The 550,389-nt window shown below is 41.3% G+C and overlaps 1 protein-coding gene and 1 long non-coding RNA gene across 5 annotated transcripts; one reads left to right on the top strand and one right to left on the bottom strand.

Annotated features, from left to right (window-relative positions):
* Positions 1 to 138,436: 138,436 nt before the first annotated feature.
* SNTG1 (syntrophin gamma 1) lies at positions 138,437 to 379,464 on the top strand. Of its 3 annotated transcripts, none has more exons than XM_081014050.1 (21): positions 138,437 to 139,705; positions 141,052 to 142,063; positions 224,011 to 224,143; positions 265,486 to 265,604; positions 269,600 to 269,652; positions 272,937 to 273,071; positions 276,518 to 276,574; positions 280,078 to 280,135; positions 281,741 to 281,784; positions 281,896 to 281,937; positions 296,649 to 296,751; positions 298,174 to 298,256; positions 300,281 to 300,411; positions 303,664 to 303,793; positions 323,410 to 323,448; positions 339,064 to 339,180; positions 340,997 to 341,068; positions 347,597 to 347,749; positions 355,456 to 355,548; positions 364,767 to 364,877; positions 371,313 to 379,464. In XM_081014050.1, exons 5-21 carry the CDS (start codon positions 269,626 to 269,628, stop codon positions 371,505 to 371,507), a joined length of 1,590 nt encoding a protein of 529 aa, XP_080870176.1. In that variant the 5' UTR covers positions 138,437 to 139,705; positions 141,052 to 142,063; positions 224,011 to 224,143; positions 265,486 to 265,604; positions 269,600 to 269,625; the 3' UTR covers positions 371,508 to 379,464. The 3 variants fall into 3 exon arrangements, with proteins under 3 accessions (XP_080870176.1, XP_080870177.1, XP_080870178.1); XM_081014051.1 differs by lacking the exon at positions 138,437 to 139,705 and adding an exon at positions 139,720 to 139,917; XM_081014052.1 differs by lacking the exons at positions 138,437 to 139,705; positions 224,011 to 224,143 and having other exon boundaries at positions 140,890 to 142,063.
* A 125,491-nt stretch (positions 379,465 to 504,955) lies between these two features.
* On the bottom strand, positions 504,956 to 529,141 carry LOC308481375. 2 transcript variants are annotated; one of them, XR_013988603.1, is made up of 5 exons: positions 529,075 to 529,141; positions 528,674 to 528,787; positions 526,990 to 527,149; positions 526,582 to 526,651; positions 504,956 to 505,091 (listed from the first exon to the last, which is right to left on the bottom strand). It is a non-coding gene; the product is annotated as an uncharacterized lncRNA (long non-coding RNA). The 2 variants fall into 2 exon arrangements; XR_013988604.1 differs by lacking the exon at positions 529,075 to 529,141 and having other exon boundaries at positions 528,674 to 528,967.
* Between the last annotated feature and the right edge of the window lie 21,248 nt (positions 529,142 to 550,389).

Below are 550,389 nucleotides of genomic sequence, written 5' to 3'. Positions count from 1 at the left end.
GTCTGAAGTGGTGCAAACTGAAGGGGACCTGTACTGAAGAATTAGACCCATTTGTAAGTAAAATCTGATAGACCTTTTTATATCTCATAAGGTTTGTAAGTTCTCAATAAAAACAATATGCCAGACAGAGGGAGAGAGAGGAGGAGCTAATCATATATCACCTCATCAGTATGTATTCCCTGCTCTAGCTGGGGAAAAAAATCTATCCCCAATCAGATCATCAATTAGCAAGTCAAACAACAACAATATTTACATCAAGAGGACCCTCCAGGCTCCTGCCTTCTTTTTGCTGCCACAAACACAAGTTAGAACTTTCTTAGCTTCTACATCTCTCTTCTCAAGTCATCCCACAACATTAGCCAATTTTCTAAGATGAATGGTTAGGATTATACAAGAAATTTTGGGCATGCCATCAGAACTGCATATAGCTGCCTGAAGACATGAAGAAAGCTCTAACCCTATTCCTCCAGAGAGTTGGTGTGCCTTATTACTAGTATAACTGTGCATCCCCCTCAGTTGGCAAGTGCTCTGATTTATCACATTGTAATTGGTAACAGCTCAAGCTGCAGGGCACCAAATTAAACAAAGAAGAAATCTCAGTGAAAATAGGAAGCTGTGTTTTGGCACAAGTGTCAATAGATATTAGGTGCAACTGTGAACAACAAACAAGCAAGCAAGCAAGCAAGCAAGCAAACAAACCAACAAACCACTAGCTTACTGACTGGGGCTTGATTCTCCATAGCTACAGTTTTTGGTTTTTGTTTGTTTTTAAAATGCTTACTACTAAGAAACAAAAAACCAAAAATCATAATGGGAGTAAATAAACATAAAAACATTTTAGTAGTCATGTTGCATAAGGGTGAAATATCAACATATATTACAAGCAAGTCCCACTCAGATAGAAGCTCACCTTGATTCAGGCTAAAATTTCTATCAATATGGGGAACCCTAGAAAATAGTACAGTACTCCCTTTTTCCTTGTGCCTCTTGGGCATTTCTTGATCAGAGCTAAAAGAGGCTGAACACCACAAGGGCAGAGCAATTCTGTACTCACATTATCCAGTGGAAAGGGGAAAATAGGCTGTCAATACTCTGCTGGAATTTCCCTTGTATCCAATACATGTTCAGACTAGAAAACCAAACCAAATGCAACAACATTAAAACAGCAGACATACTGCATGTGCTAACACTCACATGCCACCAAGACACAGAGTTAGCCTGTGAGCTCACAACAATGGGGACATGTCCACCCTGCTTTGCCACACATAATGCCATAGCACCCCTAATAGCATAGCAAGCAACAACCCTGCTACTGACGTCTCTAGAGGCAGACTTTCCTTTTCTATATTCAAATCATTTCTGTGTGAAAAGTTCCCCTTATGAGCTCTATGTCTACATGGCACAAGGCCAGAAAGATATAGCCCTCTGTTGCACACCCTACGTGAGCCATGGTGCCCCTGTGTGATGTATATATGCATTGTCCAGTTTTGTGGGAGCATGAAGCCCAAAGGGGAAGCAGCAGTGGCGGAGCCCAGTGCGGGTGGGGAGCAGCCGCGATGGCTCCCTGGGGATCACACTGGACGGTGCGCTCCCCCCGCACTCCTCTTCCTCCACCAGTGGGAAGCAGACAGTGTCCAGTGAAGAGCCCCAGTCAGAAGAGGGCATACAGGACCTCGGACAGCTCCAAGAGGCTCTGCAAGAAGCTAGAACCAACTGAAGCCTTGTGTAGTGTGTAGGCTATCCAGATCTGGAGTATGGTAGGTTCTCCCTCCCTGTAGATACGTCAAAGGTTGTCCACATCTTATTTTCCACTCTTTGGCTTTTGGGAGCTGGAGGTAATGCAAATATTGCAGGGATGTGTCCTCTGGTCTCAAAGGTCCTGAATGAAGTACCAGTAGCTCAGCACCCAAGGAAATAGTCTGAATCTAATCCTCATATGAGTCCTGTGCCACATGCTGAAAGGTTTCAGGGACATGATGCATGACACAATGGTGGCTTACTGTGTTTGAGTGCTGGATTACCCCACAACCTAAGATCTCTGTCATTAAATCTGTGGGAGAGAAATTTCACGTTGCATGTCTGAGGCTGGTGCAAAGCTGCACCATCAGTGGGGACAGGGACTAGAGAGGGATAGGATATGGTGAAATGTGCTCCACCCCTGTGCTGACCATGTCTATCCTGTTCCAGACAGTCTTCTGGTGCATCTTTGCTGCCAGGACCGTTCTTCTGGCAACATGCTTTGCCAGTGTATCTTAAGTGTTCTACTGACATATTATTTGTGGCAGCAGTGTGTATCTGTAGCAGAGCCTCTGTTGAATCCTATTGCCCATAGCTGGTGGCTCTCAAATATATGTCCTAAGCTGAGAAATCCATCCACATGCTAGAAATTAATGGCAAGCTAAAGCAAGGAACGCCTGAAGTCATTGACTATGTTGGCTGGCCTTGATTGGAGGTGGAGTCCAAAAACATCTGGTTTCCCACAAGTTTCCCAACCCTACTTTAAGACAACGTGGCTACTACAATGGGCTTTCACAAAGTATCATTTAGTTTTGATTCCCTATCTATAATAACTCTGCACATTAAAAGTGCCATGTAAGTGATCAAAACTATGTGGCAAATGCAGGGACAACAGTTCCTTGGCCCTGATCTCCACCCACCCCCAAAATGCAATAATTCTCCATTAAGATTATTTTATAGATGGAATAAATGCAGCAGAATAAAGCAGTGACATTCACAAAAATGCAGAGGACAAAGAAAGTACCCAACTATGCAGAAAACTACTTTCATGCATCTGCCACTGCTAGCATTAAACTATTTTAGTGAATAAATTCTCTTTGACACGCTGGGGCTATTACAGGAAATCTAATAAAACAATTAAGGCAGAGAGGAGATGGTAATAATTTCTCACAAAAGATTGAAAAGAAACAACAGCAACCTTAAGGTGAAAGCAAAAGCTTTCATGCCTGAAACTCATAAGGCAAAAGCTCCCAGAAAGTAATTGGGAAGCTGAAAAGACAAATGAAAAGAAAGCAGCTGAAAAATGAGGGCATTTAGGCTCCCCCACATAGCAACCAAATGTCAATAAATAAAAGCAGAAACAGATCAACATATTTGGATGGCTGTCAAGGTGCTTTACGTCAGCAGATCCTTCTGTCTTGTGCCAAACCACTGACAGAAATGTTAACATCCATTATCTTACGGTTTATAATCGAAGATGTAAATAGCATGCTACATTACCTGAAAGCTAGTACATTGATTCTAGAGATTTAGGACAATTATGAGGTTGTATAAAACATTAGGAGCATAATATTGAAGCTTTTGTTATTAGACCAGCTTTGAAACAAGAGATATATCAGCTTGGAGCTACAGAATGGCTTTTTCATGCAAACCAAGGAGAAATTCTATTTGGCAAGAAAACAGCCTAAGGAATAAAGCCATTTGCTAATACAAGCCTCTGCTTTATCTTGCATTACACAATATATGTCAAGAATGAAGGTCTCATAGACCTACCACTGATGAATAATCTCTGTAATCCGTATGTATCTGCTGCAAATGGTTGGAATGAAAAGCATGTTGAGTAATTCTTTCACATAATGGATAGTTTTTGCACAGTATAGTTTTCGTTCTATTGCAGGGGGCAGGAATGCCCTAATGACAGGAACTTGAACATACTGAGTCTCTAGTTATTTTCTAGAGAGATGTGCCCAGCTGTTTAGAAATAAGAACACAGGTCATTGCTTTTGCAGATCGATATTTACACTAAAATGTTATAACTTGTATGAAACATTCAGATAAGAGTTCAACTTCAGGGAATGTTTTCGAGATGGATGCAGATATATGTACAATGCGAGAACATGGGATAATAACGTGAATTAATTCACCTGAGGGGTAGTGTTAGTTACATGTTTTGAGAAGAAGGTGTAAGAAGAATTCAAGAAATCAAAAAGTAGAAGCTGGACTTTGCATGAGCTTCATCTTTAGGTGAGTTACAAACCTCCTTTATGTATTATTTGCATGTGTGTCTGTATTGTGCCAATACTGAGAAGCAGGAGCTCTGTTCATGGCCTAACCTGCAGAATCAAGCATGCCTGGTTCCACCTCTAGATGTCCTCACATTAGCTTAACCATCTTCCATATGTTCTGGGCACTGGCATGATCATCTGCTTCAATCATGTGCAAACCTAAATGTGAGCAGCTGCATTCCCCTTGAGAGCTGCTGCCAGCCAGTGTAGACAATAACAATGGTCTAAGGCAGCTTCTTATGTTCCTGTGTCTGAAGGTCCACCCCCCCCCCCCAGATGATCACCTTAACACATGGATGTCTAGTGGTGAAGCCAGACTATGGAGCTGATGTCAGAGGCAGGGGCAGGGGGATGGACCCCCTTCTCTGTACTGTGATGTCCTTTCATGTGAGTAGCATGTGAAAAGCTTTACTTGTGGGAAGAATCACAGTGAACCTCTTTTCATTTTCATTTGCAGAACTGATCAAGAGCTTCCCATGCCAGCACACATTTATGTCAGAAATCAGATAGGCATGGAGTAATTCTAAAATATGATATTGTCATACATGTAAACAAGACTCAGAAACTAGGTGCCTACAGCTGTATCCAATGCACAAAGTTGTTGGGTGTCTGTCTCTGTTGTATTGTTGTGCATATGTTACATAAGTAAACCCATTTTGTGTATCCCTCCACATCTGAGTTCTTAAGATCCTTAATGTTGGCTGATTGTTAGTGTTTGCTAATGATAACAAATGATTCAGGATAGTTAAAATGTTAATTCACTAATTGACTGAACTTCTCTGGGTCAATTAAACTTAGGACCCTGATTAACCAGGCACAAGCTAACCTGATGATTTAGTACTCTCTCTTCCTAGGGAGAAGAGGGAGAAGAGTCAGCAAGAGATATAGAACTTTCTCTCTCTCTCTTTTTTTAAATGATGTTTATTGAGAATTTTAAAATTACAAAGAAAAAAGAAAGAAAAGACAAGAGAAGAAGAAAAAGAAAGAAAGAAGTAGATAAACATAACCATTAAACAATACAGATCAATAAAAACCAAAGTCAAAATTTTTTTTAACAAAACACACAATACATCTAAATCAAAAAACAAAAATAAACAAATAATTAAAAAACAAATCTAATATTCCCAAATCCTTAACTTTCATTAACTTATTTCAACGACCTCCTCACACCTCCCTTTTTTGTATTCTAGTTGTTAATTATCTCAGCAAATCCTTTCCATCTTTCACAATATTCTATCATTTAAATTACCTTAATCTATTTTAACCTTATCTTACCTAAAAAAACCCTAAAACTTAAAACTTAAAACTTATATATACCAAACTTTTTTAACCATAACATATTCTTTCATAATTCTTTTTGACATTTCTGCTGAAGCCAAATAATTTCATTCCAACATTTTTCTAATACTCGTTAATTTTACAATACTTTTCTAAATAAATTTTGAAACTTTCTTCCAATCTTCATCCCTCGTCTCTTCTTCCTGGTCTCGGGTTTTATCAGTCCTTTCTCATCTATCTAATCCATCAACCTGGTGCCCTTATGTCCGAGGCTCTTAAATCTTTTCTATGTCCCTTCTGCAGGTCTTCTTCTTGTTTATACCTGCCCTTTACTTTATCTTTTGTTGATCTTTTTCTTATTTTCTTTCCTTTCTCATTGGGGGGTAGGTCTCGGGAGGACTCCAATCCAAAAGTATCTCCATCTCTCCTCAGCAGATCAGCCCATTCCCCACAGTCCCATTCCCCACAGTCAACACTGTAATCCAGAAAGTAGTTAAAAGCATGTTTCAAAGTCTTTCCAAAGTTAAGAGCCCTCACAACTCCAGACCCCCCCCCGGTCCACTCCAGATTCGAGCTTCAAGAACAACGGCTTATACTCCTGCAAGGCCTTGGGTCTCTCCATTTGTGTTATTTGAGGTTCAACAACAACCTCCTCCATTTTCTTCTGCCCTTGCGCTTGCCCTATCAAAACAGATTCCTGGGCTGGTTCCTGAATGGTTTCTATATGGGTATTCACCGTTTGTCCAAAGTTTTTAACTGCAACAGTCATCAAATCCATCTTCTCATGCATCTGCTCCAGCAAAGCACTTGTCTTGCAAAAAGCAAGCACCAAGACTTCTTGTAAACACATTTTCCCCCCCAAGGTTAGAGTCTGGTCTCACGATCCTAATCATACAGCTGTGAGGTCCCCAGATCAGCTCCGGCAACAAATTAACAAGCTCCCTCTAGAGGAGACAATTTCTATTTGTATCCATCTTTTAAAAACAGGACGAACAAGGAAAAATTACTTTCACTTTTCAAATACTTTGTTTCTTTTGATTACAAGAAGCAACACTGAAATCAATATATTTCTCTCTCTCTTTTTTTTAACTATCTGTCAAAAGACGTTCCGTTCGCGGTCGATGAACTTTCCCCATAAATTTCTGTCTCTGACACCCCGTTCCCAGGTTTGAGATGGTGGAAAATTTATCTTTCTTTACTCTCTCTCCTGCAGGCTTAAACAGTCAAAAATCCCCCTCTTTTCTCCTGCTTCCAAGAGGGGTTTTGGTTGTGATGAATGAAGGAAATTTAGAACTTTATATATGACTTTCCAGACTTTAGCTTACAAAGTTTTTGCTTCAATCTATTTACAAAAAACGGGAGGCGGACTTCCTGTTTAGAACCTTCCCGTTTCGGTGCCAAATTAATACTTAATATTTCTTAATACTTAATCCAATTTTCTGTCCTACTCACGGGTACTTGTTTAGAGTCCAAATGTCCACAGGGAAAAGTCAGCGCTCTCCGGCAACGGCTGTGCGGCTTCAGTCCGTAAAAGTAGCGGTTGATTCAAAACACCGCGCCACTCACCCCACGTCGCTTCGGACCCCCGAAAAGGGGTTTCCCTGCGAGTAGGGGAGGCGCTCCTGGTGTCAGCCGAATCCCACGTTCCCAGGCTTCCTCCGCCTGGGATTTTTAAAGGGTCTCCGCCTTCACCGCGGCGGCAAGACCCGATTTTCACGGAGCGGGTTCCTCTCTGTCAGAGGAACTCCGCCATTGCCGATGGTGCTGTCCCGGAAGTCTATAGAACTTTTTCTCACCATGTATGGTCTAACATTATTTACTTCTGATTTAAACCTACATAACCCCCCAATGCAATACATGTTTCCAATTTTAAACAGCTACAATTGAGGAGGAAGGTGTCTAATAGGACTCAACAAGAATGCCAGATGTTGTTTGAGGGGAAAGTATAAATAACCAGTAAATATGCTGGTTGTGTTTGGACAAGAGCAAGCCTTGGGTTTATAATCTCCCCTTTCCCCCTTCACTGTGGCCAATTAAAAATAGAAGTGGAAGTTTCCAAACTCCACCCCATGGCTTTCTGAGGAAATTGGGAAGACATATAGGTCCAACCTCATTTATGTAACACTGAACTATAGTTTAGCACTGGGTCCAAACAGGAAATGTATGAAATAACAAATTGCTTATTGAGATAGATAGATATAGCTAGCTAGCTAGCTTGATAGATAGATAGATATAAATAGATGATAGGGGTGTGTGTGTGTAATTTCACACCATGTGAATGGGTGTACCGTAGATAAAACTAAAAACTTCAATGATTTGCTGCCTATGATTTCAGAAAGATAGTCAATTCTGTTTATTCCATTTAACAAATTTCAGGCAAGCCCAAAGTTTTGTCATTAGGGCTTTCAATTTATGTTTTTAAGTAAAAGACTTAGAAAAGAACAAATCTTTTGTGAGAATGGCCTTTCATTCTCTAGTTCAAGGTACTAAAGATACATCTCATCTACTTTCCCCTACTTAAATAACCCTTAATTTTGAAAGTCAGGAAACAAGTATTCATTTTCTGAAACAGTGGATACAAAGATAGTAAGAACCAAAGTGATATGTTCTGAAGAAGTAGTTCTGAGGAACAGTAGCAGAGAAGTGTGGGGAGGCAGCCATTTTAAGATGTGTTTTATAGTAAGAGCTGTGTAGCATTAATTAGTTTTCTTTGTTACACACCTCACTTCAGAGAAGCAAACATTACACGTAAGACAGCAGCCAAGTAGTCTAAGGCAGAAGCATTCCCCAAGACTAACAGATGAGAAAATATAACTTTTTCATAGACGAGGGTGAAGAAGTACCAGCGGTAGATGGACAGTTCCAGAACAGCAGCTGTACATGTGTAGTCCAAAGCTTTTACAAGCTATACAGTTCAGCAGCAATTGCAAACTAGCATTTCTAGAGGTTGCAGGAGCTGTAGGCAGCAATGTCAAATGCAATTTCAGTAAAAATCAGATTCAATTGAAATTTGATTTTGTGCTGAAATTCTATTTCATAATGACATTCCTTCACAGCAACTTTATTCCATTTCTTAAAACTGCAATAACTGTGGTAGAAAACTATTTATTAGGCCACCACTCCTATTATCACAGCAAAATGAACACAGTATTATTGAAGTTTGAGACTACAAATATGTCTCTGTGTGTTTTTAAATCACTTGAATCTGCCTTGAGTGAGTTCCAGGCCTTGTACCTCTGGAGAGCAGCACACAATCTCTACAGAGGGAAGATAAAGAAGTGTATATTTTACCAGAGGGGGGAAAAGATAACACAAAAGCAAAGTATAATATGCCATTGAAAATAAATTTTAATCCCCTCCCCCCTGCAAGCCATAGAGATGATAGGAAAATAGGAAGCCTCAATAAGATGAAATTATATTGTTAGGACACAGATACCCCAAAGAGTGTGTGCACACATGTACTGAAGGTCTTTTCCAAGAGAGGATTTATCACAAAGAGAGAGAAAAGAGGGGAGGGGGCCTCTGCATGTATCTCTGCAACTGAAATGGGAATATGGAACCAAAGTGAAACAAACAGAAATTACCTGCAAATTTTACCCCCGTGTTACCCCCCCAATTTTGAAAACTGGGATACAATTCCTCTCCCCTCAGAACTAAATAGGAGGTGCAAGTTACTCTTAACACAGAGAAAGATACACACACCCTCAATCAGATCCCAGAACAATAGGCAGGCATTTTTCTAACAATTACATACTCTCCAAGAATGCACAGAACAGCTGCAGCTCCAACTCTTACAATCTATCTGGAAAGGTTCGTGGGGACAGAAATGAAGCGGTGTACTGGAAATCTATATTTAGAGAACAAAATAAGAATTAACTAAGCATACAAACAGAAGACTCTCTTCTGGGAACTAGGAATACAAACAGAAGCCTCTCTTCCTCATCTGTCAATGGCCTTAATCTGGTTTAGGGTCCCCTACAATTTAAAAAAAATTAAAGGCAAGCAAATGTGAACGTGCATTTAATATCAAGGTTTGGCCTTGAGAAGTGGAAGGGCTTGTGAAGTCAGTACTAGCAACTTTAGAGTCTCTGATTGCAACACTAACCATGCCTTTTAAAATGGCAGAATTAGGAGGAAATAGAGACAGCAATATACCAAATGCAGAAAAAGGGATGTCCTCTGGGAAATGATAATTATTTAACACTGGAAAAGCACCCAAAATGCTATGACTGTGGTACATTTCCCCTGTGTTACAGAGATTCACCTGGCTTCAACCGGAATTTGGGTCTTTAGTGTTGCTGGTCCCATGATGTGGGACATTCTTTGAGCACAAATTAGGCAGGCACCCTCACTTTTGACTATCAGGCATCTCCTGGAAACAGGCCTGTTTAGTTGTTAAAATCCTCTTCAGTAGCCAGCCATTTTAATGATTGTTTTGCATTGCTTTACACTCCTTGATGTTTTGTGAGGGGGTGGTATATAAATACTTTTATAAATGAAAAGATAATGAATATAAACTGGTTGATGGCCAATTGGCCCTTAGCTGCTCATACCACAGGTTGTGCCACTGAGATGTGTGTTATGTTAAGAACTGTTTCTTGCCCAGTAAATTTTGTTATTGGCATCCTGGTGCAAAACAAATTCATCTGCATTGTTGCCATGTCAAAATAAGCCAAAAATGGTTGTTTCTGAATTATCCCCAGTACGTCATGTGCTTATATAGAGGATTTTCAAGGCTTATTTTGTATCTCTCATCTTCTATTCCAATTTAAAATTAATTTAACAGTAAATGAACTAGGTGATGACTGATTAATTGAACTTCTTGGATTAAGATGGTGATATCCTTTTTTGTATTTTTTTCATGACACAATAATTTATTGTCAATAAACCGGATCTTTAACTATGCATGTTAACTTCTTACCGAAAGGCTCATCAATAATAGGGTTGTATCTCAAAATAGGAGCTCATGTTTTAGTTAAATGAAGCTACTAAAATATTATTTTCCCAGGGCTCCAATTGCATAAAATGTTATTGCTAGGAATATAAACCAAGCCTATAATTTTTTTTTACAAGTGCATTTATAAAAATGAGTAAACACAGAACAAAGCAACATTTCCCTCTTGAATACTTGCAGCAAAATGCTGCGACTTATGGTGTCAAAAAATGAATGAATATTCATTAACCCCACATATTCTCTCTATCAAAAAAGAGGTTGTTCCCCCTTTTCTTTATTATTCACTGAGTTCAGTACAAATAAAAGGTGCCATCCATCCCACTGTTTATCTGAAAGTTGCAATGCTATCTAGTCAAAGCCAGTGGATGACTGTAGGCCCTTGCAGACCCTGAGTGCTATTCAATGAAGTCAGTATGCAGAGTAGACCAATTAAAATCCATGGGCCAGATAAGCCCATTTGTTTCAATGGGTCCACTGTGAGTATGACTCATGTTGGCTATCACTACCTATTAGAGAAACAGTTTTCTCTCATTCTCTACTACCATTAAAAAAGAGAGAAACCAACCAACTTGTTGAAAAGAATGTCACAAACCTTGGTTCCTTGTTCATGTTTAAGGAAAATGTGTTGACAGTTGTTTAAAAACTTTTGACAAGACTACTGAAATTCCACTTGAAACTTCTACTAACCCTTTGGAAACCAGCTATTAATTTTGCTGTGTCTAGACCAGAGTGGAAAATTGTGTCCATGTATGAACTCCTGACATAAATCAGTTTTCAGCTACCAAACAATACAGCAATTTCTGGCTACAGGAGCCAACTGTACTATTAGGCAGAGCGAGGAAGCCATCTCAGAGCTGTTGGAGGAATGGTGGCTAAGAATGAATTTTCTGACAAAATTGATGTTGAGCATATCCTACAGATTTTTTTTATAACTCTTGTCTTGACAAGAAGTAAGGTCTTTATTTTTTACAAGTTCTTCAGAAAACTAAATGATTTTAATTTTACTTTCTGAAAATGTCATCATAAATAATCATCATAAATAATAAAAATAATATTAATAGATAATATAATGGCAAGTACCTGGCAATCATTTTAATTGATTTCTATGCAATTTTACATATATTTTATTTACCAAGCAAAACAACATTATATTAATTAAACCACCAGATTGGGTGCAAGGACAGTTCCACATAGAGCACATTGCCATTATCCACCCTCAAGGTTACCAATGCACGGAGTACAGTGACTGCCATTATGTGCTGCCTCTTTCGCTCCTCAGTTTTAAAACAATATATTATTGATGTGTTTAGCCTTTTCTGGACAGATTCACAGCTTTGGGGTTCTTTTGTCTTTGGTGCTTTCTGGGGCAGAATATACCAGGTGTTTTAATGGTGCACCTGCCGCATCTCTTCCTAGACAGATCATGGTTATCCACACTCTCATAACACCTTATTTAAACCATTGTACATGGTATACCTCACATGCTATTCAGAAACCTAAATTGGTAGTGGCAAGGTGACCTCAACTGTCCTCAACAGCCATTCCAGAGTGGCTGGGGAAGCCCAGCCAGATGGGCGGGGTGTAAATAAATTATTATTATTATTATTATTATTCCATCAGGCTGCAGGAGAGGGAGAGAGATGGGACTCCAGGACATCTCCATCAGCTCAGCTGAAAGACCAACAATTTTTGACTCCTCCTCTCCTAGAAATCATTCAGTTCCAGCTGGCCAATGCAAGAACTCTGTAATTAAGAAATACTGGCTGTGTTTGCTCTTGTGTTCGCTATTTTCCTCTTCCCTTCCAACCCCTTTTCCTTTTGAGTCATATCTTTTAGAATGTAAATTGGAGGGCAGGGATGGTCTTATCACTGACATTTGTAATCTGCTTTGGGAACACATTTTACCCCCCCCCCTCCTGAAGAGCAGGATGAAAATGCTTCAAATAATAACTAAATTAAATTGAAAGGGAACACATCTCATCAGTTTTCAAACAAGTGCCCTTGCTACTGGTCAGTTTAGGAACACAGTTCAAAGTGCCAGACATTCCCTTGAAAGCCTTAAATGGATTGGGACTTTATACCTGAAAGACTGCCTTCTCATACATGAAAATGACTATTAACATCACCCTAACAGCTCCTCTAGATGAGGTGGTCAGTGGTCAGGAATAGATGCTGGTTATGAAATGCTCTTCCATAACTAGCACCTATGGAATGCCAGGGCTGCTGCCTTAAAAAAATTTTTTGCACCATATAAAGACATTTTTATTTGTCCATGCATTTTAGGTTTTTTTGGTTTTTTTTTTTAGAGAAAGGGGGTCTTTTTCTTTATTTGTACGGTGAGAGCGTTTCTGCTCTTTTGTGTGGATCTTATTGTTGTTGCTATGTATTTAATCTTGTCAGTTGCAATAAATATAGAATATTGTAACAAATAATTAAACATTTCCCTTCTTACGCTTGCAAAAAGTACTTTACTTAATCAAATGCTGGAGTCAAATAGACCCCAATTTAATCATTTTTTAAAAACCACCAATGACTCACAATTCTATTTTTACATTCAATTGACTGAGCATTATTGACAGCACAGGAACACATCTACAGGGGAATGCTTGGATCTGCCAGCTAGGATCTCTCAGTATTAATCCTTGTGGGAGGGGGGAGTCTGATAGAACTTAAATGTCTTTTCCATGCGATTCCCTCCTGCCCCTCCCACAACTCTTCTGCTGCATCAACACAAAATGAAGTTATTGTGTAAGTAAATGAGACCTGCTACCCCCAAGCTGGTTCACTGAAAATATTCATCACAGAAATATAGTGACCACATTTTGTATTTATTGCATTTATATCCCACATTTTCCTCCAGTGTGAGCAAGATGTTGTACATAGTTCTCTCCCTCCTCAATACATCCTCAAAACAACCCTGTAAGGTAGGTTAGGATGAGGAAAAGCGACTGGCCCAAGGTCACCCAATGACCTTCATGGCTGAATGGGCATTTGAACCCTGGTACTCCAGGTCATGCAGCATGCTGAAGAATAAAGTATCTCAAAAAGGAATGCAAGAACCAGTCCTTAGCAACTTATGACCTCAGAAGAGGAAATGAAAGAGAAATTCAAAGGCAACTTTCATTTCTCCCTCTAAAGTTTTTGGTAAGTTGGAGTTGCATACTCTATGGAGAATTTGATGATTTCCCCTAAGAATCTTGGCAGCACAGCTGTTTTTCATTCCTGTGATATATCTATCACATCTCTGAGTCTTTCAGGTGACAGGAAGCTGACTGTGAGATGAACATTTAATCTAATTTCTCTGCTATTAGGACATTGCATCAATGTGACCCACTGTCTAGGTCATCACATCTCAGTTCATGTACTGTAGGACGGAACAAAGAGTACCTCATATTGTTATTCTTTTTTTCTTTCTTGTGCTCCTCATCTGTGTACTGCTAAGCCCCCACTGTTTTAGCCTGGAGAGATTTGCAGTGCTTTATTTCAGAATGCCCTAATCATTTATGGTTCAAATTTGATGCTTGACAGAAGAGGTGAAACCAAATCCTGCTCTTTGCCTACTTTGTTGTGGTTCAGCTGAGGAACTTAATCTATGCATGCAGGGTGGGGGGTAGAATGTAGGGCTGAGAGCTTCCTGGTTTACTGACATACCGTAATGTAAGTAGGGAATCTACAGTTCTGTGCTAAAACTATTCCATGTTGTGGACCAGGGGGAAAAATCCATATGCTTTAATAGGGATAATGGCTACAATTATGGGAATGTAGCTACATTGCAAGCTTTATTTTGCTTACATGTGTCTGTTGAATTTTTAATTTTTGTTTCCTGGTTCGTCATTCAAAGCAGAAAATTGAACAGGTTCTAGAACACTGCCATTGCACCGGGTGCAGGGCTGGATCCAAAGAGTCTTGAGACTGGGATCAGAAGACAGCCACAGAGTCTGCTGCACCAACACCAGCTTCATATTCGTTTGGCATGGCCTTCCCAATAAGGTCAGAGATGGCACCTGAGACTTCTTGGTTTGCACACCATATCTTCAAGATTGTTTTATATTGCATCTTAATATCTTTTTGTGTGGTTGTTTCTTGCCTCATGAGCTGACCACAGTACTGTGGTTCTGGCCTGGCTACATAAATGCAGAAAATAATTAGAGGGACAGATAGAAATACACTTTAGTATACTTCTCACCATGGTTTACTGCCAGTTGTTTTCAGTTCCAAAATTTCACTCTAGTTTCAAACAGTTATAACTCATATCTCTTACCCAGTCATATCTCATATCTCATAACTCATATCTCAGTCACCCAGTCTTAGTTAGCTTTCATCTCTTCTTGCAATTGCACGTGGTGGTGGCAGATGCACAGCACTGTGAAATGTGCTTTGCTTAATGTTCTCATAAAGGAATTGCTTAACTTCATGCCTTTATGCTTGGGACAAGGAACCTCAGACCAAGTTATATAGGGCTTTGTGAATTAACACACCATCCAGAATGCAGCCTACTGTAGAAAGGTAAGAGTTGAATCTATTGCTCCACCTACTTTGGCATCTGACACCCCCACCCTGCTGTAATGCAACCTCCAGATGGTTGCTTATGATAGAATTCAGCCCTGCAGAGCTGAAAAGGGTATTTAATTCCTGTTTTACAATCATGAAGGCAAGTAATAATAGAACTTCTCACTGACACAAGAGAGTTGTGCACTAGGAGGTATGTTGGGAATTGTAAGTGACAAGATTACTAGTCTGTAGGCAAGCAGGTATGCAGACAGGCAAGTGGAGATAGGCAGTCTGAGAGCAGTTCAAGGGCAGAGTTAGCAGTATTATAGGACTAAGCATAACTCCATGTATACCTATTAGGCATTTGTGTCACCTGTTCTTTACTTAATTGGGAGATGCACTCTGGCCACCTGCAGAGGCAGTAAGTCACAGCCACCAACTAGCAAACAGCTACAGGAGCAAAGAAAGTAAGATTCCCAATTTCCATTCCTTAGCATGCCTTGTTCAAGACAGCTGAACTGTCTTAAAGCAATTTTGAAGCACTGGTGAAGCCACAGGCTTCGCCAGGGTGCTGACCATGGTGCTGAAACAACTAACTGTATACATTATTTTTCTTTCTTTAAACAGTAGAAAATATTTTCCTATAAGGCCTATTTTCCTATAAGATGGTTCTCTTATAATGGCGCCCACCAGAATGGTGCCGGAACTGAGTTCCAGTGAGTTCCTGTTGGGAAAAAAGCCATTGCCATTCTAAAAGAACAAGGGAGGTGTTCCTTGCGAGTTCCAGCACCTCTTTTTCTAGAAAAATAGCACTGCTAGAAGGTGACATAAAAATATTTTAAATAAAAAAGATAGCAACTCTTTCTCATTATGTCTACCCCCTTCCTAATCTGGGCTCACAACACATCCTCTGGTAGGGGAACCATTTAACTTGTTAATTTTTTGATCCTATTTTGTTGCCTTCTTTCATCTAAGAACTGTACAAAGGTCTCCATCATCCTCCACTTTATCATCACAACAACCCTATGAGGTTAGGCTCAGTAAAAAATGATAGGCCCGGATTCACAAAGTGAGATCCATTTGCTACACAGGGGTGTGGAACTAGGTATCCTTGGTTCAACACTTCAGAGCCACCAGCTCTCCTTATAGAATAATAATGCACATCTCTTCCTTGCATCTAACTAAATCTTAAAAAACACGTTTGACTCTATGCTAGAGTGCCTATGTGGGTAGAGCTACTTGTTTTGAGATAGACACAGAATTCCAACTTCACGTTTGTTTTGTGATGCTGTTATGGTTGCTGGAGGTAGGGATAAATAGACAGAAAGACAGATAGGTGAAGGAGGTAACATATCTCAAACAGTGATCTACATTGTTAAATCCAGTGCTTTTTCTGGAGGGATGCAGGGGTACGCATACCCCTAAACATTTTGTGAATTTAATTTTGGCCTCATTGAGGGGCAGCATTACAATGTGAGTAGGAAAATGAGAGTACCCTTAAATATTTTTTTTAGAAAAAAGCACTGGTTAGATCTACATCTACACAATTAGGTGGCAATATGCACTGAGGCTGTAGATTTTGCATTGTACAAACTTGTTTCAATGGGAAAGAGAAGACTAAAGTTTGAGAATCACCCAAATCATTTTTATGCTATATTGTTCAATGGGTATATTTGTATAAAGGCAACTCAGTCAATGTCTCAGTTTCTAGTATATGGAAATTTCTCGAAGGCATCCTTTCACAAACTTACAAATGCTAGGCTTTTCTGTGTCGTGATACTATTTCTCCCCTCCATATTGCCATGCATGTGGCATCTCTCCTTTGGAAATTCAGGACTGCATTTTGTAATTAAATGTTATAATCTCCAGGACAGAAGTGGCACAGTTGTGGATTAATTAATTGATTATCATCCCAAGAAAACATATGGGGAGACTCTTTTGCCACCTTTTCCCACTGCAAGGAGAAACGTGTGCCTCAGGGCTCATTGCCATGCACTTTTTGAGGCTCAGGTGTGCTTAAAATATTGTCTCCCACTCACCCGCAACAGGAATCCAGGCTCTGCTGGTTTCCTAATTATCCCTGCAGCTGATGCTGTTCCATGTGGTCCTCATGATGCAACTAATGATATCAGCATAGAGATAGCTGAAAGGTGGTAGTGCTGTTTGGTTATCAGAAGCTCCTTCCTATACTTCTGCCTTGATATTAAAACACTGAACCACAAGGAGAGCTATGTGACAGCAGCATGAATCACACCATTGCAGATCAAATGCCACAGAGCTTTAACATCACTGGACATCAGCAGAAACACAGTGCTTGTCATTGGAGGCAGTTCACACATTTATCTGCAAGTTACTAGGACTTAGATCCTGAGGTTGCCTCCAGGCTGTCAGTACTTTTCAGAAGGGATTCAAGCACATTCCCAAAGTTTAGGTTTGCACAATTAAAGTGGATTAAAGTGCTTTGTTGCCCCAGCATGACAAATCCATTTTTTTTAAAAAATGTCTTTTTGCTATTAGAAATGTGACAAGGAAATGCACTAAAAAGTGTGGGATGAATGAATGATTAATGATAGGACCACACAAGCATATCAGGATGATTGCTCAAAAATGATCAGCTGTAGTCCAATCTGATCTTTGCAAGAAAAGCAGGATGAGTGCTGAACAGAAAGGTAATCTGAAGCTCTAAGTCAGGCATAGGCTGACTACAACTCCCATCATCCCTGACCACTGGTCCTGTTAGCTAGGAGTTGCAGTCCCAAAACATCTGGAGGGCCGAGTTTGCCTAGGCCTGCTCTAAGTTGTTATTCTGTTCAGGAATGCATTTCCCCCCTAATCCTCCCTCCCCTTGAAGCCTCTGGTACCACTTCCCACACTATTCCATGGGATCCTCCCACCCATTGAAGCAGATTTTCTGACAGCATTGGATTCTTTAGGCGGAAAGGGGGAATTGGCAGTAATCCTCTCTCTCTCTCTCTCTCTCTCTCTCTCTCTCTCCCTCTCTTAACTCCAATGGATGCATCCCATGAGCAGAGACTCACAGGAAGTTAGGATCCAAACTCAACTATTAACTGTACCTCCGCGTAAGAACCAGCTGCTGTCTGGTGTTCATTTATGCCTGAAGGAATCTGAGACTTTCTGCTACTTCTTTGCTCTGCTTGCCAACAAGTATGATTTCACCAAAATGTTTCTCTACAACTTGGCACAATGTACAAGCATTACAACTACATTGCTTCTATAGGAATATGGCAAAGATCTTGAATATTAAAAGAATGCTTTTGCAACAAACAAATATGCTCATACATTAGCAAAAAAGCTTTTATAATTTTCCACGCTTATTGGGAATGTAAAAATTCTAAAGCTATTTGAGCATTAAATATTGTTCTGAGGCCTGAGGCTTACAGACATTCTTTATATTATGTAGCCTTCTGGTAGACAAATCAACCCTAAGATAAATTTGCACTCCATTTTGCTTTCCCTTCCCAACTTTCTAGCACTGCATTTTTAACACTAGATTTGTTCCTACTCTATCCTGACCCAGAAGATCACCTTCCATAATGAACCTTTGTAAAATAGGTTAAGCTCAAAGATAATAAATTGCAAAGTGCTTTTTGAATATCGCTTGAGTTCAGGAAGCTGTTACTTGATGCCCTTTGTGGTGACAATGGGCAGTGGTAACTGTTACCACCTTAGGCTGATGTGCTAGCTGTGTCCTCTCCTGCATAAAAACAATATAGCCATTGTCACATGTGCCATGATAACTGCAATTCACCCTTTGAAAAACTATCGCTGGTCCAGAATGCAACAGCAAGAAGTTTGTCAAGAAGGACATATTACTGCAATGCAAAATATGAGAGGCTCCATCTGTATTGGCGTTCCACCAGTTTTTGAAGACACAAAGGCATTGCTTTGATCTCTTCAACCAAGTCCCTTGTTATAGTGGTGGTGGTGTTTTAATGGGTTTGCTTTAGTATGCTTTTTAATTATGAACATTTATATTTTAATAGGATCATGTTGTTGTGTATTTTTATTATGGGGTTATTTTTTTTTTAAAAAGCAACAACTTAATTTTAACAAGGTAATGTAATTAATTATTGTGGGTTCTCTTTTTTCAAGTTACATTTTCCATAGGTTTAATAATATTGTGTCAGTTGCACAGCTCCCTCGCAGTGGGCACCATGGACCAATTCAGTGGGCTCAATGATCTGGGAGCAGGAAAGCCAAGAACTGCCTTCTCTTATATGAACAATCTTTTGAACTCATTCCCTCAGATAATCTTAAGAGGCCCTGCTTTTATCTTTGCCTATCACAAGGTGGGAAGTTTCGCAACAGTTAGACTTTGTCTTTGCACTTCTCTGAACGTTTGCAAAGTTCTTTTTGAATGTGTACACTGACTTATGATATTTGGAGGTAGTCCAAGGGCTGCTTTTTTAGTTTTCAAGTTAAAAAAAGGGAAGAAAGTCCCATTCTTTTCAGTGGTGACTAAGCTCAACTAACTTAGTCTGGGTTTGGTTTCCTCTGGAAGGAGTTTGCTGGAAGCTTATGGCATTTTGGAATATGCGTATGTTTATCTACATAGGTGGAGGCACAGCTTAACACTCAGCCAGTTCTACTGCCCCACACCAGATCTCCAGAAATAACCCCCTCCCAAAAAAGGCCAATTCTCCTGGCCTCTTTCTGTGTGTATTTCTTGAAAATGGAGTCTGTATCCAGTATTTCTATTGTTTTTCCACTCATACAGGTGAGTGATGGATAAAGTTGAGTCATCTTCTGAAGCAACTTCTCTCTTCTATTCTGCAGCACTGCTTTGTACCCATTTTCACCTTCACCTCCATGCTAATGCCTCCTCCTCCTTTTGTGCAAACTGCCTTGCACACAAAGCACTCCAGTACTAATCTCCTGCTTTGTCCTCCTCCTACACATTACAGTTGCTAAGCACTCTTTTTCACCTCCAATGAAAAGCACCCTTTTTACCTTCAGCCCTCCATTGAGGGCTATGTGATGACTGCCTTACACTCGTATGTGTATAGGTAGATAATTCTCACTGATAATCAATCTATTCCTATCCAAGGAGAGGGCGTGGGACTTGGGGAGAATTCTGAGAGTCAGACTGAAAGGCCTGAAGGGCAACTCTGAGCTCCTGCACTTATGGTTCTCCATCTCTAAAGTAAGGGGTCTGAACCTTAGAGACCTTGATGGTAAGCTATTTTTGCTCCATTCTTTTTGAATCATGTGCAACAATCAGTGAATATTACCGGTGACAGTCTTATCTGAAGTGGTTTCAATATGAAACATTTCTCAAAGCCACTATTTTCAGAAACAACCTCAGAGCCTGACCCTTTCTTTATTGCCTTCAAGCTCTGTGTTTGCTGAAAAATCACACTGCAGCTGCCATTAAGATTATAAAACATTGACTTACATGTGAGTTGTCAACACTCTTGATTGAAGGAGTTAAAAAAAGATGGGGTGGGAGAACTGCACCTTTCTAATACATGCAGTGGATTTCTTAAGCTGACACATGACCATCCTTGTCAGCAGTTCTTTGATTCACAGTTTGATATGTCAGTGACAAGAGTCCCAAAAGCTTCTGGCAGCTTTTCTTGTGCCCAAAGGCTTAGTCTTTTTGGAGGCATACTTCTCCCACTATAAGCTTTCATTATCTTTCCTTTCTCACATGCTGGGACCTACAATGGAGAGCAGTTCTTATATATGATTTATTTGTAGGGTCAGGCTAAAATTCCTCCCTACCTCCACCTCCAGTTTCCCAAAAGTATTCTATTCCTGAAAAAAGGGACCCATTTTCTAGTATTGCTTTCTTGGGATGGGCAGAAATCTCTGAATTTTTTTTGAAGGGCATTACTGCCAAGCTTACTTAACCTTGGAGGTGGCTGAAGATTACCCCATCCTCACCATTTTAATGGCTCATTATGGCATGAAGATGTCACCACAGCCTCCTGCTGGCTGAACTTCCTGTAATGCCTCGGGAGGGGTGTGATGTGATGTGAAGTTGCTTTGCTCCAACAGCATTCTAGGAAGTGCCGTCAAGAGACTCTTGTGCCACTTCCCACTGACCAGATTTCCCAGAATGCTTTAGGAGCAATGCGGCACTGCAGAGCACTATGACAAGGCTATCTCTGTCCAACAAAATCAAAGCTGGGAAAAGGTATTTTGAGCCATGAAGTGCACCTAGGCTTCAAATGACAATGATGAGATATACCTAGTTCTTTCATTAAAAGTACATCCCCTCCAGAACCAGTTTAACACCAGCTTAACAGACACAAAAACTACCTTGCCTCCTTGTCATGATTCAATCTCAATTTATTGCCCCTCATCCAGTCCACTACAGTGTCCAGATTCCGGTTCAGTAGCTGCATAGTTATATCTGACTTAGATATCAGATATAACTTAGAGCTGAGTGTCTTCAGCATATTGATCCAAATCATGGAATGATTTCACTCACCACTTCATACACTGTATGGAGGATCAAATGGAACTTGCAGTATCTCAGAGCAGAGCCTTCCAGTGCTGCTTTCTGAAACCAACACTATAGATAGGACTGGAACTACAGTATCACTATGCCCCTGCTGTCCATATCCCACAGAGTGTTGGTTTGATTGCATACTAGAATACAGTAAAATAAAAGGAGAATTCCCTGGATGACATGTCCAGGTTTGGGGCAAGTACTCTTTGGTGAAAAAGCTCCAGCAGAGATTTAAAATCACAAAGCATGCAGCAAAGTAAAGCATGGAAATGCAGTCTGTTAGACCTTTTAAAATATCCCCTTCAAAGTCGCTTCTGAAGCTTCCTACTTCCCCAAGCATAGAAAAAGACCACATGATTGGTAAGTTAAAAATTCTTTCCTAACAAACTTTTCAAATTCATGCAATTTTCCATACAGCAGCAAGAAAAGACAGGCAGTATAACACAGGTTCCAAAGTGGAGACAGTTTCTAAATTATTTGTATAGAAGCACAAATATGGCTTGCTAAAGCCACAGTCTAAGTCGGCAGCATCAAGCTGAGACATCCTTACTGGTGGGTTCACATAGTGGGAGGAAAGAGAATAGAGAGTTTGGTAACTCTTCCTCCCAAGAGTTTGGTAACTCTTCCTCCCAAGGTGAGAGGGTGTGACCTAGCTAAGCCTGACAGTACAGCTTACTCTGGGATCTGAACCCCTTCATGAATTAATTAGATCATTGGTTAAATGAGGCTGATTTATCCCACACAGAGCTGGTTCTGTAGGATAGCATGGCTGAAGGTTTCCAAAGCTACTGACAGCTCAAAGCGAATCAACAGCCCTGAACTTAATCCATGTTGAAACAGATCTGGCTGTGCTATTTGGAAGTGGGTTAAATAGTGCAATTCAGCTGGGTAGATTACTCAGCCCAATCAATACATAAGAAGGCTGGACTTCCAGATCAGCGTTTTCAGTATCGGGTCGGAGCCTGGGCTCTTGCTGTCTCGAGACAGATGCGGCACATAGAAAGCTAGAAGGGAGCAATGGAAGGCGTAAGTTGCCCCGAAACCCAGGGGAGTAATTCCGGGGGACAGGAGCTCAAGGCAGCACAATAAGGGGTTTCCCCAATCTCAGGAATATAAGAAAAATCAGAATGAGACAATAAGAAAAGGAGGAGAACCTCGGCGCATCGAGCTAAAAACACGCTCATGTGCAAACGCCCCATGTACCCAAGTGTCCATCACTGATCTTCTCCACAGAGATGAGGAAATAAAAATAATGAAGTGCCCCCCTGACAAATAAAAGTCTTTGAGGAGAAGCTGTTACCTTGTATCAAAACTTTTTGTCTTCTGGTCTGATGATAGATGTCATGGATGTTCTTTTTTGCCCCCACCCAAACTGTTGGAGGATTTCACACTTACTCTCACCCCCCCACGAATATTCTGTGAAATGTCCCCCTCCACAGTCTGACCATCAACACATGGAATGGAAAATTGGTGGTGGGGCCTGCTCAAAAACCTTCAGGAAAAAATCATATGCAAAAGGTGGATTTTTTTTTTTAAAGTGTCATTTAAAAATGTCTCATTTTTCCACCCGTACCTGACAATAGGCACATTTGTAGCTATGCAATCAAGATTGCTTGTACTCTTTGTCTAAATGCAGCAGCTGGCTATTCTCAATTCAATATTCAACCTCAGACTCAATGAATCTTCCTTAGAGTATTGCTAAGTGTACTAAATATTCTAAGTAAAGCTATTGTGCTCTTGTTTCTTGCTTCTTGTTCAAAGAGAATTCTTTGTCCTTCGCTAAGGGTAAGCCCACAGCAGTAAGATGCAATCTGCCAATCGTTATAAAAATAATTACCAAATCCACCCTGAAATTCTCTATTTTCAAATGTTTGTCACTTCGCATAGCATGTAGGATCAGTCCTAACATCTGTTCTCTGACCATTGTATGAATGAGATGTTGGAAATACAATATTCATTTATAATTGACATCTGTGCCTCTTCTGACTTTGTAAGAAAAACAGCCTTGGATCTATCATAACAGTGAAGGTTTGAAATTATCTACTGCTCTGTGATGGAGAAATCTATTGCTTTGGCAGCATTTGAGCTATAAGCTTTCTGAACACGTCAGACACTAACAAGCCAGACATATTTCTGCAGTAAAGCAGGCCTGACTTATGAGGCAGGCTATTGCCTTTTACAAGACAGCCCCAAAAGGAACCGTTATGGTTTCGACATGCGAAATAAAAGGTCAAAGGATGGCCCAGTTTGAGTTAAAATCATTTATTATATTTGTAGGCAAGGAAAGCAGCTGTAAAAACCATAAGAAGGTTCATTGACAAAGCAGGAGGCATCCTATTATTTGATTAAATTTGCCTGGCAGCTTGCAAACACACGAGCAAGTAAATAGATAACTAGCTAATAATTGCTAGCATCCTCATGTGTCTGAATCTAGGCAACATCTATTGAAACAGCTCTGAAGTACTCAGCTCATAAGCATCAAAGGCTTTTGAATTATCACAAGATGCAAAGGTGGCGGTGCTAATTCCATTATCAGCTGGCTCATGGGTAAAATAAGTCAAGCTTTTGACAGCCAAGCTAATAGGACTCATTGCAGACAACACCCATTATGGGTATGCAAAGATTGCTATTATTATGTCCCAGCCTTTGCTAGCAAATGCTTGCTGTTAAGGGACAGAGCTATTATGCACCCCTAGTGTAATAGGTGCCAGTATGTATTGCTCTTGCCAAGGGGTAATATTTTATAATAGCTCAGTGTGTGTGTGTGTGTGTGTGTGTGTGTATGCAGTTTGAAGATGAGCAAACATTTTACTCAAAGCAGACCAATTGGTAGTTTTGAAAGATGGTCCCATTATTTTTTGAGGGTTCAAAAGCAAAACACTTATTTTAAAGCTAATGAAACTTCCAAACAAATCAAGAAAATGGCTTATCTAATCACAAACACCAGAGGTTCAATAAGCACACAGTTCTATAAGCACAAATAAACAACACAGAATAGGACATTGAATGAGCCAATGGGAAGGGAGTATTTTGAAGTTCTGCACACAGGTGTAATAACTGGCAAAGGGTGCAGTCCAGGCCCCTGGCAGGCAGCAATGGAGCTTAACAGAGAAGGAGAGCGCCATTACAGCTGGAGCCCAGGTGCTTGTGCTGGCCAGGGCAGAACAGGGAGTGGCATGCAGAGAGAATAAGACTGAGCCAATTTCTAGAACATGCTTGTAGCTAGCCTATTTTAGGATCTGGCATATCCTTGGCCGACTTCATGGCCTCTCCCTGCCCCTAAAACACCTCATTTTAGTGTTCTGTTGGAAGCCGCCCAGAGTGGCTGGGGAAACCCAGCCAGATGGGTGGGGTATAAATAATAAATTATTATTATTATTTTGCAGGGATATCATCTATGGTAGCATCCAGCTGCCTGTAGCTGAGGTCAGCATATTTGTGACCCCTGTGGAGGTAGAGCCTCCCCTCTCCATTGCACATTAAAAAGTTGCTTATTCCTACAGTAGAAGTAGCATATATTTAAAAGGAGAACAATGTGGCTTTCAGCGCTTTCCTAAAGAAAGATCCCCCCTTACATAATCCGTCCTAAGATGTATCTGCTTGCCAAGCTTCACTCGGCTACAAGTCTCCAGGAACAGGAAACCCAGCGCCACCATTGGGTGTGAGTTTGTTCTTACCCTTGGAAAGAAGACGCCTATTTTACCAGGGTAGGGGATTCTTTTCAGCCTAAGGACCACTTTCCCTTCAGAAAAATCTACTGAGGGCCACATGCCAGGGGCAAAATTGGGCACAGCAATATATGTATATTGTACCTTTGTACAGTAGGGTAGTTTCTAAAGACACCCCACACCCCTCTCTATTGTCCACTCAGCAAACAAGAGGCTTTTTCAGAGTTCACGGACACATTTCAGCCAGGCAAACTTGGGGTGAGAAGCAGGGCCTGGGGAAAGTTCAGAAGGCCAGAAAGTGTATAATGAAGGCGCCAAGCAAACTTCCCTGGGGAGTGTATTCCACGGATGGGGAGCCACTGCAGAGAAGGCCCGTTCTCATGTTGCCACCCTCCGGATCTCTTGAGGAGGAGGCATACAAAAGAGGGCCTCAGAAGATGATCTCAGGGTCTGGGTAGGTTCATATGGAAAGAAGTGGTGCTTGAGGTATTGCGGTCCTGAGCTGTTTAAAGCCTCTATTGTACACAAAACTGTATAAAACTATATGTATCTAACTTTTTAGCATGGGTCTAAAATAATATAGCATGGGGATCTGCAAATGCAATAGCACAAGTAGGCTTACATCTATACAATCTTTGGTTGCAATCCAAACATACTTAGTAAGAAGTACAGTGGTACCTCAGTTTACGAACTTAATCCATTCCGGAAGTCCGCTCTTAAACTGAAACAGTTCTTAAACCAAGGTGCACTTTCCCTAATGAGGCCTCCCGCCCCCGGTGCCCTTCCACCGTTCAACTTCCGTTCATGGACTGAGGTAAAGTTTGCTAAAACCAGAACACTACTTCCAGTTTTGTGGAGTTCGTAAACTGAATAGTTTGTAAACAGGGCTGTTCTTAAACTGAGGTACCACTGTAAATGCCACTGAACTCAGCTGGTCTTGCTTCTCAGTGAAAATGCACATTTGTATCTTTGTTGCTTTTCTTTTTTAAATGCACATAATTTCTGCCTTTTGCATGCTTATCAGTATCATTAATGTCTGGCCTGTGAATGAATTTTAGCACATTCCTACTCTTTTTGTAAAACAACAGCACCACAGTAAAAATATATTGCAGGAAGAAAGGGAGTTTATAGAGTACTCTGTATTCTAAGAGGCGGCTGTATATTTAGTCTTTGAGCATTTGGAACACTTATTATAGGGATCAATTTGGCAAGAGCAGGGCCCAAATTATTTTAATAAAAAGTTCCATTAAATTCCATTGCATGGATGACTAAGTGCACAGGGATCGAATGTTCAGAGATGTGCATTGAAATAATCTTTTGTGTCTTTCCTGCTGAAAAGGCAGATGATCAGCAAGGCGGGAGCAGGAAGCTAATATGGATGCTGTAATGGAAATAGCAATAAGCCTTCAACAATTTATATAAACGTATAGAATCACATGTAACTTCAGACTTTCATAGAACAGGGAGACAATTTCCAGTGTCATCAAAGAACAGTGAAATACACAATGGCTGCTGCAGTGTTCCTTTCTGAAAGGAATGGTACTGGCTTTAGAAGTAAGAATGAGCAATTGCTAAGCTGCACTGCTGAAAATAGATATAGCTTTTGAGAGCCGAAAGAACACCTGGGCGATTGCTTAGATGATGCTCAGACATCCTCTAGCATATGTTAGATATCTTTGTGTTAATATTCCTTATGGCAGTGGTACAACTTTTGAAGAAGCTGCCAGTGATAGAAACTCAGCCATAGCTGGCCCTGCCACAAAGTAAGGTGAGGTAGATTGCCTCAGGCAGTGGTTTTGAGAGTTTTGGAGTGCCATTCAGTGACAGAAAATTTTGAGTCAGCTGTTGTTTTTTTTATAGAAGAGACTACTCTAATGTCAGCCACCAGTCCTTTTGAGCCTGTGGGCACATTTGCAGACCAGAAAAACTGTTGTGGGCAGAACACACACACACTGCGACCGAGAAACACCACAACCTATTCTGTAGCCTACAGAACAATGCTGCTTTCAACCTTATTTCAATGGGCCCCACACTGGTGACTGCCGACATGCGTGATCCCAGGAATGGCAATGGCAGCACAGGGAAACAGATAGATGGTGGAATGCCTTTTCAAGACAGCATCTCCCATTACAACCTAGAATTTAAATGGGAGGTGCTATTGCTTTGAGCCTTGCAGCAATATTTATCTTAGGTATAGATATAGAGAGAGAAGAACACCCCTCCCCCAACACACACACACTCCTAACCCTAAGAATAGTAGAGTAAGATCAAACCCCCACTTAGTCCTGCATCCTTTTTTCTGGATGTTTTCAGGGAGTCCAGAAACAAAGAATGAAGTCACCCGTGCTCCTCTTTGGTTTGACCCCCCACTGGGCCCTGTGAGACCCTGCATGTTCAGCCTGCTGCTTTGCATGCTTACACAGAAGCAAGTCTTGCTGTGTTCAGTAGTGCTTACACTTAGGTAAGTGTGCACATTGCAGCCTCAGAGACACACTACCTGCAAACTTGGAGGCTCTGTTTAGAAATTTAGGCTAATGCCCGTTGATATAATCCCTCTTCTCTCCTGTGAAATTGTTTGATTCCTTTTTAAAGTCAGGCCATCACTTCCTCATGTGGCAGTGAAATCTATAAGTTTATTATAGATTCTGTGGAGAAGTACTTAGCTCTGTCGGTCCTACATCTACTTCCAATCAATTCCATTGAGTGAGTCAGTGCTGCTATTAGAGAGGGAGAAAAAGCCTTCTCGGTCCATTTTCTTCAGAGCATGCATCATTTTATAAACTTCTTGTCATCTATTTTTCTAAATTTAAAAGCCCCAAATACCTGAACCTCTCCTTATGGTAAAGTTACAACTTACCTTACTGTGTTTGGTTGCCCTTTCTGGCAGCTTAGACACTATATTCCAAATGTGGCCAAACCAGAAGTTTGTGCAAGATGATTTCAAGGTATTATGAAATGAATCAGGATATGACAGCATCGTAACACTGGCATTCCTTATAGGGCTTCTATTGTTGATTGCTGAGATGATTTTATGTGAAGAAACACATAACACATTAGTGTATTATTATTAATATAATAACAAAGTGGTGGTAGAGGATTGCTCCATATTCCCTGACAAAGAACCCTTTAGAAGTTCTGGCAGTTAGCAGGTAAAGCTCTATTTGCTTAACCGGGGTGGGGGGGGGGGTGTTCAGTCAGATTTTACAGTGTATATCATAGTACCATTTCAACAGGGATTACTCCTGTAGAATTCAATTTCCACTGTAACAGAGTCCCTAGGCAGATTTTGGGAGTCTAATATTTACTTTCATAGAATAGCCTTCTAAAGTACCATGAATAAAGTACTTTCAATTTATCCCAAAGTAAAAGTCAACCCAAGGACCTAGATGAAACCTAACCTATGAGCCTATTGACCTATGAACAGAACACAAGACAATCAAGAAGTCTGGTTGAAGAGAGCAGAGTGAAGAAATCAAGGGAACTCACTTTCAAAGAGTTACAGTGCACTTCTTGTGGGGCTTAATTTACAAAGCAAAAGTCACTCCCGTTGATCTTTGTCTATCTGGGAATGACTTTTGTATCCAAGATGCAAAGGGAACATTGGTTTCTCAAGTGAAGGAAATCACTGTGTGTTAAAAGTTCCCACTGGCATGAAAGAAAGTTTGCCACTTTTATATAGTTATTGGCTATAAGGAGTCCCTCTGTGTGTGGCTAATGCTACTTTCAGAAACCATTGATCTCTAATCCAGAGAGCAGTTTCCTGTGGTACTTCAGTATAGTAATTAAAGTACCTAAGATTTTGCCCGAGACCTCTGATGAAAGAAAAGCTATACAAAAAGACCTCCAGCAATATATATGACTAGTACCACCCCCAACGCTCATTAAACAAAAATAGAGTTGAAAACAGAGAGGTGAGTGCTCTTGAGCTATTTTTACACAATCTTTTGAGCGCATCACAACAGCTAAAGGGAAGACAATCTATGCAAACTTACCCGTATCTGTCCCATTTATCTCCAAACTAAATCCCTTCAGCCTCCCACTTTAGGCCAATTCATCTGGCATTATGAGTCACTGGCTTTGCTCACATAATTCCTGCATATGAAGGTTAGTGGAGCAGAACCTGTTGGTAAGCGCTCACAGCTCCCATGCTGCTGTGATGATGGATTAAATCAGCCTCAGTTTGTGCTGAGGCAATGGTCCCTTCCTGCAGCCATTAGGGTGGCGTTGTTCTGTGAGAAGCTTAAGAGAATCCCCTCTCCTTGCATATTCCTTACGCTGCTCCTTTGCTGCCCTCTTCCAAGGCATCAAAAGCCCTTTGTGTGGTGTTCCTGTGCCACACAGGGCTTTCCCTCTCATCATAGTACTGAAAGTATGTCAAACTCATGGGCTCACAGCTGAGACACAGCGGTTGGGTTGGCACTTGCATTTTAGTTATATGATTGTGATTTCATTGTTTCACTGTTTTATTGTTTTATTTTGCACACCACCTTGAGAGGAATTTATTGTTTATTTGCACCATTTCTACACCACTTACTATCTGAAGAAGTGTGCATGCACACGAAAGCTTATACCAAGAACTAACTTAGTTGGTCTTTAAGGTGCTACAGGAAAGAATTTTTTACTTATATTAAAAGAAGCAGTGTACAGAAAACTAAAGCAACAATGGACAGCTTAAGCAACAAATATTTTTGAAAGCACATAGTTAACATATAAAAATGTAGCATCAATACAGAATTACTAATAAATGTAAACCAATGTCAGTTCTTTCACCTTTGGACATACCCTCCCTTTCAGTCTCCTGTCTCTCACCCTCCCACCTAGGGTCCCACCCAGGGTCCAAAAGAACTCTCAGTTCACCTGCAAAAGTCTCACATCCTTCTGCATATTCAGGGAATGCTAATATATATCCTGAACAGAACTAAACAGTTTTTGCTAAAGGGAATTTGCTAAATTAGTTCATTTAAGGAAATACACTTGAAGAACTTTAGAGAAAATATTGTGCCTGTTTAAAACTAGGACTGACATGTATGGTCAAAGAGTAGATGGAAACTTTTGTATATTATAGCTGCATGTACCTCCCTAGGGCAAAACAAATTTAAATCCTAATGAGACTTAGTATACCAGGACACCACCTAAAGAGCCACTGATTGCATGAGTTTACGGCATTATCATGGAATAATTTCAGACCCAGAAATGCCCCAAAGTTACTCTTAGGGCTCTGAAAGGATCTAACATTTGACAGTTCAAGAGAAGTGGACAGAAACCAAAATTGGATCATAGCAAGCACAGTACCATGCAAAGATAAATTTCCCTACCAGTTAACTATGTGAGACAGCTGTAACTAAGAAGGTAGATGTGAGCTGAGTCCCTCCAGGCATCCTTTCAGTGAATATTTACAGCATCTAGGTTTTCTGATTCAGCAAACTGGAATACCTCCAAACACAGGAGGCATGCATTCCTCATCCCTATACACATGTGCTCATACAGGTTGATGCTCAAGCAAAATAATGCTATAGGAAATTTGTTGCCTGAGAGAATTAAAGATGAGAACATTATCCATTCATGTTTGACCTCCAGGCAGATTAATGCAGGCAAAGGCCTATGCCTAGATTAATGTGATTAACTAATATTTCACAGAATCAAATTTGTGTTCAGATTGCCAAATTCTGTGTGCAGCTGGAAGAGCAAATGTGCTTCTGCACAACTGAACATCAGAAGGACAAGAACAATGTGTTTAGTCCTCAGCTGTACCAAGTGGAGAGCTGGATGAACTGTTGACAGCATGCCAACTTTCTGCTCTACTAATTCTGGCCTGACATGGCACCACAGTGCCATGTATTCCAGGCTATGTCAATATGTCAATAGAGGGTAGAATGTTGGCCAAGTGTTGCATGTAATGGCTTGGCCAATAATCTCTGTGTTCCATCTCTTTCCAATATAGCAGTATCCTCAACCTGAAGGTCATCCACCCACCCCGCCCCCATTTCCCAGCTGCTCTATGATGCTGGGAAGGAGGACATTGAATGGACAAGGGATAGTAAGTAAATATGGGTACCGGCAGGAGAGCCAGCTTTAATGCCAGAGGAGCAGGAGCAAGAACACAATTTACAAGGTGGGCGAGAGATGGTGAATTCTTCAACTCTCTGTAGTATCGGGAGCAGCCTGTTTGGAGTGTGGAGTAACAATCTACCCAAATGTGGTAGGCTTTCTAGCTTCTGACAAAGCCTACCCCCCAACCCGAGTGAAATGAACAGGTCCAAGGCATGCTAGTTCAAAACCCTGTCCTGTTTCTCTTGATCATTAGACCAGCATTTGTAATGTCATCTGAATATCTGGATATTTTTTGTCCTTTAAATGCAAATCATATCCCTGTTCCTATAATTTCTTCTTCCACCTTTCCTATCATTATCATCACCTTACACCACTTCAGAAGAAATCAGCTCTTCGGTGCATGATTGAAAGCAAGCCCCCTTGACTTCTACAAGCTGATAGCTGGGTTTTGTTAAATAAGCTTTTAGCATTGTGACAGATTTCATTAACTCTTTGTGTTATGCAAAAGCTGTACCTGTTACAGGATTTATGCACTGTGCTGTGGAAAGCTGGAATGAAGGGCCAGGCTAATGAGCTTGGAACGTGGAGCAGCTTCAAAATCTGAAGAGGCAAGTTCTTACAGGTCACACTGCCCTTGCAACATTGTTTGTAATTACTTTATGTTGCCAAAATGTGCAAAAATTTCTTACTGCAAGGATTATACCCCAAGGATTCTGGCCATGGTAAGACATTCTGAATCAGAATAGATTTATTTTGACATTTTTTTACCTTGTTGCATCCCCAGGGTACTATAGCTTTCTGTTTCATGTTCACATTACAAAAAGTTTGAAATGGATTAAGCTGAATGATAGTGACTTGGACAAAGCCACCCACTGAATTTAGGGTGACTAAGCAGGCATTTGAAACTGGATCTCCTTTGATCAAACCTATCACACCATCTCCTCCACATCACACTGTCTTTCAAATAAAGGAAAATGGAATTTCACAGAGAAATCAAGGTATAGCTATACTCCTCCCCCCACAATTACTTTCATCACTGGTTTATACCAGCTGTAACTACTCTGATTGTGCTCTTGGTGCACCTAGCCTACCTTACAGGTCTCTTGGGAAGGTATAGCAGGAAGTGCACAATGGCTGCAAAAGGGGACTTGATGCTTGCATCATAGGCATAGAATCTTAATTCCTTTAGCCAATATGATGCTTTTCTGCCCCTCACTGCAAATTAATTACAGCTCCAAGGTTTCACCCAATCTTAATCGAGCCTGCTTATTGGATGTTTTAATAATGAGAACCTGTTTCCAGACAAAACCACATAGGGAATTGAACCCTGGTTGCTAGGAAGGGCAAAGAACAGAGATTTAAAAGAACAGAAAATGAGGAACAAGCAGTGTGTGTGGGGGGGGGGGGAGTGCATTAAGGGAGAAGGGGCAACACCAGCTCTTTAAACTCCAGGGAGTCTTATACCTTTGTGTTCAAACAGCTCAAATCATCAAACACAGGTCTGACTCTTCTCATAGGCTAAAAACACTGAAGGGTGGGAGCAGCTAGAGTGGCTGACTAGGAAGTTGCCTGCATATAACTTTGCTTGTAGGAAATAATAATAATAATAATAATAATAATAATAATAATAATAAAAAATGTTATTTATACCCCACCCTCTCTGGCCAGGACTGGGCTCAGGGCAGCTAACATACATTAGTATATAATACATTAAAACATAAAATCAAACAATTGATTAAAATGCAGCTTAAATCAAATTCAGATCAGAATAAAATCAGGTGGCAAATCTAGAGATTTGCTTTTTTTAAAAAAAGAAAGCTTAGCATCTGGACCCACTTGCAGTTGTACCATTATAATCCAGTCTTGCATAATAGAAATGGCTTGGTATTATGCCAGCTGAAAAGATTAACTCCGCAGACAATAGACAGTATCTGTGCATGTACATCTGGTATAGGCCATCGCCCTTGAAGCAACTACATAAACATTTTACCACATGTATTTACATTGTTCCATTCACAGTTCCATGCCACATATATGTGTTATAGAAATTTAAATATGTGTGTGTACATATTTACACCCCTTTATCCAACCATATGAAGTGGCCTTGGGTGGAATGCCTGGTAGGGCATTTTCATAAGACAGCCTGGGTGAAGGTCCTCCAGGTGTGTGATCCTCCAGGCTTCTGTATCTGGTCCTCAGGACTCCCCACCTCCCAAGCCAAATCTCTTGTTACTCTTCTAGGGATCATCACTGGGTGCTTTTGCCTAGCTGGAATGTGACCTTGAATGAAGATAATGCCTCTTGCAGGCTAGAATGGAGGACAGAGAGTGAGTATGCATCAACTGATGATGTGAGTATGCATCAACCTCTGGTGTTTGTGTGGCAAAAATATACTCTATAAAGGCATAAGTTACATACATTTCTCCACTAACTTTTGCATCTGGCTCTACCCATTTTTGCCCATGGCCCTGCTCACCACTAGCCAAAAATGAGTGGGTGTTTAACAGAATCTCACCCATGTTTCCATCCCAACTGGATGCTGCTTTTCTGTACTTACCAGGAACTCAGAATATGTGACAAATTGCAGCAAACTCAGACTGATTTCAGATGTTTCCCAGCTCATCGGTTCACATTTCAAATGTTGTTGGTTGTTTTTATTTGCTTAGATACATAGAACATCTGGGTATTTGAAATTTGTAGTGAATACTGGTAGATGAGGAATGAGGATAATTCCGGATTTTTTAATGGGAGGCATCATTCTGTATCATGTAACTAGTGCTATAACCACTTTATGTAGGAATACTGTTTTCTATAAATGTTTGCTAGAAGAATGTATCTAGTCTGGCTTCTCTGTTGGCTAAACATCCAAAATTTTGGCCCTGGGCATCATCTTTTAGGGCTTCTGTTTACAGGTCAGTATTCAATGTCAAGCTACATTCATATAAATATAACACTGTAAACCTTGGCAACTCCTTTACCTTGTAAATTAACCTACACCAAAAGCCATTAGAGAAGATAAAATGCTGAGCAAAGAATCCTCAAAGGAGAAACTGTCAGCTCCGCCGCTCTGGTCGCAATTAATTGATCAAATGATGCAATAAAATGGCCAGTAAATGCAATGCCCTAACTGGTGTTACACAACATTTTTTAACATCATTGCAGCCAAACTAATTTGGCTTTGAAGAGTTTGGAAGCAAGCACCATTTTTCTTTGTGTCATTGGACTTTTCACCTAGCAGCCCACTGATTACCGGGAATAACTCCAGCTACTGAAATGCACGATTCCAGCTAATGAAACTGACCAGCTATCTAAGCTTAGCAATGCCATGAGTAGTAAAGGATTTTCTAGGAAACTGCAGCTTTATCTCTATGGGTGCAGCTTTAATTCTATGGCCTAGGGAAAGTGCCAAGAGCCAGCTAGGGAGATGGTAAGAGAAGACAGGAGTCAACTGGGGAACCCAATACAGCCTTAAGGACAACTCCACCAATGTTTCCCTTTCTTTCCATAACTTCAGCTAGCAAATGGCAGGCTCTAGGCTCTCTGCTCTCTATATCAGCAGAAGGGATACTGAGACTGTATAAATTAAATTGAGTTTTGCTGCAAATACAGTCCTTCTACTTTTCAGTGGTATTTGAATAATTGCACACAGGCCTTGCTGCTAAGATCTGAAAATTGTTCCCATAACAACTACAAAAGGGGAAAAAACATGTTTGTAATTTACCTTGGTACAGGAGTGAAGGAAGAAAACCACAAGAATAGATCAGTCATGGACCTTGTACATTTTGCAGTAGTTTAAGCAGGGATAGAGTCAAATTTATCCAAAGGGAACTGCCAAAATATTCAGATACTCAGAATTCCAGATACATGAAGGAATAAATTAAAAAGTTACATAAGAAGGCTGCTGGAAGACAACTGGATAATGGGAGCTGCTCTATCAGCTATAACATTGACAATTCAGCTTTGTTTGATATATGAAGTTTATAGAAACACTTTTCAATTTACATTTTCTCCAGATTTTCATAGTTTGGAAAAATTATTTAAGGCTACAGGTACAATTTTTGTGGCATCTTTTCTCTTTGTTTTTTGTTATATAACATAATAATTGTTGAAAACCTGAGCAACTGCAAACTTGCAGAGAAACTATGAGAAAAATAATACAGATTTTTAAAAAAAGAACCATCCATTTACGTACACAGGAAGCAACCTTATATCAAGTCAGATTAGATCAGTATTATCTACTTTGACTGGCAGCAGCCTTCCAGAATTTCAGGTAGAGTTTTTTCACATGCCTTACCCAGAGATGTCAGAGATTAAGCGTGGGATCTTTTGCCTGTGCTCTATCCAAAGCTGTCAATGTAAAGGGAAATTCCCTTATTCCGAATAGGATTCCTTGCAAGAAAAGGGAAAAGTTGACAGCTATGGCTATCATTGATCTAAATCAACTCCCAAGAGAACACTTATGGAAAATTTGCTGATTGGCTGGAAAAGCTACTATAAAGCAACCGAGTAGCCCACGACAGGAATGAAAGTTGAATAGCTCTGCTGCAGCTCTGTAGAGAGGACTTAATAACTGCAGTGTAGATTACAGAATTATGGCTAGAATAAAATCTAAGGCAAGTTTTACTCAGGCAAAATCTCTGCAGGAATTTTCTTGGAAGAAAAAGGAACTTGAAGAAAGGTGACATTTGTCAAGGAGTTGGGGATGATTTGCACATCTCTAAGATAGACAGGGTAATCCTGGTGCATATAAGACAGATTGTTGTTATTTATTATTATTTATTGAATTTATATACCACCCTATACCCAGAGGTCTCAGAGTGGTTCACAGAACAAAATCAAAATATAAAACCACAAAATATATAATCAAAATGAAAACAACAACCCAATAACCCTCCTCCCAGTTAAGTGTAGTGGCCCCCATCCTGCAGAATGCCCTCCCAGCAGATGTCAAGGAGATTAGTAGCTACATAACCTTTAGAAGACAACTGAAGGCAGCCCTATATAGGGAAGCTTTTTAAGGTTTAATATTTTATCATGTTTTTATATATGTTGGAGGCCACCCAAAGTGGCTGGGGCAACCCAGTCAGATAGGTAAATAATACATTATTATTATTATTATTATTATTATTATTATTATTACAGATGAGCTGCTGGGTGGGCACAGCAACTCACAAATTGGATAGTAGGGCCCTAATGCAGCTTTGGCAAAGATGGCAGATGTGTAAAGCTGATGGAAAGAATCTGATTCACCTCCTTGACTATACAATAAGAATTATTTAAAAGGTGATATGTCACATCAACACTGAATCTCTGTTGTTGGTTGCTAGCTTAAGTTTCCTCATTTGACCCAGTTACATTTCAAAATATACAGAAGGTGAAAAGCCTAGTACCAAAAACAACCCCTTGTTTTTTCCTCATATTCTATTTTGTTTTCCCCAATTACATTCCACCTGTAGAAAAGTGTCATATATATACCCTGAGTTTTTGTTGACAGAGTTCCGCACAACACATGGCTCAATGAAGCACACAGAAAATAGTCAGTGCTTTCAGAAGTCAATACAAGAAACAGAAATTATCACCTGATGATCACAAGATCCAGATAAATCTACTGCAGGAGGGCTGAATGATACCAAACACATGTAAAATAAGTATTTGATTGATGTCACTGACTAATTTGTGGCTTTTTGTCATGATATTGAAAATGTACATGTCAAGTCAAAACAGAAATTACTTTTCTCACTAAAGCTGTGGATTGAAGGATTTATGAGGATTTACTGCTGGAAGTGGAAACAGGTGGTTGTACAATGCAGCAATGCACAAAATGAATTTAAGAACAGCTTGGGTGGTTTGCAGCAGCTTTAGGCAAATGCCTTCAAGTTAAAGAAACTAGACAGCTTAGGTATTATCCTTCCTCTATGCAAATTACCAAAAAGCTCATAGCCATGGTAGCACTTCATATCAAAGTGTGGGGGGAGGGGGAATCAATGTCTTTGCTGCATAGAGCAGTGCCATGGATAATGGATTTTTGGTAGGCAGCATCTAAGCCGGTTTTCAGACTCTTCAGTCCCCTCAAGAGTTACTCTAAAATATTACTCTCAATATGCACAAATATAACCTTCATGTGCATTAACCTCATGCAACAGAGGTTGAATAGCTTGCTAGAATATAATCAGTTATCACTTAGGGTAAGTTCATACATGCAAGTTCATCTTTTGATTTCCCATGGTCTATTAATAGTTGAGGACTTTCTCTCATTCAAGCCATCAGTACTGTCAACTGATTTACTTCTGTTCACGAGCCATTCATAGGAAGTTTTTAAAAGCAACCTGAGACCGTTTCACCACACATTGCTTCTATTTAGGGAAGCTTTTAATGTTGATGTATCATAGTATTTTAATATTCTTTTGGAAGCCGCCCAGAGTGGCTGGGGAAACCCAGCCAGATGGGCGGGGTATAAATAATAAATTATTATTATTATTATTATTATTATTATTATTATTATTGCAATCTGCTTGCAATTCTGCTGTTGTGGTGCCTTGTCCTCTGGCCAAGAAGTGGTGTCAAGGATCCTTAGGATTTCCTTAACATATTAGCCCTCTGAAGGCCTTCATAGCTCCTGTGTTGGTGAATATGGGAGAAAGGAGCAGGTAGCCCTGCCTCCTGATGTTGTGTGCTCCTGGCTGGGCACTCCTTTGATGTTCAGGTGCATAGCAAAAATGTCTGCAGAGAAGGTGCCACTGTGCTCCTAGTTATAAATATGCATGTGTCTATAGGATCTGGACACCTCAATCAACTGGGGTTTGAGATCCTGTGAAGCCTTGCATATATAGCTTTACACATGAAGGCTCCCTCCCTATAAGATGTCTGCAGTGTTCATACAGCTGTTGGGAAAGGAGTATGAGACTTGGGGCAGACCCATGCCTTGCTCTGGGTCCATCAGCAATTGCATAGGGCTGTTGTCACTCTCCTTTTGGAAAACATCAGTTTCACTAAACAAACAGAACTTCGCTAAACAAACAGCACAGCTCTTACACCCCATCCCCCAATTTTGATCTAGTAGTCTTATCTCACAACAGCCTTCTGAATAAGAGATAATCTGACATGATTTTACATTGACTAGTATCTTAAGGGAAGCATCTAAAGGGAAAGAGTCTTGATCACCCTAACTGTAAACACTGTTTGCCGACTAAATCCTCAGTCTCTTCTGTAGGCATGCTGGCTATTCTCCTTTTGAAGAGGGACACAAAGTAGAAATCCAAAGTGTTCCAAGGCAAACCACAAGCAAACCTAATTATTGTTTTGTGCTGTATTTGGCAAGGCATACTCTTTTCTTCCTGGTGCTAAAATGGAAGCAGGGAACTCATGTGCTACTGTTCTGCAACACTATCTTAAAAGATAGTTCTCAAAATAGGGAATGGAATATGAAGTAATGATGCTGATAAATTGATTACCTGCCTGTCAGGGGTTCAGGAGCAGAGGCAAGGGCAAGGGAGGAAACAGAGAGCGAGGGGGAGGAGGCAGAAGAAAAGATGAGTGATGACGACGACCCGAGATCTCCGAGTCTTTCCAGTGAATCAGAAGATTCACAGAAAGGAGCACCAGTGGCCAGGGCAAGGGGGAAGCCTAGGGGGACACCCCAGGAAGATAGAGCCAGAGGGGACTCAGAGGGGAGCAGTTGGAAATCGGGACCAGCGTCACCGCCAGAGAGCAGGGAAGAGGAAGGGCGCCAGGGATCAAGCGCTGGCAGCTCACAACAGGGGGGAGGGCACGAGTCAGGAGTGGCCACACCTCCATCGGGGAGCGAAGAAACGGTCAGACGGAAGGTGGAAGGTTGGGCGCGCGCGACAAGTTCAAATGCACAGGAAGGTGGCGCAGTAGGCAGCCCGGAAAGGGAGCCAGGTCCTAAAGCCCGCCGAAAGGAGGGAGAAGAGTCAGGGGGGTCAGCGTCAGCGTCAGAGGAATCCCGGAAGGAAGAGACCCCGGGGGGCAGAGGGACCCAGAGAAGAACAGTCAGGCGGAAAAGGTGGAGCAAGGCTAGGATATTAAGTTGGTGTACAAGGGGCGGAGACTCAGATGGAGCTTCGCCGATCTAACCATTAGACGTAGGGTTGCACGCAGCAGCTTGAGAATGGAAACTGTAACTCAATAAAGACTTTTATTTAATGATCGCTGGCTAGCGTGATCCTCTGTGAGCTAGGATCTGGAAGCAACTCTGACAGTAAGCTCCATCTCCTAACTTGTGGGCATCTACAGCCTCGCGGAGAGGAGAGAAAGCGGGTGCCTACTAGCGAGCTCACGAACGGCAGACAACATGACGGCCGAACAGCAGATAGTGGAACTCAGAGAAGCAGTGTCGCGCCTGAATGCCGAGGCTCTTGCATCCAGGAAGAGAGAGGAGGACGCAGCTGCCACCTACAGGGATCTCCAGGTCAGGTTGGAAGTGCTTACGAAGCAAGGGCAACTGACACCCAAACCGGAGGGGATTGGGTTGGGGAGACGAACAGGCGGTTTGGTCTCTCACTTCGATGGGAATTTGCAACAGTACCCCAACTTTAGAGCAGATGTAATGTGTGCACTGCAACTGCTGAACAAAGACTTTAGAGATGAGCAAGAGAAGGTGGGATTCATCATGTCCCATTTGCATGGAGATGCTAAAGCATGGCTGCGCAATTTGTGGAGAGATAAGGATCCGGCGCTCCAAAATGCGGATGCCTTTATTAAAGCGATGGATGGGTGCTTTTTGTCAAGCATTGACGTGGATCTTGCTCGGCAGCAGATACATGGACTGAAGCAAGGGAGGGCCAGCGTAAGGCAGTACCATGCCCGCTTTTTCGCTTTGGTCAGTGCTCTGGAATGGGACAGAGATTCGGCTCCTGTAAGAGGCCTGTTTTGGGAGGGATTGCACGGCTCGGTTAAAGATGAAATTGCGAGGGGGGAGAGACCCCGGACCACGCAGGAGATCGTTCAGAGGGCGCTGGTGGTGGGGGTGCGGCTGGAAGGACGTCCGTGGAGCAGTGGCGAAGGGCGTGGAGGGCGCGAACCAGCCAGGGGCTCCTCCTTCCTTCCCAGAGAAGCAGCGCGTGCGCAATCCACGCCTCCGCCAGGAGGAGGAGCGGAACCTATGGAGGTTGGAGGTGCAAGGGCTCAGTCAGCAGCCAGAGCCCTAGCACCGGCAGCAGTGAAAGCGAAGCCTCCTAGAGGGAACAGGAAGTGTTACATCTGCGATGATCCACAGCATATGGCGAAAGAGTGTCCCCAGAGGCTCCACAAGCACACTGCAGCCTCAGCAATGGTAACTGCAGCAACGCAGCAAGGACAACCACAGCAGGGAAACGACGGAGTCTGGTTGGAGGAAGAGGCACTGGGGCCCAGCCAGACGTGTCAGTGAAGCAGTCCCCAGAGATTTTACAGCCCATGGACCCCCTCCCGCCCAAACCGGTAGTGAGGCTCACCGCGTCGCTCCAGCTGCCCAATGGAATCACCATGGACGTGCCAATCACCATTGACTCCGGAAGCAATGCGGACTTTCTAGGGCAGGACTTTGTCGACCGGCACGCTATACAGTTGCTGCCTGCCACGCTGCCCCTGCAGGTTGTCACGGTGGATGGCAGGGAGCTGCTAGGGGGGCAAGTGGTGAAGCAGACGCCACCAATGGTGATGCGACTTGGGAATCACAGGGAAATCATCAGCTTCAATGTCACTCAACTATCGGACACGCCCATTGTATTGGGCATGAGTTGGCTGGACAAGCACAGCCCGACGCTGGCTTGGTACCAGAGGCAGCTGACCTTCGGCTCTTCCTTTTGCGCTGAACACTGCATCGTGCCCAGGCAGGAAGGAGGGGAAGAGGAGTCACAGCTGCAGCTAGGCACGCTGCAAGCGGTTCCCCACAAGTACGCAGAATTTTTGGAGGTTTTCTGCGAGAAGGAGGCAGACAGGCTACCCCCCCACAGACCATATGACTGCAAAATTGACCTGCTGCCGGGGGCGGCGCTGCCCAAAGGGAAGCTGTATTCCATGTCTGAGGACGAACTGCAGGAACTCAAAGAGTTCATAGATCATAATTTGGAGCGCGGTTTCATCCGAGAGTCCAAGGCAGCGGGGGGCAGTCCGGTATTCTTTGTTAAGAAGCGGGACACGCCCCAAAAAAGACTTGTAGTGGACTTTCGCATCTTGAACAGTGTGACCAAGCCATCGGACTTCCCCATGCCCCGAATCGACGACCTCCTCGCAAAGGTACGGAAGGGCAGAGTGTTCACCAAGTTGGACCTGCGAGGGGCATACAACCTCATTCGCATGCGGGAAGGAGATGAGTGGAAGACAGCCATGTTCACGCCCCTGGGCACCTACGAATATAGAGTTATGCCTTTTGGATTGCAAAATGGCTCCCACGTTTTTCAAGCTTTCATGCATCACGTGTTGGCGGGGCTCCTCTACAAGACGTGCGTCTGTTTCTTGGATGACATCCTGATCTTTTCGGAATCGCAGCAGGAGCATGACAGACACGTCAAGGAAGTGCTGAGCAGGCTACAGCAACATAGGCTTTACGCCAAGCTGGAGAAGTGCCAATTCGACGTGACGGAGGTGGATTTCCTGGGCTACAAGTTGTCTGATAAAGGGCTCGCCATGGACAGCGCCAAGGTCCGAGCAGTGTTGGATTGGAAAAGCCCACGCAACCGGAAGGAGGTCCAACGGTTTGTCGGCTTCGCGAACTTCTATCGCAAGTTTATCAAAGGCTTTGCCATGCAGACAGCGGCCATCACGGACACGCTCAGCTCCAAGAAAAAGAAGTTCATCTGGACAGAGCAGGCGGAGCAGTCCTTTCAGGCACTCAAGCGTCTCTTCGCGTCGGAAGAGCAGCTGCTTCATGTCAACCCCAGCAGGCCGATGAGGGTGGAGACAGACGCTTCGGACAGAGCCGTGGGAGCAGTCCTGCTGCAGAAAGACCCGCAGGGGGTTTGGAGGCCGGGAGCGTTTTACTCAAGGAAGCTCAGCAAGTCCGAACAGAACTACACCATCTGGGACAGGGAGTTGCTGGCCATTCATGCAGCGTTCAAAGCGTGGAGGCACTTCCTGATCGGCGCCAAGCACACGGTGCAGGTCTGCACGGACCACAAGAATCTAGAGCACTGGCGCACGGCACAGTTCCTGAACCAGAGGCAGATACGTTGGGCTGAGTTCTTTGCGAATTTCGACTTCCGAATAGAATATGTCCCGGGGGACACCAACATCATGGCGGATGCTCTCTCCCGTAAGCCACAGTATCTGGAGGAGGCAACGCCAGCGGCCGCCATGCACATCTTCGCACCGACAGTGTGGGCGTGCGCGGCGGCAACAGTTGACCTGGATGCGGTGCGACGAGCGTTGCAGGATGACTCCTTCGCGCAAGCAAAGATGGCAGAGGTGCACAGGGGCACGGCAGCGACCGACGAGTTCCAGCTGCGAGATGGTTTGCTCATCCGTAAAGGGGCCATCTACGTGCCGGGAGACGAACTTCGCGCCAAGGTACTGCAGCAGCTGCACGACGCGCCCACTGCCGGGCACTTTGGCAAGGAGAAGACGGTGGAATTAGTAGCCAGAGACTTCTGGTGGCCCGGAATGAGAGGGGAAGTCGCGGACTACGTGGCGAGGTGTGACACCTGCCAGAGGGCCAAACCAGTGCACAGACCGCCGGCCGGACTGCTGGAACCGCTGCAAACTCCGTTCGAACCATGGGAGAGAGTGGCCCTGGACTTTGTCACGGATCTGCCCAGCTCGAGGGGCAAGACGGCTGTGCTGGTGGTGGTGGACTTGTTCTCCAAGATGGCACATTTCATTCCGTGTGCGAAGGTGGCCACGGCGGAACAAACCGCCAAACTGTTCATAGACCACGTGTTCAAGGTTCACGGTCTGCCGCGGTCTATTCTGTCCGACCGAGGGCGACAGTTCATCTCGAACTTCTGGCAGAGGCTGATGGGCTTCCTGAACGTCAAGATCAACCTGGCGTCGGCTAGACACCCGCAGACCAACGGGCAAGCGGAGCGGGTCAATGCCATCATGCAGCAGTACCTGAGATGTTATGCGAATCAACAGCCTGCGACGTGGGTGGATTACCTGCCTCTCGCCGAGTTCGCCTACAACAACACGAAGCACGTGTCCACGGGGGTCACGCCGTTCTTCGCCAACAACGGGAGGCACCCCAGAACCTTCCCGGGACTGGAAAGAATGGGGGAGGGGGAGCCGCAGACAGCAGATGCGTTCGCGTCGGAGTTGCAGGAGGTCCACGATCAGCTGCGGCGGCACCTGGAGCTGGCTAAACACGCATACAAGGTACAAGCGGACAAACACAGAAGGGTTGGCGAAGAGATCCATGTGGGAGACTGGGTCTGGTTAGCAGCCCACGCAGTGCCGGCCAGGTCGTTGGCGAAGAAGAAACTAGGGCATAAACAACTGGGGCCCTACCAAGTCGAAGAACAGGTCAACCCGGTGGCTTTCAGGCTGGCTCTTCCGGAGGGTTCCAGAATGCATCCGGTGTTCCACAGATCGGTGCTCACTCCCTACAAGGCACCTCACAGGTTTCAGGAACCAGGAACGGCACCGGGTCCGCTCCGAGAGAGAACCGGGCAAGGGGGAGTGGCACAGGAGGAGCGCATCAACGAAGTCACGGAGATTTTGGACTCCAGATGGGGGGAAGAGGGGGTAGAATACCTTCTCGCCAAGGAGGGCACCCCGGCCAGTGCCAACAGCTGGGTGCCGGGCTACGCTTTAGACGAACCTCTGCTCAAAGAAGAGTTTCATGCCCTCTTCCCACACAGGCCAATGCCAGCAGACTTTTTCGACGACTGGCTTTTCACGCCCACGCTTTCAGCCAGCACGTTCCGGGGGTTCGACTCGGACGAGGAACCGACACGAGACGCCCGTTCCCCGGAGGGGTCACCCTCGGGATCTGCTTCAGAACCCTCGTATTGGTGGGATGATCGACCAGAGGAGCAGTTCCGCAGAAGGTGGCTGGAGGGTCCAGGACGAGCAACGTCTCCAGAAGGCAACGAGGGAGAGACGGACATGGACGTTTTCGGGGACGACCCGGGTTTCGAGCACGGCGGCACAGAGATGGAAGCGGAGGTGACCGTCGTCAACGAGAGCAGGGAGGAAGAACCGGAAGACTTCGGATGGCGGCCCGCCACGGGAAGCGAACTGTATCCGACATTCGTCCCCCTGACACAGCAGCACCCAGATCCCGCACCGGAAGGAGGGGAGGGGGGAAGAGGGGGCTTCGAGGGGGGGATGGATGTCAGGGGTTCAGGAGCAGAGGCAAGGGCAAGGGAGGAAACAGAGAGCGAGGGGGAGGAGGCAGAAGAAAAGATGAGTGATGACGACGACCCGAGATCTCCGAGTCTTTCCAGTGAATCAGAAGATTCACAGAAAGGAGCACCAGTGGCCAGGGCAAGGGGGAAGCCTAGGGGGACACCCCAGGAAGATAGAGCCAGAGGGGACTCAGAGGGGAGCAGTTGGAAATCGGGACCAGCGTCACCGCCAGAGAGCAGGGAAGAGGAAGGGCGCCAGGGATCAAGCGCTGGCAGCTCACAACAGGGGGGAGGGCACGAGTCAGGAGTGGCCACACCTCCATCGGGGAGCGAAGAAACGGTCAGACGGAAGGTGGAAGGTTGGGCGCGCGCGACAAGTTCAAATGCACAGGAAGGTGGCGCAGTAGGCAGCCCGGAAAGGGAGCCAGGTCCTAAAGCCCGCCGAAAGGAGGGAGAAGAGTCAGGGGGGTCAGCGTCAGCGTCAGAGGAATCCCGGAAGGAAGAGACCCCGGGGGGCAGAGGGACCCAGAGAAGAACAGTCAGGCGGAAAAGGTGGAGCAAGGCTAGGATATTAAGTTGGTGTACAAGGGGCGGAGACTCAGATGGAGCTTCGCCGATCTAACCATTAGACGTAGGGTTGCACGCAGCAGCTTGAGAATGGAAACTGTAACTCAATAAAGACTTTTATTTAATGATCGCTGGCTAGCGTGATCCTCTGTGAGCTAGGATCTGGAAGCAACTCTGACACTGCCATTCAGCAGGAGGTCCCAGGGTGGGTTACAACAATAAAAAATAAAAAATACTTAAAAGAAATTGTATTTACAGTGATACAGTTGGCCCTGAAAACAAACATCTCATGTGTCAAAGGCCAAGCTAAAGAGGTGCATGATAGCAATAATTCCAATACAGTAATGGCATTTTTCAGCAGCAAATACAATCATAATCCTCATTTTGTCTTCTGGGGGAGGTTAAGGGTATATATTTGTTGTTATTATTGTTGTTGTTTATTAAATGTGTATACCACCTTTCATCCAAAGATCACAAGGTGGTTCACAACATAAAACTATAAAAAGAGAACACAAAATATATAACAAAATGAAAACAAACCAATAATTCCCCTCGCCTGGCACCTAAAGGTATGTAAGGAAGGGGAGAACATTCCACAAATGTACCTCAAAAAGGCCAGTTCTTGTGTTGCCACCCTCTGGACCTCTCTTGGAGGAGGCACACGAAGAAGGGTGTCAAATGTTTATTGTAGGGTCTGGGTTGGCTCATATGGGGAGAGGTGGTCCTTGCTTACAGTTCTAACTGCACAGCCAAAAGACATGAGATGCAGTCTCAAAAGAGCAAGTCTTTTTTCTCTGGAATACCCTTGCACAGACAGTAAGAGGATAGATTTGCTGCCTATGCAGTCCGCACTCAGTCCGCAGTCATCTGATTGGGTGGGGTGGGTGGGGGAACTGGTGTAGCCAGGAGTGATGGGAGACTAATCAGGTGAAACTTTCATGAGCATTGTATACGTTGTATACAATACAGCAGGGCTGGGGAATCTCTCTCTCTTTTTAGCCCAAGGGACACATTTCCTTCTGGGCCATCTTCCAGGGGCCATATACCGGTGGTGGGTGGAGCCAAGAGCAAAAATGAGCAGAGCAATGAATGTGAATGTTATTTTTGCACAGCAGGCTAATTTATCCATACTCACACATCCTTCTCTATCCTCCACCAGGATAGAGTAAACAGGAAGCATTATCGGAGTTCAATGACATATTCTCACCAGGAAAACACTGAATGAAGGTGCAAAGCAGGGGGGATGGAAAATGTGACTCAGGAGGATGTGTGGCCTGGAGAAAATACCAGGTCAAGAGAACTGAAGTGCTGCCTTTGGCCCCTTTGCCTGAGATTCCCTATGTACTGTCATGAAATAAGTACAGTGGGTGATTTATCCTTGTAACCAATGCTTTAGTGGGCTAAAGTAGAAAGAATAAAGATCCTTTCAGACAGAGGGTTTTAAAATGATAATTAATCCAATCCAATCCCCAAACCAGGTATGTTGTCAGGTATGTTTTAATTAGAATATCTGGCCTTGGGAGATGAGTAAATGAGTCCAGATTTAGAATAGTAATTTTATTTTATCATTTTTTGTAAATACCAAAATAATGGAATATATGTCTTGGAGCGAACAGTCACGCCGTTTCATTGCTTAATATTTTTTATTACCATCTCCCTACATCCATCTAAATAGTATTTTTCCTTTGTGGCATTAACAACTACTTGCTGAGAAGGGGGAAACAGGAAACTGTTCAGTTTAATTAGTTTGCTCATTTAAAAATCTCAAACTCATGCCCTGAGAAAATGCCATGATAGTTTGTCCCCAAAGTGGAATATTTTCTTGTTTTCTACACCTATCTTCTCCTATTCCACTGACTGAAAATTTTTTAAGCTGTTGCTTCTGTGAGAGCATTGGCAGAGTGCTACAGTCATTTATGATTTGAGCTGCATTTTCCAGGCTGGACACAATGGCAGGGAGTTACAAGCTCTCACATAAATCAGATTATAGCCTATCAGTGAATTTGTGATGTGGACATCAATATTTGGTGTGGGTGAAGGACTCATTGAAAAGGTAGCCTGACTCAGTCATAAAACTGACAGGGGACAAGCCTCCAAGCAGAAGGATATGTGAAGTTTTTAATTCCCCCCCCCCCCCATTCTTTTACAGATCATGGGGATAGTGTACTGTAATGTCTAGTAAGAATATAAGGAGAGCCTGCTGAATTAGGCCAATGGCCATCTAGTCCAGCATCCTGTTGTTACAGTGGAGGTAGCTCATAGCCATCATGGCTAGTAGCTGTGGATAGCCATATCCTCCAAGAATTTGTCTAATCCTCTTTTAGAGCCACCCAAGTTGGTGGCGATCACTGCCTCCTGTGGGAGTGCATGCCATAGTTTCACTATGTGCTGTATGAAGTTCTTTCTTTTATCTGCCCTGAATCTGCCAACAGATTATTTTATCATAACCAAGGAAATAAGAAATAAGTTCACAGCAGGCTTGAATGAAGAGAGGCACTGTCCTGATGCAGTGGGTCCCCCCTGCCACCACAGCCATACCAGCCTTCCCCCAAACTGGTGGCCTTTAAATATTTTGGACTACAACTGGGCTGATGGGAAAAGGAGTTCAACTGCATCTGAAGAGCACCTGATCCATGAAGGCTTATAAGCACAGTGAACAATGCACCTTCTCAATACTGACTGGGAGAAAGCCATCATCAGTGTGCTAATGACCCAAGAATCATACTAGAAAAGGGAGACCAGTTTTGTATTCCATACAATGACAGGAATCAAGCTGGGTAATATAAATACATAATGTTGTACTATATCTGTATTGACAGCTATGATTCAACACAGGGTTTTCTTTCTCTCCTTTTTTGTTTAGTGTCAAACAGTTCTGTTTTATACCTTCTACTTTTTAGAACATACTGTTATGAGTTGGGGGGGGGACATGAGTCTGACTCATTATGTAATGACACCAAAGATAAAAGAATGAATCCCACTGTAAACACACTGGGATAGATCAGCTGGTAGAGTATCAGACTCAATCTCAGGGACATGGGTTCAAGCCCCACGTTGGGCAAAAAAAAATAAAAATCCTGCATTGCAGGATATTGGACTAGATGACCCTTGTGGTCCCTTCCAACTCTATGATACATAAATCTTATGAAACTCTATGAATGTTAGCCAACAAAGAAAGTTTCCCATGGAATATGTACCCAAAGGTACAAAAAAGCTTGCACCTGACTGTGACATGCAGTTTCTCTCTTGGCTGTTCCACTTCAGAATGCATGTAAGGGTTCTTTGTTTGAAAGCACCACACCCACATTGCCCTGCCTATGCTTTCACATTTGGTTTCAGGCCTAGCCTCTGGTCTTAATGCTCTCAGGGATATTTTTTGCCCTATTCTGCATGTGACGAGTGCAGTACTGGTTCAGTGGTGATGGTATGGCAGTGCTCACCTGATTTTCTGTCTCCCATGTCACTCCCGCTTACCAGAAGGTAGAGGAGAAGAGGTGATGCAGTGCTAAAGTTGGTGCAGGGCAAACATACATGCAAGTGTGCTGGACTGGCTCTTCTATATGCTTGAACTGCATCAGCCTTGCCACCATCTCACCCTCTACCTCCTGTAAGCAGCGACAACATGGGCACTGCGAACACTACCATTCCATCAGCTTCTTTTGGACAAAGGCAATGTGGCTGCCTCTTATATGACCCAATAAAATTGTAGTGGTTCCTTACAAAAGGGTAAGCTATATCTGTGCGTAAGGGAACAATACTGGGTTTTATGCAACTCAGACCTACTCAGTGTAGACTTACTGAAATTAACAAGTAAATAAAAAGTCATGTTTATTAACTTCAATGGGTCTGCTTTGAGTAGGAATGGCATTGAATATCACCCACCATTTATGTAGCAAACCTTAAATTTAACCACTGGCATAACTAGTTAAGGAATCTCATAAAAGTGAATGAAAAGACCTGCATTTGAGACAAGCCTCATTGCCTGCAAGATGAGACAAGCCCTGTTCTAACAACTGGTCTGACTTAATATAAGGCAGTTCATTGTATCTTATGATTCAAGTATCCCACAGCCATATCCTTCAAATAATAGTGACTCCTTATTTGTTACTTTTAAAATATAGATAGCTTGTCTGACATTTTCCTAACATGAGATCTTTCTATCTCTGAGTATAAAACCCATGTGCATAATCTGGATATGTGGCAGTAAACCAGTACATTGAAACTGCAGGAAGCTTAAAGTAAGGAAATGTTTATTTAATGCTACACAGCCAGAGCACTTTCATAGTTACAGTCATGGGCCAATACAGGAGCCGTTGCGGGTAACCATATATTTATGGTGACCAATCAGTCAGATTCATAAAGAGTAAAAAAAAAACACCCTTCTTCCAGTTCACTAAAATGCATCAATTTTCTAAAAATATCACCACAAGTGAAGTTGATCTTTCAGTGACATTGACAGAAAATCAACATAGCATGAGAGCATATGACTGTGCTGATAATACTGCGTAATAATAAATCCTTTAATAAACCTGAAGACTATTTCAGTGAAGAATAAGAGAGCAAACAGAATAAGAGGGTGAAAAGAAAGGCTGATGAAAGCTAGTGTGATATAGTGGTTAAAGCACTGGACTAGTTCCTTGGAGACAAGAGTTCAAATTGCCACTGAGCCATGAAGGTAGCTCATTGACCTTGGGGCGATATAAATATAGTTCAAAAGTAAAAATAAAATAAAAAGGTGTATGCGTCGAAGTGAAGATAAGAAGAAACTCAATAACGTTACTCAAACAGTGGCATCCAAGTCACTACAAAGTCAAGCAATTCTACCCTCAAAGTGAATTGTAAACTGCTCACAGCATGTTACAGGGCATGCCATCCAAATATGGGGTAAATAATCTGCAGAGAACGCAGAACAACCATGTTGGCTGGCTCCTCAAGGATGTGATGGATACAGCTGCCTTCATCATCATGTGGTAGGCATGATTGGTTCTAGCATGTGGTTCAAATACAAGTTTGGTCAGCTTCAGAACCTGATTTCTGCCACCTGCACTCTAGTCCTCATCCAGTCTGTTTCATCAGCCACTGCTTCTCAGAATACCGGAGAGCAATGCAATCACCACAGCACTGGATTCAATCGTTGGGAATAATTGTATTGATGGTCACACTCATCTGTCTCTTTCATTGCAAAATAAGAGCCTTGACAGGATCATATGCTCTGTCCACTGGGGGGAAAACCCTACAGGCATAATAAATGTGATCACCACATGATGATGAAGGCAGCTGTATCCATCACATCCTTGAGGATGTGATGGATTCATCAGCCTCTGAGGACAGACTATCCAGCCTGGTTTTCCATTCTTGCAAGCTATTATGACCCCAGAGTCCAGCAGCAATCAAGACTCCAAGTCAGAGGCTGCAGACTTTCCAGCTGAAGAGTCAGATCAGGTACAGGACTCCTGGAGATCAATAAATAACTGAGACTGATGAGCATAAGCTCCCAGAATAATCTTCTCAGAACCCCACAGGAACCTTTCCTTGAACCTGAGGAACCAAATACAGTCGTACCTTGGAAGTTGAATGTAATCCATTCCGGAAGTCTGTTTGACTTCCAAAATGTTCAGAAACCAAAGTGCAGCTTTTGATTGGCTGCAGGAAGCTCCTGCAACCAATCAGAAGCCGGGAAGCCCCGTCAGACATTAGGCTTCCAAAAACCATTCTCAAACCTGAACAGTCACTTCTGGGTTTGTGGCATTTGGGAGCCAAAAAGTTCGCGAACTAAGCTGTTCGAAAACCAAGGTACGACTGTAGTTCCCTTGGGATCTCACCAGCCCACCAGTGCAGGGAGCACACCAGATGGGAGGCTAGGGAATAGAGGAGCAGTGCCTGTCTTCAGGCAGGGTGATTGTCTCTTTAAGAACCTAGAGTTAGTCACAAGAGGGCTGAGCTTGTGAAAGGTATGAGAATAGGAGTACAAAAAATTCAATCTGCTCTCAACCTTTGTTGGTGCAATTGGCTTACTTGGAGCTATCCATGGTCCTGCAAGCTCTTTGTTTGGCCTGACCTCTGTGGGATCCAGCACTGGAGATCCATCACTGGAGCAGAACACAACACTGCTGGAAAGAGCCACTGTCAGACCAAACTTTACAAAGTACCAGTTAAGAAGCACTGACAGAGAGACAGACTATTCCCATTTTTTTCTTCATTATTACCCTCACCTATTACAAAATTTAACAGGAGTAGAAAGTAAATGGTTTATTTGATAAAATCTATACACTGCTTGATTGTAAAGAAACCTCAAAGCAGTTTACGTTTGTGTGTGTGGCCTTATTCTGCACTAGTAGCATCACATGGCACTGTTCCACATAGGCATGGTGATCCTTGGATTAACCTCTGCATATTTTACTGCTGAATTGGGGTCTTAGAATTGGTTCTTAAATGCTCTAAAAAGGTACATGTAAGAAAATCTACTGGGGAACATAAAGTGGGATGCTATTTTTTTTAAAGTATCAAACTGCATTCCATTCTGTATTCCAAAGACATTTGGCACAGCAATCAGTTCCACTATATATACATCCCTCTTTTTCTAATAGAAAAGTGTCAGTTTTTAATACCCGTACAAGGCAAATATGTCAGGTGCAGTTATCACTTCATGCGGTGAACTAACAAGGAGGTTACAATGTGAAATGGCAATTGTTGGTTTTAAAACAAAAATACAATATTGGAGTCATCTACAATTCCTGGCACGGAGGAGATAAATTCTCCTAAGGAAAATGTTGTATTCTTTAATGTTTGATCTCTTTTTCTTAAGACTTTGTATAAAACATGCAGAATTGGATATGCAAAGTCAAGGATAAATCCATAACTAATTAGATTTGCTGGAAATTTATGTGCAGATGGAAGAAAAGAGAAAACATCAGCACAGAGGTGATCCTCACCAAAAATACATTCAGCATTACAGCCTCACCTTGCATGCCAATGAGCATATATATTAATGCTGCAAATCAGAATAAAACTTGAAAGTTTGATTGGTCTGGTTTGAATCTCACAATAAGCCAAACTACGACTTCTCACTCAGACCATTTCTGGGGAGCAGTTCACACCACTTTGCTCCTGCCCTGTTCTTAGCACAGTGTGGCAACTGAGACAAAGTTTGGCTTAGTGTGCTGTCCCAACATGGAATTGTGGTTAAACTGTGACCTCATCAACCACAATCTGTAGTTAAGAACAAGGCTTGGCTACAGATAAAGATAAAGGAGGAGAGAGCTTAACCACACTTGTAGATTAGGACAACCTATTAAGCAAAACCTTGGCCTATCCGTGGCACTAAATAAGTTTTACTCAAACTCATTGAAATGAATGAATCTAAGTTGGTCACGTTTATTACTTTCAATGGGTCCACTCTGAGTTGGACTAGCCTTGGATACAACCCATGGTTAGTGTGGAAAGAGCTTAACCATAAACTCAAGTTCCAATGACATGCCAAGCAAACCTTGGGCTTAGCAGCAACAGCAGCAAACAAACAAACAAACAAACAAAAACACAGAAAGGAGCAAAGCAACGGCAAGCTCCTCTCTGGGAGCCAGTGCGGTATCACTTTGCCATGGTTTGGCTTACCATCTTGTATGAACTAGGCCTATATTTCTAATGGCATTTGCTTACCCTCACCATTAATTTCTTATAGGGAATTTATGTGTTCTCACATCTGACATAAATGTTTATATATGCTTTTCTTCTGGCCTGTCTGCATGATCTTTTTGTGGATTAGGTGTGCTCTAATGCCCTAAGGCCATCAGCGGTTTTTTAGGAAAAGCTTTCCCAATAATTTCAGTGAGCACCTGAGCAGCAAAAATGAAAGGAATACAGCTCTTTCTTCTGCAAGATGCTCTGTTGTAAGAAGATGAAAGCAGAGCAGACAATATCTCACCAGAGAGATGCATGTGTTCCTTGCAAATATACAAAAAGTGTCCATACATTTTGCAATCACATGCAAGCTATTTCCAGGATGCATCTTGAAGTCTGAGTCTTTGAATAGCTGTAGGGCGGGGATTTTATTTTAGTGGTGCATTAACATTATTTGCACTCTTGTACTAGGATTGCTGATCTCTTTTTTACCTTTCACACAAACGGGACAGTTATATCTATCATCTATCTATCTATCTATCTATCTATCTATCATCTATCATCTATCTATCTATCTATGGAGGAAATTTACTAAGATTTAAATATATGCCTGTGTTGCCAACAGAAATCTCTGTGTCTGCCTCTGATCATGTGTGTTAAGATTGTGTGACTGTGTGTTTGCTAGACTGCATCTACTATTGGAATGTGGTTCTCAACAGCAAGACTGTCTGCTGGAAATGCAGCCTTCAGCCTGAAAAAGGCTCCCTACTCCTAAAGAGATGCATCAGGACAATTACATATTTTAAACAACCACAAATCAATATGGCAAAATGTTTTGTACATACATATCTGAAATCTTGAGACCATGCTTTGCTAATCATATTGCAGCGTCTTAGCAGTGATTTAGAACCAGTTGTTATTAGCCTTTATTGGCATAGGTTTAAACAATAAAATCATACAAAGTCATCCAAATACATTGATAATCCAAACACATACAATATATAAAAGTGTAGATAGCTGCCACTGAATAAATCAGGCAACATTAGATTTAGCTTTAAAGATCTCAGCTAAATACACCAAAACAATCTTGGTAGTTCCGGGAGTAACATCCCTCAACAAATATTGGATTACAGACCCTTTGTAAATTGATATTTTAAGCTGTAAGGGAGTCACTAGGAGATCTCTGCGAAGGGTGTTGAGAAGAGGCTAATCCAAAATTATGTGATTTATTGTATCTGGTGTTTTCTTATTACAGGAGCAAAATCTGTTCTGGAAGGGGATTTTTTTGAAACCTCCCAAACAAAACAGATGAGGGGAATGCATTTAGTCGAGCTAGCGTAAAAGCATTGCGATGTGATGTACTATCTAAATTATAAAAGTAATCAAGCATTACTCCATGATGGGGCTGCAATCCTAAGTAAGCAGATGAACATACAAAAGGCTGGGAGGGGTAGAGTTTTTGGATTTCATGATCTAGCAGTCTCTGCTTGATGAGAGAGAAGATTTGTGTCTCATCTGATAGAAGGGAATCTATTGCAATCCCTATTTGCCCGAGTTTGAGGGTAATATTGAAAAACCATGTAAAATTATGTGTATCTCTCAATAAAGAAGTTAGTAAATTATTCAGGTCTGTATAAAAGTGAATTTTTAGCCAGTATTTGAAAGTCATAATCCAACCCCTAGATTCTAAGAGATGCTAGCCTAACTTTGCACACATAGCCAGATAGGATAGAACAAGTTAATAGCCTTGTTACAAAAACATCAAGAAAGGAAGTTAGACTTGCATGACTGAGAAAACTTATCCAGTGCCCTGAGATCTCATTGCTCACAAAGCTTCCTCTCCCTACCAGCTTGTTCTCTGTTTTAAAGGCCTCATCCTTACTACTTGTAAGAGCATTTCTAGAGACTACCACAAAAGTTTACACACATAGTTTAACATGAAGCTAAAGTTGGTTCCGCTTGGAAATATTATCTTTGTGAATTCATGTATTAAAATAAATGATCTGCCCCTCTCAAACCAATGTGGGCAAACTGGATCTGAGCCAGTCACCAGACTGGACCTTCACAGTTAAACTGTACATTTGAGAGAACCATTGTGCATGCATGCATGGCAGCAGATGCACAGATAACAGGTTCATGAATAGGAGTCTGTTGGGGCAAAAAACCCAGCAGGGTCATACACATCCTTACCTGTTCTCTTGTGTGTACTGCAATGTGCAAATGTGACTTGAAATGTAGAGGAGGCCTAACTTGTGTGTTCATAGCCTAAAAATAGTAAGCACTAACAGATATGAAAGAGACTCTGTTTCCACAGGAATGACATCTGGGAGAATCATTGATTATTGCTTTCATGACAAAGGCCAGTGGTTTTAAGTCATTTCATAGAGGCTTTGACAGTTACTGACAATATAATTTATACCATGTGAGTTGCCATTTTTAGACTCAGGCCCCTTTTTAGTTACCATCTTCAAAACGATGACTTATCTTGTAAAAGGCAAATTACATTTTCAAGTGGTTTGAAGGGGAATGACTCAGTTTGTGACTCACCTCTATTGTGACATGCTGCATTTCAAAACAAAACAAGAACACTGCTAAGTTATAACCTTCACATGTAGCCATCTTCAGTTTTTATCCCTGCAATAGCCCTCTTATGAAATTGTGCTGACTTCAGAAGTTAAAAATTAGTTAGGGAGTATTATAAAAGGAAAAGAAAAGAGTGAGGTGACAAGTGGAAGTTTGCTTTCCAGGTATTGCACAGTAGAGAACAGGCTTGACAAGGGTGGGTAGGTATTTGACTACTGGTGGGCCTGATTCAGTAATAACAGGAAGATCACACAATAACTGAAGGCTGTTTGTGGCCTATTGATAAATGACCATGTTGCCTTCATTGAATGAGGAAGTGGAGGAGATTAGGAAGTCCAAAAGGAAGTCAAAGAGTTCCCAGGTCAACATATAGATAAAGGGTTAGGACACTCCCTATTCCCTTTGAAATTGTCAGTGAGACCTGGTAGTGCAGTCTAAACTCCTCCCTTCCCGTGCCAAGTAACCTTTCCAGACAAAATGGAGACTTTGGAGACACGGTGATAGCAGAGAATCAACAATGTAGGTGGAATGGTGCTCTCTGGCAACACCACACAAAGAAAATACAGTGGTACCTTGGCTCTCGAAGTTAATCTGTTCCGGGAGTCTGTTTGACTCCTGAAACGGTTTGAAAATCAAGGCATGGCTTCCGGTTGGCTGCAGAAGCTTCCTGCACTTAATAGTTTGCAAACTGGAGTACTCACTTCTGAGTTTGCGGCATTTGGGAGCTGATTTGTTTGGGAGCCAAGCCATTTGAGTACCAAGGTACCACTTTATGTAGAAAGAAGTGAGGCCCTGCAGCAAAATGTTTTACTCTGCAGTGCTGCTGATCAGGATACCAACCACTCTATTCCATTCTCTTTCTCCTCTCTACCTTGTTTTTCCCCCCTTATCAGACAGAAATCAGTGCTCACTGAGCATGATCAATTCCTCACTAAGCTACTTTGAGCTAAAGTGTCATAGCTACATCATATGCCATCTGAGCATAGGTTATCATAGTTATCCCTTCTCACAAAATCTCCTCAGTCAAACCTTTCCTCTGCTATTCTGGTAACAACAGCTGAGAGAGGGGAAAAACAATCACAGTGCTTCTCTAATGGAAAGGCTGGCCATAAAACTGTAAATTGCCAGAGGACTAACTTCTTAGCTGCAGCTAAAAGATTACTTCTTTTTTAAGTAATCAACATCCTTTTCATACATTGCCACAATAATCCAAAAGAAAACAGCAAGCTTGTTAAGCTAGATGGCATTATGATTTCTGTTTTAGGGTCATTCCATATCAAGTGATCCAACTTTTTTACCTCATGTCAAACAATTTTCTTAATATGTTGGACACTCGTTGAATGATCGAAACTAAGTTAAAATCTAAAATTTTATTTTTTCACCTTTGAGTTATGAGGGTTTGAAATTTCAAAAAATTGACAATTTTGTCCTTGCCAGATTACACAAAAACCTTTAAAGCTCAGTCTAGGATTGAGATATATCAAAGCTAAAAACACCAAACTCTTCAGAACTAATATGATATATCACATGATTAAATTTAAGTTACAAAATTTATTTTTTTTAAAGTGATTAGAAAGATTAATATGATTAAATATCCCCAGAAATTGTATTGATTATTTAATATTTCTAAGAGCTACCTGCAAAATTTCAGCTTGCCATCTCAATGGGATCACATTTTTTTAAAAAAGTACGTACATGTCTGCTTTATTGGGTTCTATTTAGGATAAATGGTTCTTCTTGGAGTAAAATATAACAGAATAAACAATATTTCAACTATAATATCAGTTGTTACAGGCATCTCTTTAGAAAGTTATTTAATTAAAAGGTGTCTGAAAAGCTAGTCAGGCTTTTCTTTTAAAAATGTGTTCCAAAGCAGATTGATAGCTTGCTGTTGCGTGATAAAATTAATGCTTTGAAATAATTCTTGTTAGTACTTCATCCCATTAACATGAGATGAACAAATGCAAGGATGAGGCTAACGTCATGGTTCACCAAAAGATGTTCAGTGAACTGATCATCAAACTGAATTTGAAACTGGAAGACTGTCAGCAGAGGCACCATTTAAGGAAGGCAGGTGGGTGGGCAGTAGGGTTTCCCTATTTTTATTTGTTACTCTGACGGTAACAAAACAATTATTTGGGCACTTCATAGATTGCTGAAAACCTACCTACTTGGCCAGTGATCCCAAGCCACTGATGTTTTAATAACCACTGTTATCCATCTTTCGATGTTATAGCTGTATATCTAATTGTATTTTATTTTATTGCATTGCTTTATTTTATGGTGAACTGCCTTTATGTTATCTTAATTAAAGGTAATGTGTACATGAGACAGATAGATAATAAATAAGTAAATAAATAAATAAGAAAGAATGACACCGTTTTACTAGTGTTGGGTTTGTTGTCACTAAATTTGCCACAAAAATTGCTTTTCACTTACAAATTGTCCTGGTTTCTCTCTCAAACTCTGCCACAAATTATCTGCAGTTGCCATTGTTTAAATTTCAAAGCAGTCTTTAATAAATGACCCAAGAATAAGTGAAATTTGGTAAAATAAGAAAACTGGCAGATTTAATTTCACAAGGAACTTGGCAGTTATTTATAAAGTTGTAGTACAGCACGTCAGTATCAAACTATATTGGACATGCAGTCCATGATTTGTTTAGAAGTGTTCTAGGCTGTTTCACCATCTTTCTTAGGGATAAAAAATATTAATTAAAAGGCAGGCATGGCTTAATTAAATCTAATAGGAAGCTGAACAAAATTATTGCAGGTATTATTTTCTCAGGCTGTGGAAGACTTTACATCAACATTCATCTTGCATAGACAGAATATAAACAATACAATTCCCCCCACTAAATGCTAGATAGTGCTTAACAGTGCAGTCATGTACAATTTTACTTGGAAGTCAGTTCCACCATGTTCCATGAGTGGTTCCGTAGCAAGTGTGTCTAGACTTGCAGCCTAAAACACCTTGATCCTACCTAATAAACAGCAAATAGCAAAACCACAACCATCAAATGTTTTAAGGAAGAACCTGAGGACAAAAGCCAGACATGAATGTATGTCCCAGAGCATCAATTTATAAAGGTAGTCTCCTTTTCATCTCACACAGAGAGGCACTTGCAAGCTACAATTTTAAAATGTGCTTATATTATAAATAAATTTGAATTAATGCTCAAAATGTTTTAGTTGATCAATCTAAACCAAATATTGCAACACTAGTTTATTGATTTCTGTATATATAAAACAATAAATGCACTATTCTTCATTCTAGGAAGTTTTCCCAAATGCTAGAATGGTGGAATGCAATTATTTCCTTGGCAACCACTTCATTTTGTTGGAATGTCTATAGCATTCTTTTCCATTTTTCATAAGGCTAATATTTTAGCAGTAACATATTAATTATCTATTTAGCTTACCCCATATTAAAAAAGAGCCCCAGACACACTGTTGACGCCTGCCTGGCAATTCTGATAATTGAGTTAGGCCAAACAAAGACCTCAGATCTCAAAGGATTCAGAATGAGCTCAGAATAAATTCAGAAGCCTGTCTTTTCACTTCATTTTCTTTTCACTATTTCAGCCACATCTGTGTCAATCATGCTTTGCTGGAAGAGGTTTTAGAAGTGCAGAATTACCATCTCTTCTTTTTCTTCTTCTTTGGAGGAAGTTCTGCAGATATTTGTCTTTTCTGACTCTGGCCAGCAGAGATGAACTACTACTACTCATTCTTAGTATTGATGTAATGCTTCACAGTATCCAGAGCACTTCATATGCATTAAATGATGTGAATTGGGCCTGTATTATTCTCCCCTTATTACTTCTGGGCAACTGAGACTGATAGAGGCTTGTCTAAAAACCATGTGGCGCACTGGCTAGACTGTCACACTGAGAAACCCAAGCTCAAATCACGCATAGCCATGAAGCTCACTATGTGACATTGGGCTGGGGCAGGAGTGAGGAACCTCAGACCAAGAGAAAATATGCCTTTATCTGCCCATCGGGATTTCCCTCAGGCTGCACCCCACACTGGCCTCAAGTCGCACCTCAATTATTATTTTTTGCCTGGCTAGAATGTGTCATTGAGCTCTGATAGTGCCTCTTGCCTGTCTGGTTGGAGACTAGAAGGGGTGTGTAGGCTATTGTGCAAATGTATTGTTAACAGTTGTTGCTCTGCCCACTCATATCTCTGCTCAGGACCCACCACTACCACACCATCCTGATCACTGGCATCTAACCTTCCAAAGGCTGCCCAGAAGAGAATATAGACCTTGGTCTGAAGAAAGGTTCCGCACCCCTGGGCCAGAGTTTTGTTGCCAAAAGAGAGAACTCTTCCCACGGAGGAAAGCAGAGGATAGAGACAGGCATATGGACACACTGAGGCATCATTATCATCCATGCTTGACAGAAAGTACAGATATATCAGCAACAACTCAATTCGCGCTTCTGAGTGTGAACTACACATGTGAAGAGGAGGAATCTGAGGAATCTGCATTCCCAACCCAAGGACATGTTTTTACTGTAACAACAACAGTAGTAAAGCATTAGTTATTCAGACAATCTGTTAAAAATGTGGAGGTTTAGGTGAAATACAATGGATTATAATATCAGGGAAATTGGTGAGCAGAAAAGGTAACATAAGAACTAAAATGAACACATGAAAGGCAGATTGAACGAACAGAGAGAAGATAAGTGTCTTCAGAGAATACCTGTTTCTGACCGAATGGAAGTTCTCCATGGGAACTCCAAGCCAGGTCAAATATTACAAAAGGTCTCTTCACAAATTTGCTTTCTTGCATAAGGCTAAATGCATAAATGGGGAGCAGGTGATGCCCCCAAATTTTGCACCTCATCAGCCCCACCTCATCCCCAAGTATTCAGTGTGCATGTCTGAAAAGCAGGAGTCTACAGCTGCATGGATATAGGCATCCATGTGTTTGAGAATCCTGATTGTGCAGAGTTCCTGGTTGTGTGGAAGGGTGCACATGTAGAACTTCCTTTTCACACACCTTTGCTGAACGTTCAGATATTGGAGCCAGGATGTGTAATGCCAGACATGGAGGCAGGAGATGCTTGTCCTGTTCCTCCCAAACATGTTTAGCCAAATATATGAAGGTGAATTTGTGAGGAGACTAAAAAGCCAGGAATGAAGACCCACAATTTATATAATTTCACATGAGCTCCAGGCAGCATTAGGTTCTATTTTTCATCCTTAAAAAAAAAAAAAAAGACAAGTCTATTTGTAAGGAAAGGCAGTAGGAAGCCTTTACAAACATGTGGGTAGAATCTATATCAAAAAGAATCTTCCTTTTTAACTAGAACTACAATTCAAACAATGGGATAATAACTAATATCCCATTAACTATTATCCATGGTTTTCTTTCAGAACCCAACTCCCATTGTTTACCATTCTTGTTCTTTGTTTGTAATGGCAGAGGCGTTTTTCACACCAAGCTTTGATTCCGATGCAATGTGCAGCACAGCATAGTGCAGAATAAGAACACTTCAAGCATTGCATGCAAACTTCTGTCTGGAAATAAATTATCTAAGTCATAACTTGATGTGCTAACACCAGTGGCAAGTGTTCAGAAACAATGCTGTGTTAATGTAACTGGCTGCTAACGTAAAAAGCTGGGTTGCACCAAGCAAATGGTGTAAAGATTGTGAAGTGGCTTTAAATGGGAAAGCTTTCTTATTTATTTTAAGGATAAGAAACAGATGAGGTTAGTCCATCTCCATATTTTATCTTCACCTTCTGTGCTACATTGGAGATAATGAATTCTTTCCTTCAGGCCACTCAACTTTATGAAATTGAACTGGAGGCCCACCATATTGCATGGAGAAGATTTCTGAAAGTCTGAACTGACTGTCTAATATGAATATAGGCACATCCTCATCCAGATTACAATTTGTGGCCTCAACTTTGATAGCCAAAGTGGGTGGCACCCTCAAGTTCTTCATGAGGCCCCTTCCCCCAAGCTGATAGTACTGAGGGGAGAGGAAGTACTTGGAACTGACATAAAGTTATAAGGACTGTCATAGGAATATTAACCATCTCTTTGGCAAGCTGCACATAGTGCTAGGATGTGTTTAATATACATGCACCCCATTATGTTGGGTGCTTTCATATACAGTGGTACCTCGGGTTAAATACTTAATTTGTTCTGGAGGTCTGTTCTTAACCTGAAACTGTTCTTAACCTGAAGCACCATTTTAGCTAATGGGGCCTCCCACTGCTGCTGCGCCGCCGGAGCACAATTTCTGTTCTCATCCTGAAGCTAAGTTCTTAACCCTCTTAACCCGAGGTAATATTTCTGGGTTAGCAGAGTCTGTAACCTGAAGCGTATGTAATCCGAGGTACCACTGTACTTTTGAGCACATACAATAAAATATATGCAATTTTTATTTAAGGGCCAAAATCTGTTAGCATAGTGTTTTTGCTGGCTCATGCCACATGTTTCTAACACATTCTTTTTAAAGCTTCTGACATGTTCTGTGGTTTATTCCTCAGAAAGGCTTTGGATTCCCCCTGCCCATATTTGTCTTACTTAAATGTCAAGTAGTAGTAGGAACAATCTTGTATTGCAGCTCTCACTGTTCACAGTGAGACATAGTTCAAAGAGGCATCTTTTCCTTCATGTACATTTCCTCAGTTTTGTGACAATCAAATGGATTGGTGCTGAAACAAAGTCTTTTATTAGGCTCCCCCACCCAAATGTATTGTTTGGCCCTCAGAACTGCCCTGGTTCAAGCTTTGACCTACTTATAATGAAACCACTAGCTGCCTCATTACACAGACTTCCTCAGCAATATCAAAAAGTACCCAGCAGCTCTAAGGCTTGAATGATCCCCTAAAGCTGTGTTTGATTTTTTCCCCCTCTCCTCTCGAATAACTGAGCATATGTAGTACTTCTGAACTCCTCTTTTTCTGTAGGAGCAAATTTTACCCAGCTGAAACCACCAATATGCATATCATAAATATTAATACAAATGTAATTCTCCATGGAGGAACATCAATACGGAAAAGTTGTAATCTTTCTTTTTAGATGCAAGGCTGGGAAAATATGCTTTAATTAACATGGATTATGTTCTCCTAGTAACCATGACTTTGATGTGCTTTGTTTACAGCATCTATCACCTTTATAAAAGGTGGATTGGATTTTTTAAAATCTAATTTCCATCACCAAGTTCTATCTCAGAAAAAGTATTATGAGTGATACGTGTTGTTTTCTGTTTTGAAACAGATTTCTAAATGCAGTAGACATGAATTAAAATTTCCTGTCAACCATGAAGCTCACTGAGTAAACTGGAATTAATTTTTTGCTCTCTGCCTAAACCACCTCACAGGGTTGCTGTGAGGATAGAAAGAGAGGTTAGAGAGAGATCCTTTTATGCCACCTTGAGTGCCTTGAAAGAAGGGTGATATTTTAATGAAACTAAATCAAATACTGAAAAACACAGCTTTGGCATTTTTGCGGGATGAATAGTTTTGTTTTTAAAACAGCTATGACAACAATTCAGCATTGTTAGGTCTGTTGAATAGGCTAATTGGATCCTATATCTTTTTCTAACAACCATGGTTAAGGAAATATTGGGTCATACAAATAAAAAAGCTTAATGATAAACAATAGCCGCTTACCAGATTCTGGGGTGAGCAGCTGTTACAAACTGCCGTGGTGCCTCCGTACACCCTGCAGAGCCTCACCATTTTGTTGTGGCCGTTGCCGCTTTCCCCTTGGCCACCACACAGCATTGTGAACACCACCAGGCCCACTGCTCAAATCCAACCAACCCGCAGCAGCCTGGAGGCAGGGCTTGGGGAGCAGACCTGGAGGCTGCAGTCCTCACTCAGGTCCACTCCCCATTCATAGCACTGCTCTCAGCAGCTCAGTCACCCACCCAGCCCTCCCTCTATGCATTACTGTTTTTCCTGTTGCTTTTCTTTTAACCTTTCCCTTTTCAGATTTGCTGGCTTTGCTATGGTTTTCAATGGCTGCTGTATTCAGAGCTGGGAAGGAATTTTCCCTGTGCTGCAGGTTTTGCTTTCCCCATAGCACTAGTCACAATTTTGGCGGTTTAGGCCTTGAGCGGAATCCTTTAGCCTATCTTCTGACCTGGGGGGGGGGAGGGGTAAAGTGGTGATTCCCCCTCCCCCTTACTGTAGTGGCAATAACAGGATATCCCATTAATGTGGCCTTGAGGGAAGTCTCTGCCCCTAGAGCCAAAAACAGGTAGCTAGCGGGCCACAGAGCTTTCCTCAGTATCTTCGTAGGGGCCATTTGTGTAAACCTGCATTTTGCGATGGTCTAATTTTCCCAAATAGATCCTGTCATGCCTCATGCCCCTAATGGGGACTGGGAGGGATACATGCCTAATGCCTATGCCAAGGTTTACCTATACCTGAAACAATAAAGTTGTGGCCATTTTCTATCCCAGACAGTTGTTGTGTCCATTTCATTCACCCCTCTAGTTGGCCAGGCTCCCAGGGGTGGGGGACTCTGCAGCTAGGTACACAATAGTCTCCTTATAACCTGTACGATGGAGCAAGCATTTTAATGCAATCTAGATTTCCCTTCGCCTGTAATGGAATTCAAGTTCTAGTAGGTCAGTTACCAATTCTGGGTGGGCTTGCCCTTCCTCTGAAGGAATAGGTACGCAGTCTGGGGGATCTCTTGAATCCATCACACATGCCTTCTGTCCTCCTTCTAGGCAAACAAAGGTCATTATGAGCATTCAAAGGCACACACCATCTGCGCAAAAACACTCAAGAAAGGTGTAAAACAAGGCCGGTAAGAGGTGTATTCATGGCTAGGGAGGGAATGTGGCCTGGAAACAGTTCTGAGGACCAGACAGGGGCCTGTCAGGCTGCATTTGGTCCCTGGGGCTGAAACTAACCACCCCTCTTCTGAAGACTCTTCCCATTTGCTCTGCCTTTTCTGACATCTCATGATCTTGCTTATACTGCTACTTTGATTTGATGGATTGTTATTTTCACTTACTGCATTTTTATACAATTGTATTTTAATCTGCTGTTCACCACTTTGGAGGCTTTTGGGATGAAAAGTGACATACAAATAAATGGATGGTGGCGATGGTGATTTCAAAATTTGAAAAAGTGGTGCTCATGCTTTAAATCTCATTCTAATACCTTCCTGGCATACATGTAATGGCGGGGGGGGAGCAATTTGAGACAATCCGTGAAATTAACATGGAATGCCACACTTCACCTCAGGGAAAGGTATTTGACTGGGGTGGGGAAACAACCAACAAGATTGTTGACCTGCTTTGTTGATGTAGAGGGGAAGCTATTTTCAACAGTTAAATGACAAGTGGGAACATCTGTGTAATTTAGAAAAATCAAAAGCGTTTGAAAGGTTGTGTGACTTGCATACTTCTTTCACTCTTAACTGCACAACCTATCTAACAAGAAGAGGATATGTGCTCAGAGCTTCCATTCCTAAGAGCAGTAGATTCCAGTGAGACTTGCCACAACCTGGAAAAACTAATCATGCTTATAAATTCTTCAAGGAGCCCCCAATGAACTGAAGCACTTCACACATTTATCAAAATGGGCTTGTGGTATGCACAAAGAAGGAGCTTCAGTCTTCATATGCTACCATTGTGCATACTGTACAACATAAAGGATGAGTCAGGCTGTACATGCATTCATTAGTGTAATCTTTCAAAATATAGGAGGGAGAGGGGTCCTCTGAATATTCAGAAATGCAGCCCCCTGTCATACTTCACCTTGAGAAGATGATGGAGGTACAGTCTACCTCCGGTTACAGACTCTTCAGGTTACAGACTCCGCTAACCCAGAAATAGTACCTCGGGTTAAGAACTTTGCTTCAGGATGAGAACAGAAATTGTGTGGCAGTGGTGTGGTGGCGGCGGGAGGCCCCATTAGCTAAAGTGGTACCTCAGGTTAAGAACAGTTTCAGGTTAAGAACGGACCTCCAGAATGAATTAAGTTCTTAACATGAGGTACCACTGTATGTGAATGTCTATACTTCCTTGCCACACTTACAGAACTGCTTCAAAAGGCACATGAATTGGGCATTTTTCTGTCTTTCTGGGCTGTTCAGCTGCTTTTCAGTGGTGCACTACTAGAGGCAATTAATTATCCAGACACATGCCTCTATGGCTGCATTCAGATGCCACAAATCATAGCCTAGATGATGAACTCCAGAGTTCCCTCCTCCCCCTTTATTTCTCTCAATTGTGCCTCAATGAAAGGCTTCCGGATTTCCACAGTTCGCGATGCTGTAAAGCTGCCAAACTATAGTTTGAGAAGTTCCACTCCCACTTTAAAACCAAAGCAGGATCACAAACCACAGCTTGATCACAGCAAACATCTGAAGTAGACATGTATACCATTGCACTAAAAGTTAACTATATTGAGAGTGCCTGGACATAGGCTCTTGAACATTTTACACTTGCCATTTGGGGAGAGGATTCTTTAACATCCAGACACAGTTATTGTGTTCTAGTATTTGAGAAGATTGCCTCTAGGGAGTACCTGATCTCAGAAGAGCCCACCACAGGAAACATGCATCCTGGTTGCGAAAAAGGAAGGGCAAACTATGGGGATTCCAAGGACTACTAGAAAATTAGACAGAATCAAGAAAAGTGCACTAAAAGTCGAGGCTCTTCAGGATCCCAGGTATTCCTATTGCCCAATGTCCAAACAACTCACTTATCAGCTCTGACTTCACTCATTGGCTAAAAACACTGACAGGTGGGAGCAGGCAGACTGGGTCATTTCATAGAAATTGCTTAGACCTATCTCGTCTGACATCCTGTTTCCCACAGTGGCCATAGTTACCTTTGGGAAACCCACAACAAGTAGGACATAGGGATCATAGATCTCTTCCATTGTTGTTCTCAGCATGCTGCCTCTGATCCCGACCTAAATGTTGAATGACTAGTAGCTGTTGCAGTAGCAAATTCCATGATTTAACTATGGACCATGAAGGCCAAGGTTTGGAATATCTCCACTATTCTACTTCTCTACTAAACTTTACCTTCCTCACATACCACTTTTCCTAGAAATAGCATATTTTGGGGTTTGGATGTAGAATCTGGGCATAACAAGTAGCTTGGGCAGCAGCCACATCCATATGCCCCTGACGTTCCCATGTTAAAAGGCTGCCATGAGAAACAGCTAGACTGTTCAGTGCTTCTACGATGCTTGTTAAAATCAGCATTGGCTCGAACACTTAGGCTTTCATAGTCATTACTTAATTATTATTGCTTCCTATTTACTTGTGCTATGTGCACAGAATCTGCAATGAAATTCCTTTAATATTTAGTGCCCATTAAACCAAGGAATGGGGATATAGGCCAATCTGTTGTGAATGTGTGGTTCTGTTAGAGGTGAACCTCACAGAGATGATAGAAAACTAATTTGTTCACCAGAAAAAATCGTTCAAGCTTCTGCTTATTCTATCTAAGAAATATTCAGCTGTTTGAATACTTGTCATTATCTCATTCCTTGTCTATAGGTCTCTGCCATTTTTATCTATACATTTTGTTGTCTTATAAAAGAAATCCAAGTCTAGGGCTGATGTATTATTTATAAAGAATCAACATTTACCTCAGGAAGCATGAGGCGAAAATAGCATCAGAGTAATAAAATAACCTTATGATATCCCGCCCCAACATACCCACAACTTCTATTTAATCACACTTAGCCTGCACCCAATTTGCATTCAAACCATGAGGTGAAATGTTTTAATGCTGAGGGCATGCAATACAACACTTTATATGGAAAAGGCAGAAAAATATACTAAATGAGCTAATAGTTCTTTTCCCTATTCTTGATTCTGACAGCACAACAATTTTCTTCATACAGAGTCCCCCACCCTCCGCAATTCTAGAATTAAGCAGTTTGAACTCCAAATTAAAAAGTATTTTAGCTGGAGGTGCTTCACACATAGGATGGCTTTGCTGATAGACCTTTTAGTACAGTCCAAAAGCTTCTCTCTAATCCCAGAGAGAGATTCCATTATGCTGGAAGCTCCTTCTCCCAACATGCTGAGCTTGCAATCTCTCTTTTGGCTTCCCACAATGATGATGAGGGACCTGTCTGGGTTTCCAGTGATGAATCATCAGGTAGCCTAAACCCTCTGAAATGGGAAAACATCAGCCTTCTGCTTGCACCTAGAATGGAAGTTCTCACTTAATGCAAACCTTTACGTAAGTTTTAACTTCAGTGCATACAAACATATCATTTTGTGCATATTAAACTTTTAATTTAGCACTTATTTTAATGGGGAAATTGACTTGAATGCTATAAGGAGATACCACACTGAACAATGCAGCCTCCAAAAAGGCCAAGGAGTGCATATTCTTCATAGCCTCCTACATGGGTTTCTCAAGATTAGGGTAGCTATTATGCCTTTCAGATATTATTGGATTATACCTCTAATCATTCCTGGCTACTGTTGCTGCTGACTTTTTGCTACAGCATCAGCTACATCTGGCATTAAAGACAGCATTAACTCTACCATTGTAAGGATATGTGCTAGTAACAGAAACTGAACAACAAGCAGATAGAACCATAGACTGTAGAGTTGGAAGGGACCCTGAGAATCATCTAGTCCAACCCCCTGCAATGAGATACATAATTCAGTTTCAACTTTGACACAATGTCCACTGGTGAAATATTAAAACCAATCCCATCTTATGAAGGCTTAGCATCTGGCTGGAAAAGCGGGCTATGATGGATGATAATGCACACGAGGATACATAAATGGAAAAGGAATAATCATCATGCAGTATTTAGTACAGAGCAATGTAGTTAATGTAATGGTTAAATGTCAGTCAGCTGACATGTACTGTAAGTAGTCCTTGGGTGATTACAGCAAACATATTGCAATCAGAAAAAACTAACATACAGAGTGACTGTGTGAACAGGAACCTTCATATAAATGCTGTGTATGTGGGATAGCAATGATCCCCTCAACTAGAGGACTACCTAAGAAATAGCACCTGTCCCATGTACAGTATCCATGTGGGTATCAATATCTACACAATCACTTGCTTCCATGTGATTGTCCTTCCCTCACAAGCCCAAAACAATCAAGCCTTCATAGTGCTTACAGTATGTGAATGAACTCACTTAATAAAAATCAACAGAGTGGGAAAGATATCAAAATGGGTTATTGGTGGCAAGAATCCAGAAAAAAGTGCAGATGGACAGATGAGCAATTGTCCTATGTCAAGAAACAAGGATTTTTAGAATGCAGAACAGTTCCTTCTATGCTCACCAAAATCAGCATGTTTGTTGGAGAAAAAATATATGCCGTGTTCAACCCTTGCCTACAGCACAGGGTGTCTTTGTTCTGTACCTACTGTTCTCTTCTGGGAAAGCTTCTCATTTAAAAATAAGCCTAATGAAATTTGTTTGACAATGTTTGACACGTCCCCACACTGGTGGTCCACCAGGCCATCAAACATATTGGTGGCCCACAAGGGACTTGGTGAAACTTCTAGCCATCTGTAGAAACAGCAGGCTTGTCTAGCATTTTTAAGGACACAGTTTGGACCCCAGACAATACTGTAAACAATGGCAACTCATCTGGCAAAGAAGTGAGCAAGGAAGGAAGTTACATGAGGCTCATCTTAACTGAGCACATGCACAAATAACCATATGAACTGCACTGTTCTACAACTTTATACAGGAGAAAAACCAAAGCCTTGTGACAAAAATGATGATCCTATTAACCCTATTATGCCTAACATGAATTACTATCTTGCATTAAAGTAAATACATATCTGTAAAAGCAGAGTATGAGTCTCAAATGTCTAGAGTAACACAGGAAGTGTTAAGGAATCAGTATGACATGTTTGCTCTGCCCTGTGCAGCATCCTGAAAATGACATCTGCCACAGGGCTAGAGCTTCCCACTTGAGGATCTATCCTGTCTTTAATTGCTTTTAGCTTAAGGCTATGCTGTTAGCTATGACATCCAAGTAAGCTGGCCTCAGAGAAACCATCTCCTTCCCACTCACAAACAGCATTGGTTCACTGTTTGCATACAAATATGGAAAGAGCTCACAGAATGCCAGGCTCATTTTTTAAAAAGGGGAAATTAGCATTTGGTTTCCAGCTATATTAATTGTGAAAAATATCCAGTCAGGGTTTCCTTTTCTTCAGCACCAAATGTGCTGATTCAGGTCTCATGTCGCTTTACTAAAGGCACCACAACACTTGTTTAATCAGAAGGACCTGGGCAGTTCATAGACATTTGCATTAAAAAAAAAAGGTTGGTGTAAAAAATAGTAATAATGAGGGTGCCAAAACTGTAATCTTCTAATGTTGCTCATTTATTACCAGCGAATATCTAATGATAATTACCTTCATGCAGCTGTGCTTGTCCCCAGGTTTAAAAAGCAGCTGGTGAAATCATAGTATGGGATTGTTGCAATCACAACAGAGGTGCCTCATTGGACAATGACAGATTTAACTGGTCTAAGGTGTGTCAAATGTTAGATTACAGTAAGTTATTAACCTTCCCCAGCATGGTGCCCTCCGAATGTTTTGGACTAGGACTTCTATCAGCCCCAGTCATCATGGCCAATGGCCTGGAAAGATGAGAGCTACAATCCCAAACCATCTACAGGGCACCAAGTTGGGGGAAAAGGCTGGGTTCTGTATTTTATTTTATTCTGTATTTCTCTTTTGAGACAAGTCATCCAAATGAATTGCTAAGGAAATGCACTTATATAATGCAACCATCAGCACTTTGGTAAAAATGGAAGTGTGTACAATAACAATAATAAGCTTGCCCTACATTTCTCTCAGCTGAGACAGGTTAATTGGAAAAAACCAGGCAATTTATCTAGAGAATGGTAAAGGCTTAAAACAGGGGAAAGCAGAATTAGCCAGATGGCTCTCTTGTGTTCTCCCTTATCCTGTTCCCCTGAACTTGATAGTGCAGGCTGGGAATAAGAGGGAAATATCACTGTGCAGTATTCTGCTGCGGAAGTCTATCCACCTGTAATTCACATAGATAAAATCCCCAAGTGTTTCCACTTGGGAGAGATATATTCACACTATCAATCTGTAAAACAGTCAAAAGTAATATAACTTATGTGATGGAGAGCCTTAAACTTGTTTACATTGAGGTAACATCACTGGGTACATTTATCATTTTATACAACATGTTCTACACAGTGTATTGGAAGAATAGGCATACTTACAATGCAACTACTAGTAAATACCTGATTAGAATATTGCATAGCTTTTACAAGACCACAACTCATGCCTTTATGTCACTGTTCCAGGATCATCCAGGACAGTTCTCATGAATGCTTTGACAAGATCATATATTCATCCAATGAGGTATTTAATCCCCCCCCCCCTTTTATGGAAATACAAACACACTATTCTTTTAATATTTCAAAATAAGGCACTCTTTGCAAGGAACAACAAAACATTATATATTTCATTCTTCATCAAAGTTTGAATCAATATGTTTTCAAAAATCAAATTGTTTTTTAAAATCATACACAATTTATTAATGGCATTGGGAACACTGATATTCATAGGTTCAAAACAGCATAGGAACAAGATCTTATAAAACAATTCACAGTTCACAACTGATAGCAAATCTGTCCAGGTATGCCATGTACTATTGCTACTGTTTGAAAAGACAGCTGTTCAGAATCAAGGTAAATGTACAGAACTCCCCAAACCGCCTCCCCCACCTCATTTGGAGCCAATTTCTTCTCTTCCTCTCCCTCAAAAACGCCCACCCACAATGTATGGTCAAAAACTGAAATAGGCTGGATTGCATGACCAGGAGGCAACAGCCCCAGCCCCCGGGGATCATAAGGAAGGAATAAAGACTCTGACAATGTTATATGGAATAAAATTAGGCCACAACGTTATTAAATGTCCGAATGTAGAAAGACCTTGGCTTAGGCCTTGGGCATGTATCCCTCCCAGCCCCACAGCCGGGGGAAACTGGGGATCATCAGGGTAAATGGGATATGGGGGTGCTCTGTGAGATGTAAGTGTAGCAAGCAGCCAAGCCCAGATCCCCGCACACATGGTAGTTCACTGATGACCTTTCAGTGTATAGCCAGTGACACCCATATATATATATATATATCCCCTTTAAGAGGGGGACACTGGAATTGCCGCTGCAGGGGGTGAGTCACTTCATGCCCCCCCATATAGGGAAAAAAGGCTAAAGAATTCCACCCAAGGCCTTAACCGCCACCCAAGACCGCAAATTTGTGGTCTTGCTGCCAAGACCACCTACATCTGGAAAACCATTCAACTTACCTCCAACCACTCCATCAGGCCATGCCTGATGTCGTACAACAAGAGCTCACTCGAGGCAAGCTGGCCCCTGTTTGCCAGTAAGCTCCCTGGGAACTGTAGCACCATGCGCGAACCCGCAAAGGGCACCAACAATGTAAAGTGTGAGTGCCCATTATTGAAACAGTCTTAGCTCCGGTCCAATCACACAAGGAGTTACTTGGCACAATGCTCCTCATGCTGCCCACATATAAAGTACCCATCAAGGCATGGCAAAGTTTAATACTCTCATGTCACCCAACCCAGTACATGCACAGTCTCTGCAATTAGATGGTCACATAGAGGCCACACTAGTCTCACTTTGTGCACACACCAGGAAACAAGAGACAACCATACATTTTATAGTTTCTTATAGACAGGAATTCAACTTAACCAGCTCCATAAGCCAGTGGAGAATCCACTGGTTTTCTAGAAAAGTTCGTGTCATGCTGTGGGAACAATGTTCCCAGACAGATATAGTTGGAGGAGTTGAAATTCAAGCTGGAGAAGCATTGAATCGTCATAATGCTCACCATGTATTTAAATCAAGCATTAATAATCACAAAGTTCTGTATTCATAGTCAATCAATAAGAGATTTGACAGCATCCCAATCAATAAGAACTTCCACCCAGCATACCATGGACAAAGTTAGAGGAATGGCTCTGCAGTTCTAAGAGCCACAAGGTCCCCTACCACACCATGAACCACCTTTATGTTTAGTTTCAAAAGATTTTTGTTATGCATCAAGAAGGATACCTCAAGAAACACAGAGTTCGTTGGAGTTTACACTGCATGGTTCTTTGCATCATAGCCTTTTGGTCTGTGATGTAGAATTAGGGATAGTGGGAATTATCTAACTCTTATTCTTGTACATAAGACTCCAATCCAGTGCATAGTTACTTGGGTGTAAGTCACATTAAATGGAGTAGTCCTTGCTTCTGAGTAAACATGCACAGGATATCAACGTAAAGCATCTTGGACAGATACTTGCATAGCATTTAAAGAAATCCACAGCTTCCCTGATAAGACTGGTGAACTGTTCTTTTAGTTAGGAATACATCCTCCAATTCCAGCTAGTCTAATAAATCCTATTATCTAGTTGGTTTGTCCTACAACTCATTGGCTGCAATCTAGCTGTGGACCGATGTTACTTGTCACTCAGTAGTCACCATGGCTGGCCCAAGACATTTTGGCACCAGAGGCAAACCACAAAGTGGTGCCACCCCTTCCCCAATCAGGAGAGAAGGGGTGAGTGAAGATCTTCAACAGGAGCAAGTGGGGGATAAAGATCTACACTGGGGAACAAGGGTGGGCAATCAAATCAACCTTGCCCCAACATTTGAAGTGGGATTCAAAGGTCATTGGTGGAGGGAAAGTTGTCCACTTTGAATTATTGCAGGTGAGTGCAGACCCCAGGAGACCCCAGAGGGCAGCCTTTGCCATTTCCTCCCTAAGGGTGGGAGGAGACCAGCAATGCCCCCTATTTACCAAGTGGCTGCTGTAGAGGGCCTGCAGAGGAAGTGGCAGATCTGGCCTCCAAGGAGCATGCCAAAACTGTTACAGTTACAGTGGTAGTAGCCATGGGCAATGCATTCCTTGAGGCTAGATATGCTGCCCCCGTGGATTCTGCTGCCTGGGTGGGTTGGCTCTGCTAGTCACTAAGCATCACCATCTGTCGCAAAGTTTCTAGCTGGGGCAATCAGAATAAGGTCCACTATTTGACTGCTGTTTCAGGACTCTAAACTGTGTTTTATATAATCAACTTTTTATTTTGTTCCGTGTATACCGCAATGTTCTTTTGTTGCTATGGCCGATGGCTGAGGCAAATAAAGTTTCATTCATTCCTCACCATCTGCCTCGGTCAATGGCGCTCGGATGTGCCTTGCAGTGAGTTTGCCTATCAGTAATGTGTGCAAAATGCAAAAAAAAGATAGCAGTAATGCATGCAGACCTCCAATGCATCCTGATGCCCCTTGGTCGATCACAGTGGCGTAGCGTGGGTTGTCAGCACCCGGGGCAAGGCAAGTAATTTGCGCCCCCTAACCCGTGGATTTGTGCCCCCTAACCCTAACCCCCAGATGTTGCACCCGGTGCGGCCGGCCCCCCCTGCACCCCCCACGCTACGCCACTGGTCGATCACAGGATCTTGATTCCCCCCCCCAAAAGCTCAAAAACGTTGCTCATGCCCCACAAAAACAGCTCTGGCTCATCTTCCCAAAAAAGTTCAACAATGTTGGTCAATCCAATGGGTAGATCACTGCCAGGATCACAGTCTCATGGAAGTTGGACAGCCCTGGGGTAGAGGAATGTCTCGTGTATGCCATAAGTTTGTACAGAATAGATTTGGAGATGTTTGTGTTCAGAGTAAGTAGTAGTGCCATGCTTGCACCAAGTTGTTACTATATGTTGCAAGTGCCCTTTCTCTCCCCACCACCAAATAGGAGTTGCTGAAGTTTCAGCTTGTCAACTCAAGGTCAAAAGATAAGAGTGAGAGAGCACATTAACACATAAAACATTGGCAGCTTGGTGAAACGATATATGCATTATGAAGAACATGATTAACGATTAACTTGCACAGGTTAGCATTTTCAGCATTGGCTAATTATTTGGAGTGCTTCATATTTGATAAATATTTCTGGGTAGGATTTTAACATTTATATGGAGGCTTCTAAAGCTATTTGTTCCCTTTGAAATACTGGCAGTCAATTTCTGTGGCTCTCTATTGCAGCTACTCAAATGGCAGATGATTATAACAGTACTTTCCAGTATCCAGGTTACTTTGAAAATCCATTAAATATTGCAAAGCATTATGATGCCATGGTGACCAGAACCATAGAAAATATGTAATTAACCTCCATTCAAAACAAGGAACAGGAAATGAAGCTAGGAAAAATGTCTGATTGACCATCAAATGTGAATGCTCAAACTGCACACACTAATTGATGTATTAAGTAACAATTATTATATCCCAGTTTTTGACTTGCACTATTCAATTGCTTGCTCCATGGTATAATTTAGAGGTTTCAGATCACTTTTTTATTATGCTCATCCTTTTTAATTAATTAATAAGATCTGTTGAGTTCTCCTAACATAAGCTGAAAGTTGGAGACTTACTTTGTATGTTCAAATAAGCTCACAAGGAAATATTAATTTAGGCTATAACCCTTTGTGCTATGTCTAAGTATATATGCATAGATTATTTTATTTTTTTAAAAAAGTTTCATTCTGAAGTACAAGTAAATATATTGCAACCCAATAACAAAAACAAAGGTGGACAAGAAATCGTATAATAAATATGAATAAAGTCATAGCCCCCAAAGACATAAAGCATATTAAAACACTTCTATAAGTACATAATAGAATGTTAATATTGTAAGGCAAGTAAATATATATTGTTAAAATGATAAATGAAGTTCAAACACCCCTTTGCTGTTGTAATAGATGAAGGGAGACCACATTTCAAAGAAGTCTTGTTTCACTATGACCCTTGTGAGTCTACTTTGATGTTAACTCTTCAGACAATGCTAAGTGCCAAATCTTTGTGAACCACTTTTGGGAAACATGCAGAGAGTTGCATTATAAGACAAGCATCTGGGTAATCCTTCTAATGGACTTTCCAACACCCCTGTTTCTGATGAACTAATCTTCAATTTTTGACACACTCTCCAGGTATCCGAGGCATTAAAATGCCTACTGTTGGTGACATTCATAGAATCATAGACTCATAGAGTTGGAAGAAACCACAAGGGCCATCGAGTCCAACCCCCTGCCAAGCAGGAAACACCATCAGAGCACTCCTGACATATGGTTGTCAAGCCTCTGTTTAAAGACCTCCAAAGAAGGAGACTCCACCACACTCCTTGGCAGCAAATTCCACTGTCGAACAGCTCTTACTGTCAGGAAGTTCTTCCTAATGTTTAGGTGGAATCTTCTTTCTTGTAGTTTGGATCCATTGCTCCGTGTCCGCTTCTCTAGAGCAGCAGAAAACAACCTTTCTCCCTCCTCTATGTGACATCCTTTTATATATTTGAAAATGGCTATCATATCACCCCTTAACCTCCTGTTCTCCAGGCTAAACATGCCCAGCTCCCTTAGCCGTTCCTCATAAGGCATCGTTTCCAGGCCTTTGACCATTTTGGTTGCCCTCCTCTGGACACGTTCCAGTTTGTCAGTGTCCTTCTTGAACTGTGGTGCCCAGAACTGGACACAGTACTCCAGGTGAGGTCTGACCAGAGCAGAATACAGTGGCACTATTACTTCCCTTGATCTAGATGCTATACTCCTATTGATGCAGCCCAGAATTGCATTGGCTTTTTTAGCTGCCACATCACACTTTTGGCTCATGTCAAGTTTGTGGTCAACCAAGACTCCTAGATCCTTTTCACATGTACTGCTCTCAAGCCAGGTGTCACCCATCTTGTATTTGTGCCTCTCATTTTTTTTGCCCAAGTGCAATACTTTACATTTCTCCTGCCCAAGTGCAATACTTTACATTTCTCCTGCCCATCTTGTATTTGTGCCTCTCATTATTTTTGCCCAAGTGCAATACTTTACATTTCTCCTGCCCAATTACATTACCTGCCCAAGTTTCAGATCAATAAAAAGCAATGCCCTTTATATGTTTAGTTTCACACTGTGATGGATATACTTGTTCCTAATGAGATATTGCAGGCTCTCTCCTTAGAAAATAGGCACTGAAATACTGTATTATGGTGTTACTATGGTGTTACTATGGCTGCTAATGCCTGTGCAACATTGGCAGAATGCAGTTGAGATCCTGCACACACCCAGCACCAAAGGAAAAAGCAAATCAATACCAGTGTAAATGAGAAATAATATAGCAACTCTGATAGACATTCCCACAGCACCCACCTATCACAAACGACACACCAATTATGCTCCCCACATCAACTTTCAATGCCTACTAAAAGCTGAATGACCCAATGCCATCACCCTATATAAGATGCAAAAAAACAACAACCCCAACCGAGAACTAGACAGCAACAAAGATGGCATCTCACCCATCCTAGCACAGGCCATTGACACATAATGAGCAGGCATCCAGAAACAGCCATCTACTTGCCTACTCCAGTGAGTCCTCATAGTCTGCTTGCAACCTTTTATCAGGCAAAAAGAGCCACAGAGAGAATGGAGGACCAATATCCTTCTCTCAGCACTAGGGACTGGGGGGAGGGGATTCAGTTAAGTTTGTATTTAATTGCATTATATTAGAAGAAATTGCTTGCACTAATGTGCACATTAGGCAAAATTGCATTAAAATCATGTGTATTCAGAAAAATGTGCAACAAATTTTCATGAGGGCTTTTAAAAAAACCCACACATACTGATGTGGAAATGTGATGAGCTAAATTTATTACTGGAAAAATGGGAAACTGAGATAAAGAAAATTGACAGACTCCCTACTCAGACTACAGCCGCTCAGCTCCAAAGCTTAGTGGGTATTAAGCATGCACTGAGAAGACATGGGCTTTCTGGGGAAAGGGTTAAAGTTCTACCAGGTATATGGGGGGGCAATACACCCACAGACTCACCAGATCTCTGTAAGTAAAAATAGCTGTATTGTGGTAAAAGTAATCATTAATATATATTGTGCAGCTGCATCTCTGTTGTTCTTTACAGCATCACAGATGGGGAGGGTAGAATTGTTGTCAGGACTGAAGGATACAAGAAGGGAAGCTTTTAAACCATTCATCTGGATCTAGTTTGGTGGAAGACCTCAAACAGCCCACCTTCCACCCTGCCAAATGTGTAGGCACCACCCTAAAAGCTGCTGAAGTGAATATTGGGGAAGAAGAGAGCACCTGCTAACTATGAGAATAATAGAAACAATTATCACTTTTAATGAAGCACAACAGTGGTGGATTGAATTCAGACAGCATCACAACAACTACAAGCTGCCAGCTTCTTCTTTTCATGCAAGACCATTCACTCCACAAAGAAAATTTGCATGATGAGCTACACCTGCTGATATTTCCTGATCTACACAGCTGTTCAAGATGCAGCAACCCTGACCTCTTTTTCAGCAGGTCACCCCAAATGTAGGAAGTCCACATGTGAATGTGAAATCATATGCAAAAGAGCTCTGGCCAAGTACATTGTGTTTAAGATTAGGCTGTTATGAGGAAATAACTGGCTGCTATTAACTCCTGAGAAACACTGTTCCACTGTTTGTTTTCTAGGCAACTCGTGTGAGTGTTCCTTATTTCAGAAGCCTTGTACACCCTCCAAGTTCTTTGAAGGAAGATAAAGATGTGGTATGTAAAAAATACATAGACCCATGTGCACAAGCCATTTAGATAAGCAATCTAAATATTCCCTTGTCCTCTAAGTACTTAGATTAAAGTGTCCACATTTCCACATCAGTTTAAGAATTCTTTTTAATATTTATGAAAGTTCATCAGGATTTTAGTCAAAATCTTACTTAATGTACACTTTTTTTGTATGCAATTTGTATCATATACAGTATACATTGTTGTGATTTCCCCTAAAATAGTAGTAGTAATAATTAATACCCTACCCATAGTTCATTTTGGCATGTTATTTTGACTAATATGTGCATTTTAAAGTACATTTTACCTAGTCTATGCATTTTTGTACACATTACTTGGTTGGAGAACTGCATTGCAAAATTCAGAGAAGTATGGATGTCAAAGGCTGATTGTGTTTCAGAAAAATATAAGTTGGGTCCCTTTGCCTTTAAACATGAACTGAATCAAATTTCTTCCTCATCCATAAGCATGAAAATATCAATCTCATTCAGAGAGTACTTGGGCTGAGCAGAATATATACTGAGAAACATGTTGTGGATATATGATTAAGGCTGCAATCTTCTACATACCTGTTCAGAAGCAAGTCTTATTGAAGCCAATGAGCCTGATCCTTCTTTGCAACTGGTCAATCTAGTTTCCTATGAAACTATATAACCGTGATCCCTCTACTACCTGATAATTTCTGCATCTTCTTTTTTTACTGGCCATGTGCTTAAAAGGTTCAGGAATGAAAGCTTTAACTGTCTTCCTTAGAAATTTTGACTGAGAGTTAAAGGGCAAGCATCTTTATTTCTAGGGACAAAGGTAGAAATTCTATAGCAAAATCCTCTGGGATGTACCAAGATAGTTTAACTCCTTCATCCATGGCTTAGCTGGAGATGTGCTAGCATATCTTCCCCATCCTGGCTCAGTTGGAACCCAGCTTGCTGAGCCAAGCCTGGTGGATTACACTGGTGTAAGTCCTGAAAAGGGGGTATTCCAGGGTGTGGTGTGGGCAGGACCAGAGTGGGAGGCTAGATCCTAAGCCTGTTCAGGTGTAAATTATGCCTGCAAAATGCTTGTTTTCCCTCTGCCAGACTTAGGCCAGCACAGCCTGCAGTAAGTAGCCCTGCTGATGAACACACTTTGGATCTGATGTAACTTTATGCCAGCATAATTTACACCAGCTTGCTTTATGCCATCTTATTGTGTACATAATTGCTCCTCAACACTATTTCATCTGATAAAGAATGAAATCAAATATTGAAGATGAACATAAAGTATTGCAATGAGCGGTATTTTGGTTTATTAAATTACAAATTATCCTTCAAGTGTAAGAAAGGCATTTCTATTGAGGTTTTGGTAACACAAAAAACTTAAACCAATACAATTAACTGTATAATCAGTTAAAGAAAGATAATTATCAACTAAACATTCTTAATTGAATAAGAGACCTAATTTTTGCTCATTATGGAAGAAGTGAAATTGAATCACAATGAGAGGCTAGCTTTAGAAGAAAATAGTATTTGCCAAAAAGGAAAACAGCAACACTCTCCCCACCCTTTCTCATTCTTTGGAAGATTGTGATGAAAACTCAAGTTGCGATACTGAATCTTGATATCCATTGCAGTATAAGACCAACACCTTTGCCTGTGAGTGTTCAAACTTGTATGTTGCCTTGTCTGTGTGTGGTCAAACTGAACTTACTTAGGCTCGCTGACACTCTTGGTGGCTATGTTTTCTGCATGGTCCCCAACCTTGTATGCACAGTTTGTACATGTGTAGGAACATTGCAGATGAAGATGTGAGGAATGGAGGGTAGCATTTGCAACCCAGTTTCTTCTATGTGCATTAACTGTGAGCAAATTGGAGTGCCTGAATAGTGCATAAGGGGTTGGGCAGCAAAGATATCCAAAACATGTTTATAGACAGTCTGTATCCAGAATAAACTCAGAAGCCCATCTGTGGCACAGAAAAATACACCTCTTTTGGCAGAAGTTGTTTGGAACAGTAAAAAAAGAAGAAAAGACTAATGAACAGGGTGGGAGGTACCATACAGTATCTGTTGGTGGTTTTAGATATTTGGGTACAAATAGAATACCAGTGGTGAATAGCAAAACACATAGATATGCAGGCTGTTTCTTTCTGAATTCTTGCTTCTGTTGTTTTTTTTTAAAGATATTTATTAAGAGTTTACAAATTACAGAATAAGAAAACAGGAAAAGAAAACAATAAAGAATTAGACAAAACAAAACAATACCTTGCAATACATCAAAGAAAAAATAAAACAATACAATAAAACAACAAAGAAAAATGGAACAAAAACATTTAAAAACACATCCAACCTTTCCATATCTTTACCTTTCATATACTTGTTTCATCGACCTCCTCACACCTCCCTTTTTTGTATTCTAGTTCAATTAGCTATTTCAGCAAGTCCTTTCCATCTTTCTCAATTTTCGTTCTAAAATTTAACTTAAGACACTCTAACCTTAAATTTTCCACTTCGGTCCATTAACGATCTATTTTTACTTAATTCTTTATAACATTTCTGCTAAAACCATATAACTTCATTCCAGCATCCTTCTAACATTCATTAATTTTACAATATTTCTGTAAATATACTTTAAATTTTTTCCAATCTTCTTCCACCGACTCTTCTCCCTGGTCTCGAATTCTGCCAGTCATTTCTGCCAGTTCCATGTAGTCCATCAGCTTCATCTGCCATTCTTCCCTGGTGGGTAGATCTTGTGTCTTCCAATACTTTGCAATAAGTATTCTTGCTGCTGTTGTAGCGTACATAAAGAAAGTTCTATCTTTCTTTGGCACCAATTGGCCGACCATGCCCAGGAGAAAGGCCTCTGGTTTCTTCAGAAAGGTATATTGATATACCTTTTTCATTTCATTATAGATCATCTCCCAGAATGCCTTAATCTTTGGGCATGTCCACCAAAGGTGAAAGAATGTACCTTCAGTTTCATTACATTTCCAACATTTATTATCAGGCAAATGATAGATTTTTGCAAGCTTGACTGGTGTTATGTACCACCTATAAATCATTTTCATTAAATTTTCTCTTAAGGCTTTACATGCCGTGAATTTCATACCTGTGGTCCATAACTGTTCCCAGTCAGCCATCATTATGTTATGTCCAACATCTTGTGCCCATTTAATCTTAGCTGATTTCACCATTTCATCCTGAGTGTTCCATTTCAACAGCAAGTTATACATTCTTGACAAATTCTTAAATTTTGGATCTAACAATTCTTGCTTCTGTGTCCGAGGAGAGGAAAACAGTAATTTAAACACACCTGTGATATTCAGGACTGATGAGAGGATAAATATGCTCTGAGGTACAAAAATTATCTCAAGTAGTATCCTTAGGATGGGAGGTAGTTGCAATCCATAGTCCTTGTACACATGTAGATATTTAGTATACACTTGCCTATTGAACATTTAGTTTCTATAGTAACCAGAAAGGCATTATATGAAAAATTGGGTCTCATTCATTTATTTGAGGCTGAAACATGCCTAATTAAGATGCAAGCTCCTAAAAAAAGCAGGTAAGCAAAAATATATATCTGATTCTTATCAGAAGATTGGGAAAGACTGTATAAAGCTTAATGTCTTGCTTTAGTGTTAAATAATTTCACTTGCCAAGATCCTCAAGATGCCTAATCAGGTCACCACGGCTGCGGCTTATGTAAGGATATTGCTACCATTACGGAGAACTGGAGGAAGAATCTTGCTCTATCCAAGTTAATTCCCAAGGTTCTTTGTTTAGTGAGGTAACGATTGTTGCTCACAGCAAGTTTTCTTTTAATTGCACTAGGGCTCTTTCTGTAGGAGATCAGACAAAGTCATGCTGATGCTGGAAACTTAGTGCAAAGCTAAAGCTAAAGTCCCTCCTCAGATGTTTGTTTCTATCAGGACTGGAATGGTTGAGAAGAGACACACCATGTTTTGTAGCTCATGATTCATAGGGGATTGATGTAGCCAGCAACAAACTGAACTATCTTTGATGTCTCCTACTCAGTGGATCAAAACCCCACCGACTAGGATGAAATGCCTATGCAATCTGCAAGCAAGACATGAACTGAATCAACTTTAGAAATGTTGTCATGTCCTTTCACCAGGGGACTCAGCTGCACCATTTTCGGACAAGGACTTTGTAAATCCTGGTGACATTAAAATACGTTGACCTCTGCATACCTTATCATGGATCAATTCTTCTGGAATAATTGCCCCCTGCTACTGTACTTGATGAACGCAGATGAGACTCACCATTTAAATCTTTTACACATTTACATGATTTCAGTGAACTTGCATCATTCAGGATTACTCTGAAGGGATGAACCAAAAAGGTAGGACAACTCTCAGTTCTCTTGAATTAAATGTAAATTGGACTCTGTGTTACTCTGAATATACTCACCAATAGAATAGGCTTTCCTTGATAAGTTAGATGACCACCTGTTTGGGATGCTTTAGGACAACCTTCTCCAACCTGGCTGAAGGTGGTGGGAGTTGTAGTCCAAAACATATGGAAGACACCAGGTTATGAAAGGCTGCTTTAGAACATCTATCTAACCTTTCAAGACCTGTAACTCCCATCAGCCCCAACCAGTTTAGCCAGTGGTCAGGGGGCCACAGATTCCCTGTCTCTACTTTAGGTATAGATCCTATCTTCACATCAACAATGCCAGTTTCTGTAAGCTTATCTCTCTTTCAGCTGTTTAGTTGGAAACTATTGTACTGCTGTAGAATACTGCAAAACTTGATTGAATTTCTGTTTATGTGTAAATATTGTAAACTAGGGATAATCAATAGGTTGCCATCAGCATGGCCAAAGATCAGAAGGGTGCTGTAGACTGAAGTGAAATGAAAGAATTTGAATTAGTAACCTACAAGGTATCACAACTGCTTCCTGGTTAGTGCTTAGGTGTTTCTGAGGCCATACTGTAAGACTAAGGGGCTTGTAATCATGTAAATAGTTATGAGAAGAAGGATGGGACTCATGCATTGTGACCAAAGAACTGAAACCTAGATAGAGAGGAAGGCTTGTGGTGTGCCTCTCTATAGTTGTTGTGGGAAACAAATATTTTGGGGGATTTGTCACACACAAAAGCCATTCAACATGCAGACCCGACTCTAGTAACTGTTAAGTTTCCATTCTCTGAGCTTTCAACAGTGCCCTCTCCACGTTATCAAAGTGCTTCAGGGGTGAAATTGGGCAGAATAAAAAATATAGATCACCATAGGGAAATAATAAACCCTGTATCAGCTTGTTTGCTCAAAGGAAACATGCAACATCTCTCCTTTATAAGGCCCACAGCCCTATTAACAAGGTGATCTGCTACAACATAACCATAAAAGCAGTAGCTATATAATTCAGTTGTGGGGAGGGGGAATTGCCTCCTTTAGCATCACATTACATCACTTCTAACCCTGGTGGTTTGCTCTGAGGATGTTACCAGATCAACATGTTAAACATTTACTAGAATAACCTATTTGAGACCCAAGTCTGCAGCTTTTAAACTTGTCTCCTGCAGACAAACCAGCAGTTTCTGCATACCTGAGAAAACCTAGTGGCATACAGAAATCCACATTAGGTGTGTTTTTTTTAAAGAGTTCACTGAGGACTGTGCAAGCATGAGTATACACAGGAGGGTGTGCACAGCTCTGTGGGAGAGGTTATAAATATCCTATTGCTTCCAAATGTGCGTAAATAAAAACTGACTCTTCTTGAAATAAAAATTGTCCAGTCCAAAAATATGGTTCAAAAGCTTTACTATCAGAACTTAGTGTACAATTTCCACGTACAATTAAACAATTATATTTAACAGAAATGTGTAGAACCAGAGATGGAAAGTTGAGAGAAACAATTTGACCTCCCACCTGTGAACAAGCTATTGAAATGAACTATCAGTAATTGTGACAAAGTTGGCACATGTAAGTGGCAGACGTTGGGAGGGTGGTGCGGAGAGAGGCAAAGAGAGATCTTCTTAAAGGATGCTACTTTGTTAAACACACACTATGTATTATTATTATTATTATTATTATTATTATTATTATTAAATTTTCTATATCGCCCTTCATCCACAGATCTCAGGGCAGTTCACAACCCAAAATCACACTATAAAAACCATATTAACAAGTAGAGAGAAGCTCTCATGGATGTGGATGTCTCAACCTTTCAAGGAGTTCCTCTGTGCATTTGCCTTTCTCTTATGCCACGCTGGTGAACTTGTGGGTGAATAATTAGACACAGGGTGGGTGTTTCCCATTAGTGATGAAGGCAGCTGACGCCACTGTTTACCTTTCAATTTGAAATCAAGCTGGCTAGAGAAATGAAACAGAATGGGGTGCTTGTCAGATTTCATGAAAGTGGGGAAAAAAAATCTGTTTCTATAGTCTGCCTCACCCTACTAAAGAGAGGCACAACAGGGATTAAGATTCTAGATGTTGGCATTACAAACTGGGGCCAACTGAAGAAAAAGGAAAGTCAGGAGTGAATGAGGAGCCCGAGGGCTTGAAGAAAGCAGAAAGAGTGCATGAAGGAGTGAAAGTCTCCAGGAAGAGAGATTTTGATTTATTTACTTATAGTTTTCTAGGGTGGTAGACTTATTACCCTTTATCAGTGCATCTGCCTGCAATGTATAATTCAGAAGACTCTTCACACACAAAAATGTCAGGCAAAACAAAATTCAGGTTCCAAACTGCTAAGCAAGGGCATTGGCAGGATTTCCTTACATTGAACTTTTGTTTTCCGCTCTATCAACATCTGTATTTTAGCCTCAGATGGCTGGCTCCTCATTTTCAGCCAGACATGGAGGGCTTTGATAAATCACTCTTGTTTGTTCTAATGTAGTGGAGGTTTTGGAGGAGTCAGCTGTGCAACCTGGAGCAGAGACCTGAATGAGCAGGAAATAAGAACAGAGGCTATTAAAAATGTTAAAGTTGACTAATCAACTATTATCAAGTGCCCAACCCAGCTAATAGGTATAACATTAAACTTCAGGGTTGTTGTTTTTCCTAGGTGGAACACATAGCAAAGGGTGCTGAATTAGTATATCTCACAGCATCAGTTTAACTGGAATGGGAAAACATTTAATACAATAATAAATATATTATGGTTGCTCTTGGCTCTAAATGCCAAACCCTTCAATAAAGGCACAAAATTGAATTTAAAAGAGCTCCAGAACAAATGATGATGCTTCTGGTATTTGCTAAAAATGGAATGTAGTGTGAATGGCATGATAGTTGATGTAAATGAGTTGTCATGACACAGAGTTTCCTTCATAGGTAAAACAGAGCTGCTCAGGAAGAAGGTTGACCTGAATAAAGAGTCAGCCTGTTTTGTATGGGAAAGTACTCTTCTTGGTTTGGGAGTGTTCTGGGAATGTGTCTGGATTTGGTTTTACACTTGGACAACCAGTTGGCAGCTGTAGCCACACATGCCTTTGCTTAGCTGAGGCTGGTGAGCTTGTTCTGTCCATTCCTGAGGTAATTCCAATTTACTTCTGGGCACAATTCAAAGTGTTGATGATTGCCTTTAATGTCCTAAATGGCTTCCTTGGGGGACCACCTTCTCCCATATCATCCTGCTTGCTTCCCAAGACCAGAAGGACAAACTATTTCTGTGTCCCACAGAGTGTGGCAAGAGAGAGGCACTTCTCAGGGACTGCACCCAAAATTGTAGGACACCTTGGCATTTGAAGCAGCTAGCAGCTTCCCTCAACATTTTTTCTGCTGGTTGCATAAAACATTTTTGTTCCAGAAGCCCTTGGGCTTATGGGGGGGGGGGTTGATGTTTTTATGACTTGATTTTAACTGCTTTTATTGACTTTTAAATTGATTTACTGTTTTGAAGTTGCCTTTTTAAAAGTTGCAAGCTGCTCTTGAGTTGTGCTTTTCACAAGAAGAGTAGGGTATAAATATCAATTAATTAATAAATCATATGCTTCTGTTCCTACTAACAAACACACAGCAGTGCTAGTTTTGCAATAAACATACTGCTTTCTCCAGAGCAATATGTGGATCCTGCTGAAGTAATTCAGCCTGTATCCCTTGATCCCACCAGTCAGTTAATTTCACAGAAATAGTTGAATTTTTTGTATCAATTATCTCTGTATATATCAATTAAAAAATAAACAGAATAGTCTTATCAAGGTCTTGGAAATAACTTTTATTCTGACCATTATCAATGGATATCATCAAACAAAGATACTTTTTAAAAAAAATCAATAGCTCTGTATATATACCTCAGCTACCAGAATAAAACAAAAATGTAGGTCCTTACATTCATTTAACTGATTCAGCAAAAGGCTTACTTTCATTAGACGGCTATTTTTGGATCGCTTATTTTTGCCTGGTTTCATTACAAGCTAAATTGTGTTTTTTTTATAGAAGTAACATAGAGTTGCTAATGAGTTTGATGTCACCAAGATAAAAAGATACTGAAAAGAAGAGCTTTATATTAAAGCTTTGATCTCTTAAGATGAAGCAGCTTGGTGTATAATGCTATTTCTTCACAGGAATATGAACAATAGTAGTCATCTGGAAAGAAAGCAGGTAGGTAAGAGGATGAAGGAGAATGGGGCCTCATAACAGAAATTAGAATTCTGCTTATATTCATGCCATCACCCTCTTTGTTGGGACATTAATAGAAGCTTTGTCATACACAATTGTCTGATCAAAGAAACCATTTGGCACAATGAAGTTAGCATAACAAGAGGAGGAGTTCACAGAAGAGAAATGTGTAGTCCACTCTGAGGATTGCATGCATTTTTAATTGTAATAGAGTGAACAATCCACATAGTTGAAACATGACTTATATATTAAGGCCTCATTTATTTATTTAGTATAAGTAGATCCCACTTTCTGAGCCTTCAAAGCGGCCAACAGCACTTATAAAACACAACAGATGCGCCAAGAAGCATGTGCTGGAATAAAGCAAAACAACTAGCCCCATTGGGAGTCAGGAACAGGCATAAGAAATTCCTTTCTACTGAGCACTTCCTAGAAATTGCTTGGTGAACCAGGGAGACAGTCCAAATGGAGTAGGTCCTGATGTTGTCCTTACCAGCTTCCTTCCTTTGCCTGAAGTGCCCTATAGGAAGGGTCAAAAGGTTGGATTTAGGTTTCTCTTTTTGTTTTTGGGTTTTGTTTTGTTTTTTAAAAAAGAATTAGTTTTAAATGACAAGGTGTGTGGCGATTCTGGAAATAATGTCCCCGACCATAAAATAGCTAATCATCAGGGCAACAGTATTTAATATATTCTTATAGCTTTAATTTTGTATGCATTTCTTTTTTGTACCCTGCCACAATATTTTCAAATGGTGGATAGTTTACATTTTTAAAGGAAGTAAAATATTTGTTTATTTCATTCATACCCCATCTTTCCTCCAAGGCTCTCAAGGTGGTAGACGTGGTTCTCCCTTTCTTCAATTTATCCTCACAACAGCCCTGTGATGTAGTTTAGGCTAAGAGATAGTGATTGTCCCAAGGTCACCCAAAGAGCTTTGTAGTACAGTGAGGAGTTGAACCCTGGCTTCCTTGGTCCTAGTCCAGCACTCTAACCACTACACCACTGGCTCTCATAATTATGACAAACTATGTGCCAGCCACCAAGCAACCCAAGCATTCATCTTCTGATAATACCTCAGTAGCATCAGGCTTGCAATGGAAGCATGGTTTCTTCCATAGCTGATGCTTCTTGGTAGCTCATCAGGGCTATACAAGAAAAAGGATGAAGAGGATGCAAATGGTACTGATGACTAAGGATGTTTTAAAGCCTTACATGCTGATGTTGGAGGAAATGTCAGTTCTCCAGCTCTATACCTGGGCAGTTTTTCTCCTGTTAGGCCAGAATGTGGGGAACATATGCTAGTGTTCCAAAACTGGAAATAGCCAGTCACTGATAAATATCTATATCTATATCTATATCTATATCTATATCTATATCTATATCTATATCTATATCTATATCTATATCATCTATATCTATATCTATTTCTATATCCCAATTATTCATTAATGATAATTATACAATACCATAATTATAAATCCCAATTATTGCCACTAATTTGGTTCACTTGTAAATACATCCCAATTTTTGGTTGGATTTGTCAGAAATCTGGATTTTCTTTCACCTGTGTTCAAGTTATTTCCCAGCTTGCTTTATTGCCCTAACATCTGGTATAACCCAGAGCTGCCTAGGCTCTACTAAGAGGTCGAGGACACTCCGGAGCAATCATGTCAACTATCCAAGCTGCTTCTATATATGCCATTGATCAATTATCCCTTGAATAACTTCTGGTACCTTGTGGTAGGGCTCTAGATATACATTTCCTTGCATTTTCATTTTTATAGAGAAATAGTATTGTTTTGCTATTAAAAATTAAAAATATTAATGAGAGCAAAACAGTAATTAAAACCTCTTCTCTCTTTTGTGGGAACAGAAGCCAGTATTAGGGCAACTAAGGGGCTATTCAAGGGACAACTAAAGGACTATTTATCACTAATTACTCAGTTGGCACTAATTAACATGGGCTGAAAAAGCAAATAAGAAATGTTAAATTAAAGGTAAAGGTGCTCATAAAAAACTCAGTTGTGCTTTTCCTGCCCAAAGTATACAGACTGTCACTGCAGCTGAATTTTATAGTTTTTTCTATATTTATATTACGATTTTAAAAATCATGCCAAATGAGATCTGAATAAAACACTGTAGGACAACACTGGAATGTCATAGGCTGACATCAAAATCTGGAGGTATGTGCTTGTTATTACTGGGAAATTTATGGTGGCATACTTAAAAAAAGAAATATAATTTTCATCCAAGAATGCTGGATCAGTTAGTGATATGTAAAGTATATGGAAATGAAAAGCAAATATGATGTGTAACTAAATCTTTCAGATGCAATGTTTCACCAATAATTTGCTCTTGCAAGTTGATAAGCATGTTAACTGCTGTGCAATGCTTCATTATATATGCTAAATTGATTGAACTAAGTTAGGCTGCCAATTTTGTTATACGAGAGCGTATTGGGAGGAACTTTTCCTGGACAACTTGGAAAGCTTCCTGAAGAGTGGGAGGTCAAATATAAAAATAGCCTGTTTATCTATGGAATCATTTGAAGTCAGGCTTTGAAGGCTAAAAAAAAGCACAGGAAATTGAGTAGGAAGTGGGAGGTGAAGGGAAATGCAGGCTCCCATCTTTTCTCTCCTCCCAGCAGATTAATAGCAGCACTTGCAATAATCAGAAAAGAATTTGTGAATCTTTATTTTTGGAACTATATCCAGTACAAGAGTTTATTCCTGTTGCCCATAGTAATACTGAAATCTGGCTTCCTGAATGCTTAAGTAAGTACTTGCTTATAAAATCAAAACAATACAAAGGTTTAGTCTTGTAATAATAATAACGCTTGTCTACATGAAGCTGAAATTTGGGAAATAAGAACCACATACCCATGATATTTTGGACCATTCACATGCCCTACTAAGATATTTTAGGCAATAATGGTTGGAGAGGAGGACTGGTGGCAGTTACTAGATCTCCTGTCACAGGTGCTGCTATGGCTTACTGGGAGAGAGAAGGGTGAGGTTGATGTGATGCGAACAGACCAACAGAGCCAGTCCTGTGCCCCTGCTCTTGTGTTCGCACCTCACCCCTCTCCTCCTTTGTAAGTCAGAGTGATACTGGTGACAGGAGGTTAACACTGATGAGGGAGGATTCTAAAAGCTGGAAAATGGGACAACTTTCAGGAAGTTCCATGATTTTCAAGCATTGAATCCTGAGGGCTCCTCACACAACCTCAGAATGCAGTGCTCTGGGGGTTCCTCCCAGCAGGAAGTGGGGTGTCCACCACCTTTGTAACCTGACTATAGATTTGGCCCAATGCCTCCCTACCTGCAACAAAGTTGTGAGAGCTTCAAATATGCTACCCCCCCCATATTGCTATGAGGTAGGCAAAACACCAATAGTGGCAGGCCCAGTTGTCCCTGTCGGCAAGGTTCCTTCCCAGCCCCATTAACTACTGGCTGACCTTCATCCACAACACTGCAAAAGACAGTAGAACTAGATGATTATAAGAGAGGGTGGACAAGGAAACCAGCAGTGGCAATGCCAAAGCAGCAGAGTGGGCCTATATTGATGGCCCAGGAGCAGACCAGAGGAGAAAGGTTGATGAGTCTATGGTTGTACCACACCCAACTGGAACACTGTTCCCTATCGCCCATTAGTCATGGGGCACAAAGAAGGATCTCTGGGCAATGTGAGGAATCCATAACTTGGTGTGTGTTTGTGTATGTGTATATGTATATGTATGTATGTGTGTGTGTACACACACACACACACACACAATGCTATCTCTGGAGCCTAAATTTAAGTGATTAGAAAAAACTTTGTATCACATGCAGAATTAAGGGTTTCTTTATTCCTGGGAGTAAAGATTAAATGTCACTTCCCCCTCTCAAAATGTTTAGTCTGTCAACTAAAGGCAGTCTTGCAAAATATGGCATCAAGTTCAGCTCTCTATATAAAAAATACTAGTCTCTAGCTGGTATTTTTGGTGGTTCTTCACTAAATCACCGAAGTACCTTTGAAAGGAAAGCACAAGAGAGAAACAAAATGAGAAAGATGAGCCATAAATAACACTGCAGAATCTGGATGGAGGCTTTAACTATTGCACAGAAGTATATATGGTGTTCCTTTATATTTGATTAGGTTACACTTTGGGTCCTTCATACCTTATACTTTAAAAATCCATGATTGAGCACGTAATGCAAGTTGTCAGTTCATATTTGTACAACATGTAGTTTGGTCTTTGAGCTTTACAGAGGATTGATTGTATTGTTTGTTTTACTGTATGACTGCGAGAGCAAATCATAGATTCATAGAACTGTAGCATTGGAAGCGAACCTGAGAGTCATCTCGTCCAACTCCCTGGAATGCAGGAATCTCAACTAAAGCATCCATGGCAGATGGCCAGCCAACCTCTGCTTAAAAATCTCCAATGAAGAAGAGTCCACCACTTCTGAGGGAGTCTGTTCCACTGTCAAACAGTTCTTACCATCAAAAAATTCTTCCTAAAGATGAGTCAGAATCTCCTTTCTTGTAACCTTGAAACCATTCATTTGGGTCTTACCATTTGGAGCAGGAGAAAATAAGCTTGTTCCATCTTCCATGTGACTACCCTTTAGATATTTGAAGATGGTTATATCTCCTGTCAGTGCTCTCCAGTGGTGGTGCAGGCAGTTCCTCTGCACTGGGTGCGGAGCCAAGGGGGTTCCAAATTTAGAAGATCCACTTGGGGGCACCAAGTTTGGGCCTCACACAGGGTGCTATATTGTGAAAGATTACCAAAGTCTGCCCCTGGTCTCTTCTTATCCAGGCTAAACATGCCTAACTCCCTCAACCATTCCTCATAAGGCTTGGTTTCCAGACCCTTTATCATCCTGGTTGTCCTCCTCTGCACATGTTCCAGCTTGACAATATCCTTAAGTTGTGATGCCCAGAACTAGACACAGTACTCCACATGTGGTCTGACTAAGGCAGAATAAAGTGGTACTATGACTTTCCTTGATTGGGGCACTATACTTCTGTTAATGCACCATAGAATAGCATTAGCTTTTATTGCTACTGCATCACGCTGTCGACTCATGTTAATCCTGTGGTATGCTAAGACCCCTAGATCCTTTTCACATGTACTACTGGCAAAACAGGAGTCTCCCATCATATATTTGTGCATCTGGTTCTTCCTGCCCTAAGTGCAAAACCTTACATTTGTCCCTACTGAAATTCATTTTGTTAGTTTGGGCCCAGTTCTCCAATCTGTTAAGGTCATCTTGAATCCTGATTCTCTCTTCTGCAGCATTAGTTACCCCTTCCAATCTGGTGTCATCTGCAAATTGGATGAGCATTCTCTCAATTCCTTCACTCATGTTGTTTATACAGATGTTGAACAACAACAGGACAGAACCCTGCAGCACCTCACTTGTCACTTTTTTCTAGGATGATGAGGAACTCATCTTTGGGTGCAATCAAGCAGCTACAAATCCACCTATCGGTTACCTTGCCCAGCCCACATTTTACCAGTTTCTCTGCAAGAATATAATGGGGGGCTTTGTCAAAAGCTTTATTGAAACCAAGATATACTACATCTGCAGCATTACCCTGATCCACCAAGCTTGTAATTTCTGGCCATGGGATCTCATTCAGTAGTTCCTTAAGCTTTTTTGAAATCAGCCTTCTTAAAGACCAGGGTTTGTGTCTGACTACATGTAGCTTTCCCTTGCCTCTGTATCATGAAACCAAAGAAGACATGCTCACTTCCTCCCAATGTTCCCAGTACTTCAACTTGGTTAAGCAGTTCCTCCTTCTTTGTGAGGGCCAGGTCCAAAACAGATGATGTTGCTTCTTCACCTTTTGGGAAATGAAATGGTCAGAGAGGCCATTTAGGAATTTGGTGGACCTTACTTTCTTGGCTGAGTTTGAGTTCCAAAAGCTATTGGGATAGTCGAAGTTTCCCATGACTTCTATATCTCTCCTCTCTGAAGGCATCATGTAAATCTTCAGTCTGGCTTGAAGGTCTACAGCAGACACTCACAGTAAGGTCACTGTTGTTTCCCTTTCCTACAATTTTTATGCATATACTCTAAACCTGCCTTCCATGTTTCAAGTCATGGATCTCTTCACAAGTGTACACATCCCTTACATATGCTACTTCTCCTTCCTTCTTGTTTGGTCTATTCCTTTTGAATAGGTCATACCCTCTCAGTTTCTACATTCTAGTCATGAGTCTTATCCCACCAGGTTTCAAAGTATTGCTGTTGGTCCCACAGTGTGTTTGATTGTAAATGTTCTTCATTAGTACACACAGTCTAGCTAGCTAATTAAAATGTTCAGTAGATAAACACAAAGTACTTCAGCAATCTTTCACCATTTTTTTAAAGCTCTGCAGCCTATACAACTGTAGAGTAACATGAGCTGCTTCTCTTTCATTCCAGTATGTGAAACTAGAGGTCCCTTGAGCAACAATTGAAGTTTATACCACAACCATATGGATATTTCAGTTTTACCAAGGGATGTGCAAATCTGTGTTTCTCATTTCTCCAATCTTAAGTTCAGTTCTCTACATTAGTTTTCATTTAAACACACACACACACGCAGGCATACACGCTTTACACTAGTACCTGCATTTCTGTACACATTAATTGCTGGAAAACTGCATCAAAGTTTGGAGAGGTGTGATTTTTTTCAAAGGATGGCTGTGTTTCAGTTCACAAATTATTTGGAAAAGTATGAATTAGGTAGGCTCAAATGCAAACTGAATCAAATTTCCCCCCCATGCATATTTATATTGTCACAGTCTGGGTGAATTTAAATGTGAGTACTTTCCAGAGTACTTTCCAAGCGGGGGGGGGGGGGGATCTGTTTTTTGCTTCTATCCTTCCAACCAACAAAAAACTGGCTCATGAGAATTCCTTTTTTAGCCATCATTGCAGAGTCCTACAAAAATTATATATTGGGAAACCTATATTTTAGCCCATGTTTGTTATGCTAAATATTTACAGTCAAGAGAGTTATATGTGAAGATTGATAAGTTTGGCCATTCTAAGAGAATCTTCAGCAAAATTAGAATTGCCTTATAAATTCTTGGCGGCCTTACCTGCCAGCAACAGAGGCCATGCTTATGTCGCCCACCCCAGGAAGTGAAGTCAGACTGGCAGATACAAGGGACAGGAGTTACTTGCAGTCACCTCACATCTATGGAACTTTCTTCCCAAAGATGTATGAACAGTATCCTCTTTGGTGGTGTTTAGACAATCTCAAAATGGTTTTTGGTCAGGATTGCTTTTCATAAGGGGGTTTAATGTACAATAGCCCCTTGCATCAATATGTTAATCTGAAATGTCTTTTCCTGCTGTTGTTATGGCTGTGATCATTTCAAATAGGTCTGATACATTCTCAAATTGTTTTAAATTGTTTGAATTTGCCATTGGGGGGGGGGAATGGATTTTGAATTGTGGCTAATCAATGTATAAAGTGAATGGGTGGAAGAATAAAAAAATAAAAAAATACATCACAATCAGATTGTTCACCAATCGGTAGTTAAATTCATTTCTCAGTAAATAGCCTTATTTTTAACTTGTTTCTGTTCTTTCTTTTAATTGAATCCAGAAAGGTGAGTAACGTAAATGCCTCTTACTACAAATTCTGTAGGTTTCCTATCAAACACTTGTAGCGTTATGTGTTAGAGCTCTTTTGCTAATATTATTTGTGCTAAAATTAATGTTGCATGCATTGGAGACAGTGGCTGTTTCACCAGGCAATTATATGTTTATGTTAAATTATGCATTACAAGGTTGCTGACTCACTTTGTGTCAAGGAAGAAACAAGTCAACTCTCACTACATTTAGAATAAGTACCTATTATGTGAGAGTAGGTTTTCTGTGTAATACCTGGGCAATTCAAAGTAAGGAGTAGCAATGCTGTTAAAACACATTCCATTTATCTGCTCTTTATGAATTAGCTGGTTGATTGATTGATTGATTGATTGATTGAATGTAATGAAGGTCGAGCCACATTTCTATAGTGATTTGCCTTTGTGCTTTCCATATAACAGGTTTTCTATTTAGCAAACTATATATAATGAAGGGTTAAATTTAGGAATAAAAGAAGAGCTAGTGAAATGCTGGTATACTGCAGAATAGATGTGTAACAATCCCAAAATGTTTGGAAATAAAGTTCATATGTGTGCATACACACACACACACACACACACACACACACGTTGCTAAAATCTATTTGAGAAATGGAAAGGATCAAGGAAGGTGATGCATTATGAAGCTATAGGGAAAAAACAATATCCTTAGGATAACATTTCTATCCCTAGAATCTCATCAGTGAAATTACACTGCAGTTTGGCACTTGTCACCTGCATCATATTGAGCCTGGCTCCTATATTGTGCCAAGTAGCTATGAAGTAACACCCCCCCCCCCCATTTTCTTATCTGTTTTAAGTGTACTGGTGCAGATGTACAACATAACAAGATCAACCCCTCCTCTCTGCCTGCTTCAATCAGAATGCTAGCCATCGTCTCCTGACAATTGAAGGACAGCATGCTCAAAGTTCCATAGGGATCATTAAAATCTAATCAGGTTCTTAGAAAATCTATAATATGCCCATTTCTATGGCATGCAGCAGGCAAGATGTCTGCAGCAGGTTTCTGAAATGACCGTGACACTGATGGAGAATGATAAGTTGTAGAGGGGCAGCTGTTATTCTACCAAAGTCTCTGAGCAGCTGATCCAATGCCAGGACTTCATGTCACTCAAACTGAGTTCCTTCACCATTCGGTAGCTTGATTTTAACACTTCAATGCATGCTTTGTGGATAACTTTCAGTATAATAGCAAAATGTGTGTGCTATTACATTTCTATAGCAAATTGCTGGTGTTAATTCCGCTCTAAAGCAGAAGTAAACCTGACTGTGATCTTTCAGTGGCTAGGGAGAAGACAGGTACCCAGGACCAGATATACTCAAGAGACTGGTGGGTGGGGCATTTGTTGGAATCTTCCTATCTTGAGAGACAATGCAGCACTGAAGTGACCTCCCATGGTGCAATCCTAGGCAGTGTGTATGGAGGTTCTGGGCTGCCCAGATGATAAGACCCCCCCCCCTCTCAGCCTCACTGATGTGGTCCAAAGGAAAGCAGAGCAATACATCTGGCACCAGCAGAAGGCTGCAGAAGGTCCAGAAGGCAGCGTACAAGGTACCACCCAACTATCTTAGGGACTCCACTCCTGATTTGTGTAGAGTTTAGCTTTTTTTCTCTCCTGAAGATATCCCACAAGGCAGTGGAGGTTTAGGATCAGTCATCCTTCTCCTAGATGAGCTACTTTCCTAGGCTGACAAGCTGCACCTGCTCCTCACTTCCTTCTACAGCAAATGAAGAAACTGGCTTCTTGACTATTGGACCCACTATTAGTCTCATCCGCTCAATCTGCCAGAGCTTTTGTCGCAGGGGAAGTCCCTAAACCACTGAGGGTTTGAGACCCATTGGTTACCCTCACCTGGTTTAGCCAGCCAGTGAAAGCCACTCCCAAGGTGTGGCTGCTGTTACATGCTGACAGCTTCTAGGAGCCACAGGTGAGAGCTGAGTGCAGGGTGGGGACCAAAGGTGGATAAACTACCCCAGAACGAGCACTACGTGTTCCTCACCTAACATGCCATAATGGGTCATTAAGAGAATGGAAACTTACCTGGAACCTCTTTTTCCTAACTTTTCAAAAGCCTTTGAGAGCAAAAACTTTTTCAGAAGAGGAGAACACTTAGAACATTGGACTGTGGCCACTGCCAATCACACGGAGTGTGGGAATGTGGGGGATTGTACAGTAATTCACCTTCACCAGTTACCCTCTCCTTAAAACACTCCACAAAGAATTACATCTACTCAACCATCACCACAATGAGATAAGTTCAGTCCTGAACCTGAAAAGGTGGAGAGTGCCCAGTTTCTCCCATCCAATCATGTTTAATTGGGCATGTTCAAACTATAAGAGGCAGTAGGAGAAAGGAGGAGAAAGAGCAACTGAACAGCAAAACAGCACCTTCCTTTCAGTAAGGCTAGAGGTGTATTTTTTTATTTTGAAAAATGGAAATTTATAATCTGGGCCCCCTTGCCTTGCCCGCTCTCTTTACCCTGCCAAATTCTGTCACAAAGACTGAAGAGAGACTAGACTGGCTGAACACATGCTCCATGATGCTTCATTCATTGTAGGAAAGCTGAATGAGGGTTAGGTTGGTGGTTAACTGGGATCAGCAGGTGGGGATATTTCTCACCCATATTGAAAGAACTACACTGGCTTCCAGGCTGTTTCCAAGCACAATTCAAAAGCCTGAAGTCACATACCAAAAGGAACACCATCCAAGCCAAGGTGGGTGATGACCAGAAAGAGAGCCTTTTCAGTGATGATGCCTCATTTGCGGCGTTCCCTCCCACAGAAAGCCAACTTGGCACCAGCACCATCGTCCTTTCAGTGCCATGTTTTTATCCTCCCAGACTTTTTAATGAAACCGTTTCTCTTTTAACTTGTTGTTTATTTGTATATTTGACTTACGTGTTTCATGTTGCTTTACATTGGAGTATTGTAATGAAAATATATTTCAGCGGGCAAGGAATTATGGTCACCCACACTTTTTCCTTCTTAGTGACCATAACTTATATCATGGGTAAGAAACCCCCTCATAGGATATTTGTGTCAGCTTGCAACCAAATGCTTATGAATTTTTCTTCCCGTCCGTATTGGATATGAAATGTTGTGAGGTAATGGTAATGTGAAGAGGGCTGCTTGGAGCGGGGGAGGATGTTGAAAATTCCTCTGGTAAGCAGAAGATAATTAAATATTAATGCGTGTGATTCCTCTCAGACTTTTGTGTGACAATAACAGGGAATCTGTGGTGTTTAAAGAGAGCAGCCTACAGAATAAAGCTGCTTTTTAAAAAAATTAATACAGCGGTATCTCGGGTTAAGAACTTAATTCGTTCCAGAGGTCTGTTCTTAATCTGAAACTGTTCTTAACCTGAGGTACCACTTTAGCTAATGGGGCCTCCCACTGTGCTGTGCCACCACCACGTGATTTCTGTTCTCATCCTGAGGTAAAGTTCTCAACCCAAGGTACTACTTCTGGGTTTAGGGAAGTTTTTAATTCCCTAAACACTACTTTTGTTTAGGGAAGTTTTTAATATTTAATGCTGTATTGTTTTTAACACTTGATTGGAAGCTGCCCAGAGTGGCTGGGGAAACTCAGCCAGATGGGCGGGGTATAAATAATAAATTATTATTATTATTATTATTATTATTATTAGCGGAGTCTGTAACCCGAGGTGCCTGTAACCCGAGGTACCATTGTAAAACCAACATAGTGAATTTGTGTGTGAGGGAGAAAGTTGTAGTACATTAAAACTAAATTCTTTGATCTTGTTCAGTAGACAAATTTTACTGAGAAGTGCAAGAAGTTGTACAGAATGTCACTATTGAGTAATTCAGAGAGAGAGAGAGAGAGAGAGAGAGAGAGAGAGAGAGAAGCATACTGTACTATGGAAAATGCTCACTGTGATATTTCACCTAAATATTTCCTTATAAAGTAATTTTGCTGACTTGTTAATTTCCTGACATTTTCTTAGCCATCACTGGTAGATTGGCTAATGTGGCCTGAAGCTACTACACATGATGGCCAGTCCTTGAACTGTTGCTCTGCCCTGTTATTTAACAGGACCTTTGCGCCTGTTATTTAACATTTATTTGATGTAAGTGATAATGAAGACATAATTCATGCTTCAGAATACTTTTGGCTATAAGCTGGAGGGTTTTTCTTATCTATTACTAAAAACAGCCATTTGAATGATGATCCACATGATCCAGTGTGAGAGCCAGTGTGGTGTAGTGGTTAAGAGCGGTAGTCTCGTAATCTGGTGAACTGGGTTCGCGTCTCCACTCCTCCACATGCAGCTGCTGGGTGACCTTGGGCTAGTCACACTTCTTTGAAGTCTCTCAGCCCCACTCACCTCACAGAGTGTTTGTTGTGGGGGAGGAAGGGAAAGGAGAATGTTCGCTGCTTTGAGACTCCTGAAAGGAAGTGAAAGGCGGGATATCAAATCCAAACTCCTCCTCCTCCTCCTCCTCTTCTTCTTCTTCTTCATTCGCAGGAAGGGAAAGTAGGAATGTGCTAGCTGGCCCCACCATTTCCTTTGCTTCTCTGTCAGCCAGCTTTGCCACCCTCCATGTGCTAGTTGGGAAATTCTGAGGCAAGGAGCATCTTCTACAAGCCTGCATGATTTGGAACTTATGGTAATGCAAGATGTGGAGGGCCTACGTGGGTGGGATATGCCATACCCTCCAAATGTCCTATAATTGTATATTTTATTGTTGTAACTCACTCTGAGACCTTATGGTAAAGGGTGGGTAAACATTTTTTTCCAAAAAAGAAAGAAGGGTCAGAAAAAGTGTATGGGAAAAGCCTGAAGGCTGAGGACCCAGTTGTATATAACATGTTATTCTGCACCCAGAGCTTATTGCTAGATTTACAGGTGTTGAGAACACCTTTGCATGCCCTTTTCCATGTTTGACAAAGAAGTAATGGGCACTTTATTGTGGTCTCTGCCATTCCCTCAGGTGAAAGAAAATGGTGGCCACCAGCTGGGAGCTGCCCTGGTTGCTTAATGGTAAGCACTAAATCTATTTGAAAAACAAAAAAATAAACCATATGAAAAATTCCTGAAGTATATAAATCCAATTCAGGAACAAAAAATCAGCCCACCTGAGTATCACTGAAGGAGTGTATGAATTGTTGTTGTTTTGCACAAACATACACATGGACATACACACACATCCCTGACATTGTTACTGCTTGGAAACTGACATCGTTACTGCATGGAAACTGAGGACAATTGTCTGTTTTCAGTGGCACTGTGCAAGGAGAAGGAAACAAATAGTTTCCTAAGTTATAGTTCAATCTGAATGCTCCTAGTATCATTCAAAAATCTGGTACAGAGGAAACAGGTGCTCTCCAGTCAAGCCATGAAAGTACTAGAACTGAAGACTTTAAACCTATTAAATTGTGAAATGGAAGAGCAATGTGTTTTTATATTCCCAGCACTCGGTGGCATGCAATGCAGTTACTGTTATACACTTATTCAAATATTTCAGGGCACGCATCTAAAAGAACTAAAAGGGCTACAAATTTTATCTCATCTCACTGTGCTAATTTTAACAACAACAATGATAATAGCAAATAAAATTTTGTCCCGAATAAAACATGGTTGTTCAATCTGTTAGAAACATGGGTGCCTGTCCGCACGCACACACAAATATACACACACGTATACTTCAGCAAGTAATACAGTTCTATCAAAAATTGTCACTGTAGGTTAGTCAGAGTTAATCTGGTGTAGAATATGGTGTTATCTGTGTAATTGGAAGCAGGCTTGCAATATCTAATGCTCTTTTGTCAGTTTCCGCTACCCCCCTCAATCTCCCAATATATAGGGGGCACTGGCTGTGACCAACTTTTCCAGTAAAATCTAGTCAAGCCTTGAACTAGTATGGTATCAGTTTGATCACACAAAACACAAGAAACTTGTCTTTTCAGCACAGCTTCTGCTCTGTTGGTGTTATCTAGGATTAGGCAGATACCATCAATATGAAGAAATGTTGGCAGTTCAGATCCAACAGTCATGTGCCCCTTATGAATGTGCTATAGTTTGATTCTACTTGTCTACATATTTTGTAGAATATAGAGTCTGAGTAGTGATGAAGTGAAGCAACAGTGTAATTTTCACATAGCACTTTTGACTAGTACTTATTTAATATTTATTATTCATACTTATTCATTTGCCTTCATTTTGCCAATATACCCAAGTGGGTTTACAATTTAAAATAGTACCTGATTTATTCTGTAGAACAGCAGTAAGGAACTTGTGGCCCTCCAGATGTTGTTGGTTGCCAACTCTCATCAGCTCCAGACAGCATAGCCGATGGTCATGGATGATGGCAGTTGTAGTCTGGTAGCATCCAGAGGGCCACAAATGCCCTGTCCCTGCTGTTGAACTTGGTTTAGGACCAACAGCACAGAAAGCTACTAAAAACCAGTGGTCACAGCTTACCAGGTCTTTCATGTGCTATTAGCACAGGGCTCTTGATAGACCATACCTTTAAACTCATTACATCAGATATTTTCCTCTTCTTATACAACTCACACTCACACAGATGTAATAAAACAATCATGAAGACACATGCATCATAACACCCCATCTCTGGATTTGCACAGACATAGTCTTAATCATCTCACACCAGGGAGTGAGACTATAATTCTCCTGCTGGATGTTAAGGAAGTAGCTGCCATTGCTTTCAGTTAAGGGGAATGCTGAAGGAGCCATGTGTGGAGAGCAGGGTAGACATGGTTTCTAAACAAACCTTTCTTTAAATAACTAGAACTTTAATTTCCCTGGGCCCAAATCTATAGCATATAATCCATCACAATACAAAGTTATTCTTTTTCCGCCTAAAATTGGGCCCTGTATAACAAAATAACAAAGCTAAGTGAACTGTCAAAAGCAGGTGTGCAAAAAGGGCAGCATTCAGCATAGCAACAAAAATTATTTGATTTAGAACTAGCTGGCATCTGTGAAAATGAAAAGTTGCTACATTTGACTAATGACAATATAACAGTTTATGCTTGGATGATATAGCCATTAGAGATGATTGCATCTTCAGCGATCTAACATAGGAATGGATTGTGTATTGTGAATTTTTGCAATTGACAAATATCAATGTATTTTCCACTTTCCTCTGGCCACTTATCTTCTTTCAGGATATCAGGAATCCAGTTTAGAAAGCAACCTATGCAGAAAATTGATTCACTCAACTCTTGCGAAAGCTTGTTGTTGTTGCTTTACAATAATGCCAACCAACCTAGGCCTTTAAGAAGATGGAAATCTATAACATGGAGATTCCAGTAGGGATGATAAGCCATTTTCTCTGTTTCACATCCATCTTCTACATTGGCTATGGCAGGGATGGGCAGAAGGGAGAAAGGATCTACTGGCAGATCTGAGTAATTTGCAGGAGACCAGCAAGGATTCTCACTCACGAATATTAAACAACAGCAACAAAAGAACACCCTCTCCACTATTTGATTGCTGAGTTGAAGAAAGCTTTGCGGTGGGGTAACCAAGAGCAGATTTATTATATAGTGAGTCCAGCCAGTGGTGGTATGGTAACATCGTTATTCATGGCAGCAAACAAGTAGAAAGACACACAAAAACCCCAGCCCTGCTGCTATATATAGGCACCTGGGCTAGGACCCAGGTGAAGCTAATTAAAAGCAATCACTACCTCCCTTAACTAGTTCCTGGCTGCTCTGCTACTGTGCTGTGCCTACAAATTCAATGCACAACAAGTTTATTGTGAGACAGAACTTTGAGCTTAGTGATGGTACTGAAAACAAATTCCTAGGCTGAATAGCTAGAAGACCGTGTTCCTTAAAAAAATTCTTATGCTCCAGAAACTAGTTCACAAATTACTTTTAGGTACTGTCATTGTTCATGGTAATTGACTAGTATCCTAAGCAGCATACCATGTGAGCTGGAATTAAACCATCTGTGCTGCGGAGAGTTGCTTTTTAAGTTTCTAAATGTAGCTTTCCAGTCCCTAAAACTGTTTTGGCTGATCTCCTGGCTTATGCATTAGACTTTTCACAAAACAGCCTGTCTCACAAATGAAAAAAAAAATTGACTGCAAGTAACATCTAAAGCATCTCTTGATCCACATTTCCATTTATATTCCTTAGCACAATCCTAACCATATCTACTCAGAAGTAACTCCTATTGTATTCAATAGAGCTTACTCTCAGGTAAGTGGGGTTAGAATTGTAGCATTTAATCGCTTTTCAGTATCTCTGGTGGTGCAAATAAAGTTCTGTTACCTCTATCAATAAGAAAAAGATTACAGTAATCAAACAGTTCATCCTTCCTTGGTACATTAAGTGATTTTATCTTTCTTGTGGTAGTTGTCTTGTTAGTAGAACCAGAATACAGCACATTAGAAATTCTGAACTCATTGTTTTAAATTTATGTTGAAATGAAGGTTATGCATTGCATTAAGTCAAGTCATTTGTACAAGAGACACCTGTACCTAATGATGTGGAAGATTATTGCAATACATTATTTGTTAAATTACTTTGTCTCTTTTCTCCAGATCAGTTCTCAGTAATTAATTTCCCAGTTGGTGAAAGGTTCACCAAATGTAATCTATCATGTAAATTGCAATTAGAATGACTGCAGAGTTCTCAATGTGTTTTCCAGGACAGGAGAGTAATGCTAACCATTTCACTTTTTCAGATTTAGGAGATCATTCTAAATTAGCATCCATCAACATGCATGTGGCTCCCTTTCTTTCTAGCATTGGTTTTAGCTTGCATGTCATAGGATTTTTTTAAAATGCCTTTTACATTATTCTGCTCTTAATGTTTTGTCTCATGTGTTTATATCTCAGAGAACAGCCTTTTTGGATTGAGAACTTCCTCAGGATACAATTTGATGCCTATAAATAAAATGAGCCCTGAAATTGCCACTAGAACAGGTTAATTAGCCATCCCCTAGACACATGCAACTGTAGCCAATCTCCAGTTCAAAGATCTGTGCTGCAGCTATTGTCAGCCTGTCCCCCTTTTGATCCCAATTTGGGGCCAATCTTGGTTTGAAAAGAGGAGCGTAAACCTAATGGATGAATACATTTCTTATGAGCTAGATAGAAAAATAGCATAACCCAGTCATCCAGATATCTATTTTTTCACTCCTTTACACTCCCCTTTCTGCCCTATTTGCATTTAGTAATTAAAAACAACATGCAGTAGAGGGCATCTTCAAAGTCATCCTTCCCTGTGACTGGACCAAAATCTACAAGTGGCATCAGTCTCTGAAACACAGAGCCTGGAGCATGGGTGATGTTATGAACTAATTGAGGAGCCCACAGATAAACAGGAGGGCTTTTTCTGTAATACTGTGTTCCTTACCATCAGCAAGCCCTCAAGTTCATCTGGAACTCCTTCCACCCCAGGGGTAGTCAATGTAGTGCTGTCCAGATGGTGAGGGATGATGGGGTTTGTAGTCCAGCAACTTCTGTACAGCACTACATCAGCTACCACTGTTCTATCACTTCCTTTGGGAAGCAAGAGCCTGAAATATACAATATGTCAACAGCCACCTGGGATCAGAAGATACTACCACACAGACGCAGATTCCTTATATGTTAGATATAATTGTTTTAGCCTCTATGACTTGAAAAGTTAAGTATATATATATATTTAAAAAGATAAATAAATAAATGATTGCTTGAGAGCTCCCAACATAAAACTGTTTTCCCTCCATTTATAAGGGTACAGTTTAGAATGAATTGTATTGGGGGGATGGGGATCAGGAGATCCACTTTGAAAGTGAGGCTGCTGTCAAGCATTATGACACATTGGTCCATTCAAGAAGCCTTGTAAATTTCTGTATAAATCCGACATTCAAGGTCTAGTATCATTACAGTGTTTGAGCTGCGTAGCTTCATTCCATCAAAGTTACTATATAAGACAGCTTCGCAAGCTGATTGTGCTGTTCCACAAGAACATGCATGGCACTGCCCTGTATGATGTCTCAACCTTGGATGCCTTCCCTTTAAAGAGCACTGTGAAAGTAGGCTGTGTTCTTGCCTCAACTCTCTTTGGCGTATTCTTCTCCCTGTTGCACTTATATGCTTTCAGCTCAACTGAAGACAGTGACAGAGGTCTGTTCAAACTGGCATGTTTCTGCACCAAGACAAAAGTGTGGAGGAGGGTCCTTATCCAATATATGTTGCTTGCAGATGATGTGCACTCTAAGAAATCTCTGCAGAGGCTCATCTACCTCATTTTGCCTAAGCCTGCTGAGAGTTGGTGGCCTTACCACCAACCTGACAAAGACCAGGATGTCACCAGCATTCCATGCATCAGCACTGATGACCACACACTTGAGGTGGTAGATGATTGAGTCTACCTGGGTTCCACCATAACCAGCCTCTCCATCAATGTCTGCTCTGGCCAGACATGAGTATTGGCAAGGCAGTTACAGCAATGACTTGCCTCTCCAAAAACGTATGGGAAAATGTGATGCTAATCTCCAGTACCAAGATGAAGTCCTACCAGATTTGTGTGCTGAGCATGCTGCTTTATGGAAGTGAGTCGTGAGCAACTTACAACCATCAGGAATGACACTTCAATGCCTTCCACATGCGTTGCATCAAGAAGATTTTGGGCACCCCATAGCAGGACAGAGTCTCAAACAAATATGTGCTCCCCCAAGTCCACATTCCTAGCATGTTTGCACTCCTGTTTCAGTGACAGCTCCACTGGCTTGGTCATGCCTACAGAATGGAAGATGGTAGGATTCCCCAAAGAAGTGCTCTGTGGGGAACTGGCTTCAGGCACCAGGATTGCTGGTAGATGAACTCTACATTACAAAGATGTCTGCAAATGTAACATGAAGGAATCCCTTGAAGATGACAGCAGTACCTGGAGACAGATAGACAGTTTGTGCATCCATAGCAGTGAGGAGGAATAACCACTGGGAGGAGCTCAGAGAGAAGAAACACCATGGTGTACCTGCAGTAGCAAAACTGGACACCTTCGTCTGCCCTCGCTGCAACAACAGTTTCTACAGTCACAGCAGTTTGACTTCACCCCCAGAGGCGCACTCCTCTATTGTCTCCTAAAACATACAGATGCCAACAAGATAACTAACAGCAAAGCAAAATCTGGCAGCTAAATACAATGTCTGTGTTTGAGAACACAATTTTAAGTGCTCCCAAGGACTTGTGCATACTTTGTAATAGGTTTTTATGAAAAGCAGTTAGGTATCTTCGAGATGGATTTACAACATGGGCCTGCTTGATGCTATCTGAGGCTAGTCATAAGCAGAAGCAGTAAAGGTAGCTGCCCTTTCGCATAGGAGAATCAGTGTGGATGAAAGGACTGGTAGGAAAGAAGGGGTGTTGGTGATCACATTGAAACATCTCTTGCAGGATGGAGAAGGCTTCGCTTAACCAGCTTCTCAAGGTTATCTGACTTGGGTAGACAAGAGCTGGATTTCCAAAAATGACTGCCTGGCCTACCCACCCAAAGTTAATAAACTTTGGTAAGAGTGATTGCCCTCCTTCAACACATTTTGGGATGCATGACTTTGAAGAGCCTAGAGCAGTTCTTACACTGATTCTGGGCTTGAAGTCAGGTTTGGGTGGGAGGTAATCTAAACCAAGGGTACTATTGAATTGATAGTCTTCTATATCAGCCCAACTGCTTAGACCAGGGGTGGGGAATCTGAGATCTTTCACATTAAACCATTTTGGTTGGGGCTAATGGGAGTTGGGGTTTAAAAACCTGGAGGACTATCAGTGAGCTATCCCTCAGCTCTAACCAGTATAGGTATGAGCAAAATTGTCTCATTGCAAATGCTTTAAGCCAATGTTAAAAGGTATAACCCCTGTATCATCTCATCATTACTACTACTACTACTACTACTACTACTACTACTTCTCACCCTTCACCAGCAGGTCCCAGAGCATGTTACAACAATCTAAAATGTGGCATTATGCAGGGAAACAGTTATGAAAATTGGATCTAGTCTATACATTATTGGAATTGATGGTTTAATAAGAATGTCTCTTTGGAAACATTAACATTTTTACTAGAATGATTTAAGCTGCAAAGCTGTCTTTTATACTGAATTGGTAGAAGGGATTTGCTGGACTGATTCAATTTTTAATTAATGATGGATTTCAGTAGTCATGATATATATTTATTAGATACTTAGTAAAACTGGATATTAATGATTGTGTTTGTAAGTGACTTTGATTGTACCCTATGCAATATATGTGTGGAATATCAATGATTTTTAAACTTTTCCCTAGTGTACTAGTATGAAAGTCAAAGAAAAAGGTACTAAATGTTAATGAAAGTTCTCATAAGCCTTAGATTTTCAGAAACTTTGTCTTCCATTTTGCAATGAAACTGTGTTATTGAGCTTGAATTGTCTAAAATAGACTAGAAGTGGCAAATTTTTTCACAGTCATATGCTCAAGTGGTATTTATTTTTCTTATAAATCCCCTTCTGTGGTTTTTTTTAACTAGTTGCCTCATGGGAATTCCTCTTAACATTTTTATCATGTTCTAAATAACACTTGTTCCAAGTAATATGGAATTAATGAAATATCTAGGCCAGATAATGCTAAATTTATTTATATGACAGAGACTGCAAGCCTCACTAAACACAGTGAGGCTTACTTTGAAGAAGACATGTAAAGGATTATGCTGTAAGTCATACTGAAATCAGTGGAACAGGTTAGCAACAACTAATTACTTTGAATGGGATTTAATAATGGTGCTTCAGGAATCCTCTGCTTGCCCCACCGTCACTCCATCTTATTTAGTTATCCGAAGGCTTTGTATCCTGCCTCTAACCTTGCAGCACATGTCCTCTCCCAATTGTTTTTAAAAGTAGTGGACATGAATATGACACTTCCTGGGAGTAATATTATATATGGACAAGTTACCCATGTCCATATAGAGGGATGGAATGTCCTGTTACTACCACTTGAGAACTGGTAGCACAAGGTCACCACTAAAAACAAAATCTTTCCTTTTCCTCTCCAGTCTGGTTCTGAAGGATGGATTTTAAAAGATGGGAAATTACTTGAAGAAAATCACTTGAAAGCAATCAGTAAAGGTGGCAGAGGTAAGCGAATCCAAAAATGATCACTGATTTTTGCATATTCAACACAACACTCCCGAAGTACCTCTGATCAGAATAAAACTAAACTTATTCAGAGCAGTAGACAATTTTTAGTTGTCTAGTCTGCATTGTCTCATTTTTTTCATATTTATAATGCATGTATATTAAGATTGCAGTCCTACCCCACCTACATGGGAGTAAGCCATGTGGATCTTTCTTACTGGATATTATATTCTGAGTACACATCTATAGGATTGCACTAAAAAGCACAATTTATTATATTCTAGATGTCTAACACATACATTATTAAAAAATTATTTATTAACAACATTGGAATTCTGTTGGTGCAGGCGCAGACAACATGGTTTTCACTTGTGGACCTTTTCAAGCAGCAGCAACCTACTTCTTTAGCCATAAAACACTTTGCTGCTGTGCAGTTTACACTGAAGATTCATGGGGAACTGAACTTGGAGTTTTTGCATTTGCCCCCATACGAAGACTAGAAAATTGTGATCAATCCCCTATGCCCGTGATTTGATCAAGGAACTGTGGGAGATATGGCTGAAATGTGTCAGCATCGCCCTTGAGCCAGTGCCACCAACTGGACTCATGCACTTCAGCCCCGACTGGGCTAGGCGAGCTGGGTAGCACTTCCAGAGACCACCTTCTGCACAGGAACAGGTCAAAGTGCTGTGGACTCACAGCTTAGAGTTGTGAGCACCGGATTCACTTCCACAAGAAGACAGTTGTCGCACAGCAGAGTATAGCAGAGTATAGCAGAGCATAAACGACTCGGAGAGCAGCTCTGTAGAATATCTCCTTTATTCTATCTACAACTATAATATACAACTATATACAGTGGTGCCTCGCAAGACGAAATTAATTCGTTCCGCAAGTCTCTTCGTCTTGCGAGTTTTTCGTCTTGCGATGCACGGTTTCCCATAGGAATGCATTGAAAATCAATTAATGCGTTCCTAGGGAGACCGCCTTCAGGCCAGGTCCGGGGACAGTCTGTCCCCGGACCTCTTCTGAAGTCTGGGGGGGGGGACAAGGGCTTTTCTTCCCACCCCCAGCATTTTAAAAAAACCCGGGACAGCGGAGGACTTCTCCGCTGTCCGGGCGATCTTAAAATGCTGGCGGGCGGCATTTTAGAATCGCCCCGGGACAGCGGAGGACTTCTCCGCTGTCCGGGGCGATTTAAAAGCCCTCCGGGACAGGCAGGCAGGGGGGAGCAAAGACTTTCGCCCCCCGCCTGCCTTCAGAAGGTGTTCCCGCCCCCCGCCCCGCTTCGGAGCACCGTTCCGAAGCCGGGCGGCGGCGGGAGGTGTTCCTTCCCCCCCGCCCGGCTTCGGAGCACCGTTCCGAAGCCGGGCGGCGGCGGGAGGTGTTCCCTCCCCGCCGCCCGGCTTCGGAGGAGCCTTCCGAAGCCCGGCGGCGGGAGGAGGTGTCCCCGCCCCGCCGCCAGGCTTCGGAGGAGCCTTCCGAAGCCCGGCGGCGGCGGGAGGAGGTGTCCCCGCCCTGCCGCCAGGCTTCGGAGGAGGTCCGAGGACAGTGGGGAAGACCCGCTGCGCTTCCCCGCTGTCCCTGAGATTTCCCTATGGGCTGTCGTCTTGCGAAGCAAGCCCATAGGGAAATTCGTTTTGCGAAGCGCCTCCAAAACGGAAAACTCTTTCGTCTAGCGGGTTTTCCGTCTTGCGAGGCGTTCGTCTTGCGGGGTACCACTGTACAGAGCTAAATGAGGTCTAAACTAAAAAACTGAACTGCACTGAGTGTCTGCAGCTGCTCTTAGCAGCAACCTTATCTATACACACAATCTCTAACACTCAGTCTCTCTCTCTCCGACACATTGACTGACTGACTCTTTGATGTTAGGCTGGAGCGGAATAAGTAGAGAGCAGAACACCGCCCCTCCTCTCTGGAAAATCACCAGACTCATCAGCAGATTCTTGGATATGGGAGGGGTGAAATCTCCTCACTCTGATGAGCTCTGTCTCATGAGAATGATAGGAACAGGTTCTTCTTTGTGGTCTCTGTGCTCCCCTGGATAGGTTCCATCCTTAAACAAGGTGCCATGTTAGAAGCTGGTGTTCAAGCCTTTCGTCTGCAGGGAACAGTGTTCTTTTGTTTCCCTCCAAGTAAATATGTATGGGATTGTGTTGTAAATCCCACGGATATCAATGGATTTCTCACTATCACTGTACAGTACATATAACCTTTCAAAAAGAAAGCATTAACAAATAAGCAACGTTTTATGAAGGATGGCGCTATTTGAAATCTGCTTACCCTACTAGAGCTGTGTGAACCAATGGCCTCTTGAAATTCTCCACTCCATCTCTACAGGGGAAGGATAAATTCTCCAACAATTTCTTGGGGGTTGGGCACATCATCATTGGTGGCTGTAGCATAGCTTCTCCCTGCCCCTCCAGTGGTTTTTGTTTAGTTTTTTTGCTACAGCTGCAAGTGGCAGCAACAGCAACTGTGTTGGCAACCTGTTCACCATTTTGCAACTTCCACCACAACCTGGACCCAGCACCATTGCAGGGCATGCACTGGGGGGCATGGGGTGAGAGAATGAAAATGGAGGCCACCACACACACAAAAATGGTGGTGAATATTCAGAGAAAATTCTGCAAAGTGGCCTTCTTTTTCTTGGCAGCGGGGCTGAGTAAAAAAACCAGAGTGTATTCTGAGAAATTAGTTAAATATTCCTGCTTCCCAGACATGCATGCGATGATGGGCCACATTCAAACTATCTGGGATTTTTTGCCCAGATCCTCCATGCCTTTTTGTAAGCTAAGTGCTTGGTGCTGCAACATTGGAAAGAAACAAGTCCGTCTTTAATTCATCAGAGGACTGAGGATCTGACTTCCTCATCACTATATAAGCTTGCTGTCTACTGTCGACAAATTTTTATGAGCCCCAAACAGCATCGTGACTGCCTTTACAGAGATATATGTCGTCTAGGAAGGCATACATTATACATACTAGGATACTCTACAGCATGCAAGGAACAGAAGACTTTCTTTCCCCTCAATACACACACACACACACACAACCCTGTTCCTTCCTACTTGTTTGCTCCCACTAATATTTTATTATTTGTATAACTAAAAAAGGAGGAAGGACTTGATAAAAATCCAAATACAATCCCCTCCCCATGTATGATCAGACAATCCCAAGATCCTGGAGCACTGGAGAGAAAAAGCAGGCTTAAATTCAATTACCCCTTCTTGCTGCTCCCCACATTACAGGTAATAAGTGTCGTGTCAGCTTCTGCATGACTGATTACATTTTATGCTGAGAGGGTGCGTATCTGTGAACACAGCTGTGGGTCTCTGCTGCAATAACATGCAGGTTTCGTTTCAAAGTTGCAGCCTTTGGAACCAGCTAGTTGCATTAGCCATAACAAGACAACAATTGAAAAAGAAAGAAAACTGTCACAGTCTCATGGGAACCATTTCCTAGCCAGCAGCAGAGCTGAGAGATATGATGATTTCTCTGGGAGTTCAAAAACACTTTTGAAATGGGCTTTGTGGCAAGAGATTTATTTCAAAGATGAAGGATATTAACTATTCAGTGCCATATGGTTTTGTCAGAATAATTCTAGAGATGAGGCAAGCTACAAATGAACCTCAGTAAGCAGAGATAAATAGCAAGATTTAAATTTGGAAATGAAGATTCCACTTTTGTAAACTAGCTTTTCATGATCACTCCTTAAAGCAAATTGGTAAAACACATGGCTGTTCTACATCACTAATCTCTAAATTGCTTCTCTAAAGTAACAAATTGCTGCCTTTGTTTCTTTATTTCATGTGGTTTGTTCAGAGCTGCCAGTAGGCAAGTACAGATGTACTGGACCCCATAGCCACTGTTATTTTATTTTTTTGAAAAGTTAAGTCTCTAGTCCTCTAAGAAAAATTATGAAATGACATGTGAGCTTCCATCCCACTGCTTGCTGCCCTCACCTTCAATGTTTTAGCCACTGAGTGAACTCAGAGCTGTGATTAATGAGTCCTAAAGATCTGTTATTTCCTTGTCCCCCACACTTTTCTCCCTGGCTTTTGTCTCCTTGTAAACTTGTCAGGTACTCCCTTACAAGTTATTTTCCTGCAGATTCTGCTTAGAGTGTGTGTGTGTGTGTGTGTGTGTGTGTGTGTGACAGAGAGAGAGAGAGAGAGAGAGAGAGAGAATATCATGTGCTCTATATGTCTCTCTTCATGTTTAATGAGGCTTAGCCCCAGGTTAGTGGGCCTAGGCTTTCTTGTGAGAAAGGGGCAGAGAAAGGTTTGTGGTGATAAGGTCTGTTGTGTGCACCAGACAGGGAATAAGCTTTCCTGAATACAGTTGGACAGTGGCGTAGCGTGGGTTGTCAGCACCCGTGGCAAGGCAAGTAATTTGCGCCCCCTAACCCGTGGATTTGCGCCCCCTAACCCTAAACCCCAGATGTTGTGCCCGGTGCGGCCGGCCCCCCTGCACCCCCCACGCTACGCCACTGCAGTTGGAACACGTATGTAGACATACAATAATTATGCCAGTTTGGTTGAAACCTTGGAGGTGTACTAATTTGGATGAAGTGAGAGGGAGAACAAAATATGTCCCTTTGCAAAGTGGCATCACTTTGGTTAAAGGTCACAAAATTTGATACCTGTAATGCGACCACTAAATGCCCCTTCACACTTGAAAGAGAGAATAGGCATTCATGAGGGTAGCTCCTGATTTGCTGACAACTTGGGCAAGAAAAGAATAAGAGAAAAAGCTGGGTCTAGATTGAAGATCTTTTGAGACTGAGTTATGTTGTCTGTGTTGTGTTGAGTCTGGAAAAAAATGAAAGAAGCCTGGAATAGGCTGACATTTTTCAAATATTTTAAAAACTCTCTGGATTAAGTAGGGGAACAACTCTACACCCTGATGATAAGGCAAAAATCAATAGGGTGTCTCCTCATGCAAGATGTTTCATTAGCATTTTGTGTTTTTTTAGCTGCTGAAAAGTGAACCTCAGTGTCTCAGACTTTAGAGATAATGAAGTGCTTTTATTAACCTCCCTACCTGGAAAGAGCTGAGTATTTTGCTCCCTAGTAAGTGCCATAAGGTACAGGGGCCCTGACCATTAGGTCCAGTTGCGGACAACTCGGGGGTTGTGTGCTCATCTCGCTCTATAGGCTGAGGGAGCCGATGTTTGTCTGCAGACAGCTTCCTGGTCATGTGGCCAGCATGACAAAGCCACTTCTGGTGCACCAGAGCAGCGCACAGAAACGCCGTTTACCTTCCTGCTGGACCGGTACCTATTTATCTACTTGCACTTGATGTGCTTTTGAACTGCTAGGTTGGCAGGAGCAGGGACCGAGCGACGGGAGCTCACCCCGTTGCAGGGATTCGAACCACTGACCTTCTGATCAGCAAGCCCTAGGCTCTGTGGTTTAACCCACAGCGCCACCCGCATCCCAAACAGTAAGTGCCATAGCCTTGATTTAGATTGTGTTTTAATGATGCAGCCTGATCCACAAGCTGTCAAATCAGACCCAAACATGTCATATGCTTCACAATATTTTGGGTTGCTATGCTGTTCAGTAGAGAACACTGCAGAAGGTCAGATTCAGATAGTTTAACACTGAATGACTGGGGTTTACCCCCCCCCCCCAAGTTACAAAGTAGAGAGAATGGGTACTGGGTTTGGAACCAAGGTGGCAATTTCCTATGTTTTAGTCAATCATCACAGTGATCAGCTACAATAAATGTTCAGAAAGAGCACAGATCTTTTTTACACAACCTCCACTAATCCAATTAATCCAGTGTCATTGAAGGACTTTGCTGGCAAAAGGGAGAGGTGGGACTTGGGATATTTAGCATCACTAACCATTTCTACGTTTAAAACTTTAATTAAAACAATACAGATATTAAAATATTATGATTTTAAAAGCTCAATTAAAATAACATCAGGTGCCTCACAACATGGATTGGGTACAGCTTTGGTGCAAAAATATGGTGAAGTCTGGAAACCAATATGCTTCATGGGCAATGACAAAATCAGAATGTCACTATGTCCAAATAGAGAAGGCAACACTGGCTTTGGTCTCTGCTTATAAGAAGGAGAGGGGGGAATGTCAATTTGTAGCAGAAACTGATTCCAAGCCTCTGGTTAGTATATTTTTACCCAAAAAAATCTGATGTCTATGCCCCCCATGGTTAACGGGACTTTTCTGTCAATTACTGCAATTGAAATGCATACTTCTGTATCAGCCTGGAGCTAACTTGGTGTTGAATGATGTGTTGCCATGGTCATTTAATAGAAATCAAGAAGAGCTGGATGTAGATTTGGGTCAGGTTCATGTTCATATCAATGGCTTAAGTAAATTAGTTCCTGTGTCTGATGATTTATGGAAGAAAATTGTCTAGGCAACAGCAATCTGTGATGGAATCATTGTAGGTGAACGTTATTTGAAGGAAGTAGAAAGTCAATACAATAGGTTTATGTATGATTTATCTGTTGTTGAAGCAGTATGCATGAAAAGTCTACAAGTGGTAATTCTTCACTCTATTGCTTCTCAGCCATTTGGCTAAGATCAAGTGTACTTCCTCACGCTTTAAGATATGATATGTTACAATGTAGTCATGAGGTATATTTACGTATTGGAAAATGTAAGCTCAGAGCTCTAACAGTTTATTGCATATAATGCATATGTCTGCTTGCTTATTAATAAAATCTCTGTTCTAAATTACCATATTGAATTCCACAACTTCATATAGAAGGCAGCACAGGACATTGTGCAGTAGTATGTTTATTTACCACATTTATATTCCACGCAATAACCTCTGGGTGACTTGCAGTATCCATATAATAATAAAGTAGAGCTATCAACTATCAATAAGACTAAGTAGACGTCAACTGAAAAGTGAATTTACTAGAAACTATGAAAGGGGAAGTTGAAAAGTCTTTGCTGGGCATAAAAGGTCTTCTGGTGGTGTTCTGGTATGAATTTTGTCCCTCTTCCACTGCATTTGAGGCATTTGACTTCTTGAGGATGCCATACGAGGCAATGCTGGGCACAAGGAAGTAGAGAGGTGCATGGTGATGCATTGTTAAGGGCACACACCTTCCGTCTGCCTCTGTGCATGGCACAGCAGCAATCTGCCTGCACATGCAATTGCTGACAAGATGAGCAGGTCACTATTTTCAGGGCTGAGTAGGAATAGTGTTTGCTTCTTTCCCAGAGTGATGGTGTGCAAAGGTTTTTGCAGCAGAAAGAACAGCTGGCAATCTTAAGCATCATATATATAGGAAGCATCAGAAAGGCTATATCCAACATACTCATCCTTACCAGAAAACAACATGAAGTTGTTTATCACACTTGCATAACTTCCAAGAAATTGCAGGAGGAGATGTGACCTTCACAAAACAGTGAGCATCAGGCAAGAGGTAGCAGGTATAAAGACTTCTCGAGGCAGGTATTTTTTATTTGAATTATTTTTCCTTTGTTTTCTTTCCATCATACAGCTATATTCCAATTATCTCAGAAGAACCTTGTTGAAAATGTCAGGGAAGATTTAAAATCGGAATAACAAGCCCACTTTTTTCTACTTCATCTCCCTCTGAATGTCATTTAGTGAAAAGACCCCCACCCAACATATCTCAGGCTTTATGATTTTCTGCAACAAACAGGTGATGATGTCTGTTGCATCCAAGGGTTCTACACAAACATTACTTTTATTTTATTATTTGAATCAATGCAGGTGGTGGAATAGAGAGGTGGGGGGAAAACTATATTGTTACTCTCACCTTACTTTATTGAGTGGCACTTACTCAGATTTGCTGCGCTTTGGATACATACAGCATTTTATAATATCTGAGGGGTTTCTTTTTGAAAATATCCAGGTTGTGTATAGGTGAAGATGCAGCTTGATACACCATGTTGCAAGGATGCAGAAGTTTCCACCACTTCCTATGTCGTTCCTCTCTTGGCTAACACAAACAACAACACATGCAAGCCAGAGGTGATGTGGCAGGTTAACATAAAATGTGGGGTGTTATAGATCATCACAGTAGCTACATAGATGCTGGATGGTCAGAGAGAGATAGAAAGCCCAGGGAGTTTATAGGAGAGGCTGCACAGTTGTGGAAGGAGACCAAATGACAGGAAATAAATGAACAGCCAAAGGAGATAGTGAGTGAGAAGGCAGTGGAGAAAAGAGAGGGACTGCAAGGAAAGAAGAGAGAGAGGAAGAAATTAATTCTAGGTTGATAAGTCCACTGGTGAGCCAGCAAGAAAAGAGTGCAGAAGACTGTGGGTGCGGGGAAAGGAATAATTACTCTACAGAAAATAGAGTGAAAATAGTCCTGGGATGAAAAGGGATTCCAAACTCAACAGGCTGTCTCTGATTTGTGTAAATGTTGAAGGATGGCTGCAGTTTGATTTGCATATTTTTTCAGAAATATGATTGCAAAACCTAGATGGAAACTAGTCATAGGCAGTGTGAGAACCACACGCTCCTGAGAATCTACCTTAGTCTTTTGCAGATGCACTGATCCACAATTGCAGATATCATAGACACTGATCTCATGATCATTCCAAGTGTAGCACATGTTCTGGCATTGGTGTGGTGGGGGCAATGGCTAGTGGGAGGCAGCAGACATTCTTGCAAAGCAGAGACTTCCATAGCTACCAGAGAGGGGGAAGGGCTGTAGCTCAGTGACAGAGCACAGTTTTTGTATGCAAAAAGTCCCAGGTTCAATCACCTGTGTCTCCAGCTAGGGCTAACAAAGATTCCTGGCTGAATTCCTGGAGGACCACTCACAGGCAGCTGACAATACTGAACGGGATGGACCAGTGGTCTGAATAATTCAGATTGAGGCAGTCCCCTGTGTTCTTATGCAATAACAAACAATGGTGATGTGGCCATAAATGTGGCCTATATATCTCCCCTTCCCTCTTTCATTACATGCTGTTATTTATTTTAAAATGTGTAGTCTAGTCGTAAAACTTACCTATCTCTGGATGTTGAGTATCCCCTCATTTCTGCTGCATGTCAGTGTAGAATGTAGACTGGGTTATTGGGGTCCCCCCCCCTCTGCATATTGTAACATATGAAAAATATCAGGTATGAAATGACTTGTAGGTAAGGAGTTTTGACCCATTGGTGCTCTGGTCTATTTCATGAGCTCGCAGAGCAAGAACAAGAACGTATTCCCTCCCCGCTCCTTTGAATGAGGTAATTCACCTCAGACCTGATTGCTAAACTGATCCATGAGCGCTTGGCACTTGCTCCTTTAATTTTCCACCAGACACACTGATGAAAATGATAGACCCAGACCTCTTACAAAAACCCCCACAAAAAACCATAGTTAAAGAACCTGCAGGATGTTCCATGAGAAAGCACAGACTATTCTTGACGTAGGGTACCAATGTTTGTCTTTTTTCACACTGAGCAATTTCTGATTAAATGGGAAAGGTTTTACCTAAAAAGAAACTTATAATAGAAAGGGAGGAATACTTAGCAAACACAAAGAGTTCATGGGTACTTTCGCCTTTACTTGAAAGAAATCAAAAGGAGCAGTACAATAACTACATTGTTAAGGTAATTTCAGCATTGCCTTTCTGTTATAATCTATCCTGTAAACTATTGAGATTTTTCTGTATCGTGTTGATTGAACCAAGCATACAATTCATTTTTACATCAAAGGGAGAGCTGCAACTCATATTGAACCAAAGGCTCTGACATTATCCTACTTTCAGTTTATCTTCTCCTTAACTATCTGTGCAACAATATTGATTGATTGGTTTACCTATATATATATATATATATATATATATATATATATATATCGCTCTCTTGGTCCAGATATGGCAGCAGCCATTGTACCTGTCACAGCTTTAAAAAGGCTGCTTGGGCCTCCAGTGACAGAGCTGCATCCAGAAACACCTTGAGGTTTTATCCTGCACCTTCAGGGGGGAGTGTAACCCTATCCAGGGCAGCAGCTGACCAATTTCTCAGACATGGGAACCACTTGCTCACAGTGCTTCCATCTTGCCAGGAATGAAGCTCAACTTATTTTTTCTCATTCATCCCACCACTGCATCCAGGCAACATATAATGCTTGAGTATTTAAATATTGCTAAATATTGCTACCACAACAAAGTAATTCCAGGAGTGGTCATCTCTAGTAACTCACTGTGAATTATCATAATATGCTATGCAATAATTCACTTCTCTGCTGTCTTAGCTGCATTGATGTGTAGCCTTGCCAGCTTCACTGGGTTAAACTCTACATGGTTTTCAGTATATTGACATTTTGGGGTGGGGGGAAGTCTCTGCTTTCTCTTTCCAAAAAGAGCAGCTACTACCCCTGCTGGCTATGTTCTACCTCCATTGTCAGAGGCAGTGTGCTTCTGAATACCAGTTGCTGGAAAGCCCAGGGAGAGAGAGCCCTGTTGTACTAGGGTCCTATGTGTAGGTTTCCCAAATGTATCTGGCTGGCCTCTTTGAGAACAGGATACTAGACTAGTTGGGCCTTTGGCATATGAAGTAATGATGATGTGTAGGTGTCTCTTGGCTGGAGAAAACAACATTTCTCTCTCTGTAGCAATGAATTTGGAGTGGGGAATAGATACTAGTCCTTTTGTTTGTCTTTGCCTCCCCATACTTGAAATATATGTGAAAAATTACATACTTTTGTAAAGCAGGTTCTTGAATTAGAGACCAAACATTCATGTCGTTATGGCGCAGAACACAGAAGATCACACAGTAAATCAAATAATGCATGAAGCTACTGGGTAAACTGTAGTAGATACACTTAAATATTCATTCAAAATGTTACTTCTGAAGACCTGATATGTTTTCACACAGGGATAATGAGCACTCTTTGAAAATCTTAGCAATATCTTAACTTCCTGAAGACTAATGCTAGAGCATTTATAGAACAATTAGAGTGGAGGCATGAAACTGACTTGGATCAAATTGCAAGTTATTTATAAATAGTTGAAACAGGCTATATGCTCTGCAATCTCTTCTGTGACTGAAAGAAGACTTTCCTCCTTGTTCTCTGGACTGCAAAGCTGCCCAAAGTGAAATTGCTGAAGTTCATAGAGTGATTTTGGTCAGCCTGGATGTGCCAAGCAGCAATCACCTGAGAAGTTTCTCTCACCCTCAGAATGTAGCACAAGCTCCTCCACAATTGCAAACAATGAGTTCCCAATTGTCCCTCAAAAATTAATCTATTTTTCATGCAAGCACCAGCTGCTAGCCTCAAGTTTATTTCCATTGTGTTTCATTTTTTTCCATTGTGAAAATGACAAAAGCAGTTTTCTGAGGCTTCAGATTCCTGTACAGTTCTTGAGATAGTAGCTTAAGACATGACTCATAGTGGTGCAATCCAAAGCTTGTTTTACCTACTTCCCTTATGTGATAGGGAAAACTAAGACTGCAATCCTAAACTCACTTACATAGGAATAAGCTCCACTGAACACAGTAGGACTTACTTCTGAGTAAACATGCACTGTGGGGGTAATATGGGTGTCATCCAATGCCAATAGTGCTGTTGTCCTAAACATATCTATTTCCAGGTACATATAGAATTGGGGTGTTGATAGTCCTAATGCCTATGTCTATGTCTATGATGGGGGACAAGATTTGGTGGAGGTGCCTCTTAGCCAGACTGAACCACTGGAAGCTCCCACCGTGTCTAATGAAAGCATGTGCTGTTTTTGGAAGTACTATTAGCAGTAGCTGGTGGAAGGCCCCCAAGCAGAGCATGGTCGGGGTGGAGCAGGACTGACCAAGGATCCACTGGATCCTAAGCCAACCAACTGGAGGTGACACAGCAAAAAGAAACCAAACTGTCTGCCCTGGCAGGACTTTGGATATGCCACCTTCTGACTGGCAGGACTTTGGATACAGTGGTGACTCTGACACTTGCATGACTCCAGGGCAGAGTTAAGGCTCCTGCCTGGCACAGCAAGATATTTATCATTTATTTAAATGGAACTGGAATACCATCACTCCTCAATGATGCACTTTCCACAAGTTTTCAAGAAGTTTGTATCATCTGAATTCTTCATTGGTATAGTGCAATAACATTTGTATAAATTCCAGGGGGCAAAAAAGCTTCTCCAAAGAAAAAAGAAAACAACACATTCACTTTTGTATTTGATGTTTTTATTTCCAGGAGCATAAAATGGCACTCTGAAGATTTTCTTCTCAGATTCTTAATAGGACTAAAAAAAACCTAAGTTGTTCATAAGCTTGAAACCCCATAAGTATTGTTTCGTAACAGCAGGTAAAACTGCACATTACTATCTAGATTCTTCCCCTCTCCTACAAATTCATATTATATTGTGTTCCTTACTTTTGATCTTCTCCCTTTCTCTCTCTGGCTGATAAAAATATAAATAAAATTAGTGAGGAGTAGGAATATTGAAAATAGTGTACATAGCTTTGAGGCTTGCGGTTGAAGAAACACGTTATTTTAAACCTGTTTGTCATCCATAGTATCTGTTTTGTTTATTTGACAATGTATATGCTCGCCCCCGAAGGAGCTTACTACAATAAAAATCAATTTCAACACAGTACAAAATTGGGGAGCAGTGTAATAATCAAGTAATAATCAACACACTGTCAACACAAAGCAAAGGCTAAGCAAAATGAAAAGGTATTAACAGTTCACCTAAAGCTAGAAAGAGGGACGCGGGTGGCGCTGTGCGTTAAACCACAGAGCCTAGGACTTGCTAATCAGAAGTTCGGCAGTTTGAACCCCCGCGACGTGGTGAGCTCCCTTTGTTTGGTCCCTGCTCCTGCCAACCTAGCAGTTCAAAAGCACATCAAAGTGCAAGTAGATAAATAGGTACCGCTCCAGCGGGAAGGTAAACGGCATTTCCGTGCGCTGCTCTGGTTCACCAGAAGCGGCTTAGTCATGCTGGCCACATGACCCGGAAGCTGTACGCCGGCTCCCTTGGCCAATAAAGCGAGATGAGCGCCGCAACCCCAGAGTCGGCCACTACTGGACCTAATAGTCAGGGGTCCCTTTACCTTTAAAGCTAGAAAGGGAATAAATCAAACCAATCAACTAGGTGCTGCTTCAGAAAAGGTAGCATCTCACATCCCAATGAGATACATTTTTTGAAGGAACTGGGTATTTTCATCCCTTGGACACACTAGCTATGCACGTGTTATTTGGAATGGATGTAGAAGTGGGAACATGACAAAATTGCTTGTTTGAACAGCAGTCACCCACATGATTCTCCCACTGAAAACTCTGTTTGTCACACAACGAAAGAGGCCACTACCTGAGAAACAATTGTATATACAACTAGTTGTGAAATTAGTTGTGAAATTCTTTGGATCCTGACCTGTTTTATACAGAAAGGGTATACTTTAAAAATTATATACTTAAACTTTACAAACATCATATTGCACACCACCCCAATCTCCAAACAATATGAGATTCCAGGGGTTCCAGGTGCTTACCTAGGGCTCATCCTTCCTTTGGAATGAGGTACATTCTCTGATGTCTTTATGTGATATGGTTTATTTACATATATATATACAACCTGAGCCTATGATGGATGGGGTCACAGCATTAACACCCAAGGAGGGTCTTACTTCACACATAGTGACAGCCTTGAATGCAAGCAGAAATCAGGCATGTCTTTCCTTCACAGGCTTCAGCCTGCTTCTTCCTCCAGCTTCTAGCTTCTAGTTTGCACACACACAACTCAGCTCTATTTACCCTTTGTCTTTTCTAACTACTATCAGTGAGTCAAGGGAGTGGGGTGACCCACTTGTCCTCTGGCACAGAGCTACTTCCTTCCCTTAATGGCCCATTACCTAGTCTATCACCTCACCATGAAGCAAGCCTGGCTATTCCAGGAATATCCTTGCTTATATTTTAATGCTTGCTGGATCCAGGAATTAGAAGGGTTTCACATTACAGCCTATCTCCCCCCACCCCATGCATAACAATAATATATTATTGTAACTCATAAAAAAAATTGTTCAGTCACTCATTAGGGCAGGCCCAGAGCTTGGAGCTAGAACATCTATTGCCATGCAGAAAGTTTCAATCCCTGACACCTCCTGGTAGGAGTGGGAATGTCACCTGTCTGAAACCCTGGCAGTGAGTGTAGACAACACTGAGATAGATAGCCCAACGGACTGAGTCAGTATAAGGCAGCTTCCTATGTACCATTAGTCTTTCCTCAGGAGCTCAGGTACAGATGGCTTCATAGGTAAGTGTGAGATTAAAGCATCTGTTACCTGTTAGATTGAATTTCACAGTTGTAGCCAACATCACATGAATGTGCCGAGTCACTGGAGAATCAAGTTGGAGGAGGTGTGATAGAATGAGAAACTGCATTGTGCTGATTTTAATCCTCATTGTTGGTTTCTAGGCACAATAGAGAACATACTTAGAGTTAGAAGAATATACAGGGATGTCTTAGGAGAGATTTATATGACAAATGGAGCAAAATCCCGTTTCACAGACTATTAAGCACATCCAGACTTAAGGCTGCTGTCTTTTTCTTTCTCCAAAATCATCACTGAACTACATTTATAGTTGTTTCGCATGCCACAGTAGGCTGTTTACACTTATATAAACACTCTCCATTTCAATTTTCATAAACCATCCGAACAATCACTTTTGCTCTGTACAGAGGAAGAACCCTTACTCTGCATGTTTATAGAAGGGTTGTAAAATGAAATGAAGCAGCAGCTATTGATGATGAAGAAAAAGTCCCAACCTCCCATGCTGAAGTATTTGTGAAGACCAAATGGTCGGTCATGGTCCACTAGGGACAATTTCAACTGCTAAACCCTAGTCTCCTGGTTGGTCCACCATCCATTCCTATGCTTTGTATAATTATTTCTTTCACTTCTGCAATATCACAATTGTTCTACCAGAAACCTAGGCAGCATCTTTCACCATACTATCCCAAACATATATGTGGGCTAGCCAAATCCTCTCTGAGTTTCTGCTATTGTTGTAATTCCAACAAGTCGTTCCAGTTCCTGATTGAGGGGGAGAACTGTAGCTTCATTATTAATTTGTTCTGTCTATAGTTCACCAAAGCCATATCAGATGCTCAGACAATCTGCCTTCATCTGGATCTGTTTGGCGCCAACTGTTGATTACTCAGCTTCTGGGTGAAAATATCTTGGATTCAATAAGATATTCAAGGTCCGAACAGCTCTAGTAGCCATATTTGGGAGACAAATATCAGTCAATGGATGACCATGTGTCCTAACCTCATAGAGAACAGAGCTCTTTGATGGAGTCCTATTGAAGAGCTGTCTGGTCCAAGTCTGGTTCAAAGAAAAAGAACCATTAGAAGAGAGACGAGGGGCCTTGAAGGTGTTCATCAACAGGCAGGATCTGTGCACCAGATTGTCACACCACCACAGTCTTCACCACTATGTTGAGATGTACTGTTTTTCTATTTAAATTATCTCTCAATTTTAATCTATGTGTATAAATTAATATAGGCAAACATGCAGTTCTGTGGCCTCTTATCGCTTCTCTCTCTCTAGCAATCTATCAGTGGCCAGTGGAGGAGAAAATTATTGCTACTGCCCTTGTCTATGGCATATTCCTAAGAAATCTATGCCTTGACATGATTCAAGTCCCATTTGCATTCTAGAGATCCTCTCCTTCCTTAACAGAAAGGTCTGTATCAGTAGAGAAAGGGAGAGACTGATATCACTGAATCCTACCAGCCCAGAGGGAAAAGATGCCTCGGCTGTTTCATAGTTCAGTGACACAAAGAAAGCAGCCATCCAAACCAGTAGGAATATCCTCCAAAGAATTCAGTAGTCTTTCTTCCACAACTGACCTACCAGCTCCCTTAACTGGAACAAACTGCAAGTTTGTTAGCAGGAATTATTAGGTTTGCTGACCAAACCTGTTCTTATTCCTTTAACAGCAGCCTGTTATGCAGAAATGAAGCAGTTCTGCAACTCCATGTCAGGAAAAGCATCACTAATTCATTTTTTTCATACCAAATTTTATATGCCAAAATAAAGGAGTAACGCCAGTAAAAACTCTGCAGCCATAACTACACTATCACTGATCACCCACCATATAAACTGGCTATTTAAATTCATCTTGTGATTAAACACAATGAGGGTGCCCTAGTGGGGTTGCCATATTTCAAAAAGTAAAAATCCGTACACAAACGTCACCGAGCTTTTTTGGGGGCAAACTCTCAAAAAAAATTTGAAGTTTTTTAGCTTTTTAAAAGTAAATTCGCACTTCTGACATGGGCAACGCTAATCTTGCACAGTCTTGATTAGGGAACTGTCCTGAAACAATGTGTTTTCTTTATTTCAGACACAGACTTTCTCCCTGTGGTCTACCTTGTTGATAAGTGCCTAAGGACTGCATCTAATTACAAAAGCTTTCCCTTAATATGTAATTTGCACTAGTGCATTCCTCTGAGAACCATTTTTTTTAAAACAATCAATTTAAACTATGGCCCAGGCAATCTAAACCATGACACTGGAGAGGCTTTAATCAATTTACTTAATCTTGTTCAGTTTGCAGATGTTAAAAGGCCAATTTTGAAAGAAATGAAACTTAAAGAATATTTCTGAGATAAACAGAGACCAAAGAAATGGTTGCCACAACTGAAAGTGATTGTTATCTGAGTTAAAATACGTATCTGTGTATCATTTGTTTTTTACTGTTTTTTTATTTGTAAAGGTAAAGGGACCCCTGACTGTTAAGCCCAGTCGCAAATGACTGTGGGGTTGTGGCGCTCATCTCGCTTTACTGGCCGAGGGAGCAGGTGTACAGCTTCCTGGTCATGTGGCCAGCATGACTAAGCCACTTCTGGCGAAACCAGAGAAGCACATGGAAATGCCATATACCTTCCCGCCAGAGCGGTACCTATTTATCTACTTGCACTTTGACGTGCTTTTGAACTGCTAGGTTGGCAGGAGCAGGGACCAAGGAACAGGAGCTCACCCCGTTGCGGGGATTCGAACCGCCAACCTTCTGATTGGCAAGCCCAAGAGGCTCTGTGGTTTAGACCACAGCGCCCCCCTTATTTGTAGACAGAGGGAAAAGGCAGCTAATTACTAGCCAAAGGCATTTCTCCAACAGTATTGCCAATAATTTAGTGCAACTACGGTATGTCTCAAATTTGCTCTAAACTGATATGCAAAATTTTATTGTGGTCAGCAAGGTTTGAAGTTCAAATTCTGAATATGTCCATTTCATCTCACAATACAGGCAAACATTGAATAGGAACATTTATCTTTTATTTACTCAGTTTGTGTTCACAGGATTAACATAATGTTCAAATCTTCACACTTGACAAATACCAACAGCAAACAAATCTTGACTGGCTTTGAAGACAACAAGATTATGAACATTGCAAAAATGGAATAATATACTGCTCAAATCTGAGGACCACATGCATTAACAAAAGAACAATTCTCCCTTTGGCAAGTTATTATTACTTTCTTTTTGCAATAGAGGTAATAAATATTTGTTTTATTGCACTTAGGATTCTTTATACCCCAAATCTTTAACATTTGGTCATACCACAGGAATATAAAATATTAGCCCAGAGCACAATGTATGACATTGAAACCAGAAATATAACCACAGCAATAATCAGTGCTATTGTGTGTTGTAACAAAACAGCAAAATGGGCATGACCTACTAAAATGTACTGGGAAATAATGGGTGATAGCCAACATCCAGACTCAGAGAAGACCCATGGAAATCAATATTTCAGGGAGTCTGCACCTGGGAGTAAATCCCATCAAACTCAATGGCATTTCCTTCTGAGTAGTAGGAACTAGGTCTGGGGATTGCAGGGGGGATGAGTGAAAGGCAGTGCCTTTTTTAAAAAGAGAAAAAAGGTGCCAGAACTCACCATGAAGTTGTTACAGTAAGTGCCACATTTTTAACGTTTGAAAAAAGAGAAGTGCCGGTACTGCATACCCATATTATTTTTTGATGTAGTTGGGTCACATATTCAACCAAAAATCATCTAGTCGTAAGTCAAAAAATGATGAAAAATCAAGGGATAAACATTAATCTGTGAACAGACCCGCAAAGTCATACTGTAATGACCTGGCTGCTTTCTCCCAGGTAAGTGGAGTTAGGAGTTAGCCTAGGTTTACTTTTCAACTGAAATGTTTATCACATTTTTAGCAAATAGGAAAATAATGTCAAGGTTATTGGAATGCTATTTTTGTCAAGAGCTAAAACCAGCATGAATATATTTATGTAAGGTATATCCTTTAATAATGATGCACTCCCATCTTTTCATTTGCCACCTGTAATTCCTTTTTGATTGCAGGATGCTGACATTAGAAGGCAGAGCATAGAGCTGTTTCATAGTAACATGATTTCTTTTTTTTTTATAGCACTAATAAATTTGAGGGCCATCCACTTATTATCTGATTCTATGCAGTCTATTTCTATGATGCAGTAAGAGGACATGAAACATCTGAGGATAATAGAAGAACATTTTCAAAAATTCTAAAGTGATTTCAGACACAAGGAATGTTGATTTTGATTTTCATAAGTGATAAGAATAAATAAAGAACCATTCATCAGAACTAACAGGTCCCATTTCAGCAGATTCTCCACCCCCTTGTAGGCTCACTTTAGGGTTCTCCCCAAAAGTTCTATTCTGGGGTGCTGCCCTTAGACATTATCTTCATAGTGGGTTGTGACCCTTCTGCACCATTGCCTCATTGTCCCTGACTACATAGGAGGGATTTGAGGCTTCTCATCCTCTTGTGCAGTTGCTAAACCCAATATTATATTTAAGGGCATTAAGAACCTAAACATGTGCAGTTTATAGCTCAGTGGATTAGAGTGTGGCGCCGATAACGCCGAGGTTGCAGGTTTGATCCCCATATGGGACAGCTACGTATTCCTGCATTGCAGGGGGTTGGTCTACATGATCCTCAGTCCCTTCCAACTCTATTATTGTTTTAGGAATAGTTGTGACCCCTATACATGTCTATCTCATTGCCCCCAGTCTTGCAGAAACTTTTGCCTTTTGACTTTCTGTAAGTATTTCCTTAACACCTTTCATTGCCCCGCCACTCTTCTCTAGTTCCTCATCCATCTCCTCTCCCTAAGCATTGATGGGTCTTAAGCACAAGATGAAAATTAATGTTGCAAAATGAAAATAAGCACAGTCTAGCATTCAGAGCTGAATCACATGTGCTATGCACACTCCTTCAAAACTGAAATTGTAATTACTTATGAGAGACATTTTAATATCATGATAAAAAGTATACTATCAATATACTTTGCCAAAAGGTTAAAATTAATTCATATTTGTTTAAGGACTAGTTGCAAATGTAGCTTGGACCTCTGTTCTGTACAATATAGGCCTACCAGCTACTGAAGAAAGTAAATGCATGCAAAAGAGAATTAATGGATTGACTTCTGCTAATTTATACCATATTTACAGCAGCTCAAATATATTATGTACTAAATTAATGTAGGGATGTGGAACATGTGGCCCTCCAGATGTTTAAAGAATACAAGGTTCGTTATTTTTGGCCATTGGTCATGATATCTGGGGCAGATGGAAGTTGGAGTCCAACAATAGGTACCCCATTACTAAATTAATGTATTACTCTTAGTGACAGCAGAGCTACCTAACTACTGCTGTGTGACACTCTCTCATTATATACCACTGCAAGGCTTCACTGTTTAGACTGGCACCAGTGCCTAGGGTGTTAATCTCGGGTGGGGATGATTTCAACTTGCTATACCTTGGGAGGGGAGTAATATGCCAAACTTGGATTCCAAAGTGGAACCACTTGTTTGATCTGGATGGATCATGACCTGAATTGGATCATGGATCCATGTTGAATCTGCAGTCCTTTTACAAGACTGTAGGGCTTCCTGTGTTCTGGTAAAAACTATTTCTTGCCTTTAAAAGAAAAAAAAGTTCAGAAACAGGTCATCCATTTGAACATAGCTTGGAGCAACCAGTGCAAGGGGACTGTTCGTTACCAATTCAGTATTTCTCAATGGAAGAGGGCAGAACTTGATGATACTCTGTCACTCTCAGAGGAAAATTGTAAAGGTGGGGAAAGTTTCTCGCCATCACCCCAACCTAGTTTTTATATGGGGGGCAACTACGTTTCTCATATAATTCCCCCTGAGGGCATCAGAATGTCATCAGTCCCCACCACAACCTGCCACTGCTTCCTCCCCCAGTGGCAGGAAGGATCTAGCACAGTGTTTCTGAAACCGTGTGTCTATTATTATTGTGTGTGTATTATTATTTCCTTTGATAGATCCACAAGAAGTGAAAGGATTGGGATCTCCCACCCAGTCTACTGTACATTATAGTTTTTCTCAGCTTGTGTGAAATGGTCTGGAAGTGACTTAGATCACCCACGCAAAGTGAGAGGATCTGCAGGGGAGATAATTTCTCAAACTGACAAGGTCTCCTGGGAAGAGAGGAAACTGCAGCACTTACTTACTTCCCAGTCCCCTGCAGAAACTGAGAAGAAGTGCAAATTGCTTTTTCCATCTATCAGTTCTCCTGAGCACCTAAACTTCAGGCTGCTCATCTCAGGAATTCAGATTAAAGCATAAGTGTTAAGCTCCACCATTTTAGTGATGAACAGTGCAATCCTGTATGTGTCTGCTCAATACCATGTGTCACTGAATTAAATGGGGCTCATCCCTACCTGAGTGAATATGGGACTGCGGCTATTTGCTATCAAGAAAAGAGAAAACACCATAATTTCAACAGATTCTGAATAATTACTAGCAGCACAATCCTAACTATGTCTACTCAGAAGTAATCCCTGTTGAATTTAGTTCACATGTCAGTGGAGTTAGGTTTGCAACTGGGGTCATGTACAGACTTTTAAAAAGTTTTGTTTTGTTGGCATGTTCTTATAGGGCTTTTAAAGATAATTTGCAAAGAGCACATAAAATTAACCAGTAATTGAACATTATTATGAAATTGACTAAAGTAGTGATCTTAGATCAAATGGAGTACTTCAAATAGTTCATGCTCATACTTTCCCCCCAGAATAAAGGTGTTAATAAAAATAAGAATGGGTTAATGTTAGACTGTCTTATGATAATAAAATACTAATGTAGTATTAACTGAGTAAAGTGCTGGGTTGTAACTTTGAGCAAACTACTGCATAAATTATATTAGGGTTTAGCTTGTATTAGCGTCATTTGTTCCTAGGAAATACTGCATCATAGTTGGGCTTCAGTTCTGTTGCTAAGTAAATACGCAAATATAAAGAAGGGGGGAAAACCCCTATTCAGCATATGCTTAAATTCAATGCATTAATTCTCATTCATTGCATTATCGATTACACCCCTGATTCAGTATCTCACCTGATTCTAGGAATGTGGACTTGTTAATTTCTATTAACAAAACTTATATACCACTTAGAAGAACCCAATGCCTATAAGCAGTCTAGACTATTCATTCAAATATATTACATGTTTGTTTCATAACTAGTTTAAAATTGATCCAAATGGGGTCTATTTGACTCAATTTTCATATATTAGAAATGAACATTAATGGGTTGCCCTTTTCTGCACTTTTCCCAGTTCTACAATATCTTCCTTGAGGTGTGGTGACCAGAACGGTACACATTATTACAAGTGTGGTTGCACCATACATTATATTAGCAGTTTTATTTCAGTGCTTTCCCCAATGAACTTGAGCATGGAATTTGCCCTTTTCACATCTGCCACACTGCCAGCATTTTTAGTGCGCTATCTACCATGACCGCAAGATCTCTTTCCTATCAGCCACCACCAGTTCAGACCTAATTTGGGTAAATGTGATGGTAGGGTTTTTCAACTCAATGTGCATAAATTAAACTTACGTTTATTGAATTCTGTTTGGCATTTTAATGCTTTCCCACCCAGTTTGGATATTTTCCTTTAAAACTTGCAATTCATTTTTATTTTTACCACCCTAAACAATTGGCCGTCATTGGTAAACATGGACACCTCAGTGCTCATGTCTAACTTCAGTTAAAGTACCAGGTTCCAATACTCATCTTTTGGGAACCCCACCTCTTACATCCTCCCACTGAGAGAATTCTCCATTTCTTCCTCCTCTCTGTCTCCTTTTCTTCAACTATTTTCTGATCCACAGGTGGATATGTCTTCTCATACCATGATAGCTAAGTTAGGAGTCTTTGGTGATGTACTTTATCAAAAGCAGCTTAAAAGTCTAAGGTTACATGTCAAGTGAATCATACCTAACCACATGTTTAGTGACACTCTCAAAGTTGGGCAGGACATAGCTTTGCAGAAGCTAAGTTAATTCTTCTTCAGCAACACTTAATAATGCTTTCCACCAAATTCTTAAGGCATAACTTACCTCGTAAAAGCCCCCTGTGTATGCATACTCAGAAGTAAATCCTACTGAGTTCAATGTGATTTACACCCAGGTAAATCTGGATAGGAGTGCAGCTTCAGGAAGGATAAGATTTATTTGGGAAATTGGGTGATTAAAACAGGAAGATGACACAGTTGAAGAAAGTACTTTTCATAGATTTTAAGAATCTCTGTTACCCAATACTTCCATAGGATGTATTCGCAGAGCTCACAATTTATAGTGTGTTTATGGTGGGATTTAGTCCCAAAGTAAAGATGAAGTAATTACACTCCTTTCTTAAATAGTGCAATAAATGGTCTCTGAGAGTTAGGAGACTACACATAAACCAAAGGGGCCAGGGGATGTCACAGAAATATTATGTGCTTATCAAATTCATAAAAGATCTTTTGAACTTTTTAAAAGATCCACAAGGTTATCTTCTCATTGAGAGAAAAGAAGCTGATAATGAAATTAATTAGGGATATCACTGATGTTGAAAATAATTGAAGAAAAATAAGGCTGATAATGTTTTTATTTTATAGTAGTATCTCTGGAGTGTGAATATTCTCCCTCTCTATTTTTTTGCTACTTTATTACAAGAATACATTTAATTTAGAAGGACAGATATAGCAGATAATTATTTTTCTGAAACTAGTTAGTTGCCTTAGTTGTATCTTTACAAAAAGTATCTTCATGGATTAAAGTTTGCATTAATCACATGCAATCCAATTAGGAAACTCAATAAGGAAATATATGTTAATGGTTTCAGAACTCACAGAGTTAAAGAGTTCTGGTGACGTCTCTTTCCTGAGGCGTGGTTAGAAACACTTAAGGGAGGGGTTTGACTCCGTGTGTTTCAGTCTGACTCTCGGACGCTATGCGAAAGGGAGAATGTGTCAGTTCTCGCCAGGTCTGAATTTATGGTGTTATTCTTCATGATTAAAGCTGGGAGGAGATAAGGACTGCCTTGTGTCTGCTCTGATTTATTCCACACGTGCTGCACTTTGCTTCTCACCGCTGTGTTTCGCTCTGCTACCGGCAAGAGAAAGAGGCCTGAGGAGGACTTTTGCAGGAGGCACAGATAGCTTGCAGAGTTTCGCAACGGAAGTGTGCCAGGCTCCATGTTCAGTCTCTGTGTACACTCTTGTCCGGTGTAAATCCGAAGAGGTTATGGAAGCTCGCTAAAGCTTTGAAGCATTGCAGGAACGTCCCACGTGTGGGGGAAGCCAGCAGGAAAGTTGCTGGGCCAGCTGGAGCTCTGGAGCTGTGTCTTTGAAGCTGGAAGGAGCTCGCTGGGGAGAAGCGATCTGCCGGAGCCGGGAGGCGGAGAAGCTACTGCCGGGAGACGTGAGTAAGCTTAGCCCCCGGGGAGGAGATGGCAGACGATCGTGAATCATTCTCAGTTCCCTTTGAGAAATTAAATGGACAAAATTGGGCCGAATGGAGCCGGAAGCTAAAGGCCTGGCTGGTAGCCAAGGGGTTGTGGGAGGCGACCCAGGGGCCCCCTCTCCCACCACCTGCAGCAGGAGCAGCGGCAGCGGACATAGCAGCTGCTCACGCGTCGCAGAGGAAAAACCAGAAAGCCCTGGGAGCTATAGTGCTCAGTTTGGAGGGTTCCCAACTTCCTCTGGTTGAAGGGCTTGAGACTGCTCAGGAGGCCTACCAAGCCCTTGAGAGGGTGCACCACAGAACCACGGCTGGTGCAAAGATCCACACCACCAGACGCTTGTTTGAGATGAAGCTGCGTCCCGGTGGGAACATCAGACAGCATGTTACTGAGATGCTATCTGTTTTCAATGAGTTGCGCCTGTTACAGGTCAACTTTTCAGAAGAGCTGAAGGTTTATATTTTGCTCAGCTCTCTGGACAAAAGTTATGACAATTTGTGTCTGTCTATGGAATCGATGAGTCCACAGGATTTGACGCTATCGTACGTGACAGGGCGTCTTTCGGACGAACAGGAGAGGCGTGTCCGAGAAGGCAGGTCTGGCGCAGGCAGCTCCACCGGTTGCAGAGGTGGGGGGGGCAAGCCAGATGAGAGCTGTGTTCAGGCTTTTTCCACTCGTCGATGTTATGTCTGTGGATCGAACAGCCACCTAAAACGGGCTTGTCCACAGAGGAGCAGAGAGGCCGGGCATGATGTCTCCAAGGTCGTTTCCCATGGGAACCAGTCTCGGAGAGGAGGCCAGCGTGGGAACGCGAAGGAAGGACGTGACTCAGAGAAGGGAGACTGTTATCATCTCGCGGCTTCTCTGGCAACTTTGAACAACAATGCCAGCAGGGACACAACTGTGAAGTGGGTGCTGGACTCAGGAGCGAGTCATCACCTGATAACGCCATCTGCTGGGGAGCTGCAGAATTGCAGGGCTGTTTTGGCTGGAATGACTTGTAAATTAGCTGACGGAACAAAACGAAATGTATCTAAAGTCGCAAATGTCTATGTTTCTGTTTTGCAGGCGGAGCTGGAGTGCTTCATTGTACCAGGGATGAAGTGTTGCCTGTTATCGATTTCTGCTCTGGCGAAGCAGGGATACAAAATTTGTTTTGAAAATAATACCTGTTCCATTTTCAGAGGGGGGAGGCAACTTGTCAACGTGGAGAGCAAGGACAATCTCTTTGTTCTGGAAACACCTCTGGAGGGTGGTGGGAATGCAGGGAAAGCACAGGCGCAGTGTGCTAGTGTTCCCAGCCATGATTCATGTGTTCATGTATGGCACAAGAGAATGTCTCATGCTTGTCTGGAGGATGTTAAGAGGCTGCCAGGCTGCACCAAAGGTTGTAAAATCACGCCATGTGAGGGATCCCTGGTGTGCAGGGCATGCAGCAAGGTTCAAAGGTGCAGGTTTCCCGGGGTAAAGAGGGTAACCACAAAACCTTTTGAGTTGATTCACACAGACCTTACAGGACCAATGAAGTGTGAGAGTCTGGGTGGGGCCAGGTTTCTGCTATTGATATCGGATGATTTTACTCAGAATTTATGGTCTTTTTCTCTCAGGTCGCAGAGAGAGGCGGCGCAACTCATCCAGGATTGGGTTGCGGAGGTGGAACTAAGGTTCTCCACCAAGGTGCAAGAGTTCAGGAGCGACCGTGGGTCACAGTTCACTGGGTCTGCTCTGAAGGAGTTCTTCAAGGAAAAGGGAATTCGTCACCAGGTGACGGGTGCAAAGTCTCCTCAAGAGAGAGGCGTGGCAGAGCACAGGAGTGAAGCACTGGCTGAAGCTGTCAGGGTTTTACTGTGTGACTCTGGGCTGCCTCAGAGCTTTTGGAGTGAGGCTTCGAAGTTTGCCAGCTTTGTTTTTAACAGGTCCTACAATCACGATGTAGGTGACACACCGTATTTTCTGTTGCACAAGAGGAAGCCACAGGTGCATTTCTTCCGTTCGTTTGGTTCCAAGGCTTCAGTGCCAATACCAACAGCGCAACGGAAGGAGGGTGGTCCTAGGTACCAGGACATGATTTTCTGTGGGTATGATCCTGCAACAAATGGGTGGAAGTTTGCATACCCAGAGGGTGATCAGACCACGCTGCTGGTCAGCAAGCATGCTGAGTTCTTCGAGCAGGGTGGTTGGTCACAGCCTAGGTATGGTTCTGATTTTCTCTCAGAATGTCTGTCCGATTCTGAGGGGAAGGAGAGGGAGGAAGAAAGGGAGGAAGGAGAGGCAGAGGCGGAGCCTGTTGCTGAAGACCAGGTTGCTGATGATGGTCAAGCACAGGGGTGGGTTTCTCCACAGGTTAAGAGAGAACCCAAGAGTGAGCCTTCATCTCCTGTTAGCCAAGTGCGGGAGGCCCGAAGACGCAGCAAGTCAGAGGGGGAGTCTTCTGAGCTTGCTGGAGACACACTTGCTGACCCCAGTGGGTCAGGAGGAGCGCCCGAGGTTGTGCTCCGGCGGTCAACTCGGACCACAAAGGGCATTCCACCGGAGAGGTTTCAGGTCACCAGTGCGTGGGTTGGTTTCGCACAGTGTGATTCTGGGAGTGTGGAAGGGATTCAACAATTGCCTGGGATAGATGCCAGTGGGAGGCAAAAGGCAATGGGAGGTGAGTTGAACTCAAAGAGGTCTGTAAATAGGGGTTCACAGTTTCCCTCAGGATTCGTGACGAGAGGGGGTGTTAATGGTTTCAGAACTCACAGAGTTAAAGAGTTCTGGTGACGTCTCTTTCCTGAGGTGTGGTTAGAAACACTTAAGGGAGGGGTTTGACTCCGTGTGTTTCAGTCTGACTCTCGGACGCTATGCGAAAGGGAGAATGTGTCAGTTCTCGCCAGGTCTGAATTTATGGTGTTATTCTTCATGATTAAAGCTGGGAGGAGATAAGGACTGCCTTGTGTCTGCTCTGATTTATTCCACACGTGCTGCACTTTGCTTCTCACCGCTGTGTTTCGCTCTGCTACCGGCAAGAGAAAGAGGCCTGAGGAGGACTTTTGCAGGAGGCACGGATAGCTTGCAGAGTTTCGCAACGGAAGTGTGCCAGGCTCCATGTTCAGTCTCTGTGTACACTCTTGTCCGGTGTAAATCCGAAGAATATAGATATAAAAGACATATTCTGAAGCTCATTGCATGTTACTAGGAAAGAATTTCCCAGTTAAATGCTTGACATTCTATTTTTTTTTTTTTTTAGCATATCACAAGCATTTTTTTATCTGTTCATATGCTAATCATCTCATACAGTCTTAATAGTAGTGGTCTAAGCATGGTAATCTTTTATACTAAGGAAAATGGGGGACACCACTGAATCCTGAAGCAATATTTCTAAGAACCCATTCAGCAAACTCTTCCTATTTTGGTGCCACTCATAATATATGGATGTAATCTCAGTCAAGTTAGTAGTGATCTGCTTCTTTCCATATGCTAAAACTAATGGGTAATTAACATGTAATTCATATTACATTTTATCAATTAATATGGAATCTTAAATATTTGTGAAGGTTTTTTTCAATATTCACTCTGTTAGAAGGATCCCTATGTTTTATCTTTCCTAAAGAAAAGAAAACTAACAGAAAACAATATTATATTAACTTGCTCTTCCAAACCTTGGGCTAGATTGCAAGCAAGATATATATCATCCAAGCGTGTGGCATCTGGACAAAAGTGATAAAATGTAATTGTGCACTGTTTTCAGAACTGAAGAAAACATTTCAACACAGTGGCATTTCTCTAGAAGCAATGGCCAACCAGTAACTTTGCCTGCAGTTAGAACTAATTAACCAGAACAAGCTAATATAACTGAGTGTAGACAACAATGTAGTTTTTTATTTGCTTGATTGAATTAAGCTTGCTTACTGCAGTTGTTTATGACAGAATAACTTCTTTGTTCCGTATAAATGTTGCCACCTTTACATAGCCACAAGTAAGAAACAGGAAAGCTCATAATGGAAGAGGGGAGAAAAATGAGATTAAATTTGCTATTTTGTCCTAACGTAACTAGTTCTTTAATGCCCACTTTAGTTGTTTATATTCCAAATTCAAAACTTCACTTAATGTATGATCTAATAGGTAATTGACAGCCAGTTTCTTGCCTATGTTGCTATGGTAGGGTTAGAAGGAATGAAAACACAATCAAATACAACTCTAAATCTCAGTGTAGGATTGGCCACATAAAGCAAAGCACAGCTTGGAGTGTTCCAAGATGCCTATAATTACTTGAGAGGTTTAAGTTGGAACCTACATATAAATGCTCAGTTGTTTACAGTCCTGTTAGTCTACCAGCACCCTGGAAAAGGGGGACTATGTATATAGTGTATTGGTGGATTGTGATAACAAATGCCATAAAAAGGATGGACCGCAATAGAAAGCTTTAGTTTTGAAGAACAGCAGAAGCAACTTCATCTGATGCTTGTTTGATCAACCTCTAAGTAGCAGTCTCCGGAGACTGTAGTTAGAAAAAGAAACAGTGGCTAAAACCAAGTAATTTCAGGGCAACACAGTCCTGGACACATTAACAAACGTATTTTAGATCAATTTAAAGCAAAGTGGTAGATACTAATGTTGTTGCTATGCAAAATGACCAAGTGCACTCACTCGGAAGGTAGAAGGTATGTTAATACATACTCTACTCTAAACAATATTCTTTAGATTATTCAGTGCTTGGCACATAATGTTCCTAACACATTGCAATTCAGTGCTCCATAAAGCAGCATATGAGCAAATCAGGTGGTCCATAAGCACCTGCGTGGTGAAATCTGAAAGGGAGATAACAAGACTTATAAAATCAAATTCCTCATAGCCCCTGTGGATCTCTGAAGTTCTCCTGTTGCTTTCCTCAGGTGATGAAATCAATTGCAACATTTCCTTCTATATTTGACAAGTAATTTAATTAATGAGAAATTTAGGCTTTAGGCTCTAGTTAATTAGTATAACAACAACAACAACAACAACAACAACAACAACAACAATAGGATTACGCCAGCCACACTGGGCAGCTTCCAACAAAATACAGAGGGAAAAGAAGATAAAAAACTAATAAAAAGTTTACACATCTAATAAAACATTTACATGGTTTGCAGTTTGTTTGAAAGTGTGGATTGGAACTGGATACAGGGTTTGCACGAGTTATATTCATTGTTTCTTTTGTATACTTTATTCTGAAGAAAAATTGCTCTTTTGAATGCTACAAAATTAACAGTCTTGGCCAGTTTGTTATTAATGACAACTTCTTCATACAGCTCATTGCAGCTCTAGAGAAATCAGAAGGTGGAACAGCACCCACCTCACTGTGTATTGGTAGGGAGAATTCTCATGGCATTCAAATTCAACTTTTACTCCTCTGGCAAGGGAGGCGATGGCAGCAGAAAAGGAGGTGGCCTTACCCACTAGTGGCTTCAAGCTTCCCCACCTGAGGCACATGCCCTCAACAGATTACTCCCAAGGGAATGTGGCCCTTGAGAGAATCAAGTTCTCACCACACATACATTACTATTTTTAACTAATTTTGTTTATTCGATCTTACAGATTTGTTTATTTATATTGTTTTAATTTTGTTGTAGTTTAATTATTTTTAGCTATTACATTTGATGTGTTTTCAACTTTCTATGTTTTATCTATGTTTGTCTGAGCTGCCTTGAGTTCCAGTTCTGGGGGAAAGGCGGGATGATGATGATGATGGTGATGATGAAGAAAATAAGTCACCTTTGTCCACAAAAAAGTGATGCCCAGAAGCACAACTTTAATTACAATATTTTGGTCCTGTGAAATTAAATTAATTGATGCAGTTTCCAAAGCCACACTTTAGGATCTGAACAGTATCAGATAAATAATTGTTCCTTCACATGTACAAGCAAAATATAAAGCAACCAGGCCTGACAATTCAAATGATTAAATGTTTTTTGTTGGGAGCACTGGAAGGAGAGATTTATCTGGAGGCTTTCATACACATATCACTGTTAGCATCAATCACATCCATGAAAGAGAGGAAACGAAATAATCTCTACTTTCAGATCTAAAGAAATAAAGTACAAATGCTTTCAAGCAGACATAAAACCTATCATTGCAAAATATTTGTGTCTTTATCCACTTAACACTGTCATAAAATTCTTGATATAATTATCCATCCTATTGAATTTGAATGAAGTTGCTTGATGCACAGCCTAATTCTGTGTATGTATCAGAAGTCACATCCCATGACTTCAGTGGGATTTACTCCCATGTAACTGTGCATAGGATTTAAGTATTAATTCCTTTGGGTTGCTTCCTATGTATTAATTATTAATATTGCACATATTAAATTCATAACAATAATCTGATCTGTGCTATTCAGTAATGCAGAGCTATAAACTTTATATCTGAAACATGGGCCCTGAAATCCTATGGTTCCAGAGACCATAGGAAGGACTGGTACTTTCTCATAGGATGGAAAGAGAGCTCTGACTTGCTCATTTCCCACCACTGTAGAAACCTCTGCAGCCTTTGTCCTACTGACAAAGCTCTGACATCAGTGAGACAAAATGGGAGTAGACAGCAGGCAGGTTGAGGGTATAGATGCAAAGCATGCAATACCCAGATACCAGGAAGAAAAGTACACCAGCCCTGAGTTAGGGGGAAAACAGAAGCCCTGGAGCTCAAACTACACCTAACCAGAGAGAGCACTACACTGATGGGAGGGAAATTGTTAACAAACTAACAAAGGAACCTGGAAAAGGATTGAGGTACATAAGAGTGCTGCTCAACCCTGACTTCCACCCTGCTGCTGAGAGCCCCATGGGATGTTGAATGAAGTGATTCAGCAGTTAAGACCGTCTTCCTAAAATAATTCAGTGGGACTTAAGAGAAAAAGAAGCACATGGATAGACAGTAAAATGTTTATTCTTCATATTAGTAGGTTCTATGACTAGTTTGTAGAAAATCGATTTCTTTCTGGTGGAGATATTTTTGTATTTTTTATGGCACAATTGTGCAAAATAAATAAGATACCAAACATACCGAATAAGAGTGCAAAGGAGTACTTTGAGAGTGCCATCAGATTTTGTCACATTCATTATAATGTTCCCTGCACTGCTATCTATTTTATACATAAGATCACCCGGCGTTCTCAAATGTGCTAAGGAACAGACAGTATATTATTTTACCAGATGAGTAGGTAGCTGAAAATGGAGGTAGAAAATATGCTTTGTTGAGCTGTGGGATTTTCGGCATCTATGAACCTGCATGAAATCTTAAAAGCAATCTGACAATCTTTGGCCTCTCGGATTACTGAAATAATGTATGTGAAGTGATGTGAGCACTTACAAATGCTAATGTCATCAGGCATTTCATCTGATGACTGGGTGGTAGAAGGCCTGTGCTCACCTTTACTTCCCCCGCCCGCCCTTTACTGTCTCTTGTGTCTTGAGAAAAAAGTAGTGAGAGAAAGCACAAGTTTCAAGTTAACAAGCCCAAGTCTGCATGGGACTAACACAGTGAGGAAGAACCTTTGGCCCTCCAGATGTTGCTGACCTAAAACTCCTATCACCCATGGTTGCCAGGGATGAGGGAGTTGCAATTCAGCAACTTCTGAAGGGCCAAAAGTTCCCCGCACCTCGACTAACATCTGGCTGCTCTCTGGCAGCCATTACTATTGGTTTGACTGATTTTCTGCAAGCATAGGCTGCCTTTCTGGGTGGCCTCTTTCCATGAGGTGGTTTCTTCTCAGACCTGCTGTGGGTTCAGCAGGTGAGCAGGACTCAGAACATCTGAGGACTGTGGGAGAGAATTTATACCTCCCTAGTAGTTCTTGTATTTGAAGCCACCTCAGGAAATTCCGTAGTTGGCTCAGGGAAAGCCCAAATTTTGCAGAAGTACAAAAAAATGTTGTTGGGAGGTGCATGAATGCAATCTAAGGAAGGCTCAGCATGCTCAGTGGCTAAATAATGCTGACTGTTAGGAGAAAACAAGAAGGGAAACAGCATGGAGTATCCTGGAAATGGGCATGGCTGGGACAGTGAACAGAAGCACTCCACACTGCAAGGTCCCCCTTGTCATGGTGTGTGCATGACTTTCTCACAGTATTTTGACAAACGTAGAACAAGGTGGACCTTGCGGTTTCCCAGTAAATACACGGAAAAAATGCAGCATGTTTCTTGTAGTTCAGTGCTTTATCAGCTCTTTCAAAATGGCCAGCCAGCTTAGCATCCACGTGCCAGACTGGCTCCTTCTTCTGCCCAAAGGGTTCAGAGCATCCCTTCACTTAGGAGAGAAGCTCCTCAAGAGGGAAACCAAAGAGGATTCCTCACTCCATTGTCTCCACGCCTTAAAAAAGATAACCAACCAAACAAGTATAAGAGAGATGGAAGAGCCATCTCGACCTTCCTTTTGTTTTTAAAGAAACGGCAACCAGTCTGAAGGTAGAACTCCTCGCACTGGGAGGGAGAGAGAACATGCTGCAAGAAGGACGCCTGAGGCGCCTCAAGATGCTGCCTCTGTCTTCACCTACTTAGCGAGCTGCGATTCTTCTCCTCGCGGGGGGAATTAAGAGCTCGCCGCCTCCCCCAGGCGGGGCGCCATCATCTGCCCAGCGCTTTCCGTGGGTGCTTAAGGAAGCCGATCCCCTCTCCTTAATTGCTTTTCCGCCTCACAGCCCTTGAAAGGGGCGTGTTATTAGCACCTCATGGAACAAGGAGCCCTTCCAATTTATGTACACATGTATATGTTTCTGCGTCCGTGTGTTCCTGCAGCAGGTTCTTAGCAAAGGCCAACGGCGGGAAAGAGCCTGAGAGACGAGGCGCGAGGGAACGTCTGCTATTGGCTCCAATCCTGCAGTTTATCTATGCAGGTGGATTCTTTCCTAACCAGCTGCCTTTTAATTGGAAAACACTAAACGCGCAGGTGGAGGAGGCACAGGGAGAGAGAGAACCTCCGTCCCTCGCCCTCCTTCCCTATAAGGACCAGGGCGGAGATGCGGGGAGACTCAGGAAACAGGCGGCCGCGTGACACGAAACAGCAACAGCCAATCAGAGAAAAGGAGCTCGTCTTCCTGCCCCGCCCGCCCCTGAGCCTGAATGTGCCTCTCCACTAGCGTAGGTATGTCTTCCCTTTTCTTCGGCGCAAGTACTGTAGAACGTTTTTTTTATGGCCAGAGTTATGGTGACGGTGTTCTTGAGGAATTATCCAGGCCGTTTCTCTGTTCCTTCCTTTTTTAGTGTGATACAGAAATCAGAACAAAAACAGATCCAGCAAACCCACCCGCCCACCACGACGGGTTGGCTTGTTAAGCAGCTTGGCTTGCCAGGTGCGTCGCGATCTTAGCTCTCGCGGTGGAGTAGAAGTAAAACGCAGCAGAATCGGATTCGGGCGGGGGGGGGGAGGGATGGGAGAGTCTCCGCGTTTGGGACGCTCTAAGGCTGTATTTTTCGGAGTCAGAGGAGCCACCGTTTTCTTTCTCTGCTTAGTGAAATGTAAAGGGTCGAGAGTGGGTTGCAGCAAAAAGCTGTGCAAACAAAACGCCTTCCCATTCTGAAGGGCGATGGATGGAGCCGAGCACCACCCAGTAACGCAGCTTTGAGTAGCAAGCTTTTTTTCTTTTTCTTTAAAAAGAAAATCACCATCGTGATTGCAGTGCTTAAATCTTATGGCGTCTTGAAGATCCCGTTTTTATGTGATGGTTTTTGATCACAAGTCGCCTGCTGTGAGACACTCTGATGTAAAACTCCCACCAGGCACCTGCTTGCTCGTCGGCGCCTTTTGGCGTCTGAAATGAATTTATGCTAGCGTCTCTCAAGCCTTTCTGCAGGTCAAGACACTTAACCCGGTGCCTTTGTCCTTACCCCAAATGTTTAGAGGTTGGCCCGTTGGGATACTAGTGAAGGAAAAGGCACTCAAACACATGCTCAAACACTCCACGGCTGGGTTTGGGGACTGAAAGGGGGCGGCTTACGTTATTTCGGTGATTTCTAGTATGTGCTCCGACTTTGACCCACTTCTCCCTCCCTTCCTTACACTTATTTGGGGATCAAGCACCATTAAATGAATGAGGCTAGCTGACTTCCAAGTAAGCTGCACGTTTCATCAGTTTAGCCCCGAGAAGCGGGGATGAGCAGCCACCCGGAGACCCAGTTCCTTCTGCATGTAAAACACCTATTAAACTCAGCTTCACGCTTCACGCTTCTGGCTGTTGGCTATTCCGACTCTCCTCCCCGCCACCCCCCTCCCGGTGGAAGCACCCCCCTTCTCCTCTTTCCGCCCCCGCAGAAAACAAAAGCTGGCCGCCCCCCGACGAGGAGGGGGGGGGAATCGTAACTTTGTGCAACACGTGCTCGTTGCAACAGTGGCAGGGAACTCCTGGACTTGCTTGGGGCGGAATGCCTAGCCGTCTCTTCTTTGTAGTTCAGCTCCCGACGAATCCTTTTTCTTTTTCTTCCTCTAGTTTAGCGATTCTCGACTTCACTCCCCGCTGGACAGCTTGGTACCACAGAGCAGGATCGACGCCCCCACATCTGGGGCAGCAGCGAGAGGAATACATGGCCGTCGAAGAGATTCTGGAATGATGGCAAATCTCCTGCGGGAGAAGGGCGGCGGACCTTCATTTGCCCCCGCAAATTAATTTCCTCTTCAGGGAAGCCTCTGCCTTCCGATGGATGGCGCCCCCTTTGCTAACCAGCAGCGCGCTTGAAAACTTCCTTCCCGGCGTCCCGCCGCCGCCTCCTTCTCTTCCTCCTCTCTCTTTTCCCCAGTAGGGGTCGGTTAGGAAAGGGCCCGATCTTCCCGGGTCGTCCTTCGGAGCGCCTGCTCCACCTGCAGAGGATGAGGCATTTCTAAGCCACACGCTGGCGAGCGCCCAGGTTCCCGTCCCCGAGAACGAGCCAGGAAGGGCGCCAGGCGGGAGTTCGGCGGAGCTGCCCGGGGCTTGGCTTACAGGTCGACACCCGCAGGCATGGACAGCGCCTCCAGCCTGCACACCCAGCGCCAGGAAGCGCCGCCGCCGCCGCTGCTGCTGCTGGCGACTCTAGACCGGCTCTCGCCTCGCTGCTGCTGCTGCTGCTGCTGCTGCTGAAAGGGCGATCGCGGCTGCTGCTGCTACCTCTTGGCTCGCCCCCGCCTCCCTTCCCTTTCGGATGGACGCCGCGAAGTAGCTGCTCTGCCGTGCTCCTCTCCCCCCCCCCCCCCGCAGATGCAAGCAGGGATCGCTGATTCCCTTCCCTCTCCAGTCTGGAGCTCTCCACAGAGACTTCCACAGAGCCCAGCGCTTGGAAACCTCCGGAGTGCAAGTTGCGACTCTTAAGCAATGGGCGCCGCGGTCGGAAGTCAGCGGGCTAGCGCCTTGCCACGGCGGCGCTTCTCTTAACTGCGTGGATTGGGAATATTGGGGAAACAAGTTTCCAGAGGAGGTTCGGGGAGTTGAAAGTCCGGCATTCCAGTGAGAGCGAGCATGTCAGCAAGTAAGTGGTGGTGGTGTTTTTTTTTTGGGGGGGGGGTGATGCTCGCCAGGAAAAGGTTGCCTCTGGTGTGGCATTTTTTAAATAAAAAAATATTAAGACGCTAATGTTGCTGTTACTCTCTCTTGGGACCTGGAAGGGGGAAGAGGGCATGGTCCCTGTACTAAATGCAGTTCTACATTTTGAATGGGTGTTCCTAGTGTGCTTTCATTTGCAAGAAGCTCTGTTGCAGTACACCATCTGTCCAGCTCTGAAAAGCACTGGAGATGCTTCTGTTTCAGTGCTGACATACCTTTGAGACCCGGTGCGGGGTCCGTGAGCACAACAGAGCTAACAGCGCAAATGTGCCTGCCTGCCGTTTTGCCATTAGTTCCCCAGGTAAATGCCAAGTCTTTTGTAAAGCAAAAGGCACATTCGTCCAGCAGTTCTTACATTTCAGCTGTGCCTCTGTTGATTTGTCTTGGATACATAGACTGTGTTGTTGTTGGTGGTGCTCTTCTCAAATATCTTTTTATATGCAGCCCATGTGCTCTGTGTGTGTGGTCTGTTTCTTGCCTCTGGAACTACTTACCCTTGTGAGGGTCACTGTGGAGCTGGAAATCTGTCACAAAAACGGCTGCTGAATTCTGTATGATTTCAGTTTAGTGTGTTAATAGCACAGAGTGGGTGTCTGAGTCTAATATTAAGTTTTGTGTGTATTTTTTGAAACATATTCTAAGGCCTATGGAATTGTAATCATTATTATCTTGAAACTCATCAGTTGTGGCAAGCCTGTCACATTGAAAACACTGAGATCTCCACTTCTCCCTCTCAGCACAATTAGTGAATGGAGCCAGCCGGCTATTCTCTCTTCCTTGAGACTGCAAACTGCAATATTTTCCACATTGCCCTTGCTTTTTGCATTCTGCTTTACCCTCAAAGATTTGCAGCGTAAGAGCCATTAAACAGATTTATAGGCAATTGTGGGCATTTTTCTACTAGCTTGATCTGTTCCAAGTGAGCACATTAAGATCAGCATGTGCATCTATCGAAGGTGCATGTGGGGGAGGTGTGGAGGCAGAGACGGCTTTTTTTTTTGGTTTGACTTGCATAAATGAACTTTGTCACATATTATGGTAAGGAGTGGGATTGCATGCAATGGTATCTTGATGTATGTTGCGGAAAACTAAACTAAAATGAAATTGGCAGGTTTGTATCTGGGATGCTGCCCAGTAGTTTGATTTTTTAAAAAACAAAAAAACAAAAACCCCAACCAACCAACCATAAAGCTTCCCTGTTTGATGCACTTTATTCTGGCCCGTGCTTCCAACTTTGGGTATTTTGTGACAGCCATTATTAGTAGATACAATTAAATGTAGTTTCAGCATATTGTAGCATGATATTTTAGCTGTACATCGTAGAGAACATGGATTGTCATAAGCTTCTTGGGGCAGGGATCAATGTGCACTTTCCTTATGTTGCTCTGTATAGTGCTATATCTGCTGATCTTGTTGGAATAAAGAGAATAATTTAAATCAGTTCATAGCAAAAGGCGGAATATATAATCCATCTTTCAACCAGGTATTGTACCTGGCTGTCACCAGGTGAGGAAATAGGTCCTGTATATTAGCTGTCTAAATGCACTTCCAGAACTGCATCAGCAAGGTTCATATTTCTCAGTCATAAGAACCTGAAGTGTTTTTAGATTGTTGGGATGATTATTTCTACCTGCTGTGATGATGACTGCGTACACACTTTAGGCATACCTCATTTTATTGTGATTCACTTTCTTGTGCTTCACAAATACTGCTGCTTATGAGGGTATATGGGTGCAGCTGTAGGGAGTCTGGCTGCTTCCAGGGGAAGGAAGCCCCCCTCCCTCTTTCTGGCACTGGGAGTGGAGTTGCCTAGTCCTGGATCTGGGTCCCCCCCCCCCGCTGTCAGGGGAGCACGGCTTAATAGACTTCAGTACAGTGTAAATATAACTTTTAGATTCACTGAGAAACGATTTGTGTGTAACTTGCTTTATTGTGGTGGTCTGGAAAAGAACCCGCAATATGTAAGAGGTATGCCTGTGTACCTTTAGCACTGCCTCCTAAAAAAAGAAAAGAAAAAAGAATTTTGGGCACTGTAGTTTAGAGAGCTACAATTCCCAGCAAACCATAGCAAACAGCAGCCCAGAATTGTTTGAGAAAAAAATGTGCTTCAAAGGTATAGCATTTTACACACCCTGCCTGCCTGCCTGGTCTTAATGTTAATTAGAGGGGGAAGACTTGATTGGCAATGCAGTCTGCCTCTGAACTATACATATGGACTTATTGTAGTAGTTCCCCATGCAGTGGCAGAGAGGCAGTCTTTCACTAAAGTGCCTGTACAATACTGTGTACAGAACGCTAAACCTTGCCTGAAGGCTGGGATTTATTTAGAGTGCATAGAGTGGTCCCCTTTGACAAGCAGAAATGACTTAACAGTAGCTGATGAGATAAGCAGATGATTTTTGGGAAACCAGGGGTCCTCGACCAAATCCAGGCACCAAATGCATGTTTTGTTTTCTGTCCTCATATAATTCTGCGGTTTAGCCTAATACTGTCATGAGAACTAATGGACTTAATATGTGCCTTGCTTAAGTGGAGGATGGGAGGGGGTCCTACAATCTGGTGACTGATCAGCACAGTGTAGTGATTCTGGCTAGACAAACTAATGAGATGTTAATAGAACCATAAAATCACAGAGTTGGAAATAAACCCCGAGGATCCTCTGTTTTACTAAATTACTTCAGCTACGAAAAAAAGCCAAGAAAGGCATGTTGGAACATATTTCCCCCCCTCTTCAAAAACCACATTCTGGCAATACTTTCGTTAGGACCACTCAAAGTTTCACAGAATAGTGACCAAGTTTTGGAGTTCACCAGAACTCTTTAGCCAGCTGGATGTTAAACAAGGGTGCGAGATGGAGGAGGAGTAACAATCTCTTCTTTTTTGTGTAACATCTAGCGGCTAACCTGATAAAGCAATCTGGAGAAATAAGTTTATTCTCTCACTTTTTCAGCTTAAATAGTTAGATGAGTGATTCTGTTTTTGGGGTCAAAGTAGTTTTTCACATACTTTATTAAATAAGTTATTTTGTCCCACTAAAGTGCTAAGCAGAAGTAAAGGCCAATTTGTGAACAGGGGAAAAAAACCCCCAGTAGCAACCACAACTGTGTTGTAGTCACTTAGAAATTGATGAAGGAACCATATTACCCCCTTTCACATTTGGCTCTTAGTGTCTTCTCATATCTGCTATTCATATGCAGGCAGGCACTAATTCAAATTATTTAATTCTGGCTACTATTTTACTATTGTAAAATGTGAAGAGGTAACTTGTAACCCTAACCGTGTCTACTCGGTTAAATTCAATAGTAAGTCCTATTGAATTTATCATAAAGAAAGCATGTTTGGATCAGCCCTAGATTTCAAAACTAGATTTCTGTTTTATAACAGAAACAAAGTTGGAAGATAGGATAGCTCTGACTTCAGCCGGAGGATGGCGGGGGGGGGGGGGGATATGCATTGGCGTATGCCCTTTCAAAGTCCTCCTTTCTTTCCCTTGCATATCTACTCAGAATTAAAGGCCTGTTGAGTTAAGTGGGGCTGATTCCCAAGTAAATATGCATATTGGATCCTCAGTCTTATTTGGCTTGTATAATTTGCTACAATTAATGCCATTGTATTGATAATTTTGCTGTAGATGTCCCAAAAATTCTGCTGACTTTCATTAGACCATATTTCTGACTCTTAAGACTACAACTATATTCAATACATATCCAGGGATATTAGAAAGCTGTTTAAAAGAGAAGAGCTAAGGCTTTCTTAGGTGCACTCCAAAGCATGGAAATTGCAAGTTAAGCTGTCCATACACAATGTAGGCAGTGAACCTATTCTACAGTCCTGCATATTGTGTTTGCTTACAATTTAGTCCTCTGCACCCACACTTCCCTGCAGTCTTTCACCTTCATCCTCTGCCAATAGAAGAACACTGAAGCTGAGGCCACAATGAGGGCAATCGCCACCAGGTTTTACACTGACCTGCTTTAAGTCAGTAAGAGAGTGGAGGAGGTGAATCTTACATATATGGGAGATGGGAGAACATGTTTATTGCTGACAGACTGTCAAAATTAACATGGATGCAGTTCTCATGCTTTTCGATGCATGAGTAAACCTGTAAGCCTAATTCTTCAAATGATTTTTATATTTGAATTTTCTGGAGGCCACCAAGATGGAAGAAGTACCTCATATTGATGTCCCTCAGAGCTTGCATTAAATGCTGAAAGATATGAGCTTCCCTCTCATCAGCTGAATCCCTTCTTGACCCCAGTGCTTTTTGAATCAGTTTTATAATCTTATATTTTGCTAGAATGTCTGTACCTGCTACATTTATACAGAAAGGTGACTTGCAAGGAACATCTAGAGTGTGTATGGACAGGGGAATCAGCAACTGGAAAATTTTCAAATTGTCATAAGGATTTCTTCCCCTGTGCAAAAATGGGAGATGTGGAAGGGGGGGGGGAATAGACTAATTGAAATACTTCTTGAAGTAGTGTGTTAGAATATTGTCCAGCCAATGACACCGCTGCAACTCCCATATCCTGGCTTCCAAGATGGTTATGATAATATTACTCCCACATTTGTCTGTATTACTAGGCTACCAACACTCTTAGGACTTGATGGCCTTGTAAGAATCTTCTTCCCTCTGAGGACTGTATTCCCTCATGGACAGCTTATGGAGTATGCCGGCAGTGGTGGATGGGTCCAGAGACAAAGTGTGTGGAGCAACAGATGGTGACCCTTTCCTTTGTATATTGGATGCATTCCAACCAGAGACTAATTAGAGGGTTCTCCACCCTTCTCTACCCATTCTGGTGAAGATGAGGCATTTTCATAGTTCAGGAGCCTGTTCCAGTCACGTCAGAGCACCCAAAGGCAGTGCAGAGCAGGGTGATGGATGGGAGAGCCACAGGAACAAGCTAGAGAGGTCAGGCCTGCTCCCGACCTCTGTTTTAATGAGAAGACATTTAGGCAAGCCTTGGGCTTATGCACCTACCTTCCTTCCTCTGTTCCAGATATGAGGAAGGGATTGGAAACGTTTTTAACTAACTCACACTAAGTATGAGCAAGCATATAAGCAGCATTGGATTTAGGGTGGTGTGGGTGGTTCCCTCGCACAGGGGACTAAGCTAAGGGGACATAAAGTCCATTTTGGGCCACCAAATGTTGGCCTCGCACAGAGCGCTATATTACAAAGGATTACATTGGGCCTGAGAATCACACACACAATGATAAACCACGATAAGCATGTATTGCATTTGATTGACAAGCATTGTGTGCAATGGAACTCACTTTCTCAAATCTGCTCCAGAAGGTTGAGAGGCTCCCCTTCCATAAATAGATTTAGGGGGCATGTGGAGGGAGGAAAGTGGGGAAGTTCCATTGTGCAAGGGAAAGTTATTGTGGTAATAGGATGAGTGACTTAGCACCACACTGCATGCCAGCGTTTTTTGTTCCTTCAGCACAGTGACAAGGTGTTTCTACAACACACACTGTCTGGCCCTGTAGCTCACTTTTCTCAAATATGTATTCCTGAAAAATACACATAAACAAGGACCAACTTAAATGTGAAAGAGTGGCAAAACATGTTTCAACTCATGTGAGCCTTCCATTTTCTAAAGTTCACAAAGCAGAAATTTGCAATGGAAAGTTATGGGTTTTTCAGCCATAGATTATGGAGACAGATCACCGTCCCCATATCACAGTATTAAGACTGAAAAGAAGAAGAAGAAGAAGAAGAGGAGGAGGAGGAGGAGTTTGGATTTGATATCCCGCTTTATCACTACCCTAAGGAGTCTCAAAGCAGCTAACATTCTCCTTTCCCTTCCTCCCCCACAACAAACACTCTATGAGGTGAGTGGGGCTGAGAGACTTCAGAGAATTTTGGCATAATTTTGGCCACAACTTTTATTATCATACAAAATTGTGAGTGGTTGCGTAGGCATTGGTTATGACTAGCTATCCCCCCCGCCTTGGGGGATAGCACTGACTCCCGGATTCCAGCGTAAGTCAGTGTGGAGGAACAAGCAGGGCAACTGGGGCTGCGTTACAGACCCTTCAGTTCCTCCCTGCCTGCGCCTTGGGGTCTTACACGGCCCGCACCCGATTCCAGGGGTTTGGACAAGGGGATGGTAAGCCCCAGAATTCCTTTAACGGAATTCCCATTCCGCAGCAGCATTGGAGGGGTAGGCACAGCCAATCCATACCCCTCCACCAACCAATTTAACCAATGCCTAACCGCCAACCTTACAAGTTGTGACGATTTGCTACGTAGTAGGCAAAACCCAATTGGCACACACTAATCAGCCAAAAGGAAAAATTCCTACTAGGCCCCCGCACCAAGGCGGACGACCCCATGACAGGCAATAGCAAGGTCAGAGCGAAGCCCAAACAAGGGCGGGCGGGCGGGTGATCCGGTGTCCACAGCGAAAGAGAAAGGAACAAGCTGTGGACCCAGTATAAATAACCTCTGACTCCACCCCTTACTTGGCAACATCAAATTTACCCCAGTAACAACAGTCACCAATCAATTCAATTCCCTTGCAACAGCCTGGCTGGCAACTGAGGATGTTTTGTCTGGCCCCATCCGCAACACGTGCTCTCTCTTTAATGAGAACACGCTTTGCGTGCTGAGGTCCCCCAAATCATCCCTACCCCAATAACTCACACATCACACATAATTTTTGTTTAAGGTTTTTGGCATAATTTTGGCCACAACTTTTATTATCATACAAAATTGTGAGTGGTTGCGTAGGCATTGGTTATGACTAGCTATCCCCCCCGCCTTGGGGGATAGCACTGACTCCCGGATTCCAGCGTAAGTCAGTGTGGAGGAACAAGCAGGGCAACTGGGGCTGCGTTACAGACCCTTCAGTTCCTCCCTGCCTGCGCCTTGGGGTCTTACACGGCCCGCACCCGATTCCAGGGGTTTGGACAAGGGGATGGTAAGCCCCAGAATTCCTTTAACGGAATTCCCATTCCGCAGCAGCATTGGAGGGGTAGGCACAGCCAATCCATACCCCTCCACCAACCAATTTAACCAATGCCTAACCGCCACCCGAGCCCTTATGCTCGCCGCCAACCACTCACAAAGCAAACCACACCCTCAACTTGGACACCACTGCATCCAACCATACATCATTCCCAGACGTGGAAAGATGAACCCCATCAGCCCTGTATAAGACTTCCTCCTTAAACGAAATACGAGGGTGAGGAATCACGCATCCGCCCAAGCTCACCACCAACTTGCCCACCGCGGAATTAATCCGCTTCCTAACTTTCTCAGTGGATGCTGGGCAAGGACTGCCCCACCAAATGCGGCGCTGAAGCAACTGTGACCAAATCAATTTCATATTAGGCACCATAGCCGCCAACTCCCTTAGGTCCTGTAAAATAACAGTACGCAGCGTATAGCAAGGAAAAGAAACCATATCATTCTCCCCAAGCTGCACCACAATCGCTGAAGGTGGGCCAAGCAGGAGGACACGCCTTTTCATGAGTGGCAAGAATTCCCTCCAACGCATCCCCCTTCTGGAGATCCAGGACACCTGCACATGCTGCGGAAGGCCCAGGCCATCTCCCAATCCAGACTGACGAGCTCTGTCAGCGTCCCAATGCACAATACTGTGGCCCACTATCCAGATACGGATAGTGCCCGGACCTAGGGTTAAAACAGAAATGTAAGTACACAGCCACATTATTTCCTCACATACGTTTTGAAAGCATCCGATCTCCATCGACCCAAGTCCTTTATCCTCTTCACGGATAAACCCCAATGGGCGGCTGTAGTTGCAGCACCAATCCGGAAGGAGTGAGGTGCGAACTCCGAAGCCTCAAGCCCACACGCTACAATAGCTTTACGCATCACCTTAGTGAATTGATGCCGTACTAATGGGTGCCCATCTTCGTGAATAAACAGGGGCCCTTCACCCACTGGTCGCAAGGCCAGGTACCGCTTAAGGTCCTTTACCGGACAAGGGCCACCTTCCCCAGACGCCGGGAGCCTGATAACGGCTCCCCTACCCAGCTGATCCGTCTTTGAGTTTCTGATATTAATTTGCAAGTCAGACGGAGACATACTCACGTCCTGCAACAACAAGCCCCTGGAACCTCCATCCCGCTTTGGCTCAAGGACCACCTCTCCTACTCTCAGGGCCCCAAAGAAAGCCAATGAGAAAGCTGCAGAAAACAAACGGGCCTCGAATTTAGACCAACAGATGCTACGCAATTTAGTATGCATCTGCGCCAGCAACTCTAATGTAATAGGCCGTCTAGGAATAGGCTTAGAGGGAGTGAGACGCCCTCAACCTTCCACAGCTCTGCGCACCACAAACTTCCCACACGGATCCTTGTTTAAAAATGCCCTGCTAAAAAAGGAAATCGCTGCCGAATGAAGTCGCAGCGTCCTGGCCGCCCGGCGCATCTGGAATAGATGTGCCAAATACTTGAGCACCTGAGAGGAAGAATGGGGGGCAGTAACCTCCTCAACCGTCTGTCCATTAAATAATAAAAAATCTGCCCAGGCCTTTTTATAAGACCTCAAAGTAGAGGGGGCAACAGTGGAGGGGGCAAGAAATGCAGCTACTCCCTGTAAAACTAAGGGAAGACAGCAAATCATTCTCGCCCAGCTGTACCACCAGCACTGCGGGAGGATCTGCACAGGTCACACTCGACCGCACCAAAGGAAGGATCTCTTCCCAAAGCATTCCCCATCTGGACAGCCAGTATATGTTCACATGGGCAGGAAGACTGAGATGGCGCCCCAGTCCAGACTCGTCAGCGCGCTTGCCAGCCCAGTGTACAATGCTGTGGCCCAAATGTGCACAGCTGCTCCTATGAAAAAAGGAAATAACAGACAAGCATCAGCACAGACATCATTGTGACACTTCCTGATATAACCCTTGTCAGCGTCAGACTTCCAATGACCCGTATTCAAAATCCTGTCTACTGACAGGCCCCCAGTGTGCAGCCTTTGCAGCAGCACCTATTCGGAAGGAATGAGGCGTGTTCAGCGGTAAGCAAGCCGCAGGCCGTAATAACTGGTGCACGAGGTAAGCACATTGATGCTTGGCTAACGGGAACCCATTTTCATGCACTAGGAGCGGGCCAGCCCCCAGGGGAATGAAAAGCCAAATATTCTGTTATCCATAACTGGGCAAGGGCCCTCCTCACCTGTGTCGGGAAGCCAGATTGTGGCACTCCTGCCCACTAAGTCTGTTTTAGAGTTCCCAACTCTAATGACCAGCTCCAAAGCGGATAAGGAAAAGTCCTGAAGCAATAAGCCTCCAGACTCTCAGCCCCGTGCTGGCACCAACAACCATTTCCCCAACCCTCAGTGCACCAAAAGGCAATGGAATACTGAAAGGAGTCTCGCCTTGATCTTTAACCAGCAGACAAGTTTTAACTTGTTGCAGCTACTGCATAGGTAAAAATTGACAGACTTCCTGCCCACTGTCCTATGAGGTTGGAGCCTATTCCAACCTTCCAAGGCCCTGCGCACTACAAACTTTATACAAGGGTCTCTGAAAAATAAAGCTTCAGTATAACAGACATTGCAGCGGACTGAATTCTAATAGTTATAACCGCATGCCCAATCTGCAGCAGGTGGACCAAATACTGCAGGATCTGCTCAGAGGATGGGGGCCAGTTCATCTGAATAGCCGAGGACTGCCAGCTTAAGTCTAAGAAATCCATCCAGGCCTTCCCATAAGAGCTAAAAGCAGCAGGGGAAATGGAAGCTGCTGCTCTCTGTAATTACTAATTGTTGTCAAAATGCCACAGGTGGTCTGGAAAATTCTGGCAGTAGCTGAGTGTCTGGAGCCCAGGATCTGAAGCGCTCCATCTGAAAATGGGATAGAGTGTCAGCGACATCATTAGAGGATCCCGTAATCAGGAGCAGAAAGCACAATATTAAACCTTAAACGGCGCAGCTCGAAAACGTGAGCGGAGGGGCGGAGACTCTGCTGGAGCGTGAGGACTGTTTTGCCAAGACGCTCACCACTACCTGGTTATCAGGCCAAAAGCAGATCCGATGGTCACTGGACTCCTCGGGCCACATGTGAACTGCTACTACAATGGGGAAAACTCAAGAAAGTTAGGTCACATGATCGCCTCACCACACTGGGCTTGAGGCCATGGCTTTGCACACCAGCAGCCCTTGAAATAACAACCAAAGGGCAAAGATCCAGCAGCAGCAGCATGAACCTGAAATCCCTGTGCGGGTTCAAGGTATCCTGCCATGGCGAACGACTATTGCATTCATTTCGCAATTGCAACCATTGCATGATTAATTAAGTGACCCAGCAAGATCGGATCTGATGAAGCATCACTTGCTACAGAGGAAGTATTACAAAATAACTTCCTTCAAGGCAGACAGCTTCTCCATAGGCAAGTGGTATGTTTTAGCAATGATATCCAACTGGATCCCTAAATAAAATGGGAATATGGGCAAAAGGTATTGAGCTATTGCTTGCCAGCTTCCAGCCCCCCGCTTGGGCAGGGGGCATCTTGTGCTGCCATCATGATATGTAAATTTACAGGGCCGACGCTGGCCAGAACCCCTAAAGAAGTCCCGACAAAGCTGCCGCCGAGCCAGCTTCCTTTTCAGACACACACTCTGTGTAATGCAAAAACACACTCCATGCAGTGCACACACACTCCATGCAATGCAACTATACACTCCGTGCAATGCAAAAACCACACTCTGTGCAATGCAACTACACACTCCGTTCAATGCAACTAGACACTCCGTGCAATGCACACACACTCCATGCAATGCAACTACACTCCATGCAATGCAACTACACACTCCGTTCAATGCAACTAGACACTCCGTGCAATGCACACACACTCCATGCAATGCAACTACACTCCATGCAATGCAACTACACCCCATGCAATGCAACTACACTCCATGCAATGCAACTACACTCCATGCAATGCAACTACACCCCATGCAATGCAACTACACCCCATGCAATGCAACTACACACTCTGTGCAATGCAACTACACACTCCGTGCACTGCACACACCCTCCGTTCAATGCAACTACACACTCCGTGTAATGCACACACACTCCGTGCAATGCAAAAAACACACTCTGTGCAATGCAACTACACCCTCCATGCAATGCACACACACTCCGTGCAATGCAACAACACACTTCGTACAATGCAACTACACACTCCGTGCAATGCACACACACCCTCTATGCAATGCACACACCCTCCATGCAATGCAACTGCAAATCTCTCACGCAATGCAATGCAATTGCAGCCCGTGCAGCACCGTGCCCTGCAACGCACAGAGCAAACTGCAATGCGGGCACGCAAAGGTGCTTTCTCCCGCTTGCATATTGCAAACGTGGCGCCCGTTACATCCCTCGCAGTGAGGTAACCACCAAAAGGACCTAAGTGTCCAGGTAGAGGAATGGGGGAGCATGCAGCTGTCCCATACAGGGACCAATCCTGCAACCTAGGCATTACCGGCACTATGCGCTGACCCAGTGAAACCAATGCTTCATGGACCACATGGGGACACTATTCAGGCCGGAAACGCTTCCAGGCCATTGAATTCTAGGGCAAAGCCCTAGGATCACCTGCTAGGCCAGGCATAAATATTTCCAGTGAAATAGCAGAGTTGAGGTAGCCCACAGCTTGTCCAGGTACCCCTGCTTGCCCTTTTAGAGGGAAGCACCCCTTCAAGAAACCCAAAATTCTTTTATCACAAATGGGCCGAACTACCCAGCAACAGAATAGCCCAAAAGGAGCAGTTTGTTTTGGTTTTTTACAACAATGACTAAGAGGGGGATATGAACCCTGTCTCCCAGGTCCTAGTCCTACACTTTAGCCACTAAGCCACAATGGCTCGTCTCTAAAATGGCAGTCACCGCTATCAGGGCAAAACAAACTTGGAGAAAATAAACTTGTTCAGAAACAGCATAGTTCAAGAGCATATACAGCGGGCTCATAGTCACTGGAGGCACAGAGAACCTCTGGCGCCCTCTGTCTGCCTCAGATATACCTTAGCAGCAACTGGGCCTGCAAGCAGATACATAGAGAGAATGAATCACGTGTCAGAGACTTAACAATTAACTGGTACCTGTAGCAGACTTAGGCTTGGAAGTTGTGTGCAGGCCGACTAGGCCTCCCTGCTTCTGCTCTTGAGAATCTGAGTCTCCTAGCAATATTAAAGGAACTCAAAATAGTGCTCCTGTCCAAGGCTAGATTAAATTTTGGCCAACAGCACTGCACACACTCAAAATAAAGCCAACCTTCGGGGATACTATAAACGAAAGTGATTCCAGCTAAGCTGGGAACGGCCCTGACTAGCCCCACAATTTACAACAGGAGAAATGGGGGAAACCTTTTTGCGAAAGAAAGCCCCTAATGGGGCTCTCTCCCTATTGGAAAGGCAAGCCACAGATACAGGGAGAATCTTCTCACAGGACAGGGTAAGGGGTGGGGTGGGAAATCAAACAGGAAAAAGAGGGAATTAAATTATTTAAGGGACTAGAGAGGATTAAAAGAAGGGGGAAATAAAGAAATGTAACCAGACAATGAGAAGATTGCATCACTGTCCTCCAGACAGTCCAAGTGCTCCATGTGATCCGGTGTCCACAGCGAAAGAGAAAGGAACAAGCTGTGGACCCAGTATAAATAACCTCTGACTCCACCCCTTACTTGGCAACATCAAATTTACCCCAGTAACAACAGTCACCAATCAATTCAATTCCCTTGCAACAGCCTGGCTGGCAACTGAGGATGTTTTGTCTGGCCCCATCCGCAACACGTGCTCTCTCTTTAATGAGAACACGCTTTGTGGTAATAGGATGAGTGACTTAGCACCACACTGCATGCCAGCGTTTTTTGTTCCTTCAGCACAGTGACAAGGTGTTTCTACAACACACACTGTCTGGCCCTGTAGCTCACTTTTCTCAAATATGTATTCCTGAAAAATACACATAAACAAGGACCAACTTAAATGTGAAAGAGTGGCAAAACATGTTTCAACTCATGTGAGCCTTCCATTTTCTAAAGTTCACAAAGCAGAAATTTGCAATGGAAAGTTATGGGTTTTTCAGCCATAGATTATGGAGACAGATCACCGTCCCCATATCACAGTATTAAGACTGAAAAGAAGAAGAAGAAGAAGAAGAGGAGGAGGAGGAGGAGTTTGGATTTGATATCCCGCTTTATCACTACCCTAAGGAGTCTCAAAGCAGCTAACATTCTCCTTTCCCTTCCTCCCCCACAACAAACACTCTATGAGGTGAGTGGGGCTGAGAGACTTCAGAGAAGTGTGACTAGCCCAAGGTCACCCAGCAGCTGCACGTGGAGGAGCGGAGACACGAACCCGGTTCACCAGATTACGAGTCGACTGCTCTTAACCTCTACACCACACTGGCTCTCACCACACTGTCAATTCGGCCAGTTGTCCTCTAGGCTAAATTAAGAAATTATGAGTTTTAAAACAATTTAGAAATTTTGTATTTGCAGCTAGAAAACAATTAGCAGATGTTGCAGAAGCATTTTATAACATGCCTTATAATAAGTCATCGTTTCATGCTTCAGTAATAAACATTCATTAGATGACAGTGAAACAAGCAGCTAGGAGGCATTGAGTGTCCACATTGTTTTAAATGAGTATATTTTTAATACCAGATTCAGCAATCTCCCAGAAGTTATTATTTCTAACTTTAGAAATGTGCATGAGATTATTGCCTATGAAACTTGACTCACATTGCCTGAGACTGCATTTCGTTGGTATGCAATACTCTTGTCAGGCCACTTCTTGCCCTTGTTCGTTTTAAGTACTTTATTTCAGTAAGGGTGACTGGAGATGAAGGGACTTATGAGTTTATAGGTGACCAAAGAGCTTGAAGCCGTACGAGGGACACAATCTAAGTCACCAAAGGAGACTAAGGGACCTGACATGACAACTGTCAGTCATGCTAGCACCATGCCATATGGTATTTCTTCCTAGAGGTGATTTCCCTTTGTGCTTTTGGGAAGTGACTATCTGGAGGTTATTTTTGATTTTGTGTTACCCGTGATTTTTAATAAAAAAAGGTAATGTGCCACATTTGTACAACTGCAATAAACATTATTGCTTTTACCTAAGTGACCTTCACATGTTTCGGCAGTGTCTGGGAGGGCATCTTAAAATTTATTTTGTTTTATTAAAATGTTACCTGCACTTTCATAGGAAGTATATTAAGGTGGTGTGCAACATAGAAAATTTAATAAAAATTAGAAAGAACATACATAAAAACATAATAAAAAACATCAGAAAAACACAGGTTGGTTAAAAGTGAAATTTGTATTGCAAAGCCCTGTCTAAACAGCACAGTTTTCAGAATATGTCTGAAAGAAAACAGAGGTGGTCCCTGCTGAATTTCTACTGGCAGGGGGTTCTACAAGGTAGGTGCTGCTATGGTAAAGATTTGGTCCCTAGTGATGCTAACCAAACCTCAGGGGCATAGGTAGTTCCAGTTTTGCCATGTAAACTACTTCAACAGCTTTATGCTATGAAGTGGTCTATAAATAATAATAATAATAATAATATATATATATATATATATATATATAACAACAACAACAACAACTCCTCACTAGAAGATCTCAGTGATCAAGGCAGTCTGTAAGATAAAAAAAGGTAAAGGACCCCTGACAGTTAAGTCCAGTCGTGAATGACTCTGGGGTTGCGGCGCTCATCTCGCTTTACTGACCGAGGCAGCCGACGTTTGTCCACAGACAGTTTTTCTGGGTCATGTGGCCAGCATGACTAAGCCGCTTCTGGCGAAACCAGAGCAGCACACGGAAACACCGTTTACCTTCCCGCCGGAGCGGTACCTGTTTATCTACTTGCCCTTTGACATGCTTTTGAACTGCTAGGTTGGCAGGAGCAGGGACCAAACAATAGGAGTTCACCCCATCGTGGGGATTCGAACTGCCAACCTTCCAATCAGCAAGCCCTAGGCTCAGTGGTTTAAACCACAGTGCCACCTGCGTCCCAATCTGTAAGATACTTCATGCCAAAGTTTTTTTGGGCTTTGTGAATTAACACAAGTTATTAACCTTGAACCTAGCTGTTTGTTTGATGTTTGTTTGTCACCATGAGTGCCCTGCTAGGGATGGTAAGGCCAAGTATACATATTTTAATAAACAGGTCCCTCTGAATGTATGGCACAGGCTCTGGCATCTTCTTTGGTGCCCTAGTGTCCGTGGCTCCCCATAGCCACATTCTGAGTAATTTGGAGTTCAAGTCAAAGGAGTTAAGGAGAATTTCAGCTTTAATTACATTAAATGTGAAATCAGTTTGTTGCATATGTATGTGCCATTGTTTCATTTCAATAGAAATATTGTTTTATTATGCATTATTATCAAACAGTTGGATTGCTTTTATAGTGTTGATTAGTGGTGTTTTGTTGTTGTGTTTTTATTTTTGAATGGCATGGTTGTATCATGAACTCCTTTGAGCATAATGGATGCATATGCAATGTATGCAGATACCTTGACTAAGAGACTAAGCAAGTGTCAAAATTTTCTTTTCTTTAAAATACTTTTACACTGACCTTTAAGGCAAAAAACCCCAAAACATTTAAAGTGGTGTATAAAACAGAAGAAGTTATACATATCCACAGTTAACTAAAACAACAGCATTTTTAATGGTATTATATCATCCAAAGTTTTGTACTTCATTATGTAAACGTGTGCTAAATTTTGTGAGGTTTTATTTGGGACCAAAGGGTGGGAATTATGGGAGTGGGGAAATGGTGATCCTGCTGAATGCGATTGGAGCCAAGCATCACCTGCCCCACCTCACACTTCACTGATACCTAGATTAGCCTTGCTGAACCAGGTCCTGTGTAGATATTTTGGACTGCAGCTCCCATCATCCCCAGCCAGAATGGCCAATAGTTAGGGATGAGTGGATTTGTAGTCTGAAACATCTTGTGAACATTGGGAAAGGCTGCCCTAGATGAACCATGCCTAGTCTTTACCATCATACTTCCTAGTCGAACAGAGCTGGGTCCATTTCCACCACCACCTTGCCAGCAATTTCTGTTTCAATCCACATGAATGCAATTCAAGTACAGTACATGCAACATGTATTCCACAAGCATAGATCCAGTCTATGCACACATCTCTATTCTTCAGTCATAAAGCTAGTTTTAGGTGTATCCATTTATCCCTTGATGGCGGAGTATTCACTACTGCTCTTAAAGATTAATTAAAATTTTCTTTTTTTACAGTTTTATTTCCATTGGGATTTATTTATGTCGATGTGTACTTTTGTTTTGATACACCGGTTAGACATTCAGGCTAAGAATCTCTCTCTCTCTCTCTCTCTCTCTCTCTCTCTCTCTCTCTCTCTCACACACACACACACACACACACACACACTTGCCTGCAAGCTAGACCATAGCATATGTACTAAGGCAAGATTTAGCGTTATTAAACTTTTATTAGTGTTTAACTTGTAATAGGTTTATCAGAAAAGTGTCAAAATGCATTATGGACTGGAAAATGATGTGCCAGTTGCTATAACCAGCAAGTTCAGAAGTAGATGGATTTTGAAATTTGTGTGAATCTATTACTTGACTTTTAAAATTATAGTGTACTTTAATTCTATTCCCTCCAGCAAATAATTGAATTTAAGCTTTAAAAGCCTTGCGACATCATGTGAGGAAGCCTGACCCTATTTTTTCTTTGACTGGTCTTGAAAAATCTCATTTCCTTTCTCTTGCTCCCGCTCTCCTTCCTTCAATGAATTTGGAGTCTTACTTTTCATGTTTCAGGTATGTAAGTGGCATGTAATGCTAACAGATATTTAGGAAACCACTTTCTGATAAATTCATGGTTATTTTTTAGGAAGATGTGTGCATACTTTTGCTGGTCATACTATCATACAAACAACTATATCTTGCAGGATCTGATAATTAAATCAGCTGATGTCTCAGTTCTAGCTAGGCACATCCTCTACATTTCAGCTCCCTTCTCATTCTTTTCCATCTGTAAAAGATGGTACCACCTGGGGAAGCTATACTGTGTGGGTGGGTTTGTGGGAGAGCTGGTGATCTTCCAGGTAATCATACCCCAAGTTGTTCAGGGCTTTTTTTCTACAAAGTACCAAAACCTATGTCCAAAATTTTATGGACATAGCCAGGATTCGGCTGTTGGAAACTGTTTCCAGGCGAAAATTGCTAAATGTCTGGGAAAAACTGGACATATGGCAACCCATGTCAGCAGTGTAGATTTCGGCGAATTTGCTTAAAAATAGCTCAGACCAGTAGTTTGGAAAACATATGTTATAAAATAAATTTACATATCTGTCAGGGAACTGACATCGGAGCTAGAGGTGGAGGGAAAGCTCTCTAATGATGCTGGAGAAGGGCCCAGCAGGGAGAGAGGCAGCTCAGCAGATGGGGAAGCAATTCAGTGCAACACCAGGAATAAGGAGGGGCAGATGGGGGAATCGGCGAGAGGGCTCCCAGACTCTTCACCGGACACCAGCGGGGAGAGCACTGGTCCTCCGCTACCCACGCCCTCCCTGCGCAGAAGACTTCCGCGCAGAGAAAGTAGGAGGAGACTGGGTGTCAAACAACTTTTATGTTGGAAAAGGTTTAAGAAACGCCCACTGACGGATTCTGCTAGCGACTGAGGCAGCCACGAATTGAAGGGCTGTCCAGACAGAAAGGTTTAACAAGGCAACATAGCCAGGAGAGGCGGCAACTTACGCACGAGCAACCCCATACCCATTATAATATCAAAATAAATGTTCGCCTGGGTAGGCTGGCTCAGACAAAAAAAGTTTTTAAGCATTGTGTAGCTTAAACAACTCACATCCTCAATGCCACTATCAAGAGCTCACATAATGTCTGTTCCACACTTGCAAGGAAATGATCCTTCGGGAGGGAAGCAGGGATTTTCAAAGTGCATCAGTTCCTTGCAAGTGTGGAATAGACATGTGAACTCTTGATAGTGGCATTGAGGATGTGATTTAAGCCACAGAATGCTGACAAAGATTTACTTTGGGAGCTCACTTAAATCTGTTTGCCTTTTGTGCCCAACATACCTGCTCTATTTTTCAGTAGAATGTTTTTCCCATTAAGTGTCTAAATTGGGCCATTGTGCACAGTCTTTCAGAAGTTCACAGTCTCACATTTTGGTCAGGGTGTGCATCCCAGAGCAGTTTTGCTGATAACAGAGTGAAATATTTATTTATGTGATGGTGCACATACTGCACTAAAGTATTTTAAAATATGTTAAGTGCCAGGTATGCCTGTTGTACTGCACTAATACACCAAGCTATTTTGGAGCTAATCTGTTGCAGCCTTGGGCAATATTTTACTTTCGATCTTCTGATGGCTATGCTTATACCATTGGCTAAATTACTGAAACTAGTGTGGTTCATCTGGCTCACATATTAATCACATGGTGGTGGGTTTTCTTCTTTGCGACTGTAATGTATGCATTATTGGCTAAATATCTGGCACGTGATTATCTGGTGAGCTCCCTTCCAGTCATTGACCAGACAACATACGCTTAGCAAGGTTACTATATCATATACCTTCATGTCTAGAACATAGCTCAATCCTGGGTTCTGTACATGTAGATATCTAGGATAAGTTAGCATAGGTTCCAGGACAGAGGCTTGAACCCCACAACTTCTCTCCATCAATAAAGTCCTTGGAGAGTTGACATCTATAGCAGAGGGGGTTTGCCTCCAAACGTCCCTGTGTTGACCTCAGTAGCAAAACACTTTGCTCAACTTTAAGAATTAAACTAGTGCTCCCTTTTGCATCCCGCCCCCATCACACTGAAAATTAAAGTAGTAGTTTGACTTGGTGAGGGGGTATCTTAGGATAATAGAATTTTAGAGTTGAAAGGGATGCAAAGGGTCATCTAGTCCAATGCAGGAATCTTCATTTTTAAAATTATATTTAGAACAGGTTATAAACTGCTTCATAAAAAATCCCTAAGCAGAGTACACAAAACATAGTTTTATAGAGTTTTCACACAGCAATCTAAAAGTCTTTCATTAGTAAAACGTTGGTGTGGGAAGAACAACTTTTAAAGGGTTGTATGGAATATATTGTTGCTTGTCTGTCACCTGTGATTTATGTGTGTCTGTTGCCTGGCTCTGCTTTTTTTGATTCCCAGTGTCAAAAGAACTGATGCAACTTTTTCTAGTCTGGATGAATAAACTTGCCTAACAAAAGCAAAAATTAGAAAACCTTTTATTCTACAAATATAAGCCAATTATACTGTAACAGGTCAAATTTTCTCCCTACAGTTTTTCTTGGGAGAATTGTTAATAGGTGCTAAGGCTTTGAGCCCTCAGTGGTTCTTGAACTGGTGATGTGAGGAATCTCAGGCTGTTGCTGGCTTTGGATTACCCTCTCAGGAACCAAGTCTTGCAATAAAATATTTGCCTTTCAAGTGCATATTTAAAATTACAGGTCAGTTTTAAAACAATGCTGTATTAGGGCTTAACTCTTTATTGCCTCTGTTTCAGAATTTTATTTTATGAGAGTCTGTTGGCATGGAGTGGGGCCTTCTTTGTGTGAGAGACAGTGAGTGGGCTGCTGTAGGTGAAAAACAGGGTGGGAGCTAAGACCATTTTTAATCCATTTGAATGTCTTGTGTTTAGTTTTTACCTAAACCTTTGGTTAAACTGGAATTGTTTAAAGCTTATTATATAAGTGTTAAATTGTTTCTTGGACCTCTTTATCTGATTCCATATCCTCTGCTGACTTACTCAAGGGTGGGAGGAACATTGGGGAAGGGGGATAACAGGTGGTGGAGAGCTCTTGTTCCACGACGAGGGACCCAGGAGAATAATGCACAGTGGGGGATCATAGGAGATGTAGTCCAACTTCAAGTTATGAAGCTGCACAGAACACAGGATTTTTTTGTTTTGTTTTCTGGCTTAACAGTGAAGGGGAGCAGTGGCTAAATTATTTTAGGTGTTTCCTTGAGTCCTTTGCGGGTTTGGTTGGAACAGTCTCAAGATCCTGAGTCTCTTTCCTGGGTGATCAGGAGTGGTGAACAATGCCTATAAAGCTGAGAGACAGGGGTATATACAGTGTAAGTATTTTAGCAGAAATAAAGATTAGTTAGGGAAATCCCTTTGCCATAGCTGCTCATTTAGCTTTTCTTAAATGTGTCTTTGCTCTGAACTATGTTATTTCAATGTCTTAACATTTCCTGAAATCTTACATCTCTGAATTAAAGCTTTGGTTTTGTTTTTTTTTAAAATGGAAATGAATTCATAGATGAAATGAATAAATAATAGTGTATTTCTGACTGATAGTTTTCCAATTACATGTTTCAACTGTTTAGATGCAGTTAATAGCCTGGAACTGTTTGAGTTTGCAGTTTTGTATGGACTTGTACACAGAAGAGAATTTTATATACAATAAAGTATACATGGTGATTTAAAAAATGAGTACTAGTCTTTCCTCTAGTTAAACATATGGCTGTCACAAACCACAACTGAATGTTTTGACCTCTAGCAGGATTTGCCAACTGGCTGAAGCTCAGTGGTACAGAAGACATCCCTACATCTGCTTTTTTGAGCCTAATCATGTGTGTCATGATTATTGTTACATAAACACATAGATGTGGATTGATTTAGTATCAAGTTAAGGTCAATTTCACCTTTAGAAGCACATGTTTTGAATATTAAATCAAAGAGTCCAGCTCTTCTGCGATATTTTTGAGACTGTAGAAAGGTGCTTCAGGGTTTTGGCCTGGGCCCATTGTTATTCTACATCTTTATAAACAACTTGAATGAGGGAATTGAAGGGATGCTCATCAAATTTTCAGGTGACACCAAACTGGGAGGGGTAACTAATGCCACAGGAACCAGAATCAGGATTCAAGATAAACTTATCAGATTGGAGAACTGGATCCAAACTACCAAAATGAATGTCAATAAGGGCTGCACTTAGGCAGCAAGAAGCGGCCGCACAAATATAAGATGAGGGACACCTGGCTTGCCAGTAGTATATGTGAAAAGGATCTAGGGGTTTTAGTAGACCACAAGATGAACATAAGTTGGTTTTACTTTTGGTGGCTATATAAGAAGGTACTGATGTCTATCTCTAAGTAGATGCAAGTTACATCTAAGCAATGATATGAAGTAATTTGCTTCAATTGGCTTGCTAAACCATGTGAGCCAATGGTTCTCAAACCCTCAGTGTGTTAGGTACTTCTCCTGCATGTGAAGACATGCTCTGGTGGATTAAGCAGATGAGACCAATAGTGGGTCCGGTGGTCAAGATGCATTTTCTGCACATGCTGTAGAGGGAAATGAGGGGCAGATGAGGCTCATCAACCTGGGAAGATAGCCCCTCTAGGTGAAGGAAAACAGAGTTTTCCTAAATCTCCATTGCATTGTGGCTATACTCATTTGTGATAAAGCCTTTGGGAGTAAACCCTGAGGAGCAGTCCATACCTGCTGCATTGTGGGACATCTTCATGAGAAGGAAAGGCTAAGGAGTAAACCCTACACAAATTCGGAGTGGAATCCCTAAGATAGTGTCTTGTAGGCCGCCTCCTAGCAACTCCTTCAGCCAAGCTGATGCCAAATGTATTACTCTGCTTTCCTTTTGACCACATCTGCGAGGGCAAGAAGGTTTTCTCTCTTTTTGTCACCTGGGCAGCCCAGGTCCTGTGCAGGCTTGCCCTCTGGAGAGGTCACTTTGATGCAGCAAAAATAATGCAGGAGGCAGTGGATGCAAGTTGCCGGTTTCTGCAGCCACAGCAGGCACTGTGATTCTCCAGTGAAATAACTTGACCCTCAGAGGCACACTCCATTGTCTCTTGAGATAAATGGAGGACAACAACAAACTTCCAAGTTTGTTGCCATCTCAGTATAGCTCTGTGAATTAAGTTGTAGGGGTGGCGTCTCATCTACAAAGGCCACATAGAATTACTCCTGAAGATGCAGAGCTGGCTCCAGATTTTGCGAGCCTTTGGGCAAAGTACCACTGATGGGCCATCTTAACTTGGAAAATGTCATATCTTCCAACTCCAGCTTGATCTCCTAAGCTTCCTGATATATGCTGTCTTGGAGAGTCAGAAATAGGAATCTGTTCACTAAGGAAATGCTTTAAGTCCAATTGCCAACTTTTTTGGCAGCCTGTGTTTTGCAATCTGTGCTGCATCATTTCACATCCGTAACTGATTAGAATGCTGTGATGTTGTTTGTATTTTCTTATTTGCTTGCATCCATTATTCCCAGCAGCTCATTCATTTAATTTGCCTCTCAGCTTTTCCAACTGTTTGAAGACAAGCTATCTTAAAATAATAGGTTGAAAAGTCACAAGGTAAATGATAGGAATACATAGATGTCTCTGGTGTGTAAAGATGCAAAGATGCCAAAATGTGGCCAGAATGGCTATGTACTACTTCCAGTTTTAGAGGCAATATGCTTCTGAATAACACTTGCTGGGAATCACAAGTGGGACGAGCACTGTTGCACCCAGGTCCTCCTTATAGGCTTCCCATAGGCATCTGGTTGGCAATTGTGAGAACAGGATGCTGGACTAGATGCACTTTGGCCTGATTCAGCAGGGTTTTCATTCTGTTCTTAGATGGAGTGGAGAAAGATGTTCTGGGTTTCACAATAGTCTGCTCTTGATTGAGGCTGCATTCACATGGCAGTTTTCTGTTTTCCTCATGTTCCCTTAACTGTTAATTTCTGCATTCTGTTCGAGCTCTCACATGACATAAAAGCAGCTTTCAGAAATATAGCATAATGACACACAACTAGGGTGCTCGTTTCTATGTTTGCTTCCAGAAATAAAAAAATTGTTGGCAAATAACATGGAAATGCGTGCTATATCCAGCTATATTTCTAGAAGTGACTTTTACATTGTGTGAAATCTCAAACAGAATGTGGATGCTAACAGGGAAACATCAGGAAAATGGAATAAACTGCAGTGTGAATGCTGCCTGAATGTTAAGCATTATTACAGAGAAAATTCTATAGGTTTCAAAAATCAGTATGTATCTGAAATACATGACAGTTCTTAAATTTTGTCCTGAAACCTTCGAGGTGCAAAACATTGAACACATTTCTTTCTTTTTTTTAAAGCAGCTAAGTTTCTGAAACCGCAGTAGGCAGTACGCTTAAAGAAGTTGCTATTAAATATGACTTCTAATGTAGGAATCTGGTTTTATATATATATTTTAAAAAACCATATTGATCAAAGTATCTTATTATTCTACCACTGTATTCCAAGCTTTCCTCATTGCTGTTATCAATCTGTGAAAAGTCATTTTTAAAAATAGTTTCTGCTATTAAATACTATAGGTGTCACTATATACACCTGGATTATTAAATCAGAGATTAATTTTGTTGCAGAAATATTTGCAGGAAAGTGATATTGTGTTATGAAAGGATTCTTTTATTTAAACGAAGCCAATATTTGACTGAAGTTGTGAGACTTGGGTATCATAGAAATATTCAGAATGGTATTCCATATCTTTTAGAGATCCATATTTTGAAAGAAAAAGGCTTAAATCAAGAAGGCTTACTTTTTAAAAGAAGGCAATTTTAAATTTAATTGTTTAATTGTTTAATTGTTTAATTGTTTAATTTTTTGATACAATGTCTCTATGTTTTGTCACAGAACAAGCATTGAATGAATTATTTAATTCTGTGTATTTCATAACGAGTGATATCCAACTAAGTCCATTGATTTCTACACAGTCTACTGTCAAGTGACATGGTGTATAGTCTTTACAATAGAATTTAAGACAAAAATAATAATTTCCTAAGGCTAAACATACCTTTCTAGCAAATAAGGGCCATTGAACAGAGTGGGCCTTACTTCTGAGTAAACATGCACAGGAATGGACTGTAAGCCCTTCTTGTCCTGGTACTCTTTTCAAAAACATCCAAGACAGTTTTGAAAGCAGTATCCTTTCTCACTCAAATCTGTTTGTAAGATAAATTGATTTGGCATGAAGCATTTCTCCTTGATACCAATATTTTGTTAAAAGTCCCGGATACTGGGTTAGTGGTGCAAAACTGATTCTGTGCCCTGAATGAATTAACGGGTTGAGAAATGGAAGTTTACTGGGAAAATTTCATTTCTTAATGTTCTTGAAGTTAGATCATATCATGTACCTAGAGTATTATTCAAATTCTTAAAAATTGTTTTCACCTATCAAGTACAAAGAAGAGCTATAAGCCAGCAGAACAGAATACAATTATTCTCCAATAACCAACAAAGGCAGCTGAACACCAAAAGACCATTATACCCATTGTTGGTTTCCTGTGAAGATGTTGATTCAGAATGTTCATATTAGTCCAGTTCCTTGGAGTACTAGTGCATTGGGCTTATGAAATATGACGAGGCCATCTTTGTGGTCAGGTACTCTTTCACTTGCTACATATGCTGAAATGTTAGGTAAGGTGTATTGTTAGCTGTCTGCTTGCCCACAGCCCTGTCCTGACAGAAGGGACACCATCTCTCTGTAGCTGTTCCTTTTCTGGCCAATTTGATGGGTTATTTGTAAAGTTATACAAGTTAAAATTAGGAAACCGGGAAATGACACCCACAGCTGAATCTGCGGCCTGAAGTGGCTTCATGTTGCCCTGTGATAAGACAAGCTCTTGACTAAAACTTTGAACCTATATACTTCATTATGACACGTCCCAGTCCATGAAGGCTTGGATTTTGTAGCTTAATCCTCAGCAGTGTGTTGTTACTTTATACCCATGTCTCTTCTGTCACTGCCTTCAGTGTTCAAGATTTTCAGTAATTCCTTAATGTCATTTTTACTGCAAAGTATGACTCCAAACTGAATCCGTTTCTATAGGAAGAAAGTTCATATTTTTAATGAATGTATAGTCAGCTTCTCCAAAGTTCAGTGCAGAGTACAATGGAAGTCTAAAAAAAGCACAAGAAAAGCAGTAGCAAGACTTCATGTCCGGTTTAATGTAACACTGAGATTTATTTGAACAATTAAACTCATTAGTTTTGTTTTAAAACACTCCCTGTTTTCCTTTACATGTGCAGAAATAGCTTTCATGAATAGTTTCACATTATGAAAAGTAAAATAAATTATTTCCCTGTCCATTCTGATAGACTTAATACACCACCACCACCACCACCAACAAAATCATTAGCTGTGATGTCCTGCTTTAATAATTTCTTCAATAGATGGACAGTTTTACTAATCTGTTCTTAATCTTGTTGGATTATAACATTTTTAGGTGAAGGAGAATACAAATGTTGCAGCTTTTAAATATATTTAGAAACTGACATAGGAACCTTAGGCTAGAAATGTGATGTAGGGGAAGTATCCATGGAAACCAAAATTTGAAGCGAAATGTTCTCAAAAAGGAAATACATAGGTGAAATGCTGTCTGTTTTATACATATCCTTTTCATAAAAACCAAGTCAAACTGAAAGCCTGTTAAAACATTTCTATATATCAGTCATACCAATTAGAGTTAGTTTGTTTGCAGTTGTAACAAGTGTATCCTGATCAAAGGATTGTTGCTAATGAAACACATTGGGTGAAATCCAGCTGTGTCCATCTGGCAGTGAACAGATTCTCTTGGCAAAATGGATACCTCTTCCCTCTGTGGTTTGCCATGCACCCATTCCTCACAATCTGCTTTGGGGGGCTTGGTGAGGGTATGAGGGCTGCAGGTGGGAGGAAAGAATGGACAAGTCCCCTCATGCAAGTGGCAGTCAGTTTACATAATGCTTATTTTGTTTACTGTTTGTAAGGCCTTATCTCTTTAGCATGCTTGTTGAAGTTTTCATGTGATTTTAAAAATGTCTTTGGTTTTCTTATTTCTCCATCACCCTTGCTTATGGATATTTGTCAGCCACTGTTTGACCAGGGCTGGAAAAGGATGTTACCCATAGAAAGAGTTTTTGCCAAGGAAATTTGGTTCTATATTTCATTACATTCTCACCACAACTTTCTTTGATGGGAATAGGCATTGGGCAGTGTTACTGTTGGGGAAAGTAATGGACAGTCTCTAGGCTTTCTACCCTTTGGGGAAATAACCTTAAGGGATTGTGAGTTGTTGCCTCATCGTCATACTTCGGGGGGGGGGTGTCATAATGGGTGGAGGTGGACCTGGTTGGTTGAAGAACCTACCATGATTGGTGGGCACTGTGGTGTACTCTTCACTTCAGGTCAACTTCTAGTTCAGGCCCCAGCACATGGGCTGAGTGGTGATGGTGCTAACGCAAGCATAGGCAAACTCGGTCCTCCAGATGTTTTGGGACTACAACTCCCATCATCCCTGACCACTGGTCCTGTTAGCTAGGGATGATGTGAGTTGTAGTCCCAAAACATCTGGAGGGCCGAGTTTGCCTATGCCTGAGCTAACACCTTGCACAGCAAATAGGCTATACAATGCATTGATCCTCACCCTATGCCTAGCCAAACCCTTAAGCTGCTGCTATGCATCCAAGTTGTGGCCTTGATCATCCCAATAAATGTCTCCATGTTTTTATTTGCTCCATATTCCACTCTCACACTCCCTGTGTACCTGGATGCGTAATATTGGTTCTGAATATTTGTTATCTGCCCGTTTATGGTGTTATGGAACACTGATTTATGGCAAATCAGTTTTTGTTGTGATTTTACATTATTTTGTTGTACCCCTCTCAGGGATTACTTCTCAATGAAGGGAAGATGTTGAGTCACATGCTTTGGCACTGTGAGGTCTCTGGAATCCTAATAAGGGTTTGAATGCTAGGAGTCCACATTCCATCCTAGTAAATTTGATAGTTTCAAATTGACCCATTGTGAAATTGAAGATATAAGAAATATATCCTATGTCCTGAGGCAACCCCAAAAGCAAACAATGCTACTTATTTAAGTTCCAATTTTTATACTGAAATAATAATAATAATAATAATAATAATAATAATAATAAATTAATACTCTGCCCATCTGGCTGGGTTTCCCCAGCCACTCTGAGTGGCTCCCAACAGAATATTAAACAGAATAAACTTTCAAACATTAAAGACTTCCCTAAACAGGGCTGCCTTCAGATGTCTTCTAAAAGTCAGATAGTTATTTATTTCCTTGAGGGAGTCCCACAGGGCAGGCGCCACCACTGAGAAGGCCCCTCTGCCTTATTTCCTGTAACCTCACTTTTTGCAATGAGGGAACCACCAGAAGACCCTCAATGCTGGACCTCAGTCTGGGCTGAACGACGGGGGCGGAGACTCTCCTTCAAGTATACTGGGCCGAGGCAGTTTAAAAACCACTTCTTTTAAAGATATCCAGTTATTAGATTTTATCATCTGGCAGAATTAATTGCAACTTTTTTCTTCACTTCAGTAGAAGAAATTACCTATTCCAGTTTTCTTTTGACACCTCAATTTATACCTTTACTCTTGCATACAAATGATTCATTCATATGCAACAAATAATTGGAGAAGGCTTGGCTGTGCTAAACTGAGATTCTAAATGTGTTGCATTTGGGCCAGCAACCTTTCATTGTAATGCAAGCTTCCCTGGGAGTCTAGAATTATGTGTTTGGTCTGTTGCAGAATGCAAACAACATCCATCAGAGAACCAGATTACAGAGGGTTGTTTGCATTATTCAGTAGGTAGCTGAAATACCACAACATTTAGATGTGAAAGCGATAAAATGCTCAGGAGGCTTTTGAAGGGTTTGTGCAGGCAGAGAGCGATTCTGTAACTCCATCAGTTTATAACCAGATTATCTTCTGAGATGTGAATAAGGGCCTCTTGTAAGAGCTGTAAAGTTCTTATCTTCACAAGGCAGATGCTGATAAGCCATTGTTGGAGGACAGGGAAGCTCAGTCCTGTTTGGCCTGAGTAGTTAATGCCTTTTTAATAACCCTCTCAGTACTGATTGTAAATGCTGATGTGTGGAAATGGAAACATTTTCTTCTGCAAACTTTCAGTAAGTTCCAACCTGATGATAAAGAAGCTCAATGTTGATTTCAGCAATGATTCCAAATAGCATAATACCACTCTGCCATCAATAAGATATTTTGGGTTGGGTTGGAAAAAAGGCGCAATTCAGGAAAGTGTTGCCCTAGTGTATTCCAAATATGGTGCAGATTAATTTTCATTAGACCCAACTCCATTGATAGAGTACCTTTGGACTGCAGATGACTCTTCTGTCACATGCACCCAATAATGAATTGATGTCTCTCAATGAGTATGTGGGCAACAAGTTTGATGCAAGGTGTAAACTTAAAACCACACAGCAGGTTTTCATCTAATAGTTTCATTCTCCATTGAGCTAACTTTAAGTACATAATTGCTGGCCAGACAAATGGCCAGAAACCATTGTGGGGGATCAGAGTCCTGTACTGCTGTATTTGCCCATTTATTCATCTCATTTTTCTGGAATTTAGTCTGCTCGTATGCTTCACTAAGGTCATTCCTTACACCAAATTCCATATTCATAGGACAAATGAGGTTAATGTGACAAGTAGTAGAAATGTTTTACTTACGATGGTGGAATGCTAAGAAGTGATCGTATCTTAACTGCACAGCTACCGGGTTCCCATTGTTATAGGTAAAAAGGTAAAGTTAGTAAGATAGTTCCAGGTATTTCAGTAGACTTTTTAAATTAAAGTAGCACAATGTACTTATTAAAGTAGCAATGAGGAACCTCCAACCTGCAAGCCACATTGGGCCCTGCAGGGGCCCTGATTTGGCTCAGATGTACATTTTCCCTAAAACACACCCACCACACCTGACATTGTAAGTGATATGGGATGTGGGACAGATAAAGACGTGGCGGCAAGGAAGTGATCAGGAACCTTAAAACGTGTCCCTGAATGCTCTTTGGCAGGTGACTCCTGCTGCAATAGGCTCTGGCAGCAACCCTCTCTGGTATCAGCTGAGATTTGTAGGGGTTAAGGAGTGTGGTGGCAGCAACTACCATATAGTTTTGGGGTGCTACTGGCTTACCTTGCTAGACAGTTGTGGAATGAAGGGTGTAAACAGGCTTTCCAGACCTCTCCCTTCTGTTGCAATGGTGACATAGGTGTGTGGCCCTGCCTGCCCATCTGTCAGAGTGACTGCAGTGGTTGAAGGGCAATTTGGATCTGGCCTTATGCACTTTTCAAAATCCTTTGCCCCAGGAGTCTAAGCCCCAGATAGCCAGCTGGCTCTTGGGCACTTGGCAACCTGCAATGGCTTCAGAGCCCTTTTGCTGTATCCAAAGGGACAGCCTCTGCACTCCTGTGTGAGCCATTGTCACAGCAAATGAAAGAGGGGCCTCAAACCACTTCCAGAGATCCCTGGGAGTGATTGTTTAAAAACTCGGAGAATTGCAGCTCTGTGAGGAAAATACCTCCTAATGATATAAGAGGGTGGCGCTGTGGGTTAAACCACAGAGCCTAGGACTTGCTGATCAGAAGGTCGGCAGTTCGAATCCCCGCGACGGGGTGAGCTCCTGTTGCTCGGGCCCTGCTCCTGCCAACCTAGCAGTTTGAAAGCACGTCAAAGTGCAAGTAGATAAATAGGTAGCGCTCCGGTGGGAAGGTAAACGGCGTTTCCGTGTGCTGCCCTGGTTTGCCAGAAGCGGCTTAGTCATGCTGGCCACATGACCCGGAAGCTGTACGCTGGCTCCCTTGGCCAATAAAGGGAGATGAGCGCCGCAACCCCAGAGTCGGCCACGACTGGATCTAATGGTCAGGGGTCCCTTTACCTGTACCTAATGATATAAGAATTAGAAACCCTGGTCCTCCTGTGTGACAGGCGGAAATAGTTACCACTATACTAACGAGGATAGGTAACTATGGGGGTGAAGTTACCAGTATGGAGCCATGTGTGCTTTACTTCTCATGACTTGTAACCATTCCTGACATATTTGAAGATGTTTTATGACTCTTTGCTGTGTTTGAACTACTATATAAGTTTTTGTTTTGAAGTGCTTTGGGGCAGACCTTCTCAACTGGCACGTTGAGGTCAGTGAGCTCTGTCCTATTGCAATAGCTATAATAAATGCTGGGTCCCTAAATCTGGATGCTGGACTTGGAAATAGTTTCCTTGGTTCTGTGGTTTATTCAAAAGGTGGTTGTTCCCCACCTGTATAACAAACAAGGTGGTGTAGATGTGAATTCTTACTACACGACCAACTCTCATCACCCTTAAGAAACTAGTGTTTCCATAATTTGGGGAGGCAGAGAGTCATGACTATTTGAAATGGTATGATTCTGATTTAAATGTATAGGACAGATGGGGCCTTATTGGCATTTTGCAATAGCACCATTTCTTGCTTTCTGAGGCTTTGGCAAAGTATATGGATGCAGTTCCACAGATATGAGAAGTAATCCCCTTACTAAGTACCACCATTTCTTACAATGAAAGAAAATGTTTTCCCCTATAAAATAGCATGGTTTACATCACTGAAATTTTAAACTGTCCAAAGTTTAATAATACATTTGGGAAATAGGACTTTTAAAACATAATCCTGCATTTTTACAATTATTCTGCATGGTTGGGGGTGCTGGCTAAGTTTCTGAATAATTGTGTTATTAACAGGGCACCACAAGTAAAGAGCAAAATCTTGGATTGCTGGAGGAACATAAAAATAAAGCTTTCATGTGTCATAGTGGATAATAAATATTTATCATTGTGCACTATACAACTCGGCATGGGCTGAGTTCTGTAGGCGAAATAGTCAAAAACAGAGGGATTTTATGTGCTCTCTATGATTGATGGTGGGTGTAAATAGGATAAATAGGAAGGAAAATTCTGTTAATACAGACAGGGAACATCATCATAAAATTGGATTTAGTCTTAGATATATTGCTGGGATTTAGCTTGTTCCCACTCCTCTTTGGACATAATTCTGAATCTAGTGTAATTGGTCAATGAATACCACAATACTTCTTGCGATTTTCAAGACTAGTCTGCTCACTTTCAACTGGAAGCTGGGCATTTAGTATCACTGTTCCCATGCTGTGGAACACTCTTCCAGCAGAGATTTGGCAAGCGCCCTTGCTTTTGACTTTCAGGCATCTCTTGAAGACTTCTGGATGCCAACAGGCCTGTGGAGTTGTAATTTAAAAAAAATGATTTTAATTGTTGTTCTGTGCTGCTTTTAATTGGTAGTTTTGTGTTTCTATATTGCTGAACGCCACCCTGGTATTTTACTAGAGGGTGGTATATAAATGCTTTTAGAAATAAATAAAAAGCTGTTAACTCAGTTTCTGTACAGGGAATTGAGTGGTGATGCCATCTTATCTTTTGCCTCAGGCAGCAAAATGCCTTGGACTGGCCCTGCAATCTTTTTTTGCAAATCTTTTTCATGAGAATACAGTAGTCCATTTATAGCTGAGGGATGTGGGCTTTTGTATTATTCTAATTCAAGTATACAAATCAAATTGTTGATTGGTGTACTTCCACATCCTATCACAGGGCCACTTGCCTGCCAGAGCCATTTTGGTTTCTCTCTCTCTCTCTCTCTCTCTCTCTCTGTGTGTGTGTGTGTGTGTATGTGTACAGGTGTGTGCATACATGTTAAATTTGGGAGCAGATAGAAGTGGTCAGGGAAAACTGAAGGGCCAACATATAACTGGATGCCTACGAAGGTTTTGGTTAAATTGATTAATGGAATATATAGAGCTTACTCTTATGCATGCTTACTCCTAATTAAGTCCCACCATGCTCTTTGAAGCTGACTCTCTCGCTAAATTTGCAGCCTTGGAGTGATCCAGATTTTACTTGAAGCTGGATGCAAAAGCTTAATAACCCCACACAGCATGGGGTTATTATGAATCAGTGTATCAGGAGGACTTTGGTTTCTGTGCTGCCGTTTTTTAAAATGGTGACACTCCAGTCACACCATACATTTAAAACCACTATACTGTATTACTTTAAACAATCATGGCTTCTCTAAAAGGATTATAGGTGATGTACAGTGGTACATCAGTTTATGAACTTAATCCGTTCTGGAAGTCCATTCTTAAATCAAAGCTGTTCTTAAACCGAGGCACGCTTTCCATGATGAGGCCTCCCACTGACGGTGCCCTTCCACCGTTCGGCTTCCATTCATAGACCGAGTTCAAGTTCGCTAACTGGAGCACTACTACTGGTTTTGGGGAGTTCTTATGCGGAATAGTTCGTAAACAGGGCTGTTCTTAAACCGAGGTACCACTGTAGTTTGTTAAGAGTGCTGAAAGCTGTCAGGAAACCCCTATTCCCCTCCCAGAGCTACAATGCCCAGAGTTCCATGGGAAGAGGGATTGACTATTAAAAAACCACTTGGGGGACTGTAGCTCTGTGAGGGAACTAGGGGTTTCCTAACAACTCTTATCACCCTTAACAAACTACAGCTCCCAGAAATCTTTGGGGGAAACCATGATGATTTAAAGTGGTATCATAGTGCTTTAAATGTACTGTGGGAATGTGGCCTCTGATGCTTTAGAATCCAAGTAATTTATGTCGGTAGGTAAACACTTTTAGCATCCAGCCCCAAAGAAAAAAGCCAACAACTTTCATAACATTTCAGGTGATTTCAGAGATGTTAGTGGGGAAACCAATGCAGCATTGAAAAGTTTAAAGCTAGAACCGCAAATCATAATAGGGAATAAATATGCCAGCCAAAGATTAATGGGTACTGTAAGGGATGTAATGTAGGAACCACAGTGAAAGGAGATGTAGGAGGATATTGCAGGCAGTCCACTTAACAAATGCCTCTCACTGCTAAGTATTAGTGGGAGCGAGCTTAATAATAACTCTGTTCAAATGCGACATTTTGAAATATCCTGCTGTTGAAAGGTGAAGCAGACCAGAATGTGTTGTCTCTTAGTCCTTAATTACCTGTATTGTTATGCGTAACTATTTTTTGTCATGCTTCCTTTAATTATGTACTTAGAAATAAATGCATTAAAACCCACCCAACTACCTGCTATGTACTTGAGATGTTTTGACAAAGCTCTTTTTCTTCCTGTCTTGCACAGGTGCCTTTCTGTTCTGTCTACTGATTTCCATGTAACGTTTGCCTTAACGTAGAATATGAATTATGTGCACAAGTGTGCAGACCCTGTGATGCAGGTTTTACATATAACTTCTGTTTACGTCTTAGACATGGAATATCCGGGGCCCATAATGAAATATGCAGTATAATCCTGTACATGTTTACAAGGATGTGAGTTGCATTGAGGTCAAAGGGGCTTACTCCCAAGTAAGTATGCACTGTCAAGGAGTAAGTCCCACTGAAAAATGACATTTACTTCTGAAGAAGTGTGTAGAGGATCACATTGTTAAAATATAAACTTTATTTGTATTAAAATGCTCTCTGTTGCCCTGATTACTTATCAAAAGAAAAAGAAAAAAAATTGTAAGTGTGTCTCCAGTTTTTCCTAAGCTCTAGCAGAGGGCGAAAGAAAAATCATTCTGCTGCATTGCTTACTTTCCTTGGATACCCTTTAAACCAACCTTCTCCCAACCAGGTGCCCTCCAAATGTTGCTGAACTATAGATCCCATTATTCCAGGTCATTGACCATGCTGATGGTGGCTGTAGTCTAAAAGGGCACCAGGCTTGGGATGGCTGGTTATACTTTGAACATTGTGTCATTTGACATGAAAGCAACTTACAGTGCAACAATATCACACTCAAAAGCAGCCTTGGGGAAAGAGTTAGGCTCTGCCTATCTGTATTTGAACTTAAAACATCTGCATCCGGACTCAAAACATCTCTTCAAAGTTTTCTCCTCCTACCACTTGTCATTCAGCTCCAGAAACACATGCTCTTGACCCAGACACGACTGACAGAGTTTTGAGGGAAATATTTAAGCATGAGAGAAGTCAAGAATGTTGAAAAACTTCATGTTCAATAAAGAGGTCATTGTGTGACTGGATTGAAGAGTCCTAATACGACAGCAAAGGAAAGAAGTTGAAATTCTGTCGTGAAATGTGTAGGGTAACGGTTGGGTCAAGTGCTTACACTCAGTGTGCTCACACGTTGAAAATCAATCTTGATGGATTGAAAAGAGTGTTTCGTTTTCATGTGACAAATGGAAGTAGAACATTGCATCCAGACTTAATAGTAACCATTAGTTTCGGTTTTTAAAAAGCTATAATAATTTTTCCACTACCTTGGAAACTTAATGGAATCTGTGCATGAGATCCATCACATTCATTCGAAATATAAATCATGGTGATATTTGTACACAATGAATTAAAAGCAAATATGAATGAAGGGAGACATTACCCACAGGCCATTACCCATGAATACTTAGTGGAATGAAGCAATAAGGTCTCTATCCTGGCTGGTGCAAAGGTCTAGATCAGAGATGCATGGCGGGAAGCAGTATGCCAGCACTCCGAGTCTGTTATCACTTACCGTAATTGCTTACAAGTACTTGATGATTTTTCTTTCATGCTGTGTAAAAGCAAATTCAGATCAGGGAGGGGGTACTCCATGCACATTTGAAAACATTTCCACCTGAATCCCCCTGCATGTGGGGACTTTTTACATCATTTTGAATGCTTTTAAAAAAAGAGAGAGATCCTCAAATGGTATTACATCCCTCCTCACCCCAATATACTTGAATCAGCTCTGATATTTGGCAAGACAGAGACTACATGGTAAGTCTTGCTCCTATGAAATCCAGCTCAGTCTTTCCTACTTGGTTTTAATCTCTGTGGGTTTAGTGAATGTTCAAGACTTTTTGTAAAATCAGATGCTACTTAGCCCTATGTGTTATCTTGAGCTGTAGTAAAATGAAGGTGGGAACTGCCGGGAGCAAGTTTCTCTCTCTGATACTTAGACAGTGGAACATATGATACAGGCAGGACCAAATTTCCTGTGGAACATTTGCAACTTGTTTTTCTTTGCAGGGACTGTAAGATAAAATTTTGGAATACTTGCTAAATTAAGTGACTTTGTACAGGCTCTTCATTAAACAAATCTCTAGCTTACTGGGTTATGAAATATTTATAATATATGCCAACTATGTATAGACACTGGGCAGCCTTCACGGGCTCTGGATTACATTGAATTTAGACTGTGTTCTTTCATTTTAGTTTATTTCATTTCATTTGTTTATTTTGTATTTATAAGCCTCTTTCAAATGTCCTTAATGCTTTTGAAGATAGTGGGAATAATTCTCTGTACATTTTATTGAATTCCTTTCAGCTACTGTTCATCACTTTTAATGTGCTTATGGCCACAATGGCAGCAGCAGTGGTTCAGCTCCAGAGTCCCTGGGCAGCTGGCAGTGACTGGAGAGGATCCAAGTCTCTGTATCTGCAGTTGTATATGTAGGTTCAGCAGCTAACACTTTAGCTGATAGGTGGTGGGCAATTTGAGTATGTCTTGGCAAATGTTGCTCAGTCTATAAATAAACAGTGTCCCTGAGGACATGTGAGTGCTGATTTCAACTGCAATAGGGAATGTCAAAGAAATTACTGGCCTTTCCTTTGAACAATGAATGTTAACTTCATCAAATAAATAATCAGTTTTTCATACTTTGTTATTTCAAAAGATATACATGTTTGGGATTTTCATAATAGGCCCTTTTTAACTGAAGTGATTGCCTCATACCTGAACATGGCACCAGCTAAAATATTTAGAAGGATGACAGCCCTTATATATTGTAGCATTTGAAATGGTACTACTGTTACGGACAAAGGTCCAAACCTGGGGTGACAAGCCAAATTAATCACACCGGGGTGGAAAAAGAAAATGTTTATTCAGATTGCAGCACTCTTTCCTATTTGAGCTTGGTTACAAGGTTACTGGGGAGACTTGTTATGCCTTGCTAGTTTCTAGTCAATCTCTAATGTATGAGACAAAAGCTAATGTCTAGTGTATGCAAAAAGATGGAGTCTTTTTGGTTCTCCTTATTATGTGTTCCCTTCACTACTGACAAAGGTTTCATTCATGATTTAATTTAACATTTAAACTTAGCCCTAGAACACAATTTCCATGCCTGGCCTCAGCCTTAGAACATTGTGACTTTAAGACTTGTTTTCCCTCACTATGCAGGAAACACAACAAAACACTTTGTTTTAAAAATTGTAGTGGAAGATTTTATGGATAACAAAAGTACATATAATGCCTCTGTTTTCAGTTCATAGAATCCTATCTACATGTCAGTTACATTTGGTGTGAGACTCTTGTTATCTTAGGCATTGTGAGGTTTTGGGGGAGAAAGATGTGGTGAGAGAAAGAAAGGAGGGTAATGATTTTTCCATCTTTTGCATAATGTATGTGCAGGAGTTTTGTGTCAGTGTCACATGGATAGGTTCTTTATCTGTTTTCATTGACGGTGTGAAAGATTGGGGAGCCCAGGACATGGTTGGTTGCATTCAGTTGATTGTAATGAGTTTTGTTTATGTGTGTGAAGGGGTGGGGGTTGTTGGGTCAAAATAGCCATATCAATTTGTATGCTGTTGTGAGGTGTGGGTGGGGTTATGTCGTTGTTTTGTTGGGAAGCCACACCAGGGCAAAAGCATCCTCTTTTGTTTGTACCCATGCTAATTTCAATTTGTTGGTTAGGTTTTCTAGTTGGGCTGTTTCCCATATGGTTTGGTACCAGTGGTCTATGTTCACTCCTGACAGGTCCCTCCTGTGTCTAGTTACGATGCTTCTAGCTGCTGAGAGTAGGCAGCTTACATAGTGTGTGTGCGTTGTTGTCTTGGAAAATATTTAATAGGGCCAGTTCTAGAGTTGTTTCTAATAGCTGTTTTGATATTTTGTGGATTTCTTTTTTGAATAATGTCCAAAAGTGTTGAATTTTGGGGCATTCCCACCACATGTGGATGTATGTGCCTGTATTAATGCAACCTTTCCAGCATTTGGGTGAGGTTTCTGGGTGTATCAGTGCCAGCTTCCGAGGTGTTAGATGCTATGTATAAATAAGTTCGCTTCTTTTGACCAAGGTGGATTTAAAGGGTGGTTTAGACCCCAATTTAGACCATTGGGAAGGGTTTATTTTGTATGTTATGTCATGCTCCCATTGGTCTTTGATTGTTGTTAGGGGGTTTGTAGGGTCTTGGAGTAGTATTTTGTATATTGTGGATCCCATCCCCTTGTTGTCTCTTCTTCTGTTGTCAGGAGAAGTTTTTTGAATGTGGTCAAAGGCCTAGAGGCTGCTGCTTTTACTGCTGGGTTATTTAAGGTGGTGTGTAGTTGGTAGTGTGTCAGGCAGGGTATTTGGGTGCCCCCTAGTTTGTCTTGTATTTCTTGTGTTGCTTGTGTAGAAGTCTGTTAGGCAGTATAAGTCTTTGGCTTGCCTTGTTTAGCAAAACACTTTATAAATGGGATTGCCTTTCTTGGATGAAGGTGTCGCTTTCAGAGAAACTTGAGCCTCATTCTCCTCTTGTTGCCAAAATGTAGTTGGTCCTTTTATTCTCTGTAGTGAGATTAGGTTGATCCTTTCCCACAGGATGCTGGGAATTGTAAATTGTCTGCTATGATTCTTCTGATAATTCACTTGTTATGGAGTTCATTTTTCATTCCAGTTGTATCTGACAATTGACCAGCTTAAATATGCATGAATCATCACATGCTGATTAATGTAAACTGCTATTAGCTATTCATGCATCATGTCTTCCTAGAACTAATTTTAAAATGTTAATGGGATTTGAACATCTTGGGGAAGAGAAAGATGATTCAGTCTTGCTTGAGCAAAGTATGAACTTCTGGCATTGTATTTAGAGCACATTTTTCCAAATGTTAAACAGATGTCTGAAAGGCATTTGAAGTGATGGACCTTCAGAGGTTCTGGTTTTATTCTCCAACCCTTCCAGTAACTCTGCAGGTTGGTGGAGAAATAAGTGTTCTTTAATGTTTTTATGGGGTAGAGGTTTTGTTTTAAAAGTAAAGTATATAGAAATTCACACTGTGGAATGTACAAGGTTATCTGTGTGTACTGTCTTGTAGATATACAATACATCCACGGTGCTGCCACCAGTTTAATTGCCTGATACATCCTGTCAAAATGAGGCTTGCTCAGAAACTGAGGTCCTTAATATTTATGTTGGGACCAGTTGATTCAAATTTGGTAGGTTTCTATTGGATAATACATTGGACGTTCTGCTTCACTCCATTGGACCAGAGCTGTGGCCTGATGAGTGAGGAGAATGCCACAAAAATTTAGAATGATTGTCTGGGGAAAGACCCTGCTTGAGTATAAAAGGGCAGGTCTCAGATCAGTCAAGAGAGAGCCAGTCAGTTGGTTGGTCAATCAGTCATCATATGAAGCAGTAGCAGAAAGAGCTTGGAGCTGGAAACTGAAGCCAGGCAAAAGATATTGGGAATCCTGAAGATAAGCTGGAGCTGAAGGTCTGTGAGGGAATAAGGGAATAAAGTCAAAGGTCTGCAGAGAGTGTGGGGTGCCTGAGGTAACAGATGTTGCTCTGTCCAGGTGAAGACTTTGACATGAGTCCAGGTTGATACCTGAAAGTCTCAGAACAAGAGGACCAAGTTGAAGACTTTGTGAGCGTAGTGCCTCAGTGCCAAGTGATGAAGTGGTAATTGGGTTGGAGTGACTCTGGTAATTGGGTATTGGTATAAATAACAAGAGGAGATGAATCTCCCAGATCTATTCTTTTTAAAGTGATAATAACACAGTAGCATGGTATAGTGAACACTCTTACTTAAATTAACAGTGGCAAAGTTAACTTTATTCTATAGTAACCATTCTAAATAAGTAGAAAGTTTTTATTATGTGTTAATCAAAAATAAAATACAGCTTACATTTTTGTTTCACTGTATGCAGTGTCTGTACCACACCTAATCAAAGCTACAGGTGAACAAATGCATATTATTGAATGGCATTTTTAAATATATGGTGGCAGTAGAGCAACAGGATCAAACATAGTGAGTAAATAGCAGTAGCTATAATAATCTTCCACATTTGATGGTAGTGTTGGTTGGTTAATAGAGAGGAAATTTTACATTTGGTGGCAGTATTGGTGAGATAATAACTGAGAAGCCCTCCTAAGGTTGTACAAAACATTCTCTCCTTGTTAACTTGTATCATTATGTTGCTGTAAATCAGTGCAATCAGCTCCTTTCCCTGATTCTTTTTTGTGTGTTCCTTCTGCTTGAGTAATGTTGATGTGATCTTAGTCCTGCCACTAAGTACATGACCACTTGGCATAGATACAAAATACATGGTTGTTTGGTAGAACAAACCCCGATAACATCCTATTTATTTGTTAGAAGCTGCTCAGTGACATTTTAGTCTTTCTTATGAGGTAGGTTAGAATTTGCTGAAGGGCCCCCTAGTGACCTTTCTCCAGTCAGTGAGGATTTGAACCTATTTTGTTCCACATGCATCCACCAGTGTGCTTTGTATGTTCTGTTACACTGGCCCAGTTTGCATGTAACACTGCAGCATCATATAGGGCTCATCCAGACTTCCTTTTGCACTGTGCTTTCCAGGCACTGGTCCACACCATGTCCGAATATATATTTTTTTCGTCCCAGTGCTTTCCCTGACAAAAAAAATCCACATTTTACTGCTGAATTGGAGCAAACAGCAATCCATGGAGAACCCTGTTGACATTTCCTGTGATACAACAATAAAACATGGATTTTCCCACAGAAAGTGCTGGGAAAAAACACAAAACTGCCCAGACATGGAGCTTTAAAGCTAAAACCTGTGCCTAGAAACATGGAACAAAAGGAAGTTTGGATGATCCTTTAGTGTTTGCATGGGTATCCACAATAATATTTCAAACATGCTGATGATAAAAGTAAATACTTCAAATAAGTAAACATCTATAACTAACATCTGAGAACAGACCTGTAATTTCTGGTGGATCTGTTGAGGCCTAGATAGACTCTGTCTGAGAGATTTGTATTTCAGGTTTACCCTGCCATTATTTATCAGTGGGTAGATCTGGCATCAAGACAAATATCTTCCCAATTATTGCTGAAATGCTCCATTCTTTCCCTGGCTCCTCATCCCCTCCAGCCTGTAATTAATTGCACTGCTGCTACAATTACCTTCACAGCCTCCCCTGCACTTCCATAAAAACAAAACAGAAAATCCCAATATGTCAGGATAACAACAGTGGCTTGCACTTCAGGATTGTCATACACCTCTCTGACTCCCCACTCCCTCCAGCAAAATGACTATGCTGACACTGGGCTATTTTTGTAGGGCTGCTGTAGTCCATGGACTCTCAGCCATAGCCCTTGCCCTGGCAACATGGGCACAATGATTTTATCTGCATTGGCTGAATAATTTCCAAAATATTAATAGTATAAGAGGGTGAAGAGAAAAATCCATTTTGGGGACATATGAAATAACTTGTGAGTTAGAAAATTTATGAACTCCTTTGCTGCCATCTTTTGCGTTTGCCATTACACAACTTTCCAACCACAGCTATAGAACCTTAGGGTGGCAGCGGCCCAGGAGATGGCATTCTCTGGGGCAACCCCTAAGTTGTGTAATTCACTCCTCTCAGAGGTACACCTGGCTTCTTCAGTATATAGTGTTCAGCAAATGCTGAGGACGCACCTCTATCCCCTGGCCTTTGACACCTGATATGTGTGTTTTCAGGGCCCACCTGAAATCTGTTTGCGGGAGGAGGATATGGAAGTTGGATGTGTGAGAGCCTTAAACTTCACCTGGGCTTGTTCCAGCTTGTGAACATAGCATTGACTCATGTTTTAGCATTAACATGGAAATGCCATTGTTACATTTCTGTTGCTTATCTATTGGTAGATGTATCTAAGGCTCAGAATAAGGAAGGGGAACATTAAGTCAGTCTGGTGTGTTTCAGTCAACCTGTTTGTTAACATTGTTTCCCTTCTGCCATAGAGTTCAGACTCAAATTTGTGGAGTTCCTGTGTGGCCTGGCCTCACCCAGGGAACTCAACTGCTCCAGAGATGCAAAGTGTCAGAGATGGAACTTTGACAAAGTACTGAACTTTCAGACTGTTATCTGAGCTCTCTTTAGAGATCTCTTTCTCCGGCTATTATGTTGGTTGCTGTGCTTTAAATTGAAATTATGTACCAAAAGTGAATGATAATAGCCAGACGTGTAGCAGTGACATATTGTGCATAAAAAGCTTCATCAGTTTAATATTCTGTATTACTACTGTTGAATACTATTGTGTTTGCCGGTTTTGCTGGTCTATAAATTTTTTCTAGGTGTATCACAGACTTCCAGCATGGGAGGTGGGGCAGACTTCTGTCTAAATAAGAATTTATTTTGGAGTGACTTGGTTGGTAGGTTTTAATGGGGTCTCTCTCAATTGTTTTTGTAAAATTCAGACTTCAGTAATCTCTTAATTTGGGAAAGTTTACATTGCTTCAACTGTATTTAGATACACATGGACTGCTTTTTCTTTTTCTTATTGTGCTGCTGTGTTGCTACTCTGGTTCTTTAATAATGTATGTGTATTTATGTTTCCTGTTGCTTTTAAAGCTCTAATATGCATATAATTCTTGGAATCCTTTGGTTTTGAACAGTGTGGTAAACATGTTATTATTCAGGCACAGTAGTATCTGAATAGTTAGGGTTACTTCAGGCAGATAATGAGAACTTGTTCTGTAAGCTCTCTTTAGGAAGTTAAAGAAAGCATCACATTTGAATTAAACCAAAGAGACCATCTGAATATTTAATAGTTACCACCAGATATTTCCAGCATTTCCCAAAGAATTAAAACTGGTGTTTAGCTGACTCGCAGATTATGATGAGCAACAAATATTAAGCAATTTGCTCAATTGTGCAGCTCAACTGCAGACACAGTTGAAGGAAATGGATTATTCAGCCCAATTTTGGCACCAAAATGGCCCTGGTCACCATGACCTGGTCAACCTCTTATGACTTCTGTCAGGAGAGATACATGGGGAATGCAACTTTGTTAATTCTCTTAGTTTAAGTGGATTCTGGTACCGTCAACATGGTATTCTTCTGGACTGACTTGGTGGGCTTAGGACTCAGGGCTTTGGTAATAAAGTGGCACAGCTATGCTCAGCCGATAGAGCATGAGACTCTTAATCTCAGGGTTGTGGTTTCGAGCCCCACATTGGGTGAAAGATTCCTGCATTACAACGGGTTTGAATTAGATGATCCTCGTGGTCCCTTCCAACTCCATGATTCAAGCTATTATTGTGTAGTTCCAGAAAGTGGCACTGAGTTTGTGATGGTTGCTCAGTTCCATGGCACTTGTAGTCATTCAATGCTCTATCTTGTTTCCACTACTATATGAAGCTGCTGGGTGAGGTTATCAGAGTGCCAGCAATATGCTGATAACACACAGCAGTGTGTCGTCAGAGCCGGGTGAGGATATTCATGTGCTAGTCAGCCTTTCTCAACCTTGGGTCCCCAGATGTTTTTGGCCTACAACTCCCATCATCCCTGACCTCTGGTCCTGTGAGCTAGGGATCATGGGAGTTGTAGGCCAAAAACATCTGGGTACCCAAAGTTGAGAACCACTGTGCTAGACCAATGCTTGGATGCAGTAAAGAGCTAGATAGGGGCCAGTAAACCAAAAACTGAAACCTGACAAGATGGAGGCATTGTGGCTGGTTAGTTCCCATGACCAGGAGTTAGGCAAACAGACTGTTCTAGATGGAGTTGCACTTCTCTTGAAGGAACAGGTGTATAGGGATACTCCCAAATCCAGCTTTGTTGCTTGAGGATTAAGTAGATTCAGTGGTTTTGAGTACCTTTTTCTGATTTGCCACTTATGACCATTTCTAGACAAGAGTGGCCTTGTCATGGTGAATGCAAGCTTTAGTAATAACATGCTCCTATTATTGTAATACATTGGAGATGGGCTGCCCTTGAAGATGATCCAGAAGCTTCAATTAGTGCAGAGCAGAATATAGCTGCCAGAATTTTAACAGGTACAACCAGATTGATTCTGAAAGCATGACATTGGCTGTGTGTTTGTTTTGGAGTCAAATTTTAAAATGTTTATGTTCACCCATAAAAGCCTTTAAATAGCTTTGGACCTGAGTACCTGAAGGAGAATCATCCTACATAAGCCCTAGGATTTTCTGAGGAGACTCTTCTATGTATACCATCATTGGGGGAGATTTTTTATATGGTGGCGTATGAGAGGGAGAGAGAGACCTTTCTTTACAGTGTGACTTACCCTTACCTTAGGAGCATGCTTCAATTCTTGCTGTAGTTTTTACAAATCTTCACTTATGCTCAAACCATTTAGTTGGGGTTTTTCTCTGCTTGGCTGCATGTTGGTGCATGCAATGTGTGTCTCTTTCACAGTTTTTAGTAAATGTCAGCCATACTTTGGAACGTGAACAGTTCTTTTGTGGATTAATTGCATAATAAAATAGCAAACGATAGGCTTAACAACCCCAGATATGCAAAAATAAGGCAATCATAAAAACAGCTTCCTACATAATGAGTGTTTACTATAAAAATGCTTTAACTTCAAAATGGCAATTCCATTTTGATGATTTGGCATTTGTAGTAGTGTTGTCCACTTTTACATGTTGGAGAAGTCACCTAGAACAAGACAATTCTAGCCCCCAAGGCTGAAAATATAAGTGTTGAATGTAATAGTATATATTTGAACAGGGTTCTAAATTGTGTGGAGATACTTCAGGGGATGAAAAGGCTTCCACTTCAGAAGTTCATCCTGCATCTCGTAGAAGGCAGGATGGTAATGGGCACTGAAGTTGAATACACTCATTTCTGTTCTCCCCCACACAGTGCTTCTAAAGTGAGTGATTATAATGCCCCGAAGAGAACTTAACTGTGAATTTATCAGTCTTGTGATTGACATGAAATCCACACAATTTGATAAAGGAATATCTGAAGGATAGTTACTGGGTGAGATTGGGCCAGTTCTTGGGACTCAGCTAGATTTGGTAAAGACAAAGTGTTTTGAATGCGTTGTACATGCGGTATGACACCAGATGACGCTGTGGAGTACCATCTTCCCGCAGTGTCTTTCCCTGTATGAGTTTACAATGCGTTTAACTGAATTGCTTCTTTGACCTGTCTAGATCCAGCCACTGTCTCTCAGCCTGACTCACATCATAAGGTTGTTGTGAGGATAAAATGGGGACGAGACAGCCATGTACAGCAACCTGAGTTCCTTTGAGGAAAAGGTGGTCTATAAATGTAATAAACAAAGAAACAAACAAAGGAAGAAGACGACTGAATGTTCCTCAGTTTTACTGTATTCTGTAGTATTTGCCACAGGCTGCTAACATTTGCTCATATCACAATGCCAAGTTCGGTAATATCGGATCCACAGTAATATGACTTCATTTGTCTGTTTGTTTGCCAACTCAAGGTAACAAAGTACATTTTAATTGGAGTTTGTAATTAAAAATATAATTAAAAGTTTGCATTTAGATTCCTGGTTGGAGATATTTTATTGTTTTGGTGGTCTCATAGTAATAACAGAGAAAAACGAATCTAACCCTTGAACAAATGGGGAGGCGGAGTTTTGTTTCAGCATCATTAGGTAAGCCCATTGGCACGGAAATTGGATTAGTGCTCCACCTCATGTGTGCTGTAAGCAAATCACTTGCGAAACAATAGCTCTGTTAATCTGGACCTAACTTTTAAGGGGAATGCTTAGTTAAGTTCTACAGTGTTTCCAAGCAAAGATGTGACATTTCCCAGAAAATTTATCTCCTGTTTTCAAGGAAATTGAGTTTCCCTTTTTTGTATCAGATTTTTTGGAAGATCTGTACAAAACTTTCACATTGCATCATCAACCCCCGCCATGTGTGAATCCCTTGCAGATTATTGCAGTGCCTGGATACAGAGTCAGGTCATGCATCCATAGTAGTGACCAGAGGAGGAATGACCACTGGGAGGTGTGCAGAGAAAAGAAACACCTGTTGCATCTGTAGCAGCACAACCAGACACCTTCATCTGCCCCAGCTGCACCAAAACATGCCTCTTCCATATTGGTCTCTACAGTCACAGCATGCACTGTAACCTTCCAATAGTTTGATTTCACCCCCAAAGGCACACTCTTCCTGTTAAGTTCTGGCCGAACATATCAGACGACACAGCGATTCTTCAAACAGCTCTTCTTTATTCTGAGGCCAAAACTGAACTGAACTGAGGAGCTTAGTCAGCCTGCTTATATAGAGCTCCAGTACCTTGTTACTGTAACAACTTTATAAAACTATCCAATCACTGAACGTCACTTTCAATCCTTCATTTGCATAACTATCTACAGTATCCCCCTGCTGGCCCAGGGTGAGAACTTCAGTACATAACACTTCCATTGTCTCCCGACAAGCAAGCATCAACAAGTTAAGAATGAATGTATCCGTTTTCTCAAAGATGTCTGTGTGGCTGAAGAGTCATTGAAGAATGAATGTAGCAGTTGCACTCAACGTTGGCCTGACAAAATATTTATAAAGAGTAGGCAAATAAATCATCTTTGTGAGTTGTTTCTTTTTGGTTGTCTATAAATAGACCTTTGCAACATTAGTCAAACCAGCAAACCCAAATTAGATTGATGTAACACTTCAGTATACAAGCCACATATACTTGCCCTTGTTAGGAATAAATGTTGATGATCAAAACTATCTGCCATGGCTGAGTCACACACAGTTCAAAGTCCTACCAGAAGTCAGAGCCTGCAGTCAAGCTGGAAGGTCACTCCAGAACAGAAAAACAAAGTCAAGAATTGGAATAAGCACAATCAGGAAAGACAGTTGCCCAGGAAAAGTAATTGAACAAGCAGGAAGCCTCTACAACTGTTTCTGTTAAGGAAAGTCAATTGCCAAGAGTTGAGTGTCTGGAGATAGTCCAGTACCTGAGAATCCTTTACAACCTAAGGAAATCTTTTCATCTGTAGCCAGTGCATTTCCTCTAGAAAAAAGCAGGTGCCAGTACTCACCATGATGTTACAGTAAGTGCTACATTTTTAACCAATGCTTTTGGGGAAATGGTCTGGTACTGAGTACCACTGAGTACCCGTGAGAAAACCACTGACTGTAGCCCTGTGTGATAAAGAGCAGGCAGTGCACAGAGGTGTGTGCTTTAGGTTCTAGCCCTTGCTGCAATGGACAACTATCTTTTTTGTGAGCTCTCATTTGTATCACCCTGCCAAATAGCAAGGAAAACCTTACAATGAATCAAGCATTAAAATAGCCACTTATTTGGGCTCAGACAGCCAGTTTACCCAGCTACTATACATCATTAAGTAAAGGTAAAGGGACCCCTGACAATTAAGTCCAGTTGCGGACGACTCTGGGGTTGTGGCACTCATCTCACGTTTCTGCCTCAGTCCAGTATACCCGAAGGAGTGTCTCCACCCCCATCGTTCTGCCCAGACACTGAGGTCCAGTGCCAAGGGCCTTCTGGTGGTTCCCTCGCTGCGAGAAGCCAAGTTACAGGGAACCAGGCAGAGGGCCGTCTCGGTAGTGGCACCTGCCCTGTGGAACACCCTCCCACCAGATGTCAAAGAGAACAACAACTACCAGACTTTTAGAAGACATCTGAAGGCAGCCCTGTTTAGGGAAACTTTAAATGTTTAATAGACTATTGTATTTTAATAGACTATTGTATTCTTTTGGAAGCTGCCCAGAGTGGCTGGGGAAACCCAGCCAAATGGGCGGGGTATAAATAATAAATTATTATTATTATTACTGACTGAGGGAGCCGGCGTACAGCTTCCGGGTCATGTGGCCAGCATGACTAAGCTGCTTCTGGCGAACCAGAGCAGCACACGAAAATGCCATTTACCTTCCCACTGGAGTGGTACCTATTTATTTACTTGCACTTTGACGTGCTTTCAAACTGCTAGCAGGGACTGAGCAATGGGAGCTCACACCGTCACGGGGATTCGAACCGCCGACCTTCTGATCGGCAAACTCTAGGCTCAGTGGTTTAGACCACAGTGCCACCCGCATCCCTACTATACGCCATAAGATTTAGATAAATAGTTGTTTGTGTTCATACAGCCTCTGTTGAGTCAGATCTCCAGAAAAGCAATGGAGTTGGGATGGATTACTCACCTTTACAAATATAACCTCTTCATGAAATATGCATACTATTGATTTAATGAATGCTGCCAGCACTTAGAGGGGGTGTGTGTAATGTGTGAACTGGCCCTCTTACAGTTGAAACTTTTTTCTTCTACCAAAATGTAATAATAAGATGGAGCTAAAAAAGTTTTTCAAATGCACATTCCCCAAAACACTTGAAGCCTTTTTATTGGCCGGAGTAGGGGATGAGATACCAAAGAAGGCCTATAATTTATTCCTCTATGCTACAGCTGCAGCTAGAATAGTATACACCAGATATTGGAAAGAAAAAGGTATTCCAACAAAAGAACAATGGCTGTATAAACTGATAGTTTGCAGAACTACCAAATATGACAGCCAAAATAAGGAATCAGGATGAGAGACAAGCAAGAGATGAGTGGGAATATTTAGAAGAATATCTAAAAAGAGATGACACCAAAACTATTCTACAAGTAGGGGTAATACTTTGAGCAACAGTTAACAACGATGAAATCGATGGAAGGAAAATAGGGTAGAAAAACTAATGGATATGCAGCAAAACAAGGTATACTGGAATGCCATGGAGTGATGGACTGGGAAGTCTGTGTAGAAACAATGTATGATGAAAAATATATGATGTGTAAATTTAAACTGGAAAATGTAGTAGTAGTACTGTAGTAGTAGTAGTAGTAGTAGTAGTAGTAATAATAATAATAATAATAATAATAATAATAATAATATATGGTGCTTCTCACCATCCCTGCTGGTTTAAACTCTTTGTTTATCAGTTGTAAAGTCAGTAAGGTTCAACTCCTTACGCAGTGCAGCACAATACACTGTTTAGAGTGAGATTATGGGCTACGCTTTCTGTTGAATAAATTACATCCTCTCTCTAGGGCTTTGCAATTAGAAAAGAGTAGGAGAATTGTGAAGGAATGTGTTAATGGTGGTATGTTGTTGTTTATGGCAGCCATTCTGTTTTCTCTGCAACAACATCGACAAACCAAGATCTGTTACATTTCTCACTGAAAACAAATAAATTAGGGTGAGATTACACATACACATTCATCTCTCAGTAACCACAGTATCACAAACAACTAGATTCAATTACTCCAAGCAGATCTTTCCTACCACTCAAAATGAAAGCTTATCCTCCCCGCTCGTCCGCCTTGAAGGCAATTCACACTTTCAGCTGGAATTCATAATCTGAAAAGTCATTGAATGATGAGCAATCAAGTGAAACATTTTAATGTGCAAATCTGCCTTTGGCTTCATTTTGTTATATCTGCCTATTGCTAATCTTGATGCTTTCTAAAAAGCGTCTAAAAGTATTGCTGTATCTACTCCAGCTTTTCCCAATTTGGTGCCCTCCAGATGTTTTGGACCACAAAGTCTCATCAGCCCCTGCCAGCATTGGTGGGCCTAATAGGAATTGTATTCCATAACATCTAGAGGGCACCAAATTAGGCAAGGCTGCCCTACTCTGTGGTGATAAGAAGCCATTGGGAGAGCTAGTCAAGTTTTAGATTCTGCGCTTCAAGACATGAAAAAACACAGGATTCAGAGGGGGAAAACCACTCTGGGAATAAGATTCTGCGACAGAAAATGGAAGGAAGGGATAAAAGAAGAAAATGCAAACAATTTAAAATTAAAAGAAATGTCAAAACAAGTGGGAAACTAGTTGATTACCATGACTACTGAGAACAGAACATAAAGCAATAAGATTAAAATACGGAGTAGCAGATTTAACAGTAAACATTAGGAAAGCAACATTTAGCTGTTTGAGCTGTTCAGCATTTAAACAAGTTGTGTAAGAATTGTGTGGAAACACTTTCCTTGGAGATTTGCATAATATATGTTTTGTGTTCAGGAAAATGTTCTCAGCATTACAGACTAGATTTCATTTTTTTTTAAAAAAAAGACAAAACAGGTTTATTGGCTTAAATATGTTGAGCCCTCAAGAGTAAGAGCATAGAGGGAATTCAGGGAAGGTTTCTTAAGGAGTAGTTTTACCACTGCCTCCTTCAAACAGGCAGGGACCACCCCCTGTTGATCACCTCCCTGGCCCAGCCACTGTTCCCTCTCTGCTGGTTTTTATCAGCCAAGAGGGGCAAGGGTTTAGAGCGCAAGTGGTCGCCCTGACTGATCTGAGCACCTTGCCCACATCCTCGAGCCTTACCAACTGAAACTCATACAACGCAACAGGACTTGACTGTGCTTTGGTCACCCCAAGATGTTCATAAGTTTGTCATGCAACAGGATATAGGAGAAAAGTATGATGCACCTCTGAAGACAGGAGACACCTTTCTCCTTGATGGAATTTCTCTTAACCTAATGCTGTTCTTGAATAGCTACTTTCTGGGGAGCATGCCTAAAGCCACTATTGTGTATAGTCAAAACACACTGGGTGAAATGGTGGGTTGCATTGCCAAAGTGTTTTTTCTGGATTCCCGCCTTATTTTCACCCCCCCTCTTTTTAATGTGCCTAGTGCGTAAAGCTGAATGTGCACAAGTTAAATGTGTGCAAGATGTGGGTATAGCAACACCCCTGCCTCAGTATAACAAATGGCTTGTATCACTTCACATTTTGTGGGGAACCTTTTGGTCCCCTCTGAGTATCATATTAAATGATCAGCAATTAAATAGTATCCTGGAAATCAAAAAGCTGGGAGTTCAGGAAGATTTCTCCATGGTTTAGTTTTTTTGTGCTTGCACAGTTTTATTTTCTGTCCTTGTCTTTACAGTCCTCCTTGTCCGTGGAATCAGTATCACAGGGATCTGATACATTTTGTGTTAGTTACGTTAGATTACAACAGCAGCAGCACATTCACACTGCTGGACTATTTCCCTTGTTCTTTTTAGCAATGATTGGGCACAAAGAAGTAATACTGGAACAAGGCTAGTTGCTCAAAACAGTAATCAAAGGCGGGGCAGACAAGGGCCATGCCTGAGAAACTGTATCTTCACTTAATACACCAAGATATGAATGAGCCTTGTACCTCCACACACATCCATTTCACTCTGCCCTCCATACCTGAAACCAGGAGCTAGTGTTTATAGTATGTAAAAGGTTAAAATGAGATTTACAGCAACTCTTGCCCCTCCTACAACATGGTGGGATTTGTGCTGTGTGTGCTTCAGATTTTTGTCAGTTCCATTCTGTGTAAGCTGACCTCAGAGCTTAATAAAGTAGCCATTCTGCTGTTCTCTTCAAGTATCACTCATTATTTCCAGTTATAGATTGCTTACTGTGCTGCTAGAGGTAGCCTGCAAAAGGACTTCTGCTAGTGCAATGGGGCTCCCCCTTTTTCTCCCTGCCCCACCTCAAATTGTCTGTGTGTCTGTATTTGTCAGGAGAACCCCCAGAACAGCTCACGGAGGCAACAGGTTGAGAGATAATTCCATCAAGCAAGCAGAAATGCTTCTGCTGAAGGAGCAATCTTCTTAGTGCTATGTTGAATTCTTCCCACTATCTGGAGACCTCAAAGCCATCTGTTGTGGTGCATAATTAACAGGAAGGTATGCAAGTGTGTGAGTAGATGCATGAGGGACCCACTTAAGAATATTACATGGTGTTAGAGTAGGCTTGTTCAACATCAACATCCCTGCACAGTGTTTATGGTACAAATATAGTCTCTAGGGAAGCTAGTTAGCCTTGAAAAAAGCCAGGATATGAAGACATGGTTTGAAATTGACTTAATATCCAGGTTAACCATAGTTTCCTAGTTTGGATGTAACAGGAAACTATGGTTAACGGCTTGCTCAACTGGAATAAAGTGGCTGTGTTTGAAGCATAATTGGGCTGAAACATGAGTATCAAAAAGTAGCTTATGGAGGTAGTTTTCATGCACCCCCAATAACTGGGCAATTCTCACTAGATGTGTTGGGTTGAGGTTTTGCCTTCCAGGCAGGCCATCCCTTTCTTGTGTTCAGGTTTCTGCAATTCATTATGCTCGGTTACACATATGATTGTCTAATTCAACAGCTGTAGTACAATATGCAAAACCACAATCTGGATTTGGGTGATAAAGCTTCATACGGTTTGAAACTTTGCAGCTTCAGCCACTAAGGAATGCTGTGTTCTGCAGTTTCATGACAACTTCTAGGTTGTGAAGCAGTCTTACTAATGAGCTGTTATAGAGTCCAGTCCATTCTTATGTGCTTCTTTATAGCAGTGTTTAAATCAGCCATTACTAGCATGAACTAGGCACTGTCTTCCCTAGTTGGGAAGAAGTCATGGCTTGCATTGTGCTGGAAGCAAGATTAGATGATGCTGTTAGTCCCCTCATGATCTTAAAAAGAAAGAAAGGAATGTATTATGCTTCGATACAATTCCATATCTCTGTGTAGGGACTGTGAAGCAAGTTCCAATATAAAAGCTAAACGTGATGGCAGCCTGCCTTAAGTAGTCTGTTTCAGCATTTAAAAAAAAAAAAATCAAGTAAGAATACATAGAGGTTTGTTTTTTTAAGATGTTAGGAGCCCTGTTGAGAGAATGTTATGGCGAGCATGCTAGCATAATAAATTATATAGCTTTTATTGCTGTAAAGCATTCTGAGTTGTGCATTTGCACTATAAGGGTGGGATATAAGTGTAAACATAAATAAAAAAATGCCTGTAGCTTGTTGAAAATTGTGTGCTATAACCTGTGTTTATAAACATAAGCAAGACAAAATTCCTTCAGTGGATTCTCTTGGTTGTGAAGAAAACTGAACCTGCTGATCTAATATTAGAAAAGGCAGTGGTGCCATCACTGCAAGACTTGGGTGCAGATGTCCAGGGCCCTGCTTAGCAGATCTCAGAACCACATTAAACCAGCATCAGAGTGCAAAGTTAAAGCAATGCAAAAGCCTTGCGATGCAAGAATGTTTGGACTATTCACTTAAAGTCTAAAAGAGGAAAATAAACAAGCTTCCTTCAGGAGGGCGTTCCACAACCTTGGCATTACTATTGAAAAGGCCCCGTTTTCTGATGAGCTTTGTCTCTGAAGGGTTGGAAGACTCATGTGGGAGAAGATATTCTTTCAAATAATCTGGTTCCAAACCATTTAGAGATTTATAGGTAATCATCAGTCCCTTACATTGGGGCCAGAAGTGACTTAGAAGCTAATGAAACTCCTGTAACAATGGAGCTTATTGGTTTCATGAAGCTGGTTATAGCCAACATCTTGGCTACTTCATTTTACATGAGCTGAATTTCCTGAACTCTTTTCAACGGCAGCCCCACATAGAACAGATTGCTACTCTCCTGGGAGACAGTGGAGGCAGGAGGAGTAGATGTGGAATCCCTTGACTTTCCAGCAGCTTGACCAATCTCTCTCTTCTCCTGTACCTTTCCTTCACTCTGCATTCCTGCAGCTTCACCTGCCTCAAACTCTCATCTCCTGGCTGTTTATAGATTCCCCCAGTTCACTGATTCCTTCTTCAAAGTCAGTCTCCAACCACGCTTCTCCTGGTGCCCACGCATCAGTATCCAGCCAGCACTCCTCAGTGTCCAGCCAGTTCCTGAAAAGAACCATGGCAACTAGTTGCACACCATTGCCAACCTGAATATGCCTGTAATTGCCAGCCTTTTCCCCAAATCTAGTGGAAGAACATTTTTGTCCATCACTTCCCACAACACAGATGCAAATGTATTGCGTCTATAGGATTTCTGAATATTTGAAACCAGCATGTTTCATACATTGCAGATATGGCAGCTGTCATCTTGATCAGCTGTTGGTACTCTTGACATTAGCCATATTTTCATAAACTGATTTTGCTAATAAGAGGTGTGCACACAATGACAAACCACCCTTCTGGTGTTTTGCATGTACAATATGTTGTCAGTAAATTACAACTCAATTTCCATTTAGATTTAACTGTTGTAGACTTTCAGACAGATAATTTGTCAAGAAAACCAAGAGCATAAAGGGAGGTTCTGGTAATAGTATGTTTCATTTCTTTAATGTTTTCAGGATGATTAAGAGGTGTGATATCCTCAGCCCCTGAATATTTTTTATTTAAAGAAAGGTAATACTACTACTACTATATTTTTCTTGCCATTCATGCAGTCATATGGTAACAAGCTTGTCAGGATGAGGGATAGAACATTCAGGCGTGGCAGTTTTTACAAGCCTATAGTGTGTACTGTGGCAATAGCGTTTGCAAAAATGCCACATTCATTGTATATTTCATGCTTCAGACTCCATTGAGAAAATGAACCTGCAGTTATAGAATTTAAAAGATGTGAAGTGAAGTCAATCTCATGTGCAAATCTAGTAGAAATGTTTTGTTCACTCAGTTTCAATATATTCCATCGTGAGAATCAGCAGAAATACTTCACTTAAAGGAGTCTCGGTTCTGCTGTTTAATGAAGACTGTCAATGACGCTTACAGACTGAATGTGCTTGTGTTACTAATTGTTTTGAATTAAGTTCTCCTGATTTTTTTTAACTCTCCAAAACTGAAGAGTTGACTTGGTTTAGAATGTGAAACTCATCAGCGCTGGGAGACTACAACTATTCCATCACATCCCAGCTAATGGGAGATAAGAGAGTGTAAGCTAGCTGTGCCCATGTATGAAGAAAGCTGTAATATGGGGCAAAGTTAGGGAGATTTAGAACAGAAAGGCAGAGAGAGGTGCAGGTTCTTTCTTCAGGAACAGTTAGAAATTGGTTGGGTGCCAGACAAACAGATAGATCTGTTAAAGGGATGATGATAATGCCCCCTTTGACTTGATCCTAGTTTGGGTGCAGGATTTTGGACAGGATGCTAATGTGACCAGCCTCTTTGAAGTGGGGGATGGGCAGGGAATACATAGAAAACCACAGCAGCCTCTTAAACTACTAGGGGGACTAGGTTAATTGTGTGCAATGACTGTAGCACTAGAGTCAGGCAAATTTCAACTTACTGAAACCAATGGACTTAAATACACTTTATGTTGGAGTGCATCCATGGCACTGAATTGTGCCATCTGTGACCCATCTCTCCTGTCTGAATTATTAGCACAGGGATCTAAAGAGTTCTCATATGCCTGACATGATGTTAGTCTGCAGATTTAGCAGGCCTGACACTTGCAAGCCTCTCCATCTGGGAACACCTTTACAGTAGCTATTAGTCATTTCTGTCCTGTCAAAAGTACTATCTTGCTTGAGTAGAAATAAAGCTGTTAGGGTTGGAAATTTTTGGAGTTGCAATCTGGTTTCAGTATCTAATTCAGAGATTTCCTGTGTCCTGATTTACAGTGACTTTGATCAGGAATGAATTGGCATAAAGGCTGATCTCACTTTGAAGATTCTACTAGGCCAAGGGCAAGATACATCAAGGGGACGCAGAGATTATAATGTGCTGCAGCTTTGAGATCCGTGAAGGGTTTGAGTAACCAGGAACTTTCAGTTTACTAATGTCACCAGCAAAAAAACAGGAACAAAACTCCATGACACAATTATGGTGAAACCAAGTTAATTTTCTTGCATAAGAGTAGAGGTAAAGAAAAAAAGGATGTTAATTGTTAATTTATTCTTCCAGTATATTTTAAATTATATTTTCTAACTTTAAATTCACCATTAAAGTACATAGAGATGTATCTCTGTAAGGAATCATACATTCTGTCTGTGACTTTTGTGAATCAAAAGCGTACATGAATCTATAGGAGTTAATAAAATTGATGGAATGATGTAAGTGAAAACTTACTTTTGCACTTTTACCTCCAAAACTCCAATAGGCTATTGACACACATTGTGATTCTAAGCAGGAAGTGTGTGATAGAATGCATCAGTCCAGTGATGCATCATGTTGTTCAATAAATATGCTAATAATCTCCTTTAGGCATATTTAGAATATCAGAAAATTCTCTTCTTGGAGCTTACATGTTTTCACAGCAATCATCTGTAAATACATTAAATTACAGTAATGCTTTAAATGTTTCTGTATTAATCTTGTTAAATCATATATCAGCCTGTAGTTCAATAATTCAAGAAGCAAAGTAGTTACTTATCTTAAATTGCCAGCTGAGGCTTTCAGATTTTATTTGTTTGTATCTCAAGTAGAGAAAGTATTGAGCAGGATTTTTGAACAGAGGACTGGGCTGTGAAAGAAAGTTAACAGGGGAATAAAATTATGAACACATGCAGGCAGTACCGCTTCCCTTTTACTTTGTCAATGATTGTCAATAGCTGTGGCTCCATAACTATATATGCTGGGGATTTTCAGAGCAGCATAGGGAAATGATATTGAAATCCTATTGAATGTCATGAGTATTGGGGGATCTAATATTTTCTGCTCTTGATTTCCATTGCATCCCAAGCAGTTTTCCACAGGTTGCTCTTGGCTCAGAAGAAAGCAGATTCTTCTGTTCTTAACTTGACAATGAAGTCTTCTCCAAATTAGGTCCAAGACAGGAAGCAGAGTTGTATCTGGGAACAGATTGTCATTTTGAATAGCTCCCTGCCCTCTACCTGTCCTGCTCTGGCCACATCTGGCATTATTAATCTGTGAGCTAGGTGGGTCAGGTCCCCCAGCAGAGTCCATTGCAGGCTTAGGGCCTCCCTCCCCAATACAACAGAATGTTAAGGAGTCCATAAAGCCAGGCTGAGGACAAGCTAAGAGAATGCAATCTAGTGGCATCATGCATAAACAGGATTCCTGGGGTCAGCAGCTGAAGAGATCAATTCAAATTTGGGGAAGCTAAAGAAGTCAGGCTCATGGAGTTGAATGAGATGTGCTGTTCCAGTGTCTGGCAGGCTTCAACTGCAGCCTGATGTAGCCTGGTCTCCCATACCATGCCCAAGACGATGCTTGAATGTGCTCTTAAGACTCCTTTCTTCTGAGGCATCTCATTAGTCTCAAGGAGCCCTTTAAAGTACAGGTTGTGTGGTGACCTTGGCCTCTCAGGATTGCACTCCCTTGTCAGCCAGCAGCCTGTGCTTGGTCCTTCTGGTGCTGATACTTTCAAGCCCTGGAGAGTGACTTTGCCATCCCTCTTACTTTGCCAGAGGGTCCTTTTTCAGATGTGGGTCATAAAACTACTCGAGGGGTTCTCCAGGCATCTCCTGGGTGTAGACCTAGGGAAATCCCTCCCAGCCTTTAAATACTGATTGGGGTGCTCTTGTCTGCTCACCCAGGTATATAGGAACATAAAAAGCTGACTTAAATTGAATAAAAAAAAACTTGGCCCATCTAGTTCTGTTTTGTCTACGCTGACTGGCAGTAGCTCCCCAGGATTTTGGATGAGGTTCTCTCCCAGACCTACCTGGAAAATGGATGTCAGGGATTGAACCTCAGACCTACTGAGCAATGACCCTTCCCCAGGTCCTGATCAGCAGATTCTTAATCCGAGGTCAGTCCAGCCCAGATTGACACTACCTCAGGATGCTTGATAGTAAAATTTGCAATTTCTGAAATGTCAACAGAGATTCAAGTTGCTTTTCTTTTCTCCTTTTCCAGCTAAAATCTCCAAATGCTTCAATTTTCTTGACCAGCTTCTGTTCTTGTAACGGGGAATAATGACATCAAATTTATATGCACTCATCCCCTGTTTAGCAAACCATTACTGGCATCTGAGTTTGCTCCCTATGTCTTTCTGACTCACCGCAAAAAGACAAAATCTAAGAGATTGTTCTGTTCATTGTTCCGCCCTCTAGGGAAGAAGCCAGCAGTTCTCTGGTTTCAGTCTGCCTACTTGCTTGGACAGAACTTCCACTTGTCCTAGTGAGTGAATTTTACAAGCCTTGTGGCTAGAAATGTCAAGTGCTATGAGAGCAGAAAATTGCTTTGGACTGAAAGTAGCATTTGTGTGAGGGGCTTAGGCTGAAGGAACATTGTATAGCACTGTGAAAGAAGGAAACAAGAAATGGTATCCTTTATGTGTCTCTTTCCACTTGCTTGCTGTTGTCCCCCAGTAATTTTGTGAGCTGAACTAGTGGCTGTAGATTTTCCTTGGACCTAAACATGTCTTACTTGGCAGGTGAATTACATGTTGTACACTTTCAAATATGATTTAATTTTAGTGCTAGGGATTGGTGGGGGGTGGGGAGTCTGCTTGGCAGTAGATTTTAAAATGGCCTGCAGCCAAGACAACATGAAGTAAGGTGTTCAGTCTGCACAGAAGTCACCGTGAACAGTGAACAATGATGATTTTAGTCTTTGTGGCCACTTGTAGAATGTCCTCCCTAGGGAGACTTGCCTGGCAAGAACTGTGATTAGATTCCCATATCAGACGAAAAAATTCTATTTGCCCAGGCTTTTAACATTTACTATCAATTAATTGTATAAAGATTTTATCTGCTTTGCTGAAATTCTAGGTTGATTTTTTTTATGCTGTTGTTCTTCTCTGTTCAGATATTTTCTGACATTTTATATTGATGTTTTACTATTCTGGCTGTATGTTTGCCTGATAGACTTTTTTTTTGAAGGGCAGCCTAATCCTTTTTTAAAAGAATAAAATGAATATGTGTGGTTGCTCCATTTTCACCAAACAAGTGGTTCACGTCCTCACTGAGAAGCACAAGTAGGAATGCCAAGAAACACTCAGTAAAGTAAAGTAAAATATTATTATTAATAATAATAACAACAACAATTGCTTCTACAGTGGTACCTCGGGTTACAGACGCTTCAGGTTAGACTCTGCTAACCCAGAAATAGTACCTCGGGTTAAGAACTTTGCTTCACGATGAGAACAGAAATCGTGTGGTGGTGTCAATGGGAGGCCCCATTAGCTACAGTGGTGTCTCAGGTTAAGAACAGTTTCAGGTTAAGAACAGACCTCCAGAATGAATTAAGTTCTTAACCCGAGGTGCCACTGTATTTCAATACAGATGGTACACAGCAGTGGTCATAGTGGTGGTGGTGGTAGTAGTAATGAAATGATAACCTTGAGTTCAAACTATTTGCTCTGTTAAATATCAATTGAAATGTTATTCAACTTCCACAAAGGTAAAGAAGTATGAATGAATATGAAGAGCACAGGATTTATTTCTTTCGTTGCTGGATTCTTGGTACATTTGAATAGGGAATCCAGAGTGTGTAGCTCCCATGCATTCATTGCCCCACTTCTCACCAACAGAGTTGCAGATGGTTTGATGCACACAGTTTTTCCCTTGCTGAGAGCCACAGAGCTCCATGTTATTCCTGGCTTCAGCTGGGATGGTGTGTGGCAGCTCCTGAACAGGACCAGTCAAAGGGTGTTTGTATTGATCACGCACTCCTCAAGCAGCTCTGCCATTTTGAGAGGAGCCTGCAAGCCCTAATTTGCACAGTGGCCCACAGTGACTTCAAGGGACTAGAAGGAAATCCATTGTTTAGTCTGTTACATGGCCAAATAATTGCCATCACATTTTATGTTGCAAAACGGGTGAAAAACTCACATTTAGAGTTGTTTATTTTAAAAATCATTTCTACGCTGCCATATAAAATATCAAAGTGGTATACACTATCAAACATAAAACATGATTTAAACCTTTTTTATATAAAAAAAGATAATAATTCAGGTGACTGGCTAATAAAAAAATAAACAGCTGCAAAGGCTTATCAGCACAAAAAGTATTCAAGAAACACTTGAAAGTTAAAAGCGAGGGTGTTTGCCAAATCTCTGCTTAGCTGCCTCAGTTCTATAGCTATCTGTTGGTGGGAAACAAGAATGCATAGGGGGTGCTAGCAGATGGTAGCTGTTTAAGAAACAATGACCACAAAATCCTTTGTAAATATAATTTTTGCAGATGTTTCTCAGAGTGTGGCAGTTGTTCCTGTTTGCAGACTTCAGACAAATTTGTGCCTGAATCAAGGATCTGTCCCTTCCCCCCAATAAATCTATGTTTCTAGTATACATGAAAATGTATCCTGCCAAGAGCTTGATATGTTTCATTGTAGACAATTAAGATTACAAATAGTCAGCGGTGTCATTAGGCACACACAAACAGCTGTGTTAGACATCCCTTGCAGGGGTGATGCTTCAGTAACAGCAGATGGAATGGCTTTTCATTTATTTCAGTTTTCCTTTCCCTTCCCACTGACAGGCATATTATATACAGGGTGGTGCTGTAAGATAGACATCGGTGGAAGAAACACCACGGAGATGGAAGTGGGCCAAAGCAGTGGTTGAATTCTGCATAGTATACTCAAGTGTGGCAGTTTAAAGTCTATCAGATTTATTGCAGCATAAGCTTCTATGGCTACAGGCAGAAGTTGCATCCTGTAAAAAGGATGGAAATTCTGACTTTAAAGTTCTGTAAGACTGTGGTGTTTTTTTCTCTGCAGCAGATTAACATGACTATTCAGTGTTACATGGGTGTTGCACAGAACATGAATGACTATTCTAGGCCTGAGATTGTTTAAGGAGCTGTCTTGCTTTCAAGGTGGTAAGACATGGAAGCTGCATACTTCTGGGGCTGTCCCACAGCCCAGAATTTTACTTGGTTAGACAGCCCTTGTTAAGTTCCCTTTGTCTGATCATGTAACAGTCTGTTATAGGCTGCTTACACACTGTATCTTTAAAGCACATTACAGTGGTACCTCAGGTTACATACGCTTCAGGTTACAGACTCCGCTAACCCAGAAATAGTGCTTCAGGATGAGAACAGAAATCGTGCTCCGGCGGCGCGGTGGCAGCAGGAGGCCCCATTAGCTAAAGTGGTGCTTCAGGTTAAGAACAGTTTCAGGTTAAGTACGGACCTCCAGAACGAATTAAGTACTTAACCCGAGGTACCACTGTATTCCCCTCAAAGAATTCTGAAAACTGTAGTTTGTTATGGGTGTCGTAAGCATTGAAACTCTGTGAGGGGCAAACTACAGTGCCCAGAATTCTTTGAGGAAAGAATGTGCTTTGAATATGTCCTTAGCTTTGAATGTGCTTTGAATATGTCCTTTTCTGCTCATGAGTCAGAAAAAGCAGAAGCCTAGATTCAGATGCAAATATAGTGGCACCTTGGTTTACAAAAACCTCGGGTTACAAACACTTCGGGTTAGGGACTCCACTAACCCGGAAGTAGTACCTCGGGTTAAGAACTTTACCTCAGGATGAGAACAGAAATCGCGTGGCGGCAGCGTGGGGGCAGCGGGAGGCCCCATTAGCTAAAGTGGTACCTCAGGTTAAGAATGGTTTCAGGTTAAGACCGGACCTCCAGAATGAATTAAGTTCATAACCAGAGGTACCACTGTAATGGTTTAGCTCCGGGTAGTGCAGCTGAGGGATCCTGGAAGTCTGAGGTGGAATCTACACACATATAAAAAACACTGTGAAAATGCTTTTAAAAAGATGTTTTGAAAAATACATTGAATTTGGCATAGCTCACCATTGTCATCTCATGTCACATTTGTATATTGCACTTTACAACACATTTAAAACATTTTATTTGCAGCTGTATAGCTGAGTCCTGAAGGAGCAAAGTGGCCATGATTTCTGCGTTGAGTACCTGCATGCTTTATGCTTTGCATTACATGTGAAATGGGTCTGTGTCTAATCAATGGTTTGTTTGTTGCAATCTTGCCTGATCCAGCTATCACAGTTCTGTCCTGAGCGCTGACCACAGTGAGAGTTATACTGCAAATTGATTTCAGTGGTTCATTCAAAGTAAGATCAAGGTCTGAACCAGCATCTTTGTGTGTATGCTATGCTTATCCATCAGACTCCAAATGGGATCTCTAGCTTGGGAATCTAAGAGGAGGAATTCTTAATAGCCTGGTTCACCTGCCTCTTGGTCTAATAAACTATGGTTGTTAGAAGTAGAAATCAGCTATGAATTTAAGCACTTCCTCACTCCCTTACACTGAATTTCTGAAGAGACTTCCTAGTTTACTAAGCCACAGTTTCTTGTGAAGTCTCAACCAGAAAACTAGTTTGAGTCTCCTCTACAACCCGTAATTAGGAGCTAAAATTTTGCCCTAGTTAATAGGAAGCTCTTAATCCATAGTATCCCTCTTTGGATGCCAAAGTAAACCAGTTTAACAAACTAGGTTATTCTTTATACAGCTTGAGCACATGAAAGGAGGAAGGAAGGGGAGGAAGGTGCACTTTAGTGCTTGCTGCAGATTTCCAGGCCAGAAGTTCATAGTTTTCTGGGTGGTGAATCACCTTTACCAGGCCAAAGAACATTATGGCTCATGGTAGTACAATCAGAATGTTAAGAGTGGAAACATTTCTAGTTATATGTGAGTTACAATGCACCTCAAATTCTTAATAATAATAATAATAATAATAGCAATTGTATTTGTGGAGATAGTGGAAAGAATTCCCTTTATTAAATGTCTCTGTGTGCTTGAATATGTTAAGATAAGCTCAACATAGTTTTCATGAAGAATTTGAGTGCTTTATAATTGAGAAATCTTAAACTGTATTGATTATGCAGAAATTTGTTATTTTAGATTTATTTTGCTGCTATCCAGGCTTCAAGATTTTTGTATCAAGGATTAAAGACAATGTTTTTAACATAGCCTTTCCATAATACTGTGAAAAGGGTATTTAAAGGGGGGAAGGTTCACCACGTGCACAGTTTAATGCTCTATGGAAAAAGTTATACACACTGGGCCATTGTAAATATGCTATTAGTGAATGTATTGCTAAATTGAATTTCGGCATGCTTTCCCGTTGAAAAGCCATCTTAAAGTACTTTGAGTATTTACTTTCTGCCATATCTTGGACCACACTTAAACAATTATTTAATTACTCCATTTGTAGCTCACTTACTTTCTATGGATCTATTGTATGGTTTACAATAAGGAAAATCCAAATTCAAAGAAATACATAGACATAGATATACAATAAGCACAATTTCAGATTATTTTACACCGAGACAAATCAGGACAGAAGTCCCCTGACCAGCCCTGTCAGTGAAAACCCTGCAGAAGGATTTCTGCATGTGTGATGGGTCTTTTCTCCTCTCCTTCCATGTCTCCTGCACCCCTGGAATTGGCTCTGGCAGGCTTGGGAGAACCCCTAGAACAGCACATGGAGGGAAGAAAGGATGGAACACCTGAAAGAGCACAATGAACATTCCACCCACTCTATCCATATCCATATCCATTATTCAAATTACAAAAAACCAAACCTTTCAGCCTAGCATCTTCACTCAAGCTTCAAAATGCTGGGAAATTAGTTGTGAAAGAACCACACAAGTAATAGATTCATTATTTAGACCAAACTAAGGCCTGGGGCTGGTTTCAGTCTCTTAAATCCGGCTCACGGACCCTGCCACCTGCTTGGTCAGTCCCTGTGTGCTGCGGATGTCTTGTCGCATGGGGACTGACTTCCACGACGCTGGCGCGGCTTCTGGGAAGGTGGTGATGCTGGTGCAGCTTCAGTTTGGCTGCAGGAGCAGCTGGAAGGGCAAGCTGCACCCCACCTGCCTAGTGCTCCACGTGCACGGCCTGCTCACCAACCTGGCCTCGTATGACGGGCCACAGCACGTGGTGCACACCACCTGGGAGCTCTGCGGGGGTGGACTGATGGAGTTGCTACTGCTCGTCAACAACAGTGGTGAGCGGTTGGTGCTAAGATGCTCTCCTGAGCACGTGCAGAGTGTGTTCCTCCTCCAGGTCCGGAGGCAGCTGTGGGACCAGCTTGCAGGGTATTTATATTTTTCAAAATATAGTCCAGCCCCCACAAAGTCTGAGGGACAATGGACCGGCCCCCTGATGAAAAAGTTTGCTGATCCCTGATTTAGACAATATGAATGTGATATAGAACCAGTGGCATTGAACAACCCCACACCATGAAAAATAACAAACATCAACCCTAGTAAGTAATTACAGCAAATGAGCAGAGACAGATGTGGAAATAGACATAAGACAAATATTGTCACCCCAGCATGATGATCCCAAAGGTCACTGTGAGCTCAGTCCTTATAGCTGAGAGCTACAGGTGGAGCACCCCTGTACTCCTGCTTTTCAGCATGAGTTAGGCTGAAATAAATACTGGTGTGGGAGGGAGTGGAAGGAGACAGATGCTCATGTAGCAGATCCAGCTGAACACATTTCCTTCCCCTTCTGCCCCTCCCTGCCCTCCAGACAACATGAGGTACTTGGGGTCAGTTTAGATCTGCAAGCAACTTCATAATGTTCAGGAGCAGATTGGAGATGCTGAACCATGTTCTTTTTCCTATCTTCCCAGAAGAATCTTAAAAGGTTTAATACTCTAGTCTGCCTCTCACAAGGATATAAGTCATTTTGGTCTGTAAGGATTTTGGTACATCTATTTTCTTCTCCAGCAGAGGTTCTTTTGCACAACTAATTTTTCAGATGGTTCCAGCTTGAGGGGCACAGCTTGCTAAAGGAGTAAGTGGGACCAAATATCCCCAAAACAGTTCAGAATTTATATATTGTTCTTCTTCTGCTGCTGTCTTTGTCTTTAAAATTTAGAAAGCTTAAAAAAATGGAATGTGCAGTTGTATCTCCTTATGGATAATAATCCAATGTCTACTTAATATAGAAGAAGAGACTAGTGGCAGTGCTTTTGAAATGGAAATGAGAGAACTCATATACACCAAGGAAATGAAATGGGGAAGAATTTAAACCAGGCTTCCCCATCCTGGTGCCCTTCTGATGTTTTGGACTTCAAAACATCTGGAGCTGGAAATATTATGTGGGGCTAATGAGAGTTGTAATTCAAAAAGTCTGGAAGGCAGCAGGTAACAAATGGTTAATATATACAAAGGAAACCATAAAGTCAGAAAACAGTAATGGTGGGTGATTTTAATTAACCCATTTTGAGTGAGTTCAAATTTCCTCACATCAAGCTGTTCTCTTGCAAGGAAGCCCGAAACAAAAATATCTTGATTTTCTTTTAAGTACAGATTAAGATGTAGTTCAAGTGGTAATTGTGCAGGAACCACTTGGTAGCAGTAGCCCAGAATAATTTTAAGTAATCATGGTTACTGAAGGAATACATCTGTCATAAAGCCACTTTCAAGCAGGGAGGGAAGTCGACCACATGCCCAGTTTATATAGTTAATGTTGAGCCATTTCTCTCTGATTTGTACTCCATCGCTCACCAACACTGCATCCCAACTTTTCAATTTGCCATTTGTGAGCCAAGGGAGAGTAGATATTTATTCCAGTATTCTCCCCTTCTCCAGCATTTTATTTTCCCCAGCTGTGGAATAAGGCTGGAAAAGAATTAGAATGCAATAAAGGGAGCAGATTAGAGTTCACACGCTCCACTTTCTTTTGTTTTCCACTGTAGTGACAGCAGCTGGCCAAAGGTGAAGCATAAGCCATTGCTACTAGCAGGGGGAATTAAGTATTGGCGGAGTTGCATGAAGGTTAGGAAGGATTTGAGATGTAACTAACCAAAGATATGAAAACCAATTAGGATTAAAGGAAAGAACGAAGCACTTTTGAATCAGAAACTCTTCCAGAGGGTTGATTATGCAACTGGGATATAAAAAGATCATTCATGAATGATGCATGTATTATAGCAGATGGTTGTTTACATGGCTGGATCATTTGGGTTGATTCCACAGCCAAGAAGTATTGCCCATGTGGGGGCCCTTAGATTTTGTTGGACTCCATCTCCCATCAGCCCTAGCCAGCATACCCAATGATCAGGGAAGATGAGAGTTGTAGTGTCTGGAAGGCATCACCCTGACCACGCCAAAAAATGGTAAACCAAACAGCACTGAGAATACTGTTTGGACCTAGTGGTGCTTAGATCTCAAGTAAGGTTTCTGGGAAAGATCATGTCTGATACAATGCAGAGCCACCTCCATTCGGTGTAGAAATACTGGACTAGGTGGACCAGTGGGGAGGCTGGGGAGGCAGGAAAGGCACCAATACTGGGACAAAAAAGAAAATCCCACCTAAGAGCACTGAATTAGTGCACTTACAGCCGGGGTAGGGAGTCTGTGTCCTGCCAAGTGTTGCTGGATTTGCCATCATCCCTGACCATCATCCATACTGGCTGATGGGAGTCCAACAACATCTGGAGGGACACAGATATCCTGCCCCTGACATAGAGTCTTCCTTTCCTGGTTCCTAGATAGGCCAGTAATTTTGCTCCATATAAAGCAGATGCCTAGGTCCAAATGTTGCTTTTGCAACATTTTCTATAAACAACCTGCTGTCCCGCTTTGCAAATTTAGACTTTGGGGGCGTACACCCATCATTAGCCTTTGTTTGACACAAGCAGGCGCAACCGTACTTGTAATACTTTTGAATATGGTACCAGGAATTGAAATGTTAGAGTTATTTCACCATGCTGTATGGTTGGGATGACACTTTGGTCAGGCATGGACCAATCTTTCATTATCCATTTTTTAATATATATGCACACTATGTCTTCTGAAATTCCCAAACACATTGATAGGCAGTAAAATACCTGGAAACATATTTAGGTGAAAAATGTAATACTAAAACAAAATAAAACAACTAGGAAGTTTATGCAACTATAATCTATAAATACTAGGAGAAACAAATGAATACTATATCTGATCACCTGCATTGAACACCCTTCTCAGTATTGCTTTGGAAATTTCATGTCAATTTCTGAGGTTCAGAACAGAAAAATCTATCAGTTGCAATCTCGGTCATGCAGAATAGTCCATTATGGAACTGAAGAGCCTTAAAGGAGACATTGTAGAGTAGTTTAAAGCCAACAGAACTATAGGGAGTTGACCTACTGATGGTACTCCCTGTGCAGAGCTAGCTCTGTAAACTTGAACAGGTTGTAAATCTGCTTCCCTGGCTGACACATGGCATGTTCTAGGGAAGGGGTTGAACTCAAGAGCAAGTTTTGTATTCTTTATCAACTTGCAATGTTGTTTAGGGTAAACACTATTTCAGGTATAGGCAAACTTGATCCTCCAGATATTTTGGGACTACAATTCCCATCATCCCTGACCACTGGTCCTGTTAGCTAGGGATCATGGGAGTTGTAGTCCCAAAACATCTGGAGGGCCGAGTTTGCCTATGTCTGCATTATTTCATACTTGAAAACCATATGCATTGTGATAAGGATGGATGGATAATAAGTTCAACAGGTCTGAATCATTCAAGACTTCCACAATTACACACAGAGATATTTCACTGCAGAATAGTAATGTGTGATGTGTTTTCTTAGAGTCCTTTGTTCTATAGTAGCCCATTCTCAGCTGGTAAGAGGATACTGATTCATTTTTAATACACAGTAGGCATCCATACTACTGTGGTGTGATGTGAAATTTGGCAAGCACAAGCATAACAATGAGATTGTTTAGTAAGTTGGCATTATGCAAAAGCAGTGCCTGCTATGAAACTGCCGTATTTTCCATGCATAGATTATTACAGATATCACTTTAATATGTTTAAAAAGCATGATCATTATATAAATACTGAGTAGTAGGGCTTTGGAGTTCAATTCAGATGCCACTAAAGCAAGGGTAAGGTAGCTGAACTATGATCTAGTGTCATGTCTGAATTGGCAAGCCATGGTTTGTGAAACAAAAGTACAAACTATAGTTTAAAGTGGGTTTGCTAGCCACAGTTTGAGCTAGCTGTGGTTTGATGTCATATTTGAATCGTGAAACCGTAGTTATAGCTATTGCTCAACCTCTAGGGCTTGCAGTGCTAGGAAGATGAAAAATAAAAGCAAACAAATAACTCTAAACCAAGGTTTGCCTGTACATCTAGAAGCTCAAACTGTGCTTTGAATTCTGGATGGTGCACAAAGCAATCCTGTGAGTTGTTTTCATCCATGCAGAAAAAAGCAAAAGTTATCAGACCGAGTTATGGATGAGTTTACATTGGATTGTGAATATAAGATGAACAGTATCTCACTAACAAGGATAGTATTTAAAATGTGTTGCAGTTGAGAGAAATTGGGTATGGACTGTAGCAGTGTGGGAGAGAGCCTTCTTGGTATCAGGATGAGCAATGAAGCTTGTATGGAGGAGGACTACACGTGCAGTTCAGTATTTGTGTAGGCCTTCTTTGCACTACTGCGGAATGTGCAGGCACGAAGGTGATACGGTCCACAAGTTTGTGTGACTAGTGAGTGTGATCCCGCTACCTTTCTGACATATTCACTGGGGTGTGTGTGAGAGTGGACAGAGCTGAAATGATATATTGATCAGGACAAAGGTGATACCCTTAGTATCATTCCTTCTGTTAATCTGCTGTTGGCAGCAAGCTGTAAGAGTGCGTTTTGTTCTAGACTTATTTCTCTTAGGCTGTTTTCTTCCCATTTGGCAAACTTCTGCATTCTGGCAGGAGTCAGACCCCCTCAAAAACACTATGAATTATTGTTTCTTTGCCATAATTTCACAGAAATTGTTGCCCAGACAATGGGTAAGATGTTTTTATGCATTTCACCTTTCTGGCCTCTCCTTTCTCTCTTACGAGAATCCCACTGCTCTGCTTTGACTGTGGTTTTGTGTTACATCAGCATTAGTGGTAACCACAGTTAATGCTAATGAAGTTCCCTCTTTACTGTGGAAGCAGCATCAAATCCTGCCCCAATATCTTGGTTGAGAAGGAATCCTGCTGTGACCAATTTTGTGTAAACCCCATTGAATACTTTCAGAGAGTGGCAGGATATAAACTCAAGATATTGCCCAGTAGTAATATTCTTAAGTCCCATCTGCACAACACATTTAAAGCATATTTATATTACTTTAAACAGTCATGGCTTCATGTAAAGAATCCTGGAAACTTTAATTTGCTAAGGGTGCCAAGAGTTGTCAGGGCACCCCATTCCTGTCACAGAGCTGCAATTCCCAGAGTTCCCTGTGATGAAGGATTGGCTGATAAACCACTCTGAGATTAGCTGTCTGAGGGGAATTAGGGTTTCCTAGTCGTTCTCAGCACCCTTAACAGTTCCTAAGATTCCTTGGATGAAACCATTACTACTTAAAATGGCATGATACTGCTTTAAATGTGTAGTGCAGGTGGGGCCTTAGTTTTAGCTCTCTGGTTGTTAAAGCTGATATAGTACATATATTTTATGCAACAGATGTTGCTTGTCAGCCCTATGGCTTGTAGTGGATACTCTGTATAACCACAGGATGAAGTTAAACCCACTGATTTGGATGGCTTTAAAGGGGGGTTTGATCAATTCATGGAGCTTAAGGCTATCAGTGGTTGCTAGTCATGAAGATTGTATTACCTCTAGTATCAGAGGCAGTGTGCCTTTGGTGGGAAACATGAGTAAGGAGAATTCTGTTGTTGCATTCCAGCCCTCCTGGTGGGCTTCTGCCACTCTGTAAACATGCTGCTGGGCCTTGGTCTGATGCAGCAGAACTCTGGTTTGTTTGGTTTGGTTTGGTTTGTTTTATTTAATTTTTTTATCAAAATGGGTTTCATGCCTGATTGTAGTAAAACTTCTATGTAGTTTATATGGTATAACATTCTTAACATACTCAGGAGAGTATGTGTCTATCTTCTGTTTCCACAGTGTCCTGACATACCTGTGTTTACTGAAAGAGATCTGAAGAACAAGCAGCACACACTCATCTGACCTTAGGAAAACATCAAGCGCCAGCTATTTAAATTAACTGTTTGGAAGGGTTTACCCATGTGTCTAATAGCACTGCTGAACTGTTTATCAGTTTCTGAAATTCTGGTAAAAACACCACAACCCATTGCTGCATGTCTCCTGCGGGGTGTGTGCGTGCACTGTGCAATAGGTTTTTCTTACTTTAGAAAATAACTTTGCAACAGTCCCCAAGGGTGTACAGCAACTGGCATCTAATAAACTCCTTGTAACATTTTCTCTCCGCAAAACAAAATGCTAGGAATAAAAGGTTTTGAAAATCCTTTGGTGCTTATTTTAGTGTCTTTTGCCAGTGTGTGTCAGAATTACAAACAATACAAATAAAATATGCATTTGAGGGGTAGCCAGCATGGTGCCCCCGAAAGTCTTTGGACTTCAGCTCCCAACAGGCATAGCAAATGGCCGGGGATGATGAGAGTTGCAGTCCAGCAGTATCTGGAGGGCAGCAAGTTGGCTTTCCCTGAATGTAATCAGACTTGAATACATCACTGAAATGGTAAATGCTTGCCTGAGAGTAAAGTCTATTGAACTCAGTGGATCTTATTTCTGAATAAGCATGCATGGGATTGCACTATAACAGTAGTAGATTGTCAGTAAGACTGTACAGTATATTACAACATAGTGGACTTTGTTTTCCTTTTCCTACCAATAGTACATTGTCATCCCTCAGAACCAGTGAATTGTGCCAGAAAAACTTCTTTCCTGCCCTTTCCGTACAGTTTTTCCCTAGTCCTCACGCTATCCCTTTCCTTCCAACTGTTAGAATATTTGTGAATATTATGAGATCACAATAACTTCCACTAAGCATCTGGATGCTACTCAGTTTTTGACTGTGATTTCCCAAGAACTAAGATATTGTTGCACTAAACCTTTTCTAAGAGTAGTTTCATAAGGAGCTAAAATGATTATTGTTATAATAATAAAGACACCTTGCCATTCTTGGTCAGCATCTGCCCACCGAGGCTCTGGGAAAGTTAGAGTGGGGGAAACTCTCCCACATGACAACTGACCACTTCATCAGCCTCAGCTGGTCGTGGGGGATGTCAGGTCCGCGGTCAATCCATTTAAACCAACTGTGCTTGGAAACAGCAGCTCATTCAGTCATTGGATGTCCCACCTACCCTTGGCCCTGCCTGAAAGTAAGCAAGCAGTGCATAAGCAAGACCTTGCCATGGAACTAATCTGTCACCATACTCAGGGCCAGGGAGGAATTTGCCTGAAGACTAGGGCCGCCTCACCCTTATTGCTGTTCCAGGACAGTCCACTCTGCTCTATCAATAAATTCACCATCTTGCCCAGTAGCTTGAAGTGTGGATAGGTGGACCTCCAGTTGCTGTACCTTCTCTTCCAGCAAGCCAACAAACTTGCACTTGCTGTAGGTGTAGTTTTGCACATTTTCAGGCAGGAAGGCAAAACATGGTACAGGTGTTGCAGGCCACTGCAGCAGCTCCCTCACCATCTCTTGGTCCTATGTACACTGTGAGACAGCACTCTGGACACTTCCCCCCTCCCAAAAATAAACCCCACCAACACGCCCTTGCAAATGCCCCTGTTTACAAGTCCTGGTCATAAGCTCCCAGAGGTTGTAATCAGCGGAGCACACCTTCACCTCTTTTAGGGTGCCAGAAACCACCAGTTCCTGCAGTGAGACACTTGCCACTCCCAAGCCCGCCTCACCAGTCTCCTCTAGCTAACCATAATAAGCCATGACAGGGAAGGATTGAGAGAGCAACTGATCAGTCAAACTGCTGAGTTACAGGACTTGCCTGAGGTCAAGAAAGCACTTCCACTGTTGGATCCTGGCCATGGTATGGTAAAGCATTGTTTAACATTGTTTCAATGGTTTCCTTGGAGGTTTACCATTCAAAAGAAAGAAACAAGAAAAGACAAGATCAAGAATTTGTCTTGACAGATGTCCCTGAATGGGGGAAACTGTCCACCCCACCCCCTGTTCAAATGTAATAGCCCTACTCTTGACCACTGAAATATTTGGATCTAGTTCCTGCTTTTATGTTTTGATCATCTTTGGTTTCCTGAAGAAATTTAGATAAGATTACTCTGATAGTAAATACTAACTTGACCTTTGTCAATATTTCAAAGGCAGAAGAGCACATTTGAAAAGTCATGCTTGTAGCCCTCTAAGACAGCAGTTCTATGAACACTTATATAACAGAACGTCCCAGTGAAATCAGTGGGGCTTTACTTTTGAGGAAACTTGCGTAGGATCTGGCTGCAAGCGATTTAACAGGAGGCAGGATTATTGTAATGTACATTTCAAGATTCACCAGCATGCATCTTTCCACACACATTTTCCTTTTGTGTAGTGGTTCTGTTTCCATCACTAAACTTTAGGCATGGGTTATTTTTAAGTCATACCTAAGAGAAGCCATGGCAACCATGGTCAGAATAACCTGAAGTGCATTTTGATGCCACATGCCAATGCACATGTCTGCCAAGGACATATTTTATTTTGTACATTCTATCTACCTTTTTATTTTTATGCTCATGCTTAATTTGGAAAAACAATACTTTTCTCTCCCTTTTTTTACACATTCTTTTTCTATTTTATTATTATTTTTAATTGGGCTGGATTCAACTATCTGGTACCAGTAGCAGAAGCCCCCACAAAATACTTCTGCTAGCTCAATGCAGCTTTCCTCATCCTCCTGCAGCCCCCCCCCCCAATATTTTGGCTGGGGTGCATATGTCAGAAGATCCCCAGAACAGCACACAGGCAAGCAGAAATGCTTGTGCTGTTTTTTAAAAATTTTTTTGATGTTTTATTATGTTTATATATATGCTGTAAGCCACCTAAAGTGGCTGGGGAAACTTAGCCAAATGGGTGGGATATAAATAATAAAATTATCAAAATTATTATTATTAGCACTGCTAGGCTGTAGTCCTAGCACAGTTATCTGGGAGTCAGCCCTATTCAATTTATTAGGATTTGCTTCTGAGTAGACTTAGTTGAGATTGCACTGTTACTTATTACTTGAAATGAAAACAGTGATGAAATGAAATGAGTTGAGAAATCTGCCAGTGTGAGCAAATTTGCAACATAGAAATGTATTTCAAATGTGTTTTATATGATGATTTTGAAACTGGGAGCTGACAAACTGGTAAGTTTTTGGATGTATCACCTTTAGTCATAGATTTTAAATGGAGAATTCATTCTCAACACCTTTGTGAGATGTGGGTTGAAAGTGAGCTGGAAAACAGTGACTTGCCCAGTGCTACCCTTCAAGTGTGTTGCCTTCAAGCCTAATCTTCTTTCATGTGTGCCATGCTGACACCAGCAAAGTTACCCTTGTTAGCCCATTTCTTATGCCACCATGCAGTCATGAAAAGGAGTTGGGAATATTAAACCAGGGCCACAGCTGAAATTCCCATCATTTTTCTTGGAGTCTAGCAATACTTCAAAAGCCACAGGCTCCCCATCCTCTATCAATGCATAAAGCTGCTGGATGCATCAGAATTGCCGCTTTGCAAATACAGTGGAACCTCAAGTTGCGGACGTAATTTGTGACGTAGGCACGTCCACAACTTGCAGCATTCGTAACCTGCAGCGCCACGTCTGCCCACACTTGTGACTCGATTTGGTGCTTCTGCGCATGCGCGAGTGGCGAAACCCAGAAGTAACCCTTTCCGGTACTTCCGGGTTTCCTGCAGTCTGCAACCTGAAAACACATAACCCAAAGCTTTTGTAATCTGAGGTACCACTGTAGCTTGAGCTCCAAAACAACAGGAAACCCACGGCAAATGGTAATCTTACAATTTGCAGTGAAGGGGACATAGGCTTTATACAAGGTGATAGGAGCCCAACTTTAGCTCCTCGGTGGAACAAGTTTCAGCTCCCTCCTAACTCTCCTCTGGATGATTCCACCAACCCATTCACCAACCCATTCATAGGGGTTACATATATGTGCTCAACTGGCCATGCTCTTAACTTAGATTGCAAAGACTGACCTGGGACTGAGGCATATTGAACTCTGTGGAACTTAACTTCTCAGTCAAAACTCACAGGTTTGAACTGTTAGCTATTACTTCTCAGGGCTGCTTTTTGTGGTTATCATATTTCCACTTTCTTCTTTCTGATCAGCATTTGACGACTTTTGTGAAATCTGCTTTTAAGTCTATTTTCCCCATCTCATTCTTGTTGTGGTTATTGATCTATTCAGTCTTCCTTATCACTCCTTGTGTGTCCTTGGGTTTTGATTCTCTGCTCTTGCTTCTTTCACAGCAGCTCTTTCTTCTCCTCCTTCTGATGATTTTGCCCCTCCTCCACAGCCTGTTCATCCCTCACTTTCCCACCTTCATACTCTCCAACAGTCTATGTTAGAGAAACAGAGCAACCTTCACAAAAAACTTGCTGCCGGCATGACTTTATGCACTGTAAATTCACGCTTGTTTCATTTCTGGGCTCTTTCATATGCAAAACAGGCTTATCTTTCATGGGTTTTTTACTTCATCTAATCCTTGGGGTATTTTTTTATTCTAATTCCCATTCCCATTTTTTCCAATTTCTGCTTCTCCTATTCAGTCTTCCTTTCTCCTCATGAATTTGCCTTCTTGGTAAGATAGAATCTATCAGTAATACAATTATGACTCCCTTATCACCTTCTGTTCCTTTATTTTGTCTCTTATGCTCCCTCTGGCTTAATTTTCTTCATTTTACTATGTTATCTTTGGAGATTTAATACCTCCTCCACCATTTAAACCTATTTGCCTCCCCCCCTTACCTCCTACCTTTCTTCCTCTTCCTCTGCTCTTTATTTTTTCCTCATTTACTTTATAGATTCCTTTTTCTTCCAGTCTCTATTCCTCCCATATTTTTTTGCAAACATTATGCTACCACTGTTGTTGACCTTGTTGATCAATATGGGTAATACCGGGTCTCTGAAGGGTTCCACAACTGCATTCCCTGACAAAGGAACAGCAGTCCTCTAGTTGTCTGGAACTGCTACAGCATGGTGCCCCAAGCCCTGTCACTTGTCCAGAAGGTTGGTTAATGATATCAAAAGCTGCTGACAGGTCCAGGAGAATAAATTGTGTCACCCATCCCCCCCCCCCCCCGCAGCCAGGATGGATGCAAACAATTTTATCCTCAAGGAACCTAGCAAAAGTATCACAGCAGGCTACGGAGTGAGCAAAACTTACACTCAGGTTAGTACTAGAATGCAGCAGCAGCAGCAACAACAACAACCACCCAGCTGGAAAACTGAGGATGAAAGAGAAATAAACATTTTTAATTTCTTTAACCACCATGCAATAGGTCTTCAAACAGAGTCTAAAGAGTCAGATTTGTCAGATTTCTTGAGAATTCTTCTGCTTGTGCTAAATCGTCATCCATTCAGACTCAGGTCACCACTGAATCATCGTGACACCTGAGTGTTAGAAATGTGACATCATCTAGAAGCTATGGTTGTGAGTTGAGGACCCGCCACCCGCATAGGATTATAATAAGAGACAAAGACACATTATTTTAGGTTAATGGGCAAAATTAGGCCACAACTTTTATTGGTTACAGCATGTGAGTAGTATTGGCTTAGGCATTGGATGAAACAGCAATACATGACTCCACCCCGCTCAGCAGGGAGTCATATCAGGATTAGCAGGAACCTGACTGGGAAGTGAGCGCTGCCATGGCTGTTTAAATGCGGCTAGCCCCACCCACCAGCCAGCCCTATTGGTCAGCTGGAAGGCTTGGCCATGGCAGCAGAGGCAATCAGGAGCAGGGAGCTGAATACGCCTCCCTGCCGCTGTGGGAAGCTGCTCCCGCTCACAACCCCTCCCCTCTGGGAGGAGGAGAGGCCCTCCCAACTCCCTGTTATAGGAATAGATCAAGTCTTCACTAGGATGGTCAGACCATTTTTTGTGTGTGTGGCACAATCAATAAATGAATACAATTTGGCAAAAAAAGAAGTTATTTTCATCGTTCCTTCTTATTGCTCACAATTGCCAATAACCATAGTTGGTGGTACAATGCTTGCTTACTGGTTCCTCTTGCTGTTGTGGGATTCTTCTTTTGGTTTCTTTAATTTTTTCTCATGTTTCATATTATTAACAACAAACAAACAAACAAACAAACAAACAAAGATTAAAAAGAGAAAAGGATAGCCAGACCAACTGAATTCATAAACTCATGGGACCCACTGTTTTTGTTGATCAGCAGCATCTCAGTTTCAAGTACCCAAACTATAAATGTGCCTTACTTCATCTGCCTAGTTTGTTTGGGAACTTGTTACAATTTGCTTAGACCATTATATACTGTAAAAGGGGAGTAGCTATAATGCACAGTAGCTCTTGCGTGAATAAAGGTAAAGGTAAAGGTACCCCTGCCCGTACAAGCCAGTCGTGACCGACTCTAGGGTTGCGTGCTCATCTCACTCAAGAGGCCGGGAGCCAGTGCCGTCCGAAGACACTTCCGGGTCACGTGGCCAGCGTGACGAAGCTGCAACTGGCGAGCCAGCGCAGCACACGGAAACACCGTTTACCTTCCCGCTATAAAGCGGTACTTATTTATCTACTTGCACTTAGGGGTGCTTTCGAACTGCTAGGTGGGCAGGAGCTGGGACCAAACGATGGGAGTTCACCCCGCCGCGGGGATTCGAACTGCAGACCTTAAGATCAGCAAGTCCTAGGCACTGAGGTTTTACCCACAGTGCCACCCGCGTTGCGTGAATACAAAGTTAAAATTGTCTGTAGCTGTTTTTAAGAAGGAAGAAACCTTTTGGCAAGAGCAGTTACTTTGAATACACTGTCAAACGGTACCGCCAACCCAGTTCAACCAGAAGTAAATCCCACTATGCTCAATAGGACTTAATCCCAAGTAATTGTGCAAAGGGTTGCAGCCTAAGGGTTTGTTTTTTAAATGATTTTTTTTTAGTTCAATGGAGTTGCTTTTTCAGGAGTATGGTGAAATCTTTAAAACACACAGACCATTATTTAGAAAGATAGAGAGACCTTTGTCATCAGCTGAAACCAAATATTTGTGGTCTTGTAATGAAAATAATGAAATATGATATTTAAAATCTGTTTATTTGAAGACTGAAACATAGCCTTATATATTATTCATTTTTCAAAAATCTCTTCCAGCAGTCAAGCGGCTTAGCATTATATAGATTGCTTGAGCTTGACTTTTACAATAACCTAGAGGTGAGGATGGAGGAAAAACCTGACTGAGTTCTCATTTGAAGGAGAACCTACTTAATCCACACTTTGCATTATGCAAATCAAAACACAAACACCCCTTCAAAATTTGCATTTCTCTGAATTTTGCAGTGCAATTCTCCAATCAAGTATTGTGTACAAAAGTGCATATACTAGAGTGATGTCAACATAATGAATATATTAGTGAAAAGGACAATAAAATGTATTATATTAGGAGAAACTGCTTTGCAAAAATGTGTGTATAAGAGTCCTGTATTTTTGCAGGGTAGAAATATTATAAAACTCACAGTTGCCAAGGTAATAAGGGAGAAGAGAAATTTGTAGCAGAGACTCAGTAGTTCAGTTCCTGCAACCACTGGTTCTCCTGTGTGTGGGGGTTAAGAATGTCCAATTTTTGCAAGAAATATTTGCAAGAAACAATACAGTTCCATTGTTAGTTGTAACGTATAGTTCTATTGTTAGCGGTGTTTTTGGAGACTTGCATGCCTTGGTATTAGGCTCCCTGTGGAATTTGACATAATAGGAGAATGTTTTGAGTGTATAAACCAATTAATCTAGCACATTGTTACTTCTATTAATATTATAGCAGATCTGGTTGATGGTCTTTTAAAATGTTGAATAATTTTAAATCGACATTACTCCAGCCTTACACTCAGCACTCATCCTGTCTGACTGGTCCTTGATTATCTCCAGTGCAATGAGGTTTGAAAAATCTTCTTAGCTAATTCCTACAACCAATGTCAAATTGTATTATAATGCTTCTGCTCATTCATTTATTCACCAGGTTCCACTATTGTTCCTACTACTGAGATAGATCACTTGTTGTCATCTAGTCCTTTGTATGCTTTACACCCAAAACATTCACTACCTCATATATGGATTTTTACTCCCCCCTTTGGGATGGTCATGGCAGTGATTGCTTGGACTAGTAAGGACTGAAGATGGCTTTGTTATTAAACCAAGCTTGAATGTGCCACAAGACCCAGTGTAGAGGAATGGCATTCTGGACTTTTCTAGGTTCTTTAAAGAATCTGGGTAAGCCTACTCCCCCTCTAACAATTTCCCCAAGCCACTTACTCTTGTAGAATCTGCTGTCAAAATCTGCCCCCCAATTGGATTCACCTCAACATACAGTGCTACCTCGGGTTACAGATGCTTCAGGTTACAGACTCTGCTAACCCAGAAATAGTACCTCGGGTTAAGAACTTTGCTTCAGGATGAGAACAGAAATCGTGCACTGGCTGCGTGGCCGCAGCAGGAGGCCCCATTAGCTAAAGTGGTACCTCAGTTTAAGAACAGTTTCAGGTTAAGAACAGACCTCCAGAATGAATTAAGTTCTTAACCTAAGGTACCACTGTACTAGGGACGCGGGTGGTGCTGTGGGTTAAACCACAGAGCCTAGGACTTGCTGATCAGAAGGTCGGTGGTTTGAATCCCCACGATGGGGTGAGCTCCCGTTGCGCGGTCCGTGCTCCTGCTAACCTAGCAGTTTGAAAGCATGTCAAAGTGCAAGTAGATAAATAGGTACCGCTCCGGCGGGAAGGTAAACGGCGTTTCTGTGTGCTACTCTGGTTCGCCAGACGTGGCTTAGTCATGCTGGCCACATGACCTGGAAGCTGTACGCTGGCTCCCTCGGCCAATAAAGCGAGATGAGCGCTGCAACCCTAGAGTTGGTCACGACTGGACCTAATGGTCAGGGGTCTCTTTACCTTTTTACCACTGTACTATTATCAAAGCAATTCATGCCCTTGATGGATAACACAATAAACATTTGTTGTATCAAGTAGTAAAAGGGATTTAAGGTGCCTACAGAGTTGGCAGTGCGTGACAATCATAAGAAAGCACAAACAGTGAAAATGACACATGCATCTTTAACAACATCCAAGCAAAAGATCATTTGTGTAAAAATTGATTGTGTCCTTGAATGTCATGATTTTATTTTAATCATGTCTGAACTTGGAACGTGGATTAAATAATGAGATTGGGTTTAGAGATCTGTGAGCCATTTTGCTAGACTTGTTATCTTTTTTTTCTTTTTTACTTGATCATACTGTAGTACACATTGGCAAGGTTTCTGAGTTTTGCATTTTTATTTTTGGTTTCCTATTCTGTGTTTGGCAGATTGTTTTGCCACTAAAATAGTTTCTAAAGGCAAAAATCACACTGGAATTAATTGTGATTGTCTACATAAAAAATGCAATGAAAGAGTATACCCATTTTAACATTAGGTAGTCAATCTGGGTTTCTGTTGCAGAAAATGACAAGTCTCTGCCTGAAGGCTTGCAGTTTTTAATAGATAATATACATGGAGGAATGATGGAAAGACTATGCAGTTTCATAAGAATGGACTCTCAAAATAACAAATAAATGGAAATGCTTATTGGCATTTTAAAAATAAATCAGATAAATACTTGTTGAGTAGAAAAGGAAGCAAATAAAAGTCTTAAGGGAAGGAACAGAAGTGTGATGGATAGCAGGGGATAGATAATTCAAGGCATGAGGAGAAGCAAGTGAAAATGGACAAAAATAAGTATTGGGAAGTGAACGTCTGTACATGCCTGCTTGTGTAAGTCCCACTGAACTCAGTGGGGCTTTCTTTTGAGTAGAAATGCATAGGATTGTGCTCTGAATTTGTGATTTTATTCAAAGCATCCATTGGGGCTAGGGATGCTACCTTCATTTGGCCAGGCCACTCCATATTTGCATCACCTATACAATCCCCACCAACGTAGAGCTTTCTCCCTTGCAAGATTTAGCGTAATGCCATCCGCGATCCTGCAAAGGTATTGTCCTTGTGGTATAAAACAGGTCAAAATCATTGTCCATGTTTTATTCTACTGCCCCTTTTATGTAAAAATCCATGATGAATATTTGAATACCATGCTGAAAGAAAGCTTAAATTGCTCAGACTTCTCTGGGGTTTCCTCTCTACTGCAGGCATGACATCACAGAGAAAGTAGCAAATTTATGAGAGATGCCATGAAACTATGTCGCTAGAAGTTGCTGACATTGTAGATTTGCCTTGTTCTGGTGTATGCAATGTTTTTTCTCTGTTTTTCAGCTGTGTTCATATTGTACAGTGGTACACTGGTTCTCTAATGGTTTGGCTCCCAAACAAATCAGCTCCCGAATGCTGCATACCCAGAAATAAGTGTCCCGGATTGCGAACATTTTTTGGAAGCCCAATGTCCGACCCAGCTTCTGTGGCTTCCGATTGAGTACAGGAAGCTCCTGCAGCCAATGGGAAGCCACGCCTTGGTTTTCAAACGGTTTTGGGAGTCAAACGGACACTCAGAATGGATTAAGTTTGAAAACCAAGGTACCACTGTATTGTCTACAAACAATAAAACTGATTGATTGATTAATTGATTGATTGATGTTGCTACAAGACTCAAGAGGCACTTTTTAACATTATGCCTTTATTAGTTTTATCTTAAAGGATCTTTTTTTATGAACAGACTCCACTTTTACGCTTTAACTTATATACTCTTTTATTCTCTGTATGCCAATAAAGAAGACTGATTGATTATACTTGTAGTAAATAGTAAAGCACTTCATCTGGGTGTAGTGTTGCAGTCTCAAACGTGCCCATGACCTTTGACAGTTACAACTGACCAGGACTCCAATGGGAATGCAATACTTTGTGCATACTGTGACCTCATATGCCCTGCTTCGACATGCAGCCTGAACAATGTGATAATGTAATCTCTTCTGATGATTGACACAGAGTATTGAAACAAATGGTCTAATAATTGCACCGGAAGCAGACAGGAGACCCAGCCATGATTGGTTTCTTATATCTACAATTTCTATTCTGGACTCCAGTTCCTCCTGTTGTCATGTCTCCCTGTGATTATGATCTGGCACATTGCTTGATCATGTCCTCATCCTTTATCACTATGCCAAAGCTGCATTTTGAATGAGTTGATTTCTACATGGTTGAGGTAAAAAAAAATTTATCCAATCACATGGCTGGGAATCATTGAATAGGACCCAACTGTGGAACTGGTCCCTGCTAGGATGGGAAATGCCCATTCAGTGGGAAAGACCCACACAATTGAGTCACTTACGTGTTATCTCCCATCAGTGCTGGAGCTGTGTATTGGAAAGGAGTTCTCCTATGGTTAAGCTAACATTTAAGAAGCCTCTAAGTGAAGAGTACTTAGATTCTTGTATTCAATAATAAGAATGAATGTATAAGGAAGAAAAAAGGTTGATCTGAATTTTCAGGGTTTTTTTAAATTTTAAACAACCTATTTTAACTGGTACAGGGAGAGGAGCAAAAGGGATTTCAATAAGTGATGTAAAGGAGGGGAGAGGAAGGAAGGTTTCCTCTTGCCATGAAAAAGGGAAAGCAGAAACCAAAAGCAACAAAGAACAATATCTGGGTGAAAGTCAAAGCATAAAAACTACAAAGCATACAGCAAATGAGAGGATTGATGGGATTATTGAAAGAAGCTCAAGGCACTCCAGAAATGTGGTGTAAATGGAGCAAAAGGAGATAATGAACATCAAATAGCTAAGCACAGAACATCTTTCTTAAAGGCTTTTGGGGGCCAGTTGGTGTTAGAGGATTGATAGGCCCTTTTGGAGCTACATGTGGGAAATCGCCAAGGATTGAAGCTGCTATATTATACTATAAAGTAGGGAATGCAAGTAGTTCTTCTTCTTTTGGCGTGGGAAAGTAAATAAAGGCTGGATTTTAATAAAATATTATTTTGACTTTTTGGATTGGTTTTGTTCATTTGCAAATTTCCTCAGGCTAAGCAACAAAATATGGATAATATATTGGCATGTGTACAAAGGCGACACAGGATTGCTGGAAAACACTACAAAGCAGTGCTGAAATAATAAAATTGTGCTTATCTAAACCAGTGCATAAATGATACATGAAGCCATGATGCACAATATAGACAGACTGCAATATGTGGTCCGTCTTTAAATTTTCCAACATTGTGTTACACAAGCAAAAATAAGTATTGAATAAACCACGCTGGCATTTCTTCATATATCCCTAACATTCCAAAAACATCCCAGTTGTTCTTAAATAAATTACTAGAACTTCACGCCAAATTTTCTAATAAGAATTTTAGTTACTGCAAAGTTGTCCTACTACAGATGATACTAGAATGAAGGATAGCTGGAGATGGTACAAGGCCAAAGTGAAAACAAGTCATGTTTGCCTGTCATTATGAGAGGCTTTATTTTGCTACCCTTCGGGCCAATTCACACATGGATATGCTTCCCTTTATTACACAGGGTTGCAATTCAGAGACTCCACTGTGCTCTTTACAAGGAGGCATTCTAGCTTCCCCCTTCAAGAGGTAGGCTTCACACTCTCCAAAATTACCCCTGGAGGCAAGGCTGAAGGTGCAAATGGCTGTTGTCTGAAGAAATTGCTGCCCATTTCTTGATGCATAAGTGGAGTTGGTTTCTATTACCACATAGCAGTGTGGTTAGATCTCACCCACAGTACACAGTGCCATGCTGTTGAAAACATAACTTTTCACCATTGAAAAGTGTTGTGCTTGAGGTGATTCCTAGTGATAATGAAATCTCGGTTTGTAGCTTCAAGGAGGTTTCCTCTTCCATATTTTAATTATGAAACGTATCAAGAATGCCTTAATGGCTGCTGAAGTCTAGGCGGCAATGTTAAGTGTTCATACAAAGGGAAACGAATGCAGTAAAATCAGTGCAGTAGAAACTGGATTCTAAAAGAACTATTTAAAACCAGAGAAATGAACTTCATGTGCTAATAGCTGTCTTGGCCTTCAGTGCCAGATGATGAACTTCAACTCCCAGCTCTGTTTTTGTCAAAGCCTTTAATGTGTAAATCAGATCAGTACATAGGGAAGGCACAGGTGAAAAGGTGCAGGAGGTGCAGAGGTATAATAGACACCTGACTAAGCACAAGCTAAGACATTGATCCAACAATCAATGCACTCCCTGCACATTTTCTTTTTGAAGAGTGGAGCGGTCCCATTCCTCCTCAGGCTCTCACCATCCTCTCCATGGCATCTCCACGAGACTTGTGACACTAGCACTTTTATGATTATTTTCAAGGCACTTTAGAACCATTTCTTGGAAGAATTTTTTAAGAGCTCCTTTTTGTTTGTTGATGCTTGCTTCTTATAATGGCAATTCAGATACACTGGAAAATTTCTAGTATTGAAAGAGAATATGTGATGGAAAAAATACGTGTAGCTATTATTTAGTTGCAAAGCAGAATACTATATATGTCCCATATACTGTCTGCCAATTCCCCTGCTTTTCCTGCAGTCTTTGTTCTAGGATGCATGCCTCTGATTAAGCACACTAGAACTCTTTCAGGCTCTGACTTTACTATCTTCCTTCTGTTCACAGTGGCAATTAAAGTCGGTCGTGACATTTTGGGTATCGGCAAGGGCAGCCTTAGTTTCCGGGACTGGAAGTAGAGTCTTGTCAATGTCACTACTGGCCCTTGGAACTCTCTTCTCTTCGTCCAAGGAAGTATTTAGTGAGTTATATTGATTTTTCTCCTAATGTCTACTGATTTAATTGGTGTTTATCCTGCCTCATTTTCATGTTGTTGTTGTTATTTTTTTAAAAAATGCATCTTATTGCTGTTTTATTGTTTTATACTTTTTTTTTTACTTGTGCATTGAGCATTATTTAGTCAAAAGACAAGGTTGATATTTAATCAATAAATTATAACAAAATGCTCAGTCACAATTTGGTATAGGCATTCATTTGTCACTAGAGATGTGAAAGAAGCAGTGTTGGGGTTTTAATGAACTTGTACAGATTCAGAGGGAGATCAACCCCTTGTGGATTTTTAGCTGGCATATTTTGGGGATTTGCCTGGTATCTTTCATCACCATGTTGCTCTTTAGGCCAAACTGTAACTACAACAATTTTTTAAAAAGAAAATCAATACTTATTTGCTTGAATTCTTCTTTGCTGTCTTTATGCCTTTTCTTTTATGGATGCCAGTTGGATTCTTGGAAATATCACTGGCCTCAAGCTGTTGCAGTCTTGAATCATCGATAGAACTGTGGAGAGTCTTGGGAGAATGTGTATATGTGTGTGGCTCTGTGTGCATGAGCACTGCAACAACAATGCGAAGCTTATGGTGTGGCCTTTGGAATTCATTTAATTTTAAGAAGCCTTAGGGAGATAACTGCTTCCTGAATAAGCTCCAGCAGGTACCATTAAGTTCTGAGCAATTGTGCTAACCAGCCAGTCAAGATTCACAGTTTATTCCCACTCCCACACAATTAATCCTGAAATAAAGACTTGCACTGAAAGAAAGAGCAGGAAATCTGAAATAAAATCTAAATTAAACACTGATAAAGATGAATGAGTGGTATGTGTAATCCCTAGTTGATAACAACCCAGAAGCAGTATTCCATGGAAATTGTCCAAGTGATACAATGCTGTACAGAAATAAAATAAAGAATAGGAACAATTATTCTACTCCTTCTCCCTTCACAATTTTTTTTACACAAATAACAGGATCACAGAATTTTTGAATTACAAGGGATCCCAAAGGTCATCTAGTCCAACCCCTGCAATGCAGGAATCTCAGCTAAAGTATCCATGACAGATGGCCATCCAACCTCTGCTTGAAAACCTGTAATGAAAGAAGGTCCACCACCTTCTGAAGTAGTCCATTCTATAGTCAAACAGTTCTTGCCACCATAAAGTTCTTCCTGATGTTTAGTTGGAATCTCCTTTCTTTGTAATGTTGGTTCAGGTCTTACCCTGTGGAGCAGCAAAAAGCAAGCTTGTTCCATCTTCCATGTGACAACCCTTCAGATATTTGAAGATGGCGCACTTATTTCCAGTTATTAGCATGTAGTCGTTACTTAATAAACTATGATAATTGTACTTGGTGCAAATGAAATGCACAAATACAACACATTTACTTAAATAAGGTGTGCTTATTTAAGTAAATGCTTTCATTTGTCGATACCTAATCTCCTGAGTACAAAATGCCAGTAGATAACAGCATGCTGATTAAACACAAAAGGTCTGATTTAGTGGCAAATTTGTATAATAGACCTGAGATGTGTTAGAGATTATTATTTTATCAGCAACTTCCCCCAGCACATTCTCCAACTGCTGCTAAGCAAACTTGCATACCTAGGCAGTTCTCTTGCATAAATGATGCTATAGTTTTATATAAATCCCATAGATTTATGACTAATGTTTCAAACAAAACATACAGATTTCCAACGTTCAGAGGTCAGATTTTTTCTTAAAAATGAACAAACATATGGCTTATTAAATTAATCTCCCCCAAGTTTTTAAATAAAAGCAGTGGCTGAAAACACATCTGTTGGTAGCTAACTATAGTCACATCTTTTCACAGTACACATGCAAAGAAAAACGGAAGCTTTCAAACAAATATTATTGTTTCTCTGGAGAGGTTAGAGAGGCTTCAAGGAGGCTAATCAAGGCACAACCCCCTCCTCCCCAAAAAAGTTGCTTTCATATTTCTAGTGGAGAACCAGTATGAATTCATAGAGAGGGTGTTAACTCTCACCTGATGTTTAACTGACATTTTAACATAGCACATAAACCCTTCAAAGAAATAAAAATATCTTACATACTTTTAATAGCTTTGTAAACTTCAGAGTCTCAAAAGGCAGTGGCAGAGGAAGGTGGGTGTGGTCCGCCCCGTGTGCCATCCCCGGGGTGGGGGGTGACATTGCTGTGCCGCTGCCCCCATGCCTCTGCTTGCCGTTTGCGGCACCCCCCTGGGATGCCGCTCGTGGTACCCCCCTGGGGGGCGCTTGCCCCACCCCTGTGAGCCACTCGCCCTGCCCCCCAGGTGTATGCCCCTCCGGCTGCCGGAGCACCTAGCTCCGCCTCTGTCGGAAGGAAGGGAATGCCACAGACTCCTGTATTTATCCAATTTACACTCTGATCTTTTGCTGACTTTGAAATGTATTAGGTAAATATATGCTGTTGGCATCCATTTGTCTTATGCACCTTTGGGGGGTAAAGTCAAACCATTGGAGAGTTACAGCACCAGCTGTGGCTGTAGAGACCAATATGGGAGAGACATGCTTTATTGAAGGGGGGCAGATGAAGGTTTTGCTGCTAAAGGTGCACCATGGCATTCCTTCTCTCTACACTTCTCCCAGCAGTCCTTCTTCCTCTGGTCACTGCTATGGAACCATGACCTGTCTCTCTGTCACTAGACACTGATAATCTGCAAGGGATTTCTATGCAATGAGGTTAATGTTGCCACCCTTCATGTCATGTTTGCTGACATCTTTGTAACACAGAGGTGGTCTTCTCAACAGGCCTAGTGCCTGAAGCCAGCTCCGCGTAGAGCACATCCTTGAGGTTCCTGCCATCTTGCATTCTGTGTACAGACCAAAACAGTGTAGATGATACTGAGACAGAAGTGTGAACATGCTGGGGATGTGGGCTTGGGGAGAGCACATATTTGTTCGGTCAAATCTCTGTTCTGCCATCTGATGCCCAAAATCTTCCTGACACAGCACATATGTAAAGCATTGAGGCATTGCTCCTGGCAGATATAAGTTGTCAATGTGGCATTTGCCCTCCTAGGTGTGTGACATCATACTGGGTCATAAGGAAAGGGCTAACTAAGTGTAAAATGATTAATCAATAGGAACCCAAGGGGAGGAGTTAGAGTTAGAGTTGTTAAGAAGTCAGTCTGGAGTTAGAGAAGGGAGAGGGAGGATAAGTTGGCGGGTTGGGCAAGTTTGATGTGAGATACTGAGAGAATCTGTTAAGAGGAGTCAGTTAAACAGTTGGGATAATCAGTCAGAAGGCATTAGGAAGGTATAGGCCGGTAAAGAAACTAAGGTTAAGAAACTGACAAGAAAAATTATCTGAAACCATAAACTTGTTAATGCCTATAAAAGAAACTTGTTTATTTGGTTTAATGTTAACAGCTGTCTGGACTCAGTGTGTACCCGAGAGTAACGGGTTGGTGGCAGCGGGAAAGCGGGCACAGTGGTGGCACAGGGATCAACAGACCGTCAAACGTCCGGGGACCCTGTGTGATTGCCACAGTCCATGACTCATTTCCATAAAACAGTGTGCTCAACGCGCAGACCTTCATCTTGGTATTGGTCATTTGCATCACATTCTGCCATACTCTTTTGGAGAGGCAAGCCATTGCCATAGTTGCCTTGCTAATATGCTTGTCCAGCTCAGCATCAATGGAAAGTTTACTGGTTATTGTGTGACCGCAGCTGCATGCTGACAGCTTCTAGGGGCCACAGGTGAGAGTGTAGGGTGGGGACCAAAGGTGGATGAACTACTTCCAAGGGAGTATGACATATCCCCATCAGAGGTACTCTTCCTCTCCAAACACACCATACTAGTATAACATAGGAAAAAGACTGCCTTTGTGAAACCCTGGAAAGCTGCTGTCAATCAGTCAGCAGAGTGTTGGCACTTACCTGACCTCCCATCATAGGCAATGCTGTGACTTCCCAGGAAGGAGAGAGGTAGCAGCAAGGTCAGCAGGGCACAAATCCACCGGCAGAGCCAAACTGGTGTTCTCACACCAGCACACTGACCTTTCTACTGCCTCCCTCTCTCCCTCCCAGTAATCCACAGTGATGGGGATGGGAAGTCAGGTAAGTGCTGATGCCTCACAGATCACTATTGCAGTCTGTGAAGAAAGTACAGAGGTACCTTAGGTTACAGATGCTTTGGGTTACAGACGCTTCAGGTTACAGACTCCGCTAACCCAGAAATAGTACCTTGGGTTAAAAACTTTGCTTCAGCATAAGAACAGAAATCACGTGGCAGCAGCGGGAGGCCCCATTAGGTAAAGTGGTACCTCAGGTTAAGAACTGTTTCAGGTTAAGAACGGACCTCCAGAACGAATGAAGTTCTTAAACCTGAGGTACCACTGTACTGAGGTAGATGGACCAATGTTCTGACTCAGTATAAGGCAGGTTCCTTGTGTTCCCCAAACCCACCTGTGTGAAGTGCTTGTTGTCACAACAGCCAGCCAGTCATGAAGCCAAAGCTGCATTCCATCCAAACCAACGTCTTGTCTGTGCAGAGTGCTGATTGGCTGGCCTTCATGGTGGTCACAAAGCTACTACTTTACTTGCTCAGGCTTCATGCAGGCATAGTTTCTGATTGCTTGTGGAAAGCCCTTGGGAGAAGGTGACTTAAACAGCTGTAAGGAGGTGGGGAGTTTCAGTCTCGCAACTGATCCATGGGGCAAGACCTACTGGGGATACGCTGCTGTGCTCCTTAGGGCTGGCACTCAAACAGATCTGTGAAGATTGTGTTTTTGCTAACTCTGAACAGTGTGATTTACAGCCGGCTCACTCGCTGACACCTGTTACTGCTCTTTGAAGGCTATATTTTGTCTCAACTCTTTGCCTCTGCTAGTTTTTCTCCTTTCTTCATAGAACCTTTCCACTTTTTAAATTCAATTTTTATATTTATTCACTTTATAAGTTTCCCTTCCTCCCAGTGAAGCCCAGGGTGGCATGAAGGTTCAGCTTCCAGTGTAATCCATTCTCAAACCACCCACCCCTCTTGCCTTTCTGCATTGTCAGTGCATGAGAAAGTTTTGTTTTCTGTGTCATCCCTGGAGGATTCCCATGGCTTTACAAGATGCTCACAAAGGAGAGAAATATGCTGAGCAAAATCTGCATTTCACCCATATGAGTTCTCAAATGACACAGGAAATGATGTGGATTTCATTCTGTTTTCAGATGATCCAGTAACTCACAAACATAATAGCATCACAAATTACTTCTCTGCAGTTGGCACCTAGCTTACATTCTCTTTACACATCTTTGCTGCCTATTTCATTTCTATATTTCATTAGGGAAAGAACTGTAGCTGTGCAGCAAACATCAGCAGGGTGGATGAATTGTGATTCCTTCTGAGTTATTTAGCAGAAAACGTCTGTCCTAGTATCTCATACCTGGCTACCCTCATCATAGTCTTTTGAGTCCTTTTGTCTTATCCCCTTAATGCCTCCTTTGTCAGTTCTGCCAAATGAATGGATCTTTCAGCCTGGTCATTAGAGTCAAGCCCAGATTCTACGTAATGGAGCCAGCTTCATCCCTCTGATCTTTCTCTCAAGCCTCAGTTCTTTCATGTGTTAAAGCAAGCTTGTGAAGTGAGCAGGCTAAGTAGCAGGAAATCCTGTTGAGGCTAGGATCAAGCCAGCAGAGTGTCAAGGCCACTGGAAACAAATGACCACATTTAAAAGATTAAACATGGTTCAGATTTCTCTCAGGGTTTTGTAAAAGATGGTGCAGGGCCAGTTCAAGCAAAACAGGAAGGAAGGAAGTAAGCAAGCAAGCAAGCAAGCAAGCAAGCAAGAAAGCCTGTGGCAATGATACTGCAGGTGGACATTTGCTCGGAAGAGAGACTTCTCAGCAGTGAAGCAATATGGAAAAGATGTGGGATGATTTCTAGATGTTATAGACTCAGGGCCAAACTACATCTTGCACTTGCTTGATTGTGTGGACTTTCACTGCACATAGGGAGAGGAGAGTTAACCCATTCATCCCAAGCTGTGACCCCCCAAAAGAATCTTTCCTCACTCTTCAGTATGGCTATGAGAGCTTTTTTAAAACAACAACAGCAATTTTTCTAAACCTTGTAGTTCTGGGCAGATTTTTTATCACACTTGCAGTTAGGGAGGAAAGGGAGTAAACCTCCAGTCCCCACTGTGATCTCTAAAACAATCAACACCATCCGTTTACCTTTCTTAACTATCATCATCATCATCACCACCATCATTATGCATTTTGCACAGCATGGTTTGGCCCTTATTAGTGAATTTTATGTTATGGGTGATAGTCAACCAAGTTTTGAAACTGAGTAATATGTTTAAGTCAGGTCCATTAATTTCAGTAAGTTTACTAGATGGCTAAAACTTAGATGACTACCACTCTAAGTTAATCATACTTAGTCCCATTTGAAATCAGTGTTGCGAGTTGGCCATGACTATTTTAAGTGATTTCAATAGGAACTAAGTGTACCTATGTGACATACAATATTTAATGGCCTAGTTCAGTTGTCACACTAAACCAGCCTCTTTGCTCCTCTCTGGTCCTTCTGCTGCTATGCTGCACTGATGATCTAAGCCATGGTTGGCCAGAAAAATCACAAACCATAAACCACAGGAGAAATCTTTGTTAAAGCTTCCGGTTCATGTACAGATAGATAAGCCACCAGCCTGGATGTGGACAATGTACTATATGCCAAATTGTGCTTTAGCACAATTCAGCACCACAGCAGAATGACAGAGGATGTAATCTCTTCCCTGCACACTGACATCGTCATACTAAGCCATAGATCGGTATAGCAGGACATATGAACCAAGGCAACATCTAGCACATAGCTACGTTGCTTGTTTTACTTCTATTAATTATAGGCATGCAGGAGGCATGGCAATCCTTTTTGGAAGTGCAGTGTACTAGGAAGGACAAGTGAAAATCTCCTTTATTGCTAGAGTTCTTGGGAAAAGCTTCCTGCTGGTGTCACTTGAAAGCTTTCCCCCTAAGCATTCTAGCCGTGTCAGAATGGGCAGCCAGCCAGTTTCAATTCTGATCACAGTTTGGAGAGAAGACATAAGTCTCCCCTCCCTATGTACCGCATTCCTTGTAGGGTATGCCCCCTACTTCATGACTGTAGTTCATTAAAAAAATGAAGTGGTGGAAAAGAACTACCCATTAAGCATAGCATGTAGTTTGGTCCTCAGTCTTGATCCAACCCTGTGGTTTTGAATCTATAATTCAGATTTCTTGCCACATGAGAGTAAATTCAGCAGGACTAATTGGTAATCTGCTCCCCCTTCTTCACACACAAGTGCTAAAGAGTCATCCAAGCACTGCTATCATTTATCATGCAAAGCTTTTAATATCTCAGCCACATAAACAGAGAGGTAAACAACAAGGCATGGGTCACTTCCGAGGGTTGATATTTGAAGTTAATAATTAACTTGCATCTTGTAAGGAAGACAAAATGAACAGAAACAGCCTTTTGCCACTTGGCATATATGCACTTCCTCACTTGACTGATGCTAGAATAATTACAAGGAATGCCATCGCTTTTTCTGCAGAGAAACTTGTCAGTTTCATATATGTGAGCAAAGGAAATATACTGTTGTACCTTGGTTCTCGAATGCCTTATGACTCGAATGTTTTGGCTCCCGAATGCCGCAAACCTGGAAGTAAGTGTTCTGGTTTACAAACTTTTTCCAATTGAGTGCAAGAAGCTCCTGCAGCCAATTGGAAGCTGTGCGTTGGTTTTTTAATGTTTTTGGAAGTCAAATGGACTTCCGAAAAGGATTCCTCTCAAGAACCAAGGTAAGACTGTATAGGTAAATTCCTGACTGGCTTACTGCTCTATGCAGGGCTACCCTTCAATATAACTTGGAAGCTGCAACTAGTCTAGAATATGAATGGCAGAACATTGAGTGGTACAACCAGATGGGACCACAAGAGACCAGTCCTGAAGAATGTGTGGTTCACTTGCCAACATGCTTCCAGGCCCAGTCAGAGTGCTAACACTGACACACAAAGCCCTGAACAACTTGGGTCCCAAATAGCTGAATGAACATCTTATTCTCTTCTAACCTGGTTATGTATGAAGATCAACCAGGGAGGATGTTTATATGGTTCCACAGGCAAGGGGAGTGAGTGGTGTGGTGTGAGAAATGGTTAATCTTAAAACTGGTTTATGGTAGATGTTTGGTATCTTGATGTAACCTGCCCTGGCAGTAGTCTGGTGGGTGGTGGGTTTATAAATTGAAATATGCATTTTAAAAAACACTCCATTTATCACAGTGAGCAAATGCTTCCAAGAGCTTAAAAAACACAAAAGACACAAAATTGGATTCAGCATAATTCAGCACCACTTCATAATTTATCAGTTGTTAAGTTATAATGCAAGGTCTAATATATTTTACTATAATTTCCCAGGCATAATTACTATGTATAGGCATGCATGAAATATTACCCACTATAATATGTAAATACACTTAAATTTAATTAGTTAATTTGGTTGAATTCCAGACAGTTCATCAGCTAAAACATATTTAATTGGTTGGCAACTCTAGTACTTAAGCTTCTGTATGCTTAAGTTTAAACAAATTTATGGTTTAAAAGAGTGGCTTATTTAACCTTTTAAGTCAGCAATTCCTTCACCTATCTTGACATGACATTTTAGAGTAGTGCACTCATATTATCCACTTAGTAAAATCTACAGTGGAAGCTAAATATCCATAGTAGTCATAAGACTGGGTGATTGACAGACCAGTCCAAACTCCATTCAGTTGTGCTGGAGGGAATTTGGGTGGGGTAGAGGTGTCCCTCCCCCCAGCTCCACCAGCTGCGCTAGACTCCACCACCATGAAGCTCTTAGCTATGTACATAAACCACAGGTAGGAAGAAGCTACTTCCAGTGATGTCTCTGCCTGCGGTAGCTAGTGTACGAAGCAGAATGTTTTGGAGCTGGGCCAGTTGAGGACCAGAAGAATCCCAACCCAATCCAACTGCCATCAGTGGGTTTGTTAAATAAATAAACATAATAAAATATATGGCTTTGATAAGACATCACTGCTGAAAGAACAATACAGCACAATACGGTACTATAGAAGGAATGATGTTTGGAGTTTCAGTTCATTTAAAACAGAGGCCTGGTAAGAGGGAGAGATAATATTTGGTAATAAGAGATCATTCTGACAAATTGCCCAGCAAGGAGGAAAAATAGTTGAATTTCTTTGTTTAAATGGTCATATCTCAAGATTTTGGATTGGATTAATCAATGGAGGTGTATGAGGTAGACACATAAGCAAAAATGACGTATGCTACACTGAAAGTCCAGAGTTGGGAAATGTTAGCATTATTGGTGATTGCTGACAAGCATCTACAGCACATAATACCAATTTTGAATGTTGACCTTTATTTTTAAGAGGAATATATATAAAGTACAGTTTGAGCCAGATGCATTCATTCATTCAATTTATATCCCATCCTTTCTCTCAATGGAGCCCAGGGCAGCAAACTCATCAATAAGACATACATATGTGTATTTAAAAACAGTTGAAAACAGTTCTAAAAACAGTCATCTCAGGGTTGGAAGGAACAGTGCTTTTCATCCATCACGTGCCTGGGTAAAGAGGAATGTTTTTCAGTTTATACTGCCAGTCAGTGAAGAGAGTGGCAGGCAGACCTTACGAGGGAGGACAATCCACAAACCACCACTGAAAAGGCCCTACAGGTCAATGCTAGCCAAGCTGCCTTTTTTCAAACCATTCAGATAACCAGGCATTTAACTAAAGCAATATTTTAAACTGAGATTAGTATTAATAACTATTCCACGTGAGAAACCAAGCAGATTTGTTGCTTTGTTTTGAGTACCGAAATTTCAACAATGTGGTGTTGGGCAACGTGAGCAAAAGCAGCCAACGGCCAATTGCTTATGTCAATTTATTTCGCTTGATTGATTGTGACGGGGAGGGGATGCTAGTGGATTTCCCCCCCTTGAAGGCTGTAGTACAGTTTGTACTTAGTGACAGGATCCTGACTAAATGAACCAGTTATCTTGCCTAGTATGGCAATTCCTGTGTTTAATAATGAAGTTTTCAATTGGTTGCTTATCTCAAGAGCCATATGGTTTGGAGGTAGGGAAATTATTCATGGAGAAAGACACATGGAGAAAGCTTAAATAAGATTGCTACTCTGCTAGCTAATTTCCTGTGTCACTTGGTAAAGGAGATGAAAACTCCTAGCTAGCTTGCCGAAGTGTGGGTGGAACCACCCTTGAATGCATCAGAGCCACTTCTGTTGCAATAAATAAAAAAAAGATAAAATCCCAAGCAGGATTCCTCTGACAAATGCTGCGGTCTGTGTTGAAAAAGAAAATTAAATGAAAGATGGATGACTGAAACTAATATGGCACTTTAGCCTCCAGGGCATAGTACCAATTGTACGAGGTGTACTGTACTGTAATTAAAAGCACAGACAACATCTCAGCGAATGGAAAAAGAATTGTGTTTTTAGGGCAAGAATTATTGTACGTGCAACTCTTCACTAAATTTAGAATGCGGAGTCAGAATTCACTTTTGAACATTACTGTCATCAAGAGTGCTGCTTTTTTTAGAAATTATATAAAGTATTTTTTTAAAAATGCATTAAATGTGTGGTGTAGTTGGGAACCTATGGAGGCTCCATGTACTCCGTGGGGTGACTGATAGACTTATTATTTATTATTTATTGTATTTGAACAATGCAACCAACACTAAATGAAAGCCAAAATAAAAATAAGGCTGAGCTGGGGTTGGGGACTTAATGCTGGCTGAGCCGGCTAAACTAGAGATCCACTGTATCCTAAGTTGCTCATGCTAGCAGATCTTGTTATAGGATTGCCCTGTGAGTTACTTCAGCATTACCACCATTGCTCAATCAAATACAAAACGTGCTCTAAAAAATAAACTGAAAAATAATACTTTTGTTAAACCTCTTTGCAGTTTCCCTTTCAGTGTAAAATGTTTTAAATCTTCTAGTCAGATTCAGATACCAAAGTTTCTGCTGACCAGAAGATACATTGCGATTCTAACATCACTGGAAGTAAGAGAATAGATGTTCTTCCAACATACTGAATCCAAACCGAAAAGCTTTGATAGCTCTCAGAAAGACACAAAACACTTTGAGCCTGATTGAGTTGGATTACTTAAGAACACCTTGTAAGCACAGTGAGAGGGTTTGCCAGGGTTCTGTAGACCATGTAAGCAGGAACAGAAATTCATACTACAAAAGGGGAAAAGGTGCAACTCAAGCTTGTTAAGCGCAAAACAAGGCAAATGCCCACAAGGCTTCAGTCACAACAAATTGTCCCAAGACTTTGGCCACAGTAGTAGATATAATTACTGCTCAAAGATGGCTCACTGCAGCTGAACTGCTTATTCATTTTATTCATTTAGCAGAATGTATCTTTGTTTTATAACTCCCCTTTCTATCTTCCATCTTTTGTGCTTGCAAAAATTGGCCAATAACTTAATGATATGCTTACATTATTTATCTGATACCTACCTGGTGCGATACCTGCATAAAATGTATTTGTAAGCATCTGGGTGAAAAGAGCAAGGCTCCCTTAAAAGATGGACCAAAGCTGCGATTTTTAGCTTATTTTATTATTACCCATTTGTTACCCAGGTTGAACATCCCCTCATTGTTCTCTTGGCATCTACCCCATATATATCACACTTCTTTTGCTTCCTCCAAATTCTGCTGTCTCTGCATGACCTTTCTTAATTTTCTTTCAGCTCTCCAATCTAGACATGAAGTTGCAGATTTCACCCATCTCTCTATTTTTGTTAACCACAGACATAAGCATAAACTTCATAGAGATTCAGAGCAAAGCTTTGCTCGTGTCAGTCTGTGTTTGTTCACGTCAAAAGTTTTGCTCCTGTCAGGCTACCATGACCATGCCTTCACAGTGTCAGAGGTAGATATTGAATTTGTAATTCTCCTTCCTATAAACTTCAAATTCAGTGATGTTTGCATGAAACCCAAACAATCACATATTCAGTGTGCTGAACTACATGCTCAGAAATATGTTATCTATCCACCCTGGGCCTTTAAGGCAAAAGAAATCATTTTGTCTCCATCTTGTTTCCCATGGTGTTCTGAATGTAGATTAAGCTGCTGGGTAAGGAGACTAGGCTATCATAAATGTGCATATGATACCCAGATGTAGTTATTTCTTTATTAAATTTCTATACAGTGGTACCTCTGGTTAAGAACTTAATTCGTTCTGGAGGTCCGTTCTTAACCTGAAACTGTTCTTAACCTGAGATACCACTTTAGCTAATGGGGCCTCCCACTGCCGCCGCGCCACCGGAGCACGATTTCTGTTTTCAACCTGAAGCAAAGTTCTTAATCTGAGGTACTATTTCTGGGTTAGCGGAGTCTGTAACTTGAAGTGTCTGTAACCTGAGGTACCACTTTACTGTCCATTATCTGAGGATCACAGGGTGGTTTTTGTTTACAGTTTCTAATTCTGGTGAGGTAGGAAGTTCTAAATTAGTATTTGATACCAGTTTTAAAGTGGATGGGGGTGAAAACACTGATGCCTAATTCAGACAAGGAGGAGCCACTTTTGTTTAAGGGTTCTGGTAGTCTTGGGAATAGCTGTTTGACCAGTTAAGATGGAGTTGCACACCTCCTTGACATTCACATTTGCAGCTCTCAGAAACACCTACATTTAGCTAAGATGGTCAGGTAGCACTGGGCTACACTGCTTACCAGTCTCAGCACAGCAGGTTTATCAGACGTGTCCTTCACTGGAGAAGCTGGGCATCTCTATGGCCATTCATACCTGACTTAACTACCCAAAGATTCTTTAGGGAAGCTTTTAATGTTTAACAGACTACTGTATTTTAATACTTTGTTGGAAGCCGCCCAGAGTGGCTGGGGAAACCCAGCCAGATGGGTGGGGTATAAATAATAAAGTATTATTATTATTATTATTATTATTATTATTATTTTCTTGTTTAATTCAAGCCAGGAATTAATCTGGCATACAATGGAAGAGGCGTTAGGATGAAACATTCTTTCCCATTGTTCATTCCCAGTTTCCTAAACCATGGCTTATATGCATGGTTGATAAGACTGTCTGAACCTGAGTCAATGTGCAGTTAAGTACTCTTCTAAACATGGTTAGGATCAGGAAGCTTGTGTTTCATGTCACAATTAGCTGCAAGTGTTGAGACGGAGATGTCTGGCTTGATAATAGGAGTTGACCTTTCAGTATGAGCCTATGCTTTTCTTGTACAGAAAACCTAGGTTCTCTCAGTTTCACAATTCAGGGGTTTTTCTTTGCAGACTAGCTTTATGGCTGAAGTCTTGAAACTGAAAGAGGGCTGCCCAATGGCAGATGCTAAACTGACCTCTCACCATCTTCTTATTAAATTAACTGTATTCACAGGATGGTAAATTTATGTTATACCTCCTTGTTATGTTTTACAGTAAATATCAGTGTCTAAAGGCTATGAGACAGTCAGTGAAAAGAAAAAGCAATTTTCAGTATTAGCATAATGTTTTATTCTCTTCTTAAAAGAGACATTTTAAAAATAAAATATTTTGTGCCATGCACAGAAGAAAACCACAGCTAGTGACTAGGCAGTGCTTTTACCTATGAGCTGGTGGTGAATGGTGGGGTCTGAGGAAACCATAAGTGCAAACCATAAGGAAAGATCATAGGATCATAGAATAAAAACCTCAAAAGAAGCATCATCCACCACCTTCTGAATGATACAGACTGGTTTGTGTGTTCCTTAAATAACAGGTTATCTTTCTAGGTAGCTTTTCAGAGTCTGTGCCGTTCTGTTGTGTGTGTATTTTTTAAATTTAAATGGTCAGGTATTTCTTCACAAAGATAATGCCACCCTGGCATTGTTGGTTTAAAACTATCTAAAATATTCTATGATGATGTCTTGTTACATTTTCTGTGTATAGTTTGATGTGACATAATGAGGGCATATTTTAACTTTAATAAGGACTGTAAACTTCTTTAAAGTAAGTCTGGTAAACTCCTGATGTAACACTCTTCAACAATTTAAAACAATACAAATATGTTCCTTTTTAAAGTTGAATTAGCAGGAAATAAGTACCGGTAATTGAATGAGAAGTTTTCAAGTATCTTCATAGCAGTAAAATCAACAAATGATTATACGACAGCTTAAAGACTGACAACCATATTAGCTTTTGTGGACTGGCGTCCACTTCATATTAATACTTATATTTTTCTTAACTCATTTGGAGGAATAGGAATAGCTTAAGCGAGTTTAAGGTCATTAAAAATCAAGGATAGACAGTTTAAGATAAGTGCATGACTCAGAAATCCCTTTCTTAAGCACACCTGACATTTGACTTGGGGTTTTCTTATCATTTGTCATTCCTGCTCTCCTGTATGTGAAACCTTTGAGTTAAAGAAAGCCATGATGAAACAAAACTTGGATGAGTGAAGGACAGCACAGTTGGACTATTAATTAGGCATCTAGCAAGCATTCAGTACAGGAGTGCTCAACTGTGCCAGCACCCCAACTTGCATTGCTGCTGTGACCCAAGCTCAGTTCTGCTCACACTTGTCTAGTTCTTCTCTGCAAGCTGCCTCCTCCAGGGTAGAAAAAGAGGTTGAGGGAGGGACAGTGGGGAGCAGGCAGAATAATGTCCAAACACAACGGCACTCCATAGGGGCCTATCAATCAGTCCCTACGGGGGGAAATCCTTGGAAAGTATCCTTTCCCACCAGAGAGGATGTCTCTTCTGTTCTTGGATGAGGGAGAAGGAGCAGTAGAAAGGAGGACAGTCATGGTACCCTCTCACCATCCTATCAGTGCTTGGAGAATCTCCCACCAGCATTTCCAAGCATTCAACATTATTGCTCAAAGTGCATAATGAGTTGGAGGGGCAAGCACAAAACTGTTTGCCCATTGCTACCATTAATATTGCTAACCGTGTGCATATTCTACCATTTGGAAAAGAAATGTGGAAATGGCATTCTGCTACAGTGAAGCCCCATGTGACCCAGACTGGTCACCCTTCACGGCAGATCTGAAAATTCAAAAGCTTGCAAATAGTGTTCTTACTTGTTTTATGTGAAGTGCAAATGTATTGTGTTGTCCTTGGAACATCCAGGGCAGTTGCATAGTGAACTACATGCTATTTCTGTCTGATGCAGAATGGACAGGCATATGGTTCAATTTTTTGTTTAATCAGGTAGCACTTTGACTGTTGATGCATCTGTAGATCATTTGAAGAAAACATATGCTTATGCAGATCCCTAGTTAAAAGGCCACTTGACGGTGCTAATCAAACTGTATTTAATGATTTATTGGCCTCTAGAAAGCTGGTAAAAATCTAATTATGTCTATAGAATATGCATTTTATTAATATTTTTTCTACAAAGAAGTTTTACTCAAGAATATTGGGAGAGGGAGTTTCAGGCAGGTTAAAATATTTCACTGTGTTCCTGATTTAATTCTCTTTCTTTCTCTCTCTCAAAGCAATACTTATCTAGGTTCATTTTTATTTATATTTGTTCAGTACTGTAAGGCAGGCATGGCCAAACTTGGCCCCCCAGATGTTTTGGGACTAAAATTCCCATTATCCATGACCACTAGTACTGTTAGCTAGGGATGATGGGAGTTGTAGTCCCAAAACGTCTGGAGGGCCAAGCTTGGCCATGCCTGCTTTAAGGGATTGATTGTAGTGGATGTATGCAGATAGAAACCTTCAGGCTATTAACCATTTATTTTTAATTGCTATGTGATGTCCAGTCATCCTCTGTTCCTTTATGCCCCACCAGTAGAAAATCACTTCCAGTTGACCCATGCCTTGTGCAGAAAACCTGCATTTTCCTATATAGCCTTGTTGGCCCTGGTTGCTTGTTGCTTAGGCTTCCTGGTCTTTATCTTGTTTGTTTTCTAAGCTTATGGAGCACATACTGTGGCAAGCAAGTCTTCCTCCTCCTCTTGGTTCCCTGTTTCCTAGCTCCTCTTGCGTACATAACCTCTTCGGTTAGTAAGGATGTATCTAGACACATCAAAGAAGCGTTTCATTTTAAAGTGCTGCAAATTTAAACAGGGAGAACAGGCAGAGAAAAAACGGGACTCCACATCGCCATCAGATACCACAATGTTATATTGCATATACAATGCATATAAAACACTTTTTCTTTACCCATCTAGCTGAGTCCTAGGTGTTTTGTTTTCCTCTGCCAAACAGATGCTGGTCTTTTCTCTGTCAAAAGTTCGTGAATTTTCATCATTCTGTGGCTCTTTCCCTCAGCAATTAGGTTGTTTTGTTTTGTTTCCATTGTTTAGTTAACAGGGGCTGCTGGTCCTGAGTATACCTTGCCATGCCTATTATCTCTCTGTTAACAAGAAGCTCCATTGCATCATGTTGCTTCAGCCATATTTTCCTTTATTTTTCTTCCTCAGCAGCTTTGTATTAAATGAAATGTTCTTTTCCTGTGGATTGTAAACATCTAGTTGGATGGGCCATTATCATCTTGAATGATGTTGTGTATGAGAAAGCTATTGTGCAGTTGTGGGGAGGGGGGGTGAGACATTTACCTTTCGCTTTGAGAGTAGGAGAGGGTTTCCATGTTTGACTATTACAATGGCAAAGTCTGGGGTTTAATGTGAGATTTTGGTCCACTCATGTTTTACGGTGTTGTGAAGTGGAATGAATTATTGTGTTAACTGTGAAGCTACACAGATTCTCTTGTGTGAGTTTTCACTGAATTTCTGAAATCAAAGGTTTGTACTCGATGCTTCCCTGGATATGACTCCACATCCATCCACAAAATTGGAAGATATTCTATCTGACCTAAGGTATAACAGTAGCTGCTTATTATTATTATGGTCATATGATGAATGCTGCAACTGAGTCATGCATTGCAAATATGTTCTGCTGTGTTTCTTTGTCTATTGGTTGGAATACTTTGTTCTTTTAATTTAGAGAAAAAAGTGTTTTAGGAAATGAATAGTTGATTTTTGGGGGTGGGGTTTTTTTGGTGGGGGAGTGGGGAGGAAAACTGCACTGGAAGCATGTTATTCTAAGATATTAATGTTACCATAAAGCACCAATGCTGCAGCAAGCAAAGGCTTTAGCAGCTCAGCCAGCTGCTTGTGGCTGGAAAGCCAGACAGGATGTTTGTGACTGTTGCCATGGGAACAAAGGGGCAGTCCATTCTGTACTGAGCACCGGATGTTAGCTCAGTGTGTGTGTGTCATATGACCCGTACTGGATGTACTTGGGAGGAGTTTCTTCTTGCTGTTGTTGAGTGCAGACATGATTCTCTGTACTGATGTAAGAGGCAGAAATAAATGATGTAAATAGTTTTCTGTCTGCTTCTTTCCCCTCCCTGGGGACACCAAAGGGGAGAGAGGAAGAACGGTGTGTTCCTCTCATACATCTGAGAAGAATCGCCGGACCTCGCCTGCTTATCAGCAGAGGTTGGGAGACGCAGGGAGGTCGACAGGAATATCTGCCGGTGCCTACGCTTGTGACACATTCCTCTGACCCAGGCAGAATTCCAACAATTAAAAGGTTTTGTGTGTTTAGTTTTTGGCCACAGGTGTGTAGGTATGAATGATATATGGATTCAAAAACTTAGGTCATTTGGTATTGCTTGATTTCTAAATAAACAGGCATGGAGTTAGTCTTGTCTGAACATCATACTTGGGCCCACTTACATGGAAACTCTCTCCCTGTCCATAGATGCACAGTTCACATATATAGGAGGGGGAGAGACAGTGGTACTCTGCACTTGTGTAATGATACTTTCTCAGATAAATTTTGTACAAGCCCTATTGTGGTGAAAACAGCAAGGTTAAAAATAGCAGCCCTACAAAGTCAAAATGTTAACCAGCTATCACTAAGTGTATATAAATACTAATAATTTAGATCTTATGAAATCTGACAATTGCTAGTTTAGTTTTAAATAGAATATGATTCCAAATCTGCTAATCCTTCAATGGCTATTGAGAATCTGGGTTATTGTAACTATGAGAAAGCTTGCTAATTTTGTTACAATAAAGGGAGGAAGGCAAGAAGATTAGACCTTTGTGGGGAAATGGAGTATATTTATTATGTTTTGGAACTTGAAAGTGAATGTTCATATACAACCATAAGAGTAATTAGGTACAGTTTAAGGAGAATAGCCAATGAATATTATTAATTATATTTGCAGTTCTATAAACACCAGTGAATTTATCACTTTCTTTTTGTACTGATGTAGTATATATGTTAAGAAAACCTTTTATTATATATATAAAATCATGCAGTACATTTAGAAAGAAGAATTCCAATATAGCTATGCCCATTTCACAAATTGTGAGAAGTTGAGACATGTGCTTTCTAATGGTTTAATTTTATTTTAAAAAATGAACTTAGGAATTAATCACACTAATCACATTACATTAAATTGATGCTTTATGCAGCTAACAATTGATTTTAACTCAGTCCGGATGATAAGCTTGGTATATGTTTTGTGGTTTGGTGTTGGTTAGTATGCAGCAAGTGATGGATTTGAATTAACATCATACGTTATGCAGTTCAATGGGGCACCTCGGTGTTCTATTTGGGTATGATGGTTATTAGCACAGATGGTTTTTAAAAAGCCTTTGAAAAATTCATAGAGATAAGGCCTATCAGCAGTTGCTAGTAATGGTGGTTGAATTGCACCTCCATGTACAGATGCAGTATACCTCTTGAATAATTTAATCAGGAGATGGTTATCTCCATCATAACTTCTTTACAAGTTTTCTGGATGCATATATGGCTGATCACTGTTGGGAACAAGACAAGAGTGGTTGAATTCCAGCAAGGTGGGTCTTAATGAAAAATAATGGAATACATTTTATCAATGAATAGCCATAATGTTATTCCTTGATTTAGCTTTGGTGTTAAAAACTGCAACTTCTGATGCTTTAGCTAAAGCCCAGTCATATGCCTGGCAAGTAGATCACAACCAGATGGCTCAGCATTGCTTGCCCGGAAAAAATGTCACTCCCCTTTGCCAACCATTAAATATGGTTGGCATGCACTTGTACTGGGCACATCAGCTTCCTAATGATCCAGAAAGCTACTACAATGCTGTAAAAGGAGGTTACAGCACTCCCTTTCTTCCTACCCATGATTGCCTGTGTAACTCCTGTCAAGCCAAGTGACACATGTTGCACTGGGGCATGGGACCTGCTTTGCAAGAGCACTATTGCCTGCTTCTGAACCACAAAATACTGATGTTGTGGCGGTGATGGTTTAACATATTGATTTCCTGCCTTTCTCCCAGACTGGGATTCAAAGTAGCGTACCACATTTAAAATACCATTATAAAATGAACAATAATGGAGCAATAAAAATGAACTAGTAAAAAACCAATAGTTAAAATATAGCAAAACTCCTTTAAAACCAGCCTTAAAAATGCAGTTTGCTCAGAAAGCAAGCCAGTGGCAAGCATCATCTCTACCTTAGTTTTCCAAAACCTGTCCGAACAGGAAGGTCCTCTGCCAGCAGGGTAACAAAGAGGACTTCACCTAACCTTCAGGGAGAGAAATACACCAGAAAAGGCCTATCTCTTGTGTCAACACCAACTGTGCCTCTAATGTTGATGGGACCGAGCAAAGGTGCTTGGTCACCCAAGAATCTTAACATCCAGGCAGGTTTGCATAGGGAGATAAGATCTTTCAGGAGCCTGTGGCCAAGGACCTAGGCCCTAGAGGTCATAACTAACATTTTTCATTGTGCCTGGAAACAGACCTGTAGCTAGCAAGGTTAACAAGTGAGTAGCGTGCTCCTTGTAGCCAGCCCCAGCCAGCAGTCTTGCCATGGTGGTCGGACCAGCTGAAGCTTCCGAACACTCTTCAAAGGCAGTCCCATGTAGATCATGTTGTAGTAATCCAAATGGGAGGTCAAGGGGTCATACCCCAGCACTGGTGAAAGTGTACAAGTGCAGTTTCTAATGGAATAGAATTGGTTATTTTCATAGGGAATGGGAAGCCAAATTCTGTTTTGCCCCAAAGCATACTTGCATCTTGATCAACTACTTCAGTGGTGTTTCACTCCCCTGAAACATCATCTTCTCCATCTTCTTTTAGAATTCCTTAGCTTTCTAAAATGCAGAACTATCATGCATGACAAACATTATTTTCGATTGTGCTCCATCCGTCATATTGCTGAGCATTGCATGTTTTACCTTTATCTTTTTTTTAACCTGCTGAGCATTGCATGTTTTCACTCTCACTCCTGCCCCTACCCAGCATTTTAATATTCTTGAAAGCCATACAGCTGAAAAGAGCCGAAACCTTAACTCAGTTGGCCCTACTGTCTGCACCTTGGGAAGGGAAAATGTACTGTTCTTCCCCATGAGGATCCCTTTAGCAATTCCCATAAAAACACTGACCAACTGGTGATGCTCAGGGAAAGGCATTTCCATTTTAAGTACTCTTGAGATGGCACTCCAGTCTCATCTCTGTTGGTATGTGGGGGAAATCAGTGTCAAAGATATAAGTGGTCCCCTGATTGATGAAACTTGGCTCTTAGTGATGCTGCTTTATTATTTTCTTTTGTGTTGGAGATCAGAAAGAATCCTTCTGTGGCTCTAATGAGCTGAAGACTGTTTTCTTTCCTCCCATTCTGACATGAAATAACACTCCACAGATTATTATTTTTTAAAGACCTGGCTTGGAAATACATGTCTCAGCTTATTAAACTTAAGATACACTGGAGCCTTCTGCCAGTGCACTCCATTCTTGGGCCACCACATCTGTCTTCCCTTTTTGATTTGAAGACTTCTCTGTTGGGAAAAAGCACCAAGGCAAAAGCCAGCTCCAGGTGGCTGGAATGCAAAACAGGATGTTATGGTTTGCAGATGTACTGTTGGAGAAAAGGTGGAGCCTATTCTCTGTACTGAGCACCGGATGTTAGCTCAGTGTGTCATCTGACCTGTGCTGGAAGTACAGGGGAGGAGTTGAGACTCTTCTAATGGAGACTGAAGGGTGCAGTCACATTTCTATGTACTGTTGAGTGACAGGAATAAAACATGTAGAAAGGACTCCTGTCTGTCTCATTTCTCCTCCCTGGGAGAATGCAGGGAGGGAGAGAGAAGCAGAGAAGCAGAGGGTGTGTTCTTCTCACGACTAATGAGAAGAATCGCCGGGTTTGTTTACCTAGCCTGCCGGGGTCGCAGACGGACGGTAAACACAGTATCTCGCTCAATTGCCTCGGGGGAGGCCAGGTACCTCTGCCTGTGAGCTGAAGATACTGACATATGGCAGCCTTCGGATGGTTGCGATTCATCGGACATCTGCATGAGAGGCTGGTGGATTGTCCTCCTCTGCTCCAAGGAGGAAGAGAAGCGTCTGAAAGAAGCCAGAGGCTCAACAGACAGCTGGTGGAAAGAAGAGGTGTTTTCCAGAGCAACAAAGTTCAAGGTATGCTGCATTTCGGGCTAAAAGTGTGAACGCAGTTTGATTAATTCACTGGTTCATGGAGCTGCGTTTCAACGGAAACAAAAGCTCCGGGAGGAAGAGGCCTGCAGCTTAAAGGCTGAAGCCTGCATTCCACAAATTTTTGTGGTTGATAAACTGTCCTATTGGAATGCATTGTTGCTAAGTAACGGAAAGTTGGAAAGTTACTGGCAAAGGGGCTGGACTGTGAGTGTGAGCCTGGGAAAGCGAAACAAAACCAGAGAGTGTTTTGGCTACAAGTTTACGTGCCCTTGGAAGGGACTTTCCATAGCAGCCAGAGTTTAGCTGCCAGGTGCAAAAGAGCGTAAACAGCTTGCAGTTTGCCTGACTGAGAAAGGAAAAAACAACTGTTGGATTTTACAGCTTGTTTGACAGTGTGAGCTGGAGGCTTGGCTTCAAGATGGATGCCAAGAAGGGGGGAGACTTGCCTAACTCACCTCCCTTAACCAGAGACAGTTATTCATCATGGTCTGGATGGATAACTACCCCAGAAGGGGTGAGCCAAGATGATGCTGGCCAAGTTCCTAAGAGCTCATCGAAAGCTGAGGAGAGCTTTGACCCCAGAGGGGAGAGTGCAGGAACTGTGGTTGTTGGAACTGTTGGTGTTCCTGAACAAGGTGCAATGGGTGTTGCTGACAGGGGGAGGGAAGAACAGAGTTCAAATCTCCCCACTGATGATGCTACTGGGAAGCATGGAGTAGCATTGAGTGCTGTCCGATGCTACAATTGTGGACAGACTGGGCATCTACAGCGAAACTGTAAGAAGCCGCGCCAGTCAAGAAGAGCAAAGAGCAGCTCTACGAAGCCTGAGGCGTCAGGCAAAAGCCGTACCAAGTGCCAGGTGAAACCTGCAAAGGCTATGATGGCGAAAGGAACCACGCCAGATGTTGGGAACTCGTTCATAATTGACACGGGCGCAACGGATCATATGTGCCCACACAGACAACTGTTTACGACGTTGAAGAAGCAAAGCTTCGCTGTGAAACAGACCAACGGTCAAGAGTTGGAAGCGACCGGAATCGGGACTGTGTATCTTGAAAGTCTGAACTTGACTATAAGTGATGTTTACCTGGTTCCAGAACTGAGATTTAATCTGCTGAGCGTGTCGCAGATTGCAAAGAAAGGACTGAAACTGACCTATGATGCTAAAAGCTGCAAGATCTACAAAGATGGAGAACTGTTTCTTACTGCCAAAGAGAAAGATGGACTGTATTTGTTGACTTTTGATCAAAGTGATTACATGAAATGTAATTCTTCTGTTTCTAACGACATCTCTCTTGCAGGTGTGACCAGTGTGAGCACCAGGAAGCTGACCAAGAAGGTTGACAGAGCATTTCAGCGGGTGTATGCTGATGTGATTGGTCCTCTAGAACCATCTAGGGGCAGTGCACAATATTACCTTTTATGTGTGGATTGTTTCACTAATTATTCTTGGGTTTATATGATGGAGAAACCGCAAGGAACTTTAGAAAAGTTTCAGGAGTTTTGTGACAAGGTTAAAAATATGCATGATGCTAACACTGATTGTCTTTTCACAGATGAGAAGCAAATTTTTCTGTTACAGAAGTTTCAGAAGTTCCTGGATGGAAAAGGGATAGACCACAAAATTGCTGTTTCGCCAGAAGCGTGGAACAGGGGGGTCTGTGTTAGAGTGAACAAAGAATTGCAAAAGGGGATGAATGCGCAATTGCTGAGTTCACATTTGCCACATGAATATTGGGCCGAATCGCTAGCGTCCTATCTTCATGTGTGGTTGAGAAAGGTCTCAACAGAGTTGGGATGTTCTCCTTTTGAGAAGCTGTTCCACAGAAAACCTTCTGTTGCCTATTTTAAGGTTTTCGGGTCTCATGTGAGAACAGAAGCTCCAGGTGGAGTAAAGAATGCCAGAGGCATTTTTGTGGGATATGAAAAGGGTCTCTACAGAGTAATTTTGTCTGAATCTGGTCAGGTGATTCTCACAAAGTTCCTAGAGAGTGCTCCACAGCAAGAGCGGGTTGTAGAACACACATTTCCCACAGGAAACGATTCAGATGATGATGATGATTTTTCTGATGTCACAGATTACAGTGGTACTGACGATGACAGTGATAGCTCAGAGAGTTCAGTTGTAACGGTCATTGAGAGAAAATCTCACACAATGGATAGACCTTCACAGGTGAAGGAAGAACCACTGATTGCTACTGGTTCTCAACAAAGTCCAGAGGTTGAACCAGTGAGCACAGAGGATCAGAACCTCATACGCAGGTCTGAGAGAGTTACAAAGGGTGTACCACCAAAGAGGTACTCAAAAGAGTTTGCTAACTTAGCTGTTGCATGTGTTGCTATTGTTAACAACTCAAAGCAGGTTAAAGCAGTGTCTAAGTCAGAGACAAAGACACAACAGAGAGTAGCTAGCCAAGGTAATGCAGAAGCACTCATTCCTTGGAAGCCAGACAACCAGAGAGGTACACTGGTGAAACCAGTGGTGGGGAGTTCCAAGGGTGGAACTGAAACAACAGGGGGCTGTTATATGTATAACAACTGTTTGTTCTCTTCTCTGGATCATGTTTTGCCAATTGATGCTTTTGGGGGAGGATGTTGGGAAAAAGCACCAAGGCAAAAGCCAGCTCCAGGTGGCTGGAATGCAAAACAGGATGTTATGGTTTGCAGATGTACTGTTGGAGAAAAGGTGGAGCCTATTCTCTGTACTGAGCACCGGATGTTAGCTCAGTGTGTCATCTGACCTGTGCTGGAAGTACAGGGGAGGAGTTGAGACTCTTCTAATGGAGACTGAAGGGTGCAGTCACATTTCTATGTACTGTTGAGTGACAGGAATAAAACATGTAGAAAGGACTCCTGTCTGTCTCATTTCTCCTCCCTGGGAGAATGCAGGGAGGGAGAGAGAAGCAGAGAAGCAGAGGGTGTGTTCTTCTCACGACTAATGAGAAGAATCGCCGGGTTTGTTTACCTAGCCTGCCGGGGTCGCAGACGGACGGTAAACACAGTATCTCGCTCAATTGCCTCGGGGGAGGCCAGGTACCTCTGCCTGTGAGCTGAAGATACTGACATTCTCAAGCTAACAAATCCTAATCACTTGTTATGACCTGACCACTGGTCCTGATAGCTAGGGATAATGGGAGTTGTAGTCCAACAACATCTTAGGCTCCAAGGTTTAGAATGGCTGGTATATATGGATTTGTCAGCTGCTTGGAGGGTAATACGTTTTGCTGTAATGTGGGAGTTAGATGTACAATCCCTTAATTCCAAAACAGATGATCGCAGTGAGAGGAAATCATTGAGGCAACTAGTTATAAACTGTGCATCCAACACAGTAGGGATTTCCTATCCCTATATACTATGTAGAAACAGGAAATCCTATATGATGCCATTGATGATGTCAGGTGATTGACTTGTGGATTACCTCTCCCAACTGTCAAAGTTGACCCATGGGGTGAGAACAGATAATGATCTCTCCCACTGGGACAAAGACGTCCCCACCCATGCTAAAAGTTTTCTAGCAACAGGAATATGTCCGTAGTGCTTTTTAGCTTCTTCCCTTTTATCTGAGATTGATTGTGCAGTAATGATAGTGGCTATCGTCAGTGCAGCAGAACTGATGTATGCACCTCTGTGCGATTTCTTTGGTGATACATGAAGCAAGTGTGGTGTCACGTTTGATGATACCATGAATCATCACGCCTGGCCCTAAATGCTGGTGATTCATGGATGAGGTCTAATTTTTGTGCCTGTAGCAATCACCCTTCTCTCTTAGGATATGCAGATGGAGGAAAAGGAGAGCACTTTGCACTCTAAAACAGTACTTGCACCATCATATTAAATATGGCCTTTGAGGATAAGCCATTAGTGCTCATCAGTGGAAATGTCTGAAAATAGCTTTGGTTCTCAGGATGTCAAGAAATGATAGAATAACTACTGTTGCAGTCCTGAAAATTAGTTGTTTTGTTTCTAATGCAGCATGACCTGGACAAGAATCCTGTAGCTATTGTTGGTTCAATTTGTTCCCTTCTCTGTTCAGAATCCAGTGAGTGGGATCTGTGCACATGAAAATAAATTTAGACTTCTGGCATCCAGTGCTGCCAAAGATTACTGAGGGTGGTGAAATCCCTTCCATGCAGAACCTGAAGTCATGTATGCTGTAGTTCTGCACTGCATGGACAGTGCCAAATGGCTTTTCAGTGCCAATATCCTGCTCAGAGATGGAGCACAGAGCATCACACTCCAAATGTACTCACAGTTATGCAGCTTGCAGTTTTTATTTTTGCACAAGAGAACTTTAAAACCCAAAAGCTAGTGTTTGTACTATATCTAATGCAGACGGATACCACCAGAAGATTATTGCAGGTATTACAAAGCCTGAATTTCTTAGCAGTTTTCTTCTTGTATGCAATCTGGCTCTGATTTAATATATTAAGCATGTGTGTATATTCATTTACATAGTGCTCTTCTTACTTGCTTTTCATGCATGTTGTAAACCTTGCACCAGTTCTCCAAAGTAGGCTAGTATTTTGCCCATATTGCAGTTTAAAGAAAGGGGCAGAGTCTGAGAGCCAGGGAATTTTGAGTCTTCAAAAAAATTCATAAACAAAAAGAAGGGCTTACAAGCAACTAAAGTAAAGCCTACTTCCATTATTGGCATATTAAACGTTTCTCCATTTGGCCTGTGTGGAAATTTCATAACATAAAAAGGGCCTGATGCTTAATTAAACAGAAGATTGGCTTGAGCTGCAAACCTTGGATTTCCACTTGGTAATATCGTTAGTAAATGAAACTTCCCAGTTCAAAATCCCAGGATGTACATGGTAGCAATCCAAATCCCCTATTATCAGTTTCTTTTATAAATGAAAGTATGAATAGTCAGTTTCAAGCGAGGAAAGGGATTGTGTGCGATATGTAACTAAACAGTAAGCGCATGAAACTTGGCTGTGTCAGTTGAGCTCCTTCCTTGTAAATGAGAATTCAGAGCAATGGGCCATTGCATCAACACAAGTGAATGCTTCCTTTGGTCTGGTGTGGAGCCATATCAGGACTAGGCAAGCTGCTGCCATCACTGAGTTGTCTTAACAGCAGGACATGCATTGAGCTGCCAGCATCCTGTGGCTCTGGGCACTCAGCTGTGGGAGCAGGTGCATCTGGAGGTTAATTAGCCACTTAGGAGGAAGTGACTGGGGCAAGAGGACAATTCTCAGCAACAGGAATGATTTGCTTGGCAGCTACATTCACACAGCCCGCTTACTGAGAACTCAACTTGCAAAACCAGATGAAGCCTGTTAGGTAGAAATTAGCATAAGAGAATGTGAGACACCCCCATATTATCTGACTGCTCCTGGGCAAAGCTATATTGAGCCAAGCTGCATTGAAAACTGCTAAGAATTTAGCACTGTTGTAGTGTTCAGATGTTTAAAAAAGATGTTATTTGAACATCTGCATGAAAGTGCTAGGAGAGATTATCCATAATTTTGGTGTGAGTATGCTGATGGCTCCCAGGTCTGTGTTTGTGGTAAAGCATTCCAGAGCTGTCATATGTTCATAGGAAGCTGCCTGTTTACAGAAAGTTGCTGAATCAGACCATTGGTCTCCCTAGTTACTATATACTGAGGCAAACCATTGGTCCATCTTGCTCAGTGTTGTCATAGTGACTGGTAGAAGCTCTCCAGGATTTCAGAAAGAGGGTTTTCCCAGCAGTTCCTGGAGGTGCCTGGATTTCGTGCATGCAGAACACGTGGTTCCATGATCCCTCTCAGTGAAGTTTATCTATCCTGCATCAGTGACAAATGGAGGATACTGGTGAGAAGTCAGAGGTGAACATTGGTGTTTTACCCCCAGGCTGTAATTTTGCTAGGGTTATGATTTCCCAATCTGAAGAACTGTGAAGTCTTGGAGTCCTTCTCGATTTCACATCACTTTCCATTCAACAGGTGGCTGTCATAGCCAGAGCTGTTTTTTTAACCAACTGAATTCATTGCTTATAGGTGCTTTGTATGTAGTGCTACGATAAACCATGGCTTAGCATGAAGACATGAGTGTGAGGAGATTGTGGCTGCTTTGCTCCTCATTGAGACCCTCTGCTGCTGTGAGCAAAACATTGTTTGGCAGATTCTCCAAACCCAGGTTCATGGTTTGTTTCAGGACATACCACAAGCTGTAACCATGGTTTGTTCATGGGTTTACATTTGCACTGCATCAGACCCTGGAGAGTGGTCTAATTTAGCATGTTAATTTTATTTCTATTTAATAAACACTTTGAAACTGCCAAGCTTGCCTAATACAGTATTTTCAGTACCCATCCATTGTTACTAATGAACTTATAAAACAGAAAAATTTCCGTGGGGAAATAAAGCCCTGGAAAATTTTCTGCCTCACATCACTGGTTTGCAGGTCTTGGAAAGCTGCTCACTCAGTGCCTTTGCCTGACATTTCCAACATGCTTTACCCCTCTTCCTCTTTTGCCCCGATGGCCCATCCCATACTGTGTCATAGGGTCCTCTGACCCTTAGGGGTGGGTTTTTGTAGGGCAAGAGGCTGCAGTAGGGAGGAAGGGGCAATCAACCTTCTGCTTGTGCAAGCTTGTCTTAATAGAAAAAGAAAACTTGAAAAATTGAGGGGATAAGAAAGATGCGTCTTAAGGAACCAGCACTAGATCCTTTAAAATAGTCTGTAAAACAATAAAAAAGATATTAAGGTGCTTTTTGTTTTGCTTCTAAAAATGAAGCATATTCTTTCGCCTGCTTGTGGAGTCTAAAACTTGTCCTTTTTAAACCTGTCAGTTAAATCCTTTCCTGAGTCTGCCAGTGGACTTTCTTCTTCTCTGTGTGCTACCATTTTGCAGTTAACAGCATGTGTTGAAATCTTTCAATCCAGGAACTGTGAGGTTCTATGGAAGCCCAGCAGTTAGTCACTGCAAAGTGAATTGAGATTTCACTGCCTCTCAATTGCCCATTCTTCAAAGCAGGGAACTGTCTTACTATGTATCTCTTGCCCAAGAGACTGAATGCATTTTTGGAGTTTACTAAATAACAAATATATCTGTACAATTTAGAGAGTTTTAACATCCCCTTTCTGTTGTTTCATTTGCGTGTTGAGTTCCACAGTGCCACCCCCCAAATAATTTCACACTTCACACATCAATTTTTGTTTAAGGTTTTTGGCATAATTTTGGCCACAACTTTATTCAAATACAAAAAATATTGTGAGTGGTTGCTTAGGCATTGGTTATGACTATCTGTCCTGGCCCTCAAGGACAGAGCTGGCCCTTCCGGACTCCACCGGAAGCCAGCGTGGGAAACAAGTATTGGATGAGAAAGTGAGGTCGGGAAACAGACCCTCACTTCTCACCCTCATGTTCCGGTGGGGCTTGCACGGCCCAAGTCCGGCTCCACGGACAAGGACGAAAAGAATGGCAAGCCCCTGGATTCCTTTAACGGAATTCCCTTCCCGCATCATTTGGAGGGGTAGGCACTTACCCCTCCAAGCACCAATTAACCAATGCCTAACCGCCAACCTTACAAGTTGTGACGATTTGCTACGCAGTAGGCAAAAACCAAATGGCACCAGCCAATCCGCCAGATGGCAAAATTCCTACCAGGCCCCCGCTCCAAGGCGAACGACCCCATGACAGGCATAGCAAGGTCAAGCGATCAACTTAATAAAAAACCCCCCTATTAAAGGGAGGGAGGGCGGGTGATCCGATGCAAAACGGCCAAGAGGACGTCCCCACGTCTGGCCCTTCTATTTATAACTTCTGACTCCTCCTCCAAATTGGTAACAATCCATATTCCCCAGCAACCCAATTAACCCTTAAGGCCAGGGTTGCAGATCAATTTGCCTAGTCATGGCTGGGCGGCCTGTTCCCCAACCGCAACACGTGCTCTCTGTTAGGGAGAACACGCTTTGCGTGTTGAGTTCCACAGTGCCACCCCCCAAATAATTTCACACTTCACACATCAATTTTTGTTTAAGGTTTTTGGCATAATTTTGGCCACAACTTTATTCAAATACAAAAAATATTGTGAGTGGTTGCTTAGGCATTGGTTATGACTATCTGTCCTGGCCCTCAAGGACAGAGCTGGCCCTTCCGGACTCCACCGGAAGCCAGCGTGGGAAACAAGTATTGGATGAGAAAGTGAGGTCGGGAAACAGACCCTCACTTCTCACCCTCATGTTCCGGTGGGGCTTGCACGGCCCAAGTCCGGCTCCACGGACAAGGACGAAAAGAATGGCAAGCCCCTGGATTCCTTTAACGGAATTCCCTTCCCGCATCATTTGGAGGGGTAGGCACTTACCCCTCCAAGCACCAATTAACCAATGCCTAACCGCCATGGAGCCTCCAGCTCACCGCCAAACCACTCACAGCCCCAACCAAGACCTCAGCTTGGCAGCCACCGCACCTAACCAAGCCTCATTCCCTGAAGCAGAAAGGTGCACGCCATCAGCTCGGAAAAAGGATGGCCTCTCAAAAAGAATCTCGGGGTGGGAAATTGCATCGCCACCCAGCTCCAAAACTTTTTTGACCACAGCAGAATTGATGCGTTTTCTGGCCCTTTCAGTGGCAGCCGGGCAACGACTGCCCTTCCAAACGCAGCGTTGCAAAAGCTTTGACCAAAAAATTTTCGCTGTCGGCACCATTGCACGCAGCGTCTCCAGGTCACCCAAAATTGCAGCACGTAGTGACAAACAGTCCATGGGCACCAGGTCGTTCTCACCAAGCTGCACCACAATAGCAGCTGGCGGCCCCTCCAAGAGCAACTGCCTCCGGATACTTGGCAGGAACTCCGACCAGCGCATCCCACGTCTGGACAGCCAAGACAAGCGAATATGTGGAGGAAAGCCGAAATCTGGACCCAATCCAGATTGCCGTGCTGCGACGCCAGCCCAATGGACGATACTGTGCCCCACAATCCAAACACGGGTCACCGCTAAACCTGATAAATAAGATAAAACAAGCAAAAATTGTAAGACACCAATAATGTTAATGAACATAATCTTTGAATGCATTCGATTTCCAACGACCTGTATTTTATTTCCACTGCCTTATTAACATGCTTTCCGGCCTTCTTGGTGGTACGTTTGTCTAGGCATTGGTTCCCGACTAGCTGCACCTGACCTCAGCAGGGCAGCACTGACGACTGGGCCCCACCATATCGTCAGTACCAGCAAACATTGTGGGGGAGCAATGAATCCCAAGGCAATCGCATCCCGCCAGGTGTCGTTCCCCATAGGGGAAAGATGCACCCCATCTGCCCTAAAGAGGGCAATAGCCTTGAAGAAAATTAGGAGGGTGCAATATTACAGAACCACCTAAAGCAAGGACCTATTTTATTTTATTTGTTATTTTATTTACTTTATTTATTTTATTCTATTATCCACCGCCTTATTAACATGCTTTCTGGCCTGCTCGGTGGTAGTTTGTCTAGGCATTGGTTCCCGACTAGCTGCACCTGACCTCAGCAGGGCAGCACTGACGACTGGGCCCCACCATATCGTCAGTTCCAGTAAACAGCATGGGGGAGCAATGAACCAGGATCAGACTCAAGCTCACCCCAAATGCTCCCAGGGACTCTTGCATGGCCCTACCCCTCAAAAGGGGTCGACAAAAGCATGGCGAATCCTTGGATTCCCTTAATGGAACATCTTTGCGCATTGGAGGGGACAGGTGCTCCAGCCCCCCTCCAAACCACCTTGAACCAATGCCTTAAATTATTTTGAGTCCAGGGAGAGCTGCCATCAACTCAATCCAAGCCCTCTTGCATGCAGGAATGCAAACTTATGCTGGAGGAAGACAGCAAACATTCTCGCCCAGCTGTACCACCAGCACTGCGGGAGGACCTGCACAGGTCACACTCGACCGCACCAAAGGAAGGATCTCCTCCCAAAGCATTCCCCATCTGGACATCCAGTATATGTTCACATGGGCAGGAAGACTGAGATGGCGCCCCAGTCCAAACTCGTCAACATGCTTGCCAGCCTAGTGTACAATGCTGTGGCTCAAATGTGCACAGCTGCTCCTATGAAAAAAGGAAATAACAGACAAGCATCAGCACAGACATCATTGTGACACTTCCTGATATAACCCTTGTCAGCGTCAGACTTCCAATGACCCGTATTCACAATCCTGTCTACTGACAGGCCCCCAGTGTGCAGCCTTTGCAGCAGCACCTAATCGTAAGGAATGAGGAGTGTTCAGCGGTAAGCAAGCCGCAGGCTGTAATAACTGGTGCACGACGTAAGCACATTGATGCCAGGCTAACAGGAACCCATTTTCATGCACTAGGAGCGGGCCAGCCCCCAGGGAATAAAAAGCCAAATATTCTGTTATCCATAACCGGGCAAGGGCCCTCCTCACCTGTGGCTGGAAGCCTGATTGTGGCACTCCTGCCCACTAAGTCTGTTTTAGAGTTACCAACTCTAATGACAAGCTCCAAAGGATAAGGAAAAGTCCTGAAGCAATAAGCCTCCAGACTCTCAGCCCCGTGCTGGCTCCAACAACCATTTCCCCAACCCTCAGTGCGAAAATGCAATGGACTACTGAAAGGAGTCTCACCTTGATCTTTAACCCGCAGACAAGTTTTAACTTGTTGCAGATACTGTATAGGTAAAAATTGACCGACTTCCTGCCCACTGTCCTATGAGGTTGGAGCCTATTCCAACCCTCCAAGGCCCTGCGCACTGCAAACTTTATACAAGAGTCTCTGAAAAATAAAGCTTCAATGTAACAGACATTGCAGCGGACTGAATTCGGATAGTTATAACCGCATGCCCAATCTGCAGCAGGTGGACCAAATACTGCAAGATCTGCTCAGAGGATGGGGGCCAATTCTTCTGAATGGCTGAGAACTGCCAGCTTAAGGCTAAGAAATCCATCCAGGCCTTCCCATAAGAGGTAAAAGCAGAAGGGGAAATGGAAGCTGCCGCTCTCTGAAATTACTAATTGTTGTCAAAATGCCACAGGTCTGGAAAAGTCTGGCAATAGCTGAGTCTGGAGCCCAGGATCTGAAGCGCTTCATCTGAAAATCGGATAGTGTCAGCGTAATTTGGAGAGTAGAAAGCACAATATTAAACCTTAAGTGGCGCAGCTCGAAAGCATGAGCGGAGGGGCAGAGACTGTGCTACAGCATGAGGACTGTTTTGCCAAGACGCTCACCACTACCTGGTTATCAGACCAAAAGCAGATCCGATGGTCACTGAACTCCTCGGGCCACGTGAACTGCTACTACAATGGGGAAAACTCAAGAAAAGTTATGTCACATGATTGCCTCACCACACCGGGCTTGAGGCCATAGCTTTGCACACCAGCAGCCCTTGAAATAAAAACCAAAGGGCAAAGATCCAGCAGCACCAGCATGAACCTGAAAATCCCTGAGCGGGTTCAAGGTATCCTGCCATGGCGAACTACTATTGCATACATTCAGGAATTGCTACCATCGCCTGATATCTGCCTTCACCACACTTGGTAGGCATACACAAAGGTAAGGGGACCTCTGTCAGCATCGCCCTTGAGCCAGTGCCACCAACTGGACTCATCCACTTCAGCCCCAACTGGGCTAGGCGAGCTGGGTAGCACTTCCAGGGACCACCTTCTGCACAGGAACAGGTCAAAGTGCTGTGGACTCTCAGCTTAGAGTTGTGAGCACCGGATTCACTCCCACAAGAAGACAGTCGTCGCACAGCAGAGTACAGCAGAGTCTAGCAGAGTATATAAACAACTCGGAGAGCAGCTCTGTAGAATATCTTCTTTATTCTATCTACAACTATACAAACTATATACAGAGCTTAATAGGTCTAAGTATAAATAAATGCTGCACTGCACTGAGTGTCTGCAGCTGCCCTTAGCAGCAACCTTATCTCTACACATGATCTCTAACACTCAGTCTCTCTCCCTCTCCGACACTGACTGAGTGACTGACTTGGTGCTGGAGCAGAATAAGTAGAGACCAGAACACGCCTCCTCCTCTCTGGAGAATCAGCAGACTCCTCAGGAGATTCTTGGATATGGGAGGGGTGAAATCTAGGCAGCCTGGCCTAGTGGGAAGATTAGTTAAGTGACCCAGCAAGATCGGATCTGGTGAAGCATCACTTGCTACAGCGGAAGTATTACAAATTAACTTCCTTCAAGGCAGACAGCTTCTCCATAGCCAAGTGGTATGTTTTAGCAACGATATCCAACTGGATCCCTAAATAAAATGGGAATATGGGCAAAAGGTATTGAGCTATTGCTTGCCAGCTTCCAGCCCCCGCTTGGGCAGGGGGCATCTTGTGCTGCCATCATGATATGTAAATTTACAGGGCCGACGCTGGCCAGAACCCCTAAAGAAGTCCCAACCAAGCTGCCGCCAAGCCAGCTTCCTTTTCAGACACACACTCTGTGCAATGCAAAAAACACACTCCGTGCAGTGCACACACTCTCCATGCAATGCAACTACACACTCCGTGCAATGCAAAAAGCACGCTCTGTGCAATGCAACTACACACTCCGTGCAATGCACACACAAACCCTCCGTGCAATGCAACTACACACCCCGTGCAATGCAAAACACACTCCCTGCAATGCACACACCCTTCATGCAATGCAACTACACTCCATGCAATGCAACTACACACTCCGTGCACTGCACACCCTCTGTTCAATGCAACTACATACTCCGTGCAATGCACACACACTCCATGCAATGCAAAAAAAACAACAACACTCTGTGCAATACAACTACACCCTCCCTGCAATGCACACGCACTCCATGCAATGCAGCTACACACTCCCTGCAATGCACACACCCTTCATGCAATGCAACTACACTCCATGCAATGCAACTACACACTCCGTGCACTGCACACCCTCTGTTCAATGCAACAACAAACTCCGTGCAATGCAACTACACACTCCGTGCAATGCAACTACACCCTCCGTGCAATGCACACACACCCTCCGTGCAATGCAACTGCAAATCTCCTAGCAATGCAATGCAATTGCAGCCCGTGCAGCGCCGTGCTCTGCAACGCACAGAGCAAACTGCAATGCGGGCACGCAAAGGTGCTTTCTCCCAGTTGCATATTGCAAACATGGCGCCCGTTACATCCCTCGCAGTGAGGTAACCACCAAAAGGACCTAAGTGTCCAGGTAGAGCAATGGGGGAGCATGCAGCTGTCCCATACAGGGACCACTCCTGCAACCTAGGCATTACCGGCACTATGCTCTGCCCCAGTGAAACCAATGCTTCATGGACCACATGGGGACACTATTCAGGCCGGAAACGCTTCCAGGCCATCGAATTCTAGGGCAAAGCCCTAGGATCACCTGCTAGGCCAGGCATAAATGTTTCCAGTGAAATAGCAGAGTTGAGGTAGCCCACAGCTTGTCCAGGTACCCCTGCTTGCCGTTTTAGAGGGAAGCACCCCTTCAAGAAGCCCAAAGTTCTTTTATCACAAATGGGCCGAACTACCCAGCAACAGAATAGCCCATAAGGAGCAGTTTGTTTTGTTTTGTTATAACAATGGCTAAGAGGGGTATATGAACCCTGTCTCCCAGGTCCTACACTTTAGCCACTAAGCCACAATGGCTCATCTCTAAAATGGCAGTCGCCACTATCCGGGCAAAACAAACTTAAAGAAAATAAACTTGTTCAGAAACAGCATAGTTCAAGAGCATATACAGAGTGCTCATAGTCCTTGGAGGCACAGGGAGCCATAAAGCCAACCTTCGGGGATACTATAAACGAAAGTGATACCAGCTAAGCTGGGAACAGCCCTGACTAGCCCCACAATTTCAACAAGAGAAATGGGGGAAACCTTTTTGCGAAAGAAAGCCCCTAACGGGGGCTCTCTCACTATTGGGAAAGGCAAGCCACAGATACAGGGAGAATCTTCCTACAGGGCAGGGTAAGGGGTGGGGTGGGAAATTGAACAGGAAAAGGGGGGAATTAAATTATTTAAGGGACTAGAGAGGATTAAAAAGAAGGGGAAAATAAAGAAATAAAGAAATGTAACCAGACAATGAGAAGATTGTCCAAGTGCTCCATGTGATCCGATGCAAAACGGCCAAGAGGACGTCCCCACGTCTGGCCCTTCTATTTATAACTTCTGACTCCTCCTCCAAATTGGTAACAATCCATATTCCCCAGCAACCCAATTAACCCTTAAGGCCAGGGTTGCAGATCAATTTGCCTAGTCATGGCTGGGCGGCCTGTTCCCCAACCGCAACACGTGCTCTCTGTTAGGGAGAACACGCTTTGTCTAATGAAAGAGTTGAAAAACGTCCTCATCTGAATTTGCCTCGGACACAGGTTTGAGCCTACAGAGGGAAATTGAGTAGATTAAATAAAATTTCAGTTCCCATCAGTAGCTTGGGTCCTGTCTTTACCTATATCACATTAAAGGCTGAGCTATTAGTAATTGCCAATTTTATATTGGCTTCATAATAAACCTACCTTCCCACTAGGTATTTTAGTATGATTGATGTGATGAAGATGGAATTGCTCCATGATATCAGACTTCACTGCTTGTAAGTTGAGATATATTAGAGAAGAAGCAAAGAGGAAGAAATCCTTTCATTTACTTCAAAGCTTTACAGCTGACAGGGAGCTAGCTGCATGGCATTGCAGTCTGCTACTTATTTGACTGCAAGACTAAATGCCCAGGGAAGCTGCCACCCGAAACCCAGCCATGCTCTTTCATGTAGTATGGATGAGGCTTGCAGCTCTGAAATGCTGCCTGACAGGAAATTAAATTCAAGGCTTTGTTCCAATAAATAAATAAAACATCAAGAAAACATTTAGTTGAGAGAGACCACAACAACCCCATGCTGAATTAACAGAAAGGAAGCTCGCACTGCTTTCTCATTCTGGACTGCTTTATTCCTAGCAATATTGGGGTCATACATGTTAAGGCAGAGGAAATTATCTAAAGATAAATGGTCTGAAATTAAACTTTCCCTCCCCTGCAAGCAAATAGCTTTTCAGTGCCACTCATATTCTACATTGCATAGATGTTATGTTATATAGGTCTTTAAATACGGGTGCTCATCCAATTTGGGTAAAACTCAGAAACAGGCCCATTTGGGCCTTGGCTCTGAAGTCCCACATAGGTTCACAAAATACATTTGTCCATAGGTGGCAGTCTCTATCTGCTGCTTGTCATTGCAATTGTCTTGCTAACAGAGCAATATAGACTATAGGAAACCAGCATAATTTATGCAGCTTTAACACAGCTGGCATTAAGTTACCCCATTCTCTTATATGACCCTTTGCAGTGCTATGATGCTCTGAGAACTGTATGCACTATTCCAAATGTGTCCACACCATACAGATTCATGTATATTACTGACCATTCTGTTTTTGGTAACTTTTACAATAACTTCCTACATTTAGTTTGATGGGTTTGCTGCTACTGCACACTGAGTTGCTATTTTTCTATTTCCAAGATAATAGGCATAGCTAATTCAAACCCTATGAGGTTATGATAGGTTAGATGTCCCTCCCAATGTGTGCCAAATGGCACTTTTAAAAACATCACCACCCAGAATCTTATTTGCTTATTTGTTAATGTTGTCATTCACCCAGTCTGGAGAGAGCCTTCTGAAAATTTTCAGTCTATTTTCCATTTCACCATCCTGAATAAAGTGGTTTCATCCTCAGATTGGCTTCCTTATGGCTCATTTGCATGAATAACTTGAACAGTACTCAACCTAATACAGATCCCTCAGAGAAACTGCTGCCTATTTCCCCTCATTATCCATTTTCGTTTTTATCTGCTTTTTCTTCTTTTACCATTTACTGATACATAATAGGATTTGTCCTCTTATTCTGTGACTGCTAAATTTACCTAGGAGCCACTGAAACTTGCATAAAAAACTTGTTTGTAACCCATGTATATAACATATCTCCTGGGCCACCAATATCGGCATGATCGTGGAAGGGATGTAGCTCAGTGGCAGAGCATCTGATTTGCTTGCAGAAGGTCTCAGTTCCAACCCTTGTGTCGCCAGGTATGGCTAGGAGAGAATCCTGCCTAAAATCCTGGAGAGCTATTTCCTGTCAGTGTTGGCAGTACTGACCTAGATGGACCAATAGAACGAGGCAGTACGTCAGAAGGCTGGTGAGACAGGATTTCCATTTCCAGAAACCATGATCAGTTGTTTTCCTTCATCAGTACAGTGGTACCTCAGGTTAAGTACTTAATGTTGGGATACTGCCAGGGAGACAAAGTCCATCATGCCCCCACGCCGATGCCGGACAATCCATTGATCTCCTGTAGAAACAGCAGTATCAGTCAGTTAGCGACACAAAGCTTCAGAAATAGCTTTCCACATTCCAGAACTTGTGCACGCTCTATCAGCAGAGTTCGCACAACGAAAGATGCACTCAGGAGAGCATATTTACAAGTTTATTCAGTGTTGGTCAGAACAAAGAAAAAAACATGAATGCCTGCTTCGATGTCTCAGGCACAGAGAGAAAACGAAAGCATATACAAAAGAGAAACTTCCTGTGAACAGGAAATACGCAGACTCTGTGACTCACAAAGCCTGCTTCCTTTTAAGGTGGAACGGAAATATCCTAACACTTAATTCGTTCCGGAGGTCTGTACTTAACCTGAAACTGTTCTTAACCTGAAGCACCACTTTAGCTAATGGGGCCTCCTGCTGATGCCGCGCCGCCGGAACACAATTTCTGTTCTCATCCTGAAGCAAAGTTCTTAACCTGAGGTACTATTTCTGGGTTAGCGAAGTCTGTAACCTGAAGCGTATGTAACCTGAAGCATATGTAACCCAAGGTACCACTGTACTTGCTCTTCTCCAGGCCTATGCAGGTGATTATATGAATATCTGTGGAGTGAAAGTGAGAAGGGGCAAACAGGCTAGCCCTACCCACAATACAAAGCACAAATGTCTGAACAGGTATCCTAACTGTGTTTAGCTGAATGTGATTAGAAATCTCCCTAAGGTCAAGAACCTTGTACACTGGGGCAGTTGTCCCATTCCGGGACCTGCAGACCTCCTAACCAAGAGCACCTCTCTTTTATCCAGATTTAATGACTCACTCACTGATCCTGTCGCTAACTCCAGACACTGAGAACTTCCATGGCCACCCCAGAATATACGAGAAAGGAAATATAAAGCTCAGCAGCAGCTGCTGCAGCAGCATACTGATGAAAATCCATTCCCTGTCCCACCAAGATTTCTGCCAACAGTTTCATGTGCAAAAATGGTTCAGATGCATTTATCTCCTTTTCATGTCAACCAAACCCCTCCTTTTTCACCTGTCTGTGAGAGAAAATGCACTTAAGACCACATTTTGAGAAATTGAATGGCTTTTATTGAGCTCCAGTGTGAATCCATACCTACCTATGCTCCCAAAGAACACCTTTAGTACAGCATTGCACTCTGGACCTCAATCCTGGAAAGGGACTCTGTGGGCTCAGTAACAACTGTTGGGGGCAGAGATAACCATTGCTACTCCTGGTCAAGAGCTCCTTCCCAAACCCATATTTACACAGCTGTGTGAAACAGCTCAGCCCTGAGCCAGGATAGGTAATCTTTGTAATCTCTCACTCTCTCTGGGAATTTGAAAATCACAGTGTTGTGCTCTTACCACTCTCAAATTGCTTCTCATAGCATAGGGATCATTGTTTCTATACAGGTATAAATGTGTCACAATATTAAAATATCCCCGTGATCCCATATATATGCTACAATGTACCAAATATTCATTAATTTCACTGTGATTTTTAGATATCTTTATTTCATTTATTTCTCACAATAAATGAATGTTTTATTCAATATAGTTTTGGTTTGGATAATACATTTGTGTGTTACATGCAGTTCAGGCATATTCCCAGGGCATCACTCAGTTGTTTCCAGGAAGAGGTCACATTACTGTGTGGGTGGTAGGCACACACATACGCACACAAAACACCCCCCCCCCCCAGAAGACAGGTAACAATGCTTCCCAGTGTGAAGACTGATGCAAATAATTCATTTTTAGCCTCTCTCCAATCTCCTTTCAAAAAGTGGCAATATTAAATAGCAATAGTGCAGTATCTGCATAGTGTTTCAGTCCTTCATTTGGTCACATACCATTTTTATGGACTCCAAGGATTCAGGTAGGACAGTATGGAATCACAACTGCTTCCTTTCATACCAGAAGGGAATATGGATTCATCTTAGCGCTGTGTTTAACAATATTTCATACAGAAGAGTCCCAGAAGAATCCTAATTTTGCTTCATCTAGATAGTCTTGACAGGGTTCTGTGAAATGTGAACAAAAGAGATGGCAGAAAGAAGTGAGGCAACATTAATAAAAGCATCAATTTAATAGACTGCGTAACTTTCATATTAAATCAGTGCATTGTACATAAAACATTTCAGTCTATATTTAAACTAAAACCTGTAATTTTTTTAAAAAAAAACTTTTGAAATTAGTAGGGTCGGCAAAGTCTCAAATTATCAATGACATAACAATGAACTTTTAGGATCAAAATGGGAAATCTACCCACAATCAACTTGATGTGGAATTATTTGAGGTGTTGAGCATGTTTTTTTCAAGCAAGGCAAACTTCTGCTTCAACACATCAGCAACCACAACACACAGCCACGCTGGCACCTTTTGTCTCACCAACATGATTCTATGATTCTAATTGTTCATCTCTATCAATATTCAGATGTTGAAATTCCATGGCATTAACCTTCTAGATACTTTTTATTATTAGACTTATCAGATCATTTCTAGCTATCCATCAATGGTAGTCATGTGGAATAATGACACAAGACAACGTGCTATGGTATTAAATTGGCCACAACTTTATTAAATTTCAAATGTAGGTAGACCTTGGCTCAGGCATTGGGCGTTCTCCCTCCCCAGCCCCCAGCCGGGGACCTAGGGAGCATCAGGGTTATCCAGTGTTTGTGTGGGGGATGGGCCGGCTCTGGAGAACATATGTTCAAGCAGAGATAGCCGCCCCCGTTACGCCGCCGCCGCAGGGGAGAGCAATGACGACCTTTTGGCGTACAGTCAAAGCCTCCCTTCAGAAACCCCTTTAACGGGGAACCCTGGTATCGCCGCTGCAAAGACACTGCATAGACGCTGCATAGACACAGCTAGGGATACATACATTTCTATGCTTCACGGTAAGATACGGGAGTTCATTTTTTGCAATATGCCACACAAGCCAGGATCTACTTATGGGGGACGAGGGTGAATCTTGAATCTCCTGCCAATCATCTGTCAGCTGTTTACCCTTCTGTGTTTCTGGCAGGGGGGTTCTGAGAAATGGGTACTATATAGAACATATATCACCAACGTGGTGCCCATGGAGTTCAACTCCCATCAGCCCCAGCCAGCATGGTCAAGAGTCAGGGATAAGGGCACTGCATTGGCTACCGCAGTGTAGCGTGTGGCTGGCTGGGCATCTGCTTATAAGAAGACATTTCATTGCATCTTAAACTTTGTTTTGAAACTGAACTCACTAGGAAAATCAAAGAGAAGAGCACCATAAAATTTCCTTGCATGGGTGAAAATACAAATGTATATCTGGGTCGCCCTGCTGTTCATTCCATTTGACCTCTTCTTTTTGACATAGTGCTTAGTACTTTTCTAGGATAATCATAATGTGATTCTAGTAGTTTAAAAAACTCTATTTGCTTTCTATAACTACATTTTTAAATGAAATTCATACCTCGTGCTCAGTGTAGACTTGTTCTTTATTACTGTGTTATGACTGTAGGTGGAATCAAATCCTACTCATATAACCTTTCCTATCCCTACCATACAAACGCTGAAAGTTATTTAAGTATTATATTTTAAAATGCAAAGCATCCAAGGCTTCAGCTGTGATCTTTCTCCCCCACCCTGTATGTTTCACAGATGCATCCTGTTTCTTCTTTTCAACTTGGCCATAAAGGATCAAGAAGAATCATGACTGAAAAACTCTGTGGATGGCTACCAGTTTTCCTTTCAGCATTGCTATATCAAGTCTTCAAGTGGTATGTTACATTTTCCCCAAGAACAGCTTGTGGGTTGGCCTTTGGTCTTTGAATACGATAAGAATTATGCTAGCTTCATTTTAATGTCGGGCAGTTTCTGCCACTTCTGTATTTGGGGGAAGCCTTAATGAATGGTGTGATATGTTTTCTTTCATTCTTGTTTCAAAGGGCAGGTGTGCAGTGTTCATTTAAATACAACACACTCCCCTTCTATTATCAAAGAAATAAACAACTATCTGACGTTTAGAAGACATCAGAAGGCAGCCCTGTTTAGGGAAGTTTTAAATGACTGATGTTTTAATGTATTTGTAATCTTTTGTTGGAAGCCACCCAGAGTGGCTGGGGAAACCCAGCCAGATGGGCAGGGTATAAATAATAAATTGCTGCTGCTGTTGTTGTTGTTGTTATACAGAAATGTAAAGCTAGAGTAAAATTTTTCTGTGATATGCACTTGATTACTCATCCTATTTGCATTGCTTCCTTTGATATGAAATGATGAGCTTTAACATAACTGATTTTGTGAAATTCCATCATAGTGGACAGTGAGAATAAATAGGTAGTTTTGGTTTTAAAATGCATAACATAACAAACTAGAACAAAACTAAACACGACATTTAAAAAGCCATAGATTGCTTAATCAGTCAAAGGCCTGGTTGAAGAGGAATGTTTTTGCCTGGCACTTAAAGATATACAGTGAGGACACCAGGTTAACAGGGGTGGAGAAAGGGGGATGCGATGGGGACGGGTCGCCCTGGTTGTCACCACTGGGGGGGGGGTGACAAAATGCCGGGAGGCACTCACCACGGGGCCTGCTGTACACCCAAACCATGTGTCTCTCCTGGGAGTGACGTGGTGGCTTGGGTGCCCGCAAACTCCGCACTGCCCCAAACGGTCCGCCCACTGCCTCCCCCTCAGCTGTAGGGCAGCTGAGTGGGAGGAGGCAGGCAGACTCCTCAGAGGCCCCGTGGAGCGTTCTGCCCTGGCTCGCCCTGCCCGCCCCATGGGGGGGCTGGCCCCCTGGGCGCAGGGCATGCATGCCGCCCCAGGTGCCCGTTTGTCTTGCTCCGTCCGCCGCTGCCAGATAAGCCTCCCTAAAGAGAGCATTCCACAAAAGATTGTGTGATCTGAGTAAAAGTTGGATTCAGCAGACTTAATCTGAGCCTTCGAAGGCATATTGACTTAAAGAGAAAGTGGGAAAGAACTCTACCCGTTTCCTACTCCAGCTATATGCATTTGTCAAAGGCAGAAAAGGCAACCACACAGATTTACCACTTCATGATCCATGAGGCAGTAAATGGAGGGTGGAGACTGGCTCAGAGGCTTGGTGAGCAGCGAGGGAAGAGCTCAGGTGTGTCATTGTACCCATGGCTGCTGACCAACCCCTGACATATATGAATTGGTCATCTTTACAACAACTTTATTCAGTAGTTCAGTATTACCACTTTTGATTATTGCTACAAGGATTTCTACTTTGTTTTTCATTTCAAATAATTTCAGAACCAGTTGTGAGTTAAAATACCACACACCAGCATAAAAGCAGAAGCAGATAAAGTGCAACCCAGTGGAAGCCTGAGCTGGAGTAGGTAGAGTGCTGAGAGAGCGTAACTTGCCAAAGGCCACTTGCTGAGTTCAGAGGAGATTTGGACTGGGAGCTTCAGATTGTAGATCTGTCTCTTAACTTCAGCAACTACAGCCACACCTGGGAAAGTACATATGGATGACAGTATAGAACAGGCATGGCCAAACTTGGCCCTCCAGCTGTTTTAGGACTACAATTCCCACCATCCCTGACCACTGGTCCTGTTAGCTAGGGATGATGGGAGATGTAGTCCCAAAACAGCTGGAGGGCCAAGTTTGGCCATGCCTGGTATAGAGCTTTTAAGCTGTTATATTGCACATTACCTTCTATAGATATAAAATGTGCATATAGCATGGCAACATAATGTGCACATTTTACCACTTCACATGACTTATTAAAACATGAAATTTATTTTTATAAACCACTTAATCAAAATATCTTGTCAGTTATTATTTGTAGTAATGCACCAATAAAAGCAGTAGAATTTGAAAACAATTGTGCATAACTAAATTATATGTAATAGCCATTTCCTCTTTCCTGTTGTTCATTGTCTTATAAATATAATAAAAGTATTTTCAATGATTTTTTTAAAAAAATATGTAGTTTCTAAGCCATAGGGAAATGGCCTTATAGAAACACAGAAGGCAGCTCATCTGATCTCTGTGTTACTTTAAATGAAGTAGAATAGCTTTGTCTCTAAGAGCTCCTGTTGCCCTTCTATTAGAGTGTAGTTATTGATTTCCCTGTAGAACAAGAACACTTTAATCATGCATTCAAAAATATTTTTGCAGTATTGAATAAATGCTTGCTGTACCAAGGGGATTTCAGGTTTTATTGCCAAGCTGCCCATCATGTGTTGTTTTGTTTGCATATGCCATCTGAGATAAGCTAAATGAGCTTGCTACTTTTGAACTTTTGAGTTCTTGTCAGTAGGAAGAGAGTGAGATTAGTTAATTAAGTCTTGGTTTGGAACTGCTAACCCCTTTCCAAAACAAATTATACTTTCCTGCTCCACTAGCTGCTGTGAACATTGTCCTGAACTACAGGGGTACCTTGGCTTTCTAAGTTAATCCATTCTGGGAGTCCGTTGGACTCCCAAAACCATTTGAAAACCAAGGCGCAGCTTCTGATTGGCTGCAGGAGCTTTCTGCACTCAATCAGAAGCTGTGGAAGCTGCGTCGGACATTCGGCTTCCTCAAAATGTTAGCAAACCGGAACACTTACTTCTGTGTTTGCGGCATTCAGGACCTGATTTGTTCGGGAGCCAAGCTGTTCGAGTACCAAGGTACCACTGTACCTCAAACTGAAATCAGGTTGGAATCAAGCTATATTCATAGAACCCTTTATCTCAATCCTAAAAGTAACTTTTAAAGATGATTTCACTATATGGAAAGCACCCTGGACCACTCTGTGGCCTCCTTCTACCACATGGCATCGCATGCAAGCACTGCTCCCCACAAGTTGGGTGGAACCTGGTGCCTGTGTGAAGCAGTGTACCTCCCCACAACTTTGGCAGGTACAAAAAGTAATGAAAGTAGGGTCACATGTGACTGCGCACCAGTATCATGAGCACCGTTTATCACGAATGTGAAATAAAAAGGGCACCTGGAGGGTCCCAGAGACTCATCAAATTTTTTCAAATCTTAAAAAACACAAAATGCTCACCTTTCATCTTACAAAATAGTATTTGAGTACTACTAGTCTAAGGTACAGGGTGATTATTACAACCTGTAGATTATTTTACATACTATTACTTATTATAAACTCCATTGAGGAAGTAAAGAGTAGCTAATGCAAATATTTTAAAATTATGCCTTTTCTTACTTTTCTAAAATATAAAATAGTGGGCAATATTTCCCGCCTCCCACAATTTCTCCACAATTTCCAATTTTTCCACTGGGAAAAAATAAAGAACCTACCCTCCCCGCCCCCCACAAAAAAACCCTAAGGGGGGAAAATTCCTCTCTCTTTCATTCACAGATCCAAACACTCAAGTTTTTGAAGGCAAGTTGTATGAGTCAGTGAGGATCATATTCAGAACCAAGGAATTATGAACTACAGTGTCTCTGCTAGTGAAAAGTAATTTTAAATGACTGGTGTGTTGAGAGATACATGGAAACAAATTTACCTTCAATCATATATAATGAAACTGTCTTGCTTATTTCTTCAAAGCTCTGCAACTCTCTCTGACTTTTGGCAAGCTGGCAGAGTGGGTGGGTGATGAAAGATGATGTGCAGAAATATCCAGAGGGCCATGGATTCTCCACTCCTGCCTGATACTGTTCTAAGAATTTATAATTCCTGCTCTTGACAGCATCTCTGTAATCCAGTGTGTCTGCTTAATTTATACAATTTGTTTTAATGTTTACTGGCCAATAAGTCTTAGTTTTAATAAAATCTTTCCCCCTGTTTTTAGACAAATATCTCTTGGTGCCATAGCACATGGATTTCAGGACTACATGTGAAGAGGTAATGCCAAATACAGACACAATTATTGTGTTTTATTTTGATGATAAATGTGATATGAGCTGTTACAAGGAAGGCTAAACTGTATTTTCCAGTAAGTCTCACAGGGCAGAGGGAGTTATTCCAACCATTTTAGGGATTCCACTCCGGATTTGAGTAGAATTTACTCCCTATACTTTTCTTCTCCTGAAGAAAAGGCAGCAGAGATTTAGGATAAGAGTTTTCCTTCTCCTAGATGGGCTACCTTCCCAGGTTGACAAGCTCCATCTGCCCCTCCCTTACCTTTACATCCTGTGCAGAAACCATCTTCTTGGCCATTGGACCCACTATTGGTTTCATCCACTCAATCTGCCAGAGCCTGTCTTCTCATGCAGTGGAAGACCCTAACTCACTGAGGGTTTGAGGCCCGTTGGCTAACCTCACCTGGTTTAGCTGGCCAGTGAAAGCCATTCCTGAGTTGTGGCTGCTGATAGCTTCTAAGAGCTGAGTGCTGTGCAGGGGGGCGGGGGGGGGGGAACCAAAGGTGCACAAAGCACTCCAGAATGAACACAACGTGTTCCCCACCAGAAGTCCTACCCTCCCCTAACACCCCCAAAACCCCACATAAACAATGAAATAGTTATAACTAACCCACTGCAATTTGAGTGGACTTATCTCAAAGGAAATTACACAATAATACAATAAGTACACTTATTCTTGCATTGAAGGGAATTGGATTAGTTGAACCTCCCTTCCATCCTTACAATTCTATGATAGTGCTGCTCAGGGAGCAGAAGAAAATGGAGCACAATTCTTGAGTGTATAAAACTGGGGATACATAGCACAGGAGCAGAATAAGTTGTTTTCCTCTGGTGGCAGAAAAGTACTGGGCAAGGGAAATGCAGCTTTCCCCATCATTGCAGTGCTATGACGAGAACAATGTGTGGTTGTTTAAGTTCTCCCTTCCATGCAGTTCTTAGAGGGGCAATAAGGCCAAGTGGCAGGTAGGGAGGTGTGTGTGAAAACAGAGGTTTCAAATTGATTTGAATTAGCCTGCAACCTCAGAAGATGGGGGGGAGAAGTAAACCTTGATCTGTGAAAATAAAATACAACATCAAAACATTACGCAGAGTGTATTTCAGGCCAGCATATATTTGCTTGGCTTTATGAAATCTGAAATAATTTAACCTCCTTCTGGTGCTAAAGAATGCCCTATTTTTGTGTATCAGTGCTGCATTGGCATAGGAAAGGATGGTATTTAAATGAAGATATCATCTAAAGATGTATTGTACAACTGTGGCTTCTAAAAGGCAAAGACTATTACATTTTAAAAGTTTCCCATGTAAATTAGGTTATTCTGCTCATGTGCTATCAGTCAGTCCATTGCCGTAAATGGTTTGCTTTTTTCATGCTTGACTTCTTTGTTCAAACTGTGAATAAACTCTGCCCATGTGCATTACAATGCCGGCTTCTATTTTAATTTCGTTGTGATGTTTAATTATGTCTACTGTATAGTTACATGCCGCTTAATTCTTGCCCTAAGCTCTCTTTATAAAATTTCTCAAGAGATTTTATAGAGTAATCAGCCAAGTCAGAAGTGTGCAGTCAAGTAAAGCAAAATGACTGTATAAACAATTGAGCATTTCTTTAAAAAAATAAAAATCTCAGGCAGCCCTCAAATTAATTGGGAGCTATTGGGACACTCCTAGGTATGAATCAATAGGTGTGTTAATGCTCACTCTCCAACCTTGCTTGGCTGAAAGAAGTTATAACAATAGAATTAAAATGTGGTTATTAGCATGGTTCTCCCACCTTCCCCTTTATTCCCTACTTGCCCACGCCTGTGATTTTAAGCAGTGAAGATGTTCTTATTCCACAAGTCAGGAAGCCAAAATGCAAAGAAACAACTTTTTTAGGATAACTCATTTGGATTTTGTCTGCTGCCCAGTTTTTCTGCTTGAGCTCCATTAACAGAGCAAAGGGTCTGTTCGAACGATGGAAATTCACCTAGCTGCCCAGAGTGACTGGGGAGACCCAGCCGGATGGGCGGAGTAGAAATAATAAATTATTATTATTATTAGCAGGGCTGGTACACCCATGAGGCACAATGAGGTGACTGCCTCAGGTGACAGGATTCACAGAGGCAGCACATTCAAATGTAATTGGTCAAGGCAGGAAAGGAACCAGGGAAAAGCGACTTGGTTGTGGTAAATTAAGAGTCTTCCCTGACATTTCTCGGTCACCACATCAGCTGAAAGGCCGCTTTCAGGGCAATCAGGGGAAGCAGTGCCAAGAGAGATGCAATGTTTGTGCCTCCCCCTCAGCCTGCATCCTGGCCAACCTTAGCTATGCCCCTGGGTTTGGAAAGTATGAATGGATATTAGAGGCAAAGATATACTGAGAAGGAAAATAACTGAAACCAGAGATCTTTGCAGGGTATCAAATGGATACGCTACCACTGTCCAAACTGCATATGAACTGCCACACAAGGAAGAAATGTGCCCATGTAATAATTACCCATTACTCTTCTCAAACAGGAAAAAGATATGAACAGAAGGGACATAATGTCTGGACATTAAAAGGTAGTCTTTAGGGACATTAGACATCATCCATTTCAGATTGTCACAGTACACCTCTTGCCATTTTTTTAGTTCAAGCTGACCAGCTGGATTTAGACATCCTTTAGTTAACCAATCTGCAGACACAAGCCATGATCTCAAAAGCACTTGGAATGGATTTGCTTTTATGCATAGAGGAGCTATTGGATTATAACCACAAAGCAGGATGATTGGAATCCTTCATGGTGTTTCAGTGCTCTACTGTGATCCTAGTTAAGCTCCTGGCTCATGAGTAATCCTAATTAGGATTAATCAGAGGCTGTAAGCTTCACATAGGCTTGCCGGGGTGACACCTTCCATTAAGCAATGTGTAAGGTTCAGTCCCATATGCGTTGTGACACTAGATACTGAAATAAGTGTCTTGATACTGTGAAGGGGGATTTTTGCTTGCAGCATTTGTTGACATATCCATACTGAGCACAGATATGCAAATATGTGTTATTAAGTGGATCAATCTCCACAATCCAGACATGTTGCTAGTAATCAGTTTTGTAATGTCATTGTCTCAATATATCTATTTGCAACTAATAACCATAGACATTTCCAGAGATATTTTGGAATATGCTGGCCTCTGTTAAAGCTTTTCCAAAAGACTATCAGAGAAAAAGTATCCTTTTGATCCTCTAACATGAACAATCAGCGTGCAGCTTGGAAACTAAGGAAACCTTTTTCTCTGTTCATCCTTTGAAGACAAAGACAGGGATTTGTTTGCTGCAGGATGGTAACCAGGAGCCTTTCAAAGTGCGGCTGCACTTAGCCAAAGATATTTTGACGATTCAAGAGCAAGACGTGATCTGTGTGTCTGGCGAACCTTTCTATTCTGGTGTAAGTATCATTTTCTTCAGCAGTTTTCAAAATGAAATCATTGTGTATGTTGAGCATTCCCCACTCACATTTGCCTTCCATTAGAGGGTGTTGAAATGAAGAAAAGTTGCAAATTTTTTAAATGATGCAATCAAATCTAGATAGAAGTCATGAAATGCTATGGTATGGTACTTCTTGGTGTGTTTTGGTACAGTGTAAATAATATGAGCAGCGTTCTGGAGATCACTGCAGTGAATGGTCCTAAGAAGCATTCAATTAATATAATTCACAGTCATGATTCAAGTGGGATGAGATAGCTTGCTTAATGGGATTTAACTTTACTAGGTTCTATGTTGGTCTCAGATTAAACCCAAGACTCCTGAGCCAAAACCAAAACCAAAACCTCACAGTGGCCATAAGTCTCCCCTAAAACTCCATGATTGGGCAGGGATATAAAGGATCCAAATTCTTAGGGACCTTGTAAATTAATACAACAACCTTGGACCTGGGCTGGTAGTGTCCAGGCACTCAGTGCAAGCTTTTGAGCTCTGGAGTTATGTGCTGATAATAGTTCTGTCCTCATCAACAGACTAGTCACAACATTTTGCTCATGCTGGAGCCTCTGCACCAGGCTCAAAGATATCCCTATGTAGAGCGCATTGCAATAATCAAGTATTAAGGTTGCTTAAGAACTCTGAAGCCAAGAGCAGAGTGTTATGGAGATATAAAAAGAGCTTTGCTTGATCTGACCAAAGACTTGTCTAATCTAGCATCCTGTTTCCCACAGGGGCCAACCACATGCCCGTTGGAAGTCCACAAGCTAGACATGAGAGAATAGCCTTTTCCCACTGTTGTTCCCTAGTCACTGGTATTCAGAGCCTGTTCTTTCTGATCCAGTATCTAACTTTATGTTGATGCTGAGTTACCCATTGGCTCTACCCAAAGAGAATTTAAGAGTTGCTTTAGATCATCAAACCATATCCCTGCAATTCTACCAGATCATATCCAGTTTTTGTGTTTTTTAACATGGATTTATCATTCCCATTTGCATTTCCTTAGTATGTCAGAACACATATTACTTATATCTAGATGACATTTAAATAATGCCTTGGCATAAATGCATGATATTTTTAATTTCCCGTAGTGTTACAGCCTACATTTCCAGAGTATTGTTTTAGAAGGTAACGAATGATGTGCTCCGCTTGGTTAGCCTGGCTGCATGTTATCTGAAGATTAAATGCACAACCCATTAGATAACATATCAATGTGAAGATGGGATTTACTTTTCCTGCTAGAACAATTGTCACAGTTGACACTTCTGAGCCCTTTCCTTTATTTCCTCAGGAACTGAGATGAGATTATAAATGACTAGGTTCATCCCAAAAGACTCTTTGTTCAAAGTATTGTCTATTTCTGCTGTATGCTATTTAAATAATTGTCTAGTGATTACAGTAGATATGGAGAGTCTGATTCAACCAACCTGGTGTGTGCTAGAGGAAGCTGGTGCAAGGACTCCTGCTACTGCAATGGGGCCTTCCTCCTCCTCCTCCTCCTCCTCCTCCTCCTCCTCCTCCTCCTCCTCCTCTGCACTTTCTGTGCCTCCCCACATCTAACCTGGGGTTGAAAGAACCCCCAGAACAGTCCATGATGGCAGAAGAGGGGAGCCCATTTGGCGAGCAGAAATGCTTGCACTGATGGATCAATTGTTCTAGCACTACACATTTCTACCCTTATAGCTGAACTTTGCTTCTCCCACATTTATTGGATAACTGCCTCCCAGACATGTAATGTGAGCCCTTGCTCTTGAAGGATCAATTTCACTGAAGGTCAGACCACACGGTACTTGGAGCAATTTGTTGAAGTTATGAGTTTAATGTAGATAAAATGTTACATGTGTTTGAATATGTTGGACTGCCTGTTGCAGAGGACTGGTGGTTTTCCACTCTAGGGTGGGCAGGCTGAGTCTTGCGACTGGTTTATGAGGTATTTTTCCTAACTCATACCCTGAGCTTCTTTGTGTTTGGTGCTATGTGCAGGGAAACAGTCTGCTCTGTTGTTTTTTGAGTGGTGTCTCTCTCTGTGTTACAGCAGAGAGAGACACAACCTTTGCTTTTAAGCAGCATGGACCTACTGTGGGATCCGGGGAAGGAACTTACTGGACTTTAAAAGATGGGAACTCATTACTAATATGCAATGTAGCATTTTGTTGTTCTGCAAGAGTTACTGTTTTGTAACTAAATGTTTAAAAACCAAGTGTTAGGTATAGTGTCAGTGAAAAGTATCTGATCAGACTCGTGTAGAAAGAAACCCTCTTCACCAGAAGTAAAGCTTTAAAACTTATTTCTTGTGGTGAAGATGGTTTCTTTCTACACGAGTCTGATCAGAGACTTTTTGTTGACACTATATCTAACACAATTATCCTAACCATACAGCATCTCCAAATGTAGTATTTTCTGTTCCTTTCATGGGAATAAATGACAACCATCCACACATATGGAGAGAGTAAAATGGTCCGCTCAGGGATGATTTTGAGATGGAGTTAACCCACTGCCGTTTGTCACTGTATCCATGACTCAATATTCATTTTAGGTCAGGAAACGTTTGGTGTAATTGTGGGTAGTCTTTGTGCTGCACACAGTGGCAGCTGGTGACATTTTGACTTGGTAGGGCTGCATTTTCTAAACTTGCTGTTTTCATCACGGTAGGACTTGCACAGCACATATTTAGGAAAGTGTGCCATTTCACGTGTGCAGAGTGCCATTATCACCTTCTTTCTTAAAAAAACCACACACCCCAAAAGATATTAATCATCAGTGAACAGGGAAAGAACTTCCATGTAAGAGGATCAAAGTATGATTTTCTTGTTTAGAAATTTAGCTATACTTTTTGAATCCATGTGTTGTTTTCAGCTACACATCTGTTCCTATTTTCAGTGGGAGGGCTGTGATCCAGCAGCTCCAGTGGATCAGCCCCGACTGTATATGTGTCAGGATTGTTTTAGTGTTCTGGTGATACAGCTGAGGTATTAGTATTGTATTGTGTATTTTTCCTGCATGCAAATGGTCTGGTTATTATTGTGACCCCCTTAGGTGTATAATAGCAGGTACCACTAGATAAATAAGGATGGATTTTCACCCCACTTCATGGGAACATATGAGGGGCTCATTTCTGAAAATACTCCTATATGCTATTGAAAAGTGACTGCAGGTTTATCTCTGTGTTATATTGGATACCTGGACACATATTTTAGAAGAATTGCCTAGCAGTAACTGTTTGCATGTGCCAACTCACTGGCATTTGTTTTATGTAACTAATTTGTCACTTTACAATTAGAAAAAACCCAAAAGAGCAGTTCCTTCTTTTTTAATGTTAAAATTCAAAACTCCAAAATGAAGATATAGTGTGCAAGCCTATTTTTATAAGAAACATTACATCTGAATAGAACTGAACTTGGCTTACTCTTTCAGGAAAGGACTGTAACAATTAGAAGACAAGCCGTAGGAGGATTTGGATTAAGTATAAAGGTAGGTTGCATTTCCCCAACTGTTTCCTATGTTCAATCAGAAATGCCATTTGGCTTGTGAATAATGCATTTAATGAGATCAAAAGGTGCTTGATTGTAACCTGCAGCTTCAATGAAAGGTCTGTATTGGCTGATCTTTACAATAGATAATCAGTTGAAAAATTTTTCCCCATAGTTAATGGAGGAACAATAGAGGCAATATCCAATTAAGATTCATTTGTGCTTATAAGGTTTGGCATATATTTTAAAAGGATATTTCATCTGTGTAGTCTTGTCTTTTGTTCAGTGGTCCTTTAATTTTAATTACTTGTTAATGAACACAATGGCAGCTCTCTAAATAGCCAGTGAGTTCCCATAAACTATTTATTAATTTCATAGTTGCTTGCTAATAAGATTGAAAATAGTCCTATTTCTCCACTGTATTCATTGTATTACAGATGGAATGATTAATCCACATGAGGATTGGTTTCTCTCTCCCCCCCCCCCCCCCCAATATCTACCTTAGAAAAGCTTAGGAAACATAAAAAGGGAGATAATTTTAAATGGTACATCATAGCTCTGAAACACCATATAAAGCAACAAATCTCTTTTGAACAGAGCTTTTTAAAAAATCTCTTTAGTACAGAAATCTTAGCTGTTATCTATGAATGCAAAACAACATTGGTATATGTTTCCCAAAAATGAACTTATGAAATATGATTTGAGGGGAAAATAAAATGTAGTTCTCTTGCATTCTCATTGAGTAGGAACTTGAAAAAAACAAAACTTTCCAGTTCTTAAAATGAGTCTGGTGTGTTTATTTTAGCAGAACTACCTAATTAAACCAAATGCTAATTAGTGCACTATGGCTACAATCCCATAAGAATGAAAATGGGAACAAGATTTTTTGTTGTTGTTTAAAGTCATTACATGCTGTTATTTTTTTCATGTCTAGAAACACAAAAGAGAGTAAGTTGTGTAAGCGTGCCTGAACTAAGAATTTAAACATTGGAACACTGGTAGATTTTTCTTTTCTTTTTTAAAGCTACTATATAATTTATGATGATGCTGAAGAAAGTTCAGAATGCTAGGGACTGGAATACAATTAACTTCTTTTTTGCAACACAGATTTCCGCTGGTTTATAAGCATAAGAAAATTATTACTCTGGACAAAATCCAAAAATTATATTCACCTTTCATACATTCAGTTAATTTCAGATAGCTTGCTCAGTCTACCATCATGATATTAATTGCCTCAAATTACTGTTCATGCTTTTAATTGGGGTTCTGAAACAAAATCCTTGGCTATATTTTAAAAAGAGCTAACAACAGACGTAATGACATACAATACCAGATATAGGAGGACAGAAGGAAATCACATGAAATGACAGTAGGAATTTAGGGTCAACTTCTACTTTCTCAAAATCTATGTTGGTCCATTCATGCACTTCAAAAGATGTTGACTGTGTTTATAAAAAAACCAAATGCATAACCTGGTACTAATACTCAACAAGCCTAAAAATATCTCTATATCCTAAAAAGAGGGGCAGGGATTGTCATTACTACACTATTAGCTTCCAGAGACCTACTTTTTCACCCTATCCTGTGTTCTTAGTAGCTAGTCAAAGTGGAAATAGAAGTTAAGAGCCCTGCGAGTCCTGATATTTTTTTCTGATGCCCTTCTGTTTCATTAGCATTTCTCTTTCTCTCCTTGTTCATTTTCCCATATCAACTAAGCATTTACAAGTTGCATCCCTCATGCTGTAGGAAAATCCCCACAAACCTCTCAATATCTGCATTTCATTTTTATGCTTTTGCCCAATTCCTCATGGTCTCCTCACTCACAGGATCAAGATGGACCTCCAGATGCTGTTGAACTCCCTTCCACCTGGTCAAGGATTATGGGAGTTGTAGTTCAGCAACATCTGTCCCAATCCCAAACATAAGGGATAGAGGGGTAGGCTTGGATCAGGCTAACTCATTTATGGGACTCCAAACCTTTCCATAGATCAGAACTGCAGCTAAGGAAGGGGGAGAGGCTTGCCAGGTTTTTTGCCCCGGGTGAAGCCTCCAGAGGGGCTCTATTGAGGCTCCCCACCTGTGTGTATATATATGCGCAAATACACATGGGGTGTGTGTGCTAAATCGGGTCTTTGACCTGGGTGAAATAAAGCCCAGATTCACCCCTGCTTAAATACCCACTGAGTCCAACAACTAACTCTGACTTCCTGACCAGCTTCAAAATCACCACAATAGTTCCCACTATGCTACTGTCAGTTCCTAGCATTCCTTGTATTTCTCCTCCCGAAGTTGCTGACTGGCCATTGCTTTGGACTTCCCACTAATCTGAAGTCCCAACCACCAACCTTTGCTCTGTGAAGGGAGAGTATCTGCACTCTACCCTTCTCACCCCAAACATAAAGTTAACAATGCTCTACCAGTCAGCTGAAAACTAGTTCAGGGATAGTTAACTTTATGTCCAACAGAGTCTGCAACCAAAGATTATTGCCAAAACAGTATCTCTTGCCTTATGAATGTTGGTGACGTGTATTGGTGTGCCAATATGAACCAACTATCATTTGCTGCACTTGATGTCACTTGGGGTTGTAAGAGTTGCTTGATGAAGTCATTGTGTGAATTGAACAGTGCAACCTTGGTTTGAAAAAGGTGAACAAGGCTAGAGATTTGAATCTTTCTGCAGTAATCCGATTTTCAAAGTCTGGAAAGGCTAAAAATATAAAGGCATTGTTTGAAGAATATGAGATATGACATTAACATTGATGTTTCAGAATTGCTTCTGGGATAAGAAAGCATAAGGACTAAAATTATGCTTAATCATATTTAGTTGAAGAGTTTGTGAGTTTTTTTATTCTGTTTATTTTTCTATATAAAAAACCCAGCACAGAAATTGAGCAGCTTATTTTGATTTCCACTTCCATTTCTCCCCCGCTTTTAAGGACAACCTGTTACTTTTCTTAGAATTCTCCTTTTCATCTCTTATTTCTTATTCATATTCCTACTGACTTTTTGTGCTGTGTTACAATGAGAAAAAGAAAATGGAAAGCAGCAAAGAAAACCTTCACATTCATTTTAATCAAATGTCCAATATTCTTGCTTTCTATTGTATGGCTTTGTTTATCTGTTCCTTGTCAGCATGACAAAATGATCACAGCATGGCTACTGTTTCAGAACTGGGCCTATTTTTCTTATTATAAAGTGGGCTCCATATGGTAATCTCTGGAGAATCTGGGGGAACCTGCAGTGAGTTTGCTTTCTTTTGTCAACAGTTCCACATTGTTCCATTCACACCCCGGTCTGCTGATGCTTCCAACAAACATTTTTTCCCTCCCTAACAATGGAGCTGATTGCATTCATATGCCTATTATTAAACACAATTGTGAAACAGAAAATCTTTACCCCTTTGAATAAAACAAACTTAAAATGAAGTAAAAACTTCAAAGAAATGTAATAATATTTATAAACTGACAACAGGCTCAGTAAAATGTGGTTATTTTCATCTCATAGGGCGGAGCGGAGCATAATATTCCAGTGGTTGTTTCCAAAATTTCAAAAGAACAACGAGGTAAGTATCTGTGCCAGGCTATTTGCTCAGGGGATTCAGCAAAGCATCACCAGGTTTATACATTTCAGACTGGGAGGAATAACTGAATAGTTAAGAAAAAAAAATGAAATCTGGGCCATAAATATGCATGGCAGGATATTTTTAAGGAACATATGAAGCTGCTTCATGCTGGGTAAAATCCATTGGTTCATCTAGTATTGATTACAATGGCAGAGCAAGCCGATTGGGTGCCTGGGGCAGCGGCGCCCTGGGGCATGGCGAGCCAGGGCAGGATGCCCCGTGGGGCCTCCAAGGCGTCTGCCTGCCTCCTCCCACTCAGTTGCCCTACAGCTGAGGGGGAGGTGGCAGGCGGACCATTTGGGGCAGTGGGAGCCTGTGGGCACCCAAGCCACCGTCACTCCCAGGAGAGATGTGTGGCTCGGGCACGCTGCAGGCCCCGCGGTGAGTGCCACCTGGCATTTTGTCACCCCCCTCAGTGGTGACACCCAGGGCAGACCGCCCCCACCGCCCCCTTCCTCCACCCCTGATTGTTTACTGTAACAGGAAGCGGCCATCCAGGATTTCAGACAGGGTTCTCTCCCTGCCATATGTGGAAATGCTGGAGACACAAGGCAGATGCGGGGAGCACTGGCCTGCAACCCTTCCTCACACTTTGCACATTTAAAGTAAAATAGAATTTCCTTTGTGAATTTTAGCCTCACGTGCTTTAAAACCCTCTTCAATACAAGCCTAATTATTGTCCCTGAACCGTTTTATATGTACAGCACAGATTAATTGTAGCTGTGGTGCGCGTGCAGTGTGCCAAGCATTCCCAAAATGCATGAGAAGCTTCTGTTTTCATGGAGCGCCATCTGCACAACAAAACACCCCAGAAGCCTAGGGTGCACTAATATGTATCCAATTAGGTTTCAGTCAAGTTGTGCATAAGGTTGAGGAGGAGGTGGACTGTGGCCAGCAAGAGCAAATTCCATAGCGGTTCCCTTCTTTGGCTGTAGTTATGAGGTAGAACACTGGTTGAATGCACATCACAGACTAATGTGCAGATTGGAACCTAGCTGTCCTTCTGAGTTTGTACTTCTGTGAGAGTTGTGATGCTCTTCTTAGCTCAAAAAACAAAACAAAAAAATGCATTTAAAATGTTTAGTTTGAGATCAGAGATTTATATTTAAATGTATTTTGGGCAGATTTTTTAAAGCACAGAAACTGGATGGAAAGTGACCGGGACAAGAAATAGACAGATATGTCAATCTCTAGCAGAATCCCTACAAAATGTCACTCAGATCACAAGATCCACTTCAGCCTTGAAGCCTGATAACTGTATTTAGAAACAAGAGCTGCAGCTGTTCTTTACATTTTCAGGGTTCAAGACTAGAAACATGTCCTAGATGCAAAAGGGGAAATAAATTTCCTCAATAATACTTTCAGAAAATTTTAATTATCTATGTAAATGTGAAATATGAAACCTGTCATGGATTTGTTTTCTTTTGTCACCTATTTCTGATTGTCCTGCTCACATCCTGCTCCATTGATGCAGCTAATGGAAAAATATAGAGGAAAGGTTGAAATGAAAAGCACACCTTTCCTTTATTTTCTCTTTCTTTTTAGCGGAACTCTCAGGCTTGCTGTTCATAGGAGATGCAATTCTACAGGTAGGCAAACCCATTCACTTTTGCCAGCTTTTAGTCCCAAGTATAATGTGAAGTCTAACCTAAGTGAAGCCAATGCTCAAAACTGTCTTTTCTTTTTTTTAAACTCAACAGATTAATGGAATTAATGTAAGAAAATGCAGGCATGAAGAAGTGGTGAGCTTATACTCCTTTCCTAAAAACCATTGCGGTTCTTAATATAAGTCAGCATAGCTGCAATTCTGTCACAGTGTTCATCGTTATGCTCTGTAAGTAGATCAATGATCCCAAGATTGCTAAATGATCTAACCTTTGAATATTGTAACTTCACCATAGAAATGGTTTACTGACCTCAGTTGTGTTACAGCCTAAGGGAGCCTCTGCTTTCTTAGGATTTGTAGGTCCTTTATTTCTGGTGTGCTGTGTGTACCTCTTTAAGCAATACTATTATGTCTGGTTAAGTAGCACTCCCTGTACATACCAGATGTGTGGAAAGCTCTCATGTATAAATGGAGAAGTGAGGGTCAGGGTACTGGGCCCACCCCCAACATCATGCACCCACATGTTGAGCACAGATGTCTACAGTGGAACCCCTTAATGTGAACAGCTCAGTATGGTTGAGGTGCCAGTGGAAGCACTTACCCTAGTGCAAATTCGTGTGTGGGTGTGGCTAATCTGGTTTGGGACTGTAGCATGGAGTAAGGAGTTAAATATCCTCGCCCCTACAAGGTCTCAGTTTAGACTGGGCTTCCTCACATTTCCTATTTCCTTTTTTAAAGCTGTTCGCACAATTGCTAATTGCATGAATAGTTTCTCACTCAGTTTGGTCTGGGGAACCTGTGGCCATTGAGATGTTTCTGGTCTACAACTCCCATGAGCGCCAGCCAGCATGTCCAATAGTCAGAGATGATAGGAGTTGTAGTGTAGCCACATTTGGAGGGCTACAGGTTCCCCAGCTCTGCTCTAAAAGATAAGATGTCTTGCATAGTTGAGTGATTTAAGAATGCTTTGAAGATGTAAATTCAAGGGAATTATAGCTCTTTTAAAAAGAAGAGTTATTGACTCTTACAAAATTGTGCATCAAACAGTAAAGGAGCTACTGATTTCCTAAAGAAACTCTTTTCTTTTTAATTGTATGTTGCATTATATGAGGTTCAATAACGAATTAAGTTATTTTCCTAATCCCATTTCTTGGAGCTGTACTTCCTTTTTAGTTTTGTGCTTATTTCATATATGGCTCATCAACTTTCAGAGTCTGATTTGTTTGCAAAAGCAGCTTAATCCTTTGCTAGGCTTCTGTATACTAAAACTGAGATTTTTATTTACTGTGTCTTCGAGCCTTGGTGTTCCAGCAGTGATCAGATTACTTTAGTCAGTAGTTAAGCTAATGCAGAAAATCTCTCTGTGGGAGCAAAATGAGATATTGGGGCTTCAGGAAAAGGTTTGGTTGTATTTTTGAGTGCAGTGCCATACAGCTATGCTAGTAAGTCATTGTTTTGTGTTCAGAGTCAATGAAGCAAGATATGAAATGTTTGTGAAATTATGCCGGCACCCTTGTTAACCTGATTATGCTTTCTAAGATTAATATTTCTTTTCAGTTATAATTTGCACAGCCAGCCATGCTTATATTTTAGCACCTGGCATGCTTAACCAAAACCTTAGGCAGAGATGTAAAGTGGGTACTTGTTTGCAAACCTTCAGCCATAGAATCATAGAATGGTAGAGTTGGAAGGGACCCTGAGGATCATCTAGTCCAACCCTCTGTAATACATGACTGGATACTTTTATAGATGACTCTTCTCCTGCAACAATCAAAACAAAGCAGATATAAATGAATCAGTAATGACTGGACTGAGAAACGTCTTTAGAAAATTGAGAGGGGCACTTCAGTAAAAGGACTGTGGCAATATTCAAGGAACAGGACATCCTAAGCAGAATATTATGATTGAGCCCTTCACTCCTCCACTGTGGTGCTTATCAGATCCCAGAGCTATTCTTCTTCTCTCTTCTGCCTTCAACTAGGCAGCTATTCCTGTTCTATCTTACAGAGCTACAGAGCTCATGTCCTACACAGCCCAAATGCCCGCTCCCCCATCTGGCATCTCTAATCTGTGGGCATCAAATTGTTCACCTCTGTGCCTGGTCCCAGATTCCCATCACTTGCTGCTTCTGGCTTGCCACAAGTGTTTCACATCTGGTATGTATACATTGCAGCAGCCTGCTTAGAGGTGAGTAGAAAGAGGCTCACCCCAAAATCAATTGGGATCCATTGAGTGACCCATTTGCTCTTCACTGGCTGCATTCACGACAGTTTATTCAATTCTCACGACATATCCTTAACTGTTAAACTGAGCTTTCATGCAACACAAAAAAACACTTTTGGAAGTATAGCAGAATATATTTTAGTGCTCATTTCAGTGTTATTGGCTTCCAGGGGGGGAAAAACACCATTTGCAAAGAACACAGAAATGAGCACTAAACTTGATCTAAGTCTTGTCAAAGCTTAAATATAATGCAGAAAATAACAGCTAGGAAAACAATGGGAAAATGGAATAAACTGTCCCGTGAATTGTGGGGGATTGGGTGTATGTTTAGGCCAGGCACTGAATGGGCTGGATTTCTCCATTTCCCATCTCATGTTCCCAATGGGGAAACCTTGCTTTGGCATTTCTTGATGAGTCACTGCCTATGGTCCCTTTCTTGTTGCCTGACCATCACACCTTACCCTCCTATAGAAGCAGGCCGTCTGTCTTTCTTGTGCACCTGGTTCCTCAGGCTGGCCTGGCCTTGGGGGAGTGTGGAGACAAGTTGTTTCTAGCTACTGCCCTAATATTGTTGCAAGACATTTCTCTAGTTAGTCATTTATATTTATATATTAAAGCTGGGAATTTTAAAAGTGGTTGTGGAAGGAGAAGATGTGGTGACAGAACCATTATTTCTTTGTAGAAGGCCCATATTCATTTGTTATTGTTGTTGTTTAGTCGTGTCCGACTCTTCGTGACCCCATGGACCAGAGCACGCCAGGCACTTCTGTCTTCCACTGTCTCCCGCAGCTTGGTCAGACTCATGTTTGTCGCTTCAAGAACACTGTCCAACCATCTCATCCTCTGTCGTCCCCTTCTCCTTGTGCCCTCCATCTTTCCCAACATCAGGGTCTTTTCCAGGGAGTCTTCTCTTCTCATGAGGTGGCCAAAGTATTGGAGCCTCAGCTTCACGATCTGTCCTTCCAGTGAGCACCCAGGGCTGATTTCCTTAAGAATGGATGTGTTTGATCTTCTTGCAGTCCATGGGACTCTCAAGAGTCTCCTCCAGCACCATAATTCAAAAGCATCAATTCTTAGAAAGATCTCAGGTATTTGGGCTGAAAGAGGCTGTGATAGATCTTGCTGTGTGGCTCAATCATGAAGGGATAGAATTACACACACACCCCAACGTTTTAAATCTTTCATAAGCTATACAAATCCACAAATGTTTTTCCTCCCACAATGAGTTCATGTCACTTCTTGACTCCCACCTTCCTTGGTGCCTGAGACAGGCACCATGCGACTCAACAGACAGGCTGGCCTGTGGCCATAGCCACCTCCTTCCTGGGAAACAAACACATTTTTCTCCCTTTCATGTATTATCCCGGAGCTCTGCTATTTGTGAGTTCAAAGAAAAGTGCATGAAAGAAAAATAAACAAAAACCTAATTATAAATCTGGTGCAAACAGATATTTGATGCGTGCAAAGGCAGGTCATCTCATTGCCTCTCTGTCTTAATTTCCCTGTCCAAGAGAGCTTTGGCCCATATCTAATGAGTGTATGTTAAAACGGAAAGTGCTGTTGTTTGGACTGCTTCACAAGCTGTTGTTTTCAGTTCTTCACAGAATATGAACTTTCTCCAAGTATGTTAAATGGATGGCAATGCAAAAATATGCTGTGTTTTAATGTGCTGTATTAGTATCAAATGCAAAGTTTTGTAGACTTCTTTTTTATTTTTTAAAAAAACCTTCTAATGCCTTGAAACTTCTTGTCACATTTAGATAGGACCCTCAGTCCACATCTACACAGTATATTTACTTATAGGCAGTGCTTTTTTCTGGGGGTATGCAGGGGCATGCATACCCCTAAACATTTTGTGAATCTAAGTTTGGCCTCATTGAGGGGCAGTCTTTCAATATGAGTAGGAAAATAAGAGTACCCCTAAACATTTTTTTTTTTTTAGAAAAAAAGCACTGCTTACAGGCAAGGACTGTTTCTTAGGGCCAAATCAGAGTTGATGTCAGCTAATTGTGTTGTTGTTGTTGTTAGGATTTTGTTGGGGTTTCTTTTGCTTTACCATTTATTTAGAAGATTTATAAACCTTTTGAGAAAACAACAAGAAGAAAGTGGTGCACAAATGAAACTGGAGATAAAACGCAGCTGAAATCCAGTGTCCAATTAAAAACAAATATACATAAAACCATCACAATTAAAAGCAAGTGTGTGTATGTATATCTATATATAAACATGCGCGCACACACAAAAATATACAAAGATAAAATTATTAAAACTTTTAAAACAGGTATAGGTAACTAAATTATATATCTGGGTGGTCCTGCTGAAATAAGTTATTAGCAGGTGTCTAAAACAGAATTGTGAGGGTGTCTGCCTAACATCAATAGGCAGCGCATTCCAAAGTGCAGGCGCTGCACTTTGCAACCTCTGGCAAATGTGGAACAGACACGGTGTGGCACTTGTAAAAGTGCAAGTCACACAAATGGAAGCCTTCAAACAGGCTTCTGTAGGGCAAGGTAACACACTAAGTTAACTGGTCTCAAGCCCCATGAGGCTGAATTTTGTGGAAGTGGTGTTCTGCTGCCTTCACCCAGATCCTCCAATTGTCCCTATTTTCCAGGGATGTCCCTGGTTTAGAGAAGCTTTCCTGGTTTTTGATTCGATCTCGGAATTTCCCACTTTCTTAGGATGTCCCTGTTTTCACTGGAGAAATGTTGGAGGCTATGGAGTTACCTAACCCCCAAGCTATCTGAAGGAAATCCTGTATAAGGAAGGGTTTTTAAAATGTTCAATGTTTAATTATGTTTTATATATATTGTAATCTGCCCAGAAGGCTGGATCAATCCAATCAGATGCGTGGAGTATAAATAGTAACATTATTATTATAGAATGGGACGTCCTTATTTTCATCGGAGAAATGTGGAGGGTATGTTCACCCAGTGAAACAAATCTTTAAATTTTTTTTTTTAAAAAAAAGACTTGTCCCCTGTAAATTGTGCAATGTAGTTTTACCCTGCCATCAATTTAACAGACTTGGGTAAAGGTTTTTTCCCTCCCTGTGGAGATAACAACAGGGTTTGGCTTTTTGGGCGAAGTGGATTCAGATTGCAGAAGGAGCATGGAAGGAAATGGTTAAGATCATCTCTCAGAGCATCACTCCCCCCACTCAGCAAGGCAGTCCTTTAGGAGCTGCTAAATACTAAAATGAAAATCATTGTGCCTAGTTTGGCCTTTAATTGCTGCCACTGGCCTATTTTTGAGACAAGCAATCTTGGATACCGAGTCCTAAAATAGGCCTTTTTCAAGGAAGCATTTAACCAACCACTTTAGCTAGTCTCTTTTGTAAAATATGAGTGAAAAACTGATACCCACAGAGAGACTTCCTATTAGACAGAAAAAGCAGGCAGAAATAGCATAAGAAGAGCAAAATAAATAGGTTTGGACAAGTTTGGCCTTTCTTCACCCATTGGCTAAGTTCTGTTTCCAAAAGCCCTTTGTTTGGGCCACTTAGCAGTACTGGAGGGCTGCTTGGGTCAGAGCCTGTTGGATCAGACCAGTGGCCCATCTAGTCCAGCACCCTGTTCTCACAGTGGCCAACTAGATGCCTATGAGAAGCACAAAACTGGACCTGAGCAGAATAGCACTCTTACTGACTTGGGATTCCCAGCAATTGGTATTAAGAGGCATGAATTACCGTATTTTTAGCTCTATAAGATGCACAGGACGCACCTAGTTTTTGGAGGAGGAAAACAAGAAAAAAAATATTCTGAATCTCAGAAGCCAGAACAGCAAGAGGGATCGCTGCACAGTGAAAGCAGCGATCCCTCTTGCTGTTCTGGCTTCTGGGATAGCTGCACAGCCTGCATTAGCTCCATAAGACACACACACATTTTCCCCTTACTTTTTAGGAGGGGAAAAGTGAATCTTATAGAGCAAAAAAGACGGTATTTCATATTTCTGGAGCATGTGTCTCTTGTAAAGCTATAAGGCAGAGCCAGCCCAGAGAGAGGTGGGGAGAGAGAGAAGGTGAGAGGAATGGAGGGTACTACTGGTCCACTTTACTCTCAAACCAAAAGGATCACACATTTTCAAAGTTTCAGCTGCATCTCGGCAAGTCATGAACGAGCTGAATCACACACCCCTGATAAGTAATAAGTGAATATCTATGTTTGTACAAACACCATCTGCTGTGTGTGCCAGACTTAGATAACATATTGGAAATTTAACATATCCACACACTAACCGCCAGCATAGATAAATATATACATTTTATATTTGTATTATGTGGATAATGATAAAATCGCAGACCCTCTGATTGTCCCTATTTTCCGGGGATGTCCCTGATTAAGAGAAGCCATCTCAGTTTCTGATTTGATCCTGGAATGTCCCACTTTCCCTTCGAATGTCCCTATTTTCATTGGAGAAATGTTGGAGGGTATGGCGTTATCAGACTCCCGAGCCATCTGAAGGCAATCCTGTATATGGAAGGTTTTTTAAAAAATGTTTAATGCTTTATTATGTTTTTATATATGTTGGAATCTGCCCAGAGAGCTGGGGCAATTCACTCAGATGTGTGGGGTATAAATAGTAAAATTATCATTATGGAACGGGACGTCCCTATTTTCACTGAAAACTGAACTTCTCAATATTGTGTTTTTACCTGTCTGTACTTGTCATAACTGATTTGTAGCCAATACTGCTACTCAGAGTAGACCCATTGAAATTAATGAACACAGCTAACTTGGGTCTATTAATTTGCATAAGTCTACTTTAGTAAAACTTAGTTGGATGCAACCCATTGTGCTGCAGAACACTCTGGGATCAAAAAATGAATGAAGGGCAGACTAAAAATAGACATATTAAACAAACAATAATAAACAAACAATTAAGACTCACTGCTTAGCAGAGGTTGTTGATAGACTGCCAAGATGAAGGCTGAGCCAAATTATCACTAGCAAAAACTTTTGGGGCAAAATGCACTCCCCCTGCCCCAAGTCATGTCACCTTCTTTTATGACTATCATTTTCCTTATCCTCGGGCATCATGTTATCATCTCCCTTGCTGCCTGATCCTAACTAGCCAGTGATCATGTAGCCATGGAAGTATCATGCCACTCTGTGACCATGCAGTGAAGAGGGTGAATATTACCAAGATTTTCAGGCAACTAAGTGGAACACTTCTGTTCTGGCAATGTACTTTGTGGGTCGACAATAAAACTGTCACTGTTCAAGTGTGCTAAGAAAGGAAGTACACTCCTTAGCCAGAAGCACATTCTCCTTTGTCCTGTGCTGTAGAAGATTCATTGTCTGTCGTTACCTTTGAGCACTGGAAGAGAGAATGTGTTACCTAGACAACATAGGAATATGCTCCCTTCCACTTGTAGCTCTAGATTTTGGGCTGCCTCAGCAATTGCAAGGCCCGGTAAAGTCTTGTGAAGCCCCAGATCTTCCTGAATGTACTCTATGGGCTGTTGCACCCTGCAGACATTGCAGTGAGCAGCAGAAAGCTCCTGTTTTCAAATGTGCACTCAGTCTCCTTATTCAGCCTATCATTTTTTCACAGCCATAGGTGTGTTTGTCAACAGAGTGCCTAAGTCTGAGGTCAACTTCTGATTTCACCTTGAGCATAATTCCAAAAGTAGCGGGGGTAGGATATTATCTGAGCAAAGCTAATGCCAGTATTGTGTGATTGTTGCAAGATTGGTACTAACTGCAGTTTTCCACCCACTAATTCATGTCAATAAGCAAATTATAATTACCAGCAACTAAATGACCAAATTATGATTGACCTAGTGGTGTATTGTAAACAAGATGTACTTTAATAATGGTTTTTCTGAACTGTATTGCTAAGTACCTATTTCCTCAAAAGATTGGGGGGGGGGCTTTTGAAAGGAAGGGTCAAATTGTAATAGTGTGGAAGAGTGCAAATAGATACTTGGCAATTTTGTTTTATCACAGTTGTATCATTTTATGTCAACTATGATTGGAAAAATATTTGACCTGCTCTCTTCTGAGTCTAGCATGAAAAAGGAAAGCTATAATTATCAGGTGGTAGTTTTGCAAGGTAGGCAACAATCTGTTTTCCTTGTGACCCAGTTTCCACTGATGTTCAGTACCATCCTCTGTTATTCACCACTTCTCACCCTCAGAGGCTCCTAAGAGCACCAATGGTACCTTGGAAGCCAAATGCCTTACAACCTGAACGTTTTGGCTCCCAAACGACACAAACCCAGAATTGAGTGATTCAGTTTGCAAACGTTTATCGGGAGCTGAATGTCTGACACGTCTTCAGCTTCTGATTGAGTTCAGGAAGCTCCTGCAGCCAATTGGAAGCCGTGCCTTGCTTATTGAATGTTTTTGGAAGTTGAACGGATTTCCAGAATGGATTCCGTTCAACAAACAGGGTACGTCTGTATCCATTTTCTTCAGAGTACATTGGGTGGGACAATTGCTGCAAGAGCACAGACACCCTTCTCATCATTGGACTGCTTCTAGGGCCTTGTCCTTTATCCTATTCACTTTCCTTATGTTCCACTAATTTCCTGACTCCAAGGTTTCTCTCTCTCTCTCTATATATATACTCATTCTAAGCATGAGGGCTCCCCTCTCCAAATCTCTCTTTTTACATTTCTTTGGATGTTGCTTTAGAGAGTGTTCCCTCTTATCTCTGTTCCCGTAAGCTGCTCATTCTGCATAAACTTGTTTAGCAGCTTTTTAGTTTCATCTCTTAACAGCAAATAAAACAGATTCTGTTTTTCAATACTATTTAGTTATGGCCTGTTCAAAACAGAATTCCCACACAACTGTGATATTGTTTTTCACTTTGCTCTTCCAAACAAGTGTCTGGTGCTTCCAGAAGGAAGATTGGCAAGCCTGGGCTTGATCTTTAGCTCTTTCCAGGTTAACTTGAGCAGCAACAAAGACTTGTCGAATGGTTTACAGTTGGTGGTTTGCCCAGGAGAGCTAAATCATGGACCTGAGTTCTGAGGACATCCTAAAGCAAACTATGCTTAGATCAGTGCAGACTAGCAGCAGAACAACTGGGGAGGATCAAAGCAGCTGTGATCTCCTCTTCCAAAGGTCATACACTTGCTTGTTTGCCCTAAGCCATTGCTTGACATAGCTTGACTTGTGAACGAAGCCAGTGACACTTTAAATATCATGTTAGTGTTTCTTTTGTTGTTGATATTGCAGATTCGTGTCCAAGGGAGAAAGAGCCATTCAGATATTTCCATCTATAAAACCATGGCTAGAATAGAAGTTGTACTCTGAATGTCAATTAACCACTGGCAAGAATGGATTTCTCTGGGATTATTGCCTAATTAGGAATATGAAATGGAAATGAAGTAAAAGCTGCAATGGGACAAAATTAAAGATGAATTGTGATAAGCATTATTGTTTCCAATGCATTCAAGCCATCACTGTTACGCTCATCAGTGAACACCCTGAACAATTTAAGCTAGTTGCTTTCTTTTTTTTTCAGCACTGTGCTAGAATGCTGACCCAGCATTTTTTTCATTTTAGAGTTGTTTATCAACCTACAGATGTAAAATCATCTCACTTGCTCAAAGTATTTGGAGAAAATAGGGGAGCCCTTTGTTTTTAGAAAAATCTATGAAGCTCTCTGTGGTATGGGCTGTAGCTCAATAGCCTAGCACAACCTTTACAGGCAGAAGGTCCCATGTTCAATCTTTGGTATTTCCAAGGTGGGCCTGAAGAGGAAAACCCTACCTGGAACACCTGAGGACTCACTGCCAGTCAGAGCAGAAAATACTGATCTCGATAGACTAATGGGTTGTCTTGGTATAAGGCTGTTTCCTGTCATCCAAATATGAGAAAGAGCTCCCGAGGGCAAGTTCTTATTTTCAGTTCAGGTCTAGAGAATAAGATAGGGACACAAGAAGCTTCTGAGAAAGAACAGATTAGATGACAGAAGATTCAGTAGCTGCAGGTATCCTATAAACCAATTTTCGATACCCTGGAGCCCATGACCAAACCAGCTGGAGCTGATTAATGTTATAGTTGAAAAATAATCTGCAGGGCACCAGGTTGGGGAAGATGCAATTGAAACAATGGAGTGTGTAACCTGTGCCGGATACTAATCTTAAATCAGGCTTAACACCTGTTTTTTAAAAACATATTGTTGTGTATATGGTTTTTTTTAAGGTATGGAGAAGAAAAATTAAGGCCTGTAGGTTGTGTCTAGCCTGCCCATGGCTTAACTTCAGTTTGCACTGCCCATGAAAGATAATTTCAGGGGAAACGGGGAAGCTGAACTATTATATAGGACTTTATTTCATTGCCTATCTATTCCTCTTGTTGGGAGCTTAATATTTTAGTATAGGTTTCAGATTTTGCAAAATAGGAATGGGACAAAAATGTATTTATATGTTTCCCTGTATTGCTGAATCAGTGGCATGGATGATTGCAAAAAAAATGTGTATGGGAGAAAGCAAAAACTACTTTCAGAGGTTTTACAAGTTATGTCTCACAGATGCAGTGCAATTATTCATCTGTGTATGAAAGGCTATCATTATGTGGATGGGCTGAAGCAGGCAAGAAAGGAAGTTTTCACATGGTTTGCAGGTGACAAGACTAATTTTGTCATTTGCTGCAGTACAAAAATATCTTTCTCAACAGAGATTGGAGGCAGAGCAGCCTACGTACTAAGCTGAGAGAGCTGCAAGTATTGATCAAAAGCATTACTTCAAAAACAGATTTGTCAAAGGATTGCCGCTGTCAAGGTTCTGGAGAGCTCAGCTAGTAGGGGGGAAGCTTGCAAAAGTTCATTCGAGTTCTTTAAAAGATTTTCTTCTATCCATTTACTTACCTTTCTTTTGCTAATAATATTTTTAGTATGCAAAACTGAATTTAAAATTATTTTTCAAGGGTGATTTATAAATAAAGCTGGGTAATAGAAATAAATCTGTCTAACAAATCCTATATTAAAAAGAGTGTGCCCAGCATCAATGTGTGTTCAGTAACATGTACTGAGGCTCATTTTTCAAGTGTGATCACACGTAGGTCAGATACAAAGAACAAAGAAACCAATTTCCTTACTCCAAAGGGGTTTGCTAATCAACCATGCCAGCCCTGCCCATTCCATGAGGGGAGTTTGGGATAGAGAATGGAAGTCTGCTATTGAAAGAAATAAAAGAAAAACAGTTTGAGAGCTTAAGCCATTCTTTGGATCTCTCCTATAAAATCTGGAAGCAGTGGCCAAAATTACAACAGCACAAACCCTTTTCTGTTGGATACAGGAAGGAGGTGTGCTGAATAACAACTCCCATCATCACTGGCCATTGACCATGCTTTGGGGACAGATATGAGTTGTTGTTTAGCAACATCTGGAGAGCCAAAAGTTCCCCACATCTGGCATTGTGGACACAGATTAGTTGCTGACACAGAGTTGTTCAGTGTGGGACTGTGTTTGACATACCCATCTGAAAAATTTCTTCTCTCTAGATTAGCAATACATAATGAATCCAGCTTGCAGACACTTCCACTCTCCCTTGTTCCACATCTTAGTGACATTCTTACAAAGCCGGCTGTGTAGAGTAGGGCTGGTGACCCAAAATAGGTTCATGTTTCTGAGCAGGCAAAAGTAATTCATCTGGCTGAGAAATGGCTCAAGTGCAGCATTTGTGAATGCAATTCCAATTCCCCTTCCCCAAAAGAAATGCAGAGAGAAGTTGCATGTGACTGATTTGCTCAAAAGTGTTGTTGCCTTCATTCCTCCACTATATAAATCCCATCATTCGCTCTGATATGTATGAACTGGGCCACAACATTAGGACAAATTATGCCTCCCTTTTTATGTTACATTACAAAGCTCATGTGTCAGCCCTTTCTGTCAATTTTCAACCACCATGTTTTCGTGTTCACCCAAGCAGTTTCTGAATAACCATCCCCATCCTTTTTGCTGTTGGAGTTAGACAAAAGGCTGCTCAGCATAAATAAGATTACTGAGTTCTAAGGAGCTGAACCACAATGTATCTTGCACAACACATGTGAAATTAGACTACTGTATTCATAGTACTTTGTGTCTTCTGCCATGTCTGAAAATACTTTTAATAAACTATTATTGCAACTCCGAGGGATATGGAGGAATCTATATAGAGTGTTCAGCAATTCAGAGCTTTCAGTCATAGTGGATGACCTGAGAATACAAATACTGTAAAGTAAGATGCCCGATTAGAGTACTTCATCTCTGGCTGACATTTATTAATGATGTTGAGCATTATTTAGAAGAAATATTGAAAAAGCTATAGTAACATTTCTAGTCTTTTATTTATTAAGCTTTTATTCTTATTTTTGTGCGTTCTCTGAGGTCTCTCTAACCAAATTTCAATAACAAAAGCACCCCACATTTAAATCAGCTCATAAAGGTCTACTTTGATTGTGATTTAAAATTTAAATTTAAATTATTAAAAATATATGGAGCAGTTTTGAAGGGCATGGCATTTAGAATATTAAAGAGCTGCTTAAAATATGTGGCTCCAGTGTTTTAAGGTATTTGAGAAATCTCATGCCAGTTTGTATCTTAGTATCTTAACCACATGTAGCCAGAAGATAGAAATGAAGTCTGTTTCAAAAGGGAGAAGAGGGCATCATGGAGAGAATAAAGAGGAAGGGGAGTGGTCAGATCTTCTGCAGGGCCAAAGGGCACCTTTCTGTCAGTAGTATAGACCAAGACATTTACCCTAGATATTCCTGGGACCACCATAACTCCTTCCCATGGTGGGAGCTTAACGTGGATTAAAACTTGCATGCACCTTGATTTTTTTGGATGTTGTCTACATCACATTCTCCCCATCCCACTAGCAACCCATTGTTTTACAACAGTAAACTCTGATTTTTGCCAGTGACATTTTAGTCCCTGGTTTGGTGTTCTGGTCACTGCTAGACTCCGGGGTCATGATTCTTAGGAGTCTAAAAGGTTCCTGTGTTCTGAAACCCACTATTTAAACATAAAGTGGTATGCATTCCATCAACCAGGATTTTTCAGAAAACACCACCAATGTGCCTTTCTTCACCATATGCACCAACATGGTGAAGCAGTGTATTTTTAAGGTCTGTAGCAGCAAAAATAAAAATTACTGTGGTATACTTTTTAAAAAGACTATCCAGTTAGTGAGCAATGAGCTTTTGCTGGCAACTGTATGCTTTAGCAGATGTATGAAGTAGAATGTGAATGTATATATTCAGCATCAAAAGCGTTTAAAGTATTGGGTTAAAATAGGACAGTTTTAATATTGTAAACTGAAGGACTCGGTGATCATTTTCAATGGACCTGAGATAGCAAGATTATTAACAGTACAAATTGAAGTTCAGTTTTGTATACCTATTTTAACATTTCCTTACATCTTATATTTGTGAGATAGGTGTCTTCTCTTAAATTTCTGCATGTTGCTGGTGATACCTTTTTTCCTACCTTTTTCTTTCAGTTGTGCATTGCTTGCTACAACCTTCTAAGTAGCATCATCTTTGATATTTTCTGTGATCAAGTGTGTCCCACTTTCAGAAAGGGATGCTCAGCAAAGTTTACATGACTTCCACTGTGTCAAATTACTGTGAAACATTTGCTCATATCTGTGAGAGCAGCACAGGGACAGACAATTCAGTTCTTGATAGATGGTCTGGCTGTTACACTAGTGAGAACAGTTTTGATAATCTGGATGAAGTGACTCTGGGTAATTCATGTAACAGAAGAGAAGGGGAAGCACACATTTCTTTTAAATCACCAAGGAAAAATTCAGGGGTTTTTTTTTTAGTCCAAAGTGAGAGGCAAAACAGACAGATTCCACCAATATGCATTTATTTACTAGAGAATTTTATTTACTAGAGTTTTTTTCTGTGAGACTAGAAAGGTTTAGCTACCCATGCACAATATTTTTTACATGGGATGTCTTCATACTGAATTATCCCATGAGGCTGCCTTGTTCTAGGTAGAAAGGGAGAAGAAGACTGCTCATGGTGTGCAGATCAGAGGGGAAATGATATTATCCAAGCCCCTCTTGCACAATTTTAATGGAACGTCATTCCTTCCTCCTGGAAATAATCATGTTTTAGAATGCTAATCACAACTGTGCAAGGTTTAGCCTGACCAGGCAGGCACTTTTCACAACCTTGTGAGTCTACTGGTTGAAGGGTGATTGACTGTACAGCTGTGGGTTCATCCGTTTTGGTATCCACAGAATTCCCTCCTCTCGCTGGATTTTGCACCAAAGTCAACTTTCTCATAAGAGAGGCAGTTCTGCTCACAGGTGGGAGGCTTATGTGTTCTGCTTGGTGATAGTTCCAACATCTGGCCACCTGCAGGTTTCACAGTCCCTTGCAATATAAGGCTCAGCTTTTGCTAGATGTCTGATTCAGTCCCAACTTTTACCAAAATGCTTACCTCAGACCTCTGTGCACTGAAATCCTTTTGTAAAACAAGAGAAGGGATTGGAAAATCTGTGAAGAATTTTAAGGAAACCAGAATATAACCTTAAAGCTTAAAAATTCACGTTTGCCTTTATTGTTCATTTCTTTTTATGTTGTACAGTAAGCAACTGTGCAATTGTGTGTGAAGGGTAGAATGTAATTTTGGCTTGTATGTGTGTGTTACATCTACATCTTTAATCCTCAGGTCCAGGTTCTTCGGAATGCTGGAGAAGAGGTGACCCTAACTGTATCCTTTCTCAAAAGAGCACCTGCGTTTCTCAAACTGCCCCTCAACGAAGACTGTGCATGTAAGTATTAACTGTTTTTTTTATAAAAACAACAATAACAACAACCCAAAGAAACCTTGAATCTATCATAGGAGCCCCAGAGCCACTTCACATTACTACTTTTAAAGCCTGCTTCTGTGAATTGCCCTGCCTTTGTTAAGTTACAAATCATAGTTTGGTTTTTGTTTGCTTATTTTTGCTGAGAATTGTATGAGTTTCTCCCTAGAGCTGATTTTGAGTGTTCCATTTTAAACCTTTGCTTTAGTGATGATGTTATGCTCTCAACTGATTACAACTTGCTTTGAGTGCTATTAAAGTTCTTTGACTTAACGATAATTTGTCCAGAGTATTTGCATTTCATTTCTAGATTAATACATAATGGCAGAGATTTGGAGAAGGGTTGGCATTTCCCCCCGAACTTGGCAATTGAGAGTGAATATATCTGTCTTGAGGACTTTTCATTTTAAATTGCAGTCATGGGCTTGAACAGATTGCTCTGCTTAAGTGAAGATTAATGGAGTCCATAGTGATCAGTATTTTGTTTTTGTTCAACCATTTAAACTGATTAGTCTTATTGGGAAATAGCAGAAATGGAGAGACAGCTGTCTTCCTTCTATAATTTTAATAAATTGTAGGGACTAGTGCATAGTCTGAGATGGCTCTGTCTGTGTTCTATAGTTGCCCTGTGAAGATTATTACCAGGGTTTCCCTCAGCCTTTTAATTAAGAAAAGGAAAATATTGTTTTAAAAAAACTTCTGAAATGAATTCAAATAGCCTCCTACCCATTAAATAATTCCCATTGCATTATATTCATTTATTTTCAAATGTTGATTAACTTGTTGAAAGTGTTCTCATTTCTATCATTATACCAGTTTCTCCTTTATTCATACTAATGAAGATATTTTATATTCTACACAGTAGAATTCGCACACCTACTTTATTTTTTACAGGCAGAAGACTATTTGGGGGTGGTGAAGTAATGTAGGATCACCACAGTTATTTGCTTCAGAATTTATAAATCGCTCTACTTTCATAGAATACCTGGGTGGTGTATCGAAATAGAATGTAAAAGATAATGCAGATCATAAAACAGTGTTGACATTTATAAATCTGTACCCTGATGGCAATGCAGATTTTTTTTTCAAATAGGGAAAACATCTGGTTATCACAAGTCTGTAAGATTACTTTGCATGGCAAAGAACTCCCCATCCCTTCAGTCATCTTTGATGATCTTCATATGCATGGTGGTTTTTGAGAGCTGATGCATTTAGTATCCCTGTAATACACATTAAAACACCCTCTGTAGCAGAGGCAACAGCTGTGCCCTATGTGTGGCTGAATTGTAACTACTGTATGACAAAACCAATGTCAGTTTTGATTATGAAGTGTGCGTAGTTCAGTAAGCTGTGATACACTTTTGTATGTATTTATGTTTTTATTAGGCATTCCTAGTGATCAAAGCAGTGGTACTTCATCGCCTCTGTGTGATAGTGGTTTACATCTTAACTACCATCCCAATAATACGGTAAGAATTTTTTTTTTTTTACCTTGCTGCCAAAAATATGAAAATTTACCACACATGACTGTTAACTGAGAAGTTTACACCATCTATGAGCATGCTGGGAATATGCCAGTTTCAATGTTAGGTAGACTCCATAGAAGCAAAGTGTACTGTAAAAACCCTTTTCTCATTATGCAGCTATAGGTGGGGGAACTTTATGCTAACTCCTGGTTTAGTAATGGAATGAAATCAGACAAAGACCACAACTGACAAGTGGATTTAGATACTCCATTATTTTTGCTTCCTTTAAGTCTTATTAAAATGGAATAAAAATTCTATAAAGAACCTATGGATCCCAGTATGATTTTGTCATAAATTACCTGGAAACCTAGAGAGCTTGGAACCTGCCACAAACCTCTTGGCATTAAGTACGTTTTCCCCAGTGTCCATGTTCCCTCAGTGGTGGTGAGTTCAGTAAGGACTGACCACATCGCTGAGCAGTGCTTCTGAAGCATCTGAACTTCTAGGGAACTATAACTGGCATCGCTACCTACCTGTGCCCCATCACAACCTGGATAGGATGCTGAGTACAGTCACTTTCTTAAAGAAAGCAACGCAGAGTGAAATGATGGTGGGGGTCCCATCCAGTGTGTTCTCTGTTATGTCACTAGGAGAATGCCAGGACCTAATAATTTATTTTGGACATACAGCATTTATTTGGCTTTCTTTTCCCCCTCAGAATTAATTCTAAATTGGATGTGGGTTGGAGGAGTGTTCGCTCATCGCTATTTTGGCTTGCAATTCAAATTATCTTAGTGAACCCACACTAAATTTTAATTATGTTTTCCCCTGGACAATTCAATTTTACTACTACATCCAAACCGGAACAAGGTCTGATTTCAAAAAACTGCCAAACAAATTGGAAACAAAGGTAAGTTTGTGTGTTGTAAAAAAAGCTATCAGCACCAACTCTCATGGAAGAAGCTTTTTTGTTCTTTGTTTGAACATCACTTAGCAATACATCATAGGTGCTGACAGACCCAGAGGCTCAAATAAACACCTGAAATGTTGCAGCATTATTCTGTAGTCTCCTGTCTCTGGAACCAGCTAGAAAGATTCCATCAAGAACGTTTTGACACTTCTTGCTTCTGCGGAGGCTACAAATACTTCACTATTAGTGTTTCTTACAACCCTTGTAATATTTTCCCCCTTTCATGTCTGCATGACCTCAAAATGTTTGAAAGAAAATGTTGTTTTAAATGTCAGCATATCCTGTTGGGGTGCTTGTTTTTCTTACCACAAGTTTGCCTCTTTTGCCACTATAATATCCATAGAAATGAACACATGAAGAAAGGTAAAAGCGCCTTCTGGATAGAGGGGCATGAGAGTTATTCCCTTTATCGGTGATGTGAGCCAGAGCTCTGTTGCATGAATGGTTTGTTTTTGTTTACTTCCATTGGCAATAACAATGGTGAAGGCTTCTTCTATTCATTGCAGATTCTAGGATAGGTCTATCCTCAACAACTGAAGTCCTTAGGAAGGATATAGATATAATGCTCATTACACTGGTGTCTCTAGAAACACCCCTTCACTTTCTCCTTTTTGAGTATATGGTGCCCATTGAATAAAACCAGCCCTCTCTTCCTTATATTTGATGGCTTCACTTACGAGCATCCTGCAGGATGTGGTATACTATATAGTTCTCTCTTTGTATAGAAGGTAGAGATTAATGTTACCCTTCCCAGAGAACCTTACAAAATAAAACCTTTCCTGCTATACATATCCCACTTGTTGTAGTGATGAGCATTTTGCAACTAGCCAGTTCAGAAGATTTTCACTGAGTGATCTTGGACCAACCACAGACTCTCAGCCTATCTCACAGGGTTGTTTTCACGATAAAATGGGGAGAAAGAGGACTATGAAACCACCTCAAGCTCTGTGGTGGAAAGATGGCAGAGAAATGTAATGTAATATATAAATGAGGTACTGTTTATTGTAGCTGCTGATGGTAACACCAAAACATCAAAGGTGTTTGAAATATTTTTCAGGACACACTTTCATGTTCTTCATGGCCTACTTCTCCAGGGCTTAGGTGGGAGAAGAGGTGGTGTGATCTCCGATTAATCCCGCTGCTTCACTCCCGGTTTTCCCAGTATCTCCCAGGGTCAGATATGTGCAGGTAAGTAGATAAAGGAAATATTTTCTCCATATACTGGAGAATGCTAGTTGTAATTTTTGAAGTGAAGGGTCTGAGAAGGAGAGGTGCCCTCAAACTACTAGATCATTTTTTTACCATCATTAGAGAAAGAAAGGCATTTTTTTACTAATAAGGAAAAATAGATGTTATGTTAGCTGAGGCTGTAAAACACAGTTAGTGCTAGAAACTAATATGATTAATACTCTAAGGTACAACTTTTCCCGAAGTTCTAGCTATCACAGAATGAGAGAGAGTCATACTATTTACAAAAGGAAAAATAAAAAAACCCCTCAGCAATATTAAGTAGAATGGGATTTTTTTCCTAAGTCATAGAGTAGAGCTATTGAGTATGACTTAGTTGGTTAAAATCCAATTTTAGCTAAGTAAATTAAAACCTGTTGGTACTCAGGCGGAGCATGTTGATTACTTCTAGCTGGAAATGTAGCTCTTTCTCAAGTTGTGCATAAGGCAAAGAATATAACTAAGAGACTTTTTGCATGACTACAAAACCCTTATAAGGCATGTAGAGGCACTGATTGCTTGAAGGAATTTCACATCCAAATCTCCATGCCTAGAGAAGCTAACAATCAGTTAAAATGCCTAGTATCAGTCAGCCATGATCTTTTCCTCAAAAGCTAGACTCGACACTAGGACTAGAGTCTCCATGACAAACTATTCAGTGTTTTCCTGTGCTCTAACCCAGGAATACTTTATTAGGAGTAGTGGCACTGTGTACCTAGCTTCCTGGAGGTGGTATCTCTGCCACTTAATGAGACAGGGAAGGGCAAGGCTGTGTGGAGGTTGACGTGATAAAGGCACCCCTATGTATCCAAACCTGTGGTCCCAGCAGGGCACCTGCACAGCACCAATCCTCCTGCCAGGTGTGTGACACTGCCCTTCCTGCTTTGTTCTATGTCGCTAGGCTGGAAAATATTTTTAGTTGACTCTGGTTAGACAAAGGAAGGTAGGGTGGGATGGGCCAAATTCATATTGGTAAAGGTATGTGTTTATTTGCAGGCTTCTAATGGACAAGGAAATCAGAAATCAATATGCTGATCTCTTTTTCTCAACCTGCAAATCCCTATGAAAAAATCTGTGTGGTCCACCCTCTACCCCACAGTGTTAAAGTGGAAGGATTGTTACAGCTAATGCAAAATGCACTGGACCAACCTGAACCAGAGAATAATATTCCCTGTGCTGAAATTTTTCTTTTAAAAAAATAAATCAGATCAACCTTCTATCAAAATTTTTCTGTCTTTAAGTGACCCAGATGTAATGGATAGAAGATTGATTTCGAACGAACTGCAGCTACAATTCCCACATTTCTCATGTCTAATCTCAGTCATATATTCATCATGAATAAATAGACCTGTTGTACAATTTCTAGTCCACACTCAGGAGATGGTTTTAGGGCATGAAATATCATCGTGCTCCCGTGTTTCTTAAGCCACTCAGACCCATGTACTTTCTGGAGGAAATTGGGCCCTTACTGCTTCAGCATTTCAAAGGTTTTTATGGGCTTGATAATTATCTGTCATTTGGATGCAGTAAATCAGTCCACAGAGCATTACGGCAGATAAGTCAGCTGTGCAGAATAGCAGACACAGAATGCTTGGATGCCCTCCCCTCATATTGATAAATACATTGCACACATTCATTGTGTTTAGGTTATGTCCAAATGTTGGGAAAGTGCAATGTGAAAATCATTAAAGTTATGTGGATCAATTCTGAGTTCTCAACCCTTCACCTAATTAGTTTTTGAAGCAGATCATATTTGAATTTTCATTAAAAATCTATAATTTAGTGGAGCATGCCAATATAGAATATTCTGCTTTAGTGCTTTTATAGAATATGAGGAGGGGGGACTCTTAAGAAAGTTATGATAGATTTTATTACAAAGTCTTGTTCTTTATTTTATTATTTTAAAAGTTCCAAAATATCTTTTTAGTCTTCTCATTGAAAGTATTTTCCCTTTTATTTATTCTAGCTCTGAAAATTTAGTGTTGATGTAGCTTCTGTAGTTATAAACCTGGGTTACTAGTGATCTATTCCACAATTAGGGAGGATGTATATGCTGCGTCCAGATCTGTAGAACCTTTCTTTGTTTTTTTGCACAGATTCCTTCCAATAAGTCACCCATTGCTTTTGGAATTGCAGATGTGAAGCCACTGTTGTCTTCTTCCACAATAATTGTCCTTTATAATGCACTTAGGCTGCCGTTCTATTCACACATACCTGGGGCGTAAATCTATTTGAACTCAATGGGGTTTGCATTTGAGTAGATGCTTAGGAATGCTTTGTGGCACCAATGGTGTGAATTTGCCAGTGCCTCCATTCTTTTAGTGCATTAAATCAGGGAAGGAGAACCTATGGCACTCCAAATGTTGTTGAAGTCCAAAACCCATCAGCCTCAAATAGCATGGGATGATGGAAGCTGTAGTTCAACAATACTGGGAGGGACGCAGGTTCCTCAATGTATAATGCAGGTTCCCCATTAAGAATAATGTTTACATTTATTTAATCAGTCAGTCAATCAATCAATAAATCAATCAGTCAATCAATCACCCTTCAATTATGTTCCTAGGGCAGTTTATATAAAAATACAATTAAAAATGTAGCAAGATACGGATAAGCTCCTTACCAACTATATATCATTCTTGTCTAATGAGCAATTCCATATGGTGGGAGGTTGCCAAAATGAATTCTTTGCTTCTGAAAACACACCAATTATTATCCTAGCTCCTGTAGAAGCTAAATGACGCATCTGTTCTTGTTTTTGGGGATATAGTGGATGCCATATTGAAATAATGAAATTTTCCAAGGTGGAGATGAATGACTTCGATCCAGAATCAGCATGGTCAAAATATGTGGGGGGTAAAGCTGAAGAGCTATGTGCCACAAATTGCAAATTGCAGCTTGTGCAATCTGCCAGGCTACTACCTTTTCAAGCTTTGCGCCCTGAGCAGATAGCCCAGTGTGAGCAATCTGTATTCAGTTGTTCTGTGGGTTTTGCCAAGATTTATCTGGAGATGTGCCATATACAAAAGCTAAATATAGAAGAGAATGACTCATAAAATAGGGAAATCAGTAGCAGTTCAATGGCTGACTTTTATTGTGGGGCAAGGGTAGGTAGAGGGGAGTGATTTCGAAGCCTTTTGACAAGTATTATTAAGTTGGTAATGTCGGAGTAGGTGCACTTGTCTCCTGACCTAATCTATTACGATGTGTCCATAGGCAAAATGCATTTCAAGTAATCGCTGTGGATGGCATTTGTAGTGGAATAATTCAGTGTCTCTCAGCTGAAGACTGCATTGACTGGCTACAAGCAATAGCAACGAATATTTCCAACCTCACAAAGCACAATGTAAGTATGCCTCTAAGTTAGTTCATCAGATTTCCCAGTTACATTTGATCCTGACTGTCATAAAGGCCTCTTGGGTTTACGCACAGAATTATCTGTGCATAAACTCTGCTTGAAGCTTCCCCAGAGAAGTGAACTCAAGTCTGTCATCAGCTCAGAATTTTGAAAGCTTCTTGAAAGGGGAATTATTTTTTCCTTGTGGCTACATAGTCCACTTCATGGCTATCAGTATTATTTCCTTTTTTTCCTGATATCCACCGACAGAACTAGAAAGAAAAGTAGAGAAGGTATAGTGCTTCCAAGATATGCAGGCTTTCAGCATTCCTATTCTGATACCCAAGATCATGGAAAAGCTCTGTGTTGCCCCACTCCCAACCGCCTACCCCATGCACATAGTAACACAGTTAGATATCAGGTTCAAATCCCATCTTCTCCAGAGAGCTCACATGGTCACCTTAAGCCAGGGGTCAGCAAACTTTTTCAGGAGGGGCTGGTCCACTGTCCCTCAGACCTTGTGGGGGGCTGGACCCACTGCCTCCCGAAAGACACCCCCCCGCCTATGCCAATTACACTGCAGCCACCGACACAGCCTTATCTTCGGCAGTGTCAGCGTCCTCTGTCTTGGCGGGGCACAGAGCCCAAACCGCTGGCCTGGGCAGCGGAGGCAGCCTCCACGCTGCTGCCACTTCCTTCCCGCTCGGCTGCTTCCTCCTGCTCGGCTGCCTCAGCAGTAAGGAAGGGCAGCACCCAGATGCCTCTGGCCTAGGCAGCCTCCGTGCCACTGCTACTTCCTCCGCCACTTCCTCCTGCTCGGCTGCCTCAGCAGGAATGAACGGGTGGTGCCCAGAGGCGTCTGTGGCTTCTGATTGGCTGCAGGAGCTTCTGTCGCGGAAGTAAGTCTGTATGCAGTGAGGTCTTTGCACAACGTCTGTTTAGCATGGGGACTGACCGAGTGGGCAGCAGGGTCCGCAAGGTTCGCGGGCCAGATTAACGTGTCCAGTGGGCCGTAGTTTGACGACCTCTGCCTTAAGCCAATTACAGTCTCTCAGCCTTATCTGCCTACCTTCCTCACAGGCTTGTTGTGAGGGGGAAAATATGCAGGAGAAGGGATCATGTAAACACTTTTATCTTCAACCGATAAATGACCCTTTAAATTGTGTTGTAAATACAAACCCTGCCAGGGTTAGTTTCATTTGAGAGCAGCTGATGCTTGCTGCAAGTGGGGCTTGCTTTCAGCACTGAATGTCAGCCCAGCTTTTGGGGGGGAAAGTTGCATCAGATTCTTCTTTTGCAGCCATGGTTTGAAAGGATCAGAGCTACAGTTAAGTGCTCTCCTAATGCTTCCTGTGGAATGTGATCATGTGGCATCTGGTGACGTGACAGCATGCTCACCTATTAAAAATGGCCCGTGGAAAGTTGGCCAGTTCTGAATCTAGAAGATGTTCAAAATAAAAAAGCATTTCGCAGAATGTTCATTCATGCTCTAATGGCTACAATTCATCCTCCTACTTCCAACCTCACTGCAATATCTGGGGTCTTCCTTCTCCCAAACTGCCTTCTGTGTTTTGCCTTCTGCCCCAGTTGGACTTGTCCCAGATTTAAAAAGCTGAATCTTAGAGACCGAACAACTTGTGTGAAGTATTTATATGCTGCAGTTCCTTCTGAGTATATAATCTCAGTGGCGATGTGATGATGATTTTAGGCAACCTTGCATATCATTCTATAATATTCCTAGCTGGAATTCCTGACTGATATTATTCTGTGCCTGTTCCCACCAGCACCAATTACTCTCTCTCCTCCCCTCCCTCTCAACTTTTAAATATTGCCCTACTTTAGTTTAGTTTTGGTATCATATTGAGTTCTCTGAATCTTGCAATATCCTCCACAGGCTTCTAAAATTAATTTTGTTTCTAATGCCGGGAACATACTGAAGAATTTTGTATCTTGTGGAGATTTATATCCAGCTACAGAACCATTCCAGCTGGTGGCAATACTGAATTGGTATTGCAGACTTGAATCTGTCTGCCATCTGTAATGTTCTGTGCCGCACTCGCCAATTCCCTCGCTATTTATTCATCTTGATAGTGCTGTCACTGCGTATGGCTGTCAGTCTCATGACAACCTTGACAAATGGGACTATTGCTAACCTTTGTGCTTACTCTATAACTATTTTCTATTACTAATTTTAGCTTGTGCTTGGGAATATTTTTGGTATTTCAAGGAGCAATGTTCTTACAGTTGCAGCAAACATTTTAAAGCCAAATTTCAATTGCCTCTGATTAATTGCTTCTGATTAGCACTGTAATTATTGCCACAGAAATAATGATGTTTTAACACATTGCTATTACGTGGCATGTTTTTACAAGATTGTAATGTATACAGCAAATTCACAGGCAGTTAAAGTTCCCCATAGTCCAGGAGGGGAGAGGAGTTTAATCTGGTAATGTATGGCTTGGCTTAAGCTTCAGCAATCCATGGAATGATTTGAAGTATGGAGTAAGTTCCTGTGTTCTGCACTTCTGTGATGTGTGCTGAATGTCTCAATCCCTCTGCAATGGACCATGTTGGCTCTTGTATGGCACACAATGCAATGGTCCATAAGCAAGTGTAAAGAGATGCACAATGGGGCAAGAACTCCCAACTTCACATAAACACTGATGGTGTCTGAACTGGTATTGACTGACCAGGAAAGGGAACCTGAGTTTGTGTAGCTCAATGAAAGCTGCTGCAAATTCCATGTCAGAAATTGTTAGAAGAGGAGTAGTAAATAAAACTGTCATATAATGATATCATTTTTAAAAATCTATGACAGTTCTGGTCACTGCATCTCAAAAAGGATATTGTAGATCTGGAAAAGGTACAGAAAACAACAATAAAATGCATCTCTCCATCATGAAAGGTTATAATATTTGTAGCTTTTTAGGGTAAGAATATGAAAATGTAAAAATAGCCTCATGGGTCAAGCCAATGGCCTATCTAGTCCAGCATCCTGTTCTCGCAGTAGCCAATCAGAATCCCATAAGCAGGATTCAAGCAGAAGAGCCCTCTCCTCTCCTTTGGTTTCTCGCAACTGGTAGAAGAAGAAAAAGCAATTATGGGAAGAAGGATATGATGAAGGCTTATAAAATATAGATGATGTAGAGAAAGTGGATGGGTGAAAAGGTGTTCTTCCTCCTGATGCTAGAACCTGAGGCCATCCAATGAAGTTGAACAGTAGGAGATTCAGAAGAGACACTTGATTACCAGTTGCTGGGGAGAAGCAGCGGGAGAGCACAGTTGTGCTCATGTCCCGCTTGTGAGCTTTCCATAGGCATTTTTTTGGATACTATGGGAACAGAAGTCTGGGCTAGGTGGGATCCATCATGGCTCTTCTTATGTTATTATGACTCTACTCCTTGTTTCCAATAAGACTGTAATACTGTATGCATTACAGAGCCAAAATTAGACTCCGAAGCCAGGGCTCGGTTGTTGTCCTAGCACTAGGGAATTGCTTTATTCCCTCCCCGCCCCCGATGAAGGGTTGGGACTCTTGTGCACCTCTGCTAGTGCAGCATCTCATACAACTCAGTGATAAGAAAGGAGTATCAAGTAGTTCTTATATGGCCAATTATTGCGAAATGTCATAAAGCTAAATGCTCATAGTTAATGTCTTGCCAGAATGAAATTACCCCTTCTTTTCTGCGACTGAGTCCCCTAGCTCCCTTAATGTATTTTTTGTCTGATGGGGAATTGATCTGTAATCTAATCATAATGTTCTTTTAAATGTTAGTCGACAGGAAGAATTGAATATTTGACAGCATAAGCAGGAATTGAGCGTTCCGCTATACAGGGACATTTGAGGACGAAGAAAAGGACATTTAGCCACAGAGTCACAAGAAAATATAATGTTTATCAACAAAAGAATGCTGCTGGAAATGTCTGTGATTCAACTAACTGAAACAAGACGGCTTCTGGCATACATTAAACTGAGGTTAACAATTTTTGTGCCACCTCAGTGCAGTGTATAATTTTGCTTGGGTTGCCAATGATTGCAGTGTCACTTGACAAGCTGTGTCAGAATGGCAAAACAGTTATTGAGGATATCTGCAAACATTTAAACAAGCTGAAGTACAGCATATTTTCTGATCTGTATTTGAAATGCGTTCTTATTTGCTCTTGGCAAGCGTGTCAAGATATCTGTCTCTCAGAAAGTAAGTATAAGCTCACTGAGATGCAAAAATGGACTCGCCATGCCTTTGTGGAGCACAGAGAAAACAAATCAAGATAAAGCGGGATAAGAAGAGCCTCAGCTGGTGTGAAAAGTATTACTTGAAAGCCTTATGGGCCAGCTAATCCAAGGTTAAGCTCTGTAAATCACAGTTTAGTTTGTGTCAGAGAATACTTGTAGCTTGCTGCACAGTCATATCAAGAGATTCTGGCACCAGTTAATGTTGCTCTAAGGTGGTAGCTCTTTGATCCTTGCAGCACAAAGATTGCCAGAAAACAACACAAGGAGCCAGGTGGAATTTTCCTTCCCCTTTCTACACTTTGCAGCTGATTGGCTTCCGAAGATCCTGTTGAGTTTCTGAGAGGTTAACCCTGGAGATGCCTGTCGCTGTGCTTTATATAGCCTGAAAAACTGAAGCCCTGTGCAAGTTGGCAAGAGGATGGGTGACTTGAAACAGCTGCTTTCGGATATGGAGAAGAGGCTGTAAAGAGGGCAGTGGGATGGCAGTAACCACAGAAAACGTAAGAGGGTGGGCAAAAAGAAGAGGTACTTGCTCTTTGTATTGGAGGGATACTGCTCTGGTCTAAAGTTCTGCTTTTACATAGCATTTCATGATCACAGCCATTTAAAGGGCATCTTAGGGCCCCGTTGCCAGTGGGAGCACCCACAGTGGGTCTTTTCATCAATGTTTGGACCCCAGTGTAGGCACCATAATGATCACAGAAGATGTCATGAGTGTGCCTCTCTTAGTGACTTCTCATTGTTCCACATGGAAGACCATTGGATGATTTGGTGGTGACTCAGTTCTTCCAGATTTCCTTGCATGGGATTCTGTTTACTGTTTTGGCTTACAGTAACTCTGGGGTGAAACAACATTTGCAGCATTGTTTCCCAGTAGGAACTGCGAAACTTTCAGCACACCTTGTGATCCCCAGTGAGAAAAATATGCTGCCTTTGTGTCACTTCTCTTAAGCAGAGGAGGCCTCATCTCTCTTTTCAGAGTTGCACTTTCTCCCACCATCTGTTGAGATATTGGGACAGAATAGCCATGACAGAAGCCTGGCCCTTCCTCAGTTTATTTTGAACACTGAAAAGCCCCACACATTGCAGGTCATTCAAAATGAAAGATTGGCTAGATTTTTTTTTTTAAAAAAAACACAATTGTTATTAAAGATTTCTTAGTTTACAAAAATACGTGCATAGTCTCTTTTTTCAAGTTGCGTTTTCTACAGATCATTTTCATTTGTTGTGAGACATTACTGTTGCATACAGTGTTAGGTTAGGAAGAAGAGAGGGGGAAAGTGTTGGGAAAAAGCACCAAGGCAAAAGCCAGCTCCAGATGGCTGGAATGCAAAACAGGATGTTATGTTTTGCAGATGTACTGTTGGAGAAAAGGTGGAGCCTATTCTCTGTACTGAGCACCGGATGTTAGCTCAGTGTGTCATCTGACCTGTACTGGAAGTACAGGGGAGGAGTTGAGACTCTTCTGATGGAGACTGAAGGGTGCAGTCACATTTCTATGTACTGTTGAGTGACAGGAATAAAACATGTAGAAAGGACTCCTGTCTGTCTCATTTCTCCTCCCTGGGAGAATGCAGGGAGGGAGAGAGAAGCAGAGAAGCAGAGGGTGTGTTCTATCTCACGACTAATGAGAAGAATCGCCGGGTTTGTTTACCTAGCCTGCCGGAGGTCGCAGACGGACGGTAAACACAGTATCTCGCTCAATTGCCTCGGGGGAGGCCAGGTACCTCTGACTGTGAGCCGAAGATACTAACATATGGCAGCCTTCAGATGGTTGCGATTCATCGGACATCTGCATGAGAGGCTGGTGGATTGTCCTCCTCTGCTCCAAGGGAGAAGGCAAGCGTCTGAAAGAAGTCAGAGGCTCAACAGACACCTGGTGGAAAGAAGAGGTGTTTTCCAGAGCAACAAAGTTCAAGGTATGCTGCATTTCGGGCTAAAAGTGTGAACGCAGTTTGATTAATTCACTGGTTCACGGAGCTGCGTTTCAACGGAAACAAAAGCTCCGGGAGGAAGAGGCCTGCAGCTTAAAGGCTGAAGCCTGCATTCCACAAATTCTTGTGGTTGATAAACTGTCCTATTGGAATGCATTGTTGCTAAGTAACGGAAAGTTGGAAAGTTACTGGCAAAGGGGCTGGACTGTGAGTGTGAGCCTGGGAAAGCGAAACAAAACCAGAGAGTGTTTTGGCTACAAGTTTACGTGCCCTTGGAAGGGACTTTCCATAGCAGCCAGAGTTTAGCTGCCAGGTGCAAAAGAGCGTAAACAACTTGCAGTTTGCCTGCGTGAGAATGAAAAAAACAACTGTTGGATTTTACAGTTTGTTTGAGAGTGTGGGCTGGAAAGCTGAAGAGGCTTGGCTTCAAGATGGATGCCAAGAAAGGAGCTTTGCCTTACCCACCTCCCTTAACCAGAGACAGTTATTCATCATGGTCTGGATGGATAACTACCCCAGAAGGGCTGAGCCAAGATGATGCTGGCCAAGTTCCTAAGAGCTCATCGAAAGCTGAGGAGAGCTTTGACCCCAGAGGGGAGAGTGCAGGAACTGTGGTTGTTGGAACTGTTGGTGTTCCTGAACAAGGTGCAATGGGTGTTGCTGACAGGGGGAGGGAGGAACGGAGTTCAAATCTCCCCACTGATGAATCTACTGGAGAGCATGGAGTAGCATTGAGTGCTGTCCGATGCTACAATTGTGGACAGACTGGGCATCTACAGCGAAACTGTAAGAAGCCGCGCCAGTCAAGAGGAGCAAAGAGCAGCTCTATGAAGCCTGAGGCGTCAGGCAAAAGCCGTACCAAGTGCCAGGTGAAACCTGCAAAGGCTATGATGGCGAAAGGAACCACGCCAGATGTTGGGAACTCGTTCATAATTGACACGGGCGCGACGGTTCATATGTGCCCACACAGACAACTGTTTTCGACGTTGAAGAAGCAAAGCTTCGCTGTGAAACAGGCCAACAGTCAAGAGTTGGAAGCAACAGGAATTGGGACTGTGTATCTTGAGAGTCTGAACTTGACTATAAGTGATGTTTACCTGGTTCCAGAACTGAAATTTAATCTGCTGAGTTTGTCGCAGATTGCAAAGAAAGGACTGAAACTGACCTATGATGCTAAAAGCTGCAAGATCTACAAAGATGGAGAACTGTTTCTTACTGCCAAAGAGAAAGATGGACTGTATTTGTTGACTTTTGATCAAAGTGATTACATGAAATGTAATTCTTCTGATTCTAACGAAATCTCTCTTGCAGGTGTGACCAGTGTGAGCACCAGGAAGGTGACCAAGAAGGTCGACAGAGCATTTCAGCGGGTGTATGCTGATGTGATTGGTCCTCTAGAACCATCTAGAGGCAGTGCAAAATATTACCTTTTGTGTGTGGATTGTTTCACTAATTATTCTTGGGTTTATATGATGGAGAAACCGCAAGAAACTTTAGAAAAGTTTCAGGAGTTTTGTGACAAGGTTAAAAATATGCATGATGCTAACATTGATTGTCTTTTCACAGATGAGAAGCAAATTTTTCTGTTACAGAAGTTTCAGAAGTTCCTGGATGGAGAAGGGATAGACCACAAAGTTGCTGTTTCGACCGAAGCGTGGAACAGGGGGGTCTGTGTTAGAGTGAACAAAGAATTGCAAAAGGGGATGAATGCGCAATTGCTGAGTTCACATTTGCCACATGAATATTGGGCCGAATCGCTAGCGTCCTATCTTCATGTGTGGTTGAGAAAGGTCTCAACAGAGTTGGGATGTTCTCCTTTTGAGAAGCTGTTCAATAGCAAACCTTCTGTTGCCTATTTTAAGGTTTTCGGGTCTCATGTGAGAACAGAAGCTCCAGGTGGAGTAAAGAATGCCAGAGGCATTTTTGTGGGTTATGAAAAAGGTCTCTACAGAGTAATTTTGTCTGAATCTGGTCAGGTGATTCTCACAAAGTTCCTAGAGAGTGCTCCAGAGCAAGAGCGGGTTGTAGAACACACATTTCCCACAGGAAACGATTCAGATGATGATGATGATTTTTCTGATGTCACAGCTTACAGTGGTACTGATGATGATGACAGTGATAGCTCAGAGAGTTCAGTTGTAACAGTCATTGAGAGGAAATCTCACACAATGGATAGACCTTCACAGGTGAAGGAAGAACCACTGATTGCTACTGGTTCTCAACAGAGTCCAAAGGTTGAACCAGTGAGCACAGAGGATCAGAACCTCATACGCAGGTCTGAGAGAGTTACAAAGGGTGTACCACCAAAGAGGTACTCAAAAGAGTTTGCTAACTTAGCTGTTGCATGTGTTGCTATTGTTAACAACTCAAAGCAGGTTGAAGCAGTGTCTAAGTCAGAGACAAAGACACAACAGAGAGTAGCTAGCCAAGGTAATGCAGAAGCACTCATTCCTTGGAAGCCAGACAACCAGAGAGGTACACTGGTGAAACCAGTGGTGGGGAGTTCCAAGGGTGGAACTGAAACAACAGGGGGCTGTTATATGTATAACAACTGTTTGTTCTCTTCTCTGGATCATGTTTTGCCAATTGATGCTTTTGGGGGAGGATGTTGGGAAAAAGCACCAAGGCAAAAGCCAGCTCCAGATGGCTGGAATGCAAAACAGGATGTTATGTTTTGCAGATGTACTGTTGGAGAAAAGGTGGAGCCTATTCTCTGTACTGAGCACCGGATGTTAGCTCAGTGTGTCATCTGACCTGTACTGGAAGTACAGGGGAGGAGTTGAGACTCTTCTGATGGAGACTGAAGGGTGCAGTCACATTTCTATGTACTGTTGAGTGACAGGAATAAAACATGTAGAAAGGACTCCTGTCTGTCTCATTTCTCCTCCCTGGGAGAATGCAGGGAGGGAGAGAGAAGCAGAGAAGCAGAGGGTGTGTTCTATCTCACGACTAATGAGAAGAATCGCCGGGTTTGTTTACCTAGCCTGCCGGAGGTCGCAGACGGACGGTAAACACAGTATCTCGCTCAATTGCCTCGGGGGAGGCCAGGTACCTCTGCCTGTGAGCCGAAGATACTAACAGAAAGAAGGGAAGGGTGAGTGGGGTGGGGTCGGGTGGCAATGCTTCTATTCTTCTACTTAGTGTATGTGTGGGGTTTTGTGTTGGCGTCACTTTTATGGGACTATTCACTTGTTGTATTTCCTTGGTAGTGAGAGAGGTTGGGGTGGCTTAGGGTGCAGTTGGTTGTCTTTGGTTGGCTGTGGTGAGATTTGTTTTTGTGTGTGAGTGGGGTATGTGTATGTATGTTTTTGGATCAGGTTAGCTAGATTGATTCGTATGCTGTCGGCAGATTCTTCTTGTTGTCTTGTTGAGCTGTGTATGTGATAAAGGGGAACCATACCAGGGTGAAGGCATCTTCTATTTGTCCCCATGTCAGTTTCAGTTTATTGCTTAGTTTTTCTAATAAGGCTGTTTTCCATACTATTTGATACCATTGGTCCATGCTTACTCCTGACAGGTCTCTCCAGTGTCTGGCTATGATGCTTCTGGCTGCTGAGAGTAGGTGGGTTATCAGCTCTTTATGATGTGAGTGGGCATTATTATCTTGGAAGTTGTTTAGTGGAGCCAGTTCTGGGGTGACTTCTAATACTTGCTTAGTTATTTTGCATATTTCTTGTATGATTGATGTCCGAATCCAAGCAGCCAAAGATTGGCTTGATTGAAGGCTGCAGCCCATGCACTGGTAAACTAGAGATTTGATTACTGCAACACACTCTACATGGGGCTTCCCTTGGGTCTGATCCAGACACTTCAGTCCATGCAAAATGCTGTGGCTAGACTGGTGATGGGAACAGACTACCACAAAGACATGACACTGGTGTCAGGGATCTTTAGCTGAGATTCCTGCATTGCAGGGGGTAGATTAGATGATCCCTTCCAACTCTACAATTCTGTTATTCTGAAAGTTTTTAAAGAATGCACACACACATATATAGACACACACAGTATACAGTCAAACCTCAGTTTTCGAACGTCTCGGCTGTCGAACATTTCAGAAACCGAATGTCAAAAACCTGGAAGTGAATGCTTCCATTTTTGAACATGCCTCAGAAGTTGAACGGCTTCCAAGGCGTGTTTCTCCATTTTTTCAATTGATTTTGTTGACCGGCAATTGCACCTCGGTTGTCGACTGTTTCGAAAGTCGAACGGTCTTCCGGAACAGATTACTTTCGACAACTGAGGTTCCACTGTACACACAAAAATATAATCTGTCTCCATATCCCAGCTAATCTTGGAGTAACTCACAATTTAAATTCATAAACTTGCAAGCAGGGAAGAAGCAACCAACTCAACTCCATTAACTGCAACAGTTCAAATTGGTGCCTGTGCTGCAGCAGCTATAAGCTTGACCTGTGTGGGTCAAGTCATAGGGGGAGCTCTAATGTTTCACAGTTGTTTAATAATTAAGGACACTATTACCATTGGGCTCAATCTCAAGCAACACTGGATTTAATTGAAAGAAAATGGGCCTTAACAGCTTGAAGCAGTTCAGTCTCTCAGATCAAAAGTGTGTGTGTTAAGATCTGGTTGAATTCCCAGTTAAATACTAGCTAGTTTAAATAGTTCTCTCTGATAGTGATATGTATTCATGAAACCAGGCAATATAGTCAGATTAGTGACACTGGGAATCTTGCCCAGGTAAGGTTCTGAAGCTCCTTTCTCCCATATTGAACAAGTGTTCAAAGAGAACCTTGCTGTGCATTGCCTGTACTGCCTACTTCTGTTCTGGTTTTAGGGTTCCTTGTAAAAGAACTTTGCTTAAGGGAATGACTTCACCTTTCTATCTTGTTTGTAAGTTGTTCAATATGCCTAACAAATCCATAAAAAAAAATACTTGAAAACAACAAAGCGTAGAGGCACAGAATGGTTCAAGCACTTGTAACTTGTAAAGAAATCTGAAATGCCTTTAAGATTAAACATTCAACTATGATAAATTATCAGTGCAGTGTGAAAAGTGCTCTCCTAGAAGCGAGAGGAAAGCAGTTTCAGAAAATTAGAGGTAAACAGATGTGCATTTGATCAGTCTAGTAGATCATCTATGAAGCTCTCCAAGCTGCTTGCATTGTTAACATGCAGCAGTTTCTTCATGAAAGTTCCACTATCATTACAGTGGAGATACGGTATGTAATGATGACAGATGTTTCAGCAGACTGGGGACACTGGCTGCTAGGTGTAATTTATGCAGTGGAACTTTTGAGAGTGTTACTCGAAATTCTATTTTTAATTTACAGTTGCAGTGGGTTGAAGCCCATTTTTTTTTTAAGCATATGCCAGTTTTGTTGTCGTTTCCCTTTGCAAAGGAGCAAATGCATCAGTGGGATGTGTTGGCCTCACAGCTATTACAATACAATCAACTTAACTTTATGTTAAATGCTGCTGTTCATGCAGCTCTAAATTATGCATCCCAGGATTTGGAGAAGATGAGTCATGTTGATGTGTGTGTGTGTGTGTGTGTGTGTGTGTGTGTGTTTAAAAAAAATTAAATATTTCTCAGCACAGAATTGCTTTGCATCTTCAATCATTTAGCTTAAGGAAAGTGAGCTATTGCAAGCCAGCGGCATTACAGTGTGGGAGGTGAGTATCTTCTTAATTCTGTGTGAGATATTTCAGTCAAATTTCCAGCAATAGCTAAAGTTTACCCAGTAGTCAAAAATAAGGGGTGGTATCTAATTGGTGTCCGTCTACTGACAGAAGGTATCTGTTTAGCTTGAACAGGAATTGAATCAAGTTTTGATCACTCCTTGCAGCTCCAAAATCTGCTGTTGAAGTACTTTGACCCTCTGGAGCAAATCTGGGCAGATTAGCAGGCAGTGAAATCTTTGAAAATTGCCTCCCTCCTAGGGAGGCAAGATGCCTTGAGTCAGCAAAGGGTCACCAATTGGATAATTCCCAATGATGGGTGTCTTGGGAAAGTAAAAAATACTGCTCACACATGCTAAACCTCAGAATCAGAGTTAGGACTTGATTTTAGGGAATAATTGCCACGCTCATTATGCTGACTGGCATAGAAAGCATTACAACTGAAAAAATAATTATGACGACTACTGTTTAATTTTAAGACGTCTTTTCAGCAACACTTTGGTGACTGATAGCCGCTTCACTCCAGGTGCTGCTGTGATGGGAACTCCAGGTAGCTCATTCAGGACTTATCCATACCTACTTTTTGCCCTGTGCTTTCTAGGCACAAGTTCATGCTTTCAAACTCTGCGTCCAGACTCTCTTTTATCCCTCGGAGCTTTCCCCATGAAAACCTGTTCTTTGAAATTGAAGTGCAACAAATGGGAATTTTGGTTTTTCGTGGATTGCAGTTTGCTCCAGTTCAGCGGTTTTCTCAGGGAAAGCTCCAGAACACAAAAAGAGCACTTGGACACAGAGCTTGGAAGTGTAGACAGTAGAAAACTTACCTGGAAAACACAGAGGAAAGGTAAGTGTGGATAAGACCTCCATTTATCAACACTGTCAGGGCAGGTAGTCACAGACCCTCAGAGAGAGACAAAAGCACTTTACAGCTGCTGTTGAAAGAAACTAAGCATTTGTCACTTGCAGTTGCCACATAGCCTGATAAAGAAAGGTCTCCTCACTTTATCATCGGGCAAAAATAGTAGCATGATATTTTCAGGGTCATTTTAATGGCAGCCGCTAGAAACAGAAAGGAAAAGATTGTCAAAAAATTGTACAGTGGTACCTCGGGTTAAGAACTTAATTAGTTCTGGAGGTCTGTTCTTAACCTGAAACTGTTCTTAACTTGAAGACCACTTTAGCTAATGGGGCCTCCTGCTGCCGCTGCACCGCTGCTGCACGATTTCTGTTCTCATCCTGAAACAAAGTTCTTAACCCGAAGTAATATTTCTGGGTTACGGGAGTCTGTAACCTGAAGCGTATGTAACCCGAGGTACCACTGTAGTTGAAATCATCATTTGTTTTATTTCAAGCTTTTAAGAGACACATTTTCACACACACACACACACACACACACACACACACACACACCACATGCATATATTGGCATTAGTCTGTTTAATTAAAAAGGAATTACAGGAGATTTGCTCATTTTACCCCCTCATTCAATCTATTACAGAACACAAGCAGCAGCTTTTTGTGTAGTTTTCTGAAAAGTGAAGATATTCCCATCTTTGGGAATTTTAAAGAAAAAATAAGCTGCTGTTGTTTTTATTGCCATGATAGGGCCTGAAATGTGTTCTTTAAAAACTTTTGCTATATCTTTGTGAATAAAACCACCAATACAATAGATTTTTATCATTCCTTTTTTCTGCTTCTTGATGCTTCTTCCTTTTGTGAAATACTTAACTTCTGCCATCCTGTTGTTATTTTCCCCCCTCTTTTGTGAGTACTAAAAGTTTTCAAATGTACTTGAAGAAGAACAAATAATATGGTGATATGTTCACTACTGGTTATTAACCAGAGAGTAATCTTGAATTGAGGAGGTTGCTGATGTGAAACAACCATAATAATGCTATCGACTTAATCCTGCTGGTGCCTAAGGTCTTTCTAATAGGATAATAAAACTGGAAAGGTGCCTTGGTTTCACTTTATACCTTCATTCTGGCACAATAAAACCCATGTTGCAACTCAGTACCAAATCACAGGGCAGATGCCCTTAATGTGGAATTCCAGTCATGGTAGCAGGTATACTAACAACTCCAACAAGAGAGGCACCCATCTCCTTTGCTTCTTATTTACAGGGCTCTCCAGCATCTCAGCAGATCCTCAGTGCTGTACACAAATAGCAAGAAGTCAGAGACCTTAGAGATGTGCACTCCAGCCAACTTGGCAGCATTTTGATTGTCCTCATTAGATGACTAGTACTTCTAATCACAGATGTTGTAAGAACTCTACCGGTCCTATAGGAGGTGATAGTTAGGCCAACATACCTTGCCCTATATCAGCACCATTATTTGTTGCACCTGCTTATTACACTTGCCACACACAAACCTCAGCAGGGCTCAGAACTTCAGGGCAGCCACTGTAGCCATCTGAAGCTTTGAATTGTCCCAAACTTTCCCTCTCGGTAGACTGTTAATCAGCAACAATGACCAGGTGGGTCACTGAAGTGTAATACAAGCTACCGGTAATACCTGGGATAGTTAGCTTGTACATCAGAAGATAAAATCAGAATTCAACATGTCCGTAACAGATTGGAGAACTTGACCAAAACTAACAAATGTAAGGTACTACACTTAGGCAGGAATAACCATAGTTGTGTGCATGACAACTGTTGTTGGATTTTAAAGTAAAGTCCTTTTACTTCAGTGTGGAAAAGTGGTGGTGGTGTTTTTTTAGAGGGTCCCTTAAAAACAGAACCAGTGAGTGAACCAATTTTTGGTGCTTAGTAGCCAGCTTTCTGCACTTCAGTTACACCTCAGGGGAAGACATCATGAAGCATCTTCCCTCATGGGGCTTTTTGAGATGAAGAAGCTCAGGCAAACTCCAGAGTCCAGGAGACATTCTTAATGGAAAAGGGGGGCACACAGCCAGCTGCACCCGCCATCATTTAAGATAAATTTTAAAGTGGTCTGCAGATGTTCAGAATAACTGAACCTCTTTTGCAAGAGAAGAAAACTAACATGAAATTGAAGAATGGTTCTTTGTGTAGCACTAATACTATTTGTTTGTTATAAGAAGTCAGTTAACCTTGGTCCCAGGGCCTGAAGGAACATTATGCTATACCATGTGCTTTGTCAGTGTCTGGATAGGAGATTGACTGGGCACCCTGGGTAAATTTTCTTGAGTTACTAATGGAAAAAAGAGAATAGAAATCTAATAGGTAAATAATAATATTTCCATACCACATGAAGTAACTGAGCTATCATGAACCTCTTTTTATGTCCATCTCCCCTTTTTAATAATTTTATTGCATTTTTCAAAAAAAGAAAACTCCATCTGGTTAAGTGTTTACAAAATATATCATAGACATGCACATGTAACAGTATAATAAAACATATGTTATTTTCTTACTTCAAGCCATGAATAATGGTTACAAGAATACAAAAATACTTGGTTTAAAAGTTAATTTGTAATATGTGATTAATCTACTACCTGAATGGAGAAGCTAACTAGCATAGCTTCTGAGTTGCTGAATTGAAAAAACAAAACAAAAACCAAAAACATTTAGAGGAGACAAAATGCCCTTAGCACCATTGCAATGTCACGACCTGTGGCAGTTCTCTGGCTCTTTGCCAGTGCTGCAAGCTGACGTAGGTCATTGCAGTGACACAACATCATGGACTGGCACTGCTATGCTGGAAAATATCCACCTTCTCACTTGACATATATCACAAGGTAGCAGAATCATTACTCTGCTTTATGGTTACTGTCTAGTTGTTGTTTTTTTTAACCAAAAATTATCTCTGTGCCTATACGCACTCAGTTTGCATTATGTTTTCTTGAAGAAAAATACCTGCACATTGTAGGCTGTTTTGGTAATGATTGCTTTAAGCAGCAATCCTATATCCACTCACTCAAGAGTAAGCCATGCTACACTCAGTGGGACTTAACTTGTGCTTCGTCATGTTCGGGATCGCACAGTTAAAGTACATTGCAGATAATTGCACAGGAAGAGGAATTGGTACTGGACTGTGGAAATGAATGTACAGTGCCTATCTAATAAATCAATGAAATTTTGTTGCTTTTTTCTGCAGAGCCAGAAATCTTTTTCCTTTATAGTAGCCCTGGAATTTCCAGACTGAATGCCATCTATGAATAGTCAGACAAATTACTGTAGAAATTATTTACCATATGTCAAAGAGATATGATCCATATTGCTTTAGTGCATGTTCAGTAAAACTTTTTGTCAGAATGGTAGCTCCTTTGCAAGTGAAAAGCAGCATTATGAGAGCGACATTGGACCTATATTTACAATGAGAGTGGGAAATCTAAATAAAAACATCACTGGAAACTATTCTTGATCATTACAGAGTCATATGTTTAGTACTTTAAAGTTTGCTTCCTTAGCATGCTGCTTATGCAAAATAGTGTTCCGTAGGTGACTTACCAAATGATAATATGGTTTCGAAAAGTGGCTTGTCAGTTGGGATTTTACAATTTTATGTCTGCATCTCAAACAAAGGTAAATTTTGGGTAGTAACATGATTATAGTTCCCAGAACTAGAAGTTTCTATATATAGATGCTCCTGACTGAAAGCTCCCAGAGGAAATTATACTGGCTATAATACAGTTAAAATGTGTTAGATTTGCACACTATTATCTCTACATTTCCTCAGTATTCATTCTGCCTTCATCAAAATATTTCTTATTTTTTAAAAAAACAAACAAAGTGAAAATCATTTGAGTTTATGTCATTCTTGACAGTCTTGGGTCAAGCTGTATCTTGTTAAATGTGTTTTCATTTTACTGACAAGTGAGAGATGCCTAGAGAGAGTGGGTGTTTCGTTCCAGTTCATCCCTTTGTTTACAGCTGATGGTGCTGCTAGCACTCTTGGCACACCTCTGGAAGAATGTCACAGAGTCTTTGTCACTTCTGGATATTGCTGCAAAAAGCTTTCCCATATTTGCTTTCTCCATACGTGCAGAAACCTTTTATCTCCAAGATGCAAAGCCTAAGAGCGGTAGTCTCGTAATCTGGGGAACCGGGTTCGCGTCTCCGCTCCTCCACATGCAGCTGCTGGGTGACCTTGGGCCAGTCACACTTCTTTGAAGTCTCTCAGCCCCACTCACCTCACAGAGTGTTTGTTGTGAGGGAGAAAGGGAAAGGAGAATGTTAGCCGCTTTGAGACTCCTTAAAGGGAGTGAAAGGCGGGATATCAAATCCAAACTCCTCTTCTCTTCTTCTTCTTCTTGATCTCCAGGAGTAGCTTGCTTGTTTGACTGGGTAACTGAGGCCACACAGTGGCAGGGGCCTCCAAAAAGCTGTAAGGATGAAATAATTTGCATGCCGTTGGCTTACCAAGTAGTTTACAGATTGGTAGAGTGTTGTGAGCCATCTTCTCTGTACTAGTCCATTAATCCAGGCAGACTAAGACATCATTATCAAAACCTCTGTTTATGTTGCCTTAAATAAAAGTATTAGGCTAACATATATGGGTTGTGGGACGCGGGTGGTGCTGTGGGTAAAACCTCAGTGCCTAGGACTTGCCGATCGTATGGTCGGCGGTTCGAATCCCCGCAGCGGGGTGAGCTCCCGTCGTTCGGTCCCAGCTCCTGCCCACCTAGCAGTTCGAAAGCACCCCTAAGTGCAAGTAGATAAATAGGTACCGCTTTATAGCGGGAAGTTAAGGCGTTTCCGTGCACTGCACTGGTGCTGGCTCGCCAGAGCAGCTTCGTCATGCTGGCCACGTGACCCGGAAGTGTCTTTGGACAGCGCTGGCTCCTGGCTTCTTAAGCGAGATGAGCACGCAACCCCAGAGTCGGTCACGACTGGCCCATATGGGCAGGGGTACCTTTACCTTTACCTTTATATGGGTTTCGCTGCACATAGGAGGGTTTCTGATCTCTTGGGAAATACCTCATGAAATACCATCATGAGATACTGCTTGCGTACAGGCAGCAAAATATATTTTGATTATATCAGGTGTAATAAAAGGTTCACACATGTTCCATGCAGGTAACATAAGTTAGAACCTGACGTCTTATTAATTTCCACTTTCACATATTTGGAAAGGAAGCCATATCCATCTTTCAAAGCCAAATGACATTGTGTATTTTGTACATGAGTATCCTGACCTGAGACCAAAATGCCATCAGGAATTAGCCCAGACAACCAATGGCTAAGATTTATGGTTGTAACCAGCTAAATTCCACTCAGATCAGACACATTGTAATGAATGGACCTGAGTCCATTAGTTTCAATGGATCTACTCTGAGTTGGATTACATTGGGATAGAGCCTCTAGCTTTTAATGGCTCTTCAGGTTATGTTGTTAAATATGCCATGTTTCGCATTTTGTGAGTTCCTGACATTATTTAACAATCTAGAGTTGTGGTGCTTTGGCTCCATGTAGGTAGAACACATGTAGGTATGAAAAAGAGCCTATTTTTGTATGCTGTCATAAAGAAGTACCTATGTCACAGGCATGTTTATATGTGATATCCTTTTATTTCAGAGCCTTGTATACTATACCAAAAGTGTTTGAAGTATCCTTCCTATAAAGCTTGCCTTACTTACATTTTGTTCACTTTCCGCTGAGACACAAAATCAATTGATTTAGGTTAGAGTTAGCTCTAGAAATTGTATGTAAAGCCTTGTCCAAATAAATCTACTGAATGTTATCCTTATTTCTTGGAACTCATATGAGCTTGGTTAATAACGATGATCTACTACTACCTGTGCAATGTTGCTATCTAAATGTATAACTTGATTCATTATAGAATAGATGCATGTGAAACCTGATTATAGATCAGGGGTCGGCAAAGTATACAGGCCATGGGCTGGATCACTCCCACAGAGATCGTCCGTGGGTCGGACTGGCATAGTGTGGCACTGGAAATTGCTTCTGCGCATGTCCGCAGTGCAGGAAATTGCTTCTGCACATGCCCAGATGCAGAAAATCGCACCTGCGCAGAAGCGATTTTCGGCGTCTGGACATGCGCAGATTTGATTTCTGGTATCTGTGCATGCGCAGCCTCGATTTCCAGCGCCGCTTGGTGAGTCCTCGCGCCTTGCTGTGCCAGTTAAGCACAGCATGCAGGGGACTCGCTGAGCAAGCAACTCGGTTCGGGGGCGGCTCGTGGACCGGTAGAACGGTCTTCGTGGGATGCATGGGCCTCACGTTGCCGACCCCTGTTATAGATCATTCACTTTGTGTTTAAGGCTTCATCTGTAATTATGGTTCACTTTTCTCTTGAATACAAACATATATTTTATTCTTAGTAAATTTTAGCAGTTCAAGCTCTGAAATGTTTTCAGGTTTACAAGAACACCAGCCCTAATGTGCAACAAAATGAAATGTATAGAGTAAAAATAAATCAAAGGAAAGCAGTGGTTTGCAGAACACTTAGGCATACATTGGGCACAGTTCACTTAATGAACCATAGTAGCAGAAGCCCTGCACAATGCACTTGCACAATGGGACTTCTCCCCCCTGCTCCTCCCATGTACCCCCATAACTGGGGAAGACCTTTAGAACAGTGTGCAGGGGAAGCTGGGCTCATTCCATTGGCAAGCTGATGTGCTTGCACAGATGGAACGTTTGTAATGGCACAATGTTAAATTCCACCCATTGTCACATTCAGAAATGTACTACATTCAGAAATATTGAATCCCTAAAAATCTGCCCAAACCAACTCTGTAAGCATCTTTTGGTAGGCTTTGAATCGTTTCACAAAGTAAATCTATCACAATGCCAATGGACGTGTAATGTGCCTGATTTTCATAGTTGAATATGCTTGTTTATTAATCAATTTCTGTATTCACTTTCATAGATTAAAAAAATCAACAGGAATTTCCCCGTAAACCAGCAGGTAAGAGAAGAAAAAATATATTTTGAAACCTTAATATCCAGTTGTGCTGTCTCTGGCGAAATAAGCCTTCAATCATCGTCTGAAGCCCTTCTTCATGTGTTCCCCTCCACTAGAGGTCTGGAGGATGGCAACATGAAAATGGGCCTTTTCTGCAGTTTGTGGAATGCTCTCCCCAGGGGGGCTGATCTAGTGCCATCATTATATATCTTTAGGCACCAGGCTGACTCTTTCAATAGTGTGTCCCATTTCACAAAATTAACAGCCAGAAGGACTATAGACAACACAACATTCAGAGATGCTTCTGAATTTCACGCTGGGTTTTGGAGTCCTAAATTATTTGGTGGCATTTCCAAAGTTGTACACTGCAGTAAAGGGAAACTTGATCGCATGCATGATAGTTTCAAGTTTTGTGTGTGCTGTGTTTTAATTATGCAAACTGATAAAACACCTCAAAAAAGGAAAGTTAAGTTGACTGTAAATACAGCTGCATAAATACATAAATGCCTTAGTAAAACACTATACAAAAAGCATATCGATGCACTCTTACATACCATTGCTTCAAGATTGCTCTTTTGCAGTCATAGAAAATGTGTATGTGTTGGTAATGTAGGGAGAGGAAAAGACACAAATAAATTGAATGGAAAGAAAGCCACAGAAAATTGCACATGGCCTTCAAGTTCCTGGTTTCTTTTAAGAAATTATCATTGTCAAATCAAAATCCTAATTAGACCAGAGTGAACCAGAGGAACAAAAAAGCTACTGAAGAATGCCTCTAATACATTTTTTAAAATTATGTCATTCATAAAATTAAAGCAGATTGTTGTGATCTAGACATTGCATAATACTGGATTCAGCATGTAAGGTCGTTTCTTCCATGAGCTGTTGCATGGGTGAAAACAGATGCCTGGTAGCTTCTCTTTTTGTATGGAAGAGTGTAGGGTCATGGATTTTAATTATTGTCTAAGTGTTGCATATAATTTGGATTTATATCCAAAATAACAGCAAAAAAATAATAATCATCAGAATTGGGTGGTATTTTAAAGGTGTTCATATTTTTAAAAAATTACATGGATTGAAGGCAGGAAACTACAAGGCACCATGATGTCATGTTGTGATGTCGTATGCTACAGAGGAGGAGTTAGATGTGTGGCTGTTGTTTTCAAGGAAAGCTGCCATTTAAAATACTGCAAGGATCCAATGAAAGGTCTTTTGGTTCTTTTCTTTTTGTCTCTCTCTCTCTCTCTTAAAAATGTCTAACCCTGAAACTCCTGATAACCCAATTCTGAAAGAATTGCTGTTTCAAGTTGTTGTCTCCATAAAAAGCTATTGTCTCACTTGTTCTGGATTTCTTTCAACTTAGCTTGTTTATTCACATGTTTTATTTCATTAAGTTATATATGAGTCTTCTTTTAGCCCCTCAAATGCCTCCTCAGTTATTATTATAAACACCTTGTGATTCATTCTATAGCATGAATTTTCAAGCTTGGTAATAGATCTCCAGACACTGTCCTGAGGCAGAAGGAGCTCACCATCTGAAAACATTACAGCACTAGAGGGAAATGATAGAGGGGGAGGGAAATTTCCATTCCTTTCCACGAAAGGAGGCTCCAAGAGCACTGCAATTAGAAAATGTCAAGGTGACATATAAGGGCTTCTATATTTGGTCTGCCAAGTTAGGACAGAGAAACGCAGGTGTGCTTCATTTTCTTGGAATTCATCACTGCCGAGCAGCTGTTTATCAGTGACAGAAAATGTCAGTACCTGGGAGAGATGGGAACAGTAATAAGTGGTGGTGAATTCAAAAAGTTAATGTAAACATTTTCTTAAAAATAAACAGATGCACAATTTAATCTCCTCCAGGTTTCCAGATCCTTTTTGCGTTGTCCGTCCCCTTCCTGTTCATTGTTATTTTCTGAACCAGATACAAACAACACTCAAGCTGGTCAGGCATGCTGGATTTTTGCTTTTGCGTAGTGAGTTTTCAGTATGGTATCATTTTTCTTTCAGAAGATGACTTCTGTTAATCTCATAATGCAGAGGTTTTTGAGTCCACGGCTCCCTCGACCAACTCCATTCTTTCTTTGGCAGCCCTGTGGGGCTCAGGAGCCCAGTTATGTCACTCCTTGCCTGCATAGCTGGCAGCCTCTCACCCTTTTTCAAACACCCTCCCTTGTGGAGTCTTCCCTCAGCCTCTTCTCCTCTCCTCTTCTCTTCTCTTCTCTTCTCTTCTCTTCTCTTCTCTTCTCTTCTCTCCCCTCTCCTTGGCAGTCCTCCAGGTACCCACTGCTGACATCCCTGGTCTCTGAGCTGCCCCACCCCACCCCAAAGAGAGGTGCCTCCTCACACTGCCCCATAGGAGCATGGGAAGCACCCCCAGGCCAGGCCCAGAGGCTCTTTCTGCCTGGGGAGCTTATAGCCAGGGCTGGTGCAACAAGCAGCTGTGCAAGCTTTGGGAGGCAGAGGTGCAAGAGGGCATCAGAGGAGGAGCTTCCCTGGAACTGAATGGAATGCGAAGCAGTAGGTCAGAAGCCATTTACTCACAGGTGCCTCATGAGTGCGTACCCTAAATGCCACGTTGTAACAAAATGACAGGCAGTTGGAAGCCAAATTATCCTCATATGGCCCAAATCAAATGGTAGAGAGTAGGCAGAAGGTGTACTCCAAGGACAATGAAAGGTACTCTTAAATTCCTACTAACCCCCCAGAGGTGGCTGGGTAATCATACACTGCTTAAAGGGTGGGTGGGTCATTGCAAAAGCACAGGATGAGGAAGATGAGATGAGCCATATAAAGAAGAGCAGCCACACTCACCAATGACATGATTCCCTCCCCACACTCCTCCTCACGCAAGGAGGAAGGCCAAAAACCCTCCTCTGAGCAATATAGGGTAAATTTGCTCCTCCATAAGATGGTCACCTGGCATTAGCAATAATTCCACCCACCCCCTATGGGCAGTGGGTGGGGTGTATGTGCTTTCTTGGGCTCGTTCTTTTGAACAATTAGGACAGAGATTTACTAAAGGTCTAGAGGCAGTCATGTTTATTAAAATGCAGGCACTTGGGGTTACCATTCCTAACTAGGCCCTTGTCACCGCAGCAGATCACATTTATTGTGTGTGTTTTGAGGATCCATTTGTAAAGAGGAGCAAAGCTATCAGGGACAAGATGATAGGACAGTATTTACCTGACTAATAGACATCTGTGTTGAAGCTGACTACATACAAATATTTTCACTGTGAAATAATAAGCGCCAAGTAGACATCATTCATATTATAAATCTGCAGAGCGGTAAAATTAAAAATGAGCGCTGAAATAAATGTATTAATGTTAGGGTTTTAGGCATTTAGTGGGATCAGTTACATATTGAAACAATTGTCTCCATATATGTTTCTAATACCTAAAGAAGAAGGAAAATGTATGGCCACATGTGTGGGTGTCTCTCTGTGTGTACACTCACACTGCTTTGAGATATTTGACTCTATATGGAGATAATTGCTTCAATTCTCCATAGTTGTTTCTCAAAAACTTTTAACTCAGCATCTCTTGACAGAAATCAATGGAATTTTTTTAATGTCTTAGAATATACTTGCCCCGTCACCATCTGTTGTCACCAAACAGATTTTTGATCAGGCTCATCACGACGAGGAAGGCACTAGGTTGAAACAACTATTGCTAAGTGTGTATAAAAACGCATAGGGGAGCTGGGTTCTTGCTGTTAAATTAAGCAGAAGTGCACACCAGGGTGTCAATTACGCTGCGATAATTCCCTCATATTGCCCTGTCAGCTGTCTGTGCAACTAAGCATTGATTATTTTCGCAACTAATGTTTGATTATTTTTGCATTGATTTGAGCTGAGAATGCCTTTGTTATTACATGTTTACTTGGTTTTATTTAAAGGAAGAGAATTCCCCAAAGAGAGTTGTAAAAGAAAAAGAGGTAAAAGAGATGTAATGTAATTCATTCTCATTACTGCTTTAGATTCTTCTGAGAAGCCTTATTTCTTCAGTCTGGGATTCTTTAGGCTTCTCATGTTTTGAGAATGTATGCCTTTCTTGGTGTCCTTCTGCACTGTGTCCCAAGTTACGTGGCAAGTGTTTGAGAAGCTTCTAGGCCGAATGTGTGTAGCAATTCCCTTTCCTGGTTTTTTAAAAAAACACAGTGCATGGTTCTCTGTCTGCAGAACAGTGCAGGGTCCTGGTAGCCAGTTGGTTAACTGAGCATTTGGCAAGTGGGCTTTCCTACAGATGGTCAGCTTGAATGCTTGCTGTGCACATTGGCATGCAATGCATGCTGTATTCATGCAAAGACGGTTAAGGTAAATTAAGAGAGCTGCTGGAAATGCCAGGTAGAAGGAATGGGACATTAGCCAGCTTCCCGAATCCGAAGGAAACTCAATAGGGATTGGTGGAAATCCAGAGAGAAAAGCATGGTTTTGTTGCTGCTGCTGTTTGAAATTTTAGAGTGTAACCTAGCAGTTCTGTCAATATCCACTTCCATGTGATAGTGATACATAGCAAAGTCGTGCTATTGTGAGCCATGCACTTGCGTCTAGATCTCATTGAAATATCCTTGAGATGTGAGCATCTTTCATCTGCTACAGTGGATGCATATTAGCAGCTTTGCATTTCCTTGACCATGATTATATTTAGAGTTGGGTCTCATATACATCCACTGTAAGGATGAAGGAACAAAATCCACATGAAAATTAGCCCGGCTGAATTGATTCAAAATAATTTTACTAGGCACAGTTTAGGCATCCCCAGTACAATTCTATTCATGGTTACAGAACTAATAATTCTTGTGTTTAGAATGTGAAAACATTGAGTAAGCCTAGATGAATGTTATTCCTTAGGAAACTGTATAAACTCCATAAATTAATTGGAACTGATGATGTAGACATTTTAAGTACAGCTATGCATAACACTTAAGTTTTACAGAAGGACGTTAAAATTTAGTTTATAGAAATCATGAAAAAATGTTTTATTATTGTCTGCTCTATTTCTGGTCAAACAATATTTCTTAACATGCCATGGTATCTTTATCCCTAAAGTATTTTGTGGAGTGTAGATGTTCTAGCTGCACACTCACCCAAGAAGACAGTATTTTGACAGTATCCATTTGATATTCACTCTTTAGATTCACCCGCAGCAAAGTAGTTCAAACAAATTCCAAAAAGATGTATCATGTATGCATAGGATGTTCACTGCAAATTTCTAAGATGACATTCTGTTGATCTGGCACTGATATGTTGTCAGTTCTGCTGTTCATCTCCATAAGCAGAATCTTCCAACAACCTAAGTATAACTATATTTATGCTTGAAGATGATAATACCTGTAAAAGCATTTTGGGCTTTACTCACTCAACACTCCCCCCCATCCCCGATTCAAATATTGTTATCTTGTTATGGCAGGTTTGTTGTCATAGGATATTATTCTTCTATGCAAGAACAAAGAAATCTAGGATATTTCAGACTCACACCCTTACTGATCATCTTGGACCATTGATAGGACATTTATCTATGAAATTGCATGCCATGCTCTTCTGTATTCCTTTAATGTGAAAAGTTTCGGCACATAGGCAATAACCGTAGGGGTGGTGATGCCAGGATAAAACTGCCATGGAAATAGACTTCTTTGAAACCCTTCTTTGAAAAGCATACAATACTTGTCTCCTAGTTTTCCCGCTCCTGTTGTTTTTATCTTAACATCAAGAGCTGAAATTCAGGAAGGCATTTGATTTTTATACTTATTTTATTGCAGTATGGTAAAGCTTTCAGCATCAACTAGTAATTGGAAATAATGTTAACTTTCATATTATAATTTACAGGGGATCTGGCATTAGTTTACTTTCTCATTATATTAGAGTATTGAAGATCTGTCAGGTAATAATGAATACATTCAACCTAGTGCCCCATACCTCCAAATATATAGCCTAACATAACAGTCATGCTGTTTATTATGGGAGCTCGGGGAAAGAGAAACTATCAGAGCCTTAAATCAATGCAATTTAAAGTCTTTGTTATTGATCAGTTCATGAATTATGGTGTACATCCATCTATAGCTTCATCTAGCTTATAGAAGTTGTACTAGTCAAACTAGCTGCACATGTGAGCTTAGTCCAAAGCTCTCAATATGCCTCAGATGTTAGGACTGTATACTTAGGAATAAAAATAGGAAATATAAATTAAATAATGATAAAAGATGAATGAATGAATAAAGTACTGCCAAATGTTTGTCTCTCTCAAAAGCCTTTCTTAAGATAATTTCTGTCCTCGGGTTTAGATAGATAGACATGTTTTTGAATTTCCATCCTGGCAAATCTTACCTCCCCCTGCCCCAGTCTCCCTTCCTCACATTGCAGAGCAGCATAGATACATCTGCGACTAAGATTTTGGAAATTTCTAAGGCAATGGCAATGGCAATGTGTATGCCTATTGTATGATTCCTGAAAAGTATATCTCCTTCCCTGTCTTTGAAATATTGTCTGAAAATCTTAGAAGAACATGCGTCCCATAGCTAACATTGAGAATTTCAAATTACCATGTATTCTGTTTAAGCATACAGTTCACTCTTTCGTAGTGTGCAATTGGGTATAAACATGCTTATCTTCATATGGACTGTGCCCATTGTTCAGCAGGTTTTTACAGCAATCTCATATAAATCATTTAATCCACCTGAGGATTTGATAGACTCTTTGAAATCTGTTTTGAGCTGTGTTCTTAAGTGTAATTAGCCTTCAAGCTCACAGTTTGGCCTTGAGTTGCAAGTCATGATCTCTCATCCTGACTTATCCCAGAAGGCAGTCGTGAGGATAAAAAGCAGCTCAGATGAAGTGCAGAATACAAATTCCACTATGTCTTTAGTGCATAAAATATGCAGGTAGTTAAGGATGCTGCATAAGAGACAGAATGCAAAAAGAGAGGGGGGGCAAAAAAGAGAATTCTCTTCCTTAATTCTGTAGTGTAGGGAAGTTTTGTCAATTTCAGTTTGGTGGGCAAGCTTGAAGCAAAGTGGATGGGGATGCAAAATACGGAGAAGAGGGTTTGAGCACGCAGAAAGAGTGTTTCCCAGTAACCACAACCAGTCAAGAGGTATCTGGGATTAGAGGGCCAGTTTTGATCTTCAGACAGAGCATATCTATGTGGGGTTGCCAACTTTACTGGTAGGGTTTCTGTACGTTTCAAAAGAGGTGGATCACCTGCATCCCTCCCATTTTTTTCAGGACTCCCAATTCATATCCAGTGGTCAGGGACCACGAGAGTTGTAGTCCAACAGCATCTGGAGGGCCACCCCTTTTTAACAGTTGTCTGTATCTATACTAGGAAAAGCTCTGTCTTGCCTCCACTTCCAAAATGGCAATTACGGTTGCATCTCTTCTTTTACAATTTAAGCTTTGCTTACTAAATTAAATTAAATATCTCTTGCTTCACAGCCCTACATAGAATCATAGAATCATAGAGTTGGAAGAGACCACAAGGGCCATCGAGTCCAACCCCCTGCCAAGCAGGAAACACCATCAGAGCACTCCTGACATATGGTTGTCAAGCCTCTGCTTAAAGACCTCCAAAGAAGGAGACTCCACCACACTCCTTGGCAGCAAATTCCACTGTTGAACAGCTCTTACAGTCAGGAAGTTCTTCCTAATGTTTAGGTGGAATCTTCTTTCTTGTAGTTTGGATCCATTGCTCCGTGTCCGCTTCTCTGGAGCAGCAGAAAATAACCTTTCTCCCTCCTCTATGTGACATCCTTTTATATATTTGAACATGGCTATCATATCACCCCTTAACCTCCTCTTCTCCAGGCTAAACATGCCCAGCTCCCTTAGCCGTTCCTCATAAGGCATCGTTTCCAGGCCTTTGACCATTTTGGTTGCCCTCCTCTGGACACGTTCCAGTTTGTCAGTGTCCTTCTTGAACTGTGGTGCCCAGAACTGGACACAGTACTCCAGGTGAGGTCTGACCAGAGCAGAATACAGTGGCACTATTACTTCCCTTGATCTAGATGCTATACTCCTATTGATGCAGCCCAGAATTGCATTGGCTTTTTTAGCTGCCGCGTCACACTGTTGGCTCATGTCAAGTTTGTGGTCAACCAAGACTCCTAGATCCTTTTCACATGTACTGCTCTCAAGCCAGGTGTCACCCATCTTGTATTTGTGCCTCTCATTTTTTTTGCCCAAGTGCAATACTTTACATTTCTCCCTGTTAAAATTCATCTTGTTTGTTTTGGCCCAGTTCTCTAATCTGTCAAGGTCATTTTGAAGTGTGATCCTGTCCTCTGGGGTGTTAGCCACCCCTCCCAGTTTGGTGTCATCTGCAAATTTGATCAGGATGCCCTTGAGTCCATCATCCAAGTCATTGATAAAGATGTTGAATAAGACCGGGCCCAAGACAGAACCCTGTGGCACCCCACTAGTCACTCTTCTCCAGGATGAAGAGGAACCATTGATGAGCACCCTTTGGGTTCGGTCAGTCAGCCAGTTACAGTTCTACATTGCCTCACTCTTGAGCATATTGATTTGAAAAACTCATTTCAAATATGAAAATGCTGTATTTCATATGGATTTTTTTCCAAATTTTACCAGTAGCAGCTTGGAATAATTAGAGCTTGTGTACTAAAGGTGCATATGTAGGTGAAGTCACACTTATTTCAATGGATTTGTACGTAAGCTCAGACATAGGAGGTTGTTACAGCACAATAGCACAATGAAATTAAGATAATAAGAAGTTCAGCTGCAATTCTGTGCAGATTTGTCTGAAAATAAGCCAAAAATAAAATATGCCTTCCTGGATCAGACCAAAGGTGACACAAGACGCTTCTGGGAAACCCACAATGAGAATATAAAGGATGTTCCTAGCAACTCCTACTGAGAATAATACTGCCTCTGATATTTGAGGTGACATATAGCCATATGATTTAATTTGTCATTGATAGTTTTGCTCCATGGATTTATCTAATTGCCTGTTGGTCATCGAGCTTCATGTCCACCTGTTTGGGAGCCATTTCCTTATCTCATAGCCATCAACAGATGGAAAATCAGTTTGCAGTGTAAGCACTTTAACTTAATCAGGTCACTAGGACTCTTATTCTATTTTGAAATGAATGTTAGATTTTTGTGTGAAGATTAAAGAATCTGAAAGTCATACTGCTGTATATGCACACAAACAGTTTATTCAGTGCTGCTGTAAAGAGGGGCTAGGCCACATAGATAAATGAGAACATATATTTTAAGCTGCAAATGATCTAGCAACAGCTTCTGTTCCAAATCTACAGCTGCCCTCCCATTTATCTTCAACCCTTAAATACTAAATTTTACAGCCTGTGTATGGCAGCCTCATCTATCTTTCACATCAACCTTCTGGAATCATGAAATGCATTTCTGAGAAGGATCCATTGTGCGCTTTGCAGGAAGGAAAATATTATCCCATGTTCAGCTGCCAGGGAAGGTGCTTAGAATTCATCAAACTTTTTTTTTTTTAAGTTGTTGGGAAATCAGTATATGTTGCTTGTGGGTTGGCTGAACAAAATTATAGAAGACAGGATAGGCCAAACTGGGAGTTCCTCTCTGCTTTAGTGGGCATTTTGTCGGCTATCTTTCCAGTACTACTGAGCCACAAACTGAAATGTTCCGAACCAACCTGCCTCTTTGTGATCCCTCAAGCTTCCTGCTTTTAGTACCTCTCAGGTTGTCCCCTCCTCTGAGGTGTGGCCAGTTTCTCACTAACAGGAACCAAGATCTAAGTAGTCTTCTGTGCCTTCCCTGGGGGACTCTTGGGCAGGCAGCTTCCACCACTCTTCCCCATCCTGCCAGTCCCTGACACTAGCAGTTATTGATAGCCTTATCCCCATGAATGTTTCTACTCTCTTTTGACATGCAGAGTGACACCGCTTCCAGTACGTACTTCCCTGGCCTTCCTGTATAGTTTTAATCTATGTAATTGGTTTTATTTCCTTTTATGCATTTTTATTTTTGCAAAGTGTTTGAGTTTATTTTATAACAAGTGAGGCCTTTTGTTCTTTATAGCATAAAGAAAGCAAATTATGACCAAAGCTTGATTTAATAAAACCAGTTCAGGAGCTCAGCTAGTCTTATAGCTGGGTTGCTTTAGACAAGTCAATTTTCCCATGGTGGTTATTAGAAGGAATGAAATAAATAAGAAAATGCTTGTAAATTGTAATGCATATACCTACAGCATACACACAGATGTAAAGGAGCAGAGCCCCATATAGCATAAAACCCACAAAGTTAATCTGCCAGTTTCTTATTTGGGAAATTTATTTCAGTGTTGATGCTTCTTCTGGGCAACAATAAACTTCATTTCTGGAAGTTCTGCTTGCTAAGTTACTTTAAATGAGTTGCATCAGATAATATGTTTTTGGAATCTGCCAACCATGAAAAATTCTTCATTACTAATCTAGTTTTGATGAAGTAATGAAATGAGATATAATCTGGAGATTTTAAGAACTACAATACATTCTTTTCGGTTTCAGCTTTACATTGAAATTCAGCTGATTTTACATACGTTATGAATCCATTTCACATGTCCTCTTATATACAGTTGCAATAATAGATTGTTATATCTGTCAATTACTTTAGTTACCTCTTAACACTGTTTATAGGTTCCATTATCTTTATCTGTGCTGTTTGTACCTACAGTATAGCCATCACACACAATCACTTCAAGACTTGAAATTGGAATTATATACCTTGATTATTCTATCCTCTTTCAATTATAGGCATTGATTTCTCTTGTAGAAGATTAATGGCCCTTTCTATAATGGTATAATTCTGCTAGCAATTTAATCTTATGTCTACATATTATCAAGTTTGATTATTTCTGATGTTTGTGTTCCTATAACTTTCTTTTAGACAAACCTGACTGCTGTGTAGTAAACTATTTGGAGTGTGATTAAATGGATCAGTTTGTAATTTGTGATTAATTTTATAGAAGCGCATTCAAAATCCATGTGATAGAAACAAAAAAAGGTGGATTGACTGTAAATACTGGGAAGAAAGACCAGTACACAATGGTACTGGGGCTGGAGATGGATCATGTAAGAGCAATACTGTATCTTTGGCTGAAAATTGAGCTGAAAGTAGCTATCTTGAGCCATAAACCATGATAAGTCACAGCGGAGCAGCTTCAGAAGTCAGAATGCAGGCAGTATAGTAGGAAATCAAGATTGAAGAGTGGTCCAGAGAGACTAAATAGCAACAACAAAATGACTTACTGCCAAGGAAAGGGGATAAGTAGAATTATCTTGCAATAAATTGGTCTCTCTCAATTCTTAGCCACCCTGTAGTGCCTGAATATAAACGAGAAGCAAGCTCTTAGGGGGTGGGAGTAGGTCATTTAGTTATTCAGACATTAGTGTTATGCCTGTAAGTTAGTTCCACTGGAAATTCAATATCCAAAAGACTTACCCAAAGCATACTTTATCCCCGCTGCCTCAACACTATTAAGTTAATCCAAGCCCACTAAGACTTCTGGACTTCTTTGCAGTCCCAGCTCAATTTGTCTTTCACAGCTATGATTTTTATAGTAGCAAACAGTCTGCTGTGGATTTTCAGGGGGAATGTGAAGCAGTACACAAGACTCTCTGATGCATGGTAAATTCTTGGTCACAATGTGTAGGAAACTCATATCAAAGAATTTGTGGAGAACAGCTCTGTGGAGACTGTCAATGAATGTCCCTAGATCCTTGAGCAAACCATAGCATTCCTTTGAAAAAAAGGACAGTAGGGTCCTTTTAGTGATAAATTTGACATCTTAATGGGATTACAGAATAATGTTTCTATGCCAGTGGGCAGGTGAGTGGCATGGCAAGTAAACAAGACACATTGATGATTTCTTACTGTATAGATATGTTGGATTGTATAAAACTAGATATGCATCAACAACTATAGACACTAACACGTATATGTTGCAGCTGCAGGGCCATGTGCAGCGAGCCCCCAGGAGCCAGAAAGGGGTAGTGAAACATAAGAATAAACAGGCACAACAATGTTCTGGAACTGAAATCAGCCACAACTTTATTGATCACAGATGCTGGTAGGCTTTGGCTTAGGCACTGGGGATGTCTCTGAGTCAGTCTCCTGACTGATGGCTGACATTGAACAGGGTTGTATCTGGATGAAGGGATGCCTCACAATGCAGGTCAGCCAAGCTGACCCCCAGGCCAGTTAAATTTTCAGTTGCGCTAATGTTTCCAAACTAACAATATATAAAATTAACAAACTGGAATTTAACAGTGCAGATTACAAATAAAACTATATGGTAACACAAAGCAACTAACTTACTTTTCTGAACACTATTCAAAGTCTTGGTGCTGATCTTTAAAGCCCTAAATGGCCTTGGCCCTGTATTCCTGAAGGAGCGTCTCCACCCCCATCGTTCAGTCTGGACACTGAGATCCAGTATCAAGGGCCTTCTGGTGGTTCCCTCACTGCGAGAAGTGAGGTTACAGGAAACCAGGCAGAGTGGCATCCACCCTGTGGAATGCCCTTCAATCAGATGTCAAGGAGATCAATATATCTTTTATGAGACATCTGAAGGCAGCCCTGTATAGGAAAGCTTTTTAAGGTTTAAGGTTTTATTATGTTTCTATATATGCTGGAAGCCGCCCAGAGCGGCTGGGGCAACTCAGCCAGATGGGCAGGCTATGATGATGATGATGATGATGATGATGATGATTTGAAAGACCCAGGTAAATAAAAAGGGTCTGAAATTGCATTTTGAAATGGGAGTTTTGAAAGCCAGACTTGAAGGTCAGCTGTCATTGCTGTTATATGCATTAGGGCAGATTATGAAAATTAGAGAGCCTTTCTTTCTTTCTTTCTTTCTTTCTTTCTTTAAAAACTTTGTATATTGAGGAAACAGAGTGTGAGAGTTAAATATATTCCCATTTCCATGGAATATAGCCAGTGCTTTTTTTCTGGGGGGATGCAGGGGTACGCATACCCCTAAACATTTTGTGAATCTAAGTTTGGCCTCATTGAGGGGCAGTCTTTCAATTTAAGTAGGAAAATGAGAGTACCCCTAAACATTTTTTAATGGAAAAAGCACGGAATATAGCTTCGTGTGTGTGTGTGTGCGTGTGCGCGCGCGCACGCATGAGTGTGTGTGTTGTGTCTCTAACACCCTGTTATAGTGTGTATGTTGAGAGCAAGTGCTTAGATGAGGGTCTGCCCACACCATCTACTGGAATGCACCCCCCTAGCAGCTTTCTAACCAGTTATTATGGCCCTTGGCTGAAAAAGATTTCTCACCCCTGGACATATGGGTTGTAAAATCCGATAAGATGGGTTTTTGACACAGGCTTTGGTGGCATTTTGTAAGAGTAAATGAGAAGCATGGGGAAGGCTTTTAAGGCAAAAAGCCATTTCATAGAATCATAGAATCATAGAGTTGGAAGAGACCACAAGGGCCATCGAGTCCAACCCCCTGCCAAGCAGGAAACACCATCAGAGCACTCCTGACATATGGTTGTCAAGCCTCTGCTTAAAGGGTGGTTCAGAATGGTAGAGCTGAAAAAAACAAATGGCACGGGGGGATATATATTGGGCTAAAGCAGCAGAAAAATTGGGGTGAACATGGGAAGGTTTGAAAATATGGGCAAGGAGTTGCATCTACTTTCCTGCTCTCTGATCCCCACAACATAGGTTTTTGCATGCAGGGACTACTTATTTGGTGACCTATGAGGTGTTTATCCAACTATGCTTCTCCCCCCCCTTTTTTGTAAGATTTCTTTTAGGTAAGTGAGCAAATCAGTAATATAAATTACTTACAGTTCTGCTGAAACAAAGTTATAGGGTCTCCCCCTTTCCCTGATCAATTTAATATCTTGCAATGCAGCAAGAGATGGTCTTGAATATTGCTTCTGATATCTTGTAGTCTTTTGAATTAACAGTTTGACAGGTGCTGTACGGTCTGAATCAAAAATATCCTTTTTATGTTAATAAATCTTTAATAAAAGAAAGGCCCGTCAGTGAAATCAATCTAATTCATTCACATGATGTAGAGAGACAAGGGAGCAATATATCAAAGAGCAATTGCTTTAAATTTCCGGGACTGCTTTAATACTGAAAAAAAAATCCAGTGTGAAATATCAATGCATCTATATAGAACAAATGGCTTTATCTGGGTTGATAAATGACATCAGACATTATGAAATATTATCAAGGTTTTCAGAGAGAAAATCTGTTAAATGAACAAAATTCCTTGCTTATAAATTAAATATCCCCAGTTCTCACACATACTTGATTAACTTTATTTATGGGAACTAGCAGATCAGAATCTCAAGATATTGGACCTGCAAATGTAGGAGCCATCATGTAAATTTTCTTCCTTATCTATCAGTTGAATAGCTTGCAGTGGCAGTAGCAAACTCCACAAAGGCATTGTAGAAATCAGTTGTGTCTAAAAGTCATCAAGGGTATAGACCATTTTAGTTAGCCCTACATCCTTCAAGGGTCGGTAACTCCTATTGGCACAAAGGTGACAAGCCTGGTAGCTGGATCTAGTCTACTGAGCCATTTCTGGTGGTCCTGTGACAATTAGGTGCTTCTTGCCTTGAAAGATGGCCTCTTCTCCCAGATTCAAAAGCAGCGACTCTTTGATGCAAAGGAAGTGCGCTTCCAGTTCTTCTTCATTTTATCCACAGCTTGATTTTTTCCCCAATTTCCAGTAAAAAGCTACATTCAAAGTCACAAGTAGTTAGTAGATGAGATGTTTTTTCAGTAAATCACAGCAACTCTTCCATGCTGCTAGTTTTGAACTAAGTAGAAACTAGAGAAGGGAAAATCTTTCGATGCATAAAAATACAATTGCTTAGGCCTAGTGTTTCAATTACAGTTTTAATCAGGGGCACTAAAAACAAAGACATGCTATATTCTCCATGTAGTCTACTGTCAAGTAATTCATTTTACAGTGAATGCAGTTTAAAGAGACAGTAACATTGTCCGAGTTATGCTTTTCTTTTGCTTCTAAAAGAGGTTAAAAACAGGCACTTGGGTCACAATTTTTTTCTTGCTCAACCCTAAGACTCAGGTTCATGGTCCACTAGAAGATGAGTATCCTCACAAGTGATTATGACCATCATATGATACCATGTTTTGGCAATGTTATGAATGATGTTTGGACAGCTGGTCACAAAACTGTCACATAAAGTTTGCAAACACGCTTGAATGCAGTGTTAAGTATATTTGTTGCAACATCATTTTCACATAATAATCTAATGTGGGGAAGTGCAATTATATTCTTTTATGCAATGCAGTGAAAATTTATTTCCATCTTCTACTTTTTATTTCACACAGTTGCAAAGAAAACCAAAAAGAAGCATTTCATTAGGAATTTTAATTAACAGTGGGCTGTTTGCACAATTGAAGGCTTGAAATTATGTATGGGATGAGTTGTGCATGCCATGTATATTGTTGAATGACTTTCTGTGTGACTAAATCTTGAGTGACACGTATGCACAATTCAAGACGTGGATTGTGTCAGCAGAAATTTCGTGGGACTTCTAGAAACAGGCTGTTGAATGTTGCATATTTTCATAACAAATGTTCATCGTATGTGTGTAGAATTTGTCAAAACTATTTGTATTTTCTGCCAGATAGTCTACACAGGCTGGACAGAAGAACGGGAACAAGATTCTCTTCAGGACAGAATGTATACACCAAAGTTTCTAGCGTTGAGAGGTTCTTCACTTTATAAATTTATAGCACCTCCAGTAAGTATTAGTACCATTTATTGGCTGCCCATTAAATGGTTTTTATGAAATTGATATGAAGGTTTTATGTTACTCCTAGGCATTTCATTCAGCTCTGTTGTAAGGAAAAGCAACAATAGTGATGGGAAAATTTGATTTATTAAGACAAAATTGCTATGAAAAGAAATGACCATAGTACTAATTTTGTCCATTCCCAGTACTGAGATTTCTCTGTAAACTTAGAAACTCTCAGATCTTTACACAGCATGTTTTCAGAAACTACCTTCTCTGTTGATGCCATAATCATGAGGAAATATCTAATAAGTATGAGGGGGGAAATTCTTGATAGAATTTTCTTCTAGTGTACAATTTTGTTTCTGACCATGTAACAAAAGAATGAGGTTGGGGAGATACCCTGGTTCTTTTCCTTAGATTACTGCAATACATTCTACATGAGGAAAAGGTAAAGGACCCCTGGACGGTTAAGTTCAGTCAAACGTGCCTATGGGGTGCGGCACTCATCTTGCTTCAGGCCGAGGGAGCCAGCATTAGACCACACTACAGAGGACTGCCTGATTCTTTCCCTATGGTGGAGCAGATCTGATAAGGAAGAAGAAAGGGAAAACTTTTCAGTGCATAGAAATATAACTCTTTAGGCCCAAAGTTTGATTGAGCTCTTAAACAGGATGCTAAAACAAAAAAAGACACTTCAGTCGGTCCAGAAGGCTGAGGTCAGGCTCTTCATACAGGCCACATATAAGGAGTGTATGAATCCCTTAGCTACACAGGCTTCCATTTTGTGTCCAGGTTCAATCCAATATTCTAGTTATGACCTTTGAAACCCTTTATAGTTTGACACCTGGATATCTGAAGGACTGTCTACTCCCATGTGAACAAACTCGGCTGCCTTCTGAGATCATTGTTAGAGGTCCTCCTCCGTGTGGCATCCGTGCCATGTAAATATGCTGTGTCCTATTTGGCATGTGTCCAATAAAGAGAATATATCACACTGAAACTGCTTTTGTAAGGAGCTTGCCCACAGAGATTGGTTTTGCAGAGCTTTCAGGTTATGCTTGTTGAATCATTCTGATTAGATTCCAGCCTTCTGAAGTGGTGCAGGGTTGGCAGGGCAGCATGAACAGCACCCCCTAGAAAAATGCACCTGGGGACATTGCCCTCCCTCCAGTTATGCCTCTGATTTAACCCTTTCTAACCTCCACAGAGGTGAGTGGGAGTCATTATCAGAGCTCAAGGACACATTCCAACCGGACAAAAACACTCAAGAAGGATTTGAGGGCATAGCCTGCAGAAAAAGGGTGCAAGTGAGGAGGGGTGTGGCTTAAGGAGAGTCCCAAGGACCATATACAGTGGTGCCTCGCAAGACGAAATTAATCCGTTCCGCGAGTCTCTTCGTCTAGCGGTTTTTTCGTCTTGCGAAGCAACCCTATTAGCGGATTAGCGCTATTAGCGGTTTAGCGGCTATTAAAGGCTTAGCGGCTAAAAGGCTAGTAGTGGCTTAGCGGCTTAGAAAAAGGGGGGGGAAGCGAAAAAAATCGAAAGACTCGCAAGACTTTTTCGTTTTGCGAAGCAAGCCCATAGGGAAATTCGTCTTGCGAAGTGCATCGAAAAACGGAAAACCCTTTCGTCTAGCGGGTTTTTCGTCTTGCGAGGCATTCGTCTTGCGGGGCACCACTGTATACCAGACTAGAGGGCCACATTTGGCCCTCAGGCCTAAGGTTTCCCACCCCTGCTGTACACCATAGTTTGACATTACTTTCCAACCGATATAACTGGATGAAAAAACAGTTCAATTAAATTTTGTTTATTTTCACCCAAGGTTACTACGTGGGACTGGACACGAGCCGAAAGAACATTTTCTGTATATGAGATTATGTACAAAATTCTCAAGGTATGAAGAATAAAAATGCAACTTCATTGTACTGAGGGGAAGGAGGGATGGCTGTATTCACCAAACACAACCTTGTCATTGACTACTGCTAGCAAAATATCCCATGGAAGTCAAGTTGGTGGAGAAAAATGGTCTGTGTGAACAGTTTCAAAATGATAGAAATAATTTGGGGAAAGGATTTAATGTGGGCTAAGATTTTGCCACGGGATCTTGTAAGAATAAGAAGGGTAGCTTTGTCAGGAACCTTTCTTTTAACACAGAACAATCAAAGTCATTCCACAGACACCATATACACCTTAGAGTAGAGTATAGTTTCCAACTCTGAGGGCCTGATTTTCAAGGAGGCCTGAGCTACAGCACCTCATATGGCCAATGTCAGCACCAGGCCACCTTTGACAGTGTCTGGTGCTTTGCCATCTACCCACACAGAGCATGACTGGCTACTGATGCTTCCTCCACACCCCCTTGTTTCAGGAGTATAGGAAGCTGCCTTATACTAAGTTAGAACATTAGTACATCTAGTTCAGTTCTGTTCGTGCTGACTGGCAGTTGCTCTTTGAGGTTCAGATAGAGGGCATGGTCAGTTCTACCTGGAGGTGCCAGGGATTGAACCTGGAACTTTCTACATGTAAAACATTTGCTTTGCCCCTGAGCTGCATCCCTTCATCGCAGGCATTCTAGTGAGCATGAGAACAACTTGGAGCCACCATTTAACTTTCCTACAATGTCCCAAGCCAGTCACAATGTAGCATTGCTGAGAAATTGTGAGACATTTAAATGGTTGAGACCTCCATTACATTGGGGGTGCTCCAGGGGTGTTCTTGTGCATTGTAGAAGGTGTGAATTGTGACAAAGGAATGGTGGCCCCAAGTTACCCTGGTGCTCGACTGTGCACAGTGGGTGAAGTAAGCACTCATATGGGAGAGACCCACCAGAGGGCATTATGCCAAAAAAGTCCCTTCAAACCTGGAACCAGCCCTAAATGCTTTATTGTTGAATAGATTATGTGTTGGGTTCATTATTCAATTTTATTTAATCTGCTTCCAAATATTAGGTGAGGTTTGTTAATGATACCACAGCTTGCATGAAACCATATTGTAAATTTAGGGCAATTTCACAAATGACTCTAGGAATCGTAACCATAAATGTTCCCACATTTGCAATATGAATGAATGAATCACCTTGATCAGTACACACAATCACTTTTTAAGTGACTTCCCCCCTCATTTTTGTATCATATAAACACCATTGAGAAGTGACAAACTGGTAGCCAAATTGTATTTTTAAAGTATTGAGTGTAAAAATGCAATTATTCTTATCTGATGTTTATCTTCACATGCCATCTGTGCTTTACATTTAATGAAACATAATAAGATAGGGTTTATGATAGTCCAATTTGTTTTAAATGTAGAGCCCTAAATGCCAAGCAGTAAATGAATGATAACAAATAATTTTAAAGGGAGTTGTTAAAAAAGCTAATGTACGCACAACAATACTTCACATTATATCGTGTCTGGGATTATAGAAGTAGAAATGGCTATTTGGCTAATGCCTTGCAACAGCAGCTGAATTTAAAACCATCATTTGCCCAACTTTACTATACTCTGGCATCTGGTGAACAGAAAATAAATTCAGCTTTATCACAACATTATGGCAAGAAATGAAGACTACTAGTTTCTACTGGAAGTGTTAAGATATGTTTGCCCGTTACACTTAGTTTGAAAATTGTAATTTATCCTTAAGTGATGAACCATTTTTTTTCAGAAACTTAGTCATTTCAGTCTTAATTTAATATTGTCTCTAGGGATTCAGTGTTGTAGCATCTAGTCAGTGTCATTTAGGCATGATAAGGCCCTGAGCCTGGATATACTGTGTGCATAAGTAATTCTTAGCACACAAATGGCTGGACTCAAGGCAATGATTAGAACCAAGCCAGTCTTTCTGCATCATGTCCATTTATTGCACAAGGAAGAGGCATCATTTTATCCTAAATTCACTCCCCTGTTTCTGCCTCTGGCATTCTCTCTCCAAATGTGCTTTCCAGTTTCTCATTTTCATTCTCCTTCCTCCCCTCATTTAGCTCTTGCTCTCTCTCCCTCTCTATCCCCAATGGCTCCCCTTGGCAATAGCCATTTAAGCAACAATCAACAATTACTAATGCTGATACTCCTCTGCTTAACTGAACACGATAATGGGACTTCTATAAAGGAAAATTTCACACCAAATGGTTTGGGGGACGGGACGGGCAGGGAATGGGACATGATGCAATTCTCTTCTGAAGCTTTCCCTAGCACTGCATGTTAAGAACAACAGGTATCTGCAGTGTCTGTCGACAGGCTTGCATTCCTGAGCAGATAGTTTTCAAAAGTTACTATTGAGCATTGTGTCAACATGTTGAATATTCCTTGTGCTGTCCAACCAGAGCCAGGGCCCATAAATTAAGGGAGTGGGGCCACAAAACAAACATTGTTCAGAGCAGGTCATCTCCAGTCTCTTTCAGTTCCATCATCAAGAAGCTTGAGAAGCTGAATTACTTTGCATCTAGTATCATACTTACAAGGTCTTTTAAGGTACGCAGAGAGAGGAATAGTCTGCAAAGCAGCAAACCAAATATATATAATGTCAAACCTTGGCATTTGTTGAGTATTTTTAATTTGAAATAATTTATTTTTAAGTCCTTGTCTCCCTTAGACAGATGTATTGCTCTCACTTAATATGAAAATCAGTATTAATTAGGCCAGCAAGTGTTGCACTTTCCCATTAGAAGAGATGCTGGTTTAAACTCTTCTGGGATATGAGCCAAGTACTTGACAGTTGTGCTACAGGCTTTATTACATTTGCATTCCCCTTACTCCCTACTTTCAACAACAACAACAAAAAGTAGAGCAAACTTTTTTGAGTACCTAGCTCAACATAAAGTTCTTTTTAGGGTTCTGTCTCCAGACATTAGAAACTGGAATAAGTTATGTAAATCAGTTGAATCTGAAAGTGCTTACAGGTTGGTGGATGGAAATTTCATTGTGTCTAATTTGACCATGTATTAGACAAGACAGCACCCTCAGTAGATTTTAGGAATCAGTTACAATTGGTTATTGATGATGCTTGAAGATGAGTGATTGGATAATTGCCTGAATGTGCGTGTTGTGTGGCTGGTGATCCATTTTACATGTAATTTATTTTTCTTTTCTTTTTTTAAAGTCATAATGATTATCAAGTTTTATCTGGAATTATATCTGTTCTTTCCCCCTCAACCTGAATCGGTCACTATGTCCAACTATGAAATAAACTGGAACTTCTTTTTTTAATCAATTTTTATTACAAGTTTTCAACACAGAATACAATAAAAGCCAAACTAATCTACAGAAGAGAAATAATAAAAAGGCAAGAATAAAAAAGGAATAAAATAAAGAAGAAAGGAAACACCTATTAGCCCCAGCCAGCATGGTCCATGGTCAGGGGTGAGAGTAGTTAAAAGCCAACATCTAGAGGGTCATATGCAGTTCCAGCAGCTGTACTGCCTTGGAAGCACAAGAAGTGGGACTGAGCCTTCCTCTGTTACAATACAAAGGAGGAGTCAAATGCCCAAATACTAATATATAGAAAGACACATCAGCAGCTACTATATCAAACTTACCTGAGCTCATTGTGAAAGAAGCAAACTAATCAGTTCTGGCATATTTATCCAAGATATGTGAATCTCAAAATACAAACCAGGAGGATGACAGAAAGAATAGTAGCACAGCACAGTTGAGCTAGGAGCAGATGAGTTGGCACAGAGATCTTTTGATGGACAGGAATCAGAAAACGGAGCAGGGATTGATAGCTTTTTCCATTCCATTTTCCATCTTTTTCCCATGGTTACATGTTCTGCTCAGGCTCTCTTCCGTTATTTTCCATTTAAAATTTATATAATGTGTTTTCCTCATGCAGCTATCAGTTGCTACAATTTCAAGTAAACTTTTTTTTCTTTTATTGATGCATGTCATCACATCTAGATTCTTTTCTTCATTTTTGATGGGTGCTTGAATGTGCATCAGTGTGTGGATGCCAGTTTTCTTCACCGCTGCTTTTAATGGTGTGTGCATTTGGACGCTGCCTGCAAGAGGGAAAAGGAGAAGTCTTTCCCTTCAGTAAAGCCCAATGAATGAGGTGAAATTGACATTACTTTCGTCAGTTTCATTTCTTGCTTTTGCCTCTAATAACCTCAGAAAATTCTGATGTTTCAGCTCTGCGCCTATTTACTCAGTAGAATATCAGCTTAAATCAATGAGATGATTTCACAAGCATCCATTATGTACCGGTAATTAAAATAAAAATCTAACCATTCTTACCATTCACTAGCAAAATCTAAACTGAATTGTCCTGTGTTTCTTTATCACATGTGCAAGGCACAAACATCCTTAATAAAGTTGTTCCCCATTTATTACAGAAAGCTCTATATCCTTATTTAAGGGGGAGATATGCAGTTAGCTTTATCTGCCATGGAGATGGGAGGGAAAATTCACCTGCTAAATGTGTACATATCAGGACACTGTTAAACATTTAGAAATCTTGTCATAATATGTTGGCATCCCTAAATCTCAGGCCCACTTGAAAATCACAGACTCTGAACCATGTGCCCTCTCCCCCAATCTCAGCTGTTTGATTATTGTTGATGGGTTTCTTTAAAAAGGCATTTTGTTCATGTTTAAATACATTCTTGTCTTTGCTGTACACCCACCCCCACAGTCTCTATTCTGAGTTGACCCACACAGGTGAATTGGTAAAACTTTATTGCACTACAGCAGAGGTGGGGAAACTTTTCTGGCCTGTGGGGCTGGTCTTTATTTCCCCACCCTAGAGGACTGCAGCTGACAGGTGGGCAGTTAATCACCTGACATCCCTATGACATCAGGTGATTCTGTACTTTGAAGCCCTGGCTGTTGGGACTTCAAAGCACAACAAAGGGCTGTTTGAGAGACCTTTTGCAAACAGACCCACACCGTTCTTCAAACTTCTGATGTCAGGTGTAAGGCAGAGAGATGTGGCTTGCCCATAAATGCATCACATGCCATGATTGGCTAGAGAACAGTAAACAGTGCTACCTTGGGTTACATGTGCTTCAGGTTACAGACTCCGCTAACTCAGAAATAGTACCTCGGGTTAAGAACTTTGCTTAACCCAGCAGCAGCAGGAGGCCCCATTAGCTAAAGTGGTGCTTCAGGTTAAGAACAGTTTCAGGTTAAGAACGGACCTCTGGAACGAATTAAGTACTTAACCCGAGGTACCACTGTAAAGGGGAAATAGGATGAAATTGATTAATCTCTTTTTTATATTTAAAAAAAACCTTTAAAAATTAACTATGCACTATCAGCAGCTATAGGACATTTTGTATCCCACTCTTTCTCCATGGAACAGAAAGCTACACATTATCTTAACAGTCTCCTTGATATGAGACCATGACTGGCAACTTACGGCCATGCAGTGAGCTTGAAGGCTAATTACATTTAGGAACAAAGCTCCAAGCAGACTCCAAGGACTCAGTGAAATCCCCAGGTGGATTAAATGTGATTTAAATTAGATGCAGGGAAATGCAAACATATCCCAATGGAGTTGTTCAGCTCAGAAGAAATCATTCAGTGTACAATTGGGTCCAAAGGGCAAAGAATCCTGGTGGCGGGTTATGCAAAGAAGCAAGATGTTGAAGTGTGTTTGTATTTGAAGGCGAGGCCCCTAATTGCGTAGGTTGTTGCTCAAGAATCAGAGTAATGAGAATACCCTCCTTTTCAATTGTGGAAGAGAATGACAACATTTCCCCAAGTACCTTTAAATCTGGATGCATCACTTGTAAATGTTAATTCCACATAGACTGTGGAGGGAAAGCACTTTTAGTTATATGTGCATGCCAGTCAGTGCAGTTTCCTTCATTTAGTTTATAGAACCAGCAAATTGCAACTACAACAACAACAGCAACAAAACTAATTATACCACCACTTGTGGAAAATAGCCTAAGACTGTTTGGAGGGCCTCGATTCCTCAAGTAGGATGCCTCAAAACCTCCAACGGGCCTAGATTCAAGAGCCTGCAGCCCTTATGACAGATAACATACATTCACTGCTAAAGGAATAGCAGAAAAGTCCAATAATTTGAGAACTGTTTGAATGCATTTGGTTTATTTTCTTTATCCGAAGCCTCGCCAAAAACAAATTGTAGTGTTTTTCAGCAGTAAAGAAATTGTTGATGTATATTTCTGTGCATGAATACACAAAATATATGACACACTTCTGAGGCATTTTATGACTGGTGACTTTGGGAACTATTCAGAGATTGGACACTGGCACCTGTGAATCCTTGTAGCCAAACTGTCCTCTGCTACTTGGCGTGAAAACTCTAAAACATTCTTTTATTTCAAATCCATTTAAATGCTGAGACTAATGTGGGCTGAATAAAAATTACATGGCACTTTGTTCTGCATCTAACATGTGGGTCTGTACTGTAAGAAATATTAATTGATGTATGCAAGATTATATAACTCCAGGTTTTCATCAGGACAGTGATCTACTGGATCGTCGAAAACACTGCTTTGGTGTCCAGTCTGAAACGGGAGAGGATCTCTACTTTTCTGTGGAATTAGAATGTGACCTCATATTATGGGAAAAGGCCTTCCAATCAGCAACTTTTTTAGAAGTGGAACGAATACAGGTAAGAAACATGTGGTGTCAAATTCATTTTGGGTTATTATTATGCAATACATTTTATGTGATAGTCAGTGCTTTTTTCTGGGGGGACGCAGGGGTACGTATACCCCTAAACATTTTGTGAATCTAAGTTTGGTCTCATTGAGGGGCAGTATTTCAATATGAGTAGGAAAATGAGAGAACCCCTAAACATTTTTTCTTTTTTTTTAAAAAAAAAGCACTGGTGATAGTGATAGTTATTACCAAAGACGTTTTTTTTGGGGGGGGAGGGAGGTGGTTTGGAATATTTAATGGGAAAAAGAGTTAATGATATACTACAAATTGTTTCCATACAGGAAAAAAATCTCATTTAAAAACAAAACAAGATAGGGTTCTGTATACACTTTTAGTTTTTGAAACCCAAACACTGAAAGTACTAATGAGATTAGGTGTGGTTGTTTGATATGTTCTTGGCCAAACCAAAATGGCGGTTCAGCAGCTAGAAGCATTGAGTTGTAGCCTTCTGTTATTTTGCTTATTTTCTTAGCTTTTGCTTTGAAAATGAAAAATATCTGCTAATGAGATAAGGATAAACAATGGTGTGGCAGCACGGTGCATCCCAATAGTGGGGCTAGAAGCTTGAATCTGAGAAACTTGGGCCCAGATCATCCATGAAGCTTGTTGCATGGCCTTGGGCTAGTCACTATCGGCATAGCAGTTCTGATCTCATGGTAGAATTTATTCAAGAAGACAACGAGAAATTGGAATTTTATGGTATGGTAAAGGAGAGACCAGAACTTGGTAACATACATCTCACTGTCAACCAGAATGTTGTTGGTTTGAGTCCACTCAGGGACAACTGTGGGAAAGATTCTTGTATTGCAGGGGTTGAGCTAGATCAGGCATGGCCAAACTTGGCCCTCCAGCTGTTTTGGGACTACAATTCCCATCATCCCTAGCTAACAGGACCAGTGGTCAGGGATGATGGGAACTGTAGTCCCAAAACAACTGGAGGGCCAAGTTTTGCCATGCCTGGACTAGATGAATACCTTCCAACCCTACAAGTCTATGATTCTATAAGTGCAGATGATTTCAGGGTGGCAGAAGAACTTGGGAGTCACTATGTTGTTACGTAAATATTTATAAGAATAGAACATCTATTATTTTATTATACTTCATCCTTTTGAAATACATAGGATGTTTGGGTGGGTATCTCTTATATTAATGGGTATAGTTTACATCCATTCCTGTTGTAGTAAGCCAGCTTTCTCCCCTCTCCCCAACTTATCCAGGATCACAAATAGTGTCACGGATCACAAATAATGCACTTTTAATGCAAGCATTACGATTTTGCAATACTGATTGATGAATGACTCCCCTCCCCTCTAACCCTGTAAACCTCTTAGCCCATTTTCAATTAATTACAATGTGTTTCAAGTTGATATGCAGCCACTGTTTGGCAGATCAATCAGATTGATTCAGTTGGCAGAGGCACAGAACCTGGTTACTATTTTGAGTTTTTACATATACAGAATAGCCAAAGCTCCTTCTTTTCACATAGAAACCTGGGAAAATCACCTAGTGTCTTGAGGGCAGGGAATGCTTCTCTGTAATATAATGGGGCAACCTTTACAAAAGAAAATGCATCTTGTTAGGAAATGTATGCAGTGGCGTGTTCTACATGTTGAATAATGGATTTGCAGATAGTTCATCTCACTCAGATCAGTGGGATATCAGTAGGATATGCACTACAACTTTGTTTAAACAACAGTCATAATGTACAACTATTAAGGTTAAGGGGACCCCTGACCATTAGGTCCAGTCGTGGCCGACTCTGGGGTTGCGGCGCTCGTCTCACTTTATTGGCCGAGGGAGCCGGCGTACAGCTTCCAGGTCATGTGGCCAGCATGACTAGTTTATCCTAATTTGTACCTTTATGAACTTTGTAATAATTCGAACTTGCATTTATGATTTTGTTCCAACACTGATTTTTGAAAACTGGAATTCTGGCATGAACTTAGTAGCCAAGAGTCTCTGAACCTTTTCCACTTTAGAAATGGGCTTGGATGAGCTCTTTCCTCCATTGAATTCTCTCCCACTTTAAACATCTCCTACTAAGCTATAGTATACTTCAGGTTTTGGGACCTGAGGAACATAATGCTTCGGTTTCTGCTCCTGAACTAGGGCAACTGAATTATTCACAGACCCAGTTTTAAGATTCTGTACCTTTTTGCACATGGTAGATTAAATATTGAGTTGCCTCTTATATGGGAAACTTTCATTCCGAAAAGGGTTTTTTTCATCTTTTTCAGCGTGTGAAATCAATAATCAAAAGCAAATAATTCACTCTTTTTATGGCAGGTGTAATGTTTTAACGGTTTATATTAGATCTGTACGAACTTTGACATTATGTGCTCTCTTGGCAGCATTCTTCAATTTATTCTCTCCAAGTTCACAGCAAAGGGGATTAATTAAAGTAAGCTGAAAAGCTACAGGTGAAATAAAACCTCTGATTAGGAGCCAGAGAGTGAGAGGCTAGAGACTGACCCTTTACCACTCTAACCTGTGGTGCACATTAATATCTCTTTACCAATTTGTGACAGCTGCTCAAAGCCCGTTATAATCTTTCACCTTTCAATATTTCCTGCTAGGAGTTGTGCTTGTTACTCATAGCTTTGTAGCTGGGGGAGTGGGGAGGGGAAGACTGATCCTTAGGTGAAGTGATTGATGGAGCAAATCTAGCACTTGCAGAGGTATTGAACTGCTAAATTGGAACACTAAGGTGGATGGCCAGTGTGTTTAGAACAGAACTTTCCTTCAGTCTAAAGTTACTTCCTCATGCTTACCTGCCACACAGGTTAAAGCAGATGTGGGGAACCTCTGGCTCGCCACGTGTTGAAAACGGCAGCTCCCATCAGCCCCAGCCAGCATGGCCGATGGTCAGGGATTATGAGAGTTGTAGTTCAACGTCATCCAGAGGGCCACAGGTTCATCACACCTGTGTTTTAAAGTAACCCACATCACTTCTTCAACACAAGGTGCCACTGCAGTCCTTTACATAAAGAAGTTACTTTGCCCAGAAGTTTGAGATAGGGATACATTTATGAATGTGTGTAAGAGTGAGCATCCAAACCCTAAGTAAGGTATCTGAGGGACTAAAAAGAATTATGAGGCTCTGTTTCCAGCCCAATGATCTCTGTGTTTTAATCATTTTTATAACTGAAAGATATGACAAAAGGAAGCAATTGTGGTTTTTTTTTTTGCAAGTTAATAAAATTAAACATTTATGCCCATAACATTTATTACTACATAATATACTAAATATTAATAAAACTTACATGAAGTTGGTGAGCTTTAACAAGCAGTTGAGTCACAAATATGGCTGCTTATGAGGCTTTCCATTGATTACTTCGTTTTTTATTTTTCTCTGTGGAATGATTTGTTTCACTCACAAAATCAAAAATCATTTATTTTCTCCTATTACTTTTACTGGATGTTTTATGTACTAGTTTTTGCTAATCATTTTAAGCCCAGTATTTAATTTTATTTCTCTTACAATAAACATTTTCCGGAAATCTTACAAAAAAAGAGACAGCATCTATGTACTCTGCTCTAAATTTTCGAACTTTGATAGGACTAATAATAATTAACTGGATGCAGGAATGCTGCTGTTGTTGTTGTTGTTTTAGTTCAGTGCAATTCACATATACACAAATGTGTAACCGTGTATGCTAAGTTTGATTCCAATGGCAGACTTCAGTTTCTCAGGATTGCATTCAGAGGCTTGGAATCAAAGTTCCCTGCACATGAATATGAAAGGTGCTTCTACATATTGGGGGTGGGGGAAGCAATGATTCCTAGCAGCCGTCCCTCACATACTGTTTCACCTCAGGAAGCCTCGTTCCACACCCAGTAAGCATGGGGTGCCTTTGCCCAGCAGCGCTGGGGCCCATAGACTGCAGCAAAATGCAGTCTTACAAAGGGGAGAGGAAAGCCTTCCACTTGGCGCCCGCCCACCCTCTGGTTAGAACCTTCACTGAGCAATTTTGAGTAGCTCGTTGACAGGGCGGGAAATAATTTTTTTCACTCAACCTGATTGGCACTTCCCTCCCACCTTTCCCCCAGTGAAATTATGGTCTTCCTTTGTTAGGCAGAACAACATTGTTTGTTGAGGGCAGAAATGGCATTGGGCAGGATCCACATAGGATGGGAGAGCCCATAAAGGGCCTGAGGGGACAATTGACCATGGTACCTCCAAGTTTGGGTTGAGGTGCCTGGTTGGAATCTGCACCCTGGTCACCCAGTGAGACCTTGCTTGCTTGGCTTGCACTACACAAAGTTCAGCACTGGCTGACTCCCATGAAATGGGTTTGGGGTGCTCCAGACCCAGGAGACCCATTCCACCATGGAATGATTTCATAATCCCTTACCCTGCCTTTTGCTGTCAATAAAGATTTTATTCCATCACTGTTCTACGGTCTGGTTATTTTGCTGCTCTGATGGGTCACATATTGTGCCTGCCTGGGCCTTACCTTTTGAGGGGAGGAACAAGTGCCTGTTGTGGCAGGAGATAATGAAATCCCATGGATCAATTCTTCAGATCCAGGCCAGTATTTATACTTTGTTGAGCCATGCCATATTCACCTGTGGAACACTTGGCTCCAACATCTGAGCTATATCCAATTTTTATCATGCTGTATAGAAAATATGTCTCAGTGGTTTGAATTATAAATGGTACTTTTTGAGGACTGCTGTGGCAATGGCAGCTGAGAAAATGATTCATACTATCCATTTTCTAGCAGAGCTTTTCTAAAATGGACTCTTGCTCTTCTCATTCCATCTCCCCCCTCCCCCGACTTTCTTTGCTTCCCACCAAACTTTTGTGGTTGTCATGGGAGATAATAAAGTCATAATCTAAAGTCAACAGCCCTGGAGACAAATGCAGAATCAAGAAAGCTTGTCTCCTCAGCTGGCTACGGGCCAAATTTCTGTGGCTCTTCTTCCATTCAATCCTACCTTTCCCCCTTTTTTTCAGCCATCTATTTGGGATGGGACAATTCCTTTAGCATCTGAAGATATCACACTTTAGTTTGTCTTATTTTTATGCCTTTGCCAACATCTAAACATGGGCTGCCTAGAATTGCTTGAAAAAGCTGTCCCTTATCTCAAAAGACCACACGAAGGTGGTGCATATTGAATAGCACTTGTTTCAAAACACTGCTGTTCCAAAGAGCTCTAGTAACCCTTTTGGTTTGATAAGGGAATTAGACACCTGACACATACTTTGCAACCTGCATATGTTTACAAAATGATCACTTTTAAAGATGTGGAAGTATAGCATATAAGTAGTGCAATGAATAGCCATCTCAGTGTCCCAACTAAATGGTTATTCTTGGTGTGTTCTGTTCTGTTCCAAATATGGGAATGTGCCTGGGCTGTTCACAGGGACCTTCTAGGAAGCTTTGGAAGACTGACAGCATTGGATTTGCCCCTCTCATCCCTGTGAACTCATTTGTGATCTCTGTATGGGCTAAGAATCTAGAGTCAGCCCTTCAGGCTCCCTTCTTCACTTGTGCAAAAAGCAGTGGCACGAAGAGACATCTCTCGCTCTATGCTCCCCCTCTCCACTCTTTATTTTTCCTCCTTGAATTTTGCCCTGATGCTGAGTAGGGATATCTTCAAAAAGTGTAGCAACTGTGTGAGTAAAGTTCTTGATCTTCGCAGTCACTGCCTCACATGCCTCAAAGAGGCTGACATCATTAAAATGTGAAAGTTTTTTGCAGAAGTCTTGCAGAAAGTGCTCAGGAAACAAATTGTTGCCACCATGGACATTTCTCCCAAAGGCCATGCAGTAATTGATACTATGCAGGGGTGTAAAGGAAGGGATCCAGCATACCCAAGCTTCCAGAGCTTTCTAGAAAGTTCCACCAGTAGGTGCTTTTCCATATCTGTGACTGCATTTACAGGTGAGCCACTTTAGGTTTTGATGTTATTTGTTTGTTTATTGAAATCATGTTAGTTATGAATTATATGATTTGAGAAATTGGGGGGGGGGGCTACTGTTGGCAGAAAACAGAAATCTGAATTTAAATTGATAGGAATCACTTTGCAATGGACAACTTAATTAGCGATCAGATTATTTCTGCTTGGCAGTTTCTGTTTAAACATTTATTTTGTATAAAAAGTCCTTAAGTCATTGTTCTTCTAGCTCTAAACTAGGGTTTTCATCAGTCTCAGAAGGATTTCAAGAGATTTGTCTCTGACTTTAATGTGAAAAGGTAGCACCTTTCATAAGCACTTCTGTGATGAGTAGCTTGGCCTTTTCAAGCTCTGCTGTGCACTTCACATCTTGACAATGATGTTCTGATCAGAAAAATGCCTTATTTGCGCTGAGAAGTACTAGCTTGGCATTAGGAACCAGAAGCCAACTATCAAACAAGGAGCTCAGTAGAAGAATGTAATTTGTTGTTAACTGAAATTCAGTGTTGAACAGTTTCATTTTATCAATGCAAACCAAAATGTCACACTGTATGGGGGGGGGGGTTTGGAGAGATAAGAAACTAAAAATAAAGGGAGTTCTTCCGATTTCCTTCTATGTTAGAAGTGCTGTATTAGCAACTTGCTGGCAATGGAAGTTTGGTCATTTGCCCTTATCAACACATTTCCTGACATAAACTATTTGAAAATGAATGGGGGGGGGGTGTCAACTATAATACAAATCATAAAAATAGATAAATGTAGGTCCATCAAGTGGTTATATCCAAGTCCACGAGAACCCCACTAGGACAATTCTAGGAACCTAAGAGTCTTCTTATTCCTTGTCTTCTTTCATGAGCCATTGCATCAACGGCAAATACCTAGTCATTATATATATTTTGTTTGCATACCCACTTCCAATGAAATATGTTTATCTTGCATTAAAGTAATGGGACATAAAAGCTGCAGACAAAAGTGCCTCTCTTCATTTACCAAAGGTGCATGTGTCCCCAGTCATATGCAAGCAGATGTATTCCATGTGTGATCAGAAATTAGGAGGTGATGCATTTCACTCTCAATTACTTCATTTACATTGAGGAATAGGCAAAGACAGTTGAATTCCAATACAGTGATACCTTGGTTTACGAACTTCATCTGTTCCGGAAGTCCATTCTTAAACCAAAGCGTTCTTAAACCAAGGCGTGCTTTCCCATAGCAGTGGGGGACTCGATTTACAAATGGAACACACACAGCAAGGAAGTGAAACATGTTCTTATTCCAAGGCAAAGTTTACAAATCAAAACACTTCCAGGTTTGCAGTGTTCTTAATTCAAGTTGTTCATAAAGTACCACTGTATTTACTTACCTACTATGCTAAATTGTAGCCAGATAGTCAGGGGTGGCACATCCTGCTTCATCACTTGAGGAAAAATGGGAAGTGTTGCATTGCACTGCTGCCGCCGCCACCCCTACAACCCCCTGCCTGTTTCTGCCGCTGCTGCCTGCTATTCCGCCACTGCACACTCAGCCCCTATGTGTTCTCCATGTAGGTAGAGGTAGAAGCTCTCTTTCATGGAATGCAAATAGCCAGTTGATTGAATGGCTAAGGGTTTGTGTTATTTGCAAAGATGTATTTTGTTCTTGCCAGGGCTAATTAGTAACTAAACAGGTATTTCCCCTTAGCTATAATTTTTCAAAATACGTGTACTCAACTGAAGAGCTATCAAACATGCTGCGTTTTTCAATCTTTCTTAGTGCAAGACATATGCCTGTGTTCTGGAGAGTCATCTTATGGGGCTTACCATAGACTTTGGCATGGGTTTCGTATGCTTTGATGCTGCAACAAAGGTAAGGCCATGAGAAGATGTTTACATGCTGTTAATGATTCATTACCAAGAATTATCTTTTCAATTGAGAGTTGAGCCATTGTTTGAAGTCTGCCGCTATGCTGTATTTGCCTCCCCCCATATGAACCAACCTGGACCCTGTGATCATAATCTGAGGCTCTCCATGAGAGGTCCTGAGGGTGGCAACACGAGAACGGGCCTTATCTGCAGTGGATCCCTGCTTGTGGAATGCTCTCCCCAGGGAGGCTTGCCTGCCCCATTCGTTACATATCTTTAAGTGCCAGGCAAAAACATCCCTCTTCTCCGAGATTTTAGGCTAATTTAACAATCTATGGCATTTAAAACTTGGGGGTATTGTTTTTATTTGTTACTATGGTAGGTACGCATTCTTTTGTTTTTATATTGTAAAGCACCCTGTGATCCTCAGCTGAAGGGTAGTTTAGAAATTTAATAAATAATAATTTTATCCTATCACATTCTCAATATACTTTTTAAAATAGTTTCTGCAGGACTTATTTCTGTAGAATGTTCTTGAGATGGAATACATGACTTGATCCTTTTCTACAGCCCCTGCTCTTCTACTTGTTCCATCTCCTTTCCTTTTCTCTCCCCCTTCTCCATGAACACCATAAAGCACACAATTCAAAAGCTCTAAAAAGGGACAAACTTCTAGAGATATGGCCAAAGTTCACATGAAGTTTGGCATTCAGTATGGCATTCCATTTGAAGAGAATCATTGCATCTCTGGAATTCTTTTCTATTTTAGTTTAGTTTTTTTTCTATTTCAGTTCAGAGATGAACTTCTTCTTTACCTAATCTCTCTTACCTGGTAGCAGGTACTGCTGCTCTGGTGGCAGAGAATGTGTGGAGACATCTTTCCTTGCCCCACACTCCTTCCCACAGCAGCAATCCTGATACTAGAAGCTTGGGGAAATATAAACCCTTCACACTGTTACCACAAGAGCAGAAAGTGCTGCCACCAGGCAAGGGGATTTAGGTGCTTATGAGATCAGCATTAAGCAATGCACTCACATTGATGCCATTGGGAGAATGACAGAGTTCATTCTTGCTTTTAACTGGTTCAGAATAAACTCAGCCAATTTTCCAGTCTAAAGGAGGAAGGGGAGAAACTCATTTTGACAAGCCTAATTATAAATGTAATCCGTGCAAACTTGCCCATTGCTACAAATTTCTTAAACAAATGAGAAAAGGGACTGAAGCTTTTAGCATGTAGACAATATGCTTTTGAATCATAGCCCTTCATTCCGTGGCCCTGATTGAGGGAGCCAGAAGCAGAGAATGGGGTTTTGGTTGTGTTCCTGATGTTTCCCCCTCCATAGTAAGAGCTCTGACAGTGCTGATAACCTATAATGAATTCAAAAAAAAGGTGCCTGTGCCAGCTTCTGTTTCCTACTCCCGCTCACAACAAATGTTATGGAGTGAAATAGGTTTCTACTTGCAGATTGTTTTCTCTGGATCAGGGTGATTGTTTTATTATCTAGATGTTAATAGAAAAATCACAATCCACATTGGTCAAATGTCAAGATTGTACTTTCTCTATGAGAGTCATGAAAAACAAAGCACAGTTTGTTTGTTTGTTTTCTTCCATGGTGCTACTTTCCTCTAAAATCTCTTTCAACACTGTTTCCTCTGATAGAATCCATCAGATAGGAAACTGCACTAACAAAACTATTAACATAGTTATGGCTTCGGATTTATATTTTCAGAACAGAAGAAACCACACACAGATGTCTTAATCAACATATCTAGCTGGCAACAGTGTCAGAATAAGAGAAATGTCAGTTGCCTTCCAGACAGAAACCATTAGAATCAGCCTCAGTCCTTGTAATATTTTCTCCAGCCTTATAAAATCCTACTTTGCTCATTCACCTGAAGCAAGTAATTTGCTTTGACAGGCCACTGACATACTATCAGCTTTTACATTATCATGATTACCACAAGCCTGATCTATACTTCACTGAAGTCAGTGGGTGCCTTTCCATTGATTTCACCCCCCCCCAACTGCCAAAATATACCCCAGGCCTCCTCAAAGAACACTGCAGATTATTTTCCCAAGGTATTTACTTGACCAGAAGAATAAATTTGGTTTGGAACCTATCACATACCCCCATCCATATTCTCTTTGTGCACATTGATTATTAAGAGCTGGGCCAAATTTCTGACAGCTTCAATTTTCATGTCAAAAATTGCACTTCTGATCAATCAGGGCCTTTATTGATCAGCTAAGCAATGTGCAGGAAAATTGTGAGAGTTTCTGCATGTATCATCCATATCAGTACACAAATCACTGCTCAGCGGTGTTGAAAAGTCCCTGATCTGGCCCACAAGAAAATGCCAGAAGGGTTTTGAGATCTCTGAGCTTTTCTCACCAAACTTTGAGAGAGCCTCTGACTCAACTGAGTAAATCCATTTTTTGAGGACATGGTGAAGTGAGGGCTGTCACCAGTCACATGAATTGTAGGAGAAGGCTTGCCCACAGAAAGCAGATAAAGGGACTAAGCCCAAGGTTTTGGTCCAGTTAGGAAGCTTCCTTGAGGTTGGTGACACAAGCATAGGAATTCAACAGCTTTATTCTGACATTCTGCTCACTGCTAACAATAATACAAGAGGAGGAACCGATTGCGCAGGGTTCCAGATCACATGGGAGCTTGTACAGTGGTGCCTCGCAAGACGAAATTAATCCGTTCCACGAGTGTCTTCGTCTAGCGGTTTTTTCGTCTTGCGAAGCAACCCTATTAGTGGATTAGCGGATTAGCGCTATTAGCGGTTTAGCGGCTATTAAAGGCTTATCGGCTTATCGGCTTAGCTGCTAAAAGGCTATTAGCGGCTTAGCGGCTTAGAAAAAGGGGGGGAAAGCGAAAGAAAAATCTCAAGACTCGCAAGACATTTTCGTCTTGCGAAGCAAGCCCATAGGGAAATTCGTCCTGCGAAGCAACTCAAAAACGGAAAACCCTTTCGTCTAGCGGGTTTTCCGTCTTGCAAGGCATTCTTCTTGCGGGGCACCACTGTACTATGAAGGTTCCTACCTCACAGCAATGGTATTTTTCAGTAGAAAGCTACTGCTACCCAATATTATTGATCTTTACAATTTATTACTTGTGGCAGCAACACTCATAACAGCATATCATAATCTATCCTGGTATTTTTATTTTTTTGAGAAACTCAAAAAGCCTTTTCGTTATCTTTGAAATTCATGAGTGAAGACAAAATCCTACTGCTGCTTTTCCTTTTATGATGCCAGTAAAGTTGAATAATTCAAACTTGAGATCCTTACCCTTTTATCTCTCCTGCCATTCATCAAAAACCGGAAGGTTGGGGTGATGAGTGATGGCATTTGGGTTTCAAAGCCTTTGTAATTCTTGTTTATTATTACTTCACTTTTCTATAGCAAACAACATCTAAAGTAGCTAGCAAGAAGTGTAAACACAAAGCATACAAATATTAAAATTACACGAAGCACAAATTAATTATTCTTTAGTAAGCATCCTTTAGATTTGTTATGGATTGAATACAGAGGCCAGGATCACTTTTTGTGGCTCAAGCAGGCCAACAAGCCAAAGCCGGTTAAAAAGTGCAGGCTGAATCCAGGAGCATATCCATCTGTACATACCTTGGAAGAAAAAGCATCTTCATCCAGAAGAGATTGGATACTAATCTTCAAATTAATGGAGCCTTTAACAGCATTTCCATCTTATCTGGATGAAGTATCAAGTTGTTCACCCCCCACCAATTCTTTCCTGGTACCATATGCCAGTTCAAGACTGTCACCTACCACTTTGTGTTCAGAAAGTGGAAATGTGTCATTATCATTATACTGATGGTAGTTCAGTCGTTGTTTCAGTTCCCATATTGTAATTTTCTGTCCAAAAGAGCAATCAAATCCCTACAGTCTTTATTGGAATCCAGTATCATGGCTTTGCAGTATAGCATGTATTGTTAGGGTTTCATTACCAAACTATCACCAAACTAGGAAATACTTATGAAACACTCCCCACCCCTTTAGCCTGAGCATAACTACGCATAATTATGCTTGGTATGAAAAAGGTGACTGAAACATTGGAAGTTGTGGTCATTAATAGAAACACTAGAAGCTGCCTTATTTCAAATCAGACCACTGTACTGATAAAGCAGCAAATCTCCAGGGTTTCTGATGGAGGATATTTTCATTCCTAACTGGAGATGCAGCCAATTAAACCTTGGACCACCTTCATGCAAACCAGATGCTGTACCACTGAGTTGTAGCCCTTCCCCATAAACATAAAATGCTACCTTATATCAAGTCAGATGATTGGTCCATTTTGCTTAGTAATCTTGACACTGATTGGCAGTGGCAGTCCAGGGTTTCAGGCAGGCAATCTTCTCCAGCCCTACCTGGAGTTGCCAGAGATTGAAACCATGACCTTCTGCAGGCAAACTTGATTCTCTACCACAAAAGACAAACAAAAGAAAGTCCTTTTCACATCACATAGTTAACTGAATGGAAGTTGCTGCCACTAGATGTAAGACAGGGGGCTTCAGAGGGTAATAAAAATTAATTCACAGAGGATATGCCTATGAATGACTATTAACCATGGCAGCTAAACTGTACCTTCAAATTCAGAGGCAGCTTGTCTCAGAATATTATTTGTTGTGGGGCAAACAAGAGGACAGATGCCTTCTTGACATATTTGTAGAATTCCCGAAAGCATCCGGCTGATCACTTCTTGAAGCAGGATGCTGGACTCGATGGATTCTTGGTGTTATCCAACAGGGATATTCTTGGTTTTGAAATTCCTCAACCCACAAAGCCAGATGGCTTTAGCAGCTTCCATGTTTTCTGAAATCGGGTCATTATTAGCTGGCAATGAAGCTAACCCTGCAGCTTCCAATTAAAATTAAATCACTTGTGCCAAACAAGGAAAAAAGCAAGTGCCTAAGAAGTAATCAGGATTCTTCACCACTCCAAACCCAGCACCTGGCACACTTGAGGGTAGCTTTCATTTTGGTTGAAACAAGCTGGCATGATGGGATGGCTGATACACTGCCTATTTCCCAGAGTGCCAATTCCAAGCCCTGCTAAGTAGCAAAGCTTTGTAACAAAAGTGAATTCAAGGAAGGATGTATTAAGCCCGTCTTGGAACAGTGTGTTTGCATGATACAATGTCAAGAGCAATAAGAATGTGATGCTTTTAGAGGGTTTTCTTTCCCAATTAAATTTATCCTCTAATAAAATCAAGAGGAACAGATGTTTCTAACAAGAGCTATGTCGGCCTCATTGGGATGTAATGCAAAACTATAATTGAGTGTTGCAGGAATGAGCCTGGGCTTCATTAGCCACCCTGCCCTCTGTTTTCCTCTAGTGCAGGCACAAGGAGAGCAGTAGTTTTCACTTCTGTTTTTAACTAACCAGAGTTTAACTAACCAAATCCCAACAAACCCATGGTTTAGGAAGTTGGTTTGTGCCCCCCAGATGCTGTTGAACTACAACTCCCATCAGCCTTGTCCACGGTGTCTGGATCTGGTGGGAGTTATAGTGCAACAACAACTGCAGAGCTACAGGTTGGCCACCCTAACTCTACATTACGGTTCAGCTGAACCTCTTTAAAGTTTGGATGTAACAATACACTGTGGGTAAATCAGAATGGAAACCAAAGTTTCCAATTTCCTCCTTGCAGCCATACGAGAAGAGGAAATGAGGAGCACACAAGTCCAGAGCTCAGGCAGTTAATGCTAAACCACTTCAGACCAGGCCTGTGAGAATCAACAAATTAGGTAGGAAGTTCAGGTTTCCTGACATAGGGTAAAATATGTTCAGCCAGTTGTAGTATGAAATGTCAAATTAATAATGTTTCCTAGCAAGTGCACATTGATAGTTCCCATTATTTTCATTTTGCTGAGAAGCAGTTCTTGAAATACTGCATTATCCTGGAATTTGGACTGGAAAATGAGAAGTTTTGTGATGATCAAAAGACCACAGAAAAGTTAGAGAGGGAGGGTGCTTATTAACTTTTTCTTGCAACTACTGTACATTTTGTTTGCTGGTGCCTGGATGGCCGCCATTGCATGGTTTGTAGCAGTTTTGTGCTTTGGTTTTTTTCCTGCTCACTTTTGACCTTCTGAACATGTGCATTTGTAACCCTCCTTTCAACAAAGCTTCCAGGGCAGCGTATGTAAACAGAATACAAAAAAACTTGTTTTAAAAAACCAGCAGGCAATAGCAGAAATAATAATGATAGCTAGATAAAAGCAGCAAGAAATAATTTGATAGAAATGAAGGCCAACTGAGAAGCTAAAGCAGGTCTAGGGGGAAAAAAAGGTCACTGCTGGATGTGAAGATGTGAAGGCAGGCACCAGGCAAACCCTCTCCCCTTGCTTTAGCTCCCCTCCCACATCACTATAGTCCTTCTAAGTCCATGATCCTTGCTACAATGTTGTGCAGGTGTCCTGTGCCCAAACAGCATCTGCAAATGGACAATTAGGATCTTGCATCAAGTGCCTTTGAAGGGTAATGAAAGTGCATCAACAAATGAGACTATCAGGTGTGGGGCAAGTGGTCATGGTTTAGAGAAAGCAGCATTGCAGTCTAAATTGGGACTCATGCTGAGCCTAATTAGGCCCACAGGACAGAGATTTCCCACCCAGCCCTGATTAATAAGCTTAGTCTTCTTATAGCAATCTTATTGTGTCTAAAAATCTTCTGTAGAGGTCCATAGCCAAGAAATTTCTTGAACAGAGATATAATACACAGCTGCAAAGAAGCTGTTGTGGCTCTTTGACTTTGGAATCCCTCTCTAAGGAGCCACACCTAGTGCCAACATTACAATCTTTTCAAGATTTTGCTCTATATCCCAGGCATTTAGTTGGAACCGTTTTTGTTCTTTTGTTAAAATCTGAGAATGGGAAGTTGCACAATGTGTCATTGCTGAAATGAAGTTTATCGGTAGTCTAGAGGCAGGGGTAAAGCAAATGAAAGGCTGGAGATGACTGGTTAAAATGCTTAATTTAACCCACTGAAATTGATTGCAGTTATGGCCCAGAATGCTGGATTAGTTTTCAAAGATCAATCAGTGGATGTTTATTTCTTCAGATTAACACGGTTGTCACCATCTTGCCCTTCATGTAAGCTTCCCTTAGGCATTTGTCCATAGCTAGAGACAGAATGATGAACCAGATGGCCTGTCTCAGCATAGCAATTTTATACCCAAGTTAAATATCTCACCCTCAGTATCTGCTTCTTCACTTTGGGGTTAATAGTGACCTGGAGGATTACAAATAAGGATTACAGAGCATTATCTCTATTAGTATTTTCCACATTAATGTGTGTGTGGGGGGGGGGAATCTTCTATTTTTTTTGCTAAATGTAAACCCTGTATGTAAATACAACAGTATTTTCAGGGAGGCTTCAATTAAACTGAAAAAAGAACTACAATACAAACAATTATAAAATTGTCCACCATTATAAAACCATTATATTTCTCTGATGCTGAGCAGCAATACCTGTTACTTTTGAAAAGCCAAACTTTTACTGGCTATTGGAAACGTTATAATTTTTGGCTATAAATGTGCATTTATGAACTTGAGCTCCCCAGCCCAGAGATCCCAATGCACTCATTGTATATTACATTATAATATGTTCTAACATTTAGTTTTAAACTGTTGTTTTAAGAACTGAGTGAACCTGTGTGAGGGAATCCTGACACCCAGAATGGAATGCTAGACTGTTGTAAAAAGCTTGGATGCTACACTATTGTACCAAGTGTACATGATGCTGAGACATTCACATGAATAAGTACTCCCACAGACCTGCCACTTTGCCAGAAAAACAAACACTGTTGACCCATAGCTCCACTATGTTGTGTGACTCCATCACGACCCTCAAAATGGGCAGAGTTTGGGACAGTATCTTGGTCTTACTAATTCCAAACAATTCAAGCAAATAAGAGTACATTTTGGCTGATGGCCAGTTAACAGTAGCCCCATGCAAATATTCAAATTATGTACAAAATGGAGTGTGGAGCAGGATCATGGTGGTAGGCCCCATCCTGACTTAAAGAGCATTAAGAAAGCCTAAATGCATACAGTTCTGCACAACCAGACTCCAGAGAGACCTTGAATTGAATGTGCTTAGATATTCACATTTGAATATCTTCATAAGGCTTACATATAGCAGCCCATGTTTACATCTCAAAAACTTAAAGACGACCATTTATTCACATCCCGTATTCAGTGAATGCTGAATGGCTACATCTTTCCCCTGACCTTTGACACTTGAGATGTGTATTTTTAGAGCCTACCCTATTTTTTATGTCTGTATTCTTTGCCATTGTAAGTTTTTAAATGGTTTTTAATATTGTATTTCAGATTGTTGTAACCAGCCCTGGGACATTAAATAAGTAGCAGTAATAATAATAATAGGCTGTAATTGTTGGTGTTGGGATTTGTAGATGATGCTTCAAAGCATTTGCTTGATAGGTAGTTTGTAATATTTCATCATTCTTTGGGGAACAATTTCTCTAAAGGCAGTTGGATCCATTGCTCCAGGTTACAGTTTTGGAATTACAGATGGTTTCTTTGTTTTCGCAAGAGCTGAATGAAGCCAAAGTCCCATGTGTGGCAATCTGATTGATGTATTTGTCTCACCTAGAAATGGGCATATATATATAGTTTGATCATGATGGGTAGAAGGAAGTTCTAAAGCACAAGATGATAGTCCTATGTTTTCCCCCTCAGGTAGGAAGCCATTTGGAAACCCTTCTCCATTACATAACATTAATCAGCCCATTTGGCCAATTTTATTGAAATGGAAGTTATCAGAACACTAACTTTGCACTAGGAAAATGAGTTAATCTGCAATAAATAGGTGCTCAGGACAGGAGATGAAGTCTGGCTTATTTACCACATATTTGACATAGTGTAAATTGGGGTCTTCACTTTACTTCTATCTTTTGCTGTTAACCAGGGTCAGGCTGAGCTAAAAGGATTTCAACGAACATTTCACAAATGTAGCCTGACTGCTCTGAACCAGACACTGTCAAAATGTGATGCAGTTTTATGATCAAAGAGACTTCGGAGCAGAGAACACTGCTCTTGTTTAATTTTATTATCATTGGTACGTTATAAAGTTCCCTAGAAGGACTTTTTCTCTGCTTATATTTTGTGTGCTGATGTTCCTGTGTATGTTTTTTTTCTCTTCTTCTTCTCTCCCCCCCCCCCCTTTAGGCTGTACTATGGCGGTACAAGTTTTCCCAGCTTAAAGGGTCTTCAGATGATGGCAAGAGCAAAATCAAATTCTTGTTCCAAAATCCAGATACTAAACAGATTGAAGCAAAGGTAAAAGCAAGAACTCCAATATGTTTCCCTTGTCTGAAGGATATTAGATCAAGTAATCAGGGGCAGGGAAGACAACAAAATTTGAGGCTCATGTACTGATGCTTAAATAACAAGATGAACACTCAGTTCTGTTGCTATTTTGTCTGAGAACTAGAAAAAAGTAAACTAAAAATCAGACAGAGCTGCATGCAAAGCCAAGCCAAGCCGATAACTAGGTTGATGCATTGTAGTCTTCATTCAGTAGGGAATTGGACATTGAGAGGACAGTTCCTTCAGTGTAGAAGTCTGCCCCTCAGTAGCTAGTCCAGTTATTTAAGGTATTATCTATCTCTTAATACACATACAAAAAGCCTATTGCTGTAACCATACACACTGCTTGTACTCCGGGGAGGTCACTTGAGTGCTCCTAACATAGCAGCCCCATGGGGTGCGCTCCATTGTCTCTTGAGATAGATGGATGCCATCATGGGCCATCAACATGTTAACGGCTTGGCTTATCTCTGGCTAGCTATGTGAAGCTGCCTTGGCTTGTGATCCTAAACTGAATGCAACAGCACTTGGCTTTTAATTAACCAAACTTTTCTTACCTCATGAATTCATGAGCTTGCTCAAATTCCAGCTCTTTACTGGGTCTAGAGATTATGGAGAGTCTGCCCCTCCCCCAAACACATAACAGTACATTGTGATAAAGGGTGCTATGGATATTTATTAGGTATGCATTTCAACTTTGTGGTTTGGCAGAGCTTAGCATATGCTATGAATACTAAACTACCCAGGTGAAATTATGCCACATACTTACTTCATTTATTATATCAGGTAGCTGATGCCATTCCTGCTTCTCAGCCACCTGGTAACAGCAGACTGTGCTGAGACAGAATTTGTACACCTTCCTTCCCTCTGATTCCTAATCTTTGTCAGAAAGCGTTGCTGTAACAACAGTTGTGGTGTGGGTGGGGGAATGCTAGTGCCTTTGTCTATGTGTTGTGGTTATACATTGTGGAGTTATATACAACAGAAGGAATGAAGACTATTTACTTTAATAATAATAATTTTATTACTTATACACCACCAATCTGGCTGGGCTGTTCCAGCCACTCTGGGCAGCTTGCAACACATATAAAGACATCAAACATTTAAAACTTCTCAATACAGGTCTGCCTTCAGAGGTCTTCTAAAAGTTGTATAGTTATTTTTCTTCTTGACATCTGATGGGACGGCGTTCCACAGGGAGGGCAGCACTGCTGAGAAGGCCCTCTGCCTGGTTCCCTGTAACCTCACTTCTCACAGTGAGGGAACCACCAGAAGGCCCTGGGCGCTGGACCTCAGTGTCCAGGCTGAACGATGGGGGTGACAGCACTCCTTCAGGTATACAAGGCCGAAGCCATTTAGGTTTTTGAAGGTCAGCACCAACCATTTGAATTGTGTGGCACTGGTCTGAGTCCTAGAACTTTTGCATGTTATGAAGAAGCAGCTTCCTGTTTTATGCTTCTGTTATAACTTGCAAACCCTGAAAGTGAGAGACATCTGATGCCAGGACAGCTTATCTACAGGGAAGAAAATGGGGCAAGAGACAACGACTATATGTTCTTTTTTTAGTGCCTCCTCATAGCATGTGAGTAAAGGATAAATTATTACAATTACTGCTGTGAAAGCCTGTTCTCTGTAAAAGTGTTTGAGCATGTGTCTCAGGATTGCATCAGGAATGCCAGAGCATTTTACATTTTCTGTCAGACTTTACTTCATAAAAGAGCAAATTCCCGTTCACCTGCACTTATACCTGTATGTTTAATCAAGAACAGAGAATTCAAATGTGGGTTGATGTGCAGTCACTGACAGAATATTTTATTGGCCAGTAGCTTTAACATTAACCTGGGTATGTCTAGCAATCTTTCTCCATTGTGAGTTAAGTTCTGACAGGGGGAAAATATATATAGATCCTGACAAGTGAGAAGCCCATGCTATTAAAGCAGCCGCCTGCACATTTGACCAGTCAGTCATGTTTGCCCGCTTGGACATAAAACTTAAGTTACAAACTAAACATAAAATAACACTAAATCTAGTTTTATAATCTTCAGTGATAGAGGAAGTCTTGCTCAGGTACAGTTCTAAGGAAAAAATCTTGGCTCATTGGGAATTACCAGCCAATAATAAACTTGTTTTTGTGTGATACATTTCTTAAAAGAATTCAGAGAGGAGTTTATTCCAGATTAAATTCCATGTGTTTGGTTCACATGCAGGTTTTTGGAAATGTGAGATTTACTGCTTCACAACAGAGGATTGCCACCATAGGCACATGATGTCCTCAGCTGGTACAGGGAAGGGTGAAAGAATGAGCACAGGAGACTGGTATTGGGGTTGAATTAGGCCACAACTTTATTGATTACAGGAAAGGGTAGGTTTGGCTTAGGCATTGGGCATGTAGCCAGCATCAGGCAACACACCTACTATCTGACAGGAACATAGTGGGGTTTGATGCTGTACTGTGCCACAACCGCACACAGGCTGCCATTTGGAGAGTGTATTGGCCCATCAGTCCCCATGTGGATTCCTGGACAGTCACCCCTCCCAGACCCATTTAGCAGTGTATCCTCCAGCCCAATGCCTTATCCCCCAAAGTTGTAACAGTGAGGTAGATGGAAACATGCCAAATTGCTTGCACAAGAAAATTCCTCCCTGCACCTGAACATGACGACCAAGCAAAGCATAGCAAAGACCATATGCCACACGTCTGCTTCTCCACTGGGCAGACCACTAACATACTGGGGTGGGTGAAAAATCCTGTGATGGTCAGCAAATAGGGAAGCCTGCACCTGGCCACCCCCTTTAATAAGCTAAAAGTGGAATGGGCACAGCTTCTCCTGCCACTGCCCCAGCAGATCAATTGCACCAGTAAGTGACTTTAACTTAGTGCCACAATCCAATATATTCAAAGCACACATTAGTAAAAATCAGGAAGAAATGTGAAATGCTCCTTGAGAATGTCAGACTCATTAGTCTACTATTTATGGTGGAAAGCTAGCCAAATTTTGGCATTGTTTACAATGCAGCCTTAATTACGAATTACCAAGTGCATTATAGAAATACAGCAGCATCATGCTTCATTGCTTAGATTTTTTTGAAAAAGGACAGCTTTCTATAATGCTGTTTTTGAAAGCTCGAAATCAGCCTTTTAAAATAGTATTTGTTTTGGGGACACTGTGCTTTATATTTCATGCAGAAAGCATCCCAGAGAACACATCCTTTAAGTTCATCCTCTTTGCTGTTTCCACATTTAGCTAATAATAAATTTTATTTATACCCCGCCCTCCCCAGCCAAGGCTGGGCTCAGGGCAGCTAACAACCAATAATAAAAACAAGTTGATTGAAATACAACTTAAAAATGACATTAAAATACAACTTTAAAACATTAAAACATTAAAATGCAGCCTCATCACGGGAGGAGAGAGGAAAAAAGAAAGAGGGGGAGGGAGTCAAACTGACTCCAAGCCAAAGGCCAGGCGGAACAACTCTGTCTTACAGGTCCTGCAGAAAGAGATCAGATCCTGCAGTGCCCTGGTCTCATGTGACAGAGTGTTCCACCAGGTCGGAGCCAGTGTTGAAAAGGCCCTGGCTCTGGTTGAGGCTAGTCTAACTTCCTTAGGGCCCGGGACCTCTAGGGTGTTGCTATTTATGGACCTTAAGGTCCTCCGTGGGGCATACCGGGAGTGGCAGTCCCGTAGGTACGAAGGTCCTAGGCCGTGAATAGGATATTTCTGTTCAGTTCCTGGGTTCACAGAAGATGCAACAACTTAAATGATGCCAGCATTGTGGAGAGGGAATATCATCATGTTTTGTTAAGTCTTTGTGAGTTTCCCATTACTTTTAGTTATAAAATACTAGGCAAAGGTTGGACCAATCCATTTATGTCACTCATCCATCACTCTGTTAATTCCAAACATAGAGTAACATTCCCCCCCCCATGTTATTTTATTTAACAAAAATTGTATACCAATTAACTATAAATAGAACCTCTAAGGCAGGGGTTGTCAGCCTGGTCCCTACCACCCACTAATGGGCATTTCAGGATTCTAGGTGAGCGGTAGGGGGCTCTACAGCAGAAGCTGAATCCTCCTCCCATTGAGCACTGGTGGGTGGTAAGGAAATTTTACCATCAAGAAAGATGCATTAGTGGGCGGTAGGTATAAAAAGGATGACTACCCCTGCTCTAAGGGGTTTACAACCCCGCCCCATAAAATATACATTACCATTATCAATAATAGTCATAGTCAAAAGCAAGTTTTGAAAAATGGTTCACCTTGATCTGTTTTACGTCATCAGCATATTGATGATATCCTCAGCCCATCCCACAGTGATCTCTTGCCAATGCTGGAAAATATGGGGAAAGTAATAGAATTGTGACATGATCACAATTTCCTGACAGATTCTAGTAGCTATTAATGCTGAAATCCAGTGTGGTGCAATGACTGAGAGTGTGACATATGAGTTTCTGGCTCAAGTCTTGCCCAGCCATGGTTAGATGGCCTTTACATAGGCTGGCATCTGTGTCTCCAGTGCTATGTGGGGATAATAGTGCTATCCATTGATTTTAATGGGTCCAGTATTCAATATGACTTCAGTCAGATGCAACCCAAATCATACGTTGCTCATAGTTGTAGTAATAATATTCAGTGTCATAATTTGTGAAAAGGTGCCAGACTATACGGCCAGTTATTTAGTGATAGCAAATTTGGGTATTAGTATTAGGTAGAAGGAATAATTCTGCCCCTTTAAGAAAAGCTAATGCCTTTCTCCCTTTTTAGACCTCAAGGCAGGTTGGGAAATGTAGGTACAGCAATATTCTAGTTTCTATTGGCTCTGCTCAGAGCAGGAAGAAACCTCCCTTTCTCTTTTGTTTCAGTCTAGTGTTTGCATATCCAGGAAGATGGATGAACTCACTTGTTCTTACATAACTCAACAGGGAACTTCATAAAAAGCGTCTAACCACTTTAATTTTCCTAACTTGTAACATGAAGTTAATGTAATTTGCAGGAAATCATCATGAACCTGGCACATGCTAAACTGTAGTTAGTGGATATAGTATACATGCAGCAGGATATTTTTATTCTGAAAATAGTAGCCTACCGTGTCATAAAACATGGCTTAACAGTTAGACCATTTTGCACTAGGATGGTAGAAATCTCAAAACACTGGTTTGTATCCAACTAAGTCATATTAAACTTAAACTGATTTAAATCAATAAGCTTAGGTTAGTCAGTTCCATTGCAGTGGTTCCAACTCTGTGTATGACTTAGATGCCATCCACTGAATGTGGCTTTCCATCTCTATGGGAAGAGATAAGCAGCATCCCCAGGTTCTAGTAATCCTCCTTATTCAGAATGTCCTCTACAAGCTTTTGGACCATCAAGGTCACAAATGGAATGGGCACCATTAGGCAATTCTTCCCAAGGGGTTTAGTAACATGGCTGCAAATGCTGCCCAGGAGGGTTTGGTCAGGGGCTTTGATCCCCGCTGGGACAGACAGAACCAGAAGAAAGGCTAACAGCTGTGGGCAAGACTGTGGCTTGGCATGGTTATCAGGAAGCTCAGCATTGCAAAAGGAAGGTCCCACCTCTTTAGGGAAAATGGGATTTGCTTAGTTAGTGGAAGGAGGCTGCAAGCTTTATCAGAGGAATGTGGTAAGAAATATCAAGACCTTGTGCTTACCTGTGTAAAGAGGAAAGGATCCAAGGTAGGTTGATTGCTCCAGATGGCACAAGGACCAGTGTAGAACTGGAAAATGTCATCTGTGTTAGGAGAGCAAAAAGTTCATGTTGATTGCAGTAGGGTAAAACAGAATGGTCACAAGAATGGAGCAGCTTGAGAATGAGCTATGATTCAGGATAAAGGTGGGATACAAGGAGCAGTGTTTTAGTAGCTCAGCTCAGGAACCTTCTTATGCCTGATTTTCCTCATAATACCTTAATGCCCCCCCACATGCCCATTTTTCATGTTCTTTCAATAATGTTGTGGCCAGTTCAAGCCCTTTGATTGGTTTCCACTTCCTTTTATCCTTCTCTACCTACCAGAGGGGCAGGGGGATGAGTTAGCCCATGGATTGTAGAAATAAAGAAACAGTGAATTTAACTTTCTTCTTTCTATTTATTCGACAAATTTTCTTTTCCATGCTAAGTCATGGCTTAGTTTCTAGCATTCATTGTCACAAACGTCCAATATAAAATTGCTGTAGCATTCCACTCAAATATTTGAGTGCATGTTATCCAAAGAAGGTGTTTCTTCATTAGCCAACAAATACTGCAGCTTTCCACAGTGATGGATGGCTATCCTTGACTTGGTTAAACCTCTGCTGGATTGTCTCTACAACAGAGTGCTGGGTGTGCTGTGGAAGATGAAAAGGTGGCCTAATCTTACCTTTGACTTCTTTGCTTTCACTTTCAGGAGTTGGAATTTTCCAACCTGTTTGCAGTCCTGCATTGTATCCACTCTTTCTTTGCGGCCAAAGTGGCCTGTTTGGACCCACTCTATGTTGGCAGTCAGGCCACAGCTGCTGCTACTGCTGTTACTGCTGCTGCTACTACTGGTGCTGCTGTTGCTTCATCTTCTGGCACTAGCAAATTGAAGTATACGACTTGATGGCTCCTATTTCTGCACTTGCCACTTTCCAGGAGTACATGAGACTACGTATACGAAACATTCATCAGACAGGTCTCTCGGAGAACAAACAGCAAGCAAGAGAACTGACTCAAGAGACAAGTGGCAGTTGTCAGCAGAGTATAGTCACATGGGATCATGAATTAAGTCTCAATTTTACAAGGCATCAGTACATAATCCAAGCAGAAATCTCTGAGGTGGATGAAGATGCTTTTATAGTATAATCTGATTGTGTTTTGAATGACACTGGAAACAAAAGAAACAGAAATAAACGAATGACACAGTGCTGCACTTAAGTATTTAATACAATTTTCAAATCTCCATAATAATAGACATTTTCTTTCCAGATGTTTTTATATGACAACCTACCAAGTTCTGGATCAGAACTAATTTCCTCTTGCTAGACTATAAATGTCAGGCAAAGAGGGATCAGTGTGTAGCAACAAGGAAGTGAATACAAAAAGATGCTACTGTATCTCCTTAGAAAAGAAAGCACCTTAAGTACTGTTGCAAATTCATATTTGTGCCCTTTTGACATAGAATCATCTTCATTCTTAATTTTGGTTCCATCCCATTATCATAATGATAATAGTATAGCCATATTAGGTCAACATGTTTTTAAAAAGGAAATATAAGCATAATGAAGCCATCTGCTATTGAAGCCTATAGTACTTAAGCCACTTAGCTCTTGCTCTCATGAACAGCAAATGAGGTGGAAATTCTGTAATTCTCAAATTGCAGTTTGGGGCTCACAAAATTCAGTGTTCTGTGATACAGGCAGTAGCAGCCAGCGGAGGGGGGGGGCAAGGCAGCAGAGAGCTCAGGGTGGTGCAGGCACAGTGCTGGGTATGTTGAATTGCCTTCGCTGCTGCTCTTGCACCACACCTGCTCCTCGCTGCCTTGCCACTCCCTACCCAGTAACCAGTAGAGATGCATGACTTAGGGAAACCAAGTCAGAAACACAGCGCACACAGCCGCCACATCCTGCTGCACATGGGGAGGGAGGAATCACAGCATGTAGCGAACTCGATGTGAGCATGAATGGTGGTAGCATAGCCTTCAACATGACATGCTAATTTTCTTTCTGTGTGAATATTTTTCATGGAGAATTATCATAACTTGATGAGCCTTCACCTCAGAGCCTAAAGTGGTAGAGACTATACACAGGTTCACCTGTTTTTGTGAGACCTAGGCCTCAATTCTGGAGTAATTCCATTGACCTTATTAGAACTACCCAGAAATTGTTGTTTGAGGATCATGGTCTTAAGCCAACAAAACCTTTTCCCCTTTTCCCTTTGCTTTCTTTCTATATACAGATTCTCCATTGTTAGTAAAAATCTGTTAACATTCAGAATTGTTTTAATTATGAATGAATTACAAAACCAATGTTAAACCTGTTTAATTATGTCTTTTATTATTCAGTTTTATAGTGAAGTGTCTTTTAATCTGCCAGGCTTTGTTCTCAAATCCCAAGTATTATATTTTGTTACAGGCACAATAAAGGTTGCACAAGGCTTCACTTTTAAATTTGATTTTCATATTACCAACAGGAAACCAAGAAATAGAATTCATTTTCTCTTTTGTATTTTAATTAACAGCTGTTAAAAATGACCTTACAAAAAAGCAAGCTTTCTTGTAGGTTAAATGGAACATCCCAATTTTTGAAGTGAAACTTGGAAAGTTTTAGCAAACTCTTAAAATGGCATTCAGTGTTGTGTCATGTAAAACTAGCCCACAGGGTAAGACAATGAGCCCTTTTCAGATATTTTATGTATGAGGCCAGCAGGCTCTGCCTCCATTGTTCATGGATTCATTGTACCATTTGCAAAGACCTCCATACATACAGTTGTACATGCAGAGGATTCTTCATCTGTTCGGCAACTCTGGAAAAGCAGCATGCCCTAATATTATAAGAGAGTCCTCTTTGCATGCACTGGGGTCTTTTCAGATAGTATAAGAAACACTCATACATTGGAAGGCAGAGCCTTCCACTGAGATATAACCCCTCCCACATGCACTGATTTCATCTGTAAAATGTCTGAAAAGGGTAATATGCTTTACATGTATTTTTAAGAATTGTATTTTAATGATGAATCTAGAGAAAGTGTAAAATTTGATCTACTATATATGTACAGTGTATATAACACTGATAAGGTTCCAAAGAGCCATTAGGAAATATTCTCTCATTCTCTCTCTCTCTCTGAAATGAGTTTAGTTTTGCATTGAGTACAATCCAGATCACAATTACGTGTATAAGCCAGATTCAAATCAATGCAAATAAGTATTTTCAACCATGCAGATTGTTCCCCGTTGCCCTTACACCAAGGTTAGGCATTATGTGGTCCTTAATCTAATTTCATACAAGTTGGGGAAAGGGGAACAATCCAGTGGGAAATGAGGTAACAGAAGAAGAGAGAGAGAAAATAGTGGCCAAAAGGGAGGGAAAGGGAGTTGGCTCCATCCACTCTTGGCTCCAGTCTCCCCATTGGTGGCTGCAGTCCCATCCACTACCAGCATGCAGTCTCCAATATATTACCCCCGAGACAAAATGGCCCTCAACAGAAATAAGGGTTGTCCATCTCTGCCTTTTGTGCAGAACTGTTCAGGGAGATTTGAGATCTATACATGCAGAGAGTCCTTTTTATATTTACTTTCCAGAAAAGTTGCCTCATCTCTGTCCCTCTTACTGTAAGTTGCTTTACTGGAGTTTTCTTTGGGGCATGAATTTTAAAAGTCCCATTGCCCATGTGTTCAGGGGATAAAATGAGATGGGCCAATGCTATACAGTGGAACCTTGGCTCCCGAACACCCTGGGAGTTAATATTCCGGCTCCTGAACGAATGAAAACCGGAAGTAGTTGTTCTGGTTTTCAAACGTTATTTGGAAGCCAAACACCCGGTGCGGCTTCTGATTGGCTGCAGGAAGCTGCTGCGGCCAATCAGAAACCGCACCTTGATTCCTGAACTGTTTCAGGAATTGAACAGACTTAAGTTTGGGAACCAAGGTTCCACTGTACTATCTTAAACTGAAGCTTGTAACTGACAGTTTTCATTTCGCATATACATGTAGCACATATACATTTTATACCAGGATGGTAACCTGCTGCTACTTAACTATCCCTGTGCAATATTTTTATGAACTAATCATTCAATAATTTGTAGTTCTTGCTGAAATTAGCTTTGAAGGAAATAACTAAGGTTAAGAAGGAAACAGTGACTACATTTGATATTACTTGGTCCAAACTATCCATAAGAATGAGTCACTAATTGCAAGCATTATATTAGAACTTCATAGGAAGGTTGTCTGGGGGGTAATATTTAATAAATCATGGTGGGATCCAATTAACACTGTGCTAGCTCATACCAGTGAATCAAGCATGCAACACACACACAGTTTTCCCTGCTCACATAAGGTATATCATTCCCCTGCCCACCAAACAGGCTCTTGGAGCCAATCCCAGGCTCAAATGTTTCAACTCATCAACTTGGGCTTTGAAGGAAAGGCAGGATGTTTAAATGAATATGATAATATGTATTGAATTCACATAACCAGTATCATGGTTCTGTGGATCTGTCATTAGCATGCAGCATGTTGAGAATCATGCAATAGAGTCAGTAATATTTTAAAATTCAGAGTTTTAGCCAAGATGTGACCTAAGCATCTCAAAAGACCACACACACATATCACATTGCCAATTGGTGCATCAAATCCAATTCATAAATCTATTCAATATTGTTACCAGTTACAAATTCAAAGTAATATGTGTGAGAGTATAATGATACAAGATGAATCGAGTACAAAGTGGCATATTTGAATTCACTAAGCTAGGAACCAAGGTATTCCAAGTACTCCATGTAATCTAAAGGCTCTGTTGTGAAAATGTGACACTGGAGAGATCTGAACGGTTGGCATTAGAGCCCAAAGTCAATAGCAAAATTTTGCCTGCTGACTTCAGTAGAATCAATGGCAAGCGAACTACATGGTTGCTTTTACTTCTCATGCACTTAAGAATAGTAAAGTCACTCGCTCACTTTGAAGTTGATGTGGGAATTAGCACTCATTAATGGGAATGATCATGATTGTGCCTTAAAAGTATCAGTCTTGCTACACTATTACAGTAATCCTCATACTAATAGCTTCTCATAATGGCAACTAAACTGCCTACTTTCTGAAGCCAAAAACAAAATTCTTGAAACTATAACAGACCAAAAGATAACACAGATTACAAATGGGTCTGCTATATAATTAGGAGATGACTCATGTAGTTGTATTTTTCAAACAATAATGGCTACCTTGTGGCAGCTTAGATATCTTGCATCATTAGGGCTGCCTTATTTATTTGTACCTGTCTTTGGGAGGCAAGTATGGATGTGATAAGTTCACCCTTTGATTATTATTATTTTAAATGCTGTGGTTTTCTTTAGAAACTACTACAAAAATGAGGAAGCTGCTGAACTCAAGGTATTCATTAAAACTATTTTTGGTACCATAACAAATGCATCTTCAAGAAAAGCTTATAACACAGAAAAGTAGAACTCAAGATTCTTATTTTTAAATACATATGGTCACTCATATGAAGTAAGAATGTGACTTATGTTGAGTCAGGTAGCTTCAAGGCCTTGCTACCAGAGATCTATTTAGCTGGAGATGGCAGGGATGGCTCCTTAGACCTTTTGTATGAAAAATGTGTTCTATTCTCAAGCTATAGCTCTGACTGGTGTAAGTGAGTTAAGGGGGGGGGTGATTGCACTCATTTTGTGAAAGCATCCATTCATATAATGCAAAGTGCCATGGCAGAATCATGAGAGAGTCTGCTTTTTACATATGGTTTGCAGTTGTGCGGCCCAGAATATCCTGAAGATACTATGCATGTGGTTATTCAGTTTACAGTTTGGTGATGCTTAATACATAATTTTTAAAGCAAATTCCAGTAAGAGATGGTCAACTGAACTAAATTCTGGTGGCACCTCTAACTATAGCTGTTCAACATTATAATAATATGATATGTGAATCTAACTGCAATCCTAAGGTCCATATGGGCCAGAGCTGTGCCATTGCTTGTTGTGTCTTTTTAGCTTTTCCCGGCAGTAGCTCCCAGTGTATTGGCTCATGCCCTGTGATTATTAAAACCCCCTACAACAACTTAGAAAAGGGTTAAAATCTGTTGGGTGATTTTTAAGTTAACACCACCTGTTGCCAGGGAATATGATAAAGAACACCCTGAGTATGTGCATTCCTGAGAACTTTGGTCTACAACTGATCAGTCATATCCTGACCAAATATGGGTCACAGCAGTGACACCACCACCATGTGTTTAGGAGAAAAAAATAGTGTATTTGGTTACAACAAATGATCCCTTTTATAGAATGGGGAACTTCATCAAGAGCATCTATTTTCATCACTACATGAGGAAACTATATCTACAAAAATTTCATCTTGCTGTTCAACATTTAAATCATGGCAGGGAACCCTGTGGCCCTGCAAACGTTGTCAGACTGCAACTGCCATCTTTCATTATCATTGGCCATGGTGTCTGGGGCTGATAGAATCTGGAGTTGAACAACATCTGGAGAATCACAGCTTCCCCGGCGCGAACATAAATGTACATTAGTCCCCTGCTTTCTCTCCTTATATCTGATTGCAGGAAGCTAGACATATATGGTTTAGAAATATTGAAGTGAGTCCCCTGTTGCTGGATGTAGCTAAAGCTGGGTTGTGAACCTTAAAATCTGACAGCTATTGCCCCAAGGACATTGGGACCACAGGAACATGCAATAACTTGCATGAAAGCTCTGTGAGTTGTGTGTAATTAAAATATGGACTATGAATATCTTGCAGATAATATTGCACTGGAAAGATTAACATCCTCTTCCATATAATGGGGCACGATTCTTTATAAGTTGCACAGCTGTATTTTGGGGTTGTAATTGCCAGCAGAAACTCTGTGTAAAAACTAGGCTAGGATCCAATAAGCAGCATGCATGAGCTCAAAGCACACTCCTGCATGGGGCAGGGGAGGTTGACTGCCTGTTTTTCTTCCCCCACCTCTTCCCCCTGAAGCATCATATATTGCTCTAGAGGGTTCCCCAATTCTCAAGACAGCTTTTGTGGGGAAGCAGAAAGGGGAAGGATCTGGGAAGGGTCCAGTGGGAAATGGACTGGAAAGCCATGGTGCATATACAGCCTTTGGCTCCAAGTCTAACTAGATAGAGCTATCTCGATGAGAATAGCTTAACTTGAAACTTGGGGGTTGTTTTGTCATATCAATCTAAATTGATATGTAAAATTTGTAAAATGCAAATGCCACACATTATTCTGCTTCAAGAACGACTCACAAAACACGGATTGAATATTATCCTCTGAAGAGTCAAGGCATTGTTCGAATAAACCTTGTTCCATCAAGTACTGATCAGATAACTCAGTGTGCTTTAGTATAGGTAATGATGGGAATTGTAGCCTCTCTTGAACTTTCCAGAATCACTCATAACCAGCAATCTTCATGATTACATCTCAAGCTGTATTGTTTTACTCAGAGGAGTGAAAGGAATCGGTGCCTAAAGATTTTGAAGTTCCTAACTGAAAATTGCGAAGGAAATCAAGATAGGTAGACTTGAATGAATTATTTGCATGCATATGTTCCACTTTAGAACTTATTCTTTTTTTGGTATGCATCCATAAAAGACATTAATGGAGCACAGGGCAGATGAAGGTGGTTTTAAAAATGTCTGGGGGAGGGGGGCCTCATTCCTATGCTGGCAAAGCATTTGAATACATGTGTAACTCCATGCATGTGTTGTAATGACTTCCATCAATAGGAATAATATTGTGCATGCTTTTAAAGGCTTACATGAATCATGTTCTAGATAACAAAAAGTATTTAGTCTTCATGGAGAGAAAAAATTGGCCAGTCTTAGGAAATGAAATCCTTGGGGAAGTGACCAGAGATTTCATTACGGCCAAAACCCATTTATTGAAATTGCGGAAATTTTTTTTCTGTTTTTTTATCATTTTGATTCTGCAAACAGGCACCCCAGCTGTGTAATACTAACTGATGCATGAGCTCCAATATCCACCGGAGTTGCCAAATTCATTTCAAGCATTAAATTTTTATTCCCACATAATAGTGTACATGTATCTATCTGCTTTCTTTGTTTTGGCATGGAGGCCATCATAGAACATGTGGTGATCTTGAGAGCCCCAGACTAAAATACTGAGCAGGTTTGCCTGTGCATAACTCCTCTTGAATTAAATTGGACTTGCATGAATGTAACTGAGCACAGGATTTCAGCCAAAGTGTGGCTCAAAACAATTTGAACAATTTGCCTGGTTTACAGTAATAATCTATGACCTTTTTAGAAATAGGATTGATTTGAAACTTTGAGCCACTCCAAATGTTCCAAACCTAACTTCAAGTGAATAACAATCCCTCAGAACAAAATGCAGATCAACTTTATTTCTATATTTTATGGTATATTCTGCACTTGCTTTAAGATATAATTCTAAGTAAAATATGTATATATTGGTTGGGGAAATGACTATTTTTGCAGCAGATGCACAATCTTGACATAGAGTAATAAAATCATATCAGCTATTTTTCTCCAGACCTTAAAATTATCTGATTTTGGCTTATTCTCATTGCTTTGTACATTGATAATATTTCATGAGTTTTAATTTGTGGTTGGGGGAAATGACAGAGCAAATGTAATATAAAGTATTATATATTTTATAAATACTGAGGTTTAAAATACCAGATCAAAAAATCTAAATATTTATTTCATTTTTAATTATGTTTGTGGCTCTTTGTAGTGTTTTGTGACTCAAAGACATCTAGTTGTTTAAACTCATTAATGAACTACTAATAAAACATTTCCTTCTGTTTGGTTTTGTTTCATTGATTTGTAATCATGAAAAGAAAAAATAAAATACTTTTTTAACAACTTGTTTTGGGCATATGATGTGTGGCTATCTGCATCAGACTAGAAACTGCATTAACAGATGTTTTTATTGCTGGGATTTTTATTGCTAATATGTTTCATGGGACGAAATTCATAAATGAAATAAATGAAACAATTATGTTCACACACACAGTCTCCTTTGGTGCTGATGGGACATTTTTCTAAGTCAGGGGTTCTTGGCAGGGGAATGAAAAAGTGAGCCTCCGCTTCACATATAATGCCTTCAGTCTGAGAATTGGGCTCCCCAACACTCTACCTACCTAAAGAAAAGCAAAAAACCTACCTGCCTGCTATGTATTTAAGTACACAGCTCATTTGGCCCTCTTACTCTAGAGTACGTATTAAGCTCTGAAGTGCATGCAATGCCCTACCTTCCAATTGCCTCTTCCTCAAACCGAAGGAAATGTCAGAGGACTTCCTAGGACCAAAGTCTTCATCTGGCGTGTCCCTTCCCGGGGAAAACAATATTGTAAGTGAGGTAACTAGTACAGAACAGATGGAAGAAGCCTATATATCCATCACCATCTCAGTTTGCCAAGTGCTAGCCAAATTGACACCATTCATCCACAAGAGGGGAGATATGAATGAGCTTAAGCGAAACCCCAAGGTTTGCAGAAGTACAAGAAAATCTGATAGGAATAAAAACTAGACAGCTAGGACTTGAATGCTCAGTGGCTACCGTGTGGCAAATTACTATTGAAAGAGAAAGAAAAAAGCCATGCAAATTGAGGGCTTTGTGCTGGCTTGGGCAATCAGGCTCGTCATCCAAAACATCTGAAGAGAACCACACTGCTGAAGGCTTTGTTGTTGTTTAGTCGTTTAGTCGTGTCCGACTCTTTGTGACCCCATGGACCAGAGCACGCCAGGCACTTCTGTCCTCCACTGCCTCCCGCAGTTTGATCAAACTCATGCTGGTAGCTTCAAGAACACCATCCAACCATCTCATTCTCTGTTGTCCCCTTCTCCTTGTGCCCTCCATCTTTCCCAACATCAGGGTCTTTTCCAGGGAGTCTTCTCTTCTCATGAGGTGGCCAAAGTATTGGAGCCTCAGCTTCACGATCTGTCCTTCCAGTGAGCACTCAGGGCTGATTTCCTTCAGAATGGAGAGGTTTGATCTTCTTGCAGTCCATGGGACTCTCAAGAGTCTCCTCCAGCACCATAATTCAAAAGCATCAATTCTTCGGCGATCAGCCTTCTTTATGGTCCAGCTCTCACTTCCATACATCACTACTGGGAAAACCATGGCTTTTACTATACGGACCTTTGTTGGCAAGGTGATGTCTCTGCTTTTTAAGATGTTGTCTAGGTTTGCCATCGCCTTTCTCCCAAGGAGCAGGCGTCTTTTAATTTCGTGACTGCTGTCACCATCTGCAGTGATCATGGAGCCCAAGAAAGTAAAATCTCTCACTGCCTCCATTTCTTCCCCTTCTATTTGCCAGGAGGTGATGGGCCCAGTGGCCATGATCTTCGTTTTTTTGATGTTGAGCTTCAGACCATATTTTGCGCTCTCCTCTTTCACCCTCATTAAAAGGTTCTTTAATTCCTCTTCACTTTCTGCCATCAAGGTTGTGTCATCTGCATATCTGAGGTTGTTGATATTTCTTCCAGCAATCTTAATTCCGGCTTGGGATTCATCCAGCCCAGCCTTTCGCATGATGAATTCTGCATATAAGTTAAATAAGCAGGGAGACAATATACAGCCTTGCCGTACTCCTTTCCCAATTTTGAACCAATCAGTTGTTCCATATCCAGTTCTAACTGTAGCTTCTTGTCCCACGTAGATATTTCTCAGGAGACAGATGAGGTGATCAGGCACTCCCATTTCTTTAAGAACTTGCCATAGTTTGCTGTGGTCGACACAGTCAAAGGCTTTTGCATAGTCAATGAAGCAGAAGTAGATGTCTTTCTGGAACTCTCTAGCTTTCTCCATAATCCAGCACATGTTTGCAATTTGGTCTCTGGTTCCTCTGCCTCTTCTAAATCCAGCTTGCACTTCTGGGAGTTCTCGGTCCACATACTGCTTGAGCCTTCCTTGTAGAATTTTAAGCATAACCTTGCTAGCATGTGAAATGAGTGAAATTGTGCGGTAGTTGGAGCATTCTTTGGCACTGCCTTTCTTTGGGATTGGGATGTAGACTGATCTTCTCCAATCCTCTGGCCACTGCTGAGTTTTCCAAACTTGCTGGCATATTGAGTGTAGCACCTTAACAACATCATCTTTTAATATTTTAAACAGTTCAGCTGGAATACCATCACTTCCACTGGCCTTGTTATTTGCAGTGCTTTCTAAGGCCCATTTGACTTCACTTTCCAGGATGTCTGGCTCAAGGTCAGCAACCACACTACCTGGGGTGTACAAGACATCCATATCTTTCTGGTATAATTCCTCTGTGTATTCTTGCCATCTCTTCTTGATGTCTTCTGCTTCAGTTAGGTCTTTACCACTTTTGTCCTTTATTATGGTAATCTTTGTACGAAATGTTCCTTTCATATTTCCGATTTTCTTGAACAGATCTCTAGTTCTTCCCATTCTGTTGTTTTCCTCTATTTCTTTGCATTGCTCGTTTAAGAAGGCCTTCTTGTCTCTCCTTGCTATTCTTTGGAAATCTGCATTCACTTTCCTGTATCTTTCACTATCTCCCTCGCATTTTGCTTGCCTTCTCTCCCCCGCTATTTGTAAGGCCTCGTTGGACAGCCACTTTGCTTTCTTGCATTTCTTTTCCATTGGGATGGTTTTAGTTGCTGCCTCCTGTATAATGTTGCGAGCCTCCACCCATAGTTCTTCAGGCACTCTGTCCACCAAATCTAAATCCTTAAACCTGTTCCTCACTTCCACTGTGTATTCATAAGGGATTTGATTTAGATTGTATCTTACCGGCCCAGTGGTTTTTCCTACTTTCTTCAGTTTAAGCTTGAATTTTGCTATAAGAAGCTGATGATCTGAGCCACAGTCAGCTCCAGGTCTTGTTTTTGCTGACTGTATAGAGCTTCTCCATCTTTGGCTGCAGAGAATATAATCAATCTGATTTCGATGTTGTCCATCTGGTGATGTCCATGTGTAGAGTCGTCTCTTGTGTTGTTGGAAAAGCGTGTTTGTGATGACCAGCTTGTTCTCTTGACAGAACTCTATTAGCCTTTGCCCTGCTTCATTTTGATCTCCAAAGCCAAACTTGCCAGTTGTTCCTTTTATCTCTTGATTCCCTACTTTAGCATTCCAATCCCCTATAATGAGAAGAACATCCTTCTTTGGTGTCACTTCTATAAGGTCTTGTAAGTCTTCATAGAATTGGTCAATTTCAGTTTCTTCAGCACCAGTAGTTGGTGCATAAACTTGGATTACTGTGATGTTAAAAGGTCTGCCTTGGATTCGTATCGAGATCATTCTATCATTTTTGAGACTGCATCCCAGTACAGCTTTCGCCACTCTTTTGTTGACTATGAGGGCCACTCCATTTCTTTTACGGATTTCTTGCCCACAGTAGTAGATATGATAGTCATCCGAACTGAATTCGCCCATTCCCGTCCATTTTAGCTCACTGATGCCCAGGATGTCAATATTTATTCTTGCCATCTCATTTTTGACCACATCCAACTTACCCAGGTTCATGGTTCTTACATTCCAGGTTCCTATGCAATATTTTTCTTTACAGCATTGGACTTTCCTTTCGCTTCCATGCATATCCACAACTGAGCGTCCTTTCGGCTTTGGCCCAGCCGCTTCATCAGCTCTGGATCTACTTGTACTTGTCCTCCGCTCTTCCCCAGTAGCATGTTGGACACCTTCCGACCTGAGGGGCTCATCTTCCAGCGTCATAACTTTTATATGCCTGTTGTCTTTGTCCATGGAGTTTTCTTGGCAGGGATACTGGAGTGGCTTGCCGGTTCCTACTCCAGGTGGATCACGTTTGGTCAAAACTCTCCACTATGACCTGTTCATCTTGGGTGCCCTGCTCGGCATAGTTCATAGCTTCTCTGAGTTCTTCAAGCCCCTTCTCCACGGCAAGGCAGTGATCCATGAAGGCTAATCAGCCTCATCTAGTGATACAGAATATTATATCTGATGCTTTGTGTGTTTCTTTGGCTCTTCTCTACTTTATTTGCTACTAGGGATGGGAGAACTTGCAGTGTGATGACTTCAGATCTCTCATTTTACATCATGAAATGCCACTGACAATAGGGAAATAACAAGACATGGTCTTCCTGTTTTCAGCAATACCCCAGTGCCTGTCATAATATCTTATTCTTTCAGCCTGAATAATTGTGATAATGCAGGGGTTGAAAATGAATTATTTCTGAGTTTCTGCTTTATCATATTTTTAGCATATTGTTGAAAGATTTGATTGCCATATCACTCTCCTTAAAACTTGGCAAATAGTTTCATCATTTTGTCTGTATGGTAGCTGATATTTAACATTTCATTTAGCATACAGCTATAGAGCTGGCATGACTCTTCTGAAAAAGAACTCTTTCCAAGGCGATCAAAGAAAAAAATGCTGAATTATACATGCTGAACTATACTGAGAGCATACATGCTAGCAATAATACATTGTGGAAAATTTAACTCTACAAACCATAATCTTACACCTAAACATTACACGCCCCTGCAGCTGTGTACAGATTTTTATTTCTAAGGGGCAATGGGAACAATTTATCACTAATGTGATAACAACCCTTAACCTAGAATTGCTAGATTCAAAATTATATAATTGGGGGAACCTATAGATATAGTTGAATGGGGAAAACATTTTTGTTCCTTGGTCTAATTTACACCCACTCACATGCATTGTTTCACCCAAGTTGGGAATGATGAAATTGATTAGACCACAAAATGCTTGTAATTGGATCCGATCAATTTCACATTTAAGAGGGCTTGAATGGCAGGACATTGTTTACTGAAAAGGCAAAATAGCATCATGCTTGTGCTTTCCTCACTTTTTAAAGGACAAGTTGAGCACATGGATTGTGTACATCACATATCCCTTAATACATGGAAACAAACAAACAAATGAATTATAACCTTGGAAAAAAATCCCAACTGTCCCAGGCATTGGAATGGTGAAGTATATTATTCATCATGGTGTCTTTGCAAGAGACATTCTGTCAAAATAAACTTACTGCAGAAGTGCTGCACGTGTTTCTGGGGAACAGTTCCAGCTTTTCCTCAAAAAATCTATAAGTGCTATTAAGTAAGAAAAAATTTGGTCAGAGACCATGATAAGGCACACAGAATGAATGTGTGTCCTGGTAGTAACAACACTACATGTCTGCCTCCAACAATCTGAAAATTCACTGCTTGTACAGAACCTAATGCCCAGTGCTTACCACATGAATCATACTTCATAGAATTGCTGATATGGGCTTGAGTAGTAAAAGTTAAGCAAGAGCTAGAAATAGCAAAATAAATACCTTCAGAAATTTCCTATCCTGTTTTTTAAAAAAAACATTATTTAAATAAAATTTAGATTTTAATGGGAGCAGGCAGTAGCTCATGAATTTGGGGTACTCATTCAAAACTAAATTTACCTATGGCCCAATAATAAACCTGTCTACGCAGAAATAAATTGTACTAAATTTAACATGTGTTGCTAGGTATGCTTACAATGTAATTATATGAATGTGCACGTATGCCACACAGTGTAATTCTAATAATGTTTATTTGAGTTATAGCTGAATTGGGGCATATGTTCAAAGAGATAAAATGGGTTTCACACCCAAGAGACAAATCTCAGAAAACACTAGACAAGTGTTGAATAAATACTATATTTTTTGAAAAACTAAAAAGATGCTTATGCCCATTATTTCTTCCAATGGTCAAAAAACTTAGCAAAATTTGGAGGGCTTATTTATGAAATTGATGTTATACAGAACAAGGTATGAGACAAAGGTTTTGGTGCACACTTGAGCAGCTTTGCAAAGAGTTGGGAGAAGTTATCAGGACAAATAGATAGGATTCATCCCCCTGTTACCCTGCAAAGAACAGGACAGGGTTGTCCTTTATGGCTCCTGCTCTTTGCCCTGTCTATTGCAGCTCTGGCAATTTCAATAATCATTAATTTCAAAATTAATGATGTCAGTATCAATAATGGAGAACACACAATACAACTGTTTGCAGATGATGTGGCAATTGTCACAAGCAAACCTGAAATGTCACTGCAGGAAAGTCAAAGACAAGTAGACAGGTACAGTAAAGTTTCAGGCTTTAAAGGTAATTATAAAAAATCAGCATTATAGGTATGCCGATAGAGAATCTCCTTTGAGAACAGGGTTTTATTTCTCGCTCAAAGACAGCTGTAAGGGCATGGGCAAGGAAAGAGACTTCCAATGGCCTTTCTTGTTGGCACTTCAAGATATTTCAAACAGCTTCAAATAAATGCTGGATGGAATTCTGAGATGGTCTCAAAGGACTAGTTGGAAGAGATGTCAAGGGATGGTACATTTGTCTGCATGTGGTGGTCAATCATGTCCTCTGAGAGATATATTTGGGACAAGATCCTCACAGAAATAGACATTATGACCATACAAAGCAGTTATAGGCACTTTCCCAAAGGATTTACTGTCTACAATGCATAAAGATTTTGAGTGGTATACAACACAGCATTGTAGAGTTAGCACTGAACCTGTTCTGTTACCAGGTTGTCTTATGCTACTGGGCAAGAGGTTCCACAAGCAAGTAGTTGGTATTTATATGCACAGTTCGTAGAGGACAGAAAAATAAAATACCTAGCCACAACAGTTCCAGTATGGCAAACTCTTGTGCAATGGTTCTAGCAGGCTGACACATTGGATACAACCCTTTCTTTTATATCCTTTAGCAGCAGAAAGAGCAGTAATTACAATCCATTGCAAGGATTCTCTCAAACTGTGGTTTTGGGGCAGGGGTGGGTTTTGGGCAGTGTGCAGTGAAGTTGCATCAGGTGTGCAGCCAAGAAGCATGCCTTTGTAAAACCTGGTAAGTACTTGCCAGGCTTCAGGGTGGAGGCATGATTGCTCTGACAGGGTCCTAGAGTCCTCCCATCTCCTTACCAGGCTTTGGAAAGGGGGTAGGAGGGCTCTAGGACCCTTCCAGAGCCTTTTGCCTCCTTCACAAAGCCCAGCTTCAGCCGGCACGGCGAGAGCTGTGGGAGAGGGCACCAAATGGCCTTGCACAGGGGAGCATATTACCAAGGCCCACCCCTGTTTGGGAGGCTTTAGGACCAGTTATTGATAAATAAGCTTATCCACCATAAGTTTGTTAAAGGCCATACAAAACCTGAATCATTTGATGTAACACAGTGCTCATTTTTGTGATATGTCCATCATATATAGCCCATAACTAATGCTTCTCCCAGATCCTTGTATGTTTTTGCTGGACTACTGAGAGAAAAATTAAAAGCTTGAAGGCTTTTACTTACTTGGTTGTGTTGATTGTGTCAGAAGAACCTCACACTTTTTTGAATCCAAACCAGTGTCTATAGCTCCCAGCCATTATATTTACTTCATTACCACAACTAATCAGGGACCTAGTCTGTATGAATAATACCTACTTTGTGTTTGGGGAGGGGGAGTCTCACAAAACTGTCATTCTACATCCATACATATACCAATATATTAATCTGCTCAGTTAGTTAGAAACAGCATACATGAACACATTGGTCTAATAAAGGATATCTCAAACTAAACTGTGTGTAGAGTGTAGGTACTTTGTTTTGCTGCATTTTGGTGAATGTTTCATGCCTGTCATTAAAGCTGAATATGCTGTTTCGTTAGATTAGGGATAAATGTTTCCCTTAATCTGTTTAGTGTTTTGATGCAATCTGTACGTCTGGATTTGTAGAGGGTGAATAATTCTTTAGGAAGTATCAAAGGACCAGGCAAACAAGTTTGCTTCTTTTGTGCATATTAGCCAGCTTTCTTTGCTAGCTCTCTTGGTTACAAAGTGGAACAGCTGAAGAATACAGAATATCTCCCCTCACATCACATATTAGATTTCAGCATTTAGACCAGCTTCTCCTCATATAAAGGTAAAGGTAAAGGTACCCCTGCCCGTACAGGCCAGTCTTGACAGACTCTAGGGTTGTGCGCTCATCTCACTCTATAGGCCGGGAGCCAGCGCTGTCTGCAGACACTTCCAGGTCACGTGGCCAGTGTGACAAGCTGCATCTGGCGAGCCGGCGCAGCACCCGGAATGCCATTTACCTTCCCACTGGTAAGCGGTCCCTATTTATCTACTTGCACCCGGGGGTGCTTTCGAACTGCTAGGTTGGCAGGCGCTGGGACCGAACGATGGGAGCGCACCCCGCCGCGGGGATTCGAACCGCCGACCATGCGATCGGCAAGTCCTAGGCGCTGAGGTTTTACCCACAGCGCCACCCGCGCCCCTTCTCCTCATATACCCCTCATCAAATCTTCATGTATCACAGACACTTCTGTTGATTATTCTTTTGCTCTGAAGTTATTTGTTTGTGTCTGTGTATGTGTACTCCAAAATATTTACTGAGTACTATGGTTTTATTTCTTTAGGAATTGATTCTTTTTCATACATTTTTAAGGCCACAAACTGAAATCACTGAAAACCTATAAGGGCCTCATTCAACATATTATTTCCCCCCGTGTAAATAGTCTTTGGGCTATCCCTGCTTGAGAATACACTAATATAGACAAATATAACAAGTGAATATAGAGCTGGAGCAGAATAGTGATATGGCAGAGCTTTCCACCACTGCCTTCTGGAACTAAATCTTGCTCTCAGGGAGCAGAGAAGGAAGCCTGCAGCATCTAGTGGCCTCTCAGCCACCATCCCAAGCACCATTGGATTCTTCTCTTAGTGTTTCTTTTATATATTGTTATATCTCTCTTTAGGAACATATGAAGCTGGCTCGCCCTGAGTCAGAGCATGGGCCCATCTAGCTCAGCATTGTCAACAGATGGTGGTCATGGCTCTCCTGGATTTCCGGTAGAAGATTCTGCCAGCCAAACTCAAGGCTGAACCTGGGACCTTCTGTGTTCAACCTCTACCACAGAGCTACTGTCCTCCCCTCTACAGATCTTCTTTTGCTATATGATTATATGTTCTATTGATAGCACATAAGAGGAGCCCTCCTGGATCACATCAAGGAAGCCTACACATACTCAAGGCTGCTCAGACTGGTGACAAAAGTCAGCTAGCCTGACTTTTTACATTTGACAAAACGTCACCATTCAGGGGTCAAGAGAAGACTCATGGGGAACCCAAAATTTCTTGGAAGTATATAACAAAAGCTTTCGAAAAATCCATAAGGGGTGGCAAAGGTTTTCACAATTTTAAATATATGGCCGAGGAGGTGGGAGACCCTAAGAGGGGAACTCCAAAACAGCCCAAAGAGCATACCCTGTGGCCATGTTAGGGGTGGTGCACAATAACAGAAAGAATCAAATAAATATACTGGGGGAGGGTACAGATGACTGAATGGCACTCTAACCAGGAGCACTCCATACTGCAACACTCTGTTGCCACTGAGTCCCAGTTTTCAGGGTATATATCTATCCAATATATTAGGGAAGTCATGCAACAAGGAGCAGAACTGTGCTCAAGCTGAACCTTTCTCAAGAAAGGCAATATTATTGGATAAGAACCCCATAACACCATATAAATGTCACCATGGTAATGTATAATAGCTACCAGATATCCATGATCATGAACACTTTACAATAACAGTTTGTTATCAGATTTACTGAAATGTATCTTCAGGCTGTATTATCACAGGGCGAAAAGAAAAGAAAAGAAAACTTTAAAGGATCACTGTGTAGGATGCCTGACATACTTTTGAAAATAAACAGTGAAGCCAGTGTCAAACACGGTGTTCTTTTATTGGGGGGAAAAAATAGTGGTACTGTGGTCTATGACCCAGATTTGTTCTCAATAGGAGCCTACATTCCATCCTGGCTTCACCCAAGATGCCATGCACTTCCCTACTTCCCTGCACCCCCATTTGATATTGGGGGGGCAGGGAAGTAGGGAGACATTGAAAGTGTGTGTGTGTGTGTGTGCACGCGCACACACGCTCATGACATCAAACATGGTGTCAGTGGAACGGTCTAGCTTCCATTAGTCTGCCTGGAGCCGCTTTGTGTGTGTTTCATGTATGAAAGGTATGTGTGCAGTAATACAATGATAACCGTGAAATTGTATCATCTGAATATCTTTAAGGCAGTCGCTTCCTTTTCATGATAGTTTGTTGAAAGAGCAGTAGCTGCAAAGGTGATAGCATCTGAATCACTCAGGCTGCTTACCATGGCTCAGGTGAAAATTATTATTTGGGAGGAATTGTTTTTGCAATTCTTCAGTTCATTCTGTGCCAAGTAATTCCCCTCTGACCAGATGAATGGCTATTTGATCCATGTGACTTAATTCAATAAAAAAGTGCAATGACACCATTAGAATATGATGCGCTTCTAGTAAAACAGTGTTAATGCATAGCTCCTAATAGTCTACACTATATTTCCATCTAAGCATATTATTTTTAATACCCAGGCCACAGAAGAAGAAATATTAAACAAAACTCTTAATAGATTTCCAAAGTGATCTTGCATCATTTCCAGTAAAATTAAAGCCATAATCATGAACTCTGGTATAACCTTTTGCTAGTTAAGGAACTTAAAGGAGCTAAAATAATTTAGCAGTGCTTCTCCAAAATATCTAATGGGGGCAACTTATGGCAGCTGAATGCCACACTGAAACAGAATGCAGAAAACCATCTCTACTTTAATAAGCATGCTATTAACCTTTCTCAGCAAAACACTTATGATGCAGATCATCTTCCTGTATTTCACATATATCAGCTTACTGGGGAAAGCAAGCAAACAAATTCCTATTGCAAGAAGAAACATGTCTGCTTTGATCACAAAGTCCTCTCTGAAGAAGGAACATTTTGGAGAAAATGTAAGATACAGGCCAAAAAGTAAGTATTTGGTATTTGTAGCAGCTGGTATATACAGGTGAAACACTCAGCAGCTCTTCCTGTTTCTCGAAATTATCAAGAATCAATCTTAGTCCCACTAACAGCACAAACTTTAGGAAGCAGAGCAACTCACGGGAGGGAAAAGTTCTTCTCTTTCCTTCCCATCGCATCTTTGGGACAGCATGAGCAGTGACGGCACACAGACTGAGTCTTGGGAGGCCACTGGCTGTCTCTCCCCCCCCCCTCCCCGTTTCAAAAACTGATGCCATGCCGGCAGCTTCTATGTAACAAAGGTCTCTGGTCAGGATAGTTTAAAAGATGGAGAGTTAGCGTGTAACACCAAGTATAGAGCACAAGCTGCTTCATGCTTTCACTAATAATAATGACACAAGCCACATGCTGACATGGGTAATGTCTTGGCCACCTGAAGCAACTTCTACTTTCATGACAAATCCAACTGCTACCCAGTCCCACTGAAACTTTAGTAAAATACTAATACTAATAATAATAAATGTTGCCAATCCCATGAGGTTAATAATAATAATAATTTATTACTTATACCCCACCCATCTGGCTGAGTTTCCCCAGCCACTCTGGGCAGCTTCCAACAGGAGATTAAAAACACATTAAATCATCAGTCATTAAAAGGACAAACCACCTTCCTTCACTTTCTCCTGCCATCGACTTTCTCCTGCGACCATGTTTTATATGCACCCTCATGCAAAAATATTCATTTTATTGTTATTTAACAAAACGGATATACTGCTTGTTGGTAACAAAACCTCTAAGAGGATAACAAAATACAAACCATGTTAAAATTGTCAACAAAAGTCAAAAACAGGTAGTTACAAACCTTTTTAGGGATTATTAAAATTAACAGTAAACCAAAATGAGATTAACACATATGACAACATTCTGCATGTCTGGCTTGCTGAAACAAAAAATGTTGTAAGCAGACACCAATAAAAAGGGGGGGGGGGGCGAAGAGTACAGCAAAGGCATCTGCCTAATGTCAATAGCAATAAGGAGTGATAGAAAAGTGAATAATGACTAATGCAGGAAACTTGTTCTATAAAGCCAACCTGTTCTGCTCCTGTGTTCTAAATAAATGATTGTCCCGTAAACCTGCTGGCCTAGAGGCTGGTTTGGGAAGTGTGAGATGTGAGCGCTTCCAACTCTTACTCCTATCCTGATTGTGTCAAGCTTCATTCCATCATCATTTTCAAATCCAATAGCAGCATGCATGGTGAGAAGGAGCCACTGTCTAAAAACCTGGATGGGGCAGTGCTCAACGGGATGGCAGCATGGTCAAAGCCATGTGGATTCTGCCACTGCCCTCACATGCCCCCAACCTCTCCACCACCCAACCTCAGGCCAGTAAAGGTAACCAGCAGTGACACCCTATGATATTTGACCATGATAAATAGATAAGATATGCACAACAAGAAATGGGAATGATTGGTTATGTAACACTGGGAAAGAGGAATTTGCTCATATGTAGTGAAGTGTGTATTAGACAGCGGTCTATTAGGTCTAAAGGAATGGCATTTAAATCTGTTGTGTCATCTTTTTAATTTATATAAACATCATGCAAGGTTTGTGGTTACATGATTAGCATGAGCATTCATGAATAATGAACAGTGTGATCATGAAGAACAGAAAGAGAGATTTACAGTCACCTTTGTATGTGTCTGTAATGTTGCTTTTAAACTGGCCTTCAATCAATCAAGTAGTTTAGACTTAGGGCTTTCAGGTTTCCAACTCTAGTTAGGGCCATGAAGCAATAATATATATGACGTGGTCTAGCAGTAGACGCAATTGGAGCATGATGTTTTGGAAATACATTTTCATCGTCTATTAGTCTAGAAGTTTAGGATGTTCATTACAATAAGTTTAATGATATTTATGCTTGGGCTATTATAGAAAAACGTTCTGAGCCTCTTCAGTTGATTAAAAATAAAAAGGAAACCAGTTCTGATATTATCTTTGCATTTCATTTATTTACCAACACTTAAAGGATAGGAAGGATTTGGAATCAACTTATGTCCCATAGATGAAGGATTTTTCGAGCCAAAGAAAAATCCAAGATTTCAATTTTTCTATTAAAATCCTGTAGTTGAAATCTAAACGTGGTAACTAGCATATAAGATATTCATGCATTAATCAGTAAAGTACCTATTTTAGGGAATAGGCATTATTGGAAAGTGGAAAAAAAATATGCATAGTATTATACACTGGTAAAACCAGAAGTTGCATTCAGGGACAGTGCTGGGGCATTCTCCGCCCCCCTCCCCAATCTTCAGAAAGTGGATTTATTATTCAAAAGGGGCACCAAAGACTTTGGTGGTTATAAGATACACTACAACAATAAGATGTAACTACAACAAAGATTTGTACTTTTCGTAGTTTCATTCCTCCCCCCCCCCCCCATTTCATGTTCCCTGTTCACTTCAGTATGAGAATACTTTCATGTTTCATGCTTGCCTCAGTCATGCAGTTTTGGAACACAATTCAGTTACTTAATTTGCAGCTGTATCACAAAAGTATGACTCACTGACACAAGGTCCTTGAGTTTCATTTTCAGACCTCTAGGACACTTTCATTACATGAAGAGCTAAACAGAATCAGAGCATGATTCCTGGCAATAGCGTTTTGCAAAGATTTCACTGGTCAACAACAAATTTGTTGTCTGCGTTTTTTCAGCTGATTTAGGACGAATCTGATGCGCTGAATCCAAAAATCACATTGGTTTTGCTCAATCAGGTCAAGTTTTTGAGGTATGACCACATGTTGGTTTTTTACGTTTTTGTTCACATGTACGCTTGTGTGGAGCATTTTAGAAGAAGTTGGTGGGGGTAAAATGCCATGTCGAATAATTGTTTTGATTGGAAATGATTATTTTAATGACAAGAAGTATTCAGGTCCGATAGTTCTGGGTGATTATATCGAAAAGGGATCAGTTTGAAGTCATAAAACCTCGAAATCTTCCTTAAATTGGTGCGGCAAAGCATAAAGTTGGGGGATCAAAACTAAGTTAATGGGGCAGCCGCCCCACGAAGTGTAAAGCTTGGGCGCCACACATGGTGTGCAAGGCATGCACCGAGACTCTACGTGGGTGGACGAATGGCAAGAGGAGTCTGAACTTTGGAATTCCCATGGTTTGGAGGGAGCCGACAAACCATGTCACTGACTGCTACTTCTGCGCTGTTGATGTGACTGGGATCAACAGAAAGAACCGGAGCAGCCTCAAGTATACTGATCTTCAATCAGCACATCGTCCTGTAGCTCATTGTGATGAAATTCCAGTGCCTATCTTCGGAGAACTTCCTGACATTAGTGACGAAGATGCCTCCAGTGTTGAAGGACATGAAGAAGAAGAAGTGGTTCTTGAAGATGATGCTCCACATCCATTTTCCCAAAAGGAGTTGAATGATCTAGTTCGCGACCTCAGCTTGTCAAAGGACTCTGCCGAACTGTTGGCATCCAGATTGAAGGAAAAAAACCTCCTCTCTGACAGTGCTCGCATCAGCTTCTTCCGCAACAGGCATCAAGAGTACCTCCGTTTTTTCTCGGAAGAGAAGGTCTTGGTGTACTGTGCAGATATTGCGCAGCTTCTGCTCAAGCTTGGAGTGCCACAGTACGAACCCAAAGATTGGAGACTGTTCATTGACAGCAGCAAGTGATCACTGAAATGTGTTCTGTTACACAACGGCAACCAGTTTGCCTCTATACCCCTGGCTCACTCGAGTACACTGAAAGAGAACTATGAAGCGGTGAAGTATGTGCTGGAGAAAATTGGTTATGATCAGCATAAGTGGTTTATTTGTGTTGACCTGAAGATGGTGAACTTTTTGTTGGGACAACAGTCTGGCTTCACCAAGTACCCATGTTTTCTGTGCATGTGGGATAGTAGGGACCGTGCTCAGCATTACACGAAGGAGGACTGGCCTGTGCGGGAGGAATTGGTGCCTTGCAGAAAAAGGAACGTCATCAATGACCCTCTGGTGGACAGAGACAGAATACTCTTCCCACCGCTGCACATCAAGCTCGGCTTAATCAAGTAGTTCACCAAGGCTCTGGACAAGGATGGTGACTGCTTCACTTACTTGTGCCAGGCTTTTGCAGGATTGACCATGGAGAAGTTGAAAGCTGGCATCTTTGATGGTCCTCAGATCTGTCAGCTCATCAGAGATCCAAAGTTCGGAAACTCAATGAACGAAGTGGAACTGGAAGCGTGGAAGGCATTTGTTCTGGTAGTGAAGAACTTTCTTGGCAAAATAAGGCCAGAAACTTGTCAGCAACATGCTGACTCCTTTCAGAAACCTGGGCTGCAACATGAGCGTCAAGATGCACTACCTATTTTCACATATGGACCAGTTTTCTGAGAACCTGGGTTCAATGAATGACGAGCAGGGGGAGAGATTCCATCAGGACATGAAAGAGATGGAGACCAGGTATCAGGGTCGCTGGGATGCAGTCATGATGGCTGACTACTGTTGGACTCTGAAGAGAGACCTCCCTGTCGCTGAGCATTCCTGGAGTTCCAAGAAATGGAAGTTCAAGCCCTGAAGTTTGAAAAATGGTGAAGCAACATGCAATTTACGTGTACTTACCTTTATCAATGCCCACCATTCAGTTTACAGTAAACTTGACCTGATGGAGAGAAACGGATGCCATTTCCTGATTCAGCACTGCAAAAATACCCTAAATCAGTTGTAGAAATCTAGACAACATTCAAAAAGTAAAAAATTGTTGCCCAGTGTAATCTGCAGTGGGATTTGACTTTGGGCAGTAGCATCACATTCTAGCTCAAATTTAATTTGAGATCAATTAGAGCAGCTGCCCCAAGGCCCCTTTGCAGCAGAGGTCCTTTCTAGCCAGTTCTGCCTCCTCCAGTTCTGCCTGTAACACTTTAATATGCCTTTATTGATTTTCTTATTATTTAAAACCAAATTTTCAAGCCGACCATAAGGATGCTGTGCAACCCACACCACAAGCAGCAGAAGCATTGCTGGGGGCAATCTCAAAGAAAAGGTTTTGAGCTATTTTAATGGAATTTTACTGAAATCTACACTTCCGACATGGGCTGCCATACTTCCGGATTTCCCTGGACATTTAAGCGAATTCCGCCCAGGTGCTGTTTCAGACAGCCGAATCCCGTCTATGTCTGGGAAATTCTATGGCGGCCCTAGGCAAGCTATGTGAAACTAAAAGGCTTTCCTCACAGTCACATTTGTAAGTTGGGTTTTAGCTGCCCACCCTTTTCTAGTTTCAGTGCAGGATTAGTGGTCAATATGGGGATAAGTGGGTTTCCCCCCCCTCACCCCCCCCAATGCCTGCTTTGGCTTTGAAGTAAGTTTTTTTCCTCCATCTGTTCTGCACTGATTTTCTTTTCGGCTGTAGCCTCTAGTAGTCTATTCTTTTCTAACATAGATCAGAACTGGCAGGGTGGGATAGCACAGGTTAAAAAGAGAATCGAAATGAAAATATACTAGTTAGAATCCTAAGGAATCAAATAGAAGGTGAATGCGGATCCCCCCCCCCCCCACACACATTAAATCAGTCTCTCAGGGGTAGCAGTCCTGGGAGACAGGAGTATCCTTTGGCCATTGCTATTTTTCTAGAAAAAGAGGTGCTGGAACTCACCATGAATGCCTCCCCTGTTCTCTTATAATGGCAATGGCGTCCACCTGAGAGGTGCTGGAACTGAGATCCAGTGAGTTCCTATTGATAAAACTGAGATCCAGTGAGTTCCTATTGATAAAAGAATGCTTTGGGCATTTCAGAACTGTCAGCTACTGAGCCCACTAGTTAGTGAATATAATACTGTAGTTCCTTCACAATGCAATCCCATACTCATATATGTAACTGAGTTCAATGGGATTTATACCCAGATATATGTGCAGAACTGCAACCTAAATTACCAAGATGGAAACTAAACATAAAATAGTATAAGGAAGAATGAAACCTTCTTGAAATAACAAGTGCAGTGGTATGATCCCCTCTTAGTTAAAGAATAATTACTTGGTTTAAATATTGTGCAGGAATAATATATTCTTCCAGGTTTATGCATTTATTGTGATCCTTTTAAAAATGCATATTTACTCATAATAGTAAGAACTTACTTTGAATAATGCAGTAAAAATGCCCTCAAGAGTACGTTTTAAAAGTTACATTACTAGCATTCATTTTCTGAATTAAATTGGAAATAGTAAAAAAAAGTGTGTTTAAATAGCAAGTGTTACTGAAAAAAATCACACAATACGTGATTCACCAGTAATTACGAAGAAACACAAACATTTTATGAAAAGGAATTATTGATCTATAACCACAACAGACTGAAGTATTCCAATGTGATCTCTAATGGAAACTACGTAGCAACATTCACAAACACACCAACTCAATCATTCTAAAACAGACATAAAAGCAAATTATACTAACAGCTAATATTGAATGGATGGGTCTTTAAAAGGCTTTTTACTCAAAGCAAACAAGGCTTCTTTTTTATTAAAAAGAAAGAAAATACCTAAAATAGTTCTACAGATAAAACAAGCAAAATCCTGCTTTTCAGTTTCCAAATTGCTACTCTCTTATTTTGCTATAGGAATAATTTGGTACACTGTATTCATTATAATGACTGAAGAGAAATCATCTCTGGTGTTTATTGAATTTGTTCTGGCCAAGCAACATATAAAGTTGATTTGGGAAGTTTTGTGAATTTTTCAAGATATATCTAGATTATTATCCCCTAAATCCTGACTTAAATTGCTTTTGAAGAGTTGTCCAGAACACAGTGTGGGTTTTTTGTACATCAAATTGCCCCCAAGGTGTCACCAATGTGTTCTGACTCAGCTATCTTAAATTTTCACTTATGTGACTGTGCAAAGCACAGCCTTCTATAAGCCCAGTAGAACAAGTGAATCATCGTGTTCACTAGCTATCCTATTCAATAGGATGTCACTTACCCTTTGTGTGCATGGAGGTATAAAGATACATGCAGACCCCTTTATTCTACATCTGATTTTTTTTTGGGGGGGAGGGAACACAACTATGAAAGGCATGTGCCTCACTTTGCCATTGCTTTTGAAACTAGTGGTAATGCAGAGGGACAGTTCCAGTGCTTAAAGTTCTCTTTTCAGTTTGCACATGGAGCACTCCCTCCACACCTTTCCACTCAGTCCCGTGGTGGGAAACTCAAATTATCGTAGGTACTCTCTTCTTAGGAATCCCAAGCTTTAAGAGTTGTCTCCTAAGAGACCACATTGTAATGCTGTGAACCATTCAGTAGTCTTTGGGTGAAGGGTGGTATAGAAAGGTAAGGAAATAATAATAATAATAATAATAATAATAATAATAATAATAAATATCTGCATAAGCCTTCATGAGATGCCACCAAGATTGTTCTAGCCATAATCAGCACCTGCTTCCTACTTCCTCTTCCCTTAATCTCACAACATTTCTGGGTTTTGTGTTTTCTTCAGTTTTGTTAGGAACCTGAAAGTGAGATGCAGGTTCCACCTTTTTAAGCTCTTTGCCTATTTTTCACAAAAACAGGATGGTTTTTGTAGGCTGTTTGCTTTCTGAGGCATTCCATGTGGAGCTCAAGGCAAAATGCAAAAAACATTTGTCTCCCTCTATCACAGCCTGTGTCTATATGGCAGGGGAAGCCAACCTGGTGCCCCTTGGACTTCTGTGGGCACGGGCATGTCAAAGGGGGTGCTTTCCTTTCTACAGCCCTCCTCTTCCTTTATATACATGGACATAGTCATGAGTAATTGCTCACCTCACAGCTTTTATTAGGCATTAGTTATCAGACCACACTCGGAATACCCCGAGCCAATGCCAGTGATACTTCCCTCTCCCTGAAAGTTAAAGCAGCTTCTTTTGATTCGGGTTTTACTTATTTACTTACTAAACTTATATCCCGCATTTCCTCCCAAAGAAGCCCAGTGTGGCAAACAATACAATTAAAAATAAATTAACAACAGATTTAAAACATCTTAAGTATCTACATAGTTCATCACCAGCCACCCTGTGATCTAGCTCAAGGACACTTCTGTAACCATTAAGCATACTTCTTGATTTATTAAGTCCTTACTAAAGCCAGGCAGTTCTTTCTCTGTCAGCTATAACAGCCTTTTCTAGCATATGCATGAAAGGGGAGGGGAGAGAGTGAGAGAATAATGTAGTTCCGTTACAGGAGCTTCCTGTGTTTTCAGCTCTGTTGGGGTTGAAGCAAGCAAGTTCACTACCACTCTGGAAGAATGGCAGATGAAGGTGATTGACTACATGGAACTGGCGGAAATGACTGGCAGAATCCGAGACCAGGGAGAAGAGTCGGTGGAAGAAGATTGGAAGAAATTTAAAGACTATTTACAGAAATATTGTAAAATTAATGAATGTTAGAATGATGTTGGATAGAAATTAAATGGTTTTTAGCAGAAATATTATAAGGGAATATGAAAAATGGATTACTAACAGGTAAAAATTTAATGTTACAATACTTTAAGATTAGAGATTAGGATAAACAAAGAGGGGAAGGATTTGCTGAACCAACAAATTGAACTGGAATACAAAAAAGGGAGGCGTGAGGAGGTCCGGGAAACAAGCTAATGAAAAATAAGTAATTGAAAGATTGACTTGTTTTTAATTAATTTTATTTTGTATTTTTCTTTTTTCTATTTTTATTTTGTAATATTTTAAAAATCTTAATAAATATCTTATAAAAAAAAGCAAGTTCACTGAAATGAGATCTATTTCCCTGTCTGTGCTGACTTCCTCCAGAGACTCAGAATGGAATATCTTCTCCATTCCAGCACAGGAGCTTGGATGAACCTCAACTGGATTAGCTCACTTTGTAAAAGGACAAACTACGACTAGTTCCTTTTCAGATAGAATGAACCCAAAGTAGAGTAAGTCCTTTTAAAAAATGAGCTTTCCAAACACAGACAGGAACCATTTGCTCAGCATTAGTTGCGCACAAAGTTTTCCACCCACCTCAGAATGTGTATCCAGAAGTTTGCTTTGAAATGTGCAGAGTTCCCTAGCTAGATTGGGGCCCTGGAGTTTAATTCTATGATTTCTGTATTTTGATCTGGCAAATATCATATGTGAACAGACTCACAAACTAAAGCAGAATAAAGTCACCCCACTACACTGCTGCTAAGGAATTACTTATAACTGCTGTTGAGGGAATGTTTACCTTTATAAAAGTGATAAATATAGAAGCTATGTTCTCTTACAGCAACAAAAGCACTGAGCTGTCAGATTTGGGGTGGCATAAAAATGTTCCCTTTTTAAATGCTGGGCGACTCATCTCTTCAGTGCTAAATTTAGCTTGAAATTTAAAAGGCAGCTTAATAATAAAAAGCCCTTAAACTATTTCTCTCTCTCAAAAATGTTTATATGTTTCCCTTGGATAACATGCTTCCATTTATATTAGAAGAATTCATAACAATGTTTGTAGAAATGACACTTCGTGAAAAGAACTCTGATCCTTTGTTACCACTTTGATTAATTTTATTCATTGCATTGTTCTGTGCTGAAAGTGGCCCATAGGGCGGCATTGAAAAGACAATTTTAATCACACAAAAAGACAGGAAAACAGGCTTTTCTCCAAGAGAAATAAACAAAGAGGAAAGCATACCCTGCAGAGTTTTGAGGAAGCAGAAAACCCTCTCCATTTAAACAGTGGAGCTTTATGGTGGGGCAAGTAATTGATGGGGAGGAAATGAAGACATCAGTTCTGGATTTTTAAAAAAATCCTATCACAAACAACACAGCAATCCTCTTGCTCTTTTTGTTAAAGCTTATCCATTGAACTTCAAGTAGGTCTGTGAAGAGAAAAAGAACAAAGCTCAAAAGAACGCAACATTTCTCAGCAGGGTAGCCATTGTTGTGCTCCTGTCCAAAGCAGGGCAAGATACCAACAACAACAAAAAGCATTTAAGCACTGCTTGGCACCGTGCTTTGAGTTTTTGACTGCCATTTCAGTAAAAAAAACAACTGTATCCAAACACAATGGGCAGTAGTAAATACTCTAGAACAGGGAAGAGCCATAGAGGGGGTTCCTTTTGTGAAGATTTTGGACAGTGTTGAAAAGCTCTCCCTTTTTCGGCAATCTTTGAAGATGGTGTTGAAAGGGAAAGAAAGGATTCTGTTTAGAATGAGGACAATGCATTGGCTTAGTTATCCACCAGTGACATCAACACATAATCAAATCTGATTAGCCACATCATGTTATGATGTCATCCTGCTCCCTATGTAATTCCTTAGTGGCTGGGATTGACCATGTGACTAACTAAGGAAGAGGGTTCTATAATGAAAAGCAGCAGCAGAGAAGGGAAACAATGGCAGAAATGTAGTTGAAATAGGAGAATATTCTCAAGTTTAGGGTCCCCCCCCCCAAATGTTTCTGTCTTCCAAAAGCATCACTTCCAAAAGCATCACGGTAATGGCACCTGCCCTGTGGAACGCCCTCCCATCAGATGTCAAAGAAATAAACAATACCTGATGTTTAGAAGACATCTGAAGGCAGCCCTGTTTAGGGAAGTTTTTAATGACTGATGTTTTAATATATTTTTAATCTCTTGTTGGAAGCTGCCCAGAGTAGCTGGGGAAACCCAGCCAGATGGCTGGGGTATAAGTAATAAATCATCATCATCATCATCATCATCATCACTTTCAAAGTGAACATTAGAATACATGCAGTAACATACTGGGTAGCTCTTCTCTAGCATCCACCATGGTCATCATGCTGAAATTAAAAGGCTTTGTGTAACTCCCCATTCTAGATGCCATATGAACATTTTACGAGCAAACATGTGCATACATCTTATCAGACTCAGTCCTACAGGACAAGCTAGGAATATCTCCTTACATGTGTCACTAATCTCTAGAGCTAGAAATGGTGGCATAAGCAAACACCCAAATTAGCTAAGCCATCGCAATGACTGCGGCCAGCAAGCTCAGATTCCATGGGAGACTGCAAGTATTGTTTTTGTGCTCCTCTCCTCACAACCTCAGAACATTGGAAATGGAAATGATGGTGCGCTTGACTGGCTGCAGCTTCTCAGCTGTGAAGGGAAAGCATCCTGCAATCTATCAAAGGTATTTCTTCCTTGCTATTACATCACAAATTCCAGGTTTTAAGCCATGTATTAATAGTAGGCTACAGCACACTGACCCCTGCATTAAATGAAGCCCTGGATGTTGGGAGTTATTGGGGGGGGGGAAACAAAAATTACATTTGTCATGGCTCTTGGGGGAAGATGGCAAATGTAAAATTGCCACTCTTCAGAGACTAATTGCAATGTGCTGTATATTCTTGGCACACCTGATGAAACTATTCTATCAATCCTAACCACATTCATGCTCCTGGAATTATGTCAGAGGGCTTTAATATCAGACCAGAACAAAAATGCTTCTATTGGAAGCACTTTGTTAAAGAAATGCATGTTCTTGGAGGTGCAATCTGTGAACTAAACAAACCATAATTTTGAAGCTGCTCCAATGTAAAAAATACATTTCATTTTTCAAGCTATATGTGAAAGTCAGCAAATCTAATACCTGAGATTGGATATCTTTTAACAACAGCAGGCTTCACTTTTTGAAAGGAGGGCTTGTTGTAATGAGCCCAGGGCAGCAAGAAGTTATAATTTAAAATATACTACTTTAAATGAATACTTTTCTAAACGAAAAGAAATATATATATATTATTGCTCTAGAAGAAGATGCTTATATAAAACTCAGTGGGAAGAATTTCACTGACAAGCACAATGTGGAAAAGTCCCCCACCCAATTTAAAATAAATGAGTAAACCTTCCACTTAAGCCCCCCCCCCCTTATCACAGTAATAAATATTTGCTAAAGGAAACAAAAGTCTTGCAGCTCTCTCCTACAATCTCCCATCACCTAGGCCTGTAGTCAGAAGCCTTGTGGCAAGGGGACCCAAGTGTACGTTGGGAAGAGGGACCCGGTGCAGAATGGACAATGACTAAAATTCAGTTAGCCTAATATAATACATTCATTTGTTTAAACAATTTAAACCAAACTTTCATATAAAATATTGCAATGCGCTATATCACCTAATGTATGATTAAGGCTGGAGTCTATGCCGATTAACTCTGATTCTACGATCTCTGGGAGGGTGTCCCTGGAGCATATAAGAGTATGAATTTCCCACTCCACAGTTAGAGAGGGAGGTCTGCCGGTGGAGTGGGAAGTCTTTCCACAGAGGCATCCTCCTTGCAACCATGAAATGGCTCTTCTCCACTGCATCTGCATCTATTCAGAGTTTTTATGAAGGGCAAGAGTCTTCCTAAGAGGCTTGGGTGCAGCCTGAAGCCTGGAAAGCACCTGAAAAGGTCAGGGCAAAAGTCTCTTTGGGAGGCACCAAATAGCACTGAATCAGGTGGGATTATCTTACTACAATGTGCTTCTTTGCTACCTTCGGCAGGCGTCTGTACAAATGATGCAGCTCCACATGTAACAAGAATGGCTCAGCTCTTCACACCGGCCTCCTGTTGGTTTCCATCAATTCAATATGCTTGATTTTGACAAAAAGCCATAATGAGCTAGAGCTCCGCTACATATGTAACTGACTATACCCTTCTCTAGCTGCCATTGCAACTGTTATTAATCAAGATCAACAATTTATCCCTAAAGGTGAATTGTGATCAGCTAACAAAGACTCACAGAAAGGTGTCCACTTGAGTCACAAGCATAGAAATCTTTCCTCAGTCTGAAGACTGTACGGTTTTCCTAATGAAGTATGCAAAGTTCCTCTGTTTGTTCTGCCATTTGGTGCTGAGAGGTTAAGACAACAGAGATTATGTGAATTTAAATTGAAATGTGGTCTTGTTCCTTGCATCTCACTACAGTAATCTGAATTTTCAGAATAAGAGAACATAAAAATGTAAATACATTAACAGAAGAATAAAAAATGCCCTATCTGAGCATACAGAGTAACAATTAATCTTCAATGAGTCTGGTCAAATATTTATTGTGTTGAATTTAAGGGAAATGATTTCTCAGCTTCTCTAGTCATTTTTATCTAGTAGCAGAGTTACTTCAAGAGCCCATTGAGTGGATCTCATTTGGGCTTGGTAAATAGCACTTACGGTAGTGGTTTTGCTCGCTTGTTTTTGGAGAAAAAGCACTGCTTCGAGAGTGCTGATGTAGCATAGTGCACAGTATATACTAACAACATTGCAAAACTATTTTATGGTCCACAGCAGTGGAAGAGATAAATTCTCCAGATGAAATTAGAGTTCACATGAAAAAGAGTTGGCTAGCTAAAAAGGAATCATTTATTATGCAAGTGGCAGCTGCCTGCCTGCCATTTTCTGCCTTCTGTCCACTCTGTGCCTGTTGCTGGGCCCCATAATCCTTTGACATTTTTAGAAGTTAGTTGGATCGCAGCCATTAGCATGCAACAACACTGTAACAGTTGTGTTTAGGTCCAAGAGCAGCTTCACGATTAATGCCACAATCTGCTGTGCATGTACAGAAAACACTCACCCTGTCTAAGGGCAACCTGTTTCCAGAATCTTTGCTTCAGTATACCAACATCTTGGAGGTGGTAATGGTGTGTCAGTCCTAGAAAGTTTAACAGCAGTAGGGCTGCATCACCAAGAGGGAATTTTCTTTGTGGGCTGAGTAATGCAAAAGCAGTAATGAGACTGAAAATACTACTGTGATATCTGAAGACACCTCACTTTAGACTTTCAGGTGTTTCTTGAAGCCTTTTTGTGCGTCAACAGACCTTTTCAGTTGATTAGTCAGGCACCTGAATGATTACTTATTTAAATTTTCAGCCTTTTTTTATAGTGTACACAGCATTGATATACATTGTGATATAGTGCTATAGAAGTAGTTTTTAAAATAAAAAAATAAAAAATAAACTGGCCTGCTTTACATTTTTAATATCCTGGGTAGCAACATAGTTGCCTGGCTGGCAAATGCCTACTAGTGCATGAGGACACAATGGAACATTTTGTTGCAGCTGTCAGTCATAGTGCTGTAATGCATTATTTCATGATGGAAACTACTTTGGCCTCAAAAATGAGAAATGCATCCTCAACAATGGGCTACCTGGTCACCGCTGCATGTTTCTCAATGTTTCTAGCCACCCCACAGATCAAAGGCTGGAGAGAAATGAGGGCCTGAATTCAAGCATTCTTTCCTCCTCATGGTGTAAGAGTGAACTCCATAGTTGTGAAGCATGTAGGCAGCCCTGGTCCCGGAAATGATGTGCTCAGCAACCTTTCATGCACCCAGCTACCAGTTCAGCTGGAGATATGTCACTGCCAGTCTGCTTTTATGAGCACGTCACTCTTGCTAGATTGTGGTGTTCAAGTTCATGGTTTTAATAAAACTCTTTGTTAAGAATTACTAATAAATATTTCCCACTTGCCATTTCTATGGCTTAAGTGTGCATTTCAAATATTTCACTGCTCTTTTACAAGTCTTGTAAACACAGCTAATTGGAGTTTGACAAGACACGACAAATAGGACTGGATCTGGGACATGCATCAAAATGCTGACAATAGAAAATGAAGCTATCAATTAAGTTTTATGTGCAAGGGTTTATTTAAAAATAACAGAAATGAAAAACTGTGTCATTTGACATATTGAGTGCTAAGTTACACCTTGACATTTTGCAAACACCAGTGTTAGGTAATCTCCATCTAAATTAACAGCTGGGGCTTCAAAATCTAAAAGCATCCATGTGTCATTAACATCTGTCATCAATAAAGCCCTTCTAATCATGGATCTTCCTGGAGAGATCAAACTGTCTTTTTAAATCTGTTGTTTGGTCTTTCACTACCATAACTGACAGTGCTCATAAAAGTCTACCTTCACTCTTGCCACATCAGCATTTTAGCATCTGCCTATCGCACTGCAACAGTTGCAAAACTGCTAATTGGTGTGTGTGGTGGGTTTTTCTTTTTTTAAAGAAATACAATTACTGCTGTTATAGTTTGCATTTGTTAGAATTAAATTAAATATAAGTTTTGGCGCATGGACTTAATCATCCAAAATGTGATCTGTGTAATGATAGCCAGAACATTTGCTTTATGTTCCTACAAAATTCATTTGAGTTGCTGAATAGTCAGTTAGAGCTTCCATCAACTTACTGCAGCACTTTACTCACCAAATATATAGTTCTATAATTTACCACTTTTCAGCTAGCAGGAGTGATACAAAGGCAACCAATCAACACAGAAAGCAAAACAGTCTCCCTCCTTTCCACTCTCTACAAATATCTCTTCTAGAATCACACTGCACATGGGAGGACTGAAAGCCATTATAAATGATATTTATTGAAAAAAGGATTTTCTACAAAATTTTATACAAAAGGAAAAAAAATAAAAATAAAAAATAAAACCATCATTCTCAAATTCTCCACTTTCAATACCTTCTTTCCTTGACCTCCTCCTCCTCCCTTTTCCTGTATCCTATTTTATAATAATCACAGCAAATCCTTTCCATAATTCATAATATTCTGTCATCACATTACCTTAATCTATTTTCATCTTATCTTATATAAAAAAAAACCTTAGAGTTTAAAACTTAAGTCTTAATTTTTTATCAACTTCTCCTTAACCATAGCATTCTTGCCTAATTCTTTTAACATTTTTATAAGAGCCAAATAATTTCATTTCAGCATTTTGCTAACATTCATCAATTTTATAAAACAGTCCTAATGATAAAAATAAAGAGAAAGAATCCAGTCTTCATCCAACGTCCTTTTCTCCTGGTCCCGGGTTTGTCAGTCCTTTTTATCCTATTAATCTAGCACATTAACCTGGCAGTCTTATGTCCGAGGCCCTTAAGTCACTTCCACGTCCCTTCCATAGCTCTTCTTTATATTTCCCTTTTATTCGTGGGAACTCCAGCTTGGTAGTGTTTTTGACCTTTTTCAACAAAACAGTCCCTTTTCCATAGTCCAATCCAGGCTCAATGTAAAATTTACAAGCATATTCCAGATTCCCTTCAAAGTTAGGAGCCCCCACAACTCCAGACATCTGACGGCCCCTTTCCAGACTTGAAAAGACCAAATCTCCCTGTGGAGGGAGGTCTATCCAGCCCCCCCATTTCCAAACCGAACCAGATTTTATCTTTCCAAGTCTGATTTTTTCCAAGTTCATTTGTCAAGTCCAAAAGTTTGTAATCCTGCTGGGCCGCAGCTCCCTCCGTCTCTGGCGCCCAAGATTCAACAAAATCCTCTTCTCTCAGTTGTTCTGTCATGGCACACTCCTGTTTTGATTCCTGAGTGGGCTCCATATAGTTTCCCACTACCTGCTCAAAGGATCTGGCCGCATTAGTCATGAAATCCATCTTCTGGCTTAACTGATCCAATAGGGTATTTATTTTACAGAAAGCACCCAACAGTGCTTCTGAAGACATTGTTCTGCAAGGTCACAAAGTCCTTTCCCACAGTTGTAATCAGTAACAGCTGCAAGTTCCCAGGAATTCCCAGGAATTAGTTACAGTTTCACAATTCCCCTCTAGGGGGAAAAGCTTCTAGTTGTTCCTTCTCTTGAAAACAATAGCAACAAAGTTTCTTTTTTACGATACTTTGTCCATATTTGTTCTTTTAAAAAACGAAAGGAAACAATGGAGTAACTACGTTTCTCTTCTTTAACTATCTGTCAAAAGCATTTGTTTCTGGTCAATGAGCTTCAAACGTCAATTCTGACACCCCGCTCCAGGGTCAGGGCGATGGAAAAATACTTTAACTTCATTTCTGCAGGTTTAAACAACTCAGAAAGAGTCCCCCTTCTTCTCCTGCTACCGAAGGGGGATTCAGCGATTTTAAATGGTGAAAGTCGATCCTTTACAAGTGGTTTTTTAAGGCTCTAGTTTGCATTGTCTTTGCTTTGTTCTGGCTACAGGGAAACGGAAGGGTGACTTCCTGTTTGATCCTTTCCGTTTCAGTACCAAATTAGAGTAAATTTTAAGTCCAAATTCCTTTTAATTTCGCCAGTTCTTTATTTGAAGTCCAAATATTCAATGTTCCAGTACTCACGGTTGGTTGATTTAAATGCCAAATTGTCCCAGGAAAAAGGCAGCGCTCTCTGGCGACGGCTATGTGGCTTCGCTCCGCAGAAAAAGCAGTTGACTCACAGCACCGCGCCACTTCCCCCTCTTCACTTCGGAGCCTGTTAGTGGGTTCCTTAGCGGGTTGGGGGGGCGCTAAAGGTGCCCGCCGAGTCTCACGGTCACAGGCTTCATCCGCCTGTGATTTCCAGAAGGGTCCCCGCTACGCCGCAGCGGAAAAGACCCGTTTCATGTGGAGCTGGTCCCTCCAGTTCAGAGGGAGTCCGCCATTGCCGATGGCGCCACCCCGGAAGTTTGGACCGAAAGCCATTATAAAGCCTACAAGAACAGAATGTTGATTCAAACAAACAGGCATCAGCCATTCAATTCTATTTACACTCCACCTTCCTTCCCCACAAACAGATACTCTGAATGGTCACAGCATTCAAGAAAAAGGAATAGCAACCTTGCAATCCTATGCCTTTTCTGCTATGTTCAGTGAGGCTTACTACGAGGTAACTAGGATTGCCAATTTAAATTTATAGGGTTGAATTCAATGCAGTGCTAAGTCGGTTATGTATGAGCACAAGATTCCGACAAAACATCAGGAAGAAATTTCCGACAGTAAGAGATGTTCAACAGTGGGTTCTCTTTCTTTGGAGCTTTTTCAGCAGAGGCTGGATGGCCATCTGTCATGGGTGCTTTAGTTGAGATTCCTGCATTGCAGGGGGTTGGACTAGATGACCCTTGGGGTCCCTTCCAACTCGACAATTATTTATGCCCCTCCTCCCCCTGTGCACACTCTAACCATGTTCTGGAGACGGTGATGTTTGTCCCTGCCATGGTTCTGATGGGAATATACAATAGAAGGTCCCATGTCTACTGTTTATGAGTAAAAGTTCCTATTGGTGCAAAATGAATTAAAAGAGAAAGCATAATAGAATTGTAGAGTTGGAAGGGACCATGAGGATCATCTAGTCCAACCCCCTGCAATGCAGGAATATGCAGCTGTCCTGCATGGGGATGGAACCTGCAACCTTGGCATCATCAAAGCTCCACTCCCCCACAACATGGGTGTGAGCTGGCTTGCCCCTACCTCTGCACTAGGCATGGGGGAAAGATTCAGTTCTACTCACAAAACTAGGTGCACTTCCTGGAACATGATGCAAGCTGGAAAAATTATTACCCTATGAAATCCACAAGTCTCCATATTTTGTGGTGCAGATTCCAACTAAAAGGAATTAAATGGTGAAAAAATGTCTATATTAGGGTAAATGGTATATCTTGCTGAAAATAACATACAAAACCATTATAGTAGGGGGAATTGCTCCCAAAATATGTATATTATGCAACATTGAATACAAAGGTACTTATTAGCGGAAATGTGGACTAAAATGTGAAGAATTTTGTGAGGACTAATGTAAACTCATGCAGAAATATGGTGAGCTGAACATGAGTTTTGAAAAATAACTGAGAGCAATTGAAATTGACAGATTCATCCTTTGCTTAAAAAACAACCACCACCAATAACTGTGCAAAGCCAAACAATCTAAACAATGACACATTTAGTTTGGCCTTTGAGCTACCACAGTCATTGGGAAGGAAAAGGGTGAAATGTTTTAAAAGTAGAAAGGGAAAAGCCACCCCTTCTCACTTCCCATCCTGCTTGCAGTGAGAGGAACTCGCCACAGCAGCCAACCCCATCCATAGGATTGCTGTTACTTGGTTTATCACCGTTCTTCACTCTGTGGAGATGCTGCAGACATCTCTCTGGAAATAATCTGTCATTTAGTTTATTTCAAGGACTGGGAAGGTCAGTGCTATAGCAACATTTTAAGGCTCAAGTCCAGAGTTTTTATTAGATTGTGCTTTTATTTAATAATACATGCACATGAAATCATTTTATCCAGTATCTAATTTTCATTTTGGGATGTAGAAATTCCCTTACGGGGGATTTTTTTTAAAAAAGACAAAACAAAATGTTCCTACTATATTTGCTTTTTGCCAGGGATGGGGGACATTTAACCCTCACATACTGGCCTGGTTAAGTGCAACAGCAGAGATCGTTCTCTGTGTGACAGAAGGATTAATTCTTCTATTAGTAAGTCAGCCAAGGTGGGAGGGCAGAGGTGCTGCTCAGCCATGATCATCACTAAGGTGGCATGTGTTCTGATTGGCTAAGTAGTTCTGAGAGAACTTTTCCTCAGTATGTTTTGTTGGCTGTCTCCCTGCTATGTACAAAGCCTGAACTAAGAGAGATTATAGAAGGTATTTTTGTTTGGTATGCTCAGTAAAGTATTATCAGGATTCTTTCTCTCTGGACTGCATATATATTATGTAATTTTGCTAACAGGGCCATCACATTTTAAAGTCTTGCTGCACCATTCAGAGACCAATTTCTACCTTCATCACCACGTGGTGCCTCTTGACAGATTGCCCCACCCCACTGCATAGCAGTGAATGGTACTGTATACAAGTTTCTTAAGTTTATATGTTCTTGGTGCCTCTGAACATTGTAATGCAGGGGTGAGCATGTGTACCTTCAATTTACAAGACACCCAAAACTTAGAATACCAATTCAAGCGAACCAAATTTAAGCAATTTTCCACTCAAAGTAATTCTTAATGAATAAACACTAGATGTGTTTTTTTCAACTGACAAATCCCAATTCTCGGGACATATTTGGAGGCCTGAATATTAACCACCTATTGAAATTGCTCCTTTCCCCAGCACTTAAAGCCACTCTGCTGAACTAATAGTTTCCTGGAGACGTTCTTTTCTTTGTCTCACTTCATTACTTGATTTCTTGCTTTCTGTTCAGATTCTCCTGTAGAGGAACTAATTTGTATGTGTGTGTATGATGGAAAGTAGTAAACTGGACTAGCATTTTGCTTCATTTTATTACGTGCAGTGGCACCAAAACTGGCAACACTTTAATCACCTTGTAAGTTTTATGGCATGTTCAATTTACAGTTGCATTTCACATTTAAGCATGGCAATAAAGAAAATAGTTAATAATATTTCCTACCAAGCACACTGTTTTTATTCTGGAGAAATATCCCTGGTGCTCAGCTCCTCAGTCCTGCTATCTCCAAATTTCCCCTCCCCTTTTGCATGGGAGGACAGTCATGTAAACACAGCAAATATATAACAGTTCCAGAATGATGGAAATCCCTCACTAGGTAAAGATCTGAATGTCAGGCTTATTGGGACTTCCGGGGTGGCACCATCGGCAATGGCGGACTCCCTCTGAACTGGAGGGACCAGCTCTATGGGAAAAGGGTCTTTTCCGCTACGGTGAAGCGGGGACCCATTTAAAAATCACAGGCGGATGAAGCCTGTGACCATGGGACTCGGCGGGCACCTCTAGCACCCCCCATCAACCCGCAAAGGAACCCACTAACAGGCTCCGGAGGGAAGAGGGGGAAGTGGCACGGTGCTGAGAGTCAACTGCTTCTTCCGTGGAGCAAAGCCGCACAGCCGTTGCCGGAGAGCGCTGCCTTTTTCCTGGGACAATTTGGCTTTTAAAACAACCACCCGTGAGTATTTAAGTTTTGGACAATTGGACTCTAAATAAGGATTTGCTAGCAGAAAGGAAAACTGGACTTAAAAGTTTAATTTAATTTGGCACTGAAACGGGAAGGTCTAAACAGGAAGTCAGCCTTCCGTTTCTTTGTAGATAGATTAAAGCAAAGACACGGCAAACTAGAGTTCTGAAAATCGTTTCTAAAGGATTAACTTTCACCATTTAAAATTGTTGAACCCCCTTCGGAAGCAGGAGAAGAGGGGGGATTTTTTCCGGACTGTTTAAACCTGCAGAAGTGAGTGTAAAGTAAAGTAACTTTCCACCGTCTTGATCCTGGAGCGGGGGTCAGGACTGACGTTTTTTGAAGCTCATTGACCAGAGACAAACGTTTTTGACAGATAGCTAAAGGAAGAGATACATAGTGATTCCATTGTTCCCCTTCGCTTTTTAAAGGAACAAATACTGACAAAATATCTGAAAAAGGAAACTTTGTTGTTAGATCTGTTTTTAAAAGAAAAGAACAAACAGAAGTTCTTCCCCTAGAGGGAGCTTGTGAAACTGTAACCAATTTTGAATCGGGGAGCCAGCAGCTGTTACAGATTACGATCGTGGGAATAGACTTCTGACCTTGCAGGACAATGTACTCAGAAGCTCTGTTGAGTGCTTTCTGTAAAACAAGTGCCCTATTGGAACAGCTACATGAGAAGACGGATTTTATGACTGATGCGATTAGACTGATGACTGATGTGATTAGAAATTTTGGACAGGCAGTGGGAAACTATATAGAGCCCACCCAGGAATCAGATCAGGAGTGTGCCCTGACAGAACAGATGAGGGAAGAGGATGTTGCTGAATCTCGGGCGCCAGAGATGGAGGGAGTTGCGGCCCAGCAGGAACATGAATTCTTGGACTTGACAAATGAACTTGGAAAAAGCCAGATTTGGAAAGATAAAGTTTGGTTTGGCTTGGAAATGGGGGGTTGGATAGACCCCCCTATGCAGGGAGGTTTGGACTTTTCGAGTCTGGCAATGGGCCGTGAGATGTTTGGGGTTGTGGGGGCTCTCAATTTTGGAGGGACTTTGAAACATGTTCTTAAATATCACATGGAGCTTAGTGTGGACTATGGAAAAGGGGCTGATTTGTCAAGAAGGGTCCAAAGCATTCTCAAGCTGGAGTTCCCAAGAGTGAAAGAACTAGGAGACAAAGGAAAATACAGCTATAAATATGAAGAAGAGCTGTGGAAGAGACATGGAAGGGACTTAAGGGCCTCGGACATAAGGTTACCAGGTTAATGCGCCAGATTGATGGGATAGAAAGGACTGACAAAACCCGGGTCCAGGAGGAAGAGACGCTGGATGAAGATTGGATTGTTATTCTTTCTTTTTTATTATGATTGTTTTATAAAATTGATGAATGTTAGAAAGATGTTGAAACGAAATTATTTGGCTCTAGTAAAAATGTTTAAAGAATTATGTAAGAATATTATGGTCATGAGAAATTGGTAAAAATAAGATTTAAGTTTTAAGTTTTAAGGTTTTCATAGTAAGATAAGATTAAAATAGATTAAGGTAAAGTAATGACAGAATATTATGAAATATGGAAAGGATTTGCTGCGACAATTAACAACTAGGAGGGAGGAGGAGGTCAAAGAAAGAAGGCAATGACAGTTAAAGAGTTGAGAATATTGGATTTGTTTTTAAATGTTTGAGACATATTTTTGTTTTTTAATTGTGTTGTGTTATTTTTTGATCTTGATTTTTATTAATCTGTATTGTTGGATTGTGGTTTGTCTTTTCTCTGTTTTTTCTTTCTTTTTTTTCTTCTTTGTTTTTTTTTGTAATTCTAAAATTTTCAATAAATATCATTAAAAAAAAGAAAGAATGTCAGGCTTATTGAAGGCACAGGGGCAGTGTTTAAATTGATTTAAAAAAACAAAGGCAAGCCTCAGCCTATCATTGGAACTGTGATAAATTAGATATTTCTTATGCAGGTCCAGCCAAACCCTGCAGCAAGGTGAACTTCCCTACTTCAGACTGCACAACGGGGATAGGCAGACAGCTGAAGACAGGAATTGGAGTTTAAACAGAGCCATAAAACTTTTACAAGTGTTCCTTCTTGTGTTTCAAAGTGTTGGTGTCTTGGTCTGGGCCTCTTCTCATGGAGGACCACAAGATAGTTTATTCAGTAGTCTGAGAAAGAGTTTAAAGAAATATCTCTATTTGTGCTACTTGGGGTTTTCTGTTTTCGGACAGCTACAACATTTGCCAGAATGCGGTCCAAAGGATTCAGTTTGTACTAAGACTGCTGCACAACACTGGGATATTCTTTTTCAGTTGGCTTTTCTTATCTTCAGATGTCTCAAATACCTTTGGAAGAACAAAGAGGTTCTTAATATTCTCTAAAGTTTTTATTGTTCATTAGCTCCCCTTTTAAGCTTGGGACAGTGGAAATTTCCAAATTAGTCCAAGCAAAATGTTTGCTGTGTTATCCCTCTCACCTCAGAATAATTGTCTTATCAAAACTAAATGTAAACTTCTAGTGAGGTACTTGGCTACCTTAATTATTGGCACTCATTCCAATTATATGTTAATTAATTTAGCCTAGCAGGTGTTCCTAGCAACTAAGGAAGAAATGGGCTGTAAAACATAATGAAACAATCACTTTTATTATTCTTCCCCCAGCCCCACAACAAGAGAGCTACTTTTAAGGGTGCAAAGGGCTATCTTGAACGTCCAATAACAAGCAGGCCTTCAACTGTCAGACACGTAACTGTGACAGTCTCTGAGGTAACCAGATACTAAGGAGAATGAAGCCATTATATTGTTAATAGCTGTGTGTGGAAGATGGAATTTCAGCAGTTGCTACTTATCACGTATGAGTAGGAAAACCTGCACTTATTTAAAATGCAACTTCTGCATAACCATTAAGCATACAGGAGCCACCTGCCATTTTATCTTGTTTACTCTTAATATTCTCTGCTATCTGGTTTCAAATATATTGATTTTTTATATTTAAAGAAATGCAGTATTTTCCTCCACCTAGAATTTTTGTTTTTGATAAATACAACCATTATGTGTTATCAGATTTCAAGGCAGTTTATAATGACAGTACAACACATTACAATGCAGAGTAACAGCAGCAGATAAAACACCGTAATAAGTAAAAACATCTAAATTTAAAACAATTGTATGCAAAGAAATATTTTTACCTGAACAGCAACAATGTCAGTAACATCTCTTTGGGGAGGATATTCTGTAGCTGGGGTTTCACAGGTAAACAAGCCTTCTCCCACATTGAAATCTGCCTCACCTCAGAAATGTCCTGCACTAACACCCTTTCTAAGGTGACTTTCTTTCAATAATATACCCATTATTTCCTTCAGTCACATTTGATCTCCACCCCTTCACAGCCAGTTTATATAAAAAACAAGCCCTGTGCTCAGGATTACAGGTTCAGTAGTCAAGTTGAGGGCTTATTGAAGTCAAGCCACCAGATCCTTATTATTGGATACCAATCCAAAAAACAATACCGTTCCCCTCCCCATTTAAGTTATGTTTGTGGCTGGCTAGAGAAACATTATCAGTATTGTGAGGAGAATCAGAACTTACAGGGTTAAACAGTTCTGTGTGACGTCTCACATTCTGAGGCGTGGTTTGGTTCACATACGGGAATCTTTCTTTGTGTGTGAGTTTCCTTTCGTTTTTGGCTGAGAGGCGAGAAGGATGCCTGCTCTCTCGCCGGGACTGATTTATGATGTTTTTCTTCTCATTAAAGACTGTTAGAAATTAGCAAGAAGCCTGCGTTCAGTCTGATTTATTATCCACACACAAGGCAACACTTTCTACCACTGCAGAACTCTGCTATGAACTCTGCTAAGAGCTCGAGTTTTTTCTATCGGCACAAGTGTCCATCGGCACAGGGGAAGTGTGCCGGGCGCCATCTTATCTCATTTTGGTTCCCCAGACTAGTAATCTCAATGGATGCCCTGAATAGCACATACTCTGTGGGTGCTGTAAGTGAACACACACTCCTTTTACAATATGGGAGGCTGTATATTCCTAAGCAATAATAATAGGTCAGGAAAATAGTAATGAGAATTATAACACTTTCTTACAGACCTCCGATGTTTTGTATCCTCTGCCTCTGGACATGTATGCTGTTTTTATTTATCTATTCATATATTTTATTCAGTCTGTGTCAAAGTTCATTTCATTGTCATTATCACTGTATCTGGGCTTTGACTTTCCTTTTGATTAATGGAAAATATCCCTGGCAAATGTAGTAGCTTAAGGGCTGTAATGAATCCATGCTATCCTCCTTCCATGCTAACCTCTTTTTTCTTTCTCTCAAGGTACACATTAAAAACATAGCGACATTAAACTGCAGCACAGCCTTCTCTAACGCCTCCTTTTTCAGCAGCCGACTATCTTTTATGCAGTATAGCAGCCTCCTATTCTTGCCACACCTGATCCTGATTGCTAGTGTAACTGTAAAAGACCAAAGGCATTTGCCCCTCCTGCATCATCCAGTCCCGGCCATTACAGTCAATCCTGCTCCCCCCCCCCCAACTTTTGAGGAGACTTTAACCTTAAGCAATCCAGGCAGGCACTTCCCACACATTTTTTATTGTTTTATTATATTTGTAAACCACTTTGAGGGGGCCCCACACACAATCAAGCAGCATATAAGTGTGTGTGTGCTACAAACAGTTCCATCACACTGGCTATGTAATCTTGCCCTTCTTACTACTGGTGTGTTTCATTTCAAATGCACCCCTTACAGCAGGCATCCCCAACCTGCGGCCCTCCAGATGTTTTGGCCTACAATTCCCATGAGCCCTAGCTAACAGGACCAGTAGTCAGGGATGTTGGGAATTGTAGTCCAAAACATCTGGAGGGCTGAAGATTCGGGATGCCTGCCGGACTAAAAAAATGAATCTCCAGAAGCTATTTAAGGTGCTGGAGAATATAACAACAAAGAATTCTGCTTCCACAACCCAAAAGAAAATCATAAACTCATGCATGCCAATAAAGCACTCTGAGGAAAAGCCCCACGCCCCAGCAGATCACACACCGCCCTCTAGTGGGGAAATAGGAAAACCAAAGGAAATTTTACCACCCAAGCAACCAACCCTTCGCTTGACATCGCAAATAAATCCTGTGTACCCTAATGTAACAAAAAAGGATCAAGATACAACAACACAGACTTGTTGGAAGCTAATGCTAAACAAACATAAACTTGCCTTCACAATACTTCCCACAAACAGAGGTCATCCATCATATGCTCAAAGAAAAGTAAATATTCCCGAAAAAATCGGAATAGTTACCAGGGGCCTTGTGACAGCAGAAAATATCATCAAGGTAAAATTCCTCCCTCGTGATACGGCCCAAAATAGGGCTATAGTGACTTTTAAGAACAGGCTCTCGACTAAACAGATCCTTTCTAATAAAAACAATTTCCTGAGGGCTGGCTTGCTTGTGCACCATTTCTTCGAAAACATCGAAGACCCTTTACCACTTCTAGGAGCACATAGGCCAGTCAGATCAAAAACCAAAACCAGCACTGCAGAATCCAACAGCGCTGGAAATGGTAAGCTGCTCTACCCAGAGGCTGGCAACCTTAAACAATCTGGCCGGTTGTACAAAACCCCGCCCTTGCCAAATAAGCTCGAAAAGGATTTCTCGTCAAAGGAAGAACAACTCCTAACAACCTACCTCGAGCAGATTCTACTTTCCCAGGATGCACTAATTGAAAGACTATCGACCATAAGGAACTTCCGCAGCTGTAATTAATAATATTAGAAGAACTTAAAAGAAATTGAATTGAATAATTTTGACTGAGGAGTTGCTGAACAAATATAAAACAAGGATGCAGAAAAGGGGAGGTATGGGGAAGTCCGGAAAGTAAGGTTTATGAAAAAATGGTTATGAAATTATACATGTTTATATGTTTGTATGTCTGTGTATTGTGTATTGTTTGTTTTTTTTTATTTATTTTGTGTTTGGAAAATTAATAAAAATTTATTTTAAAAAAAAAAAGACCATAAGGAACTTCCTTCCACCTCTAGCCCCGCCTCCTCCCATGGAATTTAATTACGTACATCAATTGTAAATCAAAGCCTTTAACTAACGAGGAATGGACAACTTGTCGATATCTGGCTCCAGAAGAAACGGGCTCTCCTACACTCCCACCAACAGCCCAGTCCAAATTGCAACAAATCGAACTAGTGGTGCCAGCGCCAGGAATTGGCCCAATCTTCATGGACTGCCGGGGAATCCTAGAAGCTATTCATGCAGAGGAATGAAATAAGGTCTTAGCGGGTGACTGCCTGAACAGACAAATTAATACCCCCAAATTAGCCTTTCCCCCAAAAGGCTCACCCATTCCTCCGCATCGCGGCTCAATCAAGCCAAACCCAAAGGACCTGAGGAATCAGCAGCAGAAAACAGCTATGAGTGCCTGGAATCTAAAAACCTAAGAACCAACTACTGCCCTAAACATCATCTCCTGGAATGTTGCCGGCTGGTCCAGATGCCTCTCCCATTCTACAGACATTCCCTTCTACCGTCAAAACTTTAATATCATCGCTCTCCAGGAGAAGTGGGCGGCCGAAAATCCATCACTGGAAGGATACTACACATATGCAGAAAATCTGATGGGCCTGTGCACATCGCTGCTCTTCACAAAGTTTGACCGTGATAATTGACACCTGAAGCAGATATTGCCTGGAATCATGCAATCATCTCCCTTAATCATCTGTCTTAAACCAAACCCTCTTGTGGCTGTACTTACATGGTGCACTGGTCATTTGTGATCTCTCCTGCCATGAAGTGAGTTGAGTTATTACCTTGCTTCAGTAATTTGTTGGCAACCTGAAGACGCACAGGCTATAATATGTCCAGAGGCTACAGACGACCTGATCCCCATGAAGTCTGAACTGTCATGAGCTAACTTTTTAATAAAGATATATGAATTTATTTTAAATAAAAAAAGAAGAAGAAGATTCGGGATGCCTGCCTTACAGTGATGCCATTAAAGCTGGTTCTGCCCTTCTTAACGCTTTAATCCAATCCAAACCAGCCTGCCTTACTGTGGGAGCATTATAGCCAATCTCCCCACCCACTCCTAACTGCTGAAAGTTTATGACCAGAAGGACCAGCAACCTACTTTTTCAATTTATTATGTTTAGTTTTTAAAGAATGTTCACCAAGTGGAGGATGGCCCATTAGGCAAGTTAAGCATCACCACACCAAGCTTAGTCTGTGCCCACCTTCCTGCCTCCTAACTTATGGCCAGACTAGGAGGTGACACTGGCTGTCAGCTTCCTTTTCCTCCTTCCTTTGTAGAATTTGGCAGACAGGAGAATGGGAACGAAACCAATTGGCTCTGCCTGTCGTTGGCTCAGGAGGCACCTACCGTTGGTTTTTCTGACTTCCACTCCTCCAGGCCTAATGGGAACCAGTCACCACTGCCTTTGCACAAAGAGATTAATTTTAATTATATTTATAAAGATAACAGGATTTGAAGAATAATGTGAACGGGGCTTGCTGCCCCTTTAAAGGCTCTGTGCCTTTAGCAGCTACATGAAAGCAACTGGTGCAGTCTTTCATAGTTCTGCATAGTCTTGCCAGAAAAAAAACCCCTGTTGATTTCATGCCCACCATGCAGTTATTAAATGAGCAGAGTATAGATGCCAAGGTAGAAAGAAGCTTGTAGATTAAGATACTCTATTATTATCTTGGAGTGTGTGTGTGCTGCATTATTACACCCATGAAGATTTATGAGCAATGAGAAGAATATAATGACAATGTTGCATTGGTAGTTAGAAGTTACTTGTTATGTAAATTGCTATTAGTAGCACCTACAGTCCTGAATGATTGATTATATGCCATGATCAATGTTGTGATTGCACCAGCCCTAGTTCTGTTTCTTGTGGCTTCTTCTACGCTCCTTTGTTGTTGTCAAGTTGTTTTTGCTGTAAATTTTACCGTAATTTCCTAAAACCTTTACCTTTAGCAGTTTTCCCCATCAGTTTCTTTTATTCTAAACTTTTGTTTCATTTTCATTCAGTTCAAAGTCCCTTCAGTTCGATATTTGCTTCTCTAGGTTCCTTTGCATTTCTGAGGCATTGACAAGAAATTCTAACTGTGACTGCACGTGGCACTTAAAATTCTGCTTTATTACCCATCACAATCCATATGCTCATGGCAAAGACAAAAGGTAGCAGGCAATGCTGACATAGGATGACTGTCTTGCAGCAAATTTCTAACAATGTTACTCAGAGGTAAGTCTGCTTAGAAATGCAGACGTTCACGTTATTAGGAGCTGCCTCTGCTTTATTGTTTATGATGGTGTGTTTTTTGGTTTTTTTTAGAAATGGTGTTTGTTTTGCTCTTGGTTTCATAACATTAATTCTGTTTCACTGCTTATTTAATGTTTTTAAACTGCCCAGGAATCTGTTTTGATGAAGGGCAGTCCAGGTCTATAAATAAATAATAATACAATAAATTTTCAACAAGCTGGAAAAAATATCAATGCATATAACATACATTGTATGATCCACAAATGGTTTATGCTTCCTTACATGTAATTCAATTTAAGTGATATGTTTGTGGATTTGAGCCGTTCTGTACAGTGTCGTTTGAGGCTCTACTGAGTATCAGATCTTGCAAATTGCTCAAATGTGCTTAAATCCAGAAGATAAGTCTAAGAAATGGAATCTTATGTAAAATCAGAGAGTTACTGAATTTCAAACACATTCCAGATATTGTGTGCTTTTCTTAATAAATAAGTAACAACTCTATATTCCTGTGTGGTTACATTCATAGGATTTTGACAAGCATCTACCCAACTTTTCTGTTGATGTGTTTTTTGCATGAGCTAAAAGCTACAAAGAATAATTAGCAATAATCATCACAGAAAAAAACCAAGCAACCAGTAGCATGTAAACCCATAGCTAGTAAACCACTTTATGGACCATACTTTTTATGAAGATCAACTCTGATGATGTCATTGGTACCATATCCTGACCTGCAGGTAACATGTCCACTTAGTTCAGCTTGTTCACTGTCTACCAGCCTGGTATCTCTGGAGTCTCATATGCAAAACTTAATGTCAATGACCATTCCCTATTGTTCACACTACAAATTCAGGACTCAGGGGTATATCGCTTCTGTAAATGGTGGTTCATTTAGATAGGTCTATTACACAGTAATTTGTTGTTCATCTAAGGTAAAGCTCATCACCACATTTTTGTGTGTGGCATTACAGCTACCAGTAGTGAATTTGTACAGGTGTAACTCTGCCAACCTAGCAGTTCGAAAGCACATCAAAGCGCAAGTAGATAAATAGGTACCGCTCCGGCGGGAAGGTAAACGGCATTTCCGTGCGCTGCTCTGGTTCGCCAGAAGCGGCTTAGTCATGCTGGCCACATGACCCGGAAGCTGTCTGCGGGCAAACACCGGCTCCCTCGGCCAATAAAGCGAGATGAGCGCCGCAACCACAGAGTCGGTCACGACTGGACCTAATGGTCAGGGGTCCCTTTACCTTTACCTTTAACTCTGTCACCCTGGGCTCCTTCAGGAGGAATGGCAGAATACAATTTCGCTAAATAAATAATATATGACTGCCTTGTGTGATTCTTATTGCCTGCTTTAAGAACATGTTAAATGATATGGCCAGAGCTGGCCTGAGACATTTTGGCACCTGAGGCAAATGACAAAATGGCAGCTCCCCCATCAGTGAAGAAGGGGTGAATAAAGATATATGCCAGGGTAAGCAAAGATCTACATTGGGAATGAGGGAGGAGTAAGATCTATATTTGGGGGAAAGGGGGCAGGAATCAAATAAACCTTACCTGACAAATGAAGTGGGAATCAAAGGCAGGAATGGGGCCCACTCTGAATCATTTCAGACAGGTACAGACTCCAGGAGACCCCAGAAGGCAGCCTCTGCCATTTCCTCCCTAAGGATGAAAGGAGACCAACAGCGTGTGGCAGCTGTGGAGGACAATGCATTCCTTGAAGGCTGGATGTGCTGCCCCTTTGGATCCTGCCACCCGAAGCGGTCACCTCACCTTGCCTCATGGGTGGACCCACCCTGGATCTGGCTCACTTTACCTCTGAAGGCGGTGTGCCACCAGCTGCACTGCAGGATGAGGACCACAAAATGAAGAACAAAGATGGTGATGAAGAAAGGATCATGTGAAGGTGATAGTTTCAATGCATGTCAGGTAGGAGCTTTCAGTTGCCATCCTCGGTAGGCAGAAACTTTAGCCAACTTATTAACATCCACCTTGATAACCATAAAGTGGGTAGAAATTAGCTTGGTCCCAGGTGTTTAACAGCTGGCATATAAAGACTGTAATTGCGATAGATCAATTCTACAAGCTTGCTGCTGTCAACACCCTTATTCCCAAACCACACTTTCCTTTTAATGTTAAGTACTGTCAGTGCAACTTAACATTTCTTCCCTCTTGATTATCATAATCTATACCAATATTCCTTCAGGACTGGAAAAAAAACTCCCTGCATTTCTCCACTGCTTGCAAAACCCTACTTAATACACATTTGGATTCTTCTTCTCAGAGAAATAATCTCTCAGGACCTGAGGCTTTTCAACACCTCCCTCTTTCTTTGATTTTTTTGTGCTTATTTCTTTGCCACTTACAATTTGATGGTTGATTAACAGAATGGAGCTGAAATGGGGCCCTGGATATTTATATGACTCTGCAATGCATCATTCTTTCAGTTATTTTTCAGGAGGGCTGGAAAGCAGATGATAACTTTGTAGCATAGATGCAAGTAGGCCAATGCTTGACAATGTCACATAATTGCCTTGGCAAAAATAGGAAAAGTTCCATTCCATTTTAGAGTAGTTTCATTTGACCTCTGTGATGATGTCCCATAGGTGAATCTGATTGGAAATCCGGCCCTATAATATCTCTGTTTTGGCTAGGATCGCTCAAGGAATAAACAAGCATGGTGATGAATGGTGCAGAAGCACCAGCAGAGGAGAATCAAGAATTATGCGTTATTATTGCAAAACAATACAAATATAGCAATGAAAAAATTGTAATGCCGAGCTGTTTCAGTATGGAGAAACATCTAGCTCTCTAATGGTTCTCTTTTTGTTCTGAAAATATCTGTGGATCAAAATTCAGCACATCCTTATTGCTAAATGATGAGATAAGCCTTCTCACCTCAGTTCTACAAAAGTTTTTATGTAGGAAATGTGGTTAATATTGTGAAACCACAAACAACATTCAGTACCATTCAGTAGTGCAGGTTACTTTCATTTGCCTCTGGCTGTATGCACATGATCTAAGCAGAAGATATACAGAAATGCTCCTTTTTAATAAAGTCACTCACTTCTATTACATAAATCTGCGATGACCTGAATATGTAGATGGACACTGAGGATTTCTGTGTGTTATTAATTCACGTTACTTTTTTTTTGTTCAACAAAAAGCTTAATACCTGTGTTATAATTTTTTGTTATTGGGCCACTGCTTTCTTTTCCTTTTCCTTTCAAGGTCACTTAACTACAGGTACTCCCATGACCCTATTTTCATACACAGTTGAGAATGGTTTGAAAAATGTGACTTAGATATAAGTGGATATTTTCATGAGGATCAGAGTCCTTGGGGAAAAGAAAGGAACAAAACATTATTTTGCTAAAACTTTGTGGAATGTTTCCCTCTTTACTACAATGTCACATAATTATGTGTTCAATAAGTGTGCTAATCATTTTCATTCTTGAATATTTGCTTCCATAGCCATTCCCTGTTGTACTACTTCCCCCCAATTACGGTAAGTGTTCAAAATGCAGACTTACAGGTGGCAGAAACTGAGTGCCTGCTTGCCCATCAGAGCTTGCATTTCCTGTTCATGAAAACTGATGGGAGGCAGCTAACCTAATCACTGCCTCTGTCATAAAAAGCACCCAGTCCTGCAAAATCGGAAAGTTTTGCAGTCTTCTCCCATTGCTGTTTCTTAGAGAAATGCATGGTGATTTCCATGTTATTTTATGGTGGCTACCTTTCTCCCCCCCCCCCCCCCCCAAATGTGGTGCTATCATGCTCCAATGTTTAATCCTCTTCTAAAGCCATCCATAAAGAAGGCTGATTGCCGAAGAATTGATGCTTTTGAATTATGGTGCTGGAGGAGACTCTTGAGAGTCCTATGGACTGCAAGAAGATCAAACCTCTCTATTCTTAAGGAAATAAGCCCTGAGTGCTCACTGGAAGGACAGATCCTGAAGCTGAGGCTCCAATACTTTGGCTACCTCATGAGAAGAGAAGACCCCCTGGAAAAGACCCTGATGTTGGGAAAGATGGAGGGCACAAGGAGAAGGGGTCGACAGAGGACAAGATGGCTGGATAGTGTTCTCGAAGCTACTAGCATGAGTCTGACCGAACCGCAGGAGGCAGTGGAAGACAGGAGTGTTGCGAATTCCTCGCGGCGCTTTTAGCAGAATGCTCAGAGTCCCAGGTTCTTTAGTGCAGTATTGTTTAATGTGAGCTAAATATATATACAAATATTTACAGAAGCAGTTCAGACAGAGTACCTGCACCTTGAGGCAAAAGAAGACTCCACACTCATCTACACTAATCCACCACAGGACCACAATTACTGTTGAACAGGCTCTACCTTTAAACAGGTGACAGCCAATCACATTACTGCTGAGTCATTCCACAGAGAGTATTGCATCAGCCTGTTGCAAACTGAAGCCTGCAGACTTACTTACACAGCATTCTGTCCCAACAAGGAGTGCCTGGCGTGCTCTGGTCCATGGTGTCACGAAGAGTTGGACAAGACTAAACAACAACAACAAAAAGCCATCCAAGTTGGTGGCCATCATTGCCTCCTTGGCGTTCCATGCTAAATCCTAAAACATTCTAGTGTTGTGCTAGAGGGGAGGAAAGTTAACTCTATCCACTTCATCCTTGCCATGCATAATTTTATAAACCTCTATCATCTTGGCTGTTACTCATCTTTTCTCCAACCTAAGAAGCCCCAAATGCTTTCTCTCGTTATAGGAGAGTTGTTCCATTCCCTGAACCTTTTCCAGCACCACAATATCCTTTTTGAGGTCAGGTGACACAGTATTCCAAGTGCAGTATCGCCATTGATTTATACAATTGCATTTGTATATTAGCAGTTTTACCTTCAGTTCCTAGCATGGATTTTGCTCACTATGTGACAACTGTGAAAAGGGAAAACATCTTCACTGACTTATCCCATACAACCTCAAGGTCTCATTCAAATCCCATAGGTGTATATGTGAAATTAAGAGTTTTTGCCTCAACATGCATCACTGAATTGCATTTGCCATTTTACAGGTGATTCACAATTTTGGAATACCTTTTGGAGTTCTCTACAAGTTCTTTTTTGTTTGTTTGCTTTAACAACCCTGAACAATATATTATCGTCAAGAAACTTAGCCACCACACTAACGAGCCCTAACTCAAGATGCTTTATGAGCAAGTTGAAAAACACAGGTCCCAATACCAATCTCTCCACTGAGAGAACTGTCCATTTATGGCTACTCTTTGCTTTCTATTACTCAACCAGTTCCTGATCCACAAAAGGACATCACCTCTTATTCCTTGACTGCTAAGCTCACTCAGAAATCTTTGGTGAGGTAATTGTTAAAGAGGCACATAGTGTATCCCACTTACAAGACTATGCTACTGTTAGGATATTTCCGTTCCACCTTAAAAGGGAGCAGGATGTTTGTGTCACAGCCTGCATATTTCCTGTTCACAGGATGTTTCTGTTGTGTCTATGCTTTCGTTTCTCTCTCTGTGCTTGAGACACTGAAGCAGGCAGTCATGTTTTCTTTGTTCTGACCAACGCTGAATAAACTTGTAAATAATGCTCTCCTGCGTGCATCTTTCGCTGTGTGAATTCTGCTGATAGAGCTCTGGAATGTGGCAAGCTATTTCTGGACCTTGTGTCGCTAATTGCTGATACTGTATCTACGGGAGAACAATGGACGTCCGGAGGCGACGTGGAGTCATGATGGACTTTGTCTCCCTGGCATTAGCCCAACAGCTACCTCTGTAAACCCCTAAGTGATTGCTTGTTTGCAAATCTTCTATATTAAATTATTCTAGCACGTGGAAAGCTCTCACTCCTACAAAATGTAAAAGGTAAAGGGACCCCTGACCATTAGGTCCAGTCGCGGACGACTCTGGGGTTGCGGCGCTCATCTTGCTTTACTGGCCGAGGGAGCCAGAATGCTTCCGGGTAATGTGGCCAGAATGATTAAGCCGCTTCTGGCAAACCAGAGCAGCGCATGGAAATGCCATTTACCTTCCCGCCGGAACAGTACCTATTTATCTACAGTACTTGCACTGTGTGCTTTTGAACTGCTAGGTTGCCAACAGTTGGGGCTGAGCAATTGGAGCTCACCCTATCACAGGGATTCGAACCGCCGACCTTCTGATCGGCAAGACCTAGACTCTGTGGTTTAGACCACAGCGCCACCTGCGTCCCTCCCACAAAATGTACAGTACACTAAATTTACTTGGTTGGGGATACAGCCCCATGCATCCTACATTTGTAATAAAAGCAACTCTCCCTAATAAAGTTACCTAGACTAATTAAAAAATTACAAGAACAGCAACTGTGAACCAGTATAAACAACAAGGTCATGTTTTACAAAAAGAAGAAATGAGAAACAGATGTGACCTTAATGAAGGTTCTTAGTAAAAAGCAAGTCATGCTGAGCTTACAAAACCAAACTGGCAGAGTCCAAACTCATGTTTAACGAAACTAGTGCTACATAGCAATAGTTCTGCACTGTTTTAATTAAGTGAGAAAATGTTCTATTAATTCTAGACAACAATATAATTATCTGCAGGAACCAAAATAGATACTGAGGACTTGAGGCAAGTTGTCCCAACTGTCTTACATAGATCATTACCTACCCAAGTATAGCTACAAGGTTTGCATAATTAAAAATTCAACCCACTGTGAAGTGAAAACTCAATTCTTATAGCTGTTTCAAGTTGCTTTGATAATATAGTTCCAGTTTCCTTCAAGCATGCTTCTGCTCCAGTCAACTCCTTTTGCTGTTGTTTTGCACACAGTTCTGCAGTTACGGGGAAGTCTTTCTAGGGTAGCTTTCTTCAGAGGAAAGAAGTCCCGGCTCTCATTCTTAAGGCACAGTGTGTTTCTTACATTGTGGTTGTACTGCTCTATTATTGTGGCTAAAGCATTCTGGACAGAGGTTGGATAGTCATCTGTCATAGATGATTTAGTTGAGATTCCTGCATCGCAGAGGGTTGGACTAGATGACCCTCAGCATCCCAACTCTATAATTTTATGAGTCTATTATTCTGAAGAGTGAAAGTGGGGTGCAAATGTAAATACAGACTAAGGTGACATTCTGAATTACCCTTAAGTAGGGATTAACAAATCTTCCATTTGCGTTTCTCATTTTGTCCCAGTAACAATTTGTCATATTTCTATATCAGTTTGTGAAAGAAAAAAAATAAAGTCTTCGCAAAAAAAATCAGCATTTTACATGCATATTTCTCTTAATACACACATTTTTGAAGAAGTCTTCCCTAATATACATTTTAGAAACAATATAATGCATTTTGTTTATTATTTCCCCAATGTTCTAGTTTCATTAATATATATGTGTATTACTGCACATTTACTCCTAAAACACACATTATTCACATTTTTCATTCAGAGAAGTGCAAATTTTGAAGTACAGCTATTTTTCAATAGACTATTGTTTTAGGAAATGCAAATTAGGTATGTTAAAATGCAAACAGAACTGAATTTCTTCCCCATTCATTCACTTAAGGTAGCATTTTGTTTTTGCTCTTGATGCTGCTAAAACTAGATTTGACTTTCTAGGTTACACATATGGTTAATTTTAAATGCATGACTATGGCTTGAGGGCAAGGTTGGCCTATTTATTGGTGTTTTTATTTGGTTGTTTCATAATCGGTAATTTATGTTATACCAGCATTGATTCATTATTGCAATTGTTTTATGATTTGTTGAAATCAATTACTTTAATATCACCCACAGAAACAGAGGCAAAATGTTCACTCTACATGAGATTAATATGCACCAAGATTTGCTGAACTACTTATGGCCTGCCTAAACACTTGAAGTAAAAACAATGATGAGTCTTGCAGCCCTTTCAAAGCTAGCAGATATGTAATGAAAGAAAATTTTGTGGACTACAGTCCACGGATGCATGAAGTTTTGCAGGCACTGTATATATATCAGATATATATGGTTGGAGGTGGGAGGAATTATAAACAATGAGGTCACAGAAGGAGATAAAATACAGAAAACTACAGTGTGATAATTACTTTCTTAACACTGGCTAATCACCCCAAAACAGTAGTTCATAACGCAAACATCCTGACAATGGTAAGCCAATTAGTGTAATAAAATCCATTACACTGATTCCACCCACAAGTGATAGCACTGAACCCCTTAATGTATTGCAATTCAGGGGTTTCAAATTGCACTCTCCCTTTGCAATTCCTTTGATCAAGGATAGCCACCTTAAGATCAGTTAGTGTGTCCAACAAGGCTGAAACGCCCCCTCACTGTATTTTCTATATTGCCATTTCTGATTTTGCACAGGGACTGGCCTCTTTGTCCTATGTATAGTTCAGAAAGGCATTGTTGGTAGAACAAGCACATAGGAAGACGAGTTGGTAGAGGAACTCCTGCTATAGATGACATTATCAGATCCGGTCATAGTGTTGCCAGAATATATATGAGAATAGAATTGGCCTCCATCTCTGCAACAAATCTGACCTCTGCATCCATATCTCTGTTGTGTGGGCCACTGTTAGCTGCTTTAGGCTGCGTGGCTATTTATAAGCAAGTAGGGCTTGCCACACAATGAGGTGGATTTCCAGTGTAGCATTCCTCCAGTGGTTTTATTTGAAGTATATCATGAAAAAATAGAATTGATGGAAACTGTAGCCCATCAAATATTCAGGGTTGACTGACCTCAGCTTACATTAGTGGAATAATTAATTTTGTAGATATACCCAGTAGCATGTTTCCACCATGTAAAATGTTTCACTGAGCTGTCTATAAACTATATGGTGCCTATTATACTAGCTGTGAAACCATTTCTCAAGCTCTCGTATCAATAGTGCTTAATAGCTTAAAGAAATGGCACTATTAGAAAATTAGATATCATAAATAATTTCAGAGAGAAGGAAATGAGTAACTGGATACTAGAAACAGCAATCAGAGCAGGCCACAATTTTATTAAAGGAACACGGCTAGCATATGCATGCTTTAAGGGCCAATTGTATGGAAAACACTTTTATTATGCTTCTTGTTGAGATGCCCAAGGAGACTGGCATGGGCAAGCCAGTCAAGATGCCCTGGCACATCAGCTCAACCTTTAGCAACACTCTCCTACATCTCAGCTGATGAAGCACCCAGTGAAACATAGTATCCTATCAGGAGTGTCTTATCAAAATAAAATTAATATTCACATGCAGATCCCAAAATATTAAAATGAGTGATATTCCTGAAGTTTTTTCAGAACAAATATTTTTCTAGGTCATAATGCTCAGAGCTATATAGGCTATGCAAAGATGGCATTCTGAAATTCTTCACCCTACTGGTGGGAGTTAAAGTGGCGAAGGATTTCTTTCATGCTGGAGCCTACGATGGAGGAGTTCCCAGCATCAGCACTCCAAGAAAGTCTAGTTTCTCCCATATCCACAGCCTTGGATCCCAACAGAAATCAGCCATGGTGTGCGCTCTCGCTCTCTCTCTCTCTCTCTCTCTCTCTCTCTCTCTCTCTCTGCCTTTCCAGCCTACAGCTTTTCTTCCAGATTCTAGCTCACCTCAACTCTAAATTCTGGTTTTTGTCCTCACTATCAGTTGTGGGAGGGCCCCACCCATTTGCCATCTCTCACCGAGCCCCTTAATCCCCGTTCATGGCTCATCACCTGAACGATTTCTTCATCAGGAAGCTAGCCTGGCTTGATTAGCCTTTTAACAATTGCTGGATCCAAGGATCAGGTGGCCTGATTGGATTTAAACACTTGCGAAGCTTTGATTAGATTTTAATATTTGCTGGATCCAGGGATTAGAAAGGTCTGGCACCCAGTTTAATCCATACACACCAAACTCATAACACCATGGTATTGCCTTGGCTTTGTCACATTCATTTTCACCATATTTCTCAGTACTCGGTTCAACAAAACAATAGAGTAGTCCATTTCTCTGCAAAATGAATTTTGTGAGCAGAACTCATTGTCATTTCATTTAACAAAGGATAAGAAAGAAAATCATTCTTGCCGTGCCATGTGATTCCTAGGATATCTGACAATCAAGCAACAAAGAACTTTGAATTGTCTCACCTTTTCCTAGAATGATTTTCTGGTAGGTAACCTAGTATCCTGCAAACATCATAGAAAGCATGTATACTGTACACCAGATGTGGGAAACCTGTGGCCCTCCAGACCTTTCTGAATTACAACTACTGTCCTCCTCAGCAAGCAAGACCAATGGTAGGAAGGAAAGGAGTTGTATTTAAACAGCAGGTGGAGGGCCAAAGGTTCCCCACATTGCTGTACACAATGGAAAATGCAAACATACAGGTGGTATCAGATCAAACATGTTTTCTAAAATGTAGATCAGACAAGTTACAGGTTCTTGTCTAAGTCTCATTTGTTTACTGCCATCTTCTGTATTAAAATGAATGTGCAAGCAAAATTATATTTACAAGCATGCAAATACTTGCTCTTGCAAAAGAGAATGCAGCACAGTTTCACAATGTTAGAAGAAATATTATATTTATCATTGCTGAAAGATGTTTCTAAAGTGACTATGTGTCTATTTTCTTTCAGATGTGTTTGTTAATATGAGATGCAAAGAATCACATGTTTATTTTATGGTATGTGTAAACATAAGAACAGTCCAATTGGCTCCAAGAAAAAATACATCTAGATCAGCATTCTGTTTCCTACAACAACCAGCCAGTTTCTCCATTCGTTTTACTTCACCCCCAAAGGCTCACTTCTCCACTGTCTCCCAAGACAAGACAGGTGCCATCTATTATATTAGATCCAAGCATCCACTGCTTCCTACTTTACACAAACCAACTGTTCAGAATCTTCAGTTGTTATCAGTAAGCCTATGATGATTCTCAACAGCAGAAATATATGGGAAAATTCCTTCCTATCTCAGGGACCCTTACTGCAGTTTTAGTTGAAGACTCTTCCTGTAATGGTACCCAAACAATAACAGATGCCCAGACATGCAGCAGATTTTTAGTGTACAGTGCATTAAAAGGGTCAATAAAAAGACATGAAAGTAACTAGCTACTCCAGGAATGAAATTAACCAGTCAGGCTGCTGACATAAATTACACCTCTCATGCTGAATATAGCTCTTAATGTTTGCCATTTAATCAGTTCAACAGCACCTCATTAATCCTCTTATATGAGATTCTAAATATTCATTAAGAAATGCAACTAGGACAGTTTAAAAAAATGTTCATGTGGACTGAAAATATTGCTCCTTGCTTTCAACTGACTCACCCATTTACATATCTGTGGGATCAAAGATAACCTTGAGCAAATGAAATCATAACTTTTTATTGGGCCAACTAATCATCCCAAATATTGTGCAAGCAAGCCTTTGAGCTACACATTCTCTGCTGGGCACAGATGCTAAGAGGGAAACAATAATGGAAACAACAAAGGTTACTATTACAGGTTCAGGCTGATGGCAGCTATAATGAATGGCTCTACTGTGTCTTAGAATATGGGAGTCAGAACTTCCGGGGTGGCGCCATCGGTAATGGCGGACTCCCTCTGATCCGGAGGGACTGGCTCTACGGGAAAATGGGAACTTATTTAAAGACAATTATGAAAAATGCTAGACTGAAGTGAAAAAAGATTTAGAAATTTGGTCAAATTTGAAGCTTTCACTGCTAGGCTGTATTGCTGCGATAAAAATGAATGTATTGCCTAGAATGTTGTTCTTGTTTCAAACATTGCAAGTTTTGGACAAGATGGATTGTTTCAAGAAGTGGCAGAGAGATATTTCTAGATTTGTCTGGCAGGGCAAGAAGCCTAGAATAAAATTTAAAATACTAACGGACGCGAAGGAAAGAGGTGGATTTGCCCTGCCAGACCTTAAACTTTATTATGAATCAGCAGCTTTTTGCTGGCTGAAAGAGTGGCTACTTCTTGAAAACACAGACATTTTGGATTTAGAAGGTTTTAATAATGTATTTGGATGGCATGCATATTTGTGGTATGACAAGGTCAAAGCACATAAAGCATTTAAAAATCATATTTTCAGGAAAGCATTGTTTAATGTCTGGATAAGATACAAGGACCCACTTGAAAATAAAACGTCAAGGTGGTTGTCACCGATGGAAGCGAAAGCTTTGAAAAAGCTCAATATGGAGGCCAAATGGCCGAAATATTGGGAAATTTTGGAACAAGAGGGAGACAGATTGAAATTGCAGAGTTTTGAAAAACTAAAAAATAAAGTGCGAGATTGGCTTCATTATTATCAGATAATGGAGGCATATAATTTGGACAAGAAAACTGGCTTCCAGGTGGAAAAATCAAAATTAGAAACAGAACTGTTAGAACCCAAAACCAAGATTTTGTCAAAGATGTATAACTTGCTGTTGAAATGGAATACTCAGGATGAAACGGTGAAATCTGCTATGATTAAATGGGCACAAGATGTTGGACATAACATAATGATGGCTGACTGGGAACAGTTATGGACCACAGGTATGAAGTTTACGGCATGTAATGCCTTAAGAGAGAATATTATGAAAATGATATACAGGTGGTACATGACACCAGTCAAGCTTGCAAAAATTTATCATTTGCCCGATAATAAATGTTGGAAATGTAAAGAAACTGAAGTCACATTCTTTCACCTTTGGTGGACGTGCCCAAGGATTAAAGCTTTCTGGGAGATGATCTATAATGAATTGAAAAAGGTATTTAAATATACCTTTCTGAAGAAACCAGAGGCCTTTCTCCTGGGCATGGTTGGCCAATTGGTGCCAAAGAAGGATAGAACTTTTTTTATGTATGCAACAACAGCAGCAAGAATACTTATTGCAAAGTATTGGAAGACACAAGATCTACCCACCCTGGAAGAATGGCAGATGAAGGTGATGGACTATATGGAACTGGCGGAAATGACTGGCAGAATCCGAGACCAGGGAGAAGAGTTGGTGGAAGAAGATTGGAAGAAATTTAAAGTCTATTTACAGAAATACTGTAAAATTAATGAATGTTAGAATGATGTCAAAATGAAGTTACGTGGTTTTAGCAGCAATATTACAAAGGAGTATGTAAAAATGGATTGTTAACAGGTGAGAATCTAAAGTTACAATATATTAAGTTAAAGGATTAGGATAAAAACAAAGAGGGAAAGGATTTGCTGAATTAGCTAACTGAACTGGAATACAAAAAAGGGAGGTGTGAGGAGGTCAGGGAAACAAGTAAATGAAAGACAAGACATGGAAAGATTGATTTGTTTTTAAGTGCTTTTACTTTTCTGTATTTTGTATTTTTTCTTCTTTTTTCTTTTCTTTTTCCTATTTTTGTAACCTTTTTTGGAACTTCAATAAATATCATTTTCAAAAAAAAAAAAAAGAATATGGGAGTCAATACATATTATATGTTTAGAAAGCAAAGCTGCTTTGGGAAGGTCAGATGTAAGAGTGGTAAAGCTGCTGGAGAAGAAAGATGAACTTAACACTTTCACCACCTGCTATTTCTGTCCTCCAAATAGCAACCCTGCCCAGGGCTGTCTTTACCCAGGGGTGCAAGGGGTGCAGGCACCCGGGTGCCAAATTCCGGGAGGTGCCAGGTGCCCACCGTTGAAATCTCCTCTTAACTATCTACCTGTTATGAAATAATAATTTTGATCAAGCTAGTAAAAAAATTGCATACATACCTAGATACTACTGAAATGTATACCTACTGTTTCACTAAAGGACTTTCAACTTTGTGCGCTCATTTACCAAAGATGTGCCATGCTAGTGGCGGTGCTTGTCATTCACAATGGTGGTGCTTGTCATTCTCAATGTCGCCGTGAACATGAAATTAACTAAATTTGGGGGCACTGGGTGGATCTTTGGACCCCGGTGGCGCATATGTTAAAGATGGCTCTTCCCCTGCCCCTTGGGGGTATGTGTGCATAGGGGTGTGTGTCTCTTTTGCCTGAAACCCAATCCAAGAGTGAGCTGCTTAGAAGGGATTCAGACCTCACCCTAAGTGGTTTGTGTCTTCAAAGCTAAGTAGGCTGTGCCCCAAACATCAAACCTACTTTAGAGGTCTTGAGTTAAACCCTCAATAAGTGGAGAGGGCATCACCTTCCTGCTAAAGGTAGTGCCTGCCAGCAACTTATTTAATTTAATTAATTAATTTATTGAATTTAGATACCACCCTATACCTGGAAGTCTCAGGGTGGTTCACAGCAAAGATCACAATATATAAAATCAAAATAAGAACAATAACCCAATAACCCACCTCCCCAAGAGCCACATTTTAAAAGGGATGTCTATCAGGTCATGTTTGCACTGGCTCAGTCACTCCTACCTTCAACATGCCCCCTTAAACATGTCCACATTTCATTAGGTGGTAGAATTGGACAGTCACTTTTCCTTCCATTTTGAACAGAGAATAGGTGGAAATAAATTTCACTGTGAGTGCAGTGCTGGTTGATCTAGAAGTCCTTCTCCCCCATTAATGGGGGTGACTGGGGGTATACTCGCACCATTTTGTCGTCCTGTCTCCAATTCCACTTTCCTTTCTTTTTTAGATGTAGCAGCCATTTAGTTGTCTCCATGGCAGGCATTTTATGAATGACACTTCAAAATCCCAGATGTGTCACTGGCCCAAAAAGAGTTGGTGACTCTCATTGTACAGGATTGTCCTGTTCAGTTAGTACCTATAAACTGCATCTTAAACCTAATCGATTACCAGCTAGTGAAATCCCATATTCAAAGGCAGTATGTTGCTGAATGCAGACAAACTACAGGATAATGCTGCTTAAGAGCTTCCCAAATGCATATCAGTTGAAACTTCAAGTGGAGCAAAGAATTTCAGCTGGATGCAAATCAAATACGAAACTGAATAGCATCATGCATTTCCAAACTATTTAATCTAATAACTCAAATAAATTAATAGCAAGGTTTGTTTGTTTTTGTACCAAACAGCAAATTTCACTAGTACAATAAACCTGCAATTTACGTGGGGCTTACATTCTGTGGATTATGTTTAAAGCCAAAATCAAATATAGGTTCAGTGGTGCATTGGGTTCAGTGGTGAGTGGGATTTCCAAAGCCATTTTCCCCACAATCCCAACCCCTTTCCACCTTTCCACCCCTTTTATTTATTTTTTGCCATGAGCATAAATGTGAATGCACGTAAGTTAAATGTGCATAGTTGTAGGCTTACTGTAGTGAAATTCTTATTCAAGTCAACACAGTTTTCAAACATAAACCCATACAAGATTAGGGAGTCCCTTGGCTCCCCACCCCCCTTGAGAAACAAAGAGTTTTTTCTCTTATTCAAACTTCTTTGAATAAGCATATCTAGCACTATGAACAACAGAAAATCATTTTAGTGAATACCAAAAGGTATTAGCCACATGAATCTCAAACTTACAAAATAGCATAATCTCCCCCAATTGTATTTTGTAAGTTTGAGATTCATGCGGCTAATTGAACAATATCTCTCTGTTCACTGTAATAAATGATTCTCCCCTTTTTTGGTTGGTAAATATGCATATACCAACTAGAATTGTACTACTATTTTGAAAGCCACTGTTAAATTATGTTGCCATAGGTCATAAATTACAGGAAATAATCAACTCTGCACTAGAAAGCTGGCATGCTCTTTACATTTATCACATTATAGACGCTCACTTTTCTTTTACACACCCACCCACCATGATGACTCCTTAAGTATTTATAAACAATAACTAATAGTTCTTTTAAAAAGTGAGTTTTGTCTGTTCCTGGCAGGCAGTCAAAGTCTCCTTTAAACCTTTTCCATTTGCTGGTTCCCAAAAGGCAGATTACAATTTTCTCCATACTTTCTTAAAAATAGCAAATTGGATTTAAATTAATTTTAGGGCAGTGTTTTCATCCAAAATAAACTTATAACATTGACTTTGAGCCATATGGTTCTGTCCTGGAGAAGATGCCCACTTGGTCAATGTGAATGATTTTGTGAGAAAAATGGTCCCTGTTGCAAGAAGTAAAGATCGTTGTTAATATTCAATGCTCTACTGCTTAACTGAGTGGTTTGTTTACTCTTACATGATTTCTCCAGCCCTAGGAAACCTCCTGGTGATATGCTTCATTCCCAATTGGACTCGGTGGCCCTTGTGGTCTCTTCCAACTCTGTGATTCTATGATTCAATTGCTGGGGAGGTTTATAGGGTTGGTCTGTTAAACTGATTAACCATATTCTGACAATTGCAGAAAAACTCAGGAATATATATTTTTATAACCACACCATACCATTTGTGTGGAAGGAAGGCCTCCATTGTGCATTTTATTTGAAAGCTGGTTATTTGAAACAGGCATGTCTTAAAATCAGATATATATTTCAGCTCTGAAGGAGAATCAATAAACTCATTCTGGGTTGCCATTACAAAGCACCAGTGTAATATTTCTCAGTTTGTGTCATGCCCATTTGACATTAATATTTGGAGATAAATGTGTACAATTTAACATTTCCCCACTAAACCACTAAAAAAAACCCCTAATACTTTATTTCATAAGAATATATTTTCATGAAGAAATAGTTCCCTTTTGGCTTAATAAGGTCTGGATATGTCTTTTTATTTTAGCAAAAAGACAGAGCTGAACAAAACATAAAAGAAGAACTGAAAAACAGAAAAGCTAATGGTAAAATTAAGACTGACTCTTACACACTAGTAGGGTGTGTGGCTTTCTGCATGTCTGTGAAACATGATATATATAGGAGGTTGCTGTGTCTTGTTCAAAGACATTTATGCTTAAGCATGTGAATGCTACTTTAAGTGCATCAGTAAATAATTTGGGAGACTAATAATACACGCAATGGATTTCTTTGTGTCACATTTGATGAAATGGTAGAAACTGACAATGAAGCACTTTTGTACGAGCTCAACTGAAATGAGTGCAAGCTGGATAAGAGCACAACAATGTTACAGGGCATTTCCCATTTATTGCAAAAGGAGAACTTCACCGTGAGTTATGCCTGTAAGGCCAGACTATGACAGACCTATCCAACAGGCTGATGTAAAGTGCAAGGATTATTCCAAACAATAAAACGGTGAGACGTAATACATACATACAGAATATATATAGATATGGCTGAGAGCCAAAATGAAAGCACTGAAAAACACCTAGAATGGAACAATTATAAGTATGACATGGCCACAGCCTCTCCAGTTTGAAGATACTTTGTACATATCATTCATCAAACCCAGTCCAGGGGTGTTAGAAGAGTGAAACTGTGGATCTAAAGACATAATACCCCATGGATTTAGGCCTAACCCCACTTCTGAGAGTAAACCCTGTTGTATTGATTATGATTTGCTTCTGAGTAGAGGATTTTGCTGTTAATAAATCAAATTAGGAGCAGCAGCTGGAGGAGAATGATGAGATTGGCACACTCATACCGTCTTTTCCCCTCTAGCCCCTTCCTCCCCCTCAGCCCCACCTTTAGGACATAGGAAACAGCCATGAAAACAGTGTGATGATGGACTAGTGCAAATCTTGTATAGAGAGCAATAAGTACAGAAAGCAATACTCCAAGTAATGTCTCATTTAGCTGAATTGACTGGACACTCCAGGGTGAATTCATTATAGCCCACGAACAACTTTGGACAAAATCTGTAAGAATTATATTTTGCTTATGAGGCAGATATGAGCAAGCTGACCTTTATGCATAGGCAATGATGTTAATACTTGATCATTTCTAAAAACGTTTACACCATTTAGTGCTTCACTTTAACAACTCTGTCCAGAACAGCCAAAAATATAGAGCTAATCTCCTTAATGCTGAGCCTGTCAGGACCCTGGTAAAAGGATAACTAACATCACAGTTATTAAGTTAGTTCTTGGTATGAGCTTTCGTGTGCATGCACACTTCTTCAGATACACTGAAACAGAAGTTGCCAGATCCTTTAGAAGGTGGGGAGGGGTATTACTCAGAAGGGTGGTGGGAATGGGTGATTGGCAGATAGCTGAGATGATCACCCATTCCCACCACCCTTCTGAGTAATACCCCTCCCCACCTTCTCACTATATAGAAGGATCTGGCAACTTCTGTTTCAGTGTATCTGAAGAAGTGTGCATGCACACGAAAGCTCATACCAAGAACTAACTTAGTTGGTCTTTAAGGTGCTACTGGAAGGATTTTTTTTATTTTGACTATGGCAGACCAACACGGCTACCTATCTGTAACTGAATCACAGTTATTGTTACAATCGTGCTAGATTTCAGGCAGTATAATTTTTTTATCTGTTTTGCAGTTGTAGGCATGAAAATAGCCTGAATGCAAATGAAGAACTGTCCTTACAAAGACTAGCAAATTATTTTGAATCAATAGTCAAAAAGGTTTGCATTCATGAAGCTGTGTAGTGTGAACCATGCAAACTGTATCTATACCAGGGCTAGATTTGAGGAAAAACTGAAATACCAAAATATGAATCAAATTTCAGCATTAGCATTTTTAAAATTTCCTATTTTAATATTTTTAGGAACACTTTTGAGAAAATTAAATCTCATTGATAATTTTAATGTTACAAATTTGATACTTTGCAAGGTAAGCACTATTATTGTGCTTCATAATTATTTTTTTCAAACCCCACAAGCAAAAAAAAAAAAACTAATGAAAAGTTTTTCAATCTAATTGTATTGTCATAATTCAGAATGTTCTAAGAAATTTCTGCAAAAGCAGAGTATTTGGTGACAATGTCCCCATTTCATTTCTATTCTAATTCAGAGTGATCTCCCAACTCATTATAACAAATTGACCTACATCAGGGTAGCAGAGCGATCTTTCTCTTTCTATTGATGGCTAAGATATATTGCTTAGTAGAAGCACTAATGTGTTGAAACAGATGTGTCTGAATTGTGTAAGGACCAGCTGTTCACATGGATGCAGGCAGTAGCTTTTGGAACAAGATTTGTTGTAATAATAGTATGATTTATGTTGTTCTTTGATGACTGGTTTTATTTTAGTTCTAAAATGCTATCCTGTCTTTTGGTGGTTAATGAAAACAACCAGCTACTCCACCTCAGTGCCTCAGGAGCCGGCACTATTGATGCACACAATGTGGTTGTGTTCTTAGGGGCTTTTGCTCTCAAAGTTTTTGAAACTTTTCCGTACATGAATGTGCATATTTTTCATGAATACTAGAAACCCATGTTTTATTTCCTACTTCAAACTCACACTACATGTCACAGATTATATTTATAGAGGTTGAATGTGGAAGGATCTCAGTGCTTTGCCTGCAGGTCTTTTCTATGATGTTTTGTATGTGTTGCAAAATATGTGCATCCTTGACCCCCTCAGCACAATGGAAGGTTCCATTGAAGTGGGGTGTGGGACAGATTTTGTTCATTTTATAGACAAAGATGATTCCTTAAATGAAAAAGTAATGTACCATAAGTGTAGCCTTTTCTAAAAATAACCTGCTTAGTGAAGGCAGAAGGCAGTGAAATAAAATGCTTTTGAAAATGACACATTTTCTCTGTCCTCTCAAAATATTATAGATGGTTAAACTTATCTTTTTGAAAGCTTGGTTTTTTAAAGAGCATTTTTCTTGGTATATGGGTTGTTCAAACACTGTATTTTTCCACATTCATTTCCATATATTAAAAGTTTTTCTATGGATGTTTCTCTGTCAAGATGGATTTTGCTAAGCATTGTAATTCTGAAGATATTAATTAATTACATTGAACAGCCGGCAAACTCCCCTCTGCTTTGTTTAATTCAAAATTGACTCATTATTTCAGAGAATACAAAAGACTAAAGAAAGTGATAGATAGATAGATAGATAGATAGATAGATAGAGTGTTGTAAAACAACCAATTGGGAGCATTTGCTCACCACTGCCTGAGCTGTGATTAGACCTGGGCAAAACAAACTTCACAAATGTCAAGACTACAGAATTCACTAATCACAAGGTATATTGACAGCAGCTTTATGTGACAGCTTTTGAAGGGGTTTTACAGGCTCCCAGTGGTTATGAGGCTTGATGACTGTATAGTACCTCCAATATCAGAGGTTGTATACTTCTAAATACCTCGGGTTAAATACTTAATTTGTTCTGGAGGTCCGTTCTTAACCTGAAACTGTTCTTAACCTGAAGCACCGCTTTAGCTAAGGGGGCCTCCCGCTGCCACCGCGCTGCCGGAGCACAATTTCTGTTCTTATCCTGAAGCAAAGTTCTTAACCCAAGGTAATATTAGCGGGTTAGCGGAGTCTGTAACCTTAAGCATCTGTAACCTGAAGCGTATGTAACCCGAGGTACCACTGTACCAGTTGCTTGGAAGCACACATGGGCAGCTAGATGGCCTTGTAGGCAGCTAGATGGCCAGCGTAAGAACAATATGCTGGGTTAGTTGGGCCTATGGTTAGATCCAGCAGAACTTTTATTATATTCACGCTGTACGTTGTCAGAATTTCATGTTACATTCCAAGCTATTGTCAGGGCTGGAATCAGATGCAGTTCAGCACGAAAAAGCAGAGTCAGTTGTCAGTGAAGTTAACTCTTCATTCAAGGAAACAAACATATAACTTGGCCTGGTGGTCTCAGCAACACTTCCCAGTAGGTCTTGTCCCTATAGAGAAGTTTCCAAGACTGAAGGACCCTGCCTTCCACTCCTTCTAAGGCTCCTCCTCTCCCAGATATTTCCCAAGCAGACAAAAACTGCTTCTGTCCACCTCTGGTCTCTGGTCTGCAGTGGCGTAGCATGGGGGGTGCAGGGGGGGCCGGCCGCACCGGGCGCAACATCGGGGGGGGGGCGCTCGCACTCACAGTTCTCTGCCCCTACTAAAATCCACGGGTTAGGGGGCGCAAATTACTTGCCTTGCCCCGGGTGCTGACAACCCACGCTACGCCACTGCTGGTCTGTCCTCCTAATTACTTTGTGAGTTCTTGGAGACCAGTGGGGAGGAGAGCTTGTTGCAGCAGGAGAGGGAGAATCACAAGATTCTGGTCTCTTGACACCCCCCACCTCCTCTGTTTCAGCCTTAGAGTCTGAACTGCTCCCTGTCACAGGTTCCTCATACTCACTAAACCCTGTTGCCCCTTCAGCATCCAACACCTCTTCCCAATCTTCTCCCTCCTCAGTGTCCCACCAACAATCCCTGGGCTCTAAGCTTCCTTCCTCTTACATTTCCCTTGGGGGTTCTTCGGCTCGTGCCTCCCACCACCTGTCATCTCGTCCAGCCAGTCAGTTTGTTCAATTGTAACTACATCCAACCTCAGGAGCTTGGTAAATTTATGTGCTGAACCACTTAATTATAAATTCTGGCAACATCACTAATTGCTTTTCCTCCAAGTTGTGTTGAGCAGGTTTCTAGCCTCACGGCAAAGAACATGACTTGCCTGAGGCCACCCAATGAATGGATTTGCGGCATTCCCTGTCTTTGAAGATGATGATTTAGGGCAGTTCCAAAGAGAAGAGTATATAAAGATGTGTCAAAAGTAGTACAATAACTTTCTGACTCACCGTTACTTTGCAGACATTGTCCAAAGTGCATTATTCTGAGGATTCAGCTCCCTTCATAAGCAACTGAAATATCAGGGGAGTGTCCACAAATATCCACCCTCACAAAAAGTGAAGCTTACTTCTGCTTGTCATTAAGTAGCACTTTGCCATCATCCTCATTCAGTGGATAATTTGGTAAATAAGTGGCACCATTCTCCCAAAGACACCATGATGTATTGTTTTAACTGAGACACCATCACATTTTTTAAAATGGTAGTAAAACTTCAAATGAACAGGCTGCACTGGTTCTTTGCTTGAATGTCCCACTGGTACCTTATAAAGACTTTAGATTCCACTTCATCATTGTCCAGAGGCCAGCCATTCAGTTCTAAAAAGAAAAAGAATGGATTTATTAACAATGTAATTCAAATATGCCAAGGACAAAAAGTTTTATGAATTATATTCATATCAAAAGTATTCTCAGTGAAGTCTTTTTGATCCTAATGAATGGATCATCAGAGCAAATGGAAGTATGCAAGCAATAATGTCATCTAAAGTGAAAAGAAGCAAGTATTTTTCAATTGTACAATAAAGGTCATAGGGCTGCCTTTAACATAATGGATCATAAGACCAGTGATCTGCATTAGAAATTTGTTTCACTGAATTCCTGATCGTTAGTTTTAATCCAAATGTGATGGCATAATTTTCAAAAGTGAAATTCTATGCATATTTACTAAGAAATAAGTCCCAGTATGTTCAAGTCATAGCACTGCAACCTGAGACTTTAGAGCTATTTTGTTTTCACATTATTTTGTTATAATATGATTTTCTGTTGATGTTATAATTTGATGTTTTTACTATACTTAAAGTTTCAGACCTGTGCTCAGTGGTGTGGGAATAAGCCACATTGAACACTGTAACTTACTTCCAAGTATGCATGACGAGAATTTCTTTGCCTGTCGTTGGAAGATGTTTTGCAAGATGGAGTGTGTGTGTATATATAAATATATATATGAAAAGCAAATGCATTTGTTGAGGTTTTTCCCCATCCTGAGCAAATATTCGCCAAGGGAAATAGGAACAAATTGCCATGAATTTTTATAGAACATTTGTTGGGTGCCTAATCAGCAAAGTCCTCTGGGTGGTTCAAGCAGAAGTCAAACAATTCAAACATTAAAATATTTAAGAAATTATACATTAACATTAAAATTTAATTGATTCAATTTCCTGCCTAAAAACCCAAGATAAGAAGCATAAAAACATTTAAAACTCAGTAGAAACTATCATTTTCATATGAGAGAATGACTATTTCAAGGTCTGAGCAGGCCAAATTAAGACATGCAAGTCATTAAGCCACCTGGATTGGTCTTGTCACATATTGACTCTTCGCAAGTGACAATTGCCAACAGAAATGTCATGAAGACTTTCTGTTAATGATAATTAATATACTGCTTAATTACAATGGTAGCTTCTAATCAGATTACATATATAAAATTCAATTATAATAAAAAAATATAAGCACACATAATTTAAATGCACAATTAAACTATTTCCTCAAAACAAGCATTCATAATTAAAATGTACAATAGAAGAAGCCCACTGAAACAGCACAATTAAAGAGCTAAAACACCAATTAAAAAATTAAAGCAGGAGTTTCAAGTAAAGAGAATCTTTGCTCGAACAGGTGTGTCTTTGAGAGCAAGTGCAATGCCAATACACATAGGGCCTTTCAACCAACCAATCTTTATTATGTTCAAAGACTAGACAACAAAAATAGCCACAATAACACATATATCCTACATCAGCACCAAGGGGCAGAATCAGTAAACAAAATTTAAATTTCATATAGACTTATTTACATTAAAAGTAACACTCCAACAGCTAAAGTCTGTGATACAAAGTCTAAAATCAGTGTCACTGTAACAATGGCCTCTCTTGTCCACATTGCCATAAGAGAGAATTTCAGGACCGCCCTGGTGGCATTCAGGTCTTTGCCAGCAAGAAAGTATTAAACATAAGTTTCCTCCGAGCGGCCAAGAAGTTTCCTTAATAAAGGACGAATTAGCTCTTTGTGGATATCACAGTATAGTGGGCAATACAACAGAATGCAGCCAATTTTTTGGGTCTCATCTGAATTCAACAGGGATGGCATATCTGCCTTCTAATAGTGTTGAGGCGAGGGCATTAAAGCTGACTCAGGAGAAAACTCAGCAGTGTTTGTGGTTCTCCAGTACATTTAGATAAGTGGCTGGATAAGATGTAACAAATAATAATAATATTAATAATAATAATAAGTATAGTTTTAGTATTTATATCCTGCCCATCTGGCTGGGTCTCTCCAGCCACTCTGGGTGGTTTACAGCTTATATAAAAACATAATCTATGAATCTTGGATGATCAGATAAGATCATTTTGGAATTCTATATCCCAGATTTGTTCTTTAATGATGCTTCTAGCTCTCCCTAATTCTAGACCTAGAAGATATTCAGGAGAAAGGCTGTATGAAACATGAAACTAGTTTTCTTGTGAGGCCCATCCACCATTTTGCTTGATAATTATCTATCGGCATCAAAGAGAGCAGTCCAGTTGGGATCTTATTGAATCTTAGTCATGTATAACTAGCAAAACTTCGGCTTCAATCCTATATAAGGATATATATATATAACCTTTATATATATAAAGGACCCCTGGACGGTTAAGTCCAGTCAAAGGTGACTATAATCCTGTCTCCAGCCACAGAACTGCATTAGGGTAACATTTAGGGGTTTTGAGTACTGAGTTTAGGAATCCTGACTGGATTTTTTCATAAGGGCCCAGATTAGAGACGGGAACTAGTTGTGCACTGTTTAGTATTGGTTTTGCAGCAAATAGTTTGATAGCAGTTGGGATGAAGTTTCCTCTCTTCATTCAATGAAATCTTAAAATTGCTATAGTATTGGGGGGGGGTCATAGAGGAGATAGGGCTTCTCATATTTCAGCAGGGAGAGCATAATGGGGCTCATCACCAAGGTTATGGTTAGCAGATTGCAGAAATTGCAATGCCTACATGGAACCACCCGACAAAACAGTTCCAGGTCTCTCACACACTGCAGTCATAACTACAGACTCATCACTTCATTTTTTTTCCACCTTAAGCGTGACATATTTTCTGTTGGAAAACTGAAGTTGAAGACATTAATCTACATGTTTCAGTATCAATTTTGCCTGTCTACAAAGTCAGCAATTTACATTTTGTCAGCTGGTGTTGGTGGCCAATCTCAACCCATCAGTGCCACAATTGGTGATTTGAAAGATAATCCAAGCAGCTCATACTGACATCAAAATGGCTTTTCTTATTTTGCACCTAACATGAAGCTGCATGTTGTCACCCTCAATTATTAAAGGGATTTAGGTAGCTTCAGCACAAAATGACATCAGATAAATTGCCCACAAGCAGCATTTCATGAAGTCCCTAGCTCATCTCTGAAAGTGCACAGAAAATTAGCAAACAGCTTTAGCCTGGATTGCAGAAACTAAATTGAATTAAAAGGAAGCTTACACACACACACATACCCCTTCTGGAAGGGCTCATATTTTAAATGTTTTGATTTAAAGGAAACATTGGATTTTATTGTTCAGATTTATTACAAACTGAAGACACACTTAATCCCAGTGAGCTTCAATCAAACCAATCAAAGACGCTTTAGATTTTATGAGGAATAATCTAGGCAGGCTGAGTGAAATGCAACCCTTTCATTCATTCCTCAGATATAAACTAAATAAGTTGGCGTAAGCAGCTTTTCAGTAGATATTTGATTTAGCACTGCTGCCAATTCCTTTTCCTCTGTTCTTGTTCATACACACAAAGAGTAAGTGCCTAATTTAGTTAAGAATTCAAATCTGGGCACTTTGCAGAGTTGAAACTCAAAGCAGCCAAAAAACAGCCCATGTGTGTGTTATTGAAAAACATTTGATATACGATCAGACTTTTGTCCCAATCCAACAAAGATGTGAGTGTCTTCAGTGAACCTTGCACCTAGTACCCAAACCTGTGTCTTTGTTGATGTTTTGGGACTGGGTTTACATATGCTTTGCCAAATATGCCCTGCCTTTGACTGTGCCCATTGTTTGTGAGGCAGAAGGAAGAAAGGAAAGTTCAAATTGTGAGAGTTCCAAATATGCCCTCACCAATTTTGACAATTCTAAATTTGCAGTCTTCCCCAACCTGGTGCCCTCCAGCTGTTTTGGGCTACAATTCCATCATTCCTAGCAAGCAGAGCTATACTGGATGGGGCTGATGGGAGATGTAGTCCAAAGTATTTGAGAGGCACCTGGTTGGAGGCGGGGAGGCTGATCTACTGTATTAGCATAAATATCTGAAAGTATTTGAGGGGAATAATAAGGAAGAACATTCATTTTAAAATCCTGTCACTAGATTATTACCCAGAATACTCATTTTTCAGACTCACAGCAGATAAAGTATCTACAACTTCTGCTGATTCAGCACTGTTGTCAGTTAACTGTCTTCTTTTCCAGAACAGAAACCAATAAAATTTGCTGCAACAGTAGATAATCGCATTACAGGTAGTTTCAATCATGCTGTTTCGTGGATACTATCCAAAGTACTCTGCAGCCTAACCTAAGGATTGCCAAGGGCATGGGGAAAGAACATTTATTGTGTGTTTAACCTCTGTAACCCAAGGGAAAGGTTACAATCATAATTATTAAAACTGCTAATTCATTTGCCCTGATGTGTTATAGGACTCATAAGGATCAAATATTTTTATCTACCCAAACTTCTCTGTTGCACATATGGCAGAAACATGGCAGAAACCTATCCTGAGACAAGAGCTCAATCAGAGTTTCTTGGTGTAAAAATTGCTGGAAAGAGTGATGGCAATAAAGGTCACATTTCAAAATGCTACCCAAGCTGTATTCATTTTAATTAGGATTTTTGTCAACATTAATTAACGGTTAGAAGTAAAGATTGCTGGAGTCTTGCATATACCTTTTAGCTTCCCATCATTAAGAATAGTGAAATTTGATTTATTAATGTGTAAAAATATTACATTATGAAATTAAGACATTGCAACTTCCAAAGAATATTTTCTGTTGGCATGAAACATGCGCCACCGTAATGTAACTTTCACAATGGTGACCTAGGTAGATATTTCATACTTCCCTCTAGGCAACATATTGAGAAGAGTAGAATATATGACCAAGACCTATTTTTACTGTCATAACAGTGGAAGTCTAACTCTTTTGCTGTCTAGCTGGCATGAAATACACAATATAAACTAGGGTGGTTTCATTCACTGGAATTTCTCTTGCATCTGGAAAAGCCACTGTTTTCTAGTTCAGAATAGAAGCCTTGGTGACTCCTAATGCTCACCATCAATCTGAGGTGAGCTTTATGGCCCCATAAGTTTTTCTACAGCTTGGATTGTAGTTGGATAATAATATCCATTTTCTTGCCTCTCTCCCTACTGCCTTCACACTTTAACTGGTTTGGCAGAAGCATGGAGACCTGCTATGGTAGTGTCCCTGGTCCCTGGGGTACAGCCCAGGGATAATGTATCATCTGGCCTGGGTTAGCCTAGTTGCCTAGTCTCTCACAGAAAAGGACACAGCAGACTCCTACCTTCCAGGCCAGCCTTCATTGTTGAAGTAATTTCCTCACTCATAATGTGCAAGAATCTTCCCTCCTCTACGCTCAGTTTCTTCTTCCTCCACCCTCAAGATCTAGGCCCAACAAAAACCTGCCAGAAGCTAATTTGCCAGAAGCAAATGACTATTCTGAATCATATCTGGTGTACATTGTCTTGATATGGTTGTTTAGAATGTGATTAATAAATTGATGGTGATAATCATATAAGATCGTGCCCTTTCCATTAGCAGATGCCAACTGGACCGGCACTTAAATTTTACCTCAACCTTAGTGATGGGGCATTTTCTTCCACTGCACCTGAGGAGTGCAGGGCAGATCATGGACAACACATACCTCTGCTGCTGAACATCCCTCAGCATCTACTACTATTAAGTCAGCTCACTTAATTTGGCATAAGTTGAAAGGAAATGCCTTCTGAATTATGGAAAGTATTCCCTTTGAAAGCAGAGTAAAATTATCTGAAATTTAGGGAATTAATCTTATGTTCTGTGGCTGCGATCCCGAAAAACACATCTTCCCCCATTGTCTATATAAAATGGAAAATACCTGCTTATGTTTAAGTGTTTAAATCAGAGCAGAAATCCCAAAACACACATCATAACTTGAACATGCCAAATATGGCAGCACATTTTTGAGAAGCATCAGGAGAGACTAGTGAAGGGTCCTAATCCCCCTGACCCTTCAGTAATCAAAATAGACATAAAGAAGGTGTGGATGATTTGATATCTGTGACAACATAATTTTTTCCTGCCCTCCCCCCACCTTCCATTTACTTCTGAAAGGGAAATTTAGTTGCTGAGTAGGGGACAAGTTGATCTATAGTGTACTGAACTTGCAAGATCTATGTGTTGTTCTTCAATAAATATACTAGTATGCCATAAGGGAACACAGAAGCTCTATGATTCATATGATACAACAATTTTTAAACCTTTTTTCCTCCCTTTGCATTTGTGTCCACCACTGAGATAAATGCTGTGATTTGATAGTTTATACAAGAATTCCCAGATTCCCTGTGCAATATCTCAGTGTACACTGTCATGTAGATCTAAGAGCTGTTTTCAGACTTGAAATTTACAAATCTAATGAAAAACAGAACAAGGGATCATAGAAATGCAACATGGTGTTTGCCCTAATGTGCAAATTCAAAAAATTGTTAAGGAATTCCCCCCCTTACAAAGCCATTTGAGTACATAGTTCCCCAAAGAACTACTTTATGCACACACCAGAATATTTTAAAGCTACCAGCTAATACTCATTTCCATTTCCCACATACTTATCCTCCCATATTTTAACTAGGAAAGAAAATAATTTTAATTATTCTTGTCTGGAACTTTTTTTTTTTTTTAAAGATAGCCTACAGAAATTTTTTCATGCACTGTGAAAGTGAGAGATAACCAACACAGACTGGGGGGGGGGGGGTGATGGGTCAGCAACTTCTTTTTTTAACAAAATGTATTGTTAAGCATGCTTATACAGTGAGTTCTATACAATGTGTGTGTGTGTGTGTGTGTGTGTGTGAGAGAGAGAGAGAGAGAGAGAGAGAGAGAGAGAGAGAGAGAGTATGTATCTGCATACTAACTTAACTGAGAAGTAAATAATGAATTTAAGGGGGAAACATGCTAACTGCCTCCATATATCTTATGGGCTGTTATGCAGAAGACAAAGCAGGTTTGCTCCAGAAAACCAGAATAGAATCAATGGGCAGAAATGGCTGGGAAGCATTAGAACAACCATCCTGATGGTAGAAGTTCTGTAACAGTGGAACAGTCAGTCTCAGGAGAAGAGGGGCTGCCTTTGCAGGGGACAGTCAACCAGAGGCTTTGTCATGGACATTGTAATTGCATTGGGGAAGGGCCGTTGCTCAGTGGTAGAGCATCTGGCATCTCCAGGATGATCTGAGAGATGAACTCTGCCTGAATCCTTAGAGAGCAGACAATACTGAGCAAGATGGACCAATGGGCTGCCTTCCTAGGTTCTTAGTTCCTGCGTTTAACAAGGGGTTGGAACAGGCGATCAATAAGGCCACTGCCAGCTCTGTAATTCTATGCTTCATCAAAAACACAAAACGCCATCAAAGGCATATCAGATGTTACATCAGAAGTACAGATTCATTGGAGATTTAGGAAAGGCTTAGTAGTTAGATTTTTTAAATCCAAGTAGAAGGAGAGGTCTAGATAGGAAGTACACCATGCCCCCTCCCTAACCTAATTACCCACAATCGCCTCTTGTGCACTGATTGTCCATGTGCACATGCTAAGGAGGAAGACAATGGGCATCATTTACGGATCCCTCCAAACATGATACGGACTGAGATCTATATGTGTCAGGCTACCTGGGAAGGTGCCCCACTAAATGAAGGAGGGTTATTTCTGAGTAAATGTGTATGATTGCTAATAAATGTCATTAATAATGGATCATCTGTTAATGTATTATACAGATTTATTTATTTGTTTACTATGGCAATATGCTATATTAAATATACCTGTTATGCAGCACAATCAATTAGAATACCATGAAATATATCATTGCTTTCCTTTACAGGCGAGTTGCATAATCAAAATGTTTAGTTGTAATTTAACTTGTAATGTAAAGGAAAGTTGAGTTTTAAAATTCCAGAGAACCAATGACTCTGTCCTAAATATGCATCCTATACTATATGGAGGGATGCAGGTAGCGCTGTGGTCTAAATCACTGAGCCTCTTGCACATGCTAATAAGAAGGTTGGAAGTTCGAATCCCTGCGACGGGGTGAGCTCCCGTTGCTCGGTCCCAGCTCCTGCCAACCTAGCAGTTCGAAAGCATACCAAAAAGCGCAAGTCGGTAAATAGGTACCACTCCGGCAGGAAGGTAAATGGCGTTTCCATGCACTGCTCTGGTTTTGGTGCTCCATTGCGCCAGAAGCAGCTTAGTCATCCTGGCCACATGGCACAGAAAAACTGTCTGCGGACAAACGCCGGCTCCCTCGGCCTGTAAAGTGAGATGAGTGCCACAATCCCTGAGTCGTCTGCAACTGGACTTAACTATCAGGGTCCTTTACCTTTACCTTTATACTATATGAAATCCAGCTGATTAAAATTAAAAGGATATCAGGGTCATTGTGTCATCTAATCCATTATGCACATTACACATCTCATGCTATTGCATAAATCCTTTAAATCTCCAATGCTTATCTTATTCATATAATCATAGTTTTCCATGCTTCAAATTATGCCTATGAATTAACACCTGCAAGTGCTTCATTCACCCCAGTCATTGAGCCTGTCAATCATCTCCCTCAAGGTGAAATACCTTCTCAATATGTTTTCCCAAAGCATGTCAGTATGTGTGTGTGTGTGTGTGTGTGTGTGCGCGCGCACACACACACACACACACACACTCCTCTAAAGCAATTATTTAAATTTAGGTGACATAATTGGGGGAAAGCTGCAATCAAACAAAACTGTATTGAACCTTGAAGAGCATATATTGAAGAAATTAACATCTTAGGTTCTGAAGAAGTAAAGTAAATAATTGAGAGGAATGAAAATGTACATGCCAGGCTGTTCCCTTAGTGCCTTATTGTGATTTATTGATGAGAGCCATCTAGAGGACATTCCAATCAAAAGGCAGAGCATAACTAGCTAACTTGGTAGCTAACTAGTTTGCCTCTATCAACACCAAGGACACTGGAGAATTTCTTTAGAATTTCAGTTTGTGTAGGGTTTTGAACTTATCACTGTGATATGGCCAAGGATGGTGTGTGTGTTTCCTTCTAGTAAACATCTCTCTAGCACTCTGCAGCCTCCCCAGATGTCTGCAGTTCCTGATCTGAAAAACTCTTGTGGGGGAAGAGTCAGCTCATGATGTCTTTCCCTGGGAAGCCTACTGATTAGATGAATTGAATGACAGAAGGGACACTCTCAAAGCTACCAGCTACCTAAAAAAGGAAGATAATAATAAGAAAAATCTCATGCACCACCTATGAGCATTTCACTGACATTTTTTGCTCTCCTTTCATAGCTTTCAAATTTATTGTAATTATATATTTATTTATACCCTGCCTTTTCCCCTGACAGGACTCAAGACAGCTTACAGATAAAAATAATAACCATTAAAAATATAGAAAAAAACATAATAAAAAGACAATTGTTGATAGTATATATATATTCCAAAATTAAAAATGGAAAGCGTAATGCTGGTGGTCAACAAAAGGGTTTAAAGACTGTTTCAGGGCAAATCTAAAAAAATGTAGTATAAACACCAACAATTGGGAAACACTTGCCTGCGAGCACACCAGTTGGAGAACAGCCCTTACCAAAGGTGTCATGGGCTTTGAAGACACTCAAACTCAGGACACAAGGGAGAAACGTGCTAAGAGGAAGGCACGCTTGACAAACCCTCACCATGATCAACTCCCACCTAGAAACCTATGTCCCCACTGTGGAAGGATGTGTGGATCAGTCCTTTCATTAAAAGCAGTCAGTTCCCAGAAGCCTGTTGGAACAAGAAAGTCTTTACCTGCTGGCGGAAAGACAACAAAGAGGAAGTCAATCTAGCTTGTCTGAGGAAGGAGTTCCAAAGTCTGGGAGCAACCACCGCAGTTAATATTCTCATTCATTGAGGAAGAATTGTCAGGAAAAAATGTGGGAGAAGTATTCAGCACAGCAGTAGTCCTAAGGAATGACACTTTACTGGTTCTATATTTTTTAAATGTGATTAGCTTTCTAACAACCCTATGCATGTCTATTCAAAAAGTCACTTTCACTTGATTTCAGTGGAAGTAGCTGATAAGTTAAGTGCATGTAGAGCTGTCACTTAAGGATTACACTGCAAAACATTTCCCCCCCAGTGCATTGTCTGAGGTTGCTATACTCTTCAGGTTCACAAAATAGCATCAGAGGAGGGGTTGATTTATGTGGTGTCCTATTTTAGCAATAATATGCTGCCATGAAGAAAAATATTGCAAACTATAGGTTTGGTAAGCGACAAGGGTGTTAGCAGTTGATAGACTGATAGAAAATGAAAGGCATTATTCAGCCCAACTTTTGTTTAAATAGGCTCACTAGATTGAGGTTTTTAAAGACAACAGATGAGGAATGGAAGTCAAAATCTGAGGGGGTGGGGTGGAAATGTGTGCTGTTATATGTAAGTTCTACAGTTAAATACACAAAATCTTAAATATGATGCAGTTGTTCTAAGCCTTCAGCAGCATGATGCCGGAAAGCCAGTGTGGTGTAGTGGACTCACCTTCACCAGAGCTTTAAGAGGCCTCATTGAGGCACTGGGACATCGCTGCCGCCGCACCGTGAGTGTTGGGGAAGGCCGCTCCCTCCTCAGGCTAACTCCACCTGGCCCAGGGGGCGGGGCCCAGACTCACCTCTGCTACAGTTTTAAGGACACTGGTGCTGCTGCAGCAAATGTTAAAAATGTTTATATATATTTTAAAGTGTTTTAAAGGTGTTTTTACTTTTTACTTTGTTGTATCACCGTGAACAGTGGTTTTTATCTATGTATTTTTATTTTGTTCCGTTTTATTGTGGTTTGGGGTGGGGATTGGTTTTGTTTAGGTATAATTGTTTTTGGTTTGGTTTGTTTTTCTATTTTGTAAATGGAGGCTTGTATGAGGCTTGGGATTGCTACCGTGGAGGGGCGAGGGAGGTATGGTGGTGGGGACAGATGTTATAGGCGAAGGGGATCGAGATACGGATATGCTCGTACCCCTTCCAATCTGCGCCCCATCCCGAGGAACGAGGGTAGGGTGAGCAAGGATTACTCACCTCCGTCACTGGTGTTGTGCAATGCCAGGTCTATAGGCAAGAAAACCACCACTCTGCGAGATTTCTTTACCTCACAGGGGGTCGACTTGGCTTGTGTGACGGAGACCTGGGTGCGCGAAGGGGCAACAGTTACCTTACGAGAGATGGCGCCCCCGGGTTTCTCCGTCCTCCACCAGTCGCGGACTGTAGGCCGGGGGGGAGGGGTGGCATTATTAATCCGGGAAGATTGTTCTTTCAGGGCTCTACCATCGCCATCGATCCCCGGCATTGAATGTGTTGGCCTAGTGTGGGGCTCTGAGGTGAGCTTTGCTGTCTGGCTGGTGTACCGGCCACCTAGCGCACCAGAAGCCACCCTGTCAGGTCTGCTGGAGGCAGTGGCCGGCTGGGCCTTGGAGTTCCCTAACCTATTGGTATTGGGGGACTTCAACATCCATGCTGATGCCACTCCCTCCTCACAGGCTCTGGACCTGGTGTCTTCCATGGCGACACTAGGGCTCTCCCAGTTTGTTTCAGGCCCCACACATCAAGCAGGCCACACACTGGATTTGATCTTTGGCGTAGGTATAGATGTGATCATGTCTCCTTCGATGAAGGTGCCATGGTCTGATCACTATGCTCTGAAAGCCAGGATTGACTTTCCACCCCCACCCTGCTTAGGTGGTGAGCCGATTTGGGCTCGCCCGCAGAGGCTGATGGACCCTGATAGATTCCGTCAAGCCTTGCGGGACCTTGCTCCCCCTGGCGACTCATTGACTGAGCTTGTTGAGGGCTGGAATATCCAGCTCCTGGCAGACATAGATGAGATCGCACCTAAGCGCCCTCTGCGACTCCGCAGAAACCGGGCTCCCTGGTTTACCGAGGAGCTTCGGAAAATGAAGCGGGACCTCAGACGGCTAGAGCGAGTATGGCGGGGTGCCTGTGACGGAGCCTCAAGAACATCTTATAGGGTTTTTATTAAAACCTATGAGATGGCAGTGAAGGCTGCTAAGAAGTCTTACTTCTCAGCCTCCATTGCATCTGCTAGCTCTCGCCCGGTGCAATTATTTAGTATAATTAGGTCTTTAACGTCCCTTGAAGGACAGCCAAATTTAAATAACAATCTGACACACAGCTGTGAGGCATTTGCGAGCTTTTTTGCGGAGAAGGTCCTGTTGCTCCGCCATGACCTCCCTGCCAATTTGGATACAATAAAGGAACTGGAGGCCCCTCGACTGTCCTCGGGTCCAGTATTGGACCACTTTGACCGGATATCCCCAGCCGATGTGGACAGACTCCTCCGAGCTGGAAAGTCCACCACCTGTCCTTTTGACCCGTGCCCGTCTTGGCTGATTAGAGCGTGTCCAGACAAGGTGCGGGCCCCCCTGGGGGATATCATCAATTTGTCCCTTGGCACCGGGATATTCCCAGGGGAACTGAAGGAGGCAGTGGTGCGCCCGCTCTTAAAGAAAACATCATTAGATCCCTTAGATCTATCCAATCACCGCCTGGTTTCGAATCTTCCATTCCTGGGTAAGGTGATTGAGAGAGCGGTTGCTGAACAGCTTGGTAGGTTTCTGGATGAAACATCGGCTCTGGATCCATTCCAGTCCGGCTTCCGCGCTGGTCATGGGACCGAGACGGCTCTGGTCGCCCTAACAGATGATCTCTGCAGGCAGCTGGATCGAGGCGGGTCGGGGCTGCTGATTCTTCTAGACCTGTCAGCAGCCTTCGACATGGTCGATCACGAACTCCTGGACCACCGCCTTGCCGACGTGGGGATCCAGGGCACAGTCCTTCAATGGCTGCGCTCGTTTCTCTCTGGTCGGGGACAGAGGGTGGCGCTTGGGGGGAATTGTCATCGCGCCACTCCTTGGTGTGTGGAGTGCCTCAGGGTGCGATACTCTCCCCGATGCTTTTTAACATCTTTATGCACCCCCTCGCCCAGCTTGTCCGGAGTTTTGGGCTGGGTTGCCATCAGTATGCCGATGACACCCAACTCTATCTGTTGATGGATGGCCATCCTGACTCGGCCCCAGACACACTGACCAGATGTTTGGAAGCTGTGGCTGGATGGTTACGTGGAAGCCGGTTGAAGTTAAATCCTTCGAAGACAGAGGTCCCCTGGCTGGGACGGGACAATATGGGATTGGGGGGGCAACTCCCATCTCTTGCGGGGGTGCAATTAGTGCCAGCACCGTCCGTTAAGAGTTTGGGTGTAATCTTCGATACCTCCCTCTCTATGGAGGCGCAGATTACAGCTATAACAAAGGCGGCATTTTTTCATCTCCGCCAAGCTAAGCAGTTGGCTCCTTATCTCTCTCGCCCTGACCTAGCCACTGTGATCCACGCGACGGTCACCTCCAGACTGGATTATTGTAACTCGCTCTACATGGGGCTGCCCTTGAGACTGACCCAGAAACTCCAGCGGGTGCAGAATGCTGCGGCGAGACTCCTTATGGGGTCTTCGCTGCGAGATCACATTCATCCGGTACTATACCAGCTGCACTGGCTCCCGGTAGAGTACAGGATCAGGTTTAAGGTGCTGGTTTTAACCTTTAAAGCCCTATACGGCCTAGGACCCTCGTACCTACGGGACCGCCTCTCCTGGTATGCCCCACAGAGGAACCTACGGTCTGCAAATAAAAACATCCTGAAGGTCCCAGGCCTCAGAGAGGTTAGGCTGGCCTCAACTAGAGCCAGGGCTTTCTCGGCTGCGGCTCCAACCTGGTGGAACGCTCTGTCACAAGAGACTAGGGCCCTGCGGGACCTGACATCTTTCCGCAAGGCCTGCAAGACAGAGTTGTTCCACCAGGCCTTTGGTCAGGGCCCAGCCTGACTCCCTCCTCTGGCAACCTGCACAGAATTTTGCTTAACGGTTGCCATTAATTTGATTTTAATTAATTTTTATAATGAAATGTTTTTAGAATGTTGGATTATTTGATTGTTTAATTATTTGATTGTTGTTAGCTGCCCTGAGCCCGGCTTCGGCTGGGGAGGGCGGGATATAAATAAAATTTATTATTATTATTATTATTATTATTATTATTATTAGCGGTAGTCTCGTAATCTGGGGAACCGGGTTCGCGTCTCCACTCCTCCACATGCAGCTGCTGGGTGACCTTGGGCTAGTCACACTTCTCTGAAGTCTCTCAGCCCCACTCACCTCACAGAGTGTTTGTTGTGGGGGAGGAAGTGAAAGGAGAATGTTAGCCGCTTTGAGACTCCTCAAGGGGAGTGAAAGGCGGGATATCAAATCCAAACTCTTCTTCCGGAACTTTGGACTACATCTTCCTTCAGCCCTGGCCAACATGGCACTGCTGACTGGGACTAGGGGCAATTTTGGTCCAAAACATCTGGATAGTACCAGGTTGCAGAAAACTGTTATGAGCCATATGGTGTGTGTTTCTGAGTAGTGGTCCATCAGGGTTTTCCAAACTAGCAGGACCAGTGGGAAGCTGGAGACCCAAGCTTGGGAAACCCTGGTCTAAATCAGAGTTTCCCAAACTTGGGTCTCCAGATGTTGGACTAAAATTCCCACCATTCCTGACCAGTGGTCCTGCTCGCTAGGGATGATGGGAGTTGTAGTCCCAATACAGCTAGAGACCCAAGTTTGGGAAACTGTGGTCTAGATGATAAAGTTACTGTAGGGATCAGCATCAGGACCAATTCTACTGAGCGGCACAGTGAACTGATCTGCTTCAGGCTACTCCATCATTGGTGAAGGCAAATATTGGTACCTAATGGTGCTGCAAGACTTGTTAAAGTGATACCCCCAGTGGGCCAAAATGTTATGCAACGTAATTTTCAGACTGCAATCCTATAGGCACTTACCTATAGAGTAAAGGTAAAGGGACCCCTGACTGTTAGGTCCAGTCGTGGATGACTCTGGGGTTGCAGTGCTCATCTCGCTTTACTGGCCGAGGGAGCTGTGGCCAGCATGACTAAGCCGCTTCTGGCGAACCAGAGCAGCACACAGAAATGCCGTTTACCTTCCCGCCGGAGCGGTACCTATTGATCTACTTGCAATTTGACGTGCTTTCGAACTGCTAGGTTGGCAGGAGCAGGGACCGAGCAACGGGAGCTCAGCCCGTCACAGGGATTCGAACCACCAACCTACTGATTGGCAAGCCCTAGGCTCTGTGGTTTAACCCACAGCGCCACCCTATGAGTAGTCTCCATTAAATTCAACGGGGCTTTTTGGGGTGCACTATATGGAATCTGCTTCAGGTAGCAAAATGTCTTGGTCTGATAGTAATCAGCATCTTTGTGGAGTATTCTCCACCCACTCAACCACTCCCAGTCATATTTGGAACAATCCACGGGGTGAGCTGGGACCATCACATCATGAATTTTAATTCTAATGTAATGGCCAGCTCTGTGTTCAAGCTCCACATGGTATGTGCATGGGAGCAAAACTAAAACCCCCCAAAAAAATCTGAAGAAAAAGGGAAAGATTTCTTTTCAAAATTAGCAATATCCAAGCTGAGCTAAAATAGAAAGAGATTACTTCTGCAAGTCGTTCTCCTCAGCATTTGGAGTCAAGTCCAGATTTCCTTTCAAGCATTGTTTGAGAACAATAATTGAACATGACACCAATGAGAAAGTCAGCTTAGCTAGAATCCCTCAGGATAAGTTTAAATCAAAAACTGCTGCATAATGTCTTCATTCTAAGTTGGAAGAAAGTGGTTATATGAGTGAATGTTATTGTCAGACACATGCACTGCTAGGCACAGATTGTGGGCTTGGCAGCTGAGCTATTCCCAGCCTGGTGTACAAAATGCTTTTAAATTCATTTCAAGGCTACAAGCTCATCCGCTAATCATCACAAGAACCAGCAGCAGGTCAACTGAAGCAGAAAGCACAACAGTGTTAAACACTACAAATATAGTCCTGCATTTCTGCCCCCCTCCAAAACTGCCCCACTCATTAGTTTCTCAGTTCCCCTAACCCTTTCGTCAAGTTCAGTTGTGTTTGCAACAAATCGTGTCCTCCCTAAAAGAGGGCACGTGTTGCAGTGAGACCCGGAGACTGACCTCCTGTGTTGTGGGTGGGTTGAATTGGTTAGCCACAACACCTGATTGGTAGGATTCAATCTGGCCAATGGGGCACAGTCTAAAAGGATTGAGGGACATATACCCATGCACATGACCCTACTACCGCTGTGCACTGGAGCCTGTCCGTCGACAGGATCAAGGATCTGGGCCACTGAAAATCTGATGCATACAGGGGTTCTGTTTGGATGCAGAGCTGAGGTACAGTTATCAATGTTGCTTTGCTCATTCCTAGGTCCGCCTATCCTGTATGTCTGGGTAGTCGGGCACAGCATTGTCCACTGGGCCGGCAGGAGGGTGGCGGAGTCTGGATTCGGATGCAGGCTTGGACTCCCCGACCATGTGTGCATCTCCTGGATATCCAGACGAGGAATGCGTTGGGAGGAGCTTCTCCTGATGGTGTGGGCGAAGGTGTCTGCGGAAGGCATGGTGGTGCAGCTGGGTGAGAACAATTTGCTGGAAGCTCCCAGCTTGAGCCTGCGGACCCGCATGCAGGAGGACTTGGAAGAGTTGAAGGCAGCTCTTCCTGGACTCAATTTTTTTTTGTTGCAGCTGTTGAAGTGACATGTGTGGCATGGTAGCCAATGCCAAGCTGCCACCGAGAGGGCCAGGATGTGCGTCCAGAGCGCAGTGGCTAAGAAGGTTCTGGCCTTGGACAGGACGGTGATCCGTCACCTGGGCATTAACTTCCGTGATGCATCCCTTTATAGGCTTGATGGGGTTCATCTGTCTGTAATTGGGAATGATTTGTGGCTGACCTCCGTGTCAGCGGAGTTAAGGGATTGGTTACAGGTGTGAGTGGTTGGCCGCGGGCATGGGGCTCATATGGCGGATAGACACTGGTTCAGGTGATAGGAATGGGAGAGCGGTCTCGCCATCCCTATGTGAAGGGTATTCCGTTAAAGGAATCCAGGGACTCAACTGGTTTGGTCAACCCCCAAGTGCCTGAGTCCAGGGGGGCATTTGGGTGGTGAACATAGTCTGTTCCCGCCTTTTTGCCTACCCAGGTGTTCACCCTTGGCTGACTTATGCTGGTGCCCTGGGTCAGCGCTGCCTGCAAGGGTACAGGGAGCTAATTGAACCAGAGCCTATGCAACCACTCACCTTCTGTAATCAATAAAGTTGTGGCCTAAATTCTGCCAAAAATCAAAACTAAAATTTGAGTCAAGTGTGAATTTATTTAGGGGGGAGGTCTCTGGGTCTGAACACGCAAAAAGGGAAGGAAAGTATTGTCGCTGTCTATTTGAAAAGAGTGAAAGAGCAAGATTTGAACCGAACCTGGGTGGCTTCTCAGTACCCCTTTTCACCTATTTACCCACATTTGATTGTCTTGACTCTTCTTCCTGGTATGTTGGCAATAGTGATTTGATTTAGAGATAAGGGTGGGGACGGGGATGGGAAAACTTGGCACCATACCTGCCACCTTTTATAAAACACCAGCCTGATCTGCAGAGGCTCAAAAGCAGAATCTGAAGTCAACGAGAGCTTTCCTATCAGGTCTGTAGCCAGGATGCGGCCAAACAGTGCATTGCCCAAGCTGTAACACTGCTTCAGTTTATCTAGTTCTTTGGGAGAAAATGATACTGTCTCAGAAGTTGGTGAATTTGCAAAAATATGGCATAAGGTTGCCATTTTTGTTTCTAGATTTAATGGAAGGGGCTCAGGCTTAGTCCTAAATGACTAAGTTGTAGTGTAAGAAGGAATGGTTAGAATGTGCCAGAGAAAGATAGCTAGGGAACAAACAACTTACTGATTTCCTATTATGCATTACAGTAGATGCAAGTAGATAAATAGGTACCACTCCAGCGGGAAGGTAAACGGCATTTCCGTGCGCTGTTCTGGTTCACCAGAAGCGGCTTAGTCATGCTGGCCGCCCGGCTCCCTCGGCCAATAAAGCGAGATGAGCGTCGCAACCCCAGAGTCGGTCACGACTGGACCTAATGGTTAGGGGTCCCTTTACCTTTACCTTTAGGTGCATTGGGGGGGGGGAAGAACCACTTAGCTTCAGCATAAAATACCTGATCGAGACATGATGTGAACAAAACCCATGTAGCTTTTCTCTGGAAACATCACCCAGACATGCTAAGTGTCAGAACCTGACAGTAGCAATGTAATGAATAATATTGAAATAGAGGAATAATTATGCAGGAAGTGTGTAGCTGCATGTTAACAGTGTGACCAGTGTCGTTAATAATCTGTCACTTATTGTCTTCCAAATGGGAGCTTTATCCTCAGGTGAAAGGTTCATAAATATTTCATGCCAGACTATGGAGAAAAATTACACTTTAAGCATGTGGATAATCGTGAAGCTGCTATAGAGCCGTCATGAATTTTCATAAACTTTTAATTCTTGCACTGTTTGGAACAAATGCATAATTATAACAACCTGATAAATGTTCATGACATTTGCCGAATAGTGCCTGAGTATTTATTTATTCATGAATTATTGATTGCACTTTTTTTTTTAAGTCAACATTTTCCACGAAAGAATATAAATTGATAAAATAAGAAAGCTGGGAAGATGATATGGGGCTTCATATCAAATATTGTGCTTCCAGTAGGCATGGTCAAATCAGTTAATTTTTGGATTCTCTCACTTTCTCATTTAACCAATCTTAAGTCCAACTCTCTACATTTCCACATTAGTTTGGTAATGCCTTTTTAAAAGAAGGGGTCGTGAAAATCAGCATTTTAGTTTGAACTTTTCCAAATATACTTATTTTTGCAAAGTAGTTTTACCCACTATAATGCATTTCTGTGTGTTTTAGATACACAAACACACACACACATTTTATCCTGGTATATGCATTTTTGTACACACTACAAGGCTGGAGGACTGCCTTCCACATGTAGTGCAAATTTCAAAGAACGGTTGTGTTTTGTTTCACGCATGGTTTTAGAATTTGAGATTTAGGTAGTTTCATCTTTTAATGTTAACTGAATCAAAATTCTCTCTGATCCCTAGTTTCTGGTGCAGGTAGAGGTATTGTTTCAAATCCCTGCTTTATAGAAACAGCATCACAAAATTCACCAAATCCAGTTTTTAAAGTGAACTTTCTTACTGAACAATAATCATAGTTCTAAGTGAGTAAAGTGAAAGCAGGTTTCACTGCTTGTTATGGACAGCCATTGAGCCAAGCCTGAGCAACAGAACAGAACACGGGGTGGATTTTCACATTACAGAACATAATAAGACTAAGATAGCAATATCATTAGCAGGTGAGAGGACAACTGCACTAGGTGACAGAGTTGTGGATACCATTAAAAAACAGCTTACAACTTTTTTTTTTTTTTTAGCCATCAGGCCAATGACTGGAAGAGCAACATTCAGATTTTCCACCACAGGCATTAAAATGTCTTGAATGTCCTTTACATGAAGGTATGGACACGTTTGGTGTGGAAATCTACCTTTTTGTGCTATTGAGGCTTGTTCCTCTCTATGAGGAATTTCCTGGGAAGGGTTTATTGTTGCTTTGTTAAAGTAATAGGGGATTCCTAAGGATTCTTAGTGCCCTTAAACTCTTAAGTGTTCCTAGAATTCTTGGGGGTGGGGAGGCATGGTTATTAAAGTGGTATAGTATGGTGTATGGTGTGGATGTGGGCTAAGAAGGAATGGGACTGTATTAGGATCAGTGGGGATACCTTAGAGTTCCCTGGCCTATTCCGATGTTGGAGGACTGTGGTTAATCAATAAATGCAAAGGGAAAGCCCAACTGTCTCAAGAGACAGACCAATTCTTAAGGCAGAGTACACAACGTAGCTGATTTTCTGTAAAAAAAAATCCTGGCCATTGAATTCTAACTCCACTAAACTTACATTGTATCATATTGTAAGAACCCCATATTATAGCTACATTTCATCTGTTATATTATTTCCAGCGGTATAACTGCAATCTGGTGCTTAGCTGTATTTAATCAATGGCATTGCTTCCCTCCTTTCCCAGGAAACATTGTGGGAAAATTAACAGTAGTTTTATACCTTAATTATAAATACGTTAATTTTAGCCTATATTCCTAGTTTCATCAGATGATCATCAGGTCTTTTTTCTTTCTTTCTTGATAGCATGAATCTTACTGTACCATAATGTCAGATGGAATTGGATCCATGTAAAATTTTAAAAATGAAGAAAGATTAACTAGAGAGAATATTTTTAAACATTTCATGGAAGATTGGTTCCAGATGATTATTGCAGAATTCATCTGCTCTTAGAGAAAAGGGAAGAGTAATTTAATCTAGATACTTTACACAATCCAAAAATCACTTATGTGAGTCAATCTGGGTTCTCTTTTCCATTTGCTGTGTGCAGGTTTGGAAAAATCTATGTTTGTTTACTCATTATATTGACAAATATGGCTATTTTCACCTTATCTTTCCAGAACAGTATGTCTTAGCACATCTGTTCACAATTAGTATTTCAAGCCAGATGGCTGCTTTCACACTTGCTCATTTACTGTAACACAGTATACCGACTTGCCTGCTGCAGAAGCTATTTTTTTCTGCATTAGGATAGGAATATCCACTGCACTGGGTTTCCAATATCAAGCCTAATTTAATCAGCCTATTTTAATACAGCAGATAATGCATTAAATACTGTGCTCTGGAACACGCTTGGATTCCGATCCACGCAACCGCTCCCTTGGCATTTGCCCCATTAATGGAATAAAATTACCTTATTCCTTCCTGCAAAATGATTTGCCTTACCCAAGAGGATTGCACAAAGCAATCAATATACCGCAAGTATAGAAGTCTCCATGTAGCACAACCTACCCTGTTGATGCAGGTCAGCTTACAACATCTTGCTCAGAGGTTGCATGTGATGCACCCACGGAGGCCTTCCTGGCACCCACAGGTGACCCTCCCTCCCCACACACTGAAATTGGGCTTGAAAGAAGCGTTCTGTTGTGGCCAATAGGTTGTGTGGTGTGTGTGTGTTGTTCATGGCAGTTTTGCTGTTAAAAATTGTGATCATGGATCCATATAGGTTGACTTCTGCCTGACTATTGCATACACTCCACAAAATGCCTGTAGTCCACACTGGCTAACTATTCTTTTGTTTTAAAGTGTAAGATCTAAAGTAATAATTCCATACAATTATTTCCTCTAGGTCAATTAAATATTATTGTAGGATGAGAATAACAACCTGCTCACTGATTCTCTACCTTGGGTAGGCAAACTAAGGCCCAGGGGCCAGATCAGGCCCAATTGCCTTCTAAATCTGGCCAGTGGGCGCTCCATGAATCAGTGTGTTTTTACATGAGTAGAATGTGTGCTTTTATTTAAAATGCACCTCTGGGTTAATTCTGGGGCATAGGAATCCATTCTCCCCACCCCCCAAAAAAATATAATCCGGCCCACCACATGGTCTGAGGGGCAGTGGACCGGCCCCCTGCTGAAAAAGTTTGCTGACCCCTGTTCTATACTGTCCTCACTGATTATATACCGTCATATACCCATCCAACCCATCGAGTTCCCTCCTTCAAGAACAAATGATGTCTGCCTCTAACAACACCTAAAAACTATTTCTCCACAGTGTATTGCTATCTTAAGTAACAGCAGAAGCCTCTTTTAGGAGATATGCCTACCACTATGCAGACCAATGGTGATCTAATGGAGACCTCAGACACTGACCCAAGACCTCCGGATTAAACACCCACCAGCACTGTCAGGACTTTATAAATTGCAATTCAGGGATGTGTACAGATGAAGTAAGTGGTAAAAATCTTGCACGAATGGTATTCTTAAACTAGATGGAACAAAGATTTCATTATTTTTACACCTCCTTTCAGTTATATTCCTAGGGCAGTTTACACAGACCAAAACAATCAAAATGAGCATAAAAACAAAACAAGCTAAAAGGCTGCAAAATCATAACTGCAGGACTACAGTCTGAAAAGTTTAGATAAACAAAAAGGTATTTGCCTGGTGCTAAAAGGAATATAAAAGTAGGTGCCAGGAGAATCTAGGAAGAGTGCTCCACAGCTGGGATGCCACCACTGAGAAGGCCCTTTTGAACCATCTAACTCATACCCTCCAACATTTCTCCAATGAAAATAGGGACGTCCTACTCCATAATGATAACTTTACTATTTTTACCCCACACGTCTGGCTGGGTTGCCCCAGACACTCTGGGCAGCTTCCAACATATATAAAAATCATTATTAAACATTAAAAAACTTCCCAATACAGGATTGCCTTTAGATGGGAGTCAAGTAACTCCATACCCACCAACATTTCTCCAATGAAAATACAGACATCCTAAGGAAAAGTGGGACATTCCAGGATCAAATCAGAAACCAGGACTGCTTCTCTAAATCAGGGATGTCCCTGGAAAATAAGGACACTTGGAGGGTCTGCTAGTTGTAGGAGGCCTTCTGTTGAAGATTCTAATATACAAGTAAGTACATACGGAAGCCAGTAGTAATTGAAATGCCCTGACTCTAAGCCACAGAGTGCTTTCAAGCCTGGTGTGTGTGTGTGTGTGTGTGTGTGCACGTGTGTGTGTGTGTGTATCCAGACGGTGGATCAGATCCTGATCTTCCCCACCCCCATGAGCCAGATTTAGCAGGTGAGGAGGGCCATCCTTAAGGATATCAGGTGACTGATCAAATGTGAGCTGATCATTGGCAAACAGAACTATGTAAGCTTCAACTATCAACTAATCATCAGGGCTTGTGTAGCTCCATGTGTGGCACTATGCAAGCCTGAAAATGTGCTGACAGTTGGTGTTTCCAAAATACTGTGCACAGGGCTTTTTAGGCGCCACTGACCAGCTGATTTGTGATGTCTGTGAACCTCCTTTGGCTTAGCTGTGTCTTTATCTGCCCCATACTTGACATCATATATGAGGGCAGGTTGGTGTGGCTTGGCCAAAATGGCTTTACTTGCCAAACGGTGAGGCCTCACAGGCCCAATAAGACCCATAGGCCAGATGTTCTCCACCCCTGCTTTAAAAGATGGAAGCTAGCCCTTTGAATGGGCCCCAGAATCAGAAGGCAGCACTAAACTGCATGTTAAAAGTCAAAACCCCTAACTGCCATAATCCAAGCATGCAGTATTACAAAATACAATTGATACTGATAATTTAAATTGATGACCCCATAAAAACTGTAATAAGTACAGGAACTAGATAGTCACAGACAAGCTTAAAATAAATAAACAGGCAGATCAAATTAATCTAAAAGGTAGATATTAAAGCCAAGGTAGCAGACAAAGAACACTCAAATGCAGGGACAAAATACATTTAGGTTCTCATTTCTTTAATGGAGAGGGTGATTAGGACATCTTAAGGCAAATATAAACAAATGGCATAGTGTGTGACCTTACATAAGATGAATTTCACATCCCCTTTCCTGTAACCCTTCCCACTCCTCACCAGGGGGAGCATAAAGATGCCCTCTCAACCTGGATTAAGCAACTGAAAGAGCCTGGCCTTTGTGCTTAGTGTCCACCTAAAGCAGTGACCACACCTCCCCCTCCATGAAAATCCACTGGGATCAGCCTACCATTGACAGATCATCACCTATGTAGGGTAGGGGCATTTGGCCCTCCAGATGTTATTGGACTCCAACTCCCATCAGCCCCAGCTTGAACTGCCTATGGCCAGGAATCATGGAAGTTGTAATCCTACAACATTTGGAAGACTGCTGGGTGCCCACTCCTGTATATAGCATGGTAACATTTTGTCAAATAAAACAAAACAGAACAGCTTGACTAAATCATGCTGTACTCACTGTCACATTATTTGAAAAGTAATTATTTTAGATGTGATATTGATATATTTCCATTCAAAAGTGCAGTTCATGCGAGCCATATTTAGAATTTCACATTCTAAAGAATGACAGGGCTCTTCTGGTGAGCAGAAGAGGGGTTTTTGTTTGCGGAAACAAGACAGGCAACACTTAGGAATTATTTATTCTACCAGTAACGAAAGGTTCAGGAATCTGTCATTTTCTGCATATGGTCACCTTAGCCTGTTTACTGTCTGAAAGAGCAGATCACACCTAGGTGTTCAATAGGCTCCTCTGGAGAGCATTTCAGTAAAGAGTATTTATACCACAGGAAGTTTGTTTAGGATTCTGAAGGTACTATGCAATTCTATAACCTAGAGACAAACTAGCTTGTTTCACAGGTATAAAGCACGAAGGCTTATCAATTTTAAAATGCTAATCCAAGTTAGTAATTTACAACAAGAGCTGCCGATTCCCTACACTTTATGTGACGGCTTTCTCTGAGCAACCTGTGTGTAATGAGCTAAACACAAACCCAATATTAATTCATTCAGACAAAGTAAAAAAAAGGATATACTGTGAGGTACCATAATGAGATATATTTCAGTGCTAGGGGCATAATATACACAGCATCACCTGTGCTGCATGACTGCCATTTTAATTTCAGAGACATTATTTCCCCAGAAGAAAACCATGCACTTACACTTGTATTCCTAATCAGGTTCAGAGGATTCATACCTTCAATATTGCTTTTTGGCTTAAACATTAAAAAGGTAAAGCCAAAAGCAATACTGAAAGTAGGAATCCTCTGAACCTGATAAGTAATACAAGTGTAATTGTGTAGTTTTCTTTTGGGAACATATTACAAAAGATACAGGAATAATAGGAAATTTTACGTATTGGTTTATGAAATTAAGCTGCAGACTTCCCTGTGGGATAGTTCTCATAGACTTTGGGTAATTCCAAGTGGACGTTTATTCGGGCATGCATGTTTTTCACAGCATCCACACTATGTCACTTTCATCAAAATGTCATCCCACCCCCCTACCCCAATTTAATCTGGATTTCGCCTTAACACAGACAATCTTGTAAGCAACAGTAAATCGGGTCCTCCCTTAAAGAGGGCACGTGTTGCGGTGAGACCTGGAAAACTGACACCCTGTGTTGTGGGTGGGTACGATTGGTCAGCCTCAACACACGATTGGTAGGTCCCTCAAAGCTGGGTGCAATCTGGCCAATGGGACGCAGTCCAAATGGTTTGAGGGACTTATTTAAGCCCATGCACGTGTCCCAGAGCTTCCTCTTTCGGCACGTGCATTCGGAACATCCACCCATCTCTCCCTATTTTTAGGGCTTTGTGCTTGACCTTGCTATGCCGTCGTGTCTCATCTGTCATTGGGACAGGGGCGCGGCAGGAATTTTCCCCACTTGGCTGATAGGCTGTTGCCATTTGGGTTTCGCCCGCTGCGTAGCAAATCGTCACAACTTGTAAGGCTCTGGTTCAGGTGATAGGGACAGGAGAACGCTCTCGCCATCCCTATGTGAAGGGTATTCTGTTAAAGGAATCCAGGGACTCGATGGTTTGGTCAACCCCTGAGAGAGGGTTGTGTCCGTGCCAGAGTCCAGGGGGACATTTGGGTGGCAGAGTTAGCCCATTCCCGGCTTTCTGCTTATCCAGGAGTTCACCCTTGGCTGACCTATGCTGGAACCCTGGGTCAACAGTACCTGCATGGCAGGGAGCTAGTTGAACCAGAGCCTATGCAACCAGTCACTTTCTGTAATCAATAAAGTTGTGGCCTAAATTCTGCCAAAAACCAAAATCAAAATTTTGAGTCAAGTGTGAATTTATTTAGGGGGGAGGTTTCTGGGTCTGAACACGGAATTCATTTTACATCCACGGTCACTGCTGCTGTGAATGCAGATTAGCACATTTTCTTTTTCCTTTGGTGGGTGGTTTGTCCTGTGTGTGATGATGTTTTGGTGGCTGGTTTTTCTTGCCACACACTCACCTCTGTGCACTCCTCACCTGAGCACAAAATATCCATTTTATTTCCATTGGCCCATAATTCCACCAATTGTAGCACACTGAAGGTATGCCTAAAATTCAAGCAACCTGGTTTGGAGGAACTGTTCTCTTAAGATCTCCACATAGTACACACAAGGGGTTACTTTGAATTCTGTAATTGCTGTATACACATTGTTTTTGTTCAAAAAAAGCAGTACGGTGGTCTTTCACAAGTCTTCTACAAGTGAATATCACTCTTCCACAAGAACTCAGAATAAACATTTTAAAAACGAATAGAAACGGGTATTGCTCCAGTCCACCTTAAAAAAAAATACAAGCCTGCTAATACCTGTGCACATGCCCAGAATGGAAAATGTAGTGGGGGACAGGGGATGAGAGATTTAGGGAATGAACAGAAAAACATAGCCAAGATACATTCCTATAAGGTCTGCTCTCTGGTATAGATGGCAAGGAGCAGAATAGCAATGAATGTGCCTTATTGAAGAAGAGGGTTTGAAAGCTGATGTGCCAAACATGCACACAGAAAATAAGATTTTTGTGACCCTTTTGTGATGTCAGTTTCCCATCTGGGAGCACCATTATGCTCAAGGTTCAGGTACATTAAAAAGTTATAACCTTTTCTACTGCAACCATTTTTTTTCCAGGTGTGGATTGGAAAGATGGTTTTATCTGGAAAATGGATAAATCTTTTGTTAAACCTGGCTCCTAAGTAAAAAAAAAAGTATTGGTGTTTCCAACATGTATTGGGCTTAGACTAAAGTTAGAAATGAATTATCTCTCACAGTATTGGTGGTGTGGGTTTTAAAGAATGATGCATAATAATGGCAAAGATGTCAGAACTACAGGAAGCAAACCACTGAAATTATAACAAAACCTTTTCCTTCCTCACTTTAATAAGTTGAGTAAACGAAAAACTGGAAACAAAAATATCATAAGAACTAATAGTAGTGCTTAGGTTAATGGTGTGTTGAAATATCTTCTTCTACTAAGGTCCTAGAGCCCCACTGCCATCTTCTTTTTCCCTTGGCCAGACATAGGACCACTTCTCATACCAGTAGCAGATGATCAAATTAGTATGTGTTTATAATGAAACATTTGTTTATGAAAAGCTATCACAATTCTAATTTCCAATCAAAATCTGAATCTTGTGGGTAGCATTAAAGACAGCGGCTCTTCCAAATTTACAGAAACCGTGTATTCATAGTCAATTTCTCATTTATAGTTATAAAACATAACTACCATGCCATTTGAAACAATCTGGACACAATAAAATCAAAAGGCAATGCAGCCGAAATCTACAGTGATATAACTCCAGCAGTTTGTTATACAAGTTCCTTTACAGCCAGGGTAATGTGCTTTTAAAAGGGCGGGTGAGAGATTGCAACTTTCTTCTCTTTCTCATGATTAGAACATTTTATTTTAAATGTACAAATTGTCTTGGTACACATAATGTCTAGAATCCAACCCATAAACCTCACAATAAGCAGTGCTATTAAATTCAGCAGGATAGTTCCAAAGAAATGGGAACAGATTCAAGCCATGTAAAAAGGTGTTTCATATATGTGGTTAACAGAGAGAAAGAGAAAGCTTGGCCATGAGAAGTCAGCATCCTGTTTATCTGCTTCTGATAATTATAAACTGGAGGCATAAAATGAAGGGGAAGTAAGTGCAGCTGAGGACCAGTGGCTCATAAAACCAACAGTCATAGTGAGTTAAAGCAAGATGGATGGAACCCCTTTCCAGGAGAGCTATGTAAGACAATAGTCAGGCTTCACTCTCCCTATTTTCTCCCCACATGTTGTCCACCAAGGTGACCAAGGATGCTTCCATCTCTAAACTGGGTCTGACACCAGACTGGAATGGATTTAAATAATGTTATCGCTTAAACTACCTGGATTTAAGAGGCTACCACCCACTCCAACAGCTTGCTCAGAAATGGATAATTGGTCCCTAGGCATTAATTGTCCATAGGATCAATCCTCTGAGATTCTTAATCCCAACTCAGCTCAGGCTGCAGATTTCAGCAGCCACAATGAGCAAGTGTCTAGAGAACATGTGGTTGAGCTCAGTCCTTCAAGTCGCTTGTCCACATCCCCAGGTTGCAAAAGCTGAAAAATAAGCATAACTACAGGACCATATGGTGTCCTAGCTGCATCCCTCTCTGATTCTGTAAAAACTATGGTATCCAAGTCAGCACAGATTAACAAGTGATTTCACCCGTAAAAATATAATGCAAATTGGTCACAGCAGGCATTTTTCAAAGGCAGCCCCACACAGAGCATAATGCAACAATTCAATCTCTGTGTAATAAAGGCATGTGTCGCTGTGCCCAGATGTCTGCTTACCTTATTAGGTAGGCAGCATTGCTAAATGATCATTTAGCAGGCCTCGCTGTCCAAATGGCGCTGATGGAGACTTGTCCTCTGGAATTTAAACTCCAGCACAGCGGGGAGGCTGTCCTCTCTCACCCTTCGCCAGATCTCCCACCCACCTCGCCCTCTTTTTCTGCTTTGATGTGTTATGACCTTGCTATGGATTAATGTCAGTCGCCATATTGTTGGGACCGAGCAGGAATTTTACCACTTCGCATATTGACTCCGCCATTTGGTTTTCACCTACCTCGTTGCAATCGTCACAACTTTGTGAGGTTAGGCATTGGGTAAGCCTTTGTTTAGATGGAGGAGAGGTTGCAGCCTCCACCTGCCCCTCATCATTAAGGGTATCCTGTTAAAGGGATCCGGGTGTGTGGATTCTCTTGAATGCCCAGACATGGGCTAGGGCCATACCACTACCCCAACTGAGACCCCTTGGGGTGCCCCTATTTGATGTAAGTCATAGGGCTCCCCCTATTGGTGGGTTTACCCTTAGTTAGACTTCTAGCAGATGGACAGGAGTCGAGATATAGTCTGGCTTCACCCAATGCCTAAGCCAAACTACTCACATCTCTAACCAATGAAGTTGTGGCCAATTTGAACCCATAAACCAAAATCCACTTGTTCATGTGCTTTATTTATCCACTAGCGGACTGTGGGTCATGGGGCCTTGGCACACAACCGGCTTTACCAGGAAACAGGCACAGTTGGCGCGTAAGTAAAATCTGGGCAACTGCACTCTTGGCTACACCTGAGCATCCTAAATCACATCTGGGTCCAGGAGCACTTCTAGGCCACAAACCTACTTTTCCAAGAGGGATCAACTCCATCCATGACATGCTGCATCTCTATTGTTTTAGTGTGAATTATAAACCACCTTGGGATAAATATTTATGAAGGGCAGTATATGGATGTTCTAATTATTTCTTGAATTTACAGCTCTTCTAACCAAAACCATTTGTGTTTTCATGTGAATTAAGCTTCAGTTTGTTAGCCCACATCCAGCTTATTATTGATAGCAGGCACTAGTTGGACACTTTCTACGGCTTTACTAGAATGAACTGGAAAGAAGTGGGATACTGCACTCCCCACATAGTTTTCTATACAGATGCTGAAAAGCATGGGGGAGTCTGGAGGACAAAAATATGATACCCTAATGACTAACATGTCGACCAACAGTTTCCAAGCAACACCTTATGAAACAAATCCAATAGGAGGCGTCAGAACTATAGAAAAACAGTGCTTCCAAGTCCCATTCCAGTAGGCAGTCCAGAATACCAAGGCTGTCGACACTGAAAGTATCTATGTAACAGAACCAACAAGGGTTGTATACACAGCACCATTACTCTGGCTCCAGTGAGCTCCCAGCACTGGTGTTTGAAGCCACATTAGCCACAGTCCATATGTATCCTGTGGTTTCTTGAGAAATACTGCTGACTGATGTGCTGTCCCTCAAACCAGCTTCCATCTCATTTGAAAGCACAAGGCATGGTTAAGTTGAGGCGTTTACATTTTAGACATTCATTGCACATGGATGGATGACAGCTACACTGAATATGAATTGGGGTGGTTGCAGGCAAAGGAAAACAAATCCGGTAATGTATGAGGGGGTGGGGTATTCAGGTAATGAAGTGTACAGCAATGTAAAATGCTATTTGAAACACAGCTGAGAATGACCTTGCTGTATCTTAAGCTGCTGATGTACATGCCCAAGGACATCACTGCCCTAGGCTATTTCCCTGAATGGTTAGTCTTCTGGGACAACCACTACCATCTGGGCTGGAAGCCAGACTAAAATGGAGTTGTGACAGATGACCTATTGCTTCCATGGTAATTCAGTGATACTCTGATTACATTCAAAAACAGCAGAAATAATGTTAGTTTATAGCAAAAAATTAACAACTGTATTACTACAGCCACAAATTAAACCAGAGATATTGGTTCCAGCCCAATACTCAGAGACACAGTGAAAAAATTGGGTATAACCCTAGTGTGTCAAAGTGCTGTAGTTTATCTCTTAAACTGAAGCATATGGATTTCAGGAAGCACGAAAGAGTTTGCAGAGTCTATATTAAATCACTTAATACCACAAATCTCACCAAAATCAGACTATGTCAGATCTGAGCTCCTTTTTCCTTTTGCAGGGATAGAAAGAGCATTGGCCTTGTCAAGCTAAGCCTCTGGCACCATCTACAACACATCTGCCCCCAAACTGTGCCATTATTTCCTGAGTAGGGTGCATAGGGATTCCAGCATTGGAAATTACCATGCAAACCATTCGGCAAATCACTCCCTTCTGTGTTCTTTTGCTAGAGAATTTTTGAAAAGCAAGAGTATATATTGGCACAGAACAGCCCACCCTCATTTGCTCTTGCACTGAGTACCCATATGGAAGGAGACCCTTTCCAATCAAGGTTGCCAGGGACATTTTTTTAGAGGAATCAGTTATATGCATTTAGTGCAGGAAACATCAGTGTTAATGCTAGTGTAACTACAGCAATCATGTCCATCAGAGACACTCCAAGTGTATACTGGGCAGAAAAGCTACATATGTAATACAGTGGTACCTCGGGTTACATATGCTTCAGGTTACAGACCCAGAAATAGTACCTCGGGTTAAGAACTTTGCTTCAGGATGAGAACAGAAATCGTGCTCTGGCGGCGTGGCGGCAGCAGGAGGCCCCATTAACTAAAGTGGTGCTTCAGGTTAAGAACGGACCTCTAGAACAAATTAAGTACTTAATCTGAGGTACCACTGTAATCACAAATAACAGCGTACACATGGCTTGGATCCAAATAACAGTTCTGGGAAGCTCACCTCAAAAAGGAAATTGTGGAGTTTGGAAAGTTTCAGAAAAAAGGCAACCAAACTAATCAAGGGAATGGAGAAGCTCCGCTATGAAGAAAGTTTGCATCATTTGGAGGTTTTTGGTTTACAGAAAATGCGAATAAGAGTCAATATGATAGAAGTGTATAAAATGCACAGCATGGAGATATATTTTTTCCTCACTCACTCATAACATTAGAACTCATGGACATCCAATGAAACTGAGTGTTGGAGGATTCAGACAAAAAGTGCTTATTCACACATATAGCTAAATTGTGGATTTTGCTCCCACAAGAGGCACTGATGGTCACCAACTTGGATGACTTTAAGAAAGGGTTAGAAAATTCATGAGTGTAAAGGCTATCAGTGACCAGTGGCGTAGCGTGGGGGGTGCAGGGGGGGCCGTCCGCACCGGGCGCAACATCTGGGGGGGGCGCGCTCGCACTCGCAGCTCTCTGCCCCTACCTGGCTCACTCACTCTCTCTCACTGCAGTGCTGGCTGTGCGAATCCGATCTGAGCCGCTGGGTCGCCGCCCACTGTGGAGGGGGTGGGTGCCAGGCGTGCGGTGCGGAGAGAGAGAGAGGGACTATCTGGGGGAGGGACAGTGCAGCGGCCGCCCAGCGCAGCGCTGAGCGCGGGAGAGAACCACACCAGACCAGCCCAGGCAGCAGCAAGAAGAAGCTGGCAGCGGCGGCAGGTTAGGGGTTAGGGGGCGCAAATTACTTGCCTTGCCCCGGGTTAGGGGGCGCAAATTACTTGCCTTGCCCCGGGTTAGGGGGCACAAATTACTTGCCTTGCCCCGGGTTAGGGGGCGCAAATTACTTGCCTTGCCCCGGGGGCTGACAACCCACGCTACGCCGCTGTCAGTGACAACTAGTCCTGATGGCTCTCCTCTGCCTCCATAGCTTGAGGATGTGTGCTTCTGAATACCTGTTGCTGGAAATGGTGTTGCTGTTGTTTAGTCATCTAGTTGTGTCCGACTCTTCGTGACCCCATGGACCAGAGCAAGCCAGGCACTTCTGTCTTCCACTGCCTCCCGCAGTTTGGTCAAACTCATGCTGGTAGCTTCGAGAACACTATCCAACCATCTCGTCCTCTGTCGTCCCCTTCTCCTTGTGCCCTCCATCTTTCCCAACATCAGGGTCTTTTCCAGGGAGTCTTCTCTTCTCATGAGGTGGCCAAAGTATTGGAGTCTCAGCTTCAGGATCTGTCCTTCCAGTGAGCACTCAGGGCTGATTTCCTTAAGAATGGAGAGGTTTGATCTTCTTGCAGTCCATGGGACTCTCAAGAGTTTCCTCCAGCACCATAATTCAAAAGCTGGAAATGGTAGGAAATGACAATGCTCTTGTGCTTGGGTGCTGCTTGCAGCCTCCCACTGACATCTGTTTGGGCACTAGAAGAACAGCATGCTGGACTAGATGGGCCATTGGCCTGATCCAGCAGTCTCATCTTATGTTGTTAACACTTAGCAGAAGCAAACAAGGCAAATGCATCTATACAAAGCTAGTGGAAAACTTCTTGCAGTTCAGAGCCACCATGTATCTGATGGGCCATTGGTAAGAGGATATATTAATTATATTTAATCCTCTACAAACTCACATGTGTGGGTTAACAAACAAATGAAAAATGACTTGTGCCTGTTTTTTAAACTGTGGGCTAGCAAATAAAGAGCCCCAGTAGCTGAGTTTAAATCCCAACGTTACGCAGATTAATGAAGCATAGGAATAGGGTATTAAACCTTCTTTTATTTTGTTCCAGCTGCCTGAGGCAGCTGGGCCGCCCACTTTTAACCTCATGCAATGAAACAGACCACAGACTGCAAAGTCAGTTTAAAAATGATTTACTTACTTGAGGTCACACTAATGCATTGCTCTATGAAGCAACTATAAGAAATGCAGGTAGAGCTTTTGGGTAAACAGACACAGACAGCCCCCCATTTATGTGGGGGTTATGTTCCAAAGCACCACACTCCTCAGTGAAATCACGTATGATTGAAACCCAATGAAAAAGCCTGCAAACACCCTGGTTCCACCCCGCCCCCGTTCCACCCTTTTAATGACATTTCAGTGACCTCTTTATAATGTTTCTGGGTCACTTATGGGTTCGGCACAATGTGTGTATACATAGTTGTGCACATATTGAACATACGTAAATGGGGCTGCCTGTATAGCAAAGCAGCCTCAGACACATGTGATATGTTGAGACATGTCAGCCTCCTTTGCATGCAGCATGAAGGGGGGGGGGCTGACAGGAAACAAGCTCTACTTCCTTCCTCTCAGGAGAATAGGGGATGTGACATCACTGAGCCTACTCTAGCAATTTAGAACTCTGGTCCTTAACCCCTTCATATACTAACTAGCATTGTTAGGTTTGTCGGCAAATATCTCACAGTACAGTCAAACCTCGGTTGTCAAGCATAATCTGTTCTGGAAGACCATTCAACTTCTGAAATGTTTGACAACTGAAAACTGAAAGCAGAAGCCTCAATACAATAGGGAAACTCAAAATGGAAGCCATGTAGCACATTCGGCTTCCTGAAAATCGTTTGAAAACCGGAGCACTTACTTCTGGGTTTTCGGAGTTCGGGAGCCAAAATGTTCCAAAACGGAGGAGTTCGGGAACCTAGGTTTGACTGTATCGGGGTCATGTTACAGTATAAGAAATAGTAAATAAGGAAAATACAGGCTGCAGTATATAAACTCAAGTGGGCCATTAAAGGCACTTGAAAATGAGCTTGTACAAAAGAAGAATCTCCTCTGACTTTTCTCAAGCAATACTTTTCTACAAAGTTGGAAAGTGTTGTTTGTTCTGTGCGTGGCAGAGATATTCAGCTTGCAGAAGGAAAACAAAGTACAACCAAATGTTTCCCTACAATAATGCATCCCTGTCAGGTGGAACAGCATGTTTAAGGCATCCCACAAGGATCCAACTCCAGCATTCTACCCTTTTCCTTGACTGCCATAGCTGCATCACACAAGGATTTTATTTTTATGTTTCTGCTAACTGCCATACCCCAAACACCATCCACATCAGATCCAAAAACAAAACAAAATGCATAAAGCATCAGTCATCAACAAAATACACAAACTTGTAAGAAACATGGTCCAATGATTTCATGAAATAAATCTGACTAGGCAGAGCTGAAGAGAACAAACAGCATAAGAAAAGATACAAATGTAGGTCGGAAAATATTTAAAGGGAAGTAAGATGCAGGTATGGTTTGGGAACATATAAATCAGAACTGAAAGCAAAACAGAAGCAAATGCCAGAGGGAGTGAGAATGACTGCTTCTTAATCGGAAAAGGGTTGACATCATTTTAAAACCTCTTCTTGAACAAAACAGTACAATGCAGCAGAAGAAGGATGATACACAGAATCACACAGATTGCACTGTACAGATTGTTAGAGTTAGACTTGCCAGACCGTATAAAAATAACCTTCCTGAACTTGGAATGACCTCATTAAGGTTTCAACCACAATGCCTACAGGAAGTAAGTCAGCAGTAGTACATAACATGCATGCCTTTCAGCATCACAGACAGACAGACAGACACATTACATAGAAGAACACTGTGAGTATTTACTTTGGTTTGTTTTGTTTTTTAAGCCAACTACATCACCAGAACATGTGCCGACTAGTTGCAGCTCATCTTCTCTTAACTATATCCATCCTCAATCTCAGGGCTAGTTAAACCTTTATGCAAGTATGCTGAACAGTAAGATGCCCACCACACTGCAGAGCAGAGAAGAAAGTAGGGATGTTGGGGGGGGGGATGGTTTGGGTCTTTGTTTAATGTGAACCTACCTAAGAGATACACAGTAGATGATGTTTGTGATATTTTTTGGACGATTAAATCATACTGCACTCTGATCATTTTTAGCCAGTTAAATCATGTTGTATCCTGACAGTTGGCAGATAAAGATCCAATATCATGTGAAAATTCAATAAATGCCAAAAACATGTGAATGGTCATGAATAAAGCTGTTGCCCTCAACCCAATGGTTGCTCTTTTATCTATATGCAACTCAAAGAGATCTTGTCACTTATGACAATGGCAAGACTAACCATAAGTAAGGTAGGAATTCAACATGGTGCTCAACAGAGCAATCCCCCTCTCCTCCCCCTGTAGGTTCTGGGGGTTCTCCTGGCTCCACAGAGTGGATTTGGGAAACGCATGGGGGTGGAGAGGGGTTCGATGCCCTTGCACTAGTGGGAGCCTTTGTGCTGCCTTCAGCTAGAGTGCTTGGTTCACCGAATGCAGCCCTGTTTTGGAGACTTTTAAATGCAAACCTGATGGAAATCTGGGTTTCAACAATTGTGGGATATAGTTCTCATGGAAAAACTTACTATTAAAATATAAGAATGAAGAAACAATAAGAAATCAGACCAATTTTATGTTGCCACAAAGGAATATGCCCACAGAGCTCCAGCAGCTCATGGTTGCTTGCAGAAATATTCTTGTTATTCGATGGACTATAGGAATTGACAAGCTTTTGACTGTCTTTTTCCCCCTTTCAGATTTGGAATGCTGTACTCATCTGTCAGCAGAGGGGATTTCCTGTTTGTGCTGTGTTTATCTGAAAATCAATAAAATATTTTTTTCTGAAAGAAACAAAAACAAAACAGCAACATATGTACTAAATTAGCTAAGGCTTTGTAGCTGGAGGGAAACAGACTCCCTCCAGTGTTTGACAGTGGAACAGACTCCCCTTGGAAGGTCATGGACTCTCATTCATTGAAAGTTTTTAAGCAGAGGTTGGCTGGCCATCTGTCATGGATGATTTATTTGAGATTCAACTCTAATTGAGATTGCAGGGGTTGGATTATATGATCCTTGGGGTTCCTTCCAACTCTATTATTCTACAGTGCTATTATTCTAATGCAAACAATTGTGGGTTTGGTGACCTTGGTGCTGATGAGAATACCGACCAGTTGTTTCAGAAAGAGCAGCTCAACTGGATTCAGAACTTTGAAATAGGACAGGTCTTGTGGGGATGTGAATTAGCCTTCATTAGGGTGCAATCAGGATGAATTTAGGGCAAAGAGATTATTGATCTATCTAAAAGCTCTTCACATCACTTTTTAAGCATAAGCTTCACACACAAAAAGAAAACTCGTACAAGACAAGCAAAATGCCCCTCATAATATAGTCTTACAAAACAGAGTGGCCAAACAGCATTTAAAAGCCAAAGGGGAAAACTGGGTCTTTAAAGTCTGTTTAAAAAATGTCAAGGGAAGAAGTCTATCTAACATCCTATGGTATTGCATTTCATAGCTGTGGGGCCACTGGTGACAAGGCTCTGTCCTAAGTGCTTGTCAACTGTACAGGCTTAGTTGATAGACATCTGTCACCTTTAATCTTTTAGGGAGAGATTAATGGTGCAATCATATGCATGTCTGCTGCTCAGAAGCTGCGCTGAGTCAAATGAAGCTTACCCTCGGGTAAGTGTTTATAGAATTGCAACTTAAAATCCAGTGATTTCTATGCACTCTGGTGATTGAAAAGTTGCTTAACAATATTCAAGATTTCTTTGCTTTTTGTCCAATGAATAAACATATTTGGCGAAAACAGAACAGATACAAAAAGCAAACTAGCAGCAGGGAACTATTTTGCAATGTAAATTGACTCAGTTGAGTGTGAGTAGAAGGATCTGCAGACTGGAACCAGTGAATGACAGGCAGCTTAGAGTTTCAGTTCCGCTGCCTGCATAAGTCATTCACAGCATCTACTGGTCCTAAGTGCAAGGGCTTGAAGAGCCAGAGGAGTGATCTGCAATACAGAGCAGAGCATTAATTCCTGGACTCTTATGTGCACAGTAGCTCCTGCATGGCTTTCTTGGGCTATGCTATGTTTCCTATTATTAAAATGTGAAGGGAGATAACAAAATGTAGTTACTCGCAGGCAAAAATATCTAGTTGTTGGGGGGAAGGGGAGCAGTAACACAGGCTCTTTTACAGAGAAAATAGCTTGATGAATCAGATGTTCAGAGCTTAATAAAGAAGAAATTAAAGACTTGTTCATACTAGCCCCCTCTAGCTCTTCACACACCCCTTACTTTAGTATAAATATAGCTTTGGCACAGCTTTTCACAGATGAGTAGCTATGTTCAAATGTCAATCATTTGTCTGTAAGGAGGCACTCCAGTCTACTCTGAGTGGCTGCCCAAACTGCAAGTGCGAAGGAGCATTAAAACCACACTCACGGGAACTAGGGAAGAAACAAATGATAACGATACAGTCTGAATATTATTATTATTATTATTATTATTATTATTATTATTATTATTTTATTTTCACAGAGTTGGGGGCATATGATGCCAATCCTGGCCCAACTGCACTGGCTGCCAATTAGTTTCTGGGCCAAATCCAAATTGTTGGTTTTGACCTATAAAGCCTTAAATGGCTCAGGACCACAATACCACCATAGGCACCAACCTGAACACTGCAGTCATCATTTGAGGCCCTTCATGTGTCTCTACTCCTCAAGGGGTTTGGGGGGGGTGGCAACATGAGAAAGGGCCCTTTTGCCGTGGGTCCCTGCTTGTGGAATGCTCTCCCTAGAGCAGCTCGCCTGGCGCCCACATTACATATCTTTAGATGCCAGGCAAAAATATTCTTCTCCTCCCTGGCACCTATGGCCCATCCTGGTGTATCTACAGCATCACAACTAGATGCCTTCATCTGCCCCAGCTGCAACAAAGCGCATCTCTTCCATATCAATCTCTACAGCCACAGCAAGCACTGCAACCTTCCAATAGTTCGATTTCATTCCCAAAGGCACACTCCTCCATTGTCTCCTGAGACAGACAGATGCCAACAACAATGGCCTTTTAAACTGGGGGGTGGGTGAGTATTATTTTGTTTGTTATTATGGTATATATTTTTGTGTGTGATAGTGTAAACAACCTTTTGATCTTTCGATGAACAGTGGCAAATAACTTTAATAAATGATGATGCGATGATGATGATAAAATTACTAAACATAAAACGTGCTATTATACCACTTTCACAGTCATGGAGAATCTTGGGAACTGTCATTTTTATTAAAGATCCTGAGAACTGTAGCTCTGTGATACCATGCCCATAACAAAAGATGGTTCCCAGGATTTTTGGGGGGATGTCATGGCTGTTAAAATGGTAAAAGAGTGTTTTAAATCTATGTTGTGGATGTGACACCTCTGGCCAAGGCAGCAGTGTTTGGAAAGATGTATACAAAAGATAACCCACAAGGGAAGATACTTATACGCAAGTGAACTTATTTGATTAACCTCATTATTTATATCAGCAGCTCTCAAATAAAGCATGTGCCTTTGATTCAGAGATGTTCAATTAGTCTCTCACTCCACGGGCAAATTTGTGGTAGAGCAGAGTGATTGTTGAATTGATTGAAACCAAATCATCAAAGATGAAGGATCATATTCATAACAGTCACATGCCACCATGAATGTTTAATCAGCCCAACAGGCTAACTCACAGATCATACCCCAACCACAGTTCATATCTAGAGCTCCCCTAATACACTTTTATCATTTCTGATCTTCTTCTGACATGCATTTTAATAAATGCTGAAGATGAAATGAATTCTTAAAAAAAAAACCAAAAAGCCCAATGCTAAACTGGCTGTAGGAAATGTTTTGAAATGACTTAGTACATTCTTAGAATCTCAGTTTGAACTGATTGAACAGGCCAGTTAGAACAGATCTTGTATATTTTGGTGAAGTTCTTCAATTATGTATTTCTCTCACACACAAGCTTACACAGGGAGGGGGCATCAGGGAATTCTGCAGTTAGAGGTAGAATACTGAATGCTATAGACCAGTGATAAATGGCTAAGAATTTATTCTCTGTTGGACAGGCTAAGCTTACACGTTCAGGGTTTAATTGATCAAAATATTAAGAGTAGGGAGAGCTTGCTCATTCTGGGATTTTCCATTTTCTCTTTTTTATATTTTCCCTTCCAACGTTCATGTGTGCAAGTCACTAGAGATGTCTGATGTTACTAAACTTGTTGAAGAAAATCAGAGAGATGTACAGTGCTTGTCCTGCATTGTTGCTGAGATGTGTTGGGCTCATGCAGTCTACAGTGCAATAAGAGATAGTGGCCATTTTAGGCTCAAATATCCTCTGAGAATGTCACAGCATTGTTCTGTTGGTATAGCTATTTTATACGGGTTTACTATTTTGTGTGTATGTAAAACAACACACACCAAGAAAACAACAACCTGAAGTGGAAATATACAGAATTAATTTGAGATTGAACTAAAGCTGGGGAAAATGAGAAATCAAAGAAACCAAGACAGACAGATTATCCCAGCCCTAGCTGCTTTGCAAGGGGAATCCCCTGTTTTATTTTATCTGTTGAGACTAACCATGTGGTTAGTCCCTGTGAATTAAACAAAATCCTTTTGTTCTTTGAATGATCACAGTCATTACTCCTTTGTTTCACTGCATAGCAAACTACTGCATAGCAAGGTTCAAAGAAATGCATAACTGATGCTGAAGGTACAATGTGCTGAGAGTCTCAGAGGACTTATCTTGTCCAATTTGTATGCAGTACTGCCGAGCAGGTTTGCAATTTATGCTAACAGTTAATGAAATGTGGAAGCAAATGTAGTTGAAATAGTATAATAAAAAGTGAAATCTCTTCTCTCCCCCCCCCCCCCCCAAGAAACTGGCTTGACAGTCACTGAGTCTCTGATGCAATCTCTCCTGTGAAAAAGAAAAGAGAACAAATTCATGGAAAGTCATGGGCGCGCCTGGATGTGTGAGGACGCAGCAGAGGAGGCACTCCCTTCTCAGCCCGAGCGGGCTGATTAGAAGCATGCCTGCCTCTTGTGTCCTCCTCATCTTGCTTTTCCTGTGTGGGCTAGAAGGGCAAAATGAGGAGGACGCAGCAGGGGAGGCACACGCCCTTCCAGTCAAGCTGGGTGGGGGGCGCACTCACCTGCCAGAGCCCAGTAAAGGAGAGGGGCGGCAAAGCAGCCGCTGCCTCTCCTCCTCTCTGCTGCTTCCGTCCCTGAGCCAACCATGACCCAGGAGTGGAGCAGTGGGAGCCTGTTGTGGGGCAACTGGTTGTGCCCCCTCAAAAAATGTGCCCGGGGCTACAGCCCCCTATGCTATGCCCCTGTTCATACAGGACCCTAGTAGACAGAAGCAGAGAGGAACAGAGGGGGAAAGGAGACAAGAGTGGTAAGAAAGGGTAGAGGAATAAAGAAGCAACTTGTTTTGTCTAAGTCTTTCTGACTGTGTCCTCCTTAGTTGTTATTTCTATTTTATTCAAGTAGTTCTGCAGTTTAGAGTGAATGGCATATCCACAGGCACCCACCAAGTTCATGGCTGGGAAGAGGCTCATTTCTAGAATTCTTAGGACCATGTTTAATATTTCCTCCACAAAATACTGCACTTTGTTAATGACAATGTACATGGATATTTGCATTATGGTGTGACCTCATTTTCCTCCCTCCTTATGTGAATGGCTCAGGAGTGTGCCTATGTCATGTAGGCCTTGGGTATTGATGTGTCTCATAGACCCTTCAGATTCACATCTTGAGAGAAAGTAAACAGCAAGAACCAAACCACTTTTAACATACACTGCCCTAAGCTGCAGTAGGATCAAGGCTATTGATTGAGACAGAAAGACAAATATTGGTGATAGTAGCAGTGGCGGAGCAAGCTGATCGGGCCCCTGGGGCAGTGCGCATGCCCTGAGCCCAGGGGCGGGACCAGCTGCCTGTGGGGGCAGGGCCAGCCACCCATAGGGTGGGGCTAGCCAAGGCAGGATGTGGGGTGGGGCAAGCTGGGGCAGGATGCTCCACGGGGCCTCCGAGGAGTCTGCCTGCCTCCTTCCACTCAGCTGCCCTACAGCTGAGGGGGAGGCAGTGGGTGGACTATTTGGGGTAGCGCAGAGCCTGTGGGCACCCAAGCCACTGCGTCACTCCTAGGAGAGACACATGGCTCAGGCGCACTGCGGGTCCCACAGTGAGTGCTGCCTGTCATTTTGTCACCCCCCTCAGTAGTGACACCCGGGGTGGGCCGCCCCCACCCCCTTCCTCTGCCCCTGGATAGTAGCTGAGGAGCATAGTGAAAAATAAAATAAAGCCCAAAAGTTTGGCGTTGATTCAATACTGAGTAAATCATCTACAGGGATAAAGGAAGAAACAAAAGGTGGGCATTGTATAAATCTTATTGGAAAACGACCAGTTACTAAGGCCAAAAGGCAGAAGCAAACTCTAGAGAATTAGAAATCTAAGATGTCAGGCATCTTAAATAGATCACCTGATAAATTGCTGAGCTGGGGTTATTATGGTTGTCAAATGTCAGTCTTTATTAAACTACTGCTAGTTAGCTCTGAGATATTTCTTTTTTCTCCTGCCCACGCTGTAGCAGGGAATAGACTACTTCTGTTCATTTCAGTGTGTCTAGCATTTACCAATAATTATTTTCCTGCTAAAGTGCTGAAGTAAACTTCTGATGAAGTAGTAAACAGACAGAAGCAGCACATGCCCCCCAGGGTAGACTGTTATTCTTTCAGAGAAGCTAGGATGTAACAGGAAGAAGTGACACAGCTAGTTCATTTTAGGTCCGGACTTGGTAGTCTTACAGTCGTCCCTTTAGACAGGCATTGTGCATTACTTCAGTTGTGAAGTACACAACTGACATTTCTTTTCTTCCCTTCCCCACCATCTGTGCTTTATCACTGCTTCTATATTCCTGCTATGTTAAAGCAAAACAAAATGAACAAAAACAGTTTGCTCACCCCAATTTTTTTTTTAAAAAAGAAGTAGTCTGAGCATGTGCAGTTTTTGGATTTTTAAATGAATTCAAATCATACCATCATAATTACAACAGAGATAAAAGGAGTTTACTTCAGTTGCCCTGATGGTAAACACATTTGCTTGGGAATGAGCACCATTTTCTGGTAGCAAAGGAGTGGGTGTGTATGCAAAAATAATAACTGAGCATCTGTAACCATGTAAATACCCAGTTGGTTGCCCCTCATGATAAAATGCTTTGTTTTGTTTTTAAGAAAAGAAGAAAAATAATAATTGAAGCAGTGACCAGGGTCAGTTCTGAATTTTCCGCTTTTCAGTTACACTGTCCACTGTGTTGCATCTTGTAGAAGCACAAATAAGCAACCAATACTATGATGACAATGAAAATACAAACTTAAGTATTAATTGTATTAATTATAAGACCCGCAATCCACTCTCATTCTCAGAATGTTTCTTATACTAGTTATTCGTTCAATTGATTCTTCACATGCAGTTTCTTCCATTAAGTAAATATGCTGGTCTAGTGGGGTGGAGTTGATTCCATTTATATATGACATGAAGGGAAACCATATATCTAAAAATATGTCATACACTGCTATCCCTCTAATCCAGAAGTTGCCAATGTGCTGTCCATGGGTGCCTGTATGCAAAAGGTCTCAGTAAATATCCCCTAAAAATGCACAGCACAGGAGATATTGCTTGCTCTTTCTACTCAGGTCCTGTTTGCCCTGGCTTGGCCTTTCCTACATTGAATTCATCCCCTTAAACATGCTGACATGCTCTTTTGCCATTGGAGGGGGTGACTGATGGGGGAGAGGGGACATGACCACATGATTTTGTGGTGTGCTCTCTTTTTCTGCTATTTTAGATGACTGGTGTGCACACCACTTTCTCAAGATTCTCCCCCCCCCCCCCGGAACTCAAGGCAGTGCACATAATTCTCCTCCTCCACTCCATTTTATCTTCACAACAGTGAGTGAGGTTAGTCTCAGGTATTGTGACTGGCCCAAGGTCACCCATTCATTAAGCTGAGCTGAGATTCGAGCCGTGGCCTCCTGGGTCAAGTCCAGCACTCTAATCGTTATATCACACTAGCTCCCAAAACGTGGCTGACCCCTGGAAGCCCCCCAAATCACACAGCTATGTGTCAGTTTTCCCACTGAGGATGAATTACCGGTACTTTTTCTTTTTTTCTTTCCCCCCTTTTTTCCACAATCTCTATTCTTGTGGCAGCAATGTTTAGAAATAGCAAGACTTAATGTTTCAAGGTGACAATAAAAGATCAAATTAAAGCAGCATAAATATAAACTATATCCAGTAACAGTATATTCCACAAACAGCAGAAAATCACTACATAACAGCTCTTCAATAATTAATAGTCAGCTTGAAACCAAGATGCATATGCAAGAGTCTTCCTTAAAAGGAAGGTCTTCATCATATGACAAATGGCCATGAAAGAGAGAATGAGATAGGCCTTAGACAAGTGTCATGAAGAAACAGAACTGGGCATGCTACTGTGACTTCTAAATATCAATTTAGTATATTTATAAACACATCTTTGTCATTCCTCTGGCAGAAGCCGTCACTGAAAAAGCACTTTAATGTGCATGCAAGATGTGTACTTTTTGCTATGGCAGCATCAGCATAGAGAGGAGCTTCAGTGCTGTCATCACAAGGACTCTATTGGCATTCAAGGAGGGTGGGCCTCATTTAGTTTTAAGGCAATTTCAATCAATTTTTCTTGTATATAGCCAAAGGCCTTTACAATGGACCAGAGAGAATAAAATGAAACTTTCAACTAATATCATACACGTAACCTGTAGCAGTTTACAACTTAAAACGTAATTTATAACATTAAGACTTAAGATTGGAGTGCATTCACATAGTTGGAATGGAGCTTCTTGGCTGCCAGTGTAAATTTGGCTACCTGGTGTGCAATATATAGATGTTTATCTGCTAGGAGTTCCAACTGTTACTTCCTGTGTGGATTGACCTGGAAGCCAATCAAGAAATGGCAATATAAATTTCCGTCTGGGCATTTTATACAGGGGACATGTCAGCAGGTACTGTGTGATGTTCTCTACCTGATTGCATCTGTGTATACATTTGCGATCTGTATGAGGAATTCCTCTAAATATGCTGAGGGCATCTGATGAAATCTTAGTTCTACAAAGGCCCTGCATAGTTGTGGGAAGGTCAGGGTCTAAAGGAAACAGGGCCTTGAGTGATTGGTCTTAATTTGGGGTACCAAGTAGAGTAGCGGGCAGCAATGATGGATGCGCTGTCTTGGTTGGCATCCTGATCAGAAATCCAATTTCTAAGGTCACGTGGGGATAAAGTAGTTCTCCATTTGGAGATTATAAGCCCTAAACTTATCTTGGCACTTTTGTGCCCAGCCACCTGTCCTTAGTTGCTCTAACCAGCAGAGCTTAGTAAGAGTATGATCCTCAAAGACATTTAGCCTGTGCCAGTATTTCAGATGGGCTAGATCAATTCTGGCTGCTAGCGAGGGAAGGCCCAACTCGACTCTGAGGTGGGCTGCTGGTGTCCTGCAGGGAAAGCCCAAAATCTGCCTCAGAATTTTGTTTTGTCGGACAACTATTTCAGATTTGACACCAGTTCCCCAAATCTCAGCCCCTAGAGCATTTGGGCCATGATTTTAGAGACAAAGATCTTAATAGCTGGGTTGATATTAGCTTAATTGCTTCCGGATGGGGTTTCCATGATGACTTCCCATCAATAAGTAATCCTAGATATTTAAATCTGGGTACTTGTTCAAGGGTGTGACCGCCTAGAGTCTACCTGGACTTGGTGGTCCTCTTGTCAAATACCTTGGTTTTATCATAGTTGATATGTAGATGCTCTTTTTTACACAGCTGTCCAAATTTAACCAGCATCCTTCTAAGTCCGATTTTATTCTGGGGTAACAAAACTAAGTCATCAGCCTAGAGAAGAATTGGCACTTTACAATTCCCGAGGGTGGGGGCAAAAAATAATGGGGATGCCATATCAGGAATGAGATCATTTATATCGTAATTAAATAGGAAGGATGCCAGTATACATCCTTGCTTGACACCTCTGTTAATTGGAATTGCCTGTGAGAGGGTGCCTTGAAGGCCCTTGAAGGTTCCTCGATGCAGTTGTTGGATGAGCCAGAGAAGTCTTTTATTGATATTTGAAGGGACCAGTTTGTTCTATAGCTGTTCAGTTGTTCCCTGTCTATTAAATCAAAGGCTGAGGAGAAGTCAACAAATGTAGCATAGAGAGTCTTATCTGGGCTTCTGGTGAATTTACAGATTAAGTGGTACAAAACAAATACTTGGTCTGTGGTGCACCTACCCTTCTTAAATCTGCTTGTCCTTTGTGGATGATGGCTTGTTTGCTGTCCCATTCCAGAATTTTATTTTGTAGATATCGTGAGTATAATTTGGAAGCCACATCTAGGAGACTAATGGGTCTATAGTTATGGAGATCTGGTAGGTCTCCTTTTGGGGGGATTGGCACAACTATGCTGGTGAGCCACCCCAAGGGGATGTCTCCAGTCATGTTTATGTGAGTAAATAGCGTGGCCAAAACTGGGGTAGTTTTAAGGCAGAAATCTTCTTATTTGGTGTTGTCTAGCACAAAGGGAAGTCATAGGAAAACAGCCCAGTGTTGAAGCATGAGTGTTTGCTTTTCTGTCCTGAACATCAAAATCACTGGTTATTCCAACCAAGGGCAAAATTGCTTCCTTATAATTATCCAGTTTTAGGAAATTCAGCATGTTAATTGCATCTGCTATCCCAAAGTAATTTCAGAGTAGCATTACCCCCATAAAAATCAACCTTCTGTAAGATCCAAAGTTGTAATTCAGTGAATCTTTAAGCAATAAAACGCAGGAATAATTTAACAGCTTTGTGAATTAGTTACTGTATTGGGGAACTCACTTTAAGGGATCTAGACACCACCTCATTTGAGCCCACTTCTCACTGAGATAGTAAAATCTGTACCTGGGTGTTCCACTTCAATCTGTAGCTCTAGGCTTCCATAATTGAATGTTTATCTATACAAACAACTCCTTCTACATAGCAAACTTGGAAGAAAGCTGGACTAGAGAACATCACCCTCTCATCCAGGTTTATGTACAGGGATTGTTATATATGGAGCAGCAATCAGTCATGCAGGACCAGCCCAATACATTTTTTCTTTCTGAGGCAAAGAATAAGATGGGTCTCCTCCCCATTCCATGTAGAAAAACAAACAGCTTGGTAGCTGATTCTTATTTCAACACTATAAACATAGCACCATCCTCTACTATGCCTGAGAATGGCAGGCTAGCTTAGGGCAGGCCACACACACAACAATGCCCTCTCACACCTTCCCACTGCTCCTCATCCCTCAGCATCTGCCATCTTCGCTCTTCCTAATTATAGGGCTTGCCCTGCAGCCAAGTCCAACCTGTGGTGTGAAATAGATCATTCAAGAGACACAGGTTGAATAGCTCAGTGAGAACAGTGAGCTTGGTCTGTCACAATCCCGATCCCTCCGATATAAGCCTCAATGTACATAGCCAATACGCCTTAGCAAAAAACAGAGTATGAAAACGTCTTCTGGGGGAAAATCTGGATACACACACAGCTGAATCTGAAGCATATACCTGAGCAAAGAACCAACTCAGCACAGGATTGTGCCATGCAAAAGCTGCACAAAGCCTCAGATTCACTGTCATGCTGAGAGCCATATTGTTGTACACTGATTAGGCTACATAGAGCATCACATCACATTTGTTATGCTTTGGTGCAGACCATCCCTTAGGCCAGGGGCAGTCACTGTGGTACCTCCAGATCTTGTTGGACTACAATGCCCATCATCCCTGACTTCACCTCCACTCATACTATGTCATCTTCTCATTCTTCTGTTCATCTAGTCTAAGGTTACCAGATTTTTTTCAATGAATCTGGAGACACTTTTCAACTTCAATGGATCTTGTATGGGGACTGATGTGTAAATCCAGGGACTGTCCCCGGGAAAGTGGGACGTCTGGTAACCTTAATCTAGTCTCTGGATGCCGTCCTGTTTTTCCACAACACCAAAGTGTGATGATTGCTCTGCTGATGGTGCCAGTGCTTAGAGAAGAGTCACTATGCTGGCACTGGGCTGCTTTTTGTGGTACAACATCAGGAGAGAATGTACAAGATCAGTCTGTGAAAATGTAGTAACTTTCCTAAAAAGGCTGAAAGAGTTAGATGAAACTCCCAAATGAAATCAATCAAGTTTTCTAAAGTGTTTGCAGAGTGAAGGCATTTTGCAGCTCTAGCTTTGCAGCACACATACCACCACTTGCAACACTTTAATACCGACACCAAAGTCAGTATTTTAATAATTCAGGACATGGCATGGGAAATTTGGTCTGTTTAAAGAGAGTGCAGAGGTGGGCTACAAGCTTATTCGTTCTTCCACTTCACCACTTGGGGATCGGGAACTCACCAGGCAGAACTAAGAATGATGAATACATCACAGTGTGTTGTGCAATAAAAATCCAAAGCTCCAGCTGTCAGATTAACTCTCCAGAGGAAAAGTAGTCTGTTTCTATTGCTATGAATAAGGCCTTCTATAATTGTGGATTACTGCTACTCTCTAAAGATTCTGAAAAGTGTGATTGATTTAATTGTGTATGTTGTCATGTACACCTGTATTTTTGGTTGAGAGATCTCTGAAGACACAGTTTGGGATGAGTTCTACTAATTGCTTCTACCATCTAAATTTGTGATGTCACTGAAGTTTGTAAATACTTTGTCCAGCACTTAATGCTTGACTGTAGCAATCAGGAAACACTTTCCCCCAAGCATTCCTCTCTAGCTTGAAACTGAAACAAGATTTTGAACATTTCATTGGCTAGTATTCAGAGACAAAGCACCTAAAGCTTTGTGGACAACTTTTAAAAAAATAATAAGACCTTATTTTAGCTAACATTCTTGATTGCTTGAAATCATGCACCAACACTAACCAACCAACCAGAGTTGTTTCTTAAATTTTGGTGATAAGAATCATACTCATTTAGACTAATTTTCCAATTTGTTTCTTGCAAAAAAAGAAAGAAATGCAAATTTGTTCTTCCCATTCAGTTCTACAGTGCTCTTTCTTGTTCCAGGGTGTGTTTGTTTGGGAAGAGGAATTTGGGAGCAGTTGAATTAACAGCAGGTGCCCAGAACCATATTTCCTAGGAGAGAATGCTCCAATGCATTCCCCACATGATTATAAACACGGGAAATAGTTTTCATCTACTTGTGTAGTAGAAACTATTGTTTCAAATTTTAATAGTGTCAGAATAAGTAAGTAGACAGAAGACTCCAGCATGGCTCAAAAGGGTCAGCATATCAGGTGGACAAGCTCTATGTAACAGAGGATCAATGATGCAAAGAGAATTTTCAGGATGAAGTCAGGGTTCTCTCTCATCCCAAAAGACTCCTCAGCCATGTTTGAGCCAGATGGTAAGAAGATCAGCTTCAGGGACTGTCAGAAAGTCTTCTAGCAACAGCATAATATTGGTAAAGACAGAGGGAGGTTTTAGGAATTTCTGGACCCACCAGCTCTGCCCAGCAAAGGACCCTGGTTTAGATACCACACTGCAAGCTTGTGCTGCAATACTTGAAACTTCAGATAGAATCAGTTCTGGTATTTACTCATGTCTTTTGTCAATACACAGTTGCTGCTGACACGCTACTGCTATTTGCAATAGTCTTTTGAAAAACATGAATGTACTGTGGATCTATGTTAGCACACACAGGCATTGAATTACGGTATGGGATTGTGTGCATTATAACCTTGCAAGCTTCAACCTGCAATTTCCAGTTAATAGAAATTCATTGATTTATTCCAGCTATCTGTTAAGGAGGGTATACTGCATCACGACAGTTGATTTGCTGTGTGCTGCTGGCAGAAGGCAGTTCTAGACTGTGCATGGACTGATATACTTCTTGGTAAATAGGGATGGACATAATGGACATGGGTTGGAGATGGAACATTATTTTCCTATCCTTTGCCTTCAGCAGAAAAATCCCTTGAGCCAAGCCACATCCTGGCACCAAATTTTATTTTACATTCCTAGGATCAAAAGCTGGTATTTTAGTCATGCTTTTGGGCTCATTTTTTGGTCAACAACCCACTAAAGTGATGGACAGGCACTGTTAGAACCTATCAGAGGTGTGGGGGAGCAGGAAGAGGTCTAGCTACTCTTCACCCTGAGCATCATTCCTTCTCTTGAGTCTCCCTTGCTGCCCTTCTGGAAGGCAGAAATGGACCAAGTAGCAAAAGGCAGACCTGGTGCCAGTGGGGATTCACAAGTGCACACCAGATTGCAGTCTTAAATCCTATTATTCACTAAGCTAGTAACAGCCTAGAGATTTCCTATGTAAATAGGAAGTACAGTCCAGAATGCATCCCAAGGATTCATAGACATATGCTGTGCAGTCACAGTTTGTTCTAGTGGAGTTCAAGGTAAGACAACATTCAAATATTAGGCACGATACCCAGCACCACACACACCCCTCCTGTCCTGTAGCTGCTGTTACTAAACATGCTTATCAAAGTAGCATCTGCAGGAGAGGAAGCCGGGAAAGATTTATCTGAACATCTAAACTTTCACCTAAGATAATTACATGAACCAAGCAAAGAGAATGGGAGGGAGAATCTGTTCTGCTCATCATCTCACTGGCACGACCAGCATAGCAGGTGAGATAGAGGGATGCTCTTTCATCTCACTCCCACCTTTCAATTCATGCCAGGTCTTGGGGTCAAAGTAGCAGGAACTGGCATACTGCCATGACCAATACCACCTATAATGCCCCCCACCATCAAAATGCACAAATGGAAGCTGAAAGTAGGGTTGATTTCTTATGTTCTCTCAGCTGCTCCAGTCTTCAAATGCCTCAGTAGAACAGATACTGTATATCTCCCTGATTGGTGAAATGTTTATTGCCTATAAATATGAAGAAGCAAATAGAAACTAAACAGAAATCTACACATCCAAGAAAGGGAGGTGAATAATAAGCAGATACAGAACTATACTATTCTGAAAAGTCAAAAAGAATAGCTAATTATATCTGAAGGCAAAAAGTTGGGGGAATAAAAGGATATGATTCATTGTTTGTTGAAATGTCTTTTCACCAACGTATGTGTCATTTATGAATCAATGAATGAATAACTAATATATGGTGTTGTCTTAAAAGCCAGATTATTATGGTACCCATTATGTCAATTCCTATTCTTCTCCTCCCTATAAACAGCATTTCAGAAGCGACAAATTTCTACTCCTGACTGAAAGAAAGCTCCTTCCTGAAGCTAATATTCATCTATTATGTACTGCACTTATTGCTTATTTACAGACAAATCACAGACAAGCGAGCTTTAGGGCTATAAATAATGCTCCTCACTCCTAACCTAGCAATAGGGTTCCTTTAACTCAAACATGGGAAACCTGTGGCCCTCAATGCTCCAACCCCCACCTGCCTCAGTCAGTTGATGTGCATTCCCATTCAAATGGTGTGTGCGCACTGTGTCATGTGATCAATTATGTGAGGTGGGGCTTACCTGGACCCCCACAATATTTTATTCAAGTTGGCACCACTGGGGAGTTATAGCCCATCTATTCATGGAGGGCTACGTGTCTGAATTCCTCCTTTCACCCACTAACTTAGGATCCATACCCTCCAAGTGTCCTGATCTTCCAGGGAATTGCAAATCCATCCCGGCTTCTGATTTGATCCTGGAATGTTCCTATTTCCCCTGCCAGTGCTGCTGCCACCAAGCTTGGAAAGGAGGGTGAGCTGGCACTTCTCCTGAGCAGCAGAGGCAAGGGACAATCCTATTGTCTCTCCGTGGCTTCTCCATGGTCACTGCTGTGGCCTCCTCCCTTGGGCAGCTCGTTGCAGCTGCTAGAGAGCAGAAGAGGAGGAGAGACTGCCCCTGCCAAGGACAAGCCCCATGTGATGGGCCGGGTCTGAGGGGCAGGCAGAGGGCAGGGTTGCCCTGGGTGCAGGGCTGGCTTACCCATAGGTGCTAGGGGTGCTGGGCACCCGGGCGCCGGGCTCTCAGGGGCACCAGGCTGAGATTTGGAATCTTGGGATTGAAGAGCCAGGTCAGCCAACAGTCGCTGCCAAGCGGAGCACAGCCCGTCGTAGCACCGCAGGCTTTTCTGCTGCGGGCGCTGAGGCAGTTGACCTGCTCCGCCCTCCTGCACACTTGGGATTGGCAAGCCATCAAGAGGCCCGGCCAGCACACCCGAGGCACGCAGCTTCCCTCCCAAGCCTCTGCAAGAAATGCTCTCCTCCCGCAGTGGCATGGGAGAGAGTTGTGTGCCCCCCTAAAAAAACTCAACAACTTTGGCCTCCGCCCCCCCCCCCCCCAAATTAGGGGTGCTGGGCAATTTTCTGCACCCCAGTGCTGCATATGCTAAAGACAGCCCTGCCTAGGTGGGAAGAAAGGGAGAACAGAGTGGAGCACAAGGAGGCTCCACAAAAACAGCATATGCAGGAACCATACTAATAACCAGTGTTTTTCTTCTAGGGAAAAAAGGTGCCAGTGCCCCCAGAAAAAAAAAAAGCACTGCTAATAACCTATACAGCCTATTTACATAATTCTTCAATTGCAGGATATCAAGAAATAAAAGTTCTGGAAACTTCAGCTGCCATTCCTGAACCCAATTTTGCTTTAGGGTAACTGCATGGTGGTTGTTTATTTTGCCACAAATTTATATTTGGAAGAAATCTATGGCAAGTGAGAATCCACTGCAATCCATAATCATTGGCTTCTAGACAATCAAGGCAACATCATACCCATAAAGATATTCTAAGCTGAGTTGTAAGAAACACAGGCCCAGCAATCCACAGAACAAGTGCACAACCTGCACTTTGCACCAGAATGTGGCTGTAGCTTTGCCTTAATAAGGATGAGAGTCTCAGGCTTTGGGGATTAAGATCCAGTATGGATCATTTTCCTGAAGTCAAATTATATTTGTACTCTGAGTTCTTTACTACTGAGTTAATGATGGTTTGCTTCAACCCATTAACTGTCATTGCTGGGACTTAGGGAAAGATGGCACAGAGCCATGTCACTGACTTAATTTGGAAACAGCAGGTGATTCCTCATATGTTCCATTGAGCAATCAGCTTTGTTCTAACGACTCCAGAGAACAAGTAAAGATTGCTTCCTTTCTTGAAACACATCTAGAATGCAGACATCCTGGCACCGGATATATCATACCAAGAGTTTCAGGCCTTGCATCACCTATTCTTAATTCTTAATGATACATTAAAATAATACCAAATATTAGAAGGATGGATTGTTAAACCACTATGGGAATTGTAGCTCTGTGAGGGGATCAGGGGACTCCCAACAATTCTGACCACCCCTAACAAACTACAGTTCCCAGGATTCTTTGGGGGAAACCATGACTTCGTAAAGTGGTATAAGAGTGCTTTAAATAGACTTCCGGGGTGGCGCCATCGGCAATGGCGGACTCCCTCTGAACAGGAGGGACTAGCTCCGTGGGAAACGGGTCTTTTTCGCTACGGCAAAGCGGGGACCCTTTTAAAAATCACAGGCGGATGAAGCCTGTGACCATGGGACTCGGCGGGCACCTTTAGCGCCCCCCCAACTCGCTAAGGAACCCACTAACGGGCTCCAAAGTGAAGAGGGGGAAGTGGCGCGGTGCTGTGAGTCAATTGCTATTTCCGTGGAGCGAAGCCGCACAGCCGTTGCCGGAGAGCGCTGCCTTTTTCCTGGGACAATTTGGACTCTAAAATAAGCACCCGTGAGTACTTAAGACTTTGAACAACTGGACATTAGATAAGGACTTGAGAGCAGAAAGGAATTGGATTTTAAAAACCTTTTTTAATTTGGTACGGAACGGGAAGGTCTAAACAGGAAGTCAGCCTTCTGTTCTTTGGTAGACAGAATAAAGCAAAGACAACGTAAACTAGAGCTTAGAAAATCGCCTTTAAAGGATTGGATTTCATCATTTAAAATTGTAGAACCCCCCTTCGACAGCAGGAGAAGGAGGGGGATCTTTTCCGGACTGTTTAAAGTGAGTATAAAGTAAAGTAACTTTCCTCCGTCCTGATCCTGGAGCGGGGTGTCAGGACTGACGTTTGAAGTTCATTGACCAGAGACAAGCATTTTGACAGATAGCTAAAAGAAGAGAAACATAGCGATTCCACTGCTTCCCTTCGCATCTTTAAGCAACAAATATTGACAAAGTATCTCAAAAAGGGAAACTTTGTTGCAAGAACAAACAGAAGTTTTCCCCCTAGAGGGAGACTGTGTAACTGTTACCAACTCCAGAGAGCCGGCAGCTGTTACAGATAACAATCATGGGAACAGGCATTCGACCTTGCAGGACAATGTATTCAGAAGCTTTGTTGTGTGCTTTCTATAAAACAAATGCCCTACTGGAACAATTACATGAAAAGGTGAATTGGATGGCGACTTCGACTAGAAATTTTGAACAGGCAGTGGGAAATTTTGAACAGACAGTGGGAAAATATGTGGAGCCCACCCAGGAATTAAATCAGGAGTGTGTCCTGACAGAACAGGCCCAACAGGAATATGAATTTTCGGATTTGACAAATGAACTTGGAAAAAACCAGATTTGGAAAGAAAAAGTTTGGTTTGGCTTGGAAATGGGGGGCTGGATTGACCCCCCTATGCTGGGATGTTTGGACTTTTCAAATCTGGCAATGGGCCGTGAGATGTTTGGGATTGTGGGGGCTCTTAATTTTGGAGGGTCTTTGAAACATGCTTTTAAATACCATATGGAACTCAGTGTTGAATCTGGAAAAGGGGCTGATCTATCGAGAAGGGTTAAAAATATTGCCAAGCTGGAGTTACCACGAGCAGGAGACAAGGGAAAATACAGTTACAAATATGAAGAAGAGCTGCGGAAGGGACATGGAAGAGACTTGAGGGCCTCGGATATAAGGCTGCCAGGTTAATGGGCTAGATCGACGGGATAATAAGGACTGACAAAACCCGGAACCAGGAGGAAGGGACGTTGGATGAAGATTGGATTTGTTTGTATTTCTTTTTTCTACCATTAGAACTGTTTTATAAAATTGATGAATGTTAGAAAAATGTTGGAATGAAACTACTTGGCTTTAGTAAAGATGTTTAAAGAATTATGAAAGAATATTATGGTTATGAGAAGTTGGTAAGGATAAGATTTAAGTTTTAAGCTTTAAGGTTTATTTTATTATAGAAAGATAAGATTAAAACAGTTTAAGGTAATGTAATGACAGAATATTATGAAATATGGAAAGGATTTGCTGGGATAATTAATAACTAGGATACAAAGAAAGGGAGGAGGAGGAGGTCAAAGAAAGAAGGTAATGACAGTTGAGGATATGAGAATAATGAATTTGTTTTTAAATGTTTTTTAATTGTGTGTGATGTATTTTTGTATTTTTTTTCTTTTTGTCACCTTTTCTTACTTTTGAATTTGTATTCATATGGTTGGAAGGGGTTTGTTTTTTTTCTTTCTCTACTTTGTTAATTATTTTTATTTTGTATTTTCTACTGCTTTTATTTTATCTGGTAACACTTTGAAAATTTCAATAAATATATTATATATAAAAAAAGAGTGCTTTAAATATATAGTGCAGATGGCGTCTCAGTCTGAGAAAATTGTTCCTGAGGGAGGCTACCAAGAACTCCTGTTATGATAGTTGTAGTGCATGGGTGGGGACCCTCAAGCCTAGAGGTCAAATGTGTCCCTCCGGACCACTCTAGGCAGCACCTGGAGGAAGAGATGGACTGAGACCTTATTCCTATCCTGCTAATGTTATAGCAGCCCTAGCCAACAGTCAGCTGAGTAAATGTTTATGAGGGAAAGCATGGAAGAGAAGAGTTGTAGCTGGGCAGGAATACTTCTTTGAAATAGATTACAGACAGAACTGGAAATAAACTTTAGGCACCTGGTTCAGAATACAGGTGTGTAGGAGTGTGCCAAATACACTGTGGAATTTCAACGTTTCAGTGACATTGCAACCCACTAAAGCCAGCCTTGGACCTGTAATCTACTGAGTCACTTAAGCCTTGGGCCTGAGTGCCTGATATAAACCTGTCATTCACCCAAAGACTTATAGGCCTTTCCTAGGCATATATCATTCCAGGAAAATCTATCTTCTGTTCTGGAAGAAGGAACCAATTTTAAGGCTAGTACACGTAGCACAAAGCAACCATCCCATCAGCTAAGGACCTTCCCTGCCCGGCACGGCCATGTGTTGCCTAAATTTGTTCTTGCAGATCTAGCAGGTTGGGGAAAGCGAGGCTGCACAGCAGGGAGAAGAGAAGGAAAATTCTTGTTATGCAAGCAGAAATCCTTGTGCTGATGCAACGAGGGATGTGGATATGGCCTCAACTTTAGAACACCATTTTCCAAAGTAAGAACAGTACTCCCCTCCCCCATTGCATATTAAGTTAAAGTGGCTGCATTCCAGGCTAACTCAGAACGTCAGCACATGAATTAACCGCTGACATTTTAAAGTGATCTTTTCCCTATATTGAACAGTTATACAATAAAATCCAAATGCTTTGAATTATTATAGCTCCTCATGTCACCATACGAAATGCAGTTCTGACTTGATTGGGAATTCTGACTTCCAGAAGGTCTTATTGAAGTCAGTCTTTTTCCCGCCACTGTATTCTTTTCTTCTGTAATTACATGGATACATCTGCCATAAGTTATGCACCACACAATGTTTTTGAGAGCATTCTTTTGCTGACAAGCTGAGAACACAAAGAAATTTGAATGTGGTTTTTAAAAAAATGAAAACTCCCAACAGTTTAGTCTTAGTTTAATGTGAAATTTGCTAATCACTGCTAGTTCCAGGGTCCTTCTGTTAAAAGTGTTCTTTCATCTGCTATAATGGTTTCTGTCATCAGATGGGAGAGCCAAATTACACCGTGTGATGTTCAGTACTGCAGTTTATTGTTAAGTTGTATTGATTTGAATGCCAGAAGCTATTGATCCTGGAAACCACTAACTATAAATGCAGTCTCTGGAACTCGTTAAAAGCAGCCACTGTATTTATGCCAATCCCTCCTACTATTTGTTTGGATATTCTCCAGAACAAATATTATATAAGCCAAAATCCAGTGTTTATCTTTGTCCTCCCTTCCTCCATTAATGTTTGCCAACAGAGTGATGAATAAGGTAGGGTCAAAATATAAGGGATTGTTAGACTAATGTTGGTAAACTGCAGAGGAACCAAGGAAGTGTGATTTCCTCTTCTATTTCTCCACATTTCTGAAGATAAATGTAGCAGCATCTCCAGAGTCTTATCCTGCAAAGACTTTTATGGTTTCCAGGACACATGACAACCTCACCCCTTCTATCCAAGGAAAAACTGATACTGCTCATAATCTCATAGGCTGCACCTCCTCTCCTATCAAAGTTACCCAAATAGTGGGCAGTCTAATAGCATTTATAATTATCTAGTAGTTTAGTAAACTGTCCCATAAGCAGTGCTATTTTTCTAGAAAAAGAGGTGCCAGAATTCACCATGAACACCTCTCCTGTTCTCTTAGAATGGCAATGGAGCCCACCTGAGAGGTGCTGGAAAAAAGCTGTGCCCATAGGAAATATTAGGCAGCAAAACAGTGGGGGATTCAGAGCAGTTAAAGAGCAAGCTAAGGCTAACTTTGATAGACCCAAATAGGAGCTATAAGATTATTTTCACACAGCAAGCAGAAAAATAACACAGTAGGCCCATCTGGGCTGTTTCTGTATCAGAAGCTAAGGAGTTTTGCTGTCCGTAGTCTGAACACATATTGAAGCATTCTTAGGACAATTTGAGCACACCAAAGGAACTGAAAAATGCAAGTCAGTTTATTAGTCTGTTCTTCATGTTGCCTGTTTTCAACTATTAAAATGATGCTTGAAGGAAAATGAGGGATTATTGCTACTGAATGTAGGGGAATAAGCAAACTAGAGGAAGTTTGGTTTAAGTTTAAACATTAGGGGAAATACATCCATATTGTTTGAGGAGACATGCAGTGAAATAATATTATTTTCTGAGTCAAAGTGCTTTACGGAAAGTTTAGACATGTATTTCTCTTTACTATATGATTAGGCTAGATATGTGGTATAGACTCACTGTTTCTATGACCCTGATAGTATGATAGGATCAATGAGTCAGATACTTATTTCAGATATTTATTTCAAAATAAACATTGACCATTTCTGCCATTGTATTTTGAACATCACAGTGGTGGTGTTTGTTTCACCTTAAATATACCTAATGCTGTGTTGAATTGAGTTAAAGTCAATTGGAAGAATTTGTGTCTGCACTGTATAAAGGTTACTTGATGTCATACTGCTAAAACTTTTTGATTTTAGTGGTATCTGTCTCCTGCATTCCATCTAAACAAATCAGAATGATTCTTATAGTGTGGATTTTTTTACATCATATCATGCTTGATCTATTAATTTGATTTCAAAGGATGAACATGACCCACCGACTGTTAAAATGTAGCACCAGAGTAGCAAACTACAACCTAATAACAATTATATGTGTACTGTTACAAATGAAAGAGCCAATTTTTTTATGGGTAAGTGAATCTTCTCACGTTATTTAAATTGGTTTCCATTTTCTTTTCTGGCGAGAGTAACGGCTATAACATTTCCCCCTGATTAGTTTCCAATTTATAAAATGTTTAAAGCATGTTATGTTTAAGGGAGATTGCAGTTACATAATAATACATTACTATTTTAAAATAAATCCTAGCAAGCTTAGGGAGTGGAGAGTTTCCATGCTATTTTACATGCTAATAAAACTGACCAATCAACAGGCTATGGAGTCAATACATTTAAAGGAACATCAAAAAATAGTTTGATATAAATAGCCAACAATGATAGTCATATTTAATGAAATTGCTTCTACTGCCTAGCTTTTATAATGGCAAAAGGTGAATGTTAGAACTGGATAATTGATTTTGGGAATATGCATCCCTTGGTACCTTTTCTGAGGAGGAGTGCACTTGAAACCAACATTCATGCACTGATCACCTCAGTCAGCAAAGGCTCCCACTTCTCCTGGTTGCTTTCATTTACAGCAACCTTTCCCAACCTGGTGCCCTCCAGATGTTTTCACTATAACTCTTTCACTGAGACTGAATGAAGTTGTAATGCAAAACACAATGTTGAAGAAGAATGATTTACAGGATGAATAAGCTTTCAGTGCCCAGTCATCTTCAGGCACATCCTCACAAGCACTGTGTATTCATGGCAGAAGCCTCCAAGTCCAATAAATACAGATGAGCAGTGAATTCAGATGGAGCACATATTGTCTTCCCTGTTTCCCTTTGCATTTCAGCCATCTCAGGTCCACTATAAATCAGGGGATTGTGTGATGATGAGGCGGTGAAAGGGAACTGTAGAAGGTGGCATTCAGCTATGCATTACAACCAATATGCTTGAGTCCTCATGTCTGAGTTCTGTGAGGCTTATTCCCAGGTAGGATCCAGCAGATCCAAGGTCCCTGACACACTGTCCAAAAACACTTTATGCTCTACTGCTGGTAATAGAACCATCAATAGCAGCTTACTACCCACCTAGGTGAAGCTAGGGGTTTCAACTGCAATGCACACCCCCACATACACCAGCGCTGGTGCTTCTCTCTGCTGATGGAGGGTAGTGAAGAAAAACCTATGCACCACCTCCCTAAGCCCCCTCCACAATCAACACAGGTCATCAGTCTAATCTCCTCAGGGCTGGCCCACCCCATGAGGTAAGGTGAGAAGATTGTCTCAGGTGGCAGGATTCACTGGTGCAGCAGATCCTGATGTCAATCTTTCTTCCCCTCTTGTTCCTGATATAGAGCTTCCCTCCCCACTTTTTCCCTGGTGGGGAGGAAAGTGCCATTTTGAGGTCTCCTCAGGGGCCAAAATGACTTGGACTAGCCCTGAGTCCCCTACTTCAACGAGGGACACTTTAAGACTATCACTATTTTGCAGGAGGGTTTCAAGTGCATAGTTTCAAATTCAGGTTTTCTAACTTAAGTGGATTTGGTGCTCTAGCATTTAAAAAAAGCTTCCAACAAAAGAGAGGACCCTTTGCAGCAAGGAAAGTGATGGAAAAATGAAAAGGTATGTGATTTAAAAAGGCTTGATGCAACATTGTATGATTTCCCCATAAACAAATCAAAGTTAATGCTCAATGAACAGTGGAATTTGCACAAAGTTTGAGGGGAGTTTAGACAAATAAATCAGGATGAAATTCTCAACAGAGGTTTTCTGGAAGCACCCCTGGTCATCAACAGCACAGTTGTCAATGTTTGGGAGAAGACCCATTATAGAATTCAAAAATCATGTTGGCTAAATTAGTCATTTGAAATTGACTGCCTTAAAATACTCTATTATGTTGTTGTTGTTTAGTCGTTTAGTTGTGTTCGACTCTTCGTGACCCCATGGACCAGAGCACGCCAGGCACTCCTGTCTTCCACTGCCTCCCGCAGTTTGGTCAAACTCATGTTCGTAGCTTCAAGAACACTGTCCAACCATCCCATCCTCTGTCGTCCCCTTCTTCTTGTGCCCTCCATCTTTCCCAACATCAGGGTCTTTTCCAGGGAGTCTTCTCTTCTCATGAGGTGGCTAAAGTATTGTAAGTAAGTAAGTAAGTATAAAGTATATAAAGCTTCATGATCTGTCCTTCCAGTGAGCACTCAGGACTGATTTCCTTAAGAATGGATAGGTTTGATCTTCTTGCAGTCCATGGGACTCTCAAGAGTCTCCTCCAGCACCATAATTCAAAAGCATCAATTCTTCAGCAATCAGCCTTCTTTGGGGTCCAGCTCTCACTTCCATACATCACTACTGGGAAAACCATGGCTTTAACTATACGGACCTTACTCTATTATACTGCCAGATATATAATTCACTAAATGTGAAGACAGGATTTTTTACATCAACTCTACCAAATTTTAAAATATCACAAAAGTTCCTTACTGGCTCAACATGGTGTAGTTATGGATATATTTCACGCTCAGTGCAACAGAATGTAAGTCCGTCTGATGTTCCTTCAAGTACTGTAGCACAAACAACTAAAAGTGACAATTTATCCTAGTCAAACCCTAATATACTGTTCTACTCCACTTACTGCATAAATCAACAATGGATGCTGCACAGTGGGAACCCATATGCAAATAGTTTTTTGCATTCTGTTAGAGCAGTGGTTCTCAAAGGGTGTGGCACACCACACTGGTTCAGCAGGAGAAGATGGCAAGTGTGGTGGGACAAGGACAGTCAAAGAAACATGTAAACATTTCAGCATAGTAGAGTATCAATAGGTAGACAGATCTGCAACTAGAAACAGCATCCACACCTCTCTTCAAGAGCATGGTTATTCTTCTGCAGTTCTCTACAACATATTGTTGTGAACAGGGATTTTCAAATCTGACAACTATGAAAGATCAGAAAAGAGCGACTTCTTTGTGTTGATGAGGTGATGAGAGCTTGTTTGTCTCAGATCAGATCTAGTATACGGTGAATGAGATTACCTGGCAAAAGCAAGCTCACACCTTTCATCAAGTTTGTATACATGCTTAAGGTACATGTGTAAGAGGCTTGTTTATAATTATATTTTGGGAATAATTCGTGTTCTTATGTAACTGCATTGTTTTATACTTTCTGGGTGTCCCATTATCTTATTATAAAGGTTGTACTATATGTTATAAATCAAGTATTGCTAGTTGTTGTTTCTTTTTGTTTTTATTGATAAGAAATACATTGAAAAACAAAAAGAAACAACTAGCAGTGCTTGATTAATAACATATAGCACAACTTCAGAGTAGCATGAGCAAATTTTTATTCTGAAAGTGTGGCCCAGAGAAAAACATTTGAGAACTTCTATATTAGAGGGACACTTCAATCATTTGTTTTGCTGTCAGCAACATCTAAGGTTACCTGGCAATGCTTGCAATCTAGAACTCGTTATGTTTCATATTTGAGACTAAATGCTTTCCTCCTTGCTCCGTAAATATTTCTCACAATGAAAGTGTTTAGAGGCCCAAAAGTTTTAACCTAGTTAGAAAGTACGCCTTTGAGCTAGTCCCTAACAAACACTGAGCACACCTTACCTAAAATTCTCCTGAACAGATTCCATTAAAATGAATGGGCCTCACACAAAACCATGCTAAATCTCCATGTGTCCTACCCCTCCATTATAGTGGCTTTTACACAAGAGATGGTACTAACTATGAAGCAAAAACTGCTGATCTCTTTAAGCAGCTCAAACTTTCCCTTCCTTCACTCCTCTGTGGTTCTCATATTGATGGCAAATTTAATTATGGATGAATTCCATCAATGAAAGCCAACAAAACATCAAGCTTGGTTTTTTGAGTTATGTGTGGCTTAGGTGAGATTAGTTTAGAGGTACAACAGAAGCTGCTAAAGTCACAAGAGTGTATACTGAGCCCTAGTTAGCATCAATTATTGTTGCCGGAAGCCTGAACAATGCCTTGCCATTAAAGACCACAGAGGAATAATTCATAGCTTACAAAGAGCTGAATTTGGGCCTGAAGGCACCCTCGACAGTTGTTTATTGGAATAATTGCAGTGATGTAGCTAATGGAGATCAACAGCTTCAAATCTCAATAGGACTGTTGTTAAATATTTTGACAAATAGACTGTTGATAACATGTGCTGTTTCTACCTGGTCTTTTATTGGTGGTTTTGTCCAGACCAGCAGTCATTTGTATAACAGTTTTATTTTAGCACTCTTAGACTACAGTCCTGGACACAGTTATCAGGAAATAAGCTTTATCAAACTCAGTGAGACCTAGTAAGCATAGGATTTCATGCCCATATCAGTTAAGAATTGATCAATTAATTTTATACTTAAAAGTCTTTTAAAAATGCTCTAACAGAACACTTTTTAACATTTCCTAAGCAGAACGGGGGGCGGGGTTAAGGGACTATTATGCAGCTGCCAAGATAGACCAGAGCAATACTATATTGAAACAATATCTAGCATAAGAGCTTATGTCCCTGCTGTATATTATTTATTGAATATTACTGTTTAAAAAAAAATAAAAAATTATGCATATAGTCCAAATAATGATTTTGAAAAAGTTTTAAAGTGACAATTGAGTATAGCTGAAAGGAAAAAGCTTGAATCATTGAAGTAGTGGTATTTAAAGTAATGGACACTCTCTGAGGCAGACTTTAAAGTAGCTACAGTACAATTAACAAGGTAAGGATGCCTTTGCACTGCATCTCCCCCAGTTCTTTCCAAGTAAAACAGTTTGTTACTTAAGATCATTGCAGAAATGGTGTTTATAGAATACAGCACTCCCCGAGGTGGTTTATAAAGTGGCAATGGTGCAATTAACAGTATGTGGGTTGTTTTGTGTAAATGTTTGTTACTTTGTGCCTCTCAGCAGTAATATTTAGACACACCAGCAATACTAAATTCTGTTGAGGGAATGTTCTGTGAAACATTAAGCTGTTATGTGCACAGAACAGTCTACATACACTTTGGAGGTGGGAAGAAATTTGGATCATAATTTTTCTTTAGTCTAATGGACACAGTTCCCAACCATGGATGAAGAGGAGCAGATGGGTAATCATTCTCGTTAAAAGAAGATAGCCAATATTTCTTTATTTTATAGTTTGAAAATAGTTAACACAACTTATTTATTAAGAACTATGCCTATGAATAAACAACACTCCAAATGCAAAGGACCTAACCCTGAATCATTGCTGTTTTCATGTCATTTGCCTATCAGTAGTTAGATAACAGTCAGTTCCTGCCATAAAAAGTTCATTTCAGTCTACAGATCTATTTGCATTTTTTCTTCTGCCTTTAGCCGTATTCAATGCAAAGTCCTCCAGTGCAGGACTTGGGGGGGCAGACACTGAGGGCCCCACTTAGCTGAATGAGCAGAAGGGTCCCCAAATGTCACAAACTTGCATAACACCAAGGAAAGGGAAGAGGATCTCGGCAAAGGGTGTAGCCACTATTGGTACAAGCTGAAGATGGGGAAGGCAAGGTTGGGGACTTAAGACGTACTCACAGGGCATCAGAGGATGTTGAAGGGGTAGCTGACAGATCACAGGAGCCAGGAGAAGAGGACACATCACCAGAATCAGACATGACCCAGTCTCTGCAAACACAGCAGGCTCTGAGGCATCTGGAACAGTGAGAAGTGCACTCCAGGAGCGTGGGGCAGGCAAGGGAACACATCCCAGCTTACTAGTTGACCAGGTGTAGACCACAGGGCTTGTTAGGTCTGGGAGGAGCTTTGTTGTCACTCAGTTGGATTAACTTCAGGGCAGGTGAGGATCATGTGCCTCATCAAGTGGAGAGACACAGCTGTTCAGCTGGAGCAAACCCAGGTGTGTCAATCAAGATTGGAAGGGATGTAGGGGAAGCTCAACTTTAAAATCACATTTTAAATTCCACAATTCCAGAGCAATTTAGGATTATTTTTTTAAAGAAATCAGCAGCACTTCAGTGCCAATTTATTATGTACTTTCTTCCTTTTGTAAAGCATTCTGGAGATTTTTACAGTCAAGCTGTATAAATTTTTTATTAAATAAAATAAACACATTTTTGTATAATGTTCTGACTAATATGCACATTCTTCAAGCAATTTCCCCTAAAATAATGCAATATGTATGCTATTTTTATTAATATATGCATTTTTATTCTTGTGCCCTTTCCCCCAAAATATGCATAGGTTAGAGACAACTGAATTTCAAATGATAGCAACAGTTGGGTTTGCATGTTGGTTGAAGAAGTGCAAATTTTGTCATTTTGCATTAAAATATAAAGAAAATCAAATTTTCCCCACATCCCTAGCTATTACCAACCTTATTTTTCTACAACCTATTCTGTGCCCACTATTTCATTTGACTTGCATCCCATAATGCAGTGGGGTTCTACTCAATGCCCTCCTTCCATTAATGCAAGGATTTCACACAACAGAACTCCACCCCTCTCCTCTCCCTACCTGTGTCCTGAACCCTCATAAACCTTCTAGAGGGTTGATAGAAAACTCAGCCTAGATTTAGGGTTTGTGTGTGTGTGCAGGTCTCATGCAGGGAGGAGAAGCTCCATTTCACAGCCAAAAATTATTGTGCTAATGGAATAAATTTATTGAATACCATCCCCACCAGGGAATAGGCATTATATTAAAGTGCTGGGTGTCCAGTATAAATTTCACAGGAGGAGAAAATTCCAATTTCATTCCTTTTCTATGTGATGGGTCTGTAAAAAAAAAAGTTGATTTTAATTATGTGCTGTAACAGCTTTGAAGACGAATTGTTGTTAAATGGATAATTACTCATCACTATAGACATAAAATACTGAGAGACATAAAATTAGCAAACCAGGTAGCCTTGCATGTTATGATGGCAACTAGTTTTCTAACACCAATTACACTTCATTTTCCTCCATGCATCACTGTATTTACTGTCTGGAAATGCAAAAGAAGTAACTTTAATATATCTCTCCTGCTGCAGTCAAACTTCTTTTGTGACCGGAGAGGATCTATCCCACAGAGAAGCTGAGTGTAAGTCACTGTGCTTTATAATTCACATGGCTAAGATTCAGCAGGTGAGAATGAGTAATTTGGTAGGGGGTGAGAAAATCATTTCAAGGCATCCAAAAGTCTGGCACATAAAAACCCCCTCTGTGTGCCACTTCTTCAAAACTGTCAGTATGTAAGGGACACAGAGTCCAGGCCAGCATCTTCAACTCTGGAAATGCAGGGATTGGGAGAAGGGCATTCTAGCTTCTGCCACCAGAAGACCAAGCATCCAACACATCATTGCAAAAGGTAGGCCAACTTGTCTCCATCCACCAGCCAGAAAAGCAACAGCTTCAGGGGACTTCAGTGTTTTCATTCCTGATAGCTTTATTCCACATGTCATAACAATTTTCCAAAACTGTTTCTTGTTCTAATTTTACCTTTCTCTTTCAATAAATCATCATCATCATCATCATCATCCTTAAAAATGAATGAATCTTAAACAGAGAGAATAAATTAGCCCGTCTCCTCAGTCAAATGTTATTCATAACTTTATAACCTTTATCAAGCATTTTCTTATAGAGCAATCATATGCATAAATCATTAAATGAGCATAGGATTGCAGCATTGAACTTAATGGGAGTTGGTTCTAAAACTATGAGATTGCACTACTAGACTCTTTTTTTAAAAAAAAAAAAAATCATCTTAAGCAAATGGCCCCTGAGTCTCTAATTCCCCCTCCCTTGCAGGGCAGTGGCATAGCATGCCCCCCCCCCCCGGGTGGTTGCCCTGAGCACAAAATTGTTGGGGGCACAAAATGTCAACCCCCTGTGCTGCCTCAATACAGCTGTGTGCTTCTGTTGCTAGACTCCATTGAAAATGGCTTCCCCATATGAACCAGTAAGTGACGTCTCCAGACAATGGAACAACTCTTCTTTCTTATCTCAGCAGATGCGGTCTCCTGGGTGACGCGGATGCCATTAGGCAACTGAATGCACATACGTACTCCATCCATTTCCCTTCCTCCCACCCACTCCCCTCTGCATGGCCCCAGCCACTGGCAACCCACGCTACACCACTGCTGCATGGATCCGCAGTGGCTTGTTACAATAGTTTAGTTCAGTATTTGGAGTTCACACCTTTTTAAACTAGCTGAACTCACTGGATATAAATATGTTTCACCCAAGTTTTAAACAGGTGCTGCAATGTCTCTGTTTACAAATGCAGAACAATACAGCTGCAATACTGCAATAAGTCGTGCAATATGAAATTAGCTGGCACAGCAATCAGTGCATCCCATTCTAAGCACTTTTTTTGCTGATGCAGCAAAGTTTTGGATTGGCCCATTAGGTATGAAAATAATTCATTACCATAGTAATGGTGGACTGACAAAATAATTAAGCCACAGCACTCAGACCTTAGCCAGTTTACTCTTCTTAATTCAGTGAGGTCAAATTGTCAAGGATGGAACTAAACTTACTTAAATTTAAATATTCAAATAAAATTGATTTATAAATAAGGCTATTATTCGGGCAAAAGTTATTTTAGCATCAATATTTGTTGCCTTCAGGAAAATACAAAGCTAACATTTTATTTCAATAAGAAGTATAAAAATGCTGTATATCTTCTGTCTTTTAAATCTTTCTAAGGCCAATCACTCATAAACAAAAATTCATCAACAAATGTGGCATCCAAGGTACACAGGAGAAGAAATCAATAGCTTGACCCTCAATTATCCTTATAAATAGGTCCATCATGAATAACACCCAACAATTAACTAGCTTGCCAGGAAAAGAGCAAGAATTATGATTATCCAGATGGTGCATTCTCCCCCGCCCCACAAAAAAAAAAGTTTACACCAATGCTTAGCAGCTGGGTCACACAGATGACAAGCAATTCCATATACACTAGCTGCCATGTTGGAATAAAGAGAAAATGGTGGAAACTCAAACCAACAAGGTGTGTGCTTTAAGATAGCATGGTGCTCTACAATTACTCTGGGCGGGGAATCAAATGTTGGTGTAATAAAAACTTTTCCATAATAAGACTGTGTCTCAGTTAGTCACAGATTATTTAAACATTCAGATTAACAGCACAATACTGTTCATGCAAATCCCACAACAAAGCTGCTGCTATTATGGATGCAGTTTAGGTGAGAGAAAACTGGGTATTGCCCATACCCACAGAAAGAGCAAACTATTGAGTTATTTTGCTCAGTGGCAGAAAGAGAAAAGAGAATGAGCTGGTCTGACACTGGAGTGGCCAAGTGTCCTCTTTTACAGAGGGCTGTAATTTATCTGACAATCTGTTTGGTCCCAGTTAGAGAAGAAGACTGTAAGAAGGGAAGGCAGAAAGTTCCTCTTCAGTATTTACAGTGGACCAACAAGGAGCACCTAGCCTCAGTCTTTCCTACTATGGGGAGCTGCATTGTATTTATAATATTTGAATTATAATAATTATTTCTAAATTTGCACCCATATTTACAAATTTGCATATGCATGCTTTATGCAAATCTGTGCCCTATTTTTGGCTGGTGGGTTTCCTCTTTCATGGCAATGTTTATGTGAACAGCTTAACTAGCCTATCTGCTTCTTTTCTCCATCTTTCTCGATTGTACTTTGCTTTACTGATTTCCCATTGCTGCATGCATTTTTTGGTAAGAAGGTGAGAGGACTTGTAAAAAAATAATAATAATCGAAGTTTGGGTAGGCTTGTAAGGAAAGTAAAAAATTTCCAAGCTGTTCCCTTCCCTTTCACATTTCTGCAAATCTACCATCCAACAACAGTGATGGGAGAATGAGGACTGCTTGGGTCTTCAGTTGGCTCCCCAAAGCCTTACCAACAGGTGTTCCCAAGGCACAATGTCAACAACAACAGCAAATTTATTTAAAGAAACCATCAGCTTTTCATGAGATGTCTCTGGGGTTGGTGGAATGTAAAAGGAATAAGAATGTCCCTAAACTTAGAAATGGGAATTCACAGCAGTGTGAAAACTTAGTTTATTTAAAGGATCTGAGATTAACCCTACAGAAGTGGAGGGGATTTGATGCGGATTTGGGCACACTGTGAAACAGCTATAGCAGTTCATAGTTTGAGTAAAACTGTTGGAGTAAAACTGACTGTCAATCATTCTTGATCCAAATATAGCATACAGTTGCTGATACTTGTTAAGCAAACCATGCAAAATATATGATAGGTATCATGACCACACTCACAATCAAGCAAAAATTAAATTAACACCATCTTTTCAACAAGTTCTTTCCTGATATAACTGACATCAGTTGATATAAATAGCATCAGTTGTCCTTTTTCCGGTAATAAGCATTTCAGGTTATAATTCCTTGCTGTTGCCTAATTATATACAATAATATAGCATGCAACAAGATGAAATTAGCAAGGGCAGAAATACTTCAATGTTCTTGTTCATTATAAATCAGGTTATTTGAAGGCATTTAATTAACATTGTTAATGAATAGCTAGCATTATAGTATTTATGCCACAATATGCACACAGCCGGTGCCTCTTAACATCAGTCCTTTGCCCTATTCAGTATTTTTATATCCAGCACTGTAATGAAAAAAGGAAATGTGTTGCTTGCTGTCTAATTTTCAACCGATATATGACCCAAACACTGTAAAGCAAGTGAAAAGAAGCACATATTGCTTTTCAAGATTCCTGTGTAGTTGTTCCAAAGAGACAGAACTTGAGTCTTAACACAAATAAATTGAACAGTTGCTTAATTTAGTTTGAGTCTGCTTGACATTATAGCAGGCTGGTGGAGATTGTTATGATCCTCTTGGTGCCTTTTGTGTTACTCTCCATTTCAGCACTTCTTCTAAAAGTATTTGTATTACAGTAAGTGGTCATCACTATGCAATGGAAATATTCTATATGTGTGCAACTAGGTTGGCCGAACTTTACATAAGCAGGGATTCTATTACCCCAACGATCCGCATCACTTGTGCACAACCAATGTGATCACAGTTACATTATCACCAGCAACAAGGAGAACTCCATTTAGTATAAATTTGGATGGGGGGTGACAACAAAAACAACACTGTTTTTCCTAGCTTATTTTGAGGTGAATATTATAAGCTTTGAATATCTGAGCCAGGCGGCTTCTGGCGTGGTGTTCTCAAGTGGTGGGTCGGGGAATTCGCTCTGCCTCGGTGCAGCATTCCCAGTCACGGTGAACGGGCAAAATAAGGGGGAGTAAGGGTGATGTGAACCCCTAGAAAGGTCTGAGAGGAGGTCTCAGACCGAAAAAGGCACCAAGCAGTGAAGAAAGGGATCCTCTGTCGTTCCAGCACAGTTTAAGTGGAGGAAGTCAGAGGGCTCTCAGCGCAAGAAGGACGCAAGCCTGACCATGAAACGCCCCGAGACCCCAAGGAGAAAAGCACCAGGTTACTCCATATGGCAGATGGTGGGTACAAACGCACTCCCGTATTTCCGAAGATGAAATAACAAAAATTAATAGAAAGGGAGAGTTGAATTCTTACGGGAAAATAACAAAGACGGAGTGACGAAATAAGGCTGAAGGAGGCGAATAAAGCTGTGACCAGAAAGCTCTATAAAAGGACTTAAGAGTGAGAAAGTGCATACTGAGAATTAAAAGGCAAAGGAACTTACCAGATTTGGCAAAGAAGAATCAAAACTACAAACAGAGTTATTAAAAAATCCTAAAAAGATATTATCTAAAATGTATAATCTATTATTAGAATGGGAATTAAAAGATGAAGAGGTGAAGGAAGTTATGATTAGGTGGGCCAGAGATTAGACCAAAGGGAGAAATTACAGAAATATCAAATTCACAGCCTGCATCACAATCAGAAAAAATATAATAAAAATGCTCTTTGGGTTGAGAAGCTCTGGGGTAGCCCGGGAAGCCTCCACAGGGCAGCAGGGAGCCTTCATCCCCAAGAGCCCGCATTTTTTTTTTCTTAATCCCCGCCCCCAGCAAAATAGGTCAAGTGTAATTATTGAAGTTACTTAGTTGTTGTTGTTGTTGTTGATGTTGTTGTTGTTGTTGCCCTATTATTATTATTATTATTATTATTATTATTATTATTATTATTATTGCCCTGGGGTTACCATTTGGATTTCCTACCTCAGGCATCAAATAACTTGGGCCATTTCTGCATGTGGATTCTCTTCAATGGTGCATGATAATTGTATTTTTGCTGCCTTTGGTTCTGGCAATATTTCATTGATCAGGCAGCCAGGAATTTTAATACTAAACTCCATGAGAACAGTCAGCCAGTAATTACAGAACAAAAGCATAAATGAATGAAATACAAGCTATGGAAAGGTTTAAGGCAAGCAGGTAGAGGCAAAAGCATGTTTGGTTGCCCTTGATTTGAATGAAAGGTTCACTGACAATACGTAACCTAACCAAGATGGGCTGGTGGTGGGGTGTGTTTTTTAAGCAAAACATTTCTTCCAATTAAATAGAAAGGTTAAGCAAACAGGTTAACAGACTCCAGTGAACAGCATCTGCTCGGTCTGTCAAGCACTTGCTTACACACAGGCATCACATGTATTTTTATATGGTGTTAAGAGGCAGTCAAGCATGTATTCCTAAAACACAGAATTTCAATGAGCTCAACCCATCTGTTTAAGCGTATGTTCCGAGAAGTTACTGTACGTAATTCAGTCTCATGCTTGCTAATATTAGGTCTGGGTTTTTTTCCAGTGGGTAATACATGCAGCACACATTTAACTAATGTGATAAACATAAAGCTGTTTGGAGCTGATTCTAGCTTTTTGATAGCTACAGACCACTCCGGGAAAGCTGCATTGGTTTTTATCTTGCGGAACAGCCACCCAGAAGTTAGTCTGTGATTAATAGCAGCTGTTTCCAGAGAGAGCAAATAATATTGCAGAAAAGCTATCCGGACACCTAGTTGGTTCAATGCTGTCTATGGGAGAGAAAAACTCATTTTTCCAATATGAGTTGCATATTGATATTTGCATTGTCAAGTTGGTTCTTTGTGTCCAGAAGTTACATGATAACTTTTCAATGGAGAGGTCCATGGGGAGCAACCCCACAAATGAAAAAACTCAAATAAAAAAACCCCACACAAAGTGTTTTCAAGTCCTTCCAAAAAGTTTTCTGTTAACTTGAGAAACATTATACCGAATAACTATTGTTGATATATGTTGATAGATGCAAACCATCTATCATGGATTGTGTTCATCAGTCAGATGCACATTCAATTAAATCAAGGCAAAATCCCATACTCTTGTGCATTACAGAACAAGTATAAACAGATCGTTACTTTCCAATTCATGAGCTTTTTCTAAAAGTAAAGCAAACAACTACAAATGTCTAAGTATTAGAGATAGGGTTCACATTCATGTACCCATAATTTCTTCTTTATGAGTCTACAGTTCATAAAATGCATGTCAGCTCAGTCCTTCACATTTTTCAAAAATGGCATAATTGATTTTGATTTTCTGGGTTCCATTGCAAGAACTCCTTATGCAATGCATTTCACTATTTGCAGTTTTACTGTTAATTGTTTCCTACAGTCACAAGGTATTCATCTAGAGGTGTTGTAATTTGTTTGTCTTGTGGAGTCTTTGTTTTCATCATTGCGTAATACCAAAAAGGACACAGTCCCATATTTTTTAAATTATTATTGTAAATTTTATTTCTTAATTTGGTATCAAGGCACGCTATAAAATAGTAAAGAGGAGCAGGGAAGAGAGGCAGTTGATGTTTTTCTGTAATACTTAGCAGTAGCTTTTTAAAAAAATGCAGTAAGGCTGGATTCCTAACCTGACTTATCTGAAAGTAAGCACAACTAATTTAAATGGGACTTACTGCTGAATATACATGGTTAGGAATGGATAACTGACTAACCTGGTAAAATACATAAATTGTATTTTTTTTTAATGTCAGCCATTAGTGAAAGCAACAACATTTTGTACTTCATGGCAAAGTGTGTGTGTCTCTGTAAGACCTTTGCAGAGAGAGAGAGAGAGAGAGAGAGAGAGAGAGAGAGAGCACCCAGATTAAGCAATACATCTCTCCCCCCCCCCCTCGCCCACACATAAGATCAGGAGACAGGAACAGAAACATAACAATGAGTGTTAGTGGTGACTATCATCACCTCAGCTGAACAGAGTTCAATGGAATACACATTTTAGCAGCACCACGGACTTGACATAGAAATGGGTGGCACAATTATAATGGTATGGTTCAATAAGTTGCTAGCCAGTTCCTTATTTTTTTCAAGAGCAAAGAAATTTGTTCCATTAGCTATTACCAACACTTGCATGAACCTGATCAAATTGCAGAGCTTGTGAATGAGCACAAGCAAGTGAACAGGGCTCAGCTCAAGTGCAAGTTCCATTATTGCAAAGAACATTACGACCCCTACTAAATATTTGTGGCCAAGTCACTAAGATCCCCCGTCAAAATTTCAAAGCAAGGAAACTTAGTGCTAAAAATCATATGATTTTACTGACTTCAGCAAAAACCCAGCTGCAAAACATTTTTGAAATGTTACAGTTCCTCCACATATACATTTACAGTCTCACAAAGAGAATGTGTTTTATATACAGTATGTGGTGACATTTAAAAGTGATAAATTGTATGCATGACTAGAAAGGAGGAGGATTTCTGTGTTCCTTCTGGTGTCAATAGAAGCAGATCTCTGCAATCATTTATATAATAAAATCAAAAGTACCATTACATTTCTTCCTTGTCTTTTGAAGAAGTACAACTACCTAATGAATAATCAAGTAAAAATTAAGATAATGAGAATAATTCGGAACATAGCTAACCTCCTCTACCTTGTTTGAATAAGGATGGCACTTCTGTTGTCATAAACTTATTTCACTACAATGGAAATATTCATGTTAATCCTTATAGATTTCTAGAACAGAGATGAAGCATTAAGAAAAGCAACACTTCACATTTTGAAGATGAACCTTGAAGTAATTTAAGGCAATAATAACTCTAGAAGAGGAAATAATGAATTATATTGGCAAGAACTTGAATTCATAGTTGACCATTGATACTAAAGTGGAAAATACAACTGTGTTTTACTATAACTGAGTTTCCTGACCTGTGGATCACACAGTACAGAGCCAGAAAATGTGGATGGACTCAGATGCTGATCTAGAGATATTCTTGCATAATAGCAGGATGAGCCAGGATTCTCCCACCAAACAGATGGTAAGTGCTGTCAACTTTGACATATTGATCAATGCAGTCACTCAACTGACATGAAGGAACAGGATTTAAAAGAAGAATTAGGGATGGATCTGCCAGTTCTAGTTCTCTCAGTTTCTAGTTTTTCCAAGAATCTTAAATTCAGTTCTGCACCTTTCTGAAGCAAGTTGTGATTCATAGAATCTATTAGGACCATCTAGTTCAACCTCCTGCAGAAATATGCAGCTGTCCCGTATGGTGACTGAACCTGTGGCTTTGGCATTATCAGCACCAAACTCTAACCAACTGAGGTATCTAGTATTGGTTAAAAAAAAAAAATCCTCATGAAAATCTGAAGCATTTTCTCCTAATAAACACATTTTCAACTAAAGTACATATTTTTGCAAGCAATTTTTTTTCAAATATAATACATTTTTGTAAACATTGTCTGGTTGAAGAACTGCACCACAAAATTTGGATGTCTGGATTTTGAAGAATGGCTGCACTTTGGTTCTCACATTATTTCAAAAAGTGTGCATTTGATAGATTTGACTTCAAATCTCTTCCCCATCTCTAGCAGGCTGATTTAGGCCCCAAAAGCTAAGTGTGGGCTGCTGACTACAAATTAGAGTATTGTACATGTCTTTGAGAAAAGTGAACCATCTTTACTCCTAAAACACTACTGTGCTAATCACAGAAAGAAAGCCATGTGGATTTCTCACCTGTTTTGGCTTATATACTAGTCCCAGTCAATCATAGGACTAAGGACATGTCCCCCATACTTGGATTGCAGGAGGAAATGGGTTATAGTGCTGCCTATGCAGATACAGAATTTGGGCTGTTAAAGAGCCCTGGCATTGTCAATATGGTAGCTCACCAGAAGTACGCTGATGACAGCACTAGTATTCTAGTCAAAAACGGCCAAAGGACTGTGGGGGATTTTAGGGGTGTGTGTGTGTGTTAGAATGAGTCTTCTGGTCCTCAGTATATCACTGGAGTAATTTGATAATATTAAGAAAATGAAAATGAAGGCCACAAATCCAAATGTAGTGACCTTGTGTTCTATTAAGCATTTGTGTGAGCATCTTCCAGAGGAGGAAGTAAAGGTGTCATCACTCAGGACAATGAAACATGCACTGGACAAAGTGTAATTTTACATTAGGGAATATCTGCTTTGGGAGGCAGATGGCCTGGTTGATTTAAAAGGTCTTTTCTGCATTTAACTTTGAAGCAACGGAAATCATCTGGAAATGAACCTTGAACTAACACTAACCTTAATAGTTGGAAATGAGCATACTTTCCCAACGACTTTCGTTTTGGGCGCTAATATTTCTTTGCACCACATTCTAAGCTGCTCCTCTACAAGTCTCAAAAACAGCTTCCAGCATGGTACAGTGTGACTCCTATTGAAAAGAATGTTTGCATGTATGTATATAACCTTTTAATGAGGGTGAAAGAGGAGAGCGAAAAATATGGTTTGAAGCTCAACATCAAAAAAACGAAGCTCATGGTCACTGGTCCCATCACCTCCAGGCAAACAGAAGGGGAAGAAATGGAGGCAGTGAGAGATTTTACCTTCTTGGGCTCCATGATCACTGCAGATGGTGACAGCAACCACAAAATTAAAAGACGACTGCTTCTTGGGAAAAAAGCAATGACAAACCTAGACAGCATCTTAAAAAGCAGAGACATCACCTTGCTAACAAAGGTCCGTATAGTTAAAGCTATGGTTTTCTCAGTAGTGATGTATGGAAGTGAGAGCTGGACCATAAAGAAGGCTGATTGCCAAAGAATTGATGCTTTTGAATTATGGTGCTGGAGGAGACTCTTAAGAGTCCCATGGACTGCAAGAAGATCAAACGTATCCATTCTTAAGGAAATTAGCCCTGAGTGCTCACTGGAAGGACAGATCCTTAAGCGGAAACTCCAATACTTTGGCCACCTCATGAGAAGAGAAGACTCCCTGGAAAAGAACCTGATGTTGGGAAATATGGAGGGCACAAGGAGATGGGAACGACAGAGGATGAGATGGTTGGATAGTGTTCTTGAACCTACCAGCATGAGTTTGACCAAACTGCAGGAGGCAGTGGAAGACAGGAGTGCCTGGCGTGCTCTGGTCCATGGGGTCACGAAGAGTCGGACACAACTAAACGACTACACAACAACAAAATATAATCCCTTCCATGTGAGTGTATATATTGCAGTCCAGTTGTTACAGCCTTACAGAGCCTTCTCTAGCTGCACAATTCACGGTTTACTCTGAAGTCCCATTTTGTTACACTCTAGTAAATTCATTTGGAATTGCAGTCTAGGACAAATTGTGTAGAACACAATACAACACCCAATCCTGCACAGGGACACATGGGCATCTGTACAACCAAACTGTGATCTATATTCTTGAGCAGTTCAGTCCATGTGTGATGTTTCAGTGGACCATGTGTGCAACCACTTGAACAAACATGTGTACAGCATGATGCAAAAACAACCCTTATGGTGTGTTTTTTTGTGGGAATCCAATTAAAACAGGGGAACGAAATACAATTCATCAAAACGTAAGAAAACACAAAAATGCACAACCTTTGGCAAATGTATAGAAAGAATCTATAATGCTGCATGTTGACCTCGGAGATTGATCTTAAGATCAAAGTCTGTTTAACAGATTTTTTTGCAAAATGTACAGCAGGATATCAGGAGTTCAATAGTGGAATGGAACAAGGCCCTTAATTCCTGGACATCAGTTTGGGTACTTGGTGCTGGCATACTGCCAAGAGCTTTGAGTCATCTTTGCTGATGCGCACCTACTCCAGAACACCCACACACTCTCTTTTCACTTTCACCTCCAAAATATGTACTTTTAAAAGGTGGTCCTCAAATTATTTCAGTGAATATGAGGGATCCAGCTCTTTTGCCAGTTTCAGAGGGTGAAAAGCATAAGCAGCATAGTGGATGTGGTTGCTAGGCAACCACTTGTGCTTGCACTCCTATTCCTGGTACATAATCACCAGGAACTCCCCCGCTAGGACTTCCAAAGTGACTGTGCCAAAGGTTCTGTTCCCCATCAATCATGATTGCAATGACCTGCATACTGGCTTCCTGTGCCACATGACAATGATAGCCAATCAGAAAGTCCAAGCTGCTATTGCCTTTGATGCTTTTCCAGTCCCAGGTTGAGCCAATGTAGGTGAGAAATCTTTAGCGTACCAATATATGAGAATCTTCCCTTCTGTCATTATCACACACCATATTTCCTCAATATCAAGATGCCAAATGTGATGCAGACCCAGTTGTGCAACGGTGGCGACTGGCAGCATAACAAATCTGATGCACTGGCTTCTAGGTGTTCTGGAGATAGTTACATAAAGGTGCATTATTTAACAGAATAAAGGAAATGCATGCACACTCCATCCTGTACACACATACTCGATCCTACACACACACACACATAAGATATAGTAAGATCAGGCTTAAGACACCTTCATACTTTTACCTTAAAATCTTGATCAACATATCAGTGCAGAATATAGTTGTCCCTTTTGTTAAGCTCTATTGCCTTGAAAACACATTATATCAGGTGCCAGCAATGCACCGTAATTACCCTCTGGTGTGTTTCTGATTGGTTTCCAATAGCTGTACTTATCTCAAAAAGCATTAGGTCATGCCGGACACAGCTGCCCCCGTGAGCTTCTCTCTGCAATGGTCACTAAATGAACTTTTTGAGAGTGAGCTATTGATAATGACTCTGAAACAATTTCTTCCATTCTCAAGCATTTGGTACTTTGAAAAGTGCTTCCCCCCTGCAAAAGACCAACTCCCCCCTTAGGCATCTTTGGGACATGATTAAGAGTATGGGTTACTTTGGGTTGCCGGAAAAGGAGAAATATATCAAGCTGTTAACCATTAAGAAAATCTCCCTGTTTCTATCGATTAAGTATCATTACTGGGATGTGGGATGACCTTGACTCCTTGCACATACCCTTTAGGCCATTTCTACCCTCTCTTTTAGGGAAAGATGTATACCACATCTGGCTTTGGTAACACAATTCCACTTAAAGCACCACTGGACATTTTTGTTCCATATTTAAAGATGTGCAGTGCTTAAAGTAAATGTGATCTCCTTTTCATGTGTGCCTCTTTGCATGTTGGAGAGGGCTACACACAGAGAAAATAAGACTTACACTGTACATTTCTACTTAACCCATCTCCCTCCCACCCGATTCCCTCAGGACTAGGCCTATATATAATTTTGCCAGTTTTAATTGAAAAAGAAAACCACCCTCTATCACAGCTTTCATCAACTTGGTGTCCTCTGGATGTTTCGGATGACAGATCCAACTCTAGCTCCATTGTGGTGGATGGGGCTGATGGGATTTGTGGTCCAAAAGATTCCAAGGACACCAGGTGGGTGAAGGCTTCTCTATCACACACACACACACACAAACCAGAACTTAATTTGAGCTAAGTCTTACCAGGGCTGGTTTCCATGCCAGGGATCAGCATGGAACATGTGGTATAATAAGACTGTTTCAAAGTATATCCAGAGTATAAACTTATTTTATGAAGCCTTTTACTGAACTGGATCATTGATGAGTTCAGCCCTCATTGAAAGGCCAAGCTAGATGTGATTTTAACCATGTCATTGCATTTAAGGAGAAAATCCACCATCCATACATCTACCTTGAGGCAAGGTGCTTCCAGAAGATGTTTTGTCAGTACTTAGGGGGTGGGATGGCAATTAGTATTTGGAGGAACTTTGAAAGGCACCAGTCAGCACTTTAAAGAATTCATCTTTCATAGTTCACAGTCAGGGAGAGTGGGGTGGCAGTGCTGAATTATGCCCCCTTCAGCAAAAAATGCAGATCTGGCACTGTATGCCTCACCTCCATCTGCTTCCCGAGAGGGCCATAACTAGCCTCCACAATTTTGGAATACGGAACTGTTAGCATATGGCTGTTTTAAAGCAGGTTTATGTAGGAATTACCAATGATTATGGTAATGGTAATATTTGGGTTCCAAAATGTATGAATTGCATCATGATTATGGTAATGAATGCAATATTTAGGTTCCAGAGACTAACATATTCTGAAACCTGTAGGCTTTATGCAGGGATGCTTGTCAAATGAGCAATATGTCAGGGCACATAAACACTAAACTCTGAGAACATTTACTGCACTGTCCAACACAAGATTGAGACTCTGGCAAATTTCCCATAGAGTGTTTCAGACCCTCTGTTTCATATGAACTTATGCCAGGCCTTCCATCTGTGTTGCCACAGAGAAAGATGTGATATTGGCTCAGACTTTCTGGCACCATTTTGTGTGTCTCTTGTGATCTGGTCTTTGATAAAGTGTCTGCTGCAGATGTCAACTAGGTCAAGCTGAAAGGGGAAAATGAAATGGTGCAGCACAGAGAAGAAGCAGCGATTAAAATAAAACCCAGCCCAAATGGTACCCTTGAAATCTCCTCTTCCAAAAGGTTTAGGGATGTCACATCTACTTTTCCAGTCAATGTTACTTCCATCAAAACAGCATAGGTCCTCATGTTGCTAACATTTTATAATATTCCTTTTATAACAACAATAAAAAATAATGTTCACAGTGAAGCTGGAATCCAGCCGAAACCTTCTCTCTTTTACACATCCTATAAATCTACATCTTGCATTCTCAGTCAGAAGCTCAAGTGTCTGCACATAGTGCAAGCAAGTGCCTGTCAGTAAAAGAACAGCCTCAGGAAATGTATTTTGTTTTCTGTCACCAAGGAAGAACAATAATCTACTGTGAGGCAGACAGAGAATGTATACTAGCTAGCTGCAAACAACCAATCTGCACTGCCACTGTGTGCCTTCACTAGCCCAGTTCAGGCAAATGTCTGAGGTATTCTGTCAGTGTGTGACCAAGGACTGGCACATCAAGTGTTGAAGCGTATAGGAGCAAAATCAAGGGCACAGAGGGCAGTCTGATCAACATGGGCTATGCTTCTTGTCCTGATTCTACTCACAGACACGACTTGATTTCTCATGACATCACTAGTCAGGTTACTTAAAAGGTCAGTTTTCAAGGATGTTACTAGCTGGTTGCTCTGTTGGAATCCAACAACTCCAATGTTGCAAACAACATCTAATCTAGCAAAATTTCATCTGGTTTTATCTTGGCACTCAGAGGCAATGTCTGGCCACTACCAAACATTCATTAAGTTTGCTCTCAGATTTAATTGCTCGTCTTTCTAATTTTACATACCCCATTTCATTGTCATCCATACATTAAAATAATGTTTACTTGAATTTCCTCAGAGAAATCAGTTGCTTGTTTTTCTCTTTTTCTATAATGAGACAGGAGAAATTAAGTGCTCCAGTTAATGAATATTTAATGGTTTATTTGTTTTTTGGGGGGGGGGTGAGGATTAAAATTTGCCATGGTCTACAGAGTTTTAAGCAAAAATCGAAAGAAATACACACACAAACACACATACTAAAATTATTATGGGCCTCATGAATCATGGATTAAACCAAGGAACATCAAACTTGGGGGAGGGTGCCTTGGGTACATTTGGAAATTTGAGAAACTGCCATTGGGTTGCTTCCCTCCTTCCCATCATCCCCACAATAGACAGAAAGAGACATTCTTTTCAGTTGCTCATTTTTCTAATCTTAGATTCAGTTCTCCACATTTCCGCGTTACTTTGCACCTAAAAATAAGAATCCCTCATGAAAATTCACCATTTTAATGTGAATTTCTCCTAATCTGCATATGCTGTATTATATTTTGCCTAATGTACACATCTTTGCAAGGCAATTTCCTCATAAATAATGCATTTTGGTATGTTATTTCCACCAATATGTGCATTTATATGGATACTTTACCACAGTATCTATAGACATTTTTGTACATTTTGGCTGGAGAACTGCATTGCAAAATTCAGAGAAAGACTCATTTTGAAGGAAGGATGTGTTTTGGATTGCCTACCGTTTCTGAAAGTGAGATTTGAGTATAATGACCTCAAAGTGTGAACTGAATCAAATTTCTTCCCCAACTCTAGGTCTGAGTAAAAGCCAGTAGTGTCAAAATAGAACCTCTAATCTAACTAGCATTATTTTACGCAGAAATTAAAGCTTACATTGATAGACTGCACAGCACAAATCAGAGGACATTTTCAAGGGCACCATGTTGCTGACCCCATTATTAAACAAAACACATTCCTTTTTCAAACTACGGTTATGCTGGAAATTTCTACAATTTTTAAAAACCATTCTTTCGCTTGCACGGCAGGATTTTCCTCTATCCCTTCCTCCCATGTGCTACTTGTGCCCTCTAAATTTGCTCCTAGGGATTGGGGAAAGCCCCATAATAGGTTTAGGGACTGTGTGGGGACTCATGGGAGAAGGAGGTGGAGGAAGTCCCATTGCTCAAGCAGACCTGGCATGCATACCCCACTTAGAACTATGTTGAATTCCTACCCAACGAAAACAGGCACATTGTCAGGGATGAACCAGAGGTCTCATGTTCCCCAGAGGGAGGGGGAAGCCTGGGAGCGGAAGATGTGGACGAGGTGCCCGAGGGGGAGGGAGGCAACAAAGAGAGAGAGATTGGAATAAGCCCAGAAGGGCTGGGGAGACGGAAAGTTCACAGGGGTTAAGCTCAGGCTCAGAATCTGGGGGGAGGTTTACGGCCGCCTCGAGAGGTGTGTGGTAAAGAGGAGGGTGGAATGATGGAGCGGGAAACTTCACCATTTTATGAGCTGTTGGAGAGGCAAACGCAGGCCTCAGCAGAGATCTGAACTGAGTGACTCTGATGGATGAACGATGTGCTAATGATCCATTGTAAATATTGTAAATAAAGACTATAAAAACGTCAAGAGGCTCCCGTGGCATCTGTGGTGAGGAGAGACGCCCACAGCTCTGACACACATGACATCCAAAATAGGACCCTCATTGTGATGTGTCAATCACATCCTCTAGAGCAGCTGCTCCCGATTAGGTAAGTACTGCAGACCCCCTGCTTTTCAAAAGCCAAGCCATGGACCTCCTACTTTTGGAAAGGTTGGTATCTCTGTGGTAGTTTTTGTTATGTAACTGGTGCCACAACCCCCCTGGGTGGGTTACATAGACCCCTGCAGTCCGCAGACCACCAGTTGGGGACCACTACTCTAAACGACTGATGCAGTATTGGTGCTTTCCTATGAATTAAACATATAAAGCTGTAAATATTTACACAAAGAAAGGGATCTGTTTTGTACTTCATCTGAGACAGGTTTCTGTCATTTTTCTGACAAAATTAAAAGTCCCATGTTCATTACCAGGTCAAATTTTTAAAAGTTCTTAAGCTCATGTTTGTGGCACATTTTCAAAAATGAGCTTTATTTAAAAGAACCTCTTAAGAACGGGCTGGAGAAGAACAAAAAGGCTAGGCATTTTAAGAGCTTAAGGGGTTTTTTGATGAAAAATTATGTTCTTTCAGGATCAATGGTGTAACTGAATGGCTACTAAGTAATAACAATTACTCTGCATTCAATTCCCATAGAAACCAGTAGTACTGGGTAGTCAACCAAGGACTTCATGCTCTTCTAACTGCAATTATTGTAAGTTCCCAAAGCAGAATTTTTGCTGGTGCTCAGAATAAGTATGGTACTTAAATTCCCTCCACTTCAATTATTTGCCTCATTGATGTACTCTGAGACCACTTTGCTCCATACGATGGGAATGCCAGATAAGGCCCTTGGCAGTTCTATCTTTATTGGGATGAATTATTTATCACAGAAACAAAATAACAATTCAGAAGCTGAGGAAAATGGAGCTGATGCTAAAGCCATATGTTGGCCTCCTTCGATTCTTGGCTCTGTGCAGTCATAGTTCTCAGATGCCAGGAAGGCCTTTAAGAATGGCTAGCAGTGCAGTCCTATACATTACATTAACACAGCACTGGAAGTAGCAATTAAGGTTTGACCTCTTCCTAATAAACTGAGGGGAAGTTATCTACTGCTTCCACACTTCTGTCGCTTGCCAGCAAAAGGTCTCCTGCGTATTCATGTGAGAGCTGTATTTAGGCCAATGTGTCATGGTGCTAAGTAATGTACTTTTCAAAAGACAAAGGATGCTGCTGAGGTCAAAGGAGATAAACAAGGTCAAGGTAACAATAATGGCTGCTACTTCACCCTTTTTGGAGCTACGGTTTTCATGAGCCTGGTGCTCATAAACTAGCAGTAGATCCCCTGTGCTACTGTCTCTGTATGTCAGGCATTTAGTCCATTAGATGTTTCATTTCAGAGGGGATTTTTCTGTACATGTTTAAAGGAAAGAGGCATCATGGAAGGCAGGGGATGGCTCAGTCGGTAGAGCCTGAGACTCTTAATCTCAGGCCAGGAGATCAATCCCCATGTTGGTGAGAAAGATTCCTGCACTGTAGGGGGTTAGACTAGATGACCCTTGTGGTCCCTTCAAACTCTAGAATTCTTTGGTTCTATTTTGTCTGGAATAATAAAAGTTGAGCTGCAGTCTTGTACACGTTTAACCGGTGTGAGCGAGCTTCTTTGGTAGATGGGTTTTCACACATTTAAGAGTCTCGTGAATTAGAATCTCTAGTGATGATGGCACATATTGGGAGATTAATCTGGTAACTTAGTCACACAGGTCTTAATATGGGGATATTTACTGAACGCATGCACAAGCAAAATATGCACATTTAATACTGCAGTAGTGAATATCTTAGCAAATATGCACGCAAACACTTTTCTTTGGTTTTCTATTACACATGCACTGTTAGAGTTGTTGCAAGCAGAATCCCTGGTCTGCACTTTCTGCAGAGCAGAAATTAATGTTCTCCATCACAACAAACAACTGCAAAACTTTACTGGAAACAGTCTTAAAACAGTTACAATTAAATGTTGCAAAATAAAAAATAATACATTGCTTTTAAACAAGCAAACAAATGTGATTCTGCATTCTTTAAATCCTTAATGTAGTCGGTAACTTTCCTCTCTCTGCTCCCAGAGAGAGATCCTATGCAAGCATCTTGCTTGTTTAAAATCGCTCACCTGGAGTTTATAATGCTGCTGGCACCAACGACTAACTAAGATGCTGAGTTCTCAGGTTTCATCTTCCTGCCATGAGAGATCACTGCTTGGGTTTCCAGGATAAGTCATCCATTAGCCTTGAACACTCTCTGAGCCACATTTTCTAAAGACAAACCTCTTGAGCAAACTTAATGCAAACCTCTCTACATAGGATTTTGGCTTTGATTTGGTTAATATCTAGCAGCATGAATAGGCCCCTTTCAAGAAACAGCAGATTCACATCTATATCCATTGCCTTACTTTTATGAAAAGTTTCAATATCCTACTCTGTGCAACACAAAACTGTCAACAATGAAACAGTTCTTTTTGCTATTGATGCAGTTTTGCATTCAGTAGTTGTTTTCAATAGTTCATGCCCAGCCTTAAGACTACCAGAGCATAAATATCTGCTGAAGACACAACATATATTATACAAACCAAAGATTGGTGGAATTGCTGTGCATTTGTTTAACAATCAATCAGTTGGATACGGCATGCAATCTAATCACATTTCTTATTGGCAATTGTGCTTTCTTTTCTGATAGCCTTGTGAATGCTTTACCAGGTTCTCTTTATATTTAACAAACATCAATGGGGAAGAGACAAAAGAAGAAACTCATTTCATTCGTATGGGTCAACAAATTGTTATAAAACAGTTGTATTTATCCATTGTATTTGATTCATGAAAGCCTGTGTTGATTGCAGTAATTTATCCAATGCTTCTACGTTTCAGCTACTTACATTTTCAATCTCTCTGTGTGCCTATTGTGAATTGCTGACCACTTCTCACCAGCTCAAACTTCAGAAACTTTGGAAACAACATAGTTAGAAATTAGAATCATAGAATCATAGAGTTGGAAGGAACCCAGGGGTCATCTAGTCCAACCCCCTACAATATAGGATACTCAGCTAAAGCATCCATGACAGATGACCATTCAACTTCTGCTTAAAAATCTCAAAAGAAGGAGAGCCCACCACTTCTTGTGGGAGTCTGTTCCACTGCCGAAAAGCTCTTACTGTCAGAAAGTGTTTTCGAATGTTCAGTCGGAATCTCCTTTCTTGTAACTTGAAGCCATTGCCTCGAGTCCTATCCTTCAGAGCAGGAGAAAACAAGCACGCTCCCTCTTCCATGTGACAGCCCTTAATATATCTGAAGATGGCTATCATATCTCAGTCTCCTCTTCTCCAGGCTAAACATACCCAGCCCCTTCAAGCGCTTCTTGTAAGGCTTGGTTTCCAGACCCTTGATCATCTTGGTTTCCCTCCTCTGCACACATTCCAGCTTGCACCAGCCCATCACTTTTCTAACTGCAATAAGTTTGATTAAAAAACTGCACTGGAAAGAGCAGGGTAACAACCACTAGCTGGCAATATCACAGAACCTCCATGTGAACAAATTATTATGAATGCTTGGGCAGTCTGGATGCTCCCTCCCTCCCTCAGAATTGTTTTCCTTCTCAGAACTCCAGTCTTCCTGGAAGAGGAGCCTTGTAGTATCCAACTCTGAGCATTTCCTTGTTATATAGCTGAAAGTCTAGTCAAGCTGGAGTGACTTGAGCAAAGCTTTCACTCTGAATTTGTCGAGCTTTATGCTTATATTTACAGTTATAAATATGGGTAGAATATGCTTCTTCATGTATTCCTTTGCTAGATGAAAAGTTGGATTTAAATTAAATTAATTATGCCATGCAGAGTTGGCAGAATTTGGTCAGGATGCAGTATGTTTGGGGAGAGGTAAAAAAAGGGGGGGGGGAGTTATTCAAGCCATCTTCTAGGGAGGTTTCCTCTTTCACCTAGATGCTTATAAAGATAATTTAGGAAGGTATCACAACCTGTAGGTAGCAGCTAAAGAAATAATGCAAGGGTGCCAGGAACTCAGCAGCCAATTTTTGCAAGCATGCTGGATGGAAGTTTCTAGCATAGGGTTCCCTCCCAGAGCTAATGGCATCAGACCCTAGTGTAGGCAAATGTTAAAGCCCTCCTGCCCCTGAGTTTGAGTCCTGATGGTCCCCCTCCATGGCAGCTGCTAAGTAAAAAACAAAAATAGGTCACATTAAATGCTTATACACATTTAATATCACATCTAGTGTGGTGCTAAATGGAAAACTCCCCAAGGGTATTTTTATTGATCTGTAAACCATTGCGGGAGCCTTTCTAGTTGAAGAGTGAATGAAGGAAAGATCTATCTGAACTCTAGTTCCAAACAATTGTGCTGATGCCCTTCTAAAAGTGTCTCACACACAAATCCCCAGGTTCTTGGAAATTTGAAAAAAAATAATCCGAATTTCTCACTGAGTGGAATACTCTCAAAAACATTTTTGATGGTGTGTGTTCCTTTTGATCATGACCAGGATTAAGAGATGTTCAAGAGCAGCACTACACAGGACATTCACATATAATTGAAACTCTGGATGAATAAAGCTATCATTGACTCAGACATATCTCTTCTAAAAGATAGCCAAACATCATCTTTAAGGGGATGGGGTGGGGTGAACACTTACAAGAAAACATCAAACCTTATTACTCACATCCTCATTCACATCTTTCTAAAACCATTTTTCCTTGGTGCAATGCAATGCTATTTTAAGGAATGCCTTCATACAAACATTGTATTTCAATGAAACCCTTTATTTATATGCTGAAACCTGAGCTTTGGAAGAATGTCCTGCCCAGATGAATAGCTTAGATGAATTCAAAAGTCAAATATCAGAAAAGAAGCCATTATGAAGTGAAGCAATCTTGTGGGTTTTTACAGATTTTTCAGAGCTCCAATGACAAACCAAACAATGTTGAAAATTATTGACTGTGCCTGCTATGCACAAAACAATACCCCAAAGAGAGTGACTAGATTAATTTGGCCATTTGTCTTTTTTAATGTTAAAACTCTCAGTGCAAGTTCTTTGTTGTTTGTCAATGACACTGAAGTTTTTTTGTTTGCAATCCAGCCCTCTAAATAAATATTTTTAGAAAGCAGATGACTGTGTTGTTAGTAGCACTGTTGTTCTTGCAAAGTAGAAAGCACAAACCTTGGTTCTTTGTGAGATGTTTTTATTCTGTTGAAGGACATGACTCAATAGTTCAGGTTATTTGGCTCCACTGAAAGGCAAAGTGAAGATATTAATGTGTCCTCCTTTCAGAGAGATATATGACACTACCATTGCAATATTCCTTACCATGGAATTTTCCGGCACATTAAATAGAAGGTACCACCTACAGAGTACTGGAGTGATGTCTCACCTGTACCCATTGGGAATCTGATAAAAGGGCATTGACCAGCCTAGGACACACAAATAAATGATCCTTTTCATAGTTGTACGCCATGTCCAAAAGGCTCCAGAGGTTAATTAGAAGGCTCATTGCCAAAACCTCTCCCCTTGCAGGAGTCCATTGCTAATTAATCATTTTCTAATCAAGTTTTTTAAAAAAAGACTTACATCAATTAGCAGGTCAGTTTTCAGTGCCCTGACATGGTCAAAATGCTCAGACTTTATAGCTTGGTTGTTGGCATCTGTCTCGGGAGACAATGGAGGAGAGCATCTTTGGGGGTGAAGTCAAACTGTTGGAAGGTTGCAGCGCTTGCTGTGGCTGTAGAGACTGATGCAAAAGAGACATGTTTTGTTGCGGCTGGGGCAGATGAAGGCATCCAGTTGTGGTCAAAATGCTCAGACTTTATGTCTAGTTGCAAACAAATGCCTCCATGGCTTCTATGAGCATGTCCAAGAAAAGACAGAATGCACACACTTACAGTTGTTTTTAAGCACAGCATCATAGTGGCTTAGCAGCATAGAAAGATGTCTTATACTAAGGCAACTGGTGCATCTATCCATCTGTCTACCCTTACTTATCAACAACTCTCTAGGGTTTCAGACTGGGATCTCTCTAATCCCTACCTGGCGATTCTGGCAACTGAACCTTAGACCTTCTGTCTGCAGTTTCTCTGCCACTGGACTATATTCTATTTTAAATAGAGATAAGCCTGGAAGCCCAATCTTCCCCCAACATTGCTGCTTATCCAAGGGTCTTTCCCCCTTGTAGTGCACCAGAATCATCTCCTTTCCCATTTGAGCTGAGATGTAGGTCAAGAGATCTTTAGTCATCTCCTTCCTAGCATGAACACCAGCAGAGACTTTAGCAGAGCCCTCCACTTACTTTTCTCAACTGGTTCTTGCCACTGCACAGATTGCACGAGAGCGAGCTGAATAGGTTGGAGATAGAACTTTTCTCACTCCTGTGCTGCCTTTTCTCACAGGAGAGAAAGCAGCCAAAGCCATGACCCACCAAGGAATGGAGTTTGTTGTTGCTGGCCCTTGAATCTCTGCAGATTTCAGCTTATGGGTCTTGTTAAAATTAGTTGCCTAATACTGGGGTCTCTAAAGGCCAAACTGCATCTAAAATGGGGTGGGAGATCTGTCATCAGAACTGACTCACATTATTTTTGTTTGTGCTTGAAAACAGATGCAGGGAGTTTCAGTTCTGACTGTAGCAAAGCCACTTGGGGAAGTGGGATAATCAACTCTTTCCTCCCTTGCTGCTTTCTCAAGTGAGAGCCACCCCCTTCACCACCAAAAAGCTTCTGTATTTCACTAAGGGGGAAATATGGGTACAGAATGCTGTGCTTGTATTTTCTTTCATCTGGATAAACAGTAGCTGGAAGAGGAAAAACTTGAATTGGGAAAACAGAACAGGGGAAAGAGGTTAAAACACCTTCCCCAATGCCAGGGCTTCCCTGGATTTGCTTTTATGTCCAAATGAAGGCATCAGGAGTTCCAGTCATGGATCTTCTGCATCATGTGTAGTTTTGGCCATCTAGGAAACACAGCGGTGGTGTGGACTGGACCTACTAAGTCTCAATCCTGATTTTGTACCACAATATGTTCCTTTAGAAAGCACCCATAGATCAATCTAGCCCAATTTTATGGGCCTGTGCTTAACTGTGATCATATCTGATGCTCAAATCCCAGACTCTCTTGTACATGTACATTTCTTATTATCTACATCCATCACAGTGGCAAGGCTAACCTCTGTGCTTGACTTTTCATTGCAGGTTGGTTCAAGACGGCATTATATAGGACTGGGGAAAGGATTTATATCCCAGACTGAGCATTCAGCAACACATACCTTACAGCTCCGAGTAATGCAGCCTTCTTTCATCTGGTGCTCATTTTCCTTCAGTTGAATCCCATTACCATCCAAGCACCTCGCCTGCCTGAGGCAAGCCTCCAGCTTGTTTATCTGCAAGAGGGCAGGGGAGCAGTGGAATGGGACAAGGCAGAAACTTAGCAGCTGAATGATAAGATGTAATAAATCATTGTTAGAGCATACGTTTAATAGGTCCAAAATCCTTCAATCCTTCTTTTTGCTGCCAGCAAACTAAAGATAGATTCATATACAAACACATTCTCTTTCCAGCAAGTAATTTTCTACGTTCAGTTCTTGGTGACTATTACATAAAGTGTGATCACACAAATAGACCCAATACATGCTAGGTTCTTAAAATCTTGAGACTCTTAAAATCAGACCGGCTAGGGGAAGAGAAGAACGTGCGTCCCAATTGCCTGCAAAATAACTTGCCACAGAGCTCTTCTCAGTGGGACATAATGATTAATGTGTTATATTTAAATGTACAGCTCCCCTTATCCCATGGCATCAGGGCAGGTAAACACAATTTTATATAGCAGAGATAATTATCTGCCCTTGAGCACTAAGTCTAAAGAGCAACAAACATTATTCAGGAATTAATAATTTTCTAAAGTACCTCCTGAAGGAAACAAGGTGATTGTGCAAATTGGACTTTTAAATGGGCTCAAAAACGTCTACCTTTGTGAATGATCTGTGTACTCTCCGTGTGCTGATGGACAAAAACTGGAGAGTCTTTGAAGAGCTATGGAGGTAACTTAAGAAACTCCTTATGCTCTGGTTTGCATACTACTTTAACCCAGAGTTAAAATAAACTATGGTTTAAATGTGAATGTGCAGTGTGTGCGCACTACTGAAATAGTGGATACTTCATTCCTCCCCCACTCCTGGTCCTGCCAGGAAACAAGCATAGCAATGAATATTGTTGTAAGTTTGGGGGGTCAGTCTGGATGATGCCCTGAGTCCCACTTAATTCTTGGGGTCCTGCATCCAGTATTTATTTATTTATTTATTTATTTATACATACCCCACCCATCTGGCTGGGCTTCCCCAGCCACTCTGGGCAGCTTTCAACAAAATATTAAAATACAGTAATGCATCAAACGTTAAAAGCTTCCCTAAACAGGGCTGCCTTCATTCTAAAAGTCTGGTAGTTGTTATTCTCTTTGACATCTGGTGGGAGGGCCTTCCACAGGGCGGGTGCCACTACCGAGAAGGCCCTCTGCCTGGTTCCCTGTAGCTTGGCTTCTCGCGGTGAGGGAACCACCAGAAGGCCCTCAGCGCTAGACCTCAGTGTCCGGGTAGAACGATGGGGGTGGAGACGCTCCTTCAGTAAGGGTTAAAAGCTCTGATAGAGGATTCTATTGCTGAACTAGGCAATTATAAGGCAATGGACTTGGTCGGTCACTTAAATGTCTTTCATTAGCATCCCCAAAGAATAAGCTAGGCTGCAAGAGTGATGGTGCCCTCTGGGCAAATGGGTGGGCCTCCCTAACTCACCTAAGTGGCAGGTAGACAAAACAAAGGGGAGTGTAGTGTGAGCTGGACAGAAAGCAGGTAGAGAAGTTGGAGACATAGAGACAGGTTTGCTCTATGCAAAGCTTTGGTGCTTCTCTGGAAACCTAATGGGGAAGCAAGATCTGTTGGGGTGTTAATACTGCGAGCCCCTCCATCAGCTTGTATGTATGTGAAAATAGAACCACATATCCGAATAACACCTCAGTCTCCACTGAACTTTCTTCCAAAGAAACCAAACCCTGGGTAAGCGCTTGGAACCCTTGGGGTTTCTCACCAGAAGGGTATGAAATCAGTTTTCTAGGCTTTCCCTGAATACATTTGTAGCATAATGAAGCGGGATGCGGGGACGGTTCTGTCTGTGCAAGCATTTCAGGTGGCCAGATGGAACAATTCTGCTTTCCCCCCTCTGTGTGCTATTCTGGGGGTTCTCCCAACACATCCCCAGCCAATTTCTGGGGGCACACAAGTGGGGAGGGGAAGATCCATTATATAAGCAGAAGTCCTTGCACAGGGCTTCCACAGACAGGGCTCATTAGGTGAATTGTGCCCACAGAAGATTAAAGCATTCTATAAATCCACACTATGTGTTATCCAAGTAATCATAATAAAATAACTATTTGCTGCGTTTTGAGTGTGCAGTAAGTTCCATGGAAACAGAGGCCGGATCAGCTAACAGTTCAGAAATTGCAACATGGAATTGGGTTGCTTGCCTTTAAAAAAAACAGTGTGAGTTTCACAGGTGCATCTCTAATAACCATTAATTGGAAGCTGAACAGGATTTCATTCCCTTTGAAGAAGATCCAGCAGATTTAGTCCCCTTTGCTGTCACTATATGACACCATCCTTTCTTCTTGTTAATGGGGAAAAGGCCATTTGGGAGTTGATCACCGGAAGAAAGGACAGACAAGAACAAGCCTGTTTCCCTTTCAATAGCATTTTGAATTATACTGAAGAGGGAATGTTAAAAAGAGGGAGCGAAAGTGCACTCCCAGACTTAGTGCAGGCACCAGTACTGATGCTTCAGGGCTCCTGTTGATCTGTCACAATGTGCGTGACTTTGAAGAAACTGTAGCCCTGTGCATTTAAAAGTTGAAGAGGAAAGCTGTGAATGGCCCTCTGAGTTCAAATCAGAGACAACCTGAAAAGATTCAGAACATATTTTGTGAGCAATATGTCTAGTATGAGTATTGATCTCTTCCCAGTGTGGCCTGTGGCCCATTGTGTTTTTCATTATAAAGTAAATTAGATCTAGGACTACTGAAAGACTTATGAATAGGACTGGACTAATCCAAATTGTCCTTGTGCTACTGGACTACATGGAGCAGCTGCACTAGTTCTACAATATGAATAGCTCCACCAAACTGTATGAACAGAGTACCAGCGAGCCTGTCTCTTCCTCAAAGGAAGTGCATCGCTCAATCCACTTCAAAACTGCAAGTCTGTGATGGTGCAGGAAGGATGACTAGAATCAAATCCTTACTGGGTCCCACAGAGGATTACCTTGTGCTGTGCATGCTCTGGAAACTAAGGAACTATGAGGAACAGCTGAAACAGCTGGGTATGTTTTGCCTGGATTACAGAAAAATAAAGGAAGACACGATAGTGATCTTCAAATGTCTGCAAAGAAACATGGAGCACTGCCTTGTACAACCAAGTGGATCCATTTAGCTCTGTATTGTCTACACCAACATTTTGTTGGACTTCAGTTCCCAGCAGCCCTAGATGACCTCCAAGATCTTTTCCAACTCTGTAATGCTATGATGATATTTTTCATTTTTTGCAAATGCCCCATTGGCTGGCATAATAATATTTCTCCGTGAACACTAGGTTTAGGGAGGTTTTTAAAAGCATCTCTTTATATCATTACAATTAGGTTGTTGCACAATGTTGTTCTCTTTTGTTTGCATCACCACCAGCAGCAGCACATGAAGGGAGCTGGAACCATAGCAGTGCCCTCTCAGTGGTGGCACTGCTTTCTCTGAGAAGGGGATGGAGCAGGATAGGGTGGTGGTGAGGTCTGGCCCCTTGCCTGGCTAATTCAACAACTGAATCCTTGCTGGATCCAGGAATTAGAAGGCACTCAGTCACACAGCCCTAACATGAGTTGTATAATCACAGTTTAAATGTGGGCAAATATTTCATTTGTGAACCTGGCTGTTATGAATGGAAACTCATAACTGTCCCAAGCGTTTGGTTGAATTACAATGTTGAATAATGTTGAATTACAATGTAATATCTATTCTTTTAACAAAAGCCATCACATTAGGAAAATCTAATTTTTTCTGGCTGTGGCCTGGAAAATGCTTTTGTTATATAGGTATATTTAATTTTATTCTTTTAAAATTTCATTTTGTATGCTGCTTTCGCACTTAAATGTGCCAAAAATGGGAAATGGGGGGGGGGGGGAGGATGAAGACTCCTCAATGTATTATTTCAGTCAGTCTTAAAGGCTTATTCATTTCAAAGCATAATATGCCATTCTAATTAATTAATTAATTATGATGATGATAATATTAATAATATTATAACATTTTAAATCCATTGAAACATAAAGTCTCAATCATGAAAACATTCCAATTAAAAAAAGAGATTAATGCACAATAAAATGTAAAACGGAGTTTTAAAAAGGCAGACTGGGTTTCATTTGAAAGTGCTAATTGGCACTATCTTTTACCTGCAAGTTAAAAAAAGAAATTCAGCTATACAGTATATATAATAAGAACATAAGAAAGGTCATGCTGGATCAGAATAAAGCCCCATGTAATTCAGCATCCTATTCTGATACTGGCCCACTGTGGCAAGTACAGTAATCTTCTCTCACTCCTGCTCCTTAGTAACTGAAGGTCACCTATCATAGGAGGGGAAAGCAAGTTGGTAAATTTTAGTACATTTAAGGGCCTATTTAGTACATTTAAGGGCCTATTACTCCTCAGTTCACCCATTAACTACTAGTCCATATGAGCATGTATCAAGATTCAGCTATCACTGCTAATGTGGACAGAAAAGTATGGTGTGAAGTTGTGCTGTCCCTCACTTTTGATTAACACCCCCCCCCCCCAAAAAAAAACCCATGACAGGATTCAAGCATATGATCCTTAGAAAATTCACCCAAGTTCTATGTCAGGTAAACCATTTCCCTATTCCTTTGTGGATCAAGTGTTTCTAAAGTAAGGTAAAAGGTAAAGGACCCCTGGACGGTTAAGTCCAGGCAAAGGCGACTATGGGGTTGTGGCTCTCATCTTGCTTTCAGGCCAAGGGAGCCAGCGCTTGTCCAAAGACAGCTTGTGGCCAGCATGACTAAACTGCTTCAGGTACAATGGAACACCGTGACGGAAACCAGAGTGCATGGAAATGCCGTTTACCTTCCCACCGCAGCAGTACCTATTTATCTACTTGCACTGGCATGCTTTCAAACTGCTAGGTTGACAGGAGCAGGGACCGAGCAACAGGAGCTCACCCCGTCGCGGGGATGCAGGTGGTGTTGTGGTCTAAACCACTGAGCCGCTTGGGCTTGCCAATCAGAAGTAATAGCAATTAAAAGAAGAGGAATCCGTTGCTGTTTGGCCTTCTCAAGCTTTTCTAAGCACCAGTAATTTTTCTCTACTTCTCGAGCTTTTCTAAGCACCAGTAATTTTTGCTTTGAAATCCGCCTAAGTCTGTTTTTAATAATAATAATAATAAAACCCACAGAAGTACTAAATTAGCAGCAGACTCTCTTTTGATGAACATCTCATGCACAACCTAAAAGTACATAGTAGGAGGGAGCCATTCCTCTAAACAGCTTTTGAAGTAGCATTCGAAGGCCAGTAAGCAATGTTTCTAGGGGCCACAGTGAAATGTACAGTGCAAACCTAGGATTGCTTACTTGAAAGGATTGAAGTCTTAGCCTCTTTTGGAAGGATGTATTCACAGATATGTACCATGCCGTTAACAGAGACTGCAAAGTATGTTTTGAAAAGGGGCATGAGAAGTGAACGTGTTTTCTCCTCTTTCTTCGATTTAATTAACAGTTCCACAGCTGTTGGAAGACTATACTGTAACTTCCATCACCTTTAGTCATGCTGGTTGCAACTGATCAGGGTTCAAGTCCAACAATGTCTAGAGTGTCATAGGCTGCCCAACCCTGATTTAGACACTTAAGGAGAAATCAAATATTGGAAGTTTCGCATTCATGTATTTTTGATCTCTAATATATTAAACAATGCCTCCAAGACATGTAACCTATTTAATCAGGTGCAGCTAACCGATGCCATTGATTTCATGGCGGACATAGGCACAATTAAATTTCTCTACTTGGGGGTGGGGTGGTTTATGATTATTATTTTTTTAAGTATCAGTTTTCTGTAACTAATGGCCATCATTTTATTGTCCATACATATTTAAAACAGTTCTTGTGAAGGTGTTGGAGATTCACAGATTTTATGTTAAGAGATCCCATGCGAGAAGTGAAATAGATTGCCATTTGTGATAATAAAATTCTTCAAGAAGAATGAAAATCCTCCTGCAACTATTGATTTATGTCTCTTTTACTGTTAGCTTTAATTACCAAAAACATAAAAACCGTACAGCTCTCCAATACTAGAGCATACAATAATTAAAAATCTATGGCCGAAAATGCATTTTTATATAAGATAAATTAATTTCATGACTTAAAAGGTGCTAAATGAATTCAGTGATATTTCAATGAGTCTGAAGCACACTTCTTCATCTATGCTACAATCCGGCAATTTAGTAAAGAAATTGATGTCCAATGTAAAACAGGATAGGAAGAATTCAGAAGGAAATGTTTAGAAAGGAAAACATATTAAATCATACATTGAGTAGAAACACATTTTATAATAATAATATCAATAAATGCAACTGTGTTATGATCTTCCTTTTAATTTGTCTCTTGAATAGCTCATATTTTTTTTGGCCCAGGGTCAATTTTTGTTCTTTCAGGGGACAGGGAGGTAGTAATTACTGTGCTTTCCTTTTGTGTGTGAGAAAGGGACTCACAAAACATCTTAAATAGGTACAGGGCTTTTTTCAGCTGGAACTCACTAGACCTCAGTTCCGGCACCTTTCAGATGGGTGCCATTGCCATTATAAGAGAACAAGGGAGGTGTTCATACTGAATTCTGGCACCTCTTTTTCTAGAAAAATAGCACTGAATAGGTGCATCTTAAACCATGAATGCATGTAAAAACAGGCCTTATTTTTTTTTATTCCCTGGAAATATTATCACCTGAAGAGTTTATTTAGGGCCTGGCACAAAACAAGGGATGTGATATAGAGACTAGAATGTGCAAAAATGTGGATGTGAAGCAGCCAATCACACAGAACTAATATTTGTGTCAGCATTGTAAAAGGACATGTGTTAAGGTTTAGTTTTGTTATTATCAACCCAAAACTTTATTTTATTTTATTTTTTAAAACATCAATTAATACTACCCAAACATTTCCCCATTGGGAGACAGTTGGGAAGGGTTTGGGGTTTTTTTTACGAGAAAAAGGATCTTCAGCAAAGCAAGCACATGAATTTTAAAAAAAACAAATGAAAAGCAACAGCACCGATAATGAAACTCTTTATACTCTCCGTCAATTTAAGCTGCAATTCCTCCTCATCTGTTTTTGTGCCCTGAAATCTCATTAAAATTGGCAGCGGTGTGCTTTAATGTTGAAATACTATTTAATTTTGTCATCTGCCTTTGCAGAAGTTAATGTAATATCTAACTGTTTTTCTGTACAAACAAATAACATCTTTCCAGGGAATGAATATAGATTTGAACCTGTCTGCAATACAGAAAAATAGCAAAGACTAAGGGAAGGAGAGCTCTAGATCTTCACATCAAATGTTTTCTTTTTGACCTGCATTTTTTTCAGATCAAAACCTGCCATTGAGTATATAAACTTCTCTGAAAACACCTTACTTTGTTCAATCATTTTGATCCTCAGGAGAGACCCTCTTAGTATTTATTTCATTTATTTCTGTAAAAAAATGGGTTTACAACCTACTAGAACAAAAGACCTCTACACTATTTGGAATAGTGTAAAATATTCTATTAAAATACCAATAAAAAAGCAAAGTTTAAAAACAGGTTATACAAAAAAGGATCAGTAATCTTTAACACTCAACATCTTACTAAAATTGATTTAGTGGGGTGGACATTTCATAGAATTGTAGAGTTGGAACAGACATCAAGAATCATCTAGTCCAACCCCCTGCAGTGTAGAAATCTGAACGAAAGCATCCAACCTCTGCTTAAAAACCTCCATAACCTTCCGAGGGTGTCTGTTCTACTGTCTAACAGCTCTAAGTGCTGCCTGATGTTTAACCTGAATCTCCTTTCTTTTAACTTGTATTCATTGGTATGGGTCCTGCCCTCCAGATCAAGAGAAAACAAGCTTGCTCCATCTTCCATGTGATAGCCCTTTAGATATTGAAGATGGCTATTATATCTCCTCTCACTCTCATCTTTCTCGTGTTATACATACCTAACTCCCAACCATTTCTCATAAGGCTTGGTTTCCAGACCTTTGATCATCTTTCACCCTCCTCTGCACAGGATTCAGCTTGTCAATATCCTTCTTAAATTGTGGTGCCCAGAACTGGACACAGTGTTCCAGCTGTGGCCTGACCAAGGCAGAGTAGACTGGTCCTATTACTTCCCTAGATTAGGACACTAGACTTGTGTTGATGCAGCCTAGAAAGCATCAGTTTTTTGCTGCTGCATCACACTGTTGACTCACGTTAAGCTTGTGGTCTATTAAGACCTTAGATACTTTTCACATCACTACTGGCAAGCCAGGTGTGCCCCATTTTATACTGGTGTATCTGGTTATTCCTGCCTAAGTGTAGTACCTTACATTTGTCCCTATTGAAAGTAGTTTTGTTCTTTTGGGCCCAGTTCTCCAATCTGTTGCGGCTATCTTGAATCTCATTTCTGCCTTTTGTGGCATTAGCTATCCCTTCCAGTTTAGTATCATCTGCTAATTTGATGAGCATCCCCTAAATTCCTTTGCCCAAGTCATTTATAAAGACATTGAACAACAACAACGATCTCAGGACAGAACCTTGGAACCCTGCGGCGCCCCACTTGTCCCTTTTCTCCAGGACAATGATAGTTACCTTAGTCTTATTTTCCCCAAATTTTGAAAATGGGGACAACATTTTCCTGCCTCCAATCTGCAGAGACCTCACCAAGAATTCTCAAAGATAATAGACAAAGGCTTTGAAGTTACATCCACAAGCTCTTTTAATATCCTTGGATGCAGCTCATCAGGCCCTGGAGATTTGAATTCAATTAAAGTAGCTAGGTGTTCCCTTACCAATTCTTTTCCTATCTTGGGCTGCAGCTCCCTTCTTGTGTTGTTTATTCTGTTATCACTAGGTGGGCACTGCTTCCCTGACAGAGGCAAAGTAGGTGTTGAGCAGTTCCACCTCCTCTCTGTCACCCAATAGCATTTCTCCCATCCATCTTTGAATCCCTTCTCTTTGATTATTTCTGACCATGCGATCTCATCTAGTACTTCCTTCAGCTTTTTGACATCAGCCTTCTTAAAGTTCTATCAATGCTACATAGGATGTTGGGATACATGCACTTATTTAGGTAGCGGATTGTGGGACAGTAAATGAATATCCATTACCATTCTACAACTGCACATCAAGCAATGGCAAATATATTTCAAAAATCCTTAATTTTATCAAAACAGGAATACACACACACACACACACACGCAAAACATTTTTCCTTAATCCCATAAACATCAATGACTGATGTCACAGCCATCTGATGAAACAGAAGGCATTACTAGTAACATATTTTATTTCCCATCAATATTAGATGATATGCATGACTTTAAATGCAACTGCTCATCACATGTATTTTCTTGCTGCAAACACCAAGAAAGATTGATTTCATTTGGTGATACTCTTAGCTCATAAAACCTGCTTATATTGTTTTCAAGTCTCCAGAGTCAATGTATATATGTATTCCAAAGGCAAAGTTCAAATGACTAAAGAAAAATGTATATTAAAGAAGGCTTTGAGACTCAAGAGGAAGGGGTGGGGACAGAAATCCCTATGAATTTGTCTCCAAGTTGGAAGAAGGTGAAGTATCATACATACTTGAAATGTTGTCATAACATTACACCATTCAGTTGCTTCCTGGAGATCTAAGTGAGCACAGTTAAATGAAAAATATTGCATGCCTAACTTACACATGACACATTTTTAGTAGAGGCAGGCTTTTAACTGTTAGAAAACTACCCTTAGACTACAGCAGGGATCACCAACACAGCACCTGAAGAATCCAGTGTATCCTCTATAGTGCCTAGGAAGGTCTCCATAAATATCTCATTCAGAATCTACAATGTATGAGGGGCTGTTTTCTCTTCCTGCTCTGTTCCTGTTTGCACTGACTCACCCCCTTGAACACACACCCTTAAAGGTACCCGCGTTTTCTGGATGCCACAATTAGACACTCACCTTCCCTTCTGTCTGAATGGAACTATGATGCCACTTTAAACAGGCGTGGCTTCCCCCAAAGCATTGTGGAAGCTGTAGTTTGTTAAGGGGGCTGAGAGTTGTTAGCAGGCCCTTATCCCCTTCACAGAATTACAGTTCCCAGAGTTCCCCAGGAAGGGGGATTGACTGCTAAACCATTCTGGAAATTGTAGCTCTGTGAGGGGAATGGGGTTCTCCCAACAACTCTCCACACCCTTAACAAACCACAGCTCCCAGAATTCAATGGGAGAAGCCACACCTGTTCAAAGTGGGATCATGGTGCTTCAAACGTATAGTGCAGACCTTTTACTCTCTGACCACAGCAACTTCTCTAGGTCCATTTCTGGTTTTTCTACTGATGTCAGGCTGCATAATGCTGCTCACAGTTGGATGTTGCAGGTGTGCATTCTAGAAAGCAGTTTTTCCGTATGTGTGTCTGACTGATTTTCTTTGTAGCGTGTTGAAGCAGAGGAAAAGGTGGTGGTGGTGGTGCAGCAGCAGCAGCAGCATAGGAGCTGTGGTCAGGGTCTGGCTTCACTCTCCCTCAGCCAGCATTGCACTCATCAGCATGTCTGCAAATCCCTTTTCTCATCTCTTTAAGTGTGTGTGTGTGTGTGTGCTATTTGTCTTACAAGTGCCTACATAGAAAGCTACAATAAATGGTAAACTGTATGGCACAGTAATGTTCATTACACCATTACCTATCCATTGTCTCCCATTCTGATACACTGTCAAAGTGTGAAAGGGGTAGGGCAAGGCAGCAGGGTGGTGGGGCTCAATGAAGAGTGGTGGGTTTGAGGAGGACAGATGAACATGGTGACAGTGGAGCTGTTGTTGGCTATCAAACTTCTCTACAACACTGGAAACATCCAGAATGTATGGCATAGTACTCTCTCTCTCTCTCTCTCTCTCTCTGTGTGTGTGTGTGTGTGTGTGATGGGAATGAAGAAGTGGGAATGGTTTGTTTGCATACAAGATGTTTAAAAATCAATGAAACATTAATAACAATGGATGAAGTTGGAAGTCTAGTATTTTAATATCAATTTACCTATATATGAAGGATAACATAATTTCTAAAATCTTCATTAATCTGCAATTTCTTCAGCTGAATCAACATGTTCTGCAAGCACTCAAAGGATGCTTTCTTCTTAAAGTTCATTTACAAAAACTGGTTCCTATGGTATTTTGACATTTTTAGGTAGGAGAGTCTTTCCTCTGATAAGTGCAACAGCTTTCATCTTCAAATCCCATCCATATGTCATTCTTTTTTTTAAGAAGTACTTATAGCCAGTTGATTTCTTTGGATAGTTCCTATTGTGAATAACCCTAGAACAGGTCTCTAAGCTTTTAAGTAAATAATTGGCACTAAAATTGGTTTTACCCACTTGTTCCCTATTTTGAAGAGGTTTTCGAGTGCAACGAGAGAAAAGGGAGCAAAGCAATCTGATATGAGGTTAAGATGAAGGAGACAGGCACAGTGATAGCATATTCACTGTCTTAAAATACATGTGTGTGTATTTATCTAGCCAGTAGAGTAGATGTGGGAGCCATTAAAATAATCATCATACAGAAGTGTCGTGTTATGGTTCACTGAGGAGCATTCTAACGCAGCATTGTCAGGTATCAAATGGTTTTGCATGGACTATGTGTGAGCACGTGTCAGTGTGTGCACTGAAGCAAGTGTGGTGATGAGTCTGAGCATGCAAAGCAATCACAGTACATACTGTAGCAACACATGATAATTTGGTTCGTCAGTACTTCTGCACTCTGGATGAAAGCCAAAAAGATGGGTGCCTTGGGTTGCTTTATTGATTTATCAGCATTTCCTCATCACAATCCTGCCTGCTGCTATTAAAATCCACAAACCTGCCACATCTGCTGAGTGGAAATAATGATAATCTTCTGTGTATACTCAAAATAAAGAGTGCTCATGATATGAGAGGCTTACATGCTACGGTAACAAGAGCAATACAGTAAGCTGTGCTGCCAGTTGATTAAATCACCTCTTCAATATAAACATGAAGAACTGACAGCTGTATATTTTCTTTGGGGATTTATATTACCATCTGGCTTTATAATTTGCAGATGGAAGTTGTGCGTTGTGTTGTCATTTGCTGGTTTTAAGGTAATCTAGAGAAAGGCAGCTCTGACTTCATATTTGTTTGGTAATATCTTGCACATGATTCATTAACATTCCTAATTATCAGAGACTAAAGGAAACCAAATGCATGATAAGAGATGTGAATTACAGCAGTGAAATATTTCTTGCATGTCTGCATTTTATTAAAATGTGTAGTAAAATTTAGTTAAAATAGTCTGATTTTTTTTTTTAAAAAGCTCAAAACCAGGCCTAGCACCAACTTGGTGTGTGGTTCTGCAAATGTCAGAATCCATACCATTGCCAGGGGTCAGGGTACCAAGTCCGCTCTACCCTGGTACTTTTGGTGGCTGGTGCGCCCATCTTTATCTCCCCCAAAAGTAATGCACAAAAAGTATCACTGTCAGACCTTACCAGGAAGAGTCATTGTCTCCTGTAATTGGGCTCTAAGTAAAACCAATTGACCAAGCCTCACAAAGGGAAATTGATTGTAAGTGCAACATCATGCCAACCATCATCCTCCCTCTAATGGTGCCCAGTCCCCAATATCCCATAGGAAGGTAGAGTTTGTGTGCTGACATTAGGAACACTTTCGGACTTTATACGTCAAAGCTAAGCCACCAGCCTGGAAATCAGAAGTTATCATCAATCATTGGGTTGGATCCAGACTTAGTTGTGCTTAGAGTAGACCTATTAAAATAAATGGTGTATGTGTTAGTCATGGTCAACTTGACCTGTTGATTTCAATGGTTCTAGTCTAAACACAGCTAGGTCTGGATCCAACCCAGAAAGTCCAGCTCCGCATTGATTCTGGTAACTTTATGTGATCCAGGTGCTAGCTCTGTCAGCAATATCAAGGTTAAGGCTACTAGGGAGGAGGATCTTCATATGTTCAGTATTAAAAGTCTAAAGCTGTGGTTGTCTTGTTCATCAATAAATTCTTTAGAAAGAAAATTAACTGGAATTTCTTTGGGGGGGGGGTTAAGTGCATGCAAGAAAAATATTATTTGAAAAGCAAAATAAGGAAAAATATTCTTGAGAGAAAGGTGGAAAGGGGAGACAAGAGAGACCCTCAAGGGAAAAGAAGTTTGTTGACCTAGTTATTGCTATGCACCAACATCTAAGTGAGTTTCATGGCTCCTAATAGGTTTTTCTCACACACCAGTGTGTTTCAGAGATAAATAATTCAGAATCACATAGGTCTATTGATGAAATATAGGTATTCCACTGTTGGTGCGTGCAGAAAATTCAGAAACTTCAACTGGCTATTTCTAATGCATGAGCATTTCCAGGAGTTGTGAAAAATACCAATGAGGAGCTGCGGGAGATACACAGAAATATATTCATGAGTGCAAAGATTAACCCCCCCCCCACACACACACCTTGGAGTTTATAAAGAAGAAGTGCAAATACCCAGAGGACCAGTTTAGATTTCCAAACCTGTGGTTTTACTACCTAAAATCTGTAACCCCAGCAATACGTTGTCATTTGATAAATTGTACCAATGTGCTATGTTAGATCCAATAATGCCATATCTATTTACATTTATGAACCGCTTCCTCCACCTCCTTTAAAATTTGTCATTCAGTAAAATCATTATATGATAAACTGCTGACAAGAGCTAGCAGTGTTAATATATATGATAGATTTTTTGATATATATTGTATATATGGAAACATATATATTCCTAAACAGTTACAGCTATCTGAAGCTCCAGTTCTTACCTCAAACTTCCTTTAAAATATATAATATAAAATGTATATAAAATGTTTTGTGTCTCCATTAAAGTCCTATATTCAATATATGCTTATTTATTTTTTAAACATCTGGATCCTTCACAAAACCACAGCACAGATAGGAGTTGTATTCCTTTAGAACATTTGGCATGTGAATATTATAAGGATGTGAATGCAGAAGGAAACTGTACGTCTATTTGTAAAACATCAAATTAAACACAGAATAAGGACATTGCTACCACTAGTCCTTGGAGTTTTCATTGCTAGTTAGTTTAAAATTGCATGTGAAATTATTTTAAAATCATGTCAAATGCCAGCTGTTTTGTGCAAGACACACCAATTCCAGGAAATGACAAGGCAATCATTGTATTGTTTTTAACACTCGATTTGGAGCCACCCAGAGTGGCAGGGGAAACTCAGCCAGATGGCGGGGTATAAATAATAAATTATCATCATCATCATCCAGTTTTGTGTCAAAAATATGTATGTACTGTATATGATTACAGTTGATAAAAGGTTTCAGCAGGTTCAAATAGAGACATTTTGAGCATAGAAACTGTCCTTGAAATGCATAGCTGATCTTTTAAAATTTCAGATCTAGGTTGGTGAAAAGTGTTTGCCCTTTAGTGTTATGGGATCTCCATGTCTATCGAACTCAAAGGCCCAAGCGATTGTGAGCTTTTGGTCCGCAGTGGCAAGGGTTCGACCAGCTGGCTTTGCCAACAGAGAGCTCACCTGCTTGTGGAGCTGAGTGACCGTGGGGGAGATTACTGCAGTCCATCATTAGCTGGAGGGAAACTTTTGGCTACTGATGGGCTATAGGATCCAGCAAAACTCTTGCTATGCTGGCAGAATACCACATACATCAGATTGAAAAGAGCTTGATTAGATACTCAAGATAGCAAAATGATAGGTTTAGAAGCAGTAAGCATTTCCCCATACTATCATGCCCAGAATGAGGGCAGCAATAAAATCCCACTAAAATGTGTAACAGGCATGCTCCCAAATGAAGCCTAGCACAGATGATCTACCTGTTACAAAGTAAAATGCTATGTACATGGATTATTCTATTAGAGCATAGATATGGAAATCTGATGACGCCATTCATAAGCTGATCTAGTGGTGCAGCAATAAAACTGGATAGGGGACCGCATGCTGAGGTTCATGGGGTTGGACTAGATGAGTCTGGGGATTCCTTCCAGTTCTGTGATTGAAAGCTACTTCTGCCTCAACTTCCATTCTGATACTTTCATCCACACAGGGGACATATTATTTATGCAAGAGCAGGTTTCCAATCCATGATTGGCCAATGGACAGGTGTTGCTTTTTACCTGCTGTACATTACTCTGACACTTAACATAAGAAGAGCCCTGCTGGATCAAGGCAAATGGTCATTTAGTCCAATTCCTGTTTCCCTACAGTCTCCAACTGGATATCTATCAGAATCTCATAATTAGGACATGAGCCTAATAACATTCTCCTGCCAATGACCCCCAATAACTGGTCATTCAATGGCATCATGTTTTTGGATTATTTTTGGTATTGACCAGAATTACTTCTGGTAGCCATTGATAGCCTTATTCTCACAGCCATCCAAGCTGACAATCATCACTACATTTTAGGGTGCTGTATTCTGCATGTGCTGTTCTGAATCTTCTACTATGCAACTTTCTTGGTTGACCCCTGTTTTCTGGTATAACAAGTTAAGTCCATATTCCAGTCTCAAGTCTTCATTCTAAGTGTGGTGGCAAGACAAAAAAGCATGCATTCTGCAGTGTTTTCTCTTGTGTATAACGTAGGAGGGGAAGCATAGGCCACATAACAAGTTAAATACTTTGCTGTGTAGGGAACAAGCAATGTTGCAAATCAATAGGTTTCCATTATTGGCTTCTTTGCTCTCCCTGCAATCAAATCTTTAGATTTTGTTTCAAGCTAGACTGGGCGATGCCATAGAAACAATCTATATTGCAGTTCTGAGTGGCTGTAGGTCAAAAAGATGAATTTCTAAAGGGAGAATCATATGCATTTTCCCTCGGCACAAGCAGTGTGTCCTTTCCTTGGAAACACTGAACCAGTAATGATGGCTATTAAAGGAACAATGGGTGAGTTACACAGAAAATTCTTTGGTGACGTTAATTTGTTCTGTCCCTTTTCTAATTTAGGAACAAGCAGTGGCTAAGTAGCATAAAAACAGAAACCATTTCTGGGAGCAAAGAAAAATAAAATCTTACTGGGAAAGCACATTTCTTCTTGTGGAGTTAATTGCACTGTCAACTTTTTGGATAGTATAAAAGTGGCCAATTTCAACAGAATGATCACCAGCTTGCTGGCTTGCAAAAATAGACCCAGAGTGCAAAATATTTCTCGTGTACAAAGTTCAAAGATGGGGAATGAGTAAGATTTAAAAGTGACTACTTTTTAAAAAGTGGCAGGGTTTTAAAACTGCCAAGAGAAAGAGTGTGCATGAGAAAATCAATCTCATAGCAGGAAGTATACCCCAGTGAAAATGAGTTGCTATATACAGTACAGTCGTGGAGGCCTGGATAGAACACTCACAACAAAGCATTCTTTGACTTTAACCCTGATGGCAACGTTCTACTTCAGCATGCTACTGAATACCAGTTGCTGGAAATCATGGGACAGAAGGGTGCTGTTGTGCTCAGGCACTGCTTATGGGCTTCTTATAGGCATCTGGTTGGTCACTGTGAGAACAGAACACTGGACTAGATGGCCACTGGCCAGATCAAGCAGGCTCTTCTTATGGTCTTATCAGTAGCTCCCAAGGCTTATCAACATTTGGCTTGTAACATAGTTATGGAACAGCCAAATGCACATTAAAAACCTGTGGACAAACTTTCAGAAGCAACAAAGTACTCTTGATTCAGTTATATCTGAGTCCCATGTCTGCAGGAGATGTTCAAGATCTTCTGAAAGATAAATGCTCAGTGTGTGTCAAGAGTTGCATGGCAAATGATAAAATGTTCAGAGCTTCAAGGCCAGCATAAGGATGCTGAAACAAAACAAAATAAAATAAAAGAATAAAGAAATTCCTTCCCGTAGCACCTTAGAGATCAACTAAGTTAGTTATTGGTATGAGCTTTCGTGTGCATGCACACTTCTTCAGATACACTGAAACAGAAGTCACCAGACCCTTATATATAGTGAGAAGGTGGGGAGGGGTATTACTCAGAAGGGTGGTGGGAATGGGTGATTGGCCAATTGGTGTGGTAAACCTGTAGACGATTGTTAATGACTGCAATTGGTTGCTGTTAGCCAAGTGATGCCATTCCTGCCTTAGGCGGGGGTGGGTTTGCCTAACACACCTCCCCACAGAGGAAAGGAGACATGAGGTTTTCTCCCACTCTGCAGGTGGCCCGGAGGACATGTGGTTCCTGGAGCCAAGTAGAGGGGGTGTATCAGCATTCTCTTCAAGCTGTTCTCCTCTCCCTCTGTTTCCCTGCCTGCCTTCCCTCCCTGTATAGTGTAGGCTTCAGCTAGCTGTCTTTTGGTGGATCCGAGTAGGAATTGGGGAGGGGACTCTGATTGGGTCTTGGGAATCCCTATTTCCCCCCTACTTTGTGATGCAGAGCATCTTCTTCTGATTTGGAATAATTTGGCTGGTTGGCAATCAACGTGGGCAGGGAAGGGTTAGGAAGATCTCAATCTACACCTTGGATTGGGACTATTCTTTAAAATACCTTGGGATATCTTGCCTCCATTTCCTTCCTTTTCTTTTTGGGGGTTTCTGTTGGTTTGCCTCTTTGTTATCTGCAAAAATCAATAAAATATTTTTTTTAAAATAATGATAAAAAAGAGGGAAATGGTCAGTTTCACCATTAGGAAGCTGTTGAGGGAAACAGAACTATAAAGCTTGTTTGTCTTTATAGAGCAGGCATCATAAAAGTGAACTGCCTAGGAGTACTTTAAAAGGTGGGAAGGGCAGAAGTAAATAATTTTGAATTTCCAGATGAGCCAGGAGGCAGCTTAATAGTACCACATTAAAATAACAGAATATCTACTGCGTGTGATCATAAAAATAGCAAACCACATGGAAGAAGGAAATGGAAATGTACCTGCATCTGAAAAATGCTAGGCTCCAAAGATCATTAGTTCAAAAGAAAAATCATTATAATATGAATGTGGGAGAGGTGAAGAATGTGTAAAATCAACCATGACAATTGAGATAAAAATAATTCTGCTCAAAAAGAGAAGTTCTGTGATTGAGGTCATGGGAAGCTCAGTGAAACAATCTATATAAACTACATTGATAGATAAAACAAGTTAATAGAAAAAAAACTGATTTATACAAAATCTTATAGCACTGTAATACAGGGACTAGAGACAGAAGAAGAATCAGTTCTAAAAGGATTTATACATAGAATTTTGTGATTCAGACTTGACTGAGCTTTGCTCGTACCTGACTGCCTCTTGTATTCAGCACTGGGCTGCTCATACATTGTCGGTTGTTGGATATGTTGCTGTATCTGCTTTATGTGCTGATTACATTAGGAAACCTAAAGTGTATACGCATATAATTGTTGGCATCTGTTTGTCTAAAGAGAGAATGGAATGTGCCTCCAGAGGTGAAGTCAAACTGATCTGTTAGCAACACCAAAGTGATCTCAATCCTGTAGAAGGTAGTAATCCTAAACACACTTACCAGGAAGTACATCCCATTGAAATTAGTGGGACTTACCTTCTGAGCAAATAAATACAGTGGTACCTCAGGTTACAAACACTTCAGGTTATAGACCCGCTAACCTGGAAGTAGTACCTTGGGTTAAGAACTTTACCTCAGGATGAGAACAGAAATTGCGGGCCAGTGGCAGCAGGATGCTCCATTAGCTAAAGTGGTACCTCAGGTTAAGAACGGTTTCAGGTTAAGAATGGACCTCCAGAACGAATTAAGTTTGTAACCAGAGGTACCACTGTAAATGCAATCCCTTCTGATCCAGAAATGTGAGGGTTGCAAGCCAGCCAAATTAATGGAAGCCTTTCTGACTGCTACAGAAAAATTAAGAATGTATTTAACTGTCTCTCATTCAGAGAAATTGAACTTAATTTGAACTTCAGATGATACATTAGAAATAAATGCTATCATCATCTTTTGTATTTGAACACTTTTCTGACACAGGTTGCCTAGCATACCTAGTGAAAGAAAGAACCAGTGCCTCATTTATCTATTCATTTATCTATTCATTCAGCTTCAGTTGCATGGGTGAGATGTAACATAGCGTGAATGGGCATGCCCTGGGGAGCAGGGCTTCTCATTCCTCTCCTCCTATGTGCTCCTCAAATCTGCCCCAGAGGGTTGGGGTATGCAGGTGACTGGAAGAAGTCCCATTATGAAAGTGAATTTCTATTACTAGGGCTGCCATATGTCTGAGCAGTGCTTTGTCCTGGATCTTAGGTAAGTCAACAACTTTCGGGGTGTCCTGGTTTTTACTTATTGAAATATGTCAACTCTAGTTATGCAAGCAGGCAGGTATCACTCCAAGTCACCATTTGAATTATAAAAATTATAAAGACTATTGTCCATTATATCAACAAAGCTTTTATTTATCATGGCTACATGTGCATTTCAAGATGTATCCAAATAATCTGCTCCAGGTGACCAGTTTTTGAAAGGTTTTGAAAAAAGAATTTGACGTTGATTACCTGGGCATATTGTATTTCAGTCATTTTTGGCTTTGCATGGAGTGACAACTGTATCTGTTATGCAGATGCCATTTAGTTATCCTGGCTAAATGAAAGATAACTGGCTATTCAATTATTTCAATCCTTGAAATATTCCAATATCTTTCTCTAGATGTTTTGAGGGTAGATGTGTGTGTCTGCACCCAATAAATATGTATTTGCCATGCAATCTAAATGACGCATGAATATTTATGAACAGAAATTGCAGTGATGAAAAGTCATTAAAGAAAATCCCTGCTGTCTATTACTAGCCTTTGAAGCCATGCTGGAGAGTGATAAATTATGCTCAAGGCCCAAACACTGCAGCATGGGGAGGTTCCACTTTACCCAGGTCCTGAGGTACAGGCCCCCCCCTGGACTGAAAGATCATTACCAAGAAAAAAATATGATGCTAAATTATAGATCATGCTTCAGGATGTTCATGCAAACCGAGTAGATGGGACCAGAACTTTCTTGAGAAGCACACATAACCCAGAGGCTCACAAGCAGCTGTAGCAGGAGTGAGGAACTTTTGACTCTACAGAAGTTACTGAACTACAACTCCTGTCAGCCTCAGTAAGCAAGCCCAATAATCAGGGATCATTGTCATTGTGGTACAGCAACATCTGAAGAGCCGGAGTCTCCCCATATCTGTTTGGAAGAGAAAGGGTGTTGGCTGAAAGGAGGAACAAAAGAGGTAAGGGGGCCAGGGCCACTTTCTGAAAAGTGGGTGGTAGATATTGGATGGGTGCTGCTAAGTCAGAAGAGTGCACAGGGCTTGGTATTGTTGATTAATGAATGGCAGGGTGTTGCCCTGATAATAATAGGTTGCAGAGGAGATTGGCTTTTGCATATTCCATAGCCTGGGACACTTAATGAAGATGGATTCAGGGCAGATAAAAGAAAGTACTTCTTCATACAGCACATAGTGAAACTATGGAACTTGATCCCACAGGAGTCAGTGATTGTCACCAACTTGGATGGCTTTAAAGGAGGATTAGACAAATTCCCGGAGGAGAGAACTATCAATGGCTACTAGCAATTATGCCTATGTCCTGTCCCCATTGTCAGAGGCAGTAGGCCTCTGAATACCAGTCGCTGGGAATCCAAAGTGGGAGGAGTGCTGCTGCACTCAGGTCTTGTTTGCAGACTTCCCACAGGCACCTGGCTGGCCACTGTGAGAACATGCTGGACCAGATGGCCATTGGCCTGATACAGCAGGCCACATTCTTTTCCATTCCATTGAAGGGTGGGAGGTAGAAGGGTCAGTCCATGAACTTTATCCTTGGTATCCAAAGAACTGTGCATGCACACAAAAGCTCATACCAATAACAAACTTAGTTGGTCTCTAAGGTGCTACTGGAAGGAATTTTTTTATCTTGTTTCGACTACAGCAGACCAACACGGCTACCTACCGGTAACTTTATCCTTGGTTGTTAGGTTTCTTTGTTTGTTTTGCCAGTTTGACAGCTATAAATGGAAGCTAAAAGACAAGATGAAGATAGTTTGCAGCCATACATAAAGAACATTTGTGTGTGTGTATATATATATAAACTTAGATATGTGTGTTGTGTGTGTACCATACTGTTATGTATGGCTGTGAATATGAAGAAGGCAGCCAGAAATGTAAGGAGGTCAAACACAGGGAGTTAGAGGAACTAAAAAATATCAACCAAACTTCCTTATTTTCAAAACACACAAAGCTTGTGAGGAGGAAACCCAGGTCACAAAATGTATACCAGACTCAGAGAAATTCTGCTTAGGTACTGATTGTACTTGTGGGGAAGAATGAATTTAGCAAATGGTAAAAATGCTGTAATGTGTGTGCAAAGTAACACATCTGAGGCCTGAATTGTGCATTTATTAAAAATAGTGACCTTTCTGTGAAGAAAAAAATGCAAAAAAAATCACAGTTCTTGAAAGTGTGCACAGTTTTCAAATTCAGTTTGTCCTTGGTAAGGCATGCACCGTGGTGAAATCAGCAGAATTCCACATGCTTTTTAAACTGTGATTTAAGCCCCCAGATTCACAACAAAAAGGAGTGACACGTGCAAATTGTTACAAATCTCAGAGGATGCCCTACTCTGCTGCATACAAATAACCTGTAATGTTACTTTTTGTCATACAATGTCTTTTTAATTGTAACGAATATACCTCTTTCATCATTTTGTACCCATTAAAA

This window comes from Podarcis pityusensis, assembly GCF_964106645.2.
Source record: "Podarcis pityusensis genome assembly, chromosome: 7".
Lineage (NCBI taxonomy): Eukaryota > Metazoa > Chordata > Lepidosauria > Squamata > Lacertidae > Podarcis > Podarcis pityusensis.
Note: the sequence above shows the minus strand (reverse complement) of the source record. Positions and strands in the feature narration are given on the sequence as shown.

What these genes read in the sequence shown, in the direction of transcription:
- SNTG1 (XM_081014050.1), top strand. Translation starts at nt 269,626, where the DNA reads ATGGATTTCAGGACTACATGTGAAGAG. An exon ending in GCGAACCTTTCTATTCTGGT is followed by an intron (nt 273,072 to 276,517) that starts GTAAGTATCATT and finishes TTACTCTTTCAG; the next exon opens with GAAAGGACTGTAACAATTAG. An exon ending in AATTTCAAAAGAACAACGAG is followed by an intron (nt 280,136 to 281,740) that starts GTAAGTATCTGT and finishes CTTTCTTTTTAG; the next exon opens with CGGAACTCTCAGGCTTGCTG.